The following is a 525161-nucleotide window of genomic DNA, read 5'->3' as shown; positions in this document are numbered from 1 at the left end:
CCAATTTTAGAGAATTAGTATCCTGCTACCTTTAGACCACACAGCTATGTAGGATCTAAACACAGCTACTTAATACTGTAATGAATCATGTTATCTACCATGCAATGGTCTTCAAGTGGATGGCACTTCTGCTGAAAGGGCCACAAAAAACGACATCCAATTTAACACCCATGTAAGAGCTCTAGGTTATGGGTGAAAGGATCTAATACAAAGGATCGAAATGCAATAGTTTTGAGTCAAAAGGGCCACAAAAAAAAGGTCGAATTTTTTTTTTGTTTAGGGGGGTGCCCCCCAAACTCCTGTTTTTGGTATAAAAACCACTTTTTTTCCTATACGGAAACCAAAATAAAATACATTTTTTTAAAAAAGTATTCGACTTTTTTTTCGGTCCTTTTGACTCAAAACTATTGTATTCGATCCTTTTGTTTTCGACCCTTTGACTGGACACCAGAGCTCTATTTCTCATCGAACTGAAATCTCCCAAAAATGAAATGAAGAAATAATAGCACTTAACAATTGTTTTGCACATTATGAATGGTCAATATTATTAATATCAAATTGGATGTAAATGCATCAATGTTCATATTTCATATATATTAAAACTTTTAATTGACGGAAGTCTAAGAGTATTATTGTCACAGTGAAACTAACTGGGGACCTCGAAGCATCTAGAGTGCACGAGAGGAACATCTCGTAAGAGCAAGCATAATGCCCTTTCCAATTTGTGTAACAACTAAGGCATATGTGTAATAGTTCTGAAAAAGGCGTACAAAGAGGAAGGAAATTTAAGGAACAGAAATAAGCCAGTGGTTCCACTGAATACATAATGAGATCCTAAACACATGCAATTACTACTCAGCGTATCCATGAAACATGCAACCTATCTCCTTACTACATTTTGGAGCTAAATTGGTTGGGGGGCGGGGGGAACAGTGGCAGAACATTTCCTTTCATCCAGCCTCTTACAGAAATAACAGGCAAGTTTCTGCCATCCTAGAGGTACAGAACTGGTCTTGGATGGCTGGTGGATTATAGGGTGGCGGGGGTGGAAGCCATGCTGATGCTTGATCTATCTGCAGCATTCGGCATGGATGGCAGCAGATACTTGAAGAACCAGTTCCATCAAGTGGCCGATCATCAGCAAAGTGTTGGACGTGACCACAGTTTTCATATGATAATCCTTGTGAGCGGTTCCACAAGGGTCTATTATGTTTCCAATCCTATTCAACATTTATATACAACAACCCCTATTAAAGGTGGTACAGGATAATGGCTTTTTAGGTACTCTACTGAGGATGGTATGCAGGCTCCCGAACGCTTGGAAAACAACCAAAGCAGTTCTTATGCTCTTGTCTTACCACGTTGAAGGGTGGACGTCAATTCCAAAACGTGTTTTTTTCCCAGTCAAGCCGGTGGTTTAATCTTTGTTTAAAGATAAAAGAGAACTCGGTTTTCATGAACATTGGAAAAGGGGCAGCGATGGGGAAGCCAAAGCAATCTAACAAATTCAACAGTCTAGAGCACAAGGACTGCAGACCACGCTCCGGGGGGGTGGGCAGTGGAGTCTTTCCACTAGCTACAAAAGGAATGCTTGTGATTAAGACAAGGTAACAAACTCCTGCCCACAATTAGCAATGACAAATCATTTGCTAGTCTTTAGGAAATGGAGAGAACAAGGTAAATATGTTTCCAGGGACTTTTGCATATTCCATGGGTTCCTTTTCCTCCGTTCCGGTAGAGGCGGGCTGTTCCCATTTGTTTCGTGAATGTATCCTACATATTGGGATTAAGGTGGTGATTTTCTTATTAGGTATTCGTGAAGCTTTGAGGGTACCTCTTGGTGAATGGTAGGTTCCTGAGATACTGTTTCCATTCACGCCTACACTGGGGAGGTTTGGGAGTAACAGTCAAATTACCAACAATCTTGTTGCATAAATTCCCTTTGGGGTTTTGGGAGTTCTTGTAAGAGAGTAGAGAATGCGGGGACATCGCATCCCACAATTACTACTTTGGGGAGCCCAGGAATAATGGCTGATGACACCAGCCGTGATTCTCCCCTAATGTTAATGTACACAGGTATCTTGGGGTAGAACTTATCTCCATGTACACATGTGACTTTAGCTAGAGTCGCATTCTCTAGGTCTGTTGTTGTAACCAAATCGGCCCTTATGGTGGTCTGCTTGCTGTCTGAATCAATTAGCTCCTTTACGGGTCTTCCACTCACGAGGGCTTTTTCATATGTAAAGTCAGTTGAATACTGGTATAGACATATGCTGAAGGTTTCTAGAACTGCCTCCGTTTCCTCCCACTCGCCCCCTCTTAGACATCCTATTTCCATAGGTGGTTCTTTTAGATTTTTAGGGAAATGTTGGGCCAAATGGCTGGTTTCTTTACACGAAAAACAAATAGGAGTTGATGGTTTAATTCCTTTAAGTTCCTCTCTCCTGCTTTCCTCTCTACTCTTTGGGTCCGGTCTTCTGAATTCAACTCTCTTTCGGGATCCACTTTTTGGGTTTAAAGAGCCCTCCCCCTCTATCTAATACCGGGGATTGGGAGCGGTAAGGGGTTTTGTGATCTTTCCGCTCCTTGCTTCTGTGTACAGAGTGAAAGTGTTTCTGCATCCAAGCGGTTTTGGGCAGTCTCAATAGCCATGTCTGGGGTGGGTTGGTTTAGATGCAATACTGCTTTCGGTAAAAAAGGAGGCAAAGAATTGGTGAATTGTTGCAGAGTGATCATTTCTACCAATTCTTCCATGGTCTTGTTAATCTAAAGGGATACTGTGTTCTTAATTTGTTCCCACAATTCGAGAGGTGTTTCACCAGGGTTTAATCTAATGGCCCTTCATTTCTGTCGATAGAAGTTACAGGTTTGACCTACGCTTTTAAGAAGTCCTTCTTTTATGGATCGAAAAGGTAGCCCCCTCAGCAAGGTTAAGTAGTTGGCAGGTGTTCTGTAGTTTGCCTTTCAGTAGGGGTCCCACATTTGTTTAGATTTTCTTCCCATCCCAATTGCTTAGCTAATTGCTTGACATTCAAAAATAAATTCCTTAGTTCTTCACCTTCCTGATAAGATTGTAGTATCCCTGGAGGTAGGAGGGGTCTTAACTGTAACTCAACTAATTTTGTTAGGTTTTCTTGAAGGCGGCCTTGGGCCTGAATCTGATGTTCCCTCCGTAATATGTTCTAATATGTAATATGTATGTGTAATATGTTCTGAGCTGGAGAAAAAAAGGGTCTCAACTTCTTTTGAGAGGGTCTAAAAGTCGTCTGACTCCTCCAAGCTGGATCCCGATGGAGGGGAGGACATGGGTATGTTAATCTCTAAATCAGATGGACTGGAAACCGAAACTAGCCTGGTACGAAAGAGGAAAGGTTAGGTAAATGGTGCATTAAGGGCACTAGGTCTAATGAAGATGTGCGAGGGTCTTATTTTTAAGAATATGTAATCCCATTATTGGATGTTATAGTGGGAGATCGGAAGTGTATCTAACAATACCTGGGTTTTGAAAAACAAATATTGTTGGCCATTTGGCACTTGAAGCTGGAAAAACAAGGCTTCTCTTAGAGTGGATATTCTATCAGACTCCAGGAGTTCCATAATCCTATTTTCTCCTTTGGTAGTATGACAATGACAAGCATGGATTTTCAATTTTTGTCTATTGAATCATGTCCCACCCCTGACACCACATCTAAGGAAAGCATGGTATCAAACAGTGAAGACAGACACAAGTGATCAGCGCTCAAGGGTGTTAATTGAACTTTAAAGTGTTGGTTGAATGCCTATCTAAATCTATGGAGCAAGCTACACCAGCAAATAATAATGCAATCCTAGTCTAGTCTCTGTCAAAATAAAAAGGGACTATACCAATAAACCTATTGCCAATCCTTACTTCTAAATACAAAATGGTGTGGGACAATAGTTTATGCAAAAAGAAAAGTGTTCAAGAAATAACACGTTTTCAGCACGGGGCAAGGCGGCATGTTCGAGCGTCTCACACACACTCTGGCTTCTCTGCCACTAGGATACAGTTCAAAGCATAGGAATCCAGGCCTTCTGCCAAAGCCTCCTATCAAATAACAGTGTTACTGCTGAGGGCCTGTTGTAACCAACAAACAAGCACCAAAGTTCCTTTCTTATCAGGATTTTCACATGCACAAGTTCTCGCTTCCAGTGTTCATCATGGGTCTCCCCTCCTTCAGATTTGCACCCCTTTTTAACCACAATTTTTACAATTGGTCTCCCTCGTTCGGGCTTGGACCTGGATCTCCATTGTTCAGGCTTGAATCCCTTTAACACAATAACACAATATTCACATTTGGTCTCCCTCGTTCAGGCTCGGACCATGTAATCTCCCTTTCATCTTGGTATACAAAATAAAATAAACAAATAAAAAAATCAAAGACTTTTGAATGTGCAATGGGTTTTGCTTTAACTGTCACAGGACTATTTCGATTCACTTCACACAATGTTCTTATCAATCTTCTACTTTTGTTTCTGTCACTTCTGGGCAGGATACCTTACAAAGACCTTCGACTGAGCATCCACGTTGTTCCGGTCCACTGTCACTGGTATTGTATTTTTTTCTGTAAATGTTCAAACATCTGAAGAGGGAAAATCGAGATCAAGCCCATGCTCCCTCACCCCAGACGCATATACAGAAGAACAGCAGTAAGAACAAGGAGCGCACTTATCATTTGAACCAGGCACCACCGCACCCATGAGTGACAAACATGCTGAAAGACACCCACTCCACCAACATTGCAATTTCCATGCTACATTAGAATTAAATGCAGCAATACCATAATCTACAAAACACAAGAACCCCTGTTTAAAGGATGCAGATGCCTATAGTAATTAACATGAACTAATTGCACAGTGTAAAGCCATGTTTCAGGAAAATCACAGCCAAGTGCATTTTGCCTCACTGAACACCAGCCGTGCTGACTTCATCAATACTCCTCGCAAACCCAGGAGCAGCCAAGGTCGCAGAGTAAGATAAGATTACAGACAAAAATTTTTTAATTCTCAACAAATACGAGTAAAGCCACAGCAGAGCATCCAGAGCCCAGTGTGTTTTTTTTTTCTTTTCTTTTCTTTCTATGGGAACAAAAGTCATTTTCGCAAGACTCGCACACCATTTGAAACATAATTGTAACAAGAATGGCTCAGCCCTAGCCAATGAACACTGAGAGCCCAGGGACGAAAAGCTTGTTTCAGCTAAAAAGTGATGGGAACAAGTTCATAATGCAACAAGTTAGAATTAGGTAATGGTGGGTGGCACAGCTAAACCAACCCACTGACGCAAAACTCTAATGTCCAATTATCAGGCTCTCTATAAGGGCTACATAGATAACCTATTACTCAGCAGCCAATAGCAGTATGAGATAGGTTTCTGGGAGCTGTTCCAATTCTGTGATGTCAGCCTGCAGTGTGTTACAAAGCTGGCTTGCAAGCCAGCCCCGGGGGAAGACGGCGCCTGGACTTTCGATGTGCACGAAGCTCTGCGTGTTTGTTTTTTTTTTTTTGCTGCCCAGGAATAAACGCAGTTTGGAACATGTGGCTGCCTGCTGTGGTCTCTGTTGCATTCCTGTGGGCCAAATGGGAGGTGTTGGGGTCTCCCATAGCTGCTGGCCCCCCACAGCCCTGGTGGGGGTCCAGCTTCTCCCCAACACATCCATCAGCAATAAAGCTTTCCTCAAGTCTTTTACCACACGTGTTACCAATCTTCATCCTTGCACTCTTTATACAATGTTGCCGCTTGCAACGTTGACTTCAACACAAACCGGTCTTGCATCAGTCTCCCCAACTCACTGGCTGTGTTGATCTCTCTGGTGCTGCTTTGATCTTGGAGCCAAGGACGGTACCAGGGTGGCTGCTGTTCCTCCCAGACTGTGCAGGAGGGCCCCACTATCTCTGACACACAATATAGGATTCTTCAATCTGGTTTCCTGGCCTTATGCTTTTTAATCTGAAGGGTTCTGGAAAGAAAGGGTTTCTCGCCAGAAAGGCCAATGGTATCTCCCTCTTTGCGCACCCTTCTTGGTTTGCCGTCTTTCTTCTCTTGTTCAGCTGCCCTCAGGAAAACACTGTTCCTTCGTGTGTTTTGCAATGCTCAGTGAGTGCTCTCGTGCTCTGCCTTTTATGCATGTGGGGAAGTTTAATGGAAGTCCGGTGTGAGTGCTTACCAGCAATTGCCTGACCTTGCCTGATCATAGCCATTCAAATGATTCAAGGGAACCTTGATCCGGCCACCGACTATCTCCTACTCAAGCTCCAACTCTCTCATAACTGCACTCTCACCTTTCACCTTGTCTATCGCCCCCCTGGACCCTCCAATGACTTTCAGGACGCCATTACCCACGCACTGTCTGATAACCTAAAGAAATCATCCAAAATCCTGCTTCTAGGCGACCTCAACCTCGGCCTGAATGACCCAAGTGACTCACACGCAAAGGCCCTCCGCAAAGCCCTCTCCACTCTGGGCTTCTCCCAAACCGTCTCCAGCCCTACCCACTCTAAAGGTCGCACCTTGGACTGGTTATCTCACCATAACTGCTCCATCAGCCAACCTGTGATCTATCCAGTTCCATGGTCCGACCACCATTGCATCCAATTTGACATCATCACTACCAAAGGGCCTACCTCACCCACCACTCCCCTACCGGCCACACTCGCACGAAGCTCCAAGCAGCTCACTCATGACAACCTAGCTCAACACCTTTCGGTGCCCGCCTTACTGCCCCCATTCTCCAATGACCCAGAAACACTGGCCGATGACTTCAAAAGGGCCATCACCCAAGCCATTGACACTGTGGCCCCACTCACCCTCAAAAAAGCCAAAACAGTGAAGCATACTAATGCATGGTTTTCCCAAGAACTCCTGCAGTTGCGCGCAAAAAAGAGAGCTGCCCTCAAGTCATGGAGCAAATCCCCCTCAGAAAACACCAAGGCTGCCTTTAAAGCACTGTCCAAACAATACAAAACTGCCATCACCACTGCTAAAGCCTCCTCCTTTAACACGAGGATAGCCAATGCTAAATCAGGGACAAGAGAAATATTCTCTATCTTCAGAGAGCTGGAGACTCCTTCCACACCCCCTTCTTCTCTCCTCATGGATAAAGCCTGGTGTAACACAATCCAGTCAGCCATGCTGAACAAGCTCGAAACTTTGCAGGCAAAGATCATCGCTCATCAAAAAGCTCTGGCCATACTCATAGCCAAGAAGCACAATAACCCACCTCCACCTAAGACCATCCCCAGCTGCTCCCCGGTGTTTGACTTTAAAGACATGAGCGAAACAGAAGTCATCACACTTCTCCAGTCTATCAAACCATCAAATTGTAAAGGAGATGCCTGCCCAGCACAGGTCATCAAGGACTGTGTACCCTCCCTAGCCCCATTCATCACAGCATTCATCAATGCCTCCTTCCGGTCCGGCCATGTCCCCCTTGGTCTCAAAGAAGCGTGGGTTCGTCCGCTGCTTAAAAAACCCTCCTTGGACCCTACCGTCCCGGGAAATTACCGGCCCATAACCACTGTCCCCTTTCTCTTAAAAATCCTGGACAAAGCAGCCTACCTGCAAGTTCAGAAATTCCTTGAAGAGAACCATCTCCTTGGCCTACGGCAATCAGGGTTCAGACCTCGGCACGGCACAGAAACTGCCCTCCTTGACCTGAAAAACCAGATCGATGACCTCAGAGACGCAGACAAACCTGCACTCCTACTGCTCCTAGACCTCTCTGCTGCGTTTGATCTAGTTGATCACAAGACCCTTTGCCACCACCTTTCCACAGCAGCAAACTTTTCGACCAAGGCCTGCAAATGGATTACTTCATTTCTGCAAGACAGAGCAATGAGGGTTTTCTCTGACTCCTCCTGTGCAACTCCCAGCACCATCAAATGCGGGGTTCCACAAGGCTCCTGTATTGCCCCCACTCTATACAACCTCTTCACCAGGCCACTATTCAAAATCCTGGATGCCCTGGGAATCTCATATACAAACTATGCAGATGACACCCAGGTGCTCATCCCCCTCACGGGTGATTACCAACTGACACTAACACCCTCAGCTCCATCTATGCGACTATCCAATCCTGGATGGCAGAAAACTGGCTCTGTCTCAACAGTGAGAAGACCGAGCTTCTACTGGTAGGCTCCCCCTCCACCCTGAACAAACTTGACCAACTATACTCCTCCTTCACCATTGAAGACACCCCTATCACTGTCTCACAATCAATTAAAACACTGGGTGTATACCTGGAACCTAACCTATCTATGGACAGACAGGTCAACGCCATTGCATCCACCTCTGCCTACCACTCCAAACTCATCAACACAATAAGACCCTTCCTGTCACAACAAAATTGCCTTACCATTGCCAGGGCCATAATCGGATCCAGATTGGACTACTGTAATGCCCTCCTGGTAGGCACCTCAGCCAAGAATCTTGCTAAACTACAAATTGTTCAGAACAATGCTCTCAGGGCCGCTACTGGACTCTCGTGTAGGGATCATATTTCTGCACTTAGAAGGCAGGTCCACTGGCTACCAGTCAAAGAAAGGATCATTTTCAAAACCCTTGCCCTGACACACAAGTGCCTTCCTGAACAGGCACCCCCCTACCTGGCACAGAGAATCTCTAAACCCCCTTCCTCCAGGCCTACCAGAACCCCCTACTCCAACTTGATTGCTATTCCTAGAACACGCAAAGTCCGGGCTGGCGGCACCAGTTTCCCAACTATGGCAGCCACCCACTGGAATTCACTCCCCCCTCACATTAGGACTATTGACTCCCATGCAGCCTTCCGCAAGGCCATCAAAACCAGTCTCTTTGTATGACTTGCATTGTGCAACCGCAATCCCCGCAATGTACCATGATCTAAATATGTATGTAACCCTATATCATGCATTGTATCGTCACTAAGTCTATCTACCTGGGCGGCTTCACTGTAACCCTTAAGCGAGCCTTCTTTTGAGTACTGCTATAGCGCCGCGATGCCTGTGGGCTGTAGTGCGCTCTACAAATACAAATAAATAAAAATAAATAAATAAATAGTAATGGGACATGTCCGGTAAAATGCTTGGATGTGAGTCTGTTTTCTCCAAGAGTGGGCTGTATATGTGAAAGTGTTCATGAAGGTAAAGGGGGGGGGGTAGAATTCCTAAATATCCTACCTGGTAGGATGGGTTAAAGGTATTACAGGAAGGGGGAGACCGCATCTCGCCATCAGGTGTTCCACTCCCACAAGACCCCTCAACCAGGTGATTCTCTGGTCCACCCCAGGAACTGGATCCAAAAGCGATGGCCGAGTCCTGGCCGCCTGGATGACAGATCCCAGAGGACTAGTGGGTTGAGAAACCTTCTGGTTTCACACACTAGTGGTAAGGCGAACATGATTGTACAGAAGCATTTCACCTCCCGGAGGCGGGAGTTTAAAGATGCCAGAGCTGAAAGAAGGAGAAAAAAAACCTGCCCATGGCTGGAAGTTCCATGAGCTGTGTGGGCGTTACGAAGGGGGTTGGTGAAATTAACCGGTACAGAGAAGTTAACGAGCAGACTGAAGACAGAGTCCCAGAAGCTCCATGACCGTGGTGAGAAGCAGGCCGCCGAAAGGAGCAAAGGGGGGTGAGTGAAGCCGAAGAAAAGAATCAGAAAATGCAGCAGAGACAAAGCGCTGCAGGGATGCACTTTCGTTGAACCGCCAGGTTGCGAGGGCCACCGAGTGTCTCATCAAAGAGCCAAAAAGAGGTTGCACAACTGGTAAGCACAGTGTGGTAGGATTGTGATGCCTGGAGGAGTGCTCGAGAACCAGAAGGAGAACCTGGAAAAGCAATATACCCTTTTCACCCCACGACGAACTGCATAAATCACAATAAGGAGAGAAATGGAAATATAACATATGAACACTTCTATGAAAGCAGAACGGTAGGCTGAATACCCCTTTGCATTGAATATCACTTGTATGAAAACAGTGAACAATAGGGCGCCTGGCTAAACCCTGATCTACCCAGGTGGGTCAATAATTGAAAAAAGAAAAACAATCAGGGTGACCGAACGGAGTGTACACACTCTAGATCAATCATAAAACAAGTGACATTTTTTGAGATTGGAAAAAGTAAATTTTAGTTTTTACCAAATGCTTTAATGCATATGTTGAAACAAAAATGTAACAGAACATATATATTAGTGACAATACAGTATCCAAATGTGATACATTCATGTTTTTCCAAGCTGTTTGGCTTGGACCTGAACATAAAATGACATGTACAGTCCCTTACAGCATTCGGGGATCATGGTGAACAAATTACATATAGACAACGTAAATCAGATTACAATATTTGCAGTGTTGACATTTTACACTGGGGGAGTCGACACAACAGTGCTTTGGCCAATCAAGAGCTGATCGTAACTGCTGGGGATTGGATTGCCTTCATCAGGACGGAGAGGAAATGTTGGATGATAGGGTCCTGTTTCTCTCTGTCCGGAATGAACAGCAATACATGTGTGAGGGTGTGTACTGGTTCGGGTACTAATTGGAAAAAATGTAATTAGTACATTTAATGCATGGCCCGGGTACTAGTGAAACCACACAAAAGGAACAAGCCATACCCCTTTATGTGGGGCCAGCCAAGTGTGCAAGTGTTTTCAGGAAAGCCCTGGCAGGAGAGTATTCCAAGCAGTGGCAAATAAAGCATACCAGAAAGAACGAACATGTGAAATTCACTTAAAGAGGCAAAGTGAATTATATAGGAAGAACTATCTAGTTGTTATGTTAAACGTACTTATATAGCGCACAGTCACCAACGGAATTGGTCCCCAGACGCTCTGGCGGATCTGTAAACAGGAAGGACGGGTAGGGTTATTCGGGAGGAGGGGAGCAGGAGAGTGGGAGAAGTGATGTGCTGTTGGCAGCTTCAGCTCGGTATATCCCGAGTGCTGGGCTTTGGTGCTAGTATCTGATCGGGTGAGACCTCGAGTGCTGTAGGTGATGTTTATGTGTTGTTGATGCGGATTGCTGGGAGAGATGGTTGTGTGGCTTTGTGTGGTTTAAGTATGCAGAAGATTGAGGGTTGGGTTAGTGGGGTATGTGTTCTGATTCAGGTTCTTCTGATTCTTTTAGAGTTGTATCCCTGTGGGTTGGGTTGATGCTGGTTCCTCAAGGGCCAACTCACTTTGTTGGTGCTTCGCTGACCCAGCTGTATCATAGTGAGTATTGTTTGGATTGATAGGTACCTCTGAACCTTTCTTCGGGTGTGGGACTGGGTTGGTAATATCTCTATTCTCTTGTTATCTAGTGTGACACTGGTCACTTCAGGTGTTGAATAGTTCTGGGTCGCAGTGATGTTGATGTGGCGTTCTAGTGCTTCAGTCTTGGTGAGCCTGTGTATTCATGATCCATGTTGTATGAAAGAGCTTGGTAGGATAGTGTAATGGGAGAGTTCAAGACAGAACAACATTTACAAGAGACCATCAAGTCTGCGGGTGTGGGAAAACGCTCACATGAGAAAGTGATGGCAGGGAAGTATAACAGGCAAATTAAAAGTGTGAGAACCATTATATGAGAAAAAGCCCTGGCAGGAGAGTTTACCGGGCAATGCCAAGTCACAAGAAGGCATACAGACAAGAGAAGCTCTGGCAGGAGAGTATACCAGACAGTCAAATTGAACAGTGTGTACTATACAGTACCTGAGAAAGTCCTGAGCAGGATATAATATGACTGGTATGGAAACTGAAAGCATGTTAAAAGGAAATGGAAACCTGTCAGGAGAGTAGACTGAGGTTCCGAGACAAACATGGACTAGCAGCCAAGTTGTTTTGTCTGGTTGATCAAAAAAAGTCTTGAAGAAGGGGGGCATGGCCAGCAGCAGAGCAATGAAGACGCAAGTTCCAGTGGCTCCCACAGCCACCGACAAACATCCTGGAAAAATAGCCTGCTATTCTTAATAAACTCAGAAAAGAATCATTCCTGCGGGGTGACAAACATATGCAGATCGACTGGAGACAGAACGGGCTCTGAAATCGACCCCTTCAACGACATCTGAGCCGCGGAAGAAATCAGTGTGAAAATTGAGGAAGAGACGCCAAGACGGCCGCAGGCCAAAGTGCAACCCCCGAGTACTGTGCATAGGGATGGGGCGCTGTATTGAACCTCGAGGTTTGTGCTGAGACCGGCTTACGGGCGTATGCAGAGAGAAACACGCATTCGCTGGAGCGATGAAAACACACTTGCCGACTGGGAGGAGAATCGTGGTCTGGTGGCTGCTTCATCCCAGTGAAACGTGCGAAGTACCGTCCGGCGGGGAGAACTGAACGAGTGGCTCGGTTTGCCCGGTTGACTGAATGGAGCGCCCCGGCCAGTCTGGCACGGGCGAGCAAATACTGAAGCCCTGCTCACCCTCTGAATATGGCTGTGGCGTTGCTTCGATAGCGCCCTAAGCCTAAACCATGGCCCACCAGCGAACGGGCACGGAGGAGAGTCCCGTCAGCAAGGGCGGAGTGGATCAGGCACGAGGAAGCCTCCTCGGGCATTCGGCATCCACACAAGAACATTCATCCAGCGGACAAAGGAAAAGCCAATAGGTAGTGGGATCCGGATAGAACACGGAGTGGCCCGAAACGAACATTGCGGCTTTCTTAGCACTGCGCCAGGGCATGAACGGCGCTGCCATGGAAGCTCTACACGGAGGCCCGACCTGTAGTCTCCACCCAGTGTTGCTCCGCTTGTAAACAGGGGAAGATTTGGTTCACGCTCGCTTGCCTGACACACCCTGGGTTCGCCTGACTCGTGAGCACTCCGGCAGAGGCGAGGACCCGGGAGGTGGCTGCGACAGAGTGCGGGTGAGGCGGCCCATTCAAGAGAGGCCAAGCGGCGCTTGTGAGGGGCAGACCTGGTAAGTGGACTCTCTTTGTGCTTGCAGCCTAAATGTTGCAGCGACCCTGAGAAAGACAGTATTGTTGGTGGGAAGAAGTGACAGTACCCTTCCACCCTGAGCTTCCGCGCGGGCGGGCAGACACCCCAATGAGGTACTGGCACACGCTCATGGTCCCGATGTGAAGATTGTGTCTTCAGCTCCACGCCAGTGAAATCAAAACAGACCATTATGAGGAGAATTACATAGTGGGATTGCCTGCTGGCGCAACAGCAGTGATCTGAGTTAGAGTTCTCGGACCACTAATAGCGGCACTCAAAAGGGGACGAAACCTGAGGGAAGGTGGGTAAGGTACTACTGCCAGGACTCCAGAGTCTGATTGAACCGCTGTTACCCTTCCCACAAAGGCACCTTGAAGCAAGGCTTGACAGTAATGGGACACTGGCGCAAAGAGGCAGGGGAGTTGCAGAGCTGAGGGCTTCCATACAACTAACGTTGAATTGTTACACGCAGACAACTCAGTAGGAATGTCCGTGCATACACAAGAAGTGTGCAGTCTAAACTTCCAGCACATGAACGAGAGACACTGTCCAGCCTGCTCATAACACTGTAGATGCAAGAAAGGGAAACCCATGACCAATCGGTACTGTACCCCCACCGGACACACGGGACGGTGGCTGCCTGAGTGTAGTGGACAGTCCAAGCTTCAGTGCATAGTGCACCTGGGCGGAGTGAACAGTGTTAACCCCAATTGCTGAGCATAGTGAACCTCCCAATTGGACACGGGGTGGTCAAGCTGATGCTGATACCTTGACAACCGGCAGTAGCGACCGGTCCAGCGACCACTGCAAGACGACAACTGTTGGAGAGAGAGCCGAGTATAGTGATTAAGCGGACAGTTCCCCCACGAGCCCACTCAGTGGATGATAATTTGGGCCCTAGAGCTCGTACCCGCACATAGACTGTGTTTGCAATGGGTGCAGGGAGGGGATATAGTGGACCTGGGTGGGGAACGGAGCATCATATGGATTGATTACTGGCTTGGGATACTGCACTGGTGAATCAGAGCGGCACTATAATACCTTGCCCAAAGGCCCATACCTTGCTTGCAGGAAGCAGCAGTGCCCACCATGTGCAAGGATAAGACCAGGAAACAGCCTACCCAGAGTAGAATCGACCAATACACGACTCCAGTCACACAAGCTGAGGAAGAACAAGAACGGGAAGGCACCATTGCTGAAACAGAGCACAATATCATTAAAAGACGTTATGTCCGCCATTGTGGACTCAAGGGCGTCAATGGAACAAAAAATGGGTGGCATCAGTATGGACGTTTCACTCCTCCATCACGATCTGCAGAAATAAAAGTCACGTACAGGCGAGGCCGAACAGTGCACATCAGGGGCACAAGATGGGTTGCAAGAACTACAACAGCTAGCTGGTGTTACATCACAACTGAAAATACCAGAAAATACGGAAGGACCGGGTATGGAACTATTCCTAGAACAATGGATCATCAACATGTTCGAACCAAACTCGTTCTCCAAATTTTTTTGATAGAAAGGGTCCATCGCATGCCCTCTGGAGGACCAGTGCCTGTTGCCCCACCGCGCACTGTGATCAAGAAACTTCTGAATTACAGGGATCGGGACGCCCTGCTCCAACGTGCACGCGCGTAAGGCACACTGACTTTCAATGGATCTAACATTGCCTTCTTTCCAGACTACACCAGAGAGGTGCAGAAGGCCAGACAATCGTTTGACCAGCTTAAGAGACAACTGCAAACCCTGAAAGTGAAATACGGCCTGTTATTCCTGGCCCAACTGAAAATATACCACAAGGGCACTATCGTCCACTTTACAGACCCTAAGGAAGCATGTAGGTGGGCAGAAGAGCATATAGAGGGGGACTGGAGAACTGCAAAGAACAGGAACAAAAACCCCCAGGCCCAACCTGAACGAGAGCCACTGCCATTACAACCGCTGCCACAGGACCAGGAACCGCTGCCTCGCGAAGGAGAGGAGTGATAGCCAGTCGTGGGCAGATAAAACGCATTAGTATCTCCTCAGACTGGAAACTAAGCAGCAAATGGATTGACCACACGATCTGTAATTAAGTTGACCAGGAATAGATAACAATCGTGCGGCTGTGGGTGACGTACAACCCCTCCAACTGGGGCGAACTCCACCCTGGACCTTAATGTTCGAGTGTAATTTGGAACCTGTTGGGGATAGACATTCTTATAGAGTAATTTTGTTTGCTTGACGGATGGTTGTTCTATCTTTTTCGGCTGTCAGCTACTGTTCAGGCGACAGATGCTTCAAGTTGGGTGGAGTACGGGGAGGAGGGGTGAATGTTTCTTTGGTTACTGTTCTTGTTGCTGTTATACACGGATCGAGAAACCAGCTCACTAGTATTTTGTTGAAATCACAACATGATATAGGATTGCCAGGTCGCTGTTCACCAAAGAGACTTAGAAGTAGGCTCCCAAATATTCACCTCACTCAAAATGGCCTAACTTAAATACAATACCAGAACCCTAAAACTATTGACGTGGAATGTTAACCAGCTGGGCAGTGGAATTAAAAGGCTGGTCATGCAACTACTGAATAGACTCTTACCGGACGTAGTGTTCCTTACTGAAACTTACCTGGCACGTACAACCTGTAACCTACTCAAATGCACTACCTACTGCTTGGCGATTCACGCCGGCTTTACAACGGGTTCAAGAGGCATGCTCATATTAGTACATAAAAGGCTTCCCCTCACTCTTTCAAATGTGACAAGACACAGGAGGTGGATTCGTATACATTACAGGAACACTAATCAAACTATAGCAATGCTGGCAGTTCATGCGCCGCCTGTCTTGTTGTTGGCATTAATAAATGATGTCACACTTATCCTTACCAAGGGCATGTCAGACACCTTAATCCTAGGAGGGGACTTCAATGAAGTCATGGATGTAGAGCTAGATTGCACTCACTTAAGAGGGAGAAACCCCAGAACTACAACCAAACTTGCTGCCTTCACATCCGCACTGGGACTGAGGGATGTGTGGCGGGACTTGCACCCGAATATACAGGAATACTCATACCATTCTGGTGTCCATGCCTCACTGTCGAGATTAGACTATTTCTTCGTCCCGGCAACAGACATACACATAGCAATCACTGCAAACCTTCTCCCAAGAGGCATCTTGGATCACTCCCCTTTGGTAGTGGACTTGATGACAGCAAGACCACTTTCCCCTCCATCCTGGTGCCTCAATAGCTATTACCTGGGTTTCCCGGACCTTATAGAGCAAATACAAGCTGCCACCAAATGGTATTTTTAACTAAACACTGGATCAGTGAATGATCCTGGCGTATTGTGGGAAGTGTACAAAGCGGTACTCCGGGAAGAGATCCTCTCCTGGGCTGCTGCCCACAAAAAGCACCAAAAAAAAAAAAAAAAAAAAAAAAAAAAATCGATGGAGGAGGCAGAAGCCAAAGTAAAGCAAGCGGAGGAGGCCCACCTCACACTCGACCTACCCGACACACATCGATCCCTGATGTTAGCTCAGAAACGCCTACAAAACATAGCCCTAGTCTATGCTAAACAAGCGCATAGAGCGATGCGCACCAGAATATACGAAACAGGCGATAAAGCGGGCAAAATGCTAGCATGGCTGGAACACAGAGATGAGGGGCACAGTCAGGTCAGAGTTATCAAACCAGATAACGCGGATCCACTTATAACTGACAGGGACATAGCAGAGGGCTTTACCGCATTCTATGCTGACATGTACAAAACACCCAACAACCCCATTGACGTCTCAATATTAGACAAAATCTCTCTTCCCTCCCTAAATGAGGACAGAAAACTCTGCTCGACAATGATAGAGGAAGAACTAACATTGGCCATGTCACAACTGCAATCGGGGAAAACACCGAGTCCGAATGGCTTCCCAATAGAGATCTGGATGACAATAGGACCTGCTGTACATGTATACACACTCGAGGGAACGAGGCCAGCTCCCTGCAGACCTGAGGAAGGCCACCATAATTGTGATACCCAAAACAGATAATCCCCCAGATAAATGTGGCTCATACAGGCCAATTTCCCTCATAAATAGCAAAACTAAACTTTTGGCCAAGGTGCTAGCCAATAGACTGCAGCCAGTCATAACTTCACTGATACACGTGGACCAATGCGGCTTTATGCCACAGAGATCCATGCGCATGAATATACATAAACTCCACGCAGCATTAGAAAGAATGTCTTCCCTACAGGACTCCCTAGCATTATTGCCAATAGACTTCGAGAAGGCCTTCGACTGTCTACTGGGAGGCACGCTGGGAAATAATGCATCGCATGGGTTTTAGTGAGTACTATATGAGCTGGGTACGACTCCTCTACAGCTCCCCGAAGCTCAAACCAGAGTGAATGCATGGCCATCAAGACCCTTTACACTGGGGAAAGGGACAAGGCAGGGTTGTCCACTTTCTGCAATGCTCTTTGCCCTAGCAATAGAACCTCTAGCCATTCTGTTAAGGAATACACCAACATGGAAAGGTTTCTGATGGTCGGCCGAGTGGGAGGACAAGGTCACCCTACATGCAGATGACCTGCTGATCTACTTAAGTGACCCAGCTTACTCTTGTCCAATTGTGATCTGTCTCTTAGAGCGATATGGTGCATTCAGTGGTCTTCGGGTCAACTGGTTCAAATCAATACTGTTTCCAATCGGAGGTACGGGAGACGGCATCCCGATTGATTGGCCCTACCAAGTGGAAATGAGCCACTTTCGCTACTTCGGTATACAGATAACCCAAAATGTGCACGACTACGTGACCAGGAACTTACATCCGGGAGGATAGCTCAGCAGCAACTTGCTCGCCTTGGAAGCAAGACGACACGCAGCTACACAGGTTCGATCCCCGGGTCCGCGCTTAGAAACCTCTGGGTATTAAGCACGTTATGAATAACCCATCATTTTATATCATATCCAATCACAGAGATCCACAGAGGATGTACGCCACTGGGTCGCTTTGCCACTGACTCCGCTAGGTAGAGCAGCACTATTTAAAATGATGACCTTGCCCAGTTTCCTATATATTCTACAAAATGCTCCATTGTATGTTCCAACATGTGAATTTCATAAAATTGATTGCATACTCAGAAAACTATTGTGGGGCGGGGACATACGCGCATATCGCTTAATACGCTGCAGCGATCCATATGGGAAGGGGGTATTCGACTCCCCAGTCTGCAGACGTATTACTGGGCAAGCCAGATGGCGATAGTTAATGACATGCTGCATGGGGATACAACACTGCTGCACATTAGAGGTGAGATCACTGGGAATCCAAGAACATCCCCACTAGAACGTCTTTATCAAATAACAGGCTCAACTCCCCCATGGAGAATGATAACACACATAGCACTAATCTGGGCAGAGGCACATAAATATATTGGTTGGGACAAAAAAAAAAATCACCTCGGTGCAGCCCCTGTGGGAAAACAGTTACCTCCCCGAAGTGGGAAAACTCCATAGGTTGTTAAGCTGGGAGCTCTCAGGGATAATGAAAGTCGGGGACGTCATAACAAATGGCAAACTGGCACCCTTTGAGGATCTAGTCACTCTATTCAATCTTCCACGCTACTGAGCAGTATCGACATACGCAACTACAACACACACTACAAAACCATCCCCCAGCTCTGTCCGATATGCCCGATTGTACTCCCATTGAGAGGAACATAGTTCTGGATCGTATTAACACTAAAATCACCTTACAATGTACAGTGCACGAACCTCCTTTGCCCCGCCTGCTTTGCTAAGCCTGAAATCTAAGTGGGAAAAAGATGTAGGCGACATTCTGCCAGAAGACTGGGTGACAATCATGATGTACCCCCATGAAACCGCAATATCGTCTAGGCTCAGGCTTGTCCAATGTAAGGTATTACATAGGGTATATTACCCAAGAGTTGTGCTCCACCGTTGGGGCTGAATTGCAGATTCAAACTGCCTGAGATGCCACACCAAAGAAGGCACATTCTTTCACATACTTTGGGACTGCTCCCATATCCAACAGTACTGGCAACAACGCTGTGATGAGTTGTCGAGAGTCTTGGGGCAGACAATCCCGAGGGACCAAAACGACTACTATTGGGAGTAGAAGAGGAGGAGGCAATGACAAGATACGAAAAAGCCTTTTTCTCGACCACAACAGCACTGATCAAGAGAAATATAACAACTATGGGAAGCTAAAGCGACCCCGCAGTACGAACAATGGGTCACAGATGTAAATATATGTATAGCAATGGAGCAGCGTGTGTATAAAGCCAGAGGATGTCTGGGGAAAGCCTGAAAATCGGGCAAAAAAATGGGAGAATGCGCAATAAGGTGGTGTTAACCTACTGTTGCATACCCATAGGACTGTTGTGATACTGTTGATAATGATGTACTGTGACAACTTTGATTGGTAATCTTGGATCCAAACAGTGTTTGTGAGTTGTTGTAGTTCGGCTCCTCCGGAGTCCAAAGTTGTGTTATGTAATGTCTAATTGGAAAACTAATAAAATGTGTTACAAAAATGTTTTAAGAAATTGAAAGTCTTGAAGAATTGACATTCTTGAAATACAGGGTAGAGTGAAGAGAAACCCAGGGAAGGGAGCCACCCCCTGGAATTCTATCCTTATGGATCATTTTTGTGTTGGAGTTATGCAATTTCTTTTTGAACATTTGTGCAGACATTTTCACTTTAGAGTTGTTTTGTTAGAATGTAAGGGCCAGAATAGCAATTTGGACACAGGACATTTCGTTTTTTGGACATTTTGACCACTAACAGATCCTCAGTTTTGGTTTTAGGAAGGGAAACTCCTCAAAAGCAGGGGCAGAGGCATTTCCCAACCCCCTTTTATTTTAATAAAGGTCTTTGACTAAAACTATTAACCCCCTAACTCCTCACAGTAATCATGTGCTCTACAAAACTCCAAATGATATCAGTAGTGCCATAGGCCGAATGCACACAGCAGTAGTCACATGCATGGTACACCACGTAAACGCACAGAACACAACAGAATGCCAGCATGTTTCTATCTAAATACCAACACACCAAATTTCAGGCCCAGATCCATGCAAACTTAAAGTGTGTTACCAAAACACCATACAGAAGAGTTGCATCATATGAAACTCCCACATAGTACTGAAGAAATCCCTAAAGGACCAGAGCAAAAACTTGAATAAAATGAAATCTGAACACTAAAGGACTGCGAAGACTCTAGGCCATTGATGTTGCACTGTCATTCGGTCCTAAATTTGACTGTTTATGTAGGGTATTCTCTTCAGTTTCAAATTCAGATTTACAGCAATAATTGCACTGTGGTTCAACATGACCAGAGATTATGTACAGAACTCCTATTTAAATTCACTATATTCAAATGAATTTTTTGTGGATAAACTAAAAACATAGATTTGTGTCTCCCAGAGGAAGTTACTGAACCCTGGGTAACTCACGTAGTATAACGATTTCTATTGAGGACCACTTAACACGGGAAAGACCTCCCCCAAGTCCCCCAAAAGTTAAAGCTCCACACCAAATAAGTTATTTCTGTAATATTGCGTTTGTGTAGCCCTGTCTGAACAATATAATATCACCAAGGCTTTCTCCCCCTGTGCCACACTAAGCCAAGAACCAGGCCGGAGTATTGAGAGAATAGATATTTTTTTATTAATACATGGTTTTAATAGATATCTAGAAAACCATTCATTTACACACGCCACCTTCTCTGTGGCATACAAATCTACACAAAATAGATGGACCACTTTTTGGTTTGAATTTTACAGATTACAAATCAGGTTTACTCTTGGTCTCTCCCACAAACTCCCAATTATTAAATCACACAATGCGTTGCAATATTACAGTACAGTCAGGCAAAATGTCATTTGCTTATTAGCTTTGAAAGTTCACAGGCATTTATACATTCAATTTGAACATGGGCTTCATTTCTCTGCACCCAAAATACATGCATTTGAGAACACACTTTATTGTTAAAATGCTTTAAATTAATAGCATACTTTTTTTGGTAACCCTGAATCAATACACACCTCTTTGTGGCCAGGGTCACTGTATCACTCTCAGTAGAACGTGTGCATTAAATCAGAACTCTCACTAATTGTCTTTTGCACCCATATTTCCCCAGCACCAGAGCCTGGATTTTTGCGAGTTAGCAGACCTTGCTTTAGAGAGAGGTCTGATGAAGGGAGGCAAGTAGGCATTGGTATTTTAGGTAAAAAAACACTTTTTCCTTTAGGAAAACCTGGGCTAGTAAAATGTAAAATATTAGTTTTTAATTAATCTTCTAGGAAAGAGGGCAGAGGTTTTCAATTCCTCCAAGCTCTGATCTGGGTGTGTTATTAATGCCACATCATATCATATCATATCTGCACTCAGTTTCTATGTGGGAATTAACTAAATGATCTTTTTTAGTAAAACATATTCTAGGAATCTACTTAGTTATCCCATGACCCCTTACTTAATGGGGAGAGAGAGAAGACAACACAGACAGATTCCCCGTTTCACTTGGTTCTTTGAACAATCTACTTATTTTCAAATCTCTGCTCTGGTGCTCGGGACAATATCAGCGCCTCTGGACACACTCTGGTAGATGCAGTGGGATCTGGTCAAGACTATTAAGGGCGTTAACCAGGATTCACCCTCTATTTCGGCTCTGCTCTTTCTGCAGGCCCATCCGCTTCAGTCCTTTCCTGTAACTCTGACTTCCAGGCAAAGTGAGCCTACCGCAATCCAGGTCAGTTTCCTTTTAAATAGTCTTACAGAAAAGGTTAAATTCTGCAAATTATTTCTTTCTTTGCTGAAACATGTTTGGCAGTGTTTCCCCTTGAATGTTTTTCAGCCGGCTTCCCCCTTATCCCATACAGTAAACTGTTTTTATTCTCTAAACCACACCTCTAAAACATGTAATCAGTAGGTGTGGACTCAAAATTTCTTGGGACATAATTGGACAATTATTTTATCCTCTTCCCTTCAAAAACATCTTTTTGCCAATCAATTTTGGTCAAACCCCATCACACATGGCAAAAACCTTGGTTTATGAGTACATAATATAACATGTAGATTTTCAAATGTCTTTTCTCCTGCCACATTTTTCAGAATGACTTCTGTGTTGGCATAAGCTTGCGAGTTCGAATGGCACATTTTCATCCTTTACTCGAACCCAGAAAACACTATCCATTTCAGAATTTCCACAGTGGGAGAGTATTCATTTTTTCCATCTCACCAATTTTCATTCCGTTGAGATTTTCAGCAAGGCCGTGATCACTTTTTCCTTTATAACAACTTTATTTTTCATCACATGTTGATGAAAGTCACACTCAATGATTGGGCTTACCAAGAGATAAATGTTGCCATGGCAATGGCTTCAGTACGACTTAAGGTTACAGAGAAAATATCTACAAATATGATCTATGTATCCCCATAGAACAAAATAAAAGATATTTGCATATTAACATTATTTTACACACGCCCAAAGACATCTGCTACAGGGAAATTCTCCCCCTCAAGTTCTTATCAGATGGCCATATCACGGTGTATGGGGTTTCCTGGCAGAGCAGAGGACTGTTGCCTGGAAACGGTCAGCTTCTGGCTTCACAGAGAGGTGTGATTCCAAGAAAACAGGATGATCATTTGGCTCTGGGGGTTTTGTTCCCTTCAACCAAACTGCGGCTTCAATGCGAAGAACACAGAGCATCTGGCCCCAATAAACATTCATGGTCACTGTAACTAGGCAGATTTCTTGAAAAACTGGATGCAGGCAAGCATCCCTCCACTGCCATCACAGGCTGCTTATTCATCAGTGGCCATTTGGCAAGGGAAACCTTTTCCCCTGTATTCTTCATTTATTTCTCTGTTGGTTTAAACTGTAGAAAACACATTTGCAGTTTTGGTGTTCATGGTGTTTTCTTGTATGTAGAATATTCCTGTCCTTTTAGTGAAATGTATTCCTTTATTCAAAAGCACTCATTCTTTCAGTGTGGCTGTTAACAGAATTGCATGTGGTCAGTCATTTTGCTCAATTTTCACATGGTTCCTTGCAAACCTAAACACTTGAATTCAACAGGCCCATGGCTGGAGTGAAATTTCAAGAACTGGCCCTTCATTCTGCTAGCATATTTTGAAATTGCACAAGGGCTGCTGTGCTGCGTTAGGGCTAATAATGGCTCTTCAGTTTTAACTTGCAAATACACGTGCAAAGCCGATTTTGCCAGTGTTTAAAAATCCTGTGTTTCATGTGAAAGGGACCTTCAGTTTGGGGCCTGGATTCTTCCTGGATTCTTTGGTGGGGAACAGCAGGGTAGACTGGGGTTTTCATCAGGTGCCCCCCTTTATTTCCCTTACATTCATCTTTCTGTTGGAGCCTGTCCAGCTCAACTTGCTTCATTAGCGAGTGGGCACACCAGCCTCGTCTTCCATCTTTCGGTTGGAGGGTATAGCACGGAACCCACTTTTCCTTCCTTCTTCCCGGGTTCTCTGGTATTCTCATCGGCTCCCATCTTGCCTCCAGGCTGGAAATGAAGGAAGTTATTCATCTAACAAATAGAAAAAAGGAGAGGATCAGTACATTTTATACCACCATATTCCCCCCAGAAGATGGACTTTGCATTTGAGAGAAAAATATTACATAGAAAGAGACATCACATTTCAACACTTACATTCGAAAGAGGGAAACATTACATAAAACTAGCCACAGTATTTCAGAACATTCATTTTGCAATCTTTTTTTTAAACTTATTTTTTTAAGATTATTAATTAAAATACTCACCTGTTATAATTCTCCATCCAGGTTTTTCACTCCCCGGATGGTTCCTCTGCTAGACTTTCATTTGGCTCCTCAATCAGTTATAAAGCTTGTCTGGGATGACAAGTTTTTCAACCGATTGATGTTGACCCATCTTTCTTACATCTGTTCTCCTTTTGGGATGCAGATCTTTTAGGCAAAAGGGGATATTTTATCTATAATTTCAAGGGCTTCATGCCAAGACGGGAGACATTTACGCTCCTTGGCACGATTCCTTTTAGAATTGTGCAGGTAAACCTTGTCCCCTACTTCATATTCTTTCTTGGTTGTATTTAGGTCATGATAGGCCTTCATTCCTTTAGCCGACTTTTCTAAATTGCACTGAGCATAAGCAAAAGCCTGCTGGAGGTTCTTCCTTAAATTTTCAATGTACTCATGAGTAGTGGACGCATTTATCAGTGTCTGCTCCCGAGTCCTATAGAACAGATCATGCAGTAACACCATTTTGCATACGGTATGAGCTCAAAAGGAGACTGACAGAAGATGGTGTAGACCCAACAGGCATCAGGAGAAGCAGAAATCTGATGTCCCAACTGTGTTCAGAGTCTGCTGCAAACTTCTTTTAGATACTCACAATTGTTTTGTTGCATCTCTCTATCCCCTGCTTGAGGCCAGACGGTAGGCAATGTGGATTTTTGTTTTTACTCCTAGAATCACTCACATCTTCACTGATATAATATATTCCTCGGTCCGGCTCAATCCTCTATGCGAGGCCATAACGAGAGAAGATGCGGTTGATCATTAGTGCCGCAGCTGCATACGATTAACAATTCGGGACTAGAAAACATTTTACCCACTTTGTGAACAAGCATGTCACAGTCAACATGACCTTGTTTCCTCTAGAGGAGCGAATCACTGGCCCAATGAAATCGACTTGCAAATCTGACCACGGCAGTGCCATTCTTTTTTTTGTAGGGGAGCTCTTTGTGTGAGTGAACTAGGTTGAAAGTGAGCACACACAAGCCACCCCTTCAGGTAAGTGTCGAGGTCCTGGTCCATGTGCAGCCAGTAGGAAACCTTGCACACGATTTCTAATGTCGTGTGAAATCCAATATGACCAGCGGTGGCCGTGCCATGGGCGTGATTCAACATCAGCATTTTGAATGCGGTAGGTACCACCCACTGGTCACAGCCAAATAGGGCTCGCCTTACCAGCAAACAGTCTTGGATCCAGAACATTTTGGAAAATATCATCAACACTGTCAGACTTTGAGCAGGATCTTCCTTGTCTGGTTTCATGGGGCTGCACGTTTCTTCTGATTTTGGACTTGTGCAAAATATTAGGGTGTTCCTTTCCAGTGTGGATTGTCACTGAATAACAGGGTGGAAGGTTGATTTTCAAGAATGGAGAAGGGTTCCCATCACCAGTTTGTTCTGCTACAGAGAGGACAGTGATGTCTGGGACTTGGCTATTCTTGAAATGGAATTCTACATTCTCAGAATGCTGATCAATAAAATGACAGGTACCATTCATGCTGACATAATTGGTACCCATTTTTGATTTTGTAGGGCGGTTAGTCCAGAGAGAGACCTTGTTTACACAGTCAGTCCCAATTCTCCCGGGTTCAGGGATCTACTGTCATAGAACAGGGGGAGTTCAGGGGGGAGAAATAATTATTTTGGAAAGTCTGATTTGCAGGGTACCGGTTGGAAAAAATTCAGGTTGGGAGGTGGAGTATTACTTCTCTCCTGCAGGAAATTTGGAGGGAAGTTGCCCAGGGCAGTATTTACCGGATTTGCCCCGCTGTTTTGTGCTGTGTGAGTGTAAACTCTAGTACCTTTGTACCAGGGATTTGCATAGGTGGCAGGGTAAAAGGGGTCATTATTCTGAAGTCCTGCCTGACTACCATTCGATTGGATCAGGGCGGAGGGTACCCTCTGTCTGTTGGCTGGAATGCTATTTTTTTGTCATGATCTCTGCTTCCAAAAGGTCAGGACTTACCCAACTCCCTTGGAAGCAGACCCATAACCCAGGTTCCGAGCGCCAACCAGACCCAATTGGGACCTTTTGGACCCTGTCCTGGCGCCGGTGGCGCCAGGCTCATAAATGTGCCCAGTCCCAGCGCTGGAAGCGCCGGGCTCATAATGCTTGGGTGGACTTACCTGCGGCAGACCATGCTGCTTACTTATCTGCCAGTTGAGCCTCTGATCCTCTTCTGTTTGGGACTACTTTTCCTGTTGGGTGGGGCAGGAGCCACTCCCTAGGTTCAGAACACTGGAACTATTCTGGAAAGCAGGAACTCTTTTCTTTCCTAGGCGTGGCTGTGGAAGGAGACACCTAAGCACTACAGGAGGCTATTTAAACCACACCCGATGGATGAATCTTGCTTTGCGTTATTCTGCATCCTCTGCAGCAGAACGCTCATCGTGTCTTCTGCATCTGATCCTGTGCCTAATGAAAAAGCAGCACCTATAAAGACAAGAAAGAACAGGTTAGCATTACGGTCTTCAGTGACAGCGCTTCGCTTACCTGACCCATCGGCTGTCACCAACGCCTCGCGCTGCATTCCGGCATCGGAAAGACAAAGGCTTACCTACTCTTCATGCGCTCCGGAGGTCTTCGCACTGCATTCCGGCATCTGAAAGACAAAAGCTTACCAACTCTTCGCACGCTCCGGAGGCCTTCGGCGCTGCATCCCGCATCTGAAAGACAAAACAAGGTGCGTTTAAAGACTTTGGGGAACTTTAATACTCACGTGCCATTACTCTTTTCACATCTAACCCAGTGGGTATTCCGGCACCCTGCAGCCGCTCCGAACTTGTACCTGCAAAGGAAAAAGACAGTTAGAGCGCATCGTGAAGCAGGCAACAAGCGCTTACTTACGTGCTTCCAGGTGCTTCTATTCATCACACGGGCTCCATCTTAAACTCACTTCAGCCCGTCATTCGCCATCGCCGGAACCCTGCAAAACAAGATACATCATTACTAAAGACTTTTTAAGACATTAGAATTACTTGAAACTTACCGTTCGTGAAGTAAACGACGGACAACAGTCCTCTGAAGTCAAGAGGCCTGCTTCCCCTTATCCAGTGAAGAAACTGGTTACAGCACCCTGCCCCGAAGCAGATGGAGAGCACGGCGTTCACTTACCTAAGGTGAGCGCGTTAACCTTTGGGGTTCTACAGGAGAAGAGAAAGGGAAGAAGAGAGAGACATTCAATAACCCAGTTCATTAATCCCATATTTTCTATCTGCAGACACCTTACCCTTCGAGTTAGACATACAGTGCACAGGGGTCCAGCCCAAAGAGCCAGCCGTGTGTTACTCTTCACCTTTGAAGATACGGTATACGCCCAGTCAAGACCGGCGCCTCTACGGGAATCAGGTGAGCGTTACATTTTTAGACACCCCCCTTCTTCAGGTCCAACGGAGGGGTCGTTTTCACCTCTGCACCTTTGCAGCGGGAGGTGTGGTAGATGGTTTGGTAGTTTTGGGGTTAATCTTATTTTCAGTGAATTTCTGGATCTCATAAATCCTTGTGGCTTGTTCTATGACCCAATCCAGCGTCCTGCACTCATGGACGTCACACCAATTGAGTTATTGTATATTTGGGAAGCGAATCGAAATAAGTTGTCACAAATTCCATACTGTTTACATTCACTTGCCTGAAAGTCTGTGCACATGTATGTTTTAATATCTGTACAAGCTCCCCGATCTTCCCCACACTGCAGACTATAAGTAGCCTTAGAGGACTCTTGCGGGGAAACACTTTTCCTGTGGGTGGAAAAGTGTTTCAGAATGGCCGCATTACAGGTCATACATCTTGAATGACTTTGATCCTCCAGTCCAGCAAAGAAACTGGAGTATTCTGGGGAAAATGTCAATTTTACAAATTCAGTACAATTTATGTCATTATTAATCTCATTCCCTGATAAGCAAGCAAAACCCAAGTCCCGACACCAATCAAGTATCGAAAAAAGGATCTAAGCATGCACGGCCATATTTCTTTCTAGCATGAACAGATATTCCTTGTAACATGAGGTATAGGGAGGGATAAATTAAAGATCAAAACCCCGGGTGGAGACCTCGAGTGCGGGAACTGTGGTATCAATGAAGCCCTGAATGTGTGCGTCAGCATGACTTTATTTTATCCTCCCTTCTCCCTGGCACCATTTCCTGTGCTGCCCAGGTACCTGCCACAATGAGTTAATATTCAGGCTTAGCATGTTTAGTTTAGATGTATTAATGTGTGACCAGACCTTCACCGCGAGGATGAGCACAGCTGACCCACGTGGATCCAGACAGTCGGGAACAAACTAAACAATTATTGCCTGGCATCCCCTATAGAGCAGGCTCATATGAAGGGTGCAACCAATCAGTGGCATCCATTTGCACTGTATATTGTGATGTATGTGGGATTGAGCCCCTGTTTGTAACTGAACAGACGAGAGAGCTCTCGAGCAGCAGATTCATTTGCTGATATTTGTATACTGTCCAATTAAACCTAGTTATCCTTGCAACACTATCTCCTGGCCTAGTTCCCTAGCGGGTTGTCTTTATTCTGGAGTGTGCATAATAAGGGACTTGCCTTCATTTGGTGACCCTTTTGATGTGATTTCATTGCTCCTGTACTTGCAGAGGTATCCAGGTGGCCTCTCCGTGCCCACCCCCCAGTACGCATATGCTGAGTGGCCCTTGTGGGTGCTGTCTTTGCAGAACTCCTGCCTGCTCTTTGAAGCACGGTATGGCCCCAGGCCTATGGATTCCCCTTGAACGAAGGCTTTCGGAAGACTGTGAACATGTAAGTATAGCCTACAAGGAATAATGTTCAGGTGGGGATGCAGGGCAGTGTGAAACGGGTGAACACACAGTGAATGAAAGTGAAAGCATATTTTGACTTGGTGATTGTGAAAGTTTTTGTTGGCCATTTTTGTTCATTTTTATTTTGTAAGATATATTGAGGATAAGGAAAGAGGAATAAGGGAGCCTCCCCGACTGAGGGGAGATGGTGGCGCCACTTTGCACTGTCCCGACCAGTGCAAGAGATAAATACAAGGAGAAAAATGAGGAGCTCCATGTGAAGGGAGTGAATGAAGTTGCTCTGGGGGGTCAAGGGGGGATGAAATTGATGTCTTGTTATGAATTGTTTGACAGTATTGACTGGTAGTACAGACACGATTATAGTACATTTTTTTTTTTTAAGTGATATTTGACAAATTGTATTTTTGGATTGTACAAGCACATTTCTGACATACATTATTGAATGGGCATAGCCATGGGGACAGACACACCCCTAGACCATATATATAAAGCCCTGCCCCTGTACTGTGAGAAAATCAAAAAGTACCACAACCAATGGGTGACCGAGAGTAAAGGAGAAGGAATGCCCCACTCCTGGCCAGAGTGGGGGTCTTTTGACAGATGCGCCTTGGACCACATGTCCACATACTTAACTGCAAAGTAGAAGGGGAGACCATTACAGAATAGAAGGGAGCTATTGGACCTCGGGAGAATGTTTGAGGAAACGGAGGCCCCTGAGGGGAATTGGGGCGACACCTGACAATGGTAAGAAAATAAAGTACAGAGGAGACTGGGAAGACAGGGGAGAGGAAGAAGGGGATTTATCCGCTCGCCCCACGGCCAGCAGAAAGATACACTAACTCGACCAATGTGTCTGGGGGTACAATGGTGGACGGTCCCAGCACGGGTGACTTCCTGTTCAGAATTGACAGTGCACCCATAAGAGCTGTTCATGTAGAGCGGGAGGGAGAAATAGACATCCTAGGGTATGAGAATGTGGGGTCCCGACGAGGAGTATTGGAGCAACTTGACACAGAGGGAGGGGCCAAACAGGCACCCACGACTACACAGAGTGGAAAGCCTACGCAAAGGAAGGTTAAGAGAAAGCTTTGGTAGGATAGTATCAGCAAAGAAGAAGGCAAGTGTTGTCAAGGGTGGGAAAGGAAGGACACAATTACAAATGCCCTTAATACATAAATATGCAGGATGACCCCATTATGTCTCTTGGGCACAAATGGACAAATACAATATCCTCAAGGCCCTCCCTCAACTCACTGCAGGAGCGGGGAAATGGATTTATGCTTTTGAGAAACACACCACTGGGGTACCCTTAACCACAGGGGACATCAAGAGCTTGTTAGTAGCTGCAGTGGGAGATCATACAGAGACAGTGTGGGTTAAAGCGGGATATCCGGGAGTGACGCTGAGTAACAATGCCAAAGATGGGGCATCATTCAATAAGATTAGAGTGCGAGTATGGGGCGTACTGCGGTGGACATTCCCGGACACCCCGGATTCACAGTCCATAATGCAATGCACACTGGGGGTTGAGACATATGCTGCGCAGTACATTCTTAGAGTTCAAGAGATATGGAGAGCAGAAAACTTCTTTGTATTTTATTGTGAAACGAGGACTGCCTAAGGAGGTGCAGACGGCACTAAAGATAGCTGGGGTGGAGGCAAAGGGATAGCCTGAGATTCAAAGCTCATAGTGCAGCATTGTAGATAGATCAAGGAACACGAGAAATAAACTATTCAGAGGCGACAAGCGGAGAAAGCAAAACTGGTTCAAAATAAACTAGTGAACGTGTCAGCAGTGCCGCCCCCAGAACAGATGGGAGAGGAAGGGTGCGACTCCATCGCAACACAGGCAAAGATGGCAGCGGTATGGGCAGACAATGGACATGGACAGTGGCGAGGAAACCAACATTTTTCGGGACCCCAATGGCAATGAGGGCTGCAACGAGGACGAGGTGGGTCCTGAGGGCAGAGAAGAGGGGGGAGCAGGTGGACAAGGACCAAGGGGTGGCAGGTCAGGGCAGTGTTGGTTGTGTGGGAGCTGGGGGCACTTTGAGAGAATGCTGCAGCAGACAGGGAGGGAACTATAATTACAATCAGCAACCCTATGTATAGCCCCACCCAGGCAGCCCACAAGGCACTGTTCAGGGTACATGTTTAATCGTGTATGAAATACATCAGGCATATCCGCAGTTGCCTCCCCAAATACCCTGCCCTTACCACCCACCACACCAGCAACAGACCATGCAGCCAAACCAACCCCACCCCAACCAACAAGCCACAGAAAACAGGTTTCCCCCTTTGCTACGGTGCCAAACAGAGCAGCCCCCCCATACCAGGCAGCGACGTTGGTAGGGGGGGAATACTTTCTAGTTCCCAGGGACAGACACCTACCCAGAATTGGGGTAGTATTGCGTGTCCAGTACTGTCAATGACCTTACATCCAGAAGAGGAATCACTGGTGGGGGCAGAGATAGGAAATGAGCAATTAATCTTTATGGTGGACTCGGGAGCAGAGAATTCATGCATTAGTGAAGAACACTTCCTGCTATCAGTAATGACATGCAGTGATTCTCTGGGGTTGTATTAATAGTTCCATACACAAAAGATTTAGATGTCAAGGTGGGAGGGAAGGTTGTACGAGCACTCCTCCTCTACTCAGAGTTCCCCCGTTAACTTGCTGGGTAGAGATCTGCTTAGCAAGCTGAACATGACAATATCCTTCACAGACAGGGGGATTGTCTGTGCCACCCCTGGCATGTGCTCCATCCGAGCGATGCTGGTAATACAAGCTCTGGCCAGTGAGATGGTAGTGAGGGGCATTCCTGTTAACCCCGACATGTATTTCTATGGTATCAGTACTCGCTCGAGCTGTCCCCCAGATTACCAGAAAGGAATGGAGAGTACCTGCATACTTCATTTTCCAACCTGTAGCACTTTCCGAAGTGGTTGGTTGCTGGTACAATTGGTTGCTGGCACAATCTTGTCAATAGATCTGGAAGGCTTGCTCGTGTCTGCTAAAAGAATTGTAGTTCTAGGAACCAACCCCCATGGGTGCCAATGGCGCACTGTATTGTGTATTGACCCCAATGTACCCCTGCAAGAAGTGACAGATGAGGAACTTTGAGGATGGAAACGATGGATAAATAATCCTTGAAATCTATATAACTTGTGACATAATGGTGCAATACAGGAAAGTACAGAGCCCCCTTTTGGCTATTGTCAGTGGACCATCCCCATTCAATGATTTTCAATATGTCCCTTCACATTTGTGGACAACAAATCCGCCCGATGTAGGTATGCTAAGAGAGGCGACACCTGTAAAGATAACACAAACCAGGAGCCATACTCCCACGGGTCAAACAATACCCCCTGTCCAGAGAAGCAGAAGAGGGAATAAAGGAAACACTGCAGGCCCTGTTGCCGCAAGGGATTATAGTGCCTTCCACTTCACCATGTAATAAGGCTATATATCCAATCAAAAAGGCAACAGGTGGCAGTTGGAGGATGATTCAGGATTTAAGACCCCTTAACGACATTGTACAGGAGGAGTTCCACGTGTTAGTAACCCGGCATCCATTTTGTGCAGCATTACCAATGAAGCCACCCATTTCACGGTGGTAGACTTGAACTGTGTTTTTCTCGGTGCCCCTCCATCCAGACTCATAGTACCTTACTGCATTCACCTTGGGAGGAAAGCACTATGAATACTGGCGCTTGCTCCAGGTGTACTGTGAAGCCCCAGTATTTTTAACAGGATACTGCATGAAGATCTAGGGAACATTCAGGTGCCCAGCACGATCATTAAATATGTAGATGACCTACTGGTCTGCAGCGACAGCGAAGAGAGCAGTTGAAGGTATTACATTGCATTATTACAGTTGCTAGCAAAGAAAGACTACAAAGTGGATAGGAATAAGCTCCAATACAATTTATTGGAAGTGCTCTACTTAGGGCAACTAATCTTCAAGGATGGCAAAAGGATAATTCCAGACAAAACAGCCAGAGTGTGCCACTCCCAAACCACTCACAGTGAAAGACATGCAAAAGTTCTTAGGGCTCTGTAACTATTGTAGATCATGGATCTTAGACTACACAGCATACAGCAGACCGCTCCTACAAGGTCTCAAGGAGGGCCAGAAGGAGGGCAACATAATTCAGTGGACAACAGAAATGGTGAGAAGTTTTAATGACTTAAAAGAAGTAATTTTGACAGTTCCTGTCCTGGCCACCCCTGATTACACAGGAATTTTCAATTTTTTCCCACTGAAACGGCACACTCATGACAGCAGTACTTGCGCAATAAAGTTCAATGTGCCACAAGCCTCTTGCTTACTACAGCGGCACGCTCGATTCCTCATGCAGGGACAGTTCACTTGCGAACAAGCCCCTCACTGCCGCAGCGTTTGCCATCGAAAAGAGTTCCACAATTGTCATGCAATGCTCAGTAACATCATACGTTGAGCAGTCACTCTTTGAGATACTAGATCGCTCAAAGTCCACACCACACAAAGAGCATCAGCATATGAGATTATACTGTCCTGCCCCCATGCTCATGTGGTGTGGTGTAGAACAGTAAATCCCACCATGTTTCTCACCGAGCCATGCATGGCTGAACACATACAAAAGCATGATTGTGCTTCTTTTCCCCTCCCCCTCTCCCATTCACTTGCGCGTTCTCAATGTCACTGGGCCTAGTAAGATCACTGTTTTGTTCTCCACTGTTCCCCTCCCTTGCCTTGTCACACTCTGAAACACTTGCATGATAGAAATAAAATATCAATATCATATGAAGACCACTCCTTAGAGGAAGAAGTACTCTTCTTTGATGGGTCAGCATCCATTGACCAGGACACAGGTGAAAAATATGTTGGGGCAGCAGTGTTGCGCCTAGAATAGGGAGTACAAACTACTGGTCATGAAACCGTTAGCCAGGCATTATTCTGCTCAAGCAGCAGAACTTGTCACACTCCTAGAAGCCCTTCGAGCTTCAAAAGGGTGCTACGTTACCATCTACTCAGTCTCTGCCTATGTCACCACCATGGTGCATACAGGTCTGTCACACTGGAGAAGGAGAGGGTTAAGAAGAGCAGATGGCTCACTGGTACAACACGCAGCATTACTAAACGCATTGATTTTGGCCCTCGCACAGCCCGCTGTGGTGGCTGTCATTAAATGTGTAGTGCACACCAACAACACAGACAAAATATAACTGGGAAACGGAGCCACTGATCTGATGCGGCAGCCAAAAAGGCAGCATACCTCTCGGTACCCACATCAGCAGAATAGGTCATGGCCATATCCAACACAGAGCAACGCACAGATGCATACACCGCCCTGCCTGTAGCACAAGTTATCGAGCTACGGCATAGACCACCCACAGAAGAATAGGATTTGTGTCTCAAGAGTGTGTGCATTCAATCACCCAGAGATCTCTTGTGGAGACAGCAGGCCACATGAAGAGTAGTAATGCCTGTGGAATTACTCTACATCGCGTTTGAACAGTTACATTTTCCATCTCACAGCTCTAAGCAACACAGTGCAGCAAATCCTCAGGAAGATTGGTTTATCCCAAATTTACAGGAGCACCTGGCAAAGATGGTGGTCCAATGTACAATGTGTCAAGTGTTCAGCACGGGAATGACACTGAGAACTGAGGGGTCATTAGCCCTCCCTGTGGGTACCTTCCGTGAGCTGAACATTAACTACGCAGACATGGAAGAAAGGTGCAATGGAGCACGATATCCAATTGTGGTGGTGTGTCCATTTTCTCGATGGGTTGAGGCTGGCCCATGTGCACACCCAGATGCCAAGTGTGCAGCAATGTTTCTGGTTAGAGAGGTTTTCCCCCGTTGGGGAGTGTATTATGTCCTACGATCAGACAATGGGACACATTTTTTCAATGAACTCTTCAAGGAGGTGACTGCTCTGTTAAGGATTAAACATCCTATGTGCTCCATGTACCGCCCACAAGCAAACGGCATGGTGGAGAGAATCAACAGCCTCCTTAAAAGCAGACTTTCCAGACTACGCACCCTGAAAAAGAATTGTGTGTACTGCCTGCCCCTGGCACTATTCCTTTGGCGCACGCAGCCCAGTAAGGATCACCACCCGTTCCCCCAGGAAATCCTGACTGGCCGACGCATGCAATCACCCCTGTCACCAGTTAGAAGAGCCTCAGATGCTCATAGAGCTGCTACGATTCCGGGTGAAGAGTTCAAACATGACCTACTCCAACTCACGCGTGCAATCGTATGCATCTCAAAACAAATGGCACTGTGCCACATGGAAGACAGAGTATGACTACCCCACTAGCAGACACCACCCCCACACACCATTGACGACTGGGGAGTGGGTCTATGTCAGAATCTTTGTCCTAAAATGGAACACATCTAGGTTCAATGGGCCCTATGAAGTGGTGTTTTCCAACCCCTCTAGCAGTAAAGGTGAAAGAGCTGAGATATTGGATACACCTCTCGGATGTTCATAGGGCACCGTGGAACACCACGCCAGGCGCCCAAACTGAAAACAACAACACTGCCTCAAATCAGTAGCTCTATGCTGACATATCTGTGCATGTGAAAACAGGTACAGTACATGAATTGCTGCTAGAGCACGAGCTACAGAAACTAAAACTCTCTCTCTCACTCTGCCTCTTCTCCCCATCTCCTAGTCTCCTTGTTTTTCCAATTTCCGCAGGTGCAACAATGATGGAAATGGCACCACTTAGAGATTCTTAAGTATTATTAGGGCCTACAGCTATGACTGTGGCCTCCACTTTACAGTATTTATTGGGGTGCATCTTTTATCTGGGCTGGCCATCTAAAAGGAGGGAGGGGGGATGGGTTTAAATGGAACTGGAATGGAAATACACCTTTGAACATTACAAGCGTAGATTTTAATGAAACAAACATGTTTTGAAATGGTACTGCAACTCTTTCTAATACCACCCAGTGCCCCATGTCCTATTTTTATGTACTCGAGCAAAACTAGAATCAACCCTACCCACTTTCCTGATTTGAATGAAAGGACGAAGGTGAGTATGTCAGCAGCAACAGCTGAGGTTTTCATAACACCAACAAATGAAACAAGTTCTAATAATAATAGCCTTATGAATACTAGCAACTCCCAAACCACAATATGCAATAATACAATGTTCAAACTATTGATGCTAGGCATAATTCAAACCCAATGCAAGGTTAACAGTAGTAAAGAAATAATAGCAGTAAGGAAAAGGCTCATATTGCGTAGTGACAGAAAGAGGAGGCAAGTGTGCCAACGTAAATATGATGGTTTAAGATTAGACATGGTGGGAGACATTAGCCACCGGAACACCCAGCACTCCGACATGAGTACCATGGGAAGGCAAATGACTAATGGGAGTTACTACATTTGCTCCTTAATACTGCAAAGCAAAAACAAAGAGGTGATGGCTGGAAGGTTTAGACTGAATCTTAACCACTGGCATTGCTCGGGGCAACCCTCCAGACCATCGTTCTTTGCCTGCCAAGCCATTACAGAAGAGGAAAGACCATATGCAAATCAGGCTTGGCCCCACCCCAAAAGGGGCAGTCCAGCCCGAACTGCTAGGTCACATCCCTTCTGCACGAGACCACAAGCATCCCCAAACATGTTTCACCCTTGTTGGGGTTCATCAGTGAGGAGTAGCTTGGATCTCTAGGCCCAGCAGGCACGGGACCCACGTCTGGGCATACCCGTCCCACTCGGGGTGACAAAGCAAAAACAAAGAGGTGATGGCTGGAAGGTTTAGACTGAATCTTAACCACTGGCATTGCTCGGGGCAACCCTCCAGACCATCGTTCTTTGCCTGCCAAGCCATTACAGAAGAGGAAAGACCATATGCAAATCAGGCTTGGCCCCACCCCAAAATTGTGGTCAGTCCTTAATACTGCATACCAAGGGTTTAGTACCACAAGAAGTACCCATGTGTAATGCTTATGCGAAATGTGAGCTAAAACATGGTGCCGGTGCGCAGCCATCTTGGACACTCCTCTCCCATCACCAAAATGAAAGCCTACGTTTTTCGTGGACTCAGCAGAGTAAATATGCATCTCGACAGAGAAGGCAAGGTCACCTAAATATTGTTGCTGAGTGGACTTACTGTGGAGGATAGTTCTTGTATTGTCCGATGAAGGGCGAGCCAGATTCTGCAGGTGCAGTGATAAGGGGTCCTGGGAATGAATGCGGAGAGGGGGAAGCTGGGTCTTTTCCACTTCTGGCTGTTTTTTTTTAACCCTTCCACTTGTGATCTGCTCTTCGGCCGAGGGCAGTCATAACTGAAAAGGGTGGGGACATGCCCCAATAAAGAGAAGAGGTTTTTCCTCTGTGGTTAGTTAGAATCTGGACCCCCCCGGGTGATGCAGTCTCACTGAGAGGGAGGACCCTGTTACGCTCACCTGGTCTCTGCAGAGGCGCTTGGGCACGGTTTCAGCCCTCCCAGGAATTAGATCACCCCCGTCAGATCTCTCCCCATGTGGATAAGCTGTGGACTGCGACAATTAAACTTGATGTCTTTTTAATGTCTAGCCTTGCCTTTTGCTTTTACTTGTAGGTGCTGCGGTTGCAGACGAAGCGCATAGTGCTGCAGTGCCAAGAAGATGATTTCAACATCCCTGAAGATTTGAAGATGAGCTGCAGTGCCAGGATGAGTTCAGCATTCCGGAAGGTTTGAAGGTGAGCTGCAGTGCCAAGATGAAGGCGTTCCGGAAGATTTCAAGAAGATGCGCAGAGGTGAGAGCAGATTCCCCGGTGGTAAGTATAAAGGCAGTAAGCAGGATTTCCAAGGTAAATTTAATCCCAGGCGGCGGCGAGTGTTACACTGCATGGAAGTGCAGAATAACGCGAAGCGTCTTCCTCGTGGATTGGAGCAGTTTATATAGCTGTGATCGTGGGCACGCCCACCAGGCCTGGCTTGCTTGCCACACCCTGCCACTCCTAGTGAGACAGCACATGCAAGGCAACCCAATAATAGCAGCCACACCCAAGATTACACGTGGGGCTGCTTTATTGATGGAAGTTCCCATGTTAAATGCACCTTGCACCCAAAATGAGGTGCTATGTTCACAACAAAAGCATTTTTGTCCCGAATAAATGTTCTTGTTGTCTGTTATTTATGAGCCTGGCGTCAAGGGCACCAGGACTCTGTCCATCCGGGCCCCGTCTGTGTTCTTGGCCCGATGACCATGACAGACCCTCCGCTCCAGACCCCGTTATTGCACGTGATCTCTTTGCCTACCTGCTCTGGGACTAAGCAGTGTCGTAGTGGGCGAGATGAAGGTGTCTTCTGCAACAACGATAAGAGTGATGCTCTCTTTTTCTATGTTTCTGTATAACCGACTATATGTTTATTCTGTGTATGATGTGTCTATATATATATATATATATATAAGGAGTGAATAAAAGGCCTATAACAAGCCATTTACTTTTTTTTACCACAACTACTGGTCTAAGTGTGATTTTTGCCCGTCTGAGTCCAATAACTTGTTTTGTCAGTGGCAGGGGAAAAGTAAGTTTAAGGTTTTCCCCACATGGCCCAGCAAAAACCAAAAACAAAACACCATGATAAGAACACCATCTAGAACTCATCGATCCTGTTCCCCAAAAGTGCAAAACGAGTTCCAGCAACCGTTAGTGTCTCAAGGAATCACACCTAGTGATTGAGGGAACAAGAAATGCCAATAACTAATGGCAAGACACAACATATATCTGCAGGGCTGAAGGACTTCTGGGGCTGTCTGAGGAAATTGCAATACTAGTGGAGCAAACGTGCGAGCAAACATGGATAGAACATGTCACAAAGCTAACTTGGGTCACAGCTCTCAAGAAACCAGTGAAGATACACCCACAGAAATCATACAAACCTTGTTTTTACAGCAAAGGGACAGTGGTTGTTGGGTCAAACGAACAATGCAATCGAACTGGCATGGTGCCCGACCCCAAGAAAGGCACAGCTGCACTAATGGACTATTACTGGATCTGGGCCATCAAACATACTTGCACCTTCCACCTTATTGGAGGGGCTACTTTTCACTAGCAAGGCTGCATTCGCCCTGCTGGTCATACCCGAAGAGCACCTGCGGGGGGGGGGGACGGGACTCCTGTTTGAAGCGACCACTGTGCCCCCCCACCTCAGAAGCTCGACGCATACAACCATCACCAAACCCTTGCAGAAGGAAAAGAGCATCAAATGACAATCCCAATGACTCGTCTGAACTGCTGGCCTAGATACCTGAAGAATACAAGCTCTACAATTCGGCAGAGAAATTGTTTGCATCCTTTGTACCCAGCATCCAGACAAGGGCCAATGCCAAATGGCTCTGGATAGTTTGTTGGGAATTAATTTGGCTGGCGAATGACACTGAACAGGGGTTCAACGTCATCAAGGTGGAGTTAAGGGCCCTAAAATTCATGACATAGCAAAACAGATACTTATTGGACCTCCTGACAGCTATGCAGGGCGGTGTTTGAAAAAAAGATCGTGAGTTTATGTTGCACATTCTTACTTTCTAAAGACATTAAAAATGGGAAATTGTCCCACGTCATCGCTGCTGTACACGAGCTAGGGGTGAAAATGAAGAAAGAGGCTGGGGTCAAGGAAGAGGACTGGTTCACCCAGGCCTTCAATTGGGTCCCATCGTGGCTTGGAACATTGCAAAAGATGCTGGGCCCCATCATTGTGGTTATCCTGGTGATCATCTGCACATGCCAATTGGGTCTCCGGAATTGTGGCAAAGCAGTGCCTGATAGTGCAATGATGATGGTGACTATTAGGAATAATAAAGTACCTCATGATACAAAAGAAGTTGAAATCCAAACTGAGCAAAATGACGGACCCGCACACCACATTGTCCCCCTCCCCATTGGTGATGTAGTTGACAACCTGTACCACACAACCGTTGTACCTCCCCCGGACCCTGAAAGCTGTAAGGAAGTATGGGTGGATTTGGAGGGAGATGGGGGATGTACATACATGACATGCACACCTGAACAGCATTTATTTATTTGCATTTTTAAAGCGCTCACACAGCACGGGAGCATCGAGGCGCTGTTATAGGAATATGTCTTAGTTGCGTATTTATAACACGCTTAATACCCAGAGGTTTCTAAGCGCAGACCTGGCTATCGAACCTGTGTTGCTTCGTGTCGTCTTGTTTCCAAGGCGAGGACGTTGCCGCTGAGCTATCCTCCCTGGACAAGTATACGCAGCATGGGGAGAGTTTGAGGCATCTGTGCCGAGCATGGATGCCAAAAAAGGGAACCTTAGCATGGGACGAGGCAGAAAGGCACGCAAATTAGCGGAAATATGGGGGGGGGGGGGGAGGATTAGTTACTGGAGAAGTAACAAAAGAGGGGAATGTTGGGATGGAAGTGAGCCTATCCCAGCCCCCCTAGGTGCTTCCAGGTAAGGTGAATACCACATGAGGTGATAGCGTACAAGGGGGGGGGGAGTAATCTGCACTGGCCATATGTAGGGGCTCTGTAGCACTTAGAAATAGATGCATGGAACTAGAAACCCATAGCCCTGGACTCCATTTTGTATTAGGCCCAGAAGGGATAAGTTGCAGGCTCACGCTGTTCATGTTCCTGGTTCACAAGGCCTAATTTCTGTACAACATGCTGGCTTCGCTAGAGCCCTGTTCCCACGGAAGTCCACTTCACCCTCGTCCCTTCAGTGTTGCGAATATTTATTATCTTCCAAAGGAATGCGCCCTGCAAGAGTGTGAGGCCACCCCAGGCTCCGCGCTGCGTCCTCCATCCCCACTAAACTGCCATTAGGCCTCTAACCCCCACCCAGCCAGACCATAGCCAGCCTGACACCACTGACCCAGCCCCAACACCTTTGCGTTAGCTGATGTGCAAGCAACCCCCAGCTCCCAACACCAATCAAGTATCCACAAAGGATCTAAGCATGCACAGCTGCATTTCTTTCCAGCATGAACACATATCCCTTGTAAAACGAGTTACAGGGAGGGATAAATTAAACATCAAATCCCTGGGTGTAGACCTTGAAACTGTGGTATCAATGAAGCCTTTATTGTGAGGGTCAGCAGGACTGTATTTTATCCTCCCTTCCCTCAGGCACCATATCCCGTGCCACTTAGGTGCCTGCCACAATGAGTTAATATTCAGGCTTATCATGTTCAGTTTAGATGGGAACAATGCATTAATGTGTGACCCGAGCTTCACTGCGAGGATGAGCCCAGCTAACCCAAGTGGATCCAGACCCACGGGAACAAACTAACCAATTACTGCCCGGCATCCCCTATGGAGCAGGCTCATGTGTAAGGTGCCACCATTCAGTGGCACCCATTTGTACTGTACATTGTGACGGGTGTGGGGTTCTTAAGCCCTTGTTTGTAATTGAAAAGACCAGAGCGCTCTCGAGCAGCAGAGTCCTTAGCTGATATTTGTATTCTGTCCAATTAAACCTCGTTATCCTTGCAACACGATCTCCTGACCTATTTCCCCAGCAGGTTGTCTTTATTCTGGAGTGTGTGAGATCAGGGACTTGCCTTCATTAGTAAAATGCAAAATATTCAGTGACTGAAGAGGCTATATGCCAGAGCCCAGCATGAAATGTAAAAAAATAAAAATAAACATATATATATATTTTTTTAGATTGGAGGAAATGGGAAGGGGCAGCTCACATGGTCAGACTGGACCATAAAACGGTCTTAGGCACCAATGAAAAAATGGCCAGCAGTTGCAAATGGATATTCAGTCCTTTAGTCACAGACTGTTTGAATAGTACCCAAGGGGTTGCTTTTTGTTCAAAAGTAAACAAATTGTGATATTTAAAGAATATTTATTCAGCAACAATGGTCAAAACTACTAGCTGCATAATATAGTAACTCCTCAAACTGGCCAAAAAAGTGGCGCATTTTGACAGGCCTACACTAGCATTTTGCATTTTTGGGACGGTCATCGCCCTATTGCCCTATAGGCCAGTCCAAGCCTGCCAGCTCATCCATAATGGGTGAGGGGGCATCCACGCACTGGCCACCTCACCCATTATGTAGTAGCCGAGGAGCCAGCCCAGGTAAACACTGAGCCCTCCCTCAGCTGCTTTTCCAGCTGAGGGAGTGCTTCTGGGCTGGCTGAACTCTGAACTATCAAAGGGAAACACTGTGTGCCTTTGACAGTTTATTTCCCCAGCCGCACATGATCACTGAGCCATGCAAGGCTGGGGGTGTTTTGCTTCGCCAGCCTTGCATAGCTCATTGGAAATGCTGGCTGGGGCACTGCATGTATGTATGTATGTATGTATGTGCGAGGGGGTGCTCCTGCGCCTCCTCACACATACGGGCAGAGCAACCTGGAGCGGGGCATTTTAGCAACCACGCGCAGGCCCCTGCAAAAGGTACGTTTATGGTGATTTATTTTTTATTTAAATGTGTATGATGTGTTTATGCTTGTGTTATGGGACTGTGGTGGGACCAGGATGGGCGGCAGCACTGGGATGGTGGTGGGAGTAGGGTTGGGAGAGACCAGGGTCTGTACTGGGAGTAGGGTGCAGTGATGGCACGCAAATGTTCATAGCGATTTCTACATACTGTCCATCTGGTACTTTTGGGGAGGTCCCGGCCTGCCCAAACTTTGCTCAGGGGGGGCCTAGGCCAAAAAAGTTTGAATACCACTGCCATAGATGGAGCTGTTTCTATTCTCTAAACCACACCTCCAAAATATGTCATCAGTAGGTGTGAACCTGGGACATGATTGGACAATTATTTTATCCTCCTCCCTGCAAGCACAATCACGTCACGTGGATAGGCTACCAGAGTTATCTATGAGAAAGGAGGCAACACAGTGGACACTCCCCTGCATTAACACATCTGTTGCATTTCACTTTTGGTCAAAACACCTTACACATGGCAAAAACCTAGGTTTTAAAAGCACATAATATAACGTAGATTTTAAAACGTCTTCCTCCCGCCACATTTTTCAGAAGGACTTCTGCGTCGGCAGGAGCTTGTGAGTTCGAATGGCAAATTTGTACCCTTTATTCGAACCCAGACCACACTATATATTTCAGAATTTCCACCGCAGGAGAGTATTTATTTATCCATCTCGCCAATTTTTATTCTGGTGGAAATTACGGGGAGGCTGTGATCACTTTGTCCTTTATAATTACTTAATTTTCCATCACATGTTTATCAAAGTCGCACTCAGCGATCAAGCTCGCTAAGAGCTAAATGTTGCTGTGTCAATGGCTTCAGTATGACTTATGGTTGCAGAAAATATGATCTCCTACCACATCAAACAATATAAAAGACATTTGCATACCAACATTATTTTACACACGCCCAAGACATCTGCTACAGGGAAATTCTCCCCTCCAGTTCTTATCAGAGGGCCACATCACAGTTTATGAGGTTTCCTGGCAGAGCAGAGGACAGTTGCCTGGTCAGCTTCAGGCTTCACAGAGGTGTCATTCCAAGAAAACAGGATGGCCATTTGGCTCTGGGGGATGTTCCTTTCAACCAAACCGCAGCTTCAAAGCAAAGAACAGAGCATCTGTCCCCAATCAACATTCCTGATCACTGTAACTAGGCAGATTTCTTGAAGAAATGGAGGCAGGCAAGCACTTCCCACCCCACCCACCATGGCCATCACAGGCTGCTCATTCATCAGTGGACATATGGCAAGAGAAGCCTGTGTTGGGCCTAATCATGGCCCTTCAGTTTTAACTCGAAAATACACATGCAAAGCCGATTTTGTGTCAGTGTTTTAAATTCCTGCTTTGCATGTGAAAGGGACCTCCAGTTTGGGGCCTTTGATTAAAGCCCACAGTAGCTGCAATAACAAATAGGAAACCACAGCCATCATAATCTAATGTTATCCTACATGCGATTAATGGAAACCTCACCATTGCTTTACACTTGCTCAAAATATATACCTTTCACTAACCCCTCCCGCCATCATTTTGACTAAAGCAACCTCACATTCCTAAGTCACCCGTCTTTAGGTGAGCCACACAACACACAGTGAACACCAACCAAATGGTGGTCCTGACCTCCTGTAACTATCCACACACAGATCATGTAGTATAGTCCGGATTATACGTAGAGGTCACATTCATCTAGAATGATGTCTTACCTTGAAGCACACCCACAGGTAAACTGCATCCCCACAACACAAGTATAGCCCACCAAACCCTCCCACTTGGCAAACACTTTGGGTCTCCATGAAAACCTGAGTCTACATCCCAAGAGGTATTTTGAAAGAAATGTCAGCAAAATCGCCAGTATACCTCTCACTGTCAACATTGCAAGTTACCCAAAAGATCCATCTGCATTACAATATATCGCCCAAATCCATTTTATATACGCAAGCAAGATAAGAACCTCCAACAAATCAACATTTATGGCACAATTTGAATTGACCCATGAAACCAGAATAGTAGTTGGGCTTCGCAACCGCTCCCAAATCACCATCCTCCACCCTTGATCCTCTCCCCCTTGGTCAGTACCACAGAGTCCATCAGGGAGCCTCCAAATGCCCCCTCCTCTTCAACCTTTACCTAACCCCTCCCACAATCTCACCTGCTACAACTATGCCGACGACAGATTATTCGCAAGATTCCCAACTCCCCGACCTCACACCTCCCAGACCTTGCCTCCTGTCTCACATCGACCGCTGGATGGACAAACAACCCCTGCCTCCTCAAACCTGGCAAAACCAAAATCTTAATCTGCAGGTAAAACATCGCTCTGAGATCTTGATTTGTAATTCCATCTAGCACAAAAGACACTTCAAGAGCAAAGACCAAATAACCAGACAGACTCAAGAATATTGCAAAGTACTACTTTATTCTCAGATTAAATAAAGTAGGGTCAACCTACCAACATCAGACAGATGCTTGCCCACTCACACAAACATGATTACACAGAGGTTTTATACCCCAATATGCCTCATCTAAGATGTCATCCTACATGGCAAACAATAAAACCTATTAGCGGGAGGGATTGGATTAGGGGAATATATCCACTTCTAGAATATATACGAGTTAGTACATCATTGGCTATCTCTTATCTGTAAAACAACCCTCAAACTACCTCTAAATATGTATAATACAGATTATAGCAAACAAAATGGCAGCAGATTGGTCTATGCAACATTGTATATTAGGTTGCCCGACAGACCCACCGATCGGTTGGCATTCTCACCAAACCTTGGACTTTTGCCTCGGCTAGCAGCACGTAAGGAAACCGAAACCCAGGTGCTTGGATCACATCAGATTACTCCCCAATTTCCCTATTAGTCCATCATCTCTCATCAAACTGGCCATGAGCCAAGGTTTCCCCATCTGCAGATGACCTTGTATCTGGTTCTCTGTTCTAGGACATTCAAGGGAGTGAACACAGCACTATCTTCATTCGTGGCTTAATGAATAGCCCTTTTTTTGGCTTTCGAGTCCATTTCAGCCTCTTATTTACTGCTTTTTGATTTGATTATGCTGGGTGTTGTTGATCCTCTTGGTCTCCAGAGAGGTTCTCACTCTACCTTGTACAGACTTTATACACTTTTAATTATCCAATACTTGGCTCTTGCAAATGCTTTCTTCTCTTTTAATCTAAGAGAAATAGGTCTCATCCACGATTTATTCATCTGCCAACTATTCTTCAAAAATAGCATCCTTTTTCCCAACCCAACATTGGCTGCCCTTTGCTTTGCACACAAAGCTGTTCTTCCAGCATATCCTGACTCTGCAAACCTGATCGGCTTCGGAGGTAGCTGAATTGAATATTTACACAATTTTCCAATAAGGGCCGTCCTTGCTACGTTATATGTTCATCTATAGCAAACTTCTATGTATCCTTCTACCTTGTGTTACTCTGTATGTACACTTATTGGTCAGCAAGTTATTGTATCTGCTTTTACATTCATGATTACTTTATAGTTTCATACATGTTTTTCTTATCGCTTAAGTTACATTGTCACTCTTCAGTATTTTCATATTGTTTCAGCATTGCTTCATACATCTTCGCCATGGCATCACTCTGCCCTCGTCAGATTTCACTCAGCGCTCCATGATGTCCAATGGTGCATGCTGACATCCTTCCAGTGCGAGGAGACATTCAATACGGTTGTTTGAGTGCATATCGTCTCTCAAACTCGATGAGGTATAGGCACAACACATGGGGTCTCACATGCAGTCCTTCTCCTGCTGTTCCTGTAGGATGGCGGTGAGGGGTGGGAGCTAGGGAAAATGCACCCACCTGCTCCTTTACAGCTCATTCCCCAACCTACCCCTTGGCCGCCCTCCTTAGGAACCCCACCTTCTGGGTCATCCTCCGTCAAAAACCTTGGATCTGACCTTCACTCACTACATTAATGTCATCTCCAGACCTTGCCACTTCCGCTTGAAATGCAAAGGTGGATCTTTCCCCCATCTCTCAGACCCTCACAGAATCTCTGCAATCATGGCTATCACCCTCTCTCACCTAGACTACCCCAACTCCCTCTATTCTAGGCACCCCAACTTTCAACTCCGAAAGCTCCAACGGATCCATAACTCTGCAGCTAGGCTCCTCCGTGCACTCTCCGCTAGATATCACATCTACTCTGCACTCACGATGCCCCACTGGCTGCCCATCAGCTGATAGGCCACTTTCAAAACCATGTTCATTACCCACCGTGCCCGCCACATGCAAGGGCCCACATTCCTCCAAAACAAGCTAATACCCCAATCAATCCCACAGATCAAGTTCAGCACACCTCGTGGTAGTCCCCCCCCCCCCCTTTCAAGCTCTCCAGACTAGAAGGCTCCTCCTCCTCTGTCTCAGCACCCACCGTTTGGAACGCCCTCTGTTTCAAATATGATCACCTTGCCTTCAGGAAGGCCCTTACAACCTGGCTCTATCCTCCTGCAACCTGACTTGCACCCCCCCCCCCCCACACAAACACACATGCATGCACGTGCCAGTGATAGGCACACCTGCCACTGCACTCCTAACCTTCACCTACTCTTCATTGCCACGTATCTCATAAGTGCGCTCCCAACCTTTTTACCCCCCAAACCCCTCAGGCACCACCCCTCCACCCCCTCAATCATAGTCGCCAGGATAGGATAGGGCACCCGGAGGAGTCAAGCAGGCATCCAGTATCTCTAAACTGGGACAGGTTTTGCACTTAAATAGCTTTGAGGGTGGGCAATGAGTTACACCTGGATGGATCTGGGGGGTGGACAATGGGTGGCATTTAGATTGTCTGGAGGTGGGCAATGTATTTGATGTATTAGAAGGTGGACAATGTATATCACTTGGACGGACTAGGTTGGGACAGTGAATTGCTCCTAAACTAAGACGGAGGGTGGGCTATGTATTGAACTTGTATGGATGTTGAGGGTCTGCAGTTTTCATTGCACCGTGATGGAGTTCAGGGGGTAGATAATACTTAATGTATACGTAACGTTTATTCCTTTTGCACTCCACACCTTCAGATCTTTAACCAAAGGCGTGGCCTCACCTCCGCACACACCTATTGCCCCACAACTAGAAAAACACTTGCACAATACCTCTGGCATAAGAATGCAGCTACCTTTCATGACAAGAAATTCAAACTGTAGCTTCACACATAATATCCATCTTCTTGCACACTTCCCCCGGACTCCCTTCTCTCCACCCAGCCATGTACCAATAGACAAGGGTGGCTAGCAAGGACTTGGCCAGCCCTCGTAACCTTTAAAGGCTACATGCACACACACACCTTTTACCACCTCCTATTTTCCCATACTCTGGACTTTGATCCTTTAGAGGGCGCTATACGAATGAAGGAAATGAATACTCCTACAAAAAAACAAAAATTTCCAAGCAGAGTCCCATCTTGGTGCTGTTCATCAAAACAGTTAATGTAGCTTCTTTTTCTGCGTAATAAGTTCTCAATTGCCATCTTTTATCTGCGTTGTGATATGATCTAAGCCTAGGAATTCCAGTCTTAATTTATCATGGTCCAGATGTTCCTTCCGCCCAAGTAAAGCTATTGAAATGTCTTCATTGCTGATCAATCTGAGGTGTTCCCCTATGTTACGTTAAAGGTTTAATCATACTGCCAATGTGGCTGACTATGCCTTCTACCATTTTGGATTTTAGATTCTGTGCAGCAGCAGGTGCAAAAAGGTGGAGGCTTTACATCAAACCTTTTGTCATTGCTCAACTGATCCAAACCCCTTTTGTTAGCTTTAAGCACCTCAAGCTCTGAAACAGAGCTTAGAGGAACATTGACCAGACCTTCGGAGAACGTCAGGGTAAGCCATGAAAGATGCAGTCAGCATAGCCCTGAAAGGATATCCACCATTTTAAGACTTTCTTTTGCAGGAGTACCTCAGGCCAGGACCTAATAATAGTACCGAAGGGCATCCCTGTATGTGTGCCTAATTTAGGCGTAGCAGGCTCCTCAGGCTTAACTGCGGTTCGGTATGTGGGGACATAGAGAATTAAAGAGACCCTCACTATTTCATGATATAAAGAGAACACATCACTGGTTCCTATTTGTAAAGTTTTACTTGGGCGGTTCATACTCTGAAACTCGAATGCTGCTGGGGTGCCATTGAAAAATGCCTTCACACCAGCCAGGCTGAATGCACGAGAAAAGCTGCAGAACAATCAAAAGATGTCAAAGGTGGTCAGTTCCCAGGTACTCCAAGCATAGTTCATGCAATACATATTCTTGCACAAAAAGCACCTCTTGAATTTATGTTTGTGGCGCATCAGACGGTGAGCCACGAAAGCAAAAGTCCTGCCAAAGTGCTAGGATCGCTCCAGCTGACTCTAGGCAGAAACTAAAATAGAGGAGTTTGGTGCCAAGGGTGCATGTGTGTGTCCCACGCATGCCCCTTAACTTTCATGACATGCTCCACAACAGTGTGTTTCCAGTTTCATAGACTTCCCAGCAATGGCATGACAAATGAAAAGCAGAAAGAGTATTTTGGCACATGGCCATCCGTAACGCATCTAGGTCTGCATCAGAAGGAGGCTGATCCCACAAAGTTCAGAACATTGCCTGTAGGGCACAAAAGTAAGTTAATGAAAGATTATCTGTTCTGTAGTGTATTCAGGATGTGTGCGTGGATGTGGTGAAGTGGGGGTTGTATACTAATTGACCTTTTCACAATTGACCTCGGGAGAATTGGCCTACCTTAGAGGGTCAATTAGGACATATATGCAGGGGGAAATACCCCTCAACCCCCCCACCCAATCCAAAACCCCCCCACAACCTCCCACCCAATCCCCTTATATTATTTATAATCCAAAACCAACCCAATACATTTATAAAATAACTAAAATAATAAATGTCAATTGTGCAGAAGGTCAATTAGGACCACTATAATTAGGTCAAATGTGCAAAAGGTCAACTGTAAAAGGTAAATTTGGGTAATACCAAAAAGTGGCCGTTCGTTAAGGAAAGCCGAGGTATTGAATCGGTTCTGTAGTGCATGGCTAGAGGGAAGAATGATGGGCGGTGTGAGGAGGACAGAGTGACTGTTGGAATGTGAGGGTGAAAACGTTCTGGACGTGCTGTTCCATCACTAGCAGTGAAGGAATTGTAGCCTGGGTGGTAGGAGCCAGCGGGTTCTTGTCCTGTGAAACGCTTTTACTTATTGTAACTAGATGAACTGAATGCATAACTTCTCTGAAGCGTCCATGGTCATTGTAGTAGCTAACACGTGCTTAGTAGGAGTTAGCAAGAGTTCCAATGACATCCAGGACGAGAAGGGCTAGTGGTTGGAACTTGAGGCGAATGAGAGTTATTGTACATACATCGCCAGTCGCCATGTTAGATTTTGTCTAAGCCCTGTACGTAAGGCAGAGAAAGGTCAAGCCACACCTACGTTGAACATCTTCTGTTTAGAAGCATGACTCACATTGGTAAATGTGGCAGAGCAGGCAACGTCTGGAATCTTGGGACCAGGGGAGCTAAAGGGTACAGTTTAAAATGTAACAAGTGAATGCCCACAGAAGGACAAGTTACTTACCAACTGTAACGTTCTTTCGACTGGATGTTCCTCCCATGTATTCCTCATCTTATGATAAATCGTTATCTCCAGCTTCGCTGCTTCGGAAAATAAAATTCTCGGCAGAGGGCGCTGTGCTCCAGGTCGTGGCGTCGATTGTCCCTCGACGTACTCCGTACTCTGTCGACGTCACCGATGGTATAAATAGCTCGAGCCGCGTCCGTTGCTTCAGTTCTGTTTTTTCGATGAAAATATATATATCGGGCGTGTCCCATGACTGATACATTCTTCGTGAGAGGAAAGTGTAAGAAAACGTAAACTGTACTGTGGGGTAGGAACGGAGGGTCGATGAGGAATACGTGGGAGGAACATCCAGTCGAAAGAACGTTACAGTTGGTAAGTAACTTGTTCCTCGAATGGATTGTGTCCTCCCACGTATTCCTCATTTTACGATAGGCTCCCATAGCAGTATCAATTTTTGGAGGCGGGAGTACTAATTTCAGTTTTTGTGGACAGAATGCAGAACTGCCTTTGCAAATAAACCCTCGTTAGAGGAGGCAGTGTCCAAACAATAATGTTTAACAAAAGTATGCATTGTTTTCCAGGTTGCAGCTGCACAAATATCTGCTGCTGGGACTCCTCTTTAGAGCCGCAGAAGTGGCCATTCCCCTTGTAGAATGGGCACGAAGCCCATCTGGTGGTTCTTTTCCCGCTAATCTGTAGCATTCAACTATGGCTAATATGATCCAGCTGGAAATGGTCTGTTTTGTTACAGATAAGCCTAATTTATGACCAGTATAACCCACAAACAGTTGGTCATCTTGTCTCAATTTAGCCATCCTTGAGATGTAAAAACTAAGAGCCCTTTTGGGATCTAATCTGTGTAATCTCTCCTCTTCTTTGCCCAGATGAGGAGGAGGATAAAAGGTTGGTAGTACTATTTTTTGTGATAAATGGAAGTCTGAGACTACTTTTGGCAAGAACGAAGGTTTAACTTGAAGGACTACCTTATCTTTATAAAAAAATAGTATATGGTGGTTTGCATGAGAGAGCCTGAAGTTCGCTAACCCTGCGGGCTGATGATAGGGCCACAAGGAGGACAGTTTTTAGAGTCAAAAGCCTCAATGGACATGAGTGCAGAGGCTCAAAATGTATGCAAATCAAGAATTTTAATACTAAATTTAAGTCCCAAGTTGGTACATGAAAAGGTACTGGAGGGTATACATTAGTAAGCCCCTTTAAGAATTGAATGATTAACGTTATTTTGAAATATGAAACCTCTTCCGAGGAGCGCTTGAAAATGGACAGCGCAGCAAGGTATCCTTTGATTGTTCCTATCTGGAGCCCCAGATTAGCTAGATGTAGTAGAAAAGAGAGCACCAATGGGGTGCCACACTGAAAAGGGTCCACATCCTTGTCTTTGCACCAGTTACTAAGCGACATCGGTACAAAGACTTTGTTGCTGGTCTTCTGGCCGAAAGCAAGATTTCCATTACGTCATCCGGAAGATCCCAATCCTTGTATCTCAACCTTTCAGAAACCATGCGTGAAGGTTGAGTGTCTTGACCTCTGGATGGAGAACCCAACGTTCCTCTTGCGAGAGAAGATCCTCTCTTTGCGGAAGACGTATTGGAGGGCAGATGGACATGTCTAGAAGGTCCGGGTACCACGTCCTCCTGGCCCAATCAGTGGCAATTAGGATCATGGTTTTCCTGAACTTTCTCAACCTCCTGATTACTTGAGGAATCACGGGGACTGGGGGAAACGCATACAGCAGTGGAAATTTCCACTCCACTACGAATGCGTCTCCCAGAGCTCCTCTTTGAGGAAATTCCCTTGAGCAGTACGGATCGCACTTCCGGTTGATCGTGGTGGCAAACAGATCCACTTGAGGGGTTCCCCAAAGGGCGAAGATCTCCAGAAGGACTTCCTGAGCCAGCTCCCACTCGTGAGAGACCGTGCTCTGCCTGCTCAGAGCGTCTGCCGCCGTGTTCTTCTCTCCGGCTAGATGAATTGCCGACAGAGATTCCTTCTCGTATTGCCCAGAACCAGAGCTGCATTGCTTCACTGCACAGTGGCAGTGACCCTACACCTCCTCTCTTGTTGAGATAGTACATGGCCACTGTATTGTCCCTCATTATCAGGACATTCTTTCCCCGTACAGAGGGCAGAAAGGCCTTCAGAGGTAGTCTGATTGCCCTCAGCTCCAACAGGTTGATGTGTAGTTTGGACTCCGATGGAGACCAACGTCCGCTGATTGTCAGATCGTTGGTGTGTGCTCCCCACCCCGTGAGTGAGGCGTCCGTCACTACCGTTATCTCCGGCCATGGTTGCCAAAAAGACTCTCCCTTGAGAATGTGGTTGTTGCAAGCCCACCATAGAAGATCCTGAGCAACTGCGCTCGGGACTTGCAGAAGATCTGACATATTCCCTGAGAACTGGGACCACTGAGTTCTGAGTGCCCATTGAAGAGATCTCATTCTCAACCTGGGCTCTGGTACTAGGAAAATGCAGGATGCCATGAGGCCGAGCAACCTGAGAAAATCGAAGGCCGGTAGATGTTGGGCATTCTGAAACTTCGTTACCATCTGCTGGATGTGGAGAGCTCTCACTTCGGGAGGCAATGCTTTTCCCGATGAAGTGTCCAAGACTGCTCCGATAAACTGGAGTTTCTGGGATGGTATCATGTGGGACTTCTTGAAATTGAGGGAGAAACCCAGTTTGTGGAGGAGGTGGCAGGTGATCGAAAGATGTTCCTGAGCTTGTTCTGGAGAACTTGCTCTGATCAACCAGTCGTTCAGGTAGGGATATATGTGAATACCTCCTCTCCTGAGACTTGCTGCCACAACCGCCAACAGTTTGGTGAAAACCCTCGGGGCGGAGGTCAACCCGAATGGCAGAACTCTAAACTGATAATGAGAATTGCCAATTGTGAACCTTAGGTACTTTCTGTGCTTTGGATGGATTAGCACATGAAAGTAAGCATCTGAAGGTCCAATGATACCAACCAATCTTGGAGTTGGAGAGCCTGAAGGATCTGAGAAAGTCACCATCTTGAACTTGTCCTTCCTGAGGAACTTGTTCAAGTTTCTCAAGTCCAAGATGGGTCTCAGTCCTCCGTCCTTTTTTGGGATGAGAAAATAGTACCAACCCCTGTTCCTCTCCGCTACAGGTACCAGTTCTATGGCACCTTTCTCTAGCAGGGTTAAAATTTCCAGCAACAGGAGCCGATCCGGAATTTTGGCTGAGTTGGCTCCCGGTGGATGATTCTGAGGCCTTTTTAGAAAGGGGAGACAGTAACCTTGGGCTACTGTTTCCAGTGCCCAAGCATCTGAGGTAATGCCTCGCCATTACTTCAAATGTTGAGAGATCCTGCCTCCCACTGGTGTTTTATGCAACAAGGTCTCAGAGGGATTTGGAGGCGGCTCCAGGAGTGGCTGAGGGTACAGATGCCGCTCCTGAGGCTGATTTTGCACCTCTTCTTCGTGCTCCACAAGGGAAGTTTCTTTTGCCCCTTTGAGAAGCCTGTCCTCTTCCTCTACCAAAAGAGGAGCAGTATCGAAAAGAACGACCCCCCCCAGGAAGATGAGCCGGAATAGGGTTTTAAAGGCTGGCGCAAAGAGGCGCTAAGTGATTTAGCTGCCGCTTTCGAGGTCTGAAGATTTTCTAGGCTTTCATCAGCCTTTCTGCCAAAGAGCCTCGAGCCATCAAAGGGCATGTTGAGGAGTCTAGCTTGCACGTCCGGTGCAAATCCCGACGTCCTCAACCACGCAAATCTGCGTAGCACAACGCTTGCAGCCATGGATCTGCTGATACTATCAGCAGTATCCAGTCCAGACTGGAGGCATTCCCCCATTGCCTCCTTCCCGTCTTTGACTATATTCAGGAAGCCTTCCCTTTCCTCGCCTTCCGGAATATGATCAGCCGCCGCCAAAATACAGTCCCACAGGGTATGGGTAAACCTGGCTAGGGTACAGGTGACATTTGCCGACTTAAGTGCCATACTGCCTGACGTGAAAACTTTACGTGCCCAGGCATCAATTTTTTTATCCTCTCTATCTGGATGGATAGTTGGATAAGCAGTTTGTTTTGAAGTAGATGCTGCCTGAATGACTAAACTCTCTGGAGTCGGATGTTTATTCAAATATTCAGGATCCGTTCCAGCTGGTCTATATTTTCTTGGAAAGGTGCTATCTTGCAGCAGCAATATTTTCTGGTTTCTCCCAGTTTTTTTTCCACAGTCCTTTGAAGGGCCCTGTGAAAAGGGAGAACAGGATCTTTGAGGTCCCTTGACGATTATATCCGTCATGTCATCTTGTTCAAAAATGGGTGAAGTATTACCCCAACCCATATATTCAACTACCCTGGTCATAAGACCCCTGTACCCAGCATCTGCATGCTCTGAAGGATCAGGTTTGGCGAACTCTAATTCTGGGGATGTGTCAACTCCACTGGCAGAATGTAGAGCATCACTCAGGTCTCTCATCCTGGTCAATAAGTTCCTCAGGAACTTGTCTTGTACCATAAGTAACTCCCAAAGGAGTAACTTAGTCTTCTTCTGAAGCAGACTCTTCATAGATTGCTGACAGATTTGAAAAAGTCTGACCTGGGCAAAGGAGTGAATCTCCTTTCTTCCTCTTCCATCTGCTTCGAAGGAAATGGCGAATCCCTCGAAGTTTTCGAGGGTGTCTTCGAAGTTTTCAAAGATAACTTCGATGATGGCGTCGATGACGCATTTGGCTTTGGCGTCGAAATTATCGACGTCGAGGGCGTCAAAGAAGTTGTCGAAGTCTTCGACGACTTGTGCTTCTTGCACGGCACCGGAGAAGTGCTCGACTCTCGAAGAGTCTTCGACGGTTTTACGTCGACTCGAGGTTTTTTGTATTCCTCGACGCTACTGGTCTTGGCCATGGTAGCCTTGGACTTCCCTTTGTCGTCCAATGGAGTGACTTTAGGGGTATGGCTTTTTCGAGGGTCTTTCGAGGGGGTCGGGCCGCATTCTCGAAAAACCTCCATCTTTTTGCGGAATTCTTCCCACTTACTGGGAGAATCCGATTTAGTCAGACAACGAATTTCTTCGGTCGACTCTGAAGAAGAAGATGAGGGAGATCTATGTCTCCTCTTCATTTTTTCGATGACGACGAAGAGTGTCTCGATCTACTCCTAGATCGAGATGTCTTGGAGTGCCTATGGTGATCCGATTCTTTAGAATCAGTCGCTTTGTGTCTTTTTGACAAGACCTTTTTTGAGGCCTCCCTCCCCACCGACAGTTTACCTCTCCTCTCACGAAGAGCTTTTTCGGTCATCGATTGGCAGGACCCGCAGTCGTCGGTTCGGTGACTGGAACCGAGACACCAGAGACAAATCCGGTGGGGATCGGTGATCGACATCTTAGATCCACAATCTGCACACTTTTTAAACCCAGTTCTGCGATCAGAAAAACGGAACTGAAGCAACGGGCGCGGCTCGAGCTATTTATACCATCGGTGACGTCAACAGAGTACGGAGTACGTCGAGGGACAATCGGCGCCACGACCTCGAGCACAGCGCCCTCTGCCCAGAATTTTTTTTTCCGAAGCAGCGAAGCTGGAGATAACGATTTATCATAAGATGAGGAATACGCGGGAGGACACAATCCATTCGAATGTAGCTTATAAAAATATATTTCTATATGGGCTTTATGCAGAGTATCATAGGCATCTAACTTCTTGCATGGCGTCTTTTGGGCAGCCACATTACTCAGAAGTAAAGAAATAAAACACGAGAGTAAGCCGTGCAGGACAAAAGAGCTTTAATAGACGGCGGACAACAGCAGTGTGCAATGGTGGTTGCAGCTCTGCCAGATTTTCCAGTGCTGTGGCATGGAGCCGGCTTGGGCCCATCTCGCTGTGGATACCGAGGATGCCGAGCCGCTGCCTTGGGGAAGCGGTGGGCCCTGTGGGAGGGGCAGGGTCCTCGTTTCCACTGTGTGCAGGGATTCTTGATGTGCAGCAGCAGGGCACCCTTCTCCCCCCCCCCTCCAAGTGAGCCACATCTTGGCTGGGGTTTGGGGGTGCTGCATTTGCCGCTTGGAGTCTGTGGTAGCTTGAATGTAGCAACGCCTTTTGGCATCTGGTATTGGGACTATGCCAGACTGTGCAGCTGCATTGGACTCCTCGTGGCAAGTCCAGAACAGCTGATGCAGTGTTTTAACGGGAAGGCCTCCTGGTGATGTAGAGGAGCAGGCAAATGCATACCTTCACCTCCGTCCTATTGGAACGATAATGGAAGGTCATATGTATGACACCAGGCATTGTCCCAATGCCGCAACAAGTATATGAGAGACGTTATGCACTCAGACAACCGTATCACATGTACCCTCGTACTAAGACAGCAGATGGATGTCGGCATAGCATAATGGACACTGAAGAGCTGTAAAGAAAATCGGACAACTGCAGAGTGACATCATGAAGTAAAGACACGCAGAAGCACTGAAACGATATGCAAAATACTCGAAGAATATAGATGTAATTGAAGTAACAAGAGATACACGTAATAAAGTATGAAGAATGTATGAGTATCAAAGAAACCAGTGAGAAGAGAAGAAATAAAGGTATATACGCAATAAAACCTATAATGTGACTGAAGCCGCCATTAGGAAAAGATGGATGTCAGACTCGTATTAAATCTAACTAAACTACCTCTGAAAAAGACAAAGGCTGCAGGGATGGGAGACGCTGGAAAAACAACTTTGTGTGAAGAATGAGAAGAGCCTCCTGGCTTGGGATCAAGAATGGCAATCAAGGAATAATTGCAATGCACAAAGGGAGTCAAGAGATGTGCGTAAGGCATATTTCTCTTAGATTAAGAAAAGAAGAAAACATTTGCAAGTGCCAAGTATTGGACGATTAAAAATGCAGAAAGGATATGTGAGAATGAGTGATCAAGTCCCCAAACGAATCAGACCAATTAAATCAAATAGCAGTAAATATAGGTCGCAATTGACACATTTGACTCAGAAAGCATAAACAAGGGCTATTCATTATTTTTCGGATGAAGAGTGTTGTACTCCTATTCCCTGGACTATCCCAGAGTAAAGAACAGACTGCAAAATCAACTATAAAGAGAAAGCCTTGGCTCAGGGCCGCACTGATGACAAATTGGGCGAGTGGGTAGTAGTCCGACATTCACTGCACCTGGGTTTCGTTTTGCTTACGTGCTAACGAGCCGAATGTCCAAAGTTGATAGAGAATGCCAACCAATTATAGGGGCCCAGAATTCTCATTCTATGGCTAATTTCCCTTACCTATAGAGTCCCCCAGCAGCTTTGCTGGATTTGAAGCGTTTGTTTTTTTCTCCCAAGAGTGTGACTCTTTTTCCCACTCTTAGGCATATTTGCTATGTGTGTTCTAGGCTATTTTTTGTGTTCAAGGTCTATGGGGTTTATCTCACCCTCATAGGAACCACCTTTATCCACATGTGTTACACAGCACCCTCCGTACAGTGACAAAGGGGTGTCGTAGCGACCCCCTAACAGACTCCATACCCTGGGACTGACTACTGTCTCCCAGGGCATGTAAAGTCCCCATTGACTTAACTAGTCAATCTTTATGAACAAAACCAGTACAACCCATCTTACTATGGAGGTACTGGCAAGGGTTAATAGTTTTTCCCTTATGTTAATTTTCGAGAGGGTATCGTACAGTCCCTCTCTAAAAGGTTTCTGGCTGGTGGCAGTGATTACTACCAAAAATATTCAACCTCGAATATTTCCCTATGTGATGTTGCCATTGTTCAAGGCTACCACTTTTACTGACAGCCTCTAACATACCGCTGGTTTATTTTCATTATTAACTTTACTCCGGTAGGTTTTAATTGCCAGAACTTTTATATAAATTCTTTCTCGTGTCTTTCTCTAAGATCCTAACCCAGGTCGGGGCTCCTTTGTTCGTCCTTTTGGCGGGCTTCTGCCGAGAAGCCCTCCTTTCGGCGCCTCCGAGTCTGGGGTGGGACCACTGTGTGGGAGGGGGAGTAGGACCCCTGGACAGGGTTGCCTCAGCAACCCATGTCGCACTCTGCCCTGATAGGCTGGAGGGTCTCCCACCAGGATGACCACTCCGCTGTGTGAATGAAAGCTAGGCTGCATGAACGGGGATCTTTTTGCATAAAGCAGGGTCCCGAGGACTGGAAGAGCAAGACGTCACCACTGGAACTAAGAAGCCGAAGAGGAGATAAGCCAAAGACATCTGCATCAAATGAACCACCAGTGAAGCCCTGCTGCAGCATCTCACCACTTTTCTCCGCACGACGAGAGAAGATCTTCATCTGCAAGAGCCTTCTTCCCTTGAGCTGCTGGGGCCAACCGGTTTGCCAATCACCTTCCAGGACCTGCCTTGGTCGAATCGCCAGTGCCCTGCACTCGGAGACCGTATAGCCAGGCACCCGTCCACCTGGACCGCAATTTAAAGGAGCATACCTTTTATTAGTTTGGCAGCACCGCGGGTGGTTTCATCCCTGGGCAGTGCAGTAACTCGAACCTTCCTCCACGACGAGTCTCTGCTGGATCTCCCGAACTGCAGGAACAACCACCACCGCAGGAGCCTCTTCTACTATTTAAGGTACTTTGTTCCGCCAGGCCTCCCTTTTCGTTTGGTAGCGCTAAAGGTGTTTTAAATCCTTTACCTACCTGTTGGGTTGGCCGCCCCCCATCATCTCACATGGTCTTTAACCTCCTGCATCCACCTTTTCGAATCGTTTAACAAAGACTTGACTGCAGCTACAAGAACATTTTGCTCCTGGGCTCTTTGCCCTGTACCACTGACTTTAGCAGAGGCCTATTGACTCTGGCTGAATCTGTTATAACTGCCTTCTCTAGATTGCTTCTCAACTAGAACTGTGTTGGTGTACCTAATTCTTATAAACACATTTTCCTCCCCACTTTTAAAACGTGTGAAGTGCCATTTTGCTCGGTTTTCATTTAAGTATTCTACATGCTAAAGTACTGCCTTGCCTAAACTTGTTGACAAACTTATTGGGAAGTGTTGCTAGGGTGCCTAAGAGTATATTCCTGTATAACTTGTTCTTTCCCTCCCTTGTGAGAAATTGCTAGAGTGCCATTTGTGTTTCGTTTTCACTGTGCCGGTTTGCTCAGTTTTCACTCTTGCTCAAACTTGTCTACAATTTAACCAGGGAGTTGTGTATATCTTTCTTGACTGAATTTAACTTGATTTAATAACTGTGAATAATGTGTTGAATTAGAAGTGTGTAAAATAAATATATATATTCTTTTTTAATACAAAGCTTTGGTCAGTGTTTCCTTGTACCATAGTACTGTAGCCCTATTGTGTAAACCCTGAATTCTACTCATCTCCCTCTTGAGATAAGTATCACTGCTTAGCCACAGCTACCAACTAAATCTTTGCGGTACAGACTGATACCAAAGGGGATTTAATGCTCATACTTGTAGTCTTAATCTTCTGTAGTGCTCGCTAAGGCAACTGCACAGGATTCTGCCTAACAGTAGCAACCTGCTATACAAAGTTGCACAGGCCAATCCACTACTGTATTCCACTATAATCCGTATTAAACTTATTTAGAGGTAGTACAAGGCGTGCCTACCAGATAAGAGGCAGCCAATGATGTTAACAATTATACACAATATAGGTACATATGCTCCCTTAACCAATCCCTCCCTTCAATGGTTTAAATTTGCCACGTAGGATTACGTCATAGCTGCCACACATTGAGGTATAAAGCTTTTATGCAATTAAAATCGTGTGTGGATGCACGGACCACAGCTTGTGTTCGCCAGATTGCTCTACTTTATTCTTAACTGACAATAAAGTAGTACTTTGCCATATTTTTTGGGTCTGTCCGGTTATTTGGATCTGGGTTCATTCAGTATGGTAATTCCATTCTGCGCATAATAAACGATTCAAGGTGCTATTGCACAGTGGGGTGGGTCTCCTTTCTTAGTCCCAATTTCACTGCTGCTCAGACTGACTTTTTGCCATCTGTCGTTTAATGCCAAAGTTGTCCCCCTCTTGTCCTCCTTTTTATCCATTAGAATTTATTGTCTGGTACATTTTCTTCATTTGCCATCATATTTACAGCTAACCCGACCACCTTTATATTTAATCTTTTATGGTTAATCTCGGTCTCGTTTCAATTCTTGCTGTTCCCTTCTGTATTTAAATAGTCATATGTTAGATTTGCACCATCTCATTACTTCTGTGCAGCGCTTTAGCATAAACCACTTGAGAAATGTAATAAAATACAAATATATGTGTAGTTGAAAGGTGCAGAGTATGCAGGTGACCCTAACCAAGTAAACCTACTAGAGGGCCCTGGACGACACTATGGAGTGCAGGACAAATTGGATGCTGGGGGTATGGGTGCAGCCAGGTTGGTAGATGGGATTAGCGAGGCAGTGGCTCAGTGATTTGAAGGAACTATTACCCGACAGTCTTAAGAAGACTTGGTGCTCCTGACAAGAGGAGAGCCCGAGGGGTCCAGGAAGCAAGGGAACAAGGCAACCAAGAGGTTCTGCTGCATTCCTTGGTATCAGGAAGAGTGCACAGAGGTGGTTCCCTTTGGCCATATAAGGCAGCACTGCAGCGCAGAGCCCATCAGTTCGTTGCAGATCGCGAGCAGATGCCTTTGCAAGTCCTTCCTCTTCAGTTGGTCTGGGATGATTTGCAGTAATTGATAAAGAGGTATGGTGCAGACCATCTCCCCTATTTTTATATCACCATAGGCACTCGCACGATATCTCGCATCCAAACTGCAACACTCAAAAATGTGGTATTCACTGTAGGAACCAATGGTGGCAACAAGTAAGAGACACAACTGATCACAGTTCATGGGTGTTTAGTGAACAATGAATGCTCTATGCAGTTAGGAAAAACGCCTAATCTAGACTTAAATCTAAGATGGGTGCAAGCGTCTACCATCAAATGAAAAATAAGGCAGTCCTAGTGGCGTTGTGTCAAATAAAAGGGCCTAAACTAAGAAACCTATTGCCAAACCTTACAACCAATACAAAAAAGGGTGTGGGTTAGTTCTCAAGAAAAGAAGTGTTCTCAAATAATACGTCAAGATGCGGTAGCCTGGGTCTCCCTTCCACACATTTTGAGCACGGGGTAAGGTAGGATCTTGGAGCACAGTACAGTCTCTGGCTTCTCCAGCATGAGATAAGGAACAAGTTACTTACCTGTAACTGTTTTTCTCCAGCATGGGTCTGGCATGGATTCACATGCTCATGAATATTCCCCGTCGTCAGGCCGGGAATCCTCGGTAAAGAAAAAATCAGTATCAGTTTCGTTTCTGATCTGTCTTTCGTAGTAGTAACCAATCACTGATCTCTGCGTCATACTGACCACAGCCAATGACTGCCCTCTACCTAAGCCCCGCCTCTGGCAGCCATCTTCAGATTTGGTAGCACGTGAAGTGGCAGTATGACCAAGTGAAGAGCCGCAGAGGGGTAGGCGGGAGGGTTCGCATGTGAATCCATGCCAGACCCATGCTGGAGAACAACAGTTACAGGTAAGTAACTTGTTCCTTCTCCAGCATGGGGTCTGGCATGGATTCACATGCTCATGAATAAAGAATACATAGCAGTACACACATGCACAACCACGGGAGGTGGCAAAGGCTCAACATTAAGCATTACATCAAACTCAACATTGAGCAATTCTTACCTCCTCACCAGGCTCACCTTAGGCGAACAGATTGCGCAGCACTGCTTGGCCGACCCTGGACTCCTCCCTGGAATCCTGATCGACGCAGTAGAATTTCGTGAAGGTGTGCGTCGACCTCCACGTAGCAGCCCTGCAGATGTCCAGCAAGGGCACACCAGATAGGAACGCCGTGGTAGCTGCGATCGCTCGGGTGGAATGGGCTCTCGGACGGCCAGGCAGCGGTCGGTTTGCCAACCGATGACAGTACATGATACAGCCGGAGAGCCATCTGGAAATGGAGGCCTTTGAGAGAGCCTTCCCCTGATTGACAGGTCCAAAGTTCACAAAAAGTTGTGACTTCTTCCGAAAACACTTTGTGCGGTCCACGTAAAACTTCAGCGCTCTAGCCACATCCAGCGAGTGCAAAGTCCTTTCGGCCGGCGACGAAGGCGACGGGAAGAAAACAGGCAACACCAAGGGTTCGTTGAGGTGGAAGTCCGATGGCACCTTGGGCATGATAGAGGGGTGGGTCTTGAGCACTACCCTCGTGTCGTGAAAAGTCAAGTACGGGGGCTTGCAGGAAAGGGCCTGGATCTCTCGCACTCTTCGTGCGGAGGTGATGGCCACAAGAAACGCTGTTTTCCACGACAAGAACTTCAACGGAGCCGAGTGCAGAGGCTCGAACAGAGGTCCCATGAGCTTGGTCAGCACCACGTTGAGCTCCCACGCCGGAGCCGGAGCCTTCATCGGCGGGAACGATCTGAACAGTCCCTTCATGAATTCTTTCACCAGACGATAAGACCACAAAGACGTCCGCCCCGTGGCTCTGGTGTTCCGGGAGATCGCAGCAAGATGAATCTTGATGGACGCGTGCGCCAGTCCAGCCTTGGCCAGCGTCAGAAGGTACGGCAGTACCTGGGGAGCCGTAATCCGTAGAGGGTTAATCTTCTGTGCGTGGCACCAGACAGAGAACCTCTTCCATTTGTGTCCATAGCATTTAAGAGTTGAGGACGCCCTGGCCTTTGCAAGAACCTCTCTGCAGTCGGCCGGTATGTCGTATCCTCCAAACTCTAACGCTGCAGGAGCCAGGCCTGCAAGTTCAGCGACTTCGGGTCGTGATGGAGGCTGGCGCCTCCTTCCCTGGAGAGAAGATCCGCGTCCACTGGCAGCTTGATTGATGGGGACGCTGACAAGTCCAGAAGGTCCGGGAACCATATCTGCCTCGGCCACGCAGGTGCGACGAGGATCATCCTGCACCGTGACCTCTTGAGCTGGTTGATGAGCCGGATCAGCAATGGCAATGGAGGGAATGCCCATGCTCCTCGGCTGGGGAAACCTGCTGGCGAACCTCCGGCACTTGGAGTTCGTCGCCGTCGCGAACAGGTCGATCTGGGGTGTGCCCCACCGTCGGAAGAGGCGGTCCACTAGATCCTGTCGTAGCTCCCACTCGTGGCACGAGCGCAGTTCTCTGCTGAGCGAGTCGGCAATGGTGTTTTTTATTCCTGCCAGATGAAACGGCACCAGAAACATCCCTTGGGCGATGGCCCAATGCCACAGATCCTGCGCCTCCTTGGACAGGGCTGGGGATCTGGTACCGCCCTGCTTCCTGATGTAGAACATGGTGGTGGTGTTGTCGGTGAAGATCCTCACCACCTTGCCCTTGAGGGACGGAAGAAAGGACCTGAGGGCCCAAAACACTGCACGGAGCTCCAGGACGTTGATATGGAGGGACTTCTCCGTCGGAAGCCAAAGGCCTCTCGCGTGCAGATTTTCGGTGTGCGCTCCCCACCCTTCCAGGGAGGCATCCGTGGTCACTGTCTCCTGGTGGCCGGGGGTCTGGAAGTCCATGCCCGCCGTCAGATGCGCGCGGGTGCCCCACCACCGGATCGCTCGTCGGAAACTCTCGTCGAGTGTGATCCTCTCCTCGAAGCTGCCCGCCGTCTGGATCCAGCGCGCGTCCAGGAACTCCTGCAACGGGCGCATCCGGAGCCTGCACAGGCGGATGAGATAAATGCAAGAAGACATCATTCCGAGGAGGGACTTGATGGACCTCACCGTGGCCGCAACCAGCATCCGCTGCACCTTGCCCAAGATGGCCCTCGTCCTTTCCTCCGACGGAGAGGCCAGAAGCGACACGGTCTAGCTTCGCTCCCAGAAACAGTGCGTCTTGCGCGGGCAACAGGTGGGACTTGCCGTAGTTTATGGAGAATTCCAGGTCCGTGAGCAGTTGGACGGTCCTTGCCGTGTGCTCCACGGCGAGCTCCTTCGTCTTTGCTCGGATGAGACAGTCGTCCAGGTAGGGGTAGACGTGGATCCCTTCTCGGCGCAGCTGCGCCGCCACCGGTGCGAGGCACTTGGTGAACACCCTGGGTGCCGACCTCAATCCGAAGGGAAGGGCTCTGAACTGGTAGTGACGCCCTTGGACCACGAACCTGAGAAACGTTCGGTGTCCCTTTAGGATGGGAATATGGAAGTAGGCATCCTCCAAATCCAATGACAGGAAATCGCCCTCCTCCAGTTGACCCAGGACGTGTAGGAGGGTGACTTCTGTGCCTTGATGAATTTGTTCAGTCGTCGTAGGTCCAGGATGGGACGCCATCCTCCCGTCTTCTTCTTCACGAGGAAGTATCTTGAGTAAACTCCGGAGCCCCGAAGCCTCTTTGGGACGAGCTCGATGGCGCCCTTCTTGAGCATCGCCTTTACCTCCAAGAGAAGTTGAGGGACGTGATGTTCTTTCCTGGCCACAGGGGGGACGCGCCGGCACCTCTTTAGAAACTCGAGCGTGTAACCCTGAGCTAGGGCGTCCAGCACCCAACGGTCGGTGGAGATGGACTCCCACACCCCACACGCTGACGAAGTTCGCCAGCCGATCTCCCACCGGGGTGCTTCGGTGGGGGCTCGACCCCGCGGCCGGTTCAGTCCTGCTTAGACGAGGCTTTGCAGCCTTGTCCTCCTTGGCGACTACGGCGGGGTCCACCTGACTTGCCTCGTCCCCTGTAAGCTTCCTGTGACGACGAACGGGCCGCTTGACGGTAGGTGGAAAATCCGCCGCTGGAACCTTTGGAGGCACCTTGTTTGCCTCTGCCGCTCCGAAAGGGCGGCCGCCGTTGCTGGAGAACCCCAAGAGCCCGGGCCGTCTCCGTGTCCGCCTTGATGGCTTGAAGGGAATCGTCCACTGTTTTCCCAAACAGGTTGTTTCCGTCAAAAGGCATGTCCAAGACTCTGGTCTGCACGTCCTGATGGAAGTCAGTAGTCTTGAGCCATCCACGCTGCCTAAGGCACACGCCGTTGTCCAACTGGCGAAATCCAGTGTCAGCGATGTCCGTCGCAATCGTAATGGCGTGTCCGACGCCACCTCTCCTTCCTGCAAGATCTCTAGGGCTTCAGCCCTCTTGTCGTCTGGTAGGAAGTCCAGCAGGGGGGCCAGTTTGTACCACAACTCCCTGTCGTAGCGGGCTACGATAGCCAAGGCGTTGACCGCCTTAATCGTCGTCGCTGCCGACGAGATGACTCTGCGTCCCATCGTATCTAATTTCTTTCCCTCGCCATCCGGCACAAGGGGGCCGTGTTCGGGACCCGGTACTTCTTCTCGTACCGATCCCTTCTAGCCGGCGTCGTGGATGGGTTCTTGAGGAGGGCGAGGCCCTCATCCCAAATGTCGTCTAGTAGAGGTACAGCGAGGACCTTCTTCCTCTTGGTCTCACGCCGTTGATAAAGGAAACCTTCCTTCTTCTCTTCCGGGCAGAGCTGGAAAAGCTTGGATGCCCTGGCGATCATGGAGTGAAACGATCCAATCTCGTCGGGCGGGGAAGCCCGGGTGGGAGGTGACGACGGGAGATCCTCGTCGTAAACCTCGTCGTCTGTACCCGTTGCGGCCGTGTCAGTCCCCGTATCATCCCCACGTGCCGTGGACGGGGAGGAGGGCTGAACAGGGCGCGATGGCTGAAAAGGAGGTGGAGGATGAATCCTTCTCTTAGGGGGATGGCTCCCAGAAGGTCCTGGCTACGGGTCCCCCGTCGGGAGCGGTTCCTCCGTTGGTGGTAACGGCAGTCTCGTCCTTATCTCCGAGCATAAGGACTGTATAGCCAACAAAATGCCCGCCGAGTTGTCTTGCGGCACTGGTTGAGGGAGATCCGATGGGCGATCAGGAGCAGGATGGCCTTCTTCCACGCCAGAGCCGTGGCCTAAGACTTCGATCAGCTCCTCCTCAGAGGTTGAGGCCGAGTCCACGACGACCTCCTGCCCCCCTTTTTCTTCTCCGTCGGAGGTTTCACGGGGGTCCTGTCGATGGGCATGAAAGAGGACTCCCTCCGCGGTGGCAGGGAGATTCTGGGCCCCGGGGTCGCCACCACTGGTGTAGCCTCCACAGGCTGAGCCAGGGCCGCCGCGACTGTCTCGATAGAGGCCTTGGCCGGATGGATCAAGGCTTTCACCACCTTAGGTGCGCTCACCGCCTTCTCCTTGGGGGGAGGGTCACCACCTCGCTCCCCCTCCGATGGGGCCTTAGGGCACGCCCGGGGTCTCTCCAGGAGTTTCGCCGGGTGCTCAGCCTTCCTCTTACCCGAGCCAGAGCATTGGCTCGTGGTTGATGGCGCCGGGGAGGATGCGCTCTGCCTGGCGCCCGTAGAGCCCGACCGTTCGGCGCTCCCGGTGCCAGCGGACTCGCGGTGCTTGGCCTTCTGTGGACCCCTGTCGCCGGGGCGCCCTCAAAGGTCTTAGAAGACCGCTCGGACTTCTTCTTCTTGCCTGACGGGCTCTTTCCTTCCAGCCAGTTGGCGAGACGTTGATGGCGGTCCTTCATGGTCCGCTCCGACATATTGCCGCAAAACGCACAGTCCTTCTCCATGTGCGTCTTGTCCTCATGTAGGCAGTAAAGGCAAAGGGAGTGTTCGTCCTCCTTGAAGACATTCTGAAGCTGGCATCCAGGGCAGACCCTGAACAGCTTTCCGGGCGTCGAGCTTCCCTTCTCCTGGGCCATGTCCGAGATGGGCCTGAGAAACTTCTGGAGTCCTCCAAAAGCGTGGCTCGACGAAATCTTCACCCTTGAGGGGCGTAGACGAATCCGACACGGGTCCCCGTTGATCGGATGAAGAAACTGTGGAGCTTGAGGCTCTTTTGACCGAAAAAAGAGAATTTTTTTGAGAAAAAACGTGAAAAATAGCACTAACGCTCGAGAGCAATAGCACGAGGATCCCAACACTTGAACGTGCGGTAAAAATCTGAAGATGGCTGCCAGAGGCGGGGCTTAGGTAGAGGGCAGTCATTGGCTGTGGTCAGTATGACGCAGAGATCAGTGATTGGTTACTACTACGAAAGACAGATCAGAAACGAAACTGATACTGATTTTTTCTTTACCGAGCATTCCCGGACTGACGGGGAATATTCATGAGCATGTGAATCCATGCCAGACCCCATGCTGGAGAACAGTTCTAATGGCAGCTCTCAGGACAGTCGATGGCCAGGTCTTGTTTCCTTGAACGTCTCTTGCCTTCGAGGACCTGAACAAACAAAAGTTCCTTTAACAAATGAAAGTTCATTTTCAATGTTCACTGGCTTCACCCCTAGCACCCCTCTTAAGGGCGCCAACCCTTTTTACAAATCTCATATCACAATTCATATGACAGTTCTTTTCTCAATGAAACTTTGGGTGATAGCTTCACACCTGGATCTCCCTTGGTTGGGTTCAGACCCCTCTCTTCTCTTTAGCGGGATTCACTTCCCTTTCTTTCACTTACTTTGTACAGGGATTTAGCTTGACCCTCAGCATGGCCACTTTGACCTATTCCACTGGCTCTCCTATGGCCTGCTGGCATCTGTAGTTTCTCTCATATGGGGCTCGACTAGAGTGAGTTAGCACCCACGTGGTGGCGGTTTCCCCGGCAACTGGTTTCCTCTTTAGTCTCAATTTTCACAGTTCATAGAACTCAGTTCAAAATTTGCCACTTTGCGATTCTCACTCAACACAGCCCAATTCTCATCTTTTTCCCTTTCGACTCACTGGCTGTGATGAACTGCATGGCTTTTCTTCCTTATTGGAGTCAACGGCAGTACGACAGTCGCGGGAGCTTTCCTCGCTCCTGCTTTTCGGCGTAGGTTTGCCGCGTTTACCGTTGACATCTGCTGCAACACACTTGTGTTATTGTTCGCGATCTTAGGCTCTCTTCCATGAAAGTTCTGCAGGTCTGGGGTGAAAAGGGCAAGGTCACTTCTCTCCTCGCCACCTTTTCGATTCCTGCCGCCTTTGTCCTTCGCTTGAACTGCTGTCCCCGATTAGCCGTCTCGTCTTGCTTTCTGCCATGCACATACTGTGCTCTTTTACTCCACCTTTAATCCCTGTGGGGGAGGGAAAGGGCCATTGGGTGTGTGTGATGCTGATTAATTTCCTGACCCTTGTATTGGGGCATGTCAGGGAAATGTCTTTGGTGTTATTCAACCATTGTTTGTGGTGTGCGCAAGTGTTCGTGTCTGAAAAGTGGACGTTTTGAGTGTCAGAGCATCCTACAGAGTCGGAAGGGAAAGAGGTTTTATATAGAATCATATCCTTCGTATTTGGGTTTGGGTTGATCTCAGAAGGGTAGGTTTTGGAGGGTTTGTTAAATTGACGAGAATGAACGGGATGGAGAACAGAACAGAGGGGATTGTGGGAATGGTAGTGTTCCGTCATAGTGGATTGGGTGTTCGGAAAATGACAGAGGGACGGGAGTGGTATGATATTTTATTTATATTGCGCTCATACACAGGTGTTTCAGAGCGCGACCAGACAAAGGGAGGGGAACAGTGGAGAGAACAAAAACAACGATCTTACTAGACCCAGTGACATTGAGAACGTGCAAGTGCATGGGAAAGGGAAAAGGGGGAAAGTGCATTGTAGGGGTTGTGGGGAAAATGAGAATAGCTGGGATCGGGAAATGAACACAAGGGATTGAAGGAATCAGTGTTTTATCTGAGCCTGTTGGGAGTGTGGGAAACAATCAGAGGGACGTGGACAAGAACGGTTGGAATCTTTCAAGTAGGAATTAGAAAAGCAAGTATTCTTGGATAGGCAGTTTCTGGGAGCAATGGAAATTGGGATCCTAGGGGATTGGTTATATACAGATAGGTTGTTGACTTTCAGAAGAGGACGTTTTTTGGATTGAAGGGAGGTCAATTTGGTACAGCCTACAAAGGCTTCATAGACCTAGTTGTTCTTGTCCCTCTCTCCAGTATAATACTGCATCTCACCTGGGATACTCCCCCTCCCCCCCCAACCCCCCACGAAGATGACTGACTTTAAGGGGGTTCTTGGTCTAGAACGCAGCATTATAGGTTCATAAACGTACAATTTAAACAGCAACATGCATAGAGGAGAGGCACAAATAAGAACAAGTATATTAGTTACATGCAGCAGGTATGTAAAACTTAAAGCGTGCTTCATGGTCAAATATAGTAACTTTAATGCACAAGTGTAGATCAGTTAACGAAAATGTTGCAACATTATTGAGCACACATGCTTTGCATAAAGTTTCCTTAAGGCAGCCTAACGAGAACCAAATAATTGTGTCCATTTCGCTTATTATAATCAAACATCAGCCCAGGAAAAGAGCAGGCCATCCAACCTAAAACAGGTTGGCGTTTGTTCATTTTCTTTTTGTTCGCGGCAAACTGCCCGGGACCACATTTTAAAAACACACTTTTTTTGGGGGACGCCCGCACCCAGAAACCCAGAAGTACTGAACATATGGAGCACGGGACACCCCCGCTCTCCATGTTTGGTATTTTCAAAATCGTGCGGGCAAAGTGCACACAAGGTCAAATCAACACGTGAAATACCATCAAATGTTTTATTCGTTCAAACGTTTTCCAACAAATAGGCTAATTCGACCCAAAACTATAGGCAAGTGATGCAACACCACCTGGTATTAATCTACCATTGGTTCATAACGCTCTGCACAAGTTTATTTTTTACATTTGTATTGCACACTAAACCCATAGGCACCAAGGCGCAGCTTGCAGAGCGAAATAATAGAAAATGTGAAAAAGTTAGACAGTGTTTGAGAGAAGGGCAAGGCTGGTTCACTTTGAGGAAGGAAAGACAAGGGACCCTACGTAAAGAGCCCACGTTGTCAAGTGTTTACGGAAGATCCAGTGTGATTGTTCAGCTCTCAGTGTTGGGGGTAGAGAGTTCCACAGTTTTTCTGCCATGACTGGGAAGCTCGATCCGCTATTGATAATCTGAATTTAGGGAGGATGAGCCTGTTGGCAAAGGCAGTTTTGGTCGGTCTTGTAGACAAGGCTCTTGTGAATTTCTGAACGAGATTGGGGCGTATATCAGAGAGGCACCTATGGGTGATGGACTACGTTTTGAAAATGATTCTTTCTTGTATCAGGAGACAGTGAGCTTTTTCGTCTTGTAGTGGTAATGGTGTCTCGTTTAGGAATGTTCAGTGCTGAGAGGAGAGGATTATTTGGGATCATTTGCAACTTGTGAATATTCTGATTTGCAGTGCCCAGTCTTATGATAGCATGGGTGATAGTGAGGCAGCTGTCTGTCAAAGGGAAGGGCCTACAGGCGTTAAGTTTGATGATGTGGGCTGCTGAAGTGGCTATCACATTGACTTGGCGTGTGAAAGAGAGGGAGGCGTCTAGGAAGACTCCCATGGCTTTTAATGACTGGAAGACAAGGATGCTGATACCGCCAATGATAAAAATGGAGGTGTATTGCTGGCCAAGGTTGTTAATCACAGTGTGTAGTCTGACGATGAGTAACTTGTTTCCTCATCGTTTAGACAAAGGAGGTTAGTAGCCATCCACGTTTGAATAATTTGATAGAGTTTAACTTCTCTGAGACTTGGATGTAATTGCCGGACAAGGGGGGTGGGGGGGGGGGGCGGACAATCTGGGATCAGTGCTGTAGTTGAGTAGGAGATGCACAATGGGTCTAGGAGGTCAAACAGTGTTTTCATGAACATGTTTTAAGTGTGGGGGAGACACATGAACTTTGGGGGACGGCCACTAGTGTTGTCCGTGAAAACTGACTGTTACGTCTTTTAGAAAACAGGTAACCCAACTGGATGCCTCTAATGAGAAATTGGCCACAGAAGTGAGGTTTTGGCAGAGTGTTTTGTGGTCCACTAAGTTGAACGCTGCAGAGAGGTCTAAAAGTATTAAGAGGGCTGAATTCCTAGTGCGCTTGATTTCATCTAATTGGTTCTTTAAATCAAGCAGGGTGGATTCCATGCCGTGACCTGGATAGAACTCAGATTGTTGGATCACTAGTATGATTTGACTCCAGGTAATGCTGAATTTGGATATACGCTGCCCGATCCAAAATCTTTAGGAAAGGGGACCGTTGAAGGTCGGTAGTTTGTGGGGGTGGAGAGGTCCAGTGATGGGTTCTTCAGCAGAGGGAGTACCCTAGCTTCCTTCAGGCTAATGGGCACCTGGCAGGAGGAGTTGATAAAAGGTGGTGTTGAAGGGGACTAGGCCATACGCAAAATCCTTCATAATTGTGGCAGGACAAGCGTCTCCTTTACATCTGGAAGGCTTCAGACCTTTAAGTAGGGCGGCAAATTACTCCTCAGATGGTGTTAAGGCAGAAAAGTGAGAGGGCTTGTGAGGCTGAAGTCAGCAGAGAAGAGTGTTCGGGATCGTGACTTGCTTCTGAAGGATTTATTTTTTGTAAAAGGTCGATTTTGTGTAAGAGGGCATTTTAGACTTTAGAGCACCAGCTTTCATCTTTGGAAAAATCGAGCGCCAGGGTAGGGAGGCGATCGAAGTTCTCAGAGAAAGGTGAAAATCTCTCAAGTATTCGAATTTGCATTTGCATTTGCAATTCTTGTGTTATAGGTTTGCTTAAAGGGTGGCTGTTTTGTATGTTATGGCTGCAGTGGTAAATGTGGCTCTGCGTAGGTCAGAAGGGGTCTCTCCCCTTTGCCTCAGCCTCCCGTTTCTCATCACAGAGGGCCAGGAGGTCGGTGGTGAACCAGGCGTTAAGGTGTTTGGTGGGTTTAGATTTATGAGGTGCAAGGGGTGCAATGGAGTCAACAGCCAACAGTGTGTTGGAGTATAGGTTGGCAAGTATGTCAGAGTCAAGGTGGGACAGGTGTGCCGGCTGCAGCTTGTCATGGACGGGCAAGATGCTGTCTTTGGGGAGTTTCTGTGAACTGCGAGCAATGGTAAGTGGCATCTGTATGGTGCAATGAGCTGGTGGGCTGTTAAGGGAAAGCGAGAAGGTAATTATGTGGTGGTCAGTCCATGTGCAAGGTGGGGTTGGAAAGAGATCTGACAGTTTACGTGGATGCAAACTTTTTGTTGGCTGGGTCTCAGAGCAGAAGAGCAAACTGAATTGGGTCACCTGTCCCCCATGCCCACCTGCCACACCACCCACTTAGCCCTAGAACATCTCCTTTAGGTTGCACTCAGTGATGATTAATGCAGACTTGCAACTTTTTCAGTTGTCTGTGGTCATTTTGATGGGTAGGCAGAGGCCTGCAACCACTGCTTGCCATGTTCCCCTAGATGTACGTTTGCGGCACAAGTTCTTGTAACCCTGAAATCTAGAACTAAAAAGGCATAGTGCTGCAAACATCTCATGTGGCTAGTCACTGAATTAGGATGAGCATTTGAATATTCTAGATGTCAAGGCGATATCCTTTACAGCTTCAATGACTTTACTGCATCCCTAAAATTATATCGAAGAGCTTTAAAACAAATTCCTGCTAGAAGGTTATTTACGGAAGCACTGGTGTCCATGCCAAAGTATAGACATTCAAAGCACGTGACCCAACCCAATGCCCGATATATCACATTACATTTGAAATCATGTGTATACTGCTGTGATCTAATGTTTGATTTTGTATGAAGGATTGCTTGTGCATGTACAGACAAATGACTAACTATGCAAGACCTAGCGCACTGATAAACCTCTGCAAACTGAATGGTGACACATACCAGGGTTTCCACTGGTCAAAGATGCAAGGTTCTAATCATCGTATAAGCAATACACTGGATACTAATCTAATGTCTAAAGGGTCCAGACGTTTGCACGTGCACACTTAACCATGTAATTGAAAGTCAAAACAGTTAAAAATGTATTGTACTCTATAACCAAAGGTGCATGCCATTTTCCATTTCTTTGCTTCGAATATACACAGCTTAGTCTTTGTCTCATTAAGTAGGGGTATATGCAAAGTAAAATTGCATGTTGTCATGGACTTAAAGAGAAGATTTAAATAGTCAACAGTGCTCAGATACTAGAGCTTGCCTACTTGCGGTAAGGTTAAACAAAATAACACAAACACAAGAAAGAAAGGACTGTTATTCTAGATTGGGCCCTGCACCTGCATTCACTCGATTTTACCATGACAGAATACAAAATAAAACCTTGATAAGAGCACATTTTTGTCAGTACCCATGTTACTTTATGCAAACGTATGGACATAGTCCTAGTTGAGAGACTACATATTGAAGTGAAACTGACTTGTCAGTCAGTGGATAGGCCAAGAGCAGGATTGCAGGGATACCGTGCAGCACCGGGGGACGACTACCATGGTAAATTACATTATATATTTATGGTAAGTCCACAAAAGCATTCCATAACAGAAAACCTTGTGCATTAATTAGCAAAACATGACTAAATAAAATGTATAACACCAAGTGCATAGAAAGCAATTTTTTTTTTACATTTACTGTATGGCTCATCAGATGCAAACACAAGAAGAAAATAACTGCTTAAGATAGAAAGATCTGCTTTATTAAGGACCCCAAAACCTTACGTCTTTTTGTTTTAAGACACAAGAGTTTTTAACTCTGATATTTAGAAAACAAGTTAATATATGGCATTATGTCTTTACGGAATACTGCAACTCATGACCAGCAATGTAATGCAAAAAAGCAAAAGAGTTTTGAAAAAGAAAGACCCCACAAAGAGAGAAAGGAAAGGATGATCAACATGGAATTGACTTTAATGCGTTTACTCTCATCAAGTCCTTGCAAGCACAGCTTGTTGTCCTGAATTTATGCCCCAAAGTAGCGTACAAAAGGGATCAGATTTGTTCTGTGTACACTTGGGAGCCCAAGACTGGCACCATCTTGAAAGTAGCGATTATCGGGTAGCAAGTGCTCCAGCATTTGGTCTTCGTCGTCCCCTGCTCCTTCGCAGCGTCAACGTGATGCAAAGGTCTTCCCCCTATTGAAAGATCAGGGAAATTAAGCTCAATTCTGAACTGCATTCTGATTCACACAATACTCGACAGTCATTGCTTCCAACCACCAGCAGAATGGGGAATGAGCATGTGCCCCATTTCCCAAGATACAGTCTAATTTGCAAGACCACAATACTTAAGAGAGCTAAGTGACACAGTATTAAACTCTACATGATGAGATTTATCAGACTATCAAGGGTTATATAGCATGAGCAAGGAGTCTGGGTGCAGACTGTTTCAGCCAGGGATTTCTTTCCCCCCACCGGCCATTTTCATATCAGCGGACTATCATATGTCTGATCTTCCAGTTCAGGTCCAAAGGGAGCTTTCTCCCAAACTATACCATTCCTGTTTTAACTAAGACACTGCCTTTCATAAGTCCACTTCACTGCCTCTGCATAAGAGAAAAATAAGTAGCAAGGTGGTGGGTATTTATCGATACACAGTGAGAGGTCTGTTATCCACAACCTTATCTACACACATTCTCTATCACCCTTTCTAATCCGATTACCATGCTCGCTTATGGTGATCCAGAATTGCAAATAAAAGGTTAGCAAAAAGACAGTTTACACCCAGCACACTGCTTTCCTCCTGCAAGCCTTACTGAGAGGCAGTGAAAACCTGAGGTCATGGCTCCGATTCCCTTGTACCTATCCAAGTTCTCATCTCCTGGCCTTAACTGCACTGTCTGCCTTTACTTTGTTCTGCGATGTGACCAGTCTAACACCGTCGTTGCACTGAAGGGAAATGCGGGGGAAAAGCCGGGAAAAGAAGACATGCCTGTAGAGAAGAAAAGCAGGAAGACACATTTTGGTTTACAGCAGCAAGCAACTGGGATCCTAATTTATCTGTTATACTGGAGTAGAAAAACAGGACAAAACAGGTACTTACCTGCAATATTCATTCTCCAATTAGGTACTCACTGACTGTTTTATATTAATGCATGCCGCCGGGCCACACCACTAATGAATATGCTTTGAAGGTATACAGGGACTGGGGTCTTTAAGGAGACATCCGTCTAGAGTACCTCACCATGCAGACCTTGAAGCTTGCAGTAAAGCAGCAGTTTGTTGCTGATTTAACACACATTGAGTAGCCTTAGCATTATGCAGTGGGACACAAACCGGATTCTCAACTGTACAAAACAGCATTCGAAGCAGACAATCGCAGAGGTATAAGAGGTGAGGGGGGAGGAGAGTGATAGAGTACACAAGAATGTTCTTGTGTGATCCATCCAGACCGCAGTGCCTAATGTGGAGACCCATTTACAAAGGCATTACAGAATGAACAATTTGTAAAGGCAATATGTTTAAACAAAATGTATTTAAGGTATAATACCTTTACCAGAAAATAAAGTTACTTTATAATGGAATGCATTTCAAGAGGGCCTAAAACTAGCTCTTTTTCCTAAACTCTTTGCATTGTTTCCCAATCAGGGAACAATTTCTAAAATGTAAGTAGGTGGGTTAAGCAACTTTTTTACCTTGCAGTCGAATAAACCTAAACGTTGATAGACTACTGGCACTTTTCTCGCCATAACTTTTTTTGTTAACACTCAATTTGATAAAACTATGCAAAAAAGAGAGTTAAATTATGTTCTGCAAACCCTGGCTGCCAATTACTGTAATAGACTTGTTTTATTTTCACTCGGAATGGAGCACTACAAAAAAGGGCAGAAAACAACTTGATGTGAGCTTAAAGGTCTAGCCCACTTTCGTTGCGTACAATTCCCAGACAGGACGCTTTTGCCGAACAGTGGCCTGTCTGGGAACAACGCATGCGGTGTGTGTGTGGAGCAGGGGATACGTGTGTGTTTGAATGTTTAAGATGTTCAGAGCAGGAAGGTGAGTGTGGATTCCAGGGGTGGCCCCCGTGGAACAGATGGCATGGTGTGACGGGAGGAGTGCGAGGGGGGATAAAGGTGATTGTGGGGGTGTCTCCCGCATTAGGAGATAACGGGTGAGGGGGCGCTGAGAGGGAATGTTGTGTCACAGCAATGCCAACACCGGACTCGTCCTGCAGGAAAACATCCTAGAAACAGTCAGGAATAGATGAACAGCTCTGACAACTCTCCTACTACTTTAATGACAGTGCCTAACATATTTTAGTTTTAGCTATTAGGTGGCAGTAAAGCACCACCTATATGTCGAATCTTGTTACGCTCACCTGGATTCCACAGGGGCTTCGAACGAAGCTGGACTGCTGCGGTCTCCACCAGTGTGACTCATAGCGAAGTGATGATCGACTGCACTTGCCCACTCAGTTTCGTCTGCCTGGCCCACAGGAATATTTTCCTAAAAGCAGTACAGGGGACCTGTGGTAGAGAGGTTACACTAACACTATTTTCCCTGAAAACTTGCAGTATTCCCCTTCATAAAGTCTCACCTTATTGTTTGGAAGGAAGAACTCTCCATCCTGCGTGGAGTGCAGGGGCGCATAGAAGTTCAGTTACTTCACTGATCCAAAGGTATTTGGCAGAGTTCCAGACAACAATGACTCCGAGGTAAGTAGTGTGTAAACCGAATGTATAGTTCTTTTAGAGTTCAAATGTCTGTTAATTCACTCTTGATCCTTTCATACCTTTTCCCTTGCAGCGTGATCCAAGGAGTGAGTTTGCCTCGATGGATGAAGGTAGCGCTTAGGTAAGAGCCAGTTTGTACCAAGCACTGTCTAGCAAGTAATATTGTTCCAAATGTAATTAACCAATAGTTCTCTATCTTCTTTGCAGGTGCGGCGCCTTGCCGAAAATGTCTCACGTAGGATGGTGACCAGCGCTGCCTCGAGCGGTAAAATTCCGAGACAGTATCTTGAGGTAAGTAAAAGAATGTCTTTGGCGGAACCCCGCTCACCTTTTGTTGTTCTTGTCTTTTCAGATGCTGATGTTTCGGGCGGCGATTCAACGGGTGCTGAGCCGGGTCTTGGAGATGCTCCGAAGACAGGCGAGTATGGCGCTGCGCTGCAGCTGGCAATGCGACGCGGTTTATTTTAATGTCTTTTTCCTTTGTCCACAGGTATTTCACTGCTCCAGGAAAAGATGATGACCAAATGGAAATCTCCTTGTTCTAACCTTCTCTTCTTCTTTCCGTTTCTCTAGGATCGGCTCCGGACACAAGACAGGTGTGGCTGTAGACTGGATGCTGGACTGCAGACACTGAGCGTTACGCTGCTAAAATGCAGAACAACGCGAAGCGTGTGTTCTATTCAGGGGTGGTTTAAATAGCATCAAAAAAGTAGTTCCCAGGTAAGACGTTCCAGTACCACACCCAAGCAGCAAAATAGTTCCTGAAGGAAAGTAGTCCCTGCATGGCCTCATGATGGCCTGTACATGAGTTCCTTGTAGGATGACCTGCATAGTTTAAAGTTGGCAATATGAGCCTGGTGCCTGCGGCGCCAGGACTGAACCCATATAGCCTCTAGGCGGGGTTTTGGGAATTCCTGTGTCTTCTTGGTTGCCTGTTCCGGATGTCTGGGGGCAGGCATTGTGACAAATCTACTGCATCAGAGTACAGGTAGAAGGGAGATGGCCTGCCCCATGCCACACAAAACGCATCCTCTTGGGATGTCTTTGATCTAGCTTTATCAAAACGCAGTACTGAACTTGGTTTAGGATAACCGATCACTAATGGAAGAATGGACCAGGAGATTAACATGTGAGATGACACAGGAAAGATGGGAGACTATATGCAAGAATGTATGCCTGTCTTCTGCGAGTTTGAGTGAGAGATCGCATTAGAGTAAGATCCTGAATAGGGTATATTGGACTCCGGAGAGATTGCATAAAAAGTTTGTCTGATACGAATGACTGTTGGGGGTGTGTTCACAGAATGGGTACCTTGGAACACATGCTTTAGGAGTGAGTAATTTCTGGGGAGGAATGTGCCATTTTTAACATGTGTTGTTAGGGCAGAGCTTGTACTATGATTTTAATACATTAATTCTTGGTGATGATCAAGTGCTGAGTGATCTATGCACTTTGCAACGAAAATGGCTATTTAGAGGAGCATCAGTGGCTAAAAAATTGATACTGAGAGGATGGAAATCAAGATTGTCTGCAGAAGTGGATGTTTGGATGGATGAAATGTTGAAATTGGCTGATATGGAAAGATTGATTTATCGCCAGAAGAAAAAGAATTGTCTTTGTAAAAAAATGATATGGGGTAGTTTCCTGGACAAATATTAGCTTCAATTAAAAGGTCTATGGGGATTTTTTTTGTTGGGGGGCGATATATTTATTTATTTGGGGAGGGGGTTAATGAGAAACTGTATGTAATTGGTATCTGAGAATTGTTTGTAAATTTATAAAATATGAATTAAAAACATTAATTTAAAGAAATTGACGTTTACTTCAAGTACACCTAAACAGAAAGATACTCTTGGGTGAAGTAATCAAAGCTAACTCATATATAGAAACACTGCCATTAAATGTCAGAATATGAGCATATACAAATATGGTGGCAAAAAAAGTTTTTTTTTGTATATGAGATTGCTTTAATTACTTCACCCAAGAGTATTTCTTTTTAGGTTTAGTACACACCCTTGATACTGGGTTATAGGATGTGTTTCAAAGCAGTCTTGAGTTGGCTTAACCGGAGCTGTAATTGCACTGTGGTGTAATATAAAATATCTTAACCAAGCGTGCCTTCAGCCACCTGATTTATAAACAGTATGCGTGTCCTTCACCAAAACACTTAAAACTAGCGTTGGCAAAGTCAACCGTTTTGACTTGTGTAAAGGGATTAGATAGGTATTTTGGCAATATCCGGCCAGGTACTTTAACTATTTTTCAGCTACCACCATTAACGGCCAGCTAGTACCATTAGGATAGTATCTGGCAAATGCCTATCCCATGTGTACAAAAAAGTCAAAACAGTTGGCATTACACGTCTTTCAAACAACCATGCAAATTGGAATGGCCAATTAGGTTAAATATGTAGTTCAACAAACATTTTAAGCGTCAAACAGCAGACATTGTGGGAGCCGATGCGGCATGTCTTCGCTCTTGCACTAAGAATGTCGTATTTTCCCTTGTTCCCTCCCTTACCTTGAAGTGCTTTGAAACACATTGTGTATAGTCGCTATATAAACTATCATACCATATCATGTTGCGAAATATTAAATTCAGGTTCTGCTCTTTAATACAAATGTATACTGAGCCAGCAACTAGGGCTTGAGTGAGGCGTTTGGCTCCAAGATGCAGAAGAATCCATTCCATAGATAATGACCAAACCAATAACACTCGGGGGAAGCAAGACATGTCTGAGAAGTAGGTGCCCCCACCATACATTCCCAATTCGTTGCTGCGTCTGAGGCGGGCCAGAGCGAAAATATGTGAAGTAGATCATAACCATGCAGTAAAACAAAGAGTGACGGGATGATGAAAAGTAATGTTATCTCTATTAGAGCTAGTTGGGGGTTGCGAAGCTCTACATGTTCACACTTTAACAGGGCACCGTTCCCTGCTCCCATAGCTGCCATGTGGTTGCTGAGGTCTACAAACAAAAATTATTATGTGGGCTGAGGGGGAATTTGGAAAGAAAGGAAAACGTCTAGCTTTTAAAATGTCCACACCTTATGGTACCTGGCTGCTGTTGAGCACAGACCATGCTCCCTACCTCAAATGGATGATCGGCAATACAACGTATGATTATTCTGAAGGCTGACATTCCACATACAGGTGGCCGAGGATTAACACTAAAACTTTGGAGACCTACTTAGTTATTGTTCCAGTGCAAATGAAAAATCCGTTTGTAATAAATTGCTTTAGAGCAGATCGGAGTTTAGTTTACACAACATATTATAGTGCATCAGAGGAATCTAGGATTACTGCGCAGCCCATAATGTCTACAATTAAATTGCTAACACCCATTATGACACAGCGATCACATAGATCACTGTGTCCTGCATCCCCCACAACCGCCTGCCCCTTACCCACTTACCTTTTCGGCAGCACACCGTTGAGTGTGCCGCCGTCTCTCCCCCGACTCTGTTGTCAGTTCTCGCCCACTAACGTGGGTATAAACTGGTGTTGCAGGATCCTTTTGTCTTTCTTTTCTCTTCTTTGTCTCCTGCAACCTCCGACCCCCACTACACCTACAAAAGGGAGCAGGGAACACCCCTGCTCCCAATAGTTGGTGTGGTAGGGATTGGCATTTCATTACTGCGCAAAAGTGCAGTAATTAAATGGTCGTAATTTTGGTACTGACATTTTGGTATTGTTCCCACCAGAGACGTGGCTCCAGTTTCTTAAAGCACAAAAAATAATTTACGGTTGTGCCTAGTGCAACAAAATACCCTGTCTAGTTCTCAGAACCAACAAGGCAGTGAATCAGGCAGCCGGGTGCACCCCGATCCAGTCCATGCTGGGCCAGCAGAAGACAAGGCGAGAATCCCATGGTCAGCTTGACCAGGTCGCTAGCCCATGGCAGGGGACAGACACTGCCCCAGTGAGCTTAAACTCGGATATAAACAATTGCAAAAGTCTGCATGCTAGTAGGAAGGATCCTATCCCTCCCATGGGGAGAGCTTTAAGATCACCCTAAACCCACCCTAGCTAGACCCAAGCCTACACTACAGAAAGGGAAGGCTTTTCCTTGAAGGGAAACCCTTTCTCTGTGACCGATGAAGCCGGAGCATGCATTTTTACTGTTTTCCAGTTCTCCGTCTGCAGACTGGTGTGGAATACTGCGGTCCCGCAGACACGTTTGAAACCTGCGGCCTGACGAAAGCAGAGGAACTGACATGGGAGACAGCATTAGGAGGGGATAGTAACATCAGAAGATAATTAGCTGAAGTAGGTGGTGCGAAGTAAGAAACTAAAAAGATGGTAGCCGCAGAGAATAAGGCCGTACACAAACAGGCAGAAAGAGCTAAGAGCATGATGGAGGTGGGGCTTTCAGAAGGAGAAAGGGTTTAGGACGAGAAGACATCATTGAGCGCCAATTTCTAGCAGGGGGTGTCAATGTCAGTGCCCAGAGCCAGTAACAGAGGAAGATATTAGCATTGCAGAGAAGGACAGACAGGTCTGAGTGAAGGAGAGTGAGGAAGGCCAGGGCCTCGACAACAATAATAAGGTTTTGGTGGGTCAGGTCACCATAGGCAGGACCAGACAGCGAGAGGAGAAACCAGACTGGAAGTCCATTATCTGATCAGCAAGGAAAACTAAGGGGAATCAGGAAAACATTCAGTCCGACCAGGGGCCACCTCTACATAGCTCCATGCTGGCTACTGCCACGGACCATTCGGCTCATGTCAGTTGTCTGGAAGGGGATCCATAAAGGTCCACAAACAGCTAGGTGAAAGAAGAGGGTTTGGGTGACCAGCAAGCTTGCAAAATCAGAGGGCTTGTGAAGCAATGTCCTATGAAATGCAGAGGAGAGACACATTGTTCGACTATCCCGATTCTATGGCAAGACCAGAGGGGAGTTTATGCTTTTAACTTCTTTAATGCAACTCTTCAGCAGCTAATTAACCTATCAAAACACTCCATGTGGACTGAAAACTACAAATCCAAGTCAAAGCATATTACAAGAGCTTCAATCTCAGTGGGATTAAATGTTGAAAGACTGTCAAATCTAGAATTTAATGTAAACAAAATGCTGATTGGTAAAAGTGATCTTAATGACTGGTTATATTCTAAAGTTATGCCATTGTATGGTGGTAGCTATGTTTATGAACAATACATGCCCTCCACTGAAAGATCCCCAATGAGTCCATTGCCTCAGTATCAGCAAGCAGAAGACATTTAGTACACTTTCCGAACGTCACTCTACCTAACTGCGACACAATGTTTGTTTTACAGGGGGTAAGGGCAGACAATGCTCCAATCCAGAGAGGAAATGGTACAACAAGCACTGTACTATTGGAAGTTGGAAAAAGGGACTAAAACCAACACCTAGAAGCAGGAATGACTGTAGCAAACCACAATCGGTGACAAACACTCCAACTATATAGTCTGATTCTATATTATGCATCCGTAGAGGGCTGGCAGAGACCAATATTCTTGAATTTGTTTCAGATTGGACATTTATTATAACCAATCCCAATGCTCATCCTCTTTTATGGCAGACAGACTTGGCCAAAAGACCCAGCAAATGAGTGGGCAGTTAAACCCTCACATACTGTGCAGGGTCTAAAACTAAACCCAATGTGACTACAGTTTACATTCTGTTGACTACAAAAAAAGAAAATGGATGTGGCTTCGGCTCCTTAGATTGCCCAGGCACAAAGCAAAATGGAAAAGGCATATCCAGCATGCATTTTTGTTGCTGGTGATTAATAGGGATAATTTGTGCTGTGCAACAGTTTAGAAACAATGAACAGCAACAGGATGGAAAACGATCTTTGTAGCGATTCAGGGCTTGTCAGTGCAGGCTCCACACTACAGCAAATCATTAATTATCCAGGGCGTGCGTGTGAATTCAATGTTGGGGTTCGTGAAGGAGTCTGGTGCAACTCAGAATCAGAATTCTGATTTAGGAATGTTGAAATACAGCCTTCGCTGGGGACTGTACATCGATAGGTGTGGTAGTGAAAAAAAGAGGTAAAAGCAGAGGAAACCGCTTGGAAGTGAAGTATGGGAGGAACAGGCGCAAGCGTCTTTCTCTGAAACACAAATGTGAGTACACCCACAATGTGGTAAAAATGCTGCAGTAAACTCAGCTAAGACCACTGTACTCCAATTGAGTTTTACACTACTGCAAGGCACTGGTCACAGTGAGATATGTGGTACCATCTATAAAGCAAGACAGATGCCCAATTAGTAAATGGCTCTCTGCTGATCTAAGCGCTCAACCAGAAGGTCCCAGCTTCAGCCCTTGCCAGGGTTTGCTAACCCTTCATTATAATGGGTGTCATACACTGGATACCATTACACTGCATAACAGTAACACCTGTTATGTACAGAACACCACAAACGTTGGGTGGAGGGGGTATGGAGGTTAGGTCGAGCGTGAAAACAAATCCTGAAGTAGCTCTACAAGCACCAAAAATATTTAGACTATGGACACCACGAGTCACAAAGGGCTTCTTCACTATCCAAAATAGGATTAACATATTATATGTGTGCACTAATACAAGGACAGCAGCTAAATAGGACACCTCCTGCAATGCTACCTGAACAATGTAGCCTCCTAGCAGAGGGGAGAGCAAAGGAAGGGGATTCCTGGAGGGGAAGCCAGGCTTTCTGCATAAATGCTTGATCCAGCCAGCGTGTAGCCCAGACAGTGTCAAAGAATGCAGTGTACTGCAGTTACCTGAAGTCTGCATTATAGATTTCAACCTGTGCCCATTTTGCTACTTACGTGATCGTCTTCATCTCTTTCTTCTCAGCATCTGGACGAGCACGGTTCAACACCTTTAAAAAGTCTGATGTTTTTGCCCTCATCCGCGTGTGTATGTAGGCCTGTGAGTCAAGCAAAGGCACAAAATGAGATTGGTCTGAGCATATTAACAGTTTATACCAGATGCCATTTCCTGACAAACTAAATATTAGCCACAGATCGGTGGAACACGTGCAGAGGTTAGCCAGCACAATTTACATTAAACACTGTAAACAAATAAACTAGAATATGGCCCTCCTTTTGTGACCCAATCCCTGTCCTACCCATGATGTAATTGAAAGGGAGGATTGCCTCCAGCTTTTCCCCTTTACATATGCAGCAGACTGGGATTTCATTATGTGAGAAACCTAAGGGCATTATCACTCCTACTCCCCCTGGATCCTCTGCTCAGGTGCCCAGGGAAAGGCCATCGCTTTTGGATCCGACCCTGGGGGTGAAGAAGCGAGGGGCGATCACCTGGGTGGAGGGGGATTGGGGAAAGGGTGAGACATTGTATCCCCCCTTTTCCCTGTGAAACCAACCTAGCTCTACCTTAATGGGCTACTGTAAAACAGCTCCCCTCAATTTTCTTCATTCAACCTACTACAGTACTGGGACGAGGAAGAGGCGACTAGGAGTAGTAAACATCAATGGGTCATTTTACCACTCTGTTACAGAGACGAGGAAGATGTCTGCAAAGTACGCTAAAGGTCAGGCATGTCCCTCTAATTGTAGTCAGGCCGTGCTAATTGAAAGCTCACACTTGCGACCTATCAAGGGGTTGCAGGAGTATAACAAGGGAAGAAACCAGCAACACAGGGAGAAACAGGAGGCCCGTGTTGGAGAGACCAGCAGGGAACCAGTTTCATATGGAGAAAGCCGAGTTAGGACCTGAAAGGAAGCCAGGATGCCGGCAGATGACCCTGAAGACCTGTGGAGCCCAGGGTGAATTGGGCCGGCAGAATTACACAGGTGTGGGAGCCTCTGATCAGACAGGAGCAACTGGAGCTACGTGCAGAGGATACCGGAGCAAACACATGACTTACTGTTACAGAAGTGAAGCGCAGCTGCTGGCAAGTAAGGAGGAGCATCTGACTTGCGAGCCGAGCGTGCGGTTACCGGCAGGCCTGCTAGTGGAGCAGAAAAGAGAAAAAACTGCCCAAAGGGAGCACGAAGAACCAGTGAGCGAAGGGGACTGTCACTCGAAGCCGGGCGCTCCTACGGCTTTGTGTTAGTATGAGATGCCAAGTGAAACGGATGGAATGCCGAATGAAACTACTGACATATGCAAGCTAAAACAAAACCATAGTTACATGTTTAATTAAAGTTAAGCAGCAAAACAAAGTATCATGAATATGGACTACCGTACTGAATGAAAATCTTATGGGCAAACCTACGATCTGATGACAGAACTTTTTGAATTTAACATACGACATAAGAAAGCAAGTGTGGCAGTTTGTGAACCAGCATGACAGAAAGGTGGGGGAAGAAACAAAATCACCACTCAGTGAACGTTGTGCATGAATACAAAACGGCAAAGCCAAAGACTGATAGAAGATGTAGGACAGATTGTGTCCAAGCCAAGAGGCTAACCAGTAGAAGCCAAAAGAGTCTGAAATTTTATATAAATCTTAGACGCCAAGAAGGCAGAAATGAAGTAAGCGTGAATCTGCACACCGAGGCAAATAAAGAAGAACCTGTGTGGGCTGAAGAGTCTAGGGTTTCCGGATGTGCAACCTATATTGAGTGGACCGTGCGGTCTGACAACTGCGCCTAGACCAGCGAACCCTAAATTATGAAAGTCTAAGATATTGTGGAAATAAAGGAAGAAGGAGTGATTTTAGTGACATGCCAATTCAATCCAGAAGGAGAGTCAAGTGGATTTGAAGCTGGATCTTTCTTGAACTTGTGAAAGGGAAGCATAAACGGAAGCTAGGAGATGAAAGAAGCTGAGAACTTTGATTTAATCACCATTTCTTTTATCGTCCACATCCCTACACATTGTTTAGCTTTAGTTGTGAGGGCAAGGATAGGTTTTGGACATAGACTTTTAAGTTGAACTTTGACTCATGTTTTCCTTAGTTTTGTTCAGGTAGGGAAATCCCACCTTAGCATAGGGCAAGTTAGGCCTTCAACCATCCTGACATTTCCGTTAATAAACCATTTTATTTTGAACTTTGAATCCGTTGCCTGTGTCTTATTTCATGACGCCTCTGCAATGAACACTTTCAGAAAAAACCTCCATATGCAACTTAAAAACTGGAGCTTTAAAACCCTGCCCTACCACTAAGCTGCTACATTTAAACAAAGGAAAAATTCAAATGTTTGAGAACGCGGACTCATGTAGCGCTTTAAAAAAAGACCAGTGAAGGTGCAGTCGGAGGCGTGTTAGGGTCTTTCCACCAGGAAATGTGCTGTTGGTTACAAAGCCTAGAAAAAGGGAGGCTGGTGTGCTTTTCAACGCAGTCGGCTGCTTTCGGTGCATCCTCAACCTTGCCTCTTTACCAGCATTCCACTCAAGGCTAACTCTTGACAACATTACTATCTGACACATTTTAATTACATTTCAATTCAAATGCAAATCCAACTAAATCTAAAAATATTAAATAAAAAAACAGGTTTTTCCTGAAAGTCATTACTATAGTAAATAAACATTGCATTAGTGAGCGCTCTGGAATAACTAGACACATTAGTTATTGGGTTCAGTCTGCACCCAACAGAAATCAAATTAATTTTACAGAGGATATTGGATATGAAGCTGCCTAATGACTAAACAAACACGTGAAAAAAGGCTCTCCTATGAGGTTAACTGCTGAAGAGAAATACTTGTTGCAACTTTTTTGTTGTTGAGTTTATTAAAAAATATATATGGTTCTGGTAAACCTTTTCTCAACAGAGCATTGGGACAGAGATAGTGGGACAAATTTAATTTTAAAAAATCTCAACCTGACCCAATGACCGTTTATCGCTCCACTTCATAATCCCCAAACAGGATGTCCTTAACATTCCTCCTAGCACCACCAGTGCATATGGGTTGGGCCATGGAGCAAAATTAGGAAAGGCAATGTATGATTCTTCCTGATTATCCCGGACCGTAATGACATGAGTCACAACTGAATGAACACCACCGCGACTTACCACTCACCCAACTCATGCGTCCCACAGTAAGCCAGCAATTAGTCCATTTAGAAGCAGAAACACACATAACAAGCCTTTCCCTCTTTGCCCCTTCATCCCTCCAACCTTACTGCAAGACATAGCCTAAGTGCCAAGTACGGACCTTCGAACACTTGATGTGGTAGTGCAGGTAGTCCCGGAACGTGTGGATGAGGTTGATGGTATTGTCCTTAGCGTTGGCATTGGTATGGCGGGGGAAAAGCACTGGAAAAACAGAGGAAGAAAATACCAGGTGAAGTGAAAGTTTGAACACGTGGAAAGCGTGTCCATGGGTGAATCTAGAACTCTATACATGGGGACAATGTACACAAAAATTTACTTACCTCAATAAACTGTTCTCCAAAATGAGTTTCCTCATTGCGCAAACCTGGGATCACTGGGATGGCCTTAATTAAAGGATTTCCACAATCTAGCTGGCGACTGCGAGCAGCTGGCACAGAGCAAATACAAATTGCTAATACCCACAGACCAGCACCTACCTATCTTAAGGGAAACACTGCTCCACATTTTTTGGGACAAACGTACAAATGGGGGCACTGGAAGGGTTAATGTGCTGTAGAAATCCTCTGGTTGTACGTGGACAGCATCATCACACTTTTGAAACATTTGCTTCTCTAAGTTTAAGTAATGATGCATTTGGAGTTCCTTAAAAATACCATGCCGGGAAACCATTCCCGTCTTATTGTGCAATGCCGTTGCCTAGCAATAATATGTTAATTGATGAATTTCACTCCATGAAACAGGTTAAAAATACATCATTAATAACAAAACACAATTCATACATGAGGAAAGTCAACCATATTCATAAGAGCAATCAGCTCTACACTAGTCCTTGGAGTACAAGTACCAAGTGTGAAAATGAGGACAATAGTACATTAAAATAGCAGCAAAGAGCAGAGATAACTAGCAGCCTACCGCTGGTCCAATTCATAATGTATATGCTGTCCAGTTAAATCATCAAGAAAACCGTTCAAGAACAAGCATACTCTACATAAAGTGAAATTCATTCACGATTTCCTTACTGGAGTATGAAAAGGTGGCATGACGTTTTTACACAAACGACAACCGGATTCCAGCAATGCTTGGCACAAACAGTGTCACTTTCCCTTAATCCACCATCACCCTCAAGACAGGGCTGGGCCTCCTATCAAGAAAATGTACTTGAATACGATTTTTCAAAGTATAATGCTGAGACACCAAACTCAGAAGTAAAAGTCATGGAGTTACCACAAGCCAAGGAGCCTGCGAGAATGACTGTGTGCGAACACACAAGCGAGCATAAATAACAAAGTTACTCAACACAGTGACTAACCACTACAGTAACTTTTAAACGCCTACATCCAGTTCCCTTTCCACCATACTTTTGGGAGATTCCCAAGCACTGACCAAAGAAACAGGAGGATGGAACCTTCCCTTACTGGAACAGGTTTTCAAAAACTGCCTGGCCAAACTGGCCATCGGCCTGGGAGCTCAGGCCAAGACAACAGTGTCTGCAAAAAGCCAAAGGACAAGCCCACGTAGCAGCCTTGACTATGGACTCCCAAGAGACATATTTCTGGAAGGTAACAGCGGCCGCTTTGCCACGAACCAAATGTGCATGAACCCCCCCTAGGGGGCTGAAGGCCTTGAATTGTATAAGCCTCCGAGATGCATGAAGCGATCCAGTGCGAGATGAACGCTTTCGAAGCAGGTTTCCCTTTTTGGGTCACCGAATGTAACAAACAGTTGTGACAAACTTCTAAGTTTGCTTGTTCTGTCGAGGTAAAACTTCAGAGCTCTTCTGACATCTAGGTTATGTAGAACCCTCTCTGCATCCGAGACCGGGTTCGGAAAGAAAACCGGTAAGGATATTGATTGATTAATGTGGAACGCCAAGACAATTTTTGGAAGGAAAGAAGTATCAGAACCATTATCCTTCTGTAAAGTTAGGAACGGGTGTCCGACAAAGAGATTGAAGCTCACTTATTCTTCTTGCAGATGTTACAGCAATCAAGAAGGGCACTTTCCAAGACAGGAACTTGAGCTCAGTAGTGGCCATTGGTTCAAATGGCTTATGAGACAAATCGGTGAGGGACACGTTCAGATTCCATCTTGGGTGAGTAGGCCTGACCGGAGGAAAGATGTGAAGAAGACCTGCAAAACGCCTCTTAATTACTGGGTTTGCCAGTGAAAAAGAGCAGCTGTCTGCCATGGCTGATAGATACGTTCTGCATGATAAGACGTGGATGCCAGAGGCCGCAAGGTCGGATATAAAAGACAAGATGCAGTCAATATAAGACTGTCTAGGATCAAGCTGTTTAGCTAGACACCAATGACAAAAACAAAGCCATTTACCTTTATACCGAGCCCTCTTAGAAGGCTTACGTGCCGCCTGAATTATGCGCATATTATTTTCTGAAAGGTTAAACTGCGCTAAGCACTTGAACTCAGGTACCAGGCCACCAAGATGATTGTGGGGAGGGGTGCCACACCAGGCGATTGCTCTGGTGGAGGAGGCCGGCAATCTGCGGCAAACCTGATCGGGTTGCATATCGATAGGAGCTGCAGCTACGAAAATCAGAACCTGGCTGGCAACCAACAAGCTATGAAGAGGAGAGTGCAGTTGGAGGCACTCCTGAGTTTTCAGAGTGACTGATGAATCAACAGCAAAGGTGGGAAGGCGTAAGCCTTCATGTTGTCCCAAGGAATCTCAAGGGCATCCCGCAAGGAAGATGCTCCGAGACCGTCCCTGTAAGCATAAAAAGTAGTCTCCTCTTTGTTGCCGTCGCTAAGAGGTCCAGCCCTAGAGAACCCCATTGCTGGAAAAGCTTGGTAAGAACATCGCTGTTAATTTCCCTCTGATAACTTGCGACAGACTGGCTGCTCAGGGAATCTGCCACAAGATTGATCTGACCCGGAATTTGCACAGCATGTAGCCAAGCACTTTGCTGGACTGCCCAATTCCAAACCTGGATAGCTAGAACCACCAGAGGAGGAGCCGTGTTGCCCCCCGCTTGTTGATGTAGAACATTGCTACAGAATTGTCTGTGCAAATTCGCACCACTCTGTTGATAGAGGGCTGGAAAGCTATCAATGCCAGAAAAACTGCCAGGACTTCTAGGTAATTAATATGAGACATTCTGTCCTGGGGCGTCCACAGATTGTACACCACAAGGTGAGGCAGCATCGCTCCCCACCTAGGAGGGAGGAGTCTGTTGTAACAGAGACCTGTGGGCAGGGCTCCTGGAAGGAGGATCCCACTAAAAGGTTGCTGGCGGATGGCACCATTGAAGATCTGCCGTCATATAGGATGGAATAGGGATATTTTTGGAGTCCGGGTCCACTGCCTGGAACCAGCAGCCCCAAAGCGCAAGTTGAGTGTGCTTCCTTTTCAGTCTTGCAAGGGGAATGGCTAACATGCATGAAGCCATCAAGCCCAGGAGTCTCTGGAACAACCCGGCAAAGACGTGGGAGGATTTTAGGAAAAGTTGGCACGTGGCCGATAAATGCGCAATTCTGTCTTCTGGCAGGAACACTGGCACTGACAGTATCCAAACGGAAACCTAGAAAAATCAGGCCTTGAGCTACCGTCAAAGACGATTTCCGCCAAATCACTGACAGCCCCAGTTGGAACAGGAGCTGGATAACTGACAGAAGATTGGCCCTTGCAGTGCGTGGGCAAGGACTCTGTAGAAGCCAATCTTCCAAATATGGATAGACATGAACTCCCCTACAGTCTGAGGAACGCTGCGATGACCGCCATCATCTTTGTGAAGACACACAGTGCCGAGCTGAGAACAAACGCCCTAACTCGATACGGGAAGTGTTACGTTCCCACGGAAAGCCGAAGGTATTTCTGATGCGGGGCTCAGATCAGGATATGCATGCAAGCCTCTTGAAGATCTACCACACTGAGCCAATCGCCCTTCCGGAGAGAACCTTCTCTGGCTGGGTGTGATCTTGAATTTCTCTTGGGGTCGGAAAAGATTGAAGTTGGAGAGGTCAAGGATAGTGCGCAGGCCAGCCTGGTTGGGTTTGGGCACTGTAAACAGACTGGAGTAATAGCCCTCCCCTTGCTCCCGCAAGGGAACAGGTTTGACCGCTCTGAGGTCCAGATGTTTCTGAACCGCGACTCTGAGGGAAGGTGTCCCAGTCTGCTGAAAAGGAGGGTTAGAGGGGGTTCCATGTGATAATATCGCTGCAAAAATACCGGCGTACAAAATTTTCGCCATAATTTTGCGGCGATATTACCCCATGGAACCTGCGGGGGACACCCCCGCATCCCCCATATATTTTAAAAGTGAGCGGGGGACACCCCCGCAACCCCCCTATCCATTTACCCCATAAATGATCCCCACCAAAAATATCGCCTATGGCCGTTCCTGACGACCATATGTACGGCGATATTTTTGGTGGCGATAATATTACCGATACCTTAGAGGGTGGGGTATGAGGGAGAGGCAAGCGAAAGCCTACTCTGGCGACGGACAAAACCCATCGGTCTGATGAGATGGTCTGCCACGCCTCCAGATGACCCGATATACATCTTCCCACCGGAGTCTTGTGAGACCCATGAAAAACATCATTTGGATTGTTTGTCAGCGGTTAGACCACCTGTTGCCAAAAAGGAGGCCGATGACCGAGAGAAAAACCGGCCACTTTGCCTTTGCTGCTTGCGTCGAGGCCCACCAGAGGGACCTTCTGCTCTGCATGCTTGACGCTCCTGGATCCCTCTGAAACCTGAGAAGGACCTTGTCTGGGTCCCCGACTTCTGCGTATAGGCCGCTTTAGCTGGGGCAAAGCCCCGCAAAGATTTAGCCATCTGCGTGCTTGCCTTTGTTTTGTTTTATTGAGTTCCTCATCGGTGGAGGAGTGAAACAGCTTTTTACCTTCGAAGGGAATATCAATTACCTTGTCCCGAACCTCCTTCGAGAACTTGGCGGGAGAAGTGTCTACATGATGGGCTGCGGCCTCCAGCAGATCCGGAGCCAGCACTATGGCATTGGATAGGTCCTCTTTAAAATCTTCCAGCCTGTCCTGAGGAATGCATTCCTGAAATTCAGAAAACGCCTTCCTCAGCTTGAGATTTGCTGCAGGAGGGATGACTTTGGTATTCACCTGGCAGGTCGAAGTGCATAAGGCTTGGAATTTGCCAAAGATTGCGTCCTCACAGGAAGGTCTAGGCACAGGAGTGGGTAGAAGCCGCTCTGCAGGGGCATCCCCCAGGATTGTAAAGAGGCTGGTTGCCAGTATGGCCCTCCACCAAATGGATCCACATAAACTAAGGGAGCGGACACAGGTGGAAACAAGAATGTGTGGCAGCAGAAACCGAGCACGCCAATCCATTGGAGGGCGGAAACGATTGCTATGCCACATTCTGTGGACTGCTGCTAGGCCCCAGAATAGGCCCCTCGGCACCAGCTGTTGAGAACGTTGGTGTGAAAGAGCTCATCAAAATGGCTGCCTCAGACAGCATGGGTTGATTTTGTCACTGCCGGAGGTGATCTGCGTCACTGGTTTCAGTGAGGCCATTGTCACCACAGGGGTTTCAGGGGCTTTTTTGATCCATTTTAGCTTTGTGCCAGGGAACCTCAGCAAAGCCGATACTAACAGATCTAGAGTGCTTATGAGCCCCTTTTGATTCTGCAGAAGAATTAACCCTTTGTGAGGGAACCTCGGCAGGGCTGGTAGTTGAAGACTTAGGGCCTTTGCTCCCTCAGCAGGATCGGCTCAACCACAAGATTGTTTGTGGGAAGGATAGGGTCACCCCCTGCAGCCAGAGCCCGTGGAGGAGGCCCCTCCATCTTTCCTATTTTAATTATAGCCCCCTAATCAGGAATCCTCTGGGATAACCCTGGTACCTTTAGTCACTGTACAAGAAACTGTGAGACTAGGCTCAGTAAGTTTAGTTCCAGACTTTAAACCTCAGGAATAACACCCGTAACAGCCCCAGAAATGTTGGGCTTAACCGTAGCCCCCAGTTGGGAACCTTGGATGATAGCCCCTTGACAGGGGGCCTGAGGCAAACTCCAGAATCCAGGTTAGATCCCTTTCGGGACACCTCTGGAAGAACCCTGGTACCAGAGCCACTTGGGCCCCTCCCGACCCCAAGAAAGAGTCATCTGGCCGGGGTGCCCTAAAAAGTAAGGAACTTACCGGATGCTTCCTTTTTTCGTCGATGACCGGCTGTAAATGTGGAGGAGGAGGAAGTCGAACACCTGCTCCCTCCTGACGAGCCTACGCTGGAGTGCCCGGGCGGAGAGGAAGTCGCAGTAGAAGCAAGATGCTTCAAAAGTGCTCCGGTCTTGTCCCGATGGATGGAATGCCCCAAAATATGAAGGAAAGGGGACGGGATGTAGGAGTACAGAGGTGCTAGCGTACTCAAGAGTGAGCGATTGTGTGATAGTGTGAGAGTAAACGTGTGCTTTTAAATGCAAGTATGCGAGTGCATGTGAGTGTTTGAGCATGTGAGAAAGGAGGGATTTTGCAAATGAGTGCATGAGGGGATACAATTGCGAGTATTTCTAACTGAGGTGGGCAATTTTTCTCCAAGCCTTTCTTGAATTGGGGTTATACGCCTGTATGCTACCATTGATGATGATAGTTATTTAAAACTTGCAATTGATCAAGCAGATAAAGAGTTTGACGAAGTAGTCGCCCCCTAAAGTAGGCAGCCTTTGCAGCCTCCGCCCCACTTGGTTATCTGCCTGTAAATCAGACTGCCAAACTAACCCCAAGTTCTTAACCTGGACAACGCAGGGAGAAATAGTTATTGGCAAAATAATAGCCACACCGGAAGTGACAAGAAATGTGCAGGACATAAGTGCTTGAGCTTAGGTGGGTGACACCAACAGACTGGCGTGTGCCTGAGGGAGGGTAGGAGGATATCCCGAGCTGAGCCGACCCACAGGTGAAGCCCTTTAGACACCCAGTCCTTTGTGTCCTGTGCTAATGCTACCCTTCTGCGATGGTAACCCAAAGGAGGACAATAGGCTTGTTGTGGGGTTTATATCCCCTTGCAAAGGTAAAGGAGAGTAATTTGCTTGGTTCTGGACAGGAGGAGGTTGCAGGTCTCTCGGTTTTCCTTTCCAGTCCCGAGCCAAAGCAGTTGGGGATCCCTTCTGCGAGACAGCTTATGTTGTGTAAAGGGTGACTTGATGTTGGAGAAGTTTGCTTTTGTATCTGTTAGCCCGAGAGAAGTGGTTGGTAGTCTCTTAACACTATTTGTGGGTTTTCGCAGTCTATTTTTGAAAAGAAGCCTGTTTGTCTATTTTCCTCAACCCTGGATGAAATCACTCCCTGAAAACTATTTACTTTTAGAAGTCTGAGAAGACAGTTTTTGAGACAAGGTTCCACTGATCAAGAGCCCTCCATTACACATGTGTTGCAGGAAATTCTTCTAAAATTTACAACCCAAGGAGAATGCAAACAGTTAATGCCTCTTGCAGGTAATGCTGGACAAAAAGAGGAAAATGTAACGTCTGCCCCACAGAAGTGCCCGATCTAATATCAAAAGCCAGGAAATAATGTTGCAAAAACTACCTAAAGATTCAGAAGTGGCCGATTTGTACATCTCTGCTACAAAAGAGTGGGGGAGCAGGGCTTTTTCACAGATGCATTGCTTTTGTGGGAGCCAAGCATGCGCCTTTCCTTGAGAGAATCTTGAATAAGAAAATGTTCGAGATATCTCTGAAAAATGTTCAATACATGCAAGTTGTGTATGGAAAAAGTAGCTGATTTTCTGCCCAATTCAAATAACAGAAGCATCCTTTTTTATTCAGCATGGTTCCTGAATTTCCAAATACACATGAAAAAAAACACCAACTAAACACACACACAAACCTTTGTCCCAAAAATATGCACCAGACTGCAAAAAAATGTTGGATCAAAAACCAGAAGGGCACTATGTAGAAAACAATGTGATCTATTGTGTGGCACCTGCTGTGCCACCTTCCAGTGGCACTGCCAGCAAGAAAACTCATGCCTGCAATGACACTTCTGGAGGGGGCAAAAGTGTTCTGTTAAAACAGCATCCCCATTAGGGGATATTCTAGAAGGCCTCCCCCGACGAACCCCCCCCCCCGCCCCAACAGCTTTCTTTCCCCCAACCCGCTCAGTGTCAGCAAGTTATCTTTTTCTTTTCAGTGCTATTTGGCACAATGTACCCAGGGATGTTGCTTCTTTGCAGAAACAGCTGTAAACTGTCGTGTTCCCCAAAGAAGCAAGCACTAATTGGGCAGGGGCTGTGGTGGAGGCAGTCTCCAGTTTATTTTATTTCAAGGACCATGTGGTGCATAGTGACAAGGGATGAAGCTCCCTTACAGAAATTCTGCACGGCTGACCACAGCTGCAAGCAAGTGGCAGCTTCCACGTCCGACACACAACCAAGAACCTCCAATGGCCAAACCAAGGGACCGCGATGAGCCCCCTGACACGACCTGAATGCAGGCCAGCTCCAAAAGTTCTCAAGGCGCTATCCAATTTTACTACCCAATGGCTTTGTTTTTTAAATGAAAGTCACTTTCCGTACGGTTCAACCACATTCCACCTACTAGAGGGAGTGACCACAACTTTACGCTTATCCAGACAGCAACTGGCCAGGAACATAAAAAATGTGTCACTTTGCACTATTTAAAGGCCATTTTGAAATACATACCCAACTACTGCAATGCTAGTTCATAGCACAGTTACTTTACTTTTCAATTAGTGACTGTCACTAGACCACTGACAAAGTTTTAATTCCTTACATTTTATGCCCACACATATATTATAAGGGACTCTTCTTCCCCCAAGTGGAATTTGACACATCTTTACAACACAATGGAACCTGAAGTTTCTGTAGGGCCAGGCTCTGCAACCTTTTGCCCACCAGTTGTTTTGACTACAACCCATCAACCCTCGCCATGATAGTCAATGACAAGGGATCATGGGAATCATAGTGCAAAACATATGGATACCCCTGCTCTAGAGCATTACACTTGGCATATAGTAGTCCATTTATTAGTGAACCTAGGAGCCGGATATGGTAGTCTCCAAACAATAAGGATAAACCTACTAAGGATCAGGCACACTTATCTTTCCCAACTGAGGGGAAAGGTCTTTACCAAAACACACAAAAACCAAAAATAATCACACACTAGTCTTATTTCCCCAAACATTTTATCCTCCAACGGAAAAGCTTCTAGGAGCAGAAATGTCTGAATAAAACACTCATCCACCCACTAAGCAATAAGAGGGTCCAGATTCAGGCCCTGTTGTCAATCAGCTTCTCAATGTGAAAGCAGAGAGGGAGATTTAACTTAAAAAGGGGCATGAAAGTGTGATTAGATGACTTTCCTCCTCAGCCATGGTTACACCCATTAAGAAATTGTTAAAAAAGAAGGCTAGCATGGGTAACACAAGAAAGCTTTGCAGAATTGCGCTCCTAAACCTGGTGGTATTAGCATTAGACTTGGTACGGGAACAATAAAGTAAGGTGTAGACATTGACCATGTCATTTAATTCACAAGGTACCAAATAATATATGCAATGACAAATTTAAAATTTAATTCAAGTTGAGGTTAAAAAAGCGACCACCTTTTAGTGCACATGCTTTGGTTATTGAAAATGATTCTGCAAATAAATTGATTTTGAAAATTCCAGTAGCAGAATCTGATAAAAGGAAAATTAAACCATTGCCATAAAGACAGGAAATTATAGGATGGTCATTAACCCGTAAAGAACAGAATGTGTGGTTAGCATGATCTTTGTGGATAAAGAATATACTGGATGAAAGCATATTGTTGGCGAGTGCTTCAATTGGTCAACAATGCACAAAAGATATGATGTATTACAGTACAGCCATGGGTCTCTGTTATGTATACATTCTATAGAAGCCTTAAATGCAGCAAAATAGTCTGATGGGCAGGTACCAAGTTGTTATACAATTGTTATTTAGGATCTTCTGCAGGGACAAGTCCAAAGGAAAAAACACTTGGCCATGCGTTCATGGATGAGGTCTTTAGAGCAGTTTATGTATGACCTACGCTCATCATACGATTCTTCGAAAACATGAATTAAAACTGTTCGAATGTATTTATTGTCAACATTTGTATTAGAAAAACAGTGAGCCAACTTGTTTTGCAGAAGATCGCTTTCTCAAGGCTCATACATAGTTATATTTCTCCAAATGATTTTTGATTAGGGGCTGCTCGGATGTATGACAGGGTCATAGGTATGATCCTGACAAAAGGGGGCAGAGAAACGCTCTCAACCTGAGGTAAGTGGCCTACCGGCGTAAAACCAGTGCCAGCCCTACCCCAGAGGCTGTCTGGGGGAGTTGAGAGGGACTGGGATTTCAGTCTCCCCAGTATGCATCAAGCCGTGCATGTATATTGGCACTGCTTTCTTGGACCCAATGCCTATCAGCAACTGTCCTGGTCTCAAATCTTTGAGGTGTTTCTCAGGAGGGAGCATCATCAAGAGGGGAAATAGAACTACAAGTGCCACAATACATTGCAGCCAAACAGACAAAACCCTGAGCTGGAACAAACTGGTTAACCAAATGAAAATGGACTAAGTGCCCCCATTCAGGAGCCGAATAGGAGACCAGACACCTACAGACTGCCTAGAAGTGCTACAGGGGTGCAGCAGCAGTGGAGCTGGAACCAGCAGGGCACAACACAGCCCCATCCCATGGGAGATCAGGCAACCCCACACCCCACCTCTTGCAGTATAGCAAGACATATTGCTGAGGAGTGAGATTTGGAGTGTAGAGAGGAGATACATCAGGAGGAAACTGTAGGTTGGCGATAGGAGAAGGGAGAGACCAATAAGACCAGGAGACTGTGTGTAGTGAGAAAGACAGAAGAGGGTGATAAGAGGCAAAAGGTGAGTAAGTAATAAGGCAAGACACTCATCTGGAGGAAAAGGGCTGCAAGACAACACCACTATCCCTCTAGGTCACAGAGGTCCCTCAGTGAGTCAAAAATAAGGCCATCACATTTCAGCTCTCACCAGGACGGGGATAGAGCAGACAGCAGGGGTACCCCGGCTCTAGTGAATTGCCTCTGCATTAACAAGTGTTGTATTAGTGATGGCTGCGGGCAGTTAAGTGCCATGTCCACCCTGGCGGTGGGGCGTGAAAGCTATTTGCATCCTAGGATTTCCCAGGGTGCGTATAGTTTTCTTTTTTATTTATTCCCATAGGAGATGAGCACAGCGCAAGTACATCTCCCGTCGGAATAAAAAATGGTCAGCTATGAAAAAAGGGACCTTGTCCCTTTCGTATTTTTTTATTAACTTTCTTTTTTAAACCGCTGTGGGTGGTGAAGGCACAATCGCACCAGGGAAAGTCGGATTACGATTATTCAATCTGCCCATTCCTGGGTGTGAATAAACTATATATTTCCCACCTCCATTTCATCTGCTTCAGTAATGAGTTCCATGAATCTGGAAAAGAGGGGCAATCCATTTAATATTACTGACCACAGTCACAATTGTAATGCAATAGCTGCATCAACAGAAGGAAATACAAAATTGTTAATTTTAAAAAACAAACTGTCAGAAGCAGTGACACTAATTATCCTAATCAGAAAAAAGCAACTAAGTAAGTTCATTTTTTTAGGGCAAGTGGATTGCAATCACAAGAGCAACACTATGTTGCCCCCTCATGTCCGTTTCCTTTCCAAGCATTTCATCATTGAAATGGTGAAATACCTCCCAAGAGAGCAAATGATATACGCATTTATCAAGAATGTGATATCAAAGCTATTGGATTAGTGCAATGACACCCCAGACAACCTAGAATAGAGAATAATTCGAGGCATGCGTATTGCTTTCATTTTAGCTAAGAAACATTGCTCAGTTGCAAGGCACCTAGTAAAAATCAAACAAAGACCCTTCCTCCGAAAACTTTACTAGGCGTGCTGGAGCAGTTGTGTTACAATCCAGACTAAATGGGGGCAGAGTAATACCAAATTTAAAAGTGAACAAATTCAACCAAGGCCTGATTAACTGAAGACTTAAAACGTCACTAGACTAGCAACTTGGGGGGTGGGTGGGCAGGTTGAAGTGTTTATTTCGCAAGAGTTCTCCTTTAAAATTGTAAAGTACAGAGGAGAGAAGCTGCCACGTTTTATAAAAGTATGGAGTAGAAGAAGAAATGTTTTTCCAGTAATGTTTTTCCATGGATTCTTCTCCCACAGATTCCTCATCTTGCTCTACCTTGATAGATCATGATGAGGAATCTGCTGGAGAATGCAATCCATTGAAATGACTATGACTAAGGGATTACCCTAACCACATCTCCTCTCGGTCATGCAACTTGGTTATAAGCAGCAGAGAAGGGTGGACAACCTCTGGATCTCTGCTAAGAAATTCGTAGACAGGAAACAACTGCCTCTATAGTAGCAACTACTGTACTGCTAAAGTTATAATAGAGCTGCTTGAATGCTAAAATCAGTATTTTATCCCACTTGACACATTAACAGTGTTATTATTAACACTCGTGTGCGCTCTTGATTCCAAAACATTCTCATTTTCAGCTGGAATTCGGCCGAATACTTACTCAAAGCCGAATTTCAGTACACCCCTACCTACAAAATTACAGCACCTCACAATGATTTAATTAGGGTTGGTAATGGTTCTTGGGATAACTGCATGTGGAGTAATATTTTTTCATTATGAGATTCATTTTATGGATTACATTTTTGTAACGCCTGTTGGGCAAGATTGTATGCAGTACCCTTTGGGTGCACTATAACAACCCTGACCTCCTGGCAAGAGGAACCCAACCTTTGGTACAAGTCTGTACTACACAGGTTGGTAGCATGTTGAGCAGCCAGGGGGTCAATGTGAGCTGTAGGGGAATTACACAGAGATTCACAGTGACAAGTATTCAAATAAACGCTTACACACAAGGTTTCTTGGTTAAACAATCATTAATTTATTTAACAGGTCAGTTAGAGTAAGCCTTCTTCAGAAGGGTGCAATATAAAGCAACACAAATATACTTCAAAATACACACTTTTTTTCTAAATCAGTAAATACCCTTTTGGGATGGCCCACAGACACTACCTATACACTCAGGTGGCTTGAATAGTTAGGGTGCTGGGGACATTAATATATCACTGTTGCATTTAGAATATTGAGAGGATTGTCAAAAGAAGAGAGGTTTCAGAATAGACAAGTATTCACACAATTCTTCTGAAGCAGTTAAGTACAATGCAAAGTCAGATAACCCCTTCCTGGAAGGAAGACACGACACATAAGCAGGGGAGAGAAGAGTCATTCAGGGAGCCGGGTCAGCCAATGTTAAGTTAGCAAAAGTCAAGGTGAACTGAAGGACCTGTTGCAGGTAAGTAAAAGTCTTGCACAATGTTTTAGAAGTCTTGGTGGAATAGAAGAAATAAAATTAGGGCCACAAGGTGATTAGGATTGTGAGGTAAAGAGGCTGTTAGCAACTCTACAGATGCAACCAAGACAAGTCTCCAACAAGGACAAGTGAGGTTACACAACAAGAGGTAAGTTCCCTTAGACTGTACAGTACCTTTAGGTTGAAGAAAAGTGCAGCAGATGGCTTCTGTTCCTGTGCAGCTCTGTAGATCCTGTTGTTCCTGGACCTCAGTCGTTGGGACAAGAGGGAGGACTTCTGGCGACTCCTGCACTGCAATGGGACAGTCACCGCCTGCAACCGGCAATCTTCAGACAAGTGGAACTGCGGTGTTTCAGCTCCTCACGTCTACCGCAAATAGCAACACCGCGGTTCCTGGCTGTTGAGATGGGCTTTCCTTGCATCTGGGGTCCAGCACTCTGTTGAGGTGGCTCAGGTTCGGTCAGTCCTGCTTCCTGGGAGTCTGGAGGATCTTCCTGGAGCTCTTGGCCAGCTTAAAAGCAACACACACAATCTGGTATTCCTCTCCCTGGCTATTCGGTTCCAGCAGCAACTGCAGTGGAATTTCAACCACCTCCGAGAGGATGTCCAGGTGGCTTACTTTGGAGTTCATTGGTTCCACCAACTCAAGGGGAGAAGTCGTCCTTGCAGGGCTTCTCTAGTCAAAATGAAATTCAGCACAGCAGCAGGGCTTCACCGGGCAAACCAATGGCCCAGGAGGAGTCCTCTTCAAGTTCTTTGGATTCCTTCGTTCAGTGGTCGACTCTGCCTTCCAAGCCAAAAAGCCTTGCCTTTTATGCAAGTTTCTCCCATTCATTCCAGCCTAACTGTCAGTCACCCAGCAGGGTGGCTGTCCTTGTCGGACAGCAAGCCAGCCAGTCACCTAAGAGTGCATTCCTGTCTCCTAGGAGACCAAGCACAGGGAGTTTCTGGCACCTCCCTAGCTTCCTGCCCCCGCCAATCACCCTGGAGCCAGAGGCGGTCTTCCCTCGTGAATCCCAGCAAAGACAAAACGAACAAAGGGACCAAACCTGGTTTGGCGTGCAGAGTAAGTCTCAAGAAGGAACTTTCCGCAAAGAAATGGTGAAAAAAGAAGACTGGGGCCATTTTGACAAAAATGACACCCTTGGGTGCTTTACTGCAGTTGTGAACACAGCCCGAGGTAAATGCACACCACGGTAGTTAAAAGAAAACCACAGCCACCAGTCATTCAGAGAAAAGGGTAACACAAATGTTACATGAGAAGCTAGACAAAGGGGATACCAAGTAAACCCTCTAGCACCCTATTGTAAGATAGTGTGTGCTGGGTCTAGAAAGTTACAAGTGTAAGTAAAATCAATTTCACTCTACTGCTCTTGGAAACAGTTTATCCAAGAGAAGGTATTTAAACCTTAGGAAATCTAAAAGACTTCCCTGTGCCACAGTGTGACACAATGCAAAAAGATGTCTATGGAGTTTGTCGGACTTCACAACCAAAAGAAACAGAGCCAAAATCACATTAAAATACATGAGAGAGTGGGGAAAAGGGTCACACTCTCTCCAGGTTAAAAATTCAAGTCCTCAAAATCCATCAAAGTTTCTGGGGGTCTCTAAGGTAGAGAGGAATTAGCAAATTTCTGAGAATTCTCCCTAACAACTCACAAACCCACACGTATCATTACTTTGTTTGCACCACAGAAATATTTAGGAGAGTCAAGCAAGACAATGTAAGGTGGTTAAGATCAAATACATTTAAAGCAGACTTGCATGATTTTGAATGCACCTTGAAGAGCAGTTTAAAAATAAATAAATGAAATCTTGAATGTAGTGTCCCCAAGAGCGCGAGTGTTGGTATTTCTGCTACCTGTTCCTTTCTCGTTACTTTTGTTGTGTAACACGACCCTCTAAAGCATAAAAGCTGTCCAGGTTCCTATACCGTATCATCCGACCTAATTAGTATGGTTGTATACGAATTGTTCGTTTTACAACTGCTCGAATGACAATTGACCTTTTCACAATTGACTGAATTGTGAAGGTCAATTGTACCATATGTGTGGGGGGAATCCTCCCACAACCCCCCCACCCAACGCCAAACACCCCCCAAAACGTAGAGATATATATCGGTCAATTGTTCATTCGAACAATTGTACAAACAATTTGGGTAATACCAATTAAGTATGTCAGCAAATGAACAGGGAGATGTGTTCATGAGGAGAGGTGGTTTGGATTGCAATTCAACAATTGTGCAACATGTGATATAGGAGTTAATTTTATTTTCATCATAACTATGTCCAAAATTGTGCAAGTGTAGTCCAAGGCCAAAAACATGCAAGTAATTTTTTTCGTAACGGGATGCCCTCTCTCCCCTTTTAGTTTTGGTTCTCTGTCAACACCATCAAAAAGGTAAATATTGCCATTTGAGGGCTCGCAGGGGATGTGTGTAGAAACAGTGCAAATTGTAACCCTACGCCTGCAGTCTTTGCTGGAGAATTTTTCAAACTGTTTCCACAATTTGTGAATGAAACACTGAATCATTCAGCCATTTTTGCATAAATGAATAAAGGGCACAAGTCTCCCAGCAAGAGAGACCTTGACTCCATCCTTACTGTATAGAAATAACAGTGTTAACCGGAGCCAGAAACAATTACTTTGATTTTATACTGCAGGAAATGCAATTATCTGATATTATTTTCACAAGAAACATTCTATTACAGTTATTAGAAAACTATTTCAGAGTGTAATGACCAAAAACCTTAGTCACTACGAGAAAATAAAAACTTAGCAGGGTTTAAAATTCCAGGGTACAGAGTGCTTTTTTATTTATTTATAATTTATAAAGTGCAAGCGAAGGCCCATAGGGCGTCTAGGCGCTGCACGGGAGGGGTGTCACATGCTCTAGTAGAGAGGGAGAAAGATTGAACAAATGCGTCTTCAGGGCTTTCCTGAAGGGAAAGTAGTCAACCAGAATTCTTAAGCTTAGTGGGAGTGCACTCCAGAGGCTAGGTGCCAGGACTGAAAAGGAACAACCCCCCATCCCTCCCCCAAGAGGCTTCAGGCGAAATTTAGGAATCCTGAGCAGCTGATGAGTCTGACTGCAGGCTTCTCATTGGACAGTATCTTTCCAGTTTATTTTTCAAAAAGTGAGGCCCCCACATTGTGCACGGCTCAAAGGGACAATACAAAATCTTGAACTCAATAGGAGCCGCCACCGGAAGCCAGTGCAAACGATGTAACAAAGCTAAAGAGGGAGTCAGCCTGGGCACCCTGAGCGCCAGTCGAGCTGCAGCATTCTGAAGTACTTGCATACGCTGAATCTGGTACTTCGGTTGTCCCAGATAAATGAAATAATCCAGCGAACCAATTATGGTGGAAGTCATCAATGTTGTCCGATTTTCAGGAGGGAGCAAAGGTAGAATGTTCCTTAAAGCCTTCAATCTTCCGAAACCAGCGCTGTAGATGGCAGAAATCTGAGCCTCTCGTGACCCATTTGGTAGGAGTTTAACTCTTGGGCTTTTCACTGAGGCACAAGGGGCTGGGCAAGGGCCAAGTGTCTCCGGCCAGTATTGAGAATTCCAAGGGTGGTCCCTCTCCAGCGGTCCAACCACCAGGACCTCCGTTTTACTGCTCTTTAACTGTAGCCAATTGGCAGCCATCCAACGTCCCACTTTCTCCAATCAGCTTTGCTGCTTCTCGGGAGGCGCATCTTGGGAAAAAGACCAGCCGGAATATAAACTGCGTATCATCTGCATAGGAGTAAAAATTAACTCCACATTCTGTGATGAGATCTGCCAAAAGGTGAACGTATAGGTTAAAAAGAAGCAGAGAGAAAGCTGACCCTTGCGGGTCTCCACAAAGTAACTCCACCCGAGAAGAATGGCAGGTCTGAAAGGAGACCGTTTGAGAACAACCCATCAAAAAGGATCAGAATCATGCCAGAATAGGACCAGTTTTGCCTGCTTGCGCAAGCCTAGTCAATAAAATCTCATGGTCCACAGAATCAAAAGCCGCAGAGAGATCAAAGAGAATAAGGACTCCAGTCTCTCCGTGGTCCTGAAGCATCGCAAGGTCGTCCAGTAAACAAAATCATCACGGATTCCGTCCCCATCTTGGGACGAAATCCTTACTGGACAGATGAAGACAGTCATTCTCCAAAAACAAGGAGACCTGGGGAGGCGAGGGGCGGGTGATCACTACCTCCAACAGCTTCATTGTCGCAAGTAGCAGGGAGATGGGTCTATAATTGGCCCGGCAGACTAGGGCCAAATTAGTTTTCTTCAAAAGGGGCATGACCACTGCATGTTTCAGGACAGGAGGAAGCACACCCATTGAAAAAGAGTACTGGACTGCTTCAGTCAGCATACCAATAGCTCAAACAGGCAGGGCCTGAAAAATGTGCAGAGGAACTGCATCTAACTGGGAAGCCAATTTCAGGCCCAAAAGGGCCTTCCCAATAACTGAACCACAGTGACCAATTTATCACCGACATGCCTGTTTCGGGGGTGCTCTTCATTTGCTCCTGGACAGCCCTAAACACTAAACCCATCTGTTGTGGCAACACAACTCAAATTGGATACCGTCTCACACATGTGGGTAGTTACTATACAATGCCATATTTTATTTGCAGCAATATGGAAATCATGCTAGTGTTTAATTCCATGACCAATGTAAAATTGAAAATGTAAAAATAGAGCATTTTAATTTACAAATTAACCTGGGATGAAGGCCTCTCTGGTGCAAAACTAGAGGAGCACAGTCCTTGGCATTAGCAAGTAAAAGACCTGAGGAATTATGGTCAGAGGCTGGAACATACCACCAGACAGGCAAGTTTACAGTTTATTTATTATGTGTCGGAGCCCGCAGGCATCAGGGCACAACATATATAACACATACAAATATAACAGGCTTACAATTAAACAAACAGTAATGTCTTGATATTTCCTAAAAGTGAGCATGTTTTCTTCCATGCGAAACTCAGGGGGAAGCTTTTTCCAAACCAACGCTGCTTGTATGTAAACAAGCGACCATTGACTAACTTTTTTACTTCTAGGCTGGGTGAATAACCCGAGTCCCTAGACCGGGTAGCTCTGGTACGTTTTTCGAGCGTCAGATGTTCTTTTAGGTACTCTGGTGCGTGTCCATATAGACCTCTTTGAACAATTGTACTCAACTTGAAGCATATTCTAGCTTCAACTGGGAGTCAGTGCAGCTCCCTCTGTACATCAGGTCTTGCTGTGTCACACCTTTGATAATCCACACAGCATAGTTTTGAAGAATCTGCAATTTTTTGATGCAACCCTTGCTCACTCCAATAACACGCTACAATAGTCAAGCCTAGGCATTATAACAGCTCGAACTAGCGTAGTGCAGTTTGCCAGTGAGACATAAGGCTTCACCAATCTGAGCAGCCTCAGATGATATTGCGATTTCTTATTTACACTATTAACATGCACTTCAGCACCAACAGATGGTTCAAAAATCACCCCCAAGGTCTTTACCTTGGACACTGTCTGAATGTAGTGCCCATCTACAGTGAATTCCTCATACTGCGTCTCTAGTTTAGCACGTGCTTGTGTGGATCCAAAGATAAGGAACTCTGTTTTTGCCCCATTAAGACAGTCTGTTTGCCGTCATCCAATTTTCGATAGACTTGCTAGCTGTTCAGCATGTGTCTCTCATAATCTCCACTCAGCTCCATAATAAGCTGAGTATGGTCGGCATAGTACGTAAATCGCACACCTAGATAATCCAAAAGATCATAGGGGGAGACAAAATATATTGAAAAATGCTGGGGAAAGGCAGGCCCCTTGTGGTTCACTACAATTGGCTCAGGCGCAGAGCGCGTATTACCCCAAACTATTCTCGATTTCCTATCCTCAGGAAAGGATCTAATCCAGTCTATCACTCCACTAGAGCACCCTCCCTGGTCCACAAGCCTACTGAGCAATTTATCATGATCCACAAGATCGGAGGCTGCTGAAAAATCTAACAACATCAGCAGCCCGGATTTACTCTTGCCCATGATATTAAGCATTGTGGTTTGTAGGTCCAATAGAGCACTTTCTGTACCATGGGAGGGCCTGAAACCAGACTACCTAGAATGAAGGATCCGCTTGCTTTCCACATATTCCTTGAGCTATGTAGTAGCTAATTTGTCAATCATTTTCAGCAAGAAAGGAACATTTGTTATAGGTCTTACATTACTAAAAACTTTATGATTGAACCCAAAAAGGGGCAAAAATTCCCCCATGTTCTAGAACAATTTTAGAAGTAATAACGTCCCCAAAGCAAGTAGTGGGATGCATTTTCTTCAGCACTTTCTTCAAAACGTCTCTAGAAATAGCTTTAAAAGAAAAAGAGGTAGTATTAAGGTATGGTGGGGCCACAGCAGCTATTGGCATATACTTATCCAGGTTGTTTGTAATGCTGACCTGTGACATCTTAATTTTATCCGCTGTTGAATGTTTTTTTCTTTTGTTGCAGAAACAAACTGACAGATAAAGGGCCTTTTGGGGGTGCGGGGGGCAGATTAGTTAATGTGCACATTTGGTACAATCTCTCCTCTCCAGGGTTTCCTGCTTGTTCCTTGAACTGTAAGGATTTTTTGCTTCCCTACCGTCTTAGTCGTGGTCCACCTTCCAACCCAGCTCGAGACAACTCAGAAGAATGGGACAGAATGGCAGTACGAAAGTCTCCCTATTGGCAACCAAAGTACTTTCAGCACTCTGGGACCAGACATTTGGCCAAAAGTTAAAAACTTGTCTAGTCCTTGTTCTAGGCTCTAGGTTGGATGCTTGTCGTCAGATGCTGTAGCTACTCATCGTGTAACTGGGTACACTGATGCAGCCGTTTCCCCATTTACCAATAGACTCCAAAAGGTGAGTGAGGCAAGGTAGGATGGATTTTGTGTTGGGTTTGATTCCACCCTCTACCGGGTCCCGATCCTATTCACCACTACTTCCTTACTGCATTCCTTGACATTTGAATTTTCACTAGTGTCTAGGAAACAATCCCAAAGTCTAGAGCTCATGCGGTTTGGCCTCAGACCTTGAGGTTACGTCCTGCACTTGTTACTCCTACCTTTCTCTGGCATCACTCATGCTTGTGTTGTCTGCTCCAGTGACAGATTGTCAATGTTCCGCCAAGGCATCACAATTGCTTTCCTACATTTTCCTTGCTCCACTACCACTCGCTTCCTAGCTCCTCTAACCTCATAGGCCTTAATTGTCTGCTCTGCCCCCACCTACCCATGTGCTCTCCCATTTCTACTCTCACCAATATATATGCTTTTGCCACTCCTATTCTCCTGCCTCTCTCCTTCTGCTCTGCCACTTCTCTCCACTTGGGACTGTCCCTTCAATTCTTCCAGCACCTTCTGCACCTACCGGTACTGCACCACCCTGCACTTCAGCTGCTTTTGCTTCACTTCCAACTCTTGCGCAGCCTCCTGCAACTACTAAATATCTTGCTGCTCTAGTTAGTGCTTACCTTACTACTATTACAATCAGCATCCCCCCAACCCCCCCAAGCACCAAAGAGAACCAAAAAATGGTTCTCGTTGGGAATTGGTGGAGAGCTGCTGCGTTTAACACCAGAGCTGTGCACACAATACTCTCCATGTACTAGACAAGCAGCTCCTGATGAAAGGAAAATTACTGAAAAAAGTGAAAAAAAAGTTAAACAAAAAATGTCTTTGCACCACAAAGATTCCATTAATAAAGTGTTTTTCCTTATTTTGTTCCACACACTCGCATCTCTCGCTGTGGCCAGCTCAATTGTGAAAGGGGCAGGCAAGATGAAAAGCATGGCAAAGACAGAAAAATCGACCGTTACCTGGTGTGCCAACTCTGGCACCCCCTCTGTAATGGTATGGCAGGCTGAAAAACGATGGTCAGGAGGGTTGCCCAGAACAATTGCCAGTGGTTACGATACTTTCATAATTTCCCACTAATCAACCTTCGTGTTGCATTCATCACCCCAAGTGAGAGTATGCCCAGGTGTGGGTTCCGAGGCGGGTTTGCCTACAGACCCAAACTACACCTCACTGATGAATGCCCAATGAGGCCAAAAGGTGTCTTGGGTGGCGTGTGGTCTTACGGAGAACGGATGCGACCCAACAGATCAAGCTGGGCTGCCCCTTCAGGGGTGGGACCGAGACATATTTGCATGTGCTCTTTCCTTTTCTGTAATGTCACGGCAGGCTGAAAAACAATGTTCTGGGGGGCTGTCTTGACAGTCGGTAAGATTTATTCATAACCTCACAGCCATTACACTTCCACATTGCATATGTTAGGCATTGCACATTCCCAAAGCAGGTTCACAAACTCAGAACACAGAACTTTGATGAAAGGAGGCATTTTCCAGATTGCACATGATCTAGATTAAAGTACAATCAGATTGCATCTGGAATTGGCAGTACAAGCTGCAGATCAAGGCATGGAGGAGAAAAAAGCACAGCACTTGAATAGTCAATGGCGCACTGAAAGATGTGCAAGAGACTGCACAGACAGACCAGATCAGGGATACCAGTTAGACTTACCAAATGTTATGTATCCAATGTTGTCACCTACAGCAGCGTCTGTGTCCTTTAGCTCCAGTGGCGGCTCTCTGTGGTTGAACAGGACTTGTGGGGCGGTATGGCTGGCACGTCTGCCTTCTTTAAATTCCTAAGCAAAAATATCACATCAACGATGTACAACTTTCATATGGACTGCAGAGATTGTATTCAGTTATGTTTCCCCCTCTAAAGCAATCTGTACTTTTTGAATCTCTAGCATATTTATGAACAGTATAATCTCTGGTGCAAAATTGATTTTCCATCAAACACACTCAATTTGAACAAGCCAAAAAAGCAAATTGGTTGTATTAATTTTGACACTTCAAACCTCAACCATGAGAAACCTTGAGAAACCAGCTGAGGTGCCTCTTCTTTGAAGACAACGACCCCGCCACATAAGTGCACCCCCCCCCTACAGAATCTCAGCACAAATTGAATGTTAAAAAAAGTAAAATAATGAGAATGTAAAAGATACCCTCATTGTATAAGAAAATACAATGTTAGCTCTGCCATGTTAATTTAAAAATAAAAAATATATACCTCACCAATGGCAGAAGTTACTCAGCAGGAGGACTAGTGTTCCATTAATCAATAGCTCCTTTGTACCATACCTTTGGATGGTCCTTCACTGGGACAGGGCAGTTGCCTTTGTCCAGCAAAAGGTAATTTTCCTGGGCGACGTTGCGCTGGCCCCATGAACTACAGCTTCTCATTAGACCCTTTCCATATACCAAGCTGTGCCTAAAACATAGCTAGGTTTAGAGGGGATGGTAGTTGGGAGGAAACCGTCCTATGTACTAGGAATACAATACGCAGTGGGCACCACCGTTAGTAACTCTTACATATTAATAGGTCACAACCCTGCCATACTCTTGGGACATTCGCAAAGCATGAAAGAACCAGACGAAAGGGTGAACCTATGCTCATTTGACAAAAAGGCAGAAGTGTTTCACCAAACTGGGGGCTGGCCTTAAAGCAAGCGTTCATGCCGTAATGGTTGAAAAAGATGCAGATGCCCATATGGGTGTTGTGCATATGTCTATCAGGAAGTGCCTTTGAAATGCCATGCTCTGACAGCGTATGCACGAAGAGCTTTGTGGTGGACCTTTTGTAACTTGAGAGCTTCCAGAACACAAGAGACTACCCACCTTGCTATGGAGGATCTATTAGCTTGCCTGCCTGGCTGTTCAGAGCTGTAGGTCACAAAGAATGAATATCCTTCGAGAATTCCAAATAAAACATATTTCCAGATTGTCACAGTCTTTCCGTGTCTGGAGACTGATGTAAAAAGGAAAGGCAGATCTCTCGATTCATACGAGTGATTATACCTTCAGAAGGAAGGTGGGATGAATCAAAAGGGCCCCTTGCTTCTATGAAAGACTAAGAAGCAGCTACAAATAAGTGCCTGCAGTTCATTGAGGCAACAAAGCATAGTAAATGCAACTAGAAAAACCTTTCAAAACAACTGGCCTGCTCCTACGACAATCTGTGTTGACATACTACTCCCTGGCACTGTAACCATTGCCACAAATTGTCAACTTATTTTTTTATTTACTTGCATTGCTTTTATATACTTTTTATCCTAAATTGTTGAAATGATATGTAAGGAACAAGTTACTTACCTGTAACTGTTGTTCTCCAGCATGGGTCTGGCATTGATTCACATGCTCATGAATATTCCCCGTAGTCATGCCGGGAATCCGCGGTAAAGAAAAAAATCAGTATCAGTTTCGTTTCTGATCTGTCTTTCTTAGTAGTAACCAATCACTGATCTCTGGGTCATACTGCCCCCAGCCAATGACTGCCCTCTACCTAAGCCCTCCCCTGGCAGCCATCCTCAGATTTGGTAGCACGTAAAGTGGCAGTATGACCAAGAGAAGAGCCGCAGAGGGGAAGGAGGGAGGGTTTGCATGTGAATCCATGCCAGACCCATGCTGGAGAACAACAGTTACAGGTAAGTAACTTGTTCCTTCTCCAGCATGGGGTCTGGCATGGATTCACATGCTCATGAATATAAGAATACATAGCAGCATACACATGCACAACCAACTGGAGGTGGCAACAGGCTCAACATTAAGCAATACAACAACTCAACATTAAGCATCTCTTACCTCCTCACCAGGCTCACCTTAAGCGAACAGGTTGCGCAGCACCGCTTGGCCAACCCTGGAGTCCTGATCGACGCAGTAGAATCTTGTGAAGGTGTGCGTCGACCACCACGTAACAGCCCTGCAGATGTCCAGCAGGGGCACACCAGACAGGAACGCCGTGTTAGCAGCGATTGCTCTGGTCGAATGGGCTCTCGGACGGCCGAGCAGCGGTCGGTTTGCCAACCGGTGACAGTGCATGATGCAGCCGGAGAGCCATCTGGAAATGGAAGCCTTCGAGAGAGCCTTCCCTTGGTTCACAGGTCCAAAGTTCACAAACAGCTGTGATGTCTTCCGAAAACTCTTTGTGCGGTCCACGTAGAACTTCAGCGCTCTAGCCACATCCAGCGAGTGCAGAGTCCTCACGGCCGGAGACGAAAGCGACGGGAAGAAAACTGGCAACACCAAGGGCTCGTTGAGGTGGAAGTCCGACGGCACCTTGGGCATAAAGGATGGTTGCGTCCTCAGCACCACCCTCGTGTCGTGAAAAGTCAAGTATGGAGGCTTGCAAGATAGGGCCTGGATCTCTCCCACTCGTGCGGAGGTGATGGCCACCGGAAATGCTGTCTTCCACGACAGGAACTTCAACGGCGCCGAATGCATAGGCTCGAATGGGGCCCCCCCCCCCCATGAGCCTGGTCAGCACCACGTTGAGCTCCCACGCCGGGGCAGGGGCCTTCACCGGTGGGAACGATCAGAATAGTCCCTTCATAAATTCCTTCACCAGGCGATGAGACCACAAGGACGCCCGTCCTGTAGTTCTGGTGTAGCGGGAAATGGCAGCCAGATGTATGATGGAGGCGTGAGCCAGTGCAGCTTTGGCCAGCGACAGTAGGTACGGCAATACTTGAGGGGCCGTAATCCACAGAGGGTTAATCTTCTGTGCACGGCACCAGACAGAGAACCTCTTCCACTTATGTCCATAGCATTTGAGAGTTGAGGACGCCCTGGCTTTTGCAAGAACCTCTCTGCAGTCAGCCGGGATATCGTATCCTCCAAAATCTAGTGCTGCAGGAGCCAAGCCTGCAAGTTCAGTGACTCCGGGTCGTGATGGAGAATGGCGCCTCCTTCTCTGGAGAGAAGATCCGCGTCCGTCGCCAGCTTGATAGGTGGGGACGCTGACAAGTCCAGAAGGTCCGGGAACCAGATCTGTCTTGGCCATGCCGGTGCGACGAGGATCATCCTGCACCTGGACCTCTTGAGCTGGTTGAGGAGACTGAGCAGCAACGGCAACGGAGGGAACGCGTACAGGAACAGGCCGTCCCAAGGGAACGAGAAAGCATCGCCCATGCTCCTCGGTTGCGCGAACCTGCTGGCGAACCTCTGGCACTTGGAGTTCGTCGCCGTTGCGAACAGGTCGATCTGGGGTTTGCCCCACCGTTGAGAGCCGATCCACCTGGTCCTGGCGTAGTTCCCACTCGTGGCACGAGCGCAGCTCCCTGCTGAGTGAGTCGGCAATGGTGTTTTTTATTCCTGCCAGGTGGAAGGGAACCAGAAACATCCCCTGGGCGACAGCCCAGTGCCACAGATCTTGGGCCTCCTTGGATAGGGCTGGGGATCTGGTGCCTCCCTGCTTCCGGATGTAGAACATCGTGGTGGTGTTGTCGGTGAAGATCCTCACCACTTTGTCCTTGAGGGACGGAAGGAATGATTTGAGCTCCCAGAACATGGCTCGTAGCTCCAGGATGTTGATGTGAAGAGACCTCTCCTCCGGGAGCCAGAGGCCTCTTGCGTGGAGATCTCCGTGAGCCAGAGGCCTCTTGCGTGGAGATCTCCGGTGTGGGACCCCCATCCCTCCAGGGAGGCATCCGTCGTTACCGTCTCCTGATACGCCGGGGCCTGAAAGTCCATGCCTGCCGCGAGGTGCGCACGGGCACCCCACCATAGAATCGCCCGACGGAACACTTCGTCGAGCGGGATCCTGTCTTCGAAGCTGCCCGCCGCTTGAATCTAGCGGGCGTCGAGGAACTCTTGTAGCGGACGCATCCGAAGTCTGCAAAGGGGCACAAGGTAGATGCATGAGGACATCATCCCGAGGAGGGACTTGATGGACCTCACTCTGGCCACATCCGTGGCTAACAGGCGCTGCACCTTGCCCAAAATGGCCTTCGTCCTTTCTTCCGACAGAGATGCCAATCGCTTCACTGTATCGAGCTTGGCTCCCAGAAACAGTGCCACCTGCGACGGGACCAGATGGGATTTGGGGTAGTGATGCCCTTGGACTAGGAATCTGAGGAACTTTGTGTCCTTTTAGAATGGGGATGTGGAAGTAAGCATCCTCCAGGTCCAGTGACGATAGGAAGTCGCCCTCCTCCAGCTGTTCCAGCACGTGCTGGAGGGTGACCATCCTCAATTTCTGTGCCTTGATGTACTTGTTCAACCAACGCAGGTCCAGGATGGGGCGCCAACCGCCTGTCTTCTTTCTGACGAGGAAGTATCCTGAGTATTCTCCGGAGCCCCGGAGCCTCTTGGGGACGAGTTCGATAGCACCCTTCTTGAGCATCGCCCTTACCTCCAACAGCAGTTGAGGGACGTGATTCTCCTTCCTGGCCACGGGAGGAATGTGAGGATACTTCTTCTGAAATTCCAGCGAGTGTCCGCGGGCCAGGGTGTCCAGCACCCAACGGTCGGTGGAGATGGACTCCCACACGCTGACGAACTTCGTCAGCTGGCCTCCCACCGGGGTGCTTCGGTGGGGGCCTGATGCTACGGCCGGTTCAGTCCTGCTTGGAAGAGGCCTTGCCGCCTTGGCCTCCTTGCCGGCGGCGGCGAGACCCTCCTTGCTTGCCGCGGCCTCTGTAGGCCTCCTGGGAGGAGCGAGCAGCCTGGCGGTAAGTAGAAGAGCCGCCGCTGGATCCCTTGGATGCTCCCTGTCTGCCTCCAGAGCACCGAAAGGGCCGCCGTTGCTGAAGGACTCCTAGGGCTCGGGCTGTTTCCGTGTCTGTCTTGATGGCCTGGAGGAACTCATCCACCGTCTTTCCAAACAGGTTGTTGCCGTCGAACGGCATTTCCAACACTCTGGTCTGGACGTCCTGGCGAAAGTCCGTCGCCTTGAGCCATCCTCGTCGTCGGAGGCAAACCCCGTTGCCCAGTTGGCGAAATCTGGTATCGGCAATGTCCGTTGCCACCTCTCCTTCCTGCAGAATCTGTAGGGCCTCCGCCCTCTTGTCGTCCGGTAGGAAGTCTAGCAGAGGAGCTATCTTGAACCAAAGCTCCCTGTCGTAACGGGCCACAATCGCTAAGGCATTGGCCACCTTAATCGTCGTCGTCGCCGACGAGATGACTCGTCGTCACATGGTGTCCAACTTCTTGCCCTCGCTGTCCGGCGGGGAAGTGGAAGTTGAAGCCGCCGCACCCGCTGCTTTCTTCTTGGCCACTGCCGAGACGACAGAGTCCGGCATGTGCTGGGCCCTGAGGCACAAGGGGGCGGCATCGGGGACCCGGTACTTCTTCTTGTACCTGTCCCTCTTGGCGGGTGTCGTGGAAGGGTTCTTGAGGATAGCAAGACCCTCGTCCCAGATGTCGTCGAGCAACGGCACAGCGAGGACCGTCTTTCTCTTGGCCTCTCGTCGTTAGTAAAGAAAACCTTCCTTTTTCTGTTCCTCAGGGCAGAGCTGGAAGAGCTTGGATGCCCTGGCTATCATGGCGTGTAAAGAGCCAATTTCGTCGACGAAGAGGCCCGAAGGGGCGGGGTTTTGGGGGTGATGGGATGTCCGTTGTGTCATCGCCGTCGTCGTCCGTCCCCGTCGCTGTATCCGTCGCCGTATCCGTCGCCGTATCCTCCCGAGGGTCCGGCGAGGGGTCCACAGGCCTCGTGGGCACGAAGGGCGGAGCGGGGTGGACTCTCCTCCGCTTGTTCAGAGGGCTTCCCGACGGGCCTGGTTCTGGATCCTCTGTCGGGGTCCGTGGTAACCTCGTCCTTATCTAGGTACATAAGGATTGGATCGCCAACAAAATGGCCGCCGAGCTATCCTGGGGCTCGGGTAATGGCTGCGACGGACGGGATGGCTGCTCCACTGGGCCCTCGTCGTCGCCATCTTCGATCACATCAGCGGGAACCTTTCCCTGGGATCGAACCTTCTCGAACCTCTCGTTGAGGCCCATGAACCTCTCGTTGAGGCCTTTCACGGTTTCCACCGGATCCTCCTCGGAGGCTTAATCGAGTCCATAATGGCCACCGCCCCCCCCCTCTTTTTCCGCCGGGGTCTTAACGATGGTCTGGAAAGAGGATTCCCTCCGCGGCGGCAGTGAAACTCTGGGCCCCGAGGCCTCCTCCACTGGCGTAGCCTCTGCCGGCTTTGCCAGGGCCGCTGCGAATACCTCGCTAGAGGCCTTTGCCGGGTGGATCAAGGCCCTCACCACCTTAGGTGCGTCCTGGGCCTTCGCGTTGGGGGGAGGGTCATCTCCTCGCTCCCCTTCGAGATCAAACAGGGCCTCTCCAGAGGCTTACCCGGGTTCTCGGACTTCCTCTTCCCTGAACCAGAGCGCTTGCTCGTGGTTGATCGTGCCGGGGAAGTCGCACCCTGCCTGGCAGCCGAGGAGCCCGACCTTTCGCTGTGCTTGGCCTTCTGTTGGGCCCCTGTCGCCGGGGCACCCTCACAGGACTTAGAAGACCGCTCAGACTTTTTCTTCGCCTTCTCACCTGCTGTGCCCTTCTCCAGCCAGGCGGCGAGGCGGGAACGACGATCTTGCTTGGTCCGTTCCGACAGGTTCTTGCAGAACGCACAGTCCTTCTCCACGTGCGTCTTGTCCTCATGAAGGCAGTAGAGACATCTCGAATGCTCGTCCTCCTTGAAAACATTTTGCAATCCGCATCCTGGGCAGCTCCTGAACAGCTTGGATCCGGGCGTCGAGCTTCCCTTGTCCTGGGCCATGTCCGTTGAGGTAAGCCACAGATCTTCTGGAATCCTCCAAGAAGCGCAACTCGACGAAAACTTCACCCTTGAGGGGCGTAGAAGAATTCCGAAACGGGTCCCTGTTATCGGAAGTAGAAACGGTGGAGCTTGAGGCTCGATTAAACCGAAAAAAATGAGAAAAATCTCCTGAAAAGCGCAAAAACGCAGTAAAAGCTCGAGAGCGAAAGCACGAGGACTCCCAACACTTGAACGTGCGGTAAAAATCTGAGGATGGCTGCCAGGGGAGGGGCTTAGGTAGAGGGCAGTCATTGGCTGGGGGCAGTATGACCCAGAGATCAGTGATTGGTTACTACTAAGAAAGACAGATCAGAAACAAAACTGATACTGATTTTTTTCTTTACCAAGGATTCCCGGCCTGATGACTGGGAATATTCATGAGCATGTGAATCCATGCCAGACCCCATGCTGGAGAACGATAGTAACTCATGCCTAAAGTATACTTGTAACTCTATGTAATGCGCCCAGATACCTCCGGGTTTGGTGAGCCATACAAATCAATAAACAAACTGGTTGCAGGTCAGCATGGCAATTGGGTTAAAGGTCGTGTGGACCAAAGAAACTCGGGTGATGGAGAACCAAATACGAGTGAAGGGCCTGAGCCACTGGAAACCGATACTGACCCACCAGATGTCTATTCACAATGGGAAAGGATACAGATATGTACTCAAAATTCTGGTAAGCAAAAAGCTTCTAGATATGATTTACAATAATCAACTTCAACAACTGTACTGGAATATCAGAAACAAACAAAAGATCAAACAAAGCAATCTTAGTAAGGCACAGTCACAAAAGATCAACTTGCTGCACTATTGGTGGCCAATTTATGGTTTCCTTAGATGCTTTATGATCTATGTTGACATGGGATAGATCTAGGTCAGGGGTCTGCAAAATGTAGCTCGCTAGATGTTTTGAACCAACTCCCACCAGGCATGGTCAATTCTGAGGATGATGGGAGTACCAAACACCTGGAAAACCAAATGTTGCAGGCCCCTGACCTAGGTGACAACATTAAGTCCACAATTTCAGTGAACAGAGGAAGTGTGTAAAACTTGGTCTGGTTTGGAGTAGATCAGCCCTTTGTTTAAGTGTCGCATGTGGTGAGGTTAATATATTGAAATATTGAGGAGGTCCCAAAACCAAGACATTGCTAGTCAGTGAAGGACAAGAAGGATTGGGGAGCACTTCTTCGATCTAAACCTGGAATGGAACTTGTATAATTAAGGAATGGGATTAATTGAACCGCGTAATGGTAGAGCCTGTCCAAAGAAATAAACTGAGAATCCTCAAGGAGAGAGGGATTCTGCCTATCAATGGTGCATATGAAATCAGTTTAAGAGAAAAGGACTCGTGAGACAAGCTAGACAGCAGGGCCAAAGATGGCTTTGTCCAAAGCTGCACACGAAGAATGGCTCTGCAGCTTAAAACATGGATGGTTGTGCAGTGCAAAGACTACTGTCGTTACTGTTATCCTGCCAGCAGGTGGATGGACCGCCTGACGTCTCACCCCCTACCCCCACCCCAAGAAAGAGTCCTGGGACGTTCACTATTCATGCCAATCACCTTTGAACACCACATGAACCCTGGCACGGAGAGCCTGCTCCAATTCACCAACCGTTCCAGATGTTATATTCTACATTCAGTGCATAGTGGTGTATGCAGTCTTGTTTCCTCAGACTATTCCTAGACTATGCCTCGTTGAGGGCTATTACTGAGGGGTTGTTTTATTTCTTTGGGCACAGCAAGCATGAGACCAACTTTTTGGCATACACACCATCACTTATGGAGATTCACTAACAGCAGAGCAGACAAAACACTACAATTTGGAGGAATGCCCAAGAAAATGCTAGAGGATAGGATTTAAAACTTTCCATACATTATTTATCAGTGTTTTAATCCTGCCCAAAGCAGGTGCTCCATTTCCACAAATTATGCTATCTTAATTTCCAGTGGGTAACTGCTTTTTGCTTGTTGTAAAAAATAAAATACTCCTGTGTTGGGTAGTTTTCCCATTTTGAGGGAACCTCTCCCCACTTTGTGAGTTCCCAGCATTGCTGCTGGACTATTGGGTTCTTAGACTGGTTGTCCTGGGTGAGTGGGAACATTTTTCCACACTCACCGATTGTTTTACTCTGACCATGGGAACCCTTTTTATTTCTTATTGGTAGTTTTTAATGTAGTTATGCTTTCCTCCATCTTTTCTGGCATTACCTTTTATTATTGCAGCACACAGCCCTTTCTGTGCAGTGTTTCTGGAAGCTCCTTGAGCTTCCATTTTTATTTTACCTGTGTTAACACATGTTACCACGGCAAGGGGGGTGGGGGGTCACCCTTTTGTCCCACATGCAATTAATTTATTTTCTGAGATCAGCACACCCCATCTCAAGGGGAGTGCTGAGGGGAAACAAGATCTCCCTTTTCCTGCTTTTCCAGTAACTTATTTACTGTTACATGTTCATCTGACAGGCTGGTGGCAGTGTACCGTTTTGCATGACTTTATGGACTTTTGTTGCAGGCTGTTTCTCAGCTGCGGTAAGGGATACAAGGGTCACCATTTGCCTGAAATGGTGTCTGTAGTTTAAGCCCTGTTCTTGATGACTTGCTCTTTCCTGAGCCTTCTACCTACCTGGTTGGGGAGGTCTTGATGGGTGTGCTCTTTGACGTGCTTCCCTTGGAAAGCCCGCCAAGACTCTGGAGTCTGAAACAGGAAGTGGGGGTGATCAAAACGCCCCTGGACTTTGCCTTGCAGCGTGCATGCTTGGAACCAGTTTGTGCTGGGAAGCGGACAAAGGACAGCCACTCCCCAAGTTTGAATGGATGCATATCTGGTGAATGGTGGGTGCAGCTGGTTTTCCTGCATAAAAGGCGAGGGTCCTGGAGCAGAAACGCAGAGTCAACCACTGGACTGAAGATCCGAAGAGGAATTCATAGAATGACGTCCTCGGCAACTTCCAGCGACCGCCAGAGCTGTTGAATGACTACTGCCGATCTGAATCCAAATTCTGAGCGACAGGGAAGATATCCTAAAGACTTTATAATTTTTCATTATAATTGTTGTTTGGTGAGAATGGATGTAGTCACACTGAGACTAGACAATACTTATCTGCTTGGTATTAGGTAAGCCACCTTTTGGTATAAGCCTGTACTACACAGGTAGGTAGTGTGACTGAGCAGCCAGGCCCTCTCAAGAAGGGTAAATGTGAGCTGTAGAGCTGTACAAATGAAAAGCGTAAATACAAGTAGCCAAGTAACACTTACACTCAAGGTTTCTGTTATATTTATTTAACATCAATTTCTAAATTAGCGTCCTTTTAAAATGCAATTTATTTTAAAATTACTTACCAGAATAGGTTAGTGGATACTCTTTGGATATGCTTCTTACACAATTCATACACCAAGAGGTGACATAATTCACAAGGACAGTAATGGCATTTATATAGCACACTAGTTACTTTGCAGATTCTGAGGTTGAAGAAAGGAAAGGAGGTTTAAGGAACAACTAGGTTAAACAGGTTCTCATTAAATGCGAGGACAACTAAAGCTTCCAATGAAATCTAGACAAGCCTTTCCCAGCAGTAACAGTTCATAACAAGCTACCACCTATGAGGGACAACAATATCAAAGTCAATGGACTAGAAGAGTCTTCAGGGAGCCAGAACAGCCAAAGTCAATTGGAACTCAGTCTATGGTGCTGAGGCACTTCTTAGATCAGAAACAGTCTTGCACAAAGTTAAGAGTTTGTAGAAAATCACTTGTAGGGGCAAAAGCTGTTAAGCCTTGGAAAAAAGAGTTGGAAACAATTCTAAAGGTAATCCACTGCAATTCCCAACTGAGAAAAGCACAGCTAAAAATACAATGAGGTAAGTACCCCAAGCCTAAACCGTACCTCTGGTTTGAAGAAGAGTGATCCGGCTGGATTCTGTCTTGCTACAGCGGTGCAGACCCGTGTTCCAAAGCCTCATTCATGGGGACAAGAGGGAGGACGTCTGGAGGGCTCCTGCTGCAATACTTGGGAGGTCGTCGGCAGCTACGGGCTCTTTTTGGTTCAGCAGCACTTTGCGGTTTCAGCGCTTAGCAAACACCGTCTCAGATACCGGTTGGGCTTCCTTGAGTCCTGCACTCTGGTGAGGGGACTTTAGCTCTGGACGTCCTGCTTCTGGAGGGTCCTTAGGAGACTCCTGGAGCTTCTAGCAGGATGTCAGACGTTGCACTAGACTACGGATTATTTGACCCTTGGCACACAGTTCTTGCATCATCGAAGAAGTACAGCCTGCCGGGGAAGATGGTCCAGTGGAGTTTGTCTTGGGGTTAGTTGGTCCCACTAACCCAAGGCGGGGGGGGTGGGGGGGGGAGAAATCATTCTGTCCGGAGCTTCTCTGCTGAATTGAAAAAGTAGTTTCAACACTTGCCCCTGTCATGAGAATCAGCCTGAAGCCCAAAGCCAAATGTAACGCCTGGTATGACTCGGACTCCGTCACCCTAAAACGCAAGTGCAGGGTGGCAGAGAGGCAATGGCATGCTTCATGTTCATCCTCTGACAAACTGGCCTGCCGCCTGCTCCAAAGGCAATACCGTCTCTCCGTTCTCATCAAGAAGAGAGCCCTTATCCAAGCCCGCATCTCTGCGGCATCTAACAACTCGGCCGAACTCTTTAAAATCTGCAAGGAGCTTGCCAACCCTGCTGCAGTCTCTACCTCTCCTGTCCCCTCCCAGGCCCTCTGCACTGCACTGGCCTCTCACTTCATCTCTAAAACTCAGGACATCCTATCCTCACTCTCCTCCTACCACCTCCCTCCCTCCCTCCCTCTCTGCCCGGCTCTTCCTCTGGCCCTTCTGCAGCCACCCCTCCTCCCTCTGCCTTTCCCCCTTTTTTCTGCTGACGAGGTTTCCAGACAAGTCCGATCTATGAAAGTCTCGTCTAAACAGGTTCACCCCTGTTCCTCCAAAACTATCAAGGACCACATTGACTCCCTGGCCCCTGCCCTGGCTGACTTTTGCAACCACTCCTTCGCCTCTGGAGTCTTCCCATCCCCCCTTAAGCACTCCCTTGTGCACCCTCTTCTTAAGAAACCCTCTTCTGACCCCTCCTGCCCGGCTAACTATCGCCCAATCTCCATCACTCCCTTCCTGGGCAAGCTCCTGGAGAAACTGGCCATCTCCCAGCTTAACCTCCATGCTGAATCAGTTGGCAGTCTTCATGACCGTCAATCTGGCTTCAGAGCTGCCAGAAGCACGGAAACTGCTCTCCTGAACATCCGCGAGGACCTGCTCTTGAACCTCGACTCCAACACTCCGTGTGTTCTCATTCTGCTCGATCTCTCTTCTGCCTTTGACACTGTCAACCATGCCATCCTGCTCAACCGTCTCCGTGATAACCTGGGTATCACTGGTCAGTCTCTGGCGTGGCTGACCTCTTTCCTCTCCAATCGACCCTCCCAGGTCCAACTCGGGTCCTTCCTCTCCGACATCTTTTTCTCCACCTGTGGTGTCCCCCAGGGATCTAATCTCTCCCCCTGGCTGTTCAACCAGTATCTGGCACTCCCTGCCCACCGCATCGCCGCTCTCTGCCCCAACTTTCAGTGCTATGCGGACGATACCCAGCTAATTTTCAGGCTACCCTCGGCCTCCTCCTCTCCCTCCCTCATCTCTGACTGTCTGTCTGCTATCCAGGAATGGTGTGCCGCCAATGACCTCTGCCTTAATGCCAGTAAGACTGAGATTCTGCTCATCGGCACACCCACTCCCTCCTTCCCTGCAGCTCTCTGGCCGGCCTCTCTTGGCCCTCATCCTGCTCCTACCTGCAAGGCAAAAAACCTCGGGGTTATCTTCGACTCCACACTCTCCTTCTCTCCTCATATATCTGACGTCTCTAAGAAGTCACACTACCAGCTGCACCTCCTCAGAGGTATTCTTCCCTTCCTCTCCTTCCCCCAGAAGCTCGCTGTCTCCCGAGCCCTGGTTCTCTCAAAGCTGGACTACTGTAACAGCCTCTATCTTAATCTGCCTGCCTCCACACTCCGCCCTCTGCAACTCATCCAGAACAGAACTGCGAGACTTGTCCTTGGCCTCAAGCCCAGGGACCGTATCTCTCCAGGACTGAAATCTCTACACTGGCTCCCAGTGGCTGCGAGGATAAAGTTCAAAACCCTCTGCATTGTCCACAATGCCTTCTGGGGCTTGGGGCCTAAATACCTTCAACTCTCTCTTCCTAAATATCTTCCTTCCCGAGCCCTTCGCTCATCCGTCTCCAACTCCCTCAGGGTCAGCCGCTTCTCGAAGCAACGAGCTGGGGGTAGATCTCTCTCAGCGGCAGGGGCCTCCCTCTGGAACAGCCTTCCTGCCCCCCTGAAACATGAGGAGAACCATCTCCGGTTCCGGAAGCACCTCAAAACCTTCCTCTTTGCTTCTGCTTTCTCTCTCCCTCTCCCCTGCGAATTCTTCGCTGAAACTGCACTGAATCTGCAACTGGGCCACTCTCACCGACCTCGGTCCTGGGCCCAGCCACTCTCCTCTTGCACTGCCTCCCTGGCAACTCCTGCACTGCGGGACTGTCTCTGTACCCCTACAGCCCCCCCTTCCCAGCACTTGTTCTGCACTTACCTTGCACTTGCCATCAGCTGGCCCTTTTATTTATTTATTCTACTTACCTTGTACTGCACTTCCCCCCCCCCTCCCCTTCCCCATGCAGCTCTCCCCTCCCCCTCCCCCTGCACTTGCGCGATCTGAATGACACCTGGCCTAGTAGGATCGTTGTCTGTCTTCCCCTTGTTCCCCCCTCCCTGCCTCGTCGCGCCTTGAAACACTTGTGTATAGGCGCGTTACAAATGCCTTATATCATATCATAACATAACACAGCAGCAGGAATTCACTGGGCAATTTCAAAAGGTCCAGGAGGATGCAGCAAGCTTCATTCACAGTTTCTTCATCGGGTCTTTCTCCCAGTGGTAGACTCTGCCTCCAGTCACAAAACCCTTGCCTTTTAAGCAGGTTTCTCCCATTCATGCACAGCCTAGGCTGTCAATCACACAGCAGGGTGGCTGTCCTGAAAGGACGGCCAGCCAATCGGGATTGGTTGCATTCAGGCATTCAGAGACAAAGGACAGGAGAGTTTCGGGAACCTCCCTGACATCCTGCCCTGCCAGACACAATGGAGCCAGAGGCGGGCTTCAGGGCTGAAGCCTACCAAAGGCAAGAAAATCAAAGGGCTCAAATCTGCCTCGACGCACAGAAAGACCTTACAAACAGAAAATGGCAAAAAAGACAAGCCATTTTGACAAAATGGTCACTCAAGGGTGCTGTACTGAAGCGGAGGGTTCAGCCTATAGTAGAAAAAGCACAATGGTAGGAAAAATTAAACTGCTGCCAGCTGCCATTTAAAGTAGGGGATGGGGGTAACATAAAAATGTCACATGAGAAGGTAGGATAAGGGGCTACTAGGTAACTCCACATAAGATGGCGTGTGCTGGACCTACTAAGAGAAAAAGGTAAGTAAAGTCAATTTCACCCAAGAAAAGGTTTTTAAATCTTACGAGAAATCTAAATGATTTCTCTGCGACAATGCACTGAAGGTGCTGTGTGTCACCATACAAAATGTAGATGCCTATGGAGTTTGTCAGACCCCAAAAACAGTAAAGACACAATCCAAATCAGGTCAAAACACATTAGGGAGTGCGAAAAATGTCTTATTCACTCCAGGGTTAAAATTTTAAAAAAGTACTAAAGTCCAGCAAAAGAGCTGGGGTCTCTAAGGTTGAAGGGAATTCGCACAGAAGGAACAAGTTACTTACCTGTAACTGCTGTTCTCCAGCATGGGTCTGCCATGGATTCACATGCTCATGAATATTCCCCGTCAGGCTGGGAATCTTCGGTAAAGAAAAAAATCTGTTTCACTTCTGAACTGTTTTTCTCCTAACAACCAATCACTGGTCTCTGGGTCATACTGCCCCCAGCCAATGACTGCCCTCTACCTAAGCCCCTCCTCTGGCAGCCATCTTCAAATTTGGTAGCACGTAAAGTGGCAGTAGGACCAAGAGAAGAGCCGCAGAGGCGTAGGTGGGAGGGTTCGCATGTGAATCCATGCCAGACCCATGCTGGAGAACAACAGTTACAGGTAAGTAACTTGTTCCTGGTCTGGCATGGATTCACATGCTCATGAATAAAGAATATATAGCAGTACACACATGCACAACCCATGGGAGGTGGCAAGGCTCAACATTAAGCATCTCAACATTAGGCATCTCTTACCTCCTCACCAGGCTCACCTTCAGGCGAACAGGTTACGCAGCACTGCTTGGCCGTCTCTGGACTCCTCCCTGGAATCCCTGTCGACTCAGTAGAATCTCGTGATGGTGTGTGTCGACCTTCACGTAGCAGCCCTGCAGATGTCCAGCAGGGGCACACCAGACAGGAACGCTGTAGTAGCAACAATCGCTCTGGTGGAATGGGCTCTCGGACGGCCAGGCAATGGTCGGTTTGCCAACCGGTGACAATGGGTGATGCAGCCGGAGAGCCACCTGGAAATGGAAGCCTTGGAGAGGGCCTTCCCGTGGTTCACAGGGCCAAAGTTAACAAAAAGTTGCGACGTCATCAGAAAACTCTTTGTGCGGTCCACAGAGCTCTAGCGACATCCAGCGAGTGCAAAGTCCTCTCAGCCGGCGACGAAGCCGTCGGGAAGAATACAGATAACACCAAAGGCTTGTTTAGATGAAAGTCCGATGGCACCATGGGCATGAAGGAGGGGTGCGTCCGTAGCACTACCCTCGTCTCGTGGAATGTCAAGTATGGTGGTTTACAAGAGAGGGCCTGGATCTCTCCCACTCGTCGTGTGGAGGTGATGGCTACAAGAAACACTTTTCCACGACAAAAAAATTCAGCAGCGCTGAATGCATAGGCTTGAAAGGTGGACCCATGACCCTAGTCAGTACCACATTGAGCTCCCATGCCGGGGCCGGAGCCTTCACCGGCGGGAACGAGCGAAATAGTCCTTTCACGAACTCCTTGACCAAGCGATGAGACCATAATGATGATCGTCCAGGAGATCTGTTGTAGCGGGATATAGCTGCCAGATGGACCTTGATGGAAGCATGGGCCAGTTCTGCCTTGGCCACCGACAACTAATACGGAAGCACCTGCGGAGCAGTGACTCGTAGAGGGTCGATCTGAGTACGGCACCAAACGGCGAACCACTTCCACTTGTGCCTGTAGCATTTGAGAGCAGATGAAGCTCTGGTCTTGGCGAGCACCTCTTTACAATCTGCTGGGAGATTGTAGCCCCCAAGCTCTAGTGCTGCAGGAGCCAGGCCTTCAGGTTCAGCGATTCTGGGTCATGTTGCAGAATCATGCCTCCTTCCCTGGCGAGAAGATATGCGTCTGCTGGAAGCTTGACTGGAGGGGACGCTGACAAGTCCAGAAGGTCCGGGTACCATATCTGTCTCGGCCACGCCAGTGCGATGAGGATCACCCTGCACCGGGACTGTCTGAGGGGCTTTGAAGAATCTGAAAACGGGTCCCCGTTAATCGGAAGGTAAATCGGTGGAGCTTGAGGCTCGATTGACCGAAAAAATAGAATAAAACTCTGGGGAAAAAAAAAAAAAAAAAAAAAGAAATCGCTAAAATGCTGAAAAAGCTTGACCTATAGCACGAGGAATCCGAACACTTTAACGTGCAGTAAAAATCTGAAGATGCTGCCAGAAGAAGGGCTTAGGTAGAGGGCAGTCATTGGCTGGGGGCAGTGTGACCCAGAGACCAGTGATTGGTTGTTAGAAGAAAGACAGTTCAAAAGTGAAACAAACATTTTTTCTTTACCGAGGATTCCCAGCCTGACAGGAATATTCATGAGCATAGGAATCCATGCCAGACCCCATGCTGGAGAAATGAGAATTCTCCCTAACAAGTGTTCATTTATAACACGCTTAATACCAGGAGTGGTTTCTAAGCGCGGGATCATGATTCAAATGTGTTATGCTGCGTTGTCTTGCTTCCATGACAAACGTGTTGCCCCTGAGCTATCCTTCCTCCCCTAGACAGTCTCAAGCCTATCTGTATTTTGCGCTGTCCCTCAAAGAATGCCGACCTTCCGGGCCTGCAAACTCCCAATACCTTGGGACCTGTGCCATTTTGCGGTGATCGTCGTGTGAAGTGCGGTTTTGGCAGAAACCTTGTGGGCATCCTTCTGGGCATGCAGTGACTGCTTCCCATTCCCAGACGCCCCTTCAGCCGAGTCGAGAACCGAAGAGAAGTTTGCCGGACAACAACTGTCGCTATTCTGAAGCCTCTGAAGGCTCCAAAGACCCAGTGCCGTGAAGATATTCTGCTTGGCATCCCACTGTAAGAGTGCTAACATCTGATCCCTCCCACGTTCCTTCTTCAGGCGCCAATGCCAAGAAACCCAAACAGGGGTCTGCCGTCACCTTACCATGGGCATCGTCCAGTGGTATCTTGCTCTTCATTAAAAAGGTACTGTCCCACTCCTAAGTACTAAACTGGGGTTTGCTGCATTTTTCTTTTGCTCCTGGGGGCTGCATTTAATTAAACGTTGCACCCCTCCAGGGCCTACCTTGATCTACATTGCGGTGGACAACCCACTGTGCTCTACCTTACCATGGGACACTTGTCCTTGAGGCAAGCCGGCTAGGGAAACTATACATGTCCCTGCCGAAGCAAACCTGACTTACCAACCTGCAAACTTGAAGTCTTTCTGTTGAACTCGGCTCCTTTGATCCCTGAACTCTGCTTTCTGGCCTCTTCTTCCTCAGCCCTTGGTCAATAGTGCCCAGAGTCCACTCTGACTTCGTGAGACTCATCTAAGAGAGGGTTGGACTTTCTCAGATAGGTTAAGTTAAAGTTATAAAAAGATCAAAGTTTCTGTAAGTTTGCATATAGGTTTCAGGAGGTTTGATTATGTAATCTGCTACCTTTATTGCTATTCCACAGTATATAGCTGTGAATATTCTAACTGCTCTAATATATTATTTTGGGATAGTACTTCCCTTACTTGAATGCTACAAGCCTTAGTGTATATAAAGAACTTATTTTTTTATGTAAATCCTAGTGTGTATGAGTTTCCTTGAACCAAGTGTATGCTCGGTGCACTGTGCCTCACTACAGCCCTCCTCCTTCCCAGACTAAGCTTGTGTGGGATATATTAACCCATACAAATGAGCCCCACTGCCTCAATTTACAAATGGTGAAAGAAACAGCCAGAAAATGGATGCACTAACCACTGTGCGCGAAAAAATCTGCAAAACTGCGCATGGGTCACACTCACCAAAGGCTGCACACCCCGCCACACAGTCAAAGTGGGGGGTGACAACCGAATTCTCACTGCAGGTGAATGCCAGTGGGTGTTAGTTAACATGAAGCAAGGCCACAGAATTGGGCTAAAAACCGAAAATGCCTATTAAAATGTAGCTTTTGCAACCTTCACACTGCTGTTTTGGCGCTAGATCCATTCATTTTCCTGGGAACCATTGAAATTAAAAGTGTACTGAAATCAGAGATCCTCCAGGTGGCTCAGAGAAACCGGACCTCACTGACTGACAGCAGCTAAGAAATGTATTTTATGAAAAACCAGTCCAGCAACAGTTTGTTTTCCGTTATAGCCAGATCGCAAAACAAAGCCCAGCACTCAAGGACAGAAATAATGCGGAATTAAAAGTATGTGCTGCATAAGAAACGTGGATTTAAAAGACTCAGTTTAAATGTGCTTTTTCAGGGAAGAAGTGCAAACATCTGACTGTTTGAAAGCATGTTTTTGTGAAGAGCCTAATTCTTTAAATATCAAAATCTACCTATAAACTGTTAAAGTCAAAACCCAGTTTGGAATTAAACAATTAATTTTGACTTCATAGCGCCCAACCTGGGAAAGATGACACTTCATGTTAACACCTTGCTGCTACAGGAAGGCTTAATTGATGCTGGAGGTTCTCGCATATTGACAACATTGAACCGATTAGACATTCGTCTCTGGCCCAGCCAAGGACAATGGCAGGCTGCCTACTGATCCCTACAGGGGAGGGGCCGGGAGCTTCCCTCTCAAGGAAGAGGACACCCCACCCTGATCAAAGGAATGTGACAGCTGTTGCCTATTGAAAGGAGAGAAAAAAAAACTGCTATAAGATATCTGTTTAAATGCCTATTTGTGATTAAGTTTTGAAACTCTAACTTTGCCACAAGAAGGAGGACAAATCTATAAATTGGTAGTTGTGAATCTGAACCCTGTACTGCATAACGAACCAAAGATACACGGAAACACCGATTGCGCCAAAACTATTAATGCTGTAAGTCTAATATTGTATACCCATGCTCTAGTGATGATTGCCCAGATCTGTACAGAATTAGGAATTGTTAGGCCAAACCGTTATGATTAAAATTGACAAGATTCCACAGAATGACAAAGACAGCTCTCAGTGAGATGGGAATTGAATGTAAAGATAACCCATACAATATGTAATGCGTGTCTGATTTTAGTAGAGGGCATAATTATAAAAATGTGTATTTGTGGAAAAGTTAAGTTGTGGTTCAAATCGCATCATAAAAAATGACAGCTCTTTCTGGCTTCTAACCAGAACAAGGCAAGTGTCTCTGACCTGCCACAGCCGAGTGGGTGTGGAGTGCAATTCTGCCCCTACCATAAACTTTGTGATGTCACTTGGCATGATAAATATAGGAACTTCACCACACACACTGATTCCTGACTACATCCTGATTTCCGCGCAGCGTTTTATTCCCGACTTCTTCATCCTGTCCAGAACTTTTCATCTTGTCCTGATCCAGAATACTTGGCAAAACCAAGGTCCAGCATTTGCTGAACGTTTCTTCAGCTAGGCCAAATTATTGAACCATCCCAAACTTGAGGAAAGAATAATTCTGATCCAGTCTGGCTTGCTACCTTTCATGCTTGCCTACTGAACTCGCCAACCTGCTAATCTACTGTGTCCAGACCGCTAGACCCTTGTCATCACGGGTCGGGTAGACCCGCCCCGTGATGACCAGAACCCTGACGGTCCAATCTTAATGTAAAGTGGACTGTAAAGATCAACAGGAATCATAGTAACCCATAGTATATTGCCTTGTCCTCTCCCAATCTCAACCCATCCTCTCTTTAACTTAAAACTTGTAATAGTGTCACACCAGTCTGAAACCTTGCTTTGATTTCTTGTGCTAGTGATAATTTCGTGAAAATCCTTTAGCCTTGTAAAATCCTAAACCCTTAAAATTATCCCACGGGTAATCCAACTGAGTCCTCCAAGGCGGACACGGAGGTGCTGGGGTTGGTTTCTGCAGACCACCCTGGGGCTTACTGTGTTTCAAACTGGTAACCAGCCTGGATACCCTAGTTTAGAGCATAATTGTCATTGTAAGAACTGATTTCTGTTTTCATTTTCCTGTCTTTATTTTCAAAAACAACTCTCATTCAAACTCGTACAACTTCTTCAATTTTATAGATAGAAACTTAATTTCATCTCACTGCGGAACAGTATATTTGACCCGTTTTTATTAAAAATCTCATACCGAAAATTAGGAGCGAATTCGCTTTTTGCAAAAGCTTTACATGTGTAAATTCCCATTCAAAGGGTTTCTTAAACTTCCATTCTGATTTAAAGTGTGTGTTGCTCATCTTGTAGCTCATGTTGGTTAGAATCTGTTGTGTGTTGCTCTCAAAAGAATTTCTATCAATTAAGGATATTTTTGCACACTGTTCATTGTTTCACAAAGCCATTTTTAACTGTCAGTTTAAAAGGAACAAGTTACTTACCTGTAACTGTTGTTCTCCAGCATGGGTCTGGCATGGATCCACATGCTCATGAATATTCCCCGTCGTCAGGCTGGGAATCCTTGGTAAACTAAAAATCAGTATCAGTTTCGTTTCTGATCTGTCTTTCTTAGTAGTAACCAATCACTGGTCTCTGGGTCATACTGCCCCCAGCCAATGACTGCCCTCTCCCTAAGCCCCGCCCCTGGCAGCCATCCTCAGATTTGGTAGCACGTAAAGTGGCAGTATGACCAAGTGAAGAGCCGCAGAGGGGTAGGAGGGAGGGTTTGCATGTGAATCCATGCCAGACCCATGCTGGAGAACAACAGTTACAGGTAAGTAACTTGTTCCTTCTCCAGCATGGGGTCTGGCATGGATTCACATGCTCATGAATATAAGAATACATAGCAGTATACACATGCACAACCACGGGAGGTGGCAAGGCTCAACATTAAGCATTATATAAACTCAACATTAAGCAACTCTTACCTCCTCACCAGGCCCACCTTCAGGCAAACAGGTTGCGCAGCACTGCTTGGCCGACCCTGGACTCCTCCCTGGAATCCCGGTCGATGCAGTAGATTTTCGTGAAGGTGTGCGTCGACCTCCACGTAGCAGCCCAGCAGGGATACAACGGACAAGAACGCTGTGGTAGCAGCGATCGCTCTGGTCGAATGGGCTCTCAGACGGGCGGGCAACGGTCGGTTTGCCAACCGGTGACAGTGCATGATGCAGCCGGAGAGCCATCTGGAAATTGAAGCCTTCGAGAGCGCCTTCCCTTGGTTCACAGGTCCAAAGTTCACAAACAGCTGTGATGTCTTCCGAAAACTCTTCTTTCGGTCCACGTGGAACTTCAGCGCTCTAGCTACATCCAGCGAGTGCAAAGTCCTCTCGGCCTGCGACGAAGGTGACGGGAAGAAAACTGGTAACACCAAGGGCTCGTTGAGATGGAAGTCCGACGGCACCTTGGGCATGAAGGAGGGTTGCGTCCTCAGCACCACCGTCTCGTGAAAAGTCAAGTATGGAGGCTTGTAGGATAGGGCGTCGTGCGGAGGTGATGGCCACAAGGAACGCCGTCTTCCACGACAGGAACTTAAACAGAGCCGAATGCAAAGGCTCGAATGGCGGGCCCATGAGCCTGGTCAGCATCACTTTGAGCTCCCATGGCGGGGCTGGAGCCTTCACCGGCAGGAACGATCGGAACAGTCCTTTCATAAATTCCTTCGCCAGGTGATGCGACCACAGGGATGACCGTCCTGCAGTTCTGGTGTATCGGGAAATCGCTGCCAGATGTATCTTGATGGAAGCATGAGCTAGTCCAGCTTTGGCCAGCGACAGTAAGTACGGTAGCACTTGAGGGGCCGTAATACATAGAGGGTTAATCTTCTGTGCACGGCACCAGACAGAGAACTTCTTCCACTTGTGTCCGTAGCACTTGAGAGTTGAGGACGCCCTGGCCTTTGCAAGAACCTCTCTGCAGTCCGCCGGGATATCGTACCCTCCAAACTCTAGTGCTGCAGGAGCCATGCCTGCAAGTTCAGCGACTCTGGGTCGTGATGAAGAATGGCGCCTTCTTCTCTGGACAGAAGATCTGCATCCGTCGACAGTTTGACTGGTGGGGACGCTGACAAGTCCAGAAGGTCCGGGAACCAGGTCTGCCTCGGCCACGCTGGTGCGACAAGGATCATCCTGCACTGGGACCTCTTCAGCTGGTTGACGAGTCGCAGCAGCAACGGCAATTGAGGGAACGCATACAGGAACAGGCCGTCCCAAGGGAGCGAGAAAGCATTGCACATGCTCCTCGGCTGGGGAAACCTGCTGGCGAACCTCTGGCACTTGAGTTTGTCGCCATCGTGAACAGGTCGATCTGGGGTTTGACCCATCGTTGAAAGAGTCGATCCACTTGATCCTGACGCAGTTCCCACTCATGGCACGAGCGAGTCGGCGATTGTGTCGTTTGTCCCTGCCAGATGAAAGAGTACCAGAAACATCCACTGGGCAACGGCCCAGTGCCACAGATCCTGGGCTTCCTTGGACAGGGCTGGGGATCTTGTTCCTCCCTGCTTCCGGATGTAGAACATCGTGGTGGTGTTGTTGGTGAAGATCCTCACCACCTTGCCCTTGAGGGACGGGAGAAACGACCTGAGGGCCCAGAACACTGCTCAGAGCTCCAGTATATTGATGTGACGCGTCCTCTCCTCCGGAAGCCAGAGGCCTCTTGCGTGAAGATCTCCAGTGTGTGCTCCCCACCCCTCCAGAGAGGCATCCGTCGTCACCTGGTGTGCTGGGGTTTGAAAGTCAGTGCCCGCCGCGAAATGCGTGTGGGTGCCCCACCACCGAATTGCTTGGCGGAATACCTCGTTGAGCGAGATCTTGTCGTCGAAGCTGCCCGTCGCTTGCATCCAACGGGCGTCGAGGAACTCCAGTAGAGGGCGCATCCGAAGCCTGCACAGGCACACCAGGTAGATGCATGAGGACATCATCCTGAGGAGGGACTTGATGGACCTCACCCTGGCCAAGTCCGTGGCCAGCAGACGCTGCACCTTCGTCCTTTCCTCCGACGGCAAGGCCAATCGCACCACAGTATCGAGCCTGGCTCCCAGAAACAGTGTGCCCTGCGACAGAGCCAGGTGGGATTTGGGGGAAGTTGATGGTGAATCCCAGGTCCGTGAGCAGCTGGACGGTCTTCGCTGTGTGTTCGACGGCGAGTTCCCTTGTTCTTGCTCGGATGAGCCAATCGTCAAGGTAGGGGTAGACGTGGATCCCCTGCAGGCGCAGCCGCGCCACCACCGGCGCTAGGCACTTGGTGAATACCCTGGGCGCCGACTTCAATCCAAATGGGAGGGCCTTGAACTGGTAGTGCCGTCCTGGACCACGAACCTGAGAAACTTTCGGTGTCCTTTTAGTATGAGGATGTCAAAGTATGCATCCTCCAAATCCAATGACGATAGGAAGGCGCCTTCCTCCAGCTGGCCCAGCACGTGCTGGAGGGTGACCATCCGGAACTTCTGTGCCTTGATGCATCTGTTTAGTCCACGCCGGTCTAGGATGGGACGCCATCCTCCTGTCTTCTTTCTGACGAGGAAGTATCTTGAGTATACTCCGGAGCCTCTTTGGGACGAGCTTGATGGGTCCTTTCTTGAGCATCACCCTTACCTCTAACAGCAGTTCCTGGCCACGGGAGGAATTGGGGGGCACTTCTTGAGAAATTCCAGAGTGTGCCCGTGGGCCAGGGCATCCAGCACCCAACGATCGGTGGAGATGGACTCCCACACGCTGACCAACTTCATCAGCCGGCCTCCCACCGGGGTGCTTCGGTGGGGGCCCGATGCAAGGGCCGGTTCAGTCTTGCTTGGAAGCGGCCTTGCCGCCTTGGCCTCCCTAGCGACGACGGCGAGATCCGCCAGACTTGCCTCAACCCCTGTAAGCTTCTTGCAACGAGGAGCGGGCCGCCTGACGGTACGTTGAGGAGCCGCCGCCGAATCCTTTGGAGGCACCTTGCTTGTCTCCGGAGTTCCGAAAGGGCAGCCATTGTTGCTGCAGAACTCCCAAGGCCCGAGCCGTCTCTGTGTCGGTCTTGATGGCCTGCAGTGACTCATTCACCGTCTTTCCAAACAGATTGTTCCAGTCGAAGGACATGTCCAAACCCTTGGCTTGCACGTCTTGGCAGAAATGCGTCGCTTTGAGCCACCCCTGCCGTCTAAGGCAAACGCGGTTGCCCAACTGGCGGAAACCAGTGTCGGCAATGTCCGTGGCTACCGTTATGGCGTGGTCCGATGCCACCTTCCCTTCCTGTAGGATCGCCAGGGCCTCCGCCCTCTTGTCGTCCGGTAGCAAGTCCAACAGGGGGGCGATCTTGTACCACAATTCCCTGTCGTAGCCAGCCACAATCGCTAGGGCGTTGGCCGCCTTGATCTTCGTCGCCGCCGCCGAGATGACTCGTCGCCCCATGGCGAACGAGTTTCTTTCCCTCGCCGTCCGGTGGGGAAGTTGAAGATGAAGCCGATGCCCCCCCAGCTTTCTTCTTGGCCGCTGCTGTGACAACCGAATCCGGGGGTCGGCTGTGCCCTCAGGCACAAGGGGGCGGCGTAGGGGACCCGGTACTTCTCGTACCGGTACCTCTTGGCAGGCGTCGTGGACGGGTTCTTCAGAAGCGCAAGTCCCTCGTCCCAGATAGTCATCTAACAGCGGCACTGCGAGGACCGTCTTCCTCTTGACCTCGCGCCGTTGGTAGAGGAAGCCTTCCTTCTTCTTTTCCCCGGGGCAGAGCTGGAAAAGCTTGGATGCCCTGGCAATCATGGTGTGGAAAGAGCCAATTTCGTCGGGCGGGGATGCCCGAGGAATCGGCAACGGGAGGTCAGTCCCGTCGTCACCCTCCCCGTCGTGGCCGTATCTGTTCCCGTGTCATCCCTCGGGACCGGGGAAGGAGACAAAGGCTGTGAGGGCTGAAAGGGAGGGGCTGGATGAATCTTCCTTCTCCGGTTTGGAGGGCTCCCCGATGGACCCGGTTCAGTTGGGTTGTCCGTCGGGGGTAGGGGCAATCTCGTCCTCATCTCTGTGCATAAGGCTTGGATTGCCGTCAAAATGGCCACCGAGTTGTGGCTCGGGCTGCGACGGTTGCTCCTCCTCCACAGTAGCCTCGTCGCCACCCTCGCTCTTGTTGTCCCCCTCGCCGGGATCCCTCCGTGGGACCGGGCCTCTTCCAAATTCTTGTCGAGCCCCTCTTCGACCAGCTCCGTAACGGGCACCGCCCCCCCCCTCTTTTCCCACTGGGGTCTTCACAGGTGTCTTATCGACTGGCTTAAAAGGGGATTCCCTCTGGGAAACTCTGGGCCCCCGAGGTCGCCTCCACTGGGGTAGCCTCCACAGGCTTTGCCAGGGCTGCAGCGACTCCCTCAATAGAGGCCTTGGCCGGTTGAATCAAGGCCTTCACCATCTTGGGCGCGTTTGAGGCCTTCACCTTAGGGGGAGGGTCACCACCTCGCTCCCCTTCGGCTGGTTCCTTCGAGATCGACCGGGGCCTCTCCAGCTTAGCCGGGTTCTCTGATTTTCTCTTCCCCGAGCCAGAGCGTTGGCTCGTGGTTGATGGCGTCCGTGAAGATGCGCCCTGCCTGGCAGCCGAGGAGCCCGACCGTTCGGCGCTCCCGGTGCCTGCGGACTTGCAGTGCTTGGCCTTCTGTTGGGCCCCCTGTCGCCAGGGCGCCCTCACAGGATTTAGAAGACCGCTCAGACTTCTTCTCACCTGCTGGGCTCTTGCCTTCCAGCCAGTTGGCGAGACGGGTCCGACGATACCTCATAGTCCGATCCGACATATTCATGCAAAACGCACAGTCCTTCTCCACGTGCATTTTGTCCTTGTGAAAACAGTAGAGGCACCTCGAGTGCTTGTCCTCCTTGAACACATTCTGTAATCCACATCCAGGACAGTTCCTAAACAGCTTGGATCCGGGTGTCGAGCTTCCTTTCTCCTGGGCCATGCCCGCGGCGTAGGCCTCAGAAACTTCTGGAATCCTCCAAGAAGCGTAACTCGATGAAAACCTCACCCTTGAGAGGCGTAGAAAATTCCGAAACGGGTCCCCGTTGATCGGAAGTAGAAACGGTGGAGCTTGAGGCTCGATTGACCGAAAAAATGAGATGAAACTCTTTGAAAAATCGCAAAACGCAGTAAAAGCTCGAGAGCTTTGCACGAGGACTCCCAATACTTGAACGTGCGGTAAAAATTTGAGGATGGCTGCCAGGGGCGGGGCTTAGGGAGAGGGCAGTCATTGGCTGGGGGCAGTATGACCCAGAGAGCAGTGATTGGTTACTACTAAGAAAGACCGATCAGAAACAAAACGGATAGCGATTTTTTTTCTTTACTGAGGATTCCCAGCCTGACGGGTAATATTCATTAGCATGTGAATCCATGCCAGACCCCATGCTGGAGAAAGTGTCAATTTCCAAAACTGCTTTTCTCTCTTGTTTGGGGAGGGAATATTATATTCAAACACTGTACTCTGTTCTTATTCCTGAATGCCTGCTGATTACTTACATCTGTGTAGAATTGCTCAATTGTGAATTAAGAACTTTGCGGGGGGAAATCTTAACCTAAGCGCTATCTGTTCACAAACCAAAAGTGTCTTTTCCCTATGTGTTATCTTCTGTGATGCTTAAAAGTGAATTCAATTGCCTTACTTATTTTCTGATTGTATTGTCACCACATGGGGAGACACACACACACACACACAAATAAATGTGTTTAATTTGAATTTTAAATAAATATGTACCTTTATCGACGAGCACGATTCATGGTCCACTGTGACCTGGGGGGTATTTTGAGACGGGTGTGATATGAGTGGTATATCACTCAGAATATTGAACCTATAGACACATAAATAAGTATTTCATTTGTGCATTACAGGCTAGGCGAGACCCGGGTGTGTGCCTGATTGAATTAATTAACGCCTGGCTGATCAGGCATTGCTACCAAACCCTTGGGTAGATCAGGCTAAACATAAGGGATGTAACCCTGTTCATCCAAGATGGGCTTTCTAAAGTTTTGTGACAGACAGGACTTAGGCAAACCCCTCCAAACATTCGATAGCTTCATATGACTTAGGCTTAAGCACCTGTTCCAATCCTCATAGTTAGTGACCAGCTCCCCTTTCTTTTTTGAGATATAATGCTGCTGCCTCAGTTCTGTTGGGTCAGTTTTCTCTCTGTACCCTGTGAATTACCTTTCCCTGTGTTGCCAGGGCTTTATTTACAAACACTCCGTTTTAGGACCAGGTCAGGTGTCCAGTAGTTTTTTCCCCATGAGTACTTTTCTGTATTCTTAGCGTCTCTCTGCTTCGTTTATTCTTGTCTATTCTCATGTAAGTTCAGGTTCACTGGGGTGCATATTTGTGCAGATTTAGAGGTTCTGTATAGATTCTCACACAGACAACACTTTAGCTCTTTTCCCTTAAAGAGGTTGTGTAACGAAGAGCACTGCCATGTTTTGATGTACTTAAAAAGCTGCCAAGCCGGTGACACTCACAGAGCAAATAGCCCATCGCTTACGCGATGGTGGTTTATGCTCTTACTCCAATTAATTTCTTACTTTAAGCTTTTTATTTGCACCTTCCTAGGCTATCTGCTCCAGCTTTACTCCAGCTCTGGCACTTTGCTCTGGCATTAATGCTGCAATATTGTCCATTATCTCGTCTGCAGGCCAAATCCTCTGCCAGGCTTATACCACAGTCCAGCTCTTACCTTAAACCACCCTGCAGCTATTCGGTCCCCAAATCTGGTTCAGACTTTGCATATTCGCAAATATGGTAAACTCCCTCCTCAAAAATGCCATTGGGCCTGCATAGTTTAAAATCAGCTTGATAGCCATGCCGTAAGAAGGGGTCTAAACATTCCTGTGAAGGGACACCAAGAGTACGGCAGAGAGGAAATGGAACCAAAGGGTCAAGTTCATAGTACACTTCAGGATCAGGTGTGCTACAAAATTTATAATTACATTCCCCATCATAAAGTATGACAGCACAAATCCAGAGGACCCTTCCAATAATTGAGGGATGGAGAGACCTTTCACTGGTAGAGCTAGACTGAGAAATTCTTCAGAAGCCATCTAGATTTGAGAAATGTGCAGACCATAGGGAAATGCCATTGTCATGAGTAGTCAATACCTTAAAAGATTCTTGCTTGTTTTCAAGCAAACAACCTCCATCCCCACCACCTCGAAGCTCAAGGGCAGCTAGGACACATCAGAAATAGCACTGGATTATCATGTGTGTCTCCATTTCAAACTAAGCCCTCAGTGGTGGTCTGTAATGCAGCATACTGTTGCTATTCAATACTCATGCATTTCTCAACAGGATGGTGTCATCACAGGGTATATGAGCTTTCCATACCTGCATAAAGACCTTTCCAATCACCACATCGTCATCGTCTTTAAACACTGTGCTGAAAACTACAGTGACTCTATCCTTTTTCGACTCCACGTACCTATAAAAGAAAAGTAGAATATTAACCTTTTAACAAGGTTTCATATAGGCCTTGTTAGAGTCTTATCCTACCCAACTCACAGGTTAGCACTAGGTACACCACCCCCTGCCCACTAAACATTGTCTCACATAGCGCCATCTCAATGCTAGACATGCAAACACATAATCCAATGGGAAACCCTTTGGCATCAAAGATCAAAAAACAAATCGGACACCACATTTTATTCTAGCCGAAAAGACAAACTCAACCTAGACACAAATCAAAGGTAAAAGGAACCACAGCAACCAACACACAATTGTGTCCCATAGTGGACCATTGAACATCGACTTCCGACCACAGATCTGTACTTAATAATCTAACACTCCTGGGCTGCAGGCCCATCAACGCAGACCATCAAACTCAATACATGCTCCGCATATCTAAGACTCAGTCTGCAAAAACAAGAGCCATGCTGAAATCCATACACACAGGGGTGGGTGGCCATCCCAATGGCAGATCTGCACCATATAAATACAAATAAAATATCTCTGATGAATAGGCATGCTGCCTCTAGGGTATTTGTACCCCCAAGATATTTAAATGTCCATTTCATGTCTCTCCTCCTCGAGACTGCATACACTTAGGTTTTTGCATATCTTTCTATATTGTATTTAAAAAGCAGAACTTTCAACATCTTTGCAGTTCTCTTTTGGATCAGCTCCAATCAGTCTTTAGTGCTCTAGCAATGTGGCCTCCAGACATGGTCATTCGGAATCATATACAATGCAGAGATGTGTCCTGTTCCAATCAGTGGTATCATGTAAAACCCATCACCAGAATGACTGCAAACATCTTACCCAATAGCAGTAACCAGCCAACATTTACAGTCCACCACAGTATCGGCATGCAATTAAAGGAGCAATTCATATTAACACCAGAGTGAATGGGCCAAACTAAAAGGTCCCTGCGCCTAGAGATCTATGGCGACCCAGAGACATGTAAAATTATCTGCACTGGCCACAGCGGATAGATGTTGCATAAATGTAAAGTTTCAAGAATGAGATATAAACATGTTTATTCAGTTGAGTTTTAAAAGGATGTTTAGAATTCGTGCCAAAAACAGGTATCAACAGAATCTCCAGTCAGTGCTGGTACATGTTTCACCACAAGGAATATAGTTAAAGGCAAATGCATGTTGAGACTGGGAAGCTGTTCAGCTACCATATAATCGGTGTGTATGTGGGGAAATGAGGCGTGGGGTGACATTGTATGCCTTGCTAGCAGCTTTCCAACTTGAAATATTGACCCCGGCACAAAGTTACAAAAACGTAAATTAAGGTTAAATATGACAAAAAACAAATTGTTAGCCAACATTTGTGTTCTTCGTTTTACCATAGTAGTAATAGAAAAGATTTAAGACAATGATCAAAGTATTTGTATTGTGTTATATTTATGTTATCTAGTACAAGTTCCATTATTTAAGGTACGTTTAATGATAACCACCCAGTATCCGATCCTTTCCTATTAATTTAAAAGATCATAGCCCAAAACTGCTTCCTGTAGTAGGTTTAATACTCAAACATGAGGGGGCTGTATGACGGGTGACTGCTTGCTCAACATCCAGATAATATACACAGGTGGTCTCAAATAACTATGAGAACAACATATTTCCGCTAACTGGTAATTGCTGTTGTGACAGATTGTGCTATTCTCTATGTGCATATTGATTCACTATGCCAATCTCAAATTAATTTTTGAAAAAAGTCAATTAACTAATGGATTATTCTATATAAATGTCCAGGGTATGATCATTTTTGTTTTAAAAAAGTGCATGAATGGGATTTTGAATCTCAAATAGGGGAGACTACCAGAGCTCTGAAACATGTGTAACATCAAACGGGAATGCTCTATTTAGTTTTAGCTATTGGAGGGCACTTAAGCACCATCTACATCATAGAAATATTTCAATGGAGTAGAGAGAAGAGGAAGATTAAATATGAAGCGGGACACACCTTGGTTTTTGATCTTTATCCACTCATTTCCTTGCCCTTGGTCATGACAATCCCTTTAGCCACTCCCACCCTCTCTGCCCCTCACCGACCAAAACGCATCCTTCTGGAATCTCCGAGATAAAGCTATAAAGCAGCAGATTCATCCTGTGTGCTGTTAATGTCGACACATGTTTTTCTAAGCAGTCCGAACTGATAACTTAATTGCAGCTTAAAATGAACTACTGGTGTAATAAAAATGACTTGGCAAAGTGTATCCAGCCACTTAATTCAGAAACATAAGCATGTGTAAGCACAAAGTCATGTGAACAACAATGACTGGCCTGTCTATAGATATGAGGAATTTGCCAGTCTCTGCCATCCTGCTCCAGAATTCATTTTTCCAGTTGTTGCCATGGTCTACCAATACGGCAGTGCCTGGAAAAAGCCTATCCCATGCCAAAACAAAAGCTACAACTGTTGGTGTTGCCAATGTTTATTTATTTTAAAAAAGGAATACTCTAAAGAAAATAATTTTTCACAATATTCCGTTGAGTTTAAATATTTCACGTACAGGCGTTATATGTGTGCTTTCCTGAGCCTTTCTGCAACTGGCTGCACCAAAAAAAGTTTCAAGGTCTGTTGAATCTGAAGATCTATTTTCTTTGCTTATTTTGAATAGATCTGAACCATCAACAGGTTTAATAACGCACCATATAGGAGAAGGTCATATGGTTGAAGACACTGAAGAAGATTGGGTGAAATACCCAAGAGTTAAAACATGTCAGGTCACAAACTCAGCTTTGTTTTTTAGTTTGTGATGTGCAATATGAACGTGATAGGAGCAGGATTGAATGAAGACACTTTTTTTCCCCCTTGTTCAATACCATCTAAAGCATGCATCTTTTAATAAGGCTTGTGTAGTACAAATATGAAATGTACACATAGAAAATAAGTTGGATGTAGGATTTTCTTTTGAAACAAAAAACATTTTGGAATACAACTGTAAGCTCTTATTGTATCTGCAGTTTTACTTTTAGAAAAAACAACACTACAGAGTTGCCGACAAGCCCTCTTTTTTTTTTTTTTAGAAGAAAGTTCTATATGCGTCATGTTTAAGTCTGCAAGATCAACAGAAAGGTTGGTTGGCATTTTCAAATCTATTTCAAGTCCAGAGGCGAGTATTATGCGGTTTGTTTACTTTCAATTTCAGCAGCATAACCAGGAAATAAATACTCCCATGGTTCTGTGTTTTGCCAGAGTACTTTTTGTCGCTCTCTCCTCCAGTCAGGAAAGAGGCTTCCTCCGCTCACAGTCCATACCCCAATCACAGATGGACTATACTAAAGTTCCTTCCTGAACTGTACCTGCCCCCTTGTTACTGCTTTTCAGTCAGGTAAGTACCAACTGAGCGAGCTCGTGTATGAGAGCTGATGGGAATATTTAGTGCCTGTTTGGAGAGTTGCTTATTAAGCGTTACGTTGTAATTAAGGATGACTGGTTGATATGCACTGTGCTCATTTTCGCTATTTGTTTATAGCGGAAGCGAGCATTCGGTGCAGATGGGAACCCCTTAAGCTGGTGAAACTACTCTGCGCACACTAAAAGAACTAATGCAAGAATCACCCAAAAGGTTGCTCAACAAGGTATGACAATGCATTAATTACCGTAAAAGCATTTCTGATGGTTGTATCTCCTTAGATTCACATGCTGTGCATAGTCCGACATCCAGTGGTCACTGCGGAGTATTGCATTTTGTTTTTCGTAGTCGAAAAGGGGATGTCGACAAGGCGCGTCTGTAACACTATCCCTATAGTGACGTGCGTTGTACCCACAATCCCTCACGCGTCGAGGTCCCTCTGTTTGTATTTTTTCTGCCCTGAGGGAGCCTTCTATACGTGAGGGAGTACAGAAAAGAGAGAGAGATGTAGAAAGGTGTCTATGTTCCTTCCATCCGAGCGGGGAGGAAGGGTGGGCGCATGTGAATCTAAGCAGATACAACCATCAGAAATGCTTTTACGGTAAGTAATCCATTGTCTTCTGATGTTTGTTAATCTGCTTAGAATCACATGCTGTGCATAGACTAGCGAGCAGTACCCGGAGTTGGCGGTGGGTTATGAGAAGGAACAGTAGAGAAAAGATGTCTTAATACTGCCTGTCCCACCTGGGAGTCAGATCTAGAGTGTGCATCTAGACAGTAGTGTTTTGTAAAGGTGTGCACAGAACTCCAGGTTGCCGCTTTGCAGATGGACTCAAGGGGAACATTTGCAATGAATGCTATGGATGCCCCAGTGCCTCGAGTAGAATGTGCTCTTGGCTTGAAGGGTAGTTCTCTCTTAGCAAGAGTGTAACAGAGAGTGATGCATTGATCAATCCATCTAGATATAGTGGATTTTGAAACTGCATCTCCTTCTCTTCCTGCTGCCACCGAGACAAAGAACTGATTAGTCTTTCTCAGTGGTCTGGTTCTTTCCATGTAGAACATGACAGCTCTGCGCACATCAAGTGTATGCAGACTTTTTTCTCCCGAATTGGAAGGGTTTTGAAAGAACGTTGGTAGTTTTATTGACTGGTTTACATGGAATTTTGAGATGAATTTCGGTGCAAACCTTGGGTGTGTGCGTAGAACCACTTTATCTCTGTGAACTGTTACAAAGGGGTCTAGAGCAGAAAGAGCCTGTAGTTCACTTACTCTCCTAATGGAGGTGATAGCTATTAGGAAAGCGGTCTTAAGAGTGAGGTCCTTAAGAGTTGCCTTGTGCATGGGTTCAAAGGGTGAGCCCATGAGTCTGGTAAGTACCACATTCAGGTCCCAGCCGGGAGCTGGGTTTGCCATCGGAGGGTGTATTCTCTTTACTCCCTCCATGAAGGCTTTGATAACTGGGACTTTCCACCACGACACTTTAAGCTGGGAAGTGTTGTATGCAGAAAGTGCCGCTAGGTGGACTTTAATGGAATTGAACACTAGACCCGAGTCCAGTAAATGGGTCAGGTACAGGACAATGTGCGTGGGGGAGCAGTCAACTGGGTTGATGCTTCTTCCTCTACACCAGATGACAAATCTCTTCCATTTGCTAGAATAACAGTGACGAGTGTTAGGCTTTCTAGCCTCCCTGAGGATGTCCATGCATCTCTGCGGGAGTTGTAAGTGTCCAAATTCTATGATCTCAGGAGCCAGGCTGCTAAATTCATGGTCTGAGGGCATGGCTGCAGTGTCCTGCCCTTGTCCTGTGACAGCATGTTGTGCGGGCAGGGAAGTTTCACTGGGGGAGATATAGACATCTCCATCAAGTGAGCGAACCATGGCTGCCGGGGCCACTAGTATCATGGTAACTTGTTCCTGGTGCATCTTGTGCACAATCTTGTTGAGAAGGGGAATCGGGGGAAAGGCGTAAGCAAATTTCCCTGACCATGGAATCGATAGACCGTTCACCTTGGATTGGTTCTGGGGGTACTTGGAGGCGTAATCTTGGCATTGTGAGTTCTCCAGAGTTGCGAACAGGTCCATTTCTGGGAATCCCCATTGTGTGAAGACGTCGAAGACGAGGTCTTCGTGCAACTGCCATTCGTACTCTGAGCGCAGAGGGAAGTCTCTGCTGAGTTCGTCTGCTAGCAGATTGAGTTCCCCTGGTACATGTTGCGACAGTAGGAACATGTGTTTGAGAGCCCACTTCCAGATATTCTGGGACAGCTTGGACAGTCCTGGAGAGTGGGTGCCCCCTTGCTTGTTGAGGTAGTACATGGCTGTGGTGCTGTCCATAAAAACCATCACTGTCTTCCCTTGTAGGTGTTCCTGGAAGGCTTTTAGTGCCTTGAACATGGCCAGTAGCTCCAGTAGGTTTATGTGCTGGGATGCTACGCTCAGAGTCCACACTCCGTGAGCAGTCTGATGGGATAGGTGAGCCCCCCCCCATCCTGTGAGGGATGCGTCTGTGGTTAGAGTGGCTTCCACTGCGGGTGTGGCAAAGGGTTTCCCTCTTACCAGGTTTTCCTTTGTCCACCACTGTAGCGAGAGAACCAAGGCCTGCGAGACCACCACTAGATCGTCCCATTGTCCGCTGGCCTGACACCACTGGCTGTTGAGCCACTCTTGCATTGGGCGCTTGCGCAGGCACGCGTGAGGTACCAAATAAATACATGACGCCATCATTCCTAGCAAGCGCATCGCTTTGCGCACCGTCACCTGCGACCGGCCACATATTGGGGGATCTGAAACAGCATGTTTGGGCCCTCTCGTTGGAGGGGAAGACGAGGGCGTCCTTTGTTCGAATTAGAGCCCCTAGGAATTGCTTGGTCTGGCTGGGGTCTAAGCTGGACTTCTCGTTGATTGAGAAGCCCAGTTGGAACAAAAGGTCTACAGTCTTTTGGGTATTGGAGAAGCATGTTTCGTAAGAATCCCCTGTTATGAGCCAATCGTCGAGGTAAGGGTATACTGGGATGGACAACCTGCGCAGGTGGGCCGCTGCCACTGCCAGTACTTTCGTGAATACCCTCGGTGCAGATGCTATGCCGAAGGGTAGCACTCTGAACTGGTAGTGTTTGCCCTCCATCATGAATCTGAGGTATTTTCTGTGCGCCAGCAACATTAAAATATGAAAGTATGCATCTTTCATGTCCAGTGTTGTCATGTAATCCCCCTGTGCTAGCAGTGGGATCACTTCCTGTAAGGTTACCATATGAAACTTTTGGGGCTTGACAAACTTGTTCGCTGGGCGCAGATCTAATACAGGGCGCATGGTTAGATCCTTTTTGGGTACAAGAAGTACACTGAATAAATACCTTCCGTTATCTGAGATAGAGGCACGACCTCTATAGCCCCTTTTTCCAGTAGCTGGTCCACTTCTTGGAGAAGGAGGGCGAGGTGTTCTGGTGTCATGCGTCGTCCCCTCGGGGGTCTGTATGGCTGGTGGGTTTTTTTTCTTTGATAATCCTTTCCACGGAGTCAGTGTCTGGGGTGACCTCCCCAGTTTCGACCTCAAAATGTGCTGCTGCCTTCTTCAGCAGCGCATTAAAGGTGAGCTGATCGTCAACAGGCGAAGGGTTCCTGACTGGTGTGGTCTGAGGAGACCTGATGTCTATAATGTCTGGCTCTGTAGACCCTGATGGTGACTGCCAGGGATTTGGGTCACCCTCACCTGGGTCTTCCTCATACCCTTCCTCACTTATGTTAGTGTCCTCATGGAAGCCTTCTCCCTCTTGTTGGTTTTCATCATTAATGAACTCCTCTCCTTCCTGGAAGTGAGTGTCCTCTTCGGTGAGGTCGTAAGAGTTCATATCCTCCTGAAAGGGGTTATAGAACAACTTCGGGTATTTAGCCATTGGACTTTCTAGGAGTACCTCCATAGGTCTTTTAGGTGTCCTATTTTCTGGAATGGCCATGAATCTGTCTAACTTGTCCATACAGGACTGGAACTTCTCTAAGGTCCACGGAGGTAGGCCAGAGCGGTCTGGGAGTGAAAAAGGAGTTTCTTCTCCTTGTATTTGCCTAGATCTGTCCCATAGTGTCGAAGATAAGGTGCCTTTGCCTTCTGAGAAGTGTTCTGGCAGGCTAGGGCTTTCCGTCGATGGTGGGAGCTGTCCCAGCCTACTTTCCGGTGCCTTCGGCGTTTCTTTGGCCTTGTGCTCGGTTTTCGGCGTGTCACTTGTGGCCCGTCTCTGGCCGTCCCTAGAAGATATACGCGCGAGGCTTTCGGCGATCATTCTCTCTGTCGAGGGATTGCTCGCCGTCGCGCTAGGTACCATCGATTCTTTACTGGCAACGTGCGCACTCTTACGAGGTGCGTCGCCGCCTGAGGGTTTGGGGTTAGCGCCCTTATTTCCAGAGTGCCCGGACGCCTGTCGCGGAAGCGGTGGCGGGGAGGGCTGGCGACCCATACGGTCGGCGGAAGACGCCGGTGGGCCCGGCGCCTCCGTTGGTGCTATGGCTGCCTTCGTCTTCGACGAATACGTGCCGTGGGGTATGTGTTTATGAGATTTCTTGTGTGCGTCCTTGTCCCTCGAGAGGTCTACAACCTCCGTTACGGGGGCCGTGTAATCACTGTCCTCGTCACATTCGGCGGCAGCGGGCGAGGAATCTGACCTAGACATGGCGTAGGCCGCCCACCTTTTGACCCTGCGGTCCTTTATCGTTTTGGGCTTAAGTAACTTACAGGCCGCACAGCCGTCCTCCTTGTGATCGAGGGGCAAGCAACGGTTGCACCGTTTGTGCTTGTCCTTCCAGGTATATTTGCCTTTGCAAAGTGGGCAAAACCTAAAGGGCGTCCTCTCCATAGCTGAGGGCAAGAAGTGTGATTACGACCTCGAAAGAGAAAGGCATTCTCGGAGTGAAAAGAAAAGATCACACAACCCCACTTTCCCTACTGTGTAAGGCCGGCGAGGCCAGGCCACGTGTTCGGCGGCGCCGAAGGATCTCCTCTGCTCGTCCTTCCGTCGAAGATCTTGCTCGGCAGAGAAACAGCTTGCAGCTTCGTCGAGGGAGGGATCTATGTGTTAGATATTAATAATAATAAACGACCAAGGGTCGAAGAAATTATTTTGCAATGTCTCTCGAGGAGCTCCGCATAGAGGCGACCAATAACTGGGCGGAAAAAAACAATCTGAGGGACCTCGACGCGTGAGGGATTGTGGGTACAACGCACGTCACTATAGGGATAGTGTTACAGACACGCCTTGTCGACGTCCCCTTTTCGACTACGAAAAACAAAATGCAATACTCCGCAGTGACCACTGGATGTCGGACTATGCACAGCATGTGATTCTAAGCAGATTAACAAACATCAGAAATGTTAGTTGCTTGGAGTATCAATTGCGACTGCAATGATACGTTTTATGAAACATTTCCCTTTACAGCACCTTTCCCTCCATTTTTATGGCCCCCCCAAACTTTTTGCTTTTTATTTCTGAATCTGACCTGAACTTGGTACAGTGCAGTGAGAAGCCTTCACTTTCGCTACACTGGATTTGGCTCATTTATCATGGGTAACTGACACGACCTTCAGGCTGTCAGTAATGGGAACCATGGTTTCCCTAAGGCTAGTTACATTGTTGCCAGTTTTGGTAACTTATTATCATTGTATTTTACAATGCAGTCCAATGGGGTAAATATTTTGTTTTTCCCTAGACTAACACTCAGAGGAATTTTGATTAGTCTAGGTGACGAGCTGATGGTAACAATAACTTTTTGCTATTTTTTAGCGTAATTTGGTTTAGCCTTACTGCATTTACCACATTTGGCTAGTACCAAGTGTCCAAACAAGGGCGTGCCACAGGGTTTTTCGTTTGTCTGTGGCCATCTTGTCATTAACCCTTCTTCCTGACCTGTGAGGACTGGAAACTCCTTATATGAACTTCAAGTGACTGGGAAAGTTGAGACTTTTCCGTGGGCTACTGCAGCGCCATGTGTGTTTTCAGCCAGGAAGTGGTTTGGAATTGTCTGGTCAGCGGATTGTCTGGTCAGCTCTTACCGGTTTATTCTGCATGTATAACATGACAGATCTCTTACCTTTGGTTGCATACTTTTGACTTAAGACTTCTTTCAGCATGTTTTGACAGTTTTGCCATACTACCTTCCCATTCACAGGTCGACAAATGTATCCATAACTCCAGATTGAAAAGTGGATATATTTAATACTTTCATTAAACAAAGAAGAAATCCAATTGAGAACTGAATGAAAATAACCACTGAAATGTAAGTCGGGAAACAGGCACAAAATGTAATCAAGGTAAGGGATGAAGGGTTAACAAGTTTCAGATGAGGTGGGTTGTAAATGCTCAATAAATCTTACATTGTCTCGTCGTCTCTATAGTGTATTACTGCCCTCTTTTCACCATCTTTCCCCTCTTCTTGGAACTTGAAATATTTCTCAAAAACAGAGGCAAAGCAGTTCCTCTTAAGCATGCCAGCCTGGTGGACTGCCGAGTCCTTGTTCGTGGGTATGGATTCCAGGTCATAGACCAAGGAGACATTATATCCTGAAAAGTACAAAAGAACAAAGCCATTAGCCAAATGTATATTTGTAATTCTACAACTCTTCGATCAAAACACAAATTGCATCTCTAATTTGAGTAAGTTTGATAGTTGGAGAGACTGCTGCTTGAATATGGAAGAAGCACACATGGCACAAGTGTATATTACACTTTACCGGACCTATTTGAAACCATGCCCACTCAAAAACATTAATGTATGGTGTTAAGTGAGGAGCTAAAGTGGCAAAAACTGTTCTTGAATTGCTTGTGACATCACAGTGCCAACATCCTATCCAGGTCTACCTAAGAACAGAAATTACAGGACTATCCCCAAATGATTCCCAAGTACCTTCTAGAGTCCCCTTCCCCATTGAGAGCAACTATGTAAAGTACCAGGTCTCAAAGATGGAACAAGTTACTTACCTGTAACTGTTGTTCTCCAGCATGGGTCTGGCATGGATTGACATGCTCATGAATATTCCCCGTCGTCAGGCTGGGAATCCTTGGTAAAGAAAAAAACCAGTATCAGTTTAGTTTCTGATCTGTCTTTCGTAGTAGTAACCAATCACTGATCTCTGCGTCATACTGACCACAGCCAATGACTGCCCTCTACCCAAGCCCCGCCTCTGGCAGCCATCTTCAGATTTGGAAGCACGTGAAGTGGCAGTATGACCAAGTGAAGAGCCGCAGAGGGGTAGGCGGGAGGGTTCGCATGTGAATCCATGCCAGACCCATGCTGGAGAACAACAGTTACAGGTAAGTAACTTGTTCCTTCTCCAGCATGGGGTCTGGCATGGATTCACATGCTCATGAATAAAGAATACATAGCAGTACACACATGCACAACCACGGGAGGTGGCAAAGGCTCAACATTAAGCATTACATCAAACTCAACATTAAGCAAATCTTACCTCCTCACCAGGCTCACCTTAGGCGAACAGGTTGCGCAGCACTGCTTGGCCGACCCTGGACTCCTCCCTGGAATCCCGATCGACGCAGTAGAATTTCGTGAAGGTGTGCGTCGACCTCCACGTAGCAGCTCTGCATATGTCCAGCAGGGGCACACCAGATAGGAACGCTGTGGTAGCTGCGATCGCTCTGGTGGAATGGGCTCTCGGATGGCCAGGCAGCGGTCGGTTTGCCAACCGATGACAGTACATGATACAGCCGGAGAGCCATCTGGAAATGGAAGCCTTCGAGAGAGCCTTCCCCTGATTGACAGGTCCAAAGTTCACAAAGAGTTGTGACGTCTTCCGAAAACACTTTGTGCGGTCCACGTAGAACTTCAGCGCTCTAGCCACATCCAGCAAGTGCAAAGTCCTCTCAGCCGGCGACAAAGGCGACGGGAAGAACACAGGCAACACCAAGGGTTCGTTGAGGTGGAAGTCCGACGGCACCTTGGGCATGAAGGAGGGGTGCGTCCTGAGCACTACCCTCGTGTCGTGAAAAGTCAAATACGGGGCCTTGCAGGAAAGGGCCTGGATCTCTCCCACCCGTCGTGCGGAGGTGATGGCCACAAGAAACGCTGTTTTCCACGACAGGAACTTCAACGGGGCCGAGTGCAGAGGCTCGAACGGAGGTCCCATGAGTTTGGTCAGCACCACGTTGAGCTCCCACGCCGGGGCCGGAGCCTTCACCGGCGGGAACAATCTGAACAGTCCCTTCATGAACTCTTTTACCAGACGATGAGACCACAAGGACGTCCGCCCCGTGGTTCTGGTGTATCGGGAGATCGCAGCAAGATGAATCTTGATGGACGCGTGTGCCAGTCCAGCTTTGGCCAGCATCAACAGGTACGGCAGTACTTGGGGAGCCGTAATCCTTAGAGGGTTAATCTTCTGTGCGTGGCACCAGACAGAGAACCTCTTCCATTTGTGTCCGTAGCATTTGAGAGTCGAGGACGCCCTGGCCTTTGCAAGAACCTCTCTGCAGTCGGCCGGTATGTCGTATCCTCCAAACTCTAGCGCTGCAGGAGCCAGGCCTGCAAGTTCAGCGACTTTGGGTCGTGGTGGAGGATGGCGCCTCCTTCCCTGGAGAGCAGATCCGCGTCCACTGGCAGCTTGATTGACGGGGACGCTGACAAGTCCAGAAGGTCCGGGAACCATATCTGCCTCGGCCACGCAGGTGCGACGAGGATCATCCTGCACCGTGACCTCTTGAGCTGGTTGATGAGCCGGATCAGCAGTGGCAATGGAGGGAACGCGTATAGGAACAGGCCCTCCCAGGGGAACGAGAAAGCATCGCCCATGCTCCTCGGCTGGGGAAACCTGCTGGCGAACCTCTGGCACTTGGAGTTCGTTGCCGTCGCGAACAGGTCGATCTGGGGTGTGCCCCACCGTCGGAAGAGGCGATCCACTAGATCCTGCCGTAGTTCCCACTCGTGGCACGAGCGCAGCTCCCTGCTGAGTGAGTCGGCGATGGTGTTTTTTATCCCTGCCAGATGAAACGGCACCAGAAACATCCTTTGGGCGACGGCCCAATGCCACAGGTCCTGCGCCTCCTTGGACAGTGCTGGGGACCTGGTTCCGCCCTGTTTCCTGATGTAAAACATGGTGGTGGTGTTGTCGGTGAAGATCCTCACCACCTTGCCCTTGAGGGACGGAAGGAAGGACCCGAGGGCCCAAAACACTACACGGAGCTCCAGGACGTTGATATGGAGGGACTTCTCCGTCGGGAGCCAAAGGCCTCTCGCGTGCAGATTTTCGGTGTGCGCTCCCCACCCTTCCAGGGAGGCATCCGTGGTCACTGTCTCCTGGTGGCCTGGGGTCTGGAAGCCCATGCCCGCCGTCAGATGCACGCGGGTGACCCACCACCGGATCGCTCGTCGGAAACTCTCGTCGAGTGTGATCCTCTCCTCGAAGCTGCCCGTCCTTTGGATCCAGCGCACGTCCAGGAACTCCTGCAACGGGCGCATCCGGAGCCTGCACAGGGGAATGAGGTAGATGCAAGAAGACATCATTCCGAGGAGGGACTTGATGGAGCTCACCTTGGCCGCGTCGGCAACCAACATCCGCTGTACCTTGCCCAGGATGGCCCTGGTCCTTTCCTCCGACGGGGAGGCCAGAAGGGACACTGTGTCGAGCTTCGCTCCCAGAAACAGTGCGTCTTGTGCGGGTACCAGGTGGGACTTGGCGTAGTTCACGGAGAATCCCAGGTCCGTGAGAAGTTGGACGGTCCTTGCCGTGTGCTCCACGGCGAGCTCCCTCGTCCTGGCTCGGATGAGCCAGTCGTCCAGGTAGGGGTAGACGTGGATCCCCTCTCGGCGCAGCTGCGCCGCCACTGGTGCAAGGCACTTGGTGAATACCCTGGGTGCCGACCGTAGTCCGAAGGGAAGGGCCCTGAACTGATAGTGACGCCCTTGGACCACGAACCTGAGAAATTTTCGGTGCCCCTTTAGGATGGGAATATGGAAGTAGGCATCTTCCAAATCCAACGACGACAGGAAGTCGCCCTCCTCCAGCTGACCCAGGACGTGCTGGAGGGTGACCATCCGGAACTTCTGTGCCTTGATGAACTTGTTCAGTCGTCGTAGGTCTAGGATGGGGCGCCATCCTCCCGTCTTCTTCTTCACGAGGAAGTATCTTGAGTAAACTCCGGAGCCCCGAAGCCTCTAAGCCTCTTTGGGACGAGTTCGATGGCGCCCTTCCTGAGCATCGCCTTTACCTCCAGGAGAAGCTGAGGGACGTGAAGCTCTTTCCTGGCCACAGGGGGGACGCGCGGGCACCTTCTTTGAAACTCGAGCGCGTGGCCCTGGGCTAGGGCGTCCAGCACCCAACGATCGGTGGAGATGGACTCCCACACGCTGACGAAGTCCGCCAGCCGGCCACCCACCGGGGTGCTTCGGTGGGGGCCCGACCCCACGGCCGGTTCAATCCTGCTTCGACGAGGCTTTGCCGCCTTGACCTCCTCGGCGACGACGGCGGGGTCCACCTGACTTGCCTCGTCCCCTGTACGCTTCCTGAGATGACGAACGGGCCGCTTGACGGTAGGTGGAAAATCCGCCGCCGGAACCTTTGGAGGCGCCCTTGCCTCCGCTGCTCCGAAAGGGCGGCCGCCGTTGCTGGAGAACCCGGAGAGCCCGGGCCGTCTCTGTGTCCGCTTTAATGGCTTGAAGGGAATCGTCCACTGTTTTCCCAAACAGGTTGTTCCTATCGAACGGCATGTCCAGGACTCTGGTCTGTACGTCTTGACGGAAGTCAGTAGCCTTGAGCCATCCACGCCGTCTAAGGCACACGCCGTTGCCCAACTGGCGAAATCCAGTGTCGGCGATGTCCATCGCAATCGTGATGGCGTGGTCCGACGCCACCTCACCTTCCTGCAAGATCTCCAGGGCATCCGCCCTCTTGTCGTCCGGTAAGAAGTCCAGCAGGGGAGCCAGTTTGTACCACAGCTCCCTGTCGTAGCGGGCTACGATAGCCAAGGCGTTGGCCGCCTTAATCGTCGTCGCTGCAGACGAGATGACTCTGCGCCCCATCGTGTCCAATTTCTTTCCCTCGCCGTCCGGCGGGGAAGTCGACGTGGAGGCCGCACCCCACCCCCCGCTTTCTTCCTGGCCGCCGGGGAGACGACAGAGTCCGGGGTAGGCTGTGCCCGGAGGCACAAGGGGGCCGCGTCCGGGACCCGGTACTTCTTCTCGTACCGGTCTCTTCTAGCCGGCGTCGTGGATGGGTTCTTGAGGAGGGCGAGGCCCTCATCCCAAATATCGTCCAGTAGAGGTACCGCGAGGACCGTCTTCCTCTTGGCCTCGCGCCGTTGATGAAGGAAACCTTCCTTCTTCTCCTCAGGGCAGAGCTGGAAGAGCTCGGATGCCCTGGCGATCATGGAGTGAAACGATCCAATCTCGTCGGGCGGGGAAGCCCGGGTGGGAGGTGACGACGGCATATCCTCGTCGTACACCTCGTCGTCCGTACCCGTCGCGGCCGTGTCAGTCCCCGTATCATCCCCTCGAGTCGTGGACGGGGAGGAGGGCTGAACGGGGCGCGACGGCTGAAAAGGAGGTGGAGGGTGAATCCTTTTCTTGGGGGGAGGGTTGCCAGAAGGTCCTGGTTCCGGGTCTCCCGACGGGAGTGGTTCCTCCGCTGGTAACAGCAGTCTCGTCCTCATCTCTGAGCATAAGGACTGTATAGCCAACAAAATGGCCGCCGAGTTGTCTTGCGGCGCTGGCAGAGGGGAGTCCGACGGGCGGTCAGGGGCCCCGTCGGCACCCTCGACGATATCGTCTCCTGCGTCGGGATCCCTCCCGACGGGCTGGTCTTCTTCCACGCCAAGGCCGTGGCTTAAGACCTTGATCAGCTCTTCCTCAGAGGTTGAGGCCGAATCCACGACGACGTCCTGCCCCCCCTTTTTCTTCTCCGTCGGAGGTTTCACGGGGGTCCTGTCGATGGGCATAAAAGAGGACTCCCTCCGCGGTGGCAGGGAGACTCTGAGCCCCGAGGTCGCCACCACTGGTGTAGCCTCCACAGGCTGAGCCAGGGCCGCCGCGACTGTCTCGATAGAGGCCTTGGCCGGATGGATTAAGGCTTTCACCACCTTAGGTGCGCTCACCGCCTTCTCCTTGAGGGGGGTTGGGGGGGACACTGCCTCGCTCCCCCTCCGATGGGGCCTTCGAGCTCGACCGGGGCCTCTCCAGGAGCTTTGCCGGGTGCTCGGCCTTCCTCTTACCCGACCCAGAGCGTTGGCTCGTGGTTGATGGCGCCGGGGAGGATGCGCCCTGCCTGGCGCCCGTAGAGCCCGACCGTTCGGCGCTCCCGGTGCCAGCGGACTCGCGGTGCTTAGCCTTGTGTTGGACCCCCGTCGCCGGGGCGTCCTCAAAGGTCTTAGAAGACCGCTCGGATTTCTTCCTCTTCTTCTCGCCGGACGGGCTCTTCCCTTCCAGCCAGTTGGCGAGACGTTGATGGCGGTCCTTCATGGTCCACTCCGACATGTTGCCGCAAAACGCACAGTCCTTCTCCACGTGCGTCTTGTCCTCATGTAGGCAGTAAAGACAAAAGGAGTGTTCGTCTTCCTTAAAGACATTCTGCAGCTGACATCCAGGGCAGACCCTGAACAGCTTTCCGGGCGTCGAGCTTCCCTTATCCTGGGCCATGTTCGAGATGGGCCTGAGAAACTTCTGGAGTCCTCCAAAAGCGTAGCTCGACGAAATCTTCACCCTTCAGGGGCGGGACGAATCCGACACGGGTCCCCGTTGATCGGATGGAGAGTCGGTGGAGCTTGAGGCTCTTTTGACCGAAAAAACGAAGTTTTTGAGAAAAAACGTGAAAATATAGCACTAACGCTCGAGAGCAATAGCACGAGGATCCCAACACATGAACGTGCGGTAAAAATCTGAAGATGGCTGCCAGAGGCGGGGCTTGGGTAGAGGGCAGTCATTGGCTGTGGTCAGTATGACGCAGAGATCAGTGATTGGTTACTACTACGAAAGACAGATCAGAAACGAAACTGATACTGGTTTTTTTCTTTACCGAGGATTCCCAGCCTGACGACAGGGAATATTCATGAGCATGTGAATCCATGCCAGACCCCATGCTGGAGAAGCAGTGTATTGGGGACTGCACCGCCCAAGATGCATCAGGTTTAGAAATCCAAAACCCAGAGCAGTTGCCAGTGTGTCTTTCAGCCATTCAGGGAAGGATAAACTATGGGGAAAAACTAGCACATCTAGAGAGGCCCTTTAGTCAACCGGTGCAGATTCTTGAAGGAAGAAACCCAACTTATGCCAGGCCCCCTGCCCCAGCAGGCGTGTATGTAAAGGAGAATGGTTCTCTCTCCCCTCCAGTTTTTACAATAAATACTTCTGCGGGACGCAGAGTAAGGGGCGTGGCCATGCGGCAGACCATGGAGACATGTTCTGCAGGAGGTATGCGAGTCAACGCTGCGCAAGCCACCATTAACCTGCCAGATGTAAAACCTATTTTCCCCAGCACTACCTGGAATCCTGCTGAGCATTTAGAGCACGGTGTGGAGCCTCGAAAACACTGATATGACTAGCAGCGGGTTGAAGTAGAGCACGTGTGGCAGGGGCTCCCCGTCAGATCCATTCAAAATGGCACCTGCTTGCAGGGGCACTGGTACTCAGTGAAGGCGGACTTGGGATACCGCTGATGAGTAACGAGATCCCTCAGGGGCCACGGACCAATGAAGTTCAGGGGGCGATTGTGGTTCTTCTGCCCACTTCCAACACGATTGCTACCGGACCGAGGAGTGTAGGAGGCAGTTTAGAGTGAATAAGCACCCTGATCTACTCGGCACTCTGGGCACCCTCCGCTCCTTGTGATGGAGTCCCAAAGCAGCATTGAAGCATGTGCTCTCCTGCTGGACTAGTGCGAAAGCGGCGGAAGGCCTGAAACGGGGCTGGGCCCAGTGTAGGCAAACAGCTGGGACCCCAAGCACTGCTGGTGTGAGGAGCTGGCGAGTCCCTGCGAGAGCAGGAGAGGATGGTGGATGCCCAATCTTGATAGGGCTGGTGACTAGACAACAAGAAATACTACCCTGCTGGGAGAAAGGAGCTTGGGAAGAGGGTGTTGGCTAAGGTGGGGATACCATGAACTACGCCCGAGAACTGCCCCCACCCCCATGCAAGTAATGTCCAAACCAGTCGCCATGACAAAACCAGGCAACATTAACACCATGCTTCAGGAGAAACTGAAACAGGCCCAGATAGTGACAGCAGAGGTCCATATTCCTCCTATGAAGTTATAAAAGAGTGAAGCCCCAGCAATTAAAAATTACCTCCTCAACTTGTTAACTGAGATCAAACAGATCATCAATGCTAATGGAGACAAGCTCTTCAAATCTATAGCAGACCTGAACTACTACATGCTGGCCATGAAGGAGAGACTGGACGATCTGGAGAACACCATCTGCAAGCAGGCGCATGACCAGGCAGAGCTCCTAAACAGAGTGATCGGCCTTGAAGAGCAAATGGAACAAGAGTGGACGAACGAAACAAGAGGACCTGGAAAACTGCTCAGAGAAACACGAGAGCAAGGGGGAATCCCATGACAGATAAGGGACTTGGATACGGGATCTTTTGACAGATGTCCTGACCAGGGTTCACATCTTTCAATAGAAGGAAAAGATAATCTTGGTGGCTAGGGGAAGAGGGTCTATCAAATTCCACAAGGCGGATATTACCTTATTTCAAGACCTAGCCCTGCACACCTTGGCCAAGAGGCGTAACCATAGTACAGAAACCAGCTGGTTAAGAGAGCATAGAGTGCGCTATAGATGGGGCTTCCCCTGTACACTTGTGTTTGACTATCAAAGCCAACAACATGCCATCGCGACAGAAGAGGCTACTGTATTAATGGAAGAACAGTCGACTGGACCTCCAAGGGAAATCTGATGGACTTGGATCCAACGAGAGGGTCGGATGGAGAAGAATGCACCAGATTGGCCAGGAAACCTAAAGGCAGTAAGGCAGAAACGAGATTCTAGACGAAGATGATGATGACACTCTCCAGAGACAAACGCTGAAAGCAATCAATACTATAACAAAACGTTTGTGAACCACTTTTCTCTGTAGCCTGATCTGTCCTTGCATAAGGGTCCTTTCCACTATCTCAGATGGACACCACTGAACATCTGTTCTGGGGTTGTTCCTTTGGGTGTCTTTACAAGTTGGGCTTTGTTATAGGAAGGGGTTGGGAGTTACAGCATTTGATGGCAGGTGGGCGTCACCAAGGGCTGGGTGGCAGTCTCTCAGATACGGCACCCAACCCATGCAGGAGTTACTGCCTGGAGGAGGGGATCCTCCTGCTAAGGCAAAATAATATTTAGCTGATAAAGAGAAGCTACAGATAAGAGGACAGAGTACATTTGAGTGGGAATGGTTTTTGGTTTGTAGGTTGAGCCACACATGTGCACTGAAAGATCGCATTATGACACCAGGTTGGGGAGAGGACTTTGAATGTGAGGGGAGAGATGGCAATCCCTGCCGGCTTGAAGATGGTAATTCCTGACCCTGCGATGGTCACTCTGAAATCTCAGGGTCTTCTCTCATCGATCAAATGTAAGTCAGTGCTCCAAAGATTATCATGGCTGGGCGCCTCAATCGTATTTATCCAGGCAACTGACCTGCTCCAAAAGCTAGACTAGCCAATAAAACATACATTACTGCCTACTGTGTAAATAGCGGTTCTAAAAAGAGAGGAGTTGCAATTCTGATACAGAAAGGGGTTCCCATTATGATTAAGGACATACTGAGATACGGCGAGGAGGATTACCTACTGATCACTGCTAAAATAAGAAATCATACACCCTGGCCTCTGTTTGCGCCAAATGAATGCCAGGACATGTTCCTAGAGCCTTTCTCCGGCGTTCTGCCAGGGTTTTCAGTGGGGGATTCAACATTCGGAAGAGACTTCAATTGTGTGATAGAGCCACTATGCATAATACACTATCTACCACAAACCTAGATTGACAAAACTTCCAAGCCATAATGAAACTCCTTTGCAATTTCTCTATTGAGACCTTGTTGTTCGTTCACCCGGGGAAACAGGACTATACTTTTTCAGAGGGTCCACATAGGGTTCTTGAGACGAGACATGTTGTCAATATCCAATACCTTTCTCCCAAAAACAGCAGATGGAGATTCTTCCGAGGGTCCTTTGTAAGTGTGCCCCGGTGCGGATATAACTGGACCTGGGGATCCCTGCAATGCCCAATCGGTTGCATTGGCGACTGAGCAACTGCATCTTACTTGACATGTTTGTACAAGCTCATATCACTGAGACCCTAAATAATTACTTCGCAGAGAATGACACAGAAGACCTAGACCTCAGGATAGTATGGGATGCAGGAAAGGTGTGCTGCAGACTTGGGCATCATTAGCCCAACAGCGGCCTACCGGAGGAGGAGGAGGAGGTCCGAGCCCGGGAATTATCCACAAATAAAACTCCCTGAAAACCCGAGAGAATTTAAATTGGGGAGAAAGTTACTAGGAGGTTCACATAACAGACAGCAGCCCAGGCGAACCTGTATAGAAAACTGCACTTTTACGCTTAAGGCAACAAAGCCAACAAGCTCTTAGTGGCAAAACCGTGCAGAATAGCCATGTGGAATTATATCACAGCCCTGAGAAACCAATAGGAATCCAGCATTACTTCAGAACATGGGAAACTCACGATAATGGAAGACTATTTTCAGGAGGCAGTATACAAAATCCCGGGAGACCCTGGGCAGAGGACGAAATGTATATCTGCAGCAGAACTAATATTTTCTAAGGAAACCTCTCAGCAAATTATAAAATTCCTTCTTGAGAACTGGAGTGGTGTCAGAGTCTATGGCTGAATCAATTACATTGATCCTGGAGTTGGGAACAAATCCTGAAGAGTGCACAGGCCGATGGCGTAGCTAAATTTTGAGGCAAAGATCTATAGTAAAATGATCTTGTCCAGACTGTTGGAAGTCCTCCTGTTGCTGATTGATGTCGACCAAACAGGCTTTATCGTAGACGGGGGACACAGGAAAATATCAGGAAGGCAACTGATTTTAGAGTGGTAGGTGTCCCAAAGCTCGGATCGTTTTGTGATACTCTGAATAAAGGCGCATAGGGCGTTTGATGATATAAGCTGGAAGTACCTAGATACTCAACTTGATGAGTTTGATTTGGTGCGCACATCTCCAGATATATTATGACCAATTTCAAAATCCCCAAACAAAAGTGAGGGTCAACATGCTTTAGACACCCATAATACCCCTTAAAAGAAGAACCAGACAAGGCAGCTCACTATTTACTTTACTATTTGTATAGCGCAGGAGCTGACCCGGAGGCTTAAGGGCAGCTAAAGAAAGACGTACAGGTAACAGATATACGCATAAAAGAGAACAGCTGCTGGCAGAAACCTCCAGCTCAAGAATCTAGAAACAAAAGTTCAGATAAATAATAAGGTCTTAGTCTTTTCATAACAAATGAGAATGAGGGTTCCTCGCTCAGTAAAACCGGAAGGCTATTGCAAGACACCGGAGCTGCTGCATAGAAAGCTTGTTTCTTCACCCGAGTAAGTATGCAAGCAGGGATTTTCAATTGTGTAGTTATTGGAACTCAGGTTATGCACATTAGATTTGATAAGCAACTCGTCCTTCAGATAAAGTGGCGCTGTGCTTCTCAGACACTTGAACGTGTTACCATCAGCTGAAAGAAGATTCTCACTTTGACCGGCAGCCAATGTAGGCTTCTTCTCGCCTCAGCTATGTGGTCCCTTTTTTTATTTTAACGGTCCATAATCACTATGACTGCATTATTTTGCACCACTTGCAGTCTATTAATTTCTGTCTTTGGCAGGCCAAAGAGGGGACTTCTACCATAGTCGATTCTTGAATCAATCAGCATTCTAGCTAATGTTTCCCCGACTTTCTCTTGAGAGAAAAGGACGAGAGTGAGCCAGTAGTTTAACATAGTCGGAAGCTGCTGAGACTACACTGCTCACTTGCACCTTCATATTCAAGTTGCAATCCTGGTGAACCCCTATGGTCTTGACCTTATTTTTAATTTTTATTGTACAGTCATCAATCTGAAGCTTGGCATATTCCGCCTCCAACTTGCAAGTTTTTGCTTCAGGCCAAATTAGCATCAGCTCAGTTCTTTTCTTGTTGGGAGCGAGACCGTTGATCTTTGTATAAGACTATAAATCCTATTGATGTTACACTCATATTCTTCAAAGATGCCTGTCAAAGGAATGATGCATTGTGTGTCGTTGGTGTAGTAGGTAAATTCAAAGTTATTGGCTTCTAGAAAGTCAAGAAAAGGGGCTGCGAATATGTTATAAAACATAGGTGACAGACAGGCCGCCTGAGCTACTCCTTGAGTAAACTCATTAGGTTTCACCTCTGCCAGAGCGCTACTCACCCTCCATTGGCACTCACTGAGGAACGAAATGACCCATTTGGCTGCTGGAGAAGCAAAACCTGCCACCTTCTCCAACCTGGCGACCATTCGTGCATGGTCGACCACGTCGAATGCGGCGATGGGTCAAGAAGCATGAGCATGAAAGTTTCTCCCTGATCCATGTGCCGGAGTAGCTTGGACTTGAGATCAAGCTTCGCCGTCTCAGTTACATGACTTTCTCTAGAGCGGGCAGAGCGCCAGGGGACCACTCCGGGGGTGATAGTGCGAGGTACAAATATCCTTTAACATTTAACATTAAAACCAGATTGCCATCGATTCAGAATGTTAGAAGTTCTGAGATGGCCGAGAACCTGCAAGTATGCAACGCGATCTAATTAAGAATTTTAAGGAGAAAGAGTTCGAGATAGGCCGATAATTCAATGGATCTCCCGGGCAGAGGCCAGGTTTTTTGAACAAGGGAATTGAAAAACCCATGAGTTCTTAATGCTTCTTGCTGTTATGCTTTTGGGACATAACAGTCCCTAAATGAGGCATTCACAAATAAGTTTTTCAATAATCCGAGCAAGCTCTGGTTCACTTATTGGTTTGAAGGTGAATTGTTCAACTTTCCAGATTCTGCCTTTAGAGTCATCAATATCAAGATTTATCACGGATGTTGCTTTTTTGATAGATCGATCCCATCTCTAATATTCTTCAATTTAGAGTCCATGGCTTCTTGTATTTTATTACACCATTTTGCATCTCTGATAACTATCTCGCTAGCATCTTGTTTCGGGGTTTCCAGCTCCTTTAGGACTTTAAAACGCTCTTGGTTGAGAGCGAGCCTTGGTGATACGGTCATCCAAATAAGATTTTTTGGCAGTAATAACAGCAGACTTACATTTTTTAACTGTTTTATACAATTCTCTGTCAGATTCAGCGAGCGTTCTTATCCAGTTATAAAGTGCTTTGATTTTATCACGTTTTAGTTTTTGTAGGTCTGGAGAAAACCACGGATTGGTTTCTCTTAAAATGACTCTCTTATTACGCCATTGGGCAAGCACATTAACAGCTGTCTGTAGGGTGTGTTGGTAGACATTGGTAATATCTACTGACGAGAACTCGTTGATATTTTGTTGCAATGAGGAAAGCCATGGACCCAGTGCTTCTAGTGTGCGATTTCTTAGGTTTCTACATTGTATAGTAGATGTGACTGGTTTCTTCCTTATAATATTCTTATCACACGCCAGTTCAAAGTGGATGAAGAAATGATTGGACCAGGGATGAGGGCATACGTCTTGGCTGGCTAGAGTGATATTATGACCTACAATCCAATCCATCGTATTACCCTTCATATGTGTGGGGGTTGTGATATGTTGTTTGACGCCTAGGTTAATCAGGGCTTTATGTAGAGACTCAGCTTGTGAGTCACTTTTGTCTAATAACCAACAGTTAAAATCCCCCAGAAGCATTGTTTTTGATCTGGGTTTTAAAAGGCTAAAAGTAAATTACACATCTGATTTGTAAAGTCCTGCATATGGGAGGGAGGTCGGTAACGAGAATCATTTTTGTCGTGTTCTCAGCATCTGTTCTAATTTTAATATGGAGAATATTGCAATTATCAATGTATAAGGGTTCAACTTTCTACAAGTCTTAAGTATCTTTATATATCACTGCTACACCCCCCTCCTTTCGCCTCCTGTCCGTCCTCGCACATGTTATAATATCCCTGGGGCATAGCTTGTGCGAGCGACGGCCCAGCTGGTGCGTGACTCCATGTCTTTAAGTGCGCAGAGAACATCAAGTTACTGTAGTTAGTTGAATTTTCCCATTCAATGGAGATTCAAAGCAAAATACTTTAGTGTACAAAAGGACCAGGTCCTCAATTTCCCAAGGCGTCTATTGTGAACATTCATATGTCTAGCTAGTACAACTCAATGTCACTTTTTCTTAATCATCATTGTATTGGTTCACCAAAAAGAAATTATGAAATCTAAATTGTGAATAATCACTCAAAAAAGAAAAAAAAAGAAGTCTGCAATGCCATTTGTCTAAGCATTCAAAACAGGTCTGCAAGTGAGTACATTCAGAATGATCAGAAGTTATCCCTATATTGGTAAGTATATCAACCAGTGCCAATTATTCTCTCCAGTATCTAAAAAGTCTCTCAGAATGAATGACGAAAATCAGGTAAGTATAAATCCATTTGAATTATAAAGGTAAGCAATCCTACCAGGTGGAGTGAGTCTATGTTCACATTCTCTGTTAGATCTGATGCAGGTTAGCTGCACGCATAAAATTCTGGAAAGTTGGTACCTCACAGAGGGGATCTTAGAACAGGTTAATCAAAATCTATAAATAAAAGAATGAGGTGCTTACAATGTATGCTCAGAGGCTAAAGTAGGCTGTAGAATGATTCTGTCATAAAGAGGAGAGACCTAGGTCTAATCAAAGCTTACCCAAAGTGTGGATTAGTGATGGTGCTCCTTCCTCACTGGTCCGTGGATGTGGAGGTTTGGAAAAATGGCGGTCATATATAGTGGCGCCTACTAGTGACGTCACCACGTCGGATGTGTGCGGTGACGTCACTGGACTCGATCATGCGAGTGTGCATACATATTTAATTAATTAAATCAGAAGTAAGGCTATACAATAGCCAAATGTAACTAAAGAGGCCTGTGGTATAAGGATTATACGTGTGTATATACTCCTGTGATTGTGTAAAACATCAGGGCTCATGTTGATGTGTGTGACGTCATCACGTTAATGCGTGCGCTGACGTCACCAATGTTTACTTTTTCTGGAAAATTGGTCTAAATCGGAAATGAAGTTAAAAAAGCTTAATGTATATAAAGCGACCTCTGTTCTAGGGGTTAAACGTGTATATGTACCCCCGTAATTGTGTAACCCCTTGGGGCTAATTGTTTATGTATGTGAAGTCACCAATGTTTACTTTTTTTGGAAAAACTAGTAATTTGGAGTAGAATAGCGTGGTGTTGCTATTACACCTCAATCATAAGAATAAATACACTGAATAACCCCTCTGAATAAGGGTAAGTGTGACAGTTAGCAATATTGTAAGAAATGGGGTAACAACCTCATCAACATTCTAAACGAATCCCGTTCAAGGCTTAAATGAGAGATCTGTCTCTGTTGAGGAGACAGACAGTCGAGGTCACGTTTGGATATGTGCAAATTGTTTAGCCATGATTGAAAAATAAAAAATCATGTTTAACAGTCATAACATGTGTGGAACATAAAAGTAGAAGTACCTCTGTCTCCCTTAAGAAGACTTACAATCTTTGTGGGACTTACAGTCCTGGTGACTGCGCACACCTGTATAGTGGAGTGCTCTAGTCTTACAAGTGGATACACCTGATTAAATGGGTAAATGGCTTTTACTGGATATTACAACGTCAGTATCTAACAGAAGTGTTTATACAGCACCTCATAACTCAAGACCCTATACATCTAAACCAACAAGACCGAAAGGACCCACAAATAGCTCAGATAGCAGCAATCCCACAAGTGGAGAAAGAGAAAACGTGGATAGGACCACAGTCGGAAGTCCAGTGAGACCAAGATCCTTCAAAGAGAGCTTCCCCGGTGGACTGTCGTGAGGCCTCTGCCGAAAAGGGAGATAGTAGCCGTGGGTTATGATCTCCAGAAACCACACATCTGAAGTAATGGCACGCCATTCTACAAGATGCTGCGCCAGTCTTCCCCCAACCGGCGAACCATGGGACATGGCCTCATGATTGAGCTGATGCGGCTGTGCCTGAGGGCAAAGAGGCAACTGCCTGAGTGACTTTGGCATCTCAAGTACCTAGGTTTCCACCTCTGGTACTCCTATGGTGGCCCCTTTGACAGGCAGCTCCTCTCGATCTACCCAAAGAAGCGTAGTACCGAAAGGAACCTCCCCTCCATTGCTGTCCCCTAGGAGGAAAAGGCGGAAGTTTGCGTACTGCAGCGCTCAAAGACTTTGCTGCAGCTTTGGAGGTCTGCAACCTCTCAAGGCTCTAGTCAGCCTTGCTGCCAAAAAGATGGACACGATCAAAGGACATGTGAGAAGCCGGGATTGCACATCAGGAGCAAACCCAGACTTCAGCAACCACGCAAACCTGCGCATCACGGTGCTCACCGCCATGGACCGGCTGACACAGTCTGCCATGTCCAGACCGACTGAACTGATTCACACATGGCATCCATGCCATCTTGGACGAGGGCTAGAAAACCATTGCGTTCCTCCCCTTCGGGAATATGTTCAGCCGCCAAAGATGCACAATTCAACAGAGTGTGAGTGAATCTTGCCAAGGCACAAACGGAGTTGGCTGCCTTTAAAGCCATACCCTCAGAAGAAACCAACCATCAAAGTGCTTGTCGTCGCTATCAGGAGGGATGATAGGGTACACAGCCTGCTTCGCTGGGGCCGTAGCCGCCTGTACCACCAAACTCTCCGGAGTGGGGTGCGTTGACAAGTAGCGGGGTCACCACTATCTGGACGGTATTTTTTCAGAAGCGACGTAGTCACTGCCGAGAGACTCTCCGGAGCAGTCTAAGCCGCCGCCGCCGCCACCCTTCTTTTGCAAAGCCAAATGAAATGGCAACACCGGGTCAGTGGGTGGACCTTGGTCCAGTATATCCGTCAGGTCATCCTGCAGAAAATCACCAGGTGGAGCAGATCACCCCAAGTACTCAGTCACCCTTGACATGAGAAGCCTATACAAGGATTCAGCAATGCGTCCCATTCAACCGCCGATGAAGACTTGGTGGGACAAGTCACCCGCCGCCTGGCAGAGTCCTCTGAAGAGGACGGGGAAGGCGACCGGTGACAGCGCTTCCGAGAATGCCTAGAAGAGGCAGAGGAATGGCGGGACCTACTCTGAGACCGAGACCACCTGGACTTACGCCGACGCAGAGCCGCCCCTAGAGTCGTCCGACTAAAGCCCAGCAGATTTCGACACCCTACCTACTGATAATTTCCTCTTCCACTCCCGCAAGGCCTTCGATGTCAAGGACTGGCAGTCATCGCAGTCAGTGGCGTGGCTTTCGCCGAGGCACCAGAGGCAGACGTCGTGCGGGTCCGTGATGGACATTTTAGAAACGCAGTTCCGACACTTTTTGAAGCCCGACTTCGGGGTAGAAGGCAAAGACATTTTCTCAATGGAAAGTACAAGAACCGAGCGTGCCGAGATTCCGAAGCGAACATGTTCACGAAAAAAACGGAACTGAGGCTAGGAGCGTTGTGCGTCCTAGATACAACATCCCGGGACGTCGACCAACGACGAAGGCCCTCAAGGGACAGCGTATCGACATCATCGACGCAGGACGCTTACGCCGAAAAAAAAGTTCCGAAGCAGCACAGCTGTGGTCATTACTGTCAAAGATGTGAAATACGTCGGAGGACACAATCCCCTCGAAAATCAATTATGCTGAGTAATGTATGTCATCTGATGCTTGTGAATCTGCTTAGAATCACTTGCTGTGCATAGACTAGTGAGCAGGGCCAGGAGATGGTGGTGGGGTGTGTAAAGGAACAGTAGCAGAGAGATGTCTTGGCACTGCCTGTCCCACACGAGAATAAGACTGAGTGCGTCTTTAAGCAGTAATGTTGAAAATTTGAACAGCGCTCCATGTAACTGCTTTGCTAATAGAATCAAGAGGAACATTTGCAATAAAGGCTATAGTCGCTCCTGTGCCTCGAGTAGAGTAAGTTCTAGGCGTAAAGGGTACATCTTTTTGCTAAGAGACTACACCTAACACTGTGTGATGCATTTAACAATCCATCTAAAAACAGCAGATTCAGACAGGGCCCCCTTCTCTACCAGCGGCAACAGAAACAAAGAATTGGATTATTTCTCAATGTAGTACACCACTGCTCTCCTAACATCTAGTGTATGGAGGATTCATCCAGTTGAATTAGTGCTATTCTGAAATAACATTGGAAGTTCGATAGATCGGTTGACATGCAACTTAGAAATGAATTTAGGTGCAAAGCATGAGTGTGCGTGTAGTACCACGTTGTCTTTATGAATGATTACAAATGGGCCTTGAACTAAGAGGCAAAATTTCAATACATTTCCTTTTAGAGGTAACGGTCAATAGGAAGGCAGTCTTATAGGCAAGGGCCTTAAGACTAGCCTTATGCATTGGATCAAAAGGAGGTCCCATTAGTCAAGTAAGAAAAACATTCAAGTCCCATCCGGGAGTGGGTTAGAATTAGGAGCATGAAGTCTCTTTTCCCCTTAAAAAAATGCCTTAATTAGTGGCATTTTCCACAAGGAAATCTTGCGCTAAGATGTGACGTACGTAGAGAGGGCAGCAAGATGGACCTTTAGGGAGTTGAAAATGAATGTAAGATTAAAGACTATGGGCCTCATTACGACCCTGGCGGAGTTCCATGGTGCAATTAGCACCATGGACCTGGCGGAAATGCGAAAATACCGCCATGGGGGTTGGCGGACTTACCGCCCCATTCCGACCTTGGCGGGGCGGTAAGTCCCCAATCCCCATTTTACCCTTCCCCATTCCCATTTTTGCCCCATAGGGCATAATGGGAGTGGGGAAGGCGTTAATTACACCCCCGTAAATTACGGTGGCGTAATTAACAACAGGTCCCGTAGCGCCATGGATTTCTCCGCCTGCAAAAAGCAGCCGTAAAAATCATCCATGGCGCTACGGGAACTCGTAGTCTGGCGGAGAGGTACGCCATGCACTACGCCGGCGTAAAACCCTCTCCGCCAGGGTCGTAATGAGGCCCTATCTTTAGGTGATCAGTCAATAGGGTTGATGTTTCCACTATTGCACCAAATGACAAAACATTTATTGGCGTAACCAAGTCTGGTATTAGGTTTTCATGCCTCTTTAGGTAGATCCATAGACCTTTGAGATATATGTAGGTGCCCAAACTATGACTCCGGGAGCTAAGCTGCTAAATTGAGTGTTTGGGGGCACGGGTGCAGTGTCTTCCCTAGGTCTTGTGACAACATGGTGTATGTACAGGGCAGTGTCCTGGGAGGGGAGATTGACATTCCATGAGAGAAACATGGCTGTTGAGCCCACATTGGTGCCACCAGGATCCGCATGACTTATTCGTGGTGCATCTTTTGCACTATCCTGTTGAGAAGGGGAATCAGTGGGAACAGCGTAGGCATATCTCCCGGACCATGCTATCCAGAGATTGTTCCCTTTGGACCGTGTCTGAGGAAACATGGAGGTGTAATCTAGGCACTGGGTGGCCCGCAAAGTCGCGAACAAATCGATATCTAGATGACCCCATCCTGTAAAGACGTTGAGTATGTTCTTGCAAGTGCCACTTGTGCTCTACAGGTAGGTGCAAGTTTCTGCTGAGCACGTCTAAGAAGATTGCGTTTCCCTGGAACATGTTGTGATAGTAGGAACATGTGTTTGAGGGCCCACTTCCAAATGTTCTGTGACAGTTTGAATAGCCCTGGAGAGAGAGTGGCTCCCTGTTATGTTGATATATCGCATTTATAACGCGCCTATACACAAGTGTTTCAAGGCGCGACGAGGCAAGGGAGGGAAGATACAGACAACAATCTTACTAGGCCAGGTGACATTGAGATCGCGCAAGTGCAGGGGAGGAGGGAAAGGGAAAGTGCGAGGGGGCGGGGGCAGTGCAGTACATAGGATCAACAGTAAAATAAAAATTAAAACAATAGGTACAAAGTGCAGCCAGATGGTGGCAAGTGCAGAGGCGAGTGCAGACGACATGCATTACTTACCGTAATAGAATTTTTGATTGTATCTGCTTAGATTCACATGCTGTGCATATGGTCCGACATCCAGTGGTAACCGCAGAGTATTGCATCTTGTCTTTCGGGAACCGAAAGGGGACGTCTGCATAGGCGTGTCTAACACTATCCCTATCGTGACGTGTGTAGTACCCAAAATCCCTCACGCACCGAGGTCCCGCCGATTGTATTTATTTCGGCCATGAGGGAGCCCAAGGCTATAGTGAGTGAGTACATAAAGAGAGAAAGTAGTAAGACGTCTATGTTCCTTCCACCCCGACCGGGGAGGTAGGGAGGGCGCATGTGAATCTAAGCAGATACAATCATCAGAAATGCTATTACGGTAAGTAATGCATGTCTTTTGATGCTTGTTAATCTGCTTAGAATCACATGCTGTGCATAGACTAGCGAGCTGTGCCCGGAGTTGGAGGTGGGTTGTGAGAATGAACAGTAGAAAAAAGATGTCTTAGTATATTGCTTGTCCCACCTGAGAATCAGACCTAGAATGAGTGTCTAGGCAATAGTGTTTTGTAAAGGTGTGTACAGAACTCCAGGTTGCCGCTTTGCAAATGGACTCTAGGGGAACATTTGCAATGAATGCTATGGATGCCCCAGTGCCTCGAGTAGAATGTGCTCTAGGCTTGAAGGGAAGTTCTCTCTTTGCAAGAGTGTAACATAGTGTGATGCATTTTACAATCCACCTTGATATTGCCGATTTAGAGACAGGATCCCCTTCTCTATCAGCTGCCACTGAAACAATGAATTGTTTAGTTTTCCTCAGTGGTTTAGTTCTATCCATGTAGAACATGACTGCCCTGCGCACATCTAGTGTGTGAAGGCTTCTTTCGGCCATGTTAGTAGGTCTCTGGAAGATTGACTGGTTCACATGGAACTTCGAAATAAATTTCGGCGCAAATCTGGGATGAGTGCGCAGAATTACCTTATCTTTGTGGACTGTAACAAAGGGGTCCAAAACCGAGAGGGCCTGTAGTTCGCTAACTCTTCTGATAGAAGTGATAGCCACTAGGAAGGCTGTTCTATAAGTCAGGTCTTTCAGACTTGCTTTATGCATAGGCTCAAAAGGGAGCTCCCATGAGCCTGGTCAAAACCACATTCAGATCCCATCCAGGGGCTGGGTGAGAGATGGGAGGATAAATCCTCTTAACCCCTTCCGTAAAGGCTTTTAGAGCAGCCAGATGAACTTTTAGGGAATTGAAGACTAACCCAGAGTCCAACAGATGGGTTAGATATAACACAATGTGTGAAGGCGAGCAATCGGTGGGATTGACGCCTTTGGAACTGCACCAGATGACAAAACGTTTCCATTTGCTGGCACAGCAATAACGTGCGTTAGGCATTCTTGCCTCCCTCAGTATGTCCATGCATCTCTGAGGGAGTTGCAGATGTCCAAACTCTATGACCTCAGGAGCCAGGCTGCTAAATTCAGAGTTTGTGGGCATGGGTGTAGGGTCTCCCCCCTGTCCTGAGACAACATGTTGTACGGGCAGGGCAGCTTGACTGGTGGGGAGAGGGACATTTCCACCAGGTGCGTGAACCAAGGTTGGCGGGCCCACATGGGTGCCACCAGAATCATGGTGACCGGTTCCTGGTGCATCTTGTGTACTATCTTGTTCAGAAGGGGAGTTGGGGGAAGCGTAGACACATTTCCCCGACCAAGTTATCCAGAGACCCTTCCCCTTGGATCGGTTCTGGGGGTACCTGGAAGCATAATCTTGGCATTGGGCGTTCTCCTGAGTAGCGAACAGGTCGATCTCTGGAAACCCCCATTCTGCAAAGACGTTGGATACAATGTCTTTGTGTAGTCGCCATTCGTACTCTTTTGGCAAAGGAAAATCTCTGCTCAGTACGTCTGCCAGAAGATTGAGTTCCCCTGGAACATGTTGGGATATCAGGACATCTTGTGTTTGAGAGCCCATATCCAGATGTTTTGGGACAGCTTGGATAGACCTGGAGAGCGAGTGCCCCCCTGTTCGTTCAGGTAATACATTGCTGTTGTGCTGTCGGTTAGGACCAGCACTGTCTTCCCTTGCAGTTGCTCCTGAAAGGCTTTCAATGCTTTGAACACTGCTAGTAGCTCCAGTAGGTTTATACGGTTGGACGCTACCTGAGGGGACCACATTCCGTGCACTGTCTGTTGAAGCAGGTGAGGGGGCCCCCCCGCCCCCCACCCTGTGAGAGATGCGTCTGTCGTGAGAGTGGCTTCCACTGCAGGGGTGGTGAAGGTTTTCCCCTTCAAGAGGTTCTTCCTCGACCACCACTACAGAGAGCGAACGAGGGCTGGCGAGACAACTAACAGATCTTCCCATTGTCCGCTGGCCTGACACCACTGGCTGTTGAGCCACTCTTGCATGGGACGCATGCGCAGCCGCGCGTGGGGGTCCAAGTATATGCATGACGCCATCATCCCTAGCAAACGCATAGCTTTGCGTACCGTCACCTCTCGACTGGCTACATACTGAGGAACCTGAGAGAGCATGTTCTGGACCCTCTCGCTAGAAGGGAATACTAGACCGTCTTCCGTACGGATTAGAGCCCCCAGGAACTACTTGGCTGGGGACTAAGCTGGATTTCTTTTCGTTGATAGAAAATCCCAGGCTGAACAGTAGGTCTACTGTTTTTTGGGTGTTCGAAAAACAAACGAACGAGTCCCCCGTGATGAGCCAATCGTCGAGGTAAGGGTAAACTGGAACTGAAAGTCTGCGCAGGTGTGCCGCTGCCACTGCCAGGAACTTGGTAAACACCCTTGGCGCTGAGGCTATGCCGATGGGGAGTACCTTGAACTGGTAGTGCTTGTCCCGAATCACGAACCTTAGGAATTTTCTGTGCGCTGGCAGCATTGAAATATGAAAGTATAGGCCGCGCCGGAGGGGAGCTAGAGGCACAGCGAAGGCCGCAGGCCCCCCGAACCCAATCCACTGAAAGAATCAGAGGGGGGGAGAGTAATCGCCACCCACCCTGCGCAACCCCCCCCCCCGAATAACAGCAATCCGCGGGACTCGGGCCGGCGGCACCAAGCACACAGGAAGTCCGACATATTGGCGCGGGAGAGACGCGCGACGGACCGGCGGTGGACAGAACCACGCACGCAACCAGCCACAAACTGGAGGGACAATCCTGGGCCACTCCTGGCACAAACCGTTCGCAGTAAGGACAAGGAGGGACACCGCGTTTTCCCCTGGTACGCCGACGCTGCCACAACCCTACCTCCCGCACTCCTCACCGGACCACAGCCGCAAGAAGACCCGCAGCGAGAGAACCGAGTGGGAGCACTGATACCCCGAACGACATCGGCCGGCGATAGTGTCCGGTGCTTCCGCCCAAACGACAGGGAGACAAGGAGACGGCCCGCGGCACATAGGCGCTCCTCGCGGGCGCTTGCCTGGCTCGGGCCCACAAGCCTTTTAAGCGGGTGTGAGGCAGATAGCGCTGGAAAGCTCTGACGACGCATCATGGGGAAGGAAAGATTCAAGAGAAACGCAACTCAGAGCACCATGGATCAATACGCAACTAGCTCACAGCTGACACAAATTGTGGAAAACTCCGAAACTAACACTGCCCCCCCGACGGAGGAAACCCTCTCACTAAAAGATGTGATGGCAGCAATCGCCAATTCACGCTCCTCGGTGGAACAGAAAGTGGACGCCATCTCCACCGAGGTCTCATTCCTTCGTCACGACCTCCAAAAACTGTCATCTAGGACAGGAGAAGCAGAACAACGAATATCCAATGTGGAGGATGACATGGGGGGTGTGCAACAACAACTCACGCAAACGCTGACCCGCCTGAGGGCCTTAGAAGCCCGAGTGGAAGAGGGAGAGGGCAGGTCCAGACGCAATAACATCCGCATACTGGGCCTGCCGGAACGCACTGAAGGCCCCAGTATGGAACTCTTCTTGGAACAATGGTTAGCGGACCTCTTCGCCCCGAAGACCTTCTCGAACTTCTTTTCGGTGGAGCGCGCGCACCGAGTGCCCACGGGCCGACCAACTCCAGGGGCCCCTCCAAGAACGGTTATTGCGAAAATCCTGAATTACCGCGACAGAGACGCCATTCTACAGATGGCCAGGACACAAGGGACAGTAACATATAACGGCTCCAGGATCGCCTTCTTTCCGGATTACACCCGTGAAGTTCAGAAGGCCAGACAGTCCTTTGAACACCTGAAAAGGAAGCTACAATCGATGAATGTGAAATATGGACTGTTGTTCCCGGCACAGCTGAAAATCCAACATGAGGGCAAGACAGTCCACTTCACGGATCCACAGGAGGCATGGAAATGGGCGGAAACCCACATCGAGGGGGACTGGTCCAAGACCGAGCGAAACCGCAGGGAAAGACCGAGACCAAGACCTGGGGAGGCAAGACCTGCCCAACACCCCGCCCCGGCAGACCACCACGTCGGACCAAATGAGGACCCTGACCCCGAGAGAAGATAACGATGCCATCCACAAAACCAAACATCGGGTGGGAACCGTGACAGAACAAACTAGGCAACGACCTAAAAGATGGGACATGGAAACAGCCACCTTGTTCGAACAGTTGCCAGAATGCAAGCCACCGCTGCATAAGGAATAAAATACATCGTACTCATTCAGAAGCTACATACCTGGTTACCGGCGACCGCCACGCCCCCGACTCCTGGCTCCGGACACTCGAACCAGTAAGGAGCAGTAAGTCAGAGGGAAAGAGATAACAGTTTAAGTTCTAAGTTAATCTGGCCGCATAGTTTTCCAGCGCCAGTAAAGTTCGGGCGACAGATACTTCATGTTGGGGAGGAGTATGGGGAGGGGGGATGGGGAGTTGTTATATGTTAAAATTTCTCCGGGATACGACACAAAACCAATTCCTGCTAAGAAGCTCAGATGCACCTCACGCCCAATACCCACGCTCCCGCAGGGTACGACCACCGCACCTTCACACCCGCATAGGACATACACACATCCGACACGACAAGCTAGACCCGTAGATAGGAATGTCCACACAACATCATAACGGCGGCTCAGACGAAGTAACACATGACCGGAGGGGGCTTAACACACGGCAGAGATCCCTAAAACTCCTTACGTGGAATGTGAATGGCATGGGCTCAAGCATTAAACGTCGACTTGTAATGCAGTTCCTTAACAGGCGCTCTCCCGATATAGCCCTCCTCACAGAAACGCACCTAGCGGGTTCGACCTGCCAATTCTACCGCAGGACAAACTATCGCCTGGCATACCACGCAGGATACACGATGGGTTCCCGAGGAGTCCTGATTCTTTTACACAAGAGGCTCCCCTTCACACTGTCGGCAGTGGAACTAGACCCCAGTGGCCGCTTTGTGCTGCTTCAGGGCACCCTGTGGGAGGAAGAGGTGGCCATCCTGGCAATATATTCCCCGCCGGGACTGGGGGACACCCTCTTAAGGGATGTTACGGCACTGATGGCACAACACCAGCCAGATTTATGGATCCTGGGAGGGGATTTCAATGATGTGATGTGTAACACACGGGACCGAACTCATATACGAAATCGAAACCCAAATAAACCGACCCGACTAGCGACCTTTGCAACAGCCCTGGGGCTAAGTGACATATGGAGAGACCTCCATCCAGTAGACCAGGGGTTCTCCTTTCATTCAGGGGCTCACGGATCCCTATCTAGATTAGATTATTTTTTCTTTCCGACCCCCGAAGCATACAGGGTTAAATCCGCGGAACTTCTTCCCCGCGGTATCTCCGACCACTCTCCCCTGGAACTAATGCTTCAACTGGATAGACCCCTGCCCCCCAGGACATGGCGCTTAAACAGTTACTACCTGGGCCTGCCAGAATTCGTGAAATACATAACGGAAAAATCCGACGAATTCTTCGAAATAAACACGAGTTCGGTGGAAAGCCCGATGACACTATGGGAAGCCCATAAGGCGGTACTTAGGGGGGAAATATTGGCATGGACGTGTAATAAAAGGAAAGAACAGAATAGGAAAATCATGGAGGCGGAGGCAGCTACAAGGGAATGGGAAACCAGATATGTCACCAGTCCCAGCCCCGAGGCCCATCGCTCCCTTATGAAAGCTAAAGCAACTCTTCATAACACAGCGTTAGATAACGCGAAACAGGCACACAGGGAGACTAGGACCAGGATCTACGAGTATGGTGACAAAGCCGGCAAACTACTGGCCTGGCTGGAGCGCCGAGAGGAAGGGCACCGGCATGTCAGACAGATAACAGAGAACCCCAACACCCCAGCCAGAACAGACTCAGAAATAGCGGAAGCATTCGCTAACTTCTACACCACACTTTACGCTGCCCCGACATCACCAATGGACCCGTCCCTCCTGGACGAGATTATGATTCCACACCTCTCGGAAGAGCAAAAAGCACATTTAGACAGAGAATTAGATGAAGCTGAGATCGTAGAGGCCATGTCCCAGCTGCAATCCGGAAAGACACCGGGACCTAACGGCTTCCCGGCCGAAACCTGGAAGAAATTAGGCAGTAACAAAATGGCGACCCCCCTTCGGGAACTATTCCTGGCAGCCAAAGAGCTGGGCACCCTCCCGAGGGACCTACGAACAGCAAATATTGTGGTCATTCCAAAACAGGGAAAACCCCCGGACAAATGTACGTCATATCGGCCCATATCGCTTATAAATAGCGAAGCGAAAATTCTGGCTAAGGCATTGGCCAACAGACTCCAACAGGCCATACCCACATTAGTCCACCCGGATCAATGCGGCTTCATGCCGCAGAGATCCACTAGAATGAATCTACGCAGGTTACATTTACTCCTGGAAAAAGCCCCGAGCATAGAAACGCCACTCGCCCTCCTAGCTATTGACTTCGAGAAGGCGTTTGACTCGGTGGTGTGGGAAAGCTTATGGGCGGTGATGAGGCGCATGAATATAGGCGAGACATTTCTTGACTGGGTACGGCTGCTATACGAAGCCCCAATGGCGGCAGTGAGGGTAAATGGCTGGACCTCGAAGGCCTTCCCACTGGGCAGAGGCACCCGACAGGGATGCCCCCTTTCCCCCCTCCTGTTCGCCTTGGCGATCGAACCACTGGCCCAATGGCTCAGACAAGTCACTACATGGTCGGGATTCCGCTGGCCAGATGGCCGAGAGGACAAAGTATCCCTTTACGCGGACGATCTATTACTATACATCAGCGACCCAGCGCTCGCATGGCCAATTATAACCCGAATGTTGACGACCTTTGGGGAATTCAGTGGTCTGAGGGTCAACTGGGGAAAATCGATCCTGTTCCCGGTGAAGGGGGGGGACCTGGCGATTCCCCGCGGCATCCCGTACCGGGTAGAGAGGGAGGGCTTTCGTTATCTGGGCATATGGATCTCGGGGACCCTCTCGGAGTATGTGACCCACAACCTGCACCCACTAATAGACCGTTTTGCTGGGGATGTGAGTCACTGGATGCTCCTCCCCCTCACACTCATGGGCAGATCGGCCCTCTTTAAAATGATGGCGCTCCCACGCTTCCTTTACGTGCTACAGAACGCCCCGCTGCCTATACCAAACTCAGAATTCACTCAAATAGAGTGCCTGGTTAGGAAACTAATATGGAAGGGAGGGCAGCCCCGGATCGCACTATCCACACTGCAACGATCCGTCTGGGAAGGGGGTATAGGACTCCCACATCTAAGATCCTATTACTGGGCCTCTCAACTAAATGTGGTTAACGACCTCCTCCATGGGGATCCCGGACAACCACACATTAGAGCGGAAGAACCCATTATCCGGGGCAGCCCGCCACTGGGAACACTATACCAGACCCTAGCCAGGGACTCCGCACAAACAATGTCCACCCACACTGCAATGGTCTGGAGACAGGCACATACCCATATAGGCTGGGGAAACAGGGTCACCATGGCACAACCACTCTGGCACAACCACGGGTTGAGGGAGGTGAGGAGACTGAACGCATGGAACAGGTGGGTGGAGGCTGGGATAACCACAGTAGGTGATATCATTACGGAGGGCTCAATTCTCCCATTCGAAACCCTGCAGCAAATATATGGATTGCCAGACACTGAAAACTACCACTATTTACAATTAACGCATGCCATCGGCGCACACAGACTAGAGCTTGACGAGTTACCAGACTACACACCCCTGGAACGTAACCTCCTGGTAGAACATATACCGGCGAAGGTCACCACCATCCTGTATAAGGCGATTAACGCCTTTGCTACCCCGGAGCTGACTAGCCTTAAGAATAAATGGGAGCGCGATGTGGGGCCTATTGAGCCAGAGGACTGGATCCAGATACTCATGCACCCACGCGAAATAGCAATTGATTCCAGAATTAGATTAGTACAACTGAAAATACTACACAGGGTGTATTACCCCCGGAAGGCCCTATTTAACTGGGGAAGAATAGAAGACCCCAATTGCCTGAAATGTAGAAGGGAGGAGGGCACTTTCTTTCATCTTCTCTGGGGATGCCCTGAAATCAAGACCTTCTGGGAGCAATGTTGTCATCAACTCACGAGAGCCCTGGGCCGCACGATAACCCCAGAACCCGCCATAATGATACTGGGGGCTCCAGACGAGTCTGTTTCGAACAAGTGGGAGGGTATCTTTCTTTCCAACGCAATGGGCCTGATAAAACGGGATATAGCACAAAAATGGGGAGCCCCGGAAAGCCCGTCTGTGAACCAATGGGCGAACGAAATGGACATCTGTGCAACACAGGAGCACAGAATATATACAGCACGGGGATGCCCGGCAAAGGCCCGCAAGATTTGGGGGAAATGGGAAGACTGTGTATGGTAAAAATTGCTGTTGGGACGGAAAGGGAAAAGATGGACACACTCTACATATGAGTTATGGACAGAGACACATGCCTTCACAATAAAGGTGCGGAGGAACAATGACTGGTGCTAATGGGAAATACCAACCGGAATGTTGAAGGGAAGAGGGGAGGGGGGAGGGGGGGTATGGCAGATTCATTGTATGTATGTTGTTGTTGTAAAACCAATAAAATATGTTATTAAAAAAAAGAAATATGAAAGTATACATCTTTCATATCCAATGTTGTCATAAAGTCCCCCTGTTTTAGCAATGGGATCACCTCTTGCAGTGTTACCATGCGAAACTTCTGGGGCTTTATGAACTTGTTCGCTGGGCGCAGGTCTAGAACAGGACGCATGGTGAGATCCTTTTTGGGTACAAGGAAGTACACTGAATAGATACCCTCGTTTACCTGAAGAATCGGGACGGCTTCTATGGCGTCCTTTCCCAGCAGCGCTTCCACCTCTTGGATCAGGATCTGCAGATGTTCCGGTGAAAGGCGTCAATGTTTCGGCGGTCTGAACTGTGCAGGTCGGGCGAATTCCACGCAGTAACCGTGGGCAACCGTCTTTAAGACCCACTGGTCTTATCCCCTCCCATGCCTTGAGGAAAGATGTTAATCGCCCCCCGACCGGGGAGACATGGGAGGGGACCTGGACTTGTTGGTCATTTCTGACCCGAAGTTGACACTCCTCTGGAATTGGAGCCTCTGCCTCTATTCTTTCCGTGCTTCTGACCCCTCTGGGGGTAGTAAGTGGGGCTTGCAGCAGGTTGACTTGAGTTGAAGTTGCCCGTGCCGAAATAATTTTGAGCGGCGCGGACTTGTCCTCGAAAGGACCGCCGAGAATTACTGCCCCTCTGAAGAGGGCTTCTGGGAAATTTGGTGCAGCGACTTAGTCTCGTGCTCCTTCTTGGCTGTCTCCAACGCATCATCTACCGCCTTCCCGAAGAGGTCGGCCTCTTCGATGGGTTTGTTGATAATGGATGCCTGGGTCTCGGGCCTGAAGCCTGATGTGCGCAGCCACGCGTGCCTCTTTAGGAGAATACCCTGTGTGAGAGACCTGCCTGCTGTCTCTGCGGTGTCCAGGGTATTCTTTACCACATTCTGATTGGCAAGTTTACCCTCCGAGACAATGGCAAGAAGCTTGGCTCTGGTTGGTTCCGGAACCTCTTGAAGGCCTTCCTGGAGTAGGTTCCATTGGGCGTCGACATAGCTTGCCAGTAACGTCGTGTTATTGGCAATCAGGACGGTATAGGCCGAGGCCGACGTAACCAGTTTGCCTAAGGTATACAACCTTTTGGACTCCTTGTCCGGGGGTGACTCTCCTGTGGCAAGGGGAACCCCTGCTCTCTTGCGAGTGTTGGTCACCACCAGCGAGTCTGGGATTGCGTGTCCTTGATATAAAGCGGGTTGGTGGGGGAGTGTCGGAAAAGTTTTTCGACCCTTGGGTTCACTGCCCTAGTCTGAGCGGCTGTGAGTAAGGAAGGGGCCAGCCGTCTCTTTTCAGAGCTCAAGAGAGGGATAGACTGGCTTGCCGGAGGCTTTTCATTAATAATGTCCTCCGTGAAATCTTGTTCAGGCAAGGCTTGAAGCGTGGCAATTTTAAAGAATTCCGCTGCTTTTTTCAACATGTTGTTGAAAGCCAATTGATCATCCACCGGGGAAGCTTGTCGAATCGGGGGGGGGGGGGGGGGGGGGGGGGAGTCGAGGCAGACGATATCCGAGTTGTGATCGTCCTGCTGGGTGTCCTCCCAGTTGTCCGTTGCTCCTCGATCTTCCCCATAGTTGTCCAGAAAAGAAGACTCCTCTTCTTCTGTATAGATGTCTCTATACGTGTCCATCTGGACATCTTCTTGATAGTCAACTTGGTGTTGGACATCTAGGTGTTGGACATCTTGTGTTTGAGGGTTAGGGTCTACCCAAGCTTTTTTCGGCAGAGGTTGATCAGAAACCCTGAAAAACTGCTCCAGCCGATCCATACACCCCTCGAATTGCTCCGTGGTCCACTTGGATGACCCAAATGGACCTAGCTGAGTAGGAACCATGTTCTCCACCCTAGGGCGTTGAGAGGATCTCCTCAGGGTGCTTGAGAGGGGTACCTGGCTTTCTTCGTAAGAGTCTTCGGGATTGTCGTCCAAATCCGTGGAAAACTTTTCGGCTGTTTGGCCCATAACTGTGGGCGGAACGGTACTAGGCCCACCGCCGTAGCAATCCTAATGATAGTCTTACGGATGGTCACCGAATCTTCGGGAGACAACTCCTCCGATGATGTGTCGGCAGTGAAAATGGCTTCCACGACTCCAGAAGGGCCAGCGGATGGCTTCTCGGGTAGAGGCCTACTCGTAGTTTTTGGGCCTGTATGGGCCTTGGAAATCTTAGAATCCGTCGAAGTTTCTTGTTCTGAAACTTCGGCGCGTGTAGTTTGGGGAGTAGCGCCCTTGTTATGTTTATTATGCCCAGTCGTCATGCGCTGCTGCGGATGCGGGGAAGGCTTCGGATCAGACCTCCTTCAATGAATTCGTCGAGGAGGGCAGGTTGTGTGCTTTGTGCGGTGCGATTGTACGCCCCTGTGACCGGGTGTGGTCCCTGTAGCAAGACCGGAGTCGAGCCTGGAAGGGTCGGGGACGGCGTGGCGGCCCTAGAATAGTCCGCCTCAAGGTCTATAACGTCCGCGTTGGACGTTTGGTCATCCGATGTACCCCTGTCACTTTTGGCGGATGTCGCAGCATGGCAGGGAGGCTCCACGCGTGACATTCGTACGCGGCACACCGCTTCAACCGGCGCTCCTTAAGGGTTTTAGGTCTAAGGAGTTTACACGCCGAACACCGCTTCTCGTCGTGCTCTAGGAGGAGACAAGCGTTACACGACGTGTGCTCGTCTTTCCACGGATATCTGACCCTACACACAGGGCAGAATCTTAATGGAGTCCTTTCCATAGCAGAAGGGAAGGATGACCAGACCAAAAAGGAAAGCAGTGGAAAAGAGGAAAGGCATAATTTTTAACAGTATGGCAAACCCGAGCCCACTCTCCCTACTGTGTAGGCCTGCCAGAAGGCCCGACCACATGGAAGTCCGAAAGCCGGATCTTAGGCGAGGAACGCTGTCTTCCATGACAGGAACTTCAAAGGCGCCGAATGCATAGGCTTGAATGGGGCCCCCCCCATGAGCCTGGTCAGCACCACATTAAGCTCCCACGCCAGGGCAGGAGCCTTCACCGGCGGGAACGATCGGAATAGTCCCTTCATAAATTCCTTCACCAGGCGATGAGACCACAAGGACGCCTGTCCCGTAGTCCTGGTATATCAGGAGATGGCAGACTGATGTATTTTGATGGAGGTGTGAGCCAGTCCAGCTTTGGCCAGCGACAGTAGGTACGGCAGTACTTGAGGGGCCGTAATCCGCAGAGAGTTAATCTTCTGTGCACGGCACCAGACAGAGAACCTCTTCCACTTATGACCGTAACACTTGAGAGTTGAGGACGCCCTGGCTTTTGCAAGAACCTCTCTGCAGTCAGCCGGGATATCGTACCCTCCAAACTCTAGTGTTGCAGGAGCCAAGCCTGCAAGTTCAGCGACTCTGGGTCATTCTGCACCTGGACTTCTTGAGCTGGTTGATGAGGCGGAGCAGCAACGGCAACGGAGGGAACGCGTATAGAAACAGGCCGTCCCAAGGGAACGAGAAAGATCGCCCATGCTCCTCGGCTGCGGGAACCTGCTGGCGAACCTCTGGCACTTGGAGTTCGTCGCCGTCGCGAAAAGGTCGATCCGGGGCTTGCCCCATCGTCGAAAGAGCCGATCCACCTGGTCCCGATTTAGTTCCCGCTCGTGGCAGGAGCGCAGCTCCCTGCTGAGTGAGTCAGCGATGGTGTTTTTTTTATTCCTGCCAAGTGGAAGGGAACCAGAAACATCCCCTGGGCGACGGCCCAGTGCCACAGATCCTGGGCCTCCTTGCCGGGGAAGTCGTGCCTTGCCTGGCAGCCGAAGAGCCCGATCTTTCGGCGCTCCCGGTGCCCGCGGACTCGCGGTGCTTGGCCTTCTGTTGGGCCCCCGTCGCCGGGGCGCCCTCACAGGACTTAGAAGCCTGCTCAGACTTTTTCTTTGCCTTCTCACCTGCTGTGCCCTTCTCCAGCCAGGCGGCGAGGCGGGAACGACGATCTTGTTTGGTCCGTTCCAAAAGGTTCTTGCAGAACGCACAGTCCTTCTCCACGTGCGTCTTGTCCTCATGAAGGCAGTAGAGACATTGCGAATGCTCGTCCTCCTTGAAAACATTTTGTAATCCGCATCCAGGGCAGCACCTGAACAGCTTGGATCCGGGCGTCGAGCTTCCCTTGTCCTGGGCCATGTCCGTTGAGGTAGGCCGCAGATCTTCCGGAATCCTCCAAGAAGCGTAAACTCGGCGAAAAGTTCACCCTTGAGGGGTGTAGAAGAATTCCGAAACGGGTCCCCGTTATCGGAAGTAGAAACGGTGGAGCTTGAGTCCTGAAAAAATGCGAAAACGCAGCAAAAACTCGCGAGCTAAAGCACGAGGACTCGCAACACTGAACGTGCAGAAAAAAAATCTGAGGATGGTTGCCAGAGGCGGGGCTTAGGGAGAGGGCAGTCATTGGCTGGGGGCAGTATGACCCAGAGATCAGTGATTGGTTACTACTAAGAAAGACAGATCAGAAACGAAACTGATACTGATTTTTACTTTACCGAGGATTCCCAGCCTGACGACGGGGAATATTCATGAGCATGTGAATCCATGCCAGACCCCATGCTGGAGAACATTAATTATTTTGTATTCACAGATGTATTTTATGGCTTTTGTGAGAAAATAAAGTACTTTTTGACTGACTTTTCTTTGGGGTTGTGCACTGTGGGCGGAGTGGCTGGTCAGAGTTTGACTTCTTCTCTCCAATGGAGCAACCTCTGACTGATATGTTGTGATTTCATCCAATTTGAGGACAGTTCTTTAGACCACCCAATAGAGGACTGTGGATCTCAGGGGACGCCCCCTCTATACAGCCTCCCGAGGTTCCAACACAGTCAAGGGGGTGAGGCCCAGAGCAAGTAAGGGAGAACCTGCGAGAATATAAAAAGGGATCTTGGACCCATAAGAAAGAGAAGGGTAGCTCAACATGACTCCCAGAGCGCCCCACACTTCCTTCACATGTGAAAAACAGGTAAGCATGGCACAGCATGCAAGTAGCGATGAAACTCAATTTATAGATTATGCACGGTGTGGGGATGTCTCTTGCCACGAGTAGTCACCCCACGTCCATGCACTATATAGAGAGGTTTTATGGTGTCTGCATTTCTGGGCACCGAACAGGACTGTTAAGGTGGAAGGATAGATGAATTACTGTAATTAAGCAGTGGTAAGACAAGTATAGACGTCCTGATATCTAGCCCTTACCTGGACTGCATTATTGCATGTTTTGACCATGCGTGCAGGGTTGATGGGCATTCTAAATCATTTTGTATTATTGGAGTTGGTAATTGGCTGATAAAAGATATTAAGTGGAATTAAATAGAGTTTAAATATCTATGGTCCCAAGTACATTTGCCATCTATGAAATTACAACAGCACATATGTGAACTGTTGTAAGGCTTAGGGAACCATGCTTAAATCTGACCAAAAGGATTTGGAATTAGAACAGGCAATTTTTTATAAGATTTGATACAACTATTCCATCCACTGCAAATGTGTAAAGCATAGCACGCTATATTTTACTTGAAGATTCTAAATGTTATCATCGAGTCCTCATTAATAAGTTGGGACAAATAAATGAGTTATACTTGCTGTTTGCCGGTATATTCTGATATTATTGAATAAACAAGATTGAAGTTGGGGGTCGCCCCCAGACAGCGGCTTCATTAGCAAACGTAAACATCCTCTAGTGAAATACATATAGCCACCCACGAATGCAATATTTCTTGGGAGTGGTTTAGTTTGACTTTTTTGCACGATTTAGTCACCAAATTGGTGTCTTTCTGTCAGGACTGTTGAAGATTCAAGGTTGTAGTGAATATGGAGCACAGACTAGAAAGCTTCAGGATTCTGGTTTACACACTGCCCACTAGCAACTCAACTATCCATTTCTTTAAGCAGACTTCAACATCGGTTGGCCCGCCAAAGGGTTTTAACTACCCAGATGAAAAATGTGATTTGGGGTTGGGGGGGGGGGGGGTTGCATCAATCTTAAAGTCTTAAAAAAAACAATTATCAAGAATATAGCACGATAAGGTATTAAAGTAATTAAATAGAACGGTCATTAAGGTAAGCTTTATTTTTCAAATGACTGATAGTGATGGGGTGTGTCATGCACAATATTTTATTTTTGGTTGCTTAATTAAGAAATGCGACATTCAAAGCGCCACTGCCAGGTGGCAATTGCCCTCAGCTAAGTTTTCTGGAGCGAGCGAAGCATGGCCCTTTAACAAGGGCCATGAGCTTTAACACGGGCCAAGAGACATCAAGCATTGGCCAAAGGAGGGTGGCATTATTGCCATCAGAAAATTCTACCCCAGGAGGATGCCAGCAATAGAACTGTCAACATTCCAATGTTGTAAATATTTTATCAGTATTAGTTTCCCCATTGTAATGAAGCAAAGCTTTTTCACTAGTGAAGAGAGAAAGCAATGGGGCATTGATGGGGTCCAAAAACCACACACAATCAGGATGCATTGTGGACTGAATGCAATATGCTCCTCACTCAGAACATAGAGAATCCTCTTCTGTACTTGTGTGCCAGTTTGTGATCTCACGTTTTCTCACAATACCCAATTTCCTGCCAGCCCCCTTCAAGTAAATGCATGTGCAAATCCATTTGATTGCCAGTGTCTGTCTGGTTAAGAACTACATACATAATATACCTTTAAAATGGAGATCTAGGTTCAACAAATCTCACCTGGCTCGGGAGTTGTTAAATAACTTCCATATACACTCTTGAGTACCTGGAAGCAACCAAAAACAAAAGGTGAACAGTCAGGACCATATTGGACTAAAATCATTTAATCACAGGATATAATGACGAGGTCATTCTCAATAATGCTGCTCATCTCTGCGACACAGGTTTATTTTCAACAGTCACGCATGCATGTATGCCATCATAAAATGACAACGTTCTGATCCTTTGCATGGGCACAAATGGAACAAGTTACTTACCTGTAACTGTTGTTCTCCAGCATGGGTCTGGCGTGGATTCACATGCTCATGAATATTCCCCGTCGTCAGGCTGGGAATCCTCGGTAAAGAAAAAAATCAGTATCAGTTTTGTTTCTGATCTGTCTTTCTTAGTAGTAACCAATCACTGATCTCTGGGTCATACTACCCCCAGCCAATGACTGCCCTCTCCCTAAGCCCCGCCTCTGGCAGCCATCCTCAGATTTGGTAGCACGCCAAGTGGCAGTATGACCAAGTGAAGAGCCGCAGAGGGGTAGGTGGGAGGGTTCGCAATGTGAATCCATGCCAGACTCATGCTGGAGAACAACAGTTACAGGTAAGTAACTTGTTCCTTCTCCAGCATGGGGTCTGGCATGGATTCACATGCTTATGAATAAAAGAATACATAGCAGTATACACATGCACAACCACGTGTGGTGGCAACAGGCTCAACATTAAGCAATACAACAACTCAACATTAAGCATCTCTTACCTCCTTACCAGGCTCACCTTAAGCGAACAGGTTGCGCAGCACTGCTTGGCCGACCCTGGACTCCTCCCTGGAGTCCCGATCGACACAGTAGAATCTTGTGAAGGTGTGCGTCGACCTCCACGTAGCAGCCCTGCAGATGTCCAGCAGGGGTACACCAGATAGGAAAGCCGTGGTAGCAGCGATCACTCTGGTCGAATGGGCTCTCGGACGGCCGGGCAGCAGTCGGTTTGCCAACCGGTGACAATGCATGATGCAGCCGGAGAGCCATCTGGAAATGGAAGTCTTCGAGAGCCTTCCCTTGATTCACAGACCCAAAGTTCACGAATAGCTGTGACGTCTTCCGAAAACTCTTCGTGCGGTCCACGTAGAACTTCAGCGCTCTAGCTACATCCAGCGAGTGCAAAGTCCTCTCGGCCGGCGCCGAAGGCGACGGGAAGAAAACTGGTAACACCAAGGGCTCATTGAGGTGGAAGTCCGACGGCACCTTGGGCATGAAGGAGGGGTGCGTCCTAAGCACTACCCTTGTGTCATGAAAAGTCAAGTATGGAGGCTTGCAAGATAGGTCCTGAATCTCTCCCACTCGTCGTGCAGAGGTGATGCCCACGAGGAACGCGGTCTTCCATGACAGGAACTTCAAGGGCACCGAATGCATAGGCTCGAATGGGGCTCCTATGAGCCTGGTCAGCACCACATTAAGTTCACACGCCGGGGCAGGAGCCTTCACCGGCGGGAATGAATGGAATAGTCCCTTCATAAATTCCTTTACCAGGCGATGAGACCACAAGGACGCCAGTCCCGTAGTCCTGGTATATCGGGAGATGGCAGCCAGATGTATTTTTATGGAGGCGTGAGCCAGTCCAGCTTTGGCCAGCGACAATAATACGGCAGCACTTGAGGGGCCGTAATCCACAGAGGGTTAATCTTCTGTGCACGGCACCAGACAGAGAACCTCTTCCATTTATGACCGTAACACTTGAGAGTTGAGGACGCCCTGGCCTTTGCAAGAACCTTTCTGCAATCAGCCGGGATATCGTACCCTCCAAACTCTAGCGTTGCAGGAGCCAGGCCTGCAAGTTCAGCGACTGTGGGTCGTGGTGTAGAATGGCGCCTCCTTCTCTGGAGAGAAGATCCACGTCCGCCGGCAGCTTGACTGGCAGGGATGTTGACAAGTCCAGAAGGTCCGGGAACCAGATCTGGCTCGGCCACGCCGGTGCGACGAGGATCATCCTGCACCGGGACTTCTTGAGCTGGCTGATGAGGCGGAGCAGCAACGGCAACGGGGGTGGGGGGGAACGCGTACAGAAACAGGCCGTCCCAAGGGAACGAGAAAGCATCGCCCATGCTCTTCGGCTGTGGGAACCTGCTGGCGAACCTCTGGCACTTGGAGTTCATCGCGAACAGGTTGATCTGGGGTTTGCCCCATCGTTGGAAGAGTCGATCCACTTGATCCTGGCACAGTTCCCACTCGTGGCACGAGCGCATCTCCCTGCTGAGTGAGTCGGCGATGGTGTTTTTTTATTCCTGCCAGGTGGAAGGGAACCAGAAACATCCCCTGGGCGACGGCCCAGTGCCACAGATCCTGGGCCTCCTTCGATAGGGCTGGGGATCTGTTGCCTCCCTGCTTCCGTATGTAGAACATCGTGGTGGTGTTGTCGGTGAAGATCCTCACCACCTTGTCCTTGAGGGACGGGAGGAACGACTTGAGCGCCCAGAACACTGCACGGAGCTCCAAGATGTTGATGTGAAGAGACCTCTCCTCCGGGAGCCAAAGGCCTCTTGCCTGGAGATCTCTGGAGGGCCCACACCGGAGAGGCGTCCGTAGTCACCGTCTCCTGAAACGCTGGGGTTTGAAAGTCCGTGCCCGTCGTGAGGTGAGCCCGGGTGCTCCACCATAGGATCGCCCGACGGAACTCCTCATCTAGGGGGATCCTGTCCTCGAAGCAGCCCCCCGCCTGAAACCAGCAGGAGTCGAGGAACTCCTGTAGCGGACGCATCCAAAGTCTGCAAAGGGGTACAAGGTAGATGCATGAGGACATCATCCCGAGAAGGGACTTGATGGACCTCACCCTGGCCACGTCCGTGGCTAACAGTCGCCGTACCTTGCCCAGGATGGTTTTGGTCCTCTCCTCTGAAGGGGAGGCCAATTGCTCCACTGTATCGAGCTTCGCCCCCAAAAACAGTGCTACCTGTGACAGAACCAGGTGGGATTTGGGGTAGTTGATGGAGAACCCCAGCTCCGTGAGCAACCGGATGGTCCTCGCCGTATGATCGACGGCGAGTTCCCTTGACCTTGCCCAGATTAGCCCTCGTCCAGGATCCCCTGCAGGTGCAGCCGCGCCACCACTGGTGCCAGGCACTTGGTGAAAACCCTGGGTGCCGACTTTAATCCGAACGGTAGGGCTCTGAATTGGTAGTGGCGTCCTTGAACCACGAACCTGAGGAACTTCCTGTGCCTTTCTAGAATGGGGATGTGGAAGTAAGCATCCTCCAGGTCCAGCGACGATAGGAAGTCGCCTTCCTCCAGCTGTCCCAGTACGTGCTGGAGGGTGACCATCCTGAATTTCTGCGCCTTGATTTATTTGTTTAACCGACGCAGGTCTAGGATGGGGCGCCAACCGCCTGTCTTCTTCCTGACGAGGAAGTACCTTGAGTATACTCCGGAGCCCCGGAGCCTCCTGGGGACGAGCTCGATGGCACCTTTCTTGAGCATCGCCTTTACCTCCAACAGCAGTTGAGGGACGCGATTCTCCTTCCTGGCCACGGGAGGAATGCGAGAGCACTTCTTTAGGAATTCCAGCGAGTGCCCGTTGGCCAGGGTGTCCAACACCCAACGATCGGTGGAGATGGACTCCCACACCCTGATGAACTTAGTCAGTCGGCCTCCCACTGGGGTGGTTCGGTGGGGGCCCGACCACCCGGCCGGGTCAGTCTTGCTTGGAAGCGGCCTTGCCGCCTTGGCGACGACGGCGGGAACCCCCTTGCTTGCCGCGACCTCTGTAGGCCTCCTGGGAAGAGGAGCGTGCCGCCTGGCGGTAGGTGGAGGAGCCACCGCTGGATACTTTGGAGGCACCCTGTCTGCCTCCAGAGCTCCGAAAGGGCCATCGCTGCTGAAGCACCCCAAGGGCCCGGGCCGTCTCCGAGTGATGGCCTGTAGAGACTCATCCACCGCCTTACCAAAGAGGTTGTTGCCGAACGGCATGTCCAACACTCTGGACGTCCTGGCGAAAGTCTGTCGCCTTGAGCCATCGTCGTCGGAGGCAAACTCCGTTGCCCAGTTGGCGAAATCCGGTATTGGCAATGTCCGTTGCCACCGTAATGGCATGATCCGACGCCACCTCGCCCTCCTGCAGAATTTCTAGGGCCTCTGCCCTTTTGTCATCAGGCAGGAAATCTAGCAGGGGAGCTATCTTGAACCAGAGCTCCCTGTCGTAGCGGGCCACGATCGCTAAGGCATTGGTCGCCTTAATCATCGTCACCGCCAACGAAATGACTCGTCGTCCCATAGAGTCCAACTTCTTCCCCGCCGGACAGCTAGGGTAAGTGGAAGTTGAAGCCGCCGTGCCCGCTGCCTTCTTCTTAGCCGCTGCCGAGACGACCGAGTCTGGCGTGGGCTGGGCCCTGAGGCACAAGGGGGCACTGTGCTCCTGCAGGCAGCTGCTTATATACAGCCCTGCCCTGTTCTGAGGCAGGCTAATTGACAGCACCTGTAGCAGCACACCTGAAGACAATCTGCTTCCTCCCTCTCTGGTCCTGAGCAGGTGGAAGCAGCACTGGCCGCTAGGGCGTCTGGGGATTGTGGTTCCAATAACAATGAATGAGAATAGCCAGGAATTGAGGACTGCAGCCAGGTGCATTATGGTAAATGTAGTTAATTGAATAAAATAAGAAAGAACCAAAGTTGTTCAAGGAGTATTAGGAGGATAAATGAGTACCAAGTAGTCCATGATGGTTGCCCATGCGTGTGCCAGCGGCGCGGGCATGACATCGCAAATGCTCGTCCTCCTTGAAAACGTTATTTAATCAGCATCCAGGGCAGTTCCTGAACAGCTTGGATCCGTGTGTCGAGCTACCTTTGTCCTGTGCCATGTCCGTTGAGGTAGGCCGCAGATCTTCCAGAAACCTCCAAGAAGTGTAAAATCGACGAAAACTTCACCCTTGAGGGGCGTAGAAGAATTGCGAAACGGGTCCCCCGTTATCGGAAGTAGAAACGGTGGAGCTTGAGGCTCAATTAAACCGAAAAAATGAGAAAATCTCCTGAAAAAGCGTGAAAACGCAGTAAAAAACTCGAGAGCTAAACACGAGGACTCCCAACACTTGAGCGTGCAGTAAAAATCTGAGGATGGCTGCCAGAGGCGGGGCTTAGGGAGAGGGCAGTCATTGGCTGGGGGCAGTATGACCCAGAGATCAGTGATTGGTTACTACTAAGAAAAACAGATCAGAAACGAAACTGATACTGATTTTTTTCTTTACCGAGGGTTCCCAGCCTGACGACGGGGAATATTTATGAGCATGTGAATCCATGCCAGACCCCATGCTGGAGAACTGATACTACTCTCAGGCGTCTCACTCCCCAGTAGGTGCTATAATGATCTCATGTTATAGAATCAGAATATATAGGAGTATAGAAAGGAATAGCATGTTCAACACAAAGGGGAAAAGTGGAAACAAATCATGCAAACATTTAGTCGCATACCTTTTCGTACAGTTATCGAGTGAGGTGCTGGAGAAAGGGAACCACTGCCGGTAAAGCTGCGATTCACTCTTTGGAGGCATTGTTTTAGCTTCTTTGGTGTTTATTTTATTTGCTCCTCCCAATAACTGTTTTACCTGGGAGGGTATTACTTTTGATGTGGGGATGTCGATTAAGAAGCCCAAAGGATGCAGTAGAAGACTTGTGCCTGGAGTGCGACAGATTGTTCGGCTAATAACCGGGAACGAGGCCAGTCGTATAGCGAGGGATACACATGTATGGCCTGTGTGCGTAGATGGGTCACCACAACTGCCAATACTTTTGGGAGTGCATGTGGGGCAGATGTTAGGAAATAATGTTGCACTGGTAAGGATAGTTGCCGTCTTTTAACTTGAGAACTTGGCGATGCTTTGGGTATATGGAAATATAAAAGAAAGCATCTCCCCTTCTGTATAAAGTGGAATTACCTCTTGTTTAGTTGTAGTCTTGACTTTTTGCACCTTGGCAAACTTGTTTGTAGCTCATAGGTCTTTAACTGCATGCATCCATTTATCCCTTGTGAGGTTTAATGACATCCCCAAAACACACAATTGAAAGGCCAGGTTAGGCCTGTACTGCGAGATACATTGGTCTAAAGGAAAACGACACACTGGAATACACATGCCAGCCCAAACCTTAACACAGCAACGGTGCCTAGAGAATGCAGATTGTATGCATTTTGCTGAAAAATGACACAAGGAACATTATAATATGGAAAATGTACGTTGTGGGTGACAAAAGGAAGGGCTGCCTGACAGTTCCAACTGCCATATGAAAAACACTGGAGGTGCAAAGCAAGAGAAATACACTGATTCAGGAGTGCATTGAACAATGATAGCAAGATGCAAGTTATTGAAAGGGGTTAAAAGGCTTCACAGGAAAAAACGAATCTAAAAGTGAAAAGGCTATTTTCTTGTAAATACAAAATGTACAGGGCCGGTCTTTGCGTCAGGCAGCCCAGGCGGCTGCCTGACGTCAGTCAGGCTCTAGGGGGCGCTGTACCAGAAGTCCACAGTGCCAGTGCTAGAATACACGTGTTACACGTTCCTTTCCCAACATAATGCCTGTTCATTTTTATAATGTTAGGAAACGAATGTGTTACGTGTATTCTACCACTGGCACTGCTGCAGGCTGTGCCTCGGCCAGGGCAGTTTCTAGTCCATTTGGTGCCCATGCCGAAACACTAGGAAAGCGCCCCACCCCTCGCACCCCATCCCATACGCCACTCCCTCTGCACCCCCCGCTCCACTCCCGCCGCTCCCTGTGCACCCCTGCCGCCGCACCCTGTGCACCCCTCCCACTGCACCCCGCGCACCCCTCCCACTGCACCCTGCGCGCCATTCCCAAACTACACCATTAAGGAACGCCTACCCAAAGTCAAACAGTCCATCACACAAGGAATGAATTGCCATTTGCAATGGTGGGCCACTTTTTCACTGGTGCCCAAGACAATTTTATGCCCCAGTCCCACTTAGGCTGCAGATAATGAGGACTGGGCACACCAAGAGACCATGAATATGGCATAGGATGCAGTATATACAACCAATAAAGAACACAGGATACTGAAGAGGGTTTGGAGGCAACCTAAGCCAAAAGGGCAATGACAAGGAGCTACCTGAACCCAATAAACAATCACTTTAACATTCTTTGAACTAGAATCAAGTGTATGCTTTGATATAGTAAAGTCTTGACTGTTGTAAGGATACATGGACCAGGATTATTTATTTATTCATGCAATGTTTGTCGGGCACCAGCACATTTATTTATGCAATGTGTGTCGGATACAGGTATCCGACAAACATTGCATAAATAAATAAACCGGTTCGTAGCTTAAAGAATATTTACTCAGCAACACTGGTCAAAACTGACTGAAGTAACATCACCAGTGCCATGGAAGTGGTTTAAAGTGTAATTGATATATAGCTTGGCAAAGAAACGGCATGAAAGAAATAGCGCTGTTTTAAACTATTATTTTTGCCATTTTCTGGGCTTGCAGGGACGCACCATGGACCCAAACGTGTCTCCGTTTGTACGGTGTCGGGGCACACGGTGCGTCCCTGCAAGGCACGCCCACTCCCCACAGCACCTCCCCTCATCTCAATGCCAGCACAAAACCATTTAGTGACTAATGGGCCACCATTAGTTTCCTGCCGGCATTGTGAAGAAAGGGGCTGATCTTAGCTGCAGTGGGACCTAAAGTGTTTTTATTGGTGTGCTTATGCCCCCCACCCCAAGTGGCGCGAAAGTGGTCAGAGGGAGCCTCTGACTTCTGTAATGTCACGTAGTACTTTTGTACTATGTGACATTACAGTCGGAAGGAGCAGTGCCAGCACCGGACCTGTGGAACTTTCCCCACATCAATGCGCCGCCCCACAAACTGGGGAATTCCACCCCTACAGAGGCTCCAGGGACTGGGGCAGTTGCCCACATCTCCGGGGCCAAGAAAGGGGCCTAGCCTCGGCACTCAGGCAGGGCAATTGGCAAATAAATTAGCAACATGTGTTGCTTTATTACCTTCCCCCACACCTGGGTGGTGCTGGTGCTGCTGGCGCCAGCTAGGCCCATGGGCCCACATGCGGTGTGCCCTCCTCCGGGCTATGGGCGCGCACTGACACTGAAGTGTACATCGATTGGTGCTGGCTGGTGTTGTCGGTCCCAGCCATTACAGAAAAGAGGAGCGATTGGGTCACTAAATCCTGAAATTGTTCCCATCACACGCACACACTGCCAAGCAACAGCAGAATCAGCAAATACAAAAAGTTGCTGCATCCTGCCCTCGCTGATTGGGCCTTGTTTCAGGAAATCCGGCAGTAACTACAGCCTGCCGAGGCAAGCACACTTCTTCCCTCCTGCTCCCGTCCTCGCAGGTGAGGCCTATTGCTGCATAGGTGTTTTATTTATTTTAAAATGGTATTGCGGAGATGACTGGGCCAACCAAGAATGGCCTCTGGAGGCCACAAAGCTAGACACTTGTCAAGGCTCAAGTAGTCATGAAAAAGGAAGCGAGCACTGGTGGTGGACTCTCCTCAGGAGATCAAAAGTCCGGTTCTCGGTAGACATGGGCAGTGTGTCACTGTCAGCAGATATTAGACCGTTGCAAGTTCCAGCGAGGTTGGACTGGTCCATCCGTCGGCCATTTGGCCCATGGCCAGGCCTAAACCACTGAGGGTGAGGCCCTGGGGGCCAGTACCACGCGTGGGCCAGTTTGAAGGTTACTACGCCCCCCCCCCTAGCATATTGTTCATCGTTCCCTCTTTCCTGGGCATGCCCCGGCCATTACAGAAAAGAGGAGCGAGTGGGTCACTAAATCCTAAAGTTGTTCCCATCACAAGCACACACTGCCAAGCAGCAGCAGAATCAGCAAATGCAAACAGTTGCTGCATCCTGCCCTCGCTGATTGGGCCTTGTTTCAGGAAATCCGGCAGTAACTACAGCCTGCCGAGGCAAGCACACTTCTTCCCTCCTGCTCCTGCTCCCGTCCTCGCAGGTGAGGCCTATTGCTGCATAGGTGTTTTATTTATTTTAAAATGGTATTGCGGAGATGACTGGGCCATCCAAGAACAGCCTCTGGAGGCCACAAAGCTAGACACGTTTGCCAAGGCTCAAGTAGTCATGAAAAAGGAAGTGAGCACTGGTGGTGGAATCGCCTCTGGAGTTCAAAAGACCGGTTCTCAAAGACCTGGGCAGAGTGTCACCATCAGCAGATCTTAGTGGCATGATCCAGCGGGGTTGGATTGGTCCGTCCGTCTGCCTTCGAGGGCGAGGGGACGGGGGCCGGTACCATGCTTGGGCCGGTTTGGGGGTTACTACGCCCCCCCCCCCCTAGTTCCCGCTCCCGAGCATATTGTTCGTCGTTCTCTCTTTCCTGGGCATGCACTGCTGACTTTATTTTAGTGCAAGAGTTTCATACATTTCACTGTTCGCTCAGACTTGTCTTATACTCTTCTTTGTCGTTGTGCTTCTTTTGTTTGGAATAGCAATCACGATAGTCTAACAAGATACACAAACACCTACACGAACGCGCCTTGTGAATGATGGTGTGAAGGATAGATGCAGGCGCTGGACCAAAAGCTGAGCGAAGTCTGCACAGCAGCTGGCTTGGGAAAGCGACTCAGCAACTACAGTAGAAACCGTCTCCGTGGACCGTTGGCCCGTCTTCCGTATAATGCAAATAACCAGACTTGCAGGATGCATGCTTCACTTTCTTTGTTCTATTGGGGGCGACATGCTGTAGCATCATTTCATGGCCTTTAAAATACCCTGCACGGTGCAGCTTCCGATCTCCTTTAACACAAACGCTGGGAAATGGCCATGACTAGCTAACGCCACATTAATCAAAGCCAGGTCTCTAAAGAATGGTTCAAGTGTTGGGGAATCACCTGCTCACACTTTCTGTCGTGTGATCAACCAGTGCGCAAAAGGTGTTTCACAGCGTGGGGCTCTTGATGCCACCCATTTCTGCATTTGATACACCAGCAGCTAAACACACCCTGGGGAGGCAGCTCCTTCTGCATAGTCCATTTCTCTCCCAAACTCTCGCCAATGTTCTTTACCATAATGAAGAATGTGAAAAAGCGCAGGGCTGCAAGGCTGGGGGGTGAGGGTGGAGGGCAAAGCTCACTACGCTTGGGGTACACTGGAGATGCTTCCCCTCATACCCGCAGTATTCCAAGTCCCCTGAAATGAAATTCGTCTATACACTGCACAATGTGCAAGGGCCACTGTTATTCAAGCAGCACGCAACTAGTAATTTGCAAAAAGTAAACTTAACGAGACCCAAGAAAAGGTGGTCTTCCACCTTGTTTTTATGTTGGGATGGTAGACATCGTTTTTCTTTGCGATCTTACAGTTTCATGGTGCTGTCGGGAGCTAAAATGAGTGATCACGAAGGAAACATTTAAGAATTTTGAGAGTCCACGAGCATGAGCGAAACAAACCCCAATACTCGAACTGCCATTTCTCTGCCGCGGTAATGCCCTGCAGTGTGTTTCAATGTAAAGTCCACATTGTAATGTCATCATTTTAGAACACCACCTCTCCAACATTAACATTGGGAGCTATGTTGAATTGTACATGCATGTCAACTCTCTGCATATGTTTAAAGTAGACTTTACCACTCACATGGAGTAGTGATATTGTTTACGCGTGTCCCTCCTAAATATATTTAACTTCTCGTGAAATATTTGATGCAATACATATTGCATAAATGCATGTATTTTAATGCTGAGATAGACGGGCTTGTACAGCTATCGGTGGGTATGTTGCTGGTGCTTGTTCTTGGAGGTTCGAGTAACATTGTTCAAGACCAGTTCATCACCTTTTAAGAGTGGCTAAATATTTGAGGTCATACAAATGACAGTGTAGATCTGAAATTGTCGATTCTCTGACCCGAGTCACAGCAGCAAATTGGTGATTGTTACTAAAAATGAAGAGCAAAAGCAGACTAACATAACCAGGCCTGTTTGAGTTTGACCCCCTTATTGCTGTTTTCTGAGGTTCATGAAATTCAGCAGACGCCAGCATTGACAATTTTGTTAACTCATAGTCCCCACTCCCGCTGCTCAGCCCATGACACATGCATGAGATCACAGGTCGGGGGACGCCAATGATGCTGGCCGCTGGGGTGCAATCTGTTGTAAAACCGGCCCTGAATATGTACATTTCTTATGAGCCCAAGAAAGACAGGAACATGTGGGTTGCTGGGCAGAATTCGCTAGTCACTTTCCCCCATTGCAGGTCTGTTTGGCTCCTTATCTAGAAGCCAGATTTCTGAGAGAGCTAGGCTCAAGCATACCAGGTAGTTACAACAGGCTGATTGACCAGAGAGCCCAGCCTGGGTGGGCGCAGTGCTTAAAGATACAGACTATTAGATCTGAATTGTGGTGGACCTCAGTTTGCAAGGACAAATTGCAAATGTCAGCAGGCCACAAGATTGTCAAAGACCATCTGGTGAGAGAGATACAATCTCTGCAGTACCCCTTAGCTTAGCTTTTGATTCCATTAGAGTGATTGGTCAGTTTATTGCAGGCTATATCAAATCAACCCTCTTACTTCCTCTAGAGCCATCCGTTCACATCACACAAACATGTTTGTCACACCTTCAAAAGAACCAAAGCTGGAGGGGCCAGCTTCCAACACCTAGCGCCCAAACACTGGAATGCCTTGCCCACAGCTCTCAGAAACGAAGCATCCTACACCATTTCCCGCAAAGTTCTTAAAACCAAACTGTTTAACCTGCATAAGAGTTTCTTAACCTGACCTTGTTCAATGTAACCAAGGGACATACTGTATACTTTGAAATCTGAAACATACCTATACCTTGTATTGTACCTTGTATCCTGTATTCAAATGTCAGCACCACCATCTCTCTGTACTACCCTTGCAACTAAGTAAGCTTTCTGCAACAGCGCCACGATGCCTAAGGGCTGATGTGCGCTTTACAAATGGAAATAAATAAAATAAATAAATCTATCAACATTGAGCCCAGAGACTGGGGCCGATGTACGTGGTTTCAAGGACATGGAGAAATTAAACCCGAGCAAACCTATGTATAAATATAAGGCCATTGACTTACATTACAAATGTCATTTTATTTAATAACGTTTGAACCGTGATAATTGGATATAATTTTGAAGCTGTTTTCAAGGCGATGGTGTCGAGGTGACTTTTATTCAAATGCCATTTGGGAATTTTTTGTTTTAAAGTAGAAGATGTTTCTAGCTTCCCTGCAAATGTCCTGCATTTGAAAGTTAGGGGGGCTGATGACTTAGATATTTGGGTCAGAAGTCCCAACTATCTTTGTTTTTGCATAAAAGGCAAAAAACTATAGCTCACACTTGGCGAAATGAAAGCAAGTGCCACATATTAGTCATGACTCGGGAACATTAATATCGATATATTACAGCATTTATTGGTAAATTACTAAATGTTGCCAGTGGAGAGGAGTTGAACATTGGGAGTGGGAAAGAACAGCAGAGGTACAATGAAAATTCAAGGCTAAGTTGACACCTCCTTATCTTAACATTTCGTGGGAGGTAGTTGGGCATTAAAGAGCACTTGCGCTAGGGAGAAGGGGAAAAGACTGACAGAAAAATCCTTCCTTATAAAACATCTTGAAGGGAGAGTTTCTAAACATCATGAAGGAGACTTGCTCATAATACACCTTGGTGAATCCTGAGACTGCTGTTCGACCTTACTTGGGTGGAGAGGCCTTAAAATGTATGGAGCCTGAAGTATACATGGGAGACAGAAACTGGGAAAGCCAACAGCTGACTGGGCCCGGTTATTAATGAGAGTCATTTGTAATAATAATTAGTGATTTAGTTTACATTGAAACTTTACACAAACATTTATAATAAGTTATTAACATATAAAAGCATATAACAAGTTAAATCCAATTCTAAAGTAAAACTAATATTTCATAGGCAAACAGAAAAGTTATCAGCTTACAGTTAAGTATTTCAGTGCTCTCAACTTCGGAGCTATACAGCCACATAAGGCTATGGATATGGGCTACTGCTCAGGGTACACGTCCAGTTCTTTAAACAAAAGAACATTAATAGCTTGCAATGATGTCATATTCACCTTATATGGCGATAATCCCAAATCGTACAGGGGGATCACTTTGATTCCAACAGTTTTAGTTCTGTTTATAAGCATTATTAACTCTGTATATTCTTATGCCTAGGCTGACTTCAACCTTCAGCCAGATGTTATACAGTGCCATCAATAGGTTTATACTATTAGAGTTAATACAATGGAGCCAGAATAGTTCCTCCTTTATATATTCATAGCTATGTACATGTTTACCAAGCAGGAGGTTGATGACACTCGTCATGTTATGGCATTCTGTCAGCAAATGTTTAGCTGTCTCCAACTGGTCGTGCTCTTTACATAGACGACATAGCCGTAATTCTGTTGCAGTCTTATCTCTTCTGCCAGTGACCATTAGTGTAGGTAATTGTTCAAGCCTTAGTAGTAGTATAAAGCGTCTGGAGTCTTACTGCTGGGCACAGGTTCAGATAGATCTGCAGATTTTTAAAATTGTATATTCTGTACTGGACAAACTGGTAGCTTTATAGCTCTCAGAGATGATTCTAGTTCTCCAGCCAGTCCCAGAGCTCTATATGTTTTCCCAGTGCCCTCTGTGTCTCGTCTGGGTCACTTCCTACCCTTATTTGCCACCCGATATCGGTAAATTATTTGGTCATCTGTTTCTTGATTGTACACAGAGAATTTGCCCTTGACATTTCTTGATGGGCTGCCATTAACAGCCCATTCCTTGCGTTACTAATCATTTTCAGATATAGTGTAGCATGCTTTTTTAATACTATCGCTTTTAATGAAATCAACCCAAGTTCCAGTCTTATTATCGCCATAGGTATGCCAGGTGGTAAGCCCAGCATGGAGTGCCAGAATTTCCCTTCTATCACCTGTGACCATTTCAGAACTATATCAAGGAGAGCTTCCAAACCATAAGTTATCATCAGGGACAGAACTTGCATATACAGTTGTTGTGTGCCCCAGATGGCAAAACCTCCCCGATTGATGGTGAATCTATGGAACAGTGCAGTCAATTGTGCTGCTCTAATAGCATGTGTCTGTTTGCATAATTTATAGTCTCCAGTGATCTCAAATTCTATGCCCAAATATCGATACTGTGGAGTGTAGGCAATATTTTCTATGCCTACCCTAAGCTGTACGCGGGATGTATTCCTCTTGGTAAATCTCATGACCTTCGTTTTTTCCAGATTAATCTTAAGGCCATTTTCCTCCGCGTATTCCCAAAGGGCAGTGGACGACCTTCGTAACCCACTGATTGTATGATCAAAAATTACTAGGTCTTCCGCACAGGCTAATACAGGGCAGAAAGATTCACCTATTTTAGGGGGACAATTTATCACAGCACTTATGGCCGCAGGAATGTCATGGACATAAAGGTTGTATATTAAAGGTGCTGTAACACAACCTTGTTTGACAGCCCTATTTTGATAGACACTTCTCGTAGTGTGACCTTCCTGATTTAATTTTACTGAAGTATCCTGGTGGAGCAGTCTAAGATAGTATATCAGGCCCTCAGGGCAGCACATTAATTTTAATTTCTGCCACGGACGGCCTCTAGGAAAAGAATCGAATGCAGCTGAGAAGTCTATATAGAGGGCATATAGTGGAGGCTGCCCCCTTGACCTCGCCTGGATTGTAGGAGGTCCATTATCATGATTTTATGGGCCGTAGAATATCCCCGTCTGAACCAGCTTTGGCATTTACATAAGATATTTGATTGCTCCACCCACAGCTGTAATTCATTTAGTAGAAGTGAGGCGAATATCTTCCCGGTGGAATCTAACATTGAAAGGAGCCTATAATTACAAGGGTCTAAGCGATTCCCCTTTTTAAAGATGGGGATAAGGACCGCCGCTTGCCACGATCGTGGTATTTTCCCTTCTTTTAAGATCTTATTGATTAAGATGACTAATAAGGTAGCCCAGAATTCAGGATGAGATTTTATGACAATATTTGTCAATCCATACGGGCCTGGAGCACGGGAGGATTTTAGTTCTTTAATCTTATTCACCACCATTTCATATGATGCATTAACGGGTGGAATTAAAGGGGGACTGCCCAGTGGGCTGGCTCCCTCCAAGTCTACCTGGGCGTTCCGATTTTCTAAAAAAGTTATCCACATTGCAGCCTCAATAGGGCCAACTAATGGACCTTTCACAGCTCCCTGTGCTTCACCCAAAAGAGACCAAATATTACGGGTCTTTCTTGTGCAGATTGTCTTTACTAATCTTTGCCAAGACTAGACCTTGTCAGCCTTTCTTTTCGCTTTAATAGCTCTATATCTGTTTTAATACATCTTACGTTAGTAAGATATATATTCAGGGCAAAGGCTTGTTTCTTGGCATATCGGAGCTTTGCTCAGAGTTCTCTTTTGGCCTCTCTAATAGTCTTATCATAGGGAGGCTTTTTGTCCCCAGTCCTCATCATTGTCCCTATAGGGAGCGCAGCATGCTTGCCAAAGGTATGGATCCAGTCCTCAATAGAATTAATCGTCATCTCCCTGAAATTTGGTAGGAGATGTGATCTATCTATAGCCAATGCTTCCAGGGCCTGTGCAACATTTTTGTCTGACCAACCTGCTTTGTTTAGCTTTACATTGCCCATGTTGCTTATAGGAATATGCCTCTTCGCAATGTTAAGCTCACATACCAATACAGTGTGATCACTCCACTCATTGGGCATCACTCGCATTTCTTCCACCTTTGAATGCATCCTTGGGCAAACAAATATATAGTCGAGTGAACTGCAGGAGGTTCCACTTGACCATGTATGGCAGCCAGGGCAATCACTAGTGGTTCTGCCATTAATCATTTCTATGTCCCAGGACTCAAATAGGCGTTCCCACCCACGCCCTTCATAATCCTTTTGGTGTGTTGCATAGAACTTTCGGCTCTCAATTTAGGATTGTGGGACACCCCCCTCCCCCTTCAATACCCCCACCTTCAATACCCCCCCACTCAATACCCCCCCCTCCCGGTCATGTGGCAGTTGAAATCACCAACCACTATTACCCCAGTATTGCTGCTTTTTCTTAGCCAAGTTGCCAATAGGTCATGGAGAACCTCCTGCAGTTGTTCCCTTAATATTGCTCCAGGGGGGGTTATATACACTTACTAATAGGAATTGTTCATTTACTCCCCTATTATCATAGGTCACTTCTACAGCATCACATTACTTACTAGTTGGGCCTCAATTTGTCTCGCACCAAGTGAATTAACCACCTCTGGAATTAGGCCTCCATATGGTCTATACCCTTTTCACCTTTCTTTGCCACAGATTGATAAGTAACAAATCCATCCAATATCAGAGGGTCCATTGTCCATGTTTCTTGGAGGCAAATACAACTATGTTTATCTAGTACTTTAGTTGAACCCTCTGTTGATAATAGATGTGCAAAACCACGGCAGTTCCTTGTCAAAATTGCGAGAAGTCATTGTTTTGAAAGTACCTCAGGTAGCGAGTCTCCCAACCATTTTAATACTTGTTGGATATCCGAAACTTACACCTTCTTCCCTTTAGGCAGTTTTGGACGGTCTGTGACGTCCGCGGGCATGTCTGCCTCTCTGGCCAAGCAACTTGGGTCAATTTCATTCAAATCAGCATCCACCTCTACATCTAATGCTTTCAATTCGTCCTTGTAATTTCTAATCAGTTGCGCTGTTGACAAAAACTTACAATGGAGCACTGAATCCTGAGGATTAGGGCCTTTGAGGCTCCACGAATTGGAAATCGTCAGATTTGAGGACCTGCAATTGTGGCACACAATTCAGTCTGGTTAGCAGTTCTGAGCGCGATAGCCATTTCAGTTCATACTCAGGTATAAATTCTTTATCACGCAAATGCGTTTGCCTTCAATCTCTCCTTTAACTTCGGCCGATATCAATACTTTAGTTGTAGGGACTGTCTGCTCCGGTAATCTGATGGGGGTCTCATCTTCGAGTATCGCATCTTTTTCACTCACGATGTCCTCCTCCAGCATCGGTCTCCTCTTCCAGTTCATTCTTCTTTTCTTGTTCAGGTATCAGCCAACTAGTCAGGCAACCCTTTCCAGTAATCTTCCTTTTCTTGGCTCTTGCTGCTCTCTTCTTGGCTTTCTTGGAGGGGAGCTTAACGGGTCCTGCTTCAGTCCTAGGTAAGGCCATAGCATTAGGTCTTTTATTCTTTTCAGCCCTCCTAGCCATTCTACGCTGCCTATGTGAGAAGAATGGTTCAGCATCTGCCTCCAGATTTTGCTGTTCTTCAATCTGCTGTTCTTCTAGCTCTTCAGCAAACTGTATAGTTTATGAGAGATTAGATTCCGCTGAGAGATTAGATTCAGCTGTTTCACAGGCTTTCTCCCTCCTGATCTTGTCCATTGTTAGAGCGTTCGTATTGTCCAACATCTATCTGGGCAGACATTGTTAGTAAAATGTTAAGAGCGAATTGCGAGGATGCTACTGATGACTGAATCTCTGCGATCTCGGCTGCCCCTGGATAGAGATTGACCGGACAGTCCATTTACGCATCAGGGGCGTCCTCTATAGAGGCCATGGCCAAATCTGGTGGAACTGACAGTCTACCCATTACCTCCACAGGACTGGGCGGCCCAAATGGAATATTTGTCTGGTTATTTTCTTGGGTTCCATGATTATTAATTGGCATTACTCCTGAAAGGGGAGTCATATTTCTTTGGATGTTCAGACATAATTCCAATGAGTTACTGTCTATATCATCGTAATTTGAGGTGCTCAATGAGCCAATATTGCATGCGGCTAGTGCAATTGCTTCCTCAATAGTGGTAGAATGTATTTCCGGGGGTGGGTTTTGTGGGAAGAACTCAGTAATCATACCCTTATCTGCTGGAATAGTATTTTTAGCTTTCTTTTCAGGTTTCACCAGCTCACCTTCCTCACTAGGTGAGTTCCTGGCTTTCGCCATTCCCTTAGTTCTTCTAAGGTCATACTTGGGCTGTGTGGGTCTTTTCTCGGAAGGCATTTATACTGCCCACACAGTGGCACTCCTGGTGTTAGAGGACCAGATCGAGGTCCCTTTGTCGCCCTATGGGGCACTCTCTACCAAGAGTTATGGTGGAATAGTACCTCTAGAGTGTCACTGGGGCTTTTAATCCACTCAACAGGATCAAAGGCTCGCGGCCCGCAGTCTCCTGTTCTAATCTTACAACTGGCAATCCCTCCAGTCAAAATGGACCCCTTGTAGGAGGGCACACCACGGCTTCAGTATGGTTTCCCCTTCCACCAAGAGATGGTACAATGGCCTCCTTATGCTTGCATATACAATATGGGATTCACTGTACCCCGTATCCCCAATCGCTGTATGATTGGGTATGTGCTTCCCCCCACAGCAGAACAGGGACACTAGTGTACTTTACTAGTTGATGCCAAACAGAATTTGTAAGCCACTCCTCCTGAGCTTAATCAGTGCATGCTCATGTTAGTAGGCTTATATCTAAATGGGAGCAAGCACCCCAAGTCAAACACAGTAGGCTTCCATCGCCTATCTAACAGAGTGCAGGACTCGTAATGCTAGCCAGTCTCGGCTGTCTCAGCTCTCTTACCTGTTACTCTTACCCGTTACTCCTAGTAGTGGAGACACGAAGCCACGGATCCACCGAGCCCAAGAGCCAAGGAGCAGTGTTCCACGTCCTGATCGGCACACCAAGCCGCTGCTGTGTTAGTTAAAGGAAAGAACCTCGCTACTGCAACGCCGTACGTGCTCTGGCAAGAAAGCAGGAACCAGCCCAAAATCAAGCTGCATCTCTGCTGCACACTCCCAGTTATGAGGCCGCTTCTGATTTCGAATAGCCATGCTCTAACAAGTAATTTGAGGGCTGGATGCAGGTGACTATTTTTGACAGAATCCTTTGACCAGACCCTAGCTGTCCTCAAAGAGGAGCATTGCTGTCTTTCCTGGGTGCCCCAAAACAGAGGTTTCAAATGTAAGTAGATATATCCAAATGACAAGTGTGTGGGGATCTGCCTGCCTGAATATCTTCCTTTAATCGCGTGTGGGGGGCAAGCTGTGTAGACCCTTAGTATATTTCGCTGAATATTAATTTAATCAACTCCCAAATAGATTGACGCAGGGGGGGAGCTGGGAGGAGTTTGAAACCTCTGCACTCTTTACTAGCGGGAAGTTGTTACTGTCATTAAAGTACTTGGGTGCATTTATTTTCCTGTCAACCCCAGACTTCTCTAAAGTACAGAGGTGTCCTTGGCCCAAAACAAAATTCATAATTGTCACCACTCCTTAAACTTTGCTTTTAACAAAGGGGTGATCCTGTCCCAAAAAGAAATTCCCCACTATCACCACTCTTTAAACCTTGCCTTGAAACCAAAGGGTGTTCCTGTTCAACACTCAAGGATCAGCAGCCACTTTTTTCTATGCATGGACCCTTTACCCTCCACCAACCCCGCTGAACTGTCACTGGAGATGCATGGGAAAGAATAAGAGCAGGTGTCAATGTTCTGTAGTAGGCTAACCTCTGGCTCGACCCTCTCCCTCTTTTGACCCCTCTGGAATTTGCTTGGAAACCCAGAGATTAGTGTGGAGTTTGCTGGTATTGAGATCACATGCTTTGTGTGCATTGAACGCCATAGTAATGAGTGGTGAAGCTCTGCGCTGGTTTGTGCCTATAAACCCACCCTGTGTCAATGTACGTGAATGGTCTCACTAACATCTGCCCTAAAGTCTTTCGGTTCCCGTGATCTTTCCTCAGTTTTAGGCATTTGATCAACACATTTTCCAAACAATAGCTCACTGGGAGAATCTCTCAGGGGGAACACACTCATCTTGGAATCAGGGCAGCTCCAAGCAGCCCGAGCTAGATGCCCAGTCCAGCGCTTAGAGGCCAGAGACCAACAGGAACGGTTATCAAACAACTACCTTTTATCTAATGGTTTATTAATGAAAGTCAGCCGAGTATCTGGTTCAAAACCAATCTGAGCCAAGATTATCTTTACGACCGCTGCATTTGACAGTTGACTGCCTATCGTAACAGCATGTGATGCCAGTTGGGCTTCCTCAATAATTGTTTTTGCCGTAAAGATTTATGGGAATTCTTCAACCAGCTTGCATCACATCCCATTAAGACAACTTTTACCAGGTGAAAACTAAATGCGTGAGTGGATAGCTTGTGCCCATTAGAAAGCCTTTTGCTTTCCTTTTGGTTGGTAACTTGGAGGTGAATATGGGCGGGCGAATCCGTAGCCCAGGTCAAGCAGTGGTAGATCTAGTCAGGGAATCATATTGGAAGGCACCTGCGGTAGTGACTGAGCCCTGATAATTAAGCAAAGAGTATTTTTGGAAACATATATATGAAATCTGTCCGATAACGATTCATGCATGAACCCCTTTTGAGCAAGTAATGCAAACGGGTGTTTCTTCTCATTTCTTTTGTTAAATACCCCGCCCCCCACCCCCAACAGAAAAATATCTGTACAACTAAAGATTTAGATACTCATTTTGGCAATGTAAGTGAGGAGTGGGCAGGTTTGTGCCCAGAGTTCGTAAATCCCTCTGTTCCTTTCCCTTACTGCAAGTGAACTGCTTGCGAGAGGCAGAATGGGAAACGATATCCGAGACTGCTGGACTAACTAGCCCAGGCGGTTTCAGCCTCAAATCAACACAGAACGGCGCTCCAGCAAGACCTGCTTTTCCGGACTGTGCTCAGTCTTGTTCCGCCCCAATTCCTCCCCTTTATGTATAGGTTTTTTTTAGGCCGAACAGGTGAGCTACCTTCCTGCTGTGAAGACGCAGCACCTTTGAAGTGATGGGTCCCTGTCAGAAGCTGTTAACGATGAAGATGGGCTTTGTTTGGCCTCAAGCAAAACGGGTGCATGCACCTTGTTCTCAGTAGTGCCAATATATTTTAGAATACAAGTGTAATCATAACAAATAGTTCAAGGGCGACGATACAGCAAGGCAGAGACAGTATTGCAGTAGCCCTTCACCAATCGTCAAAATCGATTTAACTATGTAATGCAATCCAAACAAACATTGAACATTTTCGAGACAATGCACACTACTGTGACTCCATCAGACGCCTTAAAAAAGTTCCAGAAAATAGTGCATACAGTTGTTATTGCAGCAACTGTCTGCAGCGTGCATTCCCTTACTTTGGAAACCCAAAAGCTGCCTGCACAGATTTTTTACTTTTGTTTTCGAGGCCCACATGTATGCAAGGCACCCTTTTTGGCAGCATGAGTGAAGCGAATACAGAAGCAACTTATGCACCCAAGCCACTGGTTACACCCACCATTAGTCCCTCCCCTCTAGCCCCCGCAATTTTGGGCTAGGTTCACTCTACCTGGCTGACCTACAGAGCCGTGCATGGCCGAACAGGACACATGTTAAATGGCGCATGGGCTTAGCTGTTAACACGGGACCTGCAATTACTAAGCATTTCAGTGTTAGCACCTGCAAAAATATGCATACATTTGTAGGCAATTAAAATCATGATGTGGGTGGGGTTAGCACTTGCATGCCAGCGGAGTGATTAGAAGTGTAGAGAGGAGACAAGAGACCACTCCTTTTCACAGCAGTCCTCAAGTGGTTGCTTTCAGAGGTAAAGGGCAGAGTTGGCTGCTTTTAACACTGAAGCTTGACCAGTATAGTCCATTGGAATGTGTAAAGAAGTTAGATGCCCCCACACAATTAAGTTTGCACCTTCCTGACAGTCTCTGAAGTTAGCGCCTCTCCCAACATCCGAGGGTAGGGGGCTCATGTGCACACTCGCTTTTTCATCGGCATGCGTTTTATGCGGCTAGAATACCATTCTGGTACAGTCAGTCTAGTCACTTATTACTGTGGCATGACCTTATTCTTTTGTTTTATTTAATAAAGTAGGCCTTGCATCGGTTATTACATGGCTACACAGTCATTTTGGTGCCGGTAGTCTAGTCGTGTATTACTGTGGCATGGCCTTATACTACCTACTTGTTTACACAACAATATATTTCAAAAGTTGCCGTCCAAGCAACTAAATGCTTATGTCTTTAAATACAATAGCATGTTTATTCTTACTGGCACTGTGCTTTAAAATGTACCATTTGATACTTGATCACCACAGCAGACTATTCCTGGGGTAGAACAAAGGTGGTGGAGCCTCCAAGTTAACCCCGCCCAATTGTTCAAGTGGCCCTCCCATCACCAGTGACACCCCCTCCCCTTATACCCCCCCCCCTCCCACGTCCCCGCCAAGTTAGTTTTTGTTGGGCCCCTGGCCCAAACCTACACTGTTCTCTATGCATTCTGATACTTCTTACATACACGACAAGTCCCAGCAGAACCGTGGGGGGAGAACATGGTTTAAATTCCTGCGGACACTTTACCAACTTTGATTTGATGCATCAACAAAGGTCAGTCTGTACAACTTCCCATTTCGTTGAATCGCTTAGAGACAAACGAGTACCTTTTCTATTCAAGATCTGCTAGTAGGCTTGAAACGGGGGCACTGGAATAGTGTTTTCTTAGCCGGCCTTTTTCAAGCACAGTTTGCCATTTTCTCTTTTACAAAAACACAGGAACTGAGTCACACACTTCCTCATAAGCGATTCGAAAAGTCCTTTCATTGCAGCCATAAAAGGCTTTCTGTTAACCGAGCGCCGCCCACGGGATCTCGCAAATAGCATGCAGCACAGTTGCAGGTTTACCTTATCAGCCCCAGCCAATAACGGGAAGCCTCAGTGAGAGGGGGGGGGGGGGGGAGGAGGAGGGCATGCATGGCTGGCTCCTAGTGCATGATACGGGCCCATGAGAGAAGGCATACTGCAGCTAGCGTTCGCATGGATAGATTAATACCACCCACGTATCCATAGGTTCACACTGCAAAAAAAACACCCTCGAACATTGGCTTGCATTTGATGCCCGGTATTAGCATATAGATATGTTCCACAATTTTGAACGGGAGCTGAATAACTTCGCACATGCTGTCCATCTGTCCTGCGATTAGCTACAATGGGTCAGTGTTGGGACGCAGGTCGTAGTGCAGAGGAATGCATACAGACGCCTCTCCCGTCGAAATCAAGATCTAGTGTGCGCGTAATTTGTGCAGCAGCACCACGCCCCACCTCATGGGTTCCTGCAGTGCAGGGGTTTGCAACTTTTGGCTCTCCAGATTTTTTGGACTACAATAACCATGATGCCTCACCGACAGTTGTATATGTTGGTTGCAGACCCCTGAGCAACCACATCATCTGTTTGGCAGAGGAGCACAAATGTGATGCTCAATGTTTGATCGGGCCCAAGTCCAACGCACAATAGTAAAAGCCATCACAGCATTCCTGTATGTGTAACGCGATCAATGTGGTGAGGCAGGGACCAGTGGCTCTTAGAAGGGGCTAGTGGGGGCTGAGCGGCCCGCTCAGCCTCCCCAGGCCTGCTGCTGAGAACTGTTAAGCAGAATTATATACAGTACTCTTTGGGAACACTACACACAATTAAGACTACAAGTGACAGTACAAATTCACCTTTGGTGAAAGCCTGTACTACACAGTAAAGTGGTAACGATGGCTGAGCAGCCAGACTTCTCAAGAGTAAGTGAGCAGTATCAAATGGTTACACAAAGGACAGCAATCACTATGATTCAAACTAACACTGACTCAAGGTTTCTGAGTAAAAGAATATACATTTATTTACACATCATTTGTATAACATTTCACTAAAGTAAAGCAGTTGAAAAATCACGTTACCAATACACCACACCACTCCCAATAGGTTTCTAGACAAGTTAAGCTCACAATTGAAGTGGGAGCAAAATGGCACTCCAGAAATTAAAAGGGGAGGGAAAGACAAAATTAGGCTAAAATGTAGCAGCACCAACAAGTAAGCAAGCAGGGCAATCTAGAAAAAGGAACTACAGTGATGGAATCAAATCAAACAGGTTTAGGGCCAAAGTCAATAGGACAAAAGTCTTTTGCTGAAGATCACACAGTTCAGCGTAGTTCTTGGCAAAGACTTAACCACGAGTTCCGGACGAAGTCGGTCAGCAGAAAAGTTAGTTTAAAGAGAAGAGAAGGACAAGCCCTCGGATTGGCGAAAGGTTTCACACACCTTCACCGCGGCTGAACGAAACGCACAACTGGATTTGCACAGTACCTTTAAACGGAGAAGAAGCTGTAGCTGAGGCGCACGTTCCTGGGAGTTCCTGAAGGCTCACGGTTCCTGAAGCGACGGTCGGACTGACACGAAGAAGACTGGAGGGTCCTGCACTCACCAGGGAAGAAACCAGCAGCAGAGCAAAACCACGAATAAAAGGTGCGCTCCCTAAAACCCAAGCATAGTCCGACCTTCCTGGCTATCCGACCCACTGTAGCTCTGTACAGCGAATTCGACCAGAGGAGGGAGTCCTGGCTTGCAGTTTGGGCGAAGATTCCTGGAGGATCTTCTCTGTCGGAGTTTGAGGATTCGAACCTGCAGCAGGGCTTCACCCAGCAGTTCAGTCGTGGTAGGGGTCCTCTTCCGTCAGCTCTTCGTCGGTTCTTTTGTTCCAGTGGCCACTCTGCCTTTCCAGTCCCAGAGATCTGCTTTTTATGCAGTTTTCCCCCCATTCACACAGCCTGGCTGTCAATCACACAGCAAGGAGGCTGTCCTGGCGGGGACAGTCACCCAGCCAATCAAACAGGAGTGCGACTTGGGTTACCAATGGAACCCATGGCAGGGGTCCTAAGACCCCTCCCTCACATATTGTCTACCCAGACTTTCAGGCGCCTTAAGGAGGGCTTCTGTGCAGAAGCCTGAGAAAAGGCGGCGAACAAAGGGACCAAACCTGGTTTGGCGCACAGAGTAAAACACGAGAAAGACTTACAAAAAGAAATGGCGAATAAACCCAGCCGGAACCATATAAAAATGTATATGGTCAAGCGGGTTTAAGTTCGATGCTACCAAGATATCCTAAAACAATACCATGGTTATTTAGGATAACCGCAGTAGGAAAAATAGGGTAGTTATCACTGCCACCAGTCAAGTCTTGATGAAAAGGGAGCGAAACAGTGCTCCAAGAGAAACAGACAAAAAGGGGTAAGTATTAACCCTTTCCAATATTCCATGCAAGATGGGGTGTACTGGGTCTGTGGTTTAAAAAGACCACAAAGTTAATGGTAACTTTACATCTTTCTGGGAGACAGTAGTCAGTGCCAGAAAAAATGAGTCAGTGGGAAGTCTGAAAGACAACCCTGTGTCACTGCACTGAAGGTGCTGTGTAACAACAGTAAAAAGATGATGCCTGTGAGGCTACACAGTCTATGAACACAAAAATGTAAAACACACAGCAAAACACATGCAAGAGCGGGAAAAAAGGCACACTCTTACCAGGTGAAAAAAATAAATCCTAGAAATCCAGTAAAGCTGCTGAGGGACTCAGTAGGTAAGGGAAATTAGCCATTCTGGAGAATTCTCCCCAACAAGGATGCACAGTCATGCCCATCTTCCCCAACACATCTGAATGCAGATGGATCAGGCTTTTGGTGGCAACCTGAGTTATCCTCAGGCCCAGCTGAAGATGTGTGGGGTCCCATTTCAACATGATCGTTCCCCACTCCAGAGTGGTAAAACGGTCTGAGGAACACGTGGGGTGCATACATTATAATGACATCAATAGCCTCGATTACCACAGGACGGCCAAATAGCAGGGAGCGGATAAACTAAATTCCCACTGAACAGCTAGAAATCCTGGTTTGTCAGCAAGTGGCTGATGGAGGAACCCAGTGTTAAAATGCAACAAGGTGATAACACTTCTGTATTACCCCCCCTCCCCACCCCCAACGGTAGTGACAACTGGAAGGGCTCCAGCAACCGCAGCTTGTAAAATGAGCGCTGCAAAGCTCACATTTAAATCCCCAGACCGATAGTAATAGGGGGGGGGGGGTGCAGAGAAATGCAGTACAGTAAAAGGGACAAGGAGACTCCTGTAGGGGTTCCTTCCCACATTACCAGGCTATCTCACAGCAGGTCTAACCTGTGGGAGGTGCCGTATAGCCAAACACTTAGCCGAAGTCCCCAGAGCACCATGGCCGTCTCAGAGCCTGAACAGAGACGCGGCTGTCCACAACAAATATGAGGCGTCCTTCTCAGGAATGGGTGATGAAGTTGCCAAACTTCAATGGCCATCTGTAAATGCACCATTGTGCCTCCTTGGAGACCACGCCTCATTGAATTTCAGGACAATGGTCCAGGTTCAACTTCTAGCCCAGATACCATGGCTGCTAAGACCAACAATACGCGTCTTTACGCATGAAGGAAAACACCCACTCCTCTTGGATGGAGTGTTTCACTCCAGAACGCATGACCGTGCATCGGTGCATGCTACCTTTTATGTCATCCCAGATGCCAAAGACACTTGACTTGGCTGAGGGACTTGGGCTGGTCCATTTTGCACAGTGCGTGTATCAGAAGGAAGCTGAGATGCTGCCACACACCTACCAAAGTCTATTCGAGGGAGTAGGCTGCCTCAAGCATTAGGCTTGCATCCAGCCAGTTGTGCATAGGGCACCGTAGGATTCCATTTGGCAGGAGAAGAAAGGCGAGGCTAAGTTCAAGCAGCCTGAATACTCAAATGACCGAAAGGTTGGATGGCGGCCCCATGTCACGGGTCTCCCAGATAGTTGTGGCCCGTAAGCACAAATATCCTGACGTGGTAAAAATGGGCAGTGACAAAAGATTGCCTGACCTGGCCATATATTGAGAAGCACCCAACACCAGCTTGAACAGGGCACAAAACCAGTAAGGCCATGATGCCAACAAAGCAAAGCAACTTGCAGATAGATTGGGATGAGTTTGCCAGGCTACATCTTCAGACACCAGATTGCGTTCACGATCACAACCCCAAGCCTGGTATGCTAGACTCTGAACCAAGACAGAGACAGGAACGATGGCTGCTCCAGGGCTAGGGAGTCTCACTCCAGTTCAGGGCCCGCATTGGGAAACCCCAGACTGCATGGCATCTGTGCAGAGACCAGTGGACACAGCTTTAGATTATAGTGTCAAAGTGCACAATAACCAGTGCATCCATTCCCATGACTATATCCCTTCAGACATAGTGAAATCAAATACAGAAACGATGGCATGCAATTATTCATGGTACAGCTACAGATGATCAGTAAGCTTCTTCTCAGAACACAGCAGCTGCTCAAGCCTATCTTCAAGGACTCTGGAGGGAGCGAACAGAGCCATCGGTAGGCTCAGAGGGAGTCTTGCTCTGTTTCTGCAGCTCCTAACTGGTGACTCCCTGCCCCCCTGACCTCATACTAAGCGGTAGAATTGGCTCAAGAAGGACAACCGGGGGCCAGCAAAACAAAGGCAAGATTTAGGGAAAAGTAGGGTTCACGGACGATGAGGGAGAGGTAGACTCATACCTAGCCAGCTGCACCTGGTGCCAACAATCGGCCACAGCTCGCTCGTCCCCTAATTAGATCCCGGTTGATGAGCATGGCTCAGTGGTAGGCTTCCAGTATCTATTTTGGAACAGTGTTACAGTCCCAGCACATTGCCTCAACCAAAGTGAACGCAATTCACTGCAGCCTACTCAACATACACTCAATGGCAATGCACAAAACCGAAATGTACAACCTCCTAATTAAAATTGGCACAGATGCCCTCTTCCTTACAGAACATGGCTGACAACTATAAAGTAGTCACTCGCAAAGTCTTGCCAAAATACTAGAAACCTACCGGAAGGGGAGGACGCATTATTGCGGCTAACAAAAACCATATCCCCTCTATATCTCGATCTTCAACAGATATTGAAGACTGAATCCCTCTTTGTCAACTTCAAACTCAGTGACCAAGTTAACCTACTTTTCCTACTCAGATATAGGCCACACACTTGAAATAAAATTTAGCTGCCAAACTCACAGATACAATAGCCAGTCTAGCAGTAAAACTCAGTACCATTTTACTGAGAGTTTTCATCATCTGGTTTGGGAGAGAAAACAAAACATTGATAAACTCGCTCAGTGCTCATCTGCAAAATTCACCTGAAACAAATGAGGAATTGACCCATCTTACGCTCCACCGGTACCGACTACCACATGATTCCATTCATCATCACAATTCCAACTCGTGTAGCGACCACAAACACAAAGCAATTAACAAAAATCAAAAGAAACTGGAAAAAGCTCAATCTAGAAAACAAGACAACTAATGGAAAACACAAAACCGGTTATGTATCAAATGAATGAAAATATGCCAGATGCCTTCGAAGATGAACTTCATACCCGGATTACAAACCCTCATAGACCAACCTACAGCCCTTCAAACCAACACATCGAAAAGTAGCAACCAGATAAAGGATCTGGAACCTTTGGCGCTCCAGTTGTTTTGGACTGCAACTTTTTAATCGGCTCAATACACCATAGTCAATGGTAAAGGATCATGGGAGTTGTAGCCCAGAACATCGGGAGAGCCACCGGCTGCAGACCTCTGGACTAGATGGTTCATGAAGGAAGAGGAATTGTGAGCGCTTAAGATCAAGCAAAAAAAATTGAAAAAAACATGGAGAAAACACCCCCAACCAACTCACCAGACAAAAATTAAATACCAGCGGCAAATTCTGTTATACAAAGCAGGCGTTTTAAAAGCCAAGAAAGACTATTATGCCGAAAGGTATTGAAACAGCAACAACCCCTCCCCCCAAAGAAATTGTACAACACCTTTTTCATGCAGCAATTCTCACATACCCTTGTAAATGAAAAACACAGCAGATCATCTCAGAATAACAATGCACATTGCAGCTATGCATATTCTCCCGACTACCTCACAGCACCCATCTACATGTCAGCTTGACATGGGTAGCTAACAGGGACTTGGCAACCCAACTGACTGAGAAACACGCAACTACCTTAGCTTTTTCGAATGAGGAAGCCAATAGAATTCTTTCTCCAATTGGTCAGGTAGATTAGGTCTACAGACAGACAAGATGACCCTGAACAAATCAGACAGGAGATATCACACAAATTGCACGCAACCACTCTGGTAGAATACTTCAAATTCCAGAGAATTCCTAGAGGGCTACAAGTCTATTTACGTCCCACATTATGTAAAGATAGCCTGGAGTTCATAAAAAAGTGGGATCAAATCTCAAACAAATGTTCACTTGACTTAATTCTTCTGACTATAGAAGCACTAGCAAAATCATTAGATTCCATTGACGAGGAGATTTTTGTATTGAAAAATCAATTGAGCTCTTTCAAAACAGACCAGGAGCCAACAGCTACCTTGGAAGACATCAATGGTAAATTATCTGCATTTAATAAATGACATAGAACAGCGCAAGCAGAGAAAACTTCAACGAGATACATTGGATTATCCCAATGTATACTCGTGGCAGGAATATTACTCCCAGAGGAAAGGGTATAGATTTCCCAATCCGCATCCAGGCCTGTCAAGTTCAAACAGTAGTGCAGGTAGCATAGTGGATCCGATACCACCGAGTAGATCAAGACCTGGTACACCAGCAGAGAATACAACAGTGCCATCGAGAAATCAATCTAGAACTCCTCCAGGAACCAGTACTACATTAATTCCTCCAGATCCAGTGACCTTTTTAGAAAGAGGTAAACAAGATTTGGCAAAAAGGCCAACAAGGCAAAAGAAACAAATAGTTGATAACAGTGTGGTCAACATTTAGAGTAAACCTCAGAGTAGTGGTCAACTAGATATCTTAAATAAGGGACCATCTTTTGTACCTACATCCAATACGATCTTGTTTGAAGAAGAAAAAGAAAACCTTCATTGGCTATTACATAAGCTTAGACTTAAACTGTTCTTTGTGCCACAACCATTAGTTAATGAACCTAATGAATTAGAAGACAGATTGGAAAAGAAGCCACAGAGCTACTTCGTCCACACATTCAGAATGCAGTACTTAACATGTTTGAACATAAAGTTCAGTTAGACCTTAAGAAAATAGACTACCGCAAGAAAACTCCTTGCAATATGAAGGATTGTCAATTGAAAGAGATTGAACTTTTGGCAAAAAACACTTAAACCGCTAATAAAGGGGGTGCAATTGTAGTAATGGACACGTTGTTTTACCATGATAGTTGTGTTGCTTTACTTGATGATGAATCCACATATATAGCACTGGACCAGGAACCCACCATGGATATACAATCACTTATTAACACTACTATTGAGAAGGCACACAAACATGATTGGATAACAAAAAAGACAAGAACTTTCTATTGAACCAATTTCCGATTCTTATGGATTGCCCAAAACACAAAGACCATTTAAAACCACCATCGAGACCAATCGTGGCAGGGACCGAGAGTATCCTGTATCCATTGGCTATATATGTGGACACAATTTTACAACCATAAGTTCAAAAAATACACAACCGATTTCCTGAAATGTATACAAGAGATTGCCAGTTTATCATCAGATTGTTTACTCTTCTCCCTTGATGTATGCAGTTTGTACATGTCCATACCGCACAATGAGGGAATTGAGGCAATAGAGTAGCTATTACTACATTCGGAGAACGTGGGATGTGAAAAACAGTTTGTTATAGAATTGATCAACATCATTTTGTTCAACAACTTCTTTTGTTACCAAGGTAAATTCTATGCCCAAGCTTCTGGGACCTCAATGGGGTCAGCCATGGCCCCTGCATACGCTAATATATCCTTGTATGTTTTCGAAAAAATGTTTGTATTAGAGAATTCAGAGGGGGTCAACTAAGATCCTAATATGGAAGATGTACATTGACGATATATTTGGAATATGATGTGGCTCTAAACAAGATTGTACACATTTTTTTGAATATTTAAATCAAGTGCATCCACGTATAAAGTTCACTTTAGAGGTTGGGAATACCACTCTACAGTTTCTAGATGTACAATTATCCATTGTAAAAGAAAATAATCGTTACTACAGTTTTCATACACCGACTGATGTAAACAACTTGTTACACTTTGCGAGTTTCCAACCCAGAGTTATGACAAAAGAGTTTACCTTAAAGCCAGATGCTAAAGGCCGAATAGGATTATCTCAGACTTGCAAAAGAAAGTTGATAATTAGTGAACAGATTTGCCAAACGAGGCTATCCTAAAGAAGTACTGGGGGAAGTGGAAGCAAGAGCAGAAACCATCCCTAAGGAACAACTGTTCAAAACTAAGGAGAAAGCAACCTCTCCACCAATTTTGCATATCTCTAAATACTCAAGACAGAGCATGCAGATTGGCAATATAATTTAAAAAAATGAGGAATCCTACACCAGGATCCGATATTCTTTAAAATTGTTCCCAAAACCACCAATGATGGCTTATGAACGTGGGAAAAATCTATGTGATAAGCTAGTTTGGGCCACCCAGAAACATGCAATCAATCCTAAAACCAGCAAAGAATGGGACCTTCGCTTGTCTAACATGTAGTCATTGCAATAATATATCTAAAAGAGGCAGCATCACACAACCCCATACAGGGGAAAATATACTGCTCAGAGATTTTGCCACTTGCGGGACAGCAGGAGTAATTTACAGTATAAAATGCCCTTGTGGTTCATTATATATATTGGACAAACATCCAGGACTGCATGAGAAGGATGGACAGAGCACAAGTCCAACATACGCTGTAAGAATTTGAAGTCCCCAGTAGCTAAACATTTCATGGAATTTAGGCACTCCATTGCACAGATGCAATTCACCATACTGGAGGTAGTGAAACGTCCCACCAGAGGAGAGAGTGGGGGGAGGGGGGGGGCACAACACCATTCTATCACAGAGAGAAATGTTTTGGATACATTTATTAGACACCAAATACCCAAGAGGAATGAATTAAGAGTTTTGTTTGAACTGCTTTATTTAACCTTGTTCACCTTGGGCATCCACCTTGCCCAGCAGGACCATGAACTCCATGTAGGTGTAGATAGAAATGCCACATGGACCAGGGCATACAGATTAATTTTAGCATTAGTGTACTCCTATTGACCCCACAGGAGTGTTCTCCTGCCATCCAACATCGGTACATTATTGTTGCACACGTGTATCTATATATTGACAAATTATACTGTACATTTTCTAAGGCATTTTTAGCGTGACTGCTGGCACACCCTGTACCTTAAGCAGTATTATACAATTTACTCGTATTCCAATGTTTTAAACATATGGGGTGCCAAGGCTAGTTTTCATCATTGGGGCATATCACGGAGACCCAGCTCTGTCCCAATATGGCATTCGGGCAGGGGCCCCGATGACCCGACACCCTCTAGTGGTTGCATAGACGCCACACGTAACTCACCTGAATCTCATCACGTGCCATAGCACGTGAGAGCAGTTATACATGGTACCACCAGAGTAAACCCAACATAGGATGTTTTGTGCGCAGATGGGATAGAGAGATAGGAGACCTGGGAAGTGAGTGAGTCCTGCCATAACGCAGGTCTTAAATTAAGACCAATACATCTTAAGGCGCAGTTTGTCAAAAACCGGTTCAATACGGGACGTTCCTTGATTGAGCGGGAGGAGTAATAGCATTGTCTCCCGTTTAAAGTACGGCCAAACAGGCGAAGAGTGTTCATTAAACTCAGTGTTTATTTACACATTGTGCTGAGATGAACGACTGAGGTGGCCTTGAGCACGAACAACTTTCCTACTTTACAGGTATAAATTGTCTACTTGATCCGATGGGGCGACATTTTTGAATAGCAAAGTGGACAGGCATAACAATCCTGGAATTTCTTTTAATATTTAGGACTACATATAGGCGAGAGAATTGCTTTATTGAAATTCACTGCATAGACACGATATAACGTGCATGGAATTATTGGCATGCTTCCAACATCATAAAGGTGTGGATTGACATTCTCTCCGCTGACTGGCATGATATTATACATGGTCTATCAATTGGCCAATTAGTAGCTATGAACCACAGTGCTGTCACATGATGCACACATCTAGATCTATGAACGCACCAGGGGTGTAGGTCGCTTGGAAACGGTTGGCACACATCGGAGGTCAGTATTGTGGAGGTGAAAAGTTACATAATATGAAATCTGGGCCTCGTTTTGTTGTACACCTATAGAAGTCCACTCCTGAAGAAGGGGCACAGCACCTCGATACGCTGACTATAAACAAAAGAATTGCACTATTGTCGCAGAAGACTACACGTTTTCTGTTTAAGCCCAACATGCTTTTTGGCTGAAATTGTTATCACATTAAATGTTCCATCTATTTTGAAGCTATTTGGCTGCTAATCAGAATTTGAGGTGTGCAAGGGACAGGAGTGTCTATAGATTGTCTATGAAGTACAATGCCCATTTATAAAAATACATGCAAGTAAATCAGATCTGTGAAAATGAGAACAATGGAGGATAGACCTAAGATCACAACAAAAACATTATCTCCACCAATGGCGCAACATTTCTTTAGAAACATTCACACGCCATATGATTTGAATTGAGCCATCCACAAAAATGGTGACTCACTGGAACAAAATCTTTCTAGACGAGAACAGTTCTGGATATAGTATCTCAAAAGCGAGGTGGATGGTCTTAATATACAAAAGGTATGGCATTTGTCTGTGTTTGAATACATGTAACAATGTGGTCTGCTAAGTAAATACGTTTAAAAAAAAAGGTACAAGAAATGTTCTACACTACAGTGAGGCAACACTGGTTCATAGTAAAATACCTTTAAGACTGCTGCCACTTTTCTGGTTCTAGTGGGGTGTAATCAAAGGCTTAAGCCAACAAAATTGAAGGTCCCACTGGAAAAAATGACCTGCCAGTAGTCATTAAAAAAAAAAAACAAATCTTGCACACTGAAAAACACGCCTATTAAGGCAGGGCGTGGGGTTTCTGCAAGTAACACAAGGAAGGGCTATATGAAAAAGGCCTACCTGTCACTACAAAAGAAAAAGCAGCATTTTAATTCACAGTGGCAGAAGATATTCAAAGGTCCCTTTCACATAAAAAAACAGGATTTTCAAACACTCAACCCCAAAGCGGCTTTGCATGTTTGTTTGCAGTTTAAAGCAAAAGTTGTGTAACCATATGTTTGATGAATGATGTAAATAATTGTTTCATCTCCCCTCTCCATGTTTACGATTCGATGTATAATTGTTGTGTTTTTTTTTTAATTCTGTTATTCAACACATGGTAATCTTTGTTTGCAACTTTTTACAGCATTAAAACAGCATAAATTACACTGGAAATGTTGTGGTTCATGTGGTCATCTTGTTTTTCTATATATTTCACCATGCATGAATATGGTTGTAATTAGGGGTGGGATTTGATACAAGAAAAAAACCCAATTACTGAAAGGCACTCCACCAATTCAGCACACTAGGCAAGGTGCCGAGTGCTCGGTTTCTTGCTTTGCAGCATTATCTTGTTGTGTTATGCAGTTTAAAGCACGACATGAGAAAAATGTTCCCCTGCTAACAAAGATGTTGGCGAAAAGACAGTGTGTTGACAAGATGTAATGTATATTATGCTTCACATGCATAATAAACGCAAAGAATTGAAAAGAAAAAGCCACTTTCCCATAGGTCCGAAGCAGACACTTTCCTTGTTGGTGGGCAAACATCAAAAAGGACTCCCCCACCCCCCCCCCCCCCCCACTGAAAGTCTGGCTTGCACCCAGCTGTTTACAACGGCAATCGATTGTGGCCGGTACAGGTGCTGGAAACACATTTTCCTCAGAAGCTCATTTCTGTGCAGGACAGATGGCATAGCCAGTGAATGACTTGAATGTAAGGGGGGGGGGGGGGGGGAGAATGTGAAAACAGGGACTGCTATCAAGGCTGAACTCTGAAAAAGATAAAGGAAAAAATTAACTTTTCAGATTGAAATGGTGGTCCGATTCAGATAAGAGGACAGGATGCCAGATGTCTGCAGTGGAGGGAGGGTGGGGGCATCATTCTGTTGACCGGTGCCTCCCAGGCATTTACAACCATAATCCTACACTCAAACAAAGACTAATACATGTTTTAAAGAATAACTCTGGTTAGAGGCTGGCAAGTGTGGAAAATGGCCTGGAAGACAGGAGAGCCCCAATTTGCATCACATGAAGAGGTCAAATTAATTTAAAAGACAGGCATTGTTCTCAGCAACCATTTATTTTATTTATTTTTTTACATTTATTAAGCGCACAAAATCCAAGGGCATCAAGACGCTGCAGTTGTACTAGTCAATTTTTTGTGTCATTCATTAGATAATTTCCAGCCGATTTTGTTGAAATAAAATCCATCCACCTGCGACTTAGGGAATTGTAATAGCCAGCTGAAAGGTGTTCCTGGCTGCTCTGAACAGGTTCCGAATTCAAGTGTCGGCGGACGGGTGGAGGGTAAAATTAGGAATGAAGTTAGTAAATGTCATGCTCCCAACTATTCTGCTTTTTGTAAAAACGGCAGAAAACTGAAAAGGCAGTGCAACATGCTGCAGACCCAGCTGTTTTATTAAGTTCCCCCATGATTAGTTGAAGCGGAAATATTATATATATATATATTGTACCAGCTACTGGTAAATTCAGAAGTTTTTGACACATCTAGATTTTTTCCAAAAGTTGACACGAAAACAAGAAGGGGATTTCAAATGGGAATTGCCATATGTCTGTTCCAGACTCCTAAACCAATCCTTAGAGAGAGGATGAACTTGGGAGGAGAGAGAAGGGTAATTGCCAAATCCTGGTTGCGAGAATTCTTGCAGGACACTGCCCAAAATTGAAACCCTGATGGTGCCATCACTGGCATATAAACTGGATTCACCATGAGTAAGGGAGGAGCTGCTGAAAATGACCATCTGACAGCCGCAAGGAAACACCAGAGGAGATTGCAGGGCATTGCATCTGGGTGCAGTTGCTGGGAAGTACTAAAAGTGGACTCGGCTCTATGGTGAAGAGCTAGGGACCATCCGTGAGAATGGAGTTACCACAACCCTATCCTTTGCTCCAAGAGGGTCCTGAAATGCAGCTGGCTTTCCTGAACTTTAATCAGAGGTTTTAAATGTAAGTAGAATTGCACCAATTAAACCCAAAAGGTGGGGTGGGGGGAATATCTGCTTGCCTTAAATCCTTTCCATTTATAGTGGGGGGGGGGGGGGGGAGGTGGTGCGGGCAGGGGGGATGCAAAACTGTGTAGATCCTTAGCCTATTCAACTAAAAACATTAATTTAATTTCCCATTTGGCGGACCACCACTAGGTGATTTTTGTTAAAATTCCTAATTAATTAAGCTAATTCCCAGTGTGCGCTGAGAACTACAGCCTGCAATTTAATTGGGTAATCCTATTGGTCCAGCTTCCCCCAAAAAGGCCTTTTATGGAGGGGGTCTGAAATCAAAAATTCCAAAATCATTCACATTTTTCTGTCCAACTTCCCCAACCAGGGGAGCAGGCGGTCTGAAAAACAAACTGCTAAATCATCCTGTGTTTATTTTAAAACAAAAGTGTGGACGAAATCATAATTGCCATATGCATTTGTACCAATCTGTAAACCAAGGAACAAGTTACTTACCTGTAACTGTTGTTCTCCAGCATGGGTCTGGCATGGATTCACATGCTCATGAATAAAATAATACATAGCAGTACACACATGCACAACCACGGGAGGTGGCAACAGGCTCAACATTAAGCAATACAACAACTCAACATTAAGCATCGCTTACCTTCTCACCAGGCTCACCTCAGGCGAACAGGTTGCGCAGCACTGCTCGGCCGACCCTGGACTCCTCCCTGGAATCCCGGTCGACGCAGTAGAATTTCGTGAAGGTGTGCGTCGACCTCCACGTAGCAGCCCTGCAGATGTCTGCAGGGGCACATCAGATAGGAACGCCGTGGTAGCTGCGATCGCTCTGGTGGAAAGGGCTCTCCGACGGCCGGGCAGCGGTCGGTTTGCCAACCGATGACAGTACATGATACAGCCGGAGAGCCATCTGGAAATGGAAGCCTTTGAGAGAGCCTTCCCCTGATTGACAGGTCCAAAGTTCACAAAAAGTTGTGACGTCTTCCGAAAACTCCGTGCGGTCCACGTAGAACTTCAGCGCTCTAGCCACATCCAGCGAGTGCAAAGTCCTTTCAGCCGGCGACGAAGGCGACATGAAGAAAACGGGCAACACCAAGGGTTCGTTGAGGTGGAAGTCGGACGGCACCTTGGGCATGAAGGAGGGGTGCGTCCGGAGCACTACCCTTGTGTCGTGAAAAGTCAAGTACGGGGGCTTGCAGGAAACGGCCTGGATCTCTCCCACCCGTCGTGCGGAGGTGATGGCCACAAGAAACACTGTTTTCCACGACAAGAACTTCAACGGAGCTGAGTGCAGAGGCTCGAACGGAGGTCCCATGAGCTTGGTCAGCACCACGTTGAGCTACCACGCCGGGGCCGGAGCCTTCACCGGCGGGAACGATCTGAACAGTCCCTTCATGAATTCTTTCACCAGACGATGAGACCAGTCCATCCCGTGGTTCTGGTGTATCGGGAGATCGCAGCAAGATGAATCTTGATTGAAGCGTGCGCCAGTCCAGCCTTGGCCAGCGTCAGTAGGTACGGCAGTACCTGAGGAGCCGTAATCCGTAGAGGGTTAATCTTCTGTGCGTGGCACCAGACAGAGAACCTCTTCCATTTGTGTCCATAGCATTTAAGAGTTGAGGACGCCCTGGCCTTTGCAAGAACCTCTCTGCAGTCGGCCGGTATGTCGTAACCTCCAAACTCTAACGCTGCAGGAGCCAGGCCTGCAAGTTCAGCGACTTCGGGTCGTGATGGAGGATGGCACCTTCTTCCCTGGAGAGAAGATCCGCGTCCACTGGCAGCTTGATTGATGGGGACGCTGACAAGTCCAGAAGGTCCGGGAACCATATCTGCCTTGGCCACGCAGGTGCGACGAGGATCATCCTGCACCGTGACCTCTTGAGTTGGTTGATGAGCCGGATCAGCAACGGCAATGGAGGGAATGCGTATAGAAACAGGCCCTCCCAGGGGAACGAGAAAGCATCGCCAATGCTCCTCGGCTGGGGAAACCTGCTGGCGAACCTCCGGCACTTGGAGTTGGTCGCCGTCGCGAACAGATCGATCTGGGGTGTGCCCCACTGTCGGAAGAGGCGGTCCACTAGATCCTGTCGTAGTTCCCACTCGTGGCACGAGTGCAGCGCTCTGCTGAGCGAGTCGGCGATGGTGTTTTTTTATTCCTGCCAGATGAAACGGCACCAGAAACATCCCTTGGGCGACGGCCCAATGCCACAGATCCTGCGCCTCCTTGGACAGGGATCTGGTACCGCCCTGCTTCCTGATGTAGAACATGGTGGTGGTGTTGTCGGTGAAGATCCTCACCACCTTGCCCTTGAGGGACGGAAGAAAGGACCCGAGGGCCCAAAACACTGGACGGAGCTCCAGGACGTTGATATGGAGGGACTTCTCCGTCGGAAGCCAAAGGCCTCTCGCATGCAGTTTTTCGGTGTGCGCTCCCCACCCTTCCAGGGAGGCATCCGTGGTCACTGTCTTCTGGTGGCCCGGGGTCTGGAAGTCCATGCCCGCCGTCAGATGCGCGCAGGTGCCCCACCACCGGATCGATCGCTCGTCGGAAGCTCTCGTCGAGTGTGATCCTGTCCTCGAAGCTGCCTGTCGTCTGGATCCAGCGAGCGTCCAGGAACTCCTGTAACGGGCGCATCCGAAGCCTGCACAGGCGGATGAGATAAATGCAAGACAACATCATTCCGAGGAGGGATTTGATGGACCTCACCCTGGCCACGTCCTCAACCAGCATCCGCTGCACCTTGCCCAAGATGGCCCTCGTCCTTTCCTCCGACGGATAGGCCAGAAACGCCACTGTGTCGAGTTTCGCTCCCAGAAACAGTGCGTCTTGCACGGGCACCAGGTGGACTTGGCGTAGTTTATGGAGAATCCCAGGTCCGTGAGTAGTTGGACGGTCCTCGCTGTGTGCTCCGCGGCGAGCTCCCTTGTCTTTGCTCGGATGAGCCAGTCGTCCAGGTAGGGGTAGACGTGGATCCCCTCCGGTGCGAGGCACTTGGTGAACACCCTGGGTGCCGACCTCAATCCGAAGGGAAGGGCTCTGAACTGGTAGTGACGCCCTTGGACCACAAATCTGAGAAACTTTCGGTGTCCCTTTAGATGGGGATATGGAAGTAAGCATCCTCCAAATCCAACGACGACAGGAAATAGCCCTCCTCCAGATGACCTAGGACGTGCTGGAGGGTAACCATCCGGAACTTCTGTGCCTTGATGAATTTGTTCAGTCGTCGTGGTCCAGGATGGGACGCCATCTTCCTGTCTTCTTCTTCACAAGGAAGTATCTTGAGTAAACTCCGGAGCCCCGAAGCCTCTTTGGAACGAGCACGATGGCGCCTTTCTTGAGCATCGCCTTTACCTCCAAGAGAAGTTGAGTGACGTGATGTTCCTTCCTGGCCACGGGGGGGGGGAACGCGCGGGCACTTCTTTAGAAACTCAAGCGCGTGACCCTGAGCCAGGGCGTCCAGCACCCAACGGTCGGTGGAGATGGACTCCCACACGGTGACGAAGTTCGCCAGCCGGCCTCCCACCGGGATGCTTCGGTGGGGGCCCGACCCCACGGCTGGTTCAGTCCTGCTTCGACGAGGCTTTGCTGCCTTGTCCTCCCTGGCGACGACGGCGGGGTCTGCCCGACTTGCCTCGTCCCCTGTAGGCTTCCTGTGATGACGAACGGGCTGCTTGACGGTAGGTGGAATATCCGCCGCCGGAACCTTTGGAGGCACCCTGCTTGCCTCCGAGGCTCCGAAAGGGCGGCCGTCGTTGCTGGAGAACACCAAGAGCCCGGGCCGTCTCCGTCTTGATGGCTTGTAGGGAATCGGCCACCCTTTTCCCAAACAGGTTGCTCCCGTCGAACGGCATGTCCAAAACTCTGGTCTGCACGTCCTGCCGGAAGTCCGTTGCCTTGAGCCATCCACGCCATCTAAGGCACACGCCGTTGCCCAACTGGCGAAACCCAGTGTCAGCGATGTCCGTCGCCATCGTAATGGCGTGGTCCGACGCCACTTCTCCTTCCTGCAAGATCTCTAGGGCCTCCGCCCTCTTGTCATCCGGTAGGAAGTCCAGCAGGGAGGCGATCTTGTACCACAACTCCCTGTCGTAGCGGGCTACGATAGCCAAGGCGTTGGCAGCCTTAATCGTCGTCGCTGCCGATGAGATGACTCTGTGTCCCATTGTGTCCAATTTCTTTCCCTCGCCATCCGGGGGGGGGAGGTTGACGTAGAGGCCGAAGCCCCCCCGCTTTCTTCCTGGCTGCCGCGGAGATGACCGAGTCCGGGGTCGGCTGTGCCTGAAGGCACAGGGGGCCGCGTCCGGGACCCGGTACTTCTCGTACCGATCCCTTCTCGCAGGCGTTGTGGATGGGTTCTTGAGGAGAGCGAGACCCTCATCCCAGATATCGTCCAGTAGAGGTACAGCAAGGACCGTCTTCCTCTTGGTCTCACGCCGTTGATAAAGGAAACCTTCCTTCTTCTCTTCCGGGCAGAGCTGGAAAAGCTCGGATGCCCTGGCGATCATGGCATGAAACGATCCAATCTCGTCGGGCGGGGAAGCCCGGGGAGGAGGCGACGACGGAAGATCCTCGTCGTAAACTTCGTCGTCTGTACCCGTCGCGGCCGTGTCCGTCCCCGTATCATCCCCACGGGTCGTGGACGGGGAGGAGGGCTGAGCAGGGCGCGATGGTTGAAAAGGAGGTGGAGGATGAATCCTCCTTCTCTTAGGAGGAGGGCTCCCAGAAGGGCCTGGCTCCGGGTCCCCCGTCGGGAGCGGTTCCTCCGTTGGTGTTAACGGCAATCTCGTCCTCGTCTCCGAGCATAAGGACTGTATAGCCAACAAAATGGCCGCCGAGTTGTCTTGCGGAACTGGTTGAGGGGATTCCGACGGGCGGTCAGGAACCTCGTCGGCACCCTCGACGTTCTCGTCGTCTCCTTCGTCGGGGTCCCTCCCGACGGGCTGGTCTTCTTCCACGCCAATGCCGTGGGTTAAGACTTCGATCAGCTCCTCTTCAGAGGTTGAGGCCGAATCCACGATGGCCTCCTGACCCCCCTTTTTCTTCTCCGTCGGAGGTTTCACGGGGGTCCTGTCGATGGGCTTGAAAGAGGACTCCCTCCGCGGTGGCAGGGAGACTCTGGGCCCCGAGGTCGCCTCCACTGGTGTAGCCTCCACAGGCTGAGCCAGGGCCGCCGCGACTGTCTCGATAGAGGTCTTGGCAGGGTGGATCAAGGCTTTCACCACCTTAGGTGCGCTCACCGCCTTCTCCTGGGTGGGGGGGGGTCACCGCCTCGCTCCCCCTCCGATGGGGCCTTCGAGCTCAACCAGGGCCTCTCCAGAAGCTTCGCCGGGTGCTCGGACTTCCTCTTACCCGAGCCAGAGTGTTGGCTCATGGTTGATGGCGCCGGGGAGGTTGTGCCCTGTAGAGATTTCCTACAGCCATGGCTTGTGGGTCATTGCAGATTCCTCATTTACGATATTCTATCTGCAGAGCTACCTGACTTTAGGGCAGAGGGAGCCAGCCCTCTGTTTGACAGAGCCCTGAAACCCTCAGGCGCATCCGCCTCAGCCAGATCAGAGCATTACGCGGTTTGGAGGAATATCCATCTCAACATGTCTGTTTAATCAAAGTCCCACCCAGCACGAGCACCAGCATAACCCACCAAGAGTGAAACACACAGAAGGTAAGCCAAAGCTCCCTCTTTTGTGCAAAACTCATTGTATCTGGAGGTTCTACTACTGTATGAAAAGATAACTACATGTTGTCTTCGGGAGTATTGCTCAGGGGCAACGTGCTCGCCTTGGAAACAAGACGACACGGAGCAGCACAGGTTCGATCCCTGGGTCCGCAATTAGAAACCTCAGGGTATTTATAACACGCTTAATACAATACCCTATCGTATCACATGATATATATAAGAAAAACAAGGTTTTATTACATAATCGAGTTAGAATTAGAGTCCCTCTAGACGTGTTGATTTATATAGGCTGGGTTCTGCCTGTGCACTTTCTTCTATCATGGCTGTTTGATTTGAGGCTGAGCGGGACTGCCATCAGTGCAGCTTGTTTTTACGAGACAGATTATCTTTATAGTAAGAATCGATAGTTTTTGCTTACACACCATGCAGTTGTAAGCTGTATAAGCACTGGTTTCCAAAAGCTCCAGCATTAGACATCCATCCATGAGAATGAGCAGATGAACTTTGGTCACATTTTAAACGCATTGGTTACCCGAAGAAGTTAAGAGTTTGGGGTTTTTGCACTCATGGTCAGCACAGGATAATGAAAACAAAAAAAGAGGGGTGGCAGAGGCAACTCCGGGCCCCCGCTGCAGTAAGCTCTAACAGTCCAAAGATGGTCCCCTCCTAGCACGCTTTCATGTCTCAGCAATCCTCAGGATTGCATTCAGGTGTGCAGGGTTGTGTCCCATTAGTAAGTAACAGGCTGTGGCAGCAGGGAATTATTTTGACCAGTGTAGAGCCAGCCAGGATCCAACTCTCCCCCAATTTTCAACCCTGCATACCTGAATACATTCTCTCTCCATGAAGATTGCAGAGGCATGAAAGCGCGCTAAATATCTTTGTACTGTTTGAGCTTAGTGCAGCTGGGACCCACAGTCGCTATGACTTTCTCCAAACCAGGGAGATGGCTGCTGTCAGGGGCAGGTAGTTATCCAGACCCCAGAACCATGAGCACAGATGTAAATGACCCCAAAGCACTGTTTAGATTCATACAGAGGAGAGGAAGGTCACCAGGGCCCATCCCATTGGCCGTAGCTCCAGCAAATTCATATATCCCCGGGTGTGCACACCAGCCCATCATGGGCATGTTCAAGACCACTGAGAGTTGGCTACAGGGTTGCCGGAGTACCACCCCTCTCAGTAAGCTTTATCGCATAACCAGAATGTCGGAGGCCGTGAGGTCCAGTAGGCACTGAAAAGCAGAGGCTGGGACCAGTCGTTGGGAATGAAAAGCAGGAACCATCTGGAGGATGATTGCTGCCAGATCTTCGGTAGTGAAGCCCTTCCCAGTCAGGTATCCAAGACCGTTCCAATGAAGAGGGACAGCAAAACATGGGATATCTTGAAGTTCAGACAGAAGCCCAAATTGTGCAACAGGCCGCATGTTTGGAATGGATGTTCCAATAGCAGGTCCGGGGTACCAGTCACCCGCTTAGGAAAAAAACATGCACGTTTCCCTCCTGGGGCGAGTTGCCATTGCAGTCAACAACTTGGTAAAAATCCTGGGTTCCAAAGAAAGGCCGAACAGTAGAACCTTGAACTGGTAGTGGGACCATCAAACTATAAATCCCACATACTCTTTGAGCTTGCGATGGATCAACACATGGAAGTAGGCGTCCTATAGATCTAGATAAACAAGCCAGCCCTGCAGTTCGATGGCCAGTATCTGGAACAAAGTGACCATCTTGAACTTGTATTTGCGCAAGGACAAGTTCAAAATCCAAAGAACCAAGATGGGGCGAAAAGCCTCAGCCTTTCTGCAGAACCAGAAAGTAAAGTGAATACCGGGCCTTGCTTTGGAATAGAGCACCAATTCTATGGCACCATTAGACAGAAACAGAAGTACTTCCTCCACCAGGAGAGGAGCCAGAGTCAGCAATGGCCCGGATGGACGGTGCTCAGGTGGGCATGGAGTAAACTGTAGATCGTAATCCTGAGTCACAACTTGATAGGCCCAAATGTTGCAAATGGTACAACGCCACGCCTTGATGAACAAGAGTAGCCTCCTGCCGACCTCAGTTTAACGTGTGAAGGCACTTCAGAGATTTGCACTTGGGGCCGCTGCACAGGCAGATAAGCAGGCAAAACCACCTTTCTGTGATCCACCATGAAGGGGAGGGGCTCCATTGCTGCCATTTAACTGTACTCCTACACGAGTGCCTCCTCTGGACTGACCTAGTGCCCATGGCTTGCGGCACACACTCACTAGTGTAGAGGCCACACTGAAAAGACTGGCAGGCTGCTCTCCTTTGTCATCCTACACTAAGGGATTAAAGTCCCCCCCCACATATCTTCTGCAGCAAACACTTTGCTGAGTCTAGCCTCTTGCGCACCTTATTTAGAGACGAGGTGGCAGAGGCAGGTTTGTGGCCCACAGGAGCAGCCTGAATCAAACTGTCTGGTGCCACATGGGTGGAGAGAAACTCCAAACAAGACTGAGTGAAAATGTTTTTTTGCATGGTACCGGTCCACCACTAGGATAGATAAGGGGCACTTCGAGGACATGCACACAGAGGCTCCCTCCACCATGTTTAACAGAAGCATGGTCTCCCACTGGGGACCCTTATGCAAATGTCATGTTGCCACCCCCTTAGCATCACTTGCTGCAAAGAAGCGCAATGTTTGCCCGAAGTCTGTGCTGGAAGGATATCCAGCTGGAGTGTCCTGGCCACTTTCTACTTGCTGCCAACTCCAAGAGTCCCTCTCCCTCACAGCAGAATCCCCTCCAGGAAGTGCTCAACTTCACCAGAGTAAAGGTGTTTAATCCAAAAAGGGACAGGGTCCGGACAGGATCCCCATCTTCGAAGACATCTTAAGGGATATCATTGGAAGTGGGGTGCACTCCTGCAAGGTTCTCGCATCGGTGGTGCCAAGCGACAGATGGTTCTGGGACAAAATATCTCGATTCCTGAAGACACTTCAGCACAGTGCCCGGGATGGAGCGTTGTTCACTAGAGCCACATCTGAGCCTGCAGGTGTGCGGTTGTGGTCCAATGGAGCCTCTGCCGGTTTCATAATGCCCGATTGGTCCTGTGGTTGCCGCAGAGGCCTATATACTGGGAGTCTGAGGCCATGGAAAAATTGTCTGCCCAAATTTCTCACCCACACCCGGTGTAGAGGATTGAGTGGGGAAGGATACCCCAGGTGTAGTAGGAGTGTAATTCTCTGAAGACTATCTGGAGCGTTGACTCAAAGTTTTTGAGGCTGAAGGAAGAAAGAGTGATGATTGGATGAGAACGGAACCTCTTCCTGTAATGCTACTGCTTCTAGTATTTTTGGACCACGGATCGTTCCTCCATTCATTTTCCCACTGATGGCCTCCTGTACTCCGCCTACAGACTTGGAAATTGACTTTGTGCTACACTTGTGGCAGTAGATGAAAGGTTTAGCGACACTCAAAGGGCATTTGAATGCATTGATTTTTCCCCCCCCCCAACGAACTGCAGGCAAATACTAGGTGGTTGGGGCCAGGGTTGGCGGAGTGCGAGAACGGCATCTGCCTCACGCAATCTGAATAGGGATAGAAAGAAGCCTTTGTAAGGGTCATGCATCTTAAAATAGAAAGGTTTCTGCAATGACAAATGACATTCCTAAAGCGTGCGGAGTGCACATAAAAAGGACAGAGGTCATGGGGCGCAGTGTCTACATATATACAGTCCCCAAAGTCACATTTGGTGTAGGGTGCGCAACTGCGCACCCTCTGGAGGCGAAAACCTTTCAGGAAGATAGAATAGCCAAGCTGAGGAATGTGGGGGAGGAAGGCATCCATTACAAGCAGCATTGTCAAGACCCTGTATTGTACCAACCAACAACATCACACTTCGCCCCACTTTAACATGGATTACTTCCTGCATTCAATCTACTGCATCACTACCACCACCAGAGCATAATTTCTATAACTCACATCGTCGGCACCGTGCTCCTGCAGGTCCTTGTAAAATTTCAGAGAGATACTGACCATCATTTTAGTTTTGTCTCCATTGGGATTAGAAATGTGATAGAGGACACCATCGAAGTCTGCAAGAAAAGCAGAAGGATCGCTGTTAAAGGTGAACCAGTGACAAAGGAGGACAATCACAAAGCAGAAATGTATCAATCAATTCTGGGCATATGGGATTGTGATCCTCTGCGAGCAATGAATAAACCTACAATTTCTGCAAACACCTTTTGTAGGAGCCATGACCAAACACCTGGAGTTCCAACTCTAGAGGTCAGTCGAGATCCTCCATGAATTTATGCAGCACAGGCATGGGTTCTAAAAGCTCAAATATGATCTCAGGCAGTAACTGAAAATGGCTACCTCTGTGTGCACGCCCCATCTGCTTCCAGTCGAGGGACTGAAATAGGTCATGCAGGATACGCAGAAGTACACTCACTCCTTGCACAGCTACTGGACAAACAAGGCATCACTGAATACTTTCAGAACAGTGTCGGCAAATTCAGACTTTTGGGCTGGAAACCGGGCCGTTGCTCTAAAATGTGAGAACAAGCCTATTTGAGGTAAGAAAAGTGAAAAATACAAAAGGGAAAAATACAGCCCATTAACAGCGATTTCCAGTACATATCAATTTGTTGGCTAATACAAGAGTGCCCATAAGGCCATGCAAGGATGAATTAAGCCACCATCGGATACCCAGGTAGACTACCTAAGTTCCCTGCATTAGATAATGAAAATGATTTAACTGTTCGAGAAGCAGAAAAGCGGTTATGCGACTGCAGGTTTGGTACACTTAAGTGCAACTGAAAACATTTGGAGAAGTGATGGTTCAGGTCACGACGGGTGAGTTGAGCAGTAGAACATAGAGCTCAGATCATTTCCTGAAGCCTTGTTCCCAGGACTTATTGCTAAGAAGTGCACTGTTAATGTAGACTAAATGGACCTTGCAGATTTTCATTTATGAGGTATGTGTAAAATAAAAAAAAAAAGAAAAAGTAAGACTTCTGTATTCCCAACGAAGTAGCAGAGTGAACTTTGTGGATTGCACTGTACAAGTTTCAATGAACGACAAGATCGCACCACTGCATTTACTAATGGGGTGGGGGGAGGGGAGTATGTGTGTGTTGGTGTGTTTGAAAGGAGCAGTAAATAAAGAAACACGCATTTAATTAAGGTTTCATTCAAATTCGAAGGCAGTTTTATAAAAAAGCGGTTTACTGCTTTCTCAAACTCATTACAATTTAATTTGAATATAAAACATCACAACTAATGGGTAGTAAGCCTTGCCTGTTAACAGATACGAAGAAACGCGTGGAAACTTAATCCATTTTGCACAACATGGGCTAGATTGCAGAAACGCTGCACCAGTGCAAGTGCAAAGTTACACTCGGCATGAGCACTAGGGCAAGGTTTGACCCATTTAAAAAAATAAAATAAAACAATATTAGAAAAGCATTTCTTTTACATTATTGAATGCATTTCGTTTATAAAATAAACCTTTACATATCATATAAAAACAAACAATTCATCAGTACAGTTAATTCAATCAAATATCAAAGTTAAAACAAAGTTCTAAAACCAATGATACCATGAGTCTAAGAAAATCACATTTGTTAAAAAACTCATATGTCCTTACTAATACTCAGATAATGTGTCTCCTTTTAAAATTTAACGGCATTCAGGCTGCTATTGCTCATCTATTCGCATTCACAGAGCCTGAGGCTACATTTCCATAGATTATCCTCATTTGCACATAACATCTTTTTAAACCTGGGGACCAAATATTTATTTCTTAAAAGGTCAAGTGCAGTGAAATACAAAATTAGGTGTTTGTGGTTTCAATGGAATCCATGTAATTACAAAAATTACATGTGGCTTCCTCCTTTATTAACCCCCTCCTTAGTTGCAGACTTCTCATTCGAATCAAGTTCCATCAAAACCGTAAATATATTGTACAGTAGTACCCATTAGGAAATACCTTCAAGGGAGCCATTACACCTCTTTTTCTATGTTCATGACCCAAGTGACAGAGGTATTAACCAGGTTACTCACCGTAGTGACCACCTTACTCTTAGTCCATAGTCCCCTTTCCTCCATACTTATGGGACATTCCTCCGTCCTGTGGGAAGGGACCGGAGCACTTTGTAAAAGCATCCAACATTTTTAGTCCTTCCTCTCTTTCTACGCGGTGCCCGGCACATGGCCGTAGCCCCGCGCATCGCCCATCAGTCCTTTTCTATCGCCAGGTCAGAGACCTTTAAGCAATAAGGAACAAGTTACTTACCTGTAACTGTTGTTCTCCAGCACGGGTCTGGCATGGATTCACATGCTCATGAATATTCCCCGTCGTCAGGCCGGGAATCCTCGGTATAGAAAAAAATCAGTATCAGTTTCGTTTCTGATCTGTCTTTCTTAGTAGTAACCAATCACTGGTCTCTGGGTCATACTGCCCCCAGCCAATGACTGCCCGCTCCCTAAGCCCCGCCTCTGGCAGCCATCCTCAGATTTGGTAGCACGTAAAGTGGCAGTATGACCAAGTGAAGAGCCGCAGAGGGGTAGGCGGGAGGGTTCGCATGTGAATCCATGTCAGACCCATGCTGGAGAAAAACAGTTACAGGTAAGTAACTTGTTCCTTCTCCAGCATGGGGTCTGGCATGGATTCCCATGCTCATGAATATAAGAATACATAGCAGTATACACATGCACAACCACGGGAGGTGGCAAGGCTCAACATTAAGCATTTCATCAACTCAACATTAAGCATCTCTTACCTCCTCACCAGGCTCACCTTAAGCGAACAGGTTGCGCAGCACTGCTTGGCCTGTTAGGCAGAAACCTGTGCAGTTACCTTAGGGACCACTGCAAAAGATTTAAGACTACAGGTGTTTGGCAGTAAACCCACTTGGTAGCAGTCTGTACCACACAGATTCACTTGGTAGCTGTGGCTGAGCAGTCAGACTTCCCTCAAGAAGAGTTAAGCAGTATGCAGAGTATACACAATAGGTACAAAGACACAGTAGCACAAACAAACACTGACCAGAGCTTTGGTGTAAAAGTGTATAATTATTTATTTAAAAACACCCTTGTGATTTACACTAGCAAAAAACGAGGTAAGTAAATTCAGCACACAATCACTATACAACCCTATTCACTTATTAGACAAGTCTTCGTGAGAAACACCACTTATTTTCAGACAGAGGTGAGCGCTTAACGTAAGAGGACACTAATAAGTTATGAAGAAAGGGAGGGGAAAAAGGCAGAGTTAAGGAAGCACACAAGTTTCAATGCTTTTACAAAGAACCACAGTAAGGCAGGATAGGCAGAGTTCTACTGGAGAGCAAGGAAATCTGGTGGGCAAGGCCCACTCTTGGAGAGAGCAAGCAGAAGGGGTCCTGGTTCACACAGTGGGGTTATGCCCAAGAGTCTTGTAGATAGTTCGCACAAAAAGGATGAAATTAAAGTCAGGAAAAGTTAGCTAGGTTGTCCCAGGCTAGCCCAGGTTAGAAAGTTGAGGCTTTACTGTCACCCCGAACGATCTGTCGCAAGGGAAGCCAGGCGGGACACAGTACCTTAAGTGTGAAAGAAGCTCCAGCGGGGGCAGTTGTTCCTGGCAGCAGGTGCAAGTCAGTGTTTCGTCCAGAGGAAGAAGAGGTCACGCCGTGGAGGAAAGATGAAGGTCGTTGCACTGCCAGGGAAGAAAACGGCCACTGAGTTCTTCGGTTAAAAGGTACTACCCTTCTCTTCGCAGTAGTGGTAAACCGTGGTATTCCGGTTGCTGGGGTGCTTGGCACGGGCAAGGCAGCCACGAGATGCTCCAGGAAGGTGAAAAGAAGGCAAAACTGGTTATCCCCACCAGTCAAAGGAAGAAGACTCTCCAGACGGGAGAGCTCCTCTGTCGTCGGGAAAAGTGGTGAGACGGTTCAGCAGGGCTCCACCGGTGGTGTCGTTGTTGCAGGTCGGCTCAGCTTCTCCCTCCTCGGATTCTTAGGTCCTGTGGCGACTTCTGAAGTTCCAGTCCCCAAAGCCCTGCTTTTATGAAGCACACCCCCATTCACTCAGCCTAGCTGTCAATCAAACATGCTAAGTGGTGAGCCGGCCGGCTCACCACTTGGGCCAATCACACAAGAGTGTGACTTGAGTTACCAAGGTAACTCAGTTCAGGGTGCCTAAACCCACTCCCACACCCCCTGTGGTACCCAGACAGAGTGGCACCACTTTTGGAGGCTTCTGTGGAGAAGCCCGCCAAAAAGTGGAACAAAGGGCTCGACTTGGGTTGGAGTCCCAGAAGAGAACACAAACGCCATTTTAGAATAGAGTTCTGGCAAAAAATACCAACCAGTGAATTAATATTAAATAAATAAACCAGCGGTATGTTCGAGGCTATAGGAATTAAATAATTAAAGTTGGTAGCCTCGAACAATGGGAAAATCCCATAGACACATATTCGCGGTCGAATATAAAAAGTAGTTTCCACTGCCACCAGCCAAAACTCGATCAGGGGGGACGGAGGCGTGCCCCCTCGAACAACAGGCCCCGGGGCAATCGAATTGCCCCGACCAGTACGTCCACAATATGATGGTTTGTACTGGTTTCTGTTCCTAATTTGGGACTAGTAAAGCCAATGGTGACAGTAGTCAGTCCCAGGTTATGGAGTCTATGTCGGGGGGTCGCTACGACACCCCTGGGTTACGGCACGGAGGGTGCTGTGTAACCCACATCAAAAACACATGAAACCCTATGGAGTAAAAGACCCCATAGCCCATAAAACACATGGAAAGACAAAGGAACACCTCAAATCATGTCTAAGAGTGGGAGTAAAAGAATCTCACTCTTAGCAGGAGAGAAAAAAAACAAACCCCAAAAATCCAGCAAAGCTGCTGGGGGACTCACTAGGTTTGGGAAATTAGCCTTACAGAGAATTCTCCCTAACATGGCCGACCCTGGACTCTTCCGTGGAGTCCCGATCGACGCAGTAGAATCTCGTGAAGGTGTGTGTCGACCTCCACGTCGCAGCCCTGCAGATGTCGAGCAGGGGCACACCAGAAAGGAACGCCGTGGTAGCAGCGTTTCGCTCTGGTCGAGTGGGCTCTCGGACGGCCGGGCAGCGGTCGGTTTGCCAATCTGTGACAGTGCATGATGCAGCCAGAGAGCCATCTGGAAATGGAAGCCTTCGAGAGAGCCTTCCCTTGATTCACAGGTCCAAGGTTTACAAACAGCTGCGATGTCTTCCGAAAACTCTTCGCGCGGTCCACGTAGAACTTCAGCGCTCTAGCTACGTCCAGCGAGTGCAGAGTCCTCTCAGCCGGCGACGGGAAGAAAACTGGCAACACCAAGGGTTTGTTGAGGTGGAAGTCCGACGGCACCTTGGGCATGAAGGAGGGGTGTGTCCTCAGCACCACCCTCGTGTCGTGAAAAGTCAAGTCGTGTCGTGAAAAGTCAAGTATGGAGGCTTGCAAGATAGGGCCTGGATCTCTCCCACTCGTCGTGCAGAGGTGATGGCCACGAGAAAAGCTGTCTTCCACGACAGAAACTTCAACAGTGCCGAATGCATGGGCTCAAATGGGGCCCCCCCCATGAGCCTGGTCAGCACCACGTTGAGCTCCCACGCCGGGGCAGGGGCCTTTACCGGCAGGAATGATCGGAACAATCCTTTCATAAATTTCTTCACCAGCCGATGAGACCACAAGGACGCCCGTCCCGTAGTCCTGGTGTATCGTGAGATGGCTGGCGGCCAGATGCATCTTGATGGAAGCGTGAGCTAGTCCAGCCTTGGCCAATGACAGTAGGTACGGCAATACTTGAGGGGCCGTAATCCGCAGAGGGTTAATCTTCTGTGCACGGCACCAGACAGAGAACTTCTTCCATTTATGTCCGTAGCACTTGAGAGTTGGGGACACCCTGGCCTTTTCAAGAACCTCTCTGCAGTCGGCTGGCATGTCGTACCCTCCAAAAACTCTAGTGCTGCAGGAGCCAGGCCTGCAAGTTCAGGGACTCTGGGTTGTGATGTAGAATGTCGCCTCCTTCTCTGGAGAGAAGTTCCGTGTCCGTCGGCAGCTTGAATGGTGTGGATGCTGACAAGTCCAGAAGGTCCGGGAACCAGATCTGTCTCGGCCACGCCGGTGCAACGAGGATCATCCTGCACGAGGACCTCTTGAGCTGGTTGATGAGCCGGAGCAACAACGGCAACGGAGGGAACGCATAAAGAAATAGGCCGTCCCAGGGGAACGAGAAAGCATCGCCCATGCTCCTCGGCTGGGGGAACCTGCTGGCGAACCTCCGGCACTGTGAGTTCGTCGCCGTCGCGAAGAGATCGAACTGGGGTTCGCCCCATCGTCGGAAGAGTCGATCCACTTGATCCTGGCATAGTTCCCACTCGTGGCACAAGCGCAGCTCTCTGCTGAGTGAGTCGGCGATGGTGTTTTTTATTCCTGCCAGATGAAAAGGCACCAGAAACATCCCTTGGGCAACGGCCCAATGCCACAGATCCTGGGCTTCCTTGGATAGGGCAGGGGATCTGGTTCCGCCCTGCTTCCGGATGTAGAACATTGTGGTGGTGTCGTCGGTGAAGATCCTCACCACCTTGCCCTTGAGGGACGGAAGAAAAGACCTGAGTGCCCAGAACACTGCGCAGAGCTCCAAGATGTTGATGTGGAGTGACTTCTCCTCCGGGAGCCAAAAGGCCTCTCGCGTGAAGATCTCCGGAGTGCGCTCCCCAACCTTCCAGGGAGGCATCCGTCGTTCCCGTCACCTGCTGAGCTTGGGTCTGAAAGTCCATGCCCGCCGACAGATGAGAGCGGGTACCCCACCACCGGATCGCCTAACGGAACGTCTCGTTGAGTGGGATCCTGTCCTCGAAGCTGTCCGTCCGCTGGGTCCAGTCGACGTCAAGGAACTCTTGTAAGGGGCGCATCCGAAGTCTGCAAAGGCGCACCAGATAAATGCAGGAGGACATCATCCCGAGGAGGGACTTGATAGATCTTACCCTGGCCATGTCTGTGGCCAGCAGACGCTGCACCTTGCCCAGGATGGTCCTGGTCCTTTCATCCGAAGGCGAGGCCAGCCGCGCCATCGTGTGGAGCTTGGCTCCCAGAAACAGGGCGACTTGCAACGGGACCAGGTGGGATTTTGGAAAGTTGATGGAGAACCCCAGGTCCGTGAGCAGCTGGACGGTCTTCGCAGTGTGCTCCACGGCGAGCTCCCTTGTCCTTGCCCGGATGAGCCAGTCGTCCAGGTAGGGGTAGACGTGGATCCCCTGCAGGCGCAGCCGCGCCGCCACCGGTGCGAGGCACTTGGTGAACACCCTGGGTGCTGACTTCAATCCGAACGGGAGGGCCTTGAACTGGTACTGCCGCCCTTGGACCACGAACCTGAGGAACTTTCGGTGTCTTTTTAGAATGGGGATGTCGAAGTACGCATCCTCCAAGTCCAATGACGACAGGAAACCGCCCTCCTCCAGCTGTCCCAGCACATGCTGGAGGGTGACCATCCGGAACTTCTGTGCCTGGATGTACTTGTTCAGTAGTCGCAGGTCCAGGATGGGACGCCATCCTCCTGTCTTCTTTACAAGGAAGTACCTTGAGTAAACTCCGGAGCCCCGAAGCCTCTTTGGGACGAGCTAGATGGCACCTTGCTTGAGCATCGCCCTTACTTCCAACAGTAGTTGAGGGACATGATTTTCCTTCCTGGCCACAGGTGGAACGCGAGGGCACTTCTTCTGGAACTCAAGAGCGTGCCCTTGAACCAGGGCATCCAGCACCCAACGGTCGGTGGAGATGGACTCCCACACGCTGACTAACCTCGTCAGCAGGCCTCCCACCGGGGTGCTTCGGCGGGGGCCCGACCCCACGGTCGGTTCAATCTTGTTTGGGGGCCGCCTTGCCTCCTTGACCTCCCTGTCGACGACGACGGGCACCACCTGACTTGCCGCGTCCCCTGAAGGCCTCCTGAGACAAAGATCTTGCCGCTACGTCGAGGAGCCACTGCTGGATCCCTTGGAGGCACCTTGTCTGCCTCCGGAGCTCCGAAAGGACGGCCGTCGTCGTTGGAGCACTCCCAGCGCCCGGGCAGTCTCTGTGTCTGTCTTGATAGCCTGAAGGGACTCATCAACCGCCTTCCCAAACAGGTTGTTCCAGTCGAAGGGCATGTCCAAAACTTTGGTTTGTACGTCCTGGCGGAAATCCGTCGCCTTGAGCCATCCTCGTCGTCTCAGGCAAACGCCGTTGCCCAACTGACGGAAACGGGTGTCAGCGATGTCTGTTGTCACCGTGATGGCATGGTCCGAAGCAATCTCATCTTCCTGTAAGATATCAAGGGCCTCAGCCCTTGCGATTTTGAACCACAACTCCCTGTCGTAGCAGGCTACGATAGCCAGGGCGTTGGCCGCCTTGATAGTCGTCGCTGCGGATGAGATGACCCGTCGTTCCCATCGTGTCCAGCTTCCTGCCCTCGCCGTCCGCGAGGAAGTTTATGTCGAGGCCGATGCCCCCCCAGCTTTCTTTGCCGCCGCTGAGACGACCGAATCCGGGGTAGGTTGTGCCCGAAGGCACAAGGGGGCAGCGTCAGGGACCCGGTACTTCTTCTCGTACCGGTCCCTCTTTGCAGGCGCCGTGGCAGGGTTCTTGAGGGCGAGCCCCCTCATCCCAGATGTCATCAAGAAGTGGTATGGCGAGGACCGTCTTCCTTTTAGCCTTGCGCCATTGGTAAAGGAACCCTTCCTTCTTCTCTTCGCGGCAGCGCTCGGATGCCCTGGAAATCATGGCATGGAAGGATCCAATCTCGTCGGGCGGGGACGCCCGAGCAGGGGGCGACGGGGGACACGTCCCGTCGTCACCTCCGTCGTCATCTGTACCCGTCGTAGCCGTGTCTGTGCCTGTATCATCCCCGTGGGTAGTAGACCGGGGGGAAGGCAGAGTAGGCCGCAGAGGTGGGAGAGGTGGCAGAGGATGCGTCCTCTTCTTATGCGGTGGACTTTCTGAAGGTCCCGGCTCCGGTTCCCCCGTCGGGTCTGGCTCAGGTACCTCCGTCGGGGGGAGGGGCAACCTTGTCCTTATCTCCGAGCATATGGACTGAATCGCTGACAAAATGGCCGCCGAAGTGTCCTACGGCACCGGAAACGACGGGTGCGAGGGCTCTTGAGGAACCTCGTCGGCGGCACCGTCGCTCTCGTCGTCGCCCTCGTTGGGATCCCTCCCGATGGGCTGGGCCTCCTCCACGACTTCGATGAGCACTTCAGAGGTCGTGTCCGTATCCACGATGGCCACCTGCCCCTCCCCCTCCTTTTCCAACAGGGACTTCGTGGGGGTCTTCTCGATGGGCCTGAAAGCGAACTCCCTTCCTGGTGGCAGGGAGACTCTGGATCCCTGAGCTCGCCTCCACTGGCGTAGCCTCCACAGGCTGAGCCAGGGCCGCTGCGACATCCTCGATCAAGGTCTTAGCAGGGTGAATTAAGGCCATTGTCACCTTCTGTATGCCTGGGGCCGTCACCTTGGGGGGAGGGTCCGAGCTTCGCTCCCCCTCTGGCGGAATCTTCGAGATCGACCGGGCCTCTCCAGAAGCTTCGCCGGGTTCTTGGACTTCCTTTTACCCGAGCCAGAGCGTTGGCTCGTGGTTGATGGCGCCGGGGAGGATGCGCCCTGCCTGGCAGCCAAGGAGCCCAACCGTTCGGCACTCCCGGTGCTCGCGGACTCGCGGTGCTTGGCCTTTTGTTGGGCCCCCGTCGCCGGGGCGCCCTCACAGGACTTGGAAGACTGCTCGGACTTCTTTTTCTTCTTCTCGCCTGACGGGCTCTTCCCTTCCAGCCAGTTGGCGAGAAGGAGGTGGCGATCCTTCATGGTCCGCTCCGACATGTTCCCACAAAACGCAGTCCTTCTCCACGTGCGTCTTGTCCTCATGGAGACAGTAGAGGCATAACGAATGCTCTTCCTCCTTGAACACATTCTGTAGCTGGCATCCAGGGCAGGTCCTGAACAGCTTCCCGGGCGTCGAGCTTCCATTCTCCTGGGCCATGTCCAGGGTAGGCCTCGGAACTTCTGGAATCCTCCAAAAGCGTAACTCGACGAAATCTTTACCCTTGAGGGGCATAGAAAACTCTGACATGGGTGTCCGTTGATCGGATGTAGAAACGGTGGAGCTTGAGGCTCAATTTAACCGAAAAATGAGAAAAATCTCCTGAAAAAGCACGAAAACTAAGCATAAGCTCGAGAGCTACAGCACGAGGACCAACGTGCGGTAAAAATCTGAGGATGGCTGCCAGAGGCGGGGCTTAGGGAGAGGGCAGTATGACCCAGAGACCAGTGATTGGTTACTACTAAGAAAGACAGATCAGAAACGAAACTGATACTGATTTTTTCTATACCGAGTATTCCCGGCCTGACGACGGGGAATATTCATGAGCATGTGAATCCATGCCAGACCCCATGCTGGAGAACAGAGGAACCTTATTAGAGGTGACGGAGGGTGGGCGTATAGAGGAAAGGGGACTATGGACTAGGAGTAAGGTGGTCACTACGGTGAGTAACCTAGTTATACTCCTATGTCCCGTCCCCTTTCCTCCATACTTATGGGAGAACTCCGAAGCACTCCTTACAGGATGGAAAATCCCTTACTGAAAAAGGTTCTTCACCACAGCCTGACCAAACTGAACATCAGACCTGGAGCTCAGAACTAGACAATGTTTACAAAAAGCTGATGGCGAGGCCCAAGTAGCCGCTTGTCATGACCCTTGCCCCTAGCCCTCACTGGCAAGTCAGCCTTCCAGTTAGGGCCAGGTCAAAGGCCTTAAAGCCTCATCCAAGACTCTTGGAGTCAGTCCTGGCTCCTTTGGCGCCAGGCTCTTAACCACCATGAAGACCAACATTAGAATGGGACTATTTACTTGGGACTATTTAACTTGGGGGTGTGGGGGGGGTCCAGCCAACATGGAGGCACACACATAGCTCAGTTACAAGGAACTGAGCTATGCGGTCTAGTCTTTTGGGTGTGGCAGGCCTGGGTCTACTTTACCTGGACTACTTTGGGTGTGGCAGGCCTGGGACTATTTTACCTGGACTACTTTACCTGAGACTATTTAAACTGCACCCAAACAGCAGAACATGCTTTGGGCAGCGTAACGCTCACCGTGTCCAGTTCTTTGATGCCAGCTTACCTGAAACCAAGGACCTGCAGAGAGAGAAAGAACACTACAAAACTTACCTAGAACAGTATCCGGTCTTCGATCCATCGCGGACTTCAGTTCCACTCACCTGAAGGCACGAACTCTATCATCCCGCACCGCATGCATCCTGGAATACCATAACCTGGAAAGAGGAGAAAGAAAGACGGCATTAGTAAGCGTTTACTCACGTTTCCTTCCGAATGAAGAAAGCCACACAATTCTTACCCGAGTAGTCATCTCCTGGTCAGTATCATTGCTGGAACATTACGGCGTTCGGCGAAGAACATCGCAACCTGCAAGGAGAGAAAAGACACAGGTTAGCAATATAAAAGGCGAAACAGCGCTGCGCATCGCGCATTACTCACCGGACAGCATCACGCAAACCGCGCTTTCGCCTACCGGCCCATGCTCATCTTCAAACTGCATGACAACTCCAAAATACCTTTCCATACCTAAAAGGAAAGAAGCAAGACATTATTATTGGAACTAAGAGGAACATAAGAACTGCATATAAAGACTGTAAAGCAGAAAACCTACGGAGTCGCAGCAGGCCTGGATTCCCACAGGGGGGGGCTTGCACCAGTTAAGTAACTTGGTCGCTGCTCGCCCCCCACATCTACACGCCCCTGGCCCGAGAAGCAGGACGGAGAATCCACCTTCTAAAATATTAAGGTGAGGAGAGGGCCCAAGGGGGAGGAAGGAGTTGGGAAAACAAAGACAATCTGGTATTGAATCCAGCTCTCGTATATTGCAGACCCATCTTTAACCAGAGGCCTTAACAACGGCCCGGGAGAGGGTTCGAGAGTGCAAATCATTCAACCAGGGGTGGGTGGCGTCCCCGTGGCTACCAGGTGAGCGTAACACTGCTTTAGCGATGGACTCCCAGGGGACACATTTCTGAAAGGCAACTGCCTTGCCCCGCACCAGGTGTGTGTATGAATACCTTTAGGAGGCTGCATTCCTTGGACAATGTAAGACTCTAATACAGGCAGCAATCCATCTGGAGATGGTCGCCTTAGAGGCCTACTTACCTTGTGGATTACCAAAGGTCACCAACAGTTGAGAAGAGCTCCTAAATTCGGAGGTTCTGACCAGATAGAACTTAAGAGCTCTTCTAACATCCAAGCAGTGCAGAACCCTTTCCGCTTCTGAAGCAAGGTTCGGGAAAAAGGCCGGCAGGGAGATTGATTTAGATTGAAATCAGAGACCACCTTCGGCAGGAAAGAAGGGTTTGGGCGTAGGACCACCTTATCCTTGTGAAAAAGCAAGAAGGGATGCTTCACCGACAAAGCCTGGAGCTCACTCGCACGCCTTGCTGAGGTAACGGCAACCAAAAAGGACACCTTCCACGACAGGTGCTTGAGATCCACCGTCGCCATTGGTTCGAAAGGTTTATGGCACAATGCCGTAAGGACCACATTTAGATCCTACGACGGGTGCGGACTACGAACCGGGGGATAAAGGTGCGTCAAGCCTGCGAAATGTCTCTTAACCACTGGATTAGACAGAGTGTAAGAGCATTGGTCCGTTGATAGTCAGATACCGCCGAAAGATGAGTTCTGCACGACAAAACGTGAATTCCCAACTCCACTAGGTGGGATACAAAAGACAGTACCGTGTCAATCGTAGCCGCCCTTGGGTCCAGTTGTTTTTGTAGACACCAATGACAGAACCTGAGCCATTTGCTTCTGTACTGGGACCTAGTCGAGGGTTTCCTGGCTGCCTGAATAATATGCATGTTATCCGCAGACAGGCTAAGATGTTCTAAAGACCTGAACTCAGGCACCATGCCGCCAAGCTGAACGAATGTGGGCAGGGGTGCCACAGCTGTTGCTCCCCCAGGTGAAGAAGATCGGGGCTCACCGGTAACCTGATCGGCAGATACACCGACAGAAGTTGAATTTCTGAGAACCAAAACCTGGCCGGCCACCACAGGGCTATGAGTAGAAGGGAACAGATCACTGTGTTCTTCAGTTTGCAGATGAACCAGAGGCAGAGGCGGGAAAGCATAAGCCCTCATGTTGTGCCATGGAATCTCGAGAGTATCCCCCAGAGAGGAGGCTCCCAGCCCGTTTCTGGAGGCATACAGAGGAGGTTTCTTGTTTGCCGCTGTCGCGAAAAGAGTTCGAGTGCCCCAACGCAGGAAAATCCATGAGAGGATCTCCACCTTCAATTCCCACTCGTAGCTGACCATCGTCCGCCGACTGAGGGCATCTGCCGTGACATGCAGCTGGCCCGGAATGTTTACAGCAACTAGCCAGACACCATGACAAACCGCTCACTCCCAAATCTGGATGGACAGGTCCACGAGGGGGGGAGACTTGGTGCCCCCTTGCTTGTTGATGTAATACATTGACACCACATTGTCCGTGCGGATACGGACCACTTTGTTGGCAATGATCAGTCTGAAAGCCTGGAGCGCTACGAAGATCGCCAGAAGCTCCAGATGATTTATATGGAGGAGCTTGTCCTAAAACGACCAAAGATCCGAGACCTGAAGAAGATCCAACGTCGCACCCCACTCTAGAAGGGAGGAGTCCGTCGTGACCGTCACCATAGGGGATGGGTCCTGAAAACCCGCCCCCACTGACAGGTTGCTGAGAGACGACCACCACTCCAAGTCCGCTCTCATGGAAGCCGGAATCATTATGAACTTGGGAGTCCGGATCCACAGCCTGAAGCCAAGAACTCTAAAGAGCCATCTGAGTCCGTCTCCTCTTGAGACGAGCAAAAGGAAGAGCCAATAAGCATGAGGCCCAGAAGCCTCTGGAACCACCAGGCCGACATGCTCTCCGACTGCTCAAACATCTGACACGTGGCCAACAGATCTGCCATTCTGTCCCCGGTCAGGTACACTATGCAGTCGATAGTGTTCCAGCGAAAACCCAGGAAAATCAAGTCCTGAGAGACTGTCATGCAAGATTTCCGTCAGTTCATCGACAGCCCGAGGTGGAACAGGAGCTGGAGGAGAGACTCAAGATTGCAGGCGGCTTTCAACGGTAAAGGGATGTCTAAAAGCCTATCGTCCAAATATGGATACACATGGATACCCTGCAGACAAAGGTAGGCCGCAATAACCGACATCCTCTTCGTGAAGACACGCGGCACCAGGCTGAGGCCAAAAGGAAGCACTCGAAACTGGAAGTGCTCCTCTCCCACAGAGAAACCGAGATATCTCCTGTGTGGATTCCAGAGCAGAATATGCATGTACGCATCCTGAAGGTCGACCACGCTGAGCCAATCGCCCATCTGCAAGGGGGACCGTATCTGGCCGGGCGTGATCATCTTGAATTTCTTTTGGGCTAGGAAAAGATTGAACTGGGAATTGTCTAGGATGGTGCGCAGGCTAGCCTGGTTGGGCTTGGGCACCGTAAACAGCCAGGAGTAGAAGCCCTCCCCTCGTTCCCCAAGGGGAACGGGTTCCACAGCTCTGAGGTCCAGAAGTTTCTGAAGCTTGACCTTTGACCCCAACTGATGGAAAGGAGGGTTGATGGGTGGGGTAAGGGTAAGCGGAAGCCCGCCTGAGCGACTGACAAGACCCACCTGTCCTCGGTGATGGTCTGCCACGCCTCCCAATGAGATGCAATGCGTCCTCCCACCGGGGTCTCGTGCGAGTGCAGAGAGCCCTCATTTGGCAGGCTTTTCGGTAGTGTTACCACCTGAACCCGAGGAGGAGTCTGAGGAGCGGGAGAAAAACCGAGTCCGTTGCTGCCTCTGGCAGGAATTACCCAAAGGGGTATCCACTCTGTGGGATTTCCGGTCTAGAAACCCCCTGAAACCAGAGGAGGGCCAGCTTTGCGACAACAGTCTATGGGTCCTAAAAGGAGTTTTAACCAGGATGGACAAGGACTTAGCTGTCTGGGTGCTGTCCTTTGTTTTGGTCAGCTCCACATCCTTTGAGGAATGGAAAAGCTCCTTACCGTCAAACGGCAGGTCCAACACCTTGTCCTGCACCTCCTGAGAACTTGGTAGCATGCAACCCCACCTGTCGAGAGGTATCAACTCCCAGCATAAGGCCCCCAGCCGAAGTGTTGACGTGATGAGCAGCGGCCTCCAGCAGATCCTGGGCCAAGACCCTGGCATCTGATAATCCCACCTTAAAGTCCTCCAGCTTCTCGACCGGAATGAACTCCGACAGACTTTTCCACATCTTCATATTCGCCCCCGCTAACACCAGTTCTGCATTGGCCTGCTGGAGCTGCAAGGCCGAGTTAGCGGAAACCTTCCTCCCAAGGGAGTCAAGGAGCTTGTCCTCTTTCCCCAGGACCCGAGTAGCCGTCGTAGAAGATGCTGCAGGCCTGGACTGTAAAGTGGCCGCAGCCACCACCGTGGAGGAGAGGGGCAGACAAGATGATAGGGCCACCTCTTCCGAAGAATGCAGCCTGTATCGCACGTCAATTTTCTTATTGATGCAAAGTCCAGAGTGTGGCTTTTCCCAGACCCTACGGACCTCGGCCAAAACGTCCGTCTGTAAGAACAGGCCGGTACAATCCGAAGGAGACAGGGTGAACGCCCCCAAAAGCACACCCTCCTGTGGAGCGGGTGCCTCGGGCACTGGAACATCCAATAGGCACATCATGTCCAGCACCCGGTCATGGAAGGCTCAGAGCGGGGCTGGTCTTCGCTGTCCTGATCGCCCTGCGCATCATCCGACAGGTCAGGATCCTGCTGAACCATGTCAGGCACCGCCTTGTCCACGGGGGACAATGGAGGCAAGGGCAGAAGGGTTGGAGGAGGCACCGTAGGCAAGAGCGGTGCCAGCGGAACCACCGGGGGAGCGGGTGGAGCTGGAGGCGCAGGCAGGCATATCTCCCGAAAAAGACCCTTGAAATACTCCCTCATGGGGTCGGTACGCATGAACACCTGAAATTTGCTGAAAAAGGCGTCCTCCGTAGACGGTTTTGGAGCTGCCGGAGGAGGCCTCTCATGAGGAGGATAATTCCAGGGACGCAGGTGGGAGGGTTGCCAAACAGGCCCATCCCCCGAAGAGTCCACAAAAATCAAGGGTGCCGAACCCACAGGCAACGAGATATTGTGCGGAAGGGGCATCCGAGCGTTCCAGCCGTAAACTGGACGAAACGGATGTGCACAAGGAATCTTATGTTCTCCCACAGAACAAACTCCTACAACTGAGGCCGATGGCGTAGTTGTAGGAGAAGCACCCAAAATGGCCACCGTGGTCGTGGCGGGAACGGCTGCCATTTGGGGTCACCTGAGAGGAACTGCAGCACGTGTGGAAGTGAGGCAGGGGTCCCCGTCGGTGGATCAGGGGTCTTAATTTTAGCCTTTACACAAGGAACCTCGGCCGAGTCGGTACTATGTGGCCTGGAATGTTTCTGCGACATACCAATAGCCAAACTAGCCTTCACAGGAAGGACCTTGGCACTGCCAGTAAAGGAGGAACTTTCACTCCTTGCCCCCTCAACAATTCTGGCGTTGCCACAAGAGCAGGAACGGTGAGAAACAGCTTTCACCGATAAGGCCTTGTCGGGCCTCTGAGAAATGTTGGTTTCCTTAGCCTCTGTACGAGGGACCTCAGACCCAGGTCCAGTTACAGCCTTACTAGCGCGGGCCTCGAACATCCGTTCGGTAACACCAAGGCCAACCAAGGCCTCAGGGCGCACCCCAGTACTTTTGAGCGAAGCCAATAAAGAGGCCTCAGAGCAAGCTCCGGTACCCCACGACTCAGTAGAACTGGGTCTACAAGCAGCCCCCACAGGAGGGACCTCCGAGCGTACTCCAGTATCCACAGGCCCTTTACGGAGACCCTTTACGGAGACCCTCGGAGAAAACTCTGGTACAATTATTAGGCCCAGAAGGCACCTCAGAGCAATCCCCGGTGATAGAGCGGTCGATGCTCCTCCCGGCCCGGGAAGAGCCTGGAAAGGTGTCTCCCGGCCAGGGTGCTCTGAAAAGTAAAGAACTTAACGGGTGTTTCTTCTTTTCGTCAATGAAAGATTGAAAATGCGAAGGAGGAGTACGTCGAAATACCTCCTCCCACCGCTCCAATCGACAGAAGTGCCCGGACTGAAAGGGAATCGCAATAAAAATAGGAGTCTAGTTTGAACGACAGACAGACTAGTACACGATCGCTAGCGAGAGCCAGAGGAGGAAAAAAAGGGAAGAAAATCTTCCACGGATGCAAGTGCGTTCAGTCCCGAGCAAGCGGAGAAAAGGATTGATGGGCGATGCGTGGAGCGTAGCAGAGATGGGCGGGGCTACGGCCGCGTGCCGAGCCCTGCGTAGAAAGGGAGTAGTTTCTTACCTGTAACTCCATTTCTCCAGCGTTGGTATCTCATGGATTCACATGCTTAGAATATTCCCCGTCGTCAGACTGGGAACCCTCGGTACACATATATAGTCGTTTCCAATAGGAAAAAACTTCTGACACTTGTGTGTCCTATCCCCGTTTACGTCCTCTGCGGGGCCGCCCACGCACGCCCCGTTGGACGTAATGGTATATAAGCCCCGCCCCCGCGGGTCCCTTCAGATTTCGACCCCTCCAAAGGGAAAAGGGGGGAACCTGCTTACATACATATCTTTCACATTGCATTCCGGGGAGGCCGGAGGGCGCATGTGAATCCATGAAAGATACCAACGCTGGAGAAATGGAGTTACAGGTAAGAAACTACTCCCTTCTCCAGCATTGGATCTTTCATGGATTCACATGCTTAGAATAGATTGTATAGCAGTATCATCGAAGAAGGAGGTGAGAGTGCAATGTAATTTACATTCACAAAGACACAAAACATTCCCAGTTCAAGTGTGTATGTAAGCAACAACTTATTTATCTGATATAAGCATTTCCATAGTACATAGTTATGTGCATATGTATATACATAATTATTCACTCACCTATCTATATATATATATATATAAAAATATATATTTGTATACTTGACAAAACCAGCCCCTCAAGGGAAACATAGGCAAAGTAAGCGACAACAGTTTCACCATATTTGGCTTACCTCATTGAAAAAGATGGCACAGCACTGCCCGTCCCATCTGTACCTCATCCGCATGCTGCCTTTCCAGGCAGTAATGGCGTGTAAACGTGTGTGGGACAGACCATGCCGCCGCCTGGCAGATGTTGGCAGAGGAATTCCTGCCCATAGAGCCGCGGAGGAGGCTGTCGATCTCGTGGAATGGGCTCTAGCGCGTCCTTGCAGGGGTCTCCCGGCCTTGGAGTGACAAAAGGTAATTGCCGAAGACACCCAACGAGCCAGACCTTGCTTGGAGATAGCCTTTCCTCTCGTCGACGGGCCGTAGGCAATGAACAACTGTCTGGTAGTTCTGATATCTTGCGTCCTTTGCAGGTAAAATGTTTACCGCCCTTTTGACATCCAGAGTATGAAGGGCTTTTTCCGCCGTCGACGACGGGGATGCAAAGAACGTAGGAAGGACCAGGGTCGAGTGCTTGTGATAGACTGTTGGTACTTTTGGGATGAAAGTAGGGTTAGTTGATAAAATCACTTTGTCCTTAAAGAATCTCATATAGGGAGGAACTATGACCAATGCCTGTAATTCCGACATTCTTCTAGCCAATGTAATGGCAATTAAGAAAGCCAGTTTCCAGGATAGGAACTGCAGGGCTGAGGAGGACATTGGCTCAAATGGAGGCTTCATCAAGGCAGCCAACACCACGTTCAAGCTCCACGACGGTGGGAACCGTTTCGTAGGAGGGGGGGAGGGGGGGGGGGGGGGAGTTCTAAAGAGACCCCTCATGAAATGTTTCACCAGTCTGTCACTGAATAATGGTGAAGACGGTCTCCTCCTCGTAAACCTTGAAATGGCCGCCAAGTGTACTTTGATGGACGATGATGACAGCCCACTTTCAGCTAGGTGAAGAAGATACGGAAGAATTTGCTCAGGGGTTACTTCTAAAGGCTGAATTTCGTGCTGTGTTTGACACCACGTACAGAACCTTCGCCATTTGCATACGTATGATTTGTAAGTCGAAGGGGCCCTAGCCGCCTGCAGAATTTTTCGGCAATCCGACGACACTTTCAAGCTGCCAAACTCTGAAAAGTCAGGAGCCATGCCGTTAAGTTGAGGCTGTCCGGATTGTGGTGCCACACCGTCCCCTTGTCCCTGGACAGGAGGTTCGGCACTTTCTGGAGAGTTATAGGCTGTTCCAACGACAGATGTAGGAGGTCGGAAAACCAAGGTTGTCTCGGCCAATACGGTGCCACTAGAATGACCCGGCATTTTTACCTGCGGATCCCCCGGATTGTCCTCCGTATAAGGGGGAACGGAGGGAAAGCGTACAGGAATTTGTCCGTCCAAGGAAACGAGAACGCTTCCCCCAGGGATCCTTTTTGAGGCCATCTGCTCGCGAACTGTTCGCATTTTCTGTTGCGAAGAGATCGATTGAGGGGGGTCCCCAACCTTCGAAGATTTTTTTTTTTTTTGCAGCTGACTGGTGTCCAGCTCCCACTCGTGTATTTGAGCCATTGTCCTGCTCAGGGAATCCGCTTGCACATTCCTCACTCCCGGGAGGTGGTACGCCACTAAGGATATGTTGTGTTTCAACGCCCAATGCCAGATCTTTTGCGCTTCCGCCGAGAGGGTCCTGGATCTGGTGCCGCCTTGCTTTATCAAGTAGAACATGGCTGTCGTGTTGTCTGTCAGCACTCTTACTTTTGATCCATTGATATGTGGGAGGAATGATTTCAAGGCTCATCTCACTGCCCTCAGTTCCAGTACGTTGATGTGTAGGCGCGATTCGGTCGAAGACCATCTGCCCTGGGTTTGATGGTTGTTCATGTGTGCTCCCCAGCCCGTCAGGGAGGCGTCCGTGATGATGGTGTTCTGAAATTCCAGCTCTTGTAGAGGAACCCCTTTGTCCAGGTTGTGAAAGATTTTCCACCATTGGAGTGATCTGATGACACCCTCGTCGTCGACGGTTATCCTGTCTGACCAGCGGCCCGTGGCCTGTTTCCATCTGTCCGACAGGAACTCCTGTAGCGGCCTCATGAACAATCGGCAGTTTGCTACTAGGTGGATGCACGAAGCCATAGAACCCAGGATTCCACATATTTCCTCACTGAAATTGTGCTCTGCAGGCGAAGTTGACTTGTCAGCTGTTCGATCTTCAGTATTCTGTCTAGGGAAGGTTTCACTATTCCCGAGTGGGTTTCGAATTGAGCTCCCAAATGGGAGCACTGCAAATTGGTAGTGTGTCTGACCTACCATGAACCTCAGAAACCTCCTGCGCTTTGGACACACCGGAATGTGGAAGTAGGCGTCCTGTAGATCTAGTGACGCCAAGAAATCGTCCCTTTGGACGGATCTGATCACCTCCTGCAGTGTAAGCATTTTGAACTTTTGATTCTGTAGGGTCTTGTTGAGGTCTCGCAGGTCGAGAATGGGGCGCCATTTTCCGTTCGGCTTCTTTACCACAAAACACCTTGAGTATACCCCTAGGCCTTACTGCGATGCAGGGACTAATTCGATGGCGCCTTTCTTTAGCATAAGTGCTACTTCCTGTCGCAAAATGCTTAGATGTGGTTGGGATAGGTGTATCGGTGGACGTTTTGTAGGTTTGCATTTGAATAGTAGTGAATGCCCGTACCTCACAGTGTCCAAAACCCACTGATCTGTTGTGATGGACTCCCATTCCTCGATGAGGTTTGACACTCTTCCTCCCAGAACGGTAAGCTTCCCGTCATTGCTGGTCTTTCAGTTTGGTCGTCGACGACGAATACGTTGGTCGTCTCTTGGAAGACGAGAAGTTCCTGTGCCGGCTTGAGGTCTGAGAGGCGCGCCTATATCCTTGGGAAGGATATGCCGATCTACCAAAGGATCTATCCCTGGTTGCTGAGAATCTTGAGTTTCCAGATGCTCCCCTAAAGGGACGAAAGGAACGAAAAGGCTTACCGCTCTGGAGAGAACCCAACGAGCGTGCCGTATCAGAGTCCTCCTTCATGCCTTTCAAGGCCTCGTCCACCTTTTCTCCGAAAAGAAGATCACCTTCGAAGGGCATGTCCAAGACTTTATACTGTACTTCGGGTCTGAAGTTGGTGCCCTTAAGCCAAGCCTGGTGTCTTAGAACAACTCCGTTGTTAATTTGTTTAAAACCCGAATCTGCCAGGTCCACCGCTATGTTAATAGCATGGTTCGATGCTTCTTCGCCTTCTCGAACCAGGGACATAGCCGTTCTTCTATGTTCTTCCGGGAGGTGGTCCAGGATAGGTGCCAGTCTGTGCCACATCTCCCCGTCATATCTGGCCACAATCGCCAGGGAGTTAGCTGCTTTCACCGTTGAGGCCCCCACGGAAAGAACCTTCTTACCAAACACGTCTTGGCGCCTCGCCTCGTTATCCGGCGGGGTAGAGCATTTATGTTGGGCCTTTGCTTTTCTCGTCGCCGCCGCCGATACCACCGAGTCAGGTGTAGGTTGAGCCGAAAGGCACTTCGGTGTTGAGTCTGGAACTTTAAATTTCTTTTCAATGCGGCCCTTGACAGCCGGCTCGGAAAATGGGTGACGCATGGTCTGAACTCCTTTCCAGACATGGTCTAAAATGGGTATTGAGAAAATTGAACGTCTACTCTTGCCCATATGGTCAAAAAGAAAACAGTCCCTTTTCTCCTCATGTTGAACCAGGCCAAACTCCTTGCACGCTTTTTCCATCATAGAATGAAAAGCACCTATATCGTCCGGTGGTGACGGGTGAGTGGGGCTCTTTGGTGTTTCCATTTCTACATCCGACACCCAGGATGGATCCCTGGATGGTGAGAGGGAGATATCTGATGCTGACCCGCGGTCAGATAAGGAGTCCGAAAGTTCACCTTCCTCCTGGACTGCTGGAGTAGTTGGAACCCCAACCGATCTGGTCGGGCGGTGTGAAGGGCCGGGCTCGTCGACGAGGGGTGTCGACGGTACAGGTGGAAGCCTTTCGTCCAAGGATTTTGGCCGCGAGTGTAAGGAGGGTAGTACCTCCATGGACAGGGTCGCCTGAGAGCTTGGGTGTTGGGTAAACACCTTAGAGCAGGTTGCCCCTGATGGAAACCTGGCTCGTAGACCGAGGTCTTCCGGGCTCACAATTCTGAAGCCGTCTTCTTTCGAGGCAATTGACACTGCCTGTTCCTGCAGCAGTGTGTCCGGCAACCCCATATCAAAAACTTCTGGTCTCCAGGCCAGAACTTCCGTCGACGAGGTCATCGTCGCCGACGTCGACCCTGGGTTGATGACGGGTGAAATCGACTGCGTCAGCGGCAGTGAGGACACCGACTGAATCGTCGTCGGGCCTGCAGGTGGCTTAGGCGGTCCCGCCTTCCCAGTGCTCTCCCTGCGTTTATCCGAATCTCTACTCGTGGCTGATCTGTGTCGATCGCCCGAGGAGGATTTAGGCCTTTCCTTTCCTTTTTTCGACGAAGTTGACGAAGATGTCTTTCTTGCGGAGTCTTTAGAAGAGTCCTTAGAGTAGTGACTTCGCGGAACGTCCTTTTCCGCAGGTCGTGTCTTCTTGGCCGGAGGTTCCGACGAATTTGAGCGTCGAGGGGCCCCTGATGTTTTCGCCGAGGCCACGCTGCGCACAGAGCCTACCTCTGACTGAGGGTACGCTCCCGCACCGTCGTTTAACCACGATACCAGCCGCCGATTTCGATCCTTCAGGGTTTTCTGGGAAAAACCCTTACATATTTCACACTGGTCCGAGTGGTGAGGGTGGAGGCAATAAATACAGTCTAAATAGCCGTCCCCCTCGTAAACCTTCTTCAATCCGCACGTGGCACACGGGCGAAAGAGAGGTTTTCCCGACATTCCGCTAAGATTAAGAAAAACTCACAGGAGTTCGAACAATTCGACAAAAGTAGCAGTAGAGACTACGCGAGGAGATGCCATTATCTTTGGAGACGGTTGAAATCTGAAGGGACCCGTGGGGGCGGGGCTTATATGCCATTACGTCCAACGGGGCGTGCGTGGGCGGCCCCGCAGAGGACGCAAACGGGGATAGGACACACAAGTGTCGGAAGTTTTTTCCTATTGGAAACGACTATATATGTGTACCGAGGGTTCCCAGTCTGATGACGGGGAATATTCTAAGCATGTGAATCCATGAAAGATCCAATGCTGGAGAAGAGGAAGGACTAAACTGTTTGCAAAATTTGGGATGCTTTTACAAAGTGCTCCGGTCCCGTCCCACAGAACGGAGGAATGTCCCATAAGTATGGAGGAAAGAGTGACGGGACGCAGGAGTAAATTGTGTACACTCCCCGTGGTTATAATCCGGTCTGCATCATACAGGGCTAGCTTGACTTGATTTGGTCTCATGATTAAGTCCTCAGTTTTGAAATTAAGTTAATTTATTATAGGAGTAGAAGAATTCAAAAATGTTCTGGGACCCATACTGTAAAGACTGGGGGAGGGGGGGGTTATCTGTACTCCTGCCCTTTATATGGCAGAGTAGAAGCACACAGCACCCCAGTCAAGGTTCTCTGTGTGGTAGCAATGGACGAGCAACCAAGGCTTAAGCTCTCAGGAGGTGATGCGGGCTGGTTCTTAAGTACAGCTAGCCCCAAGCCCACACAAAGGAATGTCCATACACTATGTATGTGCTAACAGAGTTCTTTATTTTTATCTAATGTTCAGAAGAATATACATAAATCAATAACACTTTGTACTCTGGTAATTCTAATATGTTAAATATATACAGTTTCTATGAGGTACCACACTTCGCTTTAAATTCCTTTAAAATGCATCAACTGCGGACAGTTCTAATGGCATACAAATCATGCATCAAGGTGTAACAGCATAGATCAATAGGAAGGCAGGTTAGCTTAAACAATGGCAGAATGCTTTCTTTCGCTACTAAAACAATTCTGAGTGAGGACCCCTCCAACCCCACTTGGGCAACCTGTAATAAAGTATTAACAAGCCCGGTCCATAAATGTTTAAATAAGTCCTGCTTCCTGGTCAAAAAGTTCAAACATGCCCACGTACCTGTTCTGGAAGAAATTCTTTGACGGGTCGATGACCCCTCCTGGGTGGACTCCCTTTAAAGCAGGAGCCACAGGGTGTTGAGATCCTCGAAGAAAAGTGGAACATTGGCATCGATCTTCGCGGTGCTCTTCGACGATTGATCGTGGAAGTCCTAGGAAGATGAGGCATGCATTTCACCTGGATGAAAAGTGTTTGGTGCTGCAAAGAAGACTCAGTGATGGATGCAGGCCTGGCAGCGGGCGTCAGGAGTCGTATTCGGCGGCCCCCTGGCCTGTCAGTACTGCAGCCGCAACACGCATCTAAGGATACCTTTGGCGATCACGACTCGGCCACGGGCTGGGCCTCGGATCCTCACTTCGTCAGTGTCCTCGGGACATCTTTGTCGGCTTTGGGTGGCGGGAAACACACTGGCAGACTTTCCTTGGTAGCCGGGGACCTCAACCTTCTCCGACAGGACAAAGCAGTCAACGGTGATGGCAAGGGAGCCCTCTGTCAAATGTTCTTAGGCAAAGGTGGAGCTTTCACATCTGAGGTAGTCGATCAGCACAGCGTCAAGCCGTCCTCGCTTCTGGGCAACAAAAATCAACTGGCTTCCAGCGCTCCTGGAAATCTTCCGAACCCTGGTCGATGGCAATGGACTTCAATGGCATCAATGTCCCGGTGCTTCTCTTCAGGATTCTCGGCAGACCCCTTCTCCAGACGTCAGACTGACAGAACTGGCTTCCAGGGTGAATAGCCATTTTTGCACGATGGTCCCTCGTAGCTCAGGAAGAGGTCTCCTAGCCAGGTCCTCTCTCGGATCAGTCCTCGACAGACTCACAGCTTTTAGATTTCATCAAAGGAAATGCAGCAGCAATTTTTCTTCTAGCTGGGCTTCAAGGATGAGCTTCAAGTTTCAACTTCAGCTTCTGAACAAATTGGTTAAGTGAGAGGTCCCAAGACCCTCACTTAACCAACCTCCGTCCCTCATTCACTCTGGATGAGCCAGGCTCAGTCAGCCAATCATACAGAAGGGCATTCATGCAGGCAGGCAGCCAATCAGGCTCACAGGCATACAAGCTATTCACTTCCACCCAGACACCCATAAAAAGGAATGTGGATTGGGTCAAGAACCAGCCTTGCAAACTGCACACTGCATTCATGTCAGTTTCAGGCAGGGCTGACTCATTCATTGTGTCACACACACAGAAACCAGACGCCCATTGGTCACACACTCCATTCACACAGCCCCATCCCAAAGGGTATACCCACAACATACAGTCACTCGGAAGGCTCCAGCCAACCTGGCCAGAAATTCCCTAAAATGCCATATATGGTTCTTCCACCAAACAGCCAGTCAGGGGAAGGGACAGAGTCTGGGCTTCCCAGGACTTGGGAAAACAATAGAAACCAAGAGGCCCCAGGGGCCATCTTGCCTTCCATCAGGAATCCACTGACTCCTACGCCAGGGCTTGGGTATCCCAAAATAAAGGATACTCTGAGCTGCTGTCATCTCAGCGTGAAGATGCCACCAGCCCATAACCTGGTCTGTGGGCAACACACAGGTGAACCAAAACACTAGGGGTACAGGGTTGTACCCCCACCCATGGGTGCCGTAAGGGTATCCCAAGGGTCTGTTCACCACAACCAAAAAGAGTACCAGCTGCACTGCCAGGGGTCCCACAGGACTCCTGTGCAGAAAATTACACAGAACAATAAAGAATGATAAGGGAGTACAGGACAAGGACATGGAGGCCCAGTCCCTCCAGTGCATTTCCAGCATCACAGTGCCCCTGCCTGCCAGACTGAGGTTATGGTGGTCTAATCGCCCAAGAGATTGACACCCTCATCCAGACGGTCAACATACCTTCTGGAAAGGCCATCTGCATTATCATGACTCTTACCTGGTCTATGCTCAATAGTGAAGTCTAGCACTTGCAGGCTAATGGACCACCAGAGCAGTTTAGGGGGTTCACCCTTCATCTGCATAAGCCACTTTAAGGGCTTATGGTCAGTTTGGACCTTGAAGATAGATCCAGTAAGTTAAGGCCTAAAACGCTGAAGGCTACAAACCATACTGAAACATTCCTTTTCTATAGTAGCCCACTTAAGTTCTCTACCTTCGAGTTGCTTACTGATAAAAATAATGGGATGTTCCCTCCCTTTGTCATCTAACTGGGACAAGACAGCTCCAATTCCGGTGTCACAGGCATCAATCTGAACAATAAAGGGTTTGATGTATTCAGGAGCACACAACACAGGTGCAGACACAGACTTTCTTTTTCAAAGGCCCTCCGACATTCTTCAGTAAGTAACCTTCCCAGGTTGCTTGGGCAAGGTCAGAGCTGTCAAAGGGGCAGCTATGGTGCCATAGTCTGCCATGAAGTTTCCGTAGTACCCAGTGAGGCCCAAAAAAGCTCTGCAATGCATAAAATAAGCAGTGTCACATAGCAATTTGCTATGCAATTATGTAGGTTTGCTAATTAAATTGACACTTGTGTAGCAAAGCTAGATATTTAAGTTACCCTGTTCAACAAAAGCACAGCTCACCCTGCATTTCCTCTCTTGCACCAGTCTCTCTCCACTCTCTTTCTCTGTTCACTGCAAGTTCAAAGGGGCTGATGGAGAGAAAATGCAGCAGTAACCCTCTATTCCAATCTTAAGTGCCAAAGGCAAGATTATTTTTCTTTTTTCAAATGATTAACTAGACGTAATTGGGATGAAAAGCTGCTTAGTCTCTTACTTTATTTCTTCTTACATAATGAATAAACAAAGCGAACTAGATGTTTCCTCAACGCAGTGATCAATATTTTCATATAGACTGCACATCTACATGCAATACCACACACTGTATTTAGCCTCTAGAGCTCGCTTTGCTCTATAATCATAATTGCATCATATAGTTGCACCTGTGTTATGGCGCTGGCCTAACTGTTTTCAAAGCCTTTTTATCATATCTATTTGTTGGTGTCCATTCATGCAGCTAAATTTACATTTTACAGAAATTCTACCAGAGCTTGCAAAATCTACTCACTCCACTCAAGTAGATTTTATGAAGGGCCAGTACCATTTGCTGGGGATGTTTGAAACTTGTATTTAACATTTACTTTGGTTGCAGTAAATATCAAATAAAGGTTTCACTGTGAATGGCTAGCCTCTGGATAGCAGTAGTGTGCCAAACAGTGTGTGTGTGTGGTGACATGCACCATTTTGCAGGAAGCTCATTTACATTTTTTTGTCATCTGTTGCCATGGGTCGGGTGCATTTCTCTTAGGTCTGGTAGAGAAACTAAGTTATTCGACTTGTAGATCTAGCAGAATTTTTAAAGAATTTGCCAAGCCTAACTCATCTCACTAATGTCTTACTTCAGCAGTAGACAAAAATGCGATTTTGACACTCATTTATGTTTTGGAAACAATGTCCGACATTTAAAACAATAGTACAACATTGCTAATCAAATGGGTTGGTTTGCTAATCATTAATAGTTTAATTAGCAAACTCTGCTAATCAATTTTTGAAAACCAATTTATGCCTTGCTCTCACTTGGGCTTTAGTAGTGGGAGTCTCCCGGTCATGTACATCCTATACCTTACTGGGGAGAGGTTGGATTCAACCCCCTCCTACCTCATGATCAAGCTAAGTGAGTTTCCCCTGAGCTATCTGGCACTTGATGGCCTTGATAAGGAGGTTAGCCATTTTCAAGGCCAGCAACACCTTATCCAAATGAGTCAAATGCTCATCCCAGGTGGAACTGTAGACAGCAATGTCATCTAGGTAGGCCACACAAAAGGCCTCCAGCCCACTGAGCGCACAATTGACTAACCTTTGGAAGTTGGTGCATTCTTCAACCCAAAAGGCATGACTCTAAACTGGTAGAGCCCCTGAGAACGCAGTTTTCTCCTTGGCCTGGTCCGTCAGAGCCATTTGCCATTAGCCTGAGGTGAGGTCAGAGGTGCTTACAACAGGTGCACATCAGTCTTGGTGACAGCATTGGCTTCTCCGTAGTCCACACAGAACCTCCAAATCCTTGGTACCTGCCTGGGAACAAGGACCATGGGACTGGACATGGGACTGGTTGAGGGTTCAATTACACCCATATCCAACTTCCTGCCGACCTCAGCCTGGATGTGGTTCTTAACCATATCTTGCCAAATACTTTGACATTCTCATTTGAATACAATGCAACAAGAACTCAGAAAGGTAAATATAGAGTTCAGTTAGCAAAACTGATCAGAATTAGACCAGACACTAAGTCACAAGACCAGACAAATTGCTATCACACAGCTGTAAAATATATTTTATTGTAATCTGCTCTTTAGGGAATGTTTTGTTACAGATTGGGCTCCTCTTTTATACTTCGCCTGCAAAAATACAGGAAAATATTTTCTTTTGGCGAATGTATATATCCAATGTGCACTTTTTTTAGTTGGAAAAGAAACTGAAAAAAATGTTCATATTTCACTTTAGGATATTTTCAGTTCCTGTCATGTCACTTCCCACTGTATACGTCATAGTCCCCCCCCCCCCTTTTTTTTTTTTAAGGACTCGAGTCCCGAGTTCAACATTATCTGATATTTCATCAGGAATGATAAGTTGCATATGTTTGTGTATTGGTGAGAAAGCGTGGCGAGGATAAGTGAAAAGTGAGCAGCATTTGTTTGGGCGGGGTGAATAGTTGCGAGATGGAGTTCACGCATTTCAGATTTCCTCTCGACTTGTTTCCTGCATGAGCCATTTTATACATTTCTATGTCAGCTGCAAAGATGTTTCAAAACTCGACCGCATCGACTTTGCAATTGGATAGAGAATGCAATGCATCTGATTCACAAAGGCAGTTGCAAATTGCAATATCCATTTTGTTCATTGCAACCTAGTCCTTTTGCATTTGTGAAGCCTCCTACTTTAACTGGCACCGGTTTTGAATATGCAACCACCTCCTGTACATTTGATGCCTTCATTTTTGTTAAATCGGCTTTTTTTCTGGACTTTACACATTAAATAAAGATGCTACATTAATTACAATGAAGGAAGATCATAGAGGCACTACTTGAGGCATCTGCTCCAGCCAAAGTGGAGAAGAGGACTGGGCAGAGGCAGATAAGCGGGGAAGGAGCCACTGTGGGAGCAGTCATTATGTAAGCATCATGAAGCAAGACACAGAAAACAGTTTCAAAGTTGAAACAAAAACTGTTTATTAACTTAAATGACAGGATGGTTGGAGATCTAATTTGCCCTATGCCAAGGTGGGATTTCCCTACCTAAAGAAACTAAAGTTTGAGTCAGTAAAGATCAACTTAAAAGTCTTTCTGTTTCCAAAACCTTTGCTAGCCCTCACAACTAACACTAAACGTGTAGTGATGTCAACAATAAAATAGACAGTGTTTCCCCAAGTTCAGAGCCTCTTCCAGCTCTTGGTGTAATTTCCAGCTCCCCTTCCCCAAGTTCAAAACCAGTTCCACAAAGTCGTGGGGTTTCCTGCCTCAAAGCGGCAACCTAGTTCATAAGATCCCAGGCTTCCCTTCCCCAAGACATCTGCTTCAGGCTCTCAATATCCAAAACAGTTCCAGGTCAACTTTACATTTTCTAGTTCTTGACAGTTCATACCGCTTGCCTTCTCCTGCTTCGTTTCAGCAATTTCTTTCATGGACAGTCCTTTGCCTCATTTAGCTCTGTATGTTTCTTTAGCTTTCACTGATAGGGTGTGCCCGGTGTAGCAGCAGTTGTCGGACCACACAGTCCACCCATTACAGTTTGCGCAACCCGTCACCATGGGCTTGCTTGGCCACACAGGTTTTTCTTTAACTGCCCCTATGTTCTGGTTCATACTCACATGCCTATCTCCTTGCCAACCTTTTGGCTTTGCCACAACAGGATTTCCTCTGTCAGTTTCTTGACTTTGCCACAATGAGTATTTTTCATACAGTTTATGGTGTGGTGTTCTTTTCCCTTCACCACACGTTGCCACAATGTTCTCACACTCCTCAGCAATGTTTCATACTTGCCTTATATTGTAATTCGTAGAATTAATTCTTCACTTTCAATGTATTGGATTCATTCGTGGTTCTTAACACCAACTGGTCATCTGTTCATAGTGTTAGGGAGATTGTATCATTTGTATGCTTCAGTCCCTCTCCTATTGAGACCTCCAGCACTTTTTGCTGGACTTCTGGACCTTTTTCCTTATATCCTGAATGAGCTGTGCCTTTTTCCACTCATTCAGTCTTATGGACTGTACTTTTTGGAACTCTGTTCTCTGTGTTTTACTTTTTCTATCGAGTCTACTTTTCTCCATCTCTCTCTTAAGGCATCTGTGTTTAACATTTGCAACACACAGCTCCTTAAGGGCAGTGTTGCTGGGAACCCTATGGGTTCCCCTTCGAGATTCTTTCTATATCCTTACTTTCTACTGTTCTTAATACATCCCCTAAAACTTTATATTTAGAGAGATTGGCACACACCACCTAATGTGGTGCCACAGGGATACTTAGTATGCCCCTTCTCTCTGCTCCTGTGACTTATTAGTCACATAGAAAATCCTCTAGTTACGGCTGGTGGCAGTGGATGTGTTCTACCAACTATTGTGTTATTTTTTACAGGAGACTGATCGCAGACCCGGTTATGCACAATAGGGTCACCCAAGTACTAACTTGGTGGCTTTCTTTTCCCGCCATTTCTAGCGTGGTTGTTCTTTGTTAGCCCTTGTTTTGCCTTCCCTTCGGCGGGAACCCTTGGGTGTCCCCCACCTAGGCTCCAGTGTGTCTGGGCAGGCAGGAAGTGGGGGAAGGAGTTTTTCACTCGCCTCCCCTTTGTCTGCCAGAGTGTCTGAATGGTACCAGCTCCCACTGGGGGTCTGGCTGTCCTTATTGGACAGCCATATGTCCCTTCCTGTAAACTGCTGAGAGAGATTGCAGAGGAGCGTGCTGAAACTAGATAAAAGGTGAGGTTCCTGGGGTGAAAAGTAAGTTAACCACACTAAACCGAAGACGACGTCGTCGAGAAAGCCTGCAGACCCTTTGCAACACCATGAAGCGACCACTGCTGTCCTGACCCGATTTCCTATGCCTAGTGCGTTTTGCCAAGGCCACATCCGTCCAGAGACACAATCCAACTCATCCAAGTCCCCTCACCAGAGTGCAGGACTCCAAGAATCGAAGATTGACTGGGCGAATCATGTCCTTTGTTGGTGCTGCAGAAAATGTTTAAAAATCCGTGCCAGAGGTCCTCCCTCTAGGCTGCTGCTGAGAGATCCCCCTCCATTGTCCTGCCTTGCGTCATCAGACCAAGGAATCTGGAGGTCGATTCCAGTGCTGCCACATCAAGGAGAATCCAGGCACAAACATTTCTTCAAACCAAAAGGAACTGTGGGGAGAAAAGTTATTACTTACCTCAATCCAAGAAGTAGCTCCAGAACGTTGAGTGCATATAGGAGGTGTCCACTATTACCTCGGACCAAAAGCTTTGTTTGTGTCCCTTTGGCGATTCCTCCAACAGGGTCTCTGTCGTTGTTATTCTTCTAGTATCCTTACCTAGACACAAAGTATCTACAGGAATCTTTGCTATTCTGCTGTTTCACAAGCCTTTGAGCCCACTCCAAACTGCCTTTTAGCTAGGGTTGCGAATTAGACTTTAAAAACCGTTGTGTGAGAAGAAACTGCCTCTAGAGCCTTAAGCTGTGCTAGTGTTTGACTAACCAACTGTTTTCCTTCCCAAAAAGACTTTATCTTATGTGGTTTAGCTAACTAAATACAATTACTGCACATCTGTGTGTGTGCGTTATTACCAATAGTACGGTAGAACTGTCATTAGTGTCAAAAGATGTAACAATTGCAACCGCGAGCAACTACCAACTAAGCAGCGGCCTTTGAAAAGTATCTACAAGCAATCCTATGTGCTTTGGTTTAATGTGCCCAGTATTTAAAGACTGCCCTTGTGTAAATCTAATATATATTTTATATAAAAATATTGTGCAAGTGTTTCTTTGAATTGCATTTCTAGCCTACAGCTCACATTGTCCTCTTATGATAAGCCTGACTGCTCTGCCACTCTACCAAGGTTACATGAGTAGTACAGACTGATACTAAGAGTTGGGGCTCTACAAACCATTGGGATAGTTTCATGAAGTCTTACTTCTAAGTGGGACTTTAGGAAAACTCCCCTAACAATAGGATAATCAAAAGCTTTCCTGTGATTGTCAAATGCCTTCTTTAATTCGGTATTGAATAGTTCAAAGTTCTTAGTCCTTTAATTTATAGTTCCTTTGATTTGCAGGCATCATCACAACCGTTTGTTTGGGCTTTCCACAGCATCTTTCGTTAATTCGGCATTCACCTTTGCCACGCAACAGCCCCCAGGAGTGCCCCGGTTAGGGCGTTGCCTTTTCTCACTCACCGGTCCCTAGCATTTCCTCCGGGCGGCTGTCTTCTCTTGCTCTGCACTGCGTACATGTTCCCGGCGGATCGCAAGCTCAGCTCGCAGTTCACTCCTCTCTGTGGGTTGCCGGCAGCTTCGCTCGCTTCCAGCGGACGCGGCCGGTGACAAAGCGATCAGATTTCGTCCTTGGCCTGCTGCAGGCACCAACCAGGGAGTCTCCCAACACTGTGGCCCTCCCACAGCTCCTCCAGGCCCCAACGCCACAGTTACTTCGTTCTTAACGGCGTTCCAGGACCACCCTCACCCGCCTCCTATTCCACAGGGTTTCGCCTTCAAGCTTGCAGCACTCGACCCGGCTTCTCCGATGCTGGTCTGTCTCCTTATGGTCTCACCTCCTTATATAGACCTGCAACCATTTGACAGGTTGCAGGTGTGAGTCCTCAGGTACAATTGCCTGACCATGTTTAAGGAAATACTCTGGACATGCCAGACCCTTACACCAGTCTACAGGCTTCTTCCTCATGTCAGTACTAGAGTGGTGAAGTGACATATCAGTGTGCACTACTCTTAGTTCCCTCTTCCTCGTCCCAGTACTATTATGGCATGAATGAGGTGAAAGGAGAGAAAAGGGTTTACAAAAGCCTAGAAAAGGCAGGGGGAGGTTGGCTCTCACAAGGAAAAGGGGGATACCAAGATGCGCCTGCGGATATCCTCTCCCCCAACCACAAGGACTCTACACCCAGGTGATCCTCCCTCGCTTCTCCACCCCCAGGGTTAGGGTTGGGATCTAAATGTGATTGCCTCGCCCTTGCCACCTGAGAGCAGGATCTAGGGGGAGAATAAGTGAGAATAACTGAGAATGCCCTCAGGTTCCTCACACTATGCATATGCTCCAACCTCATGTTAAGAAGAGGTTTGGATTCCCTAATCAGTATAAGTTATGTTAAAGTTACTTATATAGCGCACCCTCATTAACGGAATTGGTCCCCAGGCGCTCTGGCCGAAGGAGGGCAGGTAGAGTTAGTCAGGTGGAGCTGGAGTAGGAGCGTGGGAGAGGTGGTGTGCTGTTGGCAGCTTCAGATCGGTATACACCAAGTGCTGGGCTTTGGTGCAAGTATCGGAGCGGGCGAGACCTTGTGTGCTGTAGGTGCTGTTTATGTGTTGTAGATGCAGTGTGGTAAAGTGCATGCGGATTGCTGGGAGAGAAATGGTTGTGGTTGTAAGTTTTATGTGGTTTAAGTATGCAGAGATTTAAAGGTTGGGTTAGTGGGGTCTGTATCCTGATACTTCTGGTTCCGTTTGAGCTGTATCCCTATGGGTGGGGTTGTTGCAGATTCCTTATAGGCCCCTGTGGTGTGTGTGAGAGCGCGTGTCTGTGTGTGAGAGCGCGTGTCTGTGTGTGAGAGCGCGTGTCTGTGTGTGAGAGCGCGTGTCTGTGTGTGAGAGCGCGTGTCTGTGTGTGAGAGCGCGTGTCTGTGTGTGAGAGCGCGTGTCTGTGTGTGAGAGCGCGTGTCTGTGTGTGAGAGCGCGTGTCTGTGTGTGAGAGCGCGTGTCTGTGTGTGAGAGCGCGTGTCTGTGTGTGAGAGCGCGTGTCTGTGTGTGAGAGCGCGTGTCTGTGTGTGAGAGCGCGTGTCTGTGTGTGAGAGCGCGTGTCTGTGTGTGAGAGCGCGTGTCTGTGTGTGAGAGAGCGCGTGTCTGTGTGTGTGAGAGCGCGTGTCTGTGTGTGAGAGAGCGCGTGTGTGTGTGAGAGAGCGCGTGTGTGTGTGAGAGCGCGTGTGTGTGTGTGTCACGCCACTTTTGGGGAGACCGAGGTCCGTTGCGATCGCTCTCCCTTCTCCCTCCTGGCGGATCTACCCGCGCTTTCGCTCCTGGGGAGCCGCCAGGAGGAGAGCTTCTGGAACCGCTGCTGGAGGGCTGCGGCGCATGCGTGGGAAACCGCTGTCTCGGTTCCGCGCATGCGCCGTAGACTGGGCCTGCGCTTTGGGAAGGGCTTGCCTTCCAAGCCTCGTTTCGGGTCCGCCGGCACCCGGAGACGAAACGGCTTGCGTTTCAGGCCTCACAGTTGCCGGCGGCCCATAAAAGGGAACCGCTAGCAGAAGCTAACCGCGTCTCAATGCGGAAGCTTCGTTCGTGTTGCTCGCTCCTGGGTTCCTGTGGTTTCTGCTTCCACCTTGCCTTGCCTCCAGCCTGCCTGGGTGCCCTGCTCTACGCTGGGTCCTCTTGGGCCCTTTTGCCTTGCCTTGCCTCCAGCCTGCCTGGGTGCCCTGTTCAACCCTGGGTCCTTTTTGTCCTGCTTGCCTTCTGCCTGCCTGGGTGCCCAGTTTTGCCCAAGGGTCTCTTTGGTCCCACTTGCCCTACTTGACCTCCAGTCACCTGGGTTCCTTGTTCTCGCCCTGGGTTCCCTTGGCTCCAGTTTCCCCTCCGACTCCCCTGGGACCAATTGGGCCTTTGTCTTTTTTCTTATTCCTTGGGTTCTCCCTTGTTGGTTTCCCTTCCCTATCTGGTTCCCCTTTTCCTGTCTGGTCCTGCCTGGTGCCTCGTCCTTTTTGGATCTACAGACCATCGGGCTAGTCAGCCATCTCCAAACCAGCTACCTGAAGTACGCCTGAAAGTGTCTTCCTGCGGATTGGTGCCCCGACTTAGTCCTTGTTTGTTGTGATCCCGCGTTCACCTTGGACTTCACCTTGTTCCGAATATTCAACCTGACTGCTGCCTCTCCTGTCTGTGCTTGCACAGTCCCACCGTCACGTTAATCAGGAGAGTGCCTTCCGTGACGCTGGGAGTCTGTCCATCCTCCACCCTGTACCATTTGGATGGTGGAGAGGCGGGTTCCCCGAGTCACACACTCGTCATTCAGCTGGCTACAGCCTGGCGGCCCCAACAAGATCCACATCAAAGAAAACAGGTACACAGTCTTCACGTACATCCCAGCTTGACAGATTGAGACGCCTGCCTTCAGACCTTGAGATGGAGGATTCGCAAGAAGTGCGGAATGAGTTACAAGCACTCAGGGCGGAGATGATCGCCTTACGCCAGGAAAATCAAACTCTACGCCAAATGATAACCCAAGGGGTTCTGAGTACCTCACAGGCGGAAGGATCCTTGGCACACACAACGCCCATCAAGTTTGATGGAGATCCGCGACGAGTAGCGGAATTCGGTAATCATTGTCAATCCATTTTCTTTTCAGGTCAACTCATTTCAACAATGATAAGGCCAAGATTGGTTATATCTTGGGGAATTTGACTGGCAATGCTCTGGCCTGGGCAACTCAGTTTGTGGTTACCAATAGCCCAATTTTGAATGACTTTGCAGCTTTTGAAAAAGCATTCCTTGAGGGTTTTCCAGACGCCCAACCTGGCCTCCGCTGCGCAGAACCAGTTGATGGATTTGAAACAGGGGAACGCCGACATAATAACATACATTAGTCGCTTCCGTCTACTGGCAACCGATTCCCAATGGCCAGAAATCACACAAAAAACTCTGTTTCGTCGTGGGCTAAGAGAGGAGTTCAAGGATGAGTTACTCCATATACCCGAACCAGAGACTCTTCAACACCTAATCGAGCAGGTGCTCCGAATTGATCAGAGACTGGCAGAACGGAAGGCAGAGAGACGTCGGTTTGAGAGGGGCAGTTCCAGAACTACCAGTTTACCTGCCGGATCATTTGGGCCTACTGAATCCGGACCAGAGCCTATGCAACTAGGAGCTATGAGGGGTCCTTTATCAGAGGAAGAGAGAAGACGAAGAAGAACGTTACGTCTATGTCTCTATTGTGGAGATGCTGGGCATTTTCTGGGTACGTGCCCTTTACGATCCCAAAAGAAGAAGGCGGAAAACTAGTGGACCTGTTGTGTATTGGGAAGGCAGCGACAGGTCCCCCTCTTTCTTCAGTCCTTTCCACGTTCTGTTCAGTTCTACATCCCATGCAACCCGCGGTGCTACAGACTCTGAAGATCCGAATCAAGTTGCCTGGCAGAAGTTTGGAGGCGTTTGCTCTGTTGGATAGCGGGGCTTCCGGCAATTATATTGATGAAACATTTGCCTCTGTGAATCGGATTCCACTCTTGTCCAGATCCACTGCTCTGCCCGTGGAAGTCATCGACGGAACTCCTTTGTCCTCTGGGCCTGTCCGACAATTCACAGTGGGTCTACCTCTTCAGATCGCCGACCGTCTTGAAGATCTCGCTTTGGACGTCATTAAGTCCCCCACCTACAAGGTGGTTCTGGGCTTACCATGGCTGCAACACCATAATCCGGTAATTGATTGGAGAACGCACACCCTGACCTTTTCCTCTGCAGTTTGTGCTCAGAAGTGCGGTTTGTCCGCTCCGACCCGGGCTCCTTCGACCCCCTTGAACTCTAATGGTAGTGGGGTCCGTGTGTGTTCCATCTCTCATGTTCCTCAGGAGTACGCAGATTTTGAGCACGTGTTTTCTGAACCGGGCGATATACCACTACCACCACATCGCTCGTTTGATTGTTCAATCGAGTTGTTACCAGACTGCGTGATTCCCCATGGGAAACTATACGCTTTAACACGGGATGAGAAACAAGTGCTTCAGGATTACTTGTCGGATTGTTTACAGAAAGGATACATAGTTCCGTCTAAGTCTCCCGCAGGGTTTCCCTTGTTCTTTGTGAAGAAAAAGGAGGGCACCTTGAGACCTTGTGTTGACTATCGAGAACTAAACGACATAACAGCTAAAGACCGATATCCACTTCCATTGATTCGCAATATCCTGGAAACCCTACATACTGCCCGGATCTTCACCAAACTGGATTTACGTGGAGCGTATCACCTGGTACGCATCAAGAACGGGGATGAATGGAAAACGGCTTTCAAGACATCATTTGGGCATTTTGAGTATAGAGTCATGCCATTCGGTCTGTGCAACGCCCCAGCCATCTTTCAACGGTTTATGGACAACATCTTTAGTGATCTCATTGGTTTGTCAGTCTGGATATATTTGGACGATATCTTGGTTTTTTCCAGATCCATCGAAGAACATGTGAGACATGTACGTGAGGTCCTTCGACGTTTGTCTTTCAACCACCTATTCGCAAAGGCTGAGAAATGCAGTTTTCATCTATCCAGTATTGAATTTTTGGGATTTGTGATCAATCAGGATGGGATAGAGATGGATCCCAAGAAGGTACAAGCCATTCAGGAGTGGAAACAACCCCATGATGTAAAATCTCTACAACGCTTTTTGGGATTTGCAAACTTTTACAGGCGCTTTATCCCACTGTTCTCTCAAATCTCAGCGCCCCTTACCAGGCTGACCAGCAGTAAGATCACTTTCAGGTGGGATTCTCTCGCTTCTCAGGCGTTTGACACCTTGAAGTCGGCCTTCATGGCCGCCCCGATTCTGCGCCACCCACAGGATGATCTACCTTATATCGTAGAAGCAGACGCGTCGAACTTTGCTGTTGGTGCAGTTCTTCTGCAGAAAGATCCAGAAACTTCCGTTGAACATCCGGTGGCCTACTTCTCACGCAAACTGAGTCCCAGTGAAAGAAATTATGCGGTTATCGAGCGGGAACTGTTGGCTATAAAAACCGCGTTTGAGGAATGGAAGCTTCATCTACTTGGAGCCCGTTTTTTTCGGTGGAGGTTCGTACTGATCATCACAACCTGCAGTATCTACGCTCCTTGCAATGCCGAACGCCCCGACAGGCTAGGTGGGCCTTCTTTTTCTCCCCATTTGTGTTTCACGTTACATACATTCCAGGAACTGCTAACTTGAAAGCAGACACTCTCTCTCGATCCCTGGAAAAAGAGGAAGAAACGCCCAGCTTGGATCAGCCACTGATTTCCCCTGAACATTTCTTATTGACTTTGTCATCTCATCTACAGTCTATCGCTGACGCCACCTGGACGGATCCTGAAAGATCGGCCCTTCTTCGGCGTGAGTCCGTATCGGAACATGATGGACTCCTGTTTTTCCGGAAGAGGCTTTACATTCCCGAGGGTACGATTCGAGAGGGCATATTGCATGGGTTTCATGATTCACCCATTGGAGGGCATCGAGGGATGAGAGCTACACGTGAACTGATATCTCGACAATTTTGGTGGCCTAGGTGGGCTACCGACGTTCAGAGATACATCGAGAGTTGTCCCGTTTGTGCCCAATGTAAGGTCCCAAGGAGACGGCCTCTGGGATTGCTGGTACCAACTGAATTAGCACCATACCCATGGCATACTATCGCCACTGATTTTGTGGTTGATCTACCTCCCTCTGACGGGTATACTTGCATCATGGTTGTGGTCGACAGCTTCACCAAATATGCTCATTTCATCCCATTCCACAAGATCCCTACGGCTGCTCAGATGGCTTCAGTCTTTCTCCATGAAATCTATCGATTACATGGTCTCCCAGAAAAGATAATCTCGGATCGTGGTTCTCAATATCTTTCAGCTTTTTGGAACAAGGTGTGTAGTCATCTGGGTATACGTAGAGCATTGAGTTCTGGTTATCACCCGCAGACCAACGGGCTTACTGAAAGGACTAATCAGACCCTAGAGGAGTACCTCCGTTGTTTTGCCAACGCCACTCAGTCCAACTGGAAGGCATGCTTAGATCTCGCAGAAGTATCCTACAACACTGTTCATGCTTCCATTGGAATCAGCCCATTCTTCTGCTCTACTGGTCAACATCCCAAATTGGTGCCGTTTCATCCTGTGCATACCAGTACTGTTCCGTCTGCTGATGTCCTGGTCTCAACCATTCAACGACAACAAGAATTGGCACGTGAGATCCTGAAGAGAGCCAAGGAACGGATGAAGGCCCAGGCTGACAGGAAAAGGAGTTTGGAACCAGATTTTCAAGTGGGGAATAAGGTGTGGCTGTCCTCCAAAAACCTGCCACTTCGCAATTTACCGGTTAAACTAGCTCCCCGGTATTTTGGTCCGTTCACGATAATCGAACGGTTATCCTCTGTAGCCCTCCGTCTCCAGTTGCCTCCCTCTTGGCATGTACACCCTGTTTTCCATGTCTCCCTTTTGAAGCCCTATGTGGCCGATCCCTATGGTCGGTCCTGCCCTCGCCCTGCCTCTGTCCTCGTCCAAGGGGTCCCAGAATTCGAGGTTCAGGAGATTTGCGATGCCCGCTATCGCAGGGGGGTGCTTCATTTCTTGGTGGATTGCAAAGGGTACCCGGCTTGTGATCGTACTTGGGAACCTCATCAGCATGTGCACGCTCCCCGCCTTGTACGAGCGTTCTATGATCGGTTTCCTTGGAAACACGGGGCCCCGGGTCTTCCTGGGAGGGGGCATAGTGTCACGCCACTTTTGGGGGGACCGAGGTCCGTTGCGATCGCTCTCCCTTCTCCCTCCTGGCGGATCTACCCGCGCTTTCGCTCCTGGGGAGCCGCCAGGAGGAGAGCTTCTGGAACCGCTGCTGGAGGGTTGCGGCGCATGCGCGGGAAACCGCTGTCTCGGTTCCGCGCATGCGCCGTAGATTGGGCCTGCGCTTTGGGAAGGGCTTGCCTTCCAAGCCTAGTTTCGGTTCCGCCGGCACCCGGAGACGAAACGGCTTGCGTTTCAGGCCTCGCGGGTGCCGGCGGCCCATAAAAGGGAACCGCTAGCAGAAGCTAACCGCGTCTCAACGCGGAAGCTTCGTTCGTGTTGCTCGCTCCTGGGTTCCTGTGGTTTCTGCTTCAACCTTGCCTTGCCTCCAGCCTGCCTGGGTGCCCTGCTCTACCCTGGGTCCTCTTGGGCCCTTTTGCCTTGCCATGCCTCCAGCCTGCCTGGGTGCCCTGTTCAACCCTGGGTACTTTTTGTCCTGCTTGCCTTCTGCCTGCCTGGGTGCCCAGTTTTGCCCAAGGGTCTCTTTGGTCCCACTTGCCCTACTTGACCTCCAGTCGCCTGGGTTCCTTGTTCTCGCCCTGGGTTCCCTTGGCTCCAGTTTCCCCTCTGATTCCCCTGGGACCAATTGGGCCTTTGTCTTTTATCCTATTCCTTGGGTTCTCCCTTGTTTGTTTCCCTTCCCTATCTGGTTCCCCTTTTCCTGTCTGGTCCTGCTGGTGCCTCGTCCTTTTTGGCTCTACAGACCATCGGGCTAGTCAGCCATCTCCAAACCAGCTACCTGAAGTACGCCTGAAAGTGTCTTCCTGCGGATTGGTGCCCCGACTTAGTCCTTGTTTGGTGTGATCCCGCGTTCACCTTGGACTTCACCTTGTTCCGAATCTTCGACCTGACTGCTGCCTCTCCTGTCTGTGCTTGCACAGTCCCACCGTCACGTTAATCAGGAGAGTGCCTTCCGTGACGCTGGGAGTCTGTCCATCCTCCACCCTGTACCATTTGGGTGGTGGAGAGGCGGGTTCCCCGAGTCACACACTCGTCATTCAGCTGGCTACAGCCTGGCGGCCCCAACAAGATCCACATCAAAGAAAACAGGTACGCAGTCTTCACGTACATCCCAGCTTGACAGTGTGAGAGCGTGTGTGTGTGTGTGAGAGAGCGTGTGTGTGTGTGTGTGTGAGAGAGCGTGTGTGTGTGTGAGCGTGTGTATGAGAGCGTGTGTGTGTGTGTGTGAGAGCGTGTGTGTGTGTGTGAGAGCGTGTGTGTGTGAGCGAGTGTGTGTGAGAGCGTGAGAGTGTGCGTGTGAGAGTGATGGTGAGTATTTGTATGGAGTGATAGGTATGTCAGAACTTTTCCTTCGGGTGTGGAACTGAGGATGGTACTACCTATTCTCTTGTTATCTATTGTGACAGTCTGTTTGGCGCTTGGAAAGGTTCAGGTTCATATGAAGCGTTTGGGGGGCCGGGGGGGGCGGACGCATGGGTACAGTGCCATGACACCAATAGATGGCAACAATGCTATACACAAATCATTTAAGTCCAAAAACAAGGAGTCCCACTGATCCAGAATTGCCAAGCACACCTGTTACAAACATAGGAAAGGTCTGTCTGCGGCTTGAAGTGAAAGGTACAGTCTAGGGCGATAGTACTGAGGATCTGTATGGAAAATGTGAGAAAGGCTGCTCAGTGTCTCTGAGACAGGGATGCTTGCAGCGCTTGGTGGATGGGAGGGGTGATGGCAATGAGGCATTCACTATGGGATTCACTATGGGATTCGTGTGGCTCAACTGAACAGGAACATGTTCGCAGGCTCCTCTGCAATTTGAGATTTAGATTAAGTTATCCTTTCCTCAAAGCCAGTGCTGAAAAATGAGAAACCCGTCAATTTCCAAGAGAACGTACCTGCAAACGTTACTTCGACAGCCTCTGGCTTGTTCCTAGGATACCAAAAAAAGAAAAGAAAAAAAAGAACAATTGGCATCAAGTTGAACAGAGGAATGAACACGTTCTGGCATTTGGATAGTTAAATACGTTCATTTATTAGCCCAAACAGCCAGTACTGGAATAACCCCAGGAGGCTGTATGGGTTTGTAGTTGTGACCATCTAGGTTTGGGCCCTTTTCCACACCAAACAGTGAAAGCCTAAGATTTGCCTGCACCAGGCAGCAAAGGTAAAGCCACTACATGCCCTTGCCCGCCCGCTAGAGACCATCGCATCCACCCAGAAACGTTTTCCACACAAACCTTTTCTCCTGGCCTTAAAATCCACCCATTTACTGCTTACCGCCCTCTCACTGGATCTTATTTTCATCCTTGCACTCTGCAATTCTAAGCCCTGCTCAACATCTCATTCTACAGCCACCATAAAATATTTCCCCCTTGCGCTCGTTCACACTTCTTGCAACGCAACTCCATTCCTGCGGATATGAAGAACCTTGTCACCAATCAGGACTAAAAGGTCACACAAACGAAGCTCACTTGAAGCTTCTCTTCAGAATTACAGTGTCATTACCCACTCCCCTTGACACCCCTCACCCAGAGTTACAACTCCATCCCCAACTCCATATATGTTATTTTCAGTTGTTTACAGACGAGACAGTCAATAGTTATGATTTTAAGTGTGAAGGAAGGTTATTCCAAAATGAGGTGGCTTAATTTGTACCACACACTCAGAAACCTACAGATTCGAAAGGCAGGCTAAATTCTAAAGCAATTTATTGCCACTGCTATGGGTACAAATTTTAAGTTGCAAGCTGCCAGCTGGGTATAAACTCACTCAGCCCTCAGTTCTTCACATGCAAACCATTTCTGACTCACCAATGGCTAGTGTCAATGGCCTGGAAATGTTTAAATCTTCAACCACCCACTCAAGACTTGGACGCTTACGGATTCGAAAGGTAGGGCGACTGTTAACCCAAAGCATGGTTAGGATAATGTTTAAACATTTTAGAATTATATGGACTGTACCATTGGCTATACACAGCAGCTTAAAATGACTTAGTTTATGGGCAAGTAGACAATGCAATTGTTACATGGCTTTAACTCCGATGCTAGAGGACCTGTAGAAGTGACCAGCCCGGCAGAAGTATTTTGTAGCCTTTAAACATTGGAGTGCAGATGTTCAAAAGATAATTCAATAATCGAAGGGCCAAATGTCAAGATATCCATTTCGGAGGATACATTTTCATGTATTGATCAACATCTAAATGTCAAGGGCCATCATACAGCAAAATAAATCATCTCTCTTAGAGGTAGCAAGTTGAAGCAAGTGCAGACTATCAACCAAGTCATGGCATTTCATGTCCTAAGATTTCAAGCATTCGATGGGAAGCATACTCAACCTAGTTATGGCATTTTATGTCCTAAGATTTCAAGCATTCGATGGGAAGCATACTCAACCTAGTTATGGCATTTCATGTCCTAAGATTTCAAGCATTTGATGGGAAGCGTACCTACATTAAAAAACAATGAGGAAAGCCATTGTGTGGTGATCAATGAAACAACTGAGGCTTTGAGAGAGTTACTCATTGAGACTATAAGTCTGATTTCGAGAGAAAAGACCCAGCCTGGTGCGAGACTGGAAACAAGTTACTGCAACAGGGACAACAGGGGACTGGAAGAATGAATACTGCATGGGACAAGGTGACTGCAAGCGTAAGGAAGTCGAATGAGGAACAGGAGGCAGAGACTCTTGGAGGCGAGTACAGAAGTGGATATGGCAATTCCGCAAACAGGTTAGAGCTGCGATAAGCAGACTGTTGCAGTGGCATATTTGAAAGAAATTGGCACTGCGCTACAGGGGCACAACCCCTGAATAAGTGAAGTGAGTGCTCGAGCTAACAGTACAACTCTAATTCTGAACAGAAGCAATGGCTTTTTTTTTTTTATTTTTTTTTTTTAAAGGAGCGAGAGAAAATGTAGTGCGCTTTCTTCTGTGGCTCAAGCAAAGACCGAATTTTGTGTTGGGTGTAGGAGATGAAAATCGTACAGACTCTTCTGCAGGGCACAATTCACACAATACAAGGTACTGGTTGCACTGTGCCCTAAAATTGCATGGAAACCATGCTTAGGGGCCACATGGCAACCAGTACTTTGACAAACCACATCCAAAATCAAGAGTCCTTGTGGAACTCAAACTAAAAAACTAGAATCCCTATCAGATGGTAATCTCATCATTGGAGGAGATTGGAATCTCCCTATTGACCCAATCCACAATAGGAAATCCAAAGTAAGGTTCTCGGGGAGGTAAAGCTCAAACAACTTTTAAAAATTATGAACAAACAAACTTTCCAATATATGGAGACTCTGGTGGAACCCGGAAGACTTTGATTACACATATTACTCTAACACCCACCAATCATACACAAAAATTGATTGTTTCCTAACTAATTGCTGCATCAGGAAGAAGATCATTGGTGCCAATATATAACTAATTGCTGCATCAGGAAGAAGATCATTGGTGCCAATATAAAACCAATTGTTCTTTCAGACCACGCACCACTGTTGGTTGACGTTAGCGACACAGATAACCACAATAAAAGGCAGCAATTTAATACAGCACTACTAAAAGACAATTTACTAAAGGGATTGCAACTTTCTTTCAAGAATTTTTCTCCATTAACCAACCAGGTCTCGCTAATATGGAAATTACCTGGGACACATTTAATGCCAGACTAAGAGACAACAAAATCAGTAGTCCCATAATTTCAAAATAGAAATACGAGAAATAATAGTAAGACGCCCTTGCTATAATTAAACACAAAGAAACCATTTCAAATTGATAACTGAGCCAACAACAAAAAAAACGTATTCAATTAAAAATAGAGTTCAATTAAAAAAACAAAATAAAATCATTCCCATCTGCCAAAACATTAGGTTAAAATGCCATGGTGGCTTAAATAAAGCCTGCAAACTTTTAGGGAGATACCTTAAAGGAAGAAAAGAAAAACTAAAAATGGAGTCCACTAAGAGCAAGTCAGGGAAAACATGCACCAGAGATTCCGATATATCTCGGGTATTTACAGATTACTACTGCACACTGTACTCCCCTGAAAGCTACACAAGCCTCATCATTCAGGATGACAAAGATTTTTCCAGATTAGCTACCAAAATTGAAACCAAAGAATATAGACCTACAGCGCCTAAACTCCCAGTTAACAATACTGGGAAATAATTAAAGCAATCTCCTCCATGAAGAAAATCTCCAGGGTCTGATGGACTAACAGAATTCTACTAAACTTTCATGAACACCATATCTCCCAATTTATTAAACCAATATGATCACTTTCGAAATAAAGCACCTCCTTCTGGGAAGCCCACATTATTGTCCCACCGAAAAACAACAAAGATGCCACTGACCCTAAAAACTACAGACCCAAATCATTAATAAATGTCAACTGCAAAATCTATGCCAACATCCTTGCCTCCTGATTAGAAAAATTCGGATTCATAAAAGGCAGCCAATGGGTGATAACAATAGAATAGTAGCAGACATGATCTCTCCCCAACTTTAATTTAGAATCCAGACTTAGGAGGGCGCTAGACGTAGAAAAGGCGTTTGATCACCTGGAATGGAATTTTATGTTCGAAACACAAATGTCCACCTCAAATTGGCTGCCTGCGCTGATGTTATTATATTCCTCTCTAAGCATTATGGAAAGATTTCTGGATACAAACTAAAGGATACTTCTTCCACCATCAATAGCATGCATAAAGATTGATCTTGATGATTTAGGCTTATGTTGGAGATCAGACTATATCAGACACCTAGGCATTGATTTCACCCCCAACATCAATTCAACCGAAATAAACTGAGAATAGTACAGGGGCAACGTGCTGGTCATGGAAGCAAGACCAAATAGAGCAACAGAGGTTTGAATCCCGGATCCACGCTTAAAAACCGAACTCTGTTATTAAAAGAGTTATAAAAAAAAACAATTAAAATAAAAACCAACCCTGAAGTCCAAAAGGCCACAATAGATTAAAAACAAAGGATAAACATTGATTCCTGGTCACCTTTATGGCTGTCGTGGGGTGCCAGATAGACAATCAAAAGGATCACGCTGAGAATACTCTAGCTCCTTACAACGATAACGATCCCTTTCAACAACAAATTCTACAAAGATGTGAACGCTATTCTCTCAACATTTTTGTGGAAAGGCAAATCACCAAAAATATCTATAAAGAAATTACAGGCCGACCAGGATCAGGGAGGAGTTACATTTTTGCAAACTTTGACATATCACCAAGCCTTTATGCTTGCACAAATAAATCAAAGAACCTACCACCCTCCAAATGATAATTGGGATACTCTGAAATGGATACAAAATTTAAGAGGGACTCTCATATCCGTTTCCATTAAAATGCAGACTCTGTATGCAATTTTCTTTTTAAACTGTGTTGGCCCAATTATGACTGCGGCGACGAAGACTCAGTCATCATTCACTAAACAAAAACAAATTAACAAAAAAAGCGTACATTGGGAGACATGGATTGATAAAGATATTTTATAATCACCAAATCTGGGAAATTAACTCACCTCTCAACTATGCAGAACTCCAAGATAAATATGGGCTCCCCCACTAAAGAATTCGGGAACTATCTAAAACTAACCAAATATCATCAAATTCAAAACAAATGCCCAATTAGCAGCCTTAACCAATCCTGATGCCATTAGTATGGCTAAACAAGGCCAGTGCATTTTACAGAGAAAAATACTGTCTGCACTAAAACCGAACCAACCAATTTTTCGCAATCACAGAAAAATTGGGAGGACATTTTCGTCATCAACTTAGATCCCGCCCAATGGCAACAAATCTACATCAGGATAGGAAGAGCATCACGATCGGCTAGCAAATCACAAACTCTCCGATTTGTATTGCTCATTGGACATAGCCAAAGCCAAAACCGATCCCAGCACATAATTCAGGATTTGGATTGATAAACAAGCCATAGGTACACTAGAACCTATGTTATTTTCCTGCTCACAACTATAGAGTGAGATGACAAAAAAAATATAGAAATTCTAGAGCTCAGCAAAAAAAAAAAAAAATCAGTAAAAAACTATGCCTTAACACACTTTGCAAAGATAACAGATACAAATTTCACCTCCAAAAAGATAAGGCTTCTAGACACGTTTCTAGCAGCGGCCATTAAATGCATTGCATCCCATTGGAAACAACAGGAACCCACCCCCCCACAGAACATGGTCGAACTATATTTGCTCGACTCAAACTGGAATATAATAATTTGCGAAGTTACACTTTAACTAAAAAAAAATCTCATCTACTTGGAGTCCCTTAGAGAACTTGCTCAACAGGTCCCGTTCCAATATCAAACCCAAAAATCAACTTCCTGAAGTTCAAACCCACCTAAACATTTTCTATTCAAAATATTTCACAATAAATAATCTTCATAGTAACATCACCACATCCCTCGCCACATTTCAGTACATACATAAAGAGCAACACTCGGGCGCATCTGACTGGGCTACCCCAAACCGCCAACCCCCACAATATCTTCTCACACTGCTACATAAAGCATACCAATTGCATCATCTCACCTGTTCAAATCAAAACTGTAGCACACAACTGCCACTCTCTCCCTCGTATTATACTACTCAATTACTTTGTAAATCTCACACCATAGGACACAAAGATTAATCACTTGTCTTGTAGCTGGTCCTCCCTTCATATCTCCAGGATACCCCTTTTTCTCTCAATTTCCATTCTCTTTCAAGCTCTTCTCATAGCCCTCTTTCATGGGAATCATTACAGATCATACTTAACAATTGAACCACTATCTCTAGGCATTCATTGAGTGTCCACCCGCTCAAATAAATCAGATAACTAAGAACACAGATTGTGAACAATACTGCTTCTTCGGCTGCCCAAAGCAAAATGCTTCTCCGTAAAGTCTAGGCTATGTAACTAAGATATCTCCATTACTTACTAATTTTTAGAAACAGTAAATGCTTTGTCTAAATACAGTTTCAGAAATTATGGCTTTCCATGTATACCAAGTGTATAGCTTTTTACTTATGTACCAGGCCCCATGTGTACATCAAGAACGCCTCTTATATGTGATTCTGTCACCCTGTGCGAGGGACTTGGTAAAAGGTAGTAACGTTCCTTGCTCCGTCTTGTAAACATTTAAAATAAAACTTTTTAAACCCAAAATCAAGTATGTTGGGTGCTGGATTTCTGGAGCACTTTTTGAAACAGAAATAGATTTTTATTTTAACCTGCCTGAAGCAGGAACAGATGGCGGATGGCTATTATAGTGTAGAATGTACGTGGTCAGTCAAAATCTCGAAAAAATAATCTCGAATAACAATAAGGTCGAAGAAAAAAAAACAGCATTTTTTTTAAAATTATATATTTATTTTGGGGTCCGGGATTTTAAAAAAAATGTTTAAAAAAAAAAAAGGGGGGGTTGGGGGGGGGAACCCCCCTCATTTCGAATATGACCTTTTTTTCGGCCTTTTTGTTTCGAGATTTATTTTTTCGAGATTTTAAAATTCGGTATTATGACCATAAAGCAGAATGTACAGCAGCAGGGTTAACCTCATGGACATTTGTAAGGTTTGTCTTGCTTGCCACCAGTTTTAACTAATAAACCAAGAAAAGGCAAAACACAATAACCAGAAATGGAGACCTCCCGATCACTCTGCATTATGGGTCTCCACACCATGTAAATACAGCGTTGATCACAGTACTCGTGCCTACCTCTTGCTTCACGTCTATAAAAAATATGGCTACATCTTGAGATCGAATGAGCTTGAGCTGCTTCTCACACTTTAAATTGAATCAGAACGGTTGCAGAGAGAAAGGAGTTCCTATTCAACCATGCAGCGCTGAGGTATCCATCTTAATGCGGTTTCAAACTTCAGGATGGGTGGGATGAACTTAGTACACAGGCTACGCACTCCCGGAGATGGGGGTTTGAGGGGCTTCCTGCCTGCACCATTCCTTGGCCTCCAGTATGTGGCCTTCCGCCACCACCCCCTGTTGCTCCCGTTGTAGCCTGGGTAGGAAAATCAGCAAAGGAGGCCCCATAGGTTCTTCGATTCTTCAGGAGCACTGCGTCCGATTCACTGGCCATTCTCTTGCTCTTGGCCAGAAGTCTTTGTGGCCACTAGCAATTCTCCCTGCATTTTATTCAAGTGGTTTCCATCCTACGACAGAAGTATGTGGTGCTCGACTTAAGAGGATGCTGGCTGGGGACAACTGTTGAGGAATGGGCTGTTGTCTGAAATTCCATCAGGTATCAGAAAATTGCTCCTTCCATGCCATCATTCTGGTCTAGCACTAACCTCAGCACCTTATGGAGGGTGCACATAAATCATTCCGCATCCAATGTTGACCTGTGCCCAGCGCAGGGTGATTCACCTATAATGATGTCAAGGTCCTTTAGGAATCATAGAAATGCAAGACCTTGTAAAAGGGTTACATCATCTTTATGTAGGATGGTAGCAGACTGCTTTTCTCGATTAAGTATCACAGCCACTGCAGTGACGGTTTACAATCTGGGTATCGGGAGAATTCAATGACAATAATGGTATACTGGCCGGTAGGGATCTGAAAAAGGGGCTGATGGGCTTCCAGGGCAAACTGCCTCTCAATAGACTGGATTGGTGTAGGATAGAGTGGAAGGCATGTGGCTTGACAGGGTTGCTCCAACGGCCTTCTTAATGTCCCTGGAACCTTCCTTATGAGATGGGCTTGCGTGGCACACTGGCCTTATTGTCCCACATGTGCGAATTGGACCACCCTCGCCACCAGGGCTGATAAAAGGGAGTCCTTCCACAAATGCTGGCGGTTTGTCCTTTCTAAGGCACAGGCTTTTCCACCTGTCTCATGAGGCTTCTATCCGACGCTAGTGGGCTTGTAGCAAGTCTTATTTACCAGAAAGATTGCTTTATAACATTGACACATTTGTCGCTGGAGGTAGCAGTTTATGGGCCTAATTCAAGTGTTTTGCCATTATAAAACGTTTCTGTGAATTAGGCCCTATATCTCATCCACCGATAGACCTTCTGAAATGTTCACATGGCTGGCTTCCCATTTTTGTCTGTAGCTTTCTCTGGGATAATACGAGAGGAAGTCGGCCAGGGGTGGCAATTGTACGATGAACTCAGAATCCTGAAGATGGCGGATTCACTTATCCACCTGCAACTGGGCCACTCTCACCGACCTCGGTCCTGGGCCCAGCCACTCTCCACTTGCACTGCCTCCCTGGCAACCCCTGCACTGCGGGACTGTCTCTGTATCCCTACAGACCCCCCTTCCCAGCACTTGTGTGCACTTACCTTGCACTTGCCACCAGCTGGCCCTATTTATTTATTTATTTTTATTCTACTTACTTTGTACTGCACTCCCCCCCCCCCGTCCCCTTCCCCTTTCTCCCTTCCCCTGCACGATCTGAATGACACCTGTCCTAGTAGGATCGTTGTCTGTCTTCCCCTTGTTCCCCCCTCCCTGCCTCGTCGCGCCTTGAAACACTTGTGTATAGGCGCGTTACAAATGCCATATCATATCAATCAAGGAGGGTAGAATCACTAAATATCAAAAGGATGGATTAGTGGCTCATTAGAACTTTGAAGGGCCACCTGAACAGATACAGGTGAAAGTGGTGGTGCCCCACACCACAGCAAAGTAATCTTCCTGAAGGGGTATATTGTTTCTGGGGACATGAAGCGCTGCTTGTAAAAGCAGAGAGAATGACTTTCCTGGCTAGGGTCTGTTGTGCGATTACTCAATGTGGGCTAGCAACAATGAGTATTCATTCGGTTTATTAGGGTCAAAATGCACAATCGTGATATCTGCCACTAAAGTGTCATTATGCACCATACTTTGCCTTGCCCAGATTTTTGCAAAGATCATGATGTCCTCTTCTCCAACAGTGATCACCTGCAGTAGCGGAAATAACAAAGCTTTGGCCTTTGGATCAGTGCAGGCCCAAGTGAGAGCATGAGTCCTTGTGCAACGGGATCAGAGATTGTCCTGCATCGAGATCTAGCTTGTGGAAATGTTGCTCCTCTTGAATGTTTCCTGGTAGGTCAGCAAGAGTAGGCGTGTGGTGTCTCGTGATTTACGGCCTTGTTTGGCAGGTACATGTTAATGCATATGCGCAGCTGGTTTGGCCGTTTGCGTTCTTCACGACACTACTATTGGTGACAGCCAGAGCATAAAGCCTTCTTCCACCTTCTCAACGTTAAGGTGTTCTCCAGTTTGGCAGTTCCTCCTCCACCTTGGGGGGCATATGGAATGGAACACATCCGTGTTTGAGGGCTACTGTTTGCACAGTGTCATCGATGTGGCAAGGTACCTCATGGCTCCTCAGGCATCCAAATCCATGGAAGAGCACCTCAATTGTGAAGTATTATTTTTCCAGTTCCTCCTCATTGATGCCAAAACCAGACTGTATTCATTGAAAGTCTTTGTACATGTCACAGCTTCGAAGAGTGGCTGTGTCCGCTGGTATCACGTACGTTCATTCTGATATCTTGAGGTAATTGTGCTGAAAGTCGGTTTCCATCCCAGCCTGGAGGGATGGTTCTGTCCCCTCCATATGAACATAAATTAATCTTGGTGAACCTGGTTCAAGGACTGGGCTTCAGCGTTGTGATTTAAGCATGGTGTTAACAGAGGTCCCAGTATCGAGGTGTGGGTCGCTGAGCTTTTTAAATATCAACACTCCACAGCCGGACTGGCGGCATCTGCCCGTTCGCAGTCTAGATCAGAAATCCTGACTACCTTGTGTGCATCCTCCCAGTTTTCTGGGTTCTCGTCGGGCATCGTGGCTATTTGTTGTACATTCTGTATGCGGGGCAGATTCTTTCCTTATTCATAAAATGAATAAGACAACACTTAGCTCCTCTCACCGGGAAATGGCCATAGTGGGTACATTGCCACCAAAGTGATCAAAGGGTTGCCGTCCTCTGTGTGGGGGTCCGCAGCTTCTCTTCTCGCGACCTATCCTGGCAGACACTGTTGCATCCACAGTTTTTTCCTCCCAACCGCGATCAACGTCAAGCACTGCCATATGTCCATCCATTCAGCAGATTCTTTCATCAATTCATGGAAGCAGCCTAGCTCTAGGATGAACTGGAGCAAGAGGTCCGACTCTCACTGCATTGGTCTCCGTTTGAATAACAGCCCCGTATTAGTTGCACACATATCTCAGCAGTTTCATAGACTATGGGACAGGCGGACCCAAGATGATGATGTCGAATGTGGAAGGCATTAACAGAATCATGGGCTGTTTGCATGCTAATGTCATTGCTGGAATCTTTCAAAGTCTGCATTAGCCTGCAGATGAAAATACTCCTAAATGCGTGCTGCAGCATTGTAGAAGTCATCTGCGGACGTGAGTTTTCCTGTGTGTTCGAGTGCGCATGGGTCAGTGCGCAGATCATGATTTCCCAACCACATCCGCACCACTAAATACTCTTTCATACTATCACACCGAACTCTGACCTTCGTGGCTGGCTCAGGTGCACAGGTTTGTGCGCATCACTGGCTCTAGGAAGGCCATGCGTTTCAGCAGCAAAACAGAACTAGAGCACAGTGTGGACTACTCAGAGGTAAGTGAATGGTGTAGTTTGTTAACTGGGTTGATTTGCGAAACGCAGGTTGTGTTTTAACAGCGCAGCAGTAGTCTGTGGGAACGGGTGATGGAGAATACAGGACTTACTGATGCGGTGGCATATGCACCCAAGCAGCCTCAGCACAACAAGTGACTCTTGCTAGCTCGGCAGGTTTGCCCAGGTTCCTTCACAGGAGCATCTGTAAAGAGGAAGACCACAACATTCTGCTTGTTTTATTGATTGCACTTTACCAAGTATGCTGCGGACCAAACATTTAACTAGGCGTAGTGGAAGCCCAAATATGCTGGTGCAAATGACAGACTGCATCTGTGGCGGAGAGCGTCCCGCATCTAACTTACAATCAGCCCCAAAGACTACGGGATGTTGCATGCCAAACCAGCAGGAGTTGTTCCGATGGGCCTTGCATGTTCAGCATTGTGTCACATGGGTAGAAGTAATAATATCTCCAGTGTCAATGCCACCCATGAAATGTGCAGTACACCAAGCTTTTGCCAGTGGCATCTCTCCAACCATATTTTGGTAAGGCAAAACTAAACCAGTGCCTTTAAGCAATCTTAGAAAACAAAGATCATAAAGCAGACTTTTGTCACCTTAACCATAAAACATCGCTGGTCTGTCGACTCTCCTGCGTGGAACTTCCTCCTCAACCATCACGCCCGCAGTAACCCTGAAACCGCCTCACCATACAGACAGCACTAGGTGAAGAACCGGAATGTCCCTGCACCCGATAGGGGATTTGTAGGGATGAAGGGTATGGGAGCAGAGTGTGGGGCTGCCTGGAGCAGAAGGGTCAAGGGGACATGTTGGTAGCCAGTCTGGGACAGGGAGAAGGAATGGTAACCGGAGTGGGAGGCCATCGGTGAAACCTGCAAAGCTAGGAAAACCTTGGGCATAACAATGGGTGGGGAAGAACGGCAGTGGGTGAGGGTAAGCAAGGAATGATTGAAGGCCCTTGTGCATAAAAGGGGGAGGAGATGAGGGTTGGGGTTGAAGGGAGGCTCTTGCTAAGAAAACACATATGCGCTAACAAGTTAACTTGTGGGGTCACTCAACAGGCACATTCCTCAGCAAGAAAAATGTCAGGACCCAAAACCTCCGATACCTCTTGAATCACAGAAGCTGCATCTCAAAACCCATCCATATGCACCGTAAGGGCAGAAAAATACATTGTCACACCAATTTAAGCTAATGCAGAACAAGTATATGGGACAACATTACAAATCTACTTAAACTGCACACCATAACAGCCCTCGAGTTATATTGTCTTCGACAATGTTCTTTATGGTAAGCCATGCACGTTCAGCTGCAAACTGCTGAATTACACCACTCCACCAACAAGCCCCCTCTGAAGAAGACATACCAGGCTAAGTCTGGCAAGAAGGACAGCGGAAAGGTGGCCCAGGGGAAAGATGGATCACAATCTAGGGCGCGGTCTGGGCGTATGTGAGGTTTGGGGTGAAGGTCATGATGGCCAGACATTGCCACACTAGTGCCATGGCACTTGCCTCTCTTTGAGCACTTTACCTCACCCACAACACTGCAGAAAACAATCCTGTGTCGACAAGCAGGCTAGAAAACACACAGCATAAGATCCACAGATGACAGTAGGGACGAGAAAAGGTGGGCCAAAAAAAAAAGAAACTGCTTGGATGCGAACAGACGCCATTGGATCTAGAGGCCAGTTTTCAAAGAAACCTGGCGGCCCTCCCTTTGCTTGCAAGAGAGCCGCCACCCTGCACCACCATTTCCAGTCCCTCCCCACAACCCCATTGATTCTTGTGCAAATTCCAGAATAACCTCCTCCTCTCAAGTTCAGGTGAGTGCCATTACAAATAGCAGCGACCACTACAAGGCTCCCCATTGACGGCCCAATCGCCAGAAATCTCAGGGCAGAAGGCTCTTTTTATCTTAGTATCACAGTTTGCTGGATCACCCCACTGATGTCTTTGTAGGAAACATTCGCAGCACATGAATTGTGCCTGCCTCTGCAATTCAGTTTTATATAGACCGTTATATTTCAGGCCTACATTGCGAGGGACAAAGTCGCTTAAGAGAAAGAACATTTAATCAACCAGGACACACAAGCACATTTTTGGATTGTAAGGGACACTAACACTTCAGATCACATTAGCACAAATATAAAAGTCTTCAATCAAATGTGAAAAGTGGAAAACTGAACAGGAGCACCGAAGGAATGGGGCAAACTGACGGTCTAGAGCAGTGAGCTATTTTATGAGCAGATACATTTTTGTGTACTGGAAAGATGGCCCAGTGAGTTCATGTATACACTAAATAAAAACGGTGTGCAAGTTCAAGTATCAGCAGACCTAGCATTTCATCAATGAAGGGACAATATTTAAGTTATTGAAAAAGAATTTAGGATGTGGAATATCCAGCAACTAGCTTAACTCCTTTCGACATTATGAAGTTTGATGACTTAACACAAAATATTAATTGCTTTTAAGTGCTTGCAATCTGAGGCTTGATTAAACATTTGAAAAAGATCGCATTCTCCACAAACTTTATTAACAGGCGTCACCAAACTGGTACACACCAACAAAATATGCTTAAATGCCATGTACCAGTTCGTCAAGAAAAGGTGTCCAGTGAAAGTTACGAATACAAAGTTTCGAAATGCAAAAACGTTCGAAACAAAAGGATTGAAAAAAAAAAAAAAATAATAAAATGTTCGAATGCTTTTTTTTTTAATGTATTTTAATTTTTTGGTTTCGTAGAGGATAGCCCAGGGGCAACGTGCTCGCCTTGGAAGCAAGACGCCACGAACCACCACAGGTTCGATCCCCGGGTCCGCGCTTAGAAACCTCTGGGTATTAAGCGCGTTATAAATAACCTATCATATCGTATAGGAAAAATGGCATTTCCCCCCCCCCCAAAAAAAAGGGCATTCGATCATTCGATTTGTTTTGTTTTTTAGATCCTTTTGTTTCGAAAGTATTGCATTTGATCCTTTTGTATTCTAACCTTTTACTATGAACCATTAGAAAATGCTTATTAAAAAGCCAACGAGATGAGAAGAAAAAACAACAAATATGAAGTACCAAAAGTAAAAGAAACCTCAGCAGCCGCTAGGTAACAAGTGATCTCTTGCCAGACACCAAGGATTAACCGCTTCACAAGTAGCTAGACCCACAATTTCAAGCTACTGCTGAGATATGTTCGATTCGTCTTAACCAGAGTTGTCGGATATTTTTTGTTTACTGAATTTTTTAACCGCTTAATGTTTTGTATTTGACCAAAGTGAATACCTTTGGAACAGTCATACCAATGAAAAGGAGATGTCTCTAAAAAGAGACGTGTATGCAACTGGGACGAGTAGCTCTTGAGAAGAGATGGCGTATGGTATGCAGGCGAAGCCCCCTTACGTGATTACACCTTGGAGAGGCAGAGCAGAACGAAGTGGCAGAGCCTACTATGACTTTTGGAAAGACGGGGGACACCAGAGCGAGATGCCAGAGAGCCAACGAATCTAGCAATGGGAGAACCGTTGCCCCAATGGGGACCTAGACCCGTGCAAGGTGGTGGCACGACCACGGCTGCTTCGTGGTGGGACCAACGAACAACGCTGAGACCATCGGACAAGAGTACTGCCAGCTACCTGCAGCCCACGTCAGTAGACAGCATCCTAATTCAGAGCAGCCGAGAAAGCAACGCAAACAAAGTCATGCACAGAGAAATGCAACCGAGAAGTCGAATACCAGAGTGCCTGCCGAGCCCCACAAGGTTACCCTAGTCGGAAAAGGTACCAAGGAGAATGGGAGAGGCAGCTGTCGGCCGGGGCAAAATATTGGGATAAGAGATAACTCGCAAAGTCACAAGTATGAAAGTCGAACAATAAGTGGGCAGAAGTGGAGATATCCAAAATCACTACAGTGTGTTCCGAACAACGCTGTTGGTTTAAGTTAATTACCTGTAACTACTGTTCTCCAACATGGGTCTAGCATGGATTCACATGCTCATGAATATTCCCTGTAAGGCTGGGAATCCTCTGTAAAAGAACAAACGGTTTCACTTTTCACTGTAAGACTATTTCTCCTCTAAACCAAATCGCGGTGCTCTGTGCCATACTGCCCCCATCCAATGGCAATCATGTAACTAAGTGTCATCCCTGGTGGCCATCTTCAGATTTGGTTAAGCACGTAAAGTGGCAGTATGAACTAAGAAGAGCCGTAGAGGGGAAGGCGGGAGGGTTTGCATGTGAATCCATGCCAGACCCATGCTGGAGAGCAATAGTTACAGATAAGTAACTTAAACCTTCAGCATGGGGCCTGGCATGGATTCACATGAATAACGATTGCACAGCAGTACATATACACAACCAAATGTGGTGGCAAGGCACAACAGAAGCAATAAACCCACCTCTGGAACAGACTCCACTCAAACAAACGGGTTGCGTAACACCGCTTGGCTGACTCAGTAAAGCTCCCTGGAATCCCTGTCCACGCAGTAGAACCTCGTGAAGGTGTGCGTGGACCTCCACGTAGCAGCCCTGCAGTTGTCGAGCAGGGTCATGCCAGAGAGAAATGCTGTTTCTGTGATGGCTCTGGTGGAGTGGGCTCTCTGGCGGTCTGGCAGTGGCTTGCTAGCCAGTCGATGACAGTGCATGATGCAGCCAGAGGGCCACCTGGAGATGGAAGCCTTCGATAAGGCCTTTCCCTGATTTTTAGGCCCAAAGTTCAAAAACTCAGAAGTCTTCTGAAAATTCTATGTTCGTACCACATAGAACTTCAAGGCACAAGCAACGTCCAGCGAATTCAAAGCCCTTTCCCCTGGCAACGACAGATTCGGAAAGAGACAGGTAAACAAAAAAGGTTTGTTGAGATGGGATTCCGATGGTACCTTTGGCATAAAGGTTGGGTGTGTACGCAGTACCACCTTTGAAGTGTGGAAAGACAAGTAAGGCTGCTTGCAAGACAGGGCCTGAATCTCCCCAACCCGCCTGACCGAGGTGATAACCATGAGGAAAAGGAGTCTTCCACGAGAGAAACTTGAGCAGGCCTAATGCATAGGTTCAAAGGGCGCGCCCATGAGCTGAGTTAGCACACCATTGTACTCCCAGGCCAGGGCAGGGGCCTTCACCGGCGGGAAAGTCCCGAGCAGTCCTTAGAGAAAATCGTGGATGAGCCTGTGAGACTACAGCGAAGGTCTGCCCGGGGAATGGTGTACCTGGATATGGTGACGAGATGAACAAGTTACTTATCCCTGGTAACATTCTTTCGACTGGATGTTCCTTCAACGTACTGCTCATCTTTGACAAGCAGTGTCCAGCTTCGGATTTTTTTCGGCAGAGGGTGCCCTGCGTCAATGGTGTCGATTCGATATCCCTCGAAGGCCTCCGGTGACGCACAGCTCCCGTTGCCTCAGTTCTGGGTTTCCCCTCCACGTGTAGCAGATATGCCCAAAGTGCAGGCCTGACCGTACTCAGCCTTCTTGGAACGAAAGCTGTAATAGCATGGCAAATTCTACAGAGGGGTAAGTTGAGAGGGCGATGAGAAATACGTTGGAGGAACATCCAGTCGAAAGAACGTTACCAGGGTTAAGTAACTTGTTCTTCAAATGGATTGTGCCCTCTAACATATTCCTCATCTTTGACAGATTCCCAAACCAGTATCCATGATAGATGGAGGGATTTGTTTTTAAAGAGCAGAGTAAAGAACTGCCTTACCGAAAGCAACATCCTGAGCATGGGAAGTATCAAGAGAATAAAGCGTAGTAAACGTGTGTATCAATGAGCACGTTGCAGCATCACAGATGTTTTTAATAGGGACACCCCTTTGCAGGGTTTCAATGTGGCCATGCCTCTGGCGGAATGAGCACACAAGCCCTCAGGGCCTGCCAATATTCAGAAATAGTGAGGATGATCCACCTAGACAAGGTCTGTTCAACCCCACAAAGAGCAGGTCGCCCACTCTCACCTTGGACATTCTGGAAATATAAAAGCTTAATGCTCTCCTAGGGTCCAACCTTTGCAGCCTCTCCTCCTCTTCACTAGGATGCGGAGGAGGATAGAAGGCTGGCCGCACAATTTTCTGATTTAACTACCTTAGGTAGGAAGGAGGGTTTCACCCTCAAAACAACCCTGTCCTTGTGGAATATAGTAAAGGGTGTATTGGAAGAAAGTGCCTGCAACTCGCTCACTCTATGTGCAGATGTTGTAGCAACCAATACTATCGTCTTAAAGGTCAACAACCTCAAAGGACATGTGTGCAAGTGTTAAAATGGAGCACACATCAGAAACGTCAAAACCAAGTTACGGTCCCAAACCAGAACCTGAAAAGTTGATGGCAGGAACACATTTGCGAGCCCTTTTAGAAACTGAGTAACCAGTGGGATCTTGAAATAGGAGCATTCCTCGGATGAGCGGTTAAAGATTGAGAGCGCTGCCAGGTAGCTCTTAAAGGTTCCTACCTGAAGACCTTTGTGTGCTAATGAAAGCAAAAAGGATCGAACGTCCAGAGTCGTACACTGAAAAGAATCAACATTCTTTTCTCTGCACCAGCCGCAAAACGTATTCTAATGACAACGGTATAGACTGTTGCTGGCCGCATTGGCCGAAAGCAACACCTCCATCACGTCATCCAGGAGGACCCAATCCCTATATTTCACCCTTACAGAAACCACGCGTGAAGACTGAGAGTCTTGACCTTTAGATGGAGAACCCGACCTTCCTCTCACGAGAGAAGATCCTCTCTTTGTGGAAGACCTATCATAGTTATGCATATATACACCATTATCTATATCTACATCTCCATCTCCATCTCTATATATCGCCATCTCTATATATCTCTATCTCTATATATATCTATATCTATATATCTATATATCTATATATCTATCTATATATCTATATATCTATCTATATATCTATATATCTATATATCTATCTATATATCTATATATCTATATCTATATATACTTAACAAAAAGCCAACACATCAAGGGAAAACAACATAGGCAAAGTAAGCGACAACAGTGTCACCGTACTTGGCTTACCTCATTGAAACAGATGGCGCAGTACTGCCCGTCCCATCTGTACCTCATCCGCGTGCTGCCTTTCCAGGCAGTAATGGCATGTAAACGTGTGTGGGACAGACCATGCCGCCGCCTGGCAGATGTCTGTCAGAGGAATTCCTGCCCATAGAGCCGCGGAGGAGGCTGTCGATCTCGTGGAATGGGTTCTAGGGCGTCCTTGTAGGGGTCTCCCGGCCTTGGAGTGACTAAAAGTAATTGCAGAAGAGACCCAACGAGCCAGGCCTTGCTTGGAGATTGCCCTTCCTCTCGTCGACGGACCGTAGGCAATGAACAACTGTCTGGTAGTTCTGATATCTTGCGTCCTTTGCAGGTAAAATTTTAACGCCCTTTTGACGTCCAGAGTATGAAGGGCTTTTTCCGCCGTCGACGACGGGGACGCAAAGAAAGTAGGAAGGACCAGGGTCGAGTGCTTGTGATAGACTGTCGGTACTTTCGGGATGAAAGTAGGGTTAGTTGATAAGATTACTTTGTCCTTAAAGAATCTCATATATGGAGGATCTATGACCAATGCCTGTAATTCCGACATTCTTCTAGCCGATGTAATGGCAATTAAGAAAGCCAGTTTCCAAGATAGGAACTGCATGGAAGAAGAGGACATTGGCTCAAATGGAGGCTTCATTAAGGCAGCCAACACCACATTTAAACTCCACGACGGTGGGAACCGTTTCGTAGGGGGGAAAGTTCTAAAGAGACCCCTCATGAAATGTTTCACCAGTCTGTCACTAAATAATGGTGAAGACTGTCTCCTCCTCGTAAACCTTGAAATGGCCGCCAAGTGCACTTTGATGGACGATGATGACAGCCCACTCTCAGCTAGGTGAAGAAGATACGGAAGAATTTGTTCAGGGGTTACTTCTAAAGGCTGAATTTCGTGCTGTGTTTGACACCACGCACAGAACCTTCGCCATTTGCATATGTATGATTTGTTAGTCGAAGGGGCCCTAGCCGCCTGCAGAATTCACCGGCAATCCGACGAGACTTTCAAGCTGCCAAACTCTGAAAAGTCAGGAGCCATGCTGTTAAGTTGAGGCTGTCCGGATTGTGGTGCCACACCGTTCCCTTGTCCCTGGACAGTAGGTTTGGCACTTTCTGGAGAGTTATAGGCTGTTCCAACGACAGATGTAGGAGGTTGGAAAACCATGGTTGTCTCGGCCAATACGGTGCCACTAGAATGACCCGGCATTTGTACCTGCGAATCCCCTGGATTGTCCTCTGTATAAGGGGGAACGGAGGGAAAGCGTACAGGAATTTGTCCGTCCAAGGAAACGAGAACGCTTCCCACAGGGATCCTTTCTGAGGCCATCTGCTCGCGAACTGTTCGCATTTCCTGTTTTCTTTCGTTGCGAAGAGGTCGATTGAGGGGGTCCCCCACCTTTCGAAGATTTTTTGTAGCTGACCGGTGTCCAGCTCCCACTCGTGTATTTGAGCCATTGTCCTGCTCAGGGAATCCGCTTGCACATTCCTCACTCCCGGGAGATGGTAAGCCACTAAGGATATGTTGTGTTTCAACGCCCAGTGCCAGATCTTTTGAGCTTCCGCCGAAAGGGTCCTGATCTGGTGCCGCCTTGTTTTATCAAGTAGAACATGGCTGCCGTGTTGTCTGTCAGCACTCTTACTTTTGATCCTTTGATATGTGGAAGGAATGATTTCAAGGCCCATCTCACTGCCCTGAGTTCCAGCACGTTGATGTGTAGGTGCGATTCGGTCGAAAGGCCATCTGCCCTGGGTTTGATGATTGTTCATGTGTGCTCCCCAGCCCGTCAGGGAGGCGTCCGTGATGATGGTGTTCTGAAATTCCGGCTCTTGTAGAGGAACCCCTCTGTCCAGGTTGTGAAAGATTTTCCACCATTGGGGGGATATGATGACACCCTCGTCGTCGACGGTTATCCTGCCTGACCACCGGCCCGTGGCCTGCTTCCATCTGTCCGACAGGAACTCCTGTAGAGGCCTCATGAACAATCGGCAGTTCGCTACTAGGTGGATGCACGAAGCCATGGAACCCAGGATTGCCACATATTTTCTCACGGAAAATGTGCTCTGTAGGCGAAGTTCTCTCGTCAGTTGTTCGATCTTCAATATTCTGTCTAGGGACGGTTTCACTATTCCCGAGTGGGTTTCGAATTGAGCTCCCAAGAACTTCAAGCTCCTTGAGGGCTTTAGAGAAGACTTTTCGAAGTTCACTGCGAACCCCAGTCGTTGCAGAAGTTGTAAGGTGGCTTGTACGCTGTCGTTGGTCGACGCTGGGGAGGATCCCCTCACAAGCCAGTCGTCGAGGTACGGGTATACATTATGCCCTCCCTTTCGCAGCCAGGCTGCCACAGGTGCCAAACATTTTGTAAACGTTCTTGGGGAGGACTTTAGACCAAATGGGAGCACTGCAAATTGGTAGTGTGTCTGACCTACCATGAACCTCAGAAACCTCCTGTGTTTTTGACACACCGGAATGTGGAAGTACGCATCCTGTAGGTCTAGTGACGCCAAAAAATCGTCCCTTTGGACGGATCTGATCACCTCCTGCAGTGTAAGCATTTTGAATTTTTGACTCTGTAGGGTCTTGTTGAGGTCTCGCAGGTCGAGAATGGGGCGCCATTTTCCGTTTGGCTTCTTTACCACAAAACACCGTGAGTACACCCCTAGGCCTTTCTGCGATGCAGGGACTAATTCGATGGCGCCTTTCTGTAACATGAGTGTTACTTCCTGCCGCAAGATGTTTAGATGTGGTTAGGATAGGTGTATTGGTGGACATTTTGGAGGTTTGCATTTGAATAGTAGGGAATGTTCGTACCTCACAGTGTCCAAAACCCACTGGTCTGTTGTGATGGTCTCCCATTCCTCGATGCAGCTTGACACGCTTCCTCCTAGAACGGTACGCTTCCCGTCATTGCTGGTCTTTCTGTTTGCTCGTCGACGACGAATAAGTTGGTCGTCTCTTGGAAGATTGGAAGTTTCTGCGCCAGCTTGAGGTCTGAGAGGCGCGTCTATATCCTTGGGAAGGATACGCTGATCTACCAAAAGATCTATCCCTGGTTGCTGAGAATCTTGAGTTTCCAGATGCTCCTCTAAAGGGACGAAAGGAACGAAAGGGCTTACCACTCTGGAGAGAACCCAGCGAGCGTGCTGTATCTGAGTCCTCCTTCATGCCCTTCAAGGCTTCGTCCACCTTTTCTCCGAAAAGAAGATCACCTTCGAAGGGCATGTCCAAAACTTTATACTGTACTTCGGGTCTGAAGTTGGTGCACTTAAGCCAAGCCTGGCGTCTTAGAACAACCCCGTTATTTATTTGTTTAAAACCCGAATCTGCCAGGTCCACCGCTATGTTAATAGCATGATTCGATGCTTCTTCGCCTTCTCGAACCAGGGACATCGCCGTTCTTCTATGTTCTTCCGGGAGGTGGTCCAGGATAGGTGCCAGTCTGTGCCACATCTCCCTGTCATATCTGGCCACAATCGCCAGGGAGTTAGCTGCTTTCACCGTTGAGGCCCCCACAAAAAGAACCTTCTTACCAAACACGTCTTGGCGTTATGTTGGGCCTTTGCTTTTCTCGTCGCCGCCGACGACACCACCGAGTCCGGTGTAGGTTGAGCCGAAAGACACTTCGGTGTAGAGTCTGGTACTTTAAATTTCTTTTCAATGCGGCCTTTGACAGCCGGCTCAGAAAATGGGTGACGCATGGTTTGAACACCTTCCTTCCAGACATGGTCTAAAATGGGTATTGAGAATATTGAGCATCTACTCTTGCCCATATGGTCAAAAAGAAAACAGTCCCTCCTCCTGTTGGACCAGGCCAAACTCCTTGCACGCTTTTTCCATCACAGAATGAAAGGCACCTATATCGTCCGGTGGTGACCGGTGAGTGGCACTCTTTAGTGTTTCCATTTCCACATCCGACACCCAGGATGGATCCCTAGATGGTGAGAGGGATATATCTGACGCTGACCCGCGGTCAGATAGGGAGTCCGAAAGCTCACCTTCCTCCAGGACTGCTGGAGTAGTTGGAACCCCGATCGATCTGGTCGGGCGGTGTGAAGGGCCGGGCTCGTCGACAGGGGGTGTCGACGGTACAGGTGGAAGCCTTTCGTCCAGCGATTTCAGCAGCGAGTGTAAGGAGGACAGTACCTCCATGGACAGGGTCGCCTGAGAGCTTGGAGGTTGGGTAAACACCTGAGAGCAGGTTGCTCCTGATGGAAACCTGGCTCGTAGACCGAGGTCTTCCGGGCTCACAATTCTGAAGCCGTCTTCTTTCGAGGCAATTGACACTGCCTGTTCCTGTAGCAATGTGTCAGGCAACCCCATATCAAATACTTCTGGTCTCCAGGCCAGAACTTCCGTCGACGAGAACATAGTCGCCGAAGTCGTCGCTGGGTTGATGACGGGTGAAATCGACTGCGTCAGCGGCAGTGAGGACACCGACTGGTTCGTCGTCGACGTTGGGCCTGCAGGTGGCTTAGGCGTTCCCGCCTTCACAGCGCTCTCCCTGCGCTTATCCGAATCTCTACTCGTGGCTGATCTGTGTTGATCGCCCGAGGAGGATTTAGGCCTCTCCTTTCCTTTCTTCGACGAAGTTGACGAAGATGTCTTTCTTGCAGAGTCTTTAGAAGAGTCCTCGAAGAGCGACTTCGTGGAACGTCTTTTTCCGTAGTTCGTGACTTCTTAGACGGAGGTTCCGAAGAAGTTGAGCGTCGAGGGGCCCCTGATGTTTTCGCCGAGGCCACGCTGCGCACAGAGCCCACCTCTGACTGAGGGTACGCTCCCGCACCGTCATTTAACCAGGATACCAGTCGCCGATTTCGATCCTTCAGGGTTTTCTGGGAAAAACCTTTACATATTTCACACTGGTCTGCCGAGTGGTGAGGGTGGAGGCAATAAATACAGTCTAAATGGCCGTCCCCGTCGTAAACCTTCTTCAATCCGCACGTGGCACACGGGCGAAATAGAGGTTTTCCCGACATTCCGAAAAATTAACAAACTCACAGGAGTTCGAACAATTTGACAAAATCTAGCAGTAGAGACTACGCGAGGAGATCCCACTATCTTTGGAGACGGTTGAAATCTGACGGGACCCGCGGGGGCGGGGCTTATATACCATTACGTCCAACGGGGTGTGCGTGGGCGGCCCCAGAGAGGACGTAGACGGGGATAGGACACACAAGTGTCGGAAGTTTTTTCCTATTGGAAACGACTATATATGTGTACCGAGGGTTCCCAGTCTGACGACGGGGAATATTCTAAGCATGTGAATCCATTAAAGATCCAATGCTGGAGAAGGTCCGGGTACTACGCTCTCCTGGCCCAATCCGGTGCAATGAGGATTAAATGAGTCTCGATCCATATTAACGTCCTTAGAACTTGAGGCATCACGAGGACTGGATGAAACGCATACAGAAGTGTAATTTCCTAATCCACCACGGACGCGTCTCCTAGAGCTCCTCTAGGAGGAAATTCCCTTGAGCAGTACCGCTTTGCGCTCTGCTTGCTCAGGGCTTCCGCCGCAGTGCTCTCCTCTCCCGCTAGGTGAGCTGGTGGGAGATTCTTTCCTGGATTGTTGAGTACCAGAGCTGCATGGCCTCTCTGACCAGTGGTAGTGACCCGACGCCTCCGCTCTTGTTGAGGAAGTGCATGGCCACTGTGTTGTCCGTCGTCATCAGGAATGGTTTCCCCCGTACAGATGGCAGAAAAGCCTTCAGTGCTAGCCTGATGGCCCTCATCTCCAAAAGATTGATGTGTTTGGACTCCGATGGAGACCAATGACCGCTGATAGTCAGATCGTTGGCGTGAGCTCCCCACCCTGTGAGTGAGGCGTCCGTCATTACAATTATCTCCGCCCATGCTTGCCAACTCCCTTCATAACATTTTCCTTGCAGGCCAACCACAGAAGATACTGCGAGACCCTGAACGGAATCTGAAAGAGGTCTGACATCCGCCCCGAGTGCTGGGACTATTGTGTTCGGGGAGCCCATTGAAGGTACCTCCTCCTAAGGCAGGCCTCTGGCACCAGAAAAAGGCAGGATGCCATGAGGCCGAGCAACCTCATAAATTCGAAGGCCGGAAGACTCTGGGCACTCTGCAATTTTGTTACCATCTGGAGAATGTCTTGAGCCCTCACCCTGGGTGGCGAGCACTTTACCAAGGATGTGTCTAATACGGTGTCCAGTCAAAGGGTCAAAATCAAAAGGGTCAAATACAATACATTCGACTCAAAAGGACTGGAAAAAAAAAATCTAATGACTTTTTAAATGCATTTTTTTTGGGCCTTGGTATAGGTTAAATTAGTCGTTTTTTGCCAAAAAACAGGGGTTTGGGGAGGCGGGGGAATGCATTCGATTTTTTTTCAGTCCTTTTGATTCGAAACAATTGCATTTCGAGCCTTCGTATTCGATCCTTTCACCCTAAACCGTTTAATACAGCCCCAATGTTCTGGAGCTGTTGGGAAGGTGTCATATGGGACTTCTTAAAATTGAGGGAGAACCCCAGTCTGTGAAGGGAGTGGAAGGCAACGTTGAGATGATCCAGGCTTGTTCAAAACGCGCCCTGATCAGCCAATTGTCAAGATAGGAATCCCCCCCTCTCCTGAGATGCGCTGCCACCACCACCATCAATTTGGTGAAGACCCTCTAGGGGCGGAGGTCAACCCGAATGGCAGGAATCGAAACTGATAGTGCAAGCCGCCAACGGCGAACCGCAGGTATTTTCCTGTGCTTGAGATGGATTGGCACAAGAAAATAAGCATCCTGAAGGTCCAATGATACCAACCAATCCTTAAGTCGGAGGGCCTGAAGGATTTGAGAAAGAGGGACCATCTTGAACTTGTCCTTCCTGAGGAACTTGTTCAAGTATCTCAAGTCAAAGATGGACCTCAGTACCCCGTTCTTTTTCGGGAATCAAAAAATATGGGGACTACCAACCCTTGTTCCTCTCCGCCTTTCTCTTTCTCTAGCCGAACACGTCACTTTTTGGAGTCGGGCACCTAGAAACAGCACGTCCTGAGATGCCACAAAGCAAGACTTAGTTTATGGAGAACCTCAACTCTGTCAGCAGACATACGGTCTTCGATGTGTGTTCGTCTACCAGAGCATGAGAGCATGAATGCACCAGCCAGTCGTCCAAGTAGGGGCATACGTGGATGCCTTGTAGACGAAGATGTGCCACCACCGGGCCCGGCACTTTGTAAAAACCCTCAGGCCGATTTCAGGGTGAAAGGCAGAGACTTGAACTGGTAATGCTGACCTTGAACTACAAATCGGAGAAACGTGGCGTTTCTTGTGAATGGGGATGTGGAAGTAGGCAACCTCCAGATCCAACGATGTTGGAAAATCTCCCTGCTCCAGCTGGCCGAACACGTGTTGCAACGTGACCATTCATGGACTTCCAGTACTTGTTGAGATAACGAAGATCTAGGATCGGCATCCACCTCCCCACCCCCACGGTTTTCTTTTGATCCAGAAAGTATCTGTAGTATACTCGAGCCCCAGAGACACTGGGAACCGGGTTCTATTGCCCCCTTCTGCAACATGGCCTGCACCTTCTGCAGAAGCTATGGACTGTGGTGTTCTTGTCGCTGAATTGGTGGAATACGAGGACACCTCTGATGGAACTCCAAGGTGTGCCCCTATCCGAGAGCGTCCAGAACCCATTTGTCTGTGGTAATCTTCTCCCATGCGCCGACTAACTTCGCCAGGCAGCCTCCCACTGCTGTACATAAGTGAGGGCTCGAGGTCACGGCCAGTTCAGGCCTGTTTGGGGGTCGGTGCTATGCCCTGCCGGCGCAGCCGCCGCTGTCCTCTGCTGCCTTGAGAGCGACCTCTGTACCCTTCTTGTGTGGAGGACAGGTATGGTGTACTTTAACCCTTGGAGGATCTTCCTGGTTTTCCACTGGATGAGCGAAAGGATGACAACCATCGCTGCTGCAAAGGTCCCAGGGAGCGTGCTATCTCTGTGTCAGTATTTATTGCTTGCAAAGACACGTCAACCGCCTTTCTGAAAAGATTCTTCCCGTTGGACAGCATATCCAGCACCTTCTTTGGAAGGCGATGCAGGGAAACCGTTCCCCATCTGGCGGAAACCCATGTCCGCCATGTTCACTGCTACTGTGATGTAGTGATCCGAAGCCACTTCCCCTTCCTGAAAGAGTTTCAGTGCCTCGACCTTCCCGTCTTCAGGCAGAAGTCCAGAATAGGACCCAACTTGAACCCTAGTTCCCAGTCGTTATCGGGACAAAATGGCTAGGGCGTTAGCTTTGATGTAGAGGCTGCCGTTTAAATTATACTCTTGTCCACTGCGTCCAGCTTCTTCCCCTCCTGGTCCGGAAGGTACCATGGCTGCCGATGACTAGTTCCACAAGCGCTTCCTGGCTGCGTCCGAGACCACTGAATCGGGCGAGGGCTGAGAACTTAAGCTCCTGGGTGCTGAATCTGGAACCCTGTACTTCTTTTCCAACCGGTCACGCTTGGTCGGGCCATACTCTGGGTTTCTCATTAGAGTCAGGCCTTCTTCCATGTCATCCAGGAAGGCAACAGACATGATGGTCTTTCTACTCGACTCACATCGTTGGTAGATGAAGCCTTTCATGGTCTCTTCATGGACTAAGAAATAGTTTTGAGGCCCTTGACATGATTGAATGAAGGATTGGACTGTCAGGTGGGGAGGCCCTATGGGGCTCGTCCGCATGCAGCGTTTCCTTGCCTGGTCTGTTTCTGTCTGGTCTGCAGTCGGCAGGAATCGTTGCCGGTTTAAGCATACACCAGGTATTTTTGTCTTGTTTATTTACAAACTAAGCGCAATTCAGGACCGTTTCACAAAATGGTTCACTTTGTATATAGCACAATTGAACTGAAAGCCCTTGAGAATTCTTTGGGCAGTATTACCTTAAGGGCACTAAATAAAATTTAAAAAAGCACACATTTTTAAACCTCTAATGAAACCTATTCCAACTAATAATATGATAATGAATGATTTTAAAGCAGCATTAGTGAATGCTAGGTCTGCAGTGGCTCATACTACTGAAATTGCAGAACCTATTCATTCCTATGATCTAGATAGAATATTAATTACAGAAACATGGTTTTCTGAGTCTTCCCCTAGTATATTCCATGAGCTTGTCCCAGATGGATACTTAATTAAACATATTAATAGGATAATGCGTGGAGGTGGAGGAATTGCAATTATTCACACTTGATATTTCACACTTAAACACTCTTGATTGGGGTGATGATTCTCAGGTGGGACTAATGACTTAAAATGTCCTCTAAATCTACCATCCATTTAGTATTAGCATATAGACCCCCTGGTCCATGTAAACAATTTTTAGAAAATGTAGATGCCTTTCTCAGCGGTGAAGGGAGTAAATATAAAGAGCTGCTCTTGGTGGGTGATTGGAATATATGGCTGGATGATCTAACAAAACCAGATTCTAAAGAACTCTGGGATCTACTTAATGCTCATGACCTCTATCCTCTGGGCGTTAACCCCTCACATGTTAAGGGCCACTGTTTGGATGTGGTCATTGCACGTGGTGGACGTACAATTATGAAGGATGTTGTGCCAGTATATTGGTCAGACCACTTTGTTAAATTTTTTGTATTGAATATGTCCAATCAGGCCAAACCTAACACTAAGACTAGACAGGTTTCCTACTCTCGGAAAGCCAGAGATCTAGATTAAATAGCTGGCATTGAAATCTCTGGGTCTCTTGATTCTATTGACCCTACAGCTTCATGCAAGGATTTTTGTTCTATGGGATTCTCGGTTCTGAGCGCCATATGTAATTAAATAGCTCCGCAGAGACCAAAAGCTAAGAAAGTTTCTCAACCTTGGTTCTCAGCTAATTTACAAGAATTACGCAGGTTAGTTGGTAGAACCAGTCAGATGTGGTTTAAAAAGCCTACTCCAGAAAATCAAATTAAAGCCAAAAATGCCCTGTTGGAATATAAGCTGGCCATTTTTTTGGGCAAGAAAGATTTTTTGGGGAAAAAATTACAGTCTGCCAGTAATCAACCGAGAGAAATGTTTTCCATCACATCTAGGTTTTGTAATCCAGATTGTAAAAATTCAGTACCTAACCTCGCAGAAGCACGACTAATCTGTTCAACTCTTTCTTTTGTAGATAAGATCGAAAAATAAGGATAGATATTGAACAGACTAGCTTTGTAAACCCATCGATATGTACAACAAATCTTGCGGTATCTAAATCTGACAGTCCCCAAAATCAGATCTCTTTATCTGCGTTTGATTTTCATTCAGTCACCGAAAAAGATATTTATCAACTTATTACCACTCTTAAAACCACAATCGACTCCCTCTCTCCCCTACCAGCCTATGTGGCCAAACAATTGGCGCATGAACTGACCCCATTTATCACCACTTTTGTTAACAAGTCTTTGTTAACAGGGACTGTTCCAGAGAGCTTAAAGCCATCTATAGTCTCACCTCTATTAAAAAAAAACATCACTGGATGCAGAGGTTCTGCAAAATTATCGTCCTATTACAGGACTGTCCTGGCCAGCTAAAATTCTTGAGAAGGTGGTTACTAACCAGCTCCAGGAGTTAGTTGAATATGAATTATTGCTAGATAAACACCAATCAGGATTCCGACCAAAATTCGGAACCGAGACAGCCCTCCTAGTAGTACAGGATGAATTACTGAAGGCCGCGGACCAGGGGGAGCTTACACTTTTGGTGATGCTGGACCTGTCTGCGGCCTTTGATACAGTGGATCACGAAATCCTCCTAGAACAACTATAGGAGGTAGGAAGAGTCTCGGACTCAGCATTGAAATGGTTTAAGTCTTTTTTGACAAACCATCAGCAGCGTGTCAGTCTGGGAGAGTTCTTGTCGAACCTCATCTGTTAGTTGTGCAGTCCCACAGGGATCCTCTTTGTCACCATTACTGTTTAATTTATATATTCAACCCCTCTTGGAAGTCCTAAGACGGTATGGGTTGGATTTCCATTCATATGCCGATGATATCCAGATAATTTTACGAATTACTAATTTCCAGGAAGCGTTTAGCAAACTGGAGCAATTTTTGACATAGGTAAGCAGCTGGATGTCACAAGAACCATTTACAGCTTAACGCTGCTAAAACCGAACTTATATTATTCGGTCCTAAACATCTGCTGACAGCTGCTAAAAAAATTGCCTGTTCCAACAGTGCTGGGTAAAAATCTACAATTTCTTTCAAAAATAAAAAATCTGATATGTATGTGGCAAGAAGACCTGGGGAGTGAAACACAGGTGGGAGCAAAGACCAAAGCAGTCTATTTTGTTCTGAGAATGCTACGCCAAGCACTTTCTTACATTCCCAAAGAGGCTCACGCCGCTGTGGTAGGGGCACTAACTAGTGCCCACCTCGACTACTGTAACAGCCAATTGATGGGCATCCCTTCGAAACAACTTCAGCGACTTCAGAGAGCCCAGAATGCGGCCATCAGACTGATATTTAAATTAGGTAAATTTATCCATGTATCATCTTATCCGAGAGAGCTACACTGGCTCTCAATTGCTGACCGCATCAAAATTTAAGACAGCCTGCATCATTTTCAAAGGCATAAATGGCATTGCCCCTCTGTATCTGAGAGAGCTAATTCAGCCATATCACCCAGTAAGACAATTACGCTCTAGTGACAGTCATCTTCTGATCATTCCCCACTCAACCTATACCTCCAGAGGTGACAGAAGATTTTGTGTCTTTGGTCCTAGGCTGTGGAACTCTCTACCCTTGCAACTTAGGACCATGAGCTCTCTTCTGCAATTTCGCTGAGCATTGAAAACCTTTCTCTTTAGGTAGATAGCCCTGTTTTTCGGGGGATCTGTTTCGATTTAAACATTCTACCTTTGCTGTTGTCATCTGCGCCTAAATACGATTAAGTTAGTCATGTGCGCGCTATAAATACAAAAAAAAAAAAAAAAAAAAAAAAATAATAATCAAAAAATCAAAATCTGGCTGCAATTAAGTCGTTCTGGTCGGTGCCCGTAGCTGTGTCGGTGCCCGTGTGCTGGGCTGGGGCTCCAGGTGGGGTATTTTCAAGACGAAGTGGTGGAGGAGTGGAATGATGGCAAGGACAAGCACCCCCTTTGGCCCCTCTCTTTTGCAGGGGTGAGCTTAGCCTCAGAGGCTCTTGTGCGTCCCGTGAAGGCGTAGGTCCTGGAGGCATCCTCTGCTCTACCTCAGGGACCAGTGTGTGCAGGGTTGTTCGAATGTCCAGCGACACGTCGCTAGGTGTAGGGGTGAACGGAGCCAGCGGTGAAGGGTCTGGGCTGACGTGCGTCTTGCGAGCAGGGGACTCTTTGTGATCTGTATTAGCAATCGTCCTGCCGATCATGGTCCTCGTCGGTACTCGGCCCGTCTGGAGCAGCCTGGTCTTCCACGCACTGGGGAAGGTCCACTGGGGGTGGGGGGCAGGAAGGGGCGCATCTCTCTCTCGCTCTCTTTCTCTGGAGGTTGCTGGGTCTGTGCAGCTGCCAGGTCTTTCACTGCTGCCTCTGCATCCATATCTTGCATCGGGGGTAAGGAGACCCGTGGAGCAGCCGACACTTACTTCGCGGACCCACTCCACTTCACCACGGTCGCTGTGGATGTTGTCGGCAATGTGCTTGTCGCTGCTTTCGTCAACGGTGCAGTCGTTGACTCAGTTGACCGGGCATGCTGCGAGGTCTTGCCCAGCTTCGACAACTTCTCTCCAAACGTTTCCCTCATCAGCTTATCCGCGGACACAGAATTCGGACAGGGTTAGAGACTTTCTCTTCAAAGAGGCCCCCTTCGTTGGTGGACTCCCTGTGGAGGCCGACAGTGATTGCGATCGCTTTCTACCCGACTCAGGACCCGCACCAGTGGCGAACCCAGCAGTGCTAGCATCGCAGAACTTAGCCTTCTCTTGGACCGCCGCGAGCGGAGAGTCCTCAAAGGATCTCTACCTCCTCCCGGAGGGAGTTTGCTCCTCGGACAGGCCAGTCCTGGAAAAGGCTTGACGCAGCGCCCACGGCCGAGTCCTTGGCCTTGCTCGACTTGAGCCATGCTGACTGTCTGCTGTAGCAGTCTTTTTTGGTTTTCTTTGAGAAACCACGGCCTACCTCGCATGCCTCCTCATCGTGGTCCGAATGCAGGCAATAAAAGCATATATGATGCCGATCTTCCACGCAGACATTTCTTAATCCACACTTTGCGCAGAGTTTGAAGAGGCTTTGACTTTCCTTCTTCTCTTCAGTCATGGCCGACAGGCGCAAAGTAGGGCCAAAGCCAGGTCTTCAATGACGATCCAACGGTGGATGAAGATCTTCGCCTGTAGCGGATCTCCGCTGCCGGTCTCTGTCCTTCGTCAAAGATGATCAAGCTAAATTCGGTGAAAATTCTAACTATTTTGGTAAATTGTAGGAAAAACACGAAAATAGCTTGGAGAGCAGCTTCAGGACTCAAGCGCACAGTACAAATCTGAAGATGCCCAACAGGGTTGGAGCTTAGGGAGAGGACTCTTTGGATGTGGGGTGGGGGGGCAGTATGACCCAGAGGACAGTAATTGGTTTAGAGGAGAAATGCAGCTTTAAAGTGAAAGTGAAACTTTCTTTTACCAAAGATTCCCAGCCTGACGATGGGGAATAATCCTGAGCATGTGAATCCATGCCAGACCCCATGCTGGAGAATGGGAAGTAGCCAGAAAGTGGAAGCGAATACCCTGGGAGGAAGGGAGAAGCCACCAGGTACTGAGGCTTGGAGAGAGCCCAATGCAAAGAAGTGGAACAAGTAATGTGAAATTAGACCGTCAAGCAACAAGACCCATAAAGAGGAATTCCTCAGACCAAATACCCTATCCGCATATATGCGACCACCTGCTGTGAATACAAAGAAAATCCACTAAGAAAAACCCAGGAGCGGGCACTCCTAATTTGGACAAGGTCATACAACGCATAGGGTTTGTGAACCCTCAAGAAAATAATAGACAAACAAGTAAAGACTAGAATGTGGGAAACTAGTTCAAGGATAATTGTTGTAAAGCAGGCATTAAATAGAATACAAAGCCCACAAGTATATGAGAAATGCTACATGACCTTATGAAGGAAACGTCAAGAGACTATCAGGGAAGATAGAAATCCTGTATTCTAAACAGACATTTGTGTATCTATAACCACAGGAGAAGAGATACAGCCTTAAAGAGAAAGCTGTTGGGAAGAAGACAAGAAGAAAGAAGAGGACGACCAGGAGAAGAGACATTCTCTTGGCCTATTTTGAGTTTTTCATATTAGCGGTAGGGTCAGGTAGAGTGAGGTTTGGGACAGAGGACAAATTATCCATTTTGACTTCCTGACGACAGGCAAGCAACTTTTAGCTAGGCAGGCCGATCCCTTTAGTAATAGGGAAAATTGTGCCCTTTTCTTATATTTTCATTAAAGAAAGGTAACATGTCCTCCATGTGTCCGACTCCTTCTGAGACACACACACACACACACACACACTTCAAGGTTTACTGCAAATGCAATCAGATATCTGCCTCTGTGCAATTTACATATCTGTGTACACACTCTAGATTGTCCCAGATTATATTACTTAGGATAAACTCTGGAATTAGAAGGTTTCAAAGACAGGGAAAATGCTCTTTTATGGGGGTTTGCATGCTTGAATAGGTTCACATCCATTTCATACTAGGGAAAGGTAATATACAACAACATGATAGCCCACTAACACTGAAATAGCTACGAGGACACCACCACTAAATCAAATGGCAAGAAGTTATTAAGCCAGTGCAAGAACATAGGTCTTCAAATCCTAAACACCAAGACAAAAAAGTGATCCCTCTAGACTAAACTCAACTCGGGGCAGCAGAACAGATTATGCTCTCCCGGACTTAGCCTCCTCCCAAATCAATTTAATTGTCACAGCAATCATTGCTATCCGACCATTGTGAACTGGTTCTGTGCTTCTGAACAGCCCTGAACAATCAAATGAGAACAGAAACCATGAAAATCCTTTGCAACCTCACACGCCCACATTTCGCTAATGAGAAGAAACCCCAAATCATGTTTGTTTTCTATTCCAATGAACCAAGAAACCGGAGCAGTGTCTTAAACAAATCCTAGAACCATACTTCATCCCACAGAAATGAAGCTGTCGGAGCAGTAAACAAAACCCACAGCAGGGTTGCAACAGAATGACTGAAAGTAGAGAAGCCCAAAAGAGACGAAACAATGCCCACAAAATTGAACCAATCTGAAAAGCATGTCTAACCCAAAACATAGGAAATAGAGGAATAAAGAAGGCCTTCAAAAACTTAAAGCAACTAAATCCTGCGGCCCAGATAGAAACCTAAATGAGAGTCTCAAGCATGCCCCATACCAAATACAAGAATCACTAGTGAAAACTATCCAACATTCTACAAACCAGTTACTTCAAAGACACTAATCTGAAGGGCCCACCACCCCCCAATCCCCTCAATCTAGAAAAAGGAGGCAACAGTGGGTACACATATCTATAGGGTAAGCACTATAAACGGTAACCTCAGCAAACTAGTCGGGATCTTTATGAACCAAAAAATACTCTTCCCAAACAATAGTAAGGTTTTACATAAATGTTAATAGGACTCCTATCCAAACACCAAACTATGGACCATATCGCCACCTTGCAGGCTCTGATCAGCAAATATATAAAGAACAAAAATAGCGGGAAAATATCAGTTTGCTTTACAGATTACCATAAATCATCGGAATCAAATCTAGCACCCAGCACTAAACCATAAATGACTGCCGGCTGGAATTGGGGTGCGAGGGGCAGAGGGTAGAGGTGAGGAAAGTCCTGACAGAATCAAATCTACGTATGGCTGGGAATATAGCTCTGGGGTAACGTGGTTGGCATGGAAGCAAGACAATGCAGAGCAACAGGTTTGAATCCGGGTCCCGTGCTTACAGACTGGGGTCTACGGTATTAAGTGCACTATAAGATATTTATTTTCCCAAAAATTACAAATCAAACAGCTGAAATGAGATAACATGTAATCTGAGGTCTTCAAATAAAACCGAGGAGTGAGAAGAGAGTGCAAACCTCAGCCCAACCCTGGTCAATCTCTGGAGCAACGGCCTTCCTACACTGTAAAACGAATCTCAGTCTTCAGGTGAGACTCAATGGCTCAGAAGGAACAAGGTACTTACCTGTAACTGTTGTTCTCCAGCATGGGTCTGGCATGGATTCACATGCTCATGAATATTCCCTGTTGTCAGGCTGGGAATCCTCGGTAAAGAAAAAAAATCAGTTTCAGTTTAGTTTCTGAACTGTCTTTCTCCTAATAACCAATCGCTGGTCTCTGGGTCATACTGCCCCCAGCCAATGACTGCCCTCTACCTAAGCCCCTCCTCTGGCAGCCATCTTCGTATTTGGTAGCACTTAAAGTGGCAGTAGGACCAAGTGAAGAGCCGCAGAGGGGTAGGCGGTAGGGATGTAATGGTATAACGGTATACCTTTAAAGATACCGTGAACAACTTAATTGAACAATAATAACTGTCACATTGTTTATACAGTTATACCGTTTATACCGTTAAGTTTGCTTTTCAATCTGAGTGGCAAAGGCTGCAGTAAGCAAGTGCTGCGCAGTCTTGGGCTTGCACTGTTGGATGTGTCGTCTGCTAAGGGGGCCTTGTTTGGCAGACAAGAGCATAGGGAAAGTGAGGCCACATACGCAGCTTTGCTGCTGTGACCGCTCTTTCTCTGTGATCAATAGAGTCGGGTCAAAGATCAGCTGACTTTGCGCAAATTGTGTTGAAAGCTGCCAAGTGCCTGAACCTTTGTGTTCCCCATGCAAAGCTGGTAACGATGAGCTAACTGACTGGCTCTATAAGCATACCGTAGACTCCAGTTCATAGACTCTGCCAGACCTGGATTTCATGGGCAAACTAGAACAGTTATTTAGTTTCAGGCATTATTTATTTGAAAGGTAGCATACAGATTTTAAACGTTTTCACATAGTCATGCTGCTCCGCGCTACAGGTCAGATCTTCTACGGTGATTGTCCCAATTTTCAATTTGCAATTAGCAAGACCACAAGGACATCACAAGGGTGAGCTGTGGGCCTGAACCAAACATTTTCATTTTTTTTCTTCCTTTTGTTCGTATGTAAACAAATGTAATAAAACGTTCAGTGACTTGCAAAACAGTGGCGCCAGGAGCACGTTGCTTAGCAATCACTCAGCCAGCAGGAGCAGAAATGTTATCGATTCACCCTGGCCCAGCATCATGTGCCATTAGTTTAGTAAGTTATGGTCCTACTGCACTGAGCAAACACACATTGGAACAGCTCTTGCTCTGGCTGTGCAAATTGTAAAAAGGATGGCCAGTGATGGCATGCATATCGAATTACTCTCCCCAAGGTTTAGATTCAAGGAACTTAAGTTTCTCATGGTCATGGATCGGATAGCCATCCAGTTCTGTTTTAGCTTAGAGTTCTGGGATTTGTAGTTTTCCGCCCAATTTGAAAGATGGGGTGCTACACATCCCAGAATTCAAAGGGGGCGGGGGGGGGGGTGAACTGGATGCCCTTCTGATGCATGTCCACAAAAAACTTTAGCTCTGTAGACCAGGCATGGACTGACGGCAATAGGCCCAAGGCCAAACCAAAAACGCCAAATGCTTGTGTGGGTCCGTTTTTTGGGTCAAGGTGGGGCACTTATTTGGCCAAAGTGGGCCAGTTTGACGAGTGACTTCACAAAGCGGCTATTAGTTTGACCACTGTTGCTCAATAAATATTCTTTTAAATGTACAATTTGCATCACATTTTATCAAAAATCTCCCCCCTGGGTGCTATTCAAACAGTGTTCCAAAAGGAATGAATTCCCATTTGCAACTGTGGGCCACTTTTATGTTGGTGCCAGAGATAATTTTATCCTCTAGTCCACCCTTGCTGTAGACTGTGTGAACACTGGGCCTATCACTGCTTTCTGCTAGTAAATAAACTGCCCCCCCCACTGTCCTCTGTGTAGATTTGCACATTGGCACTAGAGTTGTTGCTTCGCATGATCCCTCACCTACCTGCCTTCTGCATATGGCACTGGACTGAAGCAGGCAGGACAGATTCTACATTCAATTTGAAGTATCCAGAGCAATGGAGGTGAAATATTTCTTGGCTCTATTCTCAATTTGTGACACCAGCCATGAAAGCATTCCTCCCTCTGAACTCGCATCACAAGGGTCCTAATGCACTCAGACCTGGGGAAAACGGTAATTATGGTGAGGTGGTGGTCTAGGCCATATCTGCGCCGATATGTATTTTAACTTTGTCATTTTAAACTTTTTTTTTGCCACTATCTTTAAGAAGGTAAATGAACATGTATTGCAAGAATCAAGAAAGAAATAAAAAAAGCGCCCACTGAACGCTGTCCCTTTAGGATTACATGGTCAGTGGTTACTCCGACATCCGACCTTCATAATACACCAGGCAGATGGTAAACAAGCTATAGTGATTAGATCACTATGCAACCTTTCGGTGAGTCTGTTGGCTATGACATTTTGACAAAAGAAACACAATGACATGGGCTTTCAGACCACACATGAGTGACTTTTTTTATTAAAAAAAAACCTTTTTGTTGCAGCATGGGGTCATGATGCCCATGCCATGTGGTTCCAAAATAATGCAAGTCGAGGCTGATTATCAAAGTGATGACCTGTGACGGAGCAGCCAGCTCATCGCTCAAAATGTGCATTATAACATTTCCACTAATTACTCTTTCATTCAAGGCGATCAACGAGTGAGCGCCATGAAAGACCAATTCTGCAGCCGCCTTACATTCCTGGAGGATCAGCTACATATGTGCAGACAGACAAGATTCAAAATGCTACCTTGCTACAGCTGGAAAATCCTGCCTGCGTATTCGTAAGTTAACTAAAAAGCATTGACTTAATGGTAGGGTAAAGGACTTCTAATGCAAAAAGGCAATAAAAAATAAAAGTTTTTTTTTTGTTACAAGTAGTTTCAGTTGGAGCAGTTTTTTAATGCCATTCCGTAAACCACACGTGCCCGACTCAAAATCAGCATGTTAGCAATAGGAAGAATAAATACAGTGCCAAGAAGGAAAATGATTTACTTTGGGTTGGCGGCTTTGGGGTTTATATATTTATAATGGATGTTTTATAAACATATGAAAATGGGGGATTTCCCTGGTTCTATCATTGTATTTACATATAATAAGTCACACTGCGAAATCACTCATCTCTGCAGGTATTCCCTGCTGTCATACCAAAGGGTAACATGTCCGTGATTACGGAACACCTTTTGGCCCGCAAGTAAACTAAAGGGTGTAAACTAAAGAGAGAGAGTGCGTGTGCGGTGTGTGTATGCGCACAAGCGCATACTACCATCAGCCTCCATTGATCTGTGACGTGCAGATTATCAAGATGGTAAAATGTTCATTTTCAGCAGTAGCCAGTGGGGGAGCTAAAAGCCTAAATGACAACTTAAGCTATTAAGTTTACTTTGACAGTCGCAGGAGGCCCCCCCCACTCCTCTCCACACGTGTTTGTGTTTGTGTTTGGTGGAAGCAAGGGGTGGCATTCAGTGGAAAGTATGTTGAAAAGCCCAATTCTGGCCCTGGGTGCCTGGTTTTGTTTGTGACGATAAATCTGACAATTTATGACCTTTAAGAAAATATTTGTTAAGATTAGTTAACTCCACCTGCTATACCGTGATAACCATGATATACCGTCATTTGGCAAGAAGGTTATCGTACCACCATAAAACTAATACCGTGACACCCCTAGTAGGTGGGAGGGTTTGCATGTGAATCCATGCCAGACCCCGTGCTGGAGAACAGTTAAAGGTAAGTAACTTGTTCCTTCTCCAGCACGGGGTCTGGCATGGATTCACATTAGGGGTGTCACGGTATTAGTTTTATGACGGTACAATAACCTTCTTGCCAAATGACGGTATATCATGGTTATCGCGGTATAGCAGGTGGAGTTAACTAATCTTAACAAATATTTTCTAAAAGGTCATAAATTGTCAGATTTATCATCACAAACAAAACCATGCACCCAGGGCCAGAATTGGGCTTTTCAACATACTTTCCACTGAAATGCCACCCCTTGCTTGCACCAAACACAAACGCACGTGTGGAGAGGAGGGGGAGGTGGGGCCCTGCTGCGACTGGCAAAGCAAACTGAATAGCTTTTCTTAAGTGGTCATTTAGGCTTTTAGCTCCCCCACTGGCTACTGGTGAAGATGAACATGTTGCCATATTGATAATCTGCATGCCACAGATCAATGGAGTCTGATGGTAGTATACGCTTGTGCACACACACACACACGCACTCTCTCTTTACGTTACAGCCTTTAGTTTACTTCTGGGCCAAAAGGTGTTAAGTAATCACGGACATGTTACCCTTTGGTATGGCAGCAGGGAATACCCACAGAGATGATTAAATTTCGCAGTGTGACTTATTATACGTAAATTCAATGATAGAACCAGGGAAATCCGCCATTGTCATATGTTTAGAAAACATTATCCATTATAAATATATAAACCCCAAAGCCGCCAACCCAAAGTCCCGGGAGGATAGCTCAGCGGCAACGTGCGTGCCTTGGAAGCAAGACGACACGAAGCAACACAGGTTCGATCCCTGGGTCCGTGCTTAGAAACCTCTGGGTGTTTAAGCACGTTATAAATACGCAACTAAGACAAAAACAATTACGCAACAAAATAAACAAAACCAATTTCTTTAACAGCGCCTCGATGCCCTGGGGCTGTGTGAGCGATTTAAAAAAAAATGTAAATAAAAAAAAAAGTAAACCCCTTTCCTTCTTGGCACTGTATTTATTCTTCCTATTGCTAACATGTTGATTTTGTGTCAGGCACGTGTGGTTTATGGAATGGCATTAAAACTGCTCAAACTGAAACTACTTGGCAGACGGCACATCCAACAGTGCAAGACCAAGACTGCGCAGAACTTGCTTACTGCAGCCTTTCCAAATCAGATTGAAAAGCACACTTAACGGTATGAACGGTATACCGGTATAAACAATGTGACGGTTATTATTTTTCAATTAAGTGGTTCACGGTATCTTTAACGGTATACCGTAATACCGTTACATCCCTAATTCACATGCTCATGAATGTAAGAATACATAGCAGTACACATATGCACAACCACGGGAGGTGGCAAAGCTCAACATTAAGCATTTCATCAATTCAACATTAAGCATCTCTTACCTCCTCACCAGGCCCACCTTCAGGCGAACAGGTTGCGCAGCACTGCCTGGCCGACTCTGTACTCCTCCCTGGAATGCCGCCCGACGCAGTAGAATCTCGTGAAGGTGTGCGTCGACCTCCACATAGCAGCCCTGCAGATGTCCAGCAGGGGTACACCAGATAGGAACGCTGTGGTAGCAGCGATCGCTCTGGTCGAATGGGCTCTCGGACGGCCGGGCAACGGTCGGTTTGCCAACCGGTGACCGTGCATGATGCAGCCGGAGAGCCATCTGGAAATGGAAGCCTTTGAGAGGGCCTTCCCTTGGTTCACAGGTCCAAAGTTCACAAACAGCTGTGATGTCTTCCGAAAACTCTTCTTGAGGTCCACGTAGAACTTCATCGCTCTAGCTACATCTAGCGAGTGCAAAGTCCTCTCGGCCGGCGATGAAGGCAACGGGAAGAAAACAGGTAACACCAAGGGCTCGTTGAGATAAGTCTGACGGCACCTTGGGCATGAAGGAGGGGTGTGTCCTCAGCACCACCCCCTCGTCTCGTGGAAAGTCAGGAATGGGGGCTTGCAGGGAAGGGCCTGGATCTCTCCCACTCGTCGTGCGGAGGTGATGGCCACAAGAAACAGTTTTCCACGACAGGAACTTCAACAGTGCTGAATGCAGAGGCTCGGATGGTGGCCACATGAGCCTGGTCAGCACCACGTTGAGCGCCGGAGCCGGAGCCTTCACCGGCGGGAACGATCGGAACAGTCCCTTCATGAACTCCTTCACCAGGCGATGGGACCACAGGGATGAGCGCCCCAGAGTTCTGGTGTAGCGGGAGATAGCCGCCAGATGGATCTTGATGGAGGCATGGGCCAGCCCCGCCTTGGCCAGCGATAGCAAGTACGGCAGCACTTGAGGGGCCGTAATCCGCAGAGGGTTAATCTGTGCTCGGCACCAGACAGAAAACCTCTTCCATTTGTGTCCACAGCACTTAAGAGTTGGACGCCCTGGCCTTTGCAAGCACCTCCTTGCAGTCCACCGGGATACCGTACCCTCCAAACTCTAGTGCTGCAGGAGCCAGGCCTGCAAGTTCAGAGGATGGCGCGCCTCCTTCTCTGGAGAGGAGATCCGCGTCCGTCGGCATTTTGACTGAGGGGGGACGCTGACATATCCAGAAGGTCCGGGAACCAGATCTGTCTCATCCATGCCGGTGCGACGAGGATCATCCTGCACTGGGACCGTCTGAGTTGGTTGATGAGTCGCAGCAGCAACGGTAACGGCGGGAACGCATAGAGGAATAGGCTGTCCCAGGGGAATGAGAAGTTATCGCCCATGCTCCCCAGCTGGGGAAACCTGCTGGCGAACCTCTGGCACTTGGTGTTCGTCGCCATCGCGAATAAATCGATCTGGGGATTGCCCCATCGTTGGAATAGCAGATCCACTTGATCCTGCCGCAGTTCCCACTCGTGGCACGAGCGCAGCTCCCTGCTGAGTTAGTCGGCGATGGTGTTCTTTATACCTGCCAGGTGGAAGGGTACCAGAACATCCCTTGGGCGACGGCCCAGTGCCAGAGATCCTGGGCCTCTTTGGATAGGGTTGGGATCTGGTTCCTCCCCGTTTCCGGATGTAGAACATTGTGGTGGTGTTGTCAGTGAAGATCCTCACCACCTTGCCCTTGAGGGTCGGAAGGAAGACCTGAGGGCCCAGAACACGGCTCGGAGCTCCAGGACGTTGATGTGAAGTGACCGCTCCTCCGGGAGCCAAAGGCCTCTTGCATGGAGATCTCCGGTGTGCGCTCCCCATCCCTCCAGGGAGGCATCCGTCGTCACCGTCTCCTGATGTGCCGGGGTCTGGAAGTCTGTACCGTCACGTGATGCGTGCGTGTGCCCCACCACTGGATCGCTTGGCGAAAGGTCTCGTTGAGCGAGATCCTGTCTTCGAAGCTGCCCGCTGCTTGCATCCAACGGGCGTCGACAAACTCTTGTAGTGGACGCATCCGCAGCCTGCACAGGCGCATGAGGTAGATGCACGAGGACATCATGCCGATGAGGGACTTGATGGACCATACCCTGGCCTCGTCCATGGTCGACAGCCGTTGCACCTTGCCCAGGATAGCCTTCGTTCTTTCCTCTGATGGGGAGGCCAATCGCGCCACTGTGTCGAGCCTGGCTTCCAGGAACAGTGCGACTTGTGGGATTTCGCAAAGTTGATGGAAAATCCCAGATCCGTGAGCAGCTGGACGGTCTTCGCTGTGTGCTCGACAGCAAGTCCTTTTGTCCTTGCTCGGATGAGCCAATCGTCCAGGTTGGGGTAGACATGGATTCCCCTGCAGGCGCAGCCGCGCCGCCACTGGTGCTAGGCACTTGGTGAATACCCTGGGCGCCGACTTCAATCCAAAGGGGAGGGCCTTTAACTGGTAGTGCCATCCTTTGACTACGAATCTGAGAAACTTTCAACGTCCCTTTAGAATGGGGATGTGGAAGTAGGCATCCTCCAAGTCCAGCGACGATAGGAAGTCGCCTTCCTCCCGGTGTCCCAGCACGTGCTGGAAGGTGACCATCCGGAATTTCTGAGACTTGATGTACTTAACGACGAAGGTCCAGGATGGGTCGCCAGCCGCCGGTCTTCTTTCTTGCGAGGAAGTATCGCGAGTACACTCTGGAGCCCCGGAGCCTCTTTGGGACGAGCTCGATGGCTCCTTTCTTGAGCATCGCCCTTACTTCCAGCAGCAGTTGAGGGACATGGTTTTCCTTCCTGGCCATGGGTGGAAGGCGAGGGCACTTTAGAAACTCGAGAGTGTGCCCGCGGACCAGTGTATCCAGCACCCATCGGTCAGTGGAGATGGACTCCCACACGCTGAAGAACTTCGCCAGCCAGCCTCCGGGGTGCTCAGGTGGGGGCCCGACGTGACGGCCGGTTGCGGCCTTGCCGCCTTGGCGTCCTTGACGACGAGATCCTCCTGACTTGCCGCGTCCTCTGTAGGACTCTTGCGACGAAGAACGGGCTGCCTGGCGGTATGCCGAGGAACCGCCGCCGAATCCTTTGGGGGCACCTTGCTTGCCTCCGGAGTTCCAAAAGGGCGGCTGTAGTTACTGCAAAACTCCCAAGGCCAGTGCCGTCTCTATGTCGGCCTTGATGGCCTGCAGTGACTCGTCCACTGTCTTGCCAAACAGGTTGTTTCTGTCGAAAGGCATGTCCAAAACTCTGGTTTGCACATCCTGTAGGAAATCGGTTGCCTTCAGCCAACCTAGCCGGCGAAGGCAAACACTGTTGCCCATCTGGCTGACGCCACCTCGCCTTCCTGCAGGATCTCCAGGGCCTCAGCCCTCTTGTCGTCCGGGAGGAAGTCCAGCAGAGGAGCAATCTTAAACCACAGCTCCCTGTCGTAGCCACAATTGCGAGGGCGCTGGCCGCTTTAATCGTCATCGCCGCTGACGAGAGGACCCGTCGGTCCATGGCATCCAATTTCTTCCCTTCGCCCTAAGGCACATGGGGGCGGAATCCGGGACCCGATACTTCTTCTCTTGGCAGGGGTCGTGGACGGGGTCTTCAGGAGCTCCAGCCCCTCGTCCCAGATGTCGTCAAGCAATGGGATCGAGAGGACCGTCTTCCTCTTGGCCTCACGCCGTTGATAGAGGAAACTTTCCTTCTTCTGTTCTACGTGGCAGAGCTGGAAGAGCTTGGATGCCCTGGCGATTATGGCATGGAAGGAGCCAATATCATCGGGCGGAGAAGCCTGAGGAGGTGGTGATGGGAGGCCTATCCCTTCGTCACCACCGTAGTCATCCGTCCCCGTCGTGGCCGTCTCCGTTCCCGTGTCATACCTCGGATCCGGGGAAGGAGATGAAGGCTTTGAGAGCAGCGCCTGCTGGAAGGGCGGCGAGGGACGAGTTCTCCTCTGCTTGCTTGGAGGGCTTCCTGACGGTCCAGGCTCCGCTGGGGGTTAAGGGCAACCTTGTCCTTATCTCTGTACACAAGGCCTGGATGGCCACCAAGACTGCTCCCGAGTTATCCTGTGGCCCAGGTGACGGGCGTGACGGTTGGGGAGTTGAATCCTCCACCGTTGCTTTCTTCGTCCGCCTCGTCGGGATCCCTCCCGCAGGACCGGACTTCCTCGAACCTCTTGTCCAGGATCTTCACGACTTCAGCCAGCTCCTCTTCAGAGGCTGTATCCGTGTCCGTGATGGCCACCACCCCCCCCCCCCCTCTTTTTCCACCGGGGTTCTCACAGGGGCATTATCGATGGGTTGAAAAGAGGATTCCCTCCGAGGTGGCAGGGAAACTCTGGGCCCAGAGGTCACCTCCTCACCAGGGCTGCCACGACTCCCTCTATAGAGGCCTTAGCCGGGTAAATCAAGGCATTCACGACTTTGGAAGCGCTTGAGGGCTTCACCTTGGGCGGGGGAAGGGGGTTGCCGCCTCGCTCCCCCTCGGCTGTCTCCGTCGGGATCGACCGGACTTCTCCCGTCCCGAAGCTTACCCGGGTTCTCCAACTTCATCCCCCCCCCCACCCCGAGCACGAGCGTTGGCTCGTGGTTGATGGTGTCGGTGAAAGTGCGTCTTGCCTGGCAACCAAGGAGCCCGACCGTTCGGCACTCCCGGTGCCCGCGGACTAGCGGTGCTTAGCCTTTTGTTGGGCCCCTGTTGCTGGAGCGCCCTCAAAGGACCACTCGGACCCCTTCTTCTCCTCACCTGCTGCTGGGCTCTTGCCCTCCAGCCAGTTGGTGAGGCGGATGCGGCGATCCTTCATGGTCCGCTCCGACATGTTCTTGCAAAACGCACAGTCCTTCTCCACGTGCGTTTTATCTTTGTGAAGGCAGTAGAGGCATCTAGAATGCTCGTCCTCCTTGAAGACATTCTGCAATCTGCATCCAGGGCAGCTCCTGAACAGCTTGGATCCGGGCGTCGTGCTCCCTTTGTCCTGGGCCATATCCACGCGGGGTAGACATCAAAGATCTTCTGGAATCCTCCAAGAAGCAGAACTCGATGAAAACTTCGCCCTTGAGCGGCGTAGAAAATTCCGAAACGGGTCACCGTTGATCGGAAGTAGAAACAGTGGAGCTTGAGGCTCGATTACTGAATAAATTAGATTAAACTCTTTGAAAAAGAAAGAAAGAAAAAAAAAAAAAAAAAAAAAAAAAAAATCGCTAAATGCAGTAAAAGCTCGAGAGCTACAGCACGATGACTCCCAACACTTGAACGTGCAGTAAAAATCTGAAGATGGCTGCCAGAGGAGGGGCTTAGGTAGAGGGCAGTCATTGGCTGGGGGCGGTATGACAAAGAGACCAGTGATTGTTTCGTTTCTGAACTGTCTTTCTCCTAATAACCAAACTGATTTTTTCCTTTACCGAGGATTCCCAACCTGATGAAGGGAATATTCATCAGAATGTGAATCCATGCCAGACCCCATGCGGGAGTAAATTAAATACCAGCTAGATGCAGATTACCTGGTCAAACCTGCACCCTCCAAAGAAAGAACTCCAATCCTAACCTCTGAAGAATATAGCACAACCTAAGCCCTAGGTGAACGTATTCCAGAATAAAGCAAAGAGCAACATTTAAACTATTCCTTAATGGAACAGAGATTTAGCATGCTACGTACTACATTTACCTAGATTGCAGAAATAAAGTGTATCTGTGCGTTTAAAGCTGCCAATAGAAGCAATGCAAGAAAACGCCCCATGTGCATTCCATGGTCCCAAAAAAATATAGGCTAATACAACAGAACAATTTTAAACTTTTTGAAAGCACCTAGAGTTAAGGGGGCAAATGCAAACATAGCTTGAATGGGACAAATCTCCCACCGAAATCTTGCACATTCAGTTCTGCATACAGGTGTGTGTGCATATAAACTGTGCAAATGATAACTAGGGTCTCCCGTTCTAAGAGCAATCCTCTGCTAAAAAGAATGCCCCTTTTTAACTGCTTTATGCCCATAACATATGCTCCTACTTATTAAAATACGAGCTCCTCCCCAAAGATGTGGTTGAAGGCAGTACAGGAAAGTGATTTATTTTTTCAATCTACCCTTTTATGGAGATGTATATATTGCAGGTTTTACATAACCCAACTAATCAACTCTCGAAAGGTATCTTGGCACTGTGAGGTAGAGGATGTACAGAAATGATAAGCTAGAGAGAATAGACACCGATATATTACAGAAGCTACAATTTCACAGGCTTTGGAGCAGAGCGTTGGCCAAAGAGCCACGTCTTATTTTGAACAGCAAATGATTAAAACAAATTAAAAAAAAGAAGAAACTACATAGCTGCCTGTAACTCCTTATCAAGTGTTCATTTCATTCCCCGTATGTTTAACATGTGAAGGTCTATGGTTTGTCAAGACTAGTATAGTGGGATAAGCAAATGAGGATGTGCGGCCGAGGAGGAGGTATAGTATTCGTTCAGACATCTGCCTCACAGCCAATAAATCAAAGCCTCTTCCCCAATTTAAAGGTCAGATCTGGTCTTAATCGTAATCACCCTCCTCCAGAGGTCCTTGGGCTGTGGAACAAACATTTGCAACCTTTATCCCACCAGATTTTTTGCCTGCAACGTTCATCAGCTCTAGCCGGCATGGTAAATGGAGAGGGATCATGGGAGTTATAGTTCAAGATACCTGTGCAACTGCGGATTGCAGAACCCTGCTGGAAAGGTAGAAGGGCCAGGAATCACTGACCACATTTAAATCTCAACCATGTACTAGGAAAGAGGAAAGTGCAGGAAATGACATACGTTCCATCCAGTGACCTGTGCAACATTTCTGAAATAGAGGGCAAAAGATGCAATATTCACGATGCATTAGACAAAACGTGAGGAGGATTCCACTGCTTTAAAGTCAGGAAGAACATTTAAGCACAGTCACGACCAGTTTCAATCACACAAAATACTCAACTATTGGTGGAACTTTAAATAAAACCCGGCCTCGGAATTTGCACTAGCCCATAACTATTGGCGAGAAATAAAGGAGTCTTGGCAAGTAAGACTCAGTAATGTATGCAGGTGGAGAATTTATGGGGCAAGTGACTTCATACCTGGCTAGCAGCTTGGAACTCACAAGGTTTACCTATGATAAAGCATCCCAGACTACTAACAACCTACAAGAAAAGCAACTGTGGACATGCACGAGGGTGCATTCTGGTAAACTAATTGCCTAGACACATAGGGATGGACCACAGCTAGGTACAACTATTTGTGCCTTTTTGCCTGAAGTGCCTGCAAGGATCATTTGTGTTGCTAAACCTCTGCTCCTGAATCCATTTGTTTGAGAGTCACGCTTAAAGAATCTCAGAAAGCCAGGAAGAACTGCAGTTGATGACGAAAGCAGCTAGAGAACCGAAGAGCTCATTTATTGATCAAGCTAATGAAATCGGAGTGCGTCCCACCAGCAGAGAAGGCTTTGAATGCTGGACACCGATATATCAGATCATGAAGAAGGGGGCACCTTCTTAACCACAATCTGAATCCAATCACCCTAACACTGCGCTTTGTTGCATCCTAGCTATCTGTGTACTAGGACAACAGTAACACACAATATATAACACCAGAATCTCAGAGTGCTAGCAGGGAATACAGACAAGCTGTGAACACTCATGACGGCAGTAGGAGCTCTATTTTTGGAAAAAAAATTGATAGGTGAGCAAATTCCGGCGGCCGGGCTTGTCCCCACTCTAAAACCACTTATAAGAAGAACTGGAAGAGTATAAACTCTAGGCATACTTATCTATTCATTTCCTACCAATAGGCTGCTGGTTAAATGGATCTATGCGATCACTTCCAATATTTTACTGCGCAGCAGAAAATGTTGGATCCAACCCCCCTCACCCCCCTCTCCCGCTTCTGATTTTTTGCACTTTTAATGCGGGTGGAGCCTCCCACAGCACCCCCCCACCCACATCCTCCATGTCTTATTAATACATTTCACATTTAGATTATTTCGTCGAAATAATCTTTAACAAATACGCCACATTTTCGGTCGTGCAGTAATTGCAGTCAAAGTTTTGTTAGGATATCAGATAAAGACAAGTTCTAGGTCTGCGGGGCCGACAGCTTACGCCAACTGCATGGTAAGGGTTGCATAGCATACCCAAGTGATGAACTCCTGCCCAAAGTAGGTGTGTACTGTACTTCGGGGGGTTGGTGGGAGATTCTAGACATCATGATCAACGCAGAAACTAACTCACTATTCATTGTCACACGGCATCACATAAGCAGGGCTCAAAATGTGCACATACCGCTATCAATGTCAAGTGATAATTGACTGTGCACATACCGCTATCAATGTCAAGTGATAATTGACTGCCGGCAACTAAAAAACACTGTTCTGTGCTTATGTGCAGAAAAAGAGACGGCGAGTGACATTTTATGGGTAGTTAGGAACTTGCACATTTTATTTTGCCCCCGACATAAGGAGATATTTTACCCCTTGGTGGAGAGTCACCAAGGGAAGACCGCATTTACACGGAAGGCATCTTCATACAGGAGAACAGAGAAGTCCAATCCAAGACTGAAGATTTACTCGTGCAAAGACCACAGTGGACTCAAAAGCATCAATGGGGTACAAGACATCTACCAAAATGATCGGTCAGATTTGGAAAAATAACACCTGAACTGTAATCTCAGGTTCACTACATAACCAAAGTGTACAATTACCGGCAAATCCAACATATGTTGGTGCAGGAGTTTCGTCATCTTCCTAGAACAGGAGCGTTTCTCTTGTACTATTCAACACCATCTAAAACGGATTTACAATTGGGCATTAGCTGTTGTGTGACATCTCAAAGAAGAACCACTGTTGTAGAAATCAGATTGCAAAGCTGAACGATCTGCGATCCCATTCATATTGGCAAAGGTGTGTGTGCTTGGTCTATAACACCCAGACAGGGCGTTAAATGCAGGACATGCAGAAGCCTTCAAGGAGCCTTGTAAAAGTACAAATTAGGTTTCGGAATAAGAAAATGATCTTTCAAATGAGACTCTTTCTATCCATAAAGAACTGAAGATTGTGTGGACCATGATCACATAAACCCTACATGCCGCACAAAGCACAGCGTGACACCTAGGAAATTATTAATCTATTTTGGTCTTCAATGTTAGTCCCATCTTTTCCTCATTACTTCTGCAATCACATCAAATACTTTGTAAATGGGTAAAAAGTACTCCATTTAATTCCAAACATACTTGTTAAAATACACAATCCTCTACATCAAAAACGACCTCGTCTCTGCTGGAACAATGCAAAACAATCCCTTTCACTAATCAAAGTGCAGCATAACCACTGTAAAATATGCAAATGTGTGCCACCAAATTGTCTTTTTCTGCTACAAAACAAATTGTACATTTCATGCTGCAATATCCTGCAGGGACTGCATAGGAATAGCGATGGCTGAAGAAAAGCAGACTCGTTTGGGAAGGAGGTGGCCAATGTTTGGAAAGGGATACGATGTGCTGCTTACTCCATCTTTCCACTTTGGCACGTGGACATGGATATTCATGGAAAGAGACATTACAAAACCAATGAAAACTGTGCAACTTAGCTTGGTTGGCACAATGGCATTCCAGGGTATTTTTACTCCCTTCCCTATAATACAAACGCCATGGCTTCTTAATTTAGACGTAAAGGCAGACTTAGAACAAAGGCAGTAATAAAGGTAACTATCGTTAACATTGTCTTGTTTACAAGACCAGTGTGTTGCCCCTGAGCCATCCTCCCAGCCCAAATATGACAATTCAGGGTTCTTCGTCTTCACACTGTAAACCAAGCAAATAAGGGAATTATTGGATTATGACAACTAAACCCAGACATTACATAGAAATATGCAGGCTGCACGATACTCTCCTTCGGAGAACATGCACTCATAAATGGCCTCATCCTCATCAGCATAGTTTGCCATCTCATCTGCCAGGGAGTCCAGTATCCCAGGCTCCATTATGATGTGCACAAGACAGAGGGAAATGTTGTGGTGTAATATGTGATTTAATGCAGTGGAATGTAGAATGGGACTGGAGGAACTTGGAATGTGGGGGCGGTTTGGGTAAGGGAGTTATAGAAATACATTAAAAAGGAGTATGAATTACATGGCTGACTGGTGGCATTATCAATGTAATATGTATGGATAATTCCGGACACAACATTTGGCGACGAGGAGATGAGTAACCCATAGCAGTGGAAAACAGGAAGGTACCGATAGCCCACAAGTGAAGCTGAGAAAACGGCGTAAGGAGGTGGCTGTGTGAAGATCGAAACGAACAAGAGTACAGGATAAGAAACGTACAAAGTGAACAAGAGGAACACATAAATAACACAGGAAGGAGGTCATAATGTTAACACAAGCCGCAGGAAGGGAACTGAAATGAAACCAACAAAACGCTGCTGGAAAGGAAGCAAGATTTTATAGTGACAGCAAGCCGCGCAGTGCAGCTATTATTTAAACAATCATAACTTTAAAAGAAAGTTTAAAATATAAATTGGGATAATAAGCAAAAAAGCATTTTTTTTTTTTTTTTTAAACGGGAGTAAGGAGGCGCAACTTTCGAAAGCAAAGCCTGAGCCGCAGCAATTTCAGATGACAAAACCACTGCATAGTCTGAAAGGTTAAAGGAAAGGATCCAACGACGTGGGAACATGTGCAGCCATATTTGCTGTGACAGAAATAAATTGTAAAGTTGCCAAAGCAACACGTTGAAAGTAAACAGAACGGCACACAAATAAAAGTAATTCTTATTATGTTATATCGCAATATACAAAGCGTTAAGAACTAAACAAAGCCAAGATTGAAAGACATTATAATGCTAAGATATCAGATAAAAGATAAAAATACAAACATGTAAGTCAAGATGCCGGCTGTCAAATGAAAGAAATAAGGAAGTGCTACTTTGGAAAACAAAAGGCATTCGTAAAACGAAGTTTGATGAAACAAGTAATTTGACATGAACAAGAAGGAGTAATAATAGACTATGGCAATTTAATAAAGAATAGTAAAGCCACTAATTAAGAGGCAACTGAGTAAAGGAGGGCAAATAAAAACAGAAAAGCCGAACTATTGCAGTTGCACAGAAGAACCAATAAATACTGCAACCAACTGTGCAGCAGTGAACAGTCAAGTGGACAGTGTCATCCAGTGTGTCCTCTAGCAAATATGGCTCAAAACACAAACGTACACAGTCAAATAAAAGAAAATGTCATCTGACAATGCAAGCAGAGATATAAACTTGGGCACAACTCAAGACATGTCTGGAATGCCCATATCAACGAATCCAGTCAGTTATCTACGTCGCCCAAATCCATTCAACCATGAGCCACAAGATGATCAGGGACAACGCTGGCAAGAATGGGTGGATGAGTTTGAGGAGTTCCCGAGAGCGGTAGAAAATCAGAATGCTCCAAATAAATTAGACATTTTTATAAACCTAGTAGAGAAGGAAACAAAGAATGTCATCAAGACTATACCACCAGAAGAGAAGATAACATATCAACTTCTAGTAACAGCTATCAGTGGGCGGTTGATAATTCCTCCTAACAGAGACTATGAACGCTATACGTTTAATCCATGCACACAGGCCCGCAGGAGACTGTAGCGCAGTTTGTGTTACGCTTACAAAGGAAAGCAACATATTGTGACTTTTCAAACTTTAGTGAGGCCATAAAATTGAGAGTCATTGAGGGATGCATATCGTCACAATTCCGGAAGCATCTTTTGAAGAAGCCTCTTCCCCTAAAGGAGGTACTAGAACTGGCAAGAGTATATGAGAGAGTTGACACTCTAGCAGCAAATATGGAGAATCCAAAGAGGCTAGACACCATTGCTGCTATAGGACCGAACATACAAGGACAAAGAAGATACCCTGGCACATCACCTCACCAAGATGGGTGGAACAATAACCGTAAAAGTCTGTTGGAAAGACAATGCTATCGTTGTGGATTTGAATGCCCACATATGGGGCCAATGCCCGGCTCATGGCCAAATGTGTCTACGATGTGGCCAGGAAAACAATGTGCGAGAGAGGGTACCGTTGATGCCTGCATACAGATCTAACACGCAAATGTTGGCAAGTAGGAGGTACAATACGCAAAAGACCTTCAACACAAGAACATACCCAGAGAAAGACTTTACAAGGCCTAATGTAGTTGCCAGAGCGATCCATCAGGCTCAACAACCGGGATTCATCAGAGCTATGGACAATCTGCAGATAGAGTTAACTGAATAAGATAGTCAAGATCAGACTCTGCAATCATATCAAGCTCAAAATCAAGTGGAAATGCAGTGTGGTAATCCCTTTGAAAATTCTCTAATCGAAGAAGAGCATTTGAATACGAATTAATATCAAGAATACAAAAGATATAGTAAGGAATATGTAAGACTGATCTAGGATACATCGCATGACAGAGTGGCCATAAAGGTTACAGTAAGTTTGTGTGGGCAAAACATACAGTTCTTAGTTGATACAGGTGCCACAGTGAATGTAATGAGTGAAAAAGCCTATGAAAGAATAGCCCACATATATCCTTTACGATCATCAAGAGCTCAAATCTTTCAATCACCTCTGCCTTAATGCCAGTAAGACCGAGATTCTACTCATCGGCACACCCACTCCCTCCTTCCCTGCAGCTCTCTGGCCGGCCTCTTGGCCCTCTTCCTGCTCCTACCTGCAAGACAAAAAACCTCAGGGTCATCTTCGACTCCACACTCTCCTTCTCTCCTCACATTTCTGACATCTCAAAGAAGTCACGCTACCAGCTGCACCTCCTCAGAGGTATTCTTCCTTTCCTCTCCTTCCCCCAGAAGCTCACTGTCTCCAGAGCCCTGGTTCTCTCTAAACTGGACTACTAGAACAGCCTCTATCTAAATCTGCCTGCCTCTACTCTCCGCCTTCTGCAACTCATCCAAAATAGGACTGCGAGACTTGGCCTTGGCCTCAGCCCAGGGACCGTTATCTCTCCAGGACTGAAACCTCTGCAATGGCTCCCACTGGCATTGAGGATTAAGTTCAAAACCCTCTGCACTGTCCACAAGGCCTTCTGGGGCCTGGGGCCGAAATACCTTCAACTCTCTCTTCCTAAATATCTTCCTTCTCGAGCTCTTCGCTCATCCGCCTCCAACTCCCTCAGGGTCAGCCGCTTCTCCAAGCAACAAGTTGGGGGTAGATCTCTCTCCTCGTCTGGGGCTTCCCTCTGGAACAGCCTTCCTGCCTCCCTGAAACTTGAGGAGAACAATCTCCGGTTCCAGATGCACCTCAAAACCTTCCTCTTTGCTTCTGCTTTCTCTCCCTTTATCCCCTGCTGAATTCCGGATTGAAACTGCATTGAATCTGCACTGGGCCACTCACTGTTCTCGGTCCCTGGCCCAGCCACTTTCCCCCTGCTCTGCCTCCTTGACAACCCCTGCACTGCGGGACTGTCTCTGTATCCCTACAGCCCCCCTTCCCAGCACTTGTCTGCACTTACCTTGCACTTGCCACCAGCTAGCCCTTATTATTTATCTTGTTATTCTACTACCTTTGTACTGCGCTTTCCCCTCTCCCTTTCCCCTTGCACTTCCCCTTGCACTTCCCCTTCCCCTCTTCCCATGCACCGGCGCGATCTGAATGACACCTGGCCTAGTAAGATCCTTGTCTGTCTTCCCTTTGTCCCCCCCCTCCCTGCCTCGTCGCGCCTTGAAACACTCGTGTATAGGCGCGTTATGAATGCCATATCATACATCATTTGGGAAGCAACACAGCCATTAACCAATTTCAATATGATTTAATTCACAAAGATCAGTGTGCGTCAGTCAACATACATGTCATAGGCCGAATGAAGACCTAGCTTCACGTCGCTCCGCCAGGGCCGCCTAAATCCTTCACAATCCTGCCGTTTCTTCGGATCTTTTGTTGACCTGCACCACGTACCACGGTAGGGGAACGCACCAGCATCCCCTCCGAAAAATCCAGACGAAAATCAGACCTGCCTGAGCCTCCCGCACCGTGTGAAAGCCCGGCCAGGACCGCAGGGCCGCGGGGCAAGCCGCATGAATGAGTCGGCGTGAACACCAACCGTGACCGACGAAGCCCCGCTGAAGACGCGTCTGGCACATCGGAGATCGCTGCGGGCTCGCCCCCCGAGGCTTTACGGGACTGCTGCCGCGGGACCGGAGTCATCGCCCAGCGAAGTGAGAGGTGAGGACTCCCCCCCCCCCCCCCGCCTCCCCCTCCCCCCTGGGCCTCCGCTGCAGCCGCTGCCAGCCGCAACCACCGGACCAGCCGGTACTGAGGGACGCCCACTAGACCTGGGGCTGCCTCCTCCCCCCTTCCCCCTGCACGACACCCGTGCGGGCTCTCCCTACCCGGCCCCTGCCGTGCGCGGGCCGCCTGGGTCGAGGGGGAACATCGAGTGCAGGGGAGGCACACGCGGCGGCTGGAGGAGGGGCGGTGAGATCTTGGGGGCGGCCGGCAGCGAGGACAAATTACCAGCGGGTCGGAGCAGACCTGCTGGGGGACTGCCCCAGGCGCTACAAAATTGAGGTCCCCTGCCAACGGTCGAGCAACCCAAAAAGCACCCGCCACGCACTGGGAAAGAAACTAAGGATTCACCCCCAGGCACAGACTTGCCAGCTCGGTACATAAGACCAACGCCACCCTCCGCCTGCATAATCACCCCCCTCCCCCACCCCCGGAACCACACGACAAAGCGTGCCCAGGGCTGGGCTATATGAGACATAGTACCAGACTGTGAAGGCCAAGGCCCGACAAGGGGCAAAGCAGCCCGGCGCAAACAGGGATAAGGCCACCAACCGACAGCCCACAGGAGGCCACAGGAACGGATCGAAGGGCTGAGGACCACCCAGGAGGAAACCTCCGACCCAAGGAGACACACCCGCACCCAGAGCCGCCCCATAGGGTCAGAATGGGAAAGGATCACGACCCAAAACAAAATAGACAAATACACGATGAGCACCCCGGCGGCTCTCCCGGACCCAATTAGTGGGGTGGATAATGAGGCTACGAAGGGTGGTGCGGCCCAAACGCTGTCCCTCACGGACATCATGGCAGCAATCAACGACTCCAGAACCTCGGTAGAGACCAAAATAGACGGGTTGGCCTCCGAGGTGTCCTTTGTGAGGCAAGACTTAAGGAACCTCACTACCAGGGTTGGGGAAGCAGAACAACGAATATCAGACACCGAGGACACGGTTAAAAACCTGGGAGGCCGCCTTGAACAAATGGAACGGAAAATCACCACGCTGGAAAACAGAGCCGAAGATAGTGAAGGTAGGTCCCGTCAGAACAACCTCTGCATACTCGGCCTTCCCGAGAAAGAGGAGGGGCCCTCAATGGAGCTCTTTCTGGAACACTGGCTAGCAGACTTGATGGCTCCCAAGCAGCTCTCTAAATTGTTCTCAATAGAAAGAGCACACAGAGTTCCGACGGGCAGACCAGTTCCGGGGGCCCCCCCACGAACGGTGATCGCAAAACTCATGAACTACAGGGACCGGGACACACTACTGCACATGGCAAGGGCGACCGGCCCCATCACTTACAATGGTAACCGAATCGGGCTCTTCCCCGACTACACGAGAGAGGTCCAGAAGTCGCGACAATCTTACGACTCCATCAAAAAGAAACTGTCACCCCATGGCATCAAATATGCACTCTTCTTTCCGGCAACATTCAAAGTGTACCACAACGGCAAGGTCCAAGTGTTCTACACTTCCCGCGAGGCCTGGGAGTGGTTGGAAACACAGGTCCTCTCTACTCCATGCCCGAATAGACCGGATGGAAACACACCCCGCAGGAACGATGGAGACAACAACCGCCCTACTGGACAGGTCATCCCACCACGTGGGGAAGCGGGAGAACTCGGACCCCCGATCGACATGGGACACACCTGAAAATGTGCAACTGCTGAGGGACAGGAATAAGGAAACAGTATGAGATCCTTGCAACCGGTGGCCCTGGAGGGGTTGTAGGGGATTGAACAACTACCACCCCTGCGCCCCCTGAGAGGGACTCTTCACTGTTAGCTTTACTTTAAGTTCAGTGGTTATCTTGAACCACACGAGTTGCAGGGTAGGGTCCTCCTGACCCCCACCCCACCCCCCGCCTCCGAGTTGGGGCCTTCGCCTCCTTAGTAGTTTAAATGGTTAGGGGAACAGGTACTTCAGGTTGGGGGGGGGGGGGGGAGTGCAGGGTGGGGGGAGTTCGGGGTTTTTGGAGAAGGAAGAGACAGGCCTCATGTCACAACTACCAGCAATAGTGGGCAGCAAAACAGAAGTTCAAAGAAATCCTTGCACAAGATATGAGAGGGACCGACACGTCCCCCCCACTGGCCACCACATACCCACCTGCACGGACATGGCCTACGGTTCACAGGTTGGGGTTCTAAAGTTTGCACATGAAATACACAAAATAGATCATCAAATAAGCACGGCAGAAGGGCTCAGGCGTCAGTTACACCTCAGAACGGCCGACAAGATAGGAGCACGGGACCCACTCCGCATCCTTCCATATGACCCCCAAACCAAGTCCCACGCTGATATAACACAAAAGACAAATATCTCTGTTGACCTGGAACGTGAACGGCCTGGGGTCGGGCATAAAGCGTAAACTGGTACTCCAATACCTTAACCGCCACTCCCCAGACATTGCATTCATAACAGAAACCCACCTGATCGGTACCAACTGTGGGCTCTTTAGGAAATCAAATTACCCGCACACATAACTCGCGGGGTTCTCCAGAGGCTCTAGGGGAGTCATGATCCTCTTACATAAAAGATTTCCGTTTAACACAAGGAAAGTCAAAGCAGACCCTCGGGGCAGGTTTGTGATGGTACTGGGTGAACTGCGGGGGGAGACTTGGGGCCTCGTGGCAGTGTATGCACCTCCCACGCTTACAGCGGAACTCCTTGCCGAGCTCCAGGATATAATGCTAGAAGAACGGGCGGACTCATCGGCAATAGGGGGGGATTTTAATGAGGTCATGGAGACAGCCCGGGACAGAACACACGTGGGCAGCAGAGCGGCGGACATCCCGACCAAACTCCACACCTTTGCAGAAGCTATGGGGCTATCTGACACATGGAGGGCAGCCCATCCAATGGATCGGGGCTACTCGTTCTACTCCAACGCACACCGTTCCTATCCAGACTCGATTATATCCTCACCCCAACGAATATGGGCCATCGACTATTGTCCGCAGAATTCCTGGTGAAAGGGATCTCTGACCACTCCCCCCTATTGGTAAAACTCAAGGGCTTATCAGCAAAACAAGAACCCACCTGGCACCTAAACAGGGATACCCGAAATACTGGAAGGGCTCGCAAATAAGACATCGGAATACTTCGACTTAAATGTGGAGGCAGTGGACTGCCCAATAACAAGGTGGGAGGCATACAAGACCGTCATACGGGGGGAAGCAATATCCTTGGTGGCAGCTCACCGCAAACAACATAGCGAAGCAATCTCCGAAGCAGAAGCCCAGGTAACTAGGCGGGAGGGGCAATTCCTCGAAGAGGGAACCCAGGAGGCACATGAGGCCTTGGTAACAGCCCAAACAATCCTGAAAGACAGGGCCTTAGATAATGCCCGAACCGCCCACTGGCTGGCCCGGAGCCAGATATACGAGAGAGGAGACAAAGCCACCAAAACACTAGCCTGGCTGGAACGTAGGGAGCAGAGCAAAGGACTAGTACGGGCCATCCAAACCCAGGGCGGGGACTTACTAACGGGGGACGCTGAGATCGCGGGGGAATTTGCAAACTACTACAGAGAACTATACTCCCCACAAATACGAGACCCCACAACAAACGTCCCAAACTTTCTGGACGCGATCACGATCCCCCGCCTTTCTGAACTCCAGACAGAACAGTTAGACACTGCCATCACCGAAGATGAGGTAGGGGAAGCCCTTTCACAACTACAGACGGGGAAGACACCTGGCCCCAACGGGTTCCCGGTAGAACTGTGGAAAAAACTGAGCGCAACGACAACGAAACATATGCACGACATGTTCCGCCGTAGCAGAGAACAGGGCACCCTCCCCCCAGACCTCCGAAAAACGACAATAGTGGTGATCCCCAAAGCAGGGAAACCCCCGGAGCACTGCGCCTCTTACAGGCCCATTTCTTTAATAAATGGGGAGGCCAAAACGCTAGCCAGAGTCCTCGCCAATAGACTGCTGGGGGTGATTGGATCTCTAACTCACCCAGATCAGTGTGGATTTATGCCCGGCAAGTCCACACGAATGAATCTCCGCAGGGTCCAGACTGCCCTCGATCAAGCTGACGAGATCCCGCCCTCCTGGCGGTGGACTTTGAGAAGGCTTTCGATACAGTGGGATGGGATGCCCTGTGGGCCACAATGGAACGCATGGGCTTTGGACAATACTTCATGTCATGGGTTAAACTCCTCTACTCCCTCCCCGAGGCCTCTGTAAGAGTCAATGGGAAATCATCCGCCACATTCCAGCTGAGTCGGGGGACCAGGCAGGGATGCCCCTTCTCTCCCCTGCTGTTTATCCTCGCCATTGAGCCTTTGGCAATCCGGTTGAGAACTGATACACGATGGACAGAATTCGCCTGGCCACGGGGCGGGGAGGAACGGGTCTCGCTGTACGCGGATGACCTTTTGATATTTGAGCAACCCAATAATCTCCTGCCCGATTGTGACCAGAACCCTGGAGGAATGCCAACACTTCATGGGACTCCGGGTCAACACACAGACAACAATCTACTTCCCGGTACAGGGAGGGGAGGAAGCAATCCCAGATCCCTGTCCATACTCCGTTTCAATTCTGGGCTTCACCTACCTAGGCATACGAATTAACAAGACACAGGAGGACTTCCCCAAACTGAACCTGCACCCGATAATGGAAAAACTGGAGAACGATGTCTCCCACTGGCACTCCCTCCCACTTTCATTTCTCGGGAGGGCGGCACTTTTTAAGATGCTGGCACTCCCGAGATTTCTGTACGTCCTCCAAAATGCCCCGCTCCCCATCCCGGCCACAATATTCGCAGATATAAACCGGACCCTCCGCACACTTCTCTGGGGAGGAAAACAGCCGCGCATTGCCCTAAAAACGCTCTATCGCTCTGTGTGGGATGGGGGTATAGGACTGCCCAACATTCGCACATACTATTGGGCGGCACAAGCGGGAGTGGCAAATGAATGGCTACACGGAGACCCGCTGCTACCACATATCCGTGTGGAGACAGGGGACACTGGCCTGCCATCCCCCTTGCACATACTATACGATAGCCCAAGGAACCTAAGAGCAGCGCCGACCGGGTCCCGTCACATACAGCGAGTTTGGAGGGAGATACATAGATACTTAGGCTGGGAAGACAGACCAACCCTGATCCAACCCCTCTGGCGTAATGCACACCTTGCTGAAATACAAAAAATGGGCCACTTTGAAACCTGGGAGAGGAAATGGATATCCACACTGGCGGACATTGTCCAGGAGGGGCGAATGATAGACTTTGAAACCCTGCGAACGAGACACGGGCTGTCACCCATGGACCGCTTCAGATACCTCCAGCTCACACACGCCATTAATACCCAACTCCCGAACCTGGCCGATATACCCGCCTGCTCTCCCTTGGAAACAAACATACTCCCACATCCCATCCCCTACAAGGTAACCTCCACCCTCTATCAGGTAATTAACTCCTTTGGATCCAGGGAGCTTGACAACCTCAGGGCTAAATGGGAACAGGACCTGGGGCCACTAGAGGCGGAGGAGTGGGTGGAAGCCATGATGTCCCCGAGGGAAATAGGGATTGATGCCAAACTCCGGCTGATTCAGCTCCGAATCCTACACAGGTCCTACTACTCCAGAACGCAAATGGCCAGTTGGGGTGGGGATGGCAACGCAGAATGCAGTCGATGCAAAAGGGCGGAGGGCACCTTCTACCACTTGTTGTGGGAATGTGGGGTGCTGCAGGAGTTTTGGACTGCGTGTTTACTCCGCCTCTCCAGAATACTTGGCACCACAATCCCGAGAGACCCTAAGCTTATCCTGCTGGGTATAGGAGGCGAAACTGACCTTAACAAGCATGAAAGAATGTTTCTAGGAGTAGCACTTGGTGCAGGAAAGAGACTCACGGCAGCCACATGGGGCTCGGGGGATAGGATAACCATTGACAGATGGTCCAATGAAATGGACAGATGCGCCTCCCTGGAGAGCCGAATTTATAATGCGGGGTTCCCCCCGTAAGTTTCAGAAAATATGGGGAAAATGGGAACTATGAAATGCTAAGGCCAAAACAAGGAACAGCGGCGACGCCCTGCGCAGCTGCCGGGTGGGTGGTGCGGATTCTCGACCCCCAATCCTCCCCCGCCATACTACACAATTGTCAGGAGATATGTTATGTACTGCTATCTATTGTGACCTCGATAATAGGTCTCCTAATGTCTTTTGTGTACTCATGCTGAATGTGCTACCTTCCTTTTTCTTCTTTTGTTCTCTGTTTAACAAACCAATAAAAAAAGATTTATAAAAAAAAACATACATGTCATAAGTAGTCCAGTAGTGGGTAGGTGCCTCATCAGCAGCAAGACTGCCACCGGGTTACGGCTTATTGGTGTCAAATATGAGCAGTCTGAGATGACATAAGGGTTTCCTCCAAGTCATCATGACCTACAAATATTGTCAGACAAGGGATTGGACATTCAGGAGCTGAAGAATACATTTCTGAAAATTGTTTCAGGGTGTTGGAAACCTGAAAAACAGTGTAACACATCTGCACATTGATCTATTTGTCCTGTATATCAACGTCCTCTAAGGATAGGTTTTCATCTTCAAGCAAATGTCTCACAAAAATTGCAGCAATTGCTTGACAATGACATTGAGAGAGTTGATGGTCCCACACCTTGGGCGTCTCGTTTGATGGCGATACCCAAAGCGGATGGTCGCCTTAGTTTGTGTGTTGACATGCGTATTCCAAATAATGCGACACAAAGACATCCTGGGCCCGACATTGAGGATATGATCATCCAATTAAATCAGGACACTAGATTTTCAAAGTTGGAATTGATCCATCATTTAGTAATTGATCCTGAAATCGAGGCCCATCACAACTTTTACCACACATGAAGGTCTGTTTAGATACAAGCATCTGAGTTTTGGCATCTCTTCTGCTGCTGAAATATTCCAAGAGACGATAAGAAGACTCATAGCACCAGTAAGAAATGCATTTAAATACAGTGATGATTTTTCAGTATATGGTATTTCCCAAAGTCAACATGATGAGGCTTTGAAACAAGTTTGGAAAATTTTGCAGGATAATGGACTGATTTTAAACAGCCAAAAGTGCAACGTCAATCAACATAGCCTAAAATTCTTTGGTCACATATTTTCAGAGAAGGGACTCAAAGCAGACCCTGACAAAGTGAATGCCATCCTAGGTCTGGAAGCTCCAAAGGATGTAGCGGAACTGAGATCTTTCTTGGGGAGGACAGGTTATCGTGCCCGATATCTTCCCAACTATGCAATTTTGACTGATCCTCTCAGCCAGTTGCTAAAGAAGGATGTGACATTTGTATGGAATGAAGACTGTATAGGTGCTTTTGAAGGAATCAAAAAAGGAACTGGTTAGTGATCGACAACTTTCTTATTTTAATCCCAGTTGGGAAACTGAAATTACAGAGCTCTGAACATCATTGAACAGGCGTATTCACAAGCCGAGTGAGAGAGTCTTGCTGCAGTATGGGCATGTGAGAAATGTTGTCATTTTATAATCGGCAGGCCATCTACCCTCATAAAAGATCATGAAGCCCTTTTGTCGCTCTTTGGAAATCCTAGAGTTAAAATGCCTCCACGCATAGAGAAGTGGGGCATACGCCTGCAGGAATATGAGAACATCATTCACAAACCAGGAAAAGAGAGACCAACACGGCGGACTATTTGTCTCGACATCCTAAAGGGGTACCTGAGAATGAGATGTAAAATTAGACGGAGGCATACATATACCCGTCTCTTAACGCTCTGCCTCTGGCCATTACGAAGGAAGGATTTGTGGAAAAAAGCAAGTCTGATCCCAAAATTCAGACAGCGGTTCGGCTTACTAAAACTGGTAGACGGAGATGTCTGGACACAGAACAAGTTGGAGAAGAAGGGGTGGACAGAAGAGACCTATCGAGGTTGGCAAGAGTATGCAATGAGCTGACTCCAACTAACCAAGGGGTGCTACTCGGGGGGGGGGGGGGGGGGGGGGAAATCGGTGGTGGTCCCAAAAGGTTTCAGAAAGGTTTTTGTGATGCTGGCACATGAGGGTCATCGTGGGGTTACGAATACGAAATAAATATTGAGAAACCAGGTGTGGTTTCCACATATGGACACAATTGTTGAAGATGCATTACAACATTGTTTCGCTTGTCAAGTGACTGCATCCAGCAAGGTAACATGCCCACTTCAAATATTACCACTGCCAGGTGGTCCATGGCAAAGGGTGGCAATTGTTGATTTCTATGGACCGTTGGAGGAGGGAGGCCATCTGTTGTTGGCATTGGATGAATACTCACGATTCCCATTGGTGAAGCATGTAGCATCTACAGCGTTTCATCATGTGGTAGTCCTGGATGAACTGCTCAGTGAGTGGGGTGTCCCTAATGTGGGGGAAGGCCGATAATGGACCAGCTCTCCAGGGGCATGAGTTTGGAAGGTTTGCATTGCACTTGGGTTTCAAACAATCAGAAAATCACCCCGCTGTGGCCACAGGTTAATGGCTTGGTCGAAAGGCTTATGGATACCATAAAACGCACACAGCAGAAGGCTGTTGCGGATCACATGTCAATGCCACAGGCAATATCACAGATGCTGCAGAGTCATCGCAACACGCCTCATGAAATGACGGGGCATTCTCCTATGGAATTGATGATACGGTACAAGCCTAGGACTAGGCTTCCACAACTTGAGGACTATATCCCTATAGAGGATGAGGAGATCAGAGAAAGAGAGAGTGCAAAGAGAAAGGGAGTCAAGAAATTGACAGATCCTAAGAGGAAAGCGAGAGAACATCAGCTGGTAGTTGGTGAGACTGTGTTGGTTCAGCGAAGACAGCGTAAGAAGTTGGATTCAGGGTATAGGCCGATGCCCCTAGTCGTCAAGAAGGTTAAAGGACTCATGATAACGGCTGTGGGGGATGACTGCGAGATAACTAGGAATGCTTAATTTTTCGGAAAATGTTCCAAAATGATTCTGATGATGGAGATGAATGTGGAAATGGATGAAGAGGGAGAACAACCTTCTGAACCATATTTCTGGAAACCCTGGAATTTCTTCATCGTTGTGTTGCCCGAATACTGAATCTCTGGAAGAGGCTGTGCGGGATCGGCCTCAGAGTTATTCGCAAGCCGTCCCGCCTAATTGAGCAAATGTAGATATAGACTTAATAAGGGTGTGGGTATTAACTTAAATGATGAGCAGGGGGGAGTTGTTGTGGTGTAATGATATGTGAAATTAATGCAGTTGAATGTAGAATGGGACTGGAGGAACTTGTGGGGATGGTTCGGGTAAGGAGACATTAAAAAGAGTATGACTTACATGGCTGACTGGTGTCATTATTAATAATTAATGTAATATATGTATGGATCATTTCGGACACAACAGGAACCAGTGCAAATCACAGCAAACTGGCCTCCACCTGGGCCCACCTTCCGACCCATCCATCGAGCCAGCGATATTGGTCTTAGTTTCTCATATGAACGCCCTATAGCTCGACACCTATAATCGTCATCAGCCCCATCCCCCGGTAGGTGGACTTGTCCATATATGGACAGCCCTGCCAAGGCCAGTCCGCAGGAGTCAAGTGAATTGCAGAATCTGGACACCTCAGAGCGGAGGAAATGCACACAATTAAGCAGGTCCACTTCTTGCTCAATACAACCAAAAGGAACTGTTGTGATCGGCAGTGACATTTGTCCCCCTCTCTTAAGACAGGAGAATGCCAACAGGTCTGCGCAAGGACTTTGAAAATACTCACAATAGTTACTTGAACTAGTAGTGGCCCTTGACTGAGAGCCATTCCAAATGTGAAAGCTGCCCTGGATATGTTGAAAAGGGGGAATTCAACACATACCAAGGCCAGATGGCCAGGACCCGACCCAATTTATAGTACAGGGAGAACCAGAAAACAGACACAGATTACAACAAATGGCAACAGTATAGCACTATGTAGGCATTATTGCTTTCTAGCACCATAGGGTTTTAGCTGTGCATGTTGCTGTAGAAGTCGAACTAGGGTCCAGTTCCCCAGAAGCAAAGCAGATGCCCATCGACATTCCAAACCACTATAGTCGCAGTCAAACGATTTTGGCCGTTTCAAAGATCCTGATAAGTTATTTCTCAGGATCACCAGTGTGATCGCAGTTCCTTCCGAATTCTCTCGGGTTCTTTTGAGGATCACAGTTCATCATATACCATATCTGCTATAAGCACACTTCCAGGACAAGCGTTCTACAATTTGACATGAACATAAACTTATCAGCAACGGCAAACCAAGAGTATATGCAAGAAAAGCTTTTTAACAGCACACATGACAACAGCATCAATAAATGAACCTCACAAAAGGGAGTCAGACTTCACTAAAGAATGTCAACTGTTTTGTCCCAAGGCAAAATGTTCCACATTCTTCAGCCCACCTGTAATCAGCCTACAATTAATATTCATTGTACAGGTGCACAAGCCATGCAGTAGTTTAATAAATGTACCATTTGGCCCGTTACACTTCGGTACTCAAAAATAATCCTGTGGGGGTGGAGGGAAGGTGGGAATTGTGTGGAAAGGAGTGGCACTATTCCATTTCAGCAGACTAAACAAATGTTCTTGGCATTCGTTTGTATTAGAAGTAGTGGTCCTCAGGCTTTACCTGCACTGTAAAATACAAAGAAAGAACAAAAAAACGAACGTTCCCAAGCAGCACGAAAAAACAAGCATGTGAGGAAAAAAAAGCCATCGTTTTTATAAAGGACGTGGTCAGCAAGGGTGCCCTTTCTTGTCATATATTCCTCGCATTGCGCTTCTCACCACATTTTCAACAAGGTTACTAGTTACGGACTTTACACCTTAGCTTGGCAATACCACTCTAATTCTGCCAAGTACTGGAGCAAGGGCCCAAAACACGCTAAGCTCCTGGAGTACTCAAATCTAACGTCAATGGGAACACGGAATACTACTCCCCAATTGTGTTTTGAGTGCATGGTGGGCCGCTTTCCCTGCAATCTCTTCAAATTGATCACCACGAAGATTAGGGTGGCTCCGCACAGCCCTATACTGGCTGACAATCCAGTTCCCAGACAGGGATTCTTTTAGGATTTCCTGGGCCGCTTAGTGGTAGTAGTGGTCTAGCAGTCACTGTCAACTCCTACTCTGTATTTGTGGCTATGCCTTCTGTCCTGTCTCTCAGTTAGTAACCGCAGGTCTCCGGCTCTACTGGTTGTCGATGCGCTTGGGTGTCCACAGCCTCTGGCCCTTTGCGTCCTCTCCCACAGTAACGAGCAGTCAGGCTTTCCTGAGTGTCTTGTGAAACGGACTCAGCTGTGCCTGCTGGGGTCAAGAGGTGGGGTGGTTGGGTCGCTCTGGTAAGTTGAAAACGTCTGGAGTCCACAAATATGAGCACAAATACACCATCAGAACAAGGCTTGAAGTGCAAAAAAGAACACAGCTTCCACACGGTTACTCTTCCGTTCAGAGTCTTCGCCGATTCAGGATTTTTATACATGTAGAACTACACTGTAAGGGTGCAGACACCCCTGTGAGCTACACTCTACCACGCAAAAAAGGAACATGGGACAAAGAGCTTCTTCTCAGTCACTGGAATTTGGGGAACATGCGTACAAATGCGATGATTGTTGTCCTAACCCCGTAGAGCCGCTGTTGAGCTATGGTCAGTTCTGGTACATGCCACAACTCCTCAGCCTTGCAAAAGCTACAGTGGCTTTCTGAGGTTGCTGCATAAAATTGAATATCACTTTATTTGGTACACAGAGCAAAGAAACGCACACCTATTAAGATGCAAGACTTTCCCATCCTTGCAAGTTCTAAAAATAACATTGAAAAAATTACATTGAAACCAACTGGAGGATGAGCTTCACCACGCATCTTTAGAATTCTCTTTAGATAGTAAACCGATACAATGAAGATCATTTAGAATATACAAGCCCTGTTCAGTAACTTCTTTTACCCCCTAGTGGGTTGGTTCAAGCTATGCAAGTGAAAAGGGTTCTGTAAGTTAGCTAGCCCTAGGTGGCCACCCTGTTGGCAACAATGACCTTAAAAACCACATAACGAGGCCACCAGGGGGCACAGGCATGATGGCTGCCTGAGCAGTTAGCTCCCTAACCAGCCCTGGGAAAACGGTGGAGAAACTGCGGAGAACGGGCCCCATCTCATTAATGGAGGCAAGATAAGGCTCTGGAAACCCACAGCCCACCATACCCAACAATCCCCGGGCTCAAAGGTGCCCCCAACGTGGAGAAACATCGAAGCACCTCTCCCCCAAGATCGCGCCTCTCGCTGCGTACAGTGTCGCCGGCACCTGGAGTGGAGTGGGCCTGGGAAGCCCAGCAAGACTGAGCGGACTGGGCACCATCACGCCCATACCATCGAAGTGAGGGGTGAAGAGGTGGCTTGGAGAGGGCCATCATGGGGGACAGCTTGCGGCTGGTAGGGGCTCCTCCTCCTGAGGCCGTGGACGACGGGAGCCGCGTGATTGCAGTCCCACGGGAGATGGGTGTGAGGATTTGCAGGTCACTGAGGGGGGCCACAGCGCCGGAGGCGCCCCCGCCACCCTACATCACTGAGGCGGGTCCACGGGGGCTGCCTCACCCCACCCGCCGAGTGGCCCTTTCCCTTCACGAGAGCCGTTGCCACCGCCTGGGCCGACGTGGGAGAGCGCCCATACAACCCTGTACAAGTGAACGCCAAGCACAAGATGAGGAGGGGAGCGGGCACCGTCCCAGAGGGAACCTGGACACATGAGGCCCCCACCACATGCGGGGGCCACCTGGACCATAGAGGCGCTGCCCTGCTGACACGGGCATAATAAAACAGCGGTGTGCCCACACAAGGACCTATTTGAACATACATTGAGACTTGGGCCTCTGTCCTCGGGGACCCCCGCCACAGATACCCTACTGACAGCGGGGCAGCCGCAGGGGCCCAGCACCATGAGGCCCCATATCTCCGAGAGTCCCCCCCAACATGGGCCGTCGCGGGAGCGCGCCCCCTCTACCGTTGCATGGCAGGACATATCCAGGGCCACACTGTGGAGAACTAGTTCAGTGAATGGAACCGCCCCCCCACCTCCTCGTCCGGTTTTCAAGGACTTCCTGAGAAAGGAAATCACAGCCTACTTTGAAACAAATGATAACGGGGAAACGGACATGATGATGGTATGGGAAGCCACAAAAGCCACATTCCGGGGTCTCTTGATAGCTGAGGGTTCTAGACGTAAACGGGAAAGACGCCTCATCGAGAATAGGATCCGAGAAGAATTGAGGACCCTACGGGCTAAACTCAATTCAGAGGGGGAAGGACCGAAACACCCTCTTGGTAGAGATGCAAGTAAAAAGACAGGCACTGCACACGATCCTCATAGGGGAGGTGGTTAAGAAACTGAGGTATATGCAACAAAGATACTATGAACGGGGGACAGAGTGGGGACCCTTCTGGCATGTAGGGCACAGGGGTGCAGAGCAGAGAGGGGGGTGAGGTCCATTAGAGATAAAAGGGGTAATGAATGTAAAAAGAGAGACCAAATTGCGGAAAGCTTCGCGGACTTCTACATGGAACTATATGCCAAACCAGGGTACGAGTAGTTGGAAAAGATCCAGGCATACCTGGCCGACAAACCCTACCCCCGACTAACCGAGCCAGAGCTTGAGAGTCTTGAAGGGGAAATAACGGAGGAGGTGGTGAATTGTGCGATCAACCGGCTGAAGGCAGGTAAAGCCCCGGGGGGTGGGGAGGGTATACGGCGGATTTCTACAAACAATGCCACTAACCAAACTATTTAACCAAATCAGAAACCAAAATTCAATCCCGCCAACTTTCCTCCAGGCCCTAATTTCTGTGATACCTAAACCTGGCAAAGACCAGACTGATCTGCGTCTCATATAGGCCTATCTCCCCTCCGGAACCTGGATGCTAAGATCTTTACCAGAATCCGGACGACAAGGCTCGAGAGGTGCCTCCCCCGCCTGGGCCACCAGGACCAGGAGGGGTTTTATATTAAATAGACAAGGCTCCGACAACATGCGAAAGGCCCTCCACGTATTAAATTCAAGAGCTGTCCGTGAGGAAGGGGTCCTCCTGCTGGCCCTTGACGCGGAAAAGGCCTTCAACAGGGTCAGTTGGGCCTTCATGGGGGAGGTTTTCTCATCTCTGGGAATGGGACCAAGGTGGCTGGGCTGGATGTCAGCATTATATTCCGCTCCCACGGCTAAGGTGGTGGCTAACGGGACAGAATCAGGGTCGTTCTCCCTGGAGAGGGGTACACGCCAGGGGTGCCCCCTCTCCCCTTTAATATACGCACTGGTCATGGAGCCCTGGGCAATCTCCGTCAGGAAGGATGAAGAAATTGGTGGGGTGCAGATAGGTGACTTGCAAGTTAAGCCTGTTCGCTGATGACGCACACTGCTTTACCTCACAAAACCATCCCGCACACTGCTTTACCTCACAAAACCATCCCAATCAGTCCCCCGACTGCTCCAGGGCCTGACAAGTTATGGAGATCTCTCCGGATTCAAGGTAAACTTTTGGAAATCAGTGGCCTTCATGGGAGGTAACCTACCAGACACACGGGAGGAATACGTGGGGGGGCTCCCCTCCCGGCTGCAGATGGACGCCCCGGGACCGGAACACCTCCAAGTGACACGCAACCCCGGCGATCTCTTTTCTGAGAACCTTCCCCCGCTCTGGTTAGAGGTCAAAAAGGACTGAGAGGTGGGCAAGATCGGGACCCTCATGGATGGTGTGTTTGAACCTGATAAAAATGGTGATTCTCCCCAAATTCCTATTCCTCTTTCAGATGATCCCTGTGTATGTACCCAAGACATTCCTAACGGAACTTTAAAAGTGTCCTCTTGCGGTTCCTCTGGGCGGGGAAAAGGAAAAAAAAACAAACAAAAAAAAACACAGAATTGCCTGTGAGGTGCTTGTCAGGCCCAAAGAAGACGGAGTGGGGTTCCCCGACTTCGAGACGTATTATAAGGCTTCCCAGCTAAGGGTGCTGATAGATCACTTCACCCCAGGAATGGAAAAACAATGGGTAGCGCTAGACAACAAAGTTCTCGCCCCGGTCACGGTCGATGAATGGCTATGGGTCCCCAGATCACGCATCCCTAGAAGGGTCCTGCACCATCCTGTATTGGGGGAGTCTTGTGGTCGGTATGGAGGGAGGGGGTTACTATAGATGGCTCACAACCTGGCCATCACCGCTGAGTTGCATCTGGGCCCCGCCATTCATAGATAAGATAACCGAACCAGCAGCATTCCAAAAGTGGTATGAGGCCGGCCTTTGCAGGGCAGGCCATCTCTGGGTGGAGGGATCCCTTTGACCCCTGAAAGATCTGGAGGAGGCCCTGGGGCTAGGCATCCCATCACAATTCCACTACCTCCAGCTCAAAGGAGTACTCACTGAACCCTCATCTCATGAGGGGACACTCTGAGGAGGGACCTTACTACGGACTTTAAGAAAATGCTTATCTCAACACGAGGCACCAAGGGGGGGGGGGGGGGTGGGGGGGGGGGAGATTTCCTGTTTCTTTAAATTTCTTCTATTCTCAGCTCCAGAGGACCTCCCCCCCCCCCCTGTCAGCACGGATACAATGGGAAAGGGACCTAGGGGAGTCAATTGATGACAAAAGGTGGTCCAAAATGTGCATGCGCGATAGCCGTTCCACGGCCTCGCTCCAGTATCGACACCAGGCCCTAAAGGTGCTACATAGGTGGCCCTATCCCCGGCAAAGGATTGAGGGTGGGATATGACCCCCACTGTTGGAAATGTCGGAAGGTGAATGGGGACTACATACATATGTGGTGACGTTGCCCAGTGGTTCAAACTAATTGGGAGGAATTTCTGTCCTGGATAAAAGCGGTCGATGAAGTGGAGAGAACCCTCTGTCCTTGGCTCCTCCTCTTTGGCGTCGAAGTGGGCGATAACCGTGGGAAGGCACGGGGACACGTGCTACAGATCATGTTGGTGGCAGCCAGGTGTTGCCTGGTTCAGAAGTGGAAGAGCCCACTCATGCCAGGAGAAAAAGAATGGGTCACTAAAGTCCGGGCCATCTACGATATGGAGTTCCTAACACACTTAATCACGAATCCAAAGTGAACATTGAGGAACTTTGGCTTCCCCTTTTCGAAAGGTACGAACGCCTGGGTTAACTGGCAGCGCCACACATTGGGCATCACCTAAACACACACACAAAAAAAAAAAGAAGGGTACAGTATTATCCACAACTGATATGACATACACCATAGGTCTCACAGGACTTATGAACTTGAGCCCAAGACTCCAAGTGTTGATAAGTTGATTGGAAACTCCACGAACTGTTTCCCGAGAGTATGCCAACGAAGCGGCCATTTGAACTCGATCCACGGCAGGGGGAGGGGGGCAGGGGGAAGGGGTTATTGTTATAATTGTGTGAGGAAGAATGAAGTAGACTTGCAATGTTTTATGTTATAACCTAAAAACCAATAAACTTTGATTTAAAAAAAAAAAAAACACATAACACAACACATAATCCCAGATAGATGCCGCAGAGCAGATCAGATGCAAGCACCTGTATTGACAGTTCATTCTTCCCGATCAATGTTCAAACACTGACAGGGTTGCTTTTAGCAGAGCAAGTGTGGAGCATCAACTCACCACCAGTACGGAACAAGTTACTTACCTGTAACTGTTGTTCTCCAGCATGGGTCTGGCATGGATTCACATGCTCATGAATATTCCCCGTCGTCAGGCTGGGAATCCTCAGTAAAGAAAAAAACAGTATCAGTTTCGTTTCTGATCTGTCTTTCGTAGTAGTAACCAATCACTGATCTCTGCGTCATACTGACCACAGCCAATGACTGCCCTCTACCTAAGCCCCGCCTCTGGCAGCCATCTTCAGATTTGGAAGCATGTGAAGTGGCAGTATGACCAAGTAAAGAGCCGCAGAGGGGTAGGCGGGAGGGTTCGCATGTGAATCCATGCCAGACCCATGCTAGAGAACAACAGTTACAGGTAAGTAACTTGTTCCTTCTCCAGCATGGGGTCTGGCATGGATTCACATGCTCATGAATAAAGAATACATAGCAGTACACACATGCACAACCACGGGAGGTGGCAAAGGCTCAACATTAAGCATTACATCAAACTCAACATTAAGCATCTTACCTCCTCACCAGGCTCACCTCAGGCGAACAGGTTGCGCAGCACTGCTTGGCCGACCCTGGACTCCTCCCTGGAATCCCGATCGACGCAGTAGAATTTCGTGAAGGTGTGCGTCGACCTCCACGTAGCAGCCCTGCATATGTCCAGCAGGGGCACACCAGATAGGAATGCCGTGGTAGCTGCGATCGCTCTGGTGGAATGGGGTCTCGGACGGCCAGGCAGCGGTCGGTTTGCCAACCGGTGACAGTACAGGATACAGCCGGAGAGCCATCTGGAAATGGAAGCCTTCGAGAGAGCCTTCCCCTGATTGACAGGTCCAAAGTTCACAAAGAGTTGTGACGTCTTCCGAAAACACTTCGTGCGGTCCACGTAGAACTTAAGCGCTCTAGCCACATCCAGCGAGTGCAAAGTCCTCTCAGCCGGCGACAAAGGCGACGGGAAGAACACAGGTAACACCAAGGGTTCGTTGAGGTGGAAGTCCGACGGCACCTTGGGCATGAAGGGGGGGGTGCGTCCTGAGCACTTCCCTCGTGTCGTAAAAAGTCAAGTACGGGGCCTTGCAGGAAAGGGCCTGGATCTCTCCCACCCGTCGTGCGGAGGTGATGGCCACAAGAAACACTGTTTTCCACGACAGAAACTTCAACGGGGCCGAGTGCAGAGGCTCGAACGGAGGTCCCATGAGCTTGGTCAGCACCACGTTGAGCGCCCACGCCGGGGCCGGAGCCTTAACCGGCGGGAACGATCTGAACAGGCCCTTCATGAACTCTTTCACCAGACGTTGAGACCACAAGGACGTCCGCCCCGTGGTTCTGGTGTATCGGGAGATCGCAGCAAGATGAATCTTGATGGACGCGTGTGCCAGTCCAGCTTTGGCCAGCGTCAACAGGTACGGCAGTACTTGGGGAGCCGTGATCCTTAGAGGGTTAATCTTCTGTGCGTGGCACCAGACAGAGAACCTCTTCCATTTGTGTCCGTAGCATTTCAGAGTCGAGGACGCCCTGGCCTTTGCAAGAACCTCTCTGCAGTTGGCCGGTAGTTCGTATCCTCCAAACTCTAGCGCTGCAGGAGCCAGGCCTGCAAGTTCAGCGACTTCGGGTCGTGGTGGAGGATGGTGCCCCCTTCCCTGGAGAGCAGATCTGCGTCCACTGGCAGCTTGATTGACGGGGACGCTGACAAGTCCAGAAGGTCCGGGAACCATATCTGCCTCGGCCACGCAGGTGCGACGAGGATCATCCTGCACCATGACCTCTTGAGCTGGTTGATGAGCTGGATCAGCAGTGGCATTGGAGGGAACGCGTATAGGAACAGGCCCTCCCAGGGGAACGAGAAAGCATCGCCCATGCTCCTCGGCTGGGGAAACCTGCTGGCGAACCTCCGGCACTTGGAGTTTGTCGCCGTCGCAAACAGGTCGATCTGGGGTGTGCCCCACCGTCGGAAGAGGCGATCCACTAGATCCTGCCGTAGTTCCCACTCGTGGCACGAGCGCAGCTCCCTGCTGAGTGAGTCGGCGATGGTGTTTTTTTATCCCTGTCAGATGAAACAGCACCAGAAACATCCCTTGGGCGACGGCCCAATGCCACAGGTCCTGCGCCTCCTTGGACAGCGCTGGGGACCTGGTTCCGCCCTGTTTCCTGATGTAAAACATGGTGGTGGTGTTGTCGGTGAAGATCCTCACCACCTTGCCCTTGAGGGACAGAAGGAAGGACCCGAGGGCCCAAAACACTGCGCAGAGCTCCAGGACGTTGATATGGAGGGACTTCTCCGTCGGGAGCCAAAGGCCTCTCACGTGCAGTTTTTCGGTGTGCGCTCCCCACCCTTCCAGGGAGGCATCCGTGGTCACTGTCTCCTGGTGGCCTGGGGTCTGGAAGTCCATGCCCGCCGTCAGATGCGCGCGGGTGCCCCACCACCGGATCGCTCGTCGGAAACTCTCGTCGAGTGTGATCTTCTCCTCGAAGCTGCCCGTCGTTTGGATCCAGTGCGCGTCCAGGAACTCCTGCAACGGGCGCATCCGGAGCCTGCACAGGGGAATGAGGTAGATGCAAGAAGACATCATTCCGAGGAGGGACTTGATGGACCTCACCTTGGCCGCGTCGGCAACCAGCATCCGCTGTACCTTGCCCAGGATGGGCCTGGTCCTTTCCTCCGACGGGGAGGCCAGAAGGGACACTGTGTCGAGCTTCGCTCCCAGAAACAGTGCGTCTTGCGCGGGTACCAGGTGGGACTTGGCGTAGTTCACGGAGAATCCCAGGTCCGTGAGAAGTTGGACGGTCCTTGCCGTGTGCTCCACGGCGAGCTCCCTCGTCTTGGCTCGGATGAGCCAGTCGTCCAGGTAGGGGTAGACGTGGATCCCCTCTCGGCGCAGCTGCGCCGCCACTGGTGCGAGGCACTTGGTGAATACCCTGGGTGCCGACCGTAGTCCGAAGGGAAGGGCTCTGAACTGATAGTGACGCCCTTGGACCACGAACCTGAGAAATTTTCGGTGCCCCTTTAGGATGGGAATATGGAAGTAGGCATCCTCCAAATCCAACGACGACAGGAAGTCGCCCTCCTCCAGCTGACCCAGGACGTGCTGGAGGGTGACCATCCGGAACTTGTGTCCCTTGATGAACTTGTTGAGTCGTAGAAGGTCTAGGATGGGGCGCCATCCTCCAGTCTTCTTCACGAGGAAGTATCTTGAGTAAACTCCGGAGCCCCGAAGCCTCTTTGGGACGAGTTCGATGGCGCCCTTCCTAAGCATCGCCTTTACCTCCAGGAGAAGCTGAGGGACGTGAAGCTCTTTCCTGGCCACAGGGGGGACGCGCGGGCACCTTCCTTGAAACTCGAGCGCGTAGCCCTGGGCTAGGGCGTCCAGCACCCAACGGTCGGTGGAGATGGACTCCCACAAGCTGACGAAGCTCGCCAGCCGGCCTCCCACCGGGGTGCTTCGGTGGGGGCCCGACCCCACGGCCGGTTCAATCCTGCTTCGACGAGGCTTTGCCGCCTTGGCAACGACGGCGGGGTCCGCCTGACTTGCCTCGTCCCCTGTAAGCCTCCTGAGCCGACGAACGGGCCGCTTGACGGTAGGTGGAAAATCCGCCGCCGGAACCTTTGGAGGCGCCCCTGCCTCCGCCGCTCCGAAAGGGCAGCCGCCGTTGTTGGAGAACCCCGAGAGCCCGGGCCGTCTCCGTGTCCGCTTTAATGGCTTGAAGGGAATCGTCTACTGTTTTCCCAAACAGGTTGTTCCCATCGAACGGCATGTCCAGGACTCTGGTTTGCACGTCTTGACGGAAATCCGTAGCCTTGAGCCATCCACGCCGCCTAAGGCACACGTCGTTGCCCAACTGGCAAAATCCAGTGTCGGCGATGTCCGTCGCAATAGTGATGGCGTGGTCCGACGCCACCTCACCTTCCTGTAGGATCTCCAGGGCCTCCGCCCTCTTGTCGTCCGGTAGGAAGTCCAGCAGGGGGGCCAGTTTGTACCACAGCTCCCTGTCGTAGCGGGCTACGATAGCCAAGGCGTTGGCCGCCTTAATCGTCGTTGCTGCAGACGAGATGACTCTGCGCCCCATCGTGTCCAATTTCTTTCCCTCGCCATCCGGCGGGGAAGTCGACGTGGAGGCCGCACCCCCCCACCCCGCTTTCTTCCTGGCCGCCGCGGAGTCCGGGATAGGCTGTGCCCGGAGGCACAAGGGGGCCGCGTCCGGGACCCGGTACTTCTTCTCCGGTCTCTTCTAGCTGGCGTCGTGGATGGGTTCTTGAGGAGGGCGAGGCCCTCATCCCAAATATCGTCCAGTAGAGGTACCGCGAGGACCGTCTTCCTCTTGGCCTCGCGCCGTTGATAAAGGAACCCTTCCTTCTTCTTCTTCTCCTCAGGGCAGAGCTGGAAGAGCTCGGATGCCCTGGCGATCATGGAGTGGAACGATCCAATCTCGTTGGGCGGGGAAGCCCGGGTGGGAGGCGACGACGGCAGATCCTCGTCGTACACCTCGTCGTCCGTACCCGTCGCGGCCGTGTCAGTCCCCATATCATCCCCTCGAGTCGTGGAGGAGGGCTGAACGGGGCGCGACGGCTGAAAAGGAGGTGGAGGGTGAATCCTTCTTTTCTTGGGGGGAGGGCTGCCAGAAGGTCCAGGTTCTGGGTCCCCCGACGGGAGTGGCTCCTCCGCTGGTAACGGTAGTCTCGTCCTTATCTCCGAGCATAAGGACTGTATAGCCAACAAAATGGCCGCTGAGTTGTCCTGCGGCGCTGGCAGAGGGGAGTCCGACGGGCGGTCAGGGGCCCCGTCGGCACCCTCGACGATATCGTCATCTCCTGCGTCGGGATCCCTCCCGACGGGCTGGTCTTCTTCCACGCCAAGGCCGTGGCTTAAGACCTCGATCAGCTCTTCCTCAGAGGTTGAGGCCGAATCCACGACGACCTCCTGCCCCCCCTTCTTCTCCGCCGGAGGTTTCACGGGGGTCCTGTCGATGGGCATAAAAGAGGACTCCCTCCGCGGTGGCAGGGAGACTCTGAGCCCCGAGGTCACCACCACTGGTGTAGCCTCCACAGGCTGAGCCAGGGCCGCCGCGACAGTCTCGATAGAGGCCTTGGCCGGATGGATTAAGGCCTTCACCACTTTAGGTGCGCTCACCGCCTTCTCCTTGAGGGGGGGGGGAAACACTGCCTCGCTCCCCCTCCGATGGGGCCTTCGAGCTCGACCGGGGCCTCTCCAGGAGCTTCGCCGGGTGCTCGGCCTTCCTCTTACCCGACCCAGAGCTTTGGCTCGTGGTTGATGGCGCCGGGGAGGGTGCGCCCTGCCTGGCGCCCGTAGAGCCCGACCGTTCGGCGCTCCCGGTGCCAGCGGACTCGCGGTGCTTGCCCTTGTGTTGGACCCCCGTCGCCGGGGCGTCCTCAAAGGTCTTAGAAGACCGCTCGGATTTCTTCCTCTTCTTCTCGCCGGACGGGCTCTTCCCTTCCAGCCAGTTGGCGAGACGTTGATGGCGGTCCTTCATGGTCCGCTCCGACATGTTGCCGCAAAATGCACAGTCCTTCTCCACGTGCGTCTTGTCCTCATGTAGGCAGTAAAGACAAAAGGAGTGTTCGTCTTCCTTAAAGACATTCTGCAGCTGGCATCCAGGGCAGACCCTGAACAGCTTTCCGGGCGTCGAGCTTCCCTTCTCCTGGGCCATGTCCGAGATGGGCCTGAGAAACTTCTGGAGTCCTCCAAAAACGTAGCTCGACGAAATCTTCACCCTTGAGGGGCGTAGACGAATCCGACACGGGTCCCCGTTGATCGGATGGAGAGTCGGTGGAGCTGGAGGCTCTTTTGACCGAAAAAACGAAGTTTTTGAGAAAAAACGTGAAAAAAATAGCACTAACGCTCGAGAGCAATAGCACGAGGATCCCAACACATGAACGTGCGGTAAAAATCTGAAGATGGCTGCCAGAGGCGGGGCTTAGGTAGAGGGCAGTCATTGGCTGTGGTCAGTATGACGCAGAGATCAGTGATTGGTTACTACTACGAAAGACATAACAGAAACAAAACTGATACTGGTTTTTTCTTTACCGAGGATTCCCAGCCTGACGACGGGGAATATTCATGAGCATGTGAATCCATGCCAGACCCCATGCTGGAGAATTACATAGACCCTACAATCCTTCTAATTAAGAACCCAAGTATGTCTGCGTACATAGAACACCACTAAAAGTCATAGTAAAAAGACTGGTCATAACGTAAATCAATTGTTTGTCTATGTGTACAAACATTGGCTTGAACATCCATCCAATTTGCACAACTACTCGCTTAAGACTGCATCTTTCTACTTGTTCCATGTTAATTTGCCAAAATTACTTTAAAGTAATTTACCGAAGGTATTACTCCCAAATTTTTACTTTCATATTTGTATTTTTTATTTGGCGGTGTGCCCCCATGCCCACTCTTCACCTTCACTGCCACCCTCATCATCAAAAAAAAGGTCATTTCGATAAGACATAGCATACCACAAAAACACAACAAATTAACATTGTAATATCCATAAAAACATTAAACAGCTACATCATCATAAAAGCTGCTGAACAAAACTATAAAATTATGAACAATCAGAATGTAATAAAAGCACGCTTAATAACAAAGCACGCTTTAGGAACATCAAAATGGCCCACCCTGCCTGATTCCCAAACCCCTCCACACACCCTTTTTACCCCTTTAACCTACAACTAAATATACATAATTCAAAGTAAGGTCTTTGTTTAAACAACGGGATACTCTTTCTACGCACGAGTATCCAACTCCATCCAAAATGAAATATTCAACCTTTCTTGTTCAATAACAGCATTATTTGTATTGCACTACTTGAAGTTATAGACCTATGCTTTTGGCGTTCAGTCGAGTTCAAAAGGATTGCTTCAGGGCTTACTGGTCACTGGCTGTAACGCTGGTATTTTTTTATGCAGGCTTTTTGCGCCGATCCCAACATGATGCGTTGTATTTTACACAGCATTCAATAAAATTGATTAAAAAAATAAAAAGCGGAGGACGCGTTAGGATTTGATATTTTCACAGTTCCAAATCTTAATGCAAGTGACCATGCAATATATACTTACATATCAGGCATCTGTAAAATTTAGGCAATTTACCCAATAAACACACACAAATTAAGAGTGCCATTACCTATAATCTCCCTGAAACAAGCAAAGAGTGGGGGAAGCGGGGATCTGTCAAGCACTGCACTGGATGCCATCCTTGTTAAATGGGACAGGCGCGATGGGTGCGGAAAGCAAGAAAGATCAGGCGAAGGGACAGAAAGATAGCGGGAGGAAGGGGCACAGGAGAGAGCGGAGGGCCCGGTTACAGGCATGACCCATTTTGCAGAAGCCATGGATACAGTTTATGCTTCAGAGGTGAGATGGGGGGGTGGAGGGTAAGAGCATCCCTAGGTTGTTTAGAGGAAAGGTGGTATATTCGAAGGCGTTTTAATTCTTTTTTGAACAATTACAATAGTGGACGATAAAATGGCCCAAAATTTTACAATTAAAAAATAATACCATCCTATTTTTTGGAGAAAAAAATAAAGTGTAGCACCTCCGTTGTATTTGTGCCTCTGTGGACTTTTTTAGTGGCATTGCAGTTTTGATCGGACAAGGGCCATTGTGAAAAATATGCTTAAACGGAGAACAAAAAAAAAATGTTTTTAAAAAAGCCCACCATAGACTAACTATGAAAGATCAACTAAACAGCCACAAAACAAGTTGCCGTATGGTTTACACCCCAACTTATGGTCATTAAAAAGGGAAAACTCAATGAACAAAATCTGGCTTTGGCTATGCAGAGTAAAAACTATCCAAACACACAAACACATTACAGACTTTGAATAGAACCAGCACTACAGTCAGAAGGAATCTTCAAAATCAAAGAAATCAAAAACATGACGGCCAGAAAAAAGTAATTCCATCATGGCCAACTTGAGTGAAAAAATTCTTTAAATCTAAGACACTGGAAAAGACTATCTTCCCCACAGCCAAACAGTAAAACTCCACTGACAAAACCACCGTCCACGACACGATCCGCCTTGCATACGTTCTCCATCGAGGACTTCCTCACTACAATCAACATCAGCAATACAGCAGGCAGCATCCGAACGACCGTTGCTTGCCCACCATCTACAAAGCAACACAGATTAAAAGACAGACTGGTCTTCCTAGCTATCTTCCATGCTCCAATTGAAGAAGAAGGGATCTGTTGCTCCTTCAAAATTGTCTTTGTCAAACATCTACTGTATTACATTACTAGCATACTGGGCAACATTTATATGAGGAGCATAAGGTCTTCAACTGTGCATGCACAAACCCTAAGCCACGGATTACTAGCTTTAGAAATGTGCCTGCCACTCTGCCACCATCACCATTCTTAACAATCTCTTTACTTTAGCAATAGCATACCTCTGAAAGGAGACGCCTCGTTACACATTTGGAAAGGAATTTAGTGAAGGAGGGTGGGGGCTCCATTCATAAAATGGAGATTGTATTTAAAGCAGGAAGAGAACTCCACCAGAATTAACAGTCAGTATATTAGACTGTTGTCGACAGACTAGTGTGCCGAGTCCTTAGACCTCGCCCCTTATCCCATAGGGGAGGACACGTCCCAATGGGCAGTGTGGTGCAGCCACAGTCCAATAGTCCCCCTGTGGGTGGTGTACCGCGGGAGGGTCACATGGATGTGGAAATTCCTCGAGGGACGACAGTATAAGGAGAACGCAGTATGTGAATACCCCTTTGCCTACTCCCTCGCCCTCTAACACAGTCCCTCCCTTTTGCATGTGTTATTGTGAGGTGGAACATGCCCATTCCTTACAATACTTCAAGACCGAGACGAGGAAGAGTGAGAACAACTTGGAAGAAAATAAAATCAAACGGTACTGCAATGAGGGAGAGGTGCGGAGTGATGCAGAGTACCGCACAGAAGCTGAAAACAGTCTTGTCAATATGGACTTGCGCTGTGTATAAAAACCAAAGAAGGACACAGACCGATGTTGAACCCTCCCTGGAGGAACCAATAGGTCAGACAAAGGAAGGGTGGATAAGGCAGACCAGGAAGCCGCAACCGCAGCATGCCACCGCAATGGTAGTCTGGTAATGTGGAGACGAAGGACGGAACAGATAGCACAAACGCCAGATAAAGGTTTCCCTCGCAGAGCCGGCATAAGCAACAACGAGGTGCCGACTGGCGGAGAAGCACCAAGGCGGGCCAGAAGCATCACGCAAACCCTAAAACCACTGTTGGCCGTTGAAACCGGTACACGGATGTGAGGGGAAGGTGAAAGGAGCCCAATACAAAAGGTGTAGAAGCTGGATACCTGGAAGGAAACGTCCAGGTATAGGACCCCCAACAGTAAAAACATTATCCAGTGGGAAAGCATCCAAGACAATCATCATAGTCAAAGTACCTGGCAGGCGAGTACACTAGATGGACTGAATACAGAAAGATTCAAGTGCGAGTCTGGGACCCACACCCATAAAGACCATCACAACCTCTGAAGTGGATCTTCATAGTCACAGTACCTGGGAGAGAAGTAAACCCCAGGTTGGCTGTGAACCCAAGAGAAGGAAACCAGGGGAAGGGAGTCATTCCCCCTGGTGTTGGTGAAAGCCAAAAGACAGGAGGCACTCTCTTGGCCCTTCAGAGGTTTGTTTTTGCACCAGTTTTAAACCTGAATTTTAAAAACTAGAAAATAACTTTTGAATCACACATCCAGAAGAAGATCCTCATTCACTTTAGTTTAAGTTCCTAGTGTAAAGGTTGGAAATAGGTTTTGACACAACAGTGGACTTTTATTTGGCAAGGAAATAAGAATTAGGGATAGGTAGGATTCACTTAACCCTCATTTCGAACTGTAGAGCAATCAGAATGCCACCATTGTGTCGATCTCTTGCTGCTACATCCTTACACTAGTTACACAAAAGGTGGATTGGAGACAAGCAGAACAAAGAAAGCATCAAATAGAATATAGATTTTTCAGTTTTACATGCACTCTATATTTAGCAAACACTATATTTAGCAAGCACGAGGTAAGATCGTCTTATGGGTGGGGCATGCAAGATCTTGAAGCAAAGGTAGGTCTTGAAGGAACATTTTGAAGGGGGATGGGAGAGAGTTCCATTCTGTCTGCCATTGGACGAGACCAGCATATAGGTGAAAATAGGCCAATAGAGATGGGGCCAGACTGCCAGATAAGCGTGAGATGCGAATATTTTACTTGCTACTTTTGGAAGTTAAGAGGAAAAGATTTTATAGAGAAAAAATAAAGTCGTTCTCATTGCCGACAGGGGAATGTTACAGCAAATAAAAATATATAAAATGTTTTAAAACAACATAAGTATTTTATTGTAACATACTTTCTTTGTAACCAGCATTTATTATGACGGAAACGATTACATAACTTCTTTAGATTAGATAGCAAAAGAGTAAAGATCCTCTTTGTGGCATATCCAGCCGCACATATTTATTACCACGTTTTTGGGAGTAAAACAGACATACACTTTATCTGGGGGGCTGGGCAAGAGAAGCTCAAAAGCTCACACAGGTTTAAGGGATGGATGGTCGGTGAAGGATGGAGCAAAACTCGCTTATTGGAGTATGCAAGGAGTGGTAGGAGGGGGGTTGCCTTGTGCGGCCTTAAAAACGCAGATGAAGTGATTACCTTTGTTTTGCAGTTAGCCGGCTAGACTGATGGTGGTAAAAACAGATGTTTGTGCATCAAGACCATTTAAAGAATGAAAATGGAGGATATGTATTCCCAACAGAGAACTGCAGGAGGCAAACAAGGAAGATGGTACAGATGCTGAATGTTCTCATTGCCAGAGAATTTGTGAGGCATTTGGCTCTGTGGGTGGCAAGAGTTGGGCAGAGTTCATAAATGGGAGTGCATACGAAGCTCCCTTAGCCATACCGGAACGCAGGCAGGTATTCACATCAGCTCCTGTGGCTTGTCAAAGGTGGTGCTCCGAAAACTGAGAATTTGGAAAAACAGTAGCATCTTCCAATACCCCCAATGAAGAAAAAAAAAAAAAAGGTAGATTCTGGAAAAAGAAAATGCATTTTTGGTTGATAATCCATGATTACATATTAATGAAATGTAAGCTCGTGTTTATGAGATGCATTTTATTTGTTGCCAAGAACAGAAAGAGATGTTAAGAGCAGGAGATAAAGCATCTCATGTGTATTATGCTTCATCTATTAATCACAAACTCCAGCAGAAGAGGTGGGGGGCGGAGAACACTTACACGCAGGGTTATGTCACAGAGGTTTGCCTGGCACCAACTGGCTTGGGTGTCAATTTCTGTGAGCTGCCACTATCAAGCTAGTCGGGCTCTGTTATGGTACAACTAGGAGCAACATAGCTCAGGAGATAACGATTAAGTCCCATGTGCGTGCATCTTCTAGAGAAGTTAACTTTCGAAACAGTTTATATTCGTTTCCTCAAATATCACTGTAAGAATAGTTTTCAGGAACCAAGAATCTACGGCACCAGCAAGATCTATAGAAGTAACAGGGAGATCTACAGAGTTGAAGCATTTGTTTAACACAAAGGCAAAAGACGCAACAAGATCTTGATGAGAGGGTACCTTTATTAGAGTGCTATTCCTAGAGCTACCTTTGAAGACCACTTCGAACAAGACACGTAGAACGACAAATAGTTGGGCAAAGATAAAGTGGTAACTCTCCCTGTGTTCCAAACCACTGTGGAATCAGGATGCACCTTTGTGCAGGGATAGAAATGTCAAGTTGCAAGCTACTGGCCAGGTATAGAAAGTAATTTGCCAACTCAGTTCTCCACAAGCAAACCGTACATAATTTCTTACAAAGGGGTGCAAAATTTGCACTTGGGACTAGCAATTGACTAGTGATATTTGACTTTTGGCGAGTAAGAAATGTTGTGCTGTATTTCGTTATAGAATTGAGGTGGTGAGTTACTTTTTATGGCTGGCTAGCAGCTTGCAACTTTAATTTTTGCAACCTGCTTACAGGCCAATTATCATTAGCCAATCACTAGTGGCAAGTGCACATTTTGAGACCTGGGTTCAACAGCTTGTCTAAGTGAGACAGACCCTTCATTACAAAGATTCCTCTCGTCAAAATGTTCTTTTCAGACAACCAACATGCGGACAGACATTAGCTACCCCCTTTACTAAGAATACTGCGGGACGGCAGGCAAGCTGTTCTGAACACCACAGTATTGGGTTACTACCACAAACTTATAAAATGTGTTTGGTTGTGATGAGGGTTAAGTAAACGTGCGGTAAACCAGTAGAATAAGCAGACAGCAATTTTGCATTTGCAGTCGGTACACCACGAATGAGACCATCAGAGGAACCATGGTTGAGTTCGAAACCATCTCCCATTTTGCCAAAAAGTGAGCGCATTCTTCTACTGAGGACAAACACGGTCAAATAGCCTGTTTTCTGGGCTGGTACCTACTCAGGATAGTCTACATGTACAACTTGATATAATAAGTCATTTATAACATGCCGTACTTAAGTGTTTCTAGGCATGACAAAATAAGGGAGGGAAGACAGAGGGAGGACAATACAAACGAATTTACTAGGCCCTGTGACATTCAGATCATGCAAGTGCACAGCACCAAATTGCTAAGGGGGAGGCGGGGGTGAAGTGGGGGAATTGCCAGGGAGGAGATGGAGGGAGGGTGGGTGGGGTGACTGCGATCCAGGCAGCAATGCTCTGAACAAGTGCAACCAGGGCAGCAGTGCTTTGGGTTAAGTGCAGGGAGGCAGGTGACTGTAGAGGTTACAGTTACAGCCCATAAGTGCACGGTGGCCCTGAGGCAGTGCAGGGGCGACTGATCATGGAGGAGCCTGGTACCCGTTATGCTCAGAGGGTAGCCAGGCAACCAGTCGGTGCGGCAGGCACTTAGGTCAGCTGGGGAGGGAGAGAGAAAGTGGAGAATAAGAAGGTCTTGGCCTGCTTCCAGGACTTCAGGTGGTCTGTCTCAAGTTTGAGAGTGGCAGGGAGGACATACCAGGAGGAGGCACCTGCCGACGACAGGGATCTACCACCCACTCTATGCCTAGCAAAGCATCTAACCCTCAGAGAGCTGGAGGTAGGGTATTTATTTACTTTATAAAGCACGCACAAACCCTTAGGCATTAGGGCACTGTGGAACCAGTTATATGGGGCCCGAAGGCGAGAAGGCACAAAGTTACAGAGGAACCGGCAGTAGACAACATTCAAGAGGTCTCAAGCAGATTACAGTTTTGTTTACATGAACACATTCGTTTAACTAGTTGAGCGAAGGACTCGAGAAGGAAGGTATTTTAGAAGAGAGTTGGGTGTAGTCTGGGCCCGGCCCCAGAAAGCCTTGTGGTGATGCAGAGGGTCTTGAACTTGATCCTTGCAGCCACAGGAAGCCAGTGGAGTGATTTCAGTAATGGAAAAATACAGTGCCTGGGCTTGAGGCCAAGCATAAGACTTGCAGTCCTGTTCTGGATTAGTTGCACAGGGTGGAAAGTAGAGGAAGACAGATTGAGAAAAAGGCTGTTGCAGTAGTCCAGTCTAGAGAGAACCAGGGCTCTGGAGACAGTGAGCTTCTGGGGGAAAGTCAGAAAAGGCAGAATACCTCAGAGGAGGTGCAGTTGGTAGTGGGACTTCTTGGCAAGGTCCGAGGTGTGAGGAGAGAGTGGAGTCAAAGATGACACCAAGGTTTTTTGCCTCACAGGAAGGCGAAGGAAGAGGGCCCAAGCAGGGCGGGAAACCAGGAGCAGAGGTCACAATGAGAAGGATCTCCGTCTTACTGGCATTAAGGCAGAGATTGTTGGAGGGGCACCAATCCTGAATCTTGGATCGACAGTCAGGAATGAGCAAGAGAGAAGAGGAGGCTGGGGAGGAGCCTGAAAGAGTGCTGTATGTCATCCACATAACACTGAAAGTAAGAGGAGAAAGTGGAGATCAGATGGGCCAAAGGGTCCAAGTAGACATTAAAGAGCCAGGGAGAGGGGTTAGAGCCATGGGGGACATCACATGTGGAGAGGGAGGTGGTTGAGAGAAAGGACGCAAGTTGGACCTGGGAGGGCCGGTCCGAGAGGAAGGAGGTCAACCACTCCAAGGCCTGATCTGTGATGTCCAGGTTCTCATGGAGTCGATTGATCAGGGTGGCGTAGTTGACAGTGTCAAAGGCAGAGGAAAGGTCAAAGAGGATGAGAACAGAAGGAAGGCTGGAGTCAAGATTAGTGAGCAGATCTTCATGGGTGTTCAGGAGAGCAGTTTCCGTGCCTCTGGCTGCTCTTAAGCCAGACTGATGGTCATGAAGACAACCAATAGATTCAGTATGGAGAGTAAGCTGGGAGATGGCCAGCTTTCCAGGAGTTTGCCCAGGAAAGGAGTGATGGAGATCGGGCGATAGTTTGCCAGCTAGGTAGGATCGGTAGAAGGCTTTCCGAGGAGGGGGTGCACAAGGAAGTGCTTGAGGAGAGAGGAAAAAGATCCAGTGGCAAAGGATTGACTGCACAAATCAGCCAAGGATGGAGCGAGGGTGTCAAAGTGCTCAATATGAACTTAAATCACTGTGCTTTAGAGAAACACCTATATACATCTGGCCCGACCCACATGGGCAGTTGTGCACGGAAACGCTGGGCAATTCTCTCTGAACAAGAACATCAACAGCAACCATAGATATACGCTCTGTGTTCAGGGAGAGAGCAACACAGCCAAACCTCACCGAAAAGGCAGAAACGTGTGCCTGGAGTTACTGCTGTTCAGAGGAGAAGTGACATTTTGATGCTAAACTGTCCTAGTGTTTGAGAGCAGATTGATCTGGAAATGGTTATTTCTCCTCTGGTAAGGTACAGGGGGCTAGTTTTCTAGACGCGTCTAGGTGGGATCATCCCATAGACCAGGATATTGGCCATGTTTGTTTTCAGCTGAAGAGCTCTGGTATTTCAGTAAATTTTGCACAAATAGTTGTTACATTTATGTCGAGGTGTGGGATACCAAAGTTGGGTTTAATCCACCAGTCCCATGTGTGCGTCAATTAAACCTTCCGACAACAAACACATATGCATAAAGGCAAAAGTGCCACAAACACCACATGTAAAATCAATCACAATAGTGTCAAACCCTCAAAAAGTTCCATACTGCATTCAAACTTCCACAGTGGTTCCCAATTTCAGCCAGCCGAGTCCCATTTAGTAACCCATCGCAAAGTTTTTCGATAGCCAACAGGCTACCTACCACTCACATTTTTTTTTGTTGATCATTTTATTTATTATTTCAGAATAAGTCATATAAAAGAAAGGTGACAACATAGCCATAACTTCAGGGATTTGCATTCAAATTACAAAATGCATAAATTAACCAAACAATGAAATAAAACAATGTTAAGATACATAAAAGTCCTTAACTACTACAAATCTCCATCCCATAGTAAAATTCTAAAATCTGACTACAACAGACAATACAACATCCGCTCCTCTCTCACATTCCATGCTTCCAAACTCCTAATCTCCTCTCGCCTCTTCTACTGCTCCTCCCTTCTCTTGCCTAACGCCCCTAAAATCCATCTACCACTCCTCTATTCGTGCTCTGTCTCCTCGGCCCTCGAGACTTAATTTCTTTTTTCTTTCTTTTTTTTTTCTCTTCTCTCCCTCTTCCCCCCCGACCCCTCTCTCTCTCTCTCCCTCCCTTCCTCCCTCCCTCCGGCTTCCCTTCCTCTCGCAACTGAAATTTCAATTCCTCTGCCTGGTCTACAAAACTCTCCATTACCTGCCCCCCACCATCTTCCCTCCTCTCTTTTTAGTATCCTCCTGCTTTCTCCGCTCAGCAGACCTCTACTTCCTCTCTGTACCCCCAGCCCCATGTGCCTCCTCACGCTTCCGCTCCTTCCAAGTCTTGGCCCCCCTACACTGGAACTCCCTCCTGCTCTCTATCCGCTTCACCCCCACTTACTCATCCTTCCGCTCCTCCCTGAAAGCCCTTCTTCACTCCCCCCACCTTCTTCCCCTCCCTCAGGACCCCAAATTCGCCACTGATGACCATTGAGGACACCAGATCACTCCCCCGTCCCTTCCCCCCTTCCTCCCACTCCCAGACCACAATACAGACTCTGGAACCCCCTTCCCCTTCCCCCACTCTACCCCTCTCCCTGCTAAATTGTTCTACATGTTGTTCTAATGACTTGTCTCATGTTTGTAAATATGCTTCTCTCACTCTTGTACCAGTTATATTGTAAAGCAATTTGTCCTAAAGCGCAATATAAATTCAATAAACAAACATCAACAAACACAATACAAACAGTATATAGAAATCACAACAAACCCCCCCAACTATGTCATATAGAGAATAAATCATGTGGTGATTAAGTATCAGCTTTATACTTCATTAAAAGAACCCCAAATTCGAAGATAATGCGCCTCTGGCTTCTGTTTCATTAACATTATTTTCTCATAGTAAGACAGTATGGACATCTAACAGCCAATCATTCACATTTGGCTTTTTCCTTGATTTCCCAAATTTTTATATTTGCTTAGTCGCCATTGCCAATACCCTATTGATCCATTCCGTTCTTGCTTTGGCCTTATCCCCTCTCTCCTTGCTTGATGACAAAATTGTCAAATAACATGTACGTGGTAGCGAGCCCTCCAGCATAATATTCAATCTATTCAAGACCTCACTCCAAAAGGTGGACACCCTTGAGCATATCCATGGCATGTGTAGTAAGGGACCCCCATGAAGACCACACCCCCAACAGACATTATCCAATAGTCCTAGTTCGGCCATTTGAGCAGGGGTCCAATACAATCTACATAGAATCCTTTGCCTAACATACCTTAGTTTCAAATCCATTTTAAATTGCACACCTACACGATGCAGACTTTCCCATTCATCACTTGGAATGTCCACACCCAGTTCCTCCACCCAAGCCTGATGAAGTGTTTCTCCACGCTTCCCTATGCGAGTCTTCTATTGGCATTAGTCTCATGTACGTTGACACTGCGCATGGAAGAGAACGGACAACCTCACAGACTGTGGCTCTCTCTTTCATGGGATCCGCTAGCATTCCCTGCCGTTACGTCAAAAGAATCTTTAGATCCCTATAACGTGCACATTCCGTACCCCCATCCCGAATGATTCTCCAAGACGTTCAAAGGAAATCATATGACCACCTTCCCAGACATAATAATATGCTATTGACTGGTTAATTATCACCAGTCTGCTGGAAGGACTTGCGTGGGTAACCCACTAAATTTCTTTTGAAAGTGTTTTGCTTGAGTGAAGAAGAATTGGATAAATATCCAACAAGGAAATATAATAAATAAGGCCAAAGACTTAAAGCAACGTTTTACACAGTTCCTGATGAAGGTCTAATATTGACCGAAAGGCATTGAATATAACGTATGCCAAAGGCCTCAGAAAGATGTACATTGTCAAATAAAAATATCTTTTACTACAAATTCATCGAAATTATTAGTACTTTTTCAAGAATTATTGGAAAATACAAAACACTTTCAAAAGAAATTTAGTGGGTTACCCACGCAAGTCCTTCCAGCAGACTGGTGATAATTAACCAGTTAATAGCATATTAGTATTTCCTACCTCCCTAAGCAACGGGGAGGAATCTGGCGACAGGACTAAATATCTTACCAAGTATAGATTACCTTAACAATTAACAAGTAGTGCCCACTCTTCTCTTTTTGGACACCTTCCCAGACATCACATATCCTCAGTATACCTTTTTTGATCCAGCTTTGCCAACTCAAAGTGTTATTAGTTATCTGTAAACCTGCATTATACCATAGAGATGCATCGTAGTGCATCCAAATGTTTTCCCCTTTTACTGCCATAAAGGTTTGTAAGGCCCCTCTAGTAGTACTCATGGTGTGTAATCTCACTATAGTGTTTGGCATCTTAGACATAGAGTACATATCCCGTAGAGCATAAGGTGAGAATTGTTCACTCTCAATCTGCCAGTATGGGGCATATTCGCTAACTTCAGAGAAATAAACTTGATTTTATTTAGAACAAACCTAGTGCAATAATTCGCTAGATTAGGGTACCCAAACCCCCCTTCCTTCACAGGGCGTGTTAAAATGTGTTCAGAAATCTTAAGCCTGTTACCCCCCCTTCTGCCTCCCCCAAAGGAACTCATGAAATACCTTATCGACTCTACCGTTGGCCTTCTTGGTGAATTTCAAGGGGGTGGATTGAATAATGTACAGTCCCTTCGGTAAAAGTACCATTTTGATGGCATTAATGTTTGCCCAAAGTCCCCGCGTTAAGCAACCCCATTTGGATAGATCTCCCCGGATCTGCTCCAAAGTTTGTGAAATATTATATTCTGCCATCTTTTTTAGGTCACGGACCAAGTAAATTCCCAAATATTTTATTGTGCCCGTCTCCCACTGACAATTCCAAGAACCCATATCGCTCCTTGGATGGCCAACATCTAGGGGAAAGACCACCGTCTTCCCCCAGTTTATCATATGGCCAGACAATGATCCCACTTCTTGAACATGCATTTCAACTTTTCGCTCCCTTCCAGCGGAGCTGTCAAAATGATATCATCTGCATAACACAAGATTTTAATTTCACTACCCCCAAATTTAGGTCCATGAAGGCTCTGCTCCTGTTTTATATATGCAATCAATGGTTCTATTGCTAAGTTAAATAGATATGGTGACAACGGTCAGCTCTGTCTAGTACCTCTTGACAGGAAAAATGGAGAAGACATAACACAACTGACCCAGACTCTAGCACTAAAAGATAAGTATAGCATTTTAATTATTCTTATAAAAAGGTATCCCCGAAACCCATTTCCCTAAGTATACGATCCAAGTAGGTCCAGTTAACCCGATCAAAGGCCTTTTCCGCATCCATATAAATTAGAAGCGTTTTTTCTAACCTTTTCCTTTGGGAGTCTCATTACATCTATTAGTGTCCTCACATGGTCATACCCATATCTGCCCCCACATAAAGCCAACTTTGGATCGAATAATCAGGTCTCCAATACACTTGTCCAGCCAATTAGTCATTATTCTAGTGAATATCTTGAGATCAACGGTTAATAACGATATCGGTCTATCATTTTCAAATGTTTATGGTCTTTGCCTGGTTTCGGGATCACAATGCAAGCTTCTTTCATCGTAGGGCATACAATCCCATCGGACATAAAACCATTATAGAAAAAGGTACATAAAAACGGTGACAACACATGACCCAGTGCCCGGTAAAATTCAACCGGAAGACCGTCCAAGCCTGGTGATTTAATGGGTCCATCAACAGCTATAGCTTGGTCATCAGACAGCCTTGGCAGAGTAATTTTATCAAAAAACGTATCCATGTCTGGAGATGCTGGGAGTTGATCTTCCCTGTATAGTGACTCATAGACTTTCCTAAAACTTTCACATCTCTCACTTTTCTTGATTGTATATTCTCCCACATCACCCTATACTTTCTGCACAAAGAAATTGTCAGTTAAACCACGCAGCTTATTTGCTAATAGTTTACCATTCTTGTCCCCTTGTTCCCAGAATTTCTGCCTCACGAAAAACATGCCTTTCTCGTACTGGGAATCCATCTCCTGCTTAAAGCGTTACCTTAATCTCGCCACATCAGCCTTATGCTCGCTACTCCTTTTCTTCTGACAGGTATTTAACTCACTCTCTAGCCATTTTTTTTAAGCTGATGGAAAAAGGATTTTGCTTGTTGCAATCTCATCCTTTGTGCATAATTCTCTAATATCACTAAGACGGACGAGGACGACGGTTGTGTTGATGAGTGCAGGTCGGAAATACCAGTTACCCGTGTGCTGATAAGATTCTTTTTGGTTGGGAGCTATAGACCGGTGAAGGTTAGACATAAAAGCAGCCCACTGGTTGTGAAACACTGATTGAAATGGTTGTCCATAGACGATGGAAATGGTATAGGGGTCTGTTAATTAAGCGAGAGATGGTCAAGACGGAGACTGGGAAATGTGCCTGAGCCGTACAGGGGCATCCTTTTTAATCAATGCAGCAAAACCCAACCTGCGTGGTAATTTCCATAAATGAGATTGAATGCTTTGTAATAAAATGCCACCAATTTCCGCTATGCCCTTTTCTGCCTACTATTTGCCAATGAATCCCCCAAACGTGAACAGAAATCGGCAGACATTTTGTGCTAGGTTTAAGAGCCAGACTAAGTAAATGTAAGAAGAAAAATTGCACGCGTTTCGCATTCTTCCCTTGATTAGCGAAAGCCAGATATTATCTTATGCCCATTTCCACATCAAAACACTTTGCTATGTACATCTCCATCTTGATCCATTTTCATTTGTTAGAACGGGGTCAAAAGAGCAGGATTTATGCAGAGCATGTTGGTAGTTCTTTGTATTTTAAATGCAAGCTTTTTGTAAAAGAAATGTAAAAAATAAGATGTTTAAACCCATTCACTAATAAAGTTGCCGATTATGTACCAAGGTCGTAGAACTTGGTTCTCGGTACATGTGGGTAGTGCTCCAGATAAGATTTTGAAGTGGGAGCCTATTTTTTAAAGTTGGTAGTAAAAAAAAAAAATAATTGCTAGTACACGTGTTAATACAAATCCCAGTGAGTATTTTATAAGCGAGTAAAAAATTTTTACCTGGAAAATTGAAACATTTCTGTATTCCTTTGCACCCAAGTTATTCATACACATAAAAAAAATATAGAGGTTTACTTCTGCCAATAAGGCAGTAATAATAATAGTTTCTTCCTGTGGTAACTATGTGCTCTTCTGATCCAAACGTATCCATGGAGCTGTGTGGGTGAAAGTACGAGCACATAGACCTATGTGTCGGTTTCCTATTTTTTGGAGGGGGTATTTTACTCCCACATTTTTATTTTTTGGGAGTAGTTGCCTATTTTTAGGGAGTAAGTGGCCGATACACCCCTTATCTGTAGGGCTGCATGTCGGAAAACCTATTGAATAGGCCAAATTTAATTCTGCTCGACACGTGGCTCCATCCCCTGGCATCACGTAAGTAACTCCAAACAGCCCAAAAGTAACCAGACAGCAACTAGCCCTGCTTCCGCATCAAAAGAGGAATGCGCCCGCTTGCACATCTGCATGCTCGAATTCCTACCGAGTTCCTCGGCTAGTTCGGACTTGAGCAAACGAGATATGCGAGCGAGGTAACAAAATGCAGAAGTGCCCCAACTTCCTCACCGTTGGGGGAGGGCGTGGAGGAGAGCTGAAGGCATTGCTCGTTTAGCAAACGCATTGAATGCCCTCCTCTTTCCTAAACATTGAAGACACAAACGCGTATTGAGACATACTCCTAACATATCACGAATACTGCGCAACTTAAAATGCTGCTGCTGGTGGGCAAGTAATTCACAAAGGATAGCAGTTGCCAAGACAGGAAAGTTACCGAAGGCATCCTGAAAGCATGCACTGTGCACTAAGAAACGTACTGCAATAAAAGCCATCCAGTCACTCTCCCATATACTGCATCCTGCCCGCTAAATAACAAGGGGCCTTAAAAGGCACAGTGCATACATTAAACCCTGAATTTTCTCCCGAGAAAAACGACCTTCAAACGTTGCTTGCCATAGGTTTACAAGATGGTCATCCCTTCTAAGTTTCTTTCACCGACGTCACCACGTAAGGAAACTACAATCTGAAAGGAAACGAAAGCTCGGGCTCCAAAGAATCAATGGCAGCTGCTTAGACTGGACAAGAACTATTCATTAAAAAGAGTGGCAAGCAAACAGTTTGGATGATGAGGCCGCCCACTACAGCAAGGGCTTCAACACAGGAGACAATGTATATGCTCCATTACCCGATAGGACTGTTCTGGAAGTAGAGAACCTTGTTCAATAAGCCGAGGGGTGGTATGACTGAGGGGAAACATTTGACGTTGCAAACTACTAGCCAGCCCAAAAAAATCGCTTGCCACCTCAATTCCACACATCGCACCATTTCTCACTTGCCAAGAGTCAATTATCACTAGTCAGCGGCTAGTGAGAATATTGCGCCCAGATTCCCATTAAAGGAATTGCTCAACGGCTTACCTGTCTAAACCTATATCACCAAGAGAGGCAAGGGCTTTGATAGGGGAAGGCCTTTACTACCGCTGAAACTCGTGTAATGCGAATTTGGCAGATTCCAGTGTCACAAACGGCAGCAAAGCAAGAATCAGCAGAGTGGCAGCAGTGACTTTTCTGCCCATCAGATAGCCTGTGGGCAATGCCTTTCACGTGATTTCAAGGAGCCTGCATCTACACAATGGACAAGACCAGACAGGTCACAAGAAAGAAGGACAACATGGGCAAAGGCCAAAGAGCAGACACAATAACCTAGAAGGCAGTCATTCAAACAGGGAGCATGCCCGGAAAAGCAGCTTTAGCAAACGTGTCTTGTCAAGCAAATACAGACACACTTAAGTTTTGGAAAACAAATAATGAGGTAACCAATTATATGGTGAGAGGCAATCTGGACAACACTGCAAAACAGACCAAAGGCACCATTCCGTCCATTCAGAAGAGCAACATTATTCTGCACATCCAACATAGTTGTGTTAAAATCCTTACCTAAGGGTGATGGAACAGGTAGCATAACATGTCCACTTTAATGTTTTGTAGTGCAAGGCAAGTGTAAACAAAAAATTATTAACCACATAAAAACACGTTCCCTCTTGCAGTCAGCCAGCAAGAAGCACTACACTCCGAGATTAACGCTTGATGGGCATTCTTGGCAGGCAATGCTTCAAAACTAGGGTTGTTAGAAAAAGAATATGGCTAACAGATCAATAAAGAAATTGGCCTTGGAAAAAAAAAAAAAGAATATAACCTATAACCAAACTGCCAACAGGCCATAACTTCTGATGGAATAAGAGTGCAAGACCAGGGCAATAACCTCAGCCAATCAGGGGTGAGCTGGCAATACTTCCCTTGCTCTTTCCGAGGCTCAAATTGATTAACGCAGAGATTGAATTGTTACACCGATCAAAACACCAGAGTGAAACTATTCGAACATTAAGCCATGGCTTGGGGACAGCCTTGCACTACACCCACAATCTAAAAAGGAAGCCCTCACAAACGCATCTTTTTTTTTTTTAACACTTCATCATGTTTTGAAACATACAACAAACAAAACCAAAGCAGCACCATGATTGACATAATTCAAGAAATTACGGACGCATAAAAAGAAAAACACAGCGAGGAACGGGTCAAATCATAAATACAAACAAGGGAACGACACATCTCACTTCACTAAAGGACCCAATCACCCGGCTTCCTCCCATTTAAACCATATTTTTGGGAATTTGGTCAGGCACCCACCTAAGATATAGATTCTTCTTTCATAAGACATACAAGTGTTCATATCCGATACCCATTTGCTGTACCTAAATAGGTCTGGCTTGCCCCATATCATTGCTAGGTTTCTTTTAGCCAGAATGGCCGCTGTGGATATCAGGAACCTGTCACAGAGATCACAGGAGCGGGCACCCCAGATTCCCAACAACAACAGCTTAGGCTCAACAAGCACAGGATCGCACACCATCCCCGCCAACCTATTCAGAACTATTTCCCAGAAGCGGCGTATCAGCCGGCATTCCCATAGGATATGAAAGAAGGTACCATCCGCTCGGTCGCATCTCAGGCATCACTGATGGAGCGCGCAACCACATCTAAAGAGCAGCGTACGCGAGAAGTATGTTCTATGCAAGATCTTGAGCTGAATCAAGCAAAATCGGGAGGAAATTGCTACCTCTCTCTGGGACTCTACCGAGTCTTCAGGGTCTATAACCCACACCCCTGCCTCCCATTTACAGTGCAATTTGAGCAGTTCCCATGACGAGAAGATATGCATTGGTATATAACAGAGGTGACCTTCCCGTCTATTCGCTGTGACACAATGTTCGCTTCTAAAGGGGAGCAGGGTGGGCATGTATATCTCAGGAACCTGGGCGCGTAGTGCATGGTTAATCTGAATATGGTGAAAGCTTTCCGCCGCCGGGAGCCCATAACAGAGTTGCAGGTTGGGGAAGGAGACACCCCCCTCATCCAAAACATAATTGAGGGTTAGAGTACCACAGCGAGCCCAAACTCATTTTAACAATCTGAGCGGGCAACCTGTTAATGCACATCCAACCTACTTAGGGGCAAAAGAAACCTGACCCACAGACATTGCCATGTATGGGACAGGATTGCCAAACACAGAGCTTACACTTTCAATTGTGCCACCAGATTCATACTGAATCGCCTTTTAACATCAGCAACATTTTAGAGTGACCCAACACTCTAAAAACACTACTATATGGATCACAGTGTCAGAGGAGGCCCGAACACTGATACCAACCTGACTAGATGATGCATGTCACATACCCCCATTCTCTTCATGTGAAAGCCCATCACTGAACCAAAATGCAGGGGGACGCCTCCAAATGTCAGGAACTGAAAAATCAATCCTACCTGCTCAGTGGGCAAGATCATCTTAACATACCACACTGTACCAAAGATAAGGTGACCACCCGGATCTGCAAGTGCACCCAAATACCCCACAGCACTATAAAGCCAAGCCAATAGCCGTTGAGTTCTCTAGAAAATATATAAAACAGTGTTTAAATTAAAAGAGAAATCCCTAGCCCTTACAGCACCACAAAGGAATGCGATTGTTTGGAAAATCTGATGCAGTCACGCTCCCAAAGATTATCCTATCAGATTACAGTGCCGCCCCTTTGCTCAGGCTGCCGCTGCTGGACCATTCTCAGCAAATGGCACGAAGCAGGAGAAAATGAGAATAAAGCTGCCCCCAAACGTGCCTTTTGTCATACATAAATAGCAGCATGTCCTTTGGGAGTGGGAGCGTAGAGCAAAGAAAACAGATGGGTGAAAGTCTGAGGCCCATGTGCAGCCCCATAGCTGTTATAACAGGGCAGACACTACATGCACAGCAGCGGCTGGTTTGGCAGCCTTACACTTATGATGTACCTGTTGTGAGCACTGCATAAATACCTCAGGACAGACAGCATGTTGGTGATCTGGTGAGACTGGCACATTAGCAGTTAAACCAGCACTGGCAATACCAACAGTTTGGGATTTTTTTGTAGGCATGGGAAAGGCACTTGGCCGGCATTGTCATAGTGGTAATTAACAGGATATGTATGGCAGCAGGTGCAAAATGGTGCAAGTATCTGGGCCATCTAATAGCAGTGCCTGTCAAATGACATTCTTATACACAAGCCAAACTGTTGGCTTTGCCTAGGCTTGTTTTTAACAGGACTTCAGTGAAGGACACTCAGTCCTTATAAGTCGAGAGGCAGAAGGCAGACTTGGTTAAGACTTTTTCACACTGCGCTTTTACAGCTCCAATTAAGTCACTAACTCTCTGAAGAGTGCTTTGGGGAAAAACAGCAGGCACTTCGAGTGCATTGTTTGATGGTAAGGCTTCATAAAGAGTTCAAAGAGTTCCATGAAGATGGTTTTGGGCAAGGGGAGGAAGGAACAGTCATATGGATTAGCATGGCCATGGCAGTCAATGGGTGGGTAATAGGGATGTAACGGTATAACGGTATACCGTTAAAGATACTGTGAACCACTTAATTGAACAATAATAACCGTCAAATTGTTTATACCGGTATACCGTTTAGTGTGCTTTTCAATCTGATTTGGAAAGGCTGCAGTAAGCAAGTGCTGCACTGTCTTGGTCTTGCACTGTTGGATGTGCCGTCTGCCAAGTAGTTTCAGTTGGAGCAGTTTTTAATGCCATTCCATAAACTACACGTGCCTGACATAAAATCAATATGTTAGCAATAGGAAGAATAAATACAGTGCCAAGAAGGAAAAGGGTTTACTTTGGGATGGGGGCTTTGGAGTTTATATATTTATAATGGATAATGTTTGCTAAACATGACAATGGGGGATTTCCCTGGTTCCATCATTCAATTTACATATAATAAGTCACACCACAGAAGTCACTCATCTCTGTGGGTATTCCCTGCTGCCATACCAAAGGGTAACATGTCCGTGATTACTGATCACCTTTTGGCCCGCAAGTAAACTAAAGGCTGTAACGTAAAGAGAGAGAGTGTGTGTGCGTTTGTATGCGCACAAGCGTATACTACCATCAGCCTCCACTGATCTGTGACATGCCGGTTATCAAGATGGCAACATGTTCATCTTCACAAGTACCCAGTGGGGGAGCTAATAGCCTAAATGACCACTTAAGAAGAGCTATTCAGTTTGCTTTGCCAGTCGCAGAAGGGCTCCCCCCCCCTCCTCCTCTTCCACACGTGTGTTTGGTGGAAGCAAGGGGTGGCATTTCAGTGGAAAGTATGTTGAAAAGCCCAATTCTGGCCCTTGGTGCCTAGTTTTGTTTGTGATGATAAATCTGACCTTTTTAGAAAATATTTGTTAAGATTAGTTCACTCCACCTGTTATACTGCGATAGCCATTATATACCGTCATTTGGCAAGAAGGTTATTGTATTGTCATAAAACTAATACCGTGACACCCCTAGTGGGTAAATAACCAAACAATGTCAAGCTTTGTGTCCCTCCTCATATGCCATTTCTAACTGTCTGTACTCTAATGCAATAGTTTGACTTAAAGGTGACGTGCCACAACAGAACAAAAATAACATAACAATTACATTGAAAAATGAAGTAAACCCCCTTTCTCAAAGGCTGTTTCGTTTTCTCCTCGGGGAACCATCACATTATCAACATGATGCATAAAGGGCTAATGAAAAGCATACATGCACCTCTATCAGAAGTGTTCCTTTAAGTCTGTAACTTTAAACTAGGGGGGGGGTGCAGAAATCTAACGTTTCCCCATGCCACAGGAGATAATCAGCCAGACCTGGAGGGTAATGATGCCTTCCATGCATTTTGGTTGCCATTTAATGGTTTACAATTCGGCTGCAATCAAACATGCTTACAGATGGTTCATTTGTAGTGCTTGTCCCAACTAGTTGAAGCATGTTGGATGGAATTTGGGGTGAAAAGTCAATAGGGAGCACAGATGGGAGGATAATCAACACACCAGGGCCTCTGAAAGGCTAGTTGAGCTGTGGTAGTGTCACTGGCAGAGTCGGCTTTAGGCATGGGCGACCCAGGCAGTTGCCCAGGGTGTTAACCCTGCCACGCCATCTCAGGGGAGTCTTTCTAGGACTCCGCGAACTGGTGTGGGGAAGGTGCCCTATTATAATGAAAAATTACCTACTGTTGCGCTGGCGCCAGGCACTCCAGCATTAGAGCAGGGCCCTTTCTATTTCAATAGTGTACTGGTGTGGCAGCGGCACAACCCCAAAGTTGACGTGCCCCCCATCTTGACATGGGGGAAGAGGGTATAGCACCAAATTTTGTTTTGCCCCGGGTGTTGCCAGGGCTATGGCCAGCCTGGCCGATGGCATGTGACTGACCTAATAATAACTCGTTTTTATATAGAGCTACAAGCTCACAGGTATCTGAGCGCTGCAATAACAGTTATTATCCCACTGCGTGGTACTCTATCGACCTCAGAAGGATGAAAGTCTGAGTTGGCCCTACCGGGATTCGAAGCTGCGTCAGAAGGCTACGCATGGATGTCAGAAGGAGAGCTCACCTGGCTGTGTTATCTGACCGGCTAATCACATGTATACTTATTTTCATAGGCACCTTCATTACCTTTCAGTAATTTGGCTAGATATTTGTAGGTGCTTGGTAGTAATTTTATTCAGGGGTGCAGCTGCAGGAGTACTGGTAATGCTGTCAAAACAGCCCCAGTCCCCTTCAATTGGGATATCACCGCCATGTTCAATTTTTGTTAGGCAAGTCAGCTGCTGATGGACTGACCCTAAAACAGCACCATTAGTTGCAGCATTTTCACAGCCTGTTACCTGTGATTGAGCTAGGCTGGATCCCTGGCACTATGGCCAAATATACACCTTTGAGCTCATTATTCTAGTAGTCCAAGAGTGCTCTTAAAACACAAATGCATCTTTTTGTTTTTTTAAGTATGCCTCCTAGCCTGCATCCACAGGTTTCTCTCGCTGGTCTATTCTTAGAATGAGCCAACAACAGGCATCTCCACTCCAATATAATTTTGCTTCTTCGGTTACATTGCTGATGTTGTTATGTATTATGTTGTTCCACTGTACAGCGCCTTGGTGTAAAGCACTCTATAAATCAATAAATCAAATCAAAATCCACCTCATCCCAACAATGAAACACCCACCTACTACATATCCATTGTCTTTACACACAGACAACCTTCATATCACGAATCCTTACCACCCTGCCACATCCCCACGTCACGTGAGACAACACTGTCGTGAAACCCTCACACCGCCACTTCAAACGCATCTCATGCCATCATATAATATACCACCTGGCTCCTCTCAATCACTTCAAAAAGGACAAATACCCCCGCCCCCAACTGATGCAAATATGATAAGCATATCCGAATTTTTCATTCTTGAAGATTAAACAGGTTGAGGAGTATTACATGCGTGCAACCTCCTAAACACCACCCTTCTCGCCCATGACATCCTGGATACTGGTGGCCACATGCCCTTAAACCAGGGTCCACGCCCCCATACTACTCCTTATGACAGCGCATTGGGGCTGCTTCCCCCACCTACAGCCACCCCTCCGCAACGTCTCCCTTTTCTGAAAAGCCACTTCTTTCCATACACCTCCGCGGTTCATCATATCAGAGTTCCTACACCCACGCGTTTCCTCCTCCTTACTGGAGTATGCCCCACCCTTCCTCCCCAGTGCTGTCCTTACCCTGCCTGGGCACTCTCTAGCTTCAGGCTCAGAGTCTCCTCGATGATACGGTTGTTCACCTCCAACAGGATCATGGTGGGGGCCGAAGGGCGAGTCTCGGATTTAGGGGCGGAGGAGCAAGGGTCTGCAGAGGGGAAGCGATCGGGGCTGCGGAGGGGTCTCTTTGAGCGCGTACTCGCTCGTTCTCTCCGGGTGTGTCGCTTCCCCGCCTCCGGTCCCCGCCCAAGCACCGCAGCCGCTTCCGCTCTTGCTGTCACACCCGGCGCGCAGGCGCAGAGTCTCCCCGGTGCCCACTTCCTGTGGCTGTCACTGGCTGAGCAGCGAGCCCACAGCGATTCCGGACAGCCGCCGTTCGCGCGCATGCGCGCCGCCTCACTTCCGCCTTCTAATCAAAACCTTCTCTCGAGGGGGTGCAGCAGCTTTTCACTTCGCTTCCGCCTTTTTCGTGCAAGAGCTGGAGTCTGCCTGGTTCTTGCTTGCAAAACCCTACCACAGAATTAAGATCTCTGGGACAGGCCTGCGGTTCCCTTAAGCATGTTCTGGCCTTTCTGAAAGCCATTGCCTTAACACAAAACGAAGCTGCGATTGGACTCAAGTTCTCAGTTTCGGGAGCAATTAAAAGCTACTTTTGTACTATTTTTGACAGACACGTTGCGAGTTTGTGATACAATAAATAGGGCTTGGAACATAATACAAATACACTACATTCTGGCCACGCGTTTATTAATTACAACCACGTCGCCGGCTTGGGATTGTCAAAACTAAACAATATTGTAAAAATTGCTGCATGGTCGTATCCCGAGGGCTTAGACATACAGAAATACTGTGGGAGCAGCCGTATAGCCGAGACCTGCTGATATAAAAACAGAAACAATCGAAGGCAATAGTTTAACACCGGCAGTCCGGAGGATGTGGTGACCTCCCTTGAACGGTAGCATTCCCTGTTTATTATAGGGTAAATATGAAATCTATTGTAATCACTATTGCTCACCACAATTGCTACGTGTTCACCTGACATAAGCTTAACGGTGCACAACAAGACGAGGAAGAGGACTGCAATGATGTTTTAATATTTTACAAAACGTCAGCACTTAAGTTTCCCTCTCGGCGCCGAAGGCTCTTTGAGCTTTCAAGTCATTTCTTTATTATTGTAAGCTCCGTGCACAGTGTCTGGGGGGCCCTTCAGAGATGGCTGACTATTTGCAGTCAGGGGGGGGCAATGAGGAGCCGGTGGTCCGTCTTCTGTTTCAATGACCACACTGTGTTCTGCTTGTGTGCACAGGGCATTCCGTTTGAGTGCACATTGCGACCTGCTGTTTCAGACCGATCTATTCGAAGCAGCCCCTCGTTTGCCGGAACGGTTCCTGCTCCGGAGTGTATCGCCTGAGGGCTTCTGTCGTCGGAGTCGAGCGCCCGGTTCACTGCAGGGGTTGTATTACAGAAGGACCCTGTGTGCATCTGGCCGACGTCTCGCTGATTGTCCTTCAGAAACCTAATACCTTTGTTTGGCTGGTCCCTGTTGTCTTTGCCCAGGGGCTCCATACCCCTCTCGGGCAGCGGATCTCGATGTCTGTGTTGGAATCCAGTTGACTGCCTGTACCGAGGGGGCTCTGCACATCTGGCGTGAATCCTGCCAATCCCCCTTGTGGATTTCTGCTAAGGTTGTGGTCCCTTCTGACTGTCGATGCTGAATGTCCTTGTTGTGCGGCTAGTTTACCCGGTGGTGGGAGATGACATGCTTGGCTGAGCTCCTGCTAACTGTCCATACGGTGGGAGCTCGAAACTTCAGGCGAACATGATTCACTCGTGGAAGTGTGCTGGGGCTTTCCTGCTGACTCTCCGCGAATTCAAGAGGACGCAGCTGTTCAATGAAACATGTTGCATACTGTCTTGGTATGGTAACCTATGTCTCCCAAATCGCCCTCTTTTGAAGGGTGTCACCATCACTGAACGCTTTTTCTTCCGCCCATCACACAACCTGTTTTCTCTACACTTCAAAGGACTCGCCCACCCAGGAAAACCTTTATCAACAATGGAAAATGCAACATTTGCAACGATGATGTATTAAATCTTATGACGATCTCTCGTCTCAAATGCTTCATGGTTTGTACCACAGAATGTAAAAGGATGCCAGTTGACACTATGCAGCTGCTTGTTCAAAGCATGCGCTCTGCAAATTCTATGCCTCAAGAATTGTTCTATCCTAAGCAGATGTTGCTAGCGAATCAAGGGTTACTCTATATTTCCCGAAGTGCCATTCACCTCAACATTATGGTATAACCTCCTAATAAAAGGCTTTGTAAAGGCACACACAGTATACCCTACAATATGAAGAGCTGTCAGGTGATTTATTCCGTCAACAAACAACTTCTTATATACATGTACATAAAATAAGGAGTGGCAAAGTTCATTGGTTGCTGTGCAGTGTTAAGGATTTCTCCAACATGTCTTGCGTGCAGAATTCTTCATCCTGCTCTTAGACTGCTTTCCAGCTATTTAAAGAATGTCAGCCAATCGCACAAAAGACCTGTGGAATCACGTTGACTGATTTGTGACAATCTTTTGAGTTTAAAACACGTTGTTTGAATTTCAGCCTGGTCCTCTACAGATGTTAGTGAAACTCTCCCCCTTATCCTCTGTGGGATTTGCCAAAATTGTGCTCCAAAACCCTTCATCACTTCACGAAAGACAGCCAGGGGAGAGTAGATCAATCAAACATTGGAAATCTCTCCATTGCGTTTTGGAAGGTCTGTCTGTTGCCTTTTCCAGAATCATGGATTACAAATTAAAGAGGAATGTCCTATCTCTGGCCAAAAAGATTGAACTTCTGGCAAAATCAGCCCAGCCTGGAGTTGCCCGAAAGGATCTTGCGAAAGAATTTGGAATTGATGTGTCTTGTGTGTGCCGTATCCTGAAAAACCGCGAGAGTCTTTTGACGGAGTGGCTTAAAGGTGGCAACCAGGACCGCAAAAGGAAACGCGATGGTAAAGATGCAAGGATTGAGGATGCCCTGTTCCGATGGTTTGCTGCTGCACAGGACCACGGCATCCCAGTTTCTGGACCTGTGTTGATGGAGAAGGCAAGGGATTTGGCGATAGCACTAGGAGTAGAATTTGAACCAACATCCGGTTGGTTATCCCGTTGGAAGAAACGCAATAATATTGGCAACCAATGCCCGAAAGCAGACGGCAGCATTCAGACTGTAGAAAACTGGTATTTGAATACCCTGCCTTCCTTGCTCGCAGGCTACAGCCCAGCGGACATTTTTAAGGCTGATGAGATGGCTGTATTTTTCAGAGAGATGCCAGACCGAGTAGTTGAAAGTAGCGACGTTGTCACTATGAACAGGGCTAGGGAGTATGTAACGGTTCTTGTTTGTGCAAACTCTTCTGGGACAGAAAAGATGCGGCTACTTGTCATTGGCAGATCAAAGAAACCCAGGTGTTTTAAGGGTGTCACCATGGATGCCCTTCCTGTTCAGTATGAGGCAGATTTTTACACCAGACTAAGTGCTAATATTTTCCAAAGGTGGGTGGCAGGGATCGATGTCTGCATGAGAAGGGCTGGGAGACAAATAATACTCTTCATTGACCACTGCACGGCACAAAGTATTGGGGACCCAGAAAACGTGAAGATTGTTATTTTGCCCCCAAAGTCGCCAGCCCTCTTTCAGTATGTGGACCGGGAAGTTACAAGATCTTTAAGACAGAACTACAGGAAGCAAATCTTCACCAAGATCATTGGCGATTTCGATGGCAGTGACCCACAATCTGCCATTGATCTTGCGCGGAGCATCACAATTCTGGACGCTGCTCACATGTTGAATGCAGCCTGGAAGGAGGTCCAACCCGAGACTATCCGACAATGTTTTGCCCAGGCTGGACTTTGGAAAGTGGTGGGACATGAGGCAATGCAGGAGCTTCCTGACCCAACCCCCCAGGCTTTTGTACCTAGTGGACATCCGCATCCATATGAACTTGTCCAAGTCAAAAAAGAAATCAATGATGGACTGCCTAAAATGGAGATCTGCAAGGTGGTCGTAGAAAACCCAGATAGGTTTGACACTGGGTATCCTGTAGAGGGTGAAGTTGATGAGGATGACGAGGATGATGACAGCCCAGAAATTGTCCCACCTTCAACCCGTGAAGTATGGGAGATGATGCGGCGGATCAGGAACTATGTCGAAACCAGAGAAAAGAAGGATTTTGAGTGGTTTTACTCTTTTGAGAAACGGATAGAAAGTCTCTGTGATGAAATCCCCAGCCTAGATCTGAAGACATCGAGTGGGGTGGCCAGGGAGTGTCGGTACCTGCCCAAGACAGTGGATGATGACCCAGAGGATGGAATTGGGAGGATCCCCAGGTCACTCCCATTTAGTCCCGGTTTCAGGGTTGAGGACCGCCACATGAGGCGAAATAAGGACAGTGTACCTTTGAAGGGGCCAGCTCTTAAAGCTGCGGACCAAACACAAAACGGGAATAGTGAACTGCGGGACTTCCCATTCCCAAAGAACAATGCCTTGGGCAGCTCTCAAACAGGGCACATTGCAAACACTGTTGCTTTAAGAAATCCGAGCCCGGTGATCCAAATGACTCATGTAGCAGGGAAATTAGGTGATCGCAACACCAGCAGCGAACACCTTCTGAGACATAAGCATTTCCCAGATTCAGATGGTACATGCTCAGAAAATCTGTCTAGACCACGTAGGCAGATGTCCTACAGCGCTCGCTTAACGAGACCACCCACACAACAGAGTCACACCAGAATTTCTTACGATAAGTGTGCAGCACAGCCACTGCAGACAAAGGTGCAGCATTCCTTTCCCTGCAACGTGAGCCCTGAAAACAGCTGCAGAGAAACAGCACCACATTTAAAATTGCCCCCAGGAAACGTAGATTCATGCAACATGTCTGCCGAGAGCAAACACAGTCTCTCAATTTGTAACAAATCAAAGAACTGTTATGATGGACCCAGGATGCCACAGGGCGAGGAAGTCCGTTCCAAAATCATGGATAAGCCATTTAAATGTTTGGCCCAGCCCCAAAATCCCAAAACTCTGACCAATGTTTCAATCAACCAATCACAACTCCTCACTCATTTACCCTCAAAGTTGCAGACCCTTTCAAGGAGCTCAGCACCAGGTGATGGGTCACAGGGATGTGTAAGCCCAGATGTTTGGAGTAAGGGATGGCCACAGGAGTCTGGAGCAAGAGAAGTAGGAAAGAGTACCTTTAAAGAAGGTTGGAGGAGAGACCAGGAGGCCCTAGACTGGTCAATGGGTCCAAGAGACCAAGCAACAGTGGAGCCGGGAAACCGGAGGAAAGACGCACGAAATTGGAGAGAGATGTCTACAGAGAATGTGGTAAGGAGTGAAATCATGGTGGCTGAAGAAAGTAAAGGCAACCAGACAGTGGGTGGTGCCCAAAGGGCTGAATACGTTGAATGTGAATGTAGAGAGCAAGGTATTACCCAGAGGGGAGAAGAAGGTGGAAGAAACCTAGAGAGCACTGAGCTTAAAAATGGAGAGGAGGATGGTGGTTCTTTAAGGGGTGAAGAAGGCGAGACTGATTGTTACTCGAAGGAAGAAGGTGCTATGGGGGATGAAGATGATGAGGATGGAAGTAGTCAGCAAGAGAAAGGTTCCCAAAGGAGCGAAGAAGGTGGAATAGGTTTTGAAGCTAAGGATTGTAATAAGAATGGTGCCCAAAACAGTGAAGAAAGTGGGAAACAGAGTAGAGAGTTAGATGCTGATCACACAGATGCTGGGTGGTTGGGAAAGGAGGAAGACTGTGAGGAAAGAGACGAGGAGCTGGTGCATGAATTGATAAGAGAAGTAGAAGAGTGGCAATCCAAGGTTCCATTAGGTGAGCAGGAAGTGGAATTGGTGCAGGAACTAAAGCGAGAGATAGAGGAGTGGAGCAATGGTATACAATTGGGAGAGAATGCAGAGTTTGAACCAGAAACAGGAAGGAGTAGGAGAAGGATCCAAGGATCAAAGAAGGAGAGCAACTTACTAAGCCTAAGGGCAAAAATCTCAAGATTGGGGGGGAGATTTACAGTAGTTGGCAACCCTCTCATCCTGCGAAGCCCCCCTGGTCCACATCCAGGACTTTGGGACTTACCACGCTCTCCACCCAGGCCCCTCATTCCTTTGCCACAGGAATTCAAACTGTTCAATGAGACAAATGACCATGGGGAGCCAACTGTTGTGATCCACAAGAAGGACGATGAGCAACAGATTAGAAAGTCTAAGTCACAGAGAAGGAAGAGAAAGAAAGGGGAGACGTCCGCTTAAGTTCTTTGCTATCTTGGGATCTCCAAAGGACTCAAAAGGCTACAAAACCAGGGCAATGTGCAAATACAGAGACTCGTACAGGGGATACAATCTCCTACTTCGAGCCCTTTGTTGGAAGACAAGTTATAGGCCCCTTCAAAGTAATGGCTACTCTTCCCAACCCTACTTCCTGGCCATCGTTCTCAGTAATGACCTACTGAGTTTTCCTACTTGTTAAAACGTACTCCAGTCAGAATGTGACCGAGGTAGAGATCAACACAAAACCAACCAATGAGGGAATGCCGGAAAGATCAGAGTTGCATTTTCCCCAGATGACACATATGGCTTGGGTACCAACTTGAAGCACCTTCTCGAGTTCAGGTCATCTAATTTGTTTCACCAGTTGAGCTGCAGGTTCTGGGTTATGACCTATTTCTAAACAAGACCGGACTGAAGTTTAAGATGCTGGAAGGTTTTTATGACCTGCTCATTTTACCTTTCCCCAGCGAAAAAGTCTCCAGTTTTTGAAAGATCTATAGCCCTGTAACACAGAAGGGAAATAAAGATCCTCCAATTAAACCATGCCAGCTGCCCACTTCAGATACACTGAGTCAAAGTAGTGGCATTTCTCCTGTTGGAACCCTGCCATGGTGTGAGAAGCCAGTAGAGTGTCTCCCACCTGGATTACAGAAACCCGATTACGAAGTAGCAACAGGAGCCTCTACAGTAACAAGTGTCATGGGAGAGGGTTCAGCACTATCGAAGACAACTTGGGATGAGCTGGGGAATGTTAAATCACTTTTCTTTGGTAATGTGGACCCCCCCTAATCTCCACACCAACAATGAAAGATGACACATTTCAGCGAAATGCCAGAGCCAGCATACCAGAAGTCCAGAGACTCGGAGGCACTGCACCACCAAGAGATAGTGAAAAAGTATTATGACAATTCTCTGATCCTTCCCAAGAGCCCTCTCTCATGCTTGGCCTAGAGCAGGCAATTCATCTGGGCTGGTACAATGTTGCTGGCAAGTTGAGAAGCCCAAACCACTGAAGAGCAAAGCTGCTCATAGTATAATCCAGCACCAGAGGAAGAAGCCTTTGGCGTCCAACACCATATCTGGCAATTTTACAACCTCCATACCCTTTCATCCAATGCTGTAACAGTACGCCAACTGCTTCAGACCGCCCATAAGGAATGAAACCTCCAAGTGCAGCTCACACCATCAGCAGCAGCACTAGCAGAAGCAGAAAAGTTAAAAGATAAATCGCTGTGTCACAAAAAGGATGGTGGCCAACATACATCAGAGTCACTCCAGTTATCTCTCCTGCCTCCCGATTTCCCTAATCCCACTGATGCTTTAGAGGCTGGAAGCAAAAGGCAGGATACTAAGTCCCATACAGTCCTCATTCACCCAAAACCACCCCCCCACCCCCCCAACAGACACCAGAGAATTTGTCTCAATAGGGAGCAAAAGAGAAGGGGAGGGATATGTAGTAGTAATAGTAGTAGCTGTCATTTATAAAGTGGCTATTCCCATTTGTATGGCGCAATCACGCATTGTGCTAGTAGCACCCTCGGGGACCGAAGTCTTGGTATGCGAACATTCTCCGAAAGGTTTAGAAGATTTTGGCCAATATTAGGAATCAGGTGGGCTGGCTTGGCTCCAGTAAGCTTTGGTGCTGAGGGAGGTCACAAGAGTGCGCTAATGCAAGAGGCTTGTCCAGCTAGACCGAATTTGTCATAGTCGTACCTGCATTCTCATGTGTGTGGATGGATAGCCATACCTGCGGCAGATGTCCACCAAGTGGCCTGTTATATGCACCTTAAGTTCAGATGGAGCTTATCTTTGATCTTGCTGTGTGATCAGATCGTCTGAGTGAATAGAGAAGGTGCCCTCTTAGGCTCTTCTAGGCACTGTGGATAGGTTACCCCCAAAATCATCTAAGCACACTAGACCGGCTAACTTAGTAAATCTTCCAGGTGTGACAGCCTACCAAAGATCTTGGGATCATAGGATTCTCTAAACGCAATAGTCCGGCTACCCTTAAGGCCTTATAATCTTCTAAGTTCTATGTGATGAGTTCTCTTGCCTAACTGTGAGGTTATGCATTGGGGTGATCAAGGTGGGCAAGTACCTCCCTCCCCAAGCCAGTGGATGATGGCCTCGTAAGTGGAGTGGGGAGGATTTTCTGGCCATCCCTGCTAAGTCCCATCACAGGGCAGAGGACAGTCCCATGAGGCCAAGTGAGGATAGTGCACCTTTAAGGGGACAGTGCTTGCAGGTAGGACCTAACATTAAATGGGATTAGTGAAATCGGGGACTCCCTGTTTCCAAAGAAGAATTCTTTGAGAAGTACTGAGCAGTATCATTGTAAACACTTTCTCTTTTAAAATATCTGAGCTCTGTGAGTTAAAGGACCTGTTTCGCAGGGAAATAGTGGCCACAACACCAACTCGCACATCAAAAGCCTATTTTAGCATATTACCCAGCAAGTCCATTTCGGAGAGTGGAAGCCCACAAAGACTTCCTATGCCACTCGCTCAGCGAGTCCTTGTAGACTGCCGGTACATTAAATAAACTTGTATGTTGCTCACTCGGTGAGACTGCCCAGACCCCAGTGGCACTGCAGAATTTCTGAAGATCCTCACACATCACATCTGCAACAGACACAGAAGCAATGCTTGTTTCCCTGCAGCATGAGCTGTTTTTACAGGTCAAAGAAGCACTGTGAGGGTCCCAGGATAACACGGGGGAAGGGAAACTGGTCCAAAATATTTAAAATCTCTGCCGAGTCCCAGTGTACAAAAACTCACCCAGGCATATCTCATGCACAACCAATCACAATCTCGCACTCGTTTACCCTTGCAGGTGCAGGCCCTCGCAATGAGCCCCACTCTAGGGGTGTAATCACAGGACTATAGAAGTCCAGCGGCTCAGTCAGGCAGCGTGTGTGTTCAGAGTTGGAAGTGGAGAAAGGAGTTTGGGCAGAAAAAGTTTGTTGTGAGCAGGAGTTTGGAGCAAATGCCTTTGGAGATGGTTGGCTGGGAGACCGGGAGAACCTGGGCTGAGCAAAACCCAGCAGCCTGGTGGAGAGATCCACAAGGCTGGGTAACGGTGCAAGACAAGGCTGCAGATCTCGTGGAGAGTACCTGGAGACTGTTTAGAGAGGCATACAGAGTTGGGAGTGGGCCGTAAAGAGAGCAGCTGAAACCAGAGAGTATTGTCTGAAAGGGTAATAAAGCCTGGAGTGAAAGTAGTAGAGGGTTGTGCCCATGAGAATTTTATTTATTTTTAATTCTTGTATAGCGCTACCCACCTCTAGGCCTCAGAGTGCACAGAAAACAAGTACAGACAAGCAACATAGGTGCAGGAGTCAAAGGATCAGAAACAGGGCACTTAATCCGCTGAATTAAAAAGAAGAGTCTTAATAGTCTTCTTGAACATTGCCAAGGAAGAGGGAAATCTCACAGTGAGTGGAATTGCATTCCATTCTTGAGGAGCTTGCACTTCAAAACTTGTACCACTGATGTTTTTTAGCCAAAAGCGTAGTTGGTGTCATTAGAACGCAGTACTCTGGTGGGATGTTGGGAGGAAATCCTTTTTACCAGGTACTGTGGGGTAGCAGAGTTCTGATATTTATAAGTCGGGGATAAGATCTTCTGCCTGATTCTCTGTTTAGCAGCAAGCCAGTGTAACCTTTCCCTGAATTCAGATACATGGTCCTTAGCCAAACCCTAAATTGCTCCAACAGCTCCCTTCTGCATGGTCTGTAAGCGGGCACAGTTGGATTGAGAGGTACCAGTAAGCAAGTTGTTGCAATACGCCGACCGCCAGTTGGCCAGCAGGCATCTGTTTTCTAAGGTTATATAGGGTCCAGTCTGATGAAGAAGCTTAATATATCTGCAAGAGGAACAAATGCTTGAGACATGCTGTTTCATTGATAACTCGGCATCAAGCATGACGCCTAAGGTTTTCACTGATGGATGAAGAAGGTACACTTTAGGGTGATGTTCTAAGAGACCTAGATATTGCACCACATGGACATAGAAAGGAGGGGAAGTTGGTGCCTGAAGATGCAAATAAAGGGGGACAAGATCCTGCAAACTTTGATAGTAGGAATTTGAAGAAGAATGATTCCTGAGAGTGAAAATGTAGGAAAGTGAGTTGGAGAAGAAGCACACAGACGATAGCTGGTTTCAGGAGAAGAAAAAGGAAAAGGTTGAGGCATTGATAAGCAAATTAGAAGAGTGGAGAGCAGGAAGCATAATTGGTGAGGAAGATGGAGGTGTGGAGTAGGAGAAGATAGGTGAACATGAAGAATGTGAACTGGACACGGAAAGATGGACAAGTAAAAGAATGATTCTAGGTGTATTGTGGGTGAGCAACCTACTGAGCCTAGGTGCAAGGACTTGGAGTTTGGGAGGAAGAGTTGGAGTAGTTGACCACCATCTCATGCTGCCACCTCCCTTGCCACACACCCAGCATTCTCAACAGTCTCCTCAAAGGCCACCCATTCCCTTGTCACTGGAATACAAACGCAACGAGACAAACCACCACAAGCAGCTGACCATCTGTTTGCAAAAGGGACAATGAACAATGGATTAGAAAGTGCAAGTCACCTAGGAGGAGGAGAATGAAGGGGAAGCCATTCCATTAAAACCATTGCTGGCTTGGAGATCTCAGAAAGGCCAGAAGCAGACGTGACCTGAGCATTATGCAAACCCAGAGACTTTGTTGCCAGTCCTTTTCTTGGGAAGGGGAAACTGATGTAGCATTGAGGCTGGACAGAAGCCATTTTGAACATTTAGCTAACCATGGACTTTTCCTGATGCTTTAGATGGTGTGCACTCCATCCTAGGATGCTACTTGAACCCACACTGTAAATAACCCTTATTAAATGACGCAACCCTTGAATTTAGTGTCTTCTATGGTTGTTTGATTCCTATCACGAGCGTGACGCCTTTCAGATGCAAGTGAGAGTTATGTTAAGCGCAACCCTGACTAAAAGCAAGAGCTACAAGTCAGAGTGCTGCATGACTTGAACTATGGACCACACTGTTTGTTTAGCATGCTGGAGAGTGCATTTTTCCAGGGTAATCTTGGGCTGTCCTTTGTAGCTGGATGACAAACTTTATCAATGCGAATATGAGGATATGATAAACATTTCTTCAAATGAGGGGCTAGTGCAAAGCTCAAGAATGTCAGTGAATATGTGATGTAAATTCGGGTTTGTTTGTTCGCCTCCCTTGTCTACTTACATTTGAGTATGCCCACCCATATCTTTCCCTCCGCCACCAACATGGCCGATATTGCACAATTGTTAGGTAATTGGCAATATATTTGAAGTAAATTTGAATGAAAAGAGTTTTTTTTTCTTTCTGGGGTGGTAGGAATGGCCGGAGTTTGTACCAATTAGCAATATAATAAGTGCATGCATTTGCTAATTGACATTGTGTAACAAAGTAGCTTTTCTGAATTTTTGCTGTTTTGGACTTCAGAGGGGACAAACAAGGAAAAGCAAATTTGAGGGAAATTGAGGGATTGTTACATTAAGACGTCTTTTTTCTATATTTAGTGTGCAGCAGTTAGGCTTTTCGACTTGGTCCTCGTTAGGGCTCTATAGAACGTAAAAACACATGTTTTACATGCAACAAGAGAAGTGGCAGTGGCATGGCACGTTGAACTTCATGAAGCCTGCTTGAACACGTGGACAGATCTTTTCTGTATGATTAAGGTGTTTGACAAACATGGCAAGTAATATTCAGTCTGAATTTGGAAAGAGTTGTCTGGGTGGAAGAAGACTTGTGGAGGCAAAAATAAGATCAGCTTCCTCTCCCTGCTACCTGTCCTTGATGTTTGCCTATGCAGCAGCATGTTCACTTTAATGTTCTCTTCATGGAACCTTAGGTACTGTGTAAATCGCCTCATTTCCCTAATGAGAAAATCAAGCCTCATATCCTTTGTTGCATTCTCAGCTAACTGGCATCACGGGAAATGTAGTGGAGGTAGTTCGCTTGTGGTTATTGGGCCTACTCTTTTGAATTAGCCAGCCTAGTCACTTGTGTGGTACGCGTGACACTTTCTCCTCAGTCCCCATCTTTCCAGGGGCATCTGGCTGTCTCTGGATACCGGGAAACAAAGTCTGTTTGATTGTTTCGATCCGGCCCTATGTTCCACTGTGAACGAGTTTGGTTTGTAGGGCCAAGAGCCATGTTAGGATATGGGGGTTTGTATCCTTGTTTCGTGATGCTTAGTACCAAAGGGGCATGGTCTGTAATTAGCTAGAACGGGCAGCTGTTCTGGTAATCGTGCAAGCTGTGTATCGTCCATTTTACAGGAAGCTATTCTAATTCCAACACTGGATAGATGTTTCCCTAAGGAAGAGCTCATGTATAGTGTGGGCTTCTCTTCCCCGTCTCGGACCGGAGATACGATTGCCCATAGCTCTACTTATGAGGCATCCATTTGGGAGAGGCATTCTCAGGAAAGGTTGGGCATTTCAAATTGTCATAAGCCGGTTGTTCCTCTTGGCCTAATGTACGGGATTGGGACGTGTCTTTATCAGTTTGTCGGTTAGCAGGGCTGCCAATTCTGAGAATTTTGGGATGAAGTGCTGTAGTATCCCACCATCCCCCCCAAAAAGCTCGGTAGATCCTGTAGTGATCCACCTGGACGCAGCCTTATCTGCTACAATTTTATGGGGCGATGGGCACGCCTCATCCCCCGCTCCCCTTTTAGATTGCCACCTCTTCCACAACTACTCTTGAATATAAAAAAAATATATTCCCATCTCCGCCCACCCCATAACAATGTCATGAAAAAATGCGGTGAAACTGCCATGAAAACAAATGCGAAATATAACTGCGGTGAATTGGGCCAGTACCCTCTGGTAAGGTTCCATTATATACCGGTCAGATAGCACAGTGAGTAGAGCGCTGCTCGAATCCCGGCAGGGCCAAACTCAGCCTTCCATCCTTCTGAGGTCGATAAATGAGAACCACACACTGTGGGTAATAATAAGCAGCAGGTTCGAATCCCGGCAGGGCCAAACTCAGCCTTTCATCCTTCTGAGGTCGATAAATTAGAACCACACACTATGGGTAATAATAAGCAGCGGTCAGATACCTGAGGGTTTGTACGCTATATAAATGCTAAAATATTATTATTATACCAGCAGTCTGGGGACACTAAGAACCCACAGGACAGTAATATGGGACATATCTTTTTTTTTTACTTAAAGCAAACAGATAGAAACATCTAAAGCTATGTCTTTAGACCGAAAATACCTGTAATCAAAAATGATTGGCACAATTCTGAACATATATATGTAAGAATATAGGACTATACACAAAGATAAATGGATAATCTTCTCTTTCTCACACTGGAATTTTTAAAGGACATCTACACGTTGATCCTACAAGTCACACTCTTCTGAACTACACTTTTCTTTCTGCCTGGTTGTTTTCAAGAGAACCATAAATGTTCCTTCCTAACGGGGTATATCCTCGCGGGCACTTTATTGTGTTTCAATTTGAGTTTTGTTAGAATAATATGTGGCCACTAGCTAAAGGCCATTTCTTCCAATCTTTGTTTTTGACAGAGGATGGAAGGATATACACCACACATACTAGATCACCATAACAACGCACATATTTTGCAGGATATAAAGGTGATTTCCTTTTGACCAGGTCTCCCGCATTTACTACAGATTGTTTTCATGCATTTACCAAATCGTACAGTTTGTGTCCAGTTCAATCTTCATCTTTTGTTTTTATTCATTTATGTATTCAATACTTATAAGGCACCTATACAGCAAGTGGTGTATCCGGGCACTATGTTGGTGGTGGTGGTCAGCATAACTAATTCTAACCTTGTCTGTCAAACGCCTTCCTGGATTAAGCAGATTTCTCTGCTTCCGCCCTTCGAGCATTTCAAAAGGGGAAGCGCCTAGAACCGATTAGTACATCCAGGGGTAAAACATTTCAAGTTGCAGGCTTCTAGCCGCACAAAAAAATTCACTTGCCACCTCGCTTCTTTCTACACATGTTATGTTATTAGGATTCGCGCTGCGCGCCGCTCACATTTGCATGGTCTCCAAGCGCTCTAGCGGATCTTCAGGAGTGTGGTGTTTTTTTAGTTTGGACGAGAGGGAACAGCGATATGGGAGTGCTTTGTGTTGAGGTTGCAGAGGGCAGGAACCCTGAGCACTCTGTGCAAGGGAGCTTTCTAGCCATGGATTGTGGAAGGCATCAAAGACTTTGTGCTTATAGTGTGAGTGTGGGAGTGTTTTGGCTAGGAGCGGAGTATATCGATTGTAGTCCGAGGTGTACGTTTGTAATGTTCAAAGTCTGCAGAGACAGTCTTTTTAAAGCTGTTTGCAAGTGGCTGTTTTGCGTATGAGTGTGGTGATAGAAATGTATGGTTAGTTGATAGGTGGGAAGTGTTTTGTAACAAATAGAAAACAAAGAATGGCATTTTAACGAATAAAAAACAAAAAACATATAGATCTTGGAAGAAATAAATATATGTTGGTGTGGGGTAAGATATTAAATCTGGGGGGAGGGGGTTTAAATATGGGGAAACCGGGGGTTTGGGCTCCCTCCCCAAAAAAATCGGTATTTCTTTCATTGTTTTGGGTTCAGTAAAAATGAATTCTTTATGAACTGATTCGTTAAAATCACATAGAACCGGTTTCAGTAGTTATCGGCCATGCTGTCAGTTGTGTTATGGTGAGAGGTTTTTGGCTATAACATTTGTTGTGTGTAGACGTCCTGTGTGAGATTTCGGTATTCCGGGAGATGGTAAAGGCATTCTCTTGGGGTTTTGCAGTGCCTTGATGGGATGTTCTCTAGTCGTTATAGATTTCTGAGTGCCATGCAATGTGTTCTAGACCGATGATCGAGAGCCGGTATGGCATTCCCTTAGGTTGGTTCCCAGATTTTTAAACTTTTCCTGAGTATCAGGTGGTCGTTAGAGTGCAGATATTGCTTGGTAGCACGTACCAGTATTTGGTCACAATAGTGGAAAAGGCAAAGCCTTTGCTTCTTTCTCTGCATTATCTTCTGGTTTCTAATAGTATGTCCTTACTGAATCTCAGGTCTCTGGTTGGATGCATCAGTGATTTCCTCAAAACCTCGCAGACTCTGAATATTGTCCTGAGGCCGAGGGAGTACACAACTACTGACACCAGAATAAGTTTAAGGGTTTTTATTGCATGGAAATTGGTTCAGGTAACATAAAGATTTTTGCAAGTCCTAGTCTTTGAACTCCGGATTATAAACGAAGGACAGCAAACAAAAGGGCATTCAGTAAGTTCCAGACAGTAAGTTCTCCTCCCCGCTTAAGATCACTCTAGCTTTCAGTCTTTATCACTCCTACTGGGGACCACAAAGTCCCTCTTTCTGGGTTTGAGGCATCCTCCCTTTCTAAACTGTCTCAGAAGTCTTCCCCTTCACTGGGACTCTCCTTTTCCCTGCAGCTTATTCTTTTATCCTGGGGTGAAGGGGATCTTGGGGATATTGTGCCCTGCTCGCCTTTCCACACCCAGGCATATAGGCCCTGCTCACTAGTCCGCACCTAGGAATATAGTGCACTGCTCACTCTCCCAGGGATATAGTGCCCTGCTCGCTAATGCGCACCCAGCCATATAGCACACTGCTTACTAGGTCACATCAAGGCACGTAGTGCCCTATTCACTCTCCCAGGGATATCGCACCCTGTTCACTAGTCCGCATCAAGGTATATAGTCCCCTGATCACACTCCCACAGATATAGTGCCCTGCTCACTAATGCGGTCCCGGGTATATAGCACCCTGCTCACTAGTCCGCATCGAGGTATATAGTGCCATGTTCAATCTCCCAGGGATATAGTTCCCTACACAATCTCTTCACAGTAGCACATTTTTCGTCTGGTTTCATAGAGCTCTCCTCTTCAGCTACACAGACCCCCGCCCCTTCTGGGGCCAAAGTCAATCTCTGTCTCTCTGCATCTGACTCCCCTCTTCTCTTGAGACGGGGTCGCTTTCTTTTGATCTCAAGGGACTCTCTTCTCACTACAGCCCACACCTCCCTTGGGGTCTCAGGTGCTCCTCTTCCTCACAGGAGAATAACCCTCTTCTGGGGCCTAGGGGTCTCTTCTCCACCTCACTGGAGCAGTCCCACTTTTGGGGTTCAGGGGACTCTTCCCCCTCATTAAAGCAGACTCCACTTCTCGGGCTCATTGGGGGCTCTTCGTCTCGCTACCGCACAGCTATTTCACTAGGGTTCAGGGGCTTCCTCTGTTCGTCACTGGAGCAGACTGCACTTTTCGGGTTCAGGGAGCTCCCTCCCCCACACAGAAGCAGACCCATCTTCTAGGGTTCAGGGAATTCCTGTCCATCATACTGGATCACACCCCTCTTCTGGGCTCAAGGGCTACCCTGCTCTCCAGCTTCTTCAGCGAACTCCTCCCCTCAGCGCCCAGCCCAAAAATACACTGGGCCTCATTCTGCATTTACTTGTGCGGTAATAAAGTGGCATCAACCGAATTACCGCCACTTTTTCCGCACTGCCAAATTAGAAGCAATACAAAATCAGTGATAATTCGCCCAGTGCTAATTCAACTTGTGGAATTACTGCCAAAAATAAAACAGTAGCTGTGCAGTATTACAAGGTGCAATACCACCAAAATAATATCAAAAAGCTGGTGGAAATTCTTCCAAAATAGCAGTGCTGTTAAATGTGTGCAGGTGATGAAAATTAAGCCACAGACGCATTCAAAAGAATTTTTAAGGCCAATATCTTTCCACAAATCCATTTCCAAGCAGCATGCAGCCCCTAGCAGACATTGATTACGGGATCCACAATGTTTTGTTGTACATTGAGCTGCTGAGACGTGCAGTGCAGCAGCTGCCAAGGATATCGGCAGAGCAGACGGGTGAGGAGGGGGCCACCCATACCGCGCGTCAGACCATGCCCCCGGGCAATGACCGATGAGCATTATTCACCTTATTGGCTGGACATGGTCCACCGTAGCAAAGCTGCTCACCCTCATACAGGTAGACCTCCAGAGTGAGATCAGCCTCGGGATTGCCATCCCTCTCCCGCTCACGCCAATAGCTGTTCTGCACTTCCTGGCAACGGGCACCTATCAGCACACCTTTGGAATGCTACACGGCATGTCCCAGTCAAGCATCTTAAAAAATGCTGCTACAGATGCTTGATGCACTAATGTGACGTGCCAAATCAGATCATTCCCACCACCCCAAACGAGGTGCATGCCACCAAGACAGGCTCTATACAACAGCCCGCTTCCCTGATGTGATTGCAGCACTGGACTGTACACGTGTGGCTTGGATTCCATCCCAGGCACAGGAGCAAATGTACCTCAGCCGGAAGCGGTACCATTCAATGAATGTGCCAATGACCTGTAAGGCTGACTTGACGTTGAGCCACTGCTGTGCCCATTGCCTGGGTTCCACCCATGACCCCATGGTCCTGCGGAGCAGCAACCTACCAGACTACATGGACTCACACACGGATAGTGGGTAAGTAGAAAGGCTGACGATGCAATGCACATGCGCACCAAAGGAAACATGGGGGGAGGGGCCCAGGAGTGCAGCCATACACATCATGCAATGCCAAACCATTGTCAGAACATGATGCATGGGAGTCAAAGAATACAGGCCTACATGGGGCAGAGCTCTCGAAAGTCCAGCGTGGATATGCCATCGGCAATATCACCCCCTCCCACAGACACTGTGTGACCTGAGGGTGCATGATTTGCTGCGCACTGAGGCCTGCGGGTGAGTAGCACCTTATAAGAAATCATTAACACGTAGTATTGAATAGCAGCAACAGGCCAGGAATTTTGAATTGTGTAAGGGCAATGTTGCGGTTCTATGTGATATTTCTGCATATTGAAGCCTAAACACAAAAAATACCTATTTGTTTTTTCTTCAGCCGATTTTGTGCGGCCTTCTATTGTGGAAATGAGCTTTATGGGGGCAGGCGGGGTTTCCCCCCACAAGCCCTCTGGAAGCCGACTCCCTGCCCCCCACCCTCTTCCACGCTTGCAGGATTTCATAGTAATTGTGGGTGTTTCATCTAAAGGGGCCCCCTTTCCTTCCCCGCGCCTCCCTTCCTCACCCAAAACATTCCCTGAAACTGCCCCACCACAGACACCCTTACAAAGACCCACACAAACACACTCACATTGACCTGCTCGCCCGCCGTTCCCCGCCACAAACATGGCCCCTCCTCCCCCACACAAACTTGCAGCAGACAGACACGCACCAAGTACCTCGGGCACCCTCGACTTCCTCCTTCTGCCCGGCCACACCTGTCAGCGCCGGCGTGCCCTCGTGTGCATCCACGAGCATGACAGCTCAATTTAGAAAGAGCCGTCTCTGAGCAGTCTTTCTATATCGATCTTTTTTTGGTTCGTTTCCTTAGAGAAGATATGTTCAGCCCACACCAGTGTTGCAGCTGGGATAGTGAGGTGAGAACAGTGGCCACCTCACTCGCCATGCACAGCATTAACATCACTGTCATGATCTCTGCTTCCAAAAGGTCAGGGTTTTCCCAACTCCCTTGGAAGCAGATCCATAACCCAGGTTCCGAGTGCCAACCAGTCCCAATTGGGACCTTTTGGACCCAGTCCTGGCGCCAGTGGCACCAGGCTCATAAATGTGCCCAGTGCCAGCGCTGGAAGCGCCGGGCTCATAATGCTTGGGTGGACTTACCTGCAGCAGACCATGCTGCTTACTTGCCTGCCAGTTGAGCCTCTGATTCTCTTCTGTTTGGAACTACTTTTCCTGTTGGGTGGGGCAGGAGCCACTCCCTAGATTCAGAACACTGGAACTCTTCTGGAAAGCAGGAACTCTTTTCTTACCTAGGCTTGGCTGTGGAAGGAGACATCTAAGCACTACAGGAGGCTATTTAAACCACACCCGATGGATGAATCTTGCTTTGCGTTATTCTGCATCCTCTGCAGCAGAACGCTCATCGTGTCTTCTGCATCTGATCCTGGGCCTAAGGGAAAAGCCTTACCATCCTGAATCCAGTCTTCAGCAACACCTATAAAGACAAGAAAGAACAGGTTAGCATTACGGTCTTCAGTGACAGCTCTTCACTTACCTGGTCCATCGGCTGTCACCAACGCCTCGCGCTGCATTCCGGCATCTGAAAGACAAAGGCTTACCTACTCTTCGTGCGCTCCGGAGGTCTTCACACTGCATTCCAGCATCTGAAAGACAAAAGCTTACCAACTCTTTGCACGCTCCGGAGGCCTTCGGCGCTGCATCCCGCATCTGAAAGACAAAACAAGGTGCGTTTAAAGACATTGGGGAACTTTAATACTCACGTGCCATTACTCCTTTCCACATCTAACCCAGTGGGTATTCCGGCACCCTGCAGCCGCTCTGAACTTGTACCTGCAAAATAAAAAGACAGTTAGAGCGCATCGTGAAGCAGGCAACAAGCGCTTACTTACGTGCTTCCAGGCGCTTCTATTCATCACACGGGCTCCATTTTCAACTCACTTCAGCCCGTCATCCGCCATCGCCGGAACCCTGCAAAACAAGAAACATCATTACTAAAGACTTTAAAGACATTAGAATTACTCGAAACTTACCGTTCGTGCAGTAAACGACGGACAGCAGTCCTCTGAAGTCAAGAGGCCTGCTCCCCTTATCCAGTGAAGAAACTGGTTACAGCACCCTGCCCCGAGGCAGATGGAGAGCACAGCGTTCACTTACCTAAGGTGAGAGCATTAACCTTTGGGGTTCTACAGGAGAAGAGAAAGGGAAGAAGAGAGAGACATTCAATAACCCAGTTCCTTAATCCCATATTTTCTATCTGCAGACATCTTACCCTTCGAGTCAGACATACAGTGCACAGAGGTCCAGCCCAAAGAGCCAGCCGTGTGTTACACATCACCTTTGAAGATACGGTATACGCCCAGTCAAGACCGGCGCCTCTACGGGAATCAGGTGAGCGTTACAATCACTCCTTGTCCATTACCCATTTTAAGACCCGGGCAGCCCTAATCTCGTGTAGTGGGAGCCCCCATGTATACCTAATGAAAAAGACCGCTCTGTAGCATAGAACAGTGATGACTACGTGCACACCAAACACTCGCGTCAATGAATACTTCTCTTACCAATTGCAGGTGACTCTGGCTATTCACAGCTGTCATGGCTGATGACACCGGTCAGAAACCCTGCAACACCGCAGGAGGTGGCTTACCACGAGACCACTTATGACCCAGGGGTACGTAGAGCACATATTTGGACCGCTTCCTGTGATATGACCGGGCCAGTCTGGCACATGTACAGCCCAGTGAAGGTGGGGAAGATATTCATGGTCTGTGCAATACTGCACCAAATGTGCATTAGGATGAAGGTTCCCATGCCCCCAGAGGACGGCTACACTCATCCAGACCTCGGCGATGATGATGATGAGGATGCAGATCATCTCGGGGAACTCGGGGAGGACATGATGATGGAAGGGCGCTTCATTCGTCGGGAAGTCATTGAGAATTATTTTTGAAAGTCACATGATTTCACATTTCACTGAACAAGTACTCATCACTAAAAACACATCAAATGTGTTTGAAATGACCACTGGATTATTTTAATGGAATGCAAACATTTTTATTGTACAGGGACATATCCATGCCCACGCACCACCCTCAACCCGGTCATCCATGCCCATTCTCCACCTCTGTCACCTGATACCAATGACTGTGGTATGGCAGTCGCTACTTCCTGCTGTGCTTGCCATGTCCTGGTTTAGGCGGTTGGGAGGGAGACAATATCTGGCGTGATCTTCACACCGGGAGTGTTGGGGGCGGAGCCCTCTGTGGAAGTATCAGAGATGGAGCTGGCCAGGTCCCCCTTATATGCTGAAGTGTCTCTGTGTAATAGCTCTCAGGACTGTCTCATCAATGGCTGGCATGGCCTCTGCCGGCTCTCGCACCCTGTTCTCGACCAGGGTGATGGCAGCTTTCTTCATAGGCTGTGAAGGTCCCAGTTCCTCCTCAGCAATCCTCTTCATGCACTCCCAATGCTGCTCTGTCACATCTAGATTCTTCCCTGTTGTTTTCAGGATGATCTGGGGTACCAGGGATGATAGGCTGGGGCACTGCTTCCTCCCTGATGAATGCAGCCTTTTCAATGTGTCTTCAGCATCAGTGCTGGAGTCAGAGTCCTTCCCGTGGTGCCACTGCAGCTTGTGCCCAATGGATATGGGTGAGGTTGTGGGAACAAGATGGGAAGGTGAGATAAGTCTGGCGGGTTAATGTCCCTGCTAACTGTGACTGGCGAACATGGCATTGTGGCAGACACAGGTGCAGGCTGTGCTGGAACTGGAGTGCCCACGCGCGCAGTGGTGGGCTTTGAAAATGTCCCTTGCAGGACTGTAGTGGTGTCGGTTACTGTGGTGGTTTCAAGAATAGTGCCCCTGATGTCTGAGGTGGTGATGGTGCTGGTAGCTTTGACACTACTGTGGTGTGTGCAGGCATGGAGATGGCTTGTCTTTGATATCTGGCGAGTTGCAGATGCACACGCTGCATCCTTGCATATGTCCCCAGAGGATGGCACTGGCGTGGAGGTGAAAGATTCTGCACTGGATGTGCATGGCCCCTCCTGCTTGGCTGCCTTGAATACCTGTTGGGTGAAATGCTGTCTCATCACAAGTACCTTACATGAAAGAATTTTCTATACGTTTGGGCTCATTGTTTGTGTCTGCCTGTCACTCATGTTGATAACCAGCATTGATATTGCACATGGAGCGTCTGTGAGTGGCATCCTGGCCTACATGCACACAATGATGTTTACACTGCTGCTATGTGATGAAGTTGGGTTGGAAATGTGTGTAATGGGCAGATGGGCCTGGGCAAGCTGTGCCATGGTCATGGTCTTTGTGGACAATGCACATGGACACTCTGCAGTCTACATGTGGTTGTTGGGAATGTTAGTTAGGGCAGCGAGGTTTGTTGGAACGTGTCATGTTGTACCTCCCTGGTTGATGTGCTTCATCTTCATTCAGTATGTCGTACAGACATGGTGGCCACAGACTCCTTTGACACAATGTTGTACAGCATATGGCTGTCTGCCCAGATGGGCTAGTCATGGAACAACAGATTTTTGGGTTGCCTGTGAGTGAGTGACTCGCGCTATAGTTTCTGGGGATCTCAGAGACACTCTGGGTCATATGACACACCATATGTGAAACATCGTTTTGATACATTTTGTGAAATAATTTGCAACATACTTGTCTAACTGTATGGATCTGAGCATCCTTGGGCATTCATTGCTGTGGCCGCAGCATTGGTTGCAGCCATTCTGCTTGTTCAATGGTGGCCACAGATTGTGCTAGATTACAGGCAGTGCATGGCTTCCCATTGCATATGGGTTATGGCATTGGCAATTGATTGCTCATTAATCACCAGGGTCTGCTTGAGTTCAAGCTCCGACCTCTTATGCACCTAATCCCCCCAGGCCAGTCATGTGAAGGATAGAGCTGTCTCTTCCCATTGGGTGTGCTTGGAGGGGCTCAACTGTGCCTTCTCCTGTGGCTGCTGTTTCCGTGTCGTGTTGTGCCAGCAGTGAGTGGACCCTGGCTTTGAGGTCATTCCACCTCCCTTTTCTATGTCGTCAGTGTCTCGAGGCACTGTCCCTACTGTCACCACTTTGTCCGCTCTTCATTCCAAATGTATGCCCTCCCCTGGTGTGTTGCTTTCTTGCTCTGGGCCCCAGAGAGGTCTTCAGAATATCCCACCACCTTCTCTGCCAATACAGTGAGCTGAGACTCTGTGAACATTGGCTTCCTCAGCCACATTTCAAGCACGTTAATTGTGCCTTTTCCCCCAGACATATTTGCTCCCTCCTACATCGATGATAGCTGCAGGAAATGGGTGATCTTCAATGGATTGACTTTTCCAAGATGGCTGCTGTGCAGCTTCCTGTTTTCTTCATGACGAGATTTCCACATGGTGCTAGTTCCACTGATTTTTGGTGGAATTACGTTCAGTAATTCCTCCAACTACAGTTTGCGGTAATGGTGAATTTGTATTAGAAAAGCGGATTTGGGCAGTAATTCCTCCAGGCTGAATTACCATTACTGCTAGGTGGATTGGTACATGTCCATAGGCTCATAATATGGCAGTAATTCCGCCGGACTCAGTGGCGGTACCTGTAGTTCTGCTTCAGGCAATTGCCTCCATACTTACCGACAAACTCAGAATGAAGCTGACTGTCTTTGTTTCTTACCCTCTGTTATGGGTATTAGCCAATTGGATCGTTTATAATCGATTGAATGGTACATTTGACTGAATTCGGCCAGCACGTTTCGATCGATTATAAAAAAATACTGAACATGTGGAGCAGGGGTTGTAGGGGTGTTCCCCGCTCCCCATGTTTGATATTTTTGGCCTTCTGTGTAGCAGCGGTGTCCACTGCTTCCTCACCATTGGAGGCGGGAGACGAACAAAAAAATAAAGAAACTAGGCCCCTGCGTCGTCGGATCCGACCCGCGTTAGAGGGACGGATCTGATGCTGCAGGGGAAGCGGAGGTGAGCAAGCAGGTAAGTAGGGGAGGGTGGTGGGGATGGTGTAAGGGACGTTTGTCAGAAGTGCAAAGGGATTCACGGAGAAATTGCCTACGATCAATTCAGCTGCGAATAACTGCATTCGGTCAAACAACCCAAATACCTGTTGTATAGCCTTCACCATTGTCACATTGGCTGAGGCAAACCTTTATATTGATTGGATACTTAACTTTCAGTTCTAAACCAGGGGAAGGAAGTCTGCATAAAACTTTCTGCCATCTTTCCTTTCTTTCAGTTTGTTTCAAGTGCTGGAGCTAGTGCTTATTTGCTGTTCTGTTCCTGCCTGGCCTTCTGACTGTCACCCTGTGCAGAAGTTCATTTTGTGTGTGTCTGAGGTTAAGAAAGGCCATCACAAGGGTCAAGAAAACATTATTAAGTTCACACGTGCAAAATACATTTTCCCTTTGGGAAGGGATTATTTCTCTTAAATGCTACAGTTGCAGGAGAGGGAGAAAAATATTTTCCTTTACAAGAACTGCTGCTTGGGCAGGGGGATGGCATAAATTAGGGATTCTGCCTTCGAAAAACCACACCGGGTCTCTGTATGTGCTAGTGTTTCCTCGTACTGTATATTTCCCTGAAAACTCCGGTTTTTGGATCTCTAAACCTGATTCATCTTGGGAGATGTAGTCCTGAATACCTGTTTTGTGTGTGACCTCAGGCGTCATAATTATGGTTCGATGAGCATGAGCTAAAACCAGATCCTGGGCATTAGGCATCATAAAGGCAGGAGCTACTGGGGAACAGGAATGAGTGCACAGTGCAATACGAATCCAACTTCCCCATGAAATGTACACTTTAACCTTTTACCCATTACATGTTATCCGTTAATGTCACAAAGGTATGTTTGAATGGCAATAGATGGCCTGGGGAGCCACAAGTAGCTGGTAGTAGCTGTTTTCAAGCTTTCCAGGCTATCATATGGTAGAAGCAGGAGCTAAATGGCTCCTAGCAATTTCGAACCCTGGTCCTGGTAGTTTATTAGTTGCAGGGGGTTTGGAAATTGTTTAGGGCTAGTCCGTCTCTCAGGCCATTCAGGGACTGGATGCAATGTATGTACTGTGATTCTTTTATCCTCCCGTGGGCTCCATGCACTCTAGCCCAGACTTTCTTAAAACCCAAGTTGACTAGAAATCAGTAACACTGCTTATCTATTCAGTTTAGCTGTGGTAGGGGCTCGAAGGTCGTAGCCCTTTCTACCCAACTCCCTCTGGGACATATTAAGTGTACTCTAACTCCAAGTCCATTTTCCAGGTTTCAATAGCAATGATGACTCGCTCCTTCTTTCTATCCTGGGCTTACTACCCCTTCTCCTCCCCCTCTCTCTTCCACACTTTTCCCTTCACCACTCTCCTCTTCTCTCCCTCAGATAATCACACAGCCTCTCTCTCTTCCCTTCTCCTCTCTCCTATTCTCCCTCTGATCGTCCAACACACTCTCCTCCCTAACCCCACTCTCCTCCCTTCTGTCCTCTCTGCTCCCTTCTCTCCCCTCTCTATGTCTCTTCTCCACTCGCCTTCTCTACTCCTATTTCATCTCCTCACATCTCCTACCTTCCCTTCTCCTCTTCTCTCTCATCCGTCTTTCCCAACACCCACTCGCTTTCTCAATGCCCTACTGTACTAAATTTCACAGATACCTGCACATTCACTCCCTTCCTCTCACTGGCTGGTTCCACTCTTCCTCACTACCAACTCGTCACACATAACAATCTCCTGCACCACCACAAGACCCTCAGCTCTCCACCCACTGTTCGTCCCCCTCCTGGCTTCTCGGACAACCTCCACCACACCCGACCTCACCCAAATCCCTTTCAATCTTCTACTCTTTATTTTACTCCTCTCTTCTTGATTGTCCTTCCCCGTCCCTTTAATTGGTCCGCCGTCTCACCTGATACTAACGCCGCTCTGTGTCTGCTCTTTTCCCTGGTAATGGCTCTTTCCAAGCCTTCATAAACCCCTGTTGGCCAAGCCCCCTTTTCTTGCGTGGGATCCAACTTTGTCTTTGACCCCTATGTGGTCTACGGTTCATTCAGTGCTGCTGTCGGTGAACACTGCTGAATCAGTTAAAGTGCATGGCTCATTGAATGCAGACCTTTCGGAGTTTGATCTTGGACTGACGATATCTCACTGCATTCTGCTACCGTCTCTGGTGGTTGCTAGGCATGCTGGCACTTTTAGTTCTGTATTTATCTGAAAGGCGCAGGAAACCCTGCACTCTGGATTAGGGTATTAGCATCAGAACTAGTCTCAGAAAGAAGATCCAGAGGATACAATTTGAAAGGTCTCGTATTAGGGATTTTATTAAACCTAATACATTGATTATTATGTGAGTTCAATCAGAATTTAATTTGCACTCAAGCTATCATTTATTTAGCATAGCAGGAGAATTTTTAAAAAAATACATCATAATTCCATAAAATTCATACTATTAAATCATTCATGCCATCATCCACATCCATACAACATACATCAGTACACTCGTACGCAACATCAATAAGTACAGGATAAAAACACATAACAAATATCACAATTCATCAACAATTCAATTATTATAGAAAAAATATTTTGTGCAAAACAGAAAGCATGACCACAGTGGTTTTTGTAGGTGGTCAGCAATTAGGATAGGCGAACAATGGAAGATCTTCACAAAAGGCCTTATCCTGAGTTTCTCTACCGGTTTTGACGTTTTAACATTGTTTTTTGTTACGTATATTTTCTAAAGGCAAAACAAGTATAAAAACATAAGTTTTCCCTAAAAAGATCTAGGAACAGTGGAGAAGAAGAAAGTGAGACAGTACAAATGCATAGCTTCACCGTGCTCAAGTTTGGAATAGAATAATCTACTATTGTCCTGCTCATGTCCCTAAATATGTATATCTGGGGTAAACAGAAGGCGTCATGTAGGGAGTGCTACCAAGGAAAATCAGTGTCCCTGGACAAGGCAGGAATAAATCATGACTTGAAACAGACCAATTATGATGAAAGCCATGCACGGAGTGACAACCCAAATTGTGAAGTCTATGAAGTTTGTGAGTTTTATAAAAAAAAGTTTTAAGACAGCCCCATCCACTAACCTTGGTACCACCAACGGGGATCAATCCATGGTGTGTATTTATAAAGAACTGAACAAGCTGTCATAAAGATTGGCAGCATGTTACACTACGGCAGCAAAGAGCTGTTACACTACGGCAGCAAAGAGCTTTCTTACGGAGACCTTCCCAACCATGGACTCCGTTTTGGCATCGTTACAAGTTGCCTTGGAAACTGTTCAGGTCACATAAACGTACTAGTCAGCTGATCGGACGTGCTTCGCTTACACGGAAGCCACGCCCCCTTGTTCCTTAAAGCCTTCAGCCGTGGGAACTTCGTTGCTGCTAATTGTACGTTACTACGTGCCTTTTCGTAGCCCGCCTACGGCACTATTTGCCTTCCTCGGATTACCCTCCGTGAACCTTTGACTCTGAACTCTCGTTACCAGACCTCGGCTTTGTACTCTGTTTCTGCTTATCTGGATTACCCTAAGGACTTGTTGCCACAGTAGTTTTCCTTTACTGCCGTTAAACCGCAGGAGCCTCCCCGCTCAACCTTCAGTTTCTACAGGCTCTGCGGTTCTTCACTTCCGCTCAAAACTGAACTCCAGTTTTCATTTATGTTACGTTTGCACAAACGCCCTTGTTTTCCATCTGGAGTTTCCAGCTCTACGATCTACTGAGATCCGCTTCAGCGTGACGTTGCTTGGTCTTTTCTTCCTGTTCTATCTGAATCATCTATTTTGACTATTAGACCATTCTTACCAGTGCTGCTTATCAAGGACTTCCTTTGCTCCAACTACCTGAATTACTGTGTTCGCATACTGAGAGACTGTTTTTTCTTTCTACTGAAGTGCATTTATGAACGCTTTCCAGAACATGCACCAACCCGGCCCTAGTGCGTCCCTCGTGCCATTCGGGTTGTCCTCCCTATATAACCTTCCCATTTATTATTTTTTCCTGTTGTTTTCATCAACCATTTGGATTTTGTTCTCATTATTGAAACTGGTCCACCATTTCCTCTCAGATCTACTCACATACACTATTTCAGGTACCGGCATTTCTATTGTGTTTAATAGAATTAATTAAAACGAAACAAGTTAGGCATAATACTCAAATCCTTTTCTGTATCTCTTGCAGCATTGGTCTGGCGGTGCGCTCAATCCCGCTCTTTTGCAATATAGATTACTCTGTCTTTTCTTACATAAATAGCAGAGTGGTACATCGTGAAAAAGAGCCCCTCTCGAAGAGGAAGCCTGATTCTTGAAATCAGGGGAACTGGTTTTTCGGAGACGTCTACGGCTCATCCTACATCTCGATCCAGGTTGGGGTCACGCACATCTTCCGGCTCGGTGAGTAACACAGCATTCAGATTAGAAATCCTGTTTGGCAGATAGGTGCTTGCACTTGGTGCTCCAATCTATAAGGGTTTTAAAATAAGATTGAGAGATCGTGGACCCTCTATAATGGAGTCAAAGCACAATTTTTGCATGAGAAATTTGAAACTCAGAGACAGAAAATCAGGAGGGATGTCAAAGGCCAACAATGGTTTTACCCCAGAGAATCAGGTCACGATGGTACTGTGAGCGGTGCTGGAAATACACCTCACAAGATGTTTTTTGAGGGAGGTGCTGCAGTTACAGGAAAAATGGAGCCTGGATGTTAGATATTTCGGCAGCAGCAAAAGAGAGAAAGAAAAGGAGAAAGACAAAAAAACGAATAAATAGTTGTACCCTCAGCCGGAAAAAGCTAAATTGAGCTTAACTAAGCGGAAGAGTCACAATGTTTAATGCATGTATATGCTAAATAGCTGCATATGCCAAATGGGCAGCAAAGATTCATCCAATGGAATTAGACTAACTTAATTAAAGTAAGCACAGTGTTCAGGCATGAATGTATTCCCAACTTACCTGAAACTGGCAACCACTGATCTGATGGAACTATCCGCGGGCGGAAACCACGCACTCAAACTTTCCCGGACCTCTGGGGACCAAAAACGCGCATCTACTAACAGAACTGTTGGAGCGTTTAAATTGCCCACACGATCTCCTCACGTGATCGTGTTGCACATTACGCAGTGTCCTTATCACATCCACAAGCTGTTCAGCTGCTGATTGTACACGTGACTAAAGCCTTTCACCAACAAGGTGAAAAAACTTCACGGCATTTGTGCCGTGCTATTAAAGGGGAACACTAAAGTTCCAAAACATTCCAAAGGATTACTAGTGGAACACGTCAACCCCGGATGTATAATCACCATCAATCGACGACTCGATTGAAACGCAACACTTGTGCCTTCCAGCTAATCTAATGCGCAAACTCTACGGCATCTCCTGTATCTGTCCCCTGATCACGTAAAACGCCTCCACAGCATTTTCTAAACTAGCCCCAGCAGCACCGCCACAGAAGTGGGCGTGGCCACACAAAGCCACGATAGAGACTCGGCGCCATCCAGAAGCCAAAACCTTTGGCACTATCCAGTAACAAAGACCGCGGACGTCTGGACACAGTCAAAAAAGGGTACACCAGGACTTGAAAGCCCCCCATGTTGGAAGCAAATAAATTGTGTTGTGGGTGGTGCAGAACTGCATGAGTGCACGCTTTTTACCTATGGTTTTTGGAAAAGGTGTATAAAAAATATATAAAAGGTATTTAGAATTGACCATTGCTACCATACTTAGTATGGCCTAAGTAAGATGGTCATAGGCAAACGCCCATTAACAGAAGTTGAAAAGTGTCTCAACCAAAAACTTTATTTGTTTGTACATTGACAAGAGGGGAACCCAAACGTTTATAAAGATGGTCTACCACATGTATCCATAGAGGGGTCTCTCAGGGATGTATTAGCAGTATTAGGTACCTGGATGCCAAGGTTCCAGAGTATTAAGCCCCTCAGTCAATGTCTTTAAGTTGAAGATCCATAATTCTTCTTTATAAGCTAGATTTCTTACAAGCAGTGTGGGATTCTGACCAAATACCTTTCCCACACAAAACCATTCCATTTGTTCCGCTTTGTGGCCCATCTCCACATAATGGATCACCATCGGGGCATTCAAATTACGAGTTTTCATCTTTGAGGGATGCTCATTGATACGGGTGCTTACTTCCCGAGTAGTTTTTCCTATGTACATCTTTTTACAGGGACACACAATTGCATAAATTACATTTTTACTCTTGCAGGTGGTGAAGGTGCGGAGGTCCCAGTTTTTATTTTGCATGAAAAAAGAGGTGGTCTTTTTAGAGAATTTGAAAGCTACACATGTGGTGCATGGGAAATGTCTGATAACTGGATTTTGATTAAAATCCAGAACAGTAGATGGTTTAAAGTAACTTATGCTGGCACGAGTAATTTGTTGTTTTAAATTCTTACTCTTTTTGAATGCAAAAAGAGGTTTTTGCAGCATAGTTCCTGAAGCATTTAAAATGAGCCAGTTTTTTAATATAATGCCCTTTATGGCTTCACTGTGTTGGCAAAAGGTTGATACGCAGACTAATTCCTCTTTTTTCTCTGCCTGTATTTTGGGTAACAGTAGAGCCTCTCGGTTTGCAAAACAAGCTCTCTTCCTGGATTGCTTTATGAGCCTTCTTGGGTATCCCCGCTCTAAAAGTCTTTTCTCCAAAATCAAGGCATGTTTAGTAAAATTGTTGATGTCTGTACAGTTGCGGCAAAGCTGCAAAAACATGCCATACGGTAAGTTCCACAGGAGACTGGCTGGATGTTGGCTCTCATATTTGAGAGTGGTGTTTCTTTCTGTAGCCTTTCTGTGCAGTTCCGTATGGAGGCAACCTCCTTCGGAAAAAACTGATAAATACAAGAAGGCAATTCTCAAGGTGGAATACTCAAAAGTAAAGTGAATATCCACATCTACTTTATTTTACCATTCCACAAATGACAGCAATGATTCCAACGATCCTTCCCAGATCATAAATATATCGTCGAAATATCGACGATATGTCATGATTTTTGCTCTGTATGGATTGCATAGATTTTCTCTTCCTCAAGTAAGGCCATAAAAATTATTGCCAAGTTTGGAGCAAAGGTACAACCCATGGCTGTACCTTTGCTTTGCAGGAAAAAGTCTTCCTTGAATTTAAAGAAACTATTTTTCAGAACCAATTGAGCTGCTTTACACAGGAATTCTGTTGGCACAGAGTGTGGGGGTAGTCGCCTATCTAGAATTGTCCTTAAACTCGGAATAGCCCTATCTTGAGGTATATTGGTGTATAAAGCCTCAATATCCAAGCAGACCAATATTTGTGTGGATGAATCAAAGGGTCTTCGTTCAACAAGGTTAATTACGTCCCGTGAGTCCAATAAGAATGTGGGAGTAGCCATGGCCAAATGTTTTATAAAGAAGTCAATAAATTTAGAAATGGGCTCCAATAACGAACCACAGCCTGAAACTATTGGCCGTCCGGGGGGTGGGGGGGTTCTATATTTTTGTTTATTTTTGCCATAATATAGAAAAGGGGCATCCGTTCGTCTGAGAAATTGATATATTCAGTTTCTTTAGTCAAGAGGAACCCTGCATGACTGCCTTTTAGTTCTGTAACAAAACAAAATGGTCTGTATGTAGTCTGGCATACCTGGGTACATGCTGTTTGCGAAGCCGATTCTTGAAAGAATCAGTGTGATGATGGCCAGCACTCTGTGTCACCATTTGCTACTTGCCAAGAGTCCATTATCACTAGCCAATGTCAAGTGCAAACCTTGAATTCTGGTACTTCCATATTCTACTTAACATATTCCTAACAAACCTCTTTTCATTCCTACTGTTCTCAGTGGCTAATTTTATGAAATATTGTATGAACGTTAATGTTTGTCAATATCTTTTGCTGCCGTTTTTTGAGCTGAACTCCATTCCCCAGGTCCACATTTCAGGAGTACTTCTCTGCTGAATGTGTCTTTTAAATAAAATAAAACTTAGTGGCCCCTTTTATGATAACATGCCACACAAACCTAATCTCACACCACATTAAGAAGAAATTACTTTGAAATGGCCCCATGATGTTCAAAGCAGCTTTGACTCAAGATCTTTTGGGAATGACAGAAGTTGACCTGGCGCAGGTGGGGACTACCTTTTTTCACATTTCTATCACTTTCCACACAGAAAGTGCTAGTGCAAACTTGGCAATCAACATCACTTCACCGAATCTTCCCTCACACACCTCTTCCTAAAGGACCGGTATGGGCATTTTGGACAATACAATTTCTGAGACCACCTGAATTAACATACCCATCACCTCATATAAGTATATTTCTTTTAACAGTAAATTCATCCATGATTTGGAAAAAAACATGCATATTGCAGAGGGGTCCTTTTTCCATAACATATGTTGAACGTTTTGTCATCTATATCCACTTTGGATTCCTCATTCATTGGGAGATATTTCTGAGGATACAAGAATAGGCAAGATGCTATTCTAGCTGCCCCCTTATCTTAGATTGAACCTTTCTCCATGATTGGTGGAATATGAGACAAACAAACCATTGTCTATTTGGACCTTCCAGGGCTAGTTTCTATGTGTGAGGAATCCGAGGGCATCCTCACTTCTTTCCTCGCTATATCCTCCTCTCAGGTGGCCAATGAAACATCTACCAGATCCTGACCCTGGGGGTGTATATGCGAGGGAGGACTGCCTGAGTGGAGGAGACTTGGGGAGTGGAGGTGAGACACCTTTGTGTGAGACATGGTATCGCCCATTTCCCTTTCATAAGGAGTCCTATATTATAGGTTATTACCAATCCCTTCCGAATGTGCCCAGCAAAACATACTCCCATAAACAGCAATTTGGTACTAAGACAAGGAAGGGACAAACCAGAACCATACATCTTCCCTTTATTGACAAACACACTTGCACACACCGGTTTGGTACTGAGACGACTAGGAGGCAAGCAAGAGTGGTGCCTCGCTTGCAGTCTTCACCTGCCCAAAGACAAGCGTGGCTCCTCAGGGTCCCGGCAGGGTCGTGGCTGCTCAGGGTGCCTCCATACTGTCTCTGAGCTTGCGCCAACGGCCCTCCCCGCTTAAAATCGAATACAGCCACATAGGATCGCCTTCACCAGCCCGGCTCCTTCTGGGATCCTTCCCACTATGCGACCGGCCGAGACAGCAGTGTGTTCATTTCCGCCTCCTCTGTTCACCTGGCGCCTTAGTGTCAACCCTGGTGCCTTGCTTGCAGCCCTCCCCGCCCAACGACCAGCGTGGCTGCTCAGGATCCCGGCCCTAGTCCGTCCGCCTCAGCTGTCTGAAGTCCTCCCGCCGGTGCCTCCATACTATCTTCAAGCCGCCGCCAGTAACCCTTCCCGCTCAAGGACGGGCGCAGCCACAGTGCATCGCCGCTTCAGCCCATCCACCTTGGCTGACTTAGTTCTTCTTCTGGTACCTCCACACCGCTCCTGGAGCCGCCACCTGCGGCCCTCCCCGCTCAAGAGTGGGCGCAGTTGCAGAGGATCGCTGCATCTGCCCATCCACCTGGCTGCCTGACTTCTTCTACTGGTGCCTCCATACCGCTCCTGGCACCGCCGCCTGCGGCCCTCCCCACTCAGGAGTGGGTGCAGCTACACAGGGTTGCCGCATCCGCCCATCCTCCTTGATAGCCCCTGTTCTTCTGTTGGAGCCTCCATACTGCTCCTTGTACCACCGCCTGTGGCCTTCCCCACTCTTGACCAGTTGTAGCTGCCTAACATTGCGGAATCAGTCGGCTCGCCTCCACAGCTTGACCCCTCACCGACCCTCACCCTCACTCTGGTCCAGGTGCCGACGGCCCTCCCCGCCCAAGAACAAGGGCAGCAGCCCATCATCCTGACATCATTCTGCCTGCCTCAACCACCCGGGCCCCTTCCACCAGTGACCCTTTCTAAGAACAGGTACCTGCAGCTCTCCCTACTCAAGATCAGGTGCAGCAGCCCAGCATCTTGACCCCAATCTGCCCGCCGCAGCCGCTTGGGCCCTCGACCAGTGCCCCTCTTGATGAACTGACACCTGCTTAGGACTAGGCGTGGACGCCCTGGTTCTCCTTGACCAGCCTGCCTTCGACTGCCTGTGGTCACCTTCTGGCCCTGGACTGCCTGCAGTATCGGGTGCCTGCTGTCTACGACCCCATCTGGCTCCGGTCATCCATCTGCTGTTGCTGGGCATGGGACTTCCATTGGCGCCAACTGGTGCCTGCTGCCTGGCGCTTCCTCTCCGGCCCGGCGCCTCCCCCCGTTAACCCCCCATCTGACAGTGGCAGGCGCCGCTCCATTCTGCTCCTGGTCTGCTGCCATCCTCTCCCCATCCCTCATCTAAGTCTGTCCATTGAGTACTGTCCCTACTAGAAACTGCTACACTGGTCTCTGTCCTCGCCATCACAAGTCTCTACAGCTATGGACCTTCTTTACTCGACTTATCTCTGAGCCCTCTGTTATGCGATCTACCAAATCTCCTTTTTACCACCCTTTCTTCCCTCCCCCCCTCGCTCCTCCTACCTACTCCTCTCCCTCCTACTCTCCTTTTCCCTCCTAATGCCCAACCCTCTCCTCTATCCCCTCCCACACTCCTCCTGTCACACACTTACCCTCTCTCACCGCCCTAATCTTCTTTATCCCCCTACCGCCCGTCACTCCAGCCTCATGAACATGGCACTCTGGAACGCCAGATCCATCTGCAACAAAACCGCAGCAGTTCTTGACTTATTCTTTCGACTCAACCTTCATTTCCTATGCCTAACTGAAACCTGGATCCCCCCCCATAACACCTCTGTCCCGCTTCCTTAACCACCTCCTCATCCTCCTTCTTTCATACCCCTTGTGCTACTGGCCGTGGCGGAGGCGTTGGCCTCCTCTACCAACCCAAGTACATCTCCTCTTCCTCCTCACTATCTCTCCCTTCTTTCTCTTCCTTTGAATTCCTTTACAAATCTTTCTCCTCTCCCCACCCTATTTCCTTCCTGATCATCTATCGTCCCCCTGGCCCTCTTTCTTCCTTCTATGAAGACCTTGATCATCTCCTCTCGCTTATCTCTCCCTCCCCCTCTCCTCTATCAGTGCTTGGCGACTTCACTCTCCATCTTCCTTCTCCCCCTCAATTCTCTCCCCTCTTCCCTATCATTGACTCCTACCTTCTTTCCCCCCTTCCTTCCTCCCCCACTCACTCCTCTGGCTCAACCCTTGACCTCATCTTCAATTCTTCCTACTCCTCCTCCCCAGTCTCTACTCTTCCTGTCTCTCTCCGATCATGCCTTACTTTCCTTCTCCCTTTCTCCTCTCCAACACTCCTCCGCTGCTAACCCCTCTCCTCCAATCTACTCACGGCGTGACTTTCGCAACTTCGACCATACCCTCTTTATTGACACTTGCTCTTCTTCTCTTCCCCCTCTCCAAGACTTCTCCTTATCAGCGAATGATGCTCTATCCTCCCTTTCATCTTCTATCTCCTCCTCCCTTGATCAACTTTACCCCCTTTCTCTCTTCCGGCCAACCCGGAAACCCTCTCAACCATGGCTCACTCCTCAACTCTCTATGCGGTGCCTTCTCTGACGTCTGGAGAGACTCTGGCTCAAAACTCCCTCGCTTTCCAACCAAACCTCCTACTTCTCTTACCACGCACTCTACCACTCTTGTCTTGCCTCGGCTAAATCCTCCTACTGCTCTAACCTACTCCAATCTGAAGCCACCCACCCTCGCCGTATCTTCCAAACTCTCTCTTGACTTCTCTCTCCCTCCACTCCTGATCCCTCCTCCAACTCTACACTTTCTCCTTCTGACTTCGCTAACTTCTTCTCCTCCAAGATTCTTACCCTTTGGCAAAAAATCCACACCTCCTCAGATTTCCCCTCTTCTCCCCCCCGCCCCTCATCCTGCATGTCCATCTTCTCACCCGTCTCCCCTTCCGAAGTCTCCACCCTCCTATCCAAAGCCCACCCCACGTCCGCCCCAACTGACCCTCTCCCTTCCCTTCTTATCCCTAAGATTTACCCTCTTCTTATCCCCTACCTCACCTCCTTCTTCAACATCTGTCTCTCCTCAGCAACCTTTGCCTCTGCTTTCAAGCATGCTACGATCATCCCTATTCTGAAGAAACCGTCTGCTGATCCACTTCTCACCTCTAACTTCCGACCTATCTCTCTTCTCCCATTCCTCTCCAAGCTTCTCGAGCGCCTTGCCTACTCTCAGCTCTCATCCTTTGTCACTAATTTCTCTCTCCTACCACCCTCCCAATCTGGCTTCCGTCCCAAACATTCTACTGAAACTGCTCCCACCTCTATCCTTAACTCCCTCCTCTCTGCTCGCCATTTCAAGCAATCCTCTATCCTTATTCTCCTCGATATCTCCGCTGCCTTTGACACTGTCGATCATCCCCTCCTTCTTCACACTCTTTCCTCCTTTGGGTTCAAAGGCTCTGTTCTCAACTGGTTATCCTCTTACCTCTCTTCCCCCTCCTTTATTGTCTCCTGGGGTGGCCGGTCCTCTTCTACCCATCCTCTTGAATACGGCGTACCCCAAGGTTCGGTGCTTGGTCCTTTCCTCTTCTCTCTTTACAACTCCCTCCTTGCCCCTGTTATCTCCTTGTTTGGCATCTCCCACCATTTCTATGCCTATGACACTCAACTCTTTCTCTCTTTCTCCTCCTTCTCAACTGACCTTCACCAAATCTCTCTTCCTGCCTTACTGCATTAAGAACTGATTGTCTTCCCGCTTTCTCTCTCTTAACACTGACAAGACCGAAGTCGTATTCTTTCCCTCCAACTCTCTTCTCCTTCCCTCTCCTCCCCCATTCATTCACTTTCCTCCCTCTAATCTCCCTATCTCTCTCCAAGCTCGTAATTCGGGCGTTCTCTTTGACTCCTCTCTCTCCTTCCCCCAACATATTTCACTCACTTCTCGCACTTGTCGCTAACCCTTCTTTAATATTCGTAAAATCCGTCCCTCTCTCACCTTCCATGCTACCAAACTCTTAATCTCCTCCCTCATCTTCTCCCGCCTCTTCTACTGCTCATCTCTACTCTTTGGACTACCTACTTCTCATCTTGCCCCCCTTAAATCCATCTACCACTCTGCTGTTCGTACTCTCTGTCTCCTTACCTCCCGTGACTCCATCTCTACTTCTCTCTCTTACCTTGGCTAGCTTCCATTTCACTCCCAACTTAAATTTCACTTTCTCTGCCTTGTCTTCAAATCTCTCCATGGTCTTGCTCCCCCTTATCTCTCCTCCATTCTCTCTTTCTACTCCCCCTCCCGTTCCCTTTGGTCCGCTGACCATTTCCTTCTCACTGTACCTACGTCCTCCTGTGCCTCCTCCCGTTTTCGATCCTTCCAACTCCTAGTGCCTCTGCACTGCAACTCCCTTCTTCTACCCCCACCTTCACCTCATTCCGCACTTCCCTTAAATCTCTCCTCCTCCATTCTCCTCCTTGAAACCCCTTCCCCCTTCTGCATCCCCTCCCTCCTTATTCTTTCCCCTTGACTATCTCCCTCCCCTCTCCTGCCTACCCACTCTCACCATTCCCCTTCCCTCCTCCTACTCATCATCACCCCTCCCCCCACCCAGTCCCACTCCCCTATTCTCCCTATCCCCTTCAGTTAATTGCTCTTCTCACTGTTTTGTTGATTGATTCATATTGTAATTTTGCTTCCACAGTTATATTGTTTATGTTTTTATGTATTAAGTTGTTCCACTGTACAGCACTTTGGTGTAAGGCGCTGTATAAATCAATAAATACAAATACAAGAGCAATGTGGAACTTCCAAACCAGCAGTGAGCGGGCTAGTTCTTGTTGGACCAATCAGCCTGGCGGGAAGTTTTAAATGCAGGCAGAACAAGCCTAATGGGTCAGCTTGGCAGATAGCCGTGGAGTCAACTAGGGAAGCAGTTCAGCTGACTGCTGTTGGAGAGCGGACCTCTCCTGTGTGATGCTGGAACTGCATTGGAGGGACAGTGCCTCCATGTCCTTGTCCTATAGTCCTTTTTCGTGTATGTTCTGTCTTGTTTCCACGCACAAGTTTATGTGGACTCCTGGCGTTGCGGCTCTTCCTCTTTTTGGTTTGGTGTACAGACCCTTGGCATACCCTTATGGCACCCATGGGTGGGAGTACAACCCTGTACTCCTAGTGTATGTTTTTGGACACCTTTGTGTGGCCCACAGAGCAGGGTATGGGCTGGTGGCAGCTACATGCTGAATTTGACAGGTGCTCAGAGTATCCTCCATTTTGGGATACACATGCCCTGTCATTGGAATCAGTTGATTCCTAATGCGAGACAAGATGACCCCCGTAGACCCTTGCTTTCTATCGCCTGTTACCTTGTTTTTTCCAAAGTCCCGGGAAGCCCTGACTTTGTCCCTTACCCCTGACTGGCTGTTGGGTGGAAGTTCCATATATGGTATTGTGGGGGAAGTCCAGGTCAGACTGGCTGGAGCCTTCCCAGTGACTTTATGTTGTGGGTACGCCCTTGGGGTGGGACCTGGGTGAATGGAGTGTGTGACCAATATGCACGTCTTGTTATGGGTGCCTGGTTTCTGGTATGAAATACAATGAATGAGACAGCCCTGCCCGAAACTGGTATGAATGCAGTGTGGAGTGCTGAATGGCTGGGTACTTGTCCCAATACACATTCCTTGTTGTGAGTGTCTAGACGGAGGAGAATGGCCTGAACACACTGTGAGCCTGATGGGCTGCCCGCCTGCATGCATGCCCTTCTGTATAATTGGCTGCCTGAGTGTGACACAGCAGAGTGAATGAGAGACCAAACAGTATATCTGGGGACCTCTCACTGATGGAAATCGTTCAGAAGCTGAAGCCGATACTTGATGCTTACTCTCGAAGCTGAGCCGGAAGAAGAAGGTTAACTGCTGTTTCCGTTCAACGTAATCTGAAAGCTGCTGTGTCTTAAAGAAGCACCCGGACATCCAAGTCCATTGTCGTTGACCAGGGTTTGCAGGTTTGCTATAACTGCTGGAAGTCTGTCAAAGTGGGTTGCCCAGACGTGGGGACAACTTGACGTTGTGCTGATCAACGACCAGAGCTATTACGCTCAACCTTTGTCTAAGACATTTGGTTCAATGACTCCCTTGCTCATCATCATCGACCACTTTGTCTGGCTGGAGAAAGTCAAGATCATCGATGACTGAGGAGAATCCACTGGTGGGTTTCCTGCCACCCGAAGACCTCAAAGACGCCACTGAAGATCTGACAGCCAGCCGGGGTCACGTCCCGATCGCTGACGCCAGACGCTGACGACCCAACACCCTTGCTGGGCCAAAGTTCTTCATTGACTCTTTGCGGCAACTAACAATCATCGTTGAGGTGTACCGCACACCTCATCTTCACAGGATGTACATAGGTCTTCGTCAAACAGGCATCGCGAAGATCGAAGCTGCTCCCTCGACAACAGCGTTCACCTTCGTTCACCTTTTCTTCACTTGGAATCTCGACGACCCGTGGGTCCTGCCTTAAAGGGAGTTCACTCAAGAAGGGCCTGCCGACGACTCATCGAAGAGCTCTACGAAACCAGGTACATTAGGGTCATAGAACCTTTAGAAGGAATCAAGACTATATTAAGCATATCTGGACTGGGCTGGTCAATATGCTTTATTTACAGGTTGCCCAGGTGTGGGGATCCTCACACAGAATGGTCTCATGGTAGTTGGATAGACTTTTCTGCCATTGCTTGATTTAACTTGCATTCTTTCTGGAGTCTATCGTTGATTCATCTTGCAATCTGATTCGTATGCCATTTTTTGAACTGTTAGCAGTTGATGTATTTCAAAGTAAATGATAGTTAAGAGTGGTACCGCGTAGACCTGTATATATTTGCCATTGTAGTGTTGCCAAAGTACAAAGTGTTTTATTATGATTGTGTATATAACAATCTTGGCTGGGGTGCTCTGTGCTTCGACTATGCCATATAGAGAGCAGGAGTACAGATACCTGTAACGCTCACCTGACTCCCATGGGGGCGCTGGCCTGGTTCGCGCTGCTGTGACCTCGTCTAAGGTGATGCGCAGGGTTCGGAAGACGGACTGGACCGGGCCCCAGATCTGGCTTGTCTGTAGGTGAGAATAGGGGGTTAACTGTCTGCGGGGTAATGCAATCGGCCTCCCACCCTCCTCAAAACCCTTCTGTGCTTCCCCGCGTCTCACCTTAGGGTCTGGAAGGACGAGCTCTCCATCCTGCTTCTGATGCAGGGGTGCGTTGGTATCCAGTTACGTCACTGGATTTACGGATGGGTGAGAACCAAACTTGCTTGGCTTCCAGGTAAGTTTTTCTATAAGTGGTTCCCCTTGTGTCCATGCATTAATGTTCTAATGCTAGTGTCTTTTTCCCCATAGCGGCCGGGGTACGGAATGCCGGGGAACAGGCACCGACCCGAGGTGAGCGGTGAAATCCTTGTGGAAATCAGGTAAGTCTTTAATGAGTGTTTTGGTAATGTCTTTTCATTCACTCATTAACGCTGATGTCTTTTTCCCCTTAGGGGCCGGGGTCCGAAAATGCCTGGATGCGGCGCGGACCCGAAATGAAAAGGGAATGACCCAACAGGTAAGTCTTGACATGGAGTTTTAGCTTCCCTTTTCCCTTCTTTCTCTCACCTTTGTTCTTGTCTTTTTCTCCCTAGGCGTGGGGGCGCGACTGCGAATCCGGATGGTCGCTACTGAACATGGAGGCGCCCTGTAAAGGTGAGTAGAATGCGGCGCTGCAGCGATCGATGCGATGTGCTTTTAAAAATAAATGTCTTCCTTTTCAGGATTGTCGGCGAAATGTCTCTGGGATGCAGATTTAGCAGGTGAGGCCTTTTCCTTCTTCTGTTCTCTTGTTCCCTTCCTTTGCAGGTGATTCAGGATGCTGGCAGGTGTGGCAGAAGTCAAGATGCAGGAGCAGACACGGTGAGCGTCCAGCTGCTAGATGCAGAACAACGCGAAGCACGTGTGGCTGATCGGGTGTGGTTTAAATAGCCTTGGAAGAAGTTCCTAGAATGTGTCCTTCCTCCAATTAGGTATGTATCCTTCCCCGACCACGCCCGGGTGGTAAATGAGTCCCACAGGTAAAGTAGTTATTTTCAGGCCTCAAGGAGGCTGGGGTTCTGCAGCATGGTCTGCATCAGGTAAGTGCACCCAAACACTTTCATAATGAGCCTGGCGCCTATGGCGCCAGGACTGACGTTTTCTATGAGCCTGGCGCCATAGGCACCAGGACGCTGTCCAAAGGGCCCCTATAAGGGGTTGCTGGGACCTTCCCCGGGGACTTGATGTCCGCTTTCGGGGACGCAGGGCCTGAGCCGGCTCCCCGAGAGCGGGCATCGTGACAATACCCTCCTCCAGTCTTTACATCCTGCAAGGTGGCGTGGCAGACGGAGGGCTCAAGAACACCAGGATGATGCACAGTGTATGCAGCGTGACGTGAACTGAAAGAAGCTGGAGAACTGCGGCAGACTACAAAGAGGAACAGGCAAAGCTTCTGTGTGAGGTCTAAGCTTCGAGAGAAGCATTGGGGGCATGAGCAACGCCACGTAGAACCGCTGAGGAGACCGAACGAGGCACCACGAGAGAGAGAGCAAGCGTGGGGCAGCAGGAAGCCTTGTTGGGACGCCGTAAGCACTGACCAGTGAGTCAGCCAAGGAAGGGGGGCCCACAGGCAGCAGGCGAGCAGGACAGACCTGTGAAAACTGTAATGAATGTTGAATCGAGTGAAAAGCACGCACTTTTGAATATCTAACTGAATTGAAGCAAATATTGTTGAATACTAATCTGAAAGAAAGTAGTTGTACAAAATCACACTATTTAACAAACTGTTATTTGAGAAAACAAGCATTGGCAAGAGCCATAGAGGCATGTGAATTTGCATCAAGTGAATAGTGGCAAACTGAGACATGGTAAAGCATCAAGAGAATAAACCAATTACCACTGTAGGGCTGAGACAATGGCAATGTGCATTACAAGAAAAAGAGGCAAATAAGGTGTTGGTTGCATGCTCTGTAATTGGTGGACCATGTGGTCCAACAACTGCGCCTAGACTACACCTACTGTTGGAAAAGCCACTTAGAATTCCTGCAAAGAAGTTTGTGATTGAAACCTGAGCTGGAACATGCCTCCAGGAATTGCGTTTTAAATAAGTTGAAAGACTTGAAAGCTTGGGGAAGGGAACCCCTTTGCATTGTGAACTTTCTTGAGACTTGGGGAAGGAATCCCCTTGGCCTTGTGAACTATTTCTGAACATTGGATAAGAAAGTTCTTGATAAACCAAGAGCTGGAAGAAGCTCAGAACTTTTGTTTTGAACACTTATTTGTACGCTGATATCCCTACTTATTGTGTACAAATAGATGTGAGGGCAAGCATAGGTTTTGGACACAGACAGACCTATACTTTGGGCTTGCTGACACAGACTATGATTAGTTTTATTTAGGTAGGGAAATCCCACCTTAGCAAAGGGCAAGTTAGGCCTTCCACTAACGTTTATTGTGTTGAATAAATGTTTATAGCCCAAAACCTTATTTCAGTTGTCTGTGTCTGGTTTCAGGAGTGGGATGCGGCTCAACTGATACAAGTTGGGGAACCCTTAAGTTTGAGAAATTAAGTCCAAAAGCGTCAGACACCTCAGAAGCCACTGAAGGCTCTATTGGGTTCGATATTTCTAGCAGTAGGGAAGAAATCATTCACCCAGGTGAATGAAGACTAATACCCACTGACCTGGTCTTGATTCCTCCGACACACACATACATCAGATTTGATCCCAAGTCGGGGTTAGCGTGTACATTTGGAATTTTTGTGTTAGCAGGGGTTATAGACCCAGACATTCGGGGAGATATAAAGGTGCTACTGCAAAACCATGCAAAAAATCCCTTCCAGATCCGTCCAGGGGATACAATTATTCAGGTGGTGCTTGTAAGAGCAGTGTTTCCTAGGGTAAAGGAAGAGGCAGGAAAAGAAGTAACAGACCGAGGCACCTGAGGCTTCGGAGGTGGTGATGAAACACCTGACGCACCACCTACACTTAAGCCCAGAAGGGCCATGGAAGAAGAACCAGAAACTCTTCCTGACCTAGCCTTTGCCCAAAGGAATGACCTACTGTTAGCTGAAGCCTTCCTGCAAATCATACCGTAAATAGGTGTGTCAGAAAGGGCACCCTTCTTTCTGAATCATGGGCTGATGTACTGGGGAGACACCACTTCTGAGGGCCTGTTTAGGACACAATAAGTCATTCCTAAAAGTCATAAACAGATTGTCCTGACGGGCGGTCACCTAGGTTAGACAAAAACCCAGGCACAAATTCTTAACCAATTCTATTGGCCTGGAATTCATGGTGATATAAAAAACTTTGTGCAGTCCTAGGCAATCTGCCCAAAGACCAGCGCCCATATGCCACTCTTCAGTACCCTTACAGCCCCTCCCAACATCGAAGTACCATTTTCCATAATTGGCATGGGCATTGTAGGACCCATAGAAACATCTAGGTTAGGGAACAAATCGATACTGATAATAGTAGACAATGCCACACGGTATCCGGAAGCCTTTCCATATAGAGCTAACGCCACCCAGTTGATCCTGAAAAACCTACTCACATTCTTTCAGAGAGTATGGTTTCCTAAAGAAATCTTAATGGATCAAGGCTCTACTTTTATGAGCAAATTCATGGGGGAAGTGAAACACCCTTTACATATTACTACCTTAAGAACTTCAGTTAGAATTGTGCCTAATAGCGTACCTGTGGTCTAATTCAATTTAAAGAGTGTACCTAATAGCGTAACTGTGGTCTAGTTCATTTTAGAGAGTGTGCCTAGTAGCGTAACTGTGGTCTAGTTCAATTTAGAGAGTGTACCTAATAGCGTGACTGTGGATTAGTTTGATTTATAATGTGTGTCTAATAACCTAATTGTGCCAAAGTTGCATTTAGAATTGTGCTTAATAGCGTACCTGTGGTCTAATTCATTTTAAAGAGTGTACCTAATAGCGTACCTCTGGTCTAGTTTATTTTAGAGAGTGTGTCTAATAACCTCACTGTGACAAAGTTTGAATTTAGAAAATGTGCGTAGCTGTGGTCTAGTTCAATTTAGAAAGTGTGCCTAATAACCACATTGTGTCAAAGTATAATTAGAATTATGCCTGGTAGCGTAACTGTGGTCTAGTTCAACTTATAGAGTGTACCTAATAGCTTACCCTGGTCTAGTTCAATTTAAAAAGTGTGCCTAATAACCACATTGTGTCAAAGTATAATTAGAATTATGCCTGGTAGCGTAACTGTGGTCTAGTTCAACTTATAGAGTGTACCTAATAGCTTACCCTGGTCTAGTTCAATTTAAAAAGTGTGCCTAATAACCACATTGTGTCAAAGTATAATTAGAATTATGCCTGGTAGCGTAACTGTGGTCTAGTTCAATTCAGAGAGAGTACCTAATAGCGTGACTGTGGATCAGTTCAATTTAGAATGTGTGCCTAATAACCACTTTATGCCAAAGTTGAATTTAGAAGTATGCCTAATAGCGTAACTGTTGTCTAATTCAATTTAGAGAGTGTACCTAATAGGGTAACTGTAGTCTAGCTCAACTTAGTGAGTGTACCTAATAGCGCAGCTGTGGATTAATTCAATTTAGAAAGTGTGTCTAATAACCACATTGTGCCAAATTTGAACTTAGAATTGTCCCTAATAACGTAACTTTGGTCTAGTTCAATTTTTAGAAAGTGCACCTAATCGCGTAACTGTGTTCTAGTTCAATTTAGAAAGTGTGCCTAAGAACGTAACTATAGTCCAATTCATTTTAGAATGCGTGAATATTCCCACCCTATGGCATAGTCGAACTTAGAAAGTGTGGTATAATTGCCCTTTAAAGTGTGAATAATACCTTCCTGTGGTGCAACTGAACTTAGAAATTCTAAATAATATCAATCTGTGCTACTGCCGAACTAGAAAGGGTGCCTAACTGCGCTATAGCTAAATTCAGAAAGTGTGAATAATATCCTCCTATGGTTCAGTTGAACTTAGAAACCGTCCCTAACAGTGGTATAGATAATCTTAGAGAGTGTTGATAATATCTTCTGGTGGTTTATCTTGCTGTGGTTTATGTTGAACCTAGAAACTATCCCTAACTGTACTAAAGGTAAACATAGAAAGTGTGAACAATTAACATCCTGTAGTATAGTGAACTTGGAATGTGTGAACGAAACAATCCTATGCCAACTATAACACAGTTCAAACTTAACCATACCATGAGTGCACCCAACCCACCAAGGTCCGCGCCACTTCCCTCTCACCCTACCTCCCATCCCCCACCTCCCCTCACCATCCCGCCCTCCACCACATACTCAGCCCACTCCATATCCAACCCACAAGCCAGAATAACCACGCCATCCCAATCCAGCCCACCTTCCACCTCACCCCCACACCTCCCCCTATCCAAACACCAAGCAAGAGGAGCCCGGTGGTGAGCCAACCACCCTAAGACTCCTGCTCCTCCCACCCACATGCCCACTATCATCATACCAGCACCCCGGCGCCCCCAACTAACGGCCCGCCCAGCCTCCCAAGCACACCCATCCCCTCCCCCATCTGCCCACTATCCTCATACCCGCACCCCGACCCCCCCAACTAAAGGCCCGCCCAGCCTCTCAAACACACCCAGCCCTGCAACCGCCCACCTGCCTTTCCCCTCATCAACTCCCACCAATATCTTCCTCTGACCCTACTCTTTCCCCTCCCTAAAAACTGCACTTCTTGCCCTGGCAAGAACAGTAGCCACATCCCTTTCACCCCTCCGACCCCCGCCTATCCTCTCTCACACACCAACCACAACAAAAACCCTTAAGAGAAAAACGTAACTGGTCTCCCTCAATCTCTCAGTAATCCTCGACACTCCTAGCTCGACCCACCACCTCAATCTCCCAATCTCGATCATCACCACCCTCACCCCGTCTCACCCTGCCTGAAACCCCTCTCCCTTGAATTCTCACCAACCACAACTGAAACTCATAACCCCCTACACCCCACCTTCAAGTCCCCCGACCCAAACCCAACCAACCCCACACACCCGACCAACCCCTCCCCCCGCACCCACCACCTTGACCGCCCACCTACTCTTCCCATCGACCACCACCCCTCTCTCTCTCCCCCACCCCCCTCCACCACCCCTCCACAACCCCTCCAACTCACTGCCCCTCCCATCCTCCACCTCTGCAACTCCCACATCATCCTCCTGTACCGAAGTAAGATGCATCCTTTTTAGTGCCCGATCTGTAGCAAAAAACAGACACAGCATCTTTGACCTCCTCACCTCTGACAAACCAGACATTGTCTTTATCACGGAAACCTAGTTCTCTGACGACTTTGCCCCTATCGCCAATGAAGCCTTCCCCCCAAACTACTCCCTAATCTCACTAAACCGACCCTCTAGAGGAGGAGGACTAGCAAACACCTTCAAGTCACACTTCTCCGCCTCAATCATTGACAACCAGCCAACCATCCCTTCCTGCAAATCGCTTCTCGTCAAACTATTCCCCCCCCCCTCCTTCTCCCACAGCTTCCTAATCATCTACAGACCTCCAGGCTACAACAGACAATTCTCAAACAACCTCTGCGACTCGATAGCCACCCTACAATTAAACCATCCCACCCTCACCCTTCGAGGAGATTTCAATATCTGGCTTGACATCCCCACCAACTATGACCCACTCTCTGGTCGACTGCCTAGACGCAATTAACCTCCATACCCACATAAACGGGCCAACTCACTATAAAGGACACACCCTTGATGCCATCTTCAGCTCCCACTATCAGATACATCTAACCCCCCATCCCTATCATCTGGTCCGATCACTTCATTGTCTCTTTCTCCATTCGCTCACCCACGGCCCTCCCTGTACCTGAACCAGAACCCCCAAATCTACATAAATGCTGGAAGAAACTAAAAATCCTTCCCGATCTAGCTGATGCGCTCCTTCAGTCTCCTCCCCCTGCATGCCCACTCAATGAACACCTAACCTCCGACGCCTTTGACTCATGGCTCAATACCTCATTAATCCCTCTCACCCCCACTTGCAAACCATCAGCTCGCCATGGCCCTTTTCCTAGATGGTTTACACCAGAACTGAAGACCACAAAACAACTATATAAATCCCTCGAGCGCAAATGGCGGAAAGATAAAACCCCCCCTGACCAGATCCACCTTGGCCCGGCACCATCGCCACTACAAAGCCGAAATCCGGAAAGCAAAAAAAGCCCATTACAACTCCCGAATCCTGAACTGTGAAAACCCCAGCAAGGAACTCCACAAAATCATCTCCAAATTCACCAAACCATCATGTACCACCACCCAATCGACCCCCTCACAATCACTCTGCGACTCACTCTCACTCCACTTCTACACCACTGCTCTCGAAAGAACAAATTCTCTAACCAACAAACTGGCCCTCTTGCACCCACCACACAATCAACCCACCCTACCTCCCTTCCTACCGCATGCAACCGCTACCCACCCAACCTTCGACTCTTTCACTCCACTACCAACTGACCAATTTCTCAAACTTCTCTCTGCCCGCAAACCATCCGGCTCCCCGGTAGACCCCTGCCCAGCCACAACCCTCAAAGAATTACCTACCTGTGCAGAAGAACACGCAAGAACCATCATAAACGACTCCCTCTCCACGGGAATTTTTCCTGGCGCGTTCAAAACCGCTCATGTCAACCCTCTTCTAAAAGAAAAACCTCCCTCGACCCTCTCGTCCCCAAAAACTACTGCCCCCATCTCAAACACCAGGTTCCTTTCTAAACTCATTGACCAAACTCCCAACTAAATCCCTTTGTCGAAGTCACCAATCTCCTAGACCCCGCTCAATCAGGTTTCAGACCCTGACATGGAACCGAAACCACCCTAACCTCAATCTGGGATGACCTTAAAAACCTCTGCAAATTCTGCTGGATGCGCTGCACTAATCCTTCTTGACCTATCTGCCGCCTTTGACACAATCAACCACTCAATCCTCCTCGACCGCCTCCACTCCCTAGGAATCAGTGGAAACGCTCTCAAATTGATAGCATCCTTCCTCAACAATAGGAACCAAATAACCCTATTCTCCTCCTATGCTTCCCCCGCCCGACCTGTCAATACTGGAGTTCGACAAGGAGCGTGCCTATCAGCCCTCCTGTTCAACCTCTATATGTCCACCCTCCCAAGAATAATCCGCTCGCACAATATCCTGTGCTACAACTACGCCAACGACACCCAACTAATCCTAAAACTCCTTAATTCAAAACCTATCTGCAAACCCGACCTCGCAGCCTGCCTCCTTGACATTGATCACTGGATCACCACAAACCAACTCCTGTTAAACACCTCCAAAACCGAAATCATGGTATGTGGCAACACCGAACTTCTTCTGCACCCCCTATCCTGGCCATCTGCCATGGGCAGTTCCCCGACAACCTCAACCTCAGTAAAAAACCTTGGATGCACTCTTGACTCGGACCTAACCCTCTCGCACCAAGTCAACAACATCTCTAAATCCTGCCACTACCACCTCAAAATTCTTAGGCGCATTTTTCCATACCTCTCCTTTCCCAACAGACTCTCCGCGGCCCAATCAATTGTAATGTCAAGACTGGACTATACTAAACCCCTCTACCTCGGAATCCATGCGTACCACCTGACTAAACTACAAAGAGCACAAAATGCTGCAGCCAATCTGCTACTAGCTCTTGGCCAAGGAGATCACACCTCCCCAGCTCTCAAAACTCTACACTGGCTTCCGGTTGCCCGAAGGGTGACCTTCAAAAGCTTTTGCATCTCTCACCGAGCAATGCATAAAACCGGACCTCAATATCTTCAGGACAAACTAAAACCCTACCATCCACCACGCACTCTAAGATCAAGCTCTGCATGCCTCCTAGTGATACCAAAAACCAACTCAGTCAGTTTAGGTGGATCTTCATTCTCAGCTCTGGCCCCCACTCTGTGGAACTCACTTCCACCCCACATCCGACTCACCGAAGACCTCATGTCTTTCCGCAAATTACTGAAAACATGGCTCTTCCCCTAAAAATAGACTCTTAACACAAACAGTATAACAGCAACAATAAACAGTAGCCCATGGTTGCTGTATCAAAAATAAAAAAGCAACCCAGCATCGACACACGGTCGAGAAATATGAAACACTAAAACTGCTAGTATAAATTAAAACGGATAAACTGAATAGAACGAATGAAGTGGATGAAAGGAATGAAGTAGATGAAAGAAATGATGTAGATGCAGTGGGTGAAACAAATGCAGTGAATGAAACGGATGAAATGATGCAGTGGATAAAACGGAAGAAGCTGATGAATCGGATGCAGTAAATGTAACCAATGAAGCGGATAAAAGGGATAAAGCGGATGGAACAGATGAAGCGGATGGAACGGACGAAGCGGATGGATCGGTTGAAGTGGATGGACCGGATGAAGTGGATGGAACGGATGAAGTGAATGGAACGGATGAAGTGGATGGATCGGATGAAGTAGATGGAGCGAATGAAGTGGTTAGAACTGATGGAGCAGATGAGGTGAATGGAACAGATGGAACGGATGAAGTGGATGGAACGAACAAAGTAGATGGAACGGATAAAGTGGATGGAATGGATGAAGTGGATGGAACGGATGAAGTGGATGGAACGGATAAAGTGGATGGATCGGATGAAATGGATGGATCAGAAGAAGTTGGTAGATCGGATGAAGTGGATGGATCGGATGAAGTAGATGGATCGGATGAAGTGGATGGATTGGATGAAGTGGATGGAACGGTAGAAGCGGATGAAACTGAGGAAGTGGTTGGAACGGAAGAAGTGGTTGGAACGGGAGAAGTCAACAGGACAAAAGGAGAATCGGATAGAATAGAGGAAGAAGGGATTAAAAGAAGTATCCTGAATAGATGAAATGTAACAAACAAAAGAAATATAAAGTACAGACCAAGTAAACGGAACAGAAAAGTAGATTGAACGCATGGAAAGGATGGAGTAGACAGATAAAGTGGATAAAGGAATGAAATGGATGGAAAAGGTGACTGAACTGAGCAGAGGGAGTAGATGAAACAGATGGAGTGGACAGAACAGATAGAGCGGATCGAACGCACAGAATGAATCAAATGGATAAAGTGAATGCAAAGGACGGAACAAAGAGCTAGCAGGAATAAGTCTACTTGTCAAAACAAAAGGATGAAGTGGATGGAACAGATGAATCAGATGGAACGGTGTAAACGCACTGGCTGGCAGACCGAATGGAACAGACTAAACATAATGGGGCCTCATTACGAATATGGAGGTAGACATGGTGCTATTAGCGCCATGGCTGCCTCTATACCGGGCTCCAATACCGGGTTCCTGCAATGAGGACTTACCGGGTCATTCCGACATAGGAGGACCCAGTAATTCATCCTTGCAGGAACCCATCCCCCCCCCTATAGGGCTCAATGGGAATGGGGAGGGAGTTAATAACGGGCACATTACAAATGGCCTGTTATTACCTCCCTCTTGTCCTCGCGGGACCCGGAAAGGACGCCTGGTTTTTTCGTAATTGCGTAATTGCGCTTCCTGTAATGAAGGGAGAGCAAGCCTCGTAATGAGGCCCGTAGAGTGGTTAGAACGGATGGAGCGGGTGGAACGGATGGATGGGGTAGAACGGATGGAGTGCGTGGAACAGATGGAGCGCGTGGAACGGATGGAGAGAGTAGAACGAATGAATGGATGGAACTGACTGAACGGATGGTTGAGGTCGAACAGATAGAACGGATGAGTGGATTGAACAGGTGAGACTACAGAGCAGATTGAACAAATAGAAAAATGAGTAACTTTAACAAATGGAACAGATCAAATGGACCGAACGGATACAGTGGACGAAACAAATACAATAGACAGTACAGATGGAGTTGCAAAAGGAACGGGCGAGACTACAGAGCAGATTGAATGAATGAAAAAATTAGTAGCTTTAACAAATGGAACAGATCAAATGGACCAAACGGATGCAGTGGACGAAACAGATACAGTAGACAGTACAGATGGAGTTGATGAAACAAATGGAGCAGAGAGAACAGATGGAGTGGATCGATCTGATGGAGTAGATGGAATAGATGAAGTGAATGGAACAGATGGAATGGACAGAACAGAAGGAGTGGATGGAACAGATGGAATAGATGGAACTGATGGAGCTGAACGAAAAGCTGGAATGGATAGAACGGATAGAGCAAATGGAACAAACAGAGCGGATTGGAGTGGATGGAACAGATGGAGTAGGTGAAGTAGATGGAAAAGGTGAAATGGATAGAACAGATAGAGTGGAAGGAACGGATAGACCAGATGGAACGAATAGAACTGATGGAACAAACCGAGTGGATAAAACAGATGGAGTGGATAGAACAGATGGAGTGGATAGAACAGATGAAGTGGATGGAACAGATGGAGTGGAGGGAACGGATGGAGTGGAGGGAACGGATGAAGTGAAGGGAACGGATGGAGTGGATGGAACAGATGGAGTGGATGGAACGAATGGAGTGGATGGAACCGATGAACGGGGATGGAACCGATGGAGTGGATGGAATGGATGGAGTGGATGGAACGGATGTCGTGGATGGAACGGTTCGAGTGAATGGAAAGGATGAAGTAGATGGAATGGATCAAGTAGCTGGAACGGATGGAGTGGATGGAACGGATGGAGTGAATGGAACGGACAGAGTAGATGGAACGGATAGAGTAGATGGAATGGATAGAGTAGATGGAACCGATGGAATTGGATGGAACAGATGGAATGGATGGAATGGATGGAACGGATGGAGTGAATGGAACGGATGGAGTGAATGGAACGGACAGAGTAGATGGAACGGATAGAGTAGATGGAACGGATAGAGTAGATGGAACGGATGGAATTGGATGTAACAGATGGAATGGATGGAACGGATCGAGTGGATGGAACAGATCGAGTGAATGGAAAGGATCAAGTAGATGGAACGGATCGAGTAGATGGAATGGATTGAACGGATGAAGTGAATGGAACGGACAGAGCAGATGGAACGGACAGAGCAGATGGAACGGACAGAGTAGATGGAACGGATAGAGTAGATGGAACGGATAGACTAGATGGAACGGATGGAATTGGATGGAACGGATCGGGTGGATGGAACGGATGCAGTGGATGGAACGGATGGAGTGCATGGAATGGACAGAACGGATGAGTGCGTAGAACGAAGGGAGCGCATGGAACGGAGGGAGTGCATGGAACGGAGGGAGTGGATGGAATGGAGGGAGTGCATGGAACCGATGGAGTGCATGGAACGGAGGGAGTGCATGGAACAGAGGGAATGCATGAAACGGAGGGAGTGCATGGAACCGATGGAGTGCATGGAATGGATGGAGTGCATGGAATGAATGGAGTGGATGGAACGGATGGAACAAATGTAGTGGATGGAACGGATGGAGTGGATAGAACGGATGGAGTGGATAGAACGGATGGAGCGGATGTAACTGATGAAGCGAGTCAAACACATGGAACAGTTCGAACGAATCAAAAGGATAGAACAGATGGAACACACTAAACAGATGGGAAGGATGAAGTGGATCAACAGATTGGATGGAGTAGTTTATGTAGATGAAGGATTGAAGGATGGAATGGATGGAAAGACTAGTAAACTAAATGATGAACCAGACGAAATGTATGAACAGATGAAACTGAGCGAACGGACAGAGTGAATAAAACGGATAGAATAGATAGTACAGATGAGCGCTCGATCTCAAGCGCCTTACTGAAAACCACCATATCACACTACCACTCTTACTCCCTCCTATACACCACCACTCAATTAGAATACAGCAATACTTTGACACATTTGGTTTAGCTGTTCTCATACTAACACCCGCCACATACTCCACAGCATCCTAATTAAACACAGCTAGCTGAGCACACACTGCTAGCCTAAGCATCTCCTCAGGCCTAACGCAGCCAGAAACCAGTCTGGATATCAACCCACCAGAATGAACACATATCCCTGTCCTCCCAACCACCACACCTACCACTAAGAAGCAGCTATCATGCAAGTCCCACACCAGCTGCACACATATCTGGTGCACCCACGCACCTTATAGCTCTCTCTCTCTCTCTCTACTGACTTGAACTACGGTTCCCAAGGGCGTTCAACCTACCAGCGCCTTGAGATCATACCAATGGTACATAAGGCGCTATATAAATGCAAAGTAACATAACATAACATACCACCCACAGATAGATGGCCTTGTAGAAAGGTTTCATAAGACCTTGAAAATTATGTTGCAGAAGCTAGTGGAACAGGACAGAAGGAATTGGGACCAGATGATCCCTTGGGCTTTGTTTGCTGTCCGGAAAACCCCCACAGGCTTCTACTGGTTTCTCCCTATTTGAATTATTATACAGGAACGTTAAGATATCTTGGATATGTTGAGATAAACTTGGCAAGAAATGGAGGAAGTTCCACTTCCACTCACCCTAACTGACCTCCGGCTTAAAGAACACATGACAGTAAGTTCTCTAGTCCAAACCTAACCCATATGGCCAAAGCACAAGAACAGCAGAAAACATCATATAATCGATAGGTCACCTTGCAATATTTCTCAGTGGGATAACAATTGTTAGTATTATTACCAATATCTGAGAATAAACTAATCTCCAAATGGCATGGGCCCTATGAGCTACTCGCACAAACATGACCCTGCAACTATAACATTTCTCAACCTGACTGCTGATTAAAAACCGAGGTATACCATTTCAGTCTTTTAAAAGAATGGAAAGAAAACCCTTCAGAGTCCACTACTACCATTCTGTCATGTTTACTAGATGATGACTCTGATAGACAAGTACTTATCCCTCCTGAACTGAGTAATAACCAGAAACAAAATCTGTATGACTTACTATTCCTATTTCCTGATGTGTTCAGAGAGGAGCCAGGAAGAGTGAAAGGAATTTACCATCACATACACACACCCGAGGGCAAAGTGGTACATTTAAAACCCTATAGACTACCCAAAGAAAGCTACCCTCATCCAGGAAGTCCATCAGAATCTAGAAGCTAATATTATTGAACCATCTATCAGCCCCTGGTCTTCCCCAATTGTATTAGTGGCCAACCCTGATGGAAGTTGGAGGTGTTGTATTGTTTTCAGGAAAGTCAATGCCATATCTGCCTTTGATGCATACCTGATGCCTCCTATTGATGATCTTATTGATCGGCTGGATAATGCTGTCTTTCTATCCACCATAGTCCTTACCAAAGGATTTTGGCAGGTTCTATTATATAGCCTTGATAAAGAGAAAAATGCCTTTGCTACACCCAAAGCTCTATTCATCTTAAAGTCCTCCCATTTGGTTTGCATGGAGCCCCCGAACATTCCACCGGTAAATGGATAAGATCTTACAACCATACTCTGATTTCAGCAGGGCCTATGCAGATGATATTGTAATCCATAGTAGGACATGGGAAGATCATGTTTATCATCTTTACACAGTCGTACGAGCCTTGAGAGCAGCAGGGTTAGCAGCCAATCCTAAGAAATGCAAATTGACTCAGTCTGCAGTTAAGTACTTGGGGCTCTTTGTGAGGAATGGCTCAGTACAGCCCCAACAGGAAAAAGTTAAAGCAGTCCTAGACATCCCAACACCTAGAACAAAAAAGATCTCAGAACCTTTTTAGGACTGATCAGCTATTACCGCCGATTCATCCAAAATGTTTCTCGTAAAACTGCTAGACTTACTGACAAACAGAAAAATGAAAAGCCTTAGAAGATAAGGTGGGATGAAGAAGACCAAAAATGTTATACCAGGTTAAAAGAGACTGTCTGCCAAAACACCCCATCCTAAAAGTGGGGGATTTTTCAAAGGATTTTATCCTTCAAACGGATGTATCCTTAGCGGGTTTAGGAGCTGTCCTCTCCATGGTTATGACGGAATTGAAGATCCAATACTCTACTTAAGTAGATGTTTCCAAGAGAAAAGAACTACTCGGTTACAGAGTTGGAAGCCTTGCCATGAAATGGGCTATTGTACACCTAAAACTCTATCTATTTGGGCAAAAATTCAAAATTCAGACTCATCACAGATTGCTCAACTTAGTCAAAGGAAGGAGACTAATGTTAGAGTTATGCAGTGGGATCTCCAACTGTATTTTTTCTCTGTGGAACACCGAAAGGGTCTAGATTAAGGCAATGTTGACATCCTTTCTTGGTACCTCTGTGAAATATTAAGATCTAAAACGCGTAGGGGAAGGGTATGTGAGGAATCTAATGGCTTCCTCACTTCTTTCCCTGACATATCCTCCTCTCAGGTGGCCAGGGATAGGCCAAAGCTACCTGATCCTGACCTTGGGGGTGTAAATGTGAGGGAGGACTCTCTGGGTGGATGAAACTTGGGGAGTGGAGGTGAGACACCCATGGATGAGATACGATATCCCCCATTTCTCTTTCATAAGAAGTCCGATATCACCCAGGCCTTTACAGGCTATTACCAATCCCTCCCCAATGTGCCCAGCAAAACATACTCCCATAAACAGCAATTTGGTACTAAAACGAGGAAGAGACAAACCAGAACCATACATCCTCCCTTTATTGACAAACACATTTACACACACCATTTTGGTACTGGGATGAGGGAGGAGGCAATCAAGAACAATATGGAACTCTGAAACCAGCAGTGAGCAGTCTAGTTCTTGTTGGACCAAACAGCCTGGCGGCAAGTTTAACAGCAGCATAATGGTGTCAGCTCGGCAGATAGCAGTGGAGTAAGCTGGGGACACAGTTCATCTGACTGGTGTTGGAGAGCAGACCTCTCCTGGAAGGCAGTGTGGCAGATGGAGGGCTTGAGAACCCCTGGACAATGCAGAGTGTATGCAGTGGGATGCGAGACTGAAAGAAGCTGGAGGCCTGCGGAGGACTACAGAGAGGAAGCCAACGAGAACAGATGAAGATTTTGTGTGAGGTCCGACCTGTGAGAGAAGCATTGGGGGCAGGATCTAAGCCACAGAGAACTGCTGAGGAGACGGAACGAGGCGCCGAACAAGAGAGCAAGAGAGCTGCCGGAAGCCTTGATGGGACGCCGTAAGCACCGACGGTGAGTGAGCCAAGGAAAGGGGGACACTGGGGCGGCAGGCAAGCAGGACAGACCTGTGAAAATTGTAATGAATGCTGAATTGAGTGAAAAGCAAGCACTTTTTAATACAGATCTGAATGAAACCAGTTGTACAAAATCACACTATTTAGGGAACTGTGTTATTTGAGAAAACAAGCATTGGCAAGAACCATAGACACATCTTTAAAGAACTGTGTTATTTGAGAGAAAAAGCATTGGCAAGAGCCATAGAAATATATTTAAGGAACTGTTATTTGAGAAACCAAGTATTGACAAGAGCCATAGCGGCTTGTGAAACTTCATTAAGTGACTAGTGGCAAAAGGAGCCAGGGTAAAGCATCAAGAGAATGTGAAATGGAATTAAACCAATTACCACTGTAGGGCTGAGACAATGGCAACCTGCATACCACGAAAAAGAGGCAAATAAGGTGTGTTGTTAGCGTGGCCTGTAATGGGTGGGCCACGTGGTCCGACAACCGCGCCTAGACTGAGTACACCCACTGCTGGAAAAGCCACTTAGAATTCTTGCAAATAAGTTTGTGATTGAAACAGAAGGAAATGTTGTTTGAGCTGAAACTATAGACGTATACGCTGTGAAAGATAACTAAATCAAAAGAGCTGGGACTTGTTCCCAGGAATTGTGTTTTGAATAAGTTGAAAGACTTGAAAGCTTGGGGAAACGAACCCCTTTGCATTGTGAACTATTTTGAAGCTTAGGTAAGGGAACCCCTTTGTGTTGTGAACTATCTTGAAGCTTGGGGAAGGGGACCCCTTTGCATTGTGAACTGTCTTGAGACCTGGTGAACTATTTTTGAACATTGGAGCAGAAAGTCCTTGATAAACCAAGAGCTGGAAGAAACTCTGAACTTGTATTTGAACACTTATTATTTTGACACTGACATCCCTACACATTGTATATAAATAGATGTGAGGGCACACATAAGTTTTGGACACAGACAGGCTTATACTTTGGACTTCTTGACACAGACTATCATTAGATTTATTTAGGTAGGGAAATCCCACCTAAGCGTAGGGCAAGTTAGGCCTTCCACCAACCGTTATTGTGTTGAATAAAAGTTCATTACTTCAGTCAGTTTCTACTTCATGATGTCTTCACATATGTCATAATTAAATTCTTGCAACCGCGTAAATCGGCGGGTTCACCTTGGGGACCACTAGTGAACATTATTTGCAAAGGCGGCCATTGGCAATTTCCCATTGTGAAACTAGCCAGCCTATAAGCTAACCCACAAGAGTTGCCTAAATGTTGGGTTGCCGATAGACAAGTGATCCCCCTTGCTCTACTACCAAATAAACTTTAACCCGATTTTCAGTGAGTGAGAGGCAAATGCCACTGTGTTCACACAAACCATCCCATTGAGAAAGGACCTTTCCTAGACCTTTGTTGCAGAAATTGGCTGAGACACTGAATATGTGTTCCATCCAAAAATGGGCCAGTGCTGAGGCATTGTAAAAGCTGATTTTCACTTCCTCAAGTGCAATTTGCTCAACAATTTTCCCATACAAACATTACTTCCGTATTGAGTAACCTAGAGAGTGGTCACCCTGATGGTGTTCACTTGGGAACGCTTTAAGAACAAAATTCACACAAACCACAAAAAGATACTGATTAGACTTAAATGCACAAATGGGTGACTCATTTACAGCTTTAACCAAATTCATTTTTGTCTGAACACCTGACACACAAATACAATTACCTAAATAGTCAACTTCATCACAACATAGTTTACATTTCCCTGCTTTGTGAGTAATCCTTTGTTTTGAATATTGAAAGTACCTCTTGGAAGCCCTTAACATTTTTGGAACTTTCTTTATTGAATATATCGTGATGTCATACTGAAAGTACATTACTTCTTTTGTGACAGCTTAAGGGGCTAGGAACCTCCTCTCAGCCTGGGGTGGGAATCCTACCAGGGTGGAAGCTAGATCCAGTCCTTCCCCTGAGGGGGTTGATGACGTTTGAGAGGTCCCCAATTCCTGTTCCCATCCCAAGTGTCTGTCTGTATATGGGCAGTGCCTATGTTATCACCCCATGCCTCTAGATACAAATGCTCGCCAAGTTCTCTTGCTTTGTTCTAGATCCAAAGTAGCTACTGCAGACAGGGAGAGAGACCAGCAAAAAAGAAAACGCAACCCATCGGTGCCCCACATCATCTGTTTTTCAGTGCCGGACCGACCAAGCGAGTGAGAGACAGCAGAAGACGCCACAGAGAGTCTCTCAAGTGCAAGAAGCAGCTAAACCGTTACCGACACCCTAGAAATACAGGGACTTAAAACAGTATGGCAACAATCAACAAAGACTATACCTGCCTTGGGGAAAGCCATGCCAAAACCACCTTACATGAACCTGGTCACTATGCAATGCAGGCCGCCATTGCTATCTAACAGCGGCCCCATGCAGAGAAAAGGGACAGGACTCAACCTACCAATTAAAAGTGTTTCTGTATCTAAGTTCTCCGGGGTGGGGAATACAGGTCTGATTGGTCAGGACCAGACAAACAACCAGAGGATGGGAGAGGGATAAGAGAGGCCAAGGAAACAGAATGTTGTGTATGGTTTGGGTGAGGGCAGAGGAGGAGGCAGTGGCAGACTAAGAGACCAGGAGAAGGAAGGACAGTGGACAAGAGTGTGGAGGTGAATTATAGAGAAGGTGAGATATAGTTTGGTGAGTGCAAAGGGTACTGTGTTGTGAGTGTGTGTAAGACTAGGGAGTGTGATTATCGGAGGAAGTGAATGTGGAGAAGCTGTGAGAGTGAAAGGAGTGTGACTGGGGAGAAAGTGGGGTGGACTTGTAGCAGTACTTTGGAGGAGGGGGAAGTAACTACAAAGAGTGGAGGCAAGTGGTAGGAGGTGTGTGAGAGTTTGGAGGGACAGATGAAGAAACCACAGAGTAGAAGAATGAGGGGGTACAGTTGGGTGTAGAAGAGTAGCAGGAAAAGATCATTAGAGAGGGAGAGGAATACACAGGTGTGATAGGAAGAAGACAGAGTCGGGCAGAGTGTCTGAAAGACAGACCCTTATGCTTTTTAGTTAACTACCAATGTTAATAGTGTAGGGCCAGTCTAGGAATTCATGAGGGAGTTTATAAAGATAAGACATTGGGCTTTAGGTTGTACCCTCTGGAAAAGCCAGAAACTAGACACCTGGGGGGAAAACAGCAATATATACTAATATAGGGAGTAGGGATGAGTGGGTTAGGGTGGAAGCGGTGCTTTTAGATGGGAGAGGGAGTGATGGCCTTAGCCAAGACAAGAACCTCAATAAAAAACAATGACCTGTCTCTGGGAGTTTTGTATTTTGAGCCATATGTGACACATTGCACTTGCTAAAGAAACAGTCCATGAGACAGTGAAATACTATAATCACTGTGATAAGGACAAAGGGCATTCTGACATATTGGTATGGACCAAAGGAGATGACAGAAGCTGCCATGAGTCTGGATTCTTCTATTAACTCCACCAGATGGTAGCAAACCAAGGATCCAGCGTGGGCACTCTTTCTTGATCAGACTCGGTTTCATTTAATGTTTGTGAATGTTGACAGTACTCAATTGGGGCTATTAGCGCCATGGTTGACGCCAGTATTTTAACGATTGCGCCATGGTGGATGGTACTGTAATTACCTCCATGTTCCCTTTGCGGGTCCAATCCTTAACGGCTGGTCAAACCAGCCGTTAAGGTAGGGACCCGCAAAGGGACCTCGTAATTAGGCGGTAAGGGGTTAACGGCATCGCAACCTTTTACGGCGACGTTAACCCCTTACCGCCTGGGTCGTAATGAGGCCCAATGTTTTTGTTTTGTGCCTGTGGGACCACATGCAAGCAAATATTATAAACACATTTCTTTGTCAAGACAATGGAGCATTTCACTCTGAAGATTTTGTTTACTGGTTGTCCTCTCACTTTCTTCATCTCAATCCCTGGAAGACTGAGGTGCTCTTCTTCCCTGCTACCACTATCTCTCTTACCCGTCCTAGCTGCTCTTTCTTTTCCACCTTCCTTCCTCCTGTTTTACTCTTCTGCTCATTGTTAAGATGGAGTTCTAAACTCTCACCTGGTGGGCAGATGTTTAGGAGGCCACCCTACTTTAGTGAAACAGGGTAGCCTTCTGGATAAACCAGATCAAACTACAGTAGCTTGGCAGGCGGTGAAGACTAAGGGCCTCATTACACATTATGCGCTAAATTCCGGCCTTTACTGGCATGGCGCTAATAACGTGTCCGCCTTGGGAAGAGGCTGCTAATTGCGTGCCATTATGAGTACGCGGACACAAGCACAGCGCCATGCCGGTAATGATCCTACCGCCATGCCGCTAAAGACCCCAAAAAGACCCTTAGCGGCACCGACGAAAGCGCTGATAGCACTTCCGACCTCCTGCAACATGCTAATAGCAGTTACCGCTACTAGCGGCGACCGCTAATAGCGGTCACCGTAAAATTGCGGAACTGGAAATAGCGTCATCACATAGGAACGGGAAAGAGCACGGCGGCCATCTTTAAAAACACAATCCATTGCCATCCTCTGCCCCCAGGACCTGTTTCCACACCAGTGCCATCCCAAAGCATCAAGGATCCCCTCACAATGCCAAAGGCAATCAAGAAAGGCGCAGACCGCCAGCGCAAGGAGAAATTCATGAATGAGGAGCTGATAGTGCTGACGGAGACCCTTGCAACAAATGCTGACGTTGTCTTTGCTACTGACATGCAGCGGGAGACACTGATTAAAAAAAAGGCCATCTGGGCAGAGGTGGCCCTGAAAGTCAGTGCGGTGGCCACCACCACCCGCACCGTTAAAGAGTTCAGGAAGCGGTGGGATGATCTCCGCCTCCGGGTCCGCAGCATATTGTCTGCTAACCGTAAGCTGGCCATGGCCACAGGAGGTGGCGCTGATTCTCCCATCAAACTCAGGGAGTGGGAGGAGACCTGCGCCAGCACGAATGGCGTAGAATGCATCGAGGGAGTCGGGGACATGGAGTGTGGTGTGGCCACAACATCAGATGGAGGTGAGTGTACACATGAAACAATGCACTGTGAATGGTGAGGCACCCCCCAAATGTGAGCCCAGAATCACCTCATGGATGCGGCCACAAATATACATGCACACAACCCTGCTCATGTGAGTGTCACACCCCAACACACACACATGCACGCAACAACACAGAAACGTGTCACACAGACCCATGCATGGATGACCCACTCAACAGCCCCATGACCTGAATGGCCACTAATGAAGTCCCAATGCACAGAACAGCATGATGAACAGAATCTGCATGAAGCATGTTGAACCATCACCAATGCCATCCCCCTCTTTGTCCCCCACAGGCTCACAGACCGACAGTGAAGAACAGGACACAGCGACTCAGGCTCCCCCAGCCAAAAACAAGCCAGGGCACGGGAGACAGGGAACACCGCCACCACATCAAGGGGCACAGGGAGGAGTGAGCACCTGCAGAGGGGCAAACATAGCAAGAGTGCCACTGCACCAAGACCTGAATCCACGGCTGCAACAATTGCCACACCCACTGCTGTGATCCCCCCAACACAGGACACACCCACGGAGGGCCCACTCTTCGCTGCCACCAGTTCGACTGGTGAGGCAGCAGCCAATGCGCCGCTGTCTGACGTGGAGGACCCCAGTGAGTTCCCCATGCAAATGCACACCCCCAGTCCCCCAGGATCCCGAGAAGCAAGCCCACGGGCAACACCACCATCCAGTATCCATGGCCAGTCTGGCGAGGAGACCACGGCAGGGTGCTGGTGCCCACAGGTGGCCTCACCTGATGGCTGAGACATAGAGGAAGTTGCAGTAGCCACACCACGAGCCGGCCACAGTGGCCATGACCTGGCCACCATCAGGTAGCGCCAGGAGGATATTACAGCGCTGGTTGGCCAGCATGTAGATGAGGCTGCCCGTCTGAGGGGGGAGGTCACGGAGAATGCTAGGCAGTCGAGGGAGGCCATGGAAGCCTGTACCAACAGGCTGTGCGAGGAGATGGCACAACTGAGGCAGGTCCTCACGTGCTTAGCGGACGCGATGGACCATCAGTACCCACCACCACAACAGGGACAAACAGGCACCTCCTCCTCTGCAAGTTCAAGGCAGACAAGCCCACGCCGCCGCTCCTTGCGCACCATGAGGCGCACACCCTCCCAACCTCCTAATGGTGGTGGTGGGAATGGGAATTAGGGACAGCAGGGTCTAGCTGGCACATGTGCAGCAGGACACCAACGTTGTGCAAGCCACACATGGGGTTGTTGTGGGGGGAGGGGAGAAAGGGTATTTTGGGAGTGTTGTGGGGGGAGGAGGGAAAGGGTGTTTTGGGAGTGTTGTGGGGGGAGGAGGGAAAGGGTGTTTTTGGGAGAGTTGAAACATGTGTCTCAGAATATTTGGTTGATCAGATGCTGACACACATCACGTCCCTTCTGGGCATCGCCTCTTGCATGACCTGCAGCCCCGTCCCCTCTGTCCTCATCCCCATCATCATCCTCGTCTGATACACATATAGTGCAGCATGACACATGCCATGGTGGTCTTGGCCACCTTCTCATGGCCGTACAGGAGAGTCCCACCCGACCTGCTTAGGCACCGGAACCGTGTCTTCAAAAGGCCAAATGTCTGCTCAATCACGACACGGGTACGGGTATGTGCACGATTGTAGTCCTCTTTGTGCCTGTTCTGTGGGTTCCGTACAGGGGTAAGGAGCCACCTCTTCAGGCGATAGCCAGCATCACCTGCATGGGTGGAAGAATGGGGAATTGTTACTGTTCACCTCAAGTGCAACCTGTACATATCACCCTAATCGACTTTGCATTGTGATTGGCATCCACGAATCCCAGCATGCATGCAGATGATCTATGTAACTGCAATGTGCGAAGGTGATCTCGTCCCTGCAAGTGGACATGCCCCATGCATGCCTCCGACAGTCATTGACATGTACTGGGTGAGGACTGGTTTTAGGTGTCCCTGGGCCCAGGCAAATTTGGTACCACACTGCTAGTGTACTGCCATTCTGACATCGATGTTGCCATGCTGTGAAGCGTCACTTCAGTGGTGGTGTAGGGGTGTGGTTCAGTGCAATGGCTAGAGGTGATCCCTTTGCATGCACTCAAGGGCGCATTGCTGTATTGATGTTGTGCAGCGCCAATTTTCTATTACTATATTGACACCATGTTGCTGATTTGTGTCATATGTGGTGTGGCATGTGTGCAATGTGCATGTGGATGGATGTGTCATGTTTGGCATCTTGGACAGTCCACACCCAGTTGGAGTATGCATCTCTCCCCCCCAATCACACCCAGTTGGAATATGCATCTCCCCCCCCACAATCACACCCAGTTGGAGTATGCATCTCTCCCCCCCCCAATCACACCCAGTTGGAGTATGCATCTCCCCCCCCAATCACACCCAGTTGGAGTATGCATCTCTCCCCCCCAATCACACCCAGTTGGAATATGCATCTCCCCCCCCCAATCACACCCAGTTGGAGTATGCATCTCTCCCCCCCCAATCACACCCAGTTGGAGTATGCATCTCTCCCCCCCAATAACACCCAGTTGGAGTATGCATCTCTCCCCCCCAATCACACCCAGTTGGAGTATGCATCTCCCCTTCCCGATCACACCGAGTTGGAGTATGCATCTCTCACCCCCCAAATCATACCCCACATCACACTGCCATGTGCTTGCCCTGCTACTCACCAAGTAGCCAAGAACGTTGGCCGGCTTGTCGCTCCATGTAGCGTGGTATGGTTGAGTTCCACAGGACCATTGAGTCATGGGTTGATCCGGGATATCGGGCACAACAATGTGTGATTATCTTGTTTGAGTCACATACCATTTGGACATTGATGGAGTGGAATTGCTTTCTATTTCGGTAGACTACTTCATTGTGATGTGGGACCACCAATTCCACATGGGTACAGTCGATGGCCCCAATGCAACTTGGGATGCCTGCCAGTGAATAGAATCCAACTTTGGTGTTTGCGATCTCCTGGGCAGTCCGTGGCAGGGATATGTGTTCACTTGTGTGCTTCAGGAGGGCATCGAGCACCTTGGTCAGCGTGCATGAGAATACTAGTTGTGAGATGCCATGCATCTGCCCTACTGTATGCTGGTAGGTGCCTGTGGCCAGGAAGTGGAGCACAGTCACCACCTTCAGTAGAGGGGGGATTGCAGTTCGGATGTCTATGAGGCTCACAATGTCGTTGTGTATCATGATCACGATGCTGGTGATGGTATCCAGGTCGAGACAGTACAGGGTGTGTATCTGCTCAGGGGTTAGGTTGAATGGACTGGCTCGGATCCTGGGGGTTGGTGGCTGCCTCTGTGGTATTACTAGGTGCCCTGGTGGTGCTTCCTGTGCCTGTCTCGCCCTCCTCCTCCTCCTGCATCTCCTCTGTGCTGCCTGTTGTTGTTGGTGCTGCAATGCAATCATATCCTCCAGCCCATGTAATGCTGCTAGTATTGGAACCATCTTGGTGTGGGAAGGGGTGTGTGAAGGGGTGTAGTGGGCTCCTTTTGTGCTGCCACAGTCTCCATTGCCTCCACCTGTGCTGATTGTGTCCACCTGTGGCATGTGTGAACATTGCTCAGTTCTCTTAACGGGTGGTTCGCAATGGCAGTATTTACACCATGCCGGTATGTGATTTTGGGGGCTGATCCATGCCACTATTAGCACGTCCGCATGGCTTGTGATTGGGTGCTAATAGCGCCATGCCGCTATTTACGGGATGAGGGTTCGCGCGCCCGCGCACTAGCTGCCATTAGTGGCACCGTTCTTAGCGGTGCCGCTAATAACGGTTGGCCGGGTCATAATCGGCAAAGGAATTTAACGATACCGGTAATCCCTTACCGGTATCGTTATTTCCTTACTGCCATCCGTGTAATGAGGCCCTAAGTCTCATGAGCATACACAGTACAACTCCACAGATTACTCTTAGACAGATGTATCAAAAATACATTTATTAGAGGCCTTATAGTCAACACACAATTAAACCACAGTTATGAAGAAACAATACCACACTCAATCATACACTCTCTAACATGTATACAATAATGCGATTAGCCTAAGGCTGACGATGGGGGAGGAAAATAACCATAACCTGTAACAGCAAAGGGGTTAAATCAACACAGATATCAGTTTAGGCAGTCCTTCATCAACAATCCCGAACTTATGTAGTCCAGCCCTATGAAGAGAGTGGCCTAGCGCTCAAAGTACAGTTGTGCGTTAATGCGCGGCTGTGCGTAAATGAAAAAGCAGGTTCTCTCCAGGGGGCTTTAGCTGCTCAGGAAGAGGCTTGAGGCGATGAAGAATAAGAGGGTCTACCTCTTCAGAGAGAGCAACGTTCGGAGTTCAGGAATAGCTGGTGAGCGCAGGCTGTCCCAACTAAGTTGAGTATCTTTTGAGGGACACTTGTGTGTAAAAGTGAATGAATGTGCCAGGGGGCCACCAGTAAGTTAGGAAAGTACTCAACGACCCTCGACACAGTTTGGACCAAACATTGACAGTCTAGCCCACTTCGCCTGTTGGTGTTAACCCTGCACTTTCAGGACGCTACGGCTCTCAGCGGCTGAGGTATGGGACGATCGTCCGTGAGGGACGTTTTCTTTTTCTCAGACCTTAAGAAAGAAGAAGGTCCGTTCCAGTGCGGCTTGTCTAAGGACACGATAGCCAAGAACTGCTTGTACTTTCAGCGATGAACACCACAGTGGAGCGATGCGGGGACCGCAGATGCTCTCAGAGTGGCGCACTCTCGTAAATTGTGACCCAGAGGAACTAGGACAATGGGTTTTTTCCGAAGAGGCTCTTTTCGAGGGTAAGTAGGAGAAGCCGAGAGTAGTTGTTCCCACTACTCTGCCGTTGCAGGCCTTCTTGGTACAATAAAGAAACAGGGGTCAGGTTGCCAAACCTTCCAAGCACGTCACCAGTTGTTCCTCGACTCTGCTTTCTTGTTAAAGATACTCGGCTCCTTATGAGGTTCGGTGTGAACCTCAGTAGATTACCCTGGAATGGATGCAGAGCCCCTTCTCTTATCCAAGATTCGGGTCACGCTCAAATCTCAGATAGCCAATGGAAGATCTGCTCTCTTGCATGCACGCCAGCCGTGTGCCATTCGTGGCCCACTGTGGTTCCAGTCATTCATGGCTACCAGACATACTGTCAGCAGTAGTATGGATTGGGACCAGACAGTCCCAACCCTCTTCCTGGGCACTAGCACATGTGACATGCAGGAGCCCGCAAAAGATGCGTTTTCCGCAGGAGGCTGCAAGCCCAAATAAGGAATACCCAGGTCTCTCGACCTGGGGGAAGGCAAAGGGACAAAATGGCCAAAGGACAGAACAAAAGATTTCGTGGCACAGCTATTTTCGGCACTGGCCAGAGTCTTGGTCCAAACCCGAAAAACCCAGTATTGTCCATAAAAACGAAGTAAAAATACTTTAAAAGTAAACTTCTGCCACCAGTTCATCCTAGGCACATTTCAACAAACCCCAAAAAATCCTTAGAGGGCTTCTAGGGCCATACAACAGAAGGACCCCTATGCACGGTACTGTAAGGTACTTGGCACATAGATAAAAAGTTACCAAGAAATGGCAAGAAAGTCGAAGACTAAGGGAAATATAGTTTTCCAATACTGACAGCCTGAAGGACTTCCCAGTTGCCCAATAACAAATGAGTGAAAGCCCAGAGGAGCGCAGCTGAAGGCTGTACTCCACTTGAAAAAGTCAAGTTAGGTACTCCAAGCAAAAAGTTTGGGGTGTTCACAAATGGAGGGAAAATTGCACCTACGGGAAATCTTTCCTAACACTCATAACTTGGGTGTAATCTTTGATCCTTCTCTTTCTTTTTCCTTAAATATCTCTTCTACTGCTCGTTCCTGTCATTATGCTTTGTTCAATATCCGTCATGTTCGACATTATCTTTCTTTCCATGCTACTAAGCTTCTTATTTTCTGCCTGTCTTCTCCCGTGTTGACTATTGTTCATCTCTTTTCCTTGGTCTTACTGCCTCGTACCGTCTTCCCCTTCCACCGTCTTCCCCTTCATTCTATCTACAATTCTTCTGTTTGTCTACTTATTTCTCTGTCTCCTCATTCTTCAATTACACCTGCTTTACATTCAATTTTGCATTTCTCTTTCGAGTCTCGTCTTTATCACTTTCTCTTGATTGTCTTTAAATGTATCCATGATCTTGCTCCTCCCTGTCTCTCTTCACTGGTCTGAATCTATTCTTCTACTCGTTTTCTTTGTTCCCAGAATCAGTTTCTCCTTACTGTTCCTAAGCCTCCCTGTGCATCCTCTCGCTTCCTTTCTTTTGCCCTTCTTGCGCCTAAACACTGGAACTCCCTGCCTCTCTATGTCCGCTCTTTTTTTCTCTCTTTGTATTTTTCAGGCTAATCTCAAGGCTCCTGTCCTATCTGTTCTTTTTACCCTTTTCCCCTCTTCTGTTTCAGGTACTTTGCTTTGTTCATTTGATTGTACCATTGTCTAATATTTTACTTGTACTAGCACTTTTGGCAAAGAGCGCTTTATAAATTGAATAAATACAAATACAGGATAATGCCCTATTGTACCATTTCATTCAATACATCTTGCAGTTTTTCTTGTCCTTTTGGAAACTCTGCACAGGAAATCTGGTAGGTACAGTATTTCCCTTCATTACTATTTATTATACTATTTTCTTTCAGAAGTCATCAATTTGTCCAAAGTGGTCTCTTTAAACCCCAAATAACTTCTTCATAATAGTTTACACCCTCCTCACGTATTGAGGCAGTGAAGGTTTGGTCCCATGCTGCACGGAACAACATGATGGGGAACTCTGCTTTTCATCCTGATATGGGTACACCTTTCAATTCTATGTACACTTTGCCTGTTGTAGACCTCCATTTGAATGTCAAACATGATAGACATTCATGGTTGGCGTCATTCTTGCGCTCAGAGTATACTTGGGTTAAGCCCAGATCGACTGCGTTAAGCAACCCTGGCTCCCCAGACCTAGTCATAAATGAGTTATGGCAGCACAATTTTTTTTTTTTTTTTTTTATTTATTTGATTTGGCTGAAAAATTCAACCTTTCAATACACTATACATATACTTCATTTCCATTGTTACTCACATGCTTAAAATACAGATATATCAGACAAATAAATTTCAATCATCATGATGTAAGTCAGTCACTTCTACATGTACATTCATTCAAGTTCTCAATAAAAACATTTTTTAAGGAAATGTGTGCAACAAGCAGTGAAGTAGACGCTAAAATGAAGCGACAAAACATTTTAAAAAAAGAAAAAAATGAGAGAAGAACAACATGCTCTAAGGTAGAAACAGTTAACAGTTGTCTAACAGGAAGGTCAAAATGTTTTTTTTTTTAAATGGATTTCAAACTTGACATATCAGATTGTTCACCACAAGACTTGCGCACTTCACTTTTAACCTTTGCCTTTTTGGTCATCATCAGCTTCGAGTTTCAATTCATTCAGGAAGTTTATAGTTGCGTAACCTTCTGTTCTTGAATACACATGGAATATATACTTCCACAGTTTTTTCGAATCCATGTGTAATAGATGTTTAAAGAGGTTTTTGAAATATTTTGTTCTCAAACATGCCAATTCTACGCACACAGTGGTCAGATGTTCCAAAGACTCCTCATGCATATTGCAAAATCAACATAAACTGCTTCCTTCAATAGTAACAAACCATTTAGATGTAACCTCTTTGGTTTTCCACTGGTTTAGCTTCAAGCGCAGAAGTCCTGCTCGATGCATGACACTGGGAGATTTTAAAAGGTACTCTTCAGGGGAGCCAAAGGGTTTCAGGGCAAACGGATTTTGCTTGAAGCATTTGTACGCTTGGCATAGTTCCCTGGTCCTGATCCAATCAATTTCCCATATTTTTCGTTTTGCTTTGTCAGGATTTTGAAGCAGAAGCTCATCCCCTATGTCTGCCTCTTGCATGAATCTCTGCGCTTGTGCTATCCATTGCTTAGAAAATCTGTCCTCTGCCTCCCTCACATAGTTCGCCAACTGGTTTACCAGCCCATTGTTATGCTTTTCCAGAGCACATTTCCTGTATAACATGCATGTTTTCCATTTATAGGTGGCTTGTATTGATATAAACCCTAGTTTGTGTCTTATGAGGGCTACGGGTGTAGATCTAGGAAGCTTTAAAAGGCTTCTCCAGTAGGCCCCCTCTTTCTTATCCCAATAGTTGCATGGTTTATATGCTCTTGTTTCAGCCCCGTATAGCAGTATTGGGAGGGCCTTTTGCTTGTAGTATGTTAGCAAAGGCGCAATGGTGAATCTGCAATACTTGCCACTGATGATTCTGGATTGTGAGGTTAGACTATTCCATTTCAACAATACGGTGGTTTCATGTGGGATGTCTTTTGGGTTGTTATTGATATTCACTCCCAAATAAGTATATTCGCACACCGATTCAAGCGGTTGATTGTCTAACGTCCACTTATATTTTTTGTTTCTTTGTTGGGAATTTCCAAACTGGATCACCTTAGTTTTTTTGTTGTTTATGATCATCCCATTGGTTTTGGCATATTTCTCCAATACTTGGAGCATATTGCATAACCCCATCTGTGTCTTAGATAGTAAAAGGAGGTCGTCAGCATATAGAAGCCATTTGATCTCATGTTGGCCCAGCTTCGGGGAGTCAGTTGTGATATTAAGAAATTCTTTGCACATGTCGAAAATGAAGAAGTTAAAGATTGCTGAAGCAAGTATACAACCTTGCTTAAGACCTCTCGATGTTTTAATGGGGTCTGTCAGCAGTCCTTCACTGTTTAATCTTATCTGGAGTGAGGTATCTTGATGAAGCTCAATGATCCACTTCAAGATGTTCCAGGGGCAATTGTTTCTCATCAGCTTCATAAAGAGTAGCTCTCTCAGGATGGAATCAAATGCAGTTTTAAAATCGACAAGTGCAACATATAATGGTAAATTCTTACTTGAATGATTTGCAATGATGGCATTAATCGTTAGTAGGTTAATGCCTGTGCCCAGGCCCTTGAGAAAACCCATCTGCCACGGGTCCCTCAAGTTCTCTCTGTCTAACCAGCTGTTAAGTTCACGCAGGAGCAGAAGGGCAAATATTTTCCCCGGACAATCGAGGAGGGCTATTGGCCTATATGAACCTGGGTCGTCTATCTCCCTTCTTAAACAGCGGGATCAATATGGATTGTTTCCATGACACGGGTAACTTCCCGGAACGCATCACTTCTGCAAATATCTTCATTAATATTAAAGACCAGACTTCTACTTCTTCTTTGATCATTTTATTATCGAGCCCATCCGGGCCCGGAGCCCTTGAGGAGCTCAATTTCAAAATATAATATATGATATCCTCTTGATCAAATTTTATATTATGATCCCAGTTTACACCCATAAGGGGCATATGATGGGTCAATATTGGCGTCTGATATATTTTCAAAAAATACTTGCACCAAATTTTGGCAGAGATGGAATTAACTTACACAGAAGTCTGATCTTTATAAGTGGCTTTATTCAAAACCTTCCAAATACCAGCAGAGGATTTCGAGGCTATTCTTTTTAACATGTCCTCGCTGTCTCTTTGATAGCATAGCGCCTTTCTTCCACTTATCCAATTTTTATAGACTTTCCGTATATGTTTTATTTGAGACAGTTTCTCTTCCAATGTTAAACAGTTTAATGAGCGTATCTGCTTCCTCATGTCAGCTTTTTTGATTTTGACATCATTATCAAATACGTGAGTGTGTTTGTAACCATGTCCTTGAGGACTGTTTCTTGCATATACATATTTTTGCATCGTTGTAACGTAATCTAGCCCTGGACACATGGATAAATGTTTGTCAAAATCCTGTAGAGAGGCATTAGACCATTTAATTCTATTCCTCCTGTTACTTGCGGTTATGGCACCTTTATAGGTGCGACAATCACTTTCGCACTGATTTTCCTCCTGTTCCCAGGTTAGACAGAGTTGACTGTGATCACTTTCCCTTTTTGTTTTTATAGTCATGGATTGGATTGCATTCAGCATTGTTGTATTTACAACTATATAGTCTATTATTGCTTCAAATGGGCCATTACGCCACGTACTGGCAGCCTGCATGTCCCCCTCCACTGACCCATTTAGCATGAATAACTGCATATTTTCCACGACTGTGAACCATCTTCTCTCTTCAACCCTTGTTGCCCTTTTGCCCTTATTCAACAGATGTAGGTTAAGATCACCCATAACCATTACATAGTCAACATTTTTTTCCTTGGCAATCTTATCGAAAACCTCTTGTAGTAGGTCAAAAAAGCAATCAGGTGTCAAATGTGACTTTCCCCAATAGATATTAACAATTACAAGTAGGTGTGAGTTAATACTCAACTTGATGGTTTGAATGAAAGGGGTGTTGGAGTCATACATTGATACTTTAAAACCCCTTGATCTCTTTACTGCTATTAAGAGGCCTGTCATTGGTCTACCACGGGACAGGCATAAGGCTGGATGTAAAAATATTTCATATCCATCCCAGATGGGGGCTTCCACCACCCAGGTTTCCTGCAAAACCACTATGTCACTTCCATAAAGTTCTGTGCTTGGAGTGTTCGTAAAGTGCATAAATCCACGAGTATTCCAACATATGAGTTGGAATTTTTCTTTTGTTGTGGGTTGTTACGAACGGACCAACGAATTGCGTCTTCCCTCATTTAATCCAGTGGAGTTGGAGCCATAGACACGTGGACTCCATTTCTTGGAGCTTGGCATGATTTCTCCGTTTGTTTGAGGGTCATCTTGATATAAATTAAAGCCCATATGGAAGAGAGCATCCCTTGCCTGCCACATTATGTCTGCAAGAATGGTTGAATGATCAGAAATTCGAGAACGTGACAGGTCTTGATCGTCCAGGAATTAAACTCTATCGATATCAGATGTTGTTATATTCTTTAGTTGGGATAGCTCCTTGCAGATGTTTATGACACTTGATCGATTCAAATCAAATTGCTGGAATGGGTGATCTCTGCATTCCAGTATGAAGCAATGGCTGTTCTTTTGGGTCACTGCTCTCGACTTGAATGTATGATCTTTGGTCATACTCATGTTCTTTTGCCATTGCACGGTTTTCCTCGTGCTGGCAATTTCCATTGACTCTCTACTTTGTGCTGTCATGTTATATTCAGAGCCTCTCAGCAGGGAACATTGTGGCATGGTATTTTGTTCCTTCTTGTTTGGACCAGTTTCCGTGGTTTCCTTTAACCTATTAGCCCTGTAGTTTTCAACAGTTTTGCTTATTTCCTCTCTCATTTGAGCCTCAGTTAATCCACTCAGACTTGAGTATGTCACTTCAATAATGGGAGGTATCTGAGATTGGGCTCTTTCATTTTCTCTCATGGCTGATTCTGCAGCCACTAAATCACTTAACGGTTTGTAAAATAAACTTGGGGTTATTTTGTTTGTACCACTTGCAGGCAAGGTTCTTGTATGACCACTGTTTTCCTTAATAACTTTTGGTTTTTCAATGGTTTCTTTTGCAACACTTATTATCTTCAGAATTCGTCTATTTTTAGTTCTGCCTTTGCCAGTCTTTGCAGCAGTCATTGCCCTTTTTGTCTTGTTTGTCAGAAATTGACCCTCTTTATTTTGTTTGTTCTGTTTTGCATCCAGTTTGGGTGGGACACTAGAAACCTCATGTTGTGTTTTCTCATGAGTAGTGTCTGTTGTGTCCCAGTGCGCAGGAAGGCCCCGCACGTGGGGCTGGCACTGGTCCAAGAGGCCGCGCGGCCTGGGGCGTGGCATTAGCAGGAGCGTAGACAAAAGGACGCACACACAGTGCTTGGTTTGCCCGGAACTGCCTCCCACTGCTGAGGGCGGGGCTTTTATTGAACGGCCCTATGTCACCGCGCTGCAGGACGTAGGGCGGATATAACATTTCTCCTTTATTTCAAAATAAACTTAACATAGACACATTCCAACATGATCAACTCTCAACTCTGATACAGTTCTCTTTTCACTCGGTCCCAGCTACCCCTGGTGTGGGATGCCTGGCGACAGTGTCCACTCAGCATACATAGTCATTCAGCCTCGCTGGCGGCCTCGTGTTGGTTCTCAGATTATACTGCCTCCCCTGGGGGCTGTCCCCGCTCGGGTCGGGATTCTGCTCACCTTCACTGTCAGGCATGCTCTCTGGCTGCCAGCTGTGGTTCCACGGGGCTTCGTCCTCGGGATCCTGCGCCAGCTCGTCGCTGTCGTGGGGGGCATCGTCGTCGTTCTGATGGCCTTCGCCATCCGTCCAGAGCGTGCAGGGGACAGGCTTGAACCAGGAAGCATTCCTTGTCACTTTCCGGCGTCCCCGGGTCACGGTTATCATGGTCCTGCGCCGGTTGCTGACAGTCCATGGCAGCTCCTCGTACCTGGTGTCTAGCTTGGACTTCGTGGGGTTTCTCAACATGATGACTTGATCACCCACTCGATGGTTAGATGGCCTGGCCCTCCTTTTAGCACTCATGTGAGCATTGGCACGGGTTCTCCTCATTTCCAGGCGGGCTTTGTCGATGTCATCGGGGGTCCTGCTCGGGTGATGGGGAATCGACGACTTGATGATGGTTCCAAACATGACGTCAGCAGGTGGTATGCCCGTGGTGCTGTGGGGGGTGACCCGATAGTTCCGCAGGAACAGGTACAAGTTGACCCTCCACGGGCTGGCGTTCGCCCTTGATACTCTGAGTACCTTGTTGATGGTCCTCATGAACCGCTCGACGTCCCTGTTGGCTTGTGGCCACCTCGGCATGATGTGGTGGTATTTGATGCCCAGGTCCTGTAGATATTGCTTGAACTCTTCCCCTGTGAACGGGGGTCCATTGTCACTCTTAATGGTCGTAGGCAGACCATGCGTGGCAAACATCTTTTCTATCACCGGGATGACCACTTCCGCCACGGTGGACTCCAGTATCTCGACCTCTGGATAACGTGAGTGATCATCAATTGCCACCAGTAGATGTAGACCCTCTCTGATTTTGCAAAAGTCAATGCTGATCGCTTCCCATCGTGCCCTTCCGCGTTCGGCTGAGAGAATCGGTTCCTGATCTGGTGGCCCACCCGTTATTTGGCAGGGCAGACATGTGTTCACCAGGCCCTCGACTCGATCGTCGATGTGAGGGAACCACACTCTGTGTCGGACTCGAGCCTTCGTTCTCGCAAGGCCTTGGTGTCCTTCGTGCGCTAGGGCCACAATCCTGTTTTGCAGGTTTGGGGGAATGATGATGCGATCTCCCCTCAGCAGGAGCCCTCCTTCAGTGATTGAGAGGTCTTGTCGAACCGTGAACACGCCGGATAGGAACTCCTTCGCCCCCTCGGTTCTGTTGCGGGTGTGCGTCATGAAATCTTTCCAGTTGCCTGACATGATGGCATCTTTTACCAGGTCGCAGCAGTGGTCATTCTGGGTTTCCGTCGCAATGTCCTCAAGGTTGACTGCTTTGGGCCTCATGGTGCGAACTACTTCCTCCGTTTCTTCGGCGATCAGAACTTCCTGCTGAGTGGCTGGACATGGGTGTCTCGAAAGGAAGTCTGCCGGGTTGCCACTGCCCGGCTGATATATGAGTTCGAAATCATATTGATGGAGGTGTAGCAACCATTTGGTGATTGTGGCCGGTGGGTGCGCCGAAGACCCGAAGAAGATTGGTAGCAGGGGCTTGTGGTCAGTGACGGCCGTGAACCTGCGCCCGTATAGGTACATGTGGAAATGCAGGCACCCCCATAGTACGGCGATTGCCTCCTTCTCTATGTGGGAGTACCTTTGTTCCGTTGCTGTGAGCGCCCTGGATGCATATGCGATCGGTCGTTTTTCGCCCTCTTTGGTGACCTGCATCAGGATCGCTCCCAGCCCTACTGGGCTGGCATCCACAAATAGTTCCGTTGGGAGGTCCGTGTCGTAATACGCCATCTTGGTCTCAGTCGACAGGGAGTCCTTGATGCTCTCAAAAGATTCCTGGCACTTCTGCCCCCAGTCCCACTTGGTGCTGACCTTTGTTAGTTCCTGTAGCGGTTCAGATAGGGTCGCTAGGTTGCGAATGAATCGGCCACAGTAGGTGGCCATTCCCAGGAAGCTTCGGACTTCAGTCGGGGTCGCTGGGGGACTCGCAGTTTGGATGTCCGCCACTTTTTGAGGGTCGGGCGAGATGCCGGTGCGGTCAAACTTGTATCCGAAGAAGGTTATTTCCGATTTTAGGAACTCGCACTTCTCCCGATGAATCGTGAGCCCTGCTTCTTCGAGCCTCCCCAGGAGTGTCTTGAGTCTCGTGATGTGTTCCTTGACATCAGGTGCATGTATGAGGATGTCATCGCTCACATTCAGTACGCCTGGTATGCCTCTGATGACTTCCTGGATGGTCTGTTGAAAAACCTCTGCGGCCGATGAGATGCCGAAACTCAGACGCTTGTACCTTCTCAGACCGAGGTGGGTAGAGAAAGTAGTAATGTAGCGTGATTCCCTGTGGAGCTTGAGTTGGTGGTAGCCCGCCTTTAGGTCCACCTTCGAGAACACACATGACCCAGTGAGGTCGGTGATGATTTCATCGATGGTCGGTGTTATGTGTCGTTCTCTTTTTATGGCCGCATTGGGCAGGCACATGTCAATACAGATCCGGACTTTCCCGGGCTGTTTGGGCTTCCGGGTGACCACCATCGGGGAGACCCACGGCGTTGGTCCCGTGGCCTCTTCAATGATGTCGGCGGCCTCCAGTGCCCTCAGTTCTTTCTCTACCTGCTCTCTCATGTGGAACGGTGTCCTCCGGTGTCTCACCGCACGTGGTTGTACTGACTGATCTATGTGTAGTTTGATGGTTTTTCCCTTGAGACAGCCTTGCCCCTTCTGTAGCTTGGGGTGTTGCCTGAGAAAGTTCTCGACTTCAGCCGCGTTGTCAATGTGGCAGATGAATTTGATCACGCCTAAATCTTCAGCCGCATCTCCGCTCAGTAGGCTTTCGATCCCCGCCTTTACGACATATATCTTGGACCACACCTTCTGTTCGCCATGTTCCAGAGTGGTGCGGAACCTTCCGACGACTGGTAGGGGTTTCCGGCTGCCATAGGCAAACAGCCGCGTGTCCGTGGATTTGAGCTCAGGTTGCGGTGTGAGGGTCTGAAAGACGCTGGTTGGCATGATGTTTACCGATGCTCCGGTATCAATGGTCATCTGTACGTGCTGGCCTTGAATGGTGACCGTACATTTTCGTCGCCTGGTGGTTCTTCGCGGTGGTACCGGGCCCTGGTCCAATGTGGAGACCAGGTATACCTTTCGGCCCTTGCCTTCGCTCTCCGTGCCTGCCGTTTGCCGTAAAGCTGAGAGGTCATCTCCTTCCTCTTCCGTCGAGGAGTTGGCTACCGCAACCCTCCTAGCGCTGGCTTGCTTCTTTTTTTTCGGCGCCCCTTATTCCTGTGATCCTAATGGGGGCTGCAGAGGTGCGTTCGCGGATCGACACACTTTGGCGTAGTGATCCTTCCTGACGCATGCTCCGCACGTGGTGCCTTGCGCCGGGCAGTTTCGCCTTCCATGTCTTTGTCCACCACACCACCCACATTCCGTGGGTCCTGGCACTCGGGGTTGCCACCGATTCTGATTGTGGCTGGCGCCACTTTCCCCTCTCGTAATTTGCCTGTCGGAGATCTGGGCGACTATTGCTGTGGAGAGGGATGGCTGCAGTTTCTGTAGAGTTGCTTCCATGTTGGCGGCTCTGTAGTGGGCAAGCTCCCTCTGTCGACCCAGTTCTAGGATGCGTTGTAGAGGGATACCTTTCTCACTGAGTACGAGTCGCCTCAGTTTCTCCGAGTGCATGCCATTTATGATTTGTCTTCTGATCTCCCTCTCAGTGTTCGTGAACTCACACGACATGGCCAGTTTTCGCAGCCTTGTGTGGTAGGCGTCTAGAGTTTCATCAGTGGCTTGGATGGTCGTGCAAAAGATGAAAGTTTCGTAGTCAGGATTCAGTTGCGGGAGAAAGTGTGCTGTTAACGCGTCCTTCGCACTGAGGTATGCGTCCTGACCATCATCAACCTCAAGTGAATTGAAGATGCGTAGCACCTCGTCGCCCACACTGAGGAGTAGATGAGCTTTCATCTTTCTGGATGACGTGATATCCTTACATTCCATGGCCATCTCGAACTTTTGTAGCCATAGTTGCCACCTGGGTCCACTGGACGATGGGTCGGTGAATGGGTCAAAAGGTTGGACTAGCGTCGACGAACTGCCCTGCGTGCGGGGTGGTGGCGAGGCCATCGATAGGTTCGCCGCGATCCTGGACGGCGTGGATGGGCCAGGAGTGGATGACCCCGCTGCCATGGTGCCACGGCTCCCCGGTCAGTTGCTTGGGTCGTGCTGATTCTTCGTTGTCCTGCCTTCAGGGATTGTACGCCCTTTCCACCGAGGCCTGTTCGTTCGTGGTGAACATGCCCGCTGGCACGTGTGCGCCGACCGATGAGCGCCTTGCGTCAGACTGCGCCATGCAGGATGAAACAGCGAGGAACTTGGAGGAAAAAAAAAATCTCAACCCCTCAGGGACGGGGTGGCGGAGAGAGAAAAAAAATTATGATTTTTTTTTTGTTGGGTGAGGCACGTGGACTCTGCGACCCCCCCCCCCACCGGGTGTCCAAACTTCGTGCGGGACGACCGTGGGGCATCCGCGTGTGAAGGATTGTCTCTCGAACGCGTGGCTGCACGTTCACTTCCTCGTCGCCATTGTTGTGTCCCAGTGCGCATGAAGGCCCCGCACGTGGGGCTGGCACTGGTCCAAGAGGCCGCGCGGCCTGGGGCGCGGCCTTAGCAGGAACGTAGACAAAAGGACACACACATGGTGCTTGGTTTGCCCGGAACTGCCTCCCACTGCTGGGGGCGGGGCTTTTATTGAACGGCCCTACGTCACCGCGCTGCAGGACGTAGGGCGGATATAACAGTGTCCTCACTGGTTGCTACTGGGGGCATTTTATTTGTAGTCAGTTCACCAGTGTTACATTTTACACTATTCTGTGATTGTGGCTTTGACACTTCTACAGGTCTACCAATGCTGGTCGCTCCACCAAAGTTAAACTGTTTGAGGTGCAAAGCTAACTTAGGCCTTTGATCAGTAGGGGATTCGGTCTGAATTTCAGAGTTTTTTGTCTCACAGTGTCTGAATATTTCATATTGTTGAAAACACTCTCTCCGTTCACCCACTGCCTGGCAGTTATTGTTTTGATTTGTTAATTTGTTCAACAATATAGTCTGATAGTTTAGCTTTTGGTCCATGGCTTCATATAATTTGGCTAATGATAGCAAAGCTGTATTCATTGCCAGTAGAGTTGTATTGCTCTCCACCTGTCCTAGGTCCTCTTCTGCATGACTTTCAGCAAGCCTTAAAGTGCGAGGCTTTTCACCAAAAAGGTTTTTTCTCTCTCTCATAGGCTGCCTAGGAGTTGGGGGAACAAATGAGAGTGAATTCACAAAAGCTTCTTCTTCAGAACCTTCAGACATGTCTAGGGAGGTTTTTGTTTTTTGATTTACTGATGTACTCGTTATATTTTCCTCCTCAACCCTCGGCATGTTAGTGTTACAAGGTTGTTATCGGGATTGGGGACAGGTTATCCACTTGCATTAAATCACCTGTGTTTGAGTGTACAAATACAACTTCCTCTTCACTTGTGGAGGCAGAGCTGAAGTTCATAAAATTGAGCGCTTCCTCATCTACTTGTCCTACGATTTGGAGATTTTGGTAGGCTTCTCTCAATCTCTGTTGAGCCTCGACTGAGCATGGTTTAGGAGGGCTCTCAGCAATTTTTTCAAGTATTTTAGGTATATACGCTCTGTCCTTCTCACACCGTTTGCTTTCATGCTCCATTGTAGTGTCTGACATTATATTTTCAGCCCCTGCACTGGACATCACTTGAGCATTTGCTTTAATAGCAGCTACTTCGATGTCAAGTTGAGTATTTAATTGAAGGAGCTTATCTTGTTTCGGATATTTGTTTTTGATCTGTTGTGTTTGGCGAGAATCCTCCCCCATGTCTACATTTAGGTTGTAGTATGTGCGGATATCAGGAACCTTTAACATCAGGCGGTTCCTATTTTTAATTCCCACTCTCTTCTCTCCTAAACAAGATGCCACTTTTATTTTTAAACAATGGATATTTGATGTGAGCGGTGTTGCAACCAGATTTTTTGTGTTCAAAGTGGTTCCCTCCTTGAACAACGCAGCATTTACTGCCGGCATGCCGGATTTCAGCGTGTAAGGGAGTTTATCCATTTTACCACAATTGTACACCTCTTCAATAAACCTCTTTCACTAGAGAGTGAGAGTATATCACTGAACTTTTCCACTCAATTCACAAGTAAGCTTGGCTTTGTGTCTACATGCATTAAACAGATTCACAATGTGTGCTTGGCAGGTAGACCAGTAGTCTGGCCGTTAACTTTAGCACATTAAACAGTATGACAATAGCAATAACAATAAATAAAAGAATGAATAACAATAATAATGGCTTCCTACCCTTTCATTCCATGTACATGCGCAACGTTTCTGCAAGACAGAGTCAGCCAGCTATAGGCAGGAGGTCTGGCAACCCGCGCCACGCACCACGAACAGCAAACAGTACTTAGCGGTACTTGGTGCACGGCGCAGGTGCGCCAAGATGGTAGTATTTAAAGAGAGGAAAAAAAAGCAAGCTGGGCGTCACGAAGGGAAAGTGGGCGGGACCTCCTTCCAGGAAGTGCCCTAGGAAGAAAAAATACAAATACACACTTAGCAAACTCAATGTGTACAAAGTCAAACAGCCGTATCTACAAACGAGTCCACAAGAGTCCAAACAAATTTAAAAACAAACAAGAAGAGAAAAAAAAATTGCCATGCACGTAGTCACCTTGCTGTTGGAAAGTCAGGCAGACCAGGTGCTGCACAAAAAGACGTCCTCCTGGACAGTAGAAGTTGCGATTACACGGCACCGCAGCAGGCTCAAGTGAAGTCTTCCAACAGCTTTCCACAACAAAACACAGCAAGTCCAGCAAATCAGCAAACAGTACTTAGCGTTACTATGGCAGCACTATGTAGAGAGAACCGGAATCACTATAGGTGTGGGTCCCATTGATATGCGCATTAAGTATGTGTTGTGGTGCACCATCGCCCATATCTCCATTACCGACCACCTGTATAATACATATAGACTGGTCAGTTATAGGTTCTTGGCTGGACTCATTGCTGTTAACTAAAGCCACTGTGTTCCAATTGTTGCCTTCTGGTTTATTTTTGATGGCGCTCCGGTAACACACTTTGGTGAAATGATTATTCTTTTTGCAATATGCGCTCATTTTACTTTAAGTTGGACAATCCTATATGAGGAGTTGATCCTCGCTGTCACATCTAAGGCATTTATTTTTATTTTTTATTGGGCATTTGTAAAGCACTTATACATCAAGAAATTGTGTTTCAAAGTGCCCACAGGGCAAAGGGAAGGGAACAAGGAAACAACAAGACAATGGAATATGCTCACAGCGATGAGCAAAATGCAATACGGTCCTACTAGGCCTTGTGAACATTCAGAGTGTGCAAGTGCAGAGAGAGGGAAGGGACAGGTGTTAGGAAGTCATGGTATTAAGAATAGAAAGACACAAGTGATCACAGTTCAAGGGTGTTTATTAAACTGTATAGGTAGGTTGGAAAAACGCCTAATCTAAACCTAAATCTAAGATGGGAGCATCCTACGACCATCAAATAATAATAAGGCAGTCCTAGTGGTGGTGTGTCAAATAAAAGCGCCTATACTAAGAAAAACCTATTGCCAATCCTTACGCTAAATACAAAAAGAGGGTGGTATAGTGTTCACAAGAAAGAAAGAAATGTTCATAAATAAAATATCAGGGTGTGGTCTCCCATCCCCACATTTTGAGCACAGGAAAAGGTGGGACTCCTGAACACAGCACACTCTCGAGCTTTCCCAGCACGAGACGACATTTCCGCTTCACGCATCAGGACCTTCGGTGGTTAAGTCTCTTTTCTACAAAAACTCCATAGACTGGGTAGATATGGGGATTGAGCTGTCGCCGCCCATCATTCTATCCCAGAACCAACAATACCGAAAACCCCTGGTTCAAACCCATCCTGGTGACTGCCTCCAAAAAGGGGGGGGGCCCAGAATCGGAACCTGGAGAACCCAGAACCGCATCCTTATCCGATTGCCAACTTTTTCTTTCAGATTCCCAAAACTCCCTGCCGAACTCTGCCCAGATCTCTTCTCTCTCAATGTCCAAAACCAGAAAATTAGCCCACCAGTTGTCCAAAAATGTGCATTATCTGTGCCCCCTTGAGGAGAAGGAGGGAAGATACTATGCCCCGGTACAAGTACAGGGGCAGGGTACAATTTTGGCACTGGTGGACACTGGATCCCAAGCCACCCTTCTGTCCAAAAGGGCCTTTGATGAGCTAAATTTAGGAAGGGGGGAGAATTACCAAATTCCTCTCACCTCGCTTCCTGGACAACTTCAGAACTTTGACGGGAAAGAAATTCCCGTCGAGGGAACTGCGGATTTGGACATTAAAATTGGGCGACACAAAGTGAAACACTCGGTCATAGTAGTGACTCTAGAGGGCACCCCTTGTTTACTAGGGAAGGACCTCCTCAGAAGGTTGTCACCCCTAATAGATTGCGTAAACAAGGTCCTCTGGACCCAGACTAGCCGACCAATAAAATTAAAACAGAGTGTCAACTATGTTAGTTTAAACGGCACGTGCCACATGGTGGAACAAAAATCTGCCCAAGTAGAATTTCACTTCCAGAACAACCAAATTCCAGACGTGACAGTAATAGCAGTAGGACAACAGACTGGTGATGGGGGGTCCTCTCTATTTCTGAAAATCAACTTTCCCTCCAGTTTAAGGTGGTATTCCACACTGGAAGGAAATACTTTACTAATCCACAATCAGAAACTCCCACTCCTATAGTCCAGAAAGATGTGAAATCAGCTCAGAGCCTGGCTGATGTTCAGCAAATTGGAGAGCCCTGTTCCCTGTCATCCCTGTTCAGCTAAATGATGGGAAGGACTCTGTTCTCGCCCGAGTGTGTGTGAACAACGGTAAGAGCTTCATCAGCGAAGCCATGTTCCGACAACTCCCAAAAGATCCAGCCATTCCCACATTCAAACTGATAGACAAATGGGAAATGGATCTGGAAACACCCAATTCGAAACATCTCCCAAGCAGGTGTATGCTCAAAATCTCCATTGGCAACAAGAGCATAGTCCATAATTGTTGCGTCATGCAAGATGTCACTGCCACCTTTTACTTAGGCAGTGACATTCTCCATCGCTTTGCCATTAGTTTGGACCTAATAAACTTCAAAGCTTGGTCCCGATTGGCGGATAATCCCATGGGCTTTGATGATCCAGAAAAAGCATTTAGGTCAGCTCAATTGCTACCTTATGCAGTGGAAATTCAGGTTAAAGAGGAAGTCACCATCCCAGAAAGGACCCGACAAGTGAAAGTTAAAAGAGGACAAAAATTGAAAAACCCTGATGCTTATATTCATCTAAATGCTTTTCTCCAACAGCAAGGGTTAGGGGTAAACCCAACACCATTAGTCAACATAGAACATGACACCATTCCAATAGAGGTGGATAACAGCGACTTAAAGAGTATTACTCTAGCCGCAGGCACAATTATTGGAATGGCGGTTGATGACCGACATTTCTCCATTGATTTAGGAAATGAACTGTTAGGACCAATCCCCAAGGACTGTTTTGACAGTGACAGGAATAACGATACAACACCAGACAGGATCTTTGCCCAGCATGGGGGGAACTTCCTGGTTTACACTTCCTGCCCTTATGGTAAGGAAGATGTGACTTGTGACTTCAGGAGGGATGAGGTGATTTTCCAGGTCCATGAGGGCTGCCTTTCCCACCTGAAGCCTCCAGTCCAAATCAGAACTCTGACCAGGGACTTCTCCACCCAACTGGAGGAGGCCGCTGAGATAGCCAAACCAGAAGTCTTTCCAGGCTTCAGGCAGATGGTGGAAGAGAGAGTCAACCTAGCTGATGCCTGCGTGACTCTGGAACAGAAGCAAAAGTTGAAACAAGTTTTCTTGGATTTCCAAGATCTCTTTGCGGTAGACTCATATCACTGTGGTTGCACCGACATCCACACAACAACAATTCCCACGGTCCCTGGCATGACTCCAGTGTTTGTGAAGCAATATCGCTTGCCTCTCGCATTCATGGAGTCCCTTACTGATATAATTAAGAACCTTGAGTCCCGGGGAATAATCCGTCCAGTCCACAGCACCTTCAATAATCCGGTGCTGGGAATATTGAAGCCAAACGGCCAGTGGAGACTCTGCGCTGACCTTAGGGAGCTCAACAAACGGGTCCATACTTCCCGATGGCCTCTGCCCTACATTGACTAAGGGCTGGCCCAGATTCAGGGGTCACAGGTATTCACTGCAATAGACCTGACCAATGGATACTGGACCGTGCCTGTCAGTAGGGAGGACCAATACAAAATGGCTTTTACCTTTGGGGGCCAGCAGTACACATGGACCCGGACTCCCTTCGGATACCTCAACTCCGGCAATTAATTCAACATTTTCCTACATAAGGCCATGCCCGACCTGGGTGCGAGGGGTAACCTGGCTTATGTAGATGATGTCCTCATCAAAAGTTCATCTGTGGAGGAACATATAGCGGAGTTCCGTTATGCTCTGACCCAGTTGAGGGCCGCCGGAGCAAAACTTTCCTTCCAGAAAGCACAGTGGTGTAGAACCTGTGTTAATTTCTTGGGGCATGAGCTTACTCCTCAGGGTCTCTGTCCCCAGGAAAAGAAAGTGGAAGCACTTCAGAAACTGAAAGACCCCCCAACTCTGCGAGAACTAAGGAGCCTCCTTGGACTGACCAATTACAGCAGAAAGTTCATTGAGGACTACACAGAGATCACCAGACCCTTGATTCATCTCCTGAAGGGTGGGTCAAGTGGGAATGGGGTCCAGAACAATCTGAGGCAGTAAGACAGCTCAAAAGAAGCCTCTCACAAGCGCTTTGCCTAGCCTACCCTGTCAGAAACAAGGAGTTTTTCTTGGAGACAGGGTTCTCTAATACATGCTTGACGGCAGTATTATACCAAAAGCATGACAAGGTCAATAAAGTAATCTCCTATGCAAGCAAAACTTTATCCTCTGTGGAGGAAAAATTCAACGATTGTGAGAAGGCACTCCTGGCAACGGTGTTAGCATTGAAGAATTACTGGCCGTTCATCCAGGGGGAACACATCATAGTGGAGACTCCACACCAGCCTCTGCAATATCTCCAAAGTGTCAGAATCTGGGCCGGAAATGTGAGTAATTCCCAAATTACTTCCTGGATTCTGTCAATGCAAGGCTTTCCTGTGGAGGTCAGATATGGCCAAAACAAGAAGAGTCCCCTCGCGCAAGGTCTGGCTGACTTGCATGATTGTGCCAGAGAAAACTGTCTTGAGGACGAAAGTCTAAAAATCAAGGACAACATGGAGGCATACCTTAATTCCCCACACAAAGTCTTTGAAGAAGACAAGTGTGAGGGAATGCCCACTGTCTATGTGGATGGATGCTCTTACTATGTTGACAACAACGGGGAAAAAGAACTTGTGGCCGGCATAGGGAATGCATGGGTGAATGAGCCCCCGGAACCCTCTGCTGGATACAAAATTGGTCCCCGAAGTAGTCAGGTGGCAGAATTGATGGCTGTGTATCAAGCCATCCTCACTGCTGTCCAACATCAACTCCACAAACTGGTCATAATCACAGATTCAGATTATGTACGGAACGGGTTCGTGGAGCACCTGGTTAATTGGAAAACCAGAGGCATGTTATGTGCTAATAACAAACCCTTGAAACATGGGAAGTTAATTCAAAACATTGATGATCTGGTCACCTCGAACGGGTTGACCATCCACTGGAAAAAGATCAAGGGTCATTCCAAAGTAGAGGGACCAGACAAAACTGGAAATAACTTGGAAAAATGGGGCCATCCAAGGGGATCTACTAGAGATTGAGTCCCTGTTGGGGGAAATCCAGGTCACTGCTATCACTAGGTCCCAGACAAATGCTCACAATGATCTTTCAACTGCACAATGGAGTAAGGAGACCCCAGATGCTGATTTGATTACGGCTCAGAAGGGAGATCCAATAATTGGTAAGTTTTACCAACACATTGAGGGCCCTGAGAACTTTCCCATGACGGACACCGATTACGTTGGGAAAGAGGACCTTAGAGTGTTGATGAAATGTCCAAAAATTTTCTGAATCCAAGACGGTTTGTTGGTAAGGAAATCCCAAGCTGGCCATGATCTTAAGAGAGGTTGCATACTGGCCACACATAGGGCAGGACCTCAACCAATACTTGAAGGGGTGTCTTGTGTGTGCACAATTTCAGCCAACATCCCTCACACAACGTGCGCCTCTCCAAAAGAGGGGGATGACACTGCCATGGTCAGATTTGCAAGTCGACTACATAGGGCCCGTGATTCGCTCCTCTAGGGGAAATAAGTACATTTTGACAGTCACATGCTTGTTTACCAAGTGGGTGGAATGTCTCCCGGCCCCAAACTGCAAGGCAGAAACAGCAGCTGCCCTGATAATCAACCACATCTTTTCGTGTTTTGGTCTACCCCAAAGGATTGAGTCAGATAGAGGTAGCCACTTCACCAGCGAAGTAATGACTAAGATGTGGGAGATACTGGGGGTTAAAAGGAAGCTACATATTGCTTACTGGCCAGCCTCTTCTGGTGTAGTGGAGAGATACAACAGGACCATTGTGAGCATCTTAAAAAAGTTTGTGGCAGATTCTGGGCCAAGTTGGGATATCCGATTACTTCTGGTCCTAATGGCCATCAGATCTACCCCTTCATCTGCAACTAAAATGTCACCGTTTGAGCTGTTGACTGGACGCAAGATGGTGCTTCCCCAGCATTTGCTCTACAGGACACAAAAGCAGACACTGATTAATGCCTCCACAACTCATGAGTATGTGGAGAATTTAAGGAAACACCTGCAACATGCTTTTGCCTATGCTCAGCGGAATCTAGAAAGATCAGCCGAGAGTATGAAAATGCACTATGATTTGAAAACTACCAGGAGAGAATACAATGTGGGAGACCGGGTCTATCTATACAATTTCCAAAGGAACCAGGCCAAACAGCGAACATTTTTGCCTACATGGAAGGGACCTTTTGAAATTACAGACAAGATCTCCCCAGTTGCCTACAAGATCCACATCCCCAAAGATAGTTTGGCAGAAGGGGAAGACAAGTGGGTCCATATAAATCAGTTAAAGTGTTGCCATCCCAGGCACACTCTGCAGCAACTGGAGGAGTCCTCTGCAATACCAGAGGGGGCCGCTCCAGAGTAATTCAGTTACAACCCTAAAATATCCCATATATAGTCTCTAAAATATTATGATTCTTGAATGCAAATGTCTTCTGATCATATCTTGTTTTTAAAAAAAATAAGAATGTAAATGTCTATTGATTTATAAAATGTATATGCCGCCCCACTATATCAATAGTGGGGGAGAAATGTCTACGAATAGGTATTGCCTGTTTGCTTTGTCATCCAAGGAGAAAGAAAACCTGGAGACTGACCACAGAAGACGACCTGGGGACCGGGAGCAAAGATCTGAGGGGCCCGGGGTACCGCCCAATACTCCCATCAGGACCGGTGAGGAGAACCGATCGATCCACCCTGATGGAGGAAAAGATGCTGAACTTTGTCATCTGCGGAATCAGAAGAAGATGATGCGGACATCCCAGCGCGTGGATAAAAACATCCTTTGCATCCGACTCCCCCTCGACTCGAAATCAAACCGTAGTCGGGCGGGGGGGCTTGTCAGGGGTTTTGACCCATGTTCGAGTTATTATGCTGCAACATTTGGGGCTGTGGGCTCAGAAAATCCAAGATGGCCGAAAAAGCCCACATTGCACCAGAATCCAGGAAAACCACACAGTTTTTGCGCACACCAAAATGGTCGCCTGACCTGCCACCCACCAGTGCGAGTGTGATGGAACAGAAGCACCATGAGTGAAACGTGGTGCCAAGGAAAAACAGCAGTGCCTGTTAGCTCCAGAAGCAATTTGAAATCACCTTTGTTTCTCTGAATACAAGCTCAAAATGCATATTTCAAAACTCTACTGCAGAATCTACCTTAATACACTGTTAGCAAGGATCACATGCTATCAAGTAAAATCCCCTTTTTGAAATGTATTGCAAGCCACGGACCGGCGCTGGCGCTCTATAAATCCTGACAGGAGAGCTGTCTTGCAGAACTGTGCAGTGAACAGAAGGTGGTCTTATGTAATTAAAAGTTCAAAAGACCTGCTTTCCCTGAGAACCCATAACACTTCAGAGACCCACACAACAGCCAAGGATATCACATGGCCCTGTTGATTGCAAGGGAGGAGTTTCCCCTGCAGCCTGCAGGACACAACACAATAGACCCTTTCAATTGAATAGAAATGCAGATTAGGGTGTAACTGTCAACAGCTGCCCTGCCAGGAAGGAGAGGCCTGTGATCTCTGACTCACCAAGTTCTGGGGGGCGGGCCACACTGGTTTGCGGATTCATATTGCAGCAAATATATGTTTAAGTTAAATTGCTTATAAAATCTTGTATTAAGCTCACAGAAATGTACAATTTGGGGGTCCTTAAAATGGAATATGCCCTCAAGGTTTGAGACCAAACTCCACTTTGTGCGGTGTTCTGGGACCGAACCCCACTATTTATTAATATTGCAGACATGGGGTTTATGCTAGAGACATAGTAATTTACTGTAATATGCCCAGAAGGGGGTGTACCTCTGTTTAAATTTGGGTAAAAGTCCAATATTGGAAAACCAATCAAAAATGAAAAGAAGTTGTCATTTCTGAACCCAAGCTCTTATGAAGATCAGAGTTGGGCAAGAATGTACCTTAATTCATCTGCAATGTGTACATGTAATTTCAACAAACTGTGTATCTGGGAAATATGTGTTTTGGGTAAAATTGATTTTTCTATGTAAATGCAAAGGGGAGGATCCTCTGACTCATAAAACATACCTCATCACGATGACACTCCATTCCTTCCCCCAATCAAGGGAGAGAGGAGGATTTGGCCAATGAGAAGTTGTGAGGGGCAGGCTTAGTTATGCCCACGCACACACCCATTTCAAAACACATAAAAAGAGACTGCTTTGGACAGGCAAGGACTCACTTTCCACTTTCTTGCGAAGCATTTTGCCGGACGACTTCAACATCCAGACAATCTCCAGAGATCCAGAACTCAACTCCAGATAGATCCAGAACCAAGCCAGAAATTAAAGCAGAGAGGCCTAACCCAAACAGCTGAACTCTTCTCAGCAGGCCTTCAGAATCCAGCGACCTAACCAAACTATTCAACAGCTGGGCGAGCTGTTTGATTCTGGCTAGAACCTTGGGCCAGAACCATATCCAGACCCAGAAAGCAGAGCTGTATACAGAACCGGTAGCAGACCCAGAAAGCAGTGCTGTATCCAGAGAGACCAGAACCAGAGAGACCAGACCACTGTGAAGTGCCGCTAGCAGACCCAGACCAGATCGCTGTGAGCAGAACCAGTACCAGAAAACGACCGGAGTCCAGTCCAAACCTGACCAGACCTTGACGGCCTATTTCAAATTTATAGTGTGAGTACTCAGCTAGAACTGTGCCAGAACCAATCTCTTAGTCTAAAATAATCTGATTCAAAACATTTGAACCTGTCCAGAACTGCATCATAGGAATCGTGTGTTCATTCTGTCATTTCAAAGCTGTAAAAGTGTAATTTTGTCATTCTGAAGTTTACGCCTAGCTAGTCCTTATACTTATTCCGTAATCGCGCTCAACGCACGCGAGCAAATTGCCGCGAATTGAAAAATTAGCTCCTTTCAAAAATAGCCATCTTTTGCTTGAACTGCTAAAATTTGTTTTCAGCCTGCTAATGCCTCATTGAGCATCGCGAGTGTGACTTGAACTAATCTTAAATAGCTATCATCTACCCTGAACTTCCTACAGGGAATTAAAACCATTTTTAGCATATTTTTCCCTTCTTTGCATACCACATTTAAAAGTACTTTTGCCTGTGTTTAAACCATCCCTGTTTCTCTAAGCTTGCTAGGGGGGAACTGAAATTTGTATTGTATTGTGATTGTATTCCTAAAAACTGTGTGCTTTACTTCCATCTCCTTATATTGCATAGGGGGGGGGGGGGAGTGAATTGCCACAAGGGAAAAAGTGAACATATTATATCTTGTGAAACCCTATAAGTTTATTTCTGTACTGCATTTTTATTCATCATTGCATTTCCTTGAAATCATAAAAGTATTCTCAGCTACCTTATCCTCCGTATACTAACTCCTAAGTAATTAAATCAGTGTGCTGGTGTAACATCATCCATTGTTGATCACCGTCATATGCCTAAGTGTGCTATCAAATATTAATTTATTCATAAACGTGTGATATATATACATTGTTTATTTTCTCAATAAACCTTTTAAATTGCAAAACAAACCTACTTCTTGGCTCAGTGAGGTCAGGGGGATTCAAAGAGAGGGGCGTTATATAAGGGTTTATCATCCAGAGTATAACTTGTCATAAAAATATGTAAATAAGGGCTTCCCTTGGGCGTCCCAGACGAGGCACTGACTTAGTGGGATTGCTGAATTGAAGTCACTTAACAAGATTATTTGGTGGCTGTCTGGGTAGACATAGACAGGGGTGTTGGTGAGTCCTATTTCGCTTACCAATGTTTGGTCATAGTAGTATGGTTCTGGTGGGTGTTTTAGGAGGTATGTGGAGATAAAAGGATGTTCAAGGTCTCTTACAGTAAAGAAGGGGGAATCCTTTAAAGACTCTGGATGACTGATTGCGAGAAGTGCCAAGTGCGCTTCTGATTCTCTCCTTCTACTTTCTTTCCGATTCTGCTCTCTTTGCGGTTTGTAGGCATCTTATTGCTGTATTTTAGAACCCTGTAGATATGGAAGGTCAGGGGGATAGTAATAGTGGTTGGGAAAAATTAGTTTGATGCTTATCTGGTTCACTTTGTGCCTGAATTCGTCGTTAGTTTCCTGGTGAACTGTTCTTAGGTTGAGGGTGGTAATAGAATTATGGGCGCTGTTAAATGGGAGATTATCCTAGATTGAGCAAGAGTGGCCCCTCCTTGCTGCTGATCCATCTATGATGTTGGTCCACTGGCAGAGTATGGACCTGCTCCAAAAATACTATATGGGCAGAATAGCTTGTAGAGTAAACCGATGGGAGGATGATCGAGAGTCTTTTAATATACTGTGTACTATGTGGTTATAGAGGCCCATGACTTATGAGATACGGCTTCTATGCGATATCCTGTCTGTGTGAAGGGCTTGCATGTCACATGGATGTAATATGACTAGTTCCAACAGACTAGTCATATGGGCTAAGTGATGTGTTGGTCTAGCTTTTTTCTAGCTGTTCAGGAAAATACTGAAGAGTCCATCCAGCAATGGGCTAAGAATACAGATGAACCCAATGAGCTATGCAGTTGCTATGCAACCAGCGCAAGCACTCAATAAATCGGTAAGTATTTGGTATGCAAAATCTGTATGTGCTTGGTATGCAGGCACACATCTGAGTCAATCTAGCAATGTGCTAGGTGTTGTAGGCAGCAATATAATGAGCTTGTTGTGGAGGCAAACACAGTGATTCAATCTTGTTCAAATGCTGGGAGTGCAGGCATGCAACTGAGCTACACAATTGTTAAGCAGGTGGCACAAAGGATCAATCTATCTTTGCAACTGTTAGGTGACAACACTTTGACCCAGGCTCAGTTTGTGTTTGGGAGCCAGGCACGTGCAATGATTCAGTCCAGTAGTGCACTAGTTGTCTTCGTCTCGATATGATGAGCTATACGCTTGTTGTGGTACACATATGTACAAGTAATTGAGTCAATCTAGACATGCAGATACGCAGTGAGTCAGTTCAGTTATGTGCTAGATATGTGGGCTGCAGTATAATGAGCCATACACGTGTGGGTCTAACAGGAGAATGCAATCTAGCACTGTGCTAGGAAGGTGTATAGACATCAAATGAGTTCATCTAGCTATGTGCTTGGTGTGTAGACACACACAAGGTCGCGCGGGCTACGTGCCTGCTATGCGCAGAGCAGTATGATGAGCTGTGCAATTGCGCAAGGCTTACACAATAATTTAATCTGAATATGGGTTACGTATGCAGGCACGGGCGGTGTTCTGATGGGCTTGTAAGAATAAAGAAGGAGGGCAAGGCATTGCCCTATCGAGAGTGGCAACGAGGGTACAACAGACTGCTAGAAGAGGTTGGGCAGAACCTTTGGATGTGGACTACTTGGTACTAGACACAGAGGGTGGCAGCGGAGGAGGTGACTATGGAGAGCTTCACGTGGCTATAGAAGGGGACGCCTGAGGTTGCTGGCACTAGGAGACATTGAGAAAGATGCCAGGGGGAAATGGGAACAGGCAAGGGGATTCCTTTGCAGATGGTTGATGAGGGGCAGCATATGAACCTAGACTTGGTTGGGTTGAGCGTGAGGAAGTGGGCACTGATCCAGTGGCAGATTTGACTGGACAGAGCCAGTCAGTTGTGCAAGGAAAGAAATGAATTCTAATTAGAGTATCACCTGCAAATGGGTGGTAACAACCTTACAACATGTGATAATGTTACCAAGAGAGGCACAACAATAGCAATATATGCTAATGTACCAGGAGCATAATGACGCATTTTAAACAAAGAACTGGTGGTATGCACATGCTATCACTATGCCAATGTACTATGGCCACCTTGGATCATCGCGGCCAACCCTTGACTGTAGTGCTGCAATCAAGCCTGTACTAAAGTTTTAGGATCCCCCATGGATCCTTGTGTCGAACCCCTGACTAATTCAGGTACAGAAGTCATCACTGAACTGATCTACTATGATTCCCTCTCCTCAGCTCAACTGTAGTGCAGAATTCAGCAGTGTACTGATGCACGGTTCCATGTGAAAATGTCCCAGCAAAAAGACAGTCATTACAAAATGGCGCTGGGAAAAGGCTCTGGTAATCACACCGCCCTTTCCGTGTTTCGTTTTGTAGTGCCCCGCACATTCCATGTAATAGAAGCGAGGAAACGCCTGCAAACCCCCGAACACATTATATGTTCAAGGGGAGTGGGGTACACCCCCGCAACCCTTGCTCCCCTTGAACGTATAATGGGACTCTGCGACTTTATGTGTAATGAGACAGCCTTTTCCCTGCGAACTTTTGTAATGGCTGCCTTTTTTGGGGGATATTTTCACTGGATACGCTAATGTACTAGGGCCCAATGCAGAATCATGCCTAATTCTAGAATTTAGTAAATGAATAATCTCTGTACTAATCTGCTAGGGCCACCTGGATCCCCTGGTCCTACAACCTTCTGCAGTACAGGAATCACAACTGTACACATGGACTAGGACCCCCTGCACCGAGGCCAACCCCTAACTGCAATGCAGGAATTATGATATGATATGATTGGTTATTTATAACGCGCTTAATACCCAGAGGTTTTTAAGCGCGGACCCGGGGATGGAACCTGTGTTGCTTCATGTTGTCTTGCTTCCAAGGCGAGCACGTTGCCCCTGAGCTATCCTCCCGAGACATCACTATACTGCTGTACTTGGATTGCGTGATCATCGTGCTACACCCCAACTGTAGTTCAGGAGTAATCACTGTACTAACCTTCTCGGACCCCTGCGTCATCACATCCAACCCTCGACTGTATAGTGCAGGAAACATCGACGCGCTAATTTACTAGGATGCACTGGATCATCGAGTCAGATCCCAGTCTAGCGTGCCGGTCCCTCACAGTACCCCTGCACTAGGACCCCCATGAATCATGATGCCCCACCATTCACTGTAGTGCAGGAATCTTCCCTGCACTAATGCAATAAGACCCCCTGAACCCAGGGTCATCGTAAGCACTGTTGGGGGCCGGACATCTTTGGGGCCCCCTCTACCGAACCAAATGAATTAAGAGATCCAGTATATCTGACCACGCCCGCCCCCCATGTCGGGATACAACCTATGAACCTATATCTCAATACGCTGGCTCGCAGTGATCAAAATAAGTGCGGGCACTCCCTTTTAGTCCCATGATTACCCCATATCCTTCTGTACGTATATGGGCTGTAGTAACATTTGTTGCCATTAGAAAGCAAACAAGTGGCTGTGGTATGCTATTTATCAAACGCCAACAAACAATGAGGGACTCCAAGCCAAAACATACACTCGGTCATGCTTGGAAAGAGCATGAAAATATATAAAGAAACTAGGAGACCGAGGTACTCAATCTTATTTAGGTTTTCAGGAGAAAACTAGACCATCAATATAGCACCAACCAAACGGTACAGCTGAAAAAAATACAAACCACATCACAAAACAAGAGGTGAAAAGATTCAATTCACATCATTAGATTTAGTAGAAAATATATATTTTTAATTAGATACAATATATCATGAGTATTCTAAAAACTCCTAATGTATAATGATACGTATAAGTCATAAAATACAATTCATAAAAAAACGTTTTACTACATGTCAAAAAAAATTCTCACAATAATACGCAACACAACCAGACCCACACGATTCATCAATCACTCCATTCATATTCAACTCATACATATCTACAATTCATACCACAAAAACAATAATAAAACATGGACTACACTTCAACACTAATGAACTTATTGCATGTTAAATTGAGGCACCATGTTCAAATCCTAGTGAGTGGCAAACACTAATTTACTAGGATGCCATCAGAATATCCTAATTGTGGAAATCTTCAAACAGTCATATTAATTGACAATTTTAGCCACTACAAAGGTGGATAATTCAAAAAACCAACATTTTTCTTTCCATTTTCATAGTTAACTTAATTATGTGGAAATTCATCAGGGTGACTTGGAAACTGAAGTCATCAATGATCGAAGGTGCTGAAGTATTGCGTTGCTCAATAGGCCAGTCTCGTCCTGACACCTAAACAAAAGATTGAAGAAACAAAAATTACTCGTATGAGATGGAGTAATTTAAGTAGTACAGAGTAAATCTGTAACATGCTCATTCACTGAGCATAAATAGTAGGTCACAAGACCTGTTAAAAACACTGACAAAAGGTCACAAACAACTAATGGATGGACCAACTGGGTATGTCAGCTAAATATATTAGGTAACAACCCTATGCATGGTGCAAGAGAGTGAAATCGGGAAAAAGAACGGTCTAGTAAGGCAAAAGTCGTGAACCACTAAACGGACCACCTATAGTTAGTAATATTATAGTGGTAAATACAGTAAACCTATCAGTGGTCATAGCTATTGGAAGTTCAAGACCAACAATAATAATGCTAATGGCAGCATTAATCTAAAATGCTGAAATGAATGCCAGAAGTATAACTCAATAGCTTTTAGACTCAGTTCAAAGTGACACTTACTTGGCCATATACCAAACGTGGAGTATACCCCAATGCTTAATCCGAAACGCTAAAACCAAGCGCGATGTTGCCAAGTAGAAATCAAGGCAAAGAATGCCCTATAAAAGTAAAATATAAGAATAGAATATGACAAATATCAAGTCTGTAAACAATTAACTAAACTCGCAGAGTGTGTCAAGTCATATAAACGCTCAGAGAAATGCATAATCAAGCACAAGTACCGAATCCCATAAGGACTTACTTGGAAAAAAAGTGTCGGCTAAAACTCGTAAAGTGTTTTCAGTTGTGCCGTACACCCGCACGTCACTGGAGCCACGTAAGTCAATGCCACGGTGGTCGTAGTGTAGGCGTCCCTTTGCAGATTGTTCAAAGCATCTAGCAAAAGGAACCATCAGGGCAAATATAGTTACCAATATAGGCAGTCTGTCAATGTGTGTGTTGTACACATGCACTTCTGTTATAGCGCAGGTGACTCTGCACCATATATTAAAGGAAGAACAATTCGAACAGTGCCTCATGCAAATGTAGGTGAAGTATTGTGTATTCAAAAACCTGTGATGATGCATAACAGTTCTATATCTAAGCATGCGTGAAAGCCCATCAGAAACGCATGTAATAGGTCAGAGTCAGTCGCAATTGGCCAAAGTGAAACTGGCACGTGACATTGTCCGAAATATCAAATGAATGAAAATCGTGTCAGAAACGGACCGCAAAGGAAAACAAAAAAATGTGATAGAAAACCCGACAAGCTACACCTGTTGCAGAACATCCGAACTGGATAGTATCCCACTAATGTGTTCGAATGAAAAAAGCACATGAATGCTTACCGAGATCGGGAGACTGCGTAGGATGTCCATGGTAAAGACAAACAGTCCTTTCAAGAAATAAAGAAAGGTCTGTGAACGGAAACTCACGGTTAGGTATATACTGCAAGGTATCATGGTACTGGGCTCATATGGTCGTGCTACCAAAGTAAGTAAATGCGGCCATATTGAAAAGGAGTGCCTATTCTCGTAGCAATGCTGTGAATTCAATACAGATTGACACGGCCAATAAAAATGAACAACTGAATTCAAAGGCATATTTCAAAAAAAGAAAGATAGGAACAACCATAATAGCACAAAGTCGCTATACTCGTAATAATGTTGTGAGCTAAATGCAAACACAACAAACTGAATATGCAAAATGGTATAAAAGAAGAACACAAAGCAGACAAATCTTTTACCAGATGATAGAAATAGTTATTATATCAAGACAATGGCGTGTCATTCATAGAATAAGGTCCAGTTATTCATTAAGGCCAATTAAATTGCTTTTAGTAAGGAATATTAACCTCATCTCTTCTTTTAGCAAGATGCTCCTGCTTGTGTTCCCGCCGTTTGCAGTGCGTACCTACTTCAGGACAGTCCATTTCAAGTCTTCGCAATCATGGTTATTCATCAAAAAATGGCCAACCATGGGAGCTGTGATATTTCTATTCCTAATACAGCTCTTATGTTCGGTAACTCGAATCTTAATTTTACGTTCAGTTTGTCCAATATATAATTTTCAGCAGGGGCACCAGATGGCGTATATGACTCCGCTCGTATTACAGTTTGTAAAACTGCGTTGTTGCCAGGGTTTTGTTAAACCTATATCAACCATAGTAGTGCGTTTCGTGGACAAACAGCATTTGCAACTACGGCAAGGCGAATGTCCACAGGGTTTGGCTAAACCCCATTGTTCGGTAATGGTAAGCTGAGAGGCGGAATAATCACCAATATCATTCCTTGTAACCAATTCCTTAAGATTACGTCCGCGTTTAAACGCGCCTCTTGGTATTGGGACCGGATTACTGCTTTTAGATAACAAATGCCAGTTTCTTCTGATAATGCTGACAATCTTGTGTGACAGTGGGTTGTACGTGCTCACAAAAATCAGACCATCTGGATCAGATGTGGAAGGTTTTCGCTTATATTCAAGAAGGGCTTGTCGATGGTTGTTAGAAGCCCTTTTGAAAGACTGTTTCACAATTTGTCAGGGATAGCCTCTCTGTATAAGGTTATTACCCAAACTCACCGCTTCCTGCTTAAAGACATTGGTGTTGGTACTATTACGCTTCAGCCTAAGAAATTGGCCGAAGGGAAGATTGTCACGGAGTGTTTTGGGATGGAAGCTATCATATCTCAATAAAGAGTTCCTATCCGTAGGTTTATGGAACGGTTTCACTTCTAGCGTATTATTAGTATTATTAACTAGAATAGTAAGATCAAGAAAATCGATTCTCTGTCTATCATAATGAATCGTGAATTGTAAAAAGGGATTAATGCTGTTAAGCCAATCAAAAAATACCAGTAGACATTGTTCATCGCCATGCCAAATCATGAGCACATCATCAATATACCTTTTCCATAAGGTCTGGTGCTGTTGGAAAATGTTAGTTTGCACTAAAAATGCTCTGTAGTTCAACGGCATTGACGTAAAGATTGGCCAAAGTCGGTGCCACCGCTGAGCCCATGGCTGTTCCATGGATCTGTTGGAAAAAATCATTATTAAATTTAAAATAGTTCTCAGGGAGGGCTAAAGAGGTACACCAGAGGATAAATGAATTGGGTGTAATACCAGATGTACGTTTTGCCAACAACAACTCTTCAATCATGTCTATGGTAGATGATTGTGGAATCTTGGTATATAGTGAAACGATGTCTAAAGTCACCAAAATATCCTCGCTACTCTTAAAGGGAAAATGTTCAATAAAGTTAATAACACTGGTGGAGTCTTGTACGAATGATTGCATCTGCGGTACAAAACCTTTTAGGAAAGAGTCTGCAAATTTCGCTAGTGGTTCCAATAGGGAATTGGTACCTGAAACTATCGGTCTCCCGGGACTGGACTTTAGGTAGAATATAAAATTCTGGAACTCTGGGGTCGCTCTTGACCAAGTATAAAGCATCTTTATTAGTAATCCATTTCCTATCCCTTGCTTTCTCTACTTTAGTAGCGATCAGAGCTTTCAGGCGGGGCGAAGGGTCATTACTCAGAGGTTTGTAACAACAGATTCCGGACTGTAACTGGAGACCGGGGGACAAAAGGTGGAAGGATTGTGAAGCCCACTATTGGTCTGTTCCATATCGAATGGGTTGTCCTTGAAGTATTGTTTCAGATGTATTTTTCTGAAAAGATTCTGTACTTCAAGGCGTGTGTTAAACCGATCATAGGTGGCCGTGGGTACAATCCCAAATCCTTTCTCCAGCAGCGTTGTCTCCACTTCAGTAGGTATGTATATATGTGGAGAGATTTATTAATAGGCTGTGTTGCTCCTTGTCACCCTTGGCTCGTAATCCCATGTCGACATGTCCTGGTCTAAAAAACCAGTTGAGGGACCACGTCCACGTGGGGCAGACCGGAAATTCTGAGCTCTCCGTCTGTTGTTACCATTGCCCCTATTTCTGCCTGAACCTCGTCTCTGGAATCTGTAATTGGAGTCCTGTATAAAACCATCATCATCTGAACTGTGTGAACTATAGGAGGTGTTGGCAAAACGAAAATTTTTCTTAGCTGTTCTTTGGGCTCCGTCATAATGTTGATTCGGAACATAACCCTCTTGTGTATAACGGAAGGCTTTTTCATGTTTGAAATCGGCTATATCTTTTTTTAGTCTCCTAATCCTGTCCCTAATGTGGATTCTTTGAAGTCATTCATTTCTTTAATGATTTGTTCTAATTTTATGGTGAAGGCTTCCAACGGGACTAATTTCTTGATTTCCTCTTCTAATTTAGCCAATTCTACAGTTTGTTTTTCCGTCATTTCTTTCGCTGTATCTATTATTAAAATCAGCCAATCACGCCCGCATTTGTTGGCAATGTAACTCCATCTGACAATAAACTCCTTATTGTCAAGAAAAAGTCTGGGTTCATTATTTACTACGAGTCCTTGTGGTAAAACACTGTTTCTCAGGTACTCTAGCATAATGGTACCATGGAGTTCAGTACGTATCAAACGTTTTTTCATTTGAAATAGCTCATCCCAATTGCTGATGTTGGTAAGTGGGGAGCTTTCACCCTCGGTGGAAAATAAAGAGGATTTTGCTAGTAATTCCAAGACATACTTGTCATCGTAGCTGCGTGTTTTATCCGCCGCCATGATGGAAAATGAACACACCGGAAACTAATGCATACTGCCAGTATAGTATATAGCACTATTCGCTATTTATCAATTCTCACTTTTATAATAGAGGAAGCAACATTCTTGCCAGTGGGACCATGACTGAGGCTTTTCTGATGATCGTACCCTGAAACCGAAATAATTGACACCTTGCAATTTTGACAGGTTAGGCAATACAAGATTACATGAGATGGCCAAGATCAAACATTTGTTAAGAGGTAATGCTGGGATTTGCGCCCACTCTTCAATTTCTGAACTTTACAGCTTTCTTCTCCAGTTCTTAGCATGAGCTAAACTAATCCAATTGTCTAGCAAGTGCACAAATCGCACAACCTAACATGACAATTTTTCAGAATTAAGTGTTATATAAGCGTATTATGCAAAATGGGAAAGATTTTAGCTATATTGTCTCTATGATCAGGGAAAGTAAACATGCGCTAGCATACTATTTGATGTGATCTTAAGATATTGTTTCTGGGTTTCTCTATTATATTTTAAACCGGCTTGTCAAATTATTAATTTTTGTCAAAATAGCAAAACATTTTTATGTCAAATGAGCAGACCTTAAAATATGCTTGCCAGAGGCCTGCAATATCTTGTCCGCTTTCTTCTGTCTACAAACCCTTCCACTCAAATGGCCTACATAAAAAGAAAGATCAGGTGATGGTCTAAACTATGCCACCAGCTTGTGAGAAGGCAAAACCCTTCACAAAAGGCAGCACAGTAATGTCAGTGATATGATGATTTGTCCAAGATCACTGTATCGTCTGCTGGCAAAGCCAGGATACAATCATGAACGCATTGGTTCCACAGTTTTTTGGATGCCAAAAACATTATATGCTCATCATTGGTGGGGGTTGCCTGCCTTTTTTCAACTCCCCATCTGAACACACCAATGCCTAGACCTTCAACATACTGAGGCTATGTTTGCTTTCACAGCAACCACTGTCTGGGGCTGGCACTTTGCTTATAATAGCACCTGTTGTGCTACAAAACAAAGTACATATAAATGCAGGATTACCAACTTCAGATATAGGAAAGGCTGAGTCGGCCGGGCTGGAACTTAGTATTGTAATCTTGCATATGAAAAGAGATCTCTGCACTGAGTGTGTAACACACTGAGCTATCTTCTGAACCATCACAGCACTCAAATTTATCAGCAAGCATTTCAACTTTGTCTAGTGCGCACAATCAATTTAATCCAGATGGAAAGGTGAGAATGCTACAGGAGTTGTGCCGTAGTGAACGCACAAACTATGTTTACCACAGTGAACACAGAAAGCATGACCGAATGAATGGATCAGACCACAATGAGTACAAAAACTAACAGGCAATAGGTTTAGAACCTCAGTTGCAGGTCATACATTATCCTGACGTGTGCTATTTAAGTTTGGCGAACAATGGGAACTGACTTCTTTAGCTCAGGCAGCCTTTTGGGCCCCCCTTCAAGGCGGGGGCCTGGGGCAAGCGCCCCTTTGCCCTCCCATAAAGATGTCTCTGCCTGAATCACCATGTCGGACCCCCAACTGCTTTTCAGCAATCATCCCTGCACTAATGCATGGACCCCCAACTGCTTTGCAGCAGCAATCATCCCTGCACTAATGCAATAGGACCCCCTGAATCACCATGTCGGACCTCTAATGCAATAGGACCCCCTGAATCACCTTGTCGGACCCCCAACTGCTTTGCAGCAATCATCCCTTCACTAATACAATAGGACCCCCTGAATCACCATGTTCAACTTTCAAATGAGCAGGAATAATCGCTGTACTAATCTATGTATATATACATTTTATTAGGAAATCCAAATTCCATCAAACGTACAATAAAATAACAGTATAAAATCGCTGCACCAATAAAATACAAAACAACCTATAATCTAAATAAGCTTCGAGATCACTCTCCACTATAAGTGCAATTTAACTTGAGGACTCTTGCAGTTAAAGCAAGTACAACAGATACCATGTTAACATCATCAATAAGACAATTAATCACAAAATCACAGGACTGGGAGAGGGTGACCAATCCTCTGTCAATTCCTGTAAGATCACTCAGACATTAGCAATTTATTTCTCATACATATTGATGATTTCATAAATCTTGATACTGACCATGCGATCAAAGGTGTATTAGAATTCAGCAGATAGACTAGTCTGCATTGTCTGAAATTCAAAGCTTTGAGGAGAGGGGTCATGATGTTCTGGCGGGGTGCTTTGTAGACTTGGCAGAAGAAAAACAGGTGCAACAAGTCCTCTACGTCAGCCCTGCAAATCCTGTAGATGGAATTAGCTGGGTTATTCCCGGTCCACTTCGAAGTAATCCCATTCAAATAAATGGCGTTAAACCTGGCTCCGGCAATGAAGACGCAGTCGTTTCTTGACTTTGGGCATGACAAATAACCCGGCCGCTGCCCCTCAGAGAAAATGATGTACCTCCAATTTTCAGATTTCTCGAGTTCCCAGTTGTTCTCTTACGAAGATGCATCTAAGACTGAGGGCAGAAATGATCCTGCCTGCCAGAGATTTGATTAGGATAGGACATTGTGGAAATAGGCATTAAAGTTCAGCACCTGAAGGGATTGTTTAATACAGGCCATCCATGGAATCTTCAAAACATTTTTTTCCGCTACACATCATATATGACAAAATTTCCGTAGCCAGCATAGTCTTGTCATTCGTCCGAACCCTTAGTCATAACTTCACAGGTTCCAATCTCAGTTCGTCTTCTAACGGTATTAAGTCTAACTCTTTAAAGAATGCATGATATGGTGATGAATACGGTAAGCTCAAAATATATTTCATAAATTAGTTCTCCAAAATCGATAGGGCTGAGGTGTTTCCGTAGCCCTATACACTTGTCCCATATTGGGCTACCGCTTTTGGTTTGGACTTATATACCCGTAAAATAATTGGAACGGGTTAAGCCTTGTAGACTTGGGAAATCCTCTTTATAACCCCTGTTGATTGTGACATCCTGGAGGTCTGTTTTGCCACCTGTGCACCCCCATTAAAAGGTTCCATATAATAATGTCCCCACAAAAATGTCTCCTGACAAAAAAGTTGCAGTTTTTACATTGAACATGGGAGCAGGAGACATGCCGCAACACCAGAACTATTTGTTTTTTTTACAAGGGGAGCAGGGGATATCCCCGTAACCCACCCCCATACATAATGTTACCATATATAATGTCGCCAATGGCTTATCCCGGGAACATTATATTTGGGGACATTATGTATGGGGACATTATTTACCTGATACCCATTAAAAACAGAAGAAAATGAGATACCCAGATAGTTGTAGGACTTTGTTTATGGAAGTCATTTTTCGTTTACCAGGAAATGTGGTAAGTTAGCCATGATCGACTTACCCCAAGGCTATCAGATGAATACAGCAGATTTATCAGCAGAAATATGCAGGTCAAGGCCATTTATAAATCTGGTATAGGTGTCTACAGCTTTTGTGATGAACGTGGAGTCCTTGCCAATACCACAGTGTCATCAGCGAAAGCGAGGACTGGTACACGGCGTGTTCTGAAATGCAGGCCATCAGCAGTGGTAGACTTTGACGACTCGGTGAGGCTGTTGGCATATAATCAGAAAGGTAAAGGAGCCAGGACACAACCACATCATTCCCTGAGGCCTCTGGGGAACAAGGCCTACGGCGTCCATTGTTTCTTGATCATATGCTCGCCGAATGATCACTATGGAGGCTCGAAAGAATGTTAATGAGATCTTTGAGGCAATTCATGGCATCAAGATACCGCCGTAACTTTTCCCTGTTTACTTTGTCAAACACGGTGCTCAAATCCATGAACGCCATGTGTACCGGCTCCTTGTGCGTGCAGAGGGCGTTCATTGGCTGTAATCAGGTAGAGATTTAGGGCCTGCTCACTAGTTCCCATTACCACCCGGAATCTCAAGATTCGCTGGAATAATGTCCTAGGACCCTCTGGATCATTGTGTCCAGTCCATGATTGTAGTTAAAGAATCATTACTCCACTAATATTCTCAGAATCCTGGATCATGATGTCCCACCCTAAACTGTAGTGCAAGAATAATCACTGGACTAATGTCCTAGGACACCCTGGATCCCTGAGTCTGGTCCATGATTGTAGTGCAGGAATCATCACTGGAATAATATTCTCAAAATCCTGGCTCATAATGTCCCACCAGAGACTGTAGTGCACGAATAATCGCTGGACTAATCAGCCAGGACCCCCTGGATTCCTGAGTCCAGTCCATGATTGTAGTGCAGGAATCATGACTCTACTAATGTTCTCAGAATCCTGGAACATAATGTCACCCCCGAGACTGCAGTGCAAGAATAATATCTGGACTAATGTCCTAGGACCCCCTGGATTCCTGAGTCCACTCCATGATTGTAGTGCAGGAATCATCACTCTACTAATGTTCTCAGAATCCTGCAACATAAAGTCACCCCCGCCCCCCAAGACTGTAGTGCAAGAATAATATCTGGACTAATGTCCTAGGACCCCCTGGATTCCTGAGTCCAGTCCATGATTGTAGTGCAGGAATCATCACTCTACTAATGTTCTCAGAATCCTGGAACATAACGTCACCCCCGAGACTGTAGTGGAAGAATACTCGCTGAACTAATCAGCCAGGACCCCCTGGATCCCTGAGTCCAGTCCATGATTGCAGTGCAGGGATCCTCACTGCTGGAATACTATTGTATCATCATGTCCAACCCTCAGCTGCAGTCCAGGAAACATTGCTGTGCTCATGTTGTCCGACTGCACGAATGGTCACTGTATGTATGTATCTATTTATTTTTAAATGTGTTATACAGCTCATTGAACCCTTGGGTATCTAGGCGCTAGTTACACTGGGTGTACTTCCATGCCAGGCCCCTCTAAAGCACTGTGCCCATCCCTAGAGTGTTCCTGTGTAAGAGGGCCGCCGAATCATTGTTTGCAACCCTCGATTGTGGTGCAGAAATCATTGCTGGACTTCCATGCTAGGCCCCCCTAAAGCACAGTGTCCATCCCTCGAGGGTTGTGCACGAATAATCCCGGTCCTATTGTACTCAGGTCTCTGATAGTCGAACGACCAGTGTTGGAAATTGATCACATGCGCTTAACCCCATACCTGCTGCCAGGGTGACATGGAATGGAGGGAGCAGGTGTTGCCCTAATCTACATTCCATACAGAGTTTTGCACTGCAGCAAATGTGAAGAAATATGAAGTGTTCTGATTTGCGTACTATGTTGGCTGCTTGTCCCACAAAGAAGCAGATTTCACTTAAAAACAGCCCCAAATTTCACACTGTAAAATGGAGAAATATTTGTTGTTGTTTATTAATTCATGAACAGTTGTGTGTGCTCATTGTTGTTGCCTCGGTTCAAAATGTTATGCCCAGCTAAATTTGGAGCAACACCTGTTCACGGCACCCTTTTTTATTTATTTATTTTTTACAATTGTATAGCGCACAAAACAGCCCTTGGGCATCGTGGCGCTGTTACTTACGAGGCTTAGTTCCAGGGAGGTACATTTTTACATATTTTGCATTGATAACACATGAATACAGTCAGCTAGTTACAAGTACATTGGCAGGTTAGCAGGGGATGCGGCGAGCAGTCCCATGGGGACTGTGGCATTGATCAAGCCAACAGAGTGGTTTTCATGGCTTTGCGGAAGGCAGTGAGGGGAGCTCACATATCCCGCAGGCAGAAAACATGAGCAAAGCCACTTGCCCCCTTTGCAAACATCTTTATGTAATATGGGTGGGGGCGAAACCTGTCTGCTTCATTCAGTACTATACAAACTATACAAGAAATAACAATAGTTCTAACTGCATTTGCACACTTTTCTAGCACCATACATGATCTGGCCCCTGATAAATAACTTGATTTTCTCATTTGTTTAGTTTGAAATCATTGAATGTTATTCGTTTTACCTACCTACAGTAATGTACTCTATTTGTCTTCTTTAATCTGGCAATACATCCAATATTGTGCTATTGTGCATTATAGAAGCCTCTTTTTTGGAAGTGACAATAACTTTAGCAGAGGTGTTCTGCTGCCCTCTACTGGTGAACATGTGAAGTTTTATGTAAACTGAAGGTGAGTGAGAGAGGAAGCACAGCTTGGTTGATAGTGTATGCTTGTTTGCTTGCCCACCGCTTCTCCAGAATACCTTTAATTGTGCCAAGTGCCGAACATTTGATATATGCAGTCATGACCGTGTATTCATATCTTGTCTTTACTTTGATACAGCTATTTTATTTTTAGCAGGAAGAAGGTGGAAACTTTGTTGTAAGGATCTGTCTGGTAGCAAACAAACCCAGTGAGTAGCATGAAAACAAGCAGCATTGGCAAGTAGGCCATGCACCCGTGGAGGTGTTTGTGCATCAAGTCAAACTGGAAGAGCAGGTTTTTGTGGTGAAGCAGAGGGGGAACAATGGGGTTCATATATTGACAAATGCTATAAATGTCACATGCGTGGGCGCTTCATCACCTGCTGCAGCTGTACACGTTCCATTATTAACACTTAACTGCTGGGGGTGTCACCTCTGATTTTCATCTCTTTTCATGTGATTCAAATGCGCACATTGTTTCCTTATAACAAAGTGTTTCCAAAGTGCATGCCTGCCCTTGCAGACAGCTGAGCGCTGTACTGATGGCTAGATAATACCCGCATAATGCCTGTCAACTATACATTCTACAAAAAGCCACTGAGGAGTTATGCAGACTAAGCTGTACAAGGACACTGGCTGAGTGCTCTGTTCAGACATGCAACGCTTTTAGGGTGTTTTAGTAGCCTTAACATCAACTTTATGGTGGTGCTTAATTTCACATAAGAAGTAAGCTTTCTAATTTTGTTTGAAGCAGCTGAATTATGGGAAAAGTTACAATGCTGATAAGGATTTCCTTTCTTTAGGTATTGGGTCAAAGGCATTAGCAACACCCCATAGGCGTAGAGCAGCGACTATTTATATGGATTGTAATGGGGTGGTAGGGGCACTCTTAGCAATTACCCCGATTACAAGCAAGAGGACACCTGGGCCCTGGCAATTCCCCCACCGCATGAAGGGAAGATTCAAAAATAGGGCAAAGTGTACTGTCTTCATTATCAAACAGAATCACAGGGATTGCAACTAGAACAGCATACATCTTAAAGAGCTTTCAGCCTCCAAGCGTGTGTCTCTCAATTTTAACGACTAGTGACGTCACAGAAACAAAGTTACATACCAAAACCTAACAGGGTAGAGGATTGGTTAATTGTGGGAAACCTATATATGTAATCTATATTGGTTAGTATAATCATTTGGTAGTCATATCTGGTGGCTGCTCCTGGGACCACCAATAAGTGGTGCCATGAATACAATGTTGCAGGTTAGTACTAAGGTGATTGGCGGGTGCAACATAGTGTGCTTAATGTGAAAGGCAATTAGGGATTGGGCAGAGCAGGACTTCTCAGTCTTTGGACCTTGGACAGCAACTAGGCCAAGTGCAACTGTGCAGGGTAGTGGGAAGGATCCCGAAGGTGCTGCATGTTCCCAGAAAATTGCCATCTCCAATCTCCTAGGCCCTGAGACAGAACATTTAAAAAACATTTTTTTTAATGTGATATACTTTTTTAAACAAAAACTTTACACATGATTTCATAAAATTGTTATCAAATTACATAATACAGAGAATAAAAATAAATAACTATCTTCATCATATATATTTATCAAGTTACACATATTTCATCTTTGTCTATTCTTTCATATAACTTCATCAGATACTCAATTCAAGTTTCATACAATTAGATACAATATAAAAGAGTACACTACCTTCAATTTCACATAAGCCTGTGTTGAATAAAATCCATAGGTAAGAAAGAGAATGTTTTGACCGTGCAAGGAGAATGTAATTTATCAATCCACCCATAATCCATTAATCACTAATCAGTCCTTCCCTTAATAGTTCTTGTAAACTGGCTATCCCCCAGAGCCATAAAGTCTACGTCCCAATAAGCAATGGATATTAAGCGTCAATCACCAATCACCTATAATTCTTAAGCTAACTTTAAATGGAGGAGTAACTATACTTCAAGTTTTCCTTTGACCATATGCCATACTCTATATAGAGCCAGATGTAAACTTGCATTCAGAGTATTAATACACATATACCAAAAATCTTTCGACTTAATGTGATCTAAATTATGGACATAGCTACTATAGTGTTTTGTATAAGTTAGACTCAGTCTGGGGCATAGTGTAAGGACGTGTCTCGCAGTTTCAGGTGAGATTTCATTTTTACACATCCTACAAAATCGCTCATGTTTGGGAATGGCAGGTTCAGGTCCTATCACAGTTAAGACAGGTAGGTGATTAATACGCAAGAGTAGATTAGGGATTGGGCAGAGCAGGACTTCTCAGTCTTTGGACCTTGGACAGCAACTAGGCCAAGTGCAACTGTGCAGGGTAGTGGGAAGGATCCCAAAGGTGCTGCATGTTCCCAGAAAATTGCCATCTCCAATCTCCTAGGCCCTGAGACAGAACATTTGGCTTTGCACCTGTATAATTGTTGTATCTGTCTACCTTTCATTAGATGGGAACAGCTCTCCTTTATCTGCCATGAATGAATGGGCTCTGTCTTGCACCTTCAGGTCACATGTGTAGAGACCACAAAATGGAGCTCTCCTGCTTGTAATTAAGAGGGCGTTTGACTGTGTCCCTCAAAGGTATCCTATCTTTTCTGTTAACTGGAAACCTTCTGTCTCTGCTTGTCCTTGGCGGGGCTGTGAACAGTGTCTGCACTGGAAGCCTTGTCTGCGCGCTTCTGCAGGATTAGTCTGTCAGCCTTTCCCTATATTCTGGAGTTCATACGTCTTTCCCTATTCATTCCTGTGCACCTATGGATTCCATCTATGTGTCAGACTGTTGCCTACCCTCCCGAACCTTCTCCTCACCTGGACCTTCAGATGAACTGTCCTTGTGTTTGGAAGTCTTTTTCTGGCGCGGTTTCCTGACGTCTGGCTCCTTCTTGTCTTTAGTTCTCTTTTCCTTCTTGTCGTGCAAGTAGGGTCTGGCTGCCTCAGAGGCCACCCTCGGAGGACTCCAAGGAGCCAAACCTCTAGACCAGGGAAAAAGCTGGTTGGCAACAGAAAAACCTAGTAGTTGGACTCTCTTACAGTTCTGGAGTCTTTCTGGATGACAAAGTTCTTGTGTGGTATGTAGGTAACGATTTCCACAGTAGGCAAAGCAGAAGCTGGGTGAGATAAGCCCACTGAATGGTGGGAGTTGAAGTCCTGAGTCAGGTAAATTGATGCTTCCTAGTGCACCTAGGAAAGACGCAGCGGCTACTAGGTACTGCTTCTGAGGATCCACAAACAGCGGAAAGGCAGGAGAGAAAAGAACCGTTGCACTGCCTGTCCTCCAAAGTAGGCGAGCATGGATTTATCGCTGTTAGAGGAACGGGCTGCCCACACAGTGGATAAGGAAGCAGGACTTGCAGCACTAGAGGTTGAAACAGGGTAAGATGGAAAGCTATAGGGACAGAAAGGAGAGAGAGGAGAGCAGAACACAGCAGTAATAGTCTGCAGAGAAAAGGTAAGTGTAAACAGCAGTTAAGAAACGCAGAGAGTTCTGTAAGTAAGCTGAGCGGCAAGATAAGCAACTCTAAAAGCAGAGACAGGGTGAGGTGCTAGTGCGTGGAAATCTATAGGGACAGAAAAGGAGAGAATGGATAGCAGAAAGCAGCGGTAATAGTCTGCCGAGAAAAGGAAAGTGTATACAGTTTACGAAAGGCAGTGAGTTCTGTAAGTAGCGGAGCGGCAAGATACACAATACTAAAGGCAGAGATAGGGTGAGGTGTTAGAGCACAGAAAGCTGTAGAGGCAGAAAGGGAAGAGAGGATAGCAGAAAGCAGTGCTAATAATCCGCCAGTGAAGTGACGTGTAATAGGGAAAAATACAGAGATAGCTTTAATTAGAAGTAGCAGAACGGAGGAAAGGAAAGGAGTACCGACCGTTGCCAAAGTCGATACCAAAATGGGAAACAAAGTGGGAAACAGGGCAGATAAACACAGAGCAATCCAAGCGAGGAGGGATGAAGAAACTGTGCGAGACTCAGTAGTGTTGGCAAGTCAAAGGACGGTTACAACACGCTGATGAAGGGGTGTGGCACAGAGATATACCTACGGTGGCCATATTGGTGGTAGACTAGGCTGCACCACCAGTTCCCTCTTGGTCCCTTTGTTCATTTTGTCTTTGGCGGGATTCACTGGTGAGGCCCGCCTCTGGCTCAGGCGTGTCTGGCAGGGCAGGAAGCAAGGGAGTTCCCCGAAACTCCCTGTGCTTGGTCTCCTTGTTTGCAGGAATGCACCCAAAGGTGATTGGCCGGCTGGCTGTCCTGGCAGCCACCCTGCTGTGTGATTGACAGCTGGGCTGAGTATGAATGGGAGAAACCTGAATAAAAGGCAAGGTCTTTTGGACAGAAGGCAGTCGACCACTGAACGAAGGAATCCGAAGACCAATGTAAGAGATTGTATGCAGTACCCTATGGGAGACTGCACCAGCTTTGATGTTTTGGCATTAGTTAACCCAACCTTTGGTATAAGCATGTACTACGCAAGTTGGTAGAGTGAATGAGCAGCCAGGCTCATCTCAAGAGGGGTCCATGTGATCTGTAGGGTTGTAACAGAGATTCACAGTGACAAGTATCCAAATAAACACTTGCACTCAAGGTTTCTTGATTAAACAATTATTTCTCCAGCATGGGGTCTGGCATGGATTCACATGCTCATGAATATTCCCAGTCAGGCTGTAAAGCCTTGGTAAAGAAAAAAATCAGTTTGTTTAATTTCTGAACTGTCCTTCTCTTAACAACCAATCACTGGTCTCTGGGTCATACTGCCCCCAGCCAATGACTGCCCTCTACCTAAGACCCTCCTCTGGCAGCCATCTTCAGAATTTCATCGCACGTTAGAGTGGTGGGAGTCCTTGTGATTAGCTGTCAGGCTTTTCACTGCGTTTTGCGCTTTTTCTTAGAGTTTACTCTATTTTTCCGGTCAATCGATTCTCAAGCTCTATCGATCCATCATCTGACTAACGGGGACCCATTTTTCAGAACTTTCTATGCCCCTCAAGGGCGATTTATCGTCGAGTTCCCTTCTTGGAGGATTCCAGAAGTTATTTTGAGGCCTACTCCGCAAGCACATAGCTGAAGATAAAGGAGACTTGACGCCTCTGTTCAGGATCTGCCCTGGATGTGGACTATGAAACCTTTTCCTGGACGATGGGCACTCCCTGTGCCCTTACTGCCTACATTACGATCAAACGCACGTGGAGGAGACCTGTGCGTTCTGCATGGATATGGTGCCATGCACCATGAAGGACCGTCGCAAGTGGCTCTCTGAGTGGCTCCAGACAAAGATCCCGGGGCAGCAGGCCTCACCCAGCAAGAGGAAATCTGAGCGGTCTTGTAAGCACTTTGAGGCACTCCGGCAATAGGGGCCCAACATAAGGCAAAGCACTGCAAGCCTGTGGGCACCGGGGGAGCCGTTGGGACGGGCTCCTCGGTGGCCAGGTCGGGAATGGCATCTCCGGCACCCTCGACCACGAGCCACACTCCGGGACAGCGAAGAAGAGAAAGTAGGACCATCCGGGTAAACCTCTGGAGAAGTCCAGCCGACGGAGCAAGGGCGAGAGGGGCGCTGAGCCTCCCTCCACGGTGAAGGTCTTAAGCGCGCCCAAGATCGTGAAGGCCCAGGTTCACCAGGCAAAATCTTCCCTTGAAGGAGTGGTGGCATCCCTAGCGAAGGCCGCGGATGTGGATTTGCAAGAGGCGGCCCCTAAGACAAGTGTCCCTGCCTGCTCGGAGGGAATTGACTTTTCTACCCATTGAGAAGACACCAGTGAAGACTATGCCTGTCATCTCCCCTAGACCGCCCCCGCTGGAGGACATCATGCCACTGCCACCACTCGCGTTGCAGCAACCGCCACCACCGCCAGCGGAGGTGTCAGCGGACATCCTACAGGCACTTCACACCTTGTGCTCAGAGATTCGGACAAGGATGCCCCTGTCATCGCCGGGAGATCCCGCGGCACCGGGACCATCGGGGGAACCCCCTGTCAAGAGAAGGAGAGTCCACCCTCCACCTCCTTGCCATCCTTCGCCATCCCCTATTCCGAGGGACGATACGGAACCGAATACGGTGACAATGGCCACAGGTACGGACAATGACGACTGAGTGGACCTCCCATCGCCAGTGCCCAGGGCCTCGTTGCCTGATGAGATCTGCTCTATCCATGCTATGATCTCTAGGGCCTTGGAAATGTTTCAACTGGCCCCCAAGGAGAAGGAAGGTTTCCTGTACCAGCACTGGGAGGCCAATAGGAAGACTGTGCTTTTGATCCCTCTATTGGACGACATTTGGGATGAGGGGCTGTCCCTTATTGAGAACCTGTCCTTGGCCCCGGCGAAGAGAGACCGATACAAGAAAAGTACAGAATGCCGGACTCACCCAAGTGTCTCAGATCCCAACCATCCCCCGACTCGATGGTCTCGGCGGCGAAGAATAAGTCTTCCGGATCTTCGGCGTCAACGTCCCCCCCCGGACGGCGAGGGGAAGAAGCTGGACGCTATGGGGCAATGCGTCATCTCGTCAGCCGCAATGACGATCAAGGCGGCCAACACCTTGGCCATCATGGCACGTTATGACTGGGAGCTGTGGTTCAAGATCGCTCCTCTCCTGGACTTCCTTCCCGGTGACAAGAGAGCAGAAGCGCTGGAGATCCTGCAAGAAGGCGAGGTGGCATCAGACCATGCCATCACGGTGCACACGGATATCGCCGACACAGGATTCCGTCAGATGGGCAACAGCACTTGTTGGTTGAGGGCCACTAGCTTCTGCCAAGATGTAAAGTCGAGGGTGTTGGACATGCCCTTCGACAGGGGCAACTTATTTGGCAAGACTGTGAACGAGTCTCTTCAGGCCATCAAGCCAGATACCGAGACAGCTCGGGCGTTGCGCACGCTCCAGCAGCAACGGCCATGCTTTCAGACCTCTGGAGGAAAGTCCCCGGGGGTACTCCAAAGGTTTCGGTGGTGGCTCAATATCCTATTGTCAACCGTCCCGCTCCTCAGCTCAGGAAGCCTACAAGTGCCGCAGCAAGTCTGGAGGAGGTCGCCTTCGTCACCAAGGTCCCCAAGGAGGCACCCCACAGGAAAGCGGGATTTAACCGGCCGTGACGTCGGGCCCCCACCCACACACCCCGGTGGGAGGCCGGCTGGTAAACTTCATCAGCGTGTGGAAGTCCATCTCCACCGAACATTGGGTGCTGGACGCCCTGGCCCACGGGCACACCCTGGAATTTCAACGGAAGTGTCTGCGCATTCCACCGGTGGCCAGGAAGGAAAACCACGTCCCTCAACTTCTGCTGGAGGTCCGGGCCATTCTGAAGAAGGGCGCGATAGAACTCGTCCCAAAAAAGGTCTGGGGCTCCGGAGTGTACTCCCGGTACTTCCTCGTCAGAATGAAGGCTGGCAGTTGGAGACCCATACTGGACCTCCGCCGCCTCAACAAGTACATCAGGTCCCAGAAGTTTCTGACTGGCGTCCCCATCGGAGGAGAGAATAGCAGCCATCCTGGGCAAGGTACAACGGCTGTTGACCCTGAAGATTACAAGGGTGAGGTCCATCAAGTCCCTCCTCGGCATGATGTATTCGTGCATATCTGTAGAACGTATTTCAAGATCATTGAGTGGGGCCTAATAGCATCACTGTGTCTAATTTGAACTTAGAAAGTGTGCCCTAATAGCGTCAATGTGTTAAAGTTGAACTTAGAAAGTGTGCCCTAATAGCGTCATTGTGTTAAAGTTGAACTTAGAAAGTGTGCCCTAATAGCGTAACTATAGAAGGTATTACAACATCTGAGTGTGCCCTAATAGCGTCACTGTGTTAAAGATGAACTTAGAAAGTGAGCCCTAATAGCGTCACCGTAGAAGGTATTCCAACATCACTGAGTGTGCCCTAATAGCATCACTTTGTTAAAGTTGAACATAGAAAGTGTGCCCTGATAGCGTAACTATAGAAGATATTCCAACATCACTGAGTGTGCCCTAATAGCGTCGCTGTGTTAAAGATGAACTTAGAAAGTGTGCCCTAATAGCGTCACTGTAGAAGGTATTCCAACATCATTGAGTGTGCCCTAATAGCCTCACTGCGTTAGAGTTGAATTTTGAAGGTATTCCCAACATCATTGAGTGTGCCTGGTCGCATACACCTTACTGATTACCAAAATATCACATTACTACACTTACTCTCTCCTATACGCCACCATTCAACTAGAACACAGCAGTACTATGACACATTCGGTAAAGCTGTTCTCATACTAACACAACTCATCAAACTACCCATCAACCTAATAAAACACTGCGAGCTAGCACATACCGGCTAGCTTAGGCGTCTCCTCAGGCCTAACGCGGCCAGAACTCAGTCTGGATGTCCACCCCCCAGACTGAACACATTCAACTGATCTCCTCAGCACCCCACTTACTGCTAAGAAGCAGCTACCATGCAACAACCATACCAGCTGCACACATACCTGGTGCGCACGCGCACTTTACGACTCTCTCTATCTCAACTGACTTGAACTGCGGTTCCCGAGGGTGTTCAACCTACCAACGCCTTGAGATTATACCAATGGTACATAAGACGCTATACAAATGCAACATAACATAACATACCTTAATGTTTCCAGGCATGCCATAATTTCCAGGGCCGAAGCCTGACAGTATACCCCCTTCCCTTTGGGGGACCCCGGGTTTGCCAGGATGTAGTTGATGAAACCTTCGTAGGAGTCAGGGTCGTAGGAGACAGGGTGCCTAAATGTGGATCCTGGGTTCCCATGTCCTTTCTTCTGCAGAGTACCCCTTACAATGCACCAGGTACTGAACACGACCCCTTTGATAGCGAGAGTCCACCAAGTATAAGACCTCGTACTCTTTGGCAATATTGGGTTCTGTGGGCCTCACCCTTCTAATCTTTCTTTGGTAGGGGTCTTCCTTGTGTTCCTTCAGTAAAGAGGTATGAAATACCGGGTGCACCCGGTGAAGACTTCTTGGTAATTGCAGATGGAAGGCTACTGGGTCGACCCGTGCTTGTATCGGAAAAGGTCTGATATAGCGAGGAGTGAACTTGCCTTCATGGACCCATTTAGGAAGAAACTTGGTTGACAACCAGACAAGCCTATCCGGTCTCCAGTCTGGGTTTGGTCTTGTGCTGCGGTCGGCCCATTTCTTGTGCTCTTGTCGGCTAACTTCCAGTGACTTGATTGCGGTATCTTGGACCTTCTGGAGCTCTGTGAGTAAACTGTCTATGGTGGGTAAGCTGGTAGGGGTGAAACCGATCCACGGAAGGTGCTGTGGGTCATAACCATAAGTGCAAAAGAATGGGCTCATGCGGATGGATGAATGAGTGGTGTTGTTATATGCATACTCCGCTTGAGGGAGGAAAGAAGCCCAGTCTTCTTATTCTGAGCTGCAAAAGCAACTAAGGTATTGCTCCAGGCCCACATTGAGTCTCTCTTTTTGGCCATTGCTCTGTGGGTGATAACCTGACTAGAGAGCTCGGTGGATGCCTAATTGTTGGCATAAGGAGGACCAGAACTTTGAGGTGAACTGCAAGCCTCTGTCTGTCGGACACTATAGTCCTGGGTAGGCCACGAAGACGGACAATATCCCGCAGAAATACAGCAGCGGTTTCCGGGGCTGAAGAAAGATGAGTGAGGGCCAAAAAATGAGCCAACTTGCTAAATGAGTCTATAGTTACCATGATGATGGTCATGCCCTTCGATTTGGGAAGGTCTACTATAAAGTCTGTTGAGATAGGTTCCCATGACGGACAGGTAAATGAGGTTGTTGCAATAGACATATGGGTCTACCAGTAGCCGTTTTGCTGGTAGCGCAGGTAGGATAAGTGAGCATGTATCTTGAAATATTCTTGTGTATAGAGGACCACCAAAAACGGTGGCCGACTAACTCCTGAGTCTTCTTGATAACCTAAGTTCGGAGCGACTCTGATGGAAGATACAGCACCTCACCATGGTAATAAAGTCTCTCCTTGAAACTACACAGTGAACGGTCATCCAGAGTACCATGCGGTTGATTATACTGCTGTAGGAGTTCTTGCAGAAATGGAGCTATTGCTGAAATAGTCTTCAACCGAGGAAGAATGCGTTCCTAGCCCTGTTAGAGTCCTGTGTCTTCCCCTTGGCTACGGGACAAGGCATCTTCTACCTGCTTTTAGGTACCTGGAATGGAGGTGATAAGAAAATCAAACTACGAGAAGAGGTCTGTATGAATCAGGAACCCATGAGTTGCCCCTTGGAGTAAATGACACCACTCCTGACAGGCCTGTTTAATAGCCAACAATTCCTTCTCGAGGACTGAATAATTGTGCCACTGGGCGTCAATGTCCTTGAGTAGTAAGCCACAGGGTGCTCCAACCCATCTTCTGTCTTCTGAAGCAGAACAGCCCCCAATGCCCCTACAGAGGCAGTGGTCTCAAGAATGAATTGTTGATCAGGTTGCACCAGGACCGGGGCTGATGTAAACAGGTCCTTCAAGAGTCAGAAGGCTTCTCTGGGTTCTGGGTCAAAAGTAAACTTGGCTCCCTTTTAAGTAAGGCGGTTATTGGCAATACTATCTTTGAGAAGTTTGGGATGAATCGTCGGTAAACGTTTGCCAAGCCTAAGAATCTCTGCACTTCCTTCACATTTTGTGGCTCCTTCCACTCCAACACCGCCTTAACCTTCTTGGGGTCCATGCAAATTCCATCCTGAGAAAGGATGAACCCCAGATAAGACACAGAAGTGGCTTCAAATTTACACTTTTCAGGTTTTACCAGGAGATGGTTAGTTTGTAGCCGATGTAACACCTCCTTCACTTGTTTACGATGATCCTGTAGCGTCTGAGTGAAAATTAAGATGTCATCCAAATAGACCACAACTGACAGGAACATCATGTCAGCAAAGTAATAAAGTCCCTCCTTGAAACTACACAGTGAACGGTCATCCAGAGTACCATGCGGTTGATTATACTGCTGTAGGAGTTCTTGCAGAAATGGAGCTATTGCTGAAATAGTCTTCAACCGAGGAAGAATGCGTTCCTAGCCCTGTTAGAGTCCTGTGTCTTCCCCTTGGCTACGGGACAAGGCATCTTCTACCTGCTTTTAGGTACCTGGAATGGAGGTGATAAGAAAATCAAACTACGAGAAGAGGTCTGTATGAATCAGGAACCCATGAGTTGCCCCTTGGAGTAAATGACACCACTCCTGACAGGCCTGTTTAATAGCCAACAATTCCTTCTCGAGGACTGAATAATTGTGCCACTGGGCGTCAATGTCCTTGAGTAGTAAGCCACAGGGTGCTCCAACCCATCTTCTGTCTTCTGAAGCAGAACAGCCCCCAATGCCCCTACAGAGGCAGTGGTCTCAAGAATGAATTGTTGATCAGGTTGCACCAGGACCGGGGCTGATGTAAACAGGTCCTTCAAGAGTCAGAAGGCTTCTCTGGGTTCTGGGTCAAAAGTAAACTTGGCTCCCTTTTAAGTAAGGCGGTTATTGGCAATACTATCTTTGAGAAGTTTGGGATGAATCGTCGGTAAACGTTTGCCAAGCCTAAGAATCTCTGCACTTCCTTCACATTTTGTGGCTCCTTCCACTCCAACACCGCCTTAACCTTCTTGGGGTCCATGCAAATTCCATCCTGAGAAAGGATGAACCCCAGATAAGACACAGAAGTGGCTTCAAATTTACACTTTTCAGGTTTTACCAGGAGATGGTTAGTTTGTAGCCGATGTAACACCTCCTTCACTTGTTTACGATGATCCTGTAGCGTCTGTGTGAAAATTAAGATGTCATCCAAATAGACCACAACTGACAGGAACATCATGTCAGCAAAGATCTTGTCGATGAACCTCTGAAATATAGCTGGAGTGTTCACTAGACCAAACGGCATTACTCTGTATTCAAACAAGCCCAGAGGGGACCGAAAGGCCGTCTTCCACTCGTCCCCTTCTCTTATTCTTAGGAGGTGATAGGCCCCCCTAAGATCTAGTTTTGTGAAGTACACTGCCCCTTGCACACCTTGCAAAATGTCTCGAATGAGCGGCATTGGATATCTGTCTCGGGTTGTTACTCGATTCAGTCCTCTATAATCAATGCACGGTCTGAGTTCTGATGTATCTTTCTTAGGGATGAAGAAAAGGGATGCTCCACAAGAAGATCTGGATTCCTGGATGAGGCCGTTTTGCAGGTTGGCTTCTAGGTACTCCTTTAATGCTCTTCTTTCCGGTAAGGATAGAGGGTACATGCGTCCGAATGGAACAGTAACGTCTAGTACCAGTTTGATTGTGCAGTCCTCGGCATGGTGTGGAGGTAGTCGTCTCGGTAAGGTGTCCTTAAAAACATCAGCAAATTCCTGGTATTGTAAGCGAATAGAAGAGAAGGTCCGAGTCTGGGAAGTGTTAGTCTTCTCTACATCCACCTTAGTACAAGGTGATTCCATGCAGCGGAATCTACAGTACTGAGAATTGAAACTCAGGCGGTTAGATGAACAATCGATGTGAGGGTTGTGTCTACGCCACCATGGTATACCTAAGACAATCGGAAAATGCGCTGCTCTGATAATATCCATCACCACAAGATCTTGGTGTTCCCCTATCATCATCCTCAGGGGGATAGTTTCCTTGACGATAGTCCCAGAAGACAGCGGAGTACCATCTACCCCTTCTACTGGAATCGTCATTTGTTTAGATCATAATGGTACCTGGTTCTCCCTTACCCAGTCCACATCAATGAAGTTACCCGCTGCTCCACAGTCTAGCATGTCCATAACTTCCATGGGTTCAGAACCATTTATCCATAATCGAACCTGAAAAACCATCAGACGGTTGTCTTCTGTTTCTTCTACTGGTTTGGTATGGTTGCAAGGGCTGCCGACATCTCTCCCGATATCTCCCTTGCATAAGACCGGGGGGCTGGCATTTCCCTTATGCCTAGGAGGGACCTCAGGACAATTCCTGAGTGGGTGTTTGGAGGAACGACAGTACATGCAAAGTCCTGCACCCTTACATCTCTTGCGTTCCTCCGGTGTCAAAGGACCACGTGTTGTGCCTATCTGCATAGGATCTTCTGATGCTTGGGCTTCCTTGACAGGTTGCAGGTAAGGGATCAGAGGAGGGTAGGAACGAGATCTTCTCTTTTCTTGCCATCACTCTCCTATCCGATATTCGATCTGCATGGGACAGTGCTACCAGCTCTTGAAACGTTGCAGTTCTGGCTAACTCGACTTTAATGTCCTCGTGCAATCCTGCCTGAAAATAGTCTGTTGAGCTGAGTCTGGCCATGCTGCCTTGGCTGCCAATCTCTGAAAACGTGAGACATAGGACTGGACATCGGTGTTTCCTTGACGTGCATCAAGCATGGCCTCAAAAGAGGTGTAGAGTACTTCAGGGCGATCAAAGCGCTCTCGGAACAAACCAAGAAAGCGGTCATAATCATTTAGTGCAGGATCATTGTTGGTTACCGACGGCGTTGCCCAAGCCAAGGCATTACCTGTCAGATTTGCGATAATACATCCGACCCGGGACCGTGCAGTCTCACAAGTGCGAGGTCTAAAGATAAAGTGGATCTGACAAGCATCGGTAAAGTACTTAAAACCACCTGGGTTACCGGCGTATTTCCCAAATGACAAAGCCTTCGGAGGTAGATCTCCTCGGATCTCATCCCGCACCACAACATTTTGGCAGAGTGCCACATTTTCTGAGATTCTGCATGGCGGCTACCAACTCCTGGTATTGTTCCAAAGACGCCATTGGGATTTCTGGGCTTTGTATTCTGCCAGACTGTTGTCTACCCTCCCGAACCTTCTCCTCACCTGGACCTTCAAATAAACTGTCCTTGAGTTCAGAAGTCCTTTTCTGGCGCGGTTTCCTGACGTCTGGCTCCTTCTTGTCTTTAGATCTCTTGTCCTTCTTGTCGTGCAGGTAAGGTCTGCTCCCTCAGAGGCCACCTTGGCAGGAATTGATACCTGCCCTCGGAGGACTCTGAGGAGCCAAACCCCCAGACCAGGTAAAAAGCCGGTTAGCAACAAAAAACCCTAGTAGTTGGACTCCCTTACAGTTCTGGAGTCTTTCTGGATGACAAAGTTCTTGTGTGGTATGGAGGTAATGATTCCCACAGTAGGCGATGCGGGAGCTGGGTGAGAGAAGCCCACTGAATGTTGGGAGTTGAAGTCCTGAGTCAGGTAAGTGGATGCTTCCTAGTACACCTAGGAAAGACGCAGCGGCTACTAGGTACTGCTTCTGAGGATCCACAAACAGCGGAATGGCAGGAGAGAAAAGAACCGTTGCACTGCCTGTACACCAATGTAGGTGAGCACAGACTTATCGCTGTTAGATGAACGGGCTGCCCATACAGTGGATAAGGAAGCAGGACTTGCAGCACTAGAGGCTGAAACAGGGTAAGATGCGAGAGCGCGGAAAGCTATAGGGACATAAAGGAAAGAGAGGAGAGCAGAACACAGCGGTAATAGTCTGCAGAGAAAAGGTAAGTGTAAACAGCAGTTAAGAAACGCAGAGAGTTCTGTAAGTAAGCTGAGCGGCAAGATAAGCAACTCTAAAAGCAGAGACAGGGTGAGGTGCTAGTGCGTGGAAATCTATAGGGACAGAAAAGGAGAGAATGGATAGCAGAAAGCAGCAGTAATAGTCTGCAGAGAAAAGGAAAGTGTATACAGTTTAGGAAAGGCAGAGAGCTCTGTAAGTAGCAGAGCGGCAAGATACACAATACTAAAGGCAGAGACAGGGTGAGGTGCTATAGCGCGGAAAGCTGTAGAGACAGAAAGGGAAGAGAGGATAGCAGAAAGCAGCGGTAATAGTCCTCCAGGGAAGCGAAGTGTAATAGGGAAAAATACTGAGAGAACTTTAAGTAGAAGGAGCGACACGGAGGAAAGGAGTACCGACCGTTGCCAAAGTTGATACCGAAATGGGAAACAAAGTGGGGAACAGGCCAGATAAACAAAGAGCAATCCAAGCGAGGAGGGATGAAGAAACTGTGCGATACACAGCAGCGTTGGCAGGTCAAAGGAAGGATACAACGCGCTGTAGAAGGGGTATGGCACAGAGATATACCTACAGTGGCCATATTGGTGGTAGACTAGACTGCACCTCCGGTTCCCCTTGGTATACCTTCATGTTTCCAGGCATGCCATCATTTACAGGGTCGACGCCTGACACTATGCTCTTATGCTAGCCACAATTAAGCATGAGCAAGATAGTCGTATGAATACTTAGGCGTCTTGCTTTTTCCACATGGATAAAGATATACATGTGTGTGTGTCAGTCCTCTAACTATGTGAGTCATAAGCATTTGCTTCATGTCTATCTGCGAGAAACTAAAGTGTTCATGTAGCTTCGTGCATGGATGCCTATATGCTTCATTCATAACACTTCTATGTCATAATGTCAGTAGTGACGTCATCAGCTCCTTCAAGGTTATAGTCAGTCAACTTGTTTGATCGATGTCAACTGTATTTCCTCGACGTTGTCAGCTGGGTATGGCCTAAATTGCTGTCTGAGTGAATAGCGCTTCTCACATCTGCGATACATCAACAATGGTGTGGAAGGGCCTAGAAGTGATGTACATCTCTCATTTCTCTGTCTTCGGGCTGAGAAATGGGTGGGGGTCACGAGGGCCACACTCAGGTCTCCCTCTTCAATCCTCCCTCTGGTTGACAAGTCAACCACACTTCCTAAATTACCCTACTTATTCACGTACAGTTTTGGAACCCAGACCTTTGTCACTCCTCCTAAATGCCCATGATACTTCACATACTCATCTAAACTCCAGGTCACATAGCTGCAGTGTTCATCAGGGTTACACCATACCCATTTTCCCCAGTAGTTGCATGCATTTGGAGGAAAAGCGAATGCTGTACCTGGCGGGAACAGGGGACACTGCATCAATTGTGATTTCAATAGGTGAAGTGTCTCTGTGTCTCCTCATCATTTTTTGTCTCTACTTCCAACAATATTCCCATCCCTATAGTATTTTCAGTAGTTTTTCTGCATTGTGCTATTGCTACTCTGATGATGCAGAAGGCAAATAACACTAGTATTAAAGCTGTGATCAGTACTTTCAGTCCATTGGCCATCCATGATGATAGCCAAGAAAAGATGTACGATAACCAGTCATCTGTCTCTTCCTCCATTTTAACATGCAAATCTGATAGTTGCATGATAGCTTCAGTTACTGTTCCATTCTCTTCATCGTGGGTGGATGTGTATGGGCAGCAAGAAGGCCCGATCTTGGTGCACACACCTCCTTCCATAGCAATGAGGAGGTCTAGAGCCTATCTGATCTGTAGGACCATTAATCTGACAGCTCACAATACATCATTGATGGCATTGATCCCTTTGAAAGTCGAGTTTATCATCTTCATTAGTTCCCATCGGGTGTCTTGGAGCCACTTGGCATTCACATTGGCCTGGACCCCTCTAGTGATAGACGCAAAGTACATCTCTTTTCTGCTAAACAGCATGTTTTCTGGTGGTATTGCGTCTAATGCATCTTCCATTTATGAGGACACATAATTTATCCTCTTCACACTTGTCAGCTCAACCGATCTCCTCTCCCTGTGATGTGTTTCCATCTTAGGAAACCCATCCACTTGTTTGTTCTTTTGGGGTACTACTAATGCTGGTGTGTTCAGCTGTACTAGAGAGCATATTCCTTCCTAATTTGGCAGCAGTTATAACTATCATATGATATGATAATTCATTTATAACACACCTGTACACAAGTGTTTATAGTTGCATATATGGCTTGGACCCACAGACCCAGTGGTGGTCTATTAGCACTGTGGTACCAACTTTCATGCCTGGTATCTTCGATATTCGCTTGCATCGTTTATTCTCTCCAACCTTCATTGGACCATCATTCTGGACTCTCGAGCAGTAGTATTGGCATCGGACATGCTTTGTTTTCTACCCATGAGAGCAGTTTTGCACTTGCTGCCCATTCCTTGAGGCAATCATCATTCTCCTTCTGTACTACTTCTACTGGAACTCTCTGCAGTGCATGTGATTTGCTCCCGACCATTCCCTCCTTCCATACTTCAGCTGTGTATTTTTGCCCATATGCTAAGCTGTAGTCACTCCCAGCATCCTAGCATTCCTCCTATTTCTCTTTGTCCTGTCATTGGGCATTGTAGCTCCCTTTGTGTCACTATTCTAACTTCTCCTTTGTTTGGGCCATCAGGAACATGTTCTATGGTTTTGTCCACGCTACAATAGTCGTCCATCACTTCTTGAGTCTTGATAAAACTGTCCACATACGGGAATGTCTTCTGTGACATCCATCTTAGTGTATCTCATTTTCCTTGGAATCAGCTTCAGCGACAAGTGCATAAGCCATTGTGCTCTGGCGGATGGAATTTCTGTTGCTACCAATGTTCTGGATGTACTCATGGCATAGGGGATGATAGAGCACACATAGCAACTCTCCTTCATAGTTTCTTTCCCCACCTTAGTCATGTGTTTATACCACATGTAATTAGAAACATGGGCTGAATCCCCTAAATTCGAATGTACCTGTTCAAAATCTATGTCTGCGCTATGCTTGATTCTTTTTACTTCTTTGGCAGCACTAGTCATCTGCCCAGGTATGGCTTCAATGAGAGCAGGAATAGGCATTGTGTTAGTGGGAACCAAAGCATGTGCATTCACCAGTGCAATCTTGTGTATAGCGAAGAGGCTAAAGAAGTAGAGGCATCAGAAGGCAAATAATATCAACACGGCAGTCCTAATCACAGTTTCCATCTCTTATAGTACTGGATATCTCCTGTATTGGCTGCAAAGTCTGTGAGATCACCTGAAAAGCCTTTAAAATGAATTGTTACTGTTGTAGGCTGTTAGTTAAGCTCTTCTATGTTAATACTGAGCAAGTGCAGCAAAAAACTATTGTTCCCACTCTGAGCAAACTTTGGCACGATTCAGCAAAATGATAATAGGTGGATTTTCTCAGATACACCTGTGCCAAGTAAAGAAGGAAGGCATAAAAGAAAAGCTTATGTGCTATCATCCATTTGGTCTTAAATACAAATCTAAAAAAGTGCTTCTCGAAAGGTGTGTGCACGCTTGGAACCATATATGTTGATCAGTCCATGCTTTCACAATGAATACCTAGTGTGAAGATAAGACAGTGTGCCTACTCTAACTCTTCACTTTGTTCTTTTCTAGCTCTAGCAGCTGATCCTGTTCGCAACTGCTGAGGCATTTCTTCTTCTTGTTCCTCTGCATACTGGTGGGAAGAGGTCTCACCTCGATAGGGCTTGATGTCTCCAATGTAATTCCTAGCTTTCCTTCCAACAAGCTTGACTGCTCAATCGATGGCCTTTGCTACTGGGAAAGGTCCCTCTAATATGGACTTGTACTACTTGCAGATGAAATTCTGCAGGAGAACCTGGTCCCCAGAATAAAGTGGTGGTTGTTTCAGCAGTTCAGAGTCTTTTATTCATGTGTTATCTTCCTCAACCTTCTTCAACCTCCGCTGCCAGGATTGAAGCTGTCGAGAGATAAAAGAGGCACTTGCCATCTTTGAACCAAGATCTTCATGCATTTCATCACTTAACACAACAGCAGTGCTATATGCGTCAGTCAACGCTTTAGTGGGAGGAGCAAGTGGGAGTTGCATGCACCGTCTGGTTAACACCTCGTCAAGCGTTAAATGGTGGTCTGATCCAGGTTGATTGTGCAATGCGAAGAAGGCTAGGGGTAGGCAATGGAGCCATCCCTTCTTTACGCAACGTGTGACCCGCATTGTATTTGTAAAATACTATCCAATTATCCATGAATGTGGTGATATGCTCTGCCAAATTTGGACAGAACTAGTGTCGGAAGCAGCCTCATTCTACTCTGAATGTGAAAGAGAGGTGCGGCTTGACTCAGTTTGATTCCTGAATCGTAGAGTGTAGGTCCTTTTCTCTAGCCCTGTGAGCTCTCCGAGCCCTGCCACCCCTGTGAGAGAGGCCTGAGGATTGAGCTTGCGAGCTACAGGAGCCGTGGAATGCTGACCCTGAGCTGACCAGTGCGGCCATAACCACACAGACAGGGGTAAGAACGTGCCCCCACCCTCCTATTCCCCCGTGGTTGCTTAGGCATCCTCCACTCGGAGGCCCATCAGCAGCTCCCAGCCCCCACCTCTTCTGCGCAGGCATCTGTATTATATCCAAACACAGTGGAGCAGCTGACTTTGCTTCGCTTTGTGTGTGGCTCTGTGTGTGGCCTCGCATGAGGCACCTACCTCCACAGCTGCACCTAGCAGTGTATGTACTTCACTTTAGTACACAGTGTGTCTCCCGTTGGAGTGGAGGAGCAGAGAACAACCATATTAACCTGGCCCCTTCATTTTCAGGCACATTTCACAAACGTGGCAAAGAGACTGGGTGAATCTGCCCTCAAGAAGGATCCCTTGGTCCTTCCCTACCTATTTGGCCCTTTCCTACTGTAAGTGCAGGCTAAGACGTAGCTTGGCTGTGGACTCCGCCCCTGCTTGCGGGCTAGAAGTGGTAGAAAGGCAAAAAGCTAGGAGGGAGAGCGTTTGCACTTTATTGCATTTTCCAGCTCAATGCGCGTTACGTGCTAAATTTTGTTTATTTCTCATTCCTCCCTCCCTTTCCATCCCACTTCCCCTCCCCCTTCTCTAAAAATACCTGAGTAGGGACGGGGACTCATTATGCCTGGTAAAGCATCAAGCCGTAACAAAACGGCAGGAACACGGGGTAAAAAACCCTATGGCCTGTGATCCAACAATAAACAGACCACACCTAACGACAATGTAGGGGCAAAGGAGCTTGGTGAAAGATTCCAGGCACCACAAAAAGGCCCGTTAGATGCCTACTTTTCTGCAAAAACATCTGAAATTGAAACTGCTGCTGCAAATCAGGACTGCAGTATACCACAACCGGAGGGTGAGGGTAGTTATGTTCCTCCGGACTTGGATAACGACTCCCTCCTACAATTGTGCTACGCCTTGCAGGAGCGAGTGACCATGCAGGAAGTAGTACAGGAAGAAGAAGCTATACCCAATATGCCTGCAGCAGAATGCCCACCACTGAAAATAAGAGAGGTGGAGAGCACACCAAGTCCTGGAGACAAGACGCAAGGAGAGGAGCAACCTGCAGAGAAAAATGGAACGCAGGATATGCCAAATGAGTCCCCATTGGAACTGCACAATGGGTCACCGCAGACATTGTCCCCAGCTGGGGGGCCGAGGCTCTCTGCAAGTCCAAAATATGTAATTTGATTCTGCGAACCCAACCCATGAGTCTACGCAAACAGAATTTAGCACACATGACACCTCGCACACAAGCCAGGCGGTGCTCAGCTTTGCGGTGAAAATTCTACTGAAACTATGTGGCACTATCCATGAAGACCTGAAAGATCAGGCAAGGGTGATTGCCGCCCTCTATTCCCATCTGGGAAGGGAAAATACGAGCACAAGCCCGCCCATCATTGACTTGAGAAGTGGTACACTGCCTAGTAAACCAACGAGTAGCAACAGAGATGAAAAAGCCGCACCAGCTGTGGATAAAGTGTGCAACCCTAGCCTGGGTGTAGGGAGAACGGCAGCTGGAGAAAAAGGAGAAAACCCTGATGCGCCCCCCACATCTAGGAGGCAGACCCGACAGGCGAATAAACACCTGACAAATGGCCGCAACCAACCAAAGTCGACTCTGTCGAGCTTGGAAGAAAGCGTGCAGGTGGTGCCTCCACTCCCACCGCGAAACTCAACTCCTCGCCCCATGGGCAACAACATATCAAAAAAACAACGCAAGCGGGCAGCCAGGAGAAAGATAAGGTCAGCGCAGACTGTTGGCACGTTAACAAGCTGGCTGCTAGGAGAGCAGCCGAGTCAAGAAGGCCGGAAATGTAACTGTGTTGCCACTTCAGCTGTCCCGAATTCATGAAGAGGAAGAGTTGCAACCAAACTCACAGATGAACAAGGCTGGGAGTGGCTTCAAGAAATGTTTGCGCAAAGGAAAGGAGGGTGAATTTCCACAGTAGCAAGTTGGAACACAAGGGGATTTAGCCATTGGGTAAACGCGGGGGCTCTTGTGATTGGCTTTGGTCAACAGAACTTTTTTTATTGCAAGAATCATGGGTCACATTTGACGTGGAATTCGATGGCTGTGTCACTTTTCAGTCTCTGGCAATAAAAGTTGACTTGGGCAGACCAAGGGGCGGCCTACTGACTAGTGTCAAATCCTCTTATAACCTCAGGCTGATCCATGGGGGTTGCCTGGGGGGAAATTTACTGGTAATACACATATCCCCACCCGGGGGTTGGGGAGGGTACAATGACATATTGGTAGCCAATGTGTATGATCCCCCAGGTGTATCAATTACGGAAGCCCTTGGGGCCACATTGGACTCAATACTGACTTCAAGGTCCATGGGAAAAGCTCCAGCACCTGTATTACTTTGTGGAGATCTAAATGCCAATTGCCTTGATCCGGAGGGGTGTGGGAATTATGCCCACGTTACTGATCAATGTAGCCTTCCTGTGGCTAGGAGTAACCCGAAAGAGAAAATGTCGCTGGATATCTGTAAGGAGTGGAACATGACATTGCTTAATGGTTGTACCCTGGGTGATTCCCCGGGCAACTGCACTTGGGCTGTTGGGGCAAAGCGTTCAGTGCTAGACTATATGGCAGTGTCAGAGTGCCTCTTGGAACATGTTTTGCAATTAAATATCTCCCTGAATAATTATAGTGACCAAGCAACCTTAAAACTAAGCATGGAGGGAAGAACGAAGATCACATACGGGGGGGCTTGCCAAGGGGTAACACCTAACCATGCTGGAACCAGGATCCGGTGGACCCAGCGCAAAAACACCATTATTTTTCTGCCTCAAATAGAAATTAAACAGTTGCTCTGGGGAAAAAACCCAAAGGAGATTGAACAGTGGATAACGCAAACTACTCAGTCACTGTTTAAGGGGGCCACTGTCCCAGGGATAGGATGGAAGGTGGGAGGAAACGCTACCTTTGATGTCAATATACGTGACAAGAAACAGGAGATGCGCTGCTCTATTCGAGCACTAAGAAGGCCAATGACGACTGTGGACGATTATGGTCCATTAAAGGACCAAATTAAGGTGATAAAGCTAATATTCCGCTCCTGGTTACGAGCTTATAGCCTAACCTTACAGAGAGCACCGTGGCAAAGATTCACCAAAATACTCTGCAGCAGAAACACCCGCAATATATGGCACTTCTTAGCTAAGGCAATCTCTACCTCACAGATATTCTAGAACGCATGGCTTTAAAATCAAATTGCCCCCCAAAGCTAGGTGACACACCTATTACTGGCATGCTCTATGCCGACGATCTAATCCTATTTGATCGGTCTTTATCCGGCATTAAGAGCATGCTAAATGAGCTGGCTGCCTTCCAGCTTGGGCTGATCATTAACCTGGACAAGACCAAAGTAATTGTAATAGCCCGCAAAGGTCCAACCGCACTGGCATCGATACAAAACTGGGCACCATCGCAGTGGTAGACTCCTATCCCTACTTGGGGCTGGACTTTAAAGCACCCGCCAATTATGATGAAATAATCACATCTAAAAAACGCAGAACTAAGTTGATTACACTCCAGGTATGCAAATTTGGTAGGGGAACGTCAGGTGTTAGCATGGCAGGAGCATTAAAACTATACCAGCAGTGCTTTGTTCCTGCCACTCTTTATGGCCTGGAGGCTCTGGCCATGCAAGACCTGAAGTGGCTTAACATATTGGAGAGCCACTATTGGCGGGCGGTGCTGGGACTAGGTCCATCTTGCTCAATTCAGTACCTACGCCTACAGTTGGGCTAATATCCTTGAGATGTATGGCACTACGCGCTAGAGGAGTTTTTTACCTCAAAGCGTGCTCTGAGCCTGCTTGCAGACTCCTGCGGCTGGCTGGGGAAAACTATTAGACTGAGAGATATCCCAGGGGCCTACATTTTAAAGAACTAAATGAGGCCCTCTATAAGGAGATCGATTGGACATATGAGAATAAGACACACCTGCCTTACATCCATCAAAAAAGAAAAGATTGTTTGAGGAGAAACTGAACAGGTGGGACTGGAGCATGAATACCACCTATCTGGCTAAGCTAAGTGGGTGTGAGGCAAGAGCTCAGGTAACACACAGATATCGAAAACCTCAGCCTTATTTGCTCCTGTGCCCGGCACCAGATGTGAGATACTTCATACTGAGACTCAGGACTAATCAGCTGCTGGTATTAGCCATTACTGGGGGCCGTTTGAAGATTCTGATTGAAGCAAGAAATTGCTGGATCTGCCAGATTGCAGGATTACTGGAAACTACCAGACATGTCTTAACGCTCTGTCCTAAACGTGGCCCGTTGTACATGTGTGCTTTTGCAAAAAGGGCCCACAATTATGAGTTCATAATGGAGGAAGACTTCTGGATTAGTTGCTTAAACTCTGAAGCCTTGTGACTCCAATTGGCCCTTTTTAGGATATGGTCCCAAGTAAAGTCCCTTTGGCTAGGAGAATCAGGACTGTAATATGTTGGCCTTCCACCCTCTAATTTACTTAGTGGTCAATATGGGATTGCTCATGTATACTTTTAGAAACTATTTACCTATGTAAATGTATTATCTATTTTATCTTAAATTTTGATATGACTCATATGGTTTATATTGTGTTTATGTGTTAATTTGTGCAAAATCCTAATAATTTCGATTATATCACAATAAAGTATTTATTATTATATCTTTACTTAAGTGCATGGGATGGTGCAGCTGCATGAGGGCAATCTGCAGCAGTGCTACTGGAATCATTGGCTTTCCTGTGCTTTCCTGTTGCCATAACGCATCTGTAGGGCATATCGAACATCCTCTCCTTGCCTATAGATCCTTCTCTTCTAATGGGGTTCTCCCCTGAAATTCCACTTTTTGTGTAAAAGGCAGTGAACTATACCCTTCTCCCAACATTATGTTGCATGCGCATATGTGTGTGTTGGATGGAGTATCAAGCTCATTTATTTCTGTAAAATATGCTGCGCACTTTGCTTCTGCATCTGCGGCTTTGTTAACACAGGAGATCAAGTCCTCTCCCTACATGTGTGCTTGGCACTTCATGACTGCTAATGTTGATGGGAGGTGTAATGTGTCTATGAGCCTACCAATAGGGGTGCGTGCTGTACTGGTGTGATGCTGTCACCACATCGAAAGCCCCTCCTTTTCCACCATGACAGTCCAGTGTGTACTGTAGACGTCACGTAGGCAGAATCAGAATATTCGGTAATCTCCGCAGCCCTAGGAATGTCATCATAGTGTTCCATATACGTAGTACAGACATGCACAAGGTGTCCTTCTTCCACTGGTTCAGCTATGAACATCGCTGGGTTTGAAATGATCATCTTGTATCCTGAAGCTCTCTGTGTGGTCAATGTGCTTTTGGGCTTTTCGAGGATAGCGAACAGGGCATGCTCCACCTGAAGCGTGGTACTGCAACCCATTGTGACACTGGCCGACTTGTCTACTGCAAAAGCAGCAGCAGCCTATGCTTCTTTGCAAGGTTAATGTCCTTTCATCACAGGGTCTAAATGTCCACTATAGTAGGCCATTGGTTTGTTCACTAAAGTCATATTCTGTGTAAGCACTGCCGTCCTCCCTACTCCATTGGAGTGTGAGAACAAATGGAATTCGACCTTGTAATTGGGAATCCCTAACACTGAGGCTGTGAATATTGCCTCTTTCAATTCTTTGAATGCTTCAGTCATTTCTTGCGTCCATGTCAGGTTACCATTCCCCCTCTATGTCTCCCGGCGGTCATTTAATAGGGGTCTTGTGTATGTGCTGTAGTCAAACACCCAGACCCTCCAATAATTACAGAGGCCTAAGAACTGCTGCATCTCTCTCACTGTCCATGATGGCAGTATTTTAAAGATCGCTTCCATTCTTTCTGGGGTTAACTTCGTACCAACTTGTGATATCAACCGACCAATATATAAAACCTCTTCCTGACAGTATTTCAGTTTAGTCTTGTCCAGCTTGTAACCCTTGTCTGCTAACACCATCAGTAGCTGGAGTCTTTTCTGCACTGCTCTTACGATTCGTTACAAATCAAGATCTCATCTACATACTGAATAACTCCGCTGTCCAACTGTGCTTTGAAGGACCCTATTGAAAATAGAGGGTGATTCGCAGCAGCCCTGAGGTAATCTCATGTGTTTCCACTTCTTATTTCTATACAGAAAGGATGTCAAGTCCTGTGATTTCTCGTGGAGTGGTATGGAGAAGAAAGCATTCTTCAAATCTATCACTGTGAAATGGAACACTACATAGGGTTGTTGCTGTATTGGGAGCTAATGGAAATTCTGTGTCAACAATTTGGTTCAGAGGATGTAAATCTGGAATAAAACACCACAATCCCCCTGTCACCTTCTTCACTGGATACACAACTGTGTTACACTGTGACTCCGAAGGTACTAACATTCCTTGCATTAACATGGAAATTGTCTCATAAATACATTGGTCTGCCTCCCTAGATAGAGGGTATTGTTTCACCCTGAGTAAGATAACCCCTGGCTTGAACTTTATTTTGACATCTCCTACTCCCTTTAACAAGCCAATGCCATATGGGCTGTTTGTCCATAGAACACTCAGTACCCTGACTAGGTCTTTGTCAATACACGGTGGCAGTGCATTTTTCCATAGGACAATTGTCTGCGGTACCTCCCTATAATGTACTAGCACCCAATAAGTAATGCTCATATAAAACACAGTCTCAAGGTCTAAGCAATGGTCTGTGAATAGTTCTTCATCTCTCAGGTCAGTCAATCTGTGTCCCTCTCCTACCACCATTACTGTTCTCCATTCCCGTCCTTTGTCACCAGTCCTGTGCAATACCACTCTCTTGTCCCTCACTATTACCATCTCTAGCTCTGTAGGGAACACCTACCCATCCTTCTCCTCTAAGGGAACCTCTCGTCTAAACAGGAATTCATTGGGTATACATAGCAACGTGCCTCATATCCCTGGAAGCCAGGCTAGCAGTACTTCCACTCCATACTGGAATAACTCAGAGTTCACTGGCACCCCCCTTTGTACAGTCTGTCCACAATATGCCTGGACAGATTCCCGCACATACATCTAATACATTCCTGGATTTGAATTAGTGATTGAAATGGTCATGATCAGTCGGTTCATCATGTCTATACCCTTTATCTTGACTGGTGTCTGTCGAGAATATAATAATGGCATAGTCAGGTCCTACTCCCCTATGGAAATTGGATGTTCGTCCATAAAAAGGAACCAAATCCGTAGCCCTAGAAAATCCCTGTGCATTCATGGAAATACCTGACATCAGGTATCTCCCTTTCCTAATCAGGATCTAGTGGCCCCTGTATCCACAAGAAAAGAGAATGTCTTGTCACCTAGTGTCACCCCTATACTTGGTTCCTTGTTTGGGTCCGGTGTAATGGATAGAAATGAACACATCATGTTTGTCTGTGGGCTGTGCTATTGTGGGTATAAGGTCATACCTGTCCCCGAGAATGGGTTGCCTCCTACAACAGTCGCCCCCCGAGTTCTGTATGGGAGTCTGCATCATGGAGTCTGTGTGTGTTGTGGCTATAACATTCTGCTGCACCGTTGCTTGCTGTACTGGTTGTGGTCGCTGCGTGTATTCCTGCACTTGCGGTGTATATGCCATAGGTAGGTATGACTGTATTGGCATGCTTTGAGCTGGTGCCTGTTGTGACGCATATGCCTGCATATGCATGTACTCTTGGGCATAATTGTCTGTCGTCTGATGCACTTGCTGAGGTGTCGCTTCCCCACTCTGTTGCATTCCACCTATAATTCTGCACAGTCGTGATATGTGGCCCATCATACCACTCATCCAGCATTGTGGTGGACCCCGCTTCTGTCTCGGCTGTCTCCTGTTGAACCTGTTTCCACCCTGCTGCACTGGGTGTCTGAACCCTCTTCCTGAGGCATTCCTCCTTGTCCCCACAGCCAATAACTAGCCTCACCTCTTCCTACAAAGCCTCCCCCTTCTACTTGCGGTCGATTTTGCACATTCTGGGTAACTGCTCCCTCTACACTTTTCAACATTTCCCCTTCCATCGTATACTTTGATAACTTTTTCTGCAATGACTTTGCTTCTTCCTGTTTGCTTTCCTCACAGTTCTTTCTCGCATTCTCCTGCATTTATCAAAAATGGTGCACTTCAGTTAGCTGAATTTCTGACCATGGCTTTGCCTCCATTCTCTCTAACTTCTTCCATTGCCTCTGTACCTGTTGTGGTAGCCCTTGGCTCAGGATGTGATAACATAACCCCACTGTTTTGTCCCATGGCTCTCTCATCTTGAGATGCCAATGCTCTTGTATCTCCTGAATGTATTGAAGTGGTTCGGTAGTTATTGAACGGTGCGCCATCAGGCGCCGTGTTCGGTGCTGCCACTCCGGGATACCCTGTCCATTTCCAAACATCGTCAGCTACTTCCCCAAGAGTGGCTGAAAGTAAGCTGAAAGTAAGCTCTTGTCACCCACTGTCGGTGTCGTCCTTGCCGTCAGTCTCCCTAGCTCATATATTCATTTCTCAGCCCCTGCAGTCAACAAGGGTAACTTGCACCTCAAATTATCCTTGCCCATCTGTTGGCACAGTATATATTGTAGTCGTCTGCCACCCTTCTCTAGTAATGGAAACTGTGTCAGTCTTATTCCCCCGCCATGCCTCCCCACATCCTTAGTAGCTGTGAACACTCTCATCATGCTCGCTCTTCTCCGTCCTGATAAGGCTCTGAGCCTATGGACATATGGGGGAATTTTTTCTGCACTGTGCGACCTATCTCTGGAACGATCCAGCCGTCCTTCGGGTCCTCCCTCATTTTTTCGTGTGTCTTCCCCTTGTCCCCATAGTGTCTCTCTGTCAGGGCTTATTTCCCTTGAGGGGCGTTGAGGTTTCTCCTATCATCATCGTCACTTTACTCTCAGTCCTCATCTGACCTTATGATTCCAATACTATCGTCACGTCATCCTCTCTCTTGTATTCAAAAGTGAGTCTCTTTGACACACTTTCCCTGTCATTTGCCTGTCATCCTATCCAATGAATCACATTCCCCACTCAACTGTCTCTCTTTTTCTTCCTCCGCTCTTCTCATCACCTTTTCCTCTAACACCTTCTGTCTCTTCATCTCTATTTCCTCCCTTTCCTTCTCTTTTGCTTTTTCTCTTTCTCTTCTGAGCCTGTCCTATTCCTCCTTCTCTTCCCTGTTTGTACTCTCTACTTCCTCCATTATATCTGCACACCCATTAGCTTCTTTCCCTTTGTCCTTACACTTTTGGAGCCTCCCCTCCTGTATGTCCTAGCTCACTTGTAGTCTTCCCGTCCAATTTGAGCAATATCTGTCCTCCTACCCACTCATTTGCTTTCTTCCCTTTATCATCTTCTCTCAATTCTGCTTGCAAGTCGCTGCACTCCTTGTGCTCGCCACTTGTAGCCTCTGTTTTCTTATTTGCTTGTTTCACGCCGCAAAGTGTGTCCTCGCTGCTGTACGCGGGTGGTGCAAAAAAGGGATTGCTATGTCCTGCTGCTGATTTTAATTCTTTCAAGGGGTAAAATCCCTGACTTTCTACTGCAGGGTCAGGGTCTGCGGGTCAAGGAGGAGCCACGGTTGATTTGCCTCCTGCATCATGTTGGCTCAACATCAGTGTCTTTGGGGTGGATCCTCGTCCTGAAAGATTTTTCATAGCTCCAATACAGCTAATCTGTTGCCTAATTTCTTCCCCTTGTAGGCGGCATGTAAACATGTTGTCATATGTTGCAGCACACATTTGGAAAGGCTGCCATTCTGGGGCCATGGCTTCACCATTTTGCCCACTGGATCGCAAGTCCATTCTGCACTCTACTTGCGTATTTTGTCCTGGTACCGCGGGAGAGACTTAAATAAGTGTTGAAGGGGTGTATCCCCCATGGTAGCACATCACTGTATGACTGGCAATACTTACTTGACCTAAAATCAGGGTTTTGACACGTTTAAACACTTTATCAATTCATGATTTATGCTATTGTCATCACTTTTCAGTCAAATTCTCAAAAACATAACAATCCTCAAATCGTTCAAACAGCCTCTCTGGCTGAACACTTTCAATACGAGCGTGCTCTGCACACTGCCCACACTGCGTTTTCTGCCCATAGGGCCAGACTGTAGCTTCACTCGCTCCTCAAGCTCAGCCCAAATGGCATAACACTCCTTATCAATATGAGTATTATTTCAACAAGTTTTAACCCCTTGCCTTCTGAACACTCCAAGTCCTATTCAACAAACTTACGGTGATGTCACGAACCCTCAAGAAGAACTGCTAGTGCTTCAAAATATACCCCCACTCCTCACAACATAAACATAACAACAAACATAACACAATGCACAGCTGTCTTCCTGCCTCTTCAAATCACAGGGAATACCAAAATCATGCGGTCCTTCTTCTATACTGCCGGATATAGGAATACATCTCAATGAGATAACTTAAGAAACCACCTTCCGTGACCTAAGCTAACATCTTGCCAATACCTAGACACAAGGATCCATACATACATAAGCATCCATGAACTAAGCTAAACTGCACAGGTATCCTTTTTATGCATATTTTTCATCCATAAACCAAGCTAGCGCCTAGAGCATGGGTGCATAACATACGGCCCGCGGGCCAGTTGCGGCCCGCCATGCTGTTTTGTCCAGCCTGCGAGACACAAAGACTTTCCTAATGGAGCGCGGCCCGCAAGCAGCATCGGCCGCCCTCCATTAGGAAAGTCTTTGTTGTCTTCTGGGCCAGACAAAACACTGGCCCTCATTGGGTCAGCACACACGCACCACGTCACTCCTACGAGCCACGTAGTGCATGTGTGCTGCACCAATGGATGGCTGGCCTGGTCCATAAAGCTTGATGCCGGGAGGCATTTGAGCCTTGGACCAAGCCTGCCATAGTACGATTCCAGTTACCTCGCCAGCGTTCCAGCGTTCCAGCGTTCCAGCTTACCTGCCTTCCAGCCTTCCAGCACGTCTCCGGTAAGTGGTCTGTTTGTGATTGTGTGTCGGGTCTGTTTTGCTGTATGCTTGTGTTGTGTATGTTGGTGTGGGGCGGTGTCGGATGTGTATGAATGTTTGGTTTTGAATGTTTTTTTTGTGTATGTTGAGATGCGGGTGGGGGAGTGTCGGGTGTGTATGAATGTTTGGTTTTGAGTGTTTGTGTTGTGTATGTTGAGATGCGGGGGACGGGGGGTGTTGGATGTGTATGAATGTTTGGTTTTGAATGTTGTTTTGTGTATGTTGAGATGCGGGGGAGGGGGGGTGTTGGATGTGTATGAATGTTTGGTTTTGAATGTTTGTGTTGTGTATGTTGTGATGCGGGGGTGGGGGGGTGTTGGGTGTGTATGAATGTTTGGTTTTGAATGTTTTTTTGTGTATGTTGAGATGCGGGGGTGGGGGGTGTCGGATGTGTATAAATGTTTGGTTTTGAATGTGTGTTTTGTGTATGTTGAGATGCGGGGGAGGGGGGGTGTTGGATGTGTATGAATGTTTGGTTTTGAATGTTGTTTTGTGCATGTTGAGATGCAGGGGTAGGGGTTGTCGGGTGTGCATGAATGTTTGTTTTGGAGTGTAAGTGCTGTGTATGTTGAGATGCAGGGTCTGTATGTGTGCATGCTTGCTAGTTTGTATGCTGATTTGGGGGGTGGGGGGTTCTGGTCTGTGTGGGTGCATGCTTGAGAGTGTGTGTGCTGAGTCGGGGGTGGGGGTTTGGGTCTGTATGGGTGCTTGTTTGAGTGTGCTGATTTGGGGGGTGGGGGTTCGGGACTGTATGGGTGCATGTTTGAGAGTGTGCTGATTTGGGGGTGGGGGTTCTGGTCTCTATGGGTGCATGCTTGAGAGTGTGTGTGCTGAGTTGGGGGTGGGGTGTTTGGGTCTGTATGGGTGCTTGTTTGAGAGGGTGCTGATTTGGGGGGTGGAGGTTCGGGTCTGTATGGGTGCATGTTTGAGAGTGTGCTGATTTGGGGGGTTGGGGGTTCTTGTCTGTATGGGTGCATGCTTGAGAGTGTGTGTGCTGAGTTGGGGGTGGGGGGTTTGGGTCTGTATGGGTGCTTGTTTGAGAGTGTGCTGATTTTGGGGGGTGGGGGTTCGGGTCTGTATGGGTGCATGTTTGAGAGTGTGCTGATTTGGGGGGTGAGGGGTTCTGGTCTGTATGGGTGCATGCTTGAGAGTTTGTGTGCTGAGTTGGGGGCTGGGGGGTTTGGGTCTGTATGGGTGCTTGTTTGAGAGTGTGCTGATTTGGGGGTTTGGAGTTGGGGGGTGGGGTTTCGGGTCTGTATGGGTGCATGCTTGAGAGTTTGGTGTTTGGTTGGGGGTGAGGGGGCCATGGGGCATAGTGTTTGGTTGGGGGTGAGGGGGCCATGGGGCATAGTATTGGTTGGAGGTTGAGGGAGCCATCGGGCATAGTGTTTGGTTGGGGGTGGTGAGGGAGCCATGGGGCATAGTGTTTGGTTGGGGGTGGGAACCATGGGGCATAGTGTTGCACTCCAAGAGTGAACCCAATAATAAAGCAAAAACAGGCACAGTTAGGAGATGTACATCCTTTGCTTTTTGAGGAAACCTGACTCAACGAAGGCCATACTCCTCTTGGGCAACCCAAACAGCAAACTATAGCAGTCCAAAATAATGGGAATGTCCAATCAAGGAGTCAATAAAATATATATAATATAATTAAACAGACGATATACAATAACTGAATAGAAATAAATTATAACAATGGAAAATGTGTAGTACAAAATGTAAGTTAGAAATGCAAATAAAAATCGTTACCCCTCAAAAACATATTCTTTTTCCATGTGTTTAATACAAATTGGGGGTTGAAAAAGCCTCCTGCCACGCCCCGCCTACCGCCCCGCCCACATTTACTTTTCGGCCCACTATAGCCTTCATGTAAGGTACTTTCGGCCCTCTGTCAAAATCAGTTGTGCACCCCTGGCCTAGAGTATAGGTATCCTTTTTATGTTATTTTTCTATTTTTCATTCACTAACCAAACTAGTGCCTATAGCATAGATACCCTTCACAAAAACACAAAGACACAACAATAAACACAACTTTTCCTCCCAATATATGCTGTATGGTTGAGTCTATACTTACACTCTGTGATCCGCTGAAGCCCTCGGACACTGACTCTCTCATAATATTCCACTCTGTTGTCTGCCATCCTATCTGCTTGGATTCTCATGGGGAGTGGGCAGGAATTCCTCCAGGGCGTCTCCTGATGAACTTCTCAATGTCCACACATGGTTTTGCGCACCGGTCCTCACGGTATCGCGTTGCATCCCTTCAGGCATGCAGCGGGAAAAGGCAGCCTCACTGCTGAAAGGTCTTAGCAACCATCCTCTGCTACCACTTGTAATGGAGGCGCAGGGGCACTCTTAGCAGTTACCCCGATTACCAGCAAGAGGACACCTGTGCCCCTGCAATTCCCTCTCCTTCATTCGCCCTGCAGCAAACCTGCATGAACAGAGGCAACAGCCAGGAAATTCAAACAGACCATGCTTGATCCTTGCCACTCGGCATATACCAAAATGAAAGTTACGCTCAACGCCCAGATCTACATTACAAACCTGCCTTGAGAAGGAATCTTCGGGTTCAAAACACGTGTCGGCTGACCACGCGTTAGACTATATGTCTACTTTATGAATAATAAAGTAAACACACCTTTGAAACACTGAACTCAGTGTGTAAATATTTGTAGTCACAAGATCCAATGAAACTTTCTTGAGGCAAGGTATCCAGGATCTCCTAATATTTTCCTTACAAGTGGGTTCACCTCTTCCCACCTGTGACCTTGCACAGAACCATCCAAACCAGCAGACCAAAAATCAAACTCATTACAGGAGTGTTCAATCCTAGAGCCCACTTTTTTCCCATCTAACATGGAAAGGGATTGGTTAATTGTGGGAAATTATATACGAAATCTATATGGGTTAGTATAATCATTGGGTAGCCATATATGGTGGCTGCTCCTGGGACCACCTCTACCTGTCAGGAATACAATGTTGCAGGCTAGTACTAAGATGATTGGCGGGTGCAACATAGTGTGCTTAATGTAAAAGGCAAATAGGGATTGGGCAGAATGGGACTTCTCAGCCTTGGCACCTTGGACAGCTACCAACCCAAGTAATTCAAGGTAGTGGGAATGATCCGGAAGGTGCTGCGTGTTCTCCAAAACTGCCATCTCCAATCTCCTAGGACCTGAGACAGAACATTTGGCTTTTAACCTGTATAATTGTTTTATCTGTCTACCTTTCGTTCAATGCAAACAGCTCGCCTTTATCTGCCATGAATGAATGGGCTCTGTCTTGCACCTTCAGGTCACTTGTGTAGAGACCACAAAATGGAGCTCCCCTGCTTGTAATTAAGAGGATTTTCGATTGATTGATTGATTGATTGATTGATGTTGAGAATGTATAACACGCTCAAAACAGAACAGACCGTATAATGGTGCAGATGACTTTTGCTGAAGCAAATATCCAAAATTATAGTAGTATCACATTCAATCCCTAAGTGCAGCAGAATTGCATCCAAGGACATAACAATTGCAACAAAACTAAATAAACTTTATCAAAACAGGAACATTTTCAGGGCTTTACAAAAATGACACAGAGAGTCCAAAGTCCTAATTTCCCTGGGTAGGCTGTTCAAGAATCTGGGTCCAAACACCGAAAATCTTGTATCCCCTCTAGACACAAATGTCGATGAGGGGATGATTAAGAGAGCTTGGTCCCTTGAACGTAGGCATCTGGACGGTTGATACTGCTCAAGTTTGTCCTTCAAGTAATCCAGTGCTAGGTTGTTCAGACACTTGAATACCAGACAAGCTATTATAAATTTAATGAGGTCCTCAACCGATAACCAGTGGAGCTAACGGCATGAAGGTGATACATGGGAAGTTTTATTTAACCCACAAACCAGCCTGACCGCTGCATTATGCAGCCTTTGCAGTCTACTAAGTTGTTATTTCGGGATGCCCACCAACTGGCTATTACAATAGTCTAAGTGGGCATTTGTGAGTGCTCCTACCACCATAGCATGATCCTGTTCTGGAATATATGGAAGAGTTTGCCGGAGGAGTCTCAAGAAGTAGAAGATGGCTTTCACCCTGGCTCCAACCTGGGTCTCACTACCAAGATTGTCCTGCCAGATGCAGCCAAGATTGTCTGCTTTAGTTGAAAATTTAAGTTCAACTCCCAATAGCTTAGGGAGTGGCTGATTCTTTATAATAGCTGAACGATGCTCAGGACCAAACAGAATAAATGATGTCATGGCTGCATTCAGTTGCAGTTGGTTAGAGCCCATCCATTTGCTGATCTCTTGAAGGCAGTCACCAATTTTGGCAAACAATTCCTCAACCTTATCATCTGAAATAAAAATGTGAGTATCGTCAGCATAGGATTGGAAACTTATTCCACAACGTCTCAAAATGTCCATAACCAGTCGAAGATATAAGTTGAAGTGGCGACAACGATGAGCCCTGTGGAACCCGACAATCCACGGTGCATGGATCTGATGCAAAGGCTCCTAATCTAACACATTGTTGGTGCCTTTGCAAAAAAGATTTAAACCACCGAATGGCATGCTCAGAAACCTTCCCAACCATCCTCAACCTCTCTAAGAGGACAGTATGGTTGACCGAATCAAAGGCGGCTGACAGGTCAAGCATCACCAAAAGTGAAAGCTTGCCCTGATCAGCCACCTTTAAAAGTTCATCATAGTCTGGTAACAAGGCCGTCTCCGTACCGAATTTCGGACGGAACCCAGACTGTAAAGGGTCTAAGAGAAGTTCCTCTTCAACAAATGCTTGCAGTTGTTGAGTCACCACTTTCTCCACTTTCTCCAATATCTTCCCATATCTTCCAATATCTTCCCTGGCCAGGGAATACCGGCAATAGGGCGATCATTTTGGAGAACCAATGGGTCCAAGTTAGATTTTTTTAAATAAGGGGTCAATGTGGTGTATTTAATTATGTCAGGCACTGATCTTTGGTCTAACGATTTATTTTCAAAAGTAGTAATAAAAGGAGCAATTTCCTCAGCCATACGCCTGGCCGCAACTGCTGATAAGGGAAATAGGCAATCATTGGTTGGTTTCAACTTGTTCATCATTGCATGTATGTTATCCACTGTCACAAAATTAAGCTGTTTTACAGGATGGGCCACTTACTTGTGACCTTCAATATCTAAATGTGTGCTTAAGTGCACTGAAGAAAAAGAAATTGGGTTCAAAACTGCAATATTGCTATTAATAGCAGCAATTGTGTCTACAAAAAAACTATTAAAAGCATTGGCCTGTGCCAGTGAGGGAGTAATAGACAAATTATTACTAGTAGGGTGATCTTGGGGATAATTGAAAAAAGCTCTCTTTAATGATTTCCTGCTTCACAACTTTCTTTGTGGAGGAATTTTCATTTTGCCTCAAACATAGCCTTTTTATAAATCATGAGTGCCGTTTTAGCTCTGATGTTGTTTTCTTCCATATGATGTCTTTGCCAATTACGCCCTGTCCGACTGACTTGTTTTCGTAGCGGCATCAGATCTTGTGTATACCAGGGCTTCGAAAATCTTTTTTGCATGAGTTTTATGGTGCAGCCCTAAAGCAGATATCTTCCATAAGTTTAGTTACAGTATGAAAGAAATCTTCTCTGGACAATGTAGGGTCGACCAAAGACAGCGAGTCCAACAATTGCAATGCAGAGATTTTATCCAGATCTTTGAGTCTCCATGTTAGTATCCCAATGTCCAATTTAGGACATGAATTGGTATATTGTCTAAAAATGAAGTACAAATCCCTCTTACTATGAAATCTAGGTAATGACCCTTATTATGAGTAGATGTTATTCTTAAAGGCCTAAGGCCATTATTTTTCAGAATATCCCAAAGTTCCATAGAACCTGGGTGGTTGCGATCATCCAACCATAAATTCCAGTCCCCCAGTCCCGCAGTAACAGTATTTCAGTGTGTCTACTCCCTGTTGTAGTTAGGAACAAATGAAGACACTCTAGAAATTGTTTATATGGTCCTAGCGGCCTATAGCCCAATATTACATGAGTTGCTGAATTAGGGGCTAACTCAATAGTAAATTGCCCCACTTGTGATTCAATCAAGTGCTTTAACATGGGAAATACGCAATACATCTTTACCCACTCTGTCTATATGTTGAATCAAAACATTGTCTGTTTGACTGTGTCCCTAACAGGTGTCTTATCTTTTCTGTTAACTGGAAACCTTCCGTCTCTGCTTGTCCTTGGCGCGGCTGTACACAGTGTTTCCGCTGGAAGCCTTGTCTGCGTGCTTCAGCAGGATTAGTCTATCAGCCTTTCCCTATATTCTGGAGTTTTCCCTGCTTTCCCGATTCACTCTAGTGCACCTATGGCTCCCATCTTTGCTCTTATGTCCATCCATCTTTGTCGCAATTAAGCATGAGCAAGCTAGTCATATGAATTCTTAGGCGTCTTGCTGTTTCCGCATTGATAAAGATATACTTGTGTGTGTGCCAGTCCTCTAACTATGTGAGTCATAAGCATTTGCTTCATGTCTATCTGCGAGAAATTAAAGTGTTTGTGTAGCTTCATGCATGGATGCCTATATGCTTCATGTCTCACTCTTCTATGTCATTATGTCAGTAGTGATGTCATCAGTTCCTTCGAAGCTATAGTCCGTCAACGTATTTAATCGATGACAAATGTATTTCCTCAACGTTGTCACCTGGGTGGGAATGGCCTAAATGGCTGTCTGAGTGAATAGCGCTACTCACATCTGCGATACTTTGACAATGCTTTTGAAGGATTTAGAAGTGATGTACATCTCTCGTTTCTATGTCTTCGGGCTGAGAGTTGGGTGGGGCTCATGAGGGCCACACTTGGGTCTCCCTCTTCAATATAGTGCAAGATGGCAAATGTGTATAAACACCACTCTGTCTTAGTGATGTGCCATTATTCCTTCCTTTTCTGTTTCAGGTACTGTGATTTGTTGGAAGATTAACATTCTCTGTGTAGCCTCGATGCAATTGGTTGCCTCTGGTGGTAGTCTAAATGAAAGAGTCCAGGCTGTCTGAGGATTGAAAGAACAGTGTTTGCTTGGCTGTACTGTTTTGTTTGGAGTGTATGCCAGGTTTCTGTTATGTTCATAAATGGCTGTAACCATGTGCACTGTTGTGACAAAGTCACAAGCAATTATCCTCATTCAAGGCTCAGAGAGGCTTTGGTAACAGGGATGTTTCCGAACCAAGTATCAACTGCAGGCTCAGATTTTTCTTTAGGGCAATAGGGTAATGCCCGAACCCAACATGCAAAATTATAATGTGGGACTGTTTTTTTGGTCGAAGTGGGCTACTTTTTGGGCCAATGTGGCACAGTTTGATGAGTTACTGAACTATGCGGCAGGTATTTTTGACCAGAGTTGCTGAATACATAGGGCCTCATTACACAGTAGGCGGTGGACCAAGGTGCTAAAATACCGGCACCTCCTTGGAGGAAAGGGGAATTACCGCCCTATTCCAAGGTTGGCGGGGCGGTAATTCCCCCTTGCCCCATTGGCCTTCCCCATTCCCATTTTTGCCCCACAGGGCATAATGGGAATGGGGAAGGTGCTAATTACGGTACCGCAAATTGCGGTACCGTAATTAGCACCCTGGTCCCTTTGCGGGTTGGTTTTTAACGACTGCTAAAAAGCAGGCGTTAAAGTACCAACCCGCAAAGGGACCTCGTAGTAAGGCGGTAAGGGTTAACGGTCACCGGTACCATTACCGGTGACCGTTAACCCTTACCGCCTGCCGTGTAATGAGGCCCATAGTCTTTAAAATGCGTACATTTCATCACATTTTATTTTTTTAAAACTCCCTCTTACCATTTGGGAATATGGGCCACTTTTTAATTGGAGCCTGGGACAATTGTGTGCCCCAGTCCGACCCTGGCCAAGTGTGAAAAGATCAGTAACTGCACTTTGTCACATGGGGATATGAACCCCTCTCAGCCTGAGGCGGGAGGGCTATGAGGTTGGATGCCAGAGCCAGTCCAACCCCAGAGAGGGACAGGGGCAGCTTAGAGGACCCCATTCCCTGTCCAGTCCCCAAGCCAGTCTTTATTTGGGCAGTACCAACTTGCATCAACCCCTACCTCTTAAACTAAATGCTGGCCAAGATGGCCGTTTCTTTTCTAGAACTGCCAGAGAAGCAACATCCATGAAAAGTGATCACCCGCAATATATCAGGCAATCAGAACCCTGCGTGATCCAAACTGCAGAAGGAGAAAGGGGAGCTGAAGCTCCTATGCAGCTTTCCCAGGCTCTGTATGATCCATTAACAGATCCCAACTGATGGGAGAGAACCCATGGACGGGGAGCCCTACCCAGTTTATGCAGATGCTTCAGACCATACCAATGGTATATAAGGCGCTATATAAGTGCAAAATAACATAACATAACACCTCTTCCCAGCCTCAGCGCGCATGGCCGCAAATCCGTTGTGGCTGCCCTCAACCACCAGGGACTTAAAAGTAGAGTGGCGGCTGCTCATTAGGACTTCAGTTATCGTGAGGGGAACTAGGCCTCGTACCCCTAAGATAAACTCAAACACTTTACAGTGTGCCGCCCGTACAAAGAAAAGGGATAGGGCTTAACCCACTCTTTAAAACGTTAGGCAATTGTGACCCTTCCAAGCGAGGAAGACTGTGTGGCCAGGGTCAGAATACTAATCAGAGGATGGGGAGGGGGATAAGAGAGACCATGGGAAACAGGAAAATGAGGTTGTTCTGGTGAGGTCAGAAGAAGAGGAGGTAGCAGACAAAGAGATATGCAGGAGGTAGGATGGTGGACTGGATTGTGGAGGCGAATTTTGGAAACAATGCGGTTTTGTTTGGTGTGAGCCTGAGGTACTGAGTGATAAGTGTGCGTGTGGGATTAGTAGAGGGAGTGTAGGGAGTGCACGTGAAATCGTTGTGAGAGGGAAAGGTGTGTGGCTGGGGAGAATGTGGCGAGGATGGTAGCAGTAGTGTGAAGGAGCAGTAATGTGGAGGCGAGAGTGTGGAGCTAGGAGCAGTAGAGTGGGGGAAATGAGTAGTAACATCAACGGATGGAGGCAAGTAGAAAAAGCAGTGACAGACATCAGATGGACGCTGGAGGAAGAAGCAAGGAGTAGTTGGAGTGAAGGTGAATGGAGTTGGGAGTCAGATAGTAGAGAGAGGAGAGTGGTATCTAGAGGCAGGGAGGAGAACATCAAGGTGTGAGAGGAAGAATACAGATACAGAGTGGAGCAGAGTGTCCAAAGGCACATGTCCAGATGCTCTGTTAGCTACTAACAAACTGATTATGTAGGGTGAATCTAGGAAGTCCCTGAGGGAGTCTAGATAGAGACAGCGATTTTCACTAGGTTAGCACAACTAGCCAACCTAGAAAACAGACAGTGAGGGACAATGTTCTGTATATGTGAAACCGGGGACTAGAGACGCCTAGGTTAGGATGGAAATGCTACTTCTAAGCGAGAGAAGGCCCTAGCCCCTTGCTAAAACTAATCAATAAAACCCTTGAACCATCGTTCGGAGTGGGAGTACTCTTTGAGCCATCTGTGACACATGCTATCTGGGGGTGGTACAAAGTGGGTTACTTAGGAGCTCTAGGGATGAACGTCCAACGTCCCAAATGTAAGAGAAAATACAAGCCAAGGACGTCAGGGACATTTGGGGGTCACCAGGGGTCGCAGGTGCGACCCCTGAGGTCTCCCTTGCTACCCCTAGGCCCCTAGGAAAAAAGGTTTTTTTAAAAACTTTTTTTTTGTAACTTTTTTTTGTTTTAAATGTAAGCTCCTGGGCTGTGGCCAGTGGAATGTGGCTCTTTATTTTTGGAGTGGCTGACTTTCTTGTGCAGGCCTCTTAAAAAAACAAAACAAAAATAACAAAACGGGGTTCCACCGGTGTATCCCTTTGAGCAGTGACGCTAAACAAGAAAGAATAGGAATAACACATCATTTGTCTTTCTGGAATTATATCAAATAATTGCTAGACTCATAAAGGTTTATTTCCAGGCACTTCAGGTGGTGAGTCACTGATTTAGCCTATTCGTAAACACCTCAACTCAGCCTTTCACCCTTCTGAGGTCGATAAATAAGTACCAACACAGGTTGGCTGATATTGTATGTACATTTGATCTCTGTAAAGCGCTTAAGCCTAAGTGCTGTATAATAACATATCATTATCATTATCATTTGGCCTTGGACGTCTGCTTGCATTCTCAGTAATTTGGTAATATGGTCCTATAAACACTGATATTAACGATACATATGGTGATCCATTCTTGTAGGAAATGTATATAACATTACAGTGATATTGCAACCATATTTTTTGTAGTGTACTTAGGGACAATATGTAATGTCCCTTCTTGTTTTGTCACGGGGTGAAAGGTTGTGTTCCATCGCTTCCCGTGAGGTCACTTCGAGGTGGGGGGCCAAATGACATCACTTCCTGTGATGTCATCAGAGGGCAAAGGTCATGTGATGTCACTTCCGCTACCTCTGGCATTTTGGTGAAATGACGTCCCTGAAAGAAGGCCCTATAAAACGAGATAGAAGCTACACAGAAGGTCAGACACCCAGCCAATATGCATAACACAATAGACCTTAGGCAAAGGAATGTGGACAGCAGCATACAGTAGGCACATGCACATACATTAAATGAATAATGTCAGAAGTGAATAATGTGCAATAGAGCATTAGGTTTAAACACATGTAAGTAAGCAGGATAAAGGCACAGTGTTTACTCCAAGCAGCAATACAAGCTTTCATTAGAAACACCGAAGGTAGTAATTGCAAAAGCATAATATAAGCACATATGACATTTATTAGTTGTATAACATAAAGAGAAGGCCTCAAGACATAAGTAGCACTCTAGGCCATTAAGAATTAATAGGAATCAGAAATACATGGATTATTCCACACAGCAAAAATCACCCCGTTTTTGTTCCTCTTAGAGAGAGACACATACAAGGTCAATGGCCTTGGAAGACAGGGTGCAAAGCCGTCCAACGGGAAGCAGTGATTCAATCAAACGTTGCAACCTTTGTGCAGACCGCATGAGAAAGCATGTAAAAGCTACACAGGGATTGGCTAGGAGTAAAGGGAGCAACAAGTTCAAAAGCATCAAACAAGTGAAACATATTACCAGTATTGTTCCTACCCATTGATTGAAAAACTAACAAGACAAGGATCACTGGTCGGTGAGAATGTGGTGGTGTGCACAAGACGAAGTCAATCAGGCAAAAGACACGCACTCCCCCTGTAGGAAAAACTTCACCTAGGAGTGAAACCACGAATACTGAAGCAACATGCGCACTCCAACCAAGAAAATAAAGGGATACGTATTCATGATTATAGAAGCAAGGAGTTCATTAAGTAATATAGGGAATATAGTAAGGAATACATAAGACGACGTGACCCTCAATACATTATATGTGTGTACATAAGTATCAGGACCACTCACGCCCACCCAACAACAGTACACATTTTAGATGTGCACATGGTCCCGAAGCAAAAGGCCATGAAGCGGGCCCCATGACGTCATGCAGACACATAATGGGAAAGGAGATGGGTTGAGAGGGGCAACATGTTTCCACCGAGAAGTCGCAATATTCATTGTCAGTTGAAGAGTCAAAAGGGTGAGATCGGTAAACTGGTGCCAACCTTTGGGTCCCATGAGAACAGAGGAGAAGTATTTTTGTTGTTGCTACACTGTTTACACCTCACAAAGAGATTGGTAAATTGAGGTGGCAGCAACCGGTTATAGGTCAAAGTATGGGCTCAAAAGGGTCGAATGACAAAAGGGTCGAGTCAATTCAACCGGAAAAAAGGATTTAATTTTTTTTTTTTTATTTTTTTTTTTTTTTTGGGGGGTCCCTCCCGACCCCTGTTTTTGGTGTAAAAACACATTTTTTTAGCTAAACTATAGCAAAAAAAAATAATATACATTTAAAAAAAAATTCAATCCTTTTGTTTTCGGTTGAATGCACTCTCACCTTTGGCATTCGATCCTTTTGATTTAAGTACTTTAACTGGACACCGTAGCAACCCACCCAGGAACACTCGAGACAGAATGATCTACTGAGTTATATGTTGCAACATGTTAACCCATCTGCTGTCCAATCAAACTTGGAGAAAATAGATGACCCCATCATTAGATCATTGTCAAGAGGAAGTCATTAGCATGGTCGCGAGACATGGGATAGGCCACCAGGGATGAGTATTGTACCTATTCACCTATAGCGCATCAAAGGCTGTCCCATAAGAGAATGTGAATTTACCTGCTTCTTGAAACACAGTATAAAAATCGACTCCACTTCTCACTATATAAACCGCCATTTAATGATGTAATGTTGAATGATTTCTGGATTGTTCCCGTCCGAGGGTGCGTGTAATAAACGTTTGTTTTACTTGTACCTCATGCACTTTATTGCCTCACTGGAGTGTTTTAATATGATTTAGGTTTTTGGGCCTACCTTACAGAGACCTTCTCTGCACCCTATTGATCTTTTCTGAGACTGTCCCTGAGAATTGCTACGCACTTCAGCATTACTCCAGGGGCCTAGAGTAGGGAAAAGATGCTGTCCCTGGAATGGCATGAATCACCTTGTCTACTGTGTCCAGGAACGTAGTTTAAACTGTCTCTTCACATCCAGTCTCAAGTCAAGGTAAAGGCATCACTCCAGAGAGTAACATAAAGTATCCTATGAGAGAGCATCCCTGATCCCCCGGCTGCCCAGAATAGGTTGCAATGTAACCCATTGAATACATAAATGTAACACTGGCCCTGGGAGGTTCCATCAGAAGGCTAGAAGAGTCCACACAATACAGTGGTGGCAGGCACCTGATCATGAGCCAGAATACAGGCTATTGCTCTACGCTTGCTTGCGCAGCAAAGGGATTTAGGTGTGCAGCGGGCAGAAGCACCTTCCAGTGCTCGCGAAGGCCCCATTGAGACTCCAGCTCTCAATAGGACCTTGGCCCATGCAATGCTTTGCCAATGCCAATTACAAACAGGAAAGTATTAACTAGCCCAAGCTAAGAACCTTTACTAATTTAGAGAAAATGCAGGCTTGGCAAGGTTTGGAAAGGGAGAATAACCAATCCCAGACAGGGAGATACAGGGAAAGACGTGCAATCTATTGGGAGGCAGATTAGTCAATCTTGGTAATGAGTAGCCCTATAAAGGACTCTGGAAGAGATCAGGCGCATATAAGGAGAGAAGGCAGGTGCACATCTGACACCCTGGCAGCAGCCAGACTAAGACATAGAAAGAAAGGCAACTAAGGGCTTGTGTTCCAAAAACAAAAAGGATACTATGGCCAAGGGGGGCTTAGTCTGGGTGGTGAGGTACAATAGCACAGCATGCCAAAAACCCCATGCAAGGGGGCAGAGACACTTCCTGCGAGGCGCGTGCCAAAGGTACTGCTCCTTGCCCAGGAGAGCGATCTGTGGCTGGTGAGTTAACATATCTGGACCGAACCCATACTCTGAAGCAAGAGGGGAAACGTATTTGGTAAAAGGTGAAATCAAGGAGCAAGCTGATTGCTCTAACCTAGAGACTGTGTTCTAAGAAGCATGCTTTGAGCTACGGCCCAGAGACTGTAAGATGGAGACACAAAGTGTGCTCTCTTCTTTATACCTACAGACTACATATTAATTAGGGAGCTATAGGTGAGATCCCTATTCCAATAGGAAGGCCAGGAATAGCATTAGGTAAACCCATTGTGGCACATTTAGCTTGACTACCCCATATTGCTTATAGAGTGCTTCTCCTAGATCAGGGGTCTACAACCTGCGGCTCTCCAGATGTTTTGGATTACAGCACCCATGATTCCTCACCATTGATAATGCTGGTTAGGAATGATGCAAATTGTAGTCCAAAACGTATGGGGAGCCGAAGGTTACAGACCCCTGCCTCAGATGCTGTAGGAATTAACCCCTACCATCCTGTCTGGAAAGGGTCTCAATGAGTCACAAGTCCAATTTGTTTTAAGTTTGTATTATGAATAGATATTCACAAAGAGACAATTGGGGGTCCACAACAAGGGTTTGGACTCTGAATCCTTTCTCTCATCCTTGAAAAGAAAGCCCACATCCAAAGCCCAGGTTCCCTACTCAGACAGGTCTTGATAGTGCAACTTCTCTATAGCCAGGTGACCCCTACTGTATAGGCTATCTCATCTATGGGGGGGCAAAACATTTTAGCCTTATCAATTTACCTCCCTTAGGGGCTTCCTAGGTGTCCTAGCGGAGTAGTTTGATTGGTTCCATGTAATAATATCCCTGCAAAAATGTTGCCTGGCAAACAAATTGCCCAAAAACGGCAATGTTTTGCAGGGACATTATTATATTGAACATGGGGGGAACCCCCACAGCCCCCCAAACGTTTTTTTTAAGGTGAGCCGGCGACACCCCCGCAACTCCCACTCCCCTTGAACCCATATATATGGTCACCATATAAAATGTCGCCACAACCTTTTCCTGGCAACATTATGTTTGGCGACCATATATATGGGGAACATGGTTGGTCACCCTGAGTTACCTGGGGGCAACCAGACGTGGACTCCCTGCTCACTGTGCTCAGAAATACAAAGCTTCACCTCACTGATGAGGCCCAACAAGGCTGAAACACATGTATGGGGTTGCTTTTGGTACTCTTGTTCAGAGAGGAATTGCCATAGCATTTCGGTGCTGGACTGCCCATGTGGGCGGGACAAAGACTGATATGCAAATGAATATTTCCCATCTGTGAAAGGTACAGTGAGCAAAAAGCGTGTGCCGCAAACTCTCATCTCAGAACAGGTTATCATGCCATGTTCTTTCTGGAGAGGAGCGCCTGCTACCTTTTTTGAAATATTTGCAAGGAACTTGGGGTTGGTCACCCTGAGTTACCTGCGGGCAACCAGACGTGGACTCCCTGCTCACTGTGCTCAGAGATACAACGCTTCACCTAACTGATGAGGCCCAACAAGGCTGAAACATGTGTATGGGGTTGCTTTTGGGACTCTTGTTCAGAGAGGAATTGCCATAGCATTTCGGTGCTGGACTGCCCATGTGGGCGGGACAAAGACTGATATGCAAATGGGTATTTCCCATCTGTGAAAGGTACAGTGAGCAAAAAGCGTGTGCTGCAAACTCTCATCTCAGAAAAGGTTATCATGCCATGTTCCTTCTGGAGAGGAGCGCCTGCTACCTTTTTTGAAACATTATTATATTGAACATGGGGGGCACCCCCACAGCTCCCCAAACGTTTTTTTTAAGGTGAGCCGGGAACACCCCCGCAACTCCCACTCCCCTTGAACCCATATATATGGTCACCGTATAAAATGTCGCCACAACCTTTTCCTGGCAACATTATGTTTGGCGACCATATATATGAGGAAAATGTTACTGGATACTGTTGGATTGCCCTGCGATCCTTCCTCCTGGTGACTTTCTTTGCCTGCTTCTGTCTCTCTCCTGTCTCTCTACACACTCCATCTCAGCAAAAGTGTGTACTTGTAGTTTTTCTCTACTCTGTACTCCTTCCCTGGAACCATTATCCATTCAGGAGTGTGTAATGTCTGGTGCATGCTGGTTGCTGTAGTCTCTTGGGTACTTGCGAGAGAGTAGAAAAATAGACCTGTCCCGGACAGAGGCTGATAGGTGTCATGACAAAGTCAGAGGCACCAATGTTCATGTGCGGCTCAATGCATACTGGGAAGCCTGGGGCAGTGGTGCCCCGTAACTCCCCCACACCATCTCTGGGTTAGGTCTGGCTCTGATGTTGACATGGTGGGCCTCCTACCTCAGGTTAAGAGGGGTCTTTGGCCACCCTTGACAGAGTCAAACCGAGTACTGGGTCAGCGCTGTTATATCTAATGAAAGTGTTGAATTTGACTGGTAACCCCTGTGTGTTCTGTTGATCTTTAGTTATATGGGGTGTTAGCATTTTTGAGCTAAGCTGCAATCTTATTGTGATATCACTCAGCACATCATGAAGTCCAATGCTTGTTATTTTGGAAGGATTTCATTAGTAAACATTGTTGGATAAGGGGGCGGGGCGGGGAGGGGCTGCACTTGGCATATGTTGGCAGCACCTGGACACGCACTGCTACCCTTTACATATGGCGTCTATATCGGATGATAAAGACATCCAAAGCTGCATTTGGCATATGCTGGCAAAACCTTTGAAGATATACTTATATATTGCGATTTGCTAGGCATTAAAGGCATTATTGGGGCGTTCATAGGTACAATTAGCATGTAATAGGACGTCTTATTACAGTGTGACTAAACCAGGCCTATGAAGTCATTTATAGGGAATTTAAATCTTTACAAACCTAATCACCCGCAAACCTATTTGGGTTGCCAATGTTTGTTCCAGAAGGTGTAGCTGTTTCCCTCAGAATGGGGAGTGTGAGTCAGGCGTCAGAGGGCTGCCGCCATCACCCATGACCTTTGCTTCCTGCCCAGAAGTGTTCACTGACAGCAAATGGAGGGTTATACTATATTATGTCATTTGTAACGTCACAACGATGTTACCATCTAATCTGTCAGTTGTGTTGCCACTACTAGAGAATTATATGTAATTGCTCAATTGTGATGTCGCAACAGGAAGGCTGTCTTTGTACTGCAACAATTGCATGTTAACCATGGAATTGATTAAATGATGTGTGGCATATGTAACATGTAGGCTATGATAATAAAGCCCCGGGAACTTGTACATGCCCTATTTCATAATAATATGATGAACGTGCTACTACTCAGGCTGTGATGACAACTAGGCGGAAAGCCTTTTCTGTAATTGACACACCATGAAAGTGTAGGAGACCAGTGATCACCATGGGGAACTTCCTGGAGAGTCTAGACCTAGAAACTAGCAACGAAGGGGTCCTAATCCGACAGATGGAACATAGCGGAACAAAAATTGTAAAAATTGGTAAAACACTGTTAAACAAATAAATTAAAAAAAAGAAAGTGTTATTTTCATGTAGCCCCTCTGATAATAGCATCTGAAGCTTCTAAGTGGTGTCTGTCCCATTTGACAATATACATACACACTGTAATGCAGACACTGGGGTCAGAGTAGCCATTGAAATGTGTTATTTTCTACTTTGCTGGATCGGATTGACTTGTAAAGTGTTAGATCAGCTTAGTTTAGAGATAGGAAGAGTGTGGTGAAGGCTCTGCTGCACTAGGTGGCAGGTCAGGTCTCAGATTTTGGAGGAAGCCCGGTGTGCCACCTGTCATTGAAGAGTGGATTGTGTGTGTGGTGATCTTTAGCCTGCTCCAAGTGAAGAATGCTGCCTGAAGCTTAGGACTGCAGACTCACCACACAACTCTACACTCAGGACCCATGTTTGTGGCACCCCACTGAGGCGTTCTCTCTGTGGGCAGAGAAAGATCCCCCCCCCCAAATCGTGCACTCTCAAGACTTCAGATTTCATGCCTCAAGAGAGCCAAGGCAAGGGCTTCCAAGAGAGCGGGAGTTTTTCCCTCTGTTTCCCAGAGCCTTCTGTAGAAATCTGGCTTCCTGTGCTTTCTAAAGACAAATGACTTATGTTAGGATGGGCAGAATGGTTCCATGGTTTCCAGATAGAAACCCCACATAAATAGTAGAATCCCAACCCTATTTAAAAGCCTCATATTACCAGATCGTGTGCTCATGACCATGAAAGTGATGCAACCCACAAAGTGTGTGCACTTAAACTATTCTCCTCATGACCACCCAAAGTGGGTCTAGCCCCTGAACCACAATGTGTTCATGCTGGTGCTTTGCGTGTGCTACCACTGATCTCCCTAAGGGGAACAAGTTTCGGACCTGCTCTTAAGGGACTTCTCTTATTTTCTATGCATGATCCCTCAGAAGTCAGAAAGGGCTTCTGGTGTATTGTAATTTGTCCGTGTTGTGTAGCTCCGCAAGCCCTTTCATTTAAAATAGGATTTATCACTCACCGCACAACCCTGGGAACGAAACTGAAAAGGGCGTTCAGCGAACTGTAGAGTATATGAATTAGGTCCTGAAATATAGAGACGATATTATTATTCAAGATTTGAAATGGAAATAGAGATATATAAAAAATGCTCTGCATTGTCTTGGCATGACATCCACACTTTAACATACATAAACTTCCCTAACACTCACAATCATACTCGGTGTCGTGTTTGGTGTGTATTGTTACATGACCGCATTGACCATTTGAGATACTGGGCCTCATTAGGACCTTGGCGGGAAGGGGTTTACGCCAGCGTAAACTGGCCCGACCCCTTTCCGCCAATTACGAGTTCCCTTTCCGCCATGGGGATTTTAACGCCTACTTTTTGCAGGCGTTAAAAACCATGGCGGTAAGGGAACTTGGTGTTAATTACGCCACCGTAATTTACGGTGGCGTAATTAACGCCTTCCCCACTCCCATTATGCCCTATGGGGCAAGAATGGGAATGGGGAAGGGTAAAATGGGGATTGGGGACTTACCGCCCCGCCAAGGTCGGAATGGGGCGGTAAGTCCGCCAACCCCCATGGCGGAATTTTCGCATCTCCGCCAAGGACCATGGTGCTAATTGCACCATGGTCCTCCGCCAAGGTCCTAATGAGGCCCACTGTATCCATATTAAGGTGCTCCCATTTCTATATGGGCACCAAACAGGTAAGAATTAGTGGAGGTACTGTATATATTAACACAACGTTCGTTCGGGTTTGGTTACGATGGAGGTGATGGGTAGTAAAGGCCATTTTGAACCCTTAAAAACCCACCCCAAACACAATTAACCCTTTACCCCACACAAATATGCATTCGATGCACATTTTTTCATTGGAATAAATTTGATGGAAAAACCCTCGATGGAACATTTTTCGATGGAAAGGCTGTATTCTGTAGTAAAGACACTGGGGTACCCTGCCCTATTATCGAGCAGATGCGCCCATTCCCTGTACAAATTAGCACCAAAGAGCAGCATCTACAATTGATATCTCTTAACTGTTTGTAAACAGGGGAAGTTGAAAACGTTTTTCCCACACCTACTCTTAGCGACTTGATATGGGAATATACATATTTATTTGTAGTTTTGTAGTTTTGTAACGCGCGACATTGCAATGACAAAATGTCTTCTAAGTCTGGGGTGGGGGGGGGGATGGCAAGTCAGAGGACATTCCTAGCTAAGCCCGGGGGCGGTGTACTAGATCCTGATTGAAGGGAAGATAGAATAGTAATGAGAAATGGGGACGGTCAGGGGATGTTCACAGTTTGAACCACGGGGCACGACATGTGGGGAGAGAGAGGGGTAGGGGGAGATGTGGCACGTCAGGAGAAAGGGGGTGAGGAAAAGTTCCCTGATGAGCTTGGGGGCTGGATGCAAGATCCTACTGCGATGGATGGTGGGAGAGTAAGGAGAGAAGCTGCATTCCCGATAGTGACACTTGCAAAGATAGTAGGGTAACGGGAGAGGGGGGAGGTCAGGAGACATTTTATGATGAGCCTACGGGTCAAATTCATGACCCTAGCAGGAGACACGGGTGGGGAGGTGAGGAATGAAGAGGGAAGTCAGAGGCCGTTCACAGCTGAGTTCCGGGGCAGCATTCAAGATCCTGAGAAGAGGGAAGGCCGGAGGGCCAGAAAAGAAGCAGCAGTGCACGGGGATGTTCACAGCTGTGCACAAGTGGTGCATTCCAGGTCCTGATAGGAGGGAAGTTATGTGTAAGGGGGGAGGGGGCAGGTCAGGGAATGTTCACAGCAGGGCCCTGGTTCTGCATTCCCGATCAAGACATGTGGGGAGATAGGAGGTTATCGGGCAAGTCAGAAAACATTTGCTGATGAGCCCAAGAGACATATTTAAGATCCCGGAAGGAAAAAAAGGAAAAAAGGGGCAGCACACAGGGATGATCACAGCTGAAACTGGCAGCTGTTTTCCCGATCATGGCACCTTGGAATATAGAAGGGTGAGGTGAGAAGGGGCAAGGCAGGAGACATTTGCTGATGAGCCCTGGGGCTGACTCAAGACCCTGACATGAGGGACGTGGGAGAGTAAGGAGAAAATGGCAGGTCAGAGAATTTGATTGAGCATTGAGAATACCAATAAATAACCGGCTTTAATACAAAGACAGTGAAACAATGGAAAGAGGAGTCTTGGTCGTCACAAATCATCCAGGACTAACTTAACTGCATAGAATTGTTAGGGACCTACAAGCAACATTTAACAGAGATGAGGGACTGAGGGACATTTTCAAGGAAAAACCTTTAATTGGACACAAGCAACCAGTAAATCTAGCACAGTCCTTCATCAGAAGAACCTTCCTATCAGATCAAAACTGAATAAGAGACGCAACATACCCATGCAATGTTAGGAGATGCAAGACCTGGCCACAAATCTGCACCGTATCAGCTGCACAAACTCCACAGAACCAAACAGAACACACAGAAGGGACATACAATGCGGTAAACCTCATCCAATGCAAGAAATGTCCACAAGGAAGGTATGTTGCTAAGACCTGCAAGGAACTGTGTGAAAGAATGAACATTCATAGAGACATCATCTGGAACCACAAAACAGAAACACCAGTTGGTCAACACTTCACACAGGATGGGCACACACTACAGGACCTGTCAGTGATGGCATTGAAAGGAGGCTTCTCAAATACCACACAAAGAACATAGGATCTCAAATACTTGAAGATTCTCAACCTGAAAAATACTGCTCTGAGCAATGATGCAATGATACAAGATTACTGGCACACTGTGTCACCCCACGCATATCATGACTCTTGGGTACTCCGGTGCATGCAATGTATTTTGCACCATTCTTCCTAGCCAATACTTGTTTTGACCCCGCATTGAGCTTCTCTGATCTGCATGTGTGCCAGAAGTGTGGTGTCACTGACCTGTTTCTTGACTCTAGAGTACTCCAGTCTATGGAATGTCCTTATCGCTCTTCTTGGCCAATGCATCTCTTTTGACCCTGCATTGAGCTTCTCTGATCTGCATGTGTGCCAGAAGTGTGGTGTCACCGACCCGTTTCTTGACTCTTGGGTACTCCAGTCTATGGAATGTCCTTATCGTCGCTCTTTTTGGCCAATGCATCCGTTTTGACCCCACATTGAGCTTCTCTGATCTGCATGTGTGCCAGAAGTGTGGTGTCACTGACCCGTTTCTTGACTGTAGGGTACTCCAGTCTATGGAATGTGCTTATCATCGCTCTTTTTGGCCAATGCATCCGTTTTGACCCCGCATTGAGCTTCTCTGATCTGCATGTGTGCCAGAAGTGTGGTGTCACCGACCCATTTCTTGACTCTAGGGAACTCCAGTCTATGGAATGTCCTTATCGCTCGTCTTGGCCAATGCATCTGTTTTGACCCTGCATTGAGCTTCTCTGAACGGCATGTGTGCCAGAAGCGTGGTGTCACCGAACCGTTTCTTGACTCTAGGGTTCTCCAGTCTATGGAATGTCCTTATCGTCGCTCTTTTTGGCCAATGCATCCGTTTTGACCCCGCATTGAGCTTCTCTGATCTGCATGTGTGCCAGAAGTGTGGTGTCACCGACCTGTTTCTTGACTCTAGGGTACTCCAGTCTATGGAATGTCCTTATCCGGTAGTGGCGGCCCTGGTTCTCAGCACCCTTGATAATTGTAACTCTCTCTATCTGGCTCAGCCGCGCTACCTGACCCAAAGGCTTCAATTGCTACAAAATGCTGCAGTCCGTTCTGTACTCCGCCCCCCCTTTGGATCCCACATCTCCCCGTTGCTCAAGAAGCTACACTGGCTTCCTGTAGCCAGTCGGATTTTGTTTAAATCGATGTGCCTGGTGCATCGTGCCTTCTATGGCTTGGGCGCTGAGTATCTCCAAGCAAAGTTTACTCACTATACACTGGCTCATCTTCTGCGCTCCCAATCTGCGTGCCTTCTCAGTGCCCCCCGCTATCGTTTGTCTCGTATGGCAGGCCTTCTCGGTGGTGGCTGCTAGAGCCTGGAATGAGCTGCCTATGGCCCTCCGCGCCACTGAAGACCACTTCACTTTTCGCCGGCTGCTTAAAACTACCCTGTTGGTGTTATTACCGCACTGGTTTTGATTCCCCTGCAGTAGCCAGCGCCAAGATGCCTTTGGGTGTACGTGCGCTTTACCAAGTTCAATTAACATAACATAACATATCGCTCTTCTTGGCCAATGCATCTGTTTTGACCCTGCATTGAGCTTCTCTGATCTGCATGTGTGCCAGAAGTGTGGTGTCACCAGCCCGTTTCTTGACTCTAGGGTACTCCAGTCTACGGAATGTCCTTACCGCTCTTCTTGGCCAATGCATCTGTTTTGACCCTGCATTGAGCTTCTCTGATCGTCATGTGTGCCAGAAGTGTGGTGTCACCGACCCGTTTCTTGACTCTAGGGTACTCCAGTCTATGGAATGTCCTTATCGTCGCTCTTTTTGGCCAATGCATCCGTTCTGACCCCGTATTGAGCTTCTCTGATCTGCATGTGTGCCAGAAGTGTGGTGTCACTGACCCGTTTCTTGACTCTAGGGTACTCCAGTCTATGGAATGTCCTTATCGCTCTTCTTGGCCAATGCATCTGTTTTGACTCTGCATTGAGCTTCTCTGTTCTGCATGTGTGCCAGAAGTGTGGTGTCACCGACCCGTTTCTTGACTCTAGGGTACTCCAGTTTATGGAATATCCTTATCATCGCTCTTCATGGCCAATGCAACTGTTTCCTTGACCCCAGCATGTAGCTTCCCTGAATGATTTTCGTAACGGAAGTATGGTGTTCTGCTTCCCCTAATGCATACAAACGTTCCCTGGTAAAGAATGGGTGCAGAATGACTAATGAACGCCCAACATAGTGTATTACTCACTCATTAAAAAGCAAAACTAGTCATCAAGTTAAACACATGACAAACTTGAATAACTCTCCCCAGAGAAGGCCAGCCAATGTTAATCCCACCGCAAAGGAAAATAAACACACACTGATATACCTCACCTTAAGACAACACAGTCTCAGACTGGAAGACCAAGCTTGGCTACACAGGGAATCAAACGCTT

At 47.4% G+C, this 525161-nt stretch overlaps 1 protein-coding gene across 1 annotated transcript; it reads right to left on the bottom strand.

Annotated features, from left to right (window-relative positions):
- Window positions 1–72828: 72828 nt before the first annotated feature.
- Window positions 72829–367800, bottom strand: ARPC2 (actin related protein 2/3 complex subunit 2). The gene is made up of 10 exons (XM_069616822.1): window positions 367444–367800; window positions 268989–269023; window positions 227305–227417; window positions 181688–181733; window positions 146218–146404; window positions 136373–136466; window positions 107662–107788; window positions 85899–85999; window positions 82601–82701; window positions 72829–73285 (listed from the first exon to the last, which is right to left on the bottom strand). Exons 1-10 carry the CDS (start codon window positions 367515–367517, stop codon window positions 73261–73263), a joined length of 903 nt encoding a protein of 300 aa, XP_069472923.1. The 5' UTR covers window positions 367518–367800; the 3' UTR covers window positions 72829–73260.
- Between the last annotated feature and the right edge of the window lie 157361 nt (window positions 367801–525161).

This window comes from Ambystoma mexicanum, chromosome 9 (genome assembly GCF_040938575.1).
Source record: "Ambystoma mexicanum isolate Mex_15411 chromosome 9, UKY_AmexF1_1, whole genome shotgun sequence".
NCBI lineage: Eukaryota > Metazoa > Chordata > Amphibia > Caudata > Ambystomatidae > Ambystoma > Ambystoma mexicanum.
The sequence above is the reverse complement of the archived record's forward strand: the minus strand, read 5'-3'. Positions and strand labels throughout refer to the sequence as shown.

Bases quoted from the DNA above. Each gene is read 5' to 3' on its own strand.
- ARPC2 (XM_069616822.1), bottom strand. From the start codon at position 367,517: ATGATCCTGTTGGAGGTGAACAACCGTATCATCGAGGAGACTCTGAGC. The intron at 269,024-367,443 runs GTAAGGACAGCA...TTGGTATCCTAG, and splicing joins CTAGAGAGTGCCCAGGCAGG to GAACAAGCCAGAGGCTGTCG. The intron at 107,789-136,372 runs GTATGGAAAGCT...ATTTTTGCTTAG, and splicing joins TTGGAAAGGTCTTTATGCAG to GAATTTAAAGAAGGCAGACG.